General features: G+C 43.6%; 3 protein-coding genes across 7 annotated transcripts in view; all 3 read left to right on the forward strand.

Annotated features, from left to right (window-relative positions):
• Positions 1 to 202,900: 202,900 nt before the first annotated feature.
• On the forward strand, positions 202,901 to 452,656 carry MAP4K3 (mitogen-activated protein kinase kinase kinase kinase 3). Of its 4 annotated transcripts, XM_083176044.1 has the most exons (34): positions 202,902 to 203,380; positions 259,540 to 259,597; positions 304,511 to 304,601; positions 319,784 to 319,848; positions 328,100 to 328,155; positions 336,299 to 336,346; positions 338,088 to 338,130; positions 347,609 to 347,681; positions 349,611 to 349,742; positions 350,308 to 350,370; positions 350,469 to 350,550; positions 352,271 to 352,381; positions 367,744 to 367,822; positions 370,319 to 370,377; positions 371,160 to 371,222; positions 382,122 to 382,180; positions 386,945 to 386,983; positions 387,293 to 387,346; positions 392,651 to 392,693; positions 398,517 to 398,679; positions 400,443 to 400,567; positions 402,689 to 402,730; positions 416,555 to 416,639; positions 421,334 to 421,413; positions 421,836 to 421,896; positions 422,686 to 422,803; positions 433,408 to 433,466; positions 444,160 to 444,263; positions 446,257 to 446,428; positions 446,552 to 446,620; positions 446,763 to 446,855; positions 447,709 to 447,779; positions 448,818 to 448,873; positions 449,688 to 452,656. In XM_083176044.1, the coding sequence occupies exons 1-34, from the start codon at positions 203,285 to 203,287 to the stop codon at positions 449,773 to 449,775; spliced, it is 2,700 nt and encodes an 899-aa protein (XP_083032170.1). In that variant the 5' UTR covers positions 202,902 to 203,284; the 3' UTR covers positions 449,776 to 452,656. The 4 variants fall into 4 exon arrangements, with proteins under 4 accessions (XP_083032171.1, XP_083032170.1, XP_083032173.1 ...); XM_083176045.1 differs by lacking the exon at positions 387,293 to 387,346 and having other exon boundaries at positions 202,901 to 203,380; XM_083176046.1 differs by lacking the exon at positions 371,160 to 371,222 and having other exon boundaries at positions 202,903 to 203,380.
• A 33,209-nt stretch (positions 452,657 to 485,865) lies between these two features.
• Positions 485,866 to 559,817, forward strand: FEZ2 (fasciculation and elongation protein zeta 2). Of its 2 annotated transcripts, XM_083176048.1 has the most exons (9): positions 485,866 to 486,447; positions 513,330 to 513,438; positions 529,609 to 529,725; positions 530,381 to 530,525; positions 534,446 to 534,714; positions 546,464 to 546,544; positions 548,469 to 548,544; positions 549,468 to 549,533; positions 555,000 to 559,817. In XM_083176048.1, exons 1-9 carry the CDS (start codon positions 485,891 to 485,893, stop codon positions 555,014 to 555,016), a joined length of 1,437 nt encoding a protein of 478 aa, XP_083032174.1. In that variant the 5' UTR covers positions 485,866 to 485,890; the 3' UTR covers positions 555,017 to 559,817. The 2 variants fall into 2 exon arrangements, with proteins under 2 accessions (XP_083032174.1, XP_083032175.1); XM_083176049.1 differs by lacking the exon at positions 546,464 to 546,544 and having other exon boundaries at positions 485,867 to 486,447.
• Positions 559,818 to 571,577: 11,760 nt separating this feature from the next.
• The window catches only part of LOC146062883 (uncharacterized), a 9,604-nt gene continuing 4,465 nt past the window's right edge, over positions 571,578 to 576,716 (forward strand). The window contains exons 1-3 of the mRNA XM_083174888.1: positions 571,578 to 571,720; positions 573,572 to 573,615; positions 574,784 to 575,012. Coding sequence (XP_083031014.1) covers positions 571,578 to 571,720; positions 573,572 to 573,615; positions 574,784 to 575,012 — 416 coding nt within the window. The remainder of the gene's footprint in view (positions 571,721 to 573,571; positions 573,616 to 574,783; positions 575,013 to 576,716) is intronic.

Below are 576,716 nucleotides of genomic sequence, written 5' to 3' on the forward strand. Positions count from 1 at the left end.
GCCCTGATCCCCTTCCCCAGCGAGGATGGTCGGATCCCCGCCACCCGGCCACCATCTTTCCCATTAGCGCTATTTGCCGGTGGGGCGGGAAGCGCTGCTGCATTTGAAAAGACTGGCCGAACGCTGATTGGCTGAATTCAGCCAATCAGCGTCTGGCCAGTCTTTTCAAATGCAACAGCACTTCCCGCCCCCGCCGACAAATAGTGCTTCGCCGCTTCGGGCTCCTAGCTACCGCCACCGCCGCCCTGATCCCCTTCCCCAGCGAGGATGGTCGGATCCCCGCCACCCGGCCACCATCTTTCCCATTAGCGCTATTTGCCGGTGGGGCGGGAAGCGCTGCTGCATTTGAAAAGACTGGCCGAACGCTGATTGGCTGAATTCAGCCAATCAGCGTCTGGCCAGTCTTTTCAAATGCAACAGCGCTTCCCGCCCCCGCCGACAAATAGTGCTTCGCCGCTTCGGGCTCCTAGCTACCGCCACCGCCGCCCTGATCCCCTTCCCCAGCGAGGATGGTCGGATCCCCGCCACCCGGCCACCATCTTTCCCATTAGCGCTATTTGCCGGTGGGACGGGAAGCGCTGCTGCATTTAAAAAGACTGGCAGAACGCTGATTGGCTGAATTCAGCCAATCAGCGTCTGGCCAGTCTTTTCAAATGCAACAGCGCTTCCCGCCCCGCCAGTTAATAGCGCTTTGCCACTTCAGGTCAGGCTCCTAGCTACCGCCGCTGCCCTGATCCCGCTGCCCGGATCCCCCAGCGAAGATGATCGGATCCCCGGCCGCCGGAAGCTGACTGGCTGCCGCACGGAGCCAGAGAGGTGAGGGTTGGGGAGGTGACTGTGGGCTCCTGGGCAAACTAATTTGGGGGGGGGTCCAGTGAACTAGGTTGCCCAGGGGCCCTTCCTAATGTTAAGACGGCCCTGTCTGAGATTTATGAGCGCTTTAAGGTAGTCACAGATTCTCAGTAGCTGCAGTTCATTTAATGTGTCTCTTGGGTGTATAGTCACTCGTTAGCTGTCTGCGCTCAATATGTACTGTTTTCCTCTCAGCTGTGCGTATTTAATAACTGGGGCTCTCTGTCAGGACTGCGCTACTATCTGTATCTCCACTGGAAGGCTAGGGTATTTTATGTGTGAGGTTGTCAATCTAGTTGCATGTTAGAGTCCATTTGGCCCTATATGGAGTCCTAGGGGTTGAGTGAACTCACCACTCCTCTCTTCTCATATTACAGGCCTCTGCCTATTCTCCGCCTCACTGCCCGCCTTCAGGGGAAGCTGCTGCTTCACCTCCATGTGCAGCTGGAGCCAACAAGAGGACCTCTGCACTGCATGGATGCCGCTGCCTCTCACCCCTGTTAACCGGGGACTGCCACTGACGATCTCCAGCTGTCACCGCCTGATGTTCTCTACAAAACAGGTAAGCCCTGATCGCCTTTCTCTTCACAGGTTCTGCTACACAGCACCCTTCTGCTTTCCTCTCCACAGCCCACCAACCACTCTTTCTACTCAGCACCTTTATTTATAGTCTCTGCTCCGGGGGTTTCCTGATGAGCAGGGGCTCTGCCAACTGTTAGAGTTTATTTTCCTTTGTGGAATGTTCCTCACAGTTCTCCCCTTTGAAACAGGGTCTATGGTATAGTCCAACCTAATGGGCTATAAAGGACAAGTCCATTGCAGTTCAGGAAAGGGACAAACAGTAAGAAGCCCACAATATTCCTTTAATAAGGGGTATTAACCCATTTATACCTTTTCTAAATAATTTATTAACTATTAATATTACATTTGATATCCTCTACATTTATTGTATCACAACCATATAACATTTTAGTTTATGTATAAACATTAACCCTTATTGGTGTGTTACATACACACAGTGGGGTTATGGGCAGCAATCGCAGGTCACAGTATGCACAGTGGGGTTATGGGGATGACCAGCAGTCACAGTAAATAGGACAGTGGGTCTGACTATTTTAAATATTAATACAGAATAAACAGTGGTGTAACTCTAAGATTTTCATGTGTGTGTGCATGTGTGTGTGTCAGTGGTGGATTGAGCACGGGGCGACAGGTGTGGTCACCCTGGGGCCCCCACACATTTGGGGCCCCCCACACCAGCACTGCTGCCAGTGTGGGGCTTTTGTTACCCCATGCTTGGGCAGCGCAGGCGGGCAGGGGGTCCTTGCAGTGGTCTGGGCAGTCAGGGCCGGCCGGGGTCCATGCCGCGAAAGGGGAAGTCAGCGGCGGGTGTCTATTCTTGTGGAAAATAAATATATGGACACCTACCAACCAGCAAGATTTCTGTCTCTCACAGACCTGTTACTTCTTCTTTAAGAAGCTCTTCTATACTAGTTACCTGTATTAATGGCACCTGTTTGAACTGGTTATCTGTATAAAAGACACCTGTCCACACCCTCAAACAGCCAGACTGCAACCACTCCACCATGGCTAAGACCAGAGAGCTGTCTAAGGACACCAGGGACAAAATTGTAGAGCTGCACAAGGCTGCACAAGGCTATGAGACAATATGCAAGCAGCTTGGGGAGAAGAGATCAACTGTTGGTGCAATATTAAAAAATTGAAGAAATACAAAATCACTGACAATCTCCCTTGACCTGGGCTCCATGCAAGATCTCACCTCATGGGGTATCAATGATCTGGAGAACGGTGAGGGATCATCCCAGAACTACATGGGAGGACCTGATCAATGACTTCAAGAGAACTGGGGCCACATTCACAAAGGTTACCATTAGTAACACACTACGTTGTCATGGATTCAAATCCTGCAGCACCCGAAAGGTCCCCCTGCATAATCCAGCACATGTCCAAGCCCATCTAAAGTTTGCCAGTGACCATCTGGATGATCCAGAGGAGGATTGGGAGAATGTGATGTGGTCAGATGAGAGCAAAATAGAACTTTTTGGTATAAACTCCACTCGCCATGTTTGGAGGGAGAAGAATGATGAGTGACATCCCAAAATCACCATACCCACTGTGAAGCATGGTGGTGGAAACATCATGCTTTGGGGCTACTTTTCTGTAAAGGGGACAGGACAACTGATCCATATTAAGGAAAAGATGAATGGTGTCATGTATCATAAGATTTGGTCCAAAAACCTCCTTCCCTCACTAAGAGCATTGAAGATGGAATGTGGTCTTCCAGCATGACAATAACCCCAAACACACCGCCCGGGCAACTAAGGAGTGGCTCCGTATGAAGCCTTTTAAGGTCCTAGAGTGGCCTATCTTTGGAGGGAGTTCAAAGTCCGTGTTGCACGACGACAGCCCCAAAACATGACATATCTAGAGAAGATCTGCATGGAAGAGTGGGCCAAAATACCTGCTACAGTGTGTGCAAACCTGGTCAAGAACTAGAGGAAACATTTGACCTCTGTAATTGCCAACCAAGGTTATATTACAAAGTATTGAGTTTAACTTTTTGATTGTCCAAATATTTAATTTCCGCAAGAAAATTGTTTACAAATCATACATTGTGATTTCCTTTTCCACATTCTGTCTCTCACAGTTGAAGTGTACCTACTGTATGACGGAAATTACAGACCTCTCTCATCTTTTTAAGTCGGTCAACTTGCACAATTGGTGACTGTCCAAATTCTTTTTTGCCCCACTGTATAAATAAAAACATGCACATACATACACACACATACACACAGCATACATACATACATACATACATGCATAAATATACACACAGTAAACATGTTCACAGCATATACACACACACAAACACAGAGTATACATGCACACAGTGCACACACATAAAATATATATATGCACACAGCATACATACACACAGTATACATGCAGGTAGCATACTGTACATGCACACACAGCATACATGCACAAAGCATACATACACACAGCATACATACATGCATTCATACATACACACACACACGGTAAACATGCACACAACATGGTTTTAACAAGGTACAGGTGGGAGACATTCTTCACAGGAAGAGGAGCAGCAGAACACGAGGACATTCATTGACACTAGAGGGAGGAAGATTCAGGGGAAATTTGAGGAAGAATTACTTCACAGAAAGGGTAGTGGATAAGTGGAATAGCCTCCCATCAGAGGTGGTAGAGGCAAATACAGTAGAGCAATTTATACATGCTTGGGATAGGCATATTGATATCCTTCCAAAGAAATAAGGATCAAATATGGTTTGAGGTAACATGTTTAAAAAAGGGGCACAGTAGATGGGCCAAATGGTTCTTATCTGCCGTCAAATTCTATGCTTCACTTTCTATGCTTACACACCATATTCATACACACCATTAACGTGAAACACAGCATAAGCACACCTCCCTCCCCCCTACATATGTGACACCCATCTGGCTGCCAGAGAATCACTGAGAACACTGGTGACAGTTGCTGCCTCTCCTAGCTCTGTTTCTTTTTTGCTAATTATTTTTGTTTTTATTTTCAAATACACAAAAAAAGGGTGACGTCTTATTTGTGATACAAACAAATTGAGAATTACTGTTTCGTTAGGTAAATCTAGGTAATCTAACTCACCTCTTAATATATTTGCATAGAACCTATAGCATCACAGAAAATAAATCAAGATTTCCAAAGAAAAAGCAGAAGTGATAGTTCAGCAACTGAGCTCATAAGCAGAGAACTAAAAATGAGCACGGAGGAAAAAGAGAGCGCAGAATGAGAAGATTGTGAAGGAGAGAGAAAATAGGAATATTAGACAGAAAGAAAGGAGAGAGGAAAGGGTAAAGGGGAACTCTCTTCCTGAGCGGCCCAGAGCCTGTTTAACTATGCATGAGGATCAGACTGGGACCACACACACACAGGAGTGCCTCTTAAAAGGAAGATTTATAATGGTCCGATTCCTCATAATCCAGCCACGGATACCAGGTTGCCATGAAGGATTGATTCTTTCCCTCCAGCAATGATAGAAGGTCGTCCATTGACATATAATGGTCAAGTCGGGCAGACCACTCCTTCATACTAGGGATCACACTAGATTTCCAATGGACAGGGATAATTGCCTTGGAGGCACTAAGGATGTGTCGGAGCCAGGGCCGGTGCAAGGCACCGGAGCGCCCCAGGCGAGTCGGGGTGGGGGTGCCCCAGTGCCATGGTGTGTGTGTGTGTGTGTGGGGGGGGTACCTGTTGTGCCTTCTGGGGAGGAAGGGGTGTCTATTCCGGGATCTGACAGGAGCCTGCGCGGGCACCTGTCCTGCGATGCTTTGTGTATAAACCTGGCGGCGGCGGGGGTCCCTGCAGTGAATAATAAATAACTAGCTCTATCCGGCGGTCGGGCGGGAAGCTCATCTGTTTTGAAAACACTGGCAGCACGCTGATTGGCTGAATCAGCGTGCGTCCAGTGTTTTCAAAATAGAAGCGCTTCCCGCGCCGCCGCATAGTGCTAGTTATTTATTATTCACTGCAGGGACCAGAGGCGTAACTAGAACTTTGAGGGCCCCATAGCAAAATTTATAATGGGGCCCCCCTCACTCAGGTCTCTACCAGAGCACATCACACCATGTGTGACCGCCATTAGTGTGAACAGTAAAAATGTGCCCCTCCGATAGATATATAAAAAAAAAAGAATGCACCTATTCCAAAAAAAGTATGTGGCTTCGCTTCAAGGAGTAATACTTCTTACAAATGATGTGACACACTGCAAAGCCCCTCACACATTAATGCAGCACACCACAAAGCTCATTACCCGACACACCGCAATGCCCATTACACATTATGGGACACACCGCAATGCCCATTACACATTATGGGACACACTGCAATGCCCATTACACATTATGGGACACACCGCATTGCCCATTACACATTATACGGCACACCGCATTGCCCATTACACATTATGTGGCACACCGCATTGCCCATTACACATTATGTGGCACACCGCATTGCCCATTACACATTATGTGACACATCGCAATGCCCATTACACATTACACGGCACACCGCATTGCCCATTACACATTCTGTGGCACACCGCATTGCCCATTACACATTATGTGACACACCGTAATGCCCATTACACATTATGCAGCACACCGCAATGCCCATTACACATTATGCGGCACACCGCATTGCCCATTACATATTATGCGGCACACTGCAGTCACACAAATCAGTGGAACTTTTATATTGATATTGCTATATAGTAGAAATAATGTAAATGTAACACAGACACATACCTCCCAACATGACTCTCTCCAGGCAGCGGCATAACTATAGCACCGCAGCCCCCCGCCACCGCGCGGGGGGCGCTGTGCATGTGGGGGCACCGGGGGCTGCGGTGCTATAGTTACACCCCCCCAATCCCCCGCAGACTTACCTATCTCGCTGGTCCCGGCGGCTCCGTTCTTCTGCTGAGGACCACCACAAAATGGCCGCCCCCATATAGCACACAGTTCTCTGAAACTGTCTGCTGTATGGGGGCGGCCATTTTGTGGTGGTCCTCAGCAGAAGAAGAACGGAGCCGCCGGGACCAGCGCGATAGGTAAGGCTGCAGGGGATTGGGGGGGTTTGCATGGGCGGCGGGGGATTGGGGGTGCTTGGCAGGGCAACGGCGGGGGGGGGGGGCGCCCTCTCCCCTAACGGCGGGGGGGTGCCCAAAACTTAGTTACGCCACTGTCTCCAGGAGGGACAAAATGCTCTGTTCCTGTACTTTCCTCTTCATTTATAATTGCCATCACCTGTTTAGAACAGGTTAATTGATCAGAAAGCTGTCTCAGCACAGGTGATAGCAATCATAAATGAAGAGGCAAGTCCAGGAACAGAGCATTATGTCCCTCCTGGAGAGGGACATGTTGGGAGGTATACAGACATACAGTAATGTATTTTGCTGAGCTCACCAGAAATTAGAAGCAGCTGCATGAGTCCTCCCTCAGCCACTCTCACTGCCTGTCCCACTGCCAAAGCCACTAGCCAGTCCCTCGTGGCAGCATTCGTCCGGTCGGATTCAGGTGGGTGGGGCTGCCTGGACTTCCAGAGTCTCTCTTCACGGGCGGGCCCGGCACATCGCGGCGCGTCCCCCACTCCATCCATCCTGTCCAGCTCCGTCTTTACACTACCGCAAGCAGGGAGCATACCTCCGAAGCTCACCACCCGGCTACTTTCTCCTCCATGAGCACAGAGAGCACAGCGCACGGCGCAGCCCCATCCCCTCGGTAGTTCCGCCACTGGATGGTGACACTGACACACACATGTAGACAGATACTGGCTCCAACATATATACAGCTACCTCTATCCTTATCCCACAGCCCCCCAGGCATTGCTCCTCTGTCCTTTTCCCACAGCCCCCCGGGCATTTCTCCTCTGTCTTTTCCCCACAGCCCCCCAGGCATTGCTCCTCTGTCCTTTTCCCACAGCCCCCCGGGCATTTCTCCTCTGTCTTTTCCCCACAGCCCCCCAGGCATTGCTCCTCTGTCCTTTTATCACAGCCCCCCAGGCACTGCTTCTCTATCCCCCACAGCAGCACAACATTTTTTTCCCTCATTCACACACTTGTGACTTGTGGAAACTGCTCCTCCTCCATGCCAAACTTGAACACAGTCCCACTGGCAGCAGGCAGGTACTCACAAAAAAAGTCCACATCGCAGTTGCATGCAGAACTGGCAGCATCAGCGTGTAGTCCCCGGTGACTGTTTCATCCAGGGCTGACTTTTTCTCAGTGCCGGGTGAGCAGGGGCAGACTTCACCATTCGGCAACTAGGGGGTTAGTCGGATGCTGCCGAACGGAGGGGGGAGGGAGGGGGTCGGCCGTACGCTGCCGTGCAGAAGGGGATATCCAGAATACGGGAAGGGAGGGACGGCACAGAGAGCACAGCGCACGGCGCAGCCCCCTCCCCTCTGCCTGGCTTCTTACTGTGACACAGCGCACGGCGCAGCCCCCTCCCCTCTGCCTGGCTCCTTACTGTGACACAGCGCACGGCGCAGCCCCCTCCCCTCTGCAAGTGCCTGGCTCCTTACTGTGACACAGCGCACGGCGCAAACCCCTCCACTGGCAGGAAGCGGCTTTCTCCTGAAAAAATTATAAAAATAATAAAACGGTGCAGGGGAGTGCTTGCTGTGTCTCGGGCCCCCCCAGCCGCCGGGCCCCATAGCAGCTGCACCCCCTGCACCCTCGGTAGTTCCGCCACTGGCAGGGACCCCCGCCGCCGCCAGGTTTATACACAAAGCGTCGCAGGACAGGTACCCGCGCAGGCTCCTGTCAGATCCCGGAATAGACACCCCTTCCTCCCCAGACGGCACAACAGGTACCCCGTGGCATGGGGGGCGAAATGCCGCCCTCCAGTGGCCGGCGCCCTAGGCATATGCCTAGACTTGCCTAGTGGTGGCGCCGGCCCTGGTCGGAGCAATGTTTTTTTAAAAAGAGAGCAGGATCTGTGTACAAGGTTTAAGAGCCAGAAGCTGGGGCTGAGGGGCAGGTCTTCATTGAGAATGATACTGGTCACCTCTACCATCTTACACCAGTGTGGCTGAAGCAGAGGACACTCCCACCAAATGTGAAAAGGTAATACCGACCGCTCCTTCACATCTCCAACAAGTGTTGGGGACTCCCGGGTAGATCTTGGCCAGCATGATAGGGCATCGGTGCCAACGTGTGAGTACTTTGCAGTGTGTTTCCAATGTCAAAACATGAACAGAGGATGAGAAGGTATTCCTGAAAATCTCTTCCCAGTCGTACTCCCCTTTTAGGCCTTTAAGGTCTAATTCCCAATATACCACAAATTTAGGTTGAGATGAGAATCTCTGTTCTATTATCAGTTTATAAAAAGTAGATAGAATGTGTCTGGGGTAGGTTTGGGAAAGGCACATTTTCTCAAACAGTGTAGACTCCCGTCTCTTGGCCAAAGTATAGATTCATCAGGAAATGCTTAATTTGAAGATATCTCCAAATTTCTCTATTTGGCAAATCCCATTTGGCCTGCACCGTAGGGAAGGGTATTACTCCTGATGAGTCGAATAGTATGTCTGCCCTCTTAATCCCTCCATCTCGGCAGGGGCGGAATAGTGAGGATTCCCATTCCGGTGGGAATGACGGGTTGTTAAAGAGAGGTGTGCATGGGGATGGAGGTGGTGAGAAAGAAGGTTGTAAACGTAGGTGATGCCAACTCATGAAAGTGGGCCCCGCCAATGAGTGCAAGACCTTGGGGATTCTGGATAGCCAGGGGGAGTCTGAGTGCATTGAGGGAAGTGAAGCTTGTTCAATATCCACCCATTTTATTCTGTCAGACTCACAAGTCCACTCCAAAACCCTTTTGAGGTGGACTGCATGATAATAGGAGAGGAAATTAGGGAGTTGGAGCCCTCCCTGGTGTTTTCTTCCAAAGAGTATTGCATGCTTAAATCTAGGTTTTCGTCCATCCCATATAAAATCCCTGATCTTCCATCCCAGCACTGCAGCTCCCCCTATAGAAAGCCAGTATCCACACAGCCTGCTTCTTCTTACTCACTAGCTGTGTTAGGAGGAGGATCCCTGCCTCAGCTCCACGATGGATTGGCTGCCAGGTTGGAATCCTAGGTACTCGGAAACCTCCCTGTGTGCATGTATGCAGTGGCATTGTTGTATTAATGAAAGAATATTTGTTTGTGCAGCATCATTATTGTCATCTGAACAACACTGCTTTCAACTAAAACATTTAAAATATATATATCTATATATATATATATATCTATATATATATATATATATATATATATATAGATAGATATATATATATATATATATATATATATATATATATAAAAGGCAGAGGGTGACCCAAAAATGCGCCCAATACAATGCAGCAGCTACTCCACAAATCCCCCCTGTTAGTGGGAGATAGAGTGAAACAAAGAGAAAGAGAGAGAGAGTGGAGAGCGCTAGAGGTTTACAACCACCTTGAAGTATACATAGTGCAATAACACAAAATGCAGTTAAAATAACTTTTATTAAAAATTCGATGATCACATCAGGATTTCATCTTTAGGATGCAGTTTCAATAACCCAATGCGTTTCATCTTGAAAAAGACTTCATCAGGGGTTTTTTATACATGCACAAAGGATTGATAATCAACACTACTGCTGGAACAAATGTCCTTTAAAACGGATGGTGGTTTCCGAAAGGTGATGATCAGATGGTGACAGGGAATGAGCCTGTGCATCGACATACAGGGTTCAACGGTCCACCTCAGGTTTTTAGGAATTCGTGATCCAATGATCAATAGAATGTAAGCCCAATGGGGGAGAGTATCTGTTGAGTAGTGACATGCCAGTATCCTGATAGTGATATCTATATATACAATATATCCATAATGCACATTATCTGAATGAATCATCACTAGACAAACAAGCCTGGTGAGAACATTCAAACAATAAACAGCAGCTGTAATCCCACTGTAGGGTTACTGGAACTGTGATGTAATTATGAATTATCCTGACTATTGCATTTACAGTTGGCAAAAACCACTGAGTTTATTTGAAATTACATAAACCACAGGAATAAAATCACTTAACTGGAAGGGAGTTAATGCGTGCAAAATGTAAATATTATAATTATTTTCATTGATTTGTAACACACAGCAGTGTTCTGTAGCTTCTGATAGAGGATATAACAGAGAATACATAAAACAAGGACAAGCACAGTACGTAAATAAAAAGGATTTAAAAACAATGGTTAGGGAAGGCTTTGTGTTTGAAAGAGCTCTCAAGTGGAGCTCAGAGCGAGACAATCCACCCCCCCCCCCACACACCATACCTCCCAACTGTCACGATTTTAGAGGGACAGTCCCGATTTTCGGGTCCTGTCCCGCTGTCCCACCCGCGGCAGGCATTGTCCCGCTGCGGGGGGTGGCAGTTGGGAGACCCCCCGCACAGCGTCTATTCTCGTATGAAAATGAGGTCGCGGCTAATTAGCATAAGCCGATCCCTCATTTGCATACGCCCCGCCCCCTTCGCCGCGCGAGTGTCCCTATTTCTTCTACTGAGAAGTTGGGAGGTATGACACACACACACACACACACACACACACAAACATACTGCCATCATACCCTCCTACACACACAGAGACACACACACACACTGCTACGGTAGTCACACCCATAGCCTCACACGAACACTGCTCTCTTAGGACTTTATTCTGATTGCTTCGGTCCTCCGTGCATTCGCACACATTCCTGCGCATGTGCAGATGCAGGGTGCGTGCACCCACGGCAAACATTCTCTTCGCCGGGGGGCATGCACCCTACACAGCGGGCAGGGGGCAGAGAAGGGTGGGGGTACCGGGCAGCCCCATTAGCATATGGGAACGCCCAGTGTTTCATGGGTGTTCCCATGAGAACACTGGGCATTCTTATGCTAATAAGGCTGTGATGCGGGTGCGGGGGGCGGGCAGCTGACATAATCGGATGTCAGCTTCCAGCCTTGTCCTTGCACAGGGCACCCGCAGTTTAGATACACCATATATACACCACAGCCGCTGGAGAATCAGTAGGGGCCCCAATACATTGCTATGCCCAGGGGTCTACACTGCTGTTGACGCCCCTGTATGTGTATATATATATATATATATATATATATATATATATATATATATATATATAAAATAGATATATATATTATTTTTTTATTATTATTATTTATATACATTTGGTCTATCTATAATACTTTAACTGACCAGGCATATACTGGGTCACCTAAGTGTCCATCTCCATGCTTTGCTCCGCCCCTCTGGAAACCCCCTTCTGAAAATCCTGCGTTTGCCCCTGACAGTGAATGGGGGTCATACAATGAAGGAGGGGCAGGCTGGGGTACATACAGTGAATGGGGGCAGGCTGGGGGAAATACAGTGAATGGGGGACATACAATGAATGGAGGCACTCATGGACAGTAAGAGAAGGGGGGTAGGCTGAGGGACAGAGTGAGTGGGAAACATAGTGAATGGGGGACATACAGTGAAGGAGGGGCAGGCTGGGGGACATACAGTGAATGGGGGCAGGCTGGTGGAAATACAGTGAATGGGCAGGCTGGGGGACATAGAGTGAATGGGCGCAGGTTGGGGGAAATACAGTGAAGGGGCAGGCTGGGGGACATAGAGTGAATGGGGGCAGAGTGGGGGACCATTCTGATGGGATTATAGATTCAAAGAATGTCAGGCTGAATGGTCGGCCCCCACACATTTACACTTCACCAAATCTGGCCCTCGTCGCAAAAAGTTTGGACACCCCTGGTCTAGATGGTATACTAGACTTATATATGTGCATGTATTGTTTTAATCAGTGCTATATTTTATACTATTATTAATAAATATTGAAAATAATCCAATCTTTTTAAAGTGTATATATTTTAGCACTGCGCTTCCATGTCACACCCATAGCCTCACACGAACACTGCTCTCTTAGGACTTTATTCTGATTGCTTCGGTCCAGTGAAGGGGCAGGCTGGGGGACATAGAGTGAATGGGGGCAGAGTGGGGGACCATTCTGATGGGATTATAGATTCAAAGAATGTCAGGCTGAATGGTCGGCCCCCACACATTTACACTTCACCAAATCTGGCCCTCGTCGCAAAAAGTTTGGACACCCCTGGTCTAGATGGTATACTAGACTTATATATGTGCATGTATTGTTTTAATCAGTGCTATATTTTAAACTATTATTAATAAATATTGAAAATAATCCAATCTTTTTAAAGTGTATATATTTTAGCACTGCGCTTCCATGTATGTTTTTGTTTTCCTTAATATACAGGAGTAGCTTCCCTGTTCTGAGCAGCAGCTTGGTCTAACAGCCTGTCAAGCACCACCGATCTCTGCCTCTGTTGGGGTTTTTTTTTGGTTGGAACAAAAATCTGGTCTATTTTGGGAGAAAATGACAGTTGACCATTTGTTTTGAAATGCTGGAAAACCGACAAAAAGGGTCATCAGATACAGTATTACCAGATTTTTGTTTCAACCAGCCAGATTGCACGATGAATCTTTAGGTATATGACCAGCTTAAGCAAGATATTCAATGTTTAGGTCACGGCGGTCGAGCTTGCTCGACCGCCGGGACCCTGTCCCGTTCTCGGTCAGCTCGACCAAGAACATGCAGGCGGGATTCAATGTCCCGCCTGCAGGGGAGTGATAAGGGGGCGTGGCCGCGAGTTGCGGCTGGGAAGAGGCGAGCTGCAGCCGGCAGCTCGTCACTTCCCAGCCGTTCTCGGAAGAACCAGTCGGACAGCTAGTGAAGTCGGGCTTGTTCTGCTGTGAAACCCTGCTCAATGCTGTCGGGGAAGACAGCATTGAATAGGGCCCGGCGACCATCTCCCCTGTGGTCATCGGTGATTGAATACCCCCCTTAGTCTGAGATTTTCACTAATCTGCGACTGACACAGGCTGGAAGTTGCCATCGCCCACCCTAAAAATGCTTGTGTGTGCCTTTGTTTTTTCCAAACACACCCAAAAAACGCTATGTTTCCGCCCCCCAAATGTCAGTTGTTCCTGTCACCCAAACTGCCTGGATTGCGATTGCTAAACCTTTGCATTTTCAGTTGCATTTTAGGGTTGAGCACACTTAGTGCAATCGATTATCGATTATCGACCCATGCTGAATTAGGCCCCATGTGAGCTGATGTTGGTACTTTATCAATCACAATTTTATCTCTCTCTAAGCACAAGGCTTATTACTTGCATGAATGTTATCAGTTTCGGGCTGCTGCCTTTCCCAGGATTTCTGCAAGAATGTGGCTATTGCCTTTTCCCAGCATGTCTCAAGTCCCCCATACACTAGTAAATTTGGGTTGATTTCACCCGATACTGATGAGAAATCAGCCCAAATCAGATGTGTGTGACATCCCATTTGACCCGATGCGCGGCCTCGGCATTGGTTTAGACCCTACAGATTGAACTTGCTGCACATAAAATTTATCAGATCGGACCCACCAGCGGCACAATGCGGGTGTTTTTTAGCACCCACAATGTATTGGGTCCAATCCCGCTGGCACACACCTATGTGCAGGGGCAGACAGTGGCTGGTGCTTCAGGGTGGGCAGCAGCAGGTGCCGGGCAGCGGTGGTGCAGGCAGCGGCAGTGGCTGGGCAGCGATGGTATCCAGACAGCGGCGGGTGCCAGGCAGCTGGCAGCGACAGGTGCTGGGCGGTGCGGTATGAAGCGGCAGGAGAATTTAAAAATATATTTTCAAAAAACTGGCCAGCCACTAATTGCCTGAGAGAATTCTCTCAGCCAATAACCGTCATCCCGTCTGGGTGGCTGCTGATAATAACCAATAACAGGCCGGCCAGTCTTTTGAAAAAAAAGTTTTCAATTCTGCTGCCACTTCCCGCCCCGCTGCCCGGCACCTGCTGCTTCCAGTTTCCCAACACCCATCGCTGGCCGTCCCGCAAATCAGAGCTGCCTTGCTCTCCATTGCTGCTGCAGCTCCCCGGGAGTTTACATGCGATAAAATGTAGAAATGGCACATCAAGTGCCAAATCGTAAGTGAGCCACCGGGGGAGCTCAAGGGCAACTTGGTCCAACTTGTCCTTAGGACAAGTAGGACTAGTCTATGGGGCCCTTTAGTTTTTGTCTGCTGACTATTTTGGTTTCTCCAAGGATGTTTCTCAGTTCAAGCAGTATGTCAACATGGTATTTCACATTTTTCTTTGTCCAGTCATAGTCGACATGAACACTGATTCGTTGCACCGTGTCACCTCACATGGCTCTCTGTGCTCGCCATGCTTCAGGCACGGTCCCTTGCTACGCATGCTGACCTTAGTTTGGTTGAACTAATGACCCATACACACACTACTGCAATTTGTGAATATGCACAAAAGTCTTTGGGCATTGAGCAGCACATACTGCTTTACAGTTGGCACCTTTTTTTAACCTTCCTCACTTCACAACCTAGGTGTGCCCTGATGTGATTGTGTTACTGAGCTGCTTGAGTCAGGAGTATTTTACAGGTATTTGGATGTGTGCAATGTACTAATTTAAAATGCCCCCCCCCCCCCCCCCCCCCCCAAAAAAAAAAATTTTTTAAATGGCTTCATTTACACTAACATTTTCATTTTTACTGGCCCCAATATTTAGGTGATTAAGGCCCAACCTTTGAGAAGTTCTGCCATTCCTGTTGGATTCTTTCATGTACAGTATACATGCTGGTAAGTATGGTATGCAAATCTAAAAAATGTACTGTACCTTTTTTGCCATTTAAACTTCAATCAATCAATCAATGCAAATAAAATATTAAACCATCTTTCATACATACTGAAAATACATCATTACTATGTAAAGCAATGAAACAAAAACAAATGCAGGTTATAGTACCCAAGCAAGTTTTACTCAGCAGAAAAATGTACACATATACATTTGTACAAACAGTGTTGTTTGAAAATATAATGACGGATTGTACATATATATATATATAATCCATGTAGGGGGGCGGCGGCACTCAGAAATGAGGAGACAAACAGCGGGGTATAATACCAACGTTTCAAAACCGTATAGGTTTTTTTATCAAGGTGCAGTGAGAACTGCACCTTGATAAAAAAACCTATACGGTTTTGAAACGTTGGTATTATACCCCGCTGTTTGTCTCCTCATTTCTGAGTGCCGCCGCCCCCCCTGCATGGATTATATACGAGGGACACTGTTTCCTCATTGGAAGGCACCAGAGTTTATATATCTTTTTTCTACAAATCTGCCTATGTGATTTGGGCTCATTGGAGTGCTAACCTCCTGCACCGCTATATATATATATATATATATATATATATATATATACATATACAGTATATAATATAATCAAGGATTGTCAGAGAAAGGAAAAAAAACTCAACCCCTAATTAAGGCTTTCTGGCCTGGGTTATACTGCAGCCCCCTTTCCGCCTTTGCCAACACCACCCCTTGTACGGACACTCCTACATGTCGGCATAGTTGGTGAGGTACTGATAGGCTTGACACACTGATGCTGATGGGGCAGTAAGAATGATATTTTCTGATTGGGTGGAAAGTTGGGCGTGTATTGACACGTAAGCAGTGGTTTGCTTGGGTATGAGCACCTACAATCTCAGTGAGTGTTCGAAGAGAATCAGTTTTGTTCCTGAGTGATTTCCGATAGTCCCCCCCCCCAGGACTCACCCGCTGCTCGCCGTCGGGGGGATCCTGGCAGCGGCAGTGCCGCAGTTCTGTCCCAGCAGTGGATATGCCGTAAGCAGGGTCCCTACTAGTTCCTCCCATCCACCACAGGGAACCTGCTGCTGACAGCATATCTGCTGTTGGGACCCCGCTGCCGTGGCCCGTGCCATGGGTGCTCCTCACTTTCTGTGGGTGCTCGGACCCCGGAAAACCCACGGTTTTGACGCCTATGCCTTACACAATTGTTGGCACATTTTTCTAAGATAGCCCTTAATGTTTTGCATCTAATTGGTTTGGTTAGACCTAAACTCCACCTGCTTGTATTTAAATCATCGGCAGTAGGTGCTGGTTAGGTAACTGGGGTACTTTGGGGTGGCCTCACGCTTGCTGCCCTTTGCATGACGGCTGGCTGTGTTGCTTCCTCCACAGGTTCAAAAAGACTCTACTGTCTTCAGAATATTTTTGTCATCGTTCTCCTTCAGTTGTGACGGAACTTGTGGCTGAAGCGGTTGTGTTGATGTACTTGTGAATATGTTGACATTGGTAAATATGTTCACATTACTGAGTAATATGTTTAAGTGTGTCATTTTGGGCCAATGTTAGGATATGCAGATTCATAACCCTCCTTTATTGTCAGTTTTTAACATCACCATATGGTTTAACATGATTATATCATACCTCCCAACTGTCCCGCTTATCGCGGGAACGTCCCGATATTTTGGGACATTCCCACGTCCCTCCCACCGCCGGCAGTGTCCCGCGGCGGGGGGGGCAGTTGGGAGTCCCCCCCCTGTAGTCCGTGAATAGACGCTGTGCACATGCGCACAGCGTCTATTCTTGCAGGCAGAGGGGCTGGGGGCTGGCCAGCAGCTCACAGAGCTGCTAGACAGAGCTGCCACACCCCAAAAAACTCGCCCGTCCCGCCTCCGCCTTCACAGAAGTTGGGAGGTATGTTATATTTATGAAATATATTGATGCAGTTCCATTCTTAATAATTTTATTATGATTAAGTAATGAAGTGTATTAAAAGTGGTCTGCACAGCATCGGCCATAGTACAGTGGACATAATGGGAGAACAAAATAGTGTGTCCTGCACAGTGAGGCACCGTGCCAGAAGCATGATGAACGCAGTGAGCCATGCAAGGGGACGCGGTACACTTATACATTGTTCATAGTGACCTGTGTTGACATAGACACCCAAAAAATGTTTACCATAACCCTCCCAGCTTTCCTCGTCAGGGGTGTAAGTAGCTATTCATAGGCCCCATAGCAAAAGTTTGTAAGGGCCCCCTATTTAGCGACTGATGGTGATAAATCAGGCATGTCCAAACTAAGTCCCATCATGCCTTGCCACAGTTTTGCTATTAGGGAATGCTAAAACTATGGCAATGCATGCTGGGATGTGTAGGTTCACAACAGCTGAAGGGCCATAGTTTGGACATAGCTGTAATAAATGTATGTAAAACATATTACTTAGACAGTAAAGATAGGCCCCCTTCAGCACTGAGCCCCATAGCAGTTGCACCCCTTGCACCTATGGTAGTTACGCCCTTGTTCCTTGTATTCTGTATATTATGCTGATGCTGCTGGAGTTTGTGTCCAATAAAGATTTGAAATCATTTTATTTGGGCAAAAAAAGCATCCCAGAGAACCTCCATGACTAAAAAAAATAAAGATTTATGAGGAGTAAACTTGCCTTTTTTCTGGAGATATTTCCTTGCTGCAAACTATTACTTTGAATAGGACTGGCTCCACTTGGCCAAACTAAGAACTACACAATCTTTTCCTTAAAACAAGCTTTTAGTCCCCACATCCATCTAGCTGTGTTACTTCTGTCAAAGATATATAATTGTAGTCATTGCATATTCAATATCATATCATGCGGCAATCATCTTTATTAGTTCATTAGCTACCTATAATTAAACGCATATATGAGGAAAAATGCAATGATTGCTTAACAAATGCATTGTCATTTGTTTTCCCAGAATAAGCAGATCAGTCTCCAAGGCTGATCATAGGAAATGTTCAGTGGCGGTTTTTACCCCCAGGTAAAATCTGCCACTGTGTTCTGATTAAGTAAAGCCAGATGCAGTCTGTGAGACTGCTCTGGCTTCACTGTGACTGGCAGTGACTTCCTATGGCAGTCCCTTTGGGACAGATGCTGAGCGACAGTCCATAAAAACCGGGTTCCGCACATGCACAGTACGAGGACGATACTGTTAATGCGCCGGACCTGGGACCCTGAGTATGACTCTGGGGTCTGCTACAAAAGCAGTCCATAGAGGCTGGGGCCCAGCGCATGCGCCATACCGAAGAAGCTACTGCGGCCCTGCAGTGGGGACCAGGACCGGCGCTTGACCGGGATTGGCAGCAGCAGAGGGGGGACCGCATTGCGGCATCCCCCTTCCTCCATAAAAGTAAGAGTCGCTGCTGGAAATGTTCCTTCTTTCCAGAATATGCACATCACTCAAAACTGATCATGAGATCAATCAGTTCTTGCCAGAAAGGATAGGCAGTATGAAAATAGAAAATGCAGATAAAAATGTCCAAATAGGTCAGTGATGGCTAACCTTGACACTCCAGCTGTTGTTGAACTGCACATCTCAGCATGCCCTGCATCCACGGGTGGATTGGCCCGATGGGAAACCGGGGCATTTTCCTGTGGGCCGGCTCATATTAGTGAAGAAGCGGCCGCTACCCTCCCTGGCGGCGGCAGCACTATGCCCAAATTAAAGATGGCCGTGGCCTTCTTGGCTCTGACCAAAGTTAAAATGGCCGCGGGAGGGCTGGTGCGCATGCGTGACTGCACACAGCTGCTCCCGCGGTACTGAGGAGAAAGGATGGCTGCCCACGTGATCTGATCCCCGACCCCAGCAGGCAGCGAGAAGGACTATTTCACGTGCTGGGGATCCGATGTGCAGCGGCGGTGCTTGCAAACAGGCAGCCTGGCAGGTCTGAGGGTGGCCACAGGGTACAGTAAGTGTAACAATAAAGGATCTATATTGTTAGCAAATTAATACTCGGATCACATGAGAAGCTTATACCTTTGTTAGGGCCACTATATTACAAATCTATGATTGTTTAAATAATGTTTGTACTTTAATCAACAAATATCTTACTACTGATCTATACATGTGATGTTTACCGATGTATGATTGATTGATTATCCACTCCTTTGTTGGAATATGTAACATTCTATTTTTTGGAAAATTCAATAAACATACAGTACTTTGAAGAAAAAAAAAGTGTACCAATAAACGCCCAATAATATAATAGCGTGCCTCTATCTCTCTCTCTCTCTCTCTCGTATATATAGCTTGCTGGGGGTGTCCTCTTTATGCAGGTACTGGCCCAGCCGGGTACCTCCTCATGCAGGAATCAATCCTGCTGTATGTCCCGGAGTGGCACTCATTCCAGTTTCCACCTCGTTGGTTCTTTTCAGCGAGGTGGAAACGTTGAGTGCGGGAATCAAAATGGCAGAGCTCACCACAAAATGCAGTGGGCTTGCTGCATTTGCGGCGAACCTCGCCATTCCGAGGAATCATCCCCGTAATCCGACGGCGAAGATTTACCTGGAACATTGAATACAGCAAGCGGCCAGCTTGGGGGTTAGATGGCGAAGATGACTTGTCGCCGAAAGCCCTTTATCTTAAATGCGCTAGCTTGCAGTACAATTAATGTTATTGACCGGTTTACATGCAGCTACTCCCGCAGTTGTTGTAGTACAGACTCCAGAGGTGGCCAGATCGCCGATCGTGGGTGATGTCACCATGCACCCGAACACCCGCCCACTACAAGAACTGAGCATGCATGTTGAGCGGCTGCAGCTTGGCAGTGGGACTCACCAAAGCGGGGTAATTGGCATTCCCACCCCGGGGCTGCTTCAAGATATTTCCCAGGCTGGTGTTAATTCCCAATACACCCCTGCCTGCATCGGTTTTGGCATGGCGATATAGCAAAACTGTATCAGGGTATGCTGGGAAGTGTAGTTCAACAACAGCTGGAGTGTCAAGATTAGCCATCACTGAAATAGGGACAAGAGGTATATAAAATGTGACATCCACTGCTCATCTCTAACTCAAGAGATTAGAGATAATTGTCGTTATCCACTACTTGCAATGTATGGTGAAAAGCTTGTGTTCTTTTAAAATTGTTCCCCTTTAATTCTATTTTCCTACAACTAACAGGCAACCCTACCTTTGCTAATGGCCACAGCCATCTCATCATATCAGAAATTGGTCTCTCCAGGGCCTACAATATTTGCAATAATTTGTGACAGTTGCACCAATTTCTGTAATCTAAATATACCACTTTTCCCCTATTTACAATTCCACAGTTATTTTATTAAAACTCTTTAGTTCCATACACATGTTGAGATGTGTGCTTAGGGTTTAGTGTGATTTAGGCTTATGTGTGATTTAGGCTAGGTGAATTCCTGGTGGGTAATAAAGTGGAGCATTGGGTGGACTGACCACATCTGCATCAACACCTATATTTTGAATGATCTCAGTTCTTGGTCCACTTGGTTCTTAGAGCAAACTATTGTAGAAGACCAATGTAAAATAAAATGAAACGTAGTTTTTAAACGTTTCATGTTTGGTAAAATTGTTTAAATAGAATAGAAACATTAAAAATGTGTTATTGCATATTTGTGTTTTTTAACCAGGAAAATGTTCATAAACTTTTAAAAAAGGTTTTATTATGAAGCATATTTGTCAGTTTACATCAGTGAAATGTAATTGCCCATCAGCGGTACTATAAAACTGATTAGTTTTTGTGCACCTGGGAAGGGTTCCCAGAAGCAGCCAGGTGCTGCTGTTTCCAGTTCAAACTATTTTTTCTGTATCGTGATAAATTCAGATTAACACACTAAGGTGTTATATTTATCAAAAATAGCAATTATTAAGCAATATTTTCCATTACATTTACAATGCAATTTTAAAATCAAACAAATATATCATTACTTAAATTAATCTACCTGCACTTTGTGTTCATCGCAATTGTGAATGCCCTGAATCTTATTGTGCATTCGCTGGCATTAGAAAGTTGGAAAAAAAAGTGTTACTTTACCAATGTACCATTCTCAGCCTGCTCTAAAGCTGCAAAATGAGTCATATTCCATTATTAAGCCCTTCTGAGCGATATCAATCAGTATATTCCCCAGTGAGTATGCACCCACTGAAAGCCGATGTGGTTTCCGGCAGATCATTAACGACCCACTCTATCAACTGTGCATATACAGACATGGGAGTGGATCATTTTTAGGGCCATGCAGCAAAATGCAGCATGGCCCCCCTCTACCCCCCCCCCCCCCCCCAACACATAAACACACCGTCAATTGTTGCCCGCCGGCATCAGCAAGTGTGTATACATTTGCCAATGCCTTGTCCCCACCGGGTCAACGCTGCCATGGCTGTCTTAGCACATGGGCTTTATGGGCAGTTGCCCAAGGGCCCCACAATCCTACCGGCCCAATGCCCAAGCTTTCTGACAAAGAATATTCTGCAGGAGGCTCTCATTCTGTTTAATATCCTCCCACTGCTGCTGCCCTGCAATACATCCAAAAGTTTAACCCCCAGAATTTCCCAGCGTGGAGATATAACACAGAGGCGGGAGACAATTGCTGCCAGCTCCAGGCCTTAAAGGGGCAATTGCATCATTGTCTCTCCCCTGAGCACAGCAAACAGCAGGAAGATTTTTCAGCAGAACGGGACAGTCACAGCAGCAACGGCTGACTGTCCTGTTCTGTAAATATATCTTCCTGCTGCATGTTCTGTGCTTGTACCAAATGTCCCAGTTTCCCCGTTTACACCCGCCATAATTGCGGAACACAGAGAGTGTTGCTGCCCACTGCAGTTTTGAGTTCTGGTTTCCAGCACCTGGCTCTGGCAGTGGAAACGTGAGGGCTGCTGGCGGGGTCTTTCATCAGTACACTTTTTGCTGCTGCTGTCCATTCCTGTAGCACGTGAGGCATGGGCACGACCTGAGGTTAGGAAATGAAAAGGTCTTCACACTCACCCCTCTCTCTATACTCAATCCCCCCTCTCACCTGTCTCTATGTTCAACCCCCCTCTCTTTTACCCCTCTCTCTGCCTGCCCCTTCTCTAATCTCTATCTCTCTCTGTCTGACCCCTCCTCTTTCACCCCTTTCTCTGCCTCTGCCTAACACTCCCCACTCTTTCTCTCTCTTTCTGCCTGACTACCCTCTCACCCTTCTTTCTCTGCCTGACCCCTCTCTCTTTGTACATGACCCCCTCTCTATCTGTAAAACCCTCCCTCTCTCTCTATGTGACTGATCCCTCTCTCTCTCTCTCTCTCTCTCTCTCCTGGACACCCTCTTTCTCTCTATTCCTGACACCCTCTCACCCCTCTCTTTATCCCTGACACTCTTTATCTCTCAACCCCTTCTCTTGCTTCCCCCTCTCATCTCTTCCTGACAGTGTCTCTATCTATTTTCAACCAGTCACTAGCTACTGGAGTAATCCCAGAGGACTGGAAAATAGCAAATGTAGTCCCACTGCACAAAAGTGGAAGCAAGGAAGAGGTAAGCAACTATTGACCAGTGTGCCTTACATCAGTAGTAGGGAAATTGATGGAAAGACTCTTAAAACAAAGAGTTGTAGAGTAACTCAAAACCAGCAACTTACAGGATCCGAAACAGCATGTGTTTACGGGGGGAAGATCATGTCAAACAAATCTTATTGACTTTTTTTGACTGGGTGACTAAAGTAATAGATCAAGGTGGGGCTGTAGATGTAGCTTATCTAGACTTTAGTAAGGCTTTTAACACTGTCCCACATCGCAGACTATAAAACAAAATTGAAAGCTTGGGATTGGATTCTAAGATGGTTGAATGGATAAGATATTGGTTGCAGGACAGAAAACAGAGTCTTGTAGTAAATGGAGTACAGTCAAAGGAGGGAAAGGTTACAAGTGGAGTACCCCAGGGATCTGTACTTGGACCAGTGTTTTTTAATATCTTTATTGGTGATATTGCAAATGGAATTGAGGGAAAAATATGCCTTTTTGCAGATGACACAAAGAAATGCAACAGGATAGACACACCAGGAGGGGTAAAACAAATGATTGATGATCTAGGTAGATTAGAGGAATGAGAGTTTTTTGGGGTGACCAGTCCCACTAGGTGCACCACATAGAGACATTCTTTTCTTTCCTTGGTACTAAGATTAGAGGAATGGTCAAGAGCATGGTAACTACAGTTTAATGCCAAAAATGCAAAATCATGCACTTGAGTCTTAAAAATCCAAAGACTAAATATAGTATAAATGGCACTATAATGGAAACTACTGAGAAAGAGAGGGATCTAGGTGTCACTATTTCAGGGGGCTTAAAGGCAGGTAGGCAATGTAACAAAGCAATGAAGAAGGCAAGTCAGATACTTGGTTGCATAGGGAGAGGTATCAGCAGTAGAAAGAAAGAAGTATTAATGCCACTGTATAGGTCATTGGTACAACCTCATCTAGAGTACTGTGTTCAGTTCTGGAGGACATATCTCCAGAAGGATATAAATACATTAGAGACTGTACAAAGAAGGGCAACTGAAATGGTGCATGGCCCACATCACAAAATGTACCAGGAAAGACTAAAATATCTTAATATGTATACTTTAGAGCAGAGGCTTTCAAATATACAGATGGAGCGTGGCCCATCTTTGCAGGGGATGGCGGAAGATTTCCCAGCTGCCATCCCCCGCCAGCCGCCGTAAGGGGACGTGCACGCACGAGATGCGCACACGTCCCCTTACAACGGGGCTCCCCCGGGTCCCCGCCGCCTTGCTGCACCCCCTCTAACCCTATCCATCTCCCTGAAGTGGAGACGGACAGGGTTCCTGTCCCCCTGCCGATGGGAAACTGGTACGCACGTGCGTGTGAGACGCACGCAGGTCCCAGTCTCTATCGCCGGCGTTCGCCAGTGCAATCTGGATCTGGTGAGCGCCGGCCAAAGATGGGTTTTAACAAGGTACAGGTGGGAGACATTCTTCACAGGAAGAGTAGTAGATAAGTGGAATAGCCTCCCATCAGAGGTGGTAGAGGCAAATACAGTAGAACAATGTAAACATGCTTGGGATAGGCATATTGATATCCTTACAATTTTTTTTATCAAATAAGGTTTGAGGTAACATGTTTAAAAAAGGGCAGACTAGATGGACCAAGTGGCTCTTATCTGCCATAAAATTCTATGTTTCTATCTTACCCAATTTCTCTTCCCTTTCTCTCTCTCTCTCTATCATAGGAACCCTCTGTCTCTTACCCCCCTCTCCTTCTATCCTTGATAATCCCAGAGTTTTTATATGCTGACAAAAACACTGTAGTTTTTTTACGAATAAATTATATGGCACTATGAAGTGCAACCCCCTGCATCTGTTTTTACATTTGTGTGTGCTCCTGGAGGGGCCCTGCTTTGCCCGGGGGCCCATAATGGTGTTAACATGGCCCTGACTGCTGCCGTCAACGTGTCTAGTATCATAGACTACCCTAGTTATCAACGATGTGTTCCTGACACAAATCATGGAATTCCGAGGACTACCATTAGGGACTTGCTTTATAAAAATCAAATTAGCGCAAGCAAATGTGCCCATTAAACATTAACCATTTATACAACACTGATAATAAACTAATTTAGAAAACAAGACAAGAGGAAAGGGCATTGACATATACTTATCCCAATCAGGGATATGGGCAACCAATCAGAATCTACTTCTTATTTATTTAGTACCCTCTATAAAATGGTAGACAGGATCTGATTGGTTGCCCATAGCAACATCACATGTGAAGTTTTAATCCCATCTTAGTACATTTACCCCACAATGTCTAAACAAGATAAGGCGCTAACAACATTGAGGAAACTTTTGTGTTTATAATGGAAACACTAGTGATTATGGGCCTGATTCAGACACGTTCGACACGTGCGAGTATACGCAGCCTAGCAAACAGGTCAGTGCGCAACAGATAAGGAGTCCAGAGTAAACAACTCAGTCTAAACTGACTTTATTTCCACCGTAGATCAACGAATATGCGGCGGGCGCTGATGTTATGTGATGTCAGCCGCCTGCCTTGAACAGGTCCGTTATGCTTTTGTTGGGGACACCCAAAACACACTAGCCGTTCCATGCTGCCACCCCCTGTCTGCCCCCACCCGCCCCCTGTCAGTGCAAACACCTTGGCGAGTGTAACGGGGTCGAATTCGGCCCGGTCTGAGCAAGTCTGAATTAGGCTGTATGTGTGAAATGATCCTAGCAGCCCTCAATAGAAAGTGGCCATTACATCAGAGGCGACATTTCCAATGAGGAATATGTGATTTCCAATATGACAGCAATTCAGTGCAATTACCTCTCAGCACTCTCTTAAAGCAACAGTCCTCAGCATAATAAGGGATTTGATGCAGACATTGCTCGCTGTATGAGCACCACGTGGATTTGCTGCCAGACACCAGCATATCCTTTGGATGCACTAGCTTGACCTCTATAATAGGTTGGCAAACTCCAAGCAATGTTATAGAGACTTAAGATTTGCTTAATAATAAAGACATTTCATTAAAGATTTTATTAAAGATTGTGGCACTTGTACTCACTCAGCGAACCAAGAATGGATTATGATTTAATTGATCTGTAGAAGCTGAAAAGCTTTCTCTGCTGAAGGCAAACTACAATACATGTCATATTATTATACTGTAGCTTATCCCAGAACTTCACTTTGTACTGGAGGCAGAGGGGGGAATTTTCTGAGATGGGAGTTCTATATCACATGGGATGTTGCTACGGGAGACCAATCAAATACTATATACAGTATTATCTTCTAGAAGGTGCTAAATAAAAAAGATGTAGATTTTATTGGTTGCCCATTTCAACATCCCATGTAAAATAGAATGCCCATCTTAGTAAATTTCCCCCAGAGTCTTTAGATATAGTATAAGTCATGTTAATATTAAAGAGAGAATATGCTGGTATGCCCCTTGCTTTTTCTTCAATTACATGACTGTCTCAGATGAGATGGGTGTGATATATCCCACCAACACTCAGGATTCCGACAGTCATTAGCCCAACATCGGCTTCCTGACTGCCGGAACAGTGGGGCGTGTGCAACAAAGCCCCTTGTGGGCTCGTTGCGCTGGCCAGGCTGCGGGCACAGTGGCTCACTGCGTTTACCACCTGTTCTATTCTCCCTCTATGGAGGTCGTGGACCCCCACGAGGGAGAATAGCCGCTGCCCGTCTGTCTGGGTTTTAACAGTTGGGATTCCAACGTCGGTGTATTGACTGTCAGAAACCCGACTGTTGGTCAGTCATCGGGCACCCGATGAGATACGCAAAATGAAGAAACGTTAGTGGCTGTAGTCAGAGCCGGATTAACAATGGGCCTGATGGAGCTACAGCTCCAGGCCCACTCTCTAAATAGGCCCATTTTGTAGCTGAGGGTCAGGGCTTTCCAACGAGTCTCTAGCCCCCCAGGAACCGGAGATACTGCCAGGCAAAGCTGGAACGTTTTCCCCATAGGATAACATGAGACCCACAAATTCCGACTCCCACCTGGTTCCAACGGCATCACAGAAGCTCAAGGTTGATCTCAGTCTATCTCAAATTGGGCCTTCAATCTGATACCAGGCTGGTCCATATGGGTTCATTGGTTCTAGAGATATTTCGTGTAAACCGATTTTTTTTTTTTTTTTCATTTTGAAATGTAATTTCATGATTGTTCATGTTGTTTGAGGACAGATTTCTCTGGAACCAAATGGCCCAGTTTCACAGGACCAAATTCATTTGAAAATAATTCAAATCCCTCATGTAAATGGGTCAGTTGGTTCCGAAGATATAGCTGGTTGTTTAAAGGGGGGAGGGTAATTTTCTCTCCTCCTCACGCCAGAAAATGCAGGAACTAGGCTGGTGTAAAAGGGGCCAATCCGGTAATGTCCCTGCATGATCCTGGGTCAATATTCCTGGGTAAATCCCTGCATTTTCTGGTGTGAAAGGGGTATTACTGTATATCAAATAGCTGGGACCTACATTGCTCTGAATACAGCCGGGCAGCCCCCTGCTCTCTGTCCGGCTGTCATTTCTGCCTGGCGGCGGCTGTCCCTCAGTTACCACAAGCATGTATTCCCCCTTGGCAATGAGCATGGAAACTTTGGCAATGAGCATGGAACCCCTGGCAATGAGCATATAGGTAAGCAGCACTTATGTAGCATAATTTTTAATAGGCATTATGGTGTTTGGCTTAATACGTAATGGACATTATGGTGTGTGGCTTAACATGTAATGGATATTATGGTGTCATTTTTAATGCACACCTTTGGCACGCAATGCCCGTTTATGAATCATATTGTGCATTATTGCTCAATCTGTTTGGTATAGTGTGTATTTTGGCTCAATCCATGTGGCAGAATGTGAATTTTTGCCTTAATCTGTGTGGCATAACGTGAAATTTGACTCATTCTCATGGCTCAGTCAGTGTGAATTTTTTTATCATTCCATGTGGCATAATGTGTAAGAGTATAAAGGGGTGTGTACAGTATAAAGGGGTTATTGTGTTGCATGATTTGTCTAAGGGATATATGGGGTCCGGTATGATATGCTGGCGGTCGAAATACCGACGCCGGACTCCCGACTGCCGCAATGCCGACAAGGGGGGGCTGTGGACCGATCCCCCTTTCGGGTTCGCTGCACTCACCAAGCAGAGGGCACGGTGCCTTGCTACGCTCGGCACACTATTTTATTCTGACTGGAGTGCCGCCTCACCCCGCAAGTATCTTAGGACATCGGCATCCTGCGGGTGCACCTTTGGATATCTCCCTGCATTTTTCCTATGTCAGACCCCTGCTTTTCCAGGCATATATAATTAGTTAAAAGTATTTTCAAAAATAGAGACACACCCATGAGCAGACCACCCAACCAGAACACTGGTCACGCTCCCCACATTATTAGGTGCTGGCCACAACCCCTATTATTGCGCATAATAGGCCCTTGATCATTTTCAGCTCCAGGCCCATTTAGACCTTAATCTGGCTCTGGCTGTAGTTACTTAGTGGAGACAGTGCCGGACAGAGCACGAAGGGACCTTTGGGGGATGCAGTGGTATGAACCCATGCTTAAAGGCTTGGCTAGCCATTAGTAAATGCATGGTCGGAGGCATCAGGCAGGTATTTGGGTGCACAGTGTGACCTTTAACACCATGATTCACAGCAACACCTGCTGGTTCTTGGGCAGCGCCTGGGCCGAGCGCTGCTGGTGCTCATCGCTGCCCAGCAAGTATCAAATGTGCATGTGAATTTAGATCTTGAAACCTGAGATTGGAGGCTTCAATATTTGCCAAAATCCTGGGATCCTGATGATCTCAGAATGAGCATCCATAGTTAAATATGTGTAGTGCAGGAATTGTACCAGATTAATAACAACAATGCATTTTAGAAAGTACACCATAGTCCTGTGCAGCATAAGGTAACATATGTATAATGTACAGTATAATTGAAGTGCAAAATCTGGAACCTGATCCCTAAAGGAGGTGGGCCCCAGGCAATGGGGTCCAGTGGTGGTTTGCCCTCTGCTCCTGTCCTATAGGTAGATGGAGACATACGCTAGAATGGGCTGCACATCAAATAAAGGTGCTTACAGCAGTGCTGCAACTAGAGAGAGGGGGCGCTATGGGGTCCTGCGACCCGGGTTCTGGACTATGGGGCATTCACCGTCGCGGTACTCTTGACCAGCCACGGCATTCTTGGCTGCCCAAATTAGACCCACCTGAGTCCCTCATTGCTACCAAACTCCTATCAAGGTTGCCCGGAGGTCCGCCATTGCCTGTGGGGAAGAGCCGGCATGCGAATAGGGGGGGGGGGGGGGGAGCAGAGGTCAACTAGAGGCGGAAGCCATGGGGACATACAGGGGGGAAATAAAGAGTTCCTGAGTGAGTAATAAACAAGTGCTACTGCTGCATAAGGGTAGATCTGTCTACAGTCAGGGTCCACTTTGTAGGTACCTAGGCTAATGCTCTATTTGTGGCTAAGTGAGTTATTATTATAATTTTTTTGTGAGGGGGGTTGGCTTGCCTTGTAGGCGCAAGAAATCCTAGTTTCAGTTTTGTTTAAAGACAACTAGGATTTAAAGTTTACTTAGTCTGATAATAACCACAACAAGCAAGATGGAGTCTACTCCTAAATTATTTAGCATTTTGTCAAACGACATGGGGAACAGTATATTTTACATATACCTAGATTTGCTTCCAGTTTATATGGTTTATATTTATAAGGAAATTTACAGTTTAGCAATAACCTTTATACTGAGATATACTCAGCAGCACAAAGAGCTCTGTCAGCGCAGGGGTATTTTGTGTTCCCGGCTGTGACCGTGGTGGACCAGTGGAGGGCGCTGGATAGTTGAACGCAGGAGGTTTGATATGAGACATACACGGGAGGATCAGGGCACTGTGAACCAGAGTGTTGGCGGAGACCAGGAACAGGCGCGGAGTCTAACCTGCCAGCGGTATTCACCAGGGAGCCCCGCAAGGAGCTTTGGACTTAGCTGCGTCTGACAGGCAGGTCGCGGCCCCCTGCCCTGGCCCTCTGGACGCAGGCTGGGGTGATGACACTTGAACGTGGAGAGTCCCACGAGGGAGGTGCAATCTGGGAATTGCTGAGAGGTGTCGACTTGTGATGTCGACCGTGGTGTCAACAGATGAGGGAAGGCCCCAGGGTACTTGCTGGAAGTATAGGACGAGATGATAAAGTCACTATGAGCACAGCAGAGAGTAGACAACCCCGGGGTCGACAGAGTCTGTCGGCAGTTTTCAGGACCAGGTGGAAAAGTCACTGATGGGCTGAAAAGCCAAATGATGTTTGTAGCGGAACACCGGCTACTCAACTGCAGGGATGGAATCGCAGGAGTCTTCTGGAGATGGAGAGAACCAGGTAGGTATCGCAGGTGCAGGGGTACGCTGGAGATAGAGACACAGGAGAACCTGGGGATCTCAGAGCCTTGGAAACTTCTCTTTCTCTGGGGTAACCACACAGGAAGCAGAAAGAACATTTGTTCAAGGCAAGGAGGACTCTGGGAAGCTGGCTTATATTCCTCCAGGTGATTGCTTGATTGTCTGCAGCTTGCAGCAGCAGGCAGAACCAGGAAGTATGCCTTGAGTTACCTGGGATCATGTGACTGGTGCTGAACTCAGGGAGCTTCACAGGAGTTCTAATCACTGAAAATGCAGAGCAGCTGCAACAGCAGCAGCTAGGAAACAAACAGGCATAGAAACCTCAGGAAATAACTGTGAACCAAGTCAGGTTCATGACAAGCTCCCTGTAACACAATTCTTAAGGTGCCCATACACGGTGTGACAGGGCAGTGCGAAGAGATGCGGGCTCCCGTACACATCCCATTACACAGCACATAAGGTCTGTGCAGCCCGTGCTTTTATTACTAGATTGCTTCGTATCTAGTACAAAAAGCACGGTGCTGTGGCACGCTGTATACTTTTTGTACTAGATGCTATGCAATCCAGTACTAAAAGCACAGAGTTCATCGCTCCGTATATGGGCACTGTATCTGTTACAAAAAGCATACAATGTGAGCACAGGCTCTTGTATAGCTCGTTATACCACTGCAATGTGAAGCACACACCAATAACAGGACTGCGGATGTTACCACCCTCTCATCAGCCCGTTCACTGTACCTAAATGAACACAGGTTAAAAGGAGAAGCGACCTCAACAACAGTCAAAGCGTTTCTTTATTGTCTATCCAATTAGAACATTCCTAAACTTGTTATGGGGCTGATTCAAGTTGTAATGCATAAGCGATCCAACCTGCAGTTTCCCTGATGGTGTGGTACTGTGTACGTGCATAGCAAAAATATGATCATCTCTGTCTGATTGACAGGCTGAGGCCTTCATGGCGAGGGATAGGGTGGCCAGCATTTTTGGAAACGGGTAAGGTTAGATTGCGATTGTAGTATAATGCGATCACAAATGGAGGCACCTCCTCCAGCATTTGCATTGCTAAGGATTGCATATGCTAAGCTGCAGTGAGCAGCTTATCATCTAAGGTCCTTACCAATACCTGCGGATTCCCTTTACACGCAACTGCATCCCCATGGGCTTCTAAGGGGAAGGATTTAAGAAATTGAAAAATTCCAGATATTGGCCCCAGCAGCTGCCAGAGCCCTTGTCACTGCGTGTGTCCAGTGATATCGCTGATAAGATCACATATTGCAATGTGATCCTGGGCGGTAAGATCCCACCCAGATCGCATTAAATATGTGATCCATCGTAAATGGGCCCCAAAAAACATTATAGTCTCTGCATGACTACGGTGACCTTAATATAAGGTATAAGTTAAATTCTCCACTGATTTCCTCATTGTAAATTGATTCTGGAAGTCAGTTCCCATTAGTGCATACAAATTTAGGGGCCAATGTATCACCATCCACGTCTCAGATGCGGCTGTGCTGTGATAACATTGGCCCAATCTGTAATGTGATAATTGATTACATGGCACGGATATATCAGTAATTGCATGCAGTGGCAGAGCTTGTGAGAAAGCTCTGTTCCTATGATGCCACGCCGCAGCTAAATCAATGCATTTTCCATCAAAATCATGTGCATTGCGTGAGCTGCTGCCACCAACATCATCCCTGTCCCCGCCGAGGGGCAGAGAAAGCTGCACTGGGCAGGCATATTACAGTGAGTCCTGTGATTACACCAACTGAAGCTATCGTTAATATTTACTATTATTATTATCATTTATTTATATGGCGCCACAAAGGTTCCGCAGTGCCTAACAATGCACAAATGAGCAAAAACAGATAACAAATTACAGTACTAGACAATTGAGGACAAGTACATGGTAAATAAGGATAGTTACATCAGGGGACAGGACACTGAAGCAATCATCAGGGTGGCAGAGGTTTATACAGTATATTTTTAGGGCCGGTGCAAGCCCTGTCAGCGCCCAAGGTGAAATCCCCCACCCGCCCCCCTCTGCTCCCATCCCGCTCTGACCAGTTTCAGGAATGCCATGACCGCGCCATGGATGCGGCTGCCGCTGACCTGCTCCATGGCACAGGGCGGGGGGGTGTGGATACCGTTTACCGCGATCCATGGGGGGGGGGGCGGCACTGGGCAGCTACTCACGACACCCCCCCCCCCCCCTCTTCCCCGCAGCGCTGCAGTGGTGGCGGACAGGCCTCCTCCCCCTGGCGGCACTGGGCAGCATCACCCGAGTCCTGACATCCCCCTTTCCTCCCCGCAGCACAAACATCTTATTTCATCCACAAACCGCGGAGGGGGAGGGGGGGCGCGGGTGTTTGCAACGCTTACCTGGCTCCACGGGGGGGCTGCAGGCTACAGCAGCTGCCACTTCCATGTTGCAAAGTGCAACCCTCCAGTGGCCTAGAGCTGCCTAGTGGTGGCGCCGGCCCTGTATATTTTAAGAAAGGCACCTGAGGAGAGAGGGCCCTGCTCGTGAGAGCTTACATTCTAAAGGGGAGGGTAATATCACTGCAGCTTTTTGGTTTTATTTAAAGTAAATTTGGGCACGATCGATGGTTACTTAAAAAAGGTTCTCATGAAAACTGCTATAAAAGCCATTTACTGCATTCAGGTGATACTTAAATAATTAAAAAACTGGTGTAAAAAACCCATTGGACTTCAGTGAATGCACCATGTGACAATAATGTGGATCTAACAAATAAATAAACAACAATAATGTGTCATCTATCTGTATCTGTACATTTAAATAACTCTACTAGAAACTATTTTAAAATATTGAATGCAGTATTTAATAATTTGCGAGAAAAGTTAGTTAGAATTCTGCTGCCATTAGCTATAAGGCATACTAATAAATACTGGGAATAAGGTAACAGAATATTAACCCTTTGAGTGCCAAGTGAGTGTCAAAATACAGGGTTTGTATAAAAAGTAATGAGACCAAATTCGGGGGGAAAATCTGTATTGAGGATATCGCCACAAACAATTAAAATTCTTCTAAATAAGACCCTTGTGTGTCGACACACTTCTACCAATGAGTTGTCCACTCTTGTAATGCACCCTGGAAGTCTTTTTCTGGAACGTCCTTCAAGCAACGCGCCAAAGCCCATGGTGGTGACCTTTGAGGGCTGACTTCACTTGTGGGAACAGGCAAAAGTCCGCTGGAGCCATATCTGGACTGTAGGGGGGCTGGGGAAGTGTTGGGAAGCCGTTACTGGCCAGTTAGTCATTGCCTATGAAGCAGGTGTCATGATGCAGCTTCCAATGCACTTTCTGGATCATGGCCAATGTCTCCATAGCCAATTTTCAGAGTCCCGCACAGAATTTAATGTCGTAGTGCTGTTCGATAGAACGTTGTATTTTTTAAGTTCAACCGAGTCAGGGGTAAGCACAGAAGCTCGTAGGCGACTGATGCATACCTCCCAACTTTTTCATTTGATGAATAGGGACACTCGCGCGGCTTATGCTAATTAGGCCGTGCCTCCGTTTTCGGTCATTGCGCCGCTGAATAGACGCATGCGCACAGCGTCTATTCTGTCAGTTTGGGGGGGGGACTGCCAGCTGCCCCCCCCCCCTCCCCCGCAGCGGGACACTGCCGGCCGTGGGAGGGATGCGGGAACGTCCCCAAAAACCGGGACGTTCCCGCGTTTAGCGGGACAGTTGGGAGGTATGCTGATGTTTGGTGTGTGTTGAAACTGACATCCCCCTCCATCGAACCCACCTGGAGCATACATGTGCGTTGCAATGTACAGTCAGAAAAAAATAGGTCTCATTACTTTTTATACAAGCACTGTAGGTGTGAAAATGACCAAACAAACATTTTTATTCATCAGAAATGACATGTAAGGTTTACCTTATATAGGAACTACAATCTTTTTTTTACACAACGTTTTTTATTTGAATTATACAACAAATGTGAGTGACGCTGACATTTTGCACAGCTCTCAGAGATGTTGGCCCTCAAAGGGTTACATAAAATGGTCTGGCTCAACAGAAAAGAAAATAAACAAGGTAAGAACTAAGCGACTTTGCAGAACAGTGATTCTCTAGATATGAATGTCACTAATTAAAACTCAAGCGCTGTATAAAATGACTTTCTGTGATGGGTATAGCTACACAGAGCGCTGCTTTGCAACAGCCTCAAAATGTAGTGGAAATATTGGATAATTGCCCAGAACTAGAATTAATTTAGTTCTCTGACGCAGCTCTGGCAGCACATTTGGATCTATGCTTGTGTTGCCTCTGATATGTCTCTACATACAGTATCAGCTCGTGACAGAGTAACGCAAAAACACAAAAATTCAATGCATTAATAAGTAATTTGTGGGAAAGCAAAGTCAGCAAGCTACCCTCATGGCCACACTGTATGGCCAGTATTCAATGTGACTTTTCTCTATGTGCAGCAAATTCTGTTTAGGATTCGCTGCCCATTCACAGGGTTCACGAGGGCTGGAGGATTCGCTCCCCCCCCCCCCTCAACCTATTTAACGCCGCAGGGGCTCGCTGCCCCTGACGATTAATTTTAAACCACACCCCCCCCCCTTCCCCCCGCAGGGAGGGAAGGGGGGAATGCAGCAGGAAGCCGGGGGGGCGTCGGAAGGCAGGGAGATGGAAGCCTCCCTGTTTGTGCCGGAATGTGTGGGGGAGAAGGCGGGCTCCCGAGCACACAGGCAGCAGCATCTGCCGCCCCAGGAGAGCTGGCAGGAGAGGTGGTGGAGGGAGCGATGCGCTGGTCCCACTCGAGCATATGTAATGAGCGGGACCAAGCGCAGTGAATATCTAATGAGCGGCTCCCCGCCCCGCTGTGATGTCATGTGTAAAAAAAAATTCTAAATTAAATATATATTCATGTGCAGCAAGCACATGAAACCAAATAGCATGACCCTTCACAGAATAAAATTACTGATTTTTTTACACCAAAAAAAAAAAAAAAACCTTTATTTTAAAAGATCACATTCCAGTTCACCTTAAAAGATGTTGAATGCAAAACAGTGAATCTCCGCGAAAGTCATGCTAAAAGCAGTTCTCCATCCTGGCATTGAATACACTCTCGGCGAATCACAGTGAAAACCCCATTGACCAGCAAATTGCAGCGAGCATGAAACAGAGAACTGGCCGGCATTCACTGTTTGCTTTTGGTGAACTGTGAACATTGAATAGGGAAAAAGATTCACTGCAGGGAGTGAAAACAGCCCGATTCACTGTTTGTTTTTTTCGGCGAATCGGGCATTGAATACTGCCCTGTGAGTGGATCATCTCCACCTAATTCAGACCTGAGCGCACATGTTTGAATTCACAGGTAGGTAGAATATTGATAGACTGATCATGCATACGCCCTGTAGTACGCATGTGCAAGGCCATCCTGCAATAAAATCCTGCTTCTCTTTTAATCGCTGGTCATTCACAAAATGATTAACAGAAAGAAAGCCGGCATTTGGGCTTGGTAACCAGCCATTTTCTGGCAGTGTCAGGGAAAATGCAAACGTGCCCGAGCAGATCACCTTCACCTAGTAGTTGCAGCTGCTGAATTGCCATAGCATCAAAACATTTTGAAAATCAGAAGTATAAACTGCTCCAAAAGCCTTGTAATGTATTCTGGTGAAAACACCCATTTCACATTATTTTAATAAAAATAATTTTAATAAATTGACTCCATGGTCTTTAATTGTGAAATATATAGGCACCTTAAAGGGGCATACACACGGAGCAATTTTGTGCTATTTTTAAGTCATATTGCTTAGAAAGTAAGCACAGATCTCTCCATGTGTATGCCCCAAGAAATTAATTAAAACTAAGCATACACACTGAGCAAATGTGTGCTATTTTCTAAGCAATCTCATTAGATTGCTTAGAAAGTAAGCACAGATCTCTCCGTGTGTATGCTCCAAGAGATTAAATATCTCTTGCTAACTAAATCAGTGCATGCAGTCAAAATCTAGTCAGATTGCTTAGCAAGTGACTGCAAATCTCTCTGTGTGTACAGAATGAGAGATACTGATCGCAATCTCTCATTCTGAACCACTACCCTGCCTTGTTTTGCTTAAGCAAAAATGCTTAGCACAAATCTCTGCATGTGTATGTGCTCTCCATGGGAGATCTGGACACCAGGAAATCACCTACCCTAAATTGCTTAGCAAAATCGCTTAGCACAAATCTCTGCATGTGTATGTGCTCCCCATGGGAGATCTGGACACAGGGAAATCGCCAACCCTAAATATCTTAGCACACATGTATGTATACACATGTGTATGTCCCTTAATTGTCTATCATTTTACACTGGTGTGTTTGGCTAGAATAAATAAAAAAATAAACAAATGATCATAAATGTAGCGAAAATGTACTCCTATAATTCACAATTTATTTAAACACCTTGATCATTTTCACTTTATTAGTAGTTTACATTGTGGGGTATGTAGTAATGGCAAAATGTAATTGAAAAGTTATGATGCAAAGCATCCTGGAGCTTGTACCCGATAGGAAATGGCATCTATAGATAGCATTCATTTTAGAAGCCTATGGACTTCTTTTCCCATAATTCAGCGAGAGGGATCCACTAGGATTATCGCCCTATCACCATACTTTAGCACTCTCCAATTTCTTACATCTCACCTTTTTTTATTCCAATAACACTCTCATCTCCTCACCAAAGGATTGGGCTAGACCCTGCACTGACCTAATGTCAACAGGGCACCCTATTCCCAATGAGAATAAAGCAGATGTTATAACTTTACCTCTCTCCCATTTCCTATAGTCCAGTAGACAACTATTTTTACCCATTGTCTTATTAGAGGGTCACTACAACCAGAGCAAATACAACTGGGCTTTTTCTACTTCCTTTAAAATTTCTTCATTTCCTCTATAATCGACATAGGCTGCCGCTGCTACATTTTGTCTACACTGTGTAACGCCGACGTCCACACGTGTTGCGGTCTAACCCACATACTGTACCATTATAAGAATTTCTGATATGACCATATTACAAATTTAACATTTAGCGAATGATTTGAGACTTAACGGTGTTCAATCTGCTATCACCAACTGAGAAGACCTCTGTACCAATACCCAAATTTACGGGCTACATTTATACAGTACTCACTATCTCAGATTTGAGGTGGTAGCGGGGTGCATCTATAACTACTATCAGCTACCCAATGCTGGATGAACTCATTTGAGTTTTGTCTTTGATGCACTGCACTTGTATTTGTTTTTGTGTTGTTTGCCATACTCGCTGCGAGGGGTTTCTATCTTATTGCCAGTGGTTTCATGCTCATTGCTAAGGGTTTCTTGCTCATGGTTTTTCATTAATTGACAGGAGTTCATACTTATTCCCAGGGGTTTCATGCTAGTTGACAGTGGTTTTACACCCATTGCGAGGAGCTTCACGTTCATTTGCACAGGCTTCATGGTACAGGAATCCCAGCATTCCTGGCACTTTTGGGTAACAATATACATGCTGCGCTTCCCTGACAGAAGCTAGAGGTCCAGTAGGACTGGTCTCCTCCTAGGCAGTGGCCATTTTTTGTTGCTGGGATATTTTCAGCAGATTCCATATGAACAGCCAGGCCACATGGAATCTGTAAAAAACAAGCACCTATGCAGCATCGATTACCCCAAGCCACCGCTTGGTAAGTGGTGGTATTGCTATGCAACTGGTGAGATCACTTTACCACTAATCTCCATGATGGCCACCATTCAGACTCCTGTTCCAGGACGTCGTAATAATACATTTAAGCAAATAAGGATTCCTTTTTGTTGTAAACTGCAGTGATAAGGAATCTTTATTATCAGGAGCATACCACATATATAATAAAAAAATATGCCCTATAAAACCTCAGTTATCACAGCCTTAACTGTCAATTAACCACTAAGGTGGTATGCCCCTGAAATTTTCCGAGCTCAGCTGTTCTGCCACATCGGGCTGTCACGGAGTAGGTGCGTGCCAGTGGTGCCTCTAGCTGTGCACCACTGGCGCACCACCTCTAGAGGTAAATCGTGCCCCCCCTCCTGTTGCTCCGCCCCCTCCCCCTTCCCCATTGCTCAGCACCGTTGTCATTCACCGAAGTGACCAGGCGGCAGGCCCCGCTCAGGGATGTTCGGGGTGGTAGGGGGAACTCGGGAGTGCTCAGGAGTTCAGGCGTGCAAGTCCAACCGAACTGGCCCGAACAACCTCGAGCCTGCTGGCTGGTCGCTACTGTGAATGGCCACGGGGGCAGCAGCAGGAGAAACCCGGCGATACAGGGTGGGGACTTGGGACTGGCTCGTTGTGAGCTACACAGAGGGGGAAATCTTACCTAAGTGCTGTGATGAGTATTTCTGTGGAAGGACAAACTTGCCTTGGCAGGTTTGTTCTGCCCCATCAAAACCCACCGCTCAAGGGATTAATAACTCACCAAATAACTGGAAACTAAAAAGCTACATATTATAGTCAATAAAGGCAAACGATATGGCACAGCAAGTTTTTTAAAAGTAGAATATTTCATCTTAGCATCCCAAGGTTTATTTGTTTTTTAGTTCTACTAGTATATGGCATGTCCATAAAGCTTTATAGAGATGTTTATTTAATTATCAGAATGAATAAAACAAAACTATTAGCTATCCATAAAGAAGCACATTACCCCCAAAACCTGTTCTAAATCCTAGTTTCTTAAAGAGAAGAATGAATTCAGTTGTTTAAATGTAGCATTTAACAAACAATTCAACAACCGCAATTTATATTCTACTCTAAAGGTAACAAAGATAAATGAAGACAGCAAAACACTTAAGCATCTTTCCTCACAGCATGGTTAAATCTGACCATTTCATTTGTAATCCTGATGTCCTGCCACTGTATTTACTGAACACTGCATTAACCTATAAAATATTAAGGATGAACCACAGACTACGCCACCGTCAGAATATCACATTTTTTCATTTGAAAAGCAACAGGTTGACTTACTGTTGCTACCACCAGATGATTTATATTTATAAGTACTCTCTGATCTAGGTATAAGCTTTCAGCAGGAAACAGATTAAGGTAAATAGATTAAAAACCAACAAAGCACCTAGCCTGCATGGTTTCATTACACAAGACAGGTTGTGTATCACTTATCCGAAATGCTCGGGTCCATGAGCATTTTGGATAAGTTTTTTGGGGGGATATTTGTAATGTATATTTTTTCCATACTTACTGGTCCCCTGGTGGTGTCCCGATGGCCAACGATGTCCGTGGTGGCCCCCAGCATCCACAGCGGCCTTCAGAATCCTCTTAATGTCTGTAAAGCGCCTTGAGTTCTGTTGGAGAAAGTGCGCTATATAAATAAAACTTACTCACTTACTGAAGCGGCATCTCTGGTCCCAGGGGTGCATTGTGCAAGTGCCATCACCGGCGCGCCCATGCACTCGCGCAATGTACCCCTGTGACCGGAGATGCCACTGAAGAGGATCCCAGAAGCCGCTGTGGACATCGGGCGACTGAGTAAGTCTGAAAAAAGGGTCAGGGGAAAAAAAAAGAAATAATCTGAAAAACCACGGTTTTAGTTTGGTTTTTGGAATGCACGGATAAGGGAGACCCAACCTGTACTAGAAAGTTTACAATGAGACTCTTACAGATGACACAAAGGTATGCAACAGGGTAGACACACCAGGAGGGGTAAAACAAATGATTGATGATCTAGGTAGATTAGAGGAATGGTCAAGAGCATGGCAACTACAGTTTAATGCCAAAAAATGCTAAATCATGCACTTGGGTTGCAAAAATCCAAAGACTAAATATAGTATAAATGGCACTATAATGGAAACTACTGAGGAAGAGAGGGATCTAGGTGTCACTATTTCAGGGGACTTAAAGGCAGGTAGGCAATGTAACAAAGCAATGAAGAAGGCAAGTCAGATGCTTGGTTGCATAGGGAGAGATATCAGCAGTAGAAAGAAAGAAGTAATAATGCCACTGTATAGGTCATTGGTACGACCTCACCTAGAGTATTGTGTTCAGTTCTGGAGGCCATATCTCCAGAAGGATATAAATACATTAGAGACTGTACAAAGAAGGGCAACTAAAATGGTGCATGGCCTACATCACAAAACGTACCAGGAAAGACTAAAAGATCTTAATATGTATACTTTAGAGCAGAGAAGGGAAAGGGGGGACATGATAGAAACTTTCAAATATATCAAGGGTTTTAACAAGGTACAGGTGGGAGACATTCTTCACAGGAAGAGGAGCAGCAGAACACGAGGACATGCACTGAAACTAGAGGGAGGAAGATTCAGGGGAAATTTGAGGAAGAATTACTTCACAGAAAGAGTAGTAGATAAGTGGAATAGCCTCCCATCAGAGGTGGTAGAGGCAAATACAGTAGTACAATTTAAACATGCTTGGGATAGGCATATTGATATCCTTACAAAAAAATAAGGATCAAATATGGTTTGAGGTAACATGTTTAAAAAAGGGGCAGACTAGATGGGCCAAGTGGTTCTTATCTGCCGTCAAATTCTATGTTTCTATGTTTCTATGAATTCTTGTTATTTAACAACAAATCGGATTATTTTATTCCAAGAGAAATGTTATAATGTAGAATAATTACATTATTTTTACAAAGTACAGTAATTACAAATGTTAATGCTACAATGTCTGACTTTTTGCCGCTACCAGGCCAATGTAACACTGTGAATTTTTACTGGTCCGAATACAAATCAGATCTAACCTCTTGTGGTATTTAGACCAGGAAGTGTCTGATTTATTCTGACCAACCGGAATGCATCTTTTAGTATAACAGCTGCACAGTGGCCCCCAAAACTTTCATGTTTAAAGCATCACACTATTTTTTCCTTTAAAAGGTAGTAGGTGTTTTTGTTAGGAGGTGGGGGTTTGTTATAGAGAGAGTAAGCTTGGTGTTTGGTTCGGATAGGTGTTACAAAGAGTTGGAGCAGGCATCACATCCAGGAGAGTTGGCAGAGAGAGGAGGAGGCTGGTGGAGGACGGGGAATCCCAGCAACAGCCTGTGTCTGACACAGAGGCAAAAGAGGGTGAGAACGAGGAGGAGGTATAGGTGAGTGCTGTGGAGGACAATGGGGAGGAGGCTGCTGCATCTGCACCTGTCAACAGTGGCATATCTATAATGGGTGCAATGTGCAGGGTGCACATGGGCCCCTGAGTCCCAGGGGGAGCCACACCACATACACTGCACCTATTTTTGTAATACTTACCCTCCGAGTCTAGCTGCAGCGGTAGGGCTGGAGCGTTGCCAAAATCGCCGGAAAATGGTGCAGCAGCCTTTTTTTTTGTGATCTGCCTATGCACAGTGGAGGCTGAGCGCTCTAGTGTTTTGATTCCACAACACAGCAGTTGGCGCATGTGCAGTAGGGTCCGAACGCTTTAGTGCTCAGTCCCTACTGCTTCTGGCACTGCTACCGGCAGAGAGGAGGGTGCCCAGCCGGAGGAGGCTGCACAAGGGCCTTGCACTCTCTTTAGACGCCCCTGCTTGACAAGACAAGGTCAGGATCAGTGGCGTAACTAATATTTTTGCACCCCACTCCACCCCCGCCAGAATTATCATCGCCGCCCCCCCATAGCCCCCGCCCCCCCTATAGCCCCCGTCTGCCCGCCCAAGTAAAGTTAAGACCCTCCCTTAGCCCTCCGCATGCCGCCGCCGCATTCCTATGAAAAATTACACAGCAAATTGGCTGCCCTCTAATAGCAGACACTTTTTAATGATGTTAGAGGAGGCCGCCGCCTCCTCTAACATTCCTAAAAAACTGTAGGGGAGTTGAAGAATACTTGAACCAGTGAAATAGGACGCTAAACAAAATGGTGTAAGGGAAGAATATTTTTAGAAAAAAGAGACTAATACTCCCCTGTTTTTGACCTCCTTATGTCCTCCTTTTTAAAGTCTCCTTCCACGTATGTATATATAAGGAAAAAAACTAGAAAGGGAGAGAGAGGGCAACTTCCCTCGTGTAATCCTGTTGTGACTTGTTTACAGAATTCCAAAAAAGAGTGCTCATATATTACAATATATATAAAAAAAATGTATATACAGTATGATGGAGGTTATATCCCCCCTTTCCAATGCACTCACAGGGTAACAAATCACAAATCGCTCTTCATAAACCTTAAAATATGGTCACACAGAATTTCTTAAGCCGAATAAGTATTAGGGGTGGATCCCCCCTACCCGGTGTACTCACTCAGAGTCAGACAAAGATTCGTGTATCTCACAGATCTTTGATCCCCGATGTTCTCTGTTTCTGGATACTATGATGTCATAGACATTCCAGGGTATAAGAAAAGAAATGACACTGCGAGATACTGTATATTTAAAACAGATATCTCTTTATTAGTGAATTACAGTGTTATTAAAAACATATATATTCCTGAAAAAACAATTTCCACTTTGGAGCCACTGGAACTATTGTGGACCGGTGCAACCTGAAGTTCTTAGATGTTATGAAGGTGGGCAGGGTACGTGGGGCCCCGTTATTTACCTGACCACTAGAGACTTTCAGGTGTTCCCGTCCAATAGACCACAGGCGTCCAAGAGGAAGAAAAGTTTGGTGTGTTTAAGAGAGGATCATCCACAGACGCGTTTCGATCCAAACCGGATCTTTTTCAAGGTACATCCTCTCTCTATGGCTTCCTTGTATATATATATAGTGATTTCACTGGTGCTAATTGGGGGCGAGTCCTTTCCAATTCCCGCCGTTTTTTTATAAGCGCTGTATGGTTCATAAGTGTTCCATTTACTTATGATCGTGTTATACATCTATACATGGTTCTCCTATGGGGAAGAATGGTTACTTCCGGATGTCTCTATTGTCACATGACTTCCGGATCTGGCTGGCGTTTTTTCTTGTGGATGGCGTCTCCGCGTCACATCCGGCCGATGTCTGGATGGCGTACCGTCGTCATTTCCGGTCTTGATCCGGCCGCTGCGTGTCATGGATTGTGCCGCGTCCCAGCCGTCACTTCCGCCTCATGTTTACTCTCAGTTGGTTTTTGTGGATGACAACTTCCGGTATTTGCGTCCTTTTGCGTTCCAGCCTCACTTCCTCTTTGCGTTTCACACGGAAATTCTCATTCCCGTATTGCTGTATTTAACTCCCTCAGGTCTGGTCGATGTTATTTGTTTACCTGAGGAATGGAACTCTGTTTTAGCAGCATGGTGGCTTTATTATTGCACATAATAAAAATTGGGAGGGGGAAAAAAAGAGGGGACCGGTATAAAGCGCTCGAGTCAGATGCAGCTAGGAGGGGTTCTAAAGTGCCTAAGTGTATTAGCTAAAAATATATTAAAGGAATGGAAAAAGGGCAGAGGTGTATAAAAGGGATAAGCAGCTGTTTATAGGATAGGGAGGAACATCCATTTGTAAAATTTATAAAAGTCTATAAAAATCCATAAAAACCCATGATATCCATAAAAAATCCATAAAATAATTTACAAGAAATTTATAAGAAATTTATAAGAACCACTTGAGCTCAAAATCTTGGTTTAGACCTGAAGGCACTAATGTTTTATAATTGTAGATGCACTTTATCTCTGTTTGAGCCAACAATTTGGTGAGGTTTTTGTTCCTCTCTGTGGTCTTTACGAGTTTTATCCCCCAGAAACCCTTTATATGGTCAGTGGAGCACTGATGTTCCCTTTTAAAATGTGCAGAGAGTGAATGTAATTCAAGACCCTTTCTGATGTTTCTTAGGTGTTCTCCTATTCTTGTTTTGAGGGGTCTTGAAGTCCTCCCAATGTACACTTTGTCACATGAGCATTTGACTGCATATATGACATTTGGGGTGTTGCACGTGACAAACTCAGTTATTTTTACATTTTGTCCATTTATTTGGATAGAGTCAAATTTTGATTGATTTGGACTCTTGATGTTACGACACCCCAAACATAGTCCGCATCTATAGAAACCAATAGATCGGTTATAGCTTTGACGGATGGCATCTGTGGGGCATAAACTATGGACTAATTTATTTTTTATATTCTTGGATTTTCGATATACGTGTACTGGTTTATTGGGCAAATGCTTGCCCAACACAGGATCTTGTTTCAAGATAGACCAATGCTTCTTGAAAACTTTTTCTATTGCCTGATGTTGGGAATTAAATTGGGTTATGAAAGCCCATTTCGTTTTTTCATTTTCTTTTCTTGTGGTTTCAGAAGAGTCTCTCTTTCCACATTTCTGGCCTTCATAAGGCTCTGTTCTATGTTTTGACTTTCGTAACCGCATAGTTTAAAAGCCTCCATCATTCCCTTGGACTGATCTTCAAACGTATCTATGTCCGTGCAGTTCCTTCTTATTCGCTTAAATTGGCCTCCCGGAATTCCGTTCAGCCAATTTCTATGGTGGCAGCTGTCCGCCTGGATATATGCTACAGAATCAGTTGGCTTTTGGTACGTTTTTGTGCAGATATCTCCGTCTTTAATAAAAATGGTCAGATCCAAAAAGTTGATGGTGGTTTTGTCAATGTTAAAAAGCAATTTGATGTTAAAAGGGTTATTATTTAAAAATTCACAAAAAACACAACACAGCAGTTGGCGCATGTGCATGTGCAGTAGGGTCCGAACGCTTTAGTGCTCAGTCCCTACTGCTTCTGGCACTGCTACCGGCAGAGAGGAGGGTGCCCAGCCGGAGGAGGCTGCAAAAGGGCCTTGCACTCTCTTTAGACGCCCCTGCTTGACAAGACAAGGTCAGGATCAGTGGCGTAACTAATATTTTTGCACCCCACTCCACCCCCGCCAGAATTATCATCGCCGCCCCCCCCATAGCCCCCGCCCCCCCTATAGCCCCCGTCTGCCCGCCCAAGTAAAGTTAAGACCCTCCCTTAGCCCTCCGCATGCCGCCGCCGCATTCCTATGAAAAATTACACAGCAAATTGGCTGCCCTCTAATAGCAGACACTTTTTAATGATGTTAGAGGAGGCCGCCGCCTCCTCTAACATTCCTAAAAAACTGTAGGGGAGTTGAAGAATACTTGAACCAGTGAAATAGGACGCTAAACAAAATGGTGTAAGGGAAGAATATTTTTAGAAAAAAGAGACTAATACTCCCCTGTTTTTGACCTCCTTATGTCCTCCTTTTTAAAGTCTCCTTCCACGTATGTATATATAAGGAAAAAAACTAGAAAGGGAGAGAGAGGGCAACTTCCCTCGTGTAATCCTGTTGTGACTTGTTTACAGAATTCCAAAAAAGAGTGCTCATATATTACAATATATATAAAAAAAATGTATATACAGTATGATGGAGGTTATATCCCCCCTTTCCAATGCACTCACAGGGTAACAAATCACAAATCGCTCTTCATAAACCTTAAAATATGGTCACACAGAATTTCTTAAGCCGAATAAGTATTAGGGGTGGATCCCCCCTACCCGGTGTACTCACTCAGAGTCAGACAAAGATTCGTGTATCTCACAGATCTTTGATCCCCGATGTTCTCTGTTTCTGGATACTATGATGTCATAGACATTCCAGGGTATAAGAAAAGAAATGACACTGCGAGATACTGTATATTTAAAACAGATATCTCTTTATTAGTGAATTACAGTGTTATTAAAAACATATATATTCCTGAAAAAACAATTTCCACTTTGGAGCCACTGGAACTATTGTGGACCGGTGCAACCTGAAGTTCTTAGATGTTATGAAGGTGGGCAGGGTACGTGGGGCCCCGTTATTTACCTGACCACTAGAGACTTTCAGGTGTTCCCGTCCAATAGACCACAGGCGTCCAAGAGGAAGAAAAGTTTGGTGTGTTTAAGAGAGGATCATCCACAGACGCGTTTCGATCCAAACCGGATCTTTTTCAAGGTACATCCTCTCTCTATGGCTTCCTTGTATATATATATAGTGATTTCACTGGTGCTAATTGGGGGCGAGTCCTTTCCAATTCCCGCCGTTTTTTTATAAGCGCTGTATGGTTCATAAGTGTTCCATTTACTTATGATCGTGTTATACATCTATACATGGTTCTCCTATGGGGAAGAATGGTTACTTCCGGATGTCTCTATTGTCACATGACTTCCGGATCTGGCTGGCGTTTTTTCTTGTGGATGGCGTCTCCGCGTCACATCCGGCCGATGTCTGGATGGCGTACCGTCGTCATTTCCGGTCTTGATCCGGCCGCTGCGTGTCATGGATTGTGCCGCGTCCCAGCCGTCACTTCCGCCTCATGTTTACTCTCAGTTGGTTTTTGTGGATGACAACTTCCGGTATTTGCGTCCTTTTGCGTTCCAGCCTCACTTCCTCTTTGCGTTTCACACGGAAATTCTCATTCCCGTATTGCTGTATTTAACTCCCTCAGGTCTGGTCGATGTTATTTGTTTACCTGAGGAATGGAACTCTGTTTTAGCAGCATGGTGGCTTTATTATTGCACATAATAAAAATTGGGAGGGGGAAAAAAAGAGGGGACCGGTATAAAGCGCTCGAGTCAGATGCAGCTAGGAGGGGTTCTAAAGTGCCTAAGCGTATTAGCTAAAAATTTATTAAAGGAATGGAAAAAGGGCAGAGGTGTATAAAAGGGATAAGCAGCTGTTTATAGGATAGGGAGGAACATCCATTTGTAAAATTTATAAAAGTCTATAAAAATCCATAAAAACCCATGATATCCATAAAAAATCCATAAAATAATTTACAAGAAATTTATAAGAAATTTATAAGAACCACTTGAGCTCAAAATCTTGGTTTAGACCTGAAGGCACTAATGTTTTATAATTGTAGATGCACTTTATCTCTGTTTGAGCCAACAATTTGGTGAGGTTTTTGTTCCTCTCTGTGGTCTTTACGAGTTTTATCCCCCAGAAACCCTTTATATGGTCAGTGGAGCACTGATGTTCCCTTTTAAAATGTGCAGAGAGTGAATGTAATTCAAGACCCTTTCTGATGTTTCTTAGGTGTTCTCCTATTCTTGTTTTGAGGGGTCTTGAAGTCCTCCCAATGTACACTTTGTCACATGAGCATTTGACTGCATATATGACATTTGGGGTGTTGCACGTGACAAACTCAGTTATTTTTACATTTTGTCCATTTATTTGGATAGAGTCAAATTTTGATTGATTTGGACTCTTGATGTTACGACACCCCAAACATAGTCCGCATCTATAGAAACCAATAGATCGGTTATAGCTTTGACGGATGGCATCTGTGGGGCATAAACTATGGACTAATTTATTTTTTATATTCTTGGATTTTCGATATACGTGTACTGGTTTATTGGGCAAATGCTTGCCCAACACAGGATCTTGTTTCAAGATAGACCAATGCTTCTTGAAAACTTTTTCTATTGCCTGATGTTGGGAATTAAATTGGGTTATGAAAGCCCATTTCGTTTTTTCATTTTCTTTTCTTGTGGTTTCAGAAGAGTCTCTCTTTCCACATTTCTGGCCTTCATAAGGCTCTGTTCTATGTTTTGACTTTCGTAACCGCATAGTTTAAAAGCCTCCATCATTCCCTTGGACTGATCTTCAAACGTATCTATGTCCGTGCAGTTCCTTCTTATTCGCTTAAATTGGCCTCCCGGAATTCCGTTCAGCCAATTTCTATGGTGGCAGCTGTCCGCCTGGATATATGCTACAGAATCAGTTGGCTTTTGGTACGTTTTTGTGCAGATATCTCCGTCTTTAATAAAAATGGTCAGATCCAAAAAGTTGATGGTGGTTTTGTCAATGTTAAAAAGCAATTTGATGTTAAAAGGGTTATTATTTAAAAATTCACAAAAAAGATTTAGTTCCTCCTCATCACCACTCCAGATAAATAGAATGTCGTCTATATATCTGTGCCAGGACACCAGGTTTGCCCCATATGGGTTGTTGTTCCAAATATTTTTATAAAAAAACGGCAGGAATTGGAAAGGACTCGCCCCCAATTAGCACCAGTGAAATCACTATATATACAAGGAAGCCATAGAGAGAGGATGTACCTTGAAAAAGATCCGGTTTGGATCGAAACGCTTCGGTGGATGATCCTCTCTTAAACACACCAAACTTTTCATCCTCTTGGACGCCTGTGGTCTATTGGACGGGAACACCTGAAAGTCTCTAGTGGTCAGGTAAATAACGGGGCCCCACGTACCCTGCCCACCTTCATAACATCTAAGAACTTCAGGTTGCACCGGTCCACAATAGTTCCAGTGGCTCCAAAATGGAAATAGTTTTTTCAGGAATATATATGTTTTTAATGACACTGTAATTCACTAATAAAGAGATATCTGTTTTAAATATACAGTATCTCGCAGTGTCGTTTCTTTTCTTATACCCTGGAATGTCTATGACATCATAGTATCCAGAAACAGAGAACACTGGGGATCAAAGATCTGTGAGAAACGCAAATCTTTGTCTGACTCTGAGTGAGTAAACCGGGTAGGGGGGGTCCACCCCTAATACTTATTCGGCTTAAGAAATTCTGTGTGACCATATTTTAAAGGTTTATGAGAGCGATTTGTGATTTGTTACCCTGTGAGTGCATTGGAAAGGGGGGATATGACCTCCATCATATATACATTTTTTTAATATATATTGTAATATATGAGCACTCTTTTTTGGAATTCTGTAAACAAGTCACAACAGGATTACACGAGGGAAGTTGCCCTCTCTCTCCCTTTCTTGTTTTTTTCCTTATATATACATACGTGGAAAGAGACTTTAAAAAGGAGGACAAAAGGAGGTCAAAAACAGGGGAGTATTAGTCTCTTTTCTAAAAATATTCTTCCCTCACACCATTTTGTTAGCGCCCTATTTCACTGGTTCAAGTATTCTTCAACTCCCCTACAGTTTTCACAAAAGGTCTGGGTGGGTCCTTTTTTCACTTGAACCCGAAATATAGGCAGCTTTAACTGCGCAGATTAGTGTAGACCCCATTCTTTCAATTCCTAAAAAACTGTCTGCTGTATGGGGGCAGCCAATTTTTCATTACACGACAGGAGGATATCTGCGGTGCCGGACCAGGCAGGAATGTGGCGGCGGCATGCGGAGGGGTAAGGGGGGGCGGCTCTGAGCAGGGGGCTTTTTGTGCTCATCCAACCACAAAAGTGATTTCCCCCCTGCAACCTATTTTAATAAAGTAATTTAAAAAAAAAAATGAAAAGGTCACCAGAAAATATATTTAAAAAATCCATTCTGATTTTATTTTTTTTGTTAGCTTTTTTAATTTGTCAGTTAGTATAATTCCTTTGCAAGTCCTTCTCATGTGCTGTAAGCACCGCTGCCCCCCATATCACCAGCACCTCTGGGGCTGCTAGATGCAGGGATGAACTGGCCTTGTCCCTCAAACATTTTTGGGAGAAACAGGTGGCGTTTATTAAGTACCATAGTCAGCTGGAATACATTGGGTAGCTACTGTGGCGCATCAACAGGACAGCGCGGTGACACAGAGTACCCGCTCCTGGATAGCCTGCGAAATAAATTGACCCAGGTAACAAAGAAGCAGTTGCAGATGGCCCATGAGCAAGTGTAGACGACAAGGGAAGGCTACATGCATTTGGGTACACACCTAGGCAATGGTGGTTCTGCTGCTGGCGGCCTAAGGGGCCCCACAACATCAACAAGCAGCTCCCTCCAGTTCAGTGCACTGGGTAGCTTGCTAGTGATACCCCAAGGTGTAGTGTTTCAAGGGGGGGAGGGGGGCAGTGGGAGGTGGTGGTCCTTCCACCCGCCAATAATTTAATAAAAAAAATATATATTTTTTTTTTTACCCACAGCTCTTGGTGATTTACCCAAAAATATGTTTGGAAAACATAGATTAATTAAAAATTCTAAAATGTTTTTATGGCTAATGTGTTTTAATTTGATGGTTTGATAAGTACATACACTTTTGGTATAATGATTAATGAAATGTATTTTGGGAGGTACGTTAATGGAATGTATATTGTGGGGTACATTAAGGGAATGTATTATTTTGTGCATCTGATTATCATAGCGATGCACATAAGATGTACTGTATTTAACAGAGAAAAAAATTCAAAATGACATATACAGTACATGACCTATTTTGACAGAAATAAGCATATTTTGCATTATTAAGGTTAGAGATAACGTTTACAATGTTTATTTTTTACAAATGTGTTTTTTACTGGTAAGTGAATTTAAACATTGGTGCATAGAACTCACCTACACAAACCAGCTAAAATGATGAGGGTTATTTAGACCTGACAGCTGCGGCATGATTTAGCAGCGCCCTGTGATCACCCTGTTGTTAGATACCCATTGCCCATTTTGAGTGAAATCCCGCCCATTGCTAGCCTGCACATTTTTAACTGCACATACTTTTACTTACACCTGTTGCATATTTCAGTTTTAGCGCAGTTTCACCCTCCCCTTTTCTTTACCATTGTTGTTTGGGACTGACATCCCATTTTCGAAACTGCAGCTTCTGCGACACAACTCCTCCAGGCGCACTCTAAGGCCACAGTAGTGACCGATTTTGCTAGCCTGCACATGCCTTCCCATTAAATGCCTACATATCCCCTGATACTCCCAGAAAACCTGCCGGTTACCACCCCCAAATGCCGGCTATCTGTCAATAAACCTGCTAGTTTTTCTTGACACTCTGGAATAGCTTCAGGTTTGTTGACTTTTCTTACCTATGTTTCTTTGCAACCACCTTTGAAGAAAAAGATTGTTCTTGGGTAGATGATAAATTCAGTCAATATTTACTATTCATGTAGGCAACCACATGATCCATAAGATGTCTGTTTATGTAACCAACAATGTCATCATCATACAACAGAGGTAATGTGGATTTTTTTTTACTGAACTGCCTTAATGAACATTATTCAATAATATTGTGCCCTCCCCACTTGCCTCAGCTTACACCCAAACTCACCATCGGGTATCCTGTTGCTATACCTTTAAACACACTTATCTAATAATACTTAGCACTATTAAACTTAACACTAAAAATAACGAGACAGACACAAGTGCTGGCGTTTCAAACTAAATGTCAAATTTATTGATTGACAGCTATAAATTATAAATGGTGGCGGCACTAAAGTCTTTCAAAGAGAAAAGAGGGGTAAGATCACCACACGCCATTCACGCACTGTTGGTGATCAACTCTCCCATCACACACCCATCCGGGCAGATGGTGCAGCCCATCCCCTGTCGAGGGGCATGGGCTAATGACATATCGGTGTCAGGAGAGCGCACCCACTATCTACACACAGTTGCATATAAACAAGTACCGTTCTTTGCCGCCACAGCTAGGCCCTAAGCCGCAGCACCGCCACCACTAAAACGCACAGCACTCCTAAACTAGCCAGTAAAACAAATCACCCAGAAAAATGGGCATTCCTTCTGGGCTCAAGTGGACACCGTCCAACCAATACAGGCTGTCCAGCTGAAAAAGTATTGCCATCATGGCGGATGATGCCCCCCCATTCGCCAACAGGTAACGCTGGACCGCAGCATTCATCTTTCTCCAGGGACCATCCATGCGGGACCAGACCTGGCATGCCTCCAAACACGCCTGGGGATCATCGAGGACCATACTAATCTACAGCAAGGCAGGGACTGCGCAATAAAATGTAAGTCCCTCACAATGACCAACCGCAGCTCTAAGGCCGTACAACTACCCAAATCATTGCCACCTACTGTAAGTGCAGTATAAGCACCTCGGGGACCAAAAAGGCCCGCAGTGAAGTTAATAGCAGGCCCTGCAGGGCCCCCCAAAGCATTCCTCTCACACCAATCCATCGGACCCTGTGGGCTGCAGCACTCATACTCTCATCCAAGGACCCACAGGACCTTGAAACCCAGTACACAAATGAGTGCCCCATCACCCACACCGTCTTGGGGTCCTGATGACCTGTAAGATGTCATGAAACAGGTTAGCATGATTGACATCCTCAACCAGGCAGCACTTGCAAACATACCAAGGGGGGGGGGGGAGTAAAGAAAGAGAGACCAAGGCCGACCAGACCTTGAGGCACATTGCACAGAAAACCCACGGAGTAAACTAACAAGCACGTCACCATGTCATATTGAAAATTGGGCCGAATTGTGCCCCCGGGGGAAAGAGGACCACCTCAAGACTCCCGCTAAAGTGAGACAAGTAGTTATGCGTCCAGTGGGCCATGGTCAGGCAGATGGACAGATAAACCAGGCCGAATGTATCTGTGGAATGCTGCAGAGCGCCATCGACCCAGAGGAGTGGCCCGCTGCAGCAGCAGATGTGGCCGCCCCAATCCAAAAGGAGTGTGTTCCAAACTCCTTCGGATCCAGGCCAAGTGCGCCCAATGCCCGCCCCAAATGTAGCAAAACTGGTACTTGGTCATTGATGAACCGTCCAGGTGCATCAACCACACTCCAGGCAGGTCGGGTCGCACCAGTGCAAATGCTCTCGCCATTTCCACCGGGCATATTCCTTCCACCGAGCACGGATGCAATGACAGCCAATGACCTCTCCCATACTGGTCTGTCTTGGAGCGCCGCAAATGGCACAAAATCAAGTCAGCCTGAATCACAATATCCTCCCTCAACAAAGGAGGTGGTTGCCGCTTTGCGGGAGCCACCAGCTCGCCCACTCTGAACGCACCATGGTAAGCCATGGCATATGCCAGCCAGAACAGCATCACCTCGTAATTGGTGGGGCAGATGTCCCGCAATGTCCCCAACAGAGGAGGCAAAAGGGAGACATCAATTGGGCGTCTGCTGTCCGGGGCCACAGGAGAGGAGCGCTGCCAGCCCCGAAAATCACGATACACCATGAAAGACAGGGAAGGGTCCACTTTCCCATAGAGGGATGAGAAAAAAGACATCCCCGCCAACAAGCGGCGCACCGCTGACACCAAGTCCCAATACACAAAATGGTGTATACACTTGCGCTGTCTTGATATAGAAGATGTCAATATTTTGTATTGTATTGGGACTTTGTATTTCTGGGATTGGTAACCCCTGGTGTTTACAGTGCTGCAGTCTTGTGGCGCAGACGGCTCAGGCTATTTTTTGTTATAGAATTGCTGACACCAAGTGTCCACCATAGTACAAACTCCACACAAAGGCCAACATGACCTCCTGTGGTGCCTTACCTTTCTGTGGAGTCGGAATGGCTCCCACTCAAGCCAGCCGGCCTGATAGCATTGCATCATTCTAGAAGCAATAGCCCGCATGGCTAGTCCCACCAAGCTGGCCTGATGACCTGCCAAACATAAGTGGGACAGTGCCCACCAACCAAAGTCGCTCCCGGGGCCAGCGACCAAAATCAAACCCAATCCTGATTGGACAGGGCATCGCAATCGAGTTGTCAACACTGGGCACATGTTTTGCGACAAACCGAACATTAAGCTGCAGGCATCGCAACACTAGACGCACGAGAAATCACATCGCCAGCAGCAAGGAAGAGCTTTGCTTGTTGATGGCCTGCACCACTCCCAGGTTATCGCACCAGAAGCCAATGCTAGCATCGCGCCACCTTTCCCCCCCAATTCCATGGCCACGACTATGGGGAAGAGTTCCAGCAGCAGCATGTTCCTGGTGAGGCTTTCCTCGATCCACACCCCCCCCCCCGCACAGTCCATGAATAACTGTAATTCACCACTGCTGCGCAAAGGGACAGGCTATATTAAAACCCCGTTAAACTGTATCAGGAACACCCGCAAGTTCCATTTCAACTCCGCACGCAGGCGCACAAAATGACTCGACCGAAGGCAGCCCGCCATTATTTTATTTATTTACAGTTTCTAATATAGCGTGCACAGATTCCGCAGCGCTTTACAGAGTATAGTTGAACATTCACATCAGTCCCCGCCACAGTAGAGTTTACAATCTATATTCCCTTCAAACACATATACACGCACACAGAGGCCAACAGACAGTCTAGGGTTAGATTTTATTGGGAGCCAATTAGCCTACCAGAATATTTTTGGATTGTGGGAGGAAACCGGAGTACCCGGAGGAAACCCACGCAAGTACGGGGAGAATATACAAACTCCGCACAGTTAGGGCCATGGTGGGAATGCATTTTTATTAAGCAATATTATTAAATAAAATAATAAAACAATGATATTTATATATAAATGTACATTGATGGATACATAACACACTTTTCTGTGATTTGTAGATCTCTTGATGATTAGTTTTACTAGACCTGAACAGTCTGTATCTCTGCAGCATCTATAGAATCAGACTGCCAGGTAACTGCTGTAGGTACTGAGCAGATGGACTAGGAAGGCGCCTGGAGGATCACAGAGTGCAGGTGATGTGAAGTGCAGTCTTATTTTTAATCAAGGATGTTGTGCTGATTCTGAGGAACAAAGCAATCTTCTTTTCTCTGAGGCATATTCTAATTAAAATAAACTGATATTACAACCAGAATGAGATGTTTTATATTGTTTAACATTTTCTTTAGTTAACTTTCATCTTTTATCTCACACACAGTATATGAAATAGTATTGTTGGTGAAAGTATCTGCACATTTATTAATAATGAGGCTGAATACACATTGCGTACTACATTCGTTTTTCTTTGATTTTAAACTGTGTGTTCTATTATGGGGAATATTGGACTGTTAATGGGCGAGATGTACTAAGCCTTGGAAAGTGATAAAATGGAGAGTGAAAAAGCACCAGCCAATCAGCTTTTCAAACACAGCCTGTATCATTTCAGTTAGGAGCTGATTGGCTGGTGGTTTATCACTGTCCATTTGATTACTTTTCACTTAGTACATCTGGCCCAATATGTTACATCTGCAGAGTTGAACTGGACCATGAAGTGCCCACTAGTGGAATGCTGTGATAGAAGACCAGGCATAGAGGTGTGTCCAGTCTCCAGAGGGGTGTGGCCAGTCTTCAGATGGCTAACCATTACAGAGTGCTTGGGAAGTCACCCACCACCCCCCAGACAGCAGGACTGCATACGATACACCATATGCAGTTTATTTGCATAGGATGTATCGTATGTGATCGCAGCCAAGCCTGCCAGAGGCTTGGCAATGCAATAAATATGTAAAGCAGCACTTCTTATCTTCAGGATCCGATAGAATGTGAATGGGGTGGCTCACTGCATCGGAATTGTTGCAGTCACTTTTTATCTGATTTATCACCAAAAACAGATGATAACTGACCAAATCACCCTGGGAATCGCCATAGTGTATGGTTACCTTAAGTCTATGCATTGGTATTCTGTACTATTCTATTAATGCATATTTCCCTATAGATTGTAAGCTTGCGAGCAGGGCCCTCATACCTTTGACCATCTGTAAATACCCAGTTTGTTGTATCACTGTCTCCTATTGTAAAGCCCAACCGAATATCCTGCACTATATAAGAAACTGTTAATACTGTAAATGATATGTTCTGCACATAGCACCTTGGGGCTTCAAGCAGTCAGCCTCTATGACCATAAGACCAGATGACGAGCCATGGATTAATGGGGGCCCTACAGTGTACAGTACATTTGCACTTGGTTGATTTTAACCAACATAATATTTTGACTTGTAGAACCTCCACTGCATTTACTCAATAAAGAAGCTTTAATAATTTGATTCAAGTCACTATTTATTTTATATTGGAATGCATATTTTAATTACAGTAAATCTCCTAAAATAATGGATATATCCTAAAAAAGCGGATAATTGATGCACAACTTGTGTTAACATTTTAAATTAATTATTTATTTCCATTTGAATACTGTTTGCGGAAGTAAATGTTTATAATTATATAGTGACATACATAACAGGCAAAAAAACAAAATATAAAAAAACAGAATATTTTGGTGTAGCTGGGATGTCATGACATCTACAAGTGTATGGCAAATAACTGGTGGTGTGGGCATGGCTTTCATGCCATTCTCTCCCTAGGGACTGGTTTTTCATCTTCATTCCACTAGATTTCATGGCGATACCCAACAGACCTTTACAACGCAAGCCAGACCTCCACTGCAACATACAGTAAACCAACATTTCGGTATCAGAAACTTAACCTGTTTTACAACATGACTAATAATTGTTTTACTTGATATAAATAATGGTGCTGTAAGAGCAGTGGCGTAGCTACGTTTTGGGCGCCCCCCCCGCCGTTAGGGGGGGGCGCCCATACCCACCAGCCGCCGCCGCCCCGTCGAGCACCCCCCCCCCCCCGGCCGCCCCGTCGCCCCGCCGCCTATGCTAACCCCATCCCCCGCAGTCTTACCTATCGCGCTGGTCCCGGCGGCTCCGTCCGTTCATCTGCTGAGGACCACCACAAAATGGCCGCCCCCGTACAGCAGACAGTTTCAGAGAACTGTTTGCTATATGGGGGCGGCCATTTTGTTGTGGTCCTCATCAGAAGAACGGAGCCGCCGGGACCGCAAGATACGTAAGTCTGCGGGGGATTGGGGGGTAGGTAACTATAGCACCGCAGCCCCCGGCGCCCCCACATGCACAGCGCCCCCCGCGGTGGCGGGGGCTGCGGTGCTATAGTTACGCCCCTGTGTAAGAGATACATTCAAATGATACCAATACAATTTAAAAAAAGAGAGATTAAGTTTAAATGATCTTTTTAGGATTAATGTTAAAACAGAATTGGAATCTTGCAACATTACAAGAAGTCGGGCACAGTCTATCAAGAACAGCCGGGAATTGGCAAACTCCCGGCTGCAGGTCGACGATTTCCAGCCGCATCTCACGGCCACGCCCCCTTTCCAACGCACGGCAGATGGGACACTGAATCCCATCTGATGATTCAGCGTCAAGCTGGACGAGAACAGGACAGGGTCACGGCTGTCGGGCCAGCCCGACAGCCGTGACCCTGCACTAAATACCCCCGTAGTGTTAGAGGGAAAAAAAATAATAATAGTAAGTGCTAAGTGTTAATAGAATGTAAAGGTGTGCCGCACTAAAGCCATCCAGCCCAACCAATCCAGGGGCACCGCACCCCACACCACCGTTACCCTAAATTGGGTCAACGATTAGCCAGCAAGGAGCCACATGATAATGGCTCCTTGCTTAAATATATCTAAACTAAGAGCTACCTACTTCGGATCAGGACCTGTATCTCCTCCTAATGCAGGCTCCTTTCTGCCTCTAACAATAGACATATAGATAGTGGTGGATGCTCAATTAGTTTAGCAATACTATTCAAGTGCATGAGAGGGAGGGGTTAATACTGAGTAGGTAAAATTATATTGTTTCCAGCTCACTGAATGGTATTAGTAACCAGTCTTGAACACTACATGATAATTGAGCATCTACCACTACATATACAGTATGTCATTTGTGAGAGGCAGGAAGGAGCCTGCACTAGGATAAGATGCAGGTCCTGATAGGCCACACAGAGTAGTATGGGGTTGCTCCAAGGTAGGTAGCTCTTAGTTTAGATATTTTTAAGCAAGGAGCCAATATCATGTCTCTATCTCTTTGATATTTTAATTAAATGTTATCATCTTGTTCACTCTCATATATATATATATATATATATATATATATATATATATATATATATACAGCTTCCTATCACTAATACTTATTAACACTATAGTTTCTTCACTGGCGTGCTGCTCTGGTTAATAATACGTTCAGTGAGCTTGGGGAAACAATATATTTTTTACTTACTCGGTATTAACCCCTCCCTCTCATGCCCCTGAGTGGTATTACTAAAGTAATTGAGAGTCTACAACTATATACTGCATATGGAAAATGGGAAAATGGGACTACTTGTGACGCATTCCTGTTGGTCACAAGATGAAGCAAATGTCTTCTTGAGGCAATGATTTTTATTTGCTCAAATATAAGTCCTGAAAAGGACCCTCCCCTATTGTTAGAGAGGACAGCATACAAAGATGATACACCTCAAGATATCCAATCGAAATTACATTTACTCAGGGCTCACAGCCCCTTTATGCAGTCAGAACAAAACAGACACAATAGTGTGGTCAGATCCTCCCACATATACCTTTATAATTCGAAAATCCATCAGACCATCTTACTTTCAATGCAAACATGAATTCAGATTACATGTCAAAAGGATCAGCCCAATTTCCTTAGAATATCTAACAAATGGGTAGGAAATCATTGATATCTTTACCTACTTGATGCTTCACATAGAGAAACACAGAAGTCCCCATTACTGCACCTGTTGACCATAAGAACTGCAGACACCAAGCACATTACTGTGCACTGATCAGCATCAGAAGGTCTGGTCATTCATCAGATCTCCTGCTAGGAAATAGCAATTAGTATCTAATCTCCTAGTCACATAAACTGATGATTTCCTCCCCTGTCATACAGATTGAGTCATCCTCATCTAGCTGTCTCTGGAAAGCCATGGTGAGCCATGGCTATCCAAGGCCTATTGTTCTTATCTGCAATACAAAACATAGAACAATACAGTAGTGGATTAGCAGAGTATTTCCATTACTCACTTAATCCTATTAAAGGGCTAGATGAGGATGGCTCCCTCTGTATACAGCGTAAGTATCTCTTTAAAATACATTCAATCACATATTAAATATAAATACATATAAACATGTAATCCCTCAACGGCATATGTAATCTCAATACTGTACATACTGTATTCAGGATCGCTCCTTGCGATCCAAATTCAACCCGGGGTTTGTGCATGACCATTTCTGCATCAGTCACATCCTCCTTTATTGTAAGTACACATTTAATTACTTTCATACCCAAGCATTCCATGGGCATTCCCATGAGAATGCTGGGCGTTCTCATGCAAATTCCCCGATAACACGGGTGCGGGGGGTGGCCACCTGACATCACTGAATGTCATCTGCCCGCCCATTTCCTCCCGAGCATCCACACATATGTAAGTGACTTGAGAGTCATTTTTATATGCGTGCACCTTCGCCATCATTCGATGTTCCCCCACAGCCTGCGAATGGATGTTTATGTTAAACATCCATTCGCAGCCAGTATGTGAGAACTTGGAGAGGGGGGGGGCATCCCGCCATTCAACGGGCGGGGTTTGGTGGAATAACCCCCATAATCTAATGTGCATAGCCACATCCCATCTTCGATACAACTAACATCTTAGTAATTTTACCCCAAGGAGTGTGACTGAAGGTGTTTATTGGCAGGAGGGTGAGAGATGAGAGTGACTAGGTGATCTAGGGGATAAAGAGAAGTTGAGACAGGTTTGATATAAAACACCCAACAAGAAAAAGTAAGTAATATTGTTGGTGCACTGAGGATTAATATGAGATCATAAAAAATAACAGCTCCCCCTGCCTTGTGGTGGCACATATTGCACCACCCTAGTCATGATCCTGTTGCAGACAAGAGAATTTGCTAGCTACCTACAAGGGTGCTGGATGACCTCCCGACAGTTTTATTCCAACAGTCCCCACTGTCAAAAGTCCAACAGATGGGATCATGACTTACAGGGGCTATTCTCCCTCAAAGGGGTCTGCAAGGTGCTTCGTTGCGTTCACCCCACTGTCTTAGTACCGGCAGTCAGAATTCCAATGTTGGTCTACTGACCTTTAGAATTCCGACTGTCGGAGCTCCATACTACAACCACCTACAAAGCAAGTTGTGCATATGTTAGAATGTTATGTTAGAAGGAACTTGATAAAACATGTACTGCTACAATCCTCTTATTGTTATCCTTAATATATCAAAATATATAGCCTATAATCTGCAGATAAAATAAAAGCTGTTGTTTTTATAAACCCTCTCAATCACAACAAAATAATATATTTTGTTATTTTTAAAAAGCCAGCTCATGTATGCACAGCATAAAGCCCCAAACTTGGCTTGTGAAGCCGTAAATGTCCTCTTTCCATTGCCAACCAGAAACATTGGTGATCACTCAACTATCCTGGTAGACTTTTCCTGATAAATTGCTGCATCAGAAGATTTTCTATCTCTGTGTTCAGTATCTAGAGAGTATATTTCCATGGCAGCAGAGTAATAAATGGACCCCTTATTGTGGATAAACATGCATGCATTCCATTAGGGTGTTTATTTATGGCATATATAATTGCTTCAGAAAAGTTTAAACTTCACGGTACAAGGAGTGTTCCATAAATCTGTCCTGTTGCATTCAAATACATTGCAATATATTTTGTAAATGTAGTAAAGTTGGCTCACAAGAACCGAGAATGATTCATGTGAAAAAACTGAGAATTTTTAATTCATATTAAAGTTAGATATATTAATATTTTTTATAGCATACAGCTAAATGGTAGAGATTTATATTTTACAAAATATGATGCTATACATTATCTCATACTGTACTAACATTTCTATTATTTTAAAATATCTTATATTTGTTTATAGATGCCAAGAATTTTTCAGTATAAAGCTGGGTACACACCAGGAAGACTATGGCCCAATCCCCTCAATCTAGATCCAATTCCGACCAATTGGATGTAGATTGTAGGTAGATTGGGGCCTTTTTTTCCCTGTTCTGGTCCGATCCCGATCCGATGCGCGGCCCCGCGGGTCGGTCGGTCGTTATTCAGATCCTACCTGCTGCAGGTAGGATCTGAAGAACGACCATACAGCCGGGTGCGGGTTGCCATCGGATCGGACCCGCTCACGGTGCACATTGTGAGCAGGTAGTGCCCCCCCACGTCACCGTGAGCGGGTCGGACGAGACACTGACGACCTGCTCACGATGTGCATCTTGAGCGGGTCGTCGTGGTGTGTACCCTACATTAGTGATGGTAAGAACTACAGTCACTCACCCACTGATAAGACCACTTGTGTTAGTGATATTAACATGTTACCAGTCCAACCATAAAAGTAGAAATTCAATCAATAGTGCCCACTTCTGAACAATATTATTAATTATTTATTAACAGTTTCTTATATAGCGCAGCATATTCTGTTGCGCTTGGTAGAGTTGTGTAATATGATGATGCTATATAAACAATTTCACAAATTGAGGAAAGTAGCATTACAAAGAATGATCTACAGCAGCGGTTCTCAAACTGTGGGTCCTGACCCCAAAGTGGGTCCAGCATGGGGTTGCGACCATGTTGCTGGCCATCAGGCTGATGACTTTTCTAAACTCAGTCAGTGATTCAAGGAGTCTGAAAAAATCTGTTGAATTGTCTGTAATTTTAGACTCCTCCCACAATTGTGCCTCCACAATTCTGTCATTATTTTTATTGTCTGATGGGGTCACAGAGCAAAATAGTTTTAGGGCAGCTGATCTACAGTATAGAGATCTGTATTTACAGTTATTAAGCAGCTTCTTAAATTTCTGTTTACTTCATTTGCACTTTGCATAGAATCCAATTACATGGATCACAAAAGGGTGGCAACATTATGTGAGTGATCATTCTGCCAGCCACGGCCAGGGCAGCCATCAGAGGGGGACTGCAGGACTCCAGTCTTGGGCCCAGACAGAAAGGGGGCCCAGGACTGGAGTCTATCAAGTATAATATGTCATAATTTGACTTGACGCAATATAGAGGTTGAGTAGTTCAGCCAGTGCTGTGGACACAGGAGGTCTCACCAGGCCCACCAGGGGTTCGACAAGAGGGAGGGGGCCCTGCCTATTTTGTCAGTCCCACAATTTTTAATGGTAGCCCTGGCCATGGCATCCTGCAATATCTGTGAGTATAACCTCTCCATGATATTGTGCTGCTAACCTTCCTGCATGGCTCTTTCCTTACTGCTCAAGGTTCTAAAGACAAAGAACTTTCTTTTTGTTAAGGCACTCTTTCCTTTCAGTCTGATTTATCTTTTATTTAAATTCAATTAAAGATAAAACAGTAGTGTATAAAGGTGTGAATTTGTATACAACGATATCCAATGACACTCAAATCAGACAATATATCCTCAGTGAAGTGCAATAGGAAAAAGGCAGTTAATTGCATCCATAGTTTGTCATATACAGTACTAGATTAGTACCCCGAATCAATCAAGACATAACTTTTATTAATGTACATTACAATTTTACAGAAAACACACTAAGGGGGGTATTTAATCATGGGCCACGGCTGTTGAGCTGGCCTGACAGCCATGACCCCGTTCTTGGTCTGCTCGATCAAGAAAAAGCAGGTGGGATTCCATGTCCCACCTGCAGCGGGACGAGAAGGGGGCGTGGCCATGAGCTGCGGCCGGGAAGAGGCGAGCTGCAGCCTGGAGTTCATCACTTCCCGGCCGTTCTCGGCAGAATGAGCCTGACTCGTTCTGCCAAGATACCCCTTTCAATACTGTCAAGGAAGACAGCATCGAATAGGGCCCCGCAGCCAGCTCCCCTGTCTTGAGATGGCTGCGGGTGATTGAATACCACCCTAAAACTCTTTCCGGTACTTGTGTATTTTGGTGGCGCCCAATTTGTGCATCGTACGATGATCGTATCGCATCGCATGCCATGTACCCGATGGCATGCGATGCGATACGATTTTGACCCCCTATGCGATGAAAAATCGTATAAGCACCCTAAAGGGTGCTTTTGAGCACCCTAATGGGTGCTTACAGTGTTAAATGCACCCCCACGCCACCCCCCCACTATAAACGTGAACCCGAAGCGTGGCGAGCGCAGCAAGCCGGCGAGGGGCAGCGGTACGCGTCCTACGACCTTTTCATACCCCCACTATCCACGTCGGCGTGGAGTTGAGAATAGATTAGTGTGGCGAGCGCAGCGAGCCACCGAGCCCGAAGCGTGGCGAGCGCAGCGCGCCCCACGAGGGGACGCGGATACCTTCACAGGTAAACGCGTCCCTTCGCGGGCTTCACAGGTATCCGCGTCCCCACGCGGGGCTCGCTGCGCTCGCCACGCTTCGGGCTCGGTGGCTCGCTGCGCTCGCAACACTAATCTATTCTCAACTCCACACCGACGTGGATAGTGGGGGTATGAAAAGGTCGTAGGACGCGTACCGCCGCCCCTCGCGGGCTCGCTGCGCTCGCCACGCTTCGGGTTCACGTTTATAGTGGGGGGTGGTGTGGAGGTGCATTTAACATTGTAAGCACCCATTAGGGTGCTTAACATTGTATAAGCACCCATTAGGGTGCTTATACAATGTTCAATCGCATCGCATCGTATGGCATTGTATGCCATGTACAATGGCATACAATTTGAAAATTGTATGCCATCGTACACTAACCACCGAAATCGCATCGCATCGCATACCATCGCATGCGTTATGGTATGCGATGCGATGGGCGCCGCCAAAATACACAAGTACCCTCTTTCCTTACTGCACCTTTCAGTTTCCACTATCATGTGCAAGACACAGGCATTTATACTCACAGAAGCGTTATTGCTGCACTGAAGGTGCTTTGTAATATCTCTAATATTTACCAACTTTACTTCTTACTGGTAATCCATGACTCTCATGCTGATTTTTCCTATTATGTTTGATTATTATCAGCTACTTTGACATTTTGTTTCATATATTAAGCTTTTATATTGCATTTAAAGATTGGATTCATATACATAATTGAATGCTTGATCATTTAAGTATTGTATTGATATGTTTTATGCTTTATTGGTAATATACTAAATATATTTCAATTAAAGATTCATGTACTGCTACTTTATTACAGAGTCATTTCAATTGATACAGTGTTGTCCTAAATCATATTAAAGTTCTGTCCTAAATCATATTAAAGTGCTGTCCTAAATCATATTAAACAATGCAATTCTTTTTTATTTGCCTGGGAAAACTCACAATAAATAGCTCTAATGCACATTACTTGTTTTGATCTATATTAATATTCATAGAAAGTGTCAGACTGAGTATTTTGTGAATCCGACTGTGGACCTTCAGTTTGCAGTTCTCTAAAAGGTGGGGACAAGAATGTAGCAGGACAGATATAAGTCTTTCACATAAAAGAGGAGGACATAAACCAGATGACTGCAGAGCAGTACACTAGGTCAATGAAGTAGGAATGTATGTGACAGTACTGGAAAAGTTCATAAGGGTCTGGGCTAGTATACTGGATCGGACTGTGAGAAAGGCAATAACTGAGTCAATAGTGGTAGGACTCACTAGACAACTGGACAAGACTGTGGACGCAGAGAATAATAATTTATGAAGAAGCTGGATCTGGAATAATTCTTCAGGACACTGGACCGGACTTGACTGAAGATAATAATTATTATAGAAGAAGCTGGATCCGGTATAATATTTCAGGACACTGGACCGGACTTCACTGAAGATAATAATAATAGAAGAAGCTGGATCTGGAGTAATTCACCAGGACAATGGACCGGGCTTGATTGAAGATAATAATAATAGAAGAAGCTGGATCTGGAGTAATTCACCAGGACACTGGAACGGACATGACTGAAGATAATAATAATTGACGAAAAAGCTGGATCAGAAATAGCAGGAGGCTGTAGATACACTGTGTAAATAGCAGATCTCCAGGAGCTCAGGATGCAGGTACTCCCTAGGGGATGACAGAAGAATCACTGGCATCAGACTGTGCCCAGGAATGCAGCTTTATCCCCCTTCCCAGTGCTGAGTGGTCAACAGTTTGGAAGCTGTACTCCCATTGGTGGTCCATGGGAAAATGGCAGCATTTGGCAGACAGAAGGGAATGCCGGAGCCCTCCAGTCGGGGAGAGGCACACGCCGCAACCCAGACACAGCAGATGCCACCCTCTGTCTGCCAGCCATGCACACCAAGACAAGGTCCCACTGCACAACCCGGACAGGTAAGTGCCGCTGCCGAGCCATGACAGAAAGTGTGTTTTTTCACATTTTACCTGTTATTTTCCTTACAATGCCTATACAAAAATGCATACACACAACTATGCTACAAAAATGCATACACACAACTATGCAAAAAAAACAATATATCATGGTAAACAAGAAAGAAAGAAAAAAGTCCCAAGGCGCTACCGAACTCCTTCAGCCAAGCCTTCAAACTAGGACCACCACAAAGTCCCTTTTTCAACGGTACTCTTCACAACAAATCGGGCATACGGCGATGGCGGTTGTTCTCACACCAAGATATCCTCTTTATCTTTCACAGTTCCTCATGTATATGAAAGAAAAAGAGACAGAGCAATGTCTAGTACGCCTTTTTATAGATCGTACTTGGGGCGGGATATTAGGTGTACCCAGAAACATGCGTACCCTCACTCACATAAAGGAAGGTATACACCCGTGTGTAAAGGTATCTTTGGTACGGGTCACTCAGTGATAATCCCCTCCAGCAGATGGTATTCAAAGGACGTACCGTACTCACATAACAAATAGGCGAATGACTCCTATAATGGTATCTTTGGAGTCATGAATCTCAACCACCAAGGCCCAAGGCTCTCATTCCATACACATAAACTCCGGCACGGGTATTATTGAAAAAAATAAAGAGAGAATCTCTCTTATTTTCAAACTCTTTATTACTGGTGCATAAAACAATAGTGGCTGGAAGTTGGAAAATGGGCAGTACCTGAAAGTGTGCAGTGGCCACATGCGCTGAACCTTCACCGCCCAAACAGAAGTCACAGTCCACAAAGGTTGGCACCCCTCTCCACCGACGCGTTTCGATAGGCACTCCTATCTTTGCCAAGGCTGGAGAGAGGTTCTAACCTGTTGGGGTATATATACAGGCTCTAATGGTCTGTCAATTAGACCGCCGGGCACTTCCGCCGGAAGTGTGTCATCATTGCCATTTATACGGCTATTCTAGGGCAGAAGGGGTCAAAATATAACCAGTCTTTTGCTAACCGCTTGATCCGGAATGTATAGAATAACCCCTTATCTAAGTACCGTTAATACAGCACTCTATCAGGGTCCCAAGCGGTGTTCCCGTCATTTGGACCGCAAAACAAGATGGCGGTGGAACGCATGACGCGTTTCCGCCTTTCCGTCTTGTTGGAGATACTCACAGGACCCGGAAGCGCCGCTGTTATAGTTGGAACGCATTATAAAATGGCGGTGACACGCAAACCGCGTATCTCACCATATAATAGATTATATTAGGGTCCCCTTCATAATAATGGTATATCATCTACTTTTCAGTGTATCTCTGATATTAATCAAGACAGCGCTGAAGCGCATCTGTCTTGAATATAATGTTGGGTACTTGTGTATTATAGCGGCGCCCCCGATGTGCATCGCATCGCGTCGCATCGCATGGAATGCATCGCATGACATGCGATGCGATGCGACGCGATGTTTGCCCCCTATGCGATGAAAGATCGTATAAGCACCCAAAAGGGTGCTTTTAAGCACCCTAATGGGTGCTTACAATGTGAAATGCACCCCCACGCCCCCCCCCCCCCCCCCCCCACTATAAACGTGAACCCGAAGCGTGGCGAGCGTGGCGAGCGTAGCGAGCCCGCGAGGGGCGGTGGTACGCATCCTCCGACCTTTTCATACCCCCACTATCCACGTCGGTGTGGAGTTGAGAATAGAAAGTGTGGCGAGCGCAGCGAGCCACCGAGCCTGAAGCGTGGCGAGCGCAGCGCGCCCCGCGAGGGGACGCGGATACCTTCACAGGTATCGGAGTCCCCTCGCGGGCTTCACAGGTATCCGCGTGCACTCGCCACGCTTCGGGCTCGGTGGCTCTCTGCGCTCGCCACACTTTCTATTCTCAACTCCACGCCGACGTGGAGAGTGGGGGTATGAAAAGGTCGCCACGCTTCGGGTTCACGTTTATAGTGGGGGGGGGTGGCGTGGGGGTGCATTTCACATTATAAGCACCCATTAGGGTGCTTATACAATGTTTAATCGCATCGCATTGTATGGCATTCTATGCCATGTACAATGTCATACAATTTTAAAATTGTATGACATTGTACAGTATGGCGCGATATCGCGTCGCATCGCATACCATTGCATGCCTTATGGTATGCGATGCGATGGGCGCTGCCAAAATACACAAGTACCTAATGTTGAATTCAAAACGCACAGCCATCTTGGTAGTGGCATACATAAAGTGCTAATAGATTGGAATAAAGTGCTTAGTATTTTCTATAAGGTGCCTGATAGGTGCTTAGTATTTCCTATCAGGCACCTTATAGAAAATACTAAGCACTTTATTCCAATCTATTAGCACTTTATGTATGCCACTACCAAGATGACTGTGCGTTTTGAATTCAACATTTTATTCAGGACAGATGCGCTTCAGCGCTGTCTTGATTAATATCAGAGATACACTGAAAAGTAGATGATATACCATTATTATGAAGGGGACCCTAATATAATCTATTATATGGTGAGATACGCGGTTTGCGTGTCACCGCCATTTTATAATGCGTTCCAACTATAACAGCGGCGCTTCCGGGTCCTGTGAGTATCTCCAACAAGACCGCCATCTTGTTTTGCGGTCCAAATGACGGGAACACCGCTCGGGACCCTGATAGAGTGCTGTATTAACGGTACTTAGATAAGGGGTTATTCTATACATTCCGCATCAAGCGGTTAGCAAAAGACTGGTTATATTTTAACCCCTTCTGCCCGAGAATAGCCGTATAAACGGCATTAATGACACACTTCCGGCAGAAGTGCCCGGCGGTCTAATTGACAGACCATTAGAGCCTGTATATATAACCCTACAGGTTAGAACCTCTCTCCAGCCTTGACAACGATAGGAGTGCCTATCGAAACGCGTCGGAGGAGAGGGGTGCCAACCTTTGTGGACTGTGACTTCTGTTTGGGCGGTGAAGGTTAAGCGCATGTGGCCACTGCGCACTTTCAGGTTCTGCCCATTTTCCAACTTCCAGCCACCATTGTTTTATGCACCAGTAATAAAGAGTTTGAAAATAAGAGAGATTCTCTCTTGATTTTTTTCAATAATACCCATGCCGGAGTTTATGTGTATGGAATGAGAGCCTTGGTCTTTGGTGGTCGAGATCCATGACTCCAAAGATACCATTATAGGAGTCATTCGCCTATTTGTTATGTGAGTACGGTACGTCCTTTGAATACCATCTGGTGCAGGGGATTATCACCGAGTGACCCGTACCAAAGATACCTTTACACACAGGTGTATACCTTCCTTTATGTGAGTGAGGGTACGCATGTTTCTGGGTACACCTAATATCCCGCCCCATGTACGATCTATAAAAAGGCGTACTAGACATTGCTCTGTCTCTTTTTCTTTCATATACATGAGGAACTGTGAAAGATAAAGAGGATATCTTGGTGTGAGAACAACTGCCATCGCCGTATGCCTGATTTGTTGTGAAGAGTACATCATGGTAGACTATGAAATAAAAAAAATCCATGTTGAAACCGACACACCTCCTTAACTAATGAAATTTAGCCTCAATGTACCTATTGAGGTCAATTGACCCATTATAAACAGAGGTGCATGAACCTCTGTTTATAATGGGTCAACTTTATATTATAGTGTAGAATATTCTTTGTTTTTTCATGGAAAACCTCTTTAAGGTTATTATAGGTCACGCTTAGCAAATGCATTTCTGGACAACACTCTGAACAATGTAACCTAAATGCTCTGTGTGTTTTTAGCAGCAAATCCTTATTATTTACAGATCCTGGAGTCCCTGCAGTGCGGTGTGACTGCTCCATGCTACAGACGCAGTTTGCAGCCAGGATTTCTTTGTGCAAGATCTTATACATAAATGAGGGAAAAAACTAGAGAATGAAAGTTGTTGTTCATTGCAGCTTTCAACTTTAATAGCTCACACAGTTGACTCCATAGTCTACTGTACTTATATTTGAGGTCAAACTCTATTTTAGTATTTTCAAAAGCTGGATATACTCTTCAAATTGCTTCCAGAAGTGCAACTATGACTATTACTGAAACAAACTTACTAATCTCCACAGATGTGATGTGTGCTTCGGAGACTCCTGTGGTCTTACACTAGGGATGTTCTTTAATGTCCAAGATATAGATGACATTCTTATTGTGTACATGGCTTTTTCTTTATCTGTTATATGTACACTTTCAGGAGTTCCCATAACATAAATCAATAATGTATTATTATGATTATTATTTTTACCTCCGTTGGAACGTGTAAATGGAACCTATTGTCCATCGTTCCCTTTTGTTTTATTAGTTATTAAAGAAGCAGATCCTGAGGACAGGACATGACCTTTCGGGATTGGCTACTGAAAAAAAAAATGTCCCATTGGCTCTGAGCTTCATGAGCAGATGGTAGAGGTCACTTAAGTCTATAAGAAGTTGTCATCTTCCTCTTATATGGTTGGATATCAGCTGCGTCATTTTGTGTATTGGACCCATATTTACATCTATTCCAAAGCTACAAATACACTAATTACCAAAGCAATATAATCGCTAAATTTGATTTTTCTTACAATTCTATAGTTAAGCAGTCCATTAGCCTAGTTACACATCATTGCCTCTAATCTGGCTACCTCGATTTCTGAAATTCTTCATCTTATTTCAGAATATGATCAAGTAGCGGGCTATGAGTTTAACATCACTGAGTCAGAACTTCTTCCAATACATCTGTCTTCCTCACGTCTGTCAGATCTTATTTATTTCCCCCTTTAAATTAATCAAATCTCATTTTAAATATCTTGGGGTACAAATACCAAGAAGCCTGTCTAATTTTTATGATATGAACTTCTTACTTCCTACAGTATATTTAAAGTATTGCCAAGCTACAGTAGAAGGTTGGGCAAAAGTTCCTTTATCACTGTTTGATAGAGTGACAGTTTGCATGTCTCTGATGCCTTACGTCTATGAGGATCTATGGCTTGTTTTCTATGGCACAGCAAAAAAAACTAAAATTGCTTTTTCCAAAGTAACTATGGACAAAACAACAGGTGGTGCAGTCCTCCCGTATTGCCCCTTCTTTTTCTTATCTATATTTAGAAAAATTGGTAATTGAAATCAGGGCATAAGGTCAGAGTACTTCAGCCAATTAAAACACTAATAGTGAGTGTCCACAACACCATACAACAGATACAGCAATACAACAGGAAGTGTTAAAATAATGGCGCTCCTCCCTTTATGTTTGCATTAAAACAGAGTATTTCACCATTTAATGTGAAAAATATATATTTTTACAAATATACATAACTTTCAGAAGAAGGAGAATGGAATCTTCCACAATCCTCACAACAAGTATACCTTGGTGACTCCACCTACAATAAAATGAATTCGGTTCTCTCCCTATTTGCATGGGAAATAATTGTAGAGGACAAGAGAAAAAAAAACATATTTGTGCAGTATTACTGGAAAAAACACAGTTTTAATAACACATCGCACTTACACATTAAAGGATACAAAATGTGAATCAAAAACTCAAGGGGCAAAGCAGCTACACGTTGAAAGTTGCTGTCCTTGTCCATACTCATCCTGATGGTACATATATTGCAAGCTAATGGATCACTAGCAACCGGTATCGGTATCCACACCAGGAACAGCAGAGGGGGAATCCCTTTAGCATTGAGGAAAGTGTCCACAAATTATACAACGTGTTTAGGATGCTTGGTCCTTCATCAGAAGTGTGATCATAATGTGCAGGAAAGTACATATATACCTAACCAAATTTAATAATACACGCCCAAAATTAAATCCCATAAGTTTTTTTCCGTATGTAATGTCCTCAGAAGGAGATGGCACTTCTGCTCATCTTCTACCGGCTCCAGCCAGAAGTTAGCTAAAGCAGAAGTGATCAAGAAAAAACTTTTTGGGGGATTAACCCTTGCGCTTGTCGCTGCCTGGGATAGTGTCAGGTAGTATGAATCACCCTACATACATAACATGAATAAATACAAGAAATGATACCGACAAATCCTTGGTGCTGACAGAGGTTTTTCTTACGTTTTTTCTCATTAAATTAGTACCCAAAATAAAGAAACAGAAAAAAACACAATAGTGTAATACAGTTTTTCCAACTATGCATATATTTTCATTTGGAGGAATTTTGAAGTAGATGAGACTCGTACCCTATGAGGTGGTCTACTGTTTAGAGTAGACACAATTCACTTATTAGGGAGCAGTAACGTCACCATCAAGTCACCAATGCTTCCAATTCCAATTGTAGTATATGAAAGAGAATGAAGCCGATACAGTGTAATACTGCTTATTTTATTCACAACACATAATATGACATAAAAACAGGGGTGTATCACAGCAGACTCTCACCAAGTAAAATTATCCGATTGATCTGCACTATGTTGCCTTTCATTATGTCTCCCCTACACACAGAATAAGCGGAGAATCTGACGGATTTGGACCATTCATTCCACTCATTGTACATTTAACCTGTTGATCTCTGAGGAGTTTTGTATGGTTTTGTATATTTATTTATCCTTATAAGGTTTATTCACCTTAAAAACTTGGTTACCTTTGAGCGCTATCTCACAGATTCACATTTCTTGCCACTGTATCATGTAAAATTGTCCACAAAGAGTTTGGAGACAAATAAGGCAGTTGATTTTTTATCACAGGCATCCCTGGAGCCTTTGTCCCAGTGAAGTCCAGTGTTGTCCACCCTCCTCTACACGGCCATGCGTTTCAAAACCAAAAAGGTTTCTTTTTCCAATTCATATGGAGGTAAAGATCTACTTCCTATATTTATAACCCAAGTGGGGAAATCCTATTTCCAGACACGGAATCTCTATCCACTAATCCTACCCTTACCACAAGTCTATTTATAAAAGTCCAGTTCTTATCTTTTCAGGAGCCCATCACCGCAGGTGTACCTAATCGCGGTAACAGGTTCCCGGCTTTCCATTTCCGCCTTCCGGTCCCCACCAGCGGCGGCAGTGACATGTGCGTTCCAGCACATTGGGTTCCCAGCATTGTCACTTCCGCTAGCTGCGTTCCACTGTGCGGTCCGACCTTGTTTATGTCCTCCAGGGCCTCATTATATACCTCCAACTGAAGTCCTTAATTGTACTTATGTCTTCCATCCGCCATTTTAATGTGGTTTTGAATGATAGGATATAATACATAAATACATCAATTAGATCATATATAATGCTACCATAATGATCACATTTATCAAGTACACATAGGATTATAAAGGGGCAAGATAGCATAGGAATACAATTAAAAACAAGTAAAATTATTAAACAATTCAATTAATAAGATAACAAAGCAGATAGTAAAAAATATTCTTGATATTTTTTAAAAAATTTACATAAACCATTTTAATTCAAAGTCTTTATTAAGACAACGCCGGAGCAAGTGTCTGATAGTTAAAAATTAAGGTAATTTCACTCTTAGCTAGGGAGGTGGCAATATCGCCACCTCTATTTCCCTTGACCTTTTTTAAAACATAAACATTTTTAATAAAATCCTATTGAGGAGATTGTTGATTTTTTAGGAGATACTGGGCATAGACTTTTGACCAATTTTGATTTAAAATTTGGTGCTCTCCAGCTGAAGAGATGAAGAAACGGTCCTGAAAAGTGGTTATAATGCTGATAAGGTAGAGGAAGCAAAGGACTTGGACAGAGAATCACTATTTGTTCCAAAGGAAAAGAAGGCCAATCAAACAGAAAGATTTAAATGGTCCTTCACCACCAATTATTCTTCTCAACATCAGGATATCAGAAGAATTATCCAAAAACATTGGGTACTCCTGAGGAAGGATCTGATCATAGGGGTCGAAATTCCACCAAAACCAATATGCATATTTAGGAGAGCACCAATTTTAAAATCAAAATTGGTCAAAAGTCTATGCCCAGTATCTCCTAAAAAATCAACAATCTCCTCAATGGGATTTTATAGATGTGGCACATGTGTGGTATGCAAAACAGTGAAAAATTACTTTGGAACTAAAGCCATAGAAGTAATTTTAAATGAGAAAAAACATGTTATAAAGGATTTTTTAACTTGCCATTCTTTTAACGTAGTATATGCTATTGAATGTAAGTGTGATTAATTCTATATAGGCAGGACAAGCAGACCTTATAAAAGTGAGGATGAACGAACATGTAAGAAACATCCGCAAAGGTCTGGAAACACATGCCTTGTCAAGGCATTTTAAAACGCAACACCAATGCAACCCGGATTTTATTTAAAAAAATTATGTTTTAAAAAAGGTCAAGGGAAATAGTACAGGAGGCGATATTGCCAACTCCCTAGCTAAGAGTGAAATGACCTTAATTTTTAACTCTCAGACACTTGCTGGTTTATGTACATTTTTTAAAAAATATCAAGAATATTTTTTACTATCTGCTTTGTTATCTTATTAATTGAATTGTTTAATAATTTTACTTGTTTTTAATTTTTTTCTAGTCTCTTTATAATCCTATGTGTACTTGATAAATGTGATAATTATGGTAGCATTATATATGTTTTAATTTATGTCTTTATGTATTTATCTCCTATCATGCAAAAACCACATTAAAATGGCAGACTGAAGACATAAGTACAATAAAGGACTTCAGTTGGAGGTATATAATGAGGCACAGGAGGACAAAAACAAGGAACGCAGATAGCGGATGTAACATTGCTGGGAACTCAATGTACTGGAGACACTCACGTGCCCCGTTCCGACAGAGCCCACCCACACCCCCCTAATCCTGCCCTTCTCTCTAAAGTGGAGAGGGGAAGGGTCCCGCCACCCAGCCGCCGAGTGGGACACGCGTGCGTGTGAGACACTCGCGCACCCCAGTCTAATGGAGTCCCTCTCAGTGAGTGCTCACCAGTGGAGACATTCTGACAAGTGCTGGCATTGAATGAGAGGGGCTCCATCTGTATTTTATTTGTGCATAAAACAAGATTACAAAACATGACACAACACAAAATATCTCAGGCATTGAATTTGACTGCAAAACAATCATTTTCTTGCACATATAGTGCCAGTTACATATCATGTCCTCAGTAGTGCCAGTTACATATCATGTCCTCAGCAGTGCTGTTACAGATGTCCCCAGTAGTGCTTTTAGGAAGAAGAAGCTCCTGCTCAAGAGATTCTCCATATCCTGCTCCTGGTGTGGATACCGATACAGTTCACTGGTGATCCATTGGCTCGCAATATCTACTATCAGGACGAGTGTGGACCAGGACGGTGACTTCCAACATGTAACTGCTTTGCCCTTTGGGTTTTTTATTCACTCGTTTTATCCTCATTTAATTTCTAAGTGCGATGTGTTATTAAAACTGTGTTTTTTCCAGTAATACTGCACAAATATGTTTTTTTATTCTCATGTCCTCTACAATTATTCCCCATGCAAACAGGAAGAGGACTGAATTCATTCTATTGTTATTAAGTCTTACCGTCTATTGATCTACTGTACCTTGAATTTTAATGGAGAAATAAAGTTTGGAAAGTCTGGTGAGTGCGCTCTTTGGAAGTATTGGACATTTGAGATAGATGCCATCTTTCTCTCTATGCATGCTTTTTTTTATAATTTTACGTGTTGTTATGTATTTCTATATGTGTGGCACTAATTACTCACTTCTGAAAATAATTAATTAATTTAAAAAGGGTATAATTTGAGTTTTCCTACACATATTTTGGAGGTGGGGGTTGAGGGTCACTGTCCACCCTGTGTGTGGGGGGAGGGTTGGGCTCAGAGCACATATTGCCCGTCTCAGTATTCACCCTGCACCTTGCATGGTGGTCTCAGTGAAGGTAGTCCAGCCACTGGCATGCCGAGGTCAAGGACGGGAATGGACAGGTTCCGTGGGCACAGGAAGTGCAAGCAGGGCAGCAGGTCAGGGCTCCCGCTTTGAATTTTCAGTCAGCAGGTTGAGAGTGTCATCTCCCTTCTCCTCTCCTTGAAGCCTGCCTGGCTCTCTACCTCAATTTCAGCCATAGGCTGACAGTAGGCTGGAGCACCTGCCATGCCCAAGCTCCTCACTGTGTCATGTGCCGCACACTGGTGTCACCACTCCATCGACCTCACTTGCCCAGTTCACTCCCTAAACCCAACAGGCTCTGCCAGGCCTGAGAACAGCAGTGGTCTGAGTACATCCCTCCTTATGGAGGGAGTAAGTCAGATTGCCCCCTTGCAAGTGCACAGAATGGCATTGCACAAACACAGCCACGCCCACCACCCCATATTTACTGTCAAGGATAGACAGTGGACCCTGACAGTGGACACAAAAATGTATGAGCAGAGCGGGGCAGAGACGGAGAGTGTGTAATCTCCCTGTTTGCCGTCTCCTCAATGAATGAATCAATGGCGGTGCTGCCACTGCTGAATGTGTAACTGGGTGGAGGGGGAGGGGCTATGGGGCCCTTAAGTTAGCCCAAGTCCAATAGCAGCTGCATCCCCTTCCACCCACGGAAGTTAAGCCACTGGGAGTAGGTGTACCAGTATTAAGTTGCCTCCTTATCTTAATACAGTAGGTGCTAGCGTGGTTATGATATTGCAGATCGATGATGTCTAGATCAACCATGTTATGATCAACCACACTTAGTTAAACCCGTCTAGTTAGATGCCTAAACATAGTCAACAGCGTCTAGATCTACAGGAACATAAGTTAGACACAAGCGTTAGGGCCACGGGAGCGTGATCGATAGTCACAAGGTCATGAGTTTTTCATGTTTTTGGTACCTATGTCGACATAGGTCAACATGGACACCAAATAAGTGTACAGTGTCTCCTCGCATGGCTATGCTCGGCACACTATTATCATTTAACTTTATGCCCAATTGAATGGTAAAGTATGAACCAAGTCAGTCTAAAGCAAAAACCCATGAAAAACATGTCAACCTTGTGTCTGTCCATCACGTTCCCGTCGACTTAACGCTGACAACTATCTTTAGGTGGATAGGGGGTTAGGGAACCATATATCTCAGGCGCTTGGAGTAAGATGTTGCAAAAGCCACTATCTCAATGGTAGAAATTTATTAAAAAATACATGTATAAAAAGATTGAAAAAAGAAGAAAAAAATATTTTTCACTCACATAAAAATTCAAGTGGATTGTACCAAGTCAGAATCGTCCCGTGTGTATGCAGGGAGTGGAGGATGTTTTTAAAACCTCCTTCTATTCGGGCTTGTTTATAATCCAAAGTGTCTGTGTAGACAGGAGCGTTATCAGGCTCCCCGACAATTGCTGCAGCCGTGGGACCGGCTTCCAGTGTGAAGGGGGATCTGTGCGCTGATGTCAATTTGACAGATAAAGATCTTGCAGCTCCGTCCCGGTCCAGGATATTTGAGGAGAGGGATTTTTAAAGCTGCTGCTAACTGATATGAATTTCTGTAGCTCCGTCTAAGAATAAGATTCTGCGAAGATATTTATAATTCTGTCCCGGCAAAAGTATAGGTGTTTAGTAGAGACCACGTCCACCTGCCGCCAACATGTTTCGATCCGCAGCGGGATCTTTGTCAACTATCTTTAGGCGTCTAACTAGACACGTCCGACTAATCGTGGTGGACCATAACATGGTTGATCTAGACACCGATGATCCATCAACCGGATACGTGTAGCATAGGTTTATTTGAATTTGGTGCAAACAGTGTATGCTACAATAGATACCTTAAGTAACACAACCAGGTGTAAAGAAATGTTATGACAACAAAATATAGAATAGTTCTGTACAGATCCAAATTCAGGGCAGATAACTAACAGGCAGGGCATAAAGAGGTCATGCAGAGGTGGGGGAACTCATTTCTATATGCCACCTAATTACACTCTCTCCCCCCATTAGACAGAGCCAGGGTCAGTGGTAGGGTTTTTGGCATCCCCCTGTAAACTACAATGCTTTTCTGCTAGAATTACTGTGCAAAACCAATGTGGAGGTTAAAATGTTCAACCTCACCATTAGAGGTGGTGGAACTCAGTTCCACCCCGTTCCCTCTCACTTTAACCCCTGCTAACAGGTTAGTTGTACTACAAAGCTGGGGTCACAGCAGGTAGCTAACAGTAAAGTAATGTTCAATGGCTCAAATATCAGCAACTGTAATAACTGTAATGTGAAAGCCCGGCCAGCAGCAGTGAAGAGTAATCAGAGGTCAAAATGGACGCAGGCAGAATAGTGAAACAGCAGTGAGCAGGATAATAGATCATGATAACAGCTGGACATGTAAGTGATACCACTGGCAATGAAAGTGTACAGCTGACAGCCACTGAGGCAATCAGCCAAACCCTCTCTGCATTAACAAAACAAAATATTACCAACAGTAATAGTGTGTGTGTAAATAGCAATGCAACCAATAAATAGTTCATATGTGGTGAATTAAGTAAAGCTGACCATATACTGGGGCGACTTCTCGGAGTGGAGACTTTGCTTGTGATCCCTCTCCCTCCTTGAGCCACCTGGGACCTTCCCAGGTGGCAGGATTGCATATGATATATCGTATGTGGTCTTTTTGCATACAATATATCCCATGCGATCCCAGACAAGCCTGCCTTGCTTGGCTGTGATCAATCAGACCTCTCCTGCCGGCTGTGTGACTCGCAGGCTTCAATGTGATGCGCACGGGCCACATATCCCAACCAACCTGCTGTCCAATACATGCTACTGTATTTGGATGCTTTTTATGCTCGTAATCGCCACAGACCGAATTGCACACATATCGCCCTAGTTTATGGGCACCTTAAGGCTGTTATTGTTTTTGTTTCAGGATCTGACATTACTCCTGACAATAACCAAATGAAGATATGATCATCTTATTCCTTGTTGCTAGATTCAATTTATTCAGATTCAGCAGCATAATTGGATAGCCCTATATAAGATATCAAGTTATTTTAGGATACTTCCACTTTCTCTAAATAGGGCTTTATTCAGAGGAAAATCCAAAATCAGATGTTTGTCCAAATTATCAGCAAACCCGCACATACATTGCAAGTACCGACAGACTGGATATGAGAGTACACAGTTTTCTCAGTGGCCGGATTGCTCTGTTCATGAAACCAGAGCTGCATAAGGCAGCAAATCTGGCAGCTGCAGATGTGTGCATATCCCGATGCTTTATGTCCAACATAAAACCGGGTCCATAATCAGTGGTGGCTCCTACCTGCCATCTTCAGGTGGCTGCTGGCACCCCCATCTGCTTTGTCTGCAGCTTGCACCTCCTGAGGCTCTGCCCGCACCTGCCGATGTGCCACCCACAACACTGTGAACTTTATCAGCTGCAGCTCATAGACGCACATTACAGCTGGCAGGGAAACCTGTGCATGCACCACCTGCACCCTTGCTACTCACCTGCAGCTTCTAAGAACTGCATCAGCTACTGCCCTGGAATAGGGATGGCCATTGATGATTCAAATTCATCAATAGTTTATGGCCGATATAGAATAGCTTTGCCATCAATGGGGAGCAACAGATGGTTTCTCTAGATCGATGTCAAGCACAAACAAATAGGGTTTTTCCTTTATTCCCCAAGAGGCCAGGACAAGGAGCATAGCTCTGCCCCCGACACCCGTGAAGCCCCATTCCCATGTTTTTATTGGCTCACAGGCCAACCAGTCAAAGAAAATGGATGACCATCGATAGGTAAAAACATTGATGGTCATCCATTGCATAGTATGCCATTATCGATGTCCAGTTGCAATATTACCATCAATGACAACCATCGATGGCAATGGCAATGTAGTGTTCTAGATTGGTTACTAGCATTGCTCAGTGTGTTGAGGGAAAAAATGTCTTGTTTTACTTACCCAATGGCAATGATGGCATACCCTACCCTGGAAGCACTTTAGAGCTGGAAGAGAGCCTTCCCACCGGAAGCATTATCTGCCACTCTCTGTCCAGCATGTGATTAGCAGATAGTGCTTCCAATAGGAAGCCACTGAAATCGCTGGGGGGCTTACTGGTGGTGCTGGGTTTTTACTGCTGGTGTTGCAGCCCCTAGGTAAAATCCATCACTGGCCATAATACTTAGCATTAAGGTGAATGAACTAGAATGAGGTGTTGACGGGTTATTGTAGTAATCTGGGGGAATCAGAAATAAAAAGGTCTAATGGGAAAATGCATCCTAATGGGAAGATACACCAGTTTTAAAGGTAATTATGCCAAATAGATGTTTATTAGTGTACTTTTCCTTTAACCTAATTATGATTATGAAATTAGTTACATTCAGAATAAAGCTCTTATTCCCCTCATGAGGTTTGTAACTTCTTACTGATTGCAATAATAAATATGTATGTGTGCAGCTTCCCTGAGCGCTAACGGAGAATTCTAAGAGGAATCATTACACTACCTAACGATTGATTGCTTCTTGCTACACTTTGTTAATGTAAATTGCAAGTCAAGTTTTAATTATCATAATTGCACACATTTTTTAAGTGACAATCACAATGCATTTTTCTATTCTTAGCTTGTAAATGTTATCACTGCATTTCATTAACCTTTTGTATAGCTTTAAATTTATGGAAAAGGTAGAAAAAATGATTGGGTTCCAATGCATTCTAAAGGAAAAACAATATGGAATTACAGTACTTAATAGCTTAAACAGTAATAATGCCCCAAAGTACTGTAAATACATGAACATGGAAGTTTCTGCAAGCCACATGCAGATACACATTGTAGGAAGCAGGGCCGGCGCCACCACTAGGCAGGACTAGGCATTTGCCTAGGGCGCCGGCCACTGGAGGGCGGTACTGAGCCGCCGAGGTACCATAGAGAGGTAGGAGGGGGGTGTGCAAATATGAGTGGGCAGAGCCAACCCGTATTGCACAATTATTCTGGCGCTGTTAGAAAAAATATTAAATATGGTACATGTAGGAGACTAATATATATTCACCATGTATATATGGTTTGATGTAACTAATCCACTGCTGCTGCAGATGGTTTTATATGAGTTGACTAGATTTGATACGTGAATGAATGTTCCCATTGGCTGAACAAGCGCTGGACAACCTTTAAATACCAACACCAAGAAGTAGCATATATCCATCTTGAAAAAGTCTCCGCCCCTTGAGACGAAACGCGTCGACGTCTCTGGTCACGTCACGTCTGCAAACCTCTGTGTTTCCCTTCCCCATCGCTTACTACACGAGCTGGTCTGCCGCGGTCTGCGAAAACATCTGATCCACCGTCATCTGGCAGCAGCGAGTGACTACAAGTCAGCGGTCGAGGTCTTCCTCCCGCCATTCGGCTCCAACTCTAGCCGCTCACACCGAGAACCTCGTGATACCTCCGTCAGCCATTGGACTCCGGGTTGAGCTTCACAATTCTAATAGCTCCCCATTCCATCTCGACATTGTGGCCGGGTTGAGCCTGCAACCATCGGAAGCTCCCCGCCATACACACACCCCCAATTACATCTACGGAGGGTGAGATACTCATTACCTGCTATCAGTGTCATACTCATGACAGTGTACTAATTCATACTAACCCGCTATTTGAGCTTTATCTGACAGAGCTATATCTAACAGACTGTGCTGCTGGCTTATTTGCCTCAAATCCCTTTCCACTCCTTCTCCCTCCCCCTCCTGCTTATGCATTCAACTGCCACCAATGACTGCAACTAATCCTTAATATCAATGTACTCCGGAGTTTTTATTTTTAAAGTTTGCAAACGTGACCCATATATGGCCATATAGGTATTTTTATTACTGTATATTATTGTACAAATTGTTGGTGTATTTTATGTATTTCTGATATACTTTTTCTATAAACAATTTATATATTGAACAGTGTGTCCAGTATCATTCTGTCCGGTGGTATTTCTACACAATATATCCACTAGCAGCGCAAGGTGGTTTTAAAACCCCATTTTTCCTGTCTACCATAGAGGTACCAGAAAGCAGGGAGTGGGGAGCAGGTGAGTCTGTAATCCTCCTCCCTCTCCCCTCCCCGACCCCCATCCCGCCCGTTAATTAACGCTGCCCCCCCGCGCCGCCCGCCGCCCGCTCCCCACTGGGGGGATTTCAGTGCGGCAGTATCGCCCGCACACACCCCCCTCCGTGCCGCATTGCAGTATCGCACCCCCGCACACACACACACACACACACACCCCCCCGTGCCGCAGTATCGTCCGCACCGTCCCCCCGGCGGGCGGCGCAGGGTTTTTTGCCTGGGGCAGGCAGGGGGCTTTCACCGGCCCTGGTAGGAAGGGATTAATGGGTCTACTTTTATGCCACTCTTCTAACTTTACTAGGCGCGTTGTCATGCTTTTCAGCATAGGTTTCTGTTGTGTTCATTTGTTACTGTGATTTGCATAGTCAACTCCCTCCAGTGGTCAGCTATCTCAGAAGTAGTTTGTCCCCCTTAGCTTTCTGTAGCTAGCTTAGCAATGCATTCTGGGCCAAAGAAGCTGCAATCAGCCATTTTCCATTCACCACATGGACGTGTAACTTCATGTGTATGCAAATTCACAATACTGCAACTTCACATCAATATAGCAATTTCATGTCTATGCAACGTTACGCTCATTACACCATCTAACCTGTCATCGCATATATTCAAGATCCCTTTACTGAATAATAAATACCGCTCTTCAGACATGGTATCAGGATCGATTATTGGAAAGTAAAGGAGGGTTATGCTGTAAGCCTTGAATTTGCCGAGCGGCTTAGTGAGAGGCTGAACATGCTTCTTACCACCTTCATTGTTAATTCCGTGAGTGTCACTCCTTTAGGATTCATACCGCTGCCTCACTAGTCCCCATTATCAGTCATTTCATAACAGGAGATTTCATTTAAAAGAGACTTAGGACTGTCAGCAGAAATTGGAGGGCCTGGGAAAGACAATTTAGGCAGGGCCCCTCTGCCTGACAACTATGGAGATGTACGTGGACCAAGCAAAGCTTGCAGACCAACAGCCAATCAGGAACTGCCACAGTGGTATAATGAGGCGTGGGGCCAGCCTAAATGGTTTGTACCGAACCCCCCAATTTCTGAGGGCAGCCGTGATCACAATGATCATGAAGGCAAAATGTGCCTATTATAATGGGATTAAGATATGGGGCCAGATGCACCAAGCTTCATAAAGTGATAAAGTGGAGAATGATAAACAACCAGCCAACTGTTTCCTAACTGTCATTTTTCAAACCCAGCCTGCAACAGGGCAGTTAGGAGCTGGATGGCTTGTTGTTTATCAATTCTTTTAATAAATTCTCCATTTTATCACTTTTTGAATCTTGGTGCATCTGGCCCATACTGAGATACGCAAGTTGGCAAATACAGGGCCAGATTCTCTAAGCTTCAAAAGTGATAACATGGAGAGTGATAAACAGCCAGCCAATCAGCTCCTACCTGCCATGTCACAGACTGTGTTTGGAAAATGTCAGAAAGGAGCTGATTGGCTGGCTGTTTATCACTCTCCATGTTATCACTTTTGAAGCTTAGAGAATCTGGCCCCATATCTTAAACTAATTTGTGAAAGACCTCTTCTATATTATATCTTCCAAATGACTCTGAGCGAGACGTATTAAAGACTGCATTTAGAAATTAGATCATTAACATACACCATCTGTGAAATACCTATGATAACATCATTGGGTTATCTTTACTGTGTCTACAATTGTATCCCTATTGTAGAATTGTAAAGGCTGATATATCTGGGATGTTCCTAAACATTCACTCTCACCAAAGATCACCCAACAATAAAAAAGGCCTAAGGGCCAATGGCATTTATTTATATAAAATACAATACATAATTCATAAAACCTGCTTACAGCATAATGAAGGTGACAAAGTATCCACAATCTCTATGTAGCTGAGGTGATGGTTATTTTCCTGCCACCACCCTCATGGGTGTGTGCTCAATTGGCAGGATCCTCCCACTTTGTCTATGTGCAGAGGCACATTCATACTTATGACTATGCATTCATATACATGACTTAAATATTCAACACTCATCGTGTATTTAGATACATGTAAATCAGAGTGTTTATGTATAGATTGTAAGCTTTCTCAGGAAGGTACAGTACTATGCTACATTCATCTACACTAGTATCTGCCATGTCATTTGTTTTAAATAGCATGCATTCATTTGTCATGCATGTACATGTGTCATTTTATACAGTATAACCTATTTTCTAGTCTACCACATGATGTTATAGCAATGCTATGTACTTATAGTATACAATGTAGAATTTTGAATTTAATAAAAAAATAACTACCAAGAGATTACAAATCTATGCAATGCAGTGGCGTAACTATAGCTCCGCAGCCCCCGCGGTGGCGGGGAGGCGCAGAGAAAGTTTGGGCGCCAGGGGTCTGCGGGGCTATAGTTACCCGCTGCTGTCTGTGCCGGTACCTGCCTGCCGTGCCCGGTGCCGTCACGGTCCCGACTCCCGGCTCACAGCGCTGTCTAGTGGCTCCTGCTGCGATAATGAAAACTGACACTTAGAAAATGGCTGCCCCCATACTGCAGACAGTTTTCTGTCTGCAGTATGGGGGCAGCCATTTTCTAAGAGACTTTTCATTATAGCAGCAGGAGCCACTAGCCAGCGCTGGGAGAGACAGGACCGTGACGGCACCGGGCACGGCAGGCAGGTACCGGCAGAGACAGCAGCGGGGGGCGGCGAGGGGAGGGGGAGTGGGGGCGCCCAAAAACATTTGTGGCGGGGGGGCTCAAAATTTGTAGTTACGCCTCTGATGCAATGATAAAATAACAATCCGCATCTGATGGGAATTTAGGCCCTTATTCATATCTGATCGCAGTACAAATTTGTTCTCAAAATGGGCAAAACCATGTGCACTGCATGTGGGGCAGATGTAACATGTGCAGAGAGAGTTAGATTTGTGTGGGGTGTGTTGAACCTGAAATATAAATTTCAGTGTAAAAATAATACAGCCAGTATTTACCCTGCACAGAAACAAAATAACTCACACAAATCTAACTCTCTCTATACATGTTACATCTGCCCAACCTGCAGTGCACATGGTTTTGCCCATTTTAAGAACAAATTTGTACTGCGATCAGATCTGAATGAGGGCCTTAGTGAGAGATGTATAAAACTGTGTAAAAAATAGGAATTGGACAAGTTGCCCAGGGCAACCACTCAGTAACATCTTTGGACGGAATGTACTTGATAATTGCTAGCTCAAAGCTGCATAGTTGTTGCCTGATTCAGACCTGTGTGTAAGGCTGCCACTAGGGTCACTAGAAGCCCCAGAGTCTAGTGCACATGAACAAGAAAAATGGTCTTTGCTGCACCAACATGGGACTCTGGAGGGTAAGAATGAAAAATGGGTGCAAAGTGTACCAAGTGGAACCCCTGAACCCCAGGGGTTGGTGTGTACCACAAACACTGCACCCAATATAATTACTCAGTGGGTGACCGTGCACACTTACACAGTATTTTCTATGGTGCAGGCCTTCAGGCAGGCATGTCCAACTGTGGCCCTTCAGCTATTGTGAAACTATACATCCCAGCATGACTTGCCATAGTTTTAGCATTTTCCAATAGCAAAACTGTAGCAAGACATGATGGGACTTGTAGTTTCACAACAGCTGGAGGGCTATTGTTTGGATATGTTGCCTTAAGGTTAACTGAAATGTTACGGCTGTACTATGACATGTACAGTACATTGAGATTACAAACTTGTGGGCAACTCTTAAACAGGCTCTATCGCTATATCCAAAATATAAATAATTTTCACAATAATTTAAATGAAAAGGATAAGCATGAAATTATATAATTTCACTATTTGTTACACAACTAAAAAATTGTAAAAATAATTAAACGGTACTTTTTTCCTAGCACGGCGCCCAGATTTTCTACATACGCTAACGTAGTGAAATCTCATCGCATCGCATGGGCCATTTTAGTGGCGTGCGATGCAATGCGATTTTTTTATGTCATTTATTCACTGCTCTACAATAATATGATTGTATGACATACCAAGAGGTTTTAGTAGGCACCACCCCCCCCCCCTCCCCCCACACACACACACACACACTATCCATGCCACATCGAAGTCCAACATCCAATGTTTTCATACCCCCACTATCCACGTCGGCGTGGAGTTGACTTTATATAGTGTGGCGAGCGCAGCGAGCCACCGTGCCCGAAGCGTGACGAGCGCAGCGAGCCCCGCGAGGGGACGTGGATTACTTTCATTTATGCGTCCCCTCGCGATCACTTTAATTTACGCGTCCCACACTATATAAAATCAGCTCCACGCCGACGTGGATAGTGGGGGTATGAAATCGTTCGAAGACGTGTTCCGTGTCCACACCACCCCTGCGCTCGCCACGCTTTGGGGTGGTGTGGATAGTGGGGGGTGGTGCCGAAAATTTGTTGGTATGTCATACAATCATATTATTGTAGAGCAGTGAATAAATGACATTAAAAAATTGCATCACATCGCACGGCACTAAATAGGTTTAGATGAACATGACCATTTAAACATACCGTAAGGTATATTTTCCTCAAAGAAAATTTGGGTTACAGATTGAACAATATCCAATTTAATCAATTTAATTTATCGTGCTAATGTGATAACTCAAAAATATTTTTACAGCTTGATAAGGAAAAGAGATTTGACAGGATTAATTGGAATTTATGTCCCAGGGCCATTTGTAGCCAAGTGAAATCTTCTCACACAAATTAAATCACCAGAGCATCTTCCACATTTATAAAAGGCTATTCTAGTTAAATTTAAATATAGAAGATAAACTTGGCAATTTACCACTCTTCAATTGTATAGAAACAAGATGTGAGACAAACTGGAGACTAAACTCTGAAATCAAAATTCTTGAAATGATAAACTTCCTTTACTGTGTCTTCAGTAGTGAGTCCACCTAGTTCTGTCTGTGAATCTGCCAGACTCACAAATATTGCACTCTACATGGATTAGTTGGAAAACTGTTGTTGTCATAGCAATATCCCTGAGTGTAATTTATATTTTGCATAATTCTTTATGTTCACAGAGATTTGCCTACTTTCTCAAAAAGTGCATTGTAATATTCACAGTTGCTACTGTATAGCGTAGAGAATAAAATATTGCTTACATACATTCTAATAAACCCAATCAAATCATTAACACTTGCTAAAATATTAACATAAGGAGTATAGTGTTACAAATTACAGACAGGAGAATAACTTGCCAAGCAAAAGTAGGGACAACAATAACCAACTTGGAACATATACTGTGTTTTCTATCATAATAAAGTAAATTGTATAAGAAGGTAAAGCCAGATAGAAGTTCTAAATGGATTACCTAAGGTTAGCAACTGGAGATGGTTGGATTAACAATATCACGAGCCAAGGGCAGCATTGGAGTACAAAAACTGAGGATATTATGGTTGATTGGTTGACATAACAGGGTAGTCGCATCCGACATCATCATCATCAGGTAGTGCTAGTGCTGCGGTGCTTGACAAGCTAGGTAAAATTGTACCCCCTCCCCCAGATATTGGAGGTGGCTTCTGTGAAGATGTCTGATAGAGCTTGGGCACTGATTGAAAGTAATGCTATTAAATTGCACTCCATAGCTTCATTATTGTGGCTCCCTATCCCCAGTGCCAGATTAAGGTCTAAATGGGCCTGGAGCGGAAAATGATCAAGGGCCTATTATATGCAATAATAGGGGTTGTGGCCAGCACCTAATAATGTGGGGGCGTGACCAGTGTTCTGTTTGGGTAGTCTGCTCTCGGGTGTGTCTCTATTTGTGTAAATACTTTCAACTACTGGGGCAGTACGGACGGTGTTATGGTTAGCATTACTGCCTCACAGCGCAGCGGAGTTTGTGTATTCTCCCGTACTTGCGTGGGTTTCCTCCGGGTTCTCTGGTTTCCTCCCACAATCCAAATATATACTGGTAGGTTAATTGGCTCCTAACAAAATTACCCCAGAATGTCTGTGTGTGCGTGTACATTTGTGTCACGCTAGGGGTACCTTGTGGATCTGCCTGCAGCCCGGAGAGTAGGGTGTCACGGTCTGGAGGAGACTGAAGAGTAGCAGGTTTGATATAAGTCTTTCTCATAGAAGAAGCCCCGGAAGATAAGGCCTGCTAGGGAAGCTGCGGAACAGGGGACCCAGCAGGACAACTGGGCAATGGGGGTAGAGTTCATGGACAACGAGGATGATAAGTCCAGGAATCTTTACCAGGTGACTGGGCTGGACCGTGAAGAAGAAGAAGAAGCAGAAGAAGAAGACTTTTCCGGGAACCTTTACCAGATGACTGGACCGGATTGTGAAGAAGAAGAAGACTTGTCCGGGAACCTTTACTAGATGACTGGACCGGATCGTGAAGAAGAAGAAGACTTGTCCGGGAACCTTTACCAGATGACTGACAGCAGGTGTTGATGGCTGTCAGCAGATGCAGATGACTGTCAGCAGGTACTAATGGCTGGCAGCGGGTACAGATGGCTGGCAGCGGGTACAAATGGCTGGCAGCAGATGCAGATGACTGTCAGCAGGTACTGATGGCTGGCAGCGGGTACAGATGGCTGGCAGCAGGTACCGATGACTGGCAGCAGGTACAGATGGCTGAGAGCAGGTGTAGATGACCGGGTACAGATGGTTGTCAAGAAATGAATGCAGGATACAAGTGCACGATTCCAGGTAACATGTGCTGGGTAACAGGTGCTGAACTGAGAGTAATAAGTGCAGGATACAAGTGCAAGATTCCAGGTAACAGGTGCTGGGTAACAGATGCTGAATTAGCAGGTAATGAATGCAGGATTCAGGTGCAGGATACCAGGTAACAAACGCTGGGAAACAGGAACACCAAAGAGCATAAGCTGGAGCACAGGTTGAAGCTTCCTCCCAAGGAATTGACAACAAAGCACTGGCGTCTGTCTGCCCCAGAGAGCTCAGCTTTATCCCCCTTGGCAGATCCTGGGTGGGGCTGAATTGAGGACCGGTGCTGTTGGCCGACTACAACAACATGGCAGCGCCCGGGCTGGAGACAAACACCTACTGCTGGTTCCCCCGCCGGAAGCGCACACTGGAGACCCCAGGAAGATGTTCGCACTCCCCGCCCTGCACCTGGACGGACAGCTAGCAGACCCCGCCACCAGAGATGAACAGGTGAACGGTGCGCCCCGGTACCGGCCGTGACAATGTGGTAGGGAATATAGATTGTAAGCTCCACTGGGGCAGGAACTGATGTGAGTGTTCAAATATTCTCTGTAAAGCGCTGCAGAATACAGTATGTATGCGCTATATAAGAAACTATTATTAATAATAATACTAACTAATTATATATGCCTGGAAAAAGCAGGGGGCTGGCATAGGAAAAATTCAGGGAGATATTCTGTATTGGTGGGTGCCCTCCAGAGGTGCACCCTAATGTCCCGATGTCCTAAGATACTTGCAGAGTCAGGCGGCGCTCCAGTCATAAAAAAAATACTGAAAGATAAAACTTGGTAGAGAACATTTCAGCACCTTTAATGTGGTCACGTTAGTTTACCATACCATATACCCCTCATACAAATCATGCAACACAATAGTAACCCCCCTTATACTGTACTTGCCTCTTACACATTATGGAGGGATTGATGGGAGGTTGTCCCAAAAAAACTAATTTGCGCTTGTGTGAGCTGCTCTGTGAAAGTATTGGTAATTTGGAAGGTTTTGCTAGAAGCAATAACAAGTGCTTGTAATAATACAAGTGCTTGTATTTGACAATTACAGTAGATAGGAAGGAGAGAATTTAAGGTTAAAGCGAGGAGGAATAGATTAGGAATAAAAGACAAATGAGAAAGGTAAATAATAAAAATAAGAATAAAGATAATAAATTATAAAATAAAAAAAAATATTTAAAAAATCAAAAAGATAAAAATAAAGATAAAGATAAAAATAACAATAAAGATTAAAGATCAAGGTAAAGGTGAATAAGACATAACAACATTTTTTATGTTTATTATTATTTTTATTCTTTACCTTTCTCATAACCCCAGTTCCACTAGCAGAAATAACCCAGTAATTTCAGCGGGGAGGAGCATCTACCCGGGTTTTCTGTTAGTGGAAATGCTCCCATGTCAAATAACCCGGATGCCCTGGCAATATAGAGCCCAGGTAATGATCAGGGTTAAATCCAGGATGCTACCTTGTCAAGGGATAGTGGAAACGCTCCCAACCCCGAATATTATAAATATAGAGCTGATTGGAGCTTCTGGGGTATGTTTATGTGCATTTTGTACATGTTTATTGCAGTTTTTACATGTCTAGGTACACCAATGGCTCCGGTATACTGCAAACAGTTTTCACAAAAGTATTACATGACTTCTGTGAAGACACTTATGTAAATGTTTCATATTGAACATTTGCGACCAACACCAGCACACTTTTTCAAATAAATATTTGTGGTCTCTTCATTAATCAGGAAATATTTTCTTTAATGGTGGCCCTTTTGGGTAACGGTGGCCCTGTTTTGTGAACTCCCCCTTGGTAAAGCCCTAAATAGGCCTTTTCCTATGTAATCTATAGGAAAAATAGTCCTTAACCAGGTTAAGGAATGAGCCAAAATTCACACGGACTGAGCCAAAATTCACACTATGGCACACGGATTGAGACAATATTCACATTAGGCCACACAGAATAAGGCAAAATTTTGCCACATGGATTGAGTCAAAATACACACTATAACAAACAGATTGGGCAATAATGCACAATATGCTTCATAAACAGGGGCCTATTAAAAATTATGCTACATAAGTGCTGCTTAACTACATGCTCATTGCCAGGGGTTCCATGATCATTGCCAGGGGTTCCATGCTTGTTGCCATGTGGGATTACATGCTCATTGACAAGGGGGAATACATGCTCGCAGTAACTGGGGGACAGCTGCCGTCGGGCAGAAATGACAGCCATTGACAGCCGGGCAGAGAGCAGGGGGCTGTCCGGCTATATTCAGAGCACTGCAGGTCCCGGCTGTTTGAAATAATACCCCTTTCACACCAGAAAATGCAGGGATTTACCAGGGAATATGGTCCCAGGATCACACAGGGACATTCCTGGCCCCTTTTACACCAGCGAGTCCCTGCATTTTCTGGTGTGAGGGGGAGAGAAACCCCCCCTTTAACTGACCAGCTATATCTTTGGAACCAACTGACCCATTTACATAATACCAGTATCATATTTAAGAACTTTTGAGTGGGCTTCAAATGATTTTGGTCCCGTGAAACTGGGCCATTTGGTTCCAGAGAAATCTGCCTTCAAAAAAAATGAACAGCCATGAAACTACATTTCAGAAATGAATTGGTTTACCCACAATATCTCTGGAACCAATGAAATTATATGGACCAGCCTGGTATCAGATTGAAGGCCCAGCGAATTGGGTTTGACTGAGATCTCGAGCTTCTGTGATGCCAGAGGGGCAACTGGCAGCCGTTGGAACTGGGTGGGGGTCGGAATTAGTGGGTCGAATGTTATCCTATGGGGAAAACGTTCCAGATTGCCTGATGGTATCTCAGGTTCCCGGGGGACTAGCGGCGCGGGGCCAGGCTTGTTAGAAAGCCCCAGCCCTCAGCTACAAAATGGGCCTATTTGTAGAGTGGGTCTGGGGCTGTAGCTCTATCAGGCCAATTGTTAATCCGGCCCTGCCTAGCCCATCCCATCCTGAGGCTAGTCCTCTAATTCTGCTGAACAACAATCCCACTTTTTGTCTAGAGTCTTCTAAAGTGGTAAATGATAAAACTGGAAAATTATAAAACTGGGACTGCAGTGCTATTCCATGCCCCCTCTGCCCCACCCGCTCCTTTGGAGCGTCAGGTCCCAATTTAGGAAATCTAAAAGTTGGGAGTATGTAACGCACAATTAGAATACCCATCAAGAATGGGCAATGTAGTCTAAACCACAGCTAGAAGTATAACTTCTAATTCAGTTCTTGTGGCTATTTGGAAAATCGGGGAATTTTCTTAATTATTTAATAAGTATCACTGTGGCAATTGATAATAACTAGTTAAATGGTAATAATCAGATGAAGGGCTTTAGTGAATGTGCAAGCCATATAGGACTGTGGACTCGAATTCAGGCCTATTGCCTCCTTTTTGTAAAGTGGTGGTGTAAGCAGCAAAGTGTCTATCTTGTAACTTCATGCCCACACTCCTCTAGTGCAAATCTCTCTCATACAACTGGCAGGATCTGGTTACTCCTGTATCTCAAACCTGCAAATAGTAAGATATTTCGATCCTTTTAAATCTGTCTACCAGTGCCTATACACTAGTAAAAACCGAATCATAATGTAAATCGGACAGTTATAAAACAAAGCCGCTTACAGCTGTTCCACAACAATGAAAGTAAATTAATCCCAGAAGAAGAGGATGCAAAGAATTTCTTTAGGCATCCTAAATTCTGCTGATTGCCTGTTTACAAATCTCTTGTCCCTATAAAAGCAGTGCGAGCAAACTATAAATACACCCTCTTATGCATTATTTTGACAATACTGCACTGTAGGAAGTACTGTACTATATTGCTTTCATAATGGTGATAAAAAGCAATCCACCATTATTACTCTTCAATGTGTTAAGGTTATGTTCATATCCCCCATTATTCTTCTTTAATAATCAGCCTAATTCAGATCTGATTGCAGGACAAATTTGTTCTCATAATGGGCAAAACCATGTGCACTGCAGGTGGGGCAGATGTAACATGTGCAGAGAGAGAGAGAGTTACATTTGGGTGAGTTATATTGCTTGCTAGAGTATACTAGTGTCCATTTGTGACATATGGATAAACTCATTTCCCAGCAGCATTAAGTTGCAGATTTAACAGCGATATGCTTGTTATCATTTGTTACGAATGATAAATGGTGCTCCAGCCAATCAGCTCCTAAATGTCATGTGTTTTGAAAAATGACAAGAGCCGATTGGCTGGAGCACCATTTATAATTTGAAACAAGTGATAACAAGAACATTACTCATTAAATCTGACCATAAATATCCACAGTGTTAACCTTTAATTTGTGGAAGCTAATACACCCATTGGACATAACAATCTGAACACATTACTCCAAGGACACTCAATACTACCATTTCTCCTATTGCCACTATAAGGAGACAGGTGAAGTAAATAAATCCATCTAATAAAGATATTCATTTAAAATGGAGAATTTATGTGACTGATTACATCTCAGCCTGCTACTGGATTATTTTAAAACTATATTCTCCATAGGACTTATACTTTATATTAGATGTGTTCATCTATATTATACATTGTTATATGTATATATGGTATTTTGTTTTTCAATGTAACATTTTTATTGTTATTATAAAACAATTAAATAAAGAACAGGATACAGAAAAAAGGGGATGGGGGCGGGCACATGTATAAATGTAAAACAAATTAATGTATATAGTAACTATATACAGGGCCGAGAGGGGGGGAGCGGGTACTAATTACCTGGGCCCGGGCTTACTGGAGGGGCCCAGCGGGGGACCTGGTCTGACCACACTTCCCCCTCCGTCCCTCCAGGGCAGCAGCACACACCTACAGCATGTGCTGTGCTCACAGCAGGCTCAGCATGAACGTCTCACTTACAGCATCAGAGCTCATACCGTGGGGGAGATTCTCTATGCAAGAAATGCGGTAAAAACCCCGTTATCGGTGTTTTTACCGCATTTTGGGATGCTGTAAGCATCCCCCGGCGGGTTAACGCGGCGGGGGGCATCGCCAGAAAAATCTGGCGATGCCCCATAGAAGCCAATGGGCTTCTATCGCATCCCACTGCCGCCCCGCAACGACCCCCGCCGCCCCGCACGGACCCCCGCCGCCCGGCATCGCCCCCTCCTCCCTCACCTGTGTCCGGGCAGCACAGCGCAGTGCTGCCCGGACGTTTGACCTCCTCCCTGCACTGATCCTCTTCCGGGTGCAGGGGGGGGAGAGCCCGGCGCAGCAGCAGCAGCGCCGGGTGTGTGAGGGAGGGGGGAGCCGCCGGGACCTGTTGGGACTCTCACCGCAATGGACAGCTCTTAACGCAAGAGCTGTCCTTTGCTATAATTATCGCATATGTTAGAACGATAATTATAAATGCGATGGGTGGCGAAGGGGGGCGGAGATTCTTAGAGAATCTCCCCCCGTATCTGCTGTCAGGTGTGTGCTGCTGTTGAGGGGGCGGGGGGATAACCCTCCCCTCTCAACTTTAGAGTGTTTTTCAAACCCCCCCCCCCCCTTAACATTTTGGGGACCTGGCCTAATCGCAGGAGGTGGTCACGCCTCCCGTGATTAGGCCACGCCCCCAACATATATTTTTTTCCCCGGGCCTGGCATACCTCTCGGCGGCCCTGACTATATACTACTTACAATCGGTGGATTACATTTTCATCAATATGGGTCAGCAAAGAATATAATGTAACACAATGGAATGATGATGATGGAAAGATCGAGACAGAGACCGAAACTGAGACAACCACCATCGTCACTTAACATCAAATGTAGAAAAAAATGAGGGTTAACAATCTTTTTTAATTGAGTCTTTATTTTTGTATTTTTTTCATATAAAAAAGAACATTTACCCATATACACATACCAACATACAACATTACACTACGATACAAAGATACAAAAAAAAGCGAGTACATTAAACATACCATTGTACATTCTATCTATATCAATATCAATAGTTGAGTCTCCTTAACTATATATTCATATATTCATACATATATATAAGTGGATTACCTGATTTAATATTAACTGTTCTTCCGTTCACTACTCGTTACATCTAATTCCCACCTTATCCAACCAACATGCTTATAGGAACCACCCACCCGTATCGCCAGTCCCACTCCCCTTTTAAACAAGGAATCACCTGACCACAAAAAAAAAAAAAAAAAATTATGTGGAAATATTCCTTATAGTTCAAATATGTTTATATTCTAACGCTCATTTTATATAGTGTTTTACAACCATTTATCTAGTGAGAGTGGCCTGCATTATCTATAGTTGCTTTTCTCTAAAAAAACAAAAACAAATATAGAATCTTAGACATCACACCAACTTTCAACAACTATTATGTGAAATTATTCCTTATAGTACAAATATATTTATATTTTTACGCTCATTTTATATAGTGTTTTACAACCATTTGTCTAGTGAAAGTGACCTGTGCTATCTATAGTTGCATTTTCTATAAAAAAAAAAACACAATACTTAAGTGTTAATTCTCCTTGGTGTATCATTTAATTATATTCTTATTCATGCAAATACTTTCTCCTCCTTCCCTCTTCTTTAACTCAGTGTTGATTTCCTATAAACTTACTACACCCCTATATAAATATAGCACCACCTATGCATTACTTTTATTACTAAACCTCTTATTAAAAAACATAATTATTCCTTTAAATCGTTACACACACTGTAATATGTCGAGCGATTCCAGTTATCCCATGTCCTGTAATACTTTGGGGACACCCCCGGGATGCGTATACAAATTTCTCATGTCTATTAGTGGAGTTTACCAGCATAATCCATTCGGCCACTGCCGGGCCTTTAGAAGCCAACCATTGGCAGGCAATTATAACTTTAGCAAGTGAGGTCAGATTTTTAAACAGCTGTTTCATATCTCTTGTCTTGAGGGTTAACAATCTAGTTCCAATCTAGAAGTCCAATATACAGTCCAGGGATACTGTATCAGCGGATTAAGGGGTTGGAAACCAAGGAAGAGTATCTTACACCAGCTGTTTTGTACTCACAATGATGAAGAACATTTTGTTCTCTTTGACCCATTGAAGGGATCTTTGGTGATTGCCAATGATGAGCAAATAGGATTTTTGATGCTATTAATATATGGCCCATTATATATCGGTCATTATTCGATAGTTCATGTGGAACAAATTGAATAATGCCAATTTCGGGGTCTGGGTAATCAGAACTTTCAAAAAATAAATACGAGGGCACAATCTAAAAATAGCTGGGCATACCCAGAAAATATGATAGATAGAGCACACTTTGCCGCAACTGCGCCAGGACCAGCACAGGTTAGAATTCGAACGGACTAATATAGCAGAACTGGAGTAAAATACAGACGTGAAGAAATTTAATGAATTGTTACGAGTGGGAGATACATACAGATACTTTAAAATCAGAGGCATACCTAGATATTTATAGGCCCCATAGCAAAAGTTTGTAAGGGCAGGGCCGGCGCCACCACTAGGCAAATCTAGGCATTTGCCTAGGGCGCCGGCCACTGGAGGGCGGCATTTTGTGCCGCCCGGGTACCTGTCCTACGGCGCTGTCTATTTAAATCTGGCCGGGCTATGCGGAAGCGCTTCTAGTGTGAAAACTCTGGCAGCACGGCGCACGCTGATCTCAGCCAATCAGCATGCTGACAGTGTTTTCACACTAGAAGCGCTTCCGCATAGCCCGGCGGATAGCGCTCGTGATTTTTAATGGACTGCAGGGACCCCCGCTGCCTCCGCCGCCAGATTTAAATAGACAGCGCCGAACGACAGGTACCCCCCCCCCGGCACCGGGGCGCCCCCAGCCCGACTCGCCTGGGGCGCTCCGGTGCCTTGCACCGGCCCTGTGTAAGGGCCCCCTATTTAGCAACTGATGGTGGTAAATGTATGTAAATCATATTACTTAGACAGCAAAGATGGGCCCCCTTCAGCTCTGGGCTGCATCCCTTGCACAAGGGGCTGGCTGGCAACTTTTAGCCTGGGGGGCAAGTACAGAGCACCGGCCCATTAGTAAATGACGAAATAAAATATAATATATTTAAATTTTTTTAATATATATATAGTGATTGAAGTAGATATTTTTAAGTGGGGGTATGGCAAAGTGATGGTTCAGCGTGCACGCTGCAGGGAAAGATGTGTGGCCGCTCAAAAGGGGGCATGTCCTTGAGTGTAGTGTACCCCACCATATACCTCTTACGCAAATTATGCAACACAATAGTAGACCCCCTTATACTGTACTTGTCCCTTACACTTTATACCATATGGAATAAGCCAAATTTCACAGAGATTGAGTAAAAATTCACATTATGTAATGTTACACAGAATAAGCCAAAATTTGCATAATGCCACACACAATAAACCATAATTCATAAAGAAGGAGTCAAAATTTACGTTATGCCACCTGAATTGAGCCAAAATTCACAATATGTCACACGGAATGGTCCAAAATTCACATTCTGCCGCATAGTAGGAGCCAAAATTCACATTATGTCACATGGAAGTGGGCCACAATGCAGGGATATTGTCGGCGGGGATGCAGGGACAGTGACGGCAGAGAGAGACGCAGAGACAGTGACGGCAGGGAGAGACAGATCAATAGGGAGGGATAGAGAGATACTTAAACACAGGGAAACAGTGGTCCACAAGTAGAGGGCCACCGTTCACAGAAAGGATTCCTTTTGGGGGCACACTTTTGAGTAAATGATGACGGTGTTAAATGAGTGAAGTAAAACTTAGCTTTTATTTCCAATTATTTTTAAAAATTAATGCTAGCTCTATGTTTACATATAGTGCATAAATTGCCATAGAGAATTACCGGTAAATGCATGAGGATAGTTTCAAAAGTTTTTTAAATTTTTTGATGAAAAAACAAAAAATGGAAAAACAAAACAGGAGTGGGCCACTCAAAATTAGTAATGTATTTATATCAACATTAAGGCGAATTGTCATGAATTAATATCGATAATGTGGCCGATAAGTGGTGTTATTTAGTAATCATGTGTTGTTAACAAATGATTAAATCGGGTCCAACATGGGCCCAGCTGATGGTGTGTCCAGCATCTGTGAGAAGTCTGTACTACTGGTATATTTAGTCTTGTCAAAAAGTACTTTTGCAAAAAAATTATATATGTGAATTAACCAGGTACAGATACTCAATCACAAATAATACCCGAAAAAGACGGAGAAAAAGAAAAAGAGAGAGAGAGAAAGAGAGAAAAGGGGAGTATATAGAGAGCCAGGCACGATTGTGAATGTGGATACTTAAACTGCGTTGTTTGACCGCTTGTAAACCAAATCTCCTGCTGCATAAGTCTGCTACTGTGTAGACATCACTGTGTGTCCTTGAGTACATACAAAATATACCAGTGAGACAAAGAATTAATTCAAACTAGTCCCTTGTAATGCAATTTTTAAGAGAATTTATACAGGACAGTGATGGAAGTTGCAGGTAACAACTGTAAAGCCAGGTATAATAGATATCACATATCTATTATACCTGGCTTTACAGTTGTTACCTGCAACTTCCATCACTGTCCTGTATAAATTCTCTTAAAAATTGCATTACAAGGGACTAGTTTGAATTAATTCTTTGTCTCACTGGTATATTTTGTATGTACTCAAGGACACACAGTGATGTCTACACAGTAGCAGACTTATGCAGCAGGAGATTTGGTTTACAAGCGGTCAAACAACGCAGTTTAAGTATCCACATTCACAATTGTGCCTGGCTCTCTATATACTCCCCTTTTCTCTCTCTCTCTCTCTCTCTTTCTCTCTCTCTCTTTTTCTTTTTCTCCGTCTTTTTCTTTCTTTTTGTCTTATTTTCCATGAAGGAGAGACTTTCTGGTGGCGCATCTCTTCCCTGCAATACGCAGGCATCAGGGCGGACCTAACACCACTCACATTAGTGTCCTCCTGTCATTTGCTCCCTTTCCATCAGTGCATCAACCTCTTCTCTCACCCTCTGTCCACTCCTATTTGTGAAGACAGTGGGCAGCAGAAAGAGTTGAATCTAATCCACTGTACTTTAACTTTTTCCATCTCATAAGGATACCTGACACATTTTTTATGCTAGCATCGGTGCTTGTGTATTAATACCATCTTTTACCACCAACGGGTATTATTTGTGATTGAGTATCTGTACCTGGTTAATTCACATATATAATTTTTTTGCAAAAGTACTTTTTGACAAGACTAAATATACCAGTAGTACAGACTTCTCACAGACGCTGGACACACCATCAGCTGGGCCCATGTTGGACCCGATTTAATCATTTGTTAACAACACATGATTACTAAATAACACCACTTATCGGCCACATTATCGATATTAATTCATGACAATTCGCCTTAATGTTGATATAAATACGTTACTAATTTTGAGTGGCCCACTCCTGTTTTGTTTTTCCATTTTTTGTTTTTTCATCAAAAAATTTAAAAAACTTTTGAAACTATCCTCATGCATTAAATTCTCTATGGCAATTTATGCACTATATGTAAACATAGAGCTAGCATTAATTTTTAAAAATAATTGGAAATAAAAGCTAAGTTTTACTTCACTCATTTAACACCGTCATCATTTACTCAAAAGTGTGCCCCCAAAAGGAATCCTTTCTGTGAACGGTGGCCCTCTACTTGTGGACCACTGTTTCCCTGTGTTTAAGTATACTAGTACTTGATTCCTGGGGGCACCTCCAACATTTAATACTGTCTATATTTGTTAAAGACTTAATAGTATTGAAGTTGGTTCCATAATTATTTGTACTAACCTTTTTGTCCTGTGCGGGGTACTATTCCTATTTGCTAGGGATAGAGAGATGTAGGGTGGGATAGAGAGACACAGGCACTAGGGAGGGATAGAGAGAGACATAGGGCACTATGGAGGGCAGAAAGATGCAGGGCGCTAGAGAGGCATAGGGCACTAGAGAGGGCAGAAAGATGCAGGTTGCAGTGGAAGCCGGGGAAAGGAGAAATGGGTACTGTATTAGGAGGAGTGCTGCGTATTAGAGGAGAGCTAGGACGGAATAGCTGGGAGCTGGGGACAGCAGGAGTAGGTTGGCACAGGACAAGGACATAAGGAAGCTGGGTACTGCCCCACTCATTAAAGAGAGTAAGGGGACTGCTTGTCCCAGGGCAGGTGTGCTGTGATTCTGACACATCCCTAGGGAAGGTAGATGGGGAGGAACATATAATAGAGAGGGGGCGGAGCCATGTGTGCACCTGGTTCTTGCAGGGGCTGGGGTGGCTGTCATAGGTGCGGCCATAGATGCAGCCAGAGCTCAGCCCAGCCCCAGCCCAGTCCAGAGCTCAGCAGAACCCAGCCCAGAGCTCAGCACAGCCCAGACCAGCACAGAGCCCAGCCCAGAGCTCAGCACAGCCCCAGCCCAGCGAGCCCAGAGCTCAGCACAGCCCAGAGAGCCCAGACCAGCACAGGGCCCAGCCCAGAGCTCAGCACAGCCCCAGCCCAAAGCTCAGCACAGCCCCAGCCCAAAGCTCAGCACAGCCCCAGCCCAGAGCTCAGCACAGCCCCAGCCCAGAGCTCAGCACAGCCCCAGGGAGCCCAAAGCTCAGCACAGCCCCAGGGAGCCCAGAGCTCAGCACAGCCAAGACCAGCACATGGCCCAGCCCAGAGCTCAACACAGCACCAGCCCAGCATTGTGTAATGTGTAGGCAGTTTAAGATTTAAAATTTTTAATTGAAAAAAAAAATCAAAAAACAGTAGCTTACTGTGGCTTACTTACTGCATGGGGTACACCCCTTGCCACTAAAAGATCCCTCTTTCCAGGGCTGCAGCAGCTGTATAAATCCTGTGGCTACTGAGGGAGGGAAGGAAGGTGTGAGCCGCACAATCAGAAAGGCTGCTAGCTTGTCTGCACCCAGCAGTGCAGTCACCTCAGCTAGCAAGTGGCCATTTTGTCAGCGTTTCCCCCAGCTCAGCCCGATAAGCCCCGCCCCCTCCACGGAGCTCCGTGAAGCCCCGCCCCCTTCACGGAGCCCAGCTAAGCCCCGCCCCCTCACAGAGCCCTCCGCCTCCTAAGCATCTGCACAGTGCACACAGCAGTGAGCTGAGCAGCGGCCACATCCTCCTGCCACTGACAGCCGGGGAGGCAGGCAGAAGATCCTTCCCGGCTGTCAGGTATGCGCAGCACAAGCGGCCCTAGTGCCGCATATATGTACTGGCCCGGGGGGCATATGGCACCCTGCCCCCCGGCCCAGCCCGCCCCTGCCTTGCACCAATGGTAGTTACGCCCTTGTTTAAAATCATTCTTGAAAATTATACGCCAAACATCCTAGCCAATAGAATTCAGACAGATCAGTTTACCATTTCAATAAAGAAGGGTGGTTTTTTTTATTTCTGAGGTCCAATTAGAACGATATACCACCAAGTAATACTTCCTTTACTATCTGCTGTTGATAATTTATCATGTATATACAGAGGAAAAGTGGGAAAAACATGGGGTGCTGGAATTATACTAAATAGCCAGTGCGGGAGTTGAAGATACTTGAAGAACTCCTTGTGGAAGAGGGAATATTGGGACCGAATTTGCGAAAAAGACAACAAAGGTCGCGAGGAAGAACACCTTGGGAAATCCAGGGAGCCAATGAAAGACCGGTAATTTAAGAGGCTACACCTAAGAGAGAGAGGTGATGGTATTTTGTTTTGTAAATGCATACTGTACTGTACAAAGGCATCCAAAAGGGTGTTTCGTGTTTCATGCTGATACTTTTGTGTGCATATTTAGGATCTCATTCATATTATTTATTTATTACCAGTTATTAGTATAGTGCACACATATTCTGCAGCTCTTTACAGAGAATATTTGAACATGAACCTCAGTTCCTGCCCCAGTGGAGCTTACAGTCTATATTCCCTACCACATGTACACACACACACATTCATTCTAGGGTTAGTTTTTGTTGGGAGCCAATTAACCTACCAGTATACTTTTGGATTGAGGGATGAAACCAGAGTACCCAGATGAAACTCACACAGGCACGGGAAAAATATACAAACTTTGCACAGTAAGGGCCATCATGGCAAGCATTACCAAACATTGTCACCAACAATGTGAAGCCAATTTCTCTCATTTATGTTGCCAAATAAAATGAAACAATGCTGTCAACATCAATGTCTCATCTTCCCCAGAATTCTATATTTGTTGCAAACATTTCTGATTTGTGTTCCTGCCACGCATTAACATTTTTGCAACACCATTTGCAAGAGTTAATCTGGACCAAAAATCATCCTAGAGTTGCAAATTATAACTCTCTCTACACATTTGTTACATTTGCCCTGCCTGCAGTGCACATGGTTTTGTTCATTTTGAGAACAAATTTGTTGTGCGATCAGATCTGATCAGGTCTAAATAAGGACCATAGGTCCTAATACAGAGTTTAAGCAGGAAAGATGGTTCTCTACACCATGAAGACACTATTCTCTCATGTTTATTGTGCACATGACCTTATATTACATTATATTTGGTAATAATAGTTAAACAAACACTATTGTAAAGCTGCAAATCTACATTATTATGGGACATATGTATTTAAGGTCTCATATATCCCTTATGTACAACTACTCAGATGAGGCAATGGAGTCATCTGCCGCCGGGCTGCTGCTCCCAAAGGGGCACCTCTTCTCCATTGTGATTTTAAATCAGTTATTTGAAAGCCGTCAATATTGCTTTTGTGGCTTACTCCCCCTCCTAGCAGAACAATAGACCTCACTCTCTTTATTCTCAATATATTTTTTCTTGTTACACCCTTTTTAGAACTCACGACCTGTTCCGCTAGAAGCAGATACCTTGCTGATTGATTTATTTGCTCCTGGAAGGAAGCGTGCGAATTTTAGCTATATGAAATTAGTACACTACATAGTACACTACTAGCAGGGGCGGGCTGGGCCGGGGGGCAGGGTGCCACATGCCCCCCGGGCCGGTATGAAGTGGCTGGGCCGGGGCCGTCTGTGTGCATCTTGCACAGCCCTGCTGCCGCAGCCGTCTCCGGGTCCTGCCGCACACAGGCCTCCATGTATGGCGACGGCCCCTCCAAAAATGGCCGCCGCCTTGGAGGAGACAGACACTAGAGGTACTGCTGTACCTCTAGTGTCTGTCAGAGCCTGGATGACAGCGCGGCCAGCAGTGGCGTAAGTATGGGGGGGGGGGGCACCAGGCACCGCATCAAGTGGCACCAGGCACCGCATCAACTCACTTGACTCCTCCAGGTCCCTATGTGCTGCCGTGCCCCAGACAGCCTGCAGGACGCCCATCATTTTTGCTTCAGTCTGGCTGTGTTTGGGCCATCTGCATGCCCCGCCCCCTGCTGTCACTGTGTCCTGTCCTGTACGCACGCAGCATCATCCTGGTGACTGTCATCTCATTTCCTCCCCAGACAGCAGCCAGTGAGTGTAGCTCCTCCTCCCAGGATATGCATGGCCGGGAGACCAGACTCCGCGGCGGCCGCTCCCATGGCCATAAGCAGGGAGGTGAGGTTGCTTGCTTCCCCCAGCCCACAACTGCTCAGCTAGGCCAGCCAGCAATGTATGCTAGAGCTGAAGCTGGCTGATTACTCCCTTTTATGTACGTGACAGCAGCCGGCTTTGACTCCTGCTCTGGGACCTGCAGGGAGAGAGAGCTCAGCAGCAGCGTGCAGACACTGCAGAGAATGAAGACAGCTGCTGCCTGACACAAAACACCACATCCTGGAGGAACATCTTCCAGCTACACCAAAAGCCCTTAACTTGTAAGTTCAAAGTGCATGTGGGGGTTGGGACTGATAGGAATATAGTATAGGGTATATAAGGGGTGTGGGGGGTTATAGGACTGTAATATATAACAAGTGTGGGTCAAAGGTGCAGGGTATATATAGTATATAGGGTGTGTGAGGTGTGAAGGGTACATACTATATGTGGGGGGGGGTGTTACAAGTATATGGTTTATAAGGGGTGTGTAGGAGTGATAGGTATATGGTATATAAGAGGTATATTGGGGGATAAGTATACAATATATAAAGGGTGTGTGGGTGGAGGTTAAGCATAGAGAAATAAGGGATGTGGCATGGGGTATAGGAATATAGTATATCAGCAGTGCGAGGGGGGGCTGAAATGTATATAGTGTATAAGGGGTGAGTATGTGGGGGGGAGGAGGGAGGAGTGATAAGCATTTATATAAATATGGGGTGTTGAGAGAGATGATAGGTATATGTGCACCCCTTGAGCTTACACTTGCTGCAGATGGCACTTTTGTAAACAGGAGTATTTAGGACAAACTGAGTAGCCGCAGTTCTAACATTACATCCTTGCTGTCTCCCTGTTCATTGGTGATCGCTTAAGTGATCAATCGCACAGTGTCCCTGTTATCGAGAAACTGCAAATTCACAGGACAGGTCCTGTGATCACATCGCAGTATTATTCCAGAACCCCCACATAACCTAACATTCCTATCTAATTGTATCCCATCAGGACTGTCCTGTAATCTGGTGGGACGGCCATGCTATGGAATTCTATCCTTATGTATCCCTCCTATTATCCCTATAGATTGTAAGCTTGCGAGCAGGGCCCTCCTCCAGGGCCTAGTCACTGTTGTTTTCAATTGTAAAGTGCAACGGAATATGCTGCCGTTATATGTCACTGGAAATAAATAAAAATATATAAATTGTGAACGCCTCTGCCTGATTGACAGACAGAGGCGTTTGTATGGCAGGGCGGAGGTGGAAGATCGACGGTCGATTTCCAATACTTGTGTCGATCTAATGACCCTTCGGCGCGCGCTGTTCCCATTTCGGGTGTGTGTGGGGCAATGATTGTTTAATAATTGCTGCACACTAGATAGAAGGGAGAGGGGAGGGTGGTGAAATGATGGTGATGGTGGTAGGCCACTTGCTTGTGTTGCCCCCCAGGCTGAAAGTTGCCAGCCAGCCCCTGACTACTAGAAATATCTATGAAATGGATTATTCCCACGTTAGTCCAATATTCCAAGTGGTGGTATGTCATTTCATACTTCTACAGTACCGGTTTTCCCACAGTGGGAATAATCCATAGATACTGCACTATTTCACTTTACATAAGACTATATGCATATTATGAAGCATAAACTCAAGCACTGTGGCACTTTATTTTATTTTATTTTATATTAGCATATACTTATTTCCCTATATACATTCTATATAGATATATGATTCTTAGTTTGGGATCACAGCTGTATGCATCACACCACCACAGTCACTATACGTGAATTGGCAGTGGTCTAAACCAATTTACCTTCAGCTCTTATCTGAGGCTATACCCTATCCCCTGAAAGAAACTCAATAGCGGATACCGATTTCTTTTTTATCCATTTGGATTTTTCTCCAATGAAATTGCTCTAAATACATTACATTGGAGATTGACTACAGATAACATATGGTTGAATTGTTATCCACTTGCCCCCGATGAAGTATTGTGAATGACGAAACGCGTTGGGCCATCTGCATTATCTGAAAGATACATGTCGTCAAATTGCTTTAAGGGACGCTACACTGATATACTGTGAAAATTGTATATGTGATTCCTATACACTTCTGGTTTGCCAAAAATGGCGATTTTTTTAATGTGATTTTATTAACAGTTTTATGTATTAAATTTCTACTTTGAACAAATTGAACTGATTCTCAGCACCCTCTGAAACTTTTGTTCTTTCTCTCTCTCTCTCTCTCTCTCTCCTCTCTCTCTCTCTCTCTCTATATATATATATATATATATATATATATATATATATATATATGAATATTGCACTATTTCACTTTATATAGGATCATATTTCATATTTATCTATATTATGAAGTATACACCATGGCACTTTATTCCATTTAATTCTATAGAAAATATACTTTCTATATTTACATCAACATATATGTACTTAATATCATTGATAATAATACCTCCACTAAATACTGGAATGTAATGTGAATTGGGCAGTATGGATGGTGTAATGGATAGCATTACTGTCTCACAGCGCTGAGGTCATGGGTTGAATTCCCACCATGGCTCTGTGTGGAGTTTGTATATTCTCCCAGTACTTGCGTGGGTTTCCTCTGGGTACTCTGGTTTCCTCCCACAATCCAAAAATATAGTGGTAGGCTAATTGGCTCCAAACAAAATTAACCCTAGAATGTCTGTGTGTGCGTGTATATGTGGTAGGGAATATAGATTGTAAACTCCATTGGGGCAGGGACTGATTTGAATGTTCAAATATTCTCTGTAAAGCGCTGCAGAATATGTATGCTATATAAGAAACTGTTAATAAATAATAAATAAATAATAATAATAATATGTACAGTACAGCTAAACCCTGATATGCATAGTTACTATGTTCTTGTTCTTTTATATGAAAAATTGGCACATCGACATTAAAGATGGCCGTGATCCACTATGCCTGGAAAGAATTCTGAGAGCCTTATAGAAAATGGCCACCGGCGTCCATAGATTATGGACTTAACACAGAGCCCCTGATGTCAACACGAACTAAGCACCATGTCCTGGTGTAACCCCAAGCACATGCGCACACACAGGCGGAAGCGGAGCATGGAGCCGGATCCCCAGCAATTTTGAAGCCTCGCAGGCACAGTAGTGCTACCTGGACACCGGAAATGTGGCGGAAATACTGCTATTACCAAAATTCTTGTCTTTTTAGCACTTTTACAATTGTTTAACAACCTGTAAAGTAAGCATCTTGGTTATAAATAGTATTTAAATATAACTAGATAAAAATAGGTATGTTAATGCAAATTCCCTAGCAGTTTAGTTTTTGGACCAATTAGACACAGGATATGATGTCACTACTACTGATGCAGGCATACAGGTATGAATACCAGCCTGGCCTCATTTGGACTTTACCCCTTGATGAAGTCTGACATGACGAAACGTGTTGGGTGATCTTAACCTCTCACCATTTATTTGAGATAAGCACTTTATATAATTCTTATACCTCCTTTTGTTGAACTTGAATTTTTGTCATTATATGTAATTTCTTATATTTTATATTTTTGTTTTTAAAAGATTTTAAAACTCTGTTATATTCACTATGTATAAATACATTTCTTTAATTTTATACTAATAGATCCTTTTCTTGCTTTAACTTACACTAGTTTCTACTGTACAACAATTAGTCGCCGCTCTCTTTATATATTGTCTACACGTTTCTTTAGAGTAATATACCACTACTACCTTGGAGGTTTTTGTGATGGACTGCACCAAGGCTAAGGTCCAAGTTTAGGACCGAAACGTTGGGAATATGCAGCATTTGTGAGGAATAAAAGCACTTTTTATTGCAAATAATTGGTGAGTGCCCTGTCTCTGGATTTGTACATGTCTCTAAAAGGACTACTACAGCAGCACCCCAGCGTTGGAATTTAACTGTGAGTGCATTGACAATCAGCCTGGCCTGTGTATATATATATATATATATATATATATATATATATATATATATATATATATATATATATATTTAAAAGAAAAATGGGCAGCATCCATGGATTGATAGGTGCCGATCACAGGGATTTATATAGAATCCAAATCTCACAAGAATCTGACAGTGTGATGATGACATTCAGCCTCATTCTGGATCCTGAAAATTGCACCAAGGTTGAGACCCATGTTGTACCGGCCTCGAATCAGGTAAGTACATACACATGCATTGCACGCATCTATTTATATAAGGTGGGGGAGGGGCACCAATATTTATCTTATCCCCGGGCAACTGAGACGAACTCATGCAACTGCAACTACTCCTGTGATTTTAGTCAGAGTGATAGTTTTTTTATTAAATTGTAAAATAAACTGACAATTTAAGGCTATTGAAAATGTTTTTTATAGTGCTGGAATAATTCACAAAGGCAGTAAAAGCATGATTGTATTGCGATTCCTTATACTGTAGTCACAGATGTGCATAATTCATCAGACTGATTGTTTTAAGACTTGCTGGTTCATTTTCTATTAAGTAGACACAAGTTATGAACACGATAACTTCAAACAGTTCAAGGTTCAATAGACTGGACATGTAAATATGGACAGACATTAATTATAAATACTGCACTCCTAGACTTTAGTTAACATACTGTAGATGCATCAGGAATAGCAATGTATAAGTAGTGCAGCCCAATGACAATTAAAAAGCAGACACACTGTCCAGCACTGTGAGTGGCATCCAGCAATTTTAGGAACATCAATATAATATTACCAACATCTAACACTTGTATTCTAGCCCCTAAAGAATATTCTTAAAGGGAATGACTGGGAGAGAATTACCATCCCCATATTGCCCCACCCTGATACCTACAAACGCTCATTTGAAAGATGACTTTCCATGGTCTAGAACTACTGTACTGTAAGTGCCCTTTTTGAAGTTTTTGGCTGAAGATTTCTGTGATCGCCATCACTGCTGGAACCGTAATAGAGTGAGAGCCAGTGCAGCTTCATGAGGCTTTGTACAAAAATCTGCAAGGCTGAGGAAAGTTTGGACAATGAGGGAGAAGAGATAAAGTGCCATTTATATGCTGTTACTAAACACTGAGCGATATTCAGACACTTTCTGAGCGATTTTACATAATTTTACTAAACCATTCATAAAGTGGCTGAATATCGCTATGTGTATAACCCACACAGCGATATGGATGCGTGCACAGCGGGTCCCCGATGAATAACAGCCCTGCTTGTAAATTCAAAGTGATCGCCGAGAACGCCTTGAACATCTCTGCTGTGTGCTGGCTTCTGATCACTGAAGGGGCCAGCCCGGCCGGTCACACAGCCACCTCGGCCGTCCCTATAATGCCTCACTAACCTGGCCGCCTGGCTCTGACTGCCTTTCCTGCAGCAGGAAGCTATTCACGCCGCTCTGACCAGTGGGAACTTCCTGTCTGGAATCTGCTAGTTCCCATCCGCCGCAGGGACCTCGCTGCTGACTGCACATACGCCGCAGGGATCACCTGCCCGCTAGCAATACACGGACCCCGCTGCCCAGATCCCTTCCCTGTGCTGCCCAGGTAGGGGGGGATGATGCCTCCACCAGGCACGGGGGGTTGCCTCAGTGAGGGGGGGGGAATGCCTCTGTGGGGGGAAGGGCCGGACTGGCCATCTGGCACTTCTGGCAAATGCCAGAAGGGCCGATGGCCTTGTGGGCCGATTTTGAGTGCTGAGCCCGCTGCCTCAAGTCCTGAGCAGCTGGGCTTCATTCACTGTGCGCCGTGTCCCCCCCCCCCCCCCCCCCGCGCGTCAATGACGCTGCCGCTCCTGAGCCCGCCCCGCTGCTACAAGTCTCCTCCTCAAGCAGGAGTGGAGAGCATGACCCTGCATCCGTGTCTCACTGTGGGAACATGCCAGCAAGCGCAACCCGGAAGTCGGGCGCACGTTGATTCAGCAGATTGACCCCCTGGACTCTGCCCAGTTACAACCAGCACCTGCAAAACGACTGATTCATCCTCCCCTGTACTTTGCCCAGGTACAGAGTGGAGTGATACACCATCATCTAGACCATGGATCTTCAACCTGTGGCCCTCCAGATGTTGTGAAACTACATGTTCCAACATGCATTGCCACATTTTTTCCTATAAGAGCATGCCAAAAAACCTCAGGGCATGCTGGGACATGTAGTTCCACAACATCTGGAGGGCCACAGGTTGAAGACCTGTGATCTAGACTGTGGAATCCTTCCCTGTGCATTGCCCAACCACAGAGTGGAGTGTTATTCCCTACCCTGATTCCTCACCCCCTTGCCCCGTCACACAGCATTAGCCAGCAGTTGACACCACTCAGACAGAGTGGAAGCTGCAAGGCTCCTATACAATTGCTGGGACATTTCCCCTCCCTCCCCCACCCTCATATCACACCCTTCACCTATCAATTGGCTGAGAGGATGCCTCAGTGGGGGGGATGCCTCCATGGGGGCTGGGGGAGAGGATGCCATCATGGGGGGGGATGCCTCCATGGGGGCTGGAGGAGAGGATGCCTCAGTGGGGGGCCCAATACAGACCTTAATCTGGCCCTGAGTGACAGTGTGTGACAGCACCCCTCTCCTGAGATGCCCAGCTCCCTTCTCCCCTGAAATGCCCAGCTCCCTTCTCCCCAAGAGGCCCAGCACCCCTCTACCCCTAAGATGCCCTGTTCCCCTCTTCCGAGAAAGTAATGTTGTCAGTGCAAAGAGTGTCCCTATTTTCAGGGAAGCTATATCTTATATAATGATTATTATGGTGGTTAAATGTTTTGCTACCTAAAACCATCTCCCTATAGCACTGACTGCAGCTAATGGATGTGGTGTAGGAGCTGTTCCCTCAAACCCAGGGTTCAGGATGCTAATGGCTCATGCTGTCTCCTGGCAATGCTGGCTACACTTGGCTCTAGCAGGCTGTCACTGAATGTGCAATATGGACACTATTGCACCAGTGTTTATATGTCACACTGACAGTGACATGTGTTAAATGACACTCTCCCAGGCTTTATTCCAACCCATTATTTAAATTGAGAGATTTGAAATCTCTCATGCTGAATCTCCCGTTATGAATCTCTGGCACAAATCTCTCCATGTGTAGAGCCCCTTAGAATTAATGTCTTCCCCTGCCCCAAGGCTCTGTCCAACCCACTGACTTATTCTCTGGATTCCGCACTATCACGCCTCTGTATTATATTGACTGGGCTCTCCGAGTCACTACAGATAAAAAATTTCCATCGATTTTCTTCACACAAGCAAAAACAAATTCCAGCGGTTTGGATTTTGTAACACAAAATGTATTTGTAGACGCCATTATTTACCAAAGATGGATTCTGGTGCAAGACAAAACCATGTGTGATTTCTATTACTTTTCCCCAAACCATTCCACCCCTACGTGTCCGTCAGATGCCCTTGATGAAATGCAACAACCTTATCTGATGATCTCTAATGTCTCATAGAACAAATAATCCTATCACAATCCATTTTCCAGGGAACACATTAACAATAGTGGGGACACGTGCGTCTTGTTCCATGAATTACTTTATGTCAGGGAGTCATTAATCTGTAACTTACCTGTCACTTCTCAATATATTGTTCTTATTTGATGGATGACCAAGAGTTCTCTTCAAATACTGTATAACCCAAGTTTATCTGCTGTAAGACCTATCTATATATATGTATACATGTTTGTTATGTCTGTATTTGTTAACATGGCGAGTGCATTATACATGTGCATTGTTGATTTAGGTCGCCATGGCAACATCTAGCTCAATGACGTGCGCTTCTGGCAGAATAGAACCATTATTCCTTCCCACTGCAACCTGGCCGGCACTTTGGTTCCGTTACTGGCGTCACTTCCGGTGCGGGGGTTCCGAGATGACGGCGGGAAGCTGGTTCATCGTGATGGGGAGCGGCGCTGATTGCAGCAGGTGAGATGACTCGATGAGATCCTATTTAATGCATGTCTTATGTGTAGCCTCTTAATGACCCCTCTTGATAAAGGAGCTGTATAGCTCCGAAACGGCCATCGAGGACGACGATGACTGTGAATGTGATGTAAAGTATTGCCTGTTGGGTGTCACTATATTTTCTTTGCATGATAATGCATAATCTTTTTAGAGAATAAATATGCATTTAAGCATTTAATTGGACTGGTGCTGGTCTCCCTACTATTTGGGATTTCTGGTTATATTTTTATATATATATAAACAAACAACACAATCCCCAACTTATGCGCTAATATCTAATCAATGGTCGCTGTTGACACTGGGTCTTGTTGACTTGCAAGACTTGCAGCCTGGACACAGAGGAGAGCACATGCACTGGTAGTAAGGAGGGACTATTCTGTTGGACACTTAACTGGTCATCCAAACTAAGTGAATTATCTACTCCTTTGAGAAGTTCCTCTACTAACATTCTAAGGCAATCCTCCTGTTTGAACTATTTAAAGAATTCCTTCTCTTCATTCCAATGAACAAAGGACGAATGAGATTTGTATTAAAAACCATACCCCTGATGAAGTCTCGTTGAGACGAAACGCGTCGGGTACATGTTCTTATCCGAGAATTAAGGAACACCAGTAATCAAAAATTGATGAAAAAGTGTATTTTATTTGCTGAATATAAATTTTAATACATTTTTTTTAAATGTCAAAGTTCTTTGATATTTGTATAAGGAGTTGAAAAAACAGAGATTATCTTATAAATAGATACATTTGGGGTGCTAAATAACACTATTGTGGTGGTGTTTGATACTGTGGATCCCACTAGTAGGGGATCGAGTGTTATCAGCGACCTTAAACTGTATTTGAGCGCAATTTTAGAGATTTTTGGGTTTTGAGATAGATATATATATATATATATATAGGTCAGTAGGGAACGCACACTCTTCAATGAGTAAGATGGGTGCAAGGTCGGCAATAGTATACGTATCACTGGTGAAGCTACAGAGTGTCAGTCTGCACAACCACAGAGAGGACCAGCACTCCCAGCAAATAGTTAATCAAGCACTCTTGTGCATAGTTTATTCAGCGTGTTAGAAAATAAAGGCAATACTCATCGTAGAAGGAGTACAGCAAGGCTGAAGACTGTCTTCAGCCTTGCTGTACTCCTTCTACGATGACGTAGTCATCAGTGACGAAACGCGTTGGGGCGTGGTCACCTGACGTATCGGATCTTTGTTACTGTGGTTCCCGTCTGTTGTGCAGTCCTCGTGTCTTGAACTCCGTCCTCGCCGCAGCCATTTCCATCTGCCGGTTCTCCTGGATGTCCTCCTGGTACCCGTGTTATGAAGCTGACGTATTGACGGTGATTCTTACACAAGCTGAATACTGCTATTTTAATTGTATGTGAGCCTACACTTTTTTCAAGTAAACGCTGTATGATTATACTCACCTGTGCGCTCCTCCTTTCTTCTGTTTTATACATTTACCGAGGCCGTGACAAAGCCTATTTGGAGTGAGCAGCACCACATTCTGGAGAGACGGAACCTACATATTATGTGCTAACCGTGCGCAGATCCTTTACTTGTATGTATATATATATATATATATATATATATATATAATACAAAGCAACCTTTTTAGGTTTATACTTAACATATATAACGTGTACTGAAATGTTAGGACATTTCGACAGGTTTCACTTTTTGTATCCTTGTCCAAAATTTTGATTCCTGATCAGCATTATATATATATCTAGTGTCCGCGAGTCTCCAAAACACTGGCAGCTGCTGGCAGAGAGATAAATCTCTTTCTCATACATGCAACATACACAGAAGGTAGCAGACTAGCTTTCAAAGCTTTTGCTTCGAGCGGGCTTACTAGTATAGTATATCCAATAGCACATAAAACTGAAAGTTTTTTTTTAAAATCAACATTTAAAGCATTGTTACACAACATTAGTCTTATTTTATTTATCCCTGCAAAAAAAAAAATTCTATATGGTGGAAAAGATTATTCATCACAGATTTCCAAAGTAAAGCTTCACTCCACCATCTCAGTATTAGGGAAGCCAATCTCAGGATCGGGATGGGTGGTATTCCATGATTTTGAATAAAGAACAGCAGGAGTTTCAGGATTATCCCCTGACGGGTGCTGGAAGATTCTCATCTAGTGGGAGGCAGACTCAGGAGAACCCGCACCCCCCTCTGATTGCCCCAGCAGTCATCTCTGATACCCCACAGGCTCCTCCTCTCTGTTTGAGGATAGCAGATATGGCTGCAGTGCAACCTCAAATGCCTTGGCTGCCTGAGTTCAGACTGCGCGGTAAGAAGACTGGAAGATCAAGGTAGTGGAATCATGGAGGCCAGCATGTGGTGATGGAGTGTGCTATTAGTGTCCCCTGTCCAATGCCATGAGTCTCAGTCTGCTGCTGTCACTAGCTCTGGATCCTGCCAGGATCTGTTACTGAATGACTGACAGAATGGAGAGTGGAGAGAGGCACAGGCTGGTTCCCACTATAATATGGGCATCTATCGAGCTGTGTGCAGCCAGTCAGCCACGGAGCTCCCCCGGAGTCCACTCCTCATTGGCTGTGGGAGGCTGAATAATGTCACCGGGGAATCCCTCAGTCTGTAGCCACACTTGCGACTCCTCAGGTTTGTTTGGTGTTGGGTCATCGGTTTGTTATTTTTAACCTGTGGATGCCTAGAGGGATCGATCTACGCTGAAGGAGTTAAATGGACTCTACTGGAGAAGTGGACTGAACCATGGCAAGATAGGTATTTGCTGTACAGTATGTGTGAATGTTGTGTGAAATAAACCTTTATTATTCCAGGTGTCAGTGTTACTTACTGGTTCTGTTATGGAACTACAAGACCCAGTGGGCCCATTATAGTGGTTCTCCAAGCCCCTGCATGAGTGGGAGGCTTGCTGGGACTTTTCTCCTAAGCTAATTTACGGCCGGTGACTACGAATACGTGCATTTGTTGCCATTCAATCTTAGTACAGTAAATTTCCCCCATAATGTGTATATTACAATAGGTAGCATTTGTGAAACATTGCATGTCATACTAACACTGTCAAGTCGCTTGTGTACTACATACATTTTGGCTGCTAAATTGCATGCAGCTACATATAAATGAGGTCCTATGCTAATTTTTTGCTTCCCTTCGTTCCCTAATGAAAAGTATACAGAGTAGAGCATTCTGGGAAAGAAATCTAGCAATATTTAATTTTAAATTACAGAATATATTTTTCTTATCCTATTTTCCCCGGAGAGCCAGGTTTTAATCATTTGAAAAGCAGATCCGTTCAATATTGATATTTTACTGTTTTTTAAAGAGGCAAAAATAAAATCTATCTGGATGGAGAATATTTCTGTTCCTTAAAATCTAGGCTTGTTTATGTTTCCTTAGTTTCCCATAGGGATCTTGAAAGCTAAAATGTAAAATATGTTTACAGAGATTTTTTTATTACCTGTGCACAGTATAAGTTTTTAGAACCAGCAACCATGTGCCCAATGCAACAAATTATAACTTTTAAGAAAAACATAACACCTGTGCAAAATTTTCTTGACTAGGTTATTTAAACCTTTATGGTGAAAACAAATTGCGTTACCTACTGTATGTCAAAAATAAATCACTCCTTTGTTTTACATTTTACCCAACTTTTGGTCCGATAACATAGGGGCACATATCGTAGTGTACACATTGGGCCTAGTTATGCCAATGAGGGGAGGGAGAGTGTGATGATTTAGGCATGAGCAGGACCACACCCTTAGTGGCATAAGTAGTGTTTTGAAAGCACCTGACCACTCCTCCTCCCCACTCCCCATTTATTATTGGATAAGTGGGTGTGGCATATTATTTATTACTAACTTTCATAAAATATTTACAATTTTGACACTGAAACAAGAAAGGGGACTGCCCAAAGGCGGTCAGAGAGCGCTGTTATGGGATGTGAGTCAAGTGAAGCTGCTACTTGAAGGGACTGAGTAGGTCCCTAAAATGATAAAGAATAAAAGGAAGAAAAAAAGTAGCGCTTACCAATGAGGGATAATCAATGTAAAAAACATTTAATATGCATATGACCATAAAAAATTACATGAATATGATAAACAATAAAAAATAAATGTAAAAACTCTCATATGGCCCTCTGTGTTAGAGATGTTGATAGGATCCGCTCCTATTAATGCCGCCTTGTTAGAGTCCCAATTGCAACGATGCAGTTCTTTGAACAGGGGGTACAATTTAGCTTTCCACTGGATTCAAATAAATATAATTGGAGATGGGTATAGTTACCGCTGATTGTCCCTTTGGAGTCTTGTATCCATGTAGGATTGCTGTGATCCCTGTTGAAGGGGGGTAGATGGAACTTTTTCCGTTTGGGAATCACGATTTTTGTGGAGAGCAGAGTAGATTGTCCCGAATGTGCAATTTCTCCAAAGATAAGGAGATGGAGACGGCTGGTTGGATCCAAATAAACACGATGTGGCGATGACAGTGAGGGGCCTTGAGAGTGAGCAGCTTACCAACGCATTTCACTGCCTCTAGGGGCAGCTTTTTCAAGGAATTTTGACACTGACCATATTAACAATCAACATGCCAACATTTACTAATTGTCAACTTGATTAAAATGTCAAAAAACATGTACAGTGATTTAGTAGGGACTTACCTGGTATGGCAGACCTGGCCACTCCAGCAATGTCTACCAGGTTTGGTGTTTAACTGATGAGGACTTTGGTAGATTCAGTGGTCCTATGGCAGTGAATATTGCTAACACTAATTCCTAACCCTACTCCTAGGGCCTTATCCTCCCTTAGTCTAACCTTCCACATTTTGCCTGCAGCCTAACATCTAACCATTCCCCTCTCACAGACCTGATCCTTACCTCCCCTCTCACAGACTGACACCTAACCCTCCCCCTACTGCATAACCCTAACCTTCCCTCCTGCAGCCTAACCCTCCCCCTAGTTCCTAACCTTCTTCTCCCACAGTCTAACCTCCTAACTCTGCCCCTAGTGCCCAACCCTAATCTTCTCATCCATAGTATAACCACTAACCCTCCCCCCCAGTGCCTAACCTCCCCTTCCATAGCCTCACCCTCCGTCTAGTGCCTAACCCTAACCTCCCCTTCTACAGCCTAACTCTCCCCTAGTGCCTAACCCTAACCTCCCCTTCTACAGCCTAACTCTCCCCTAGTGCCTAACCCTAACTTCCCCTCACATGGCCTAAACCTCCTTCTAATGCCTAACCATAACCTCCCCTCCAACAGCCTAAACCTCCTTCTAGTGCCTAACCCTAACCTCCCCTCCTACAGCCTAAACCTCCATCTAGTGCCTAACCCTAACCTCCCCTCCTACAGCCTAAACCCTAAGCCTCCCCCTAGTGCCTAACCTTCTTCTCCCACAGTCTAACCCCTAACCCTCTACCTTGTGCCTAATCCAAATCTCCACTCCCACAGCCTAATCACTAACCCTCCCCCTATTGCCTATCCATAACTTCCCCATCTGCAGCCTAACCATTATTTCTCCCTCTAGTGCCTAACTCTAACCTCCCCTCCCATAGCCTAACCCTGCCCATTAGTGCCTAACCCTAACTTCCCCATCTGTAGCCTAACCATTATCTCTCCCTCTAGTGCCTAACCCTAACCTCCCCTCCCATGGCTTAACCCTCCATCTAGTGCAGGCATGTCCAACGTTGGCCCTCCAGATGTTGTGAAACTACATATCCCAGCATGATTTGCAATAGTTTTAGCATTCTCTAATAGCAAAACTGTGGCAAAGCATGCTGGGATGTGTAGTTTCACAACATCTGGAGGGCCAACGTTGGACATGCCTGATCTAGTGCCTAACCCTAACTTCCCCTCCCACAGCCCAACCCGCCTTTTAGTGTCTAACCCTAAACTCCCCTCCCACAGCCTAAACCCTAACCCTCCCCCTTGTGCCTAACTCTAACCTCCAGATAAAGTACTTTATTGGCCCTAAACTCGAATTTATCTTTGCTACAGATGGGGCCGGGCTCATCTTTGCAGGGGATGGCGATGGCGTCGCCATCGCCATTCCCTGCTCCCGCGCCATCTGTGTGTCGGAAGGGGACGCGTGCGCACGAGGTGCGCGCGCGTCCCCTTCCGACGGTGCTGCCCTCGGTCGCCCGGTGCCCACACCGGGTGCCCGCACCCCCCCACAGCCTCCTCGGGTCCCCCCAGCCCCCCTCGAGCGGGAGGCGGACAGTATTGCGTCCGCCTCGCCGGCCGGCCGCCCGGATGCTGAGACGCGCGTGCGTGGGGGACGCACGCGCGTCTCAGTCAGATGGCGCGCCGTGTTGCTGGCGGATCGCCAGCAGCATGCTGCTGGCGATTCGCCAGCAAGCATAAGGCCTGCGCTATCTGTATATTTGCTATTGGAAAAGTGGCACAGTTTTTAGCATCATACATATATATATATATATATATATATATATATATATATATATATATATATTTATGTGTGTGTCTAGTGTCTGTGTGTCACCGAAACATTGCCATCTGTTGATAGCAAGTGAAACTACATCTCTATTTCTCTCACATATTCACAAACCACATCTCTTTATCTCTCTCACACAGGGCTATTTTTGTGCCGGAACGGTCCGGAACGCCGTTCCTGAAGCTGACCTGAAAAATGAGGTCACCTGGAACGACGTTCCGGAACCTCCTGGCCTAGCCCTCGCAGCCCCCGCAGCCCCCACGGCGGTACAGCGTACCGGTATATCATTACCCCGTACCGCCATAAGTAAAACCTTGAGCGCATCCACTATGCAGTGCGCATGCGCAATGGCGCTCACCACCGCGACGCGCACCACGTCGGCGCGTTCTCCTGAGCCTCCTCACTGGGGTTGACGCCGGTGGGAAGAGGATGCCGCGCTGAGGAGCTAGTATTGAGAGGGGAGGCGGCGGCTCACAGGACGACTCAGGAGGCCGGAGGCAGAGCAGGATGATTGAATTTGTAAGTGGGGGTCATTTGTGTATTTACACTGTGGAGGGTCATTTGCGTATCTGCACTGTGGGGGGTCATTTGTGTATTTATACTGTGGGGGGTCATTTGTGTATTTACACTGTGGGGGTCATGTGTGTATCTGCACTGTGGGGGTCATGCTCTGTTGGGGATTGTTATGCTACTGGCACTGTTGGGAGGAATTGTATGTTTAAAAAAAAAATGTAATGCACCAATTGATGCCACGCCCATTTTGTAGCTCCTCCCACATCACCGTCCACTTTCTGCACCCGCCCACAGTTCCTGAACCTATTTTCGTACAAAAATAGCACTGCTCTCACACATGTACAAACAGGCTGTCACGAAACACTGCCATTCGTTGGCAGCAAGTTAAACTACATCTCTTTCTCTCTCAAACATGCACAAACAGAGAGGCAATCACAAGGTAGCAGACTAGCTTTCAAAGAATTTGCTTTGAGCGGGCTTACTAGTGTGTTTATATTTTTGCATTGGTATGTTTATTTGCTGTTTACAAATTGGGCACCAGTGTTTGCATGGCAGATAATTTACACAGATGCTAATTGAAAATAGGTCTATTCTTTCAATCCAAACCATTTTGCATCAACTATCTACATTTTCACAATTCCACAGGAGAGATGGATAGTACAATACTTCAATGGTGACATATAGGGCGGTATTCAATGAGCCTGATTCGCCATGTTTTTATGGCGAATTTGTGCTGTTTGGCGAATTTCTGACTAAAACAGTGAATCACCCTATTCAATGACCACATGGCGAATACATTTCAAGGTTTTTTTCACCATGATTCACCGAGTAGCAATCGCTATCTTTTTATGGTGAAGTGGAATGTGAACTTTTAAAATAAAGTGTTTTGTTTTTTACATTTGGTGTAAAAAAAATCAGGAATTTTATTCTGAGGAGGGGCATGCTATTTTTATTCATGTGCTGTAAGCACATGAATATATATTTAATTTAAAAAAATATATATATTTTTTTTTTTTTTTTTTTACACAGCAGCCAGCAGGGGGCGCCGGAGCCGAGCCGCTCATTACATATTCATATATTCACTGCACCCGATCGTTACGATCGGGTGTAGTGAATATACGCTCCCCTTCTGGCACCCCCGGGGGGCAGCCTGTGCTGCCTGGCACCCGGGGAGCCCACCTACCCCCCACAAAGTTCTGGGGCAGGCAGAGAGACTACCATCTCTCTGCCTGGCACCGTCCTCAGGCTCCCTGCGGCAATCGCCGCAGGAGCTCATATTCGCCAGTCAGGGGCAGCGAGCCCCTGACACGTTGAATACCGGAGCCCGCCGGCTCCGGAACGTGGCGAATGTGCAGCGAATCCTAAAAAGGATTCGCTGCACCTCGCAGGTATTCTCATTGAATACCGCCCATAGCAATGATGCGGGGCTGTGTATGTGTGGGGGCAAGGGGTTAGAGCCACACTGGGGAACTTTGTACACTGGTGGGTGAAGGGTAATGCCACTAGGGATATATTACCACCAGGGGGCTTGGTAAGTAATATCACTCAGGATATTCCATATTACATATTACAATGAAGACATATTGACACAGGCGTATGGGTGTGAGACACTCCTATTTAATATACAGGTTGAATATCCCTTATCAGAAATGCTCGGGACCACGAGCATTCCGGATAAGGGAATTTTCCGGTTTTTGAAATAAAAGTGTGTTAGGCATACTTACCTGTCCCCTGGTGGTGCCTGGTGGTCCCTCGGCGTCCACGTTGTCCCCTGGAGTCCACAGCAGGACTTCAGCAACGTCTCCGGCATCTCCAGCGGTCCCAGGAGTGCTTTGCGCGAGTTCCCAGGCACACCGGTGACGTCACCGGTGCGCGCGCGCACTCACGCAAAGCACTCCTGGGACCGCTGGAGACACCGGAGAGGATGCTGAAGGCCTGCCATGGACGTCGGGGGACTTGGTAAGTATTAAAAAAGGGTTAGGGGGGGAGACAATTTTTTTTAATTATTACCAAAAAAACACGTTTTTTGGAAAAATTTGGATACGGGATGCACGGATAGGGGATACTCTACCTGTAATACTTAAATACAATGGTCCCTGTTCATGTAAAATATGAACTGGATACTGAAAAATATTAGTATATGTATATATATGTTTTAAAGCCATTCATGAAAACGGAACCTTCTGGCAACATCCTATAAAAAATTGCCTCTCAATGGATCAAGGAAACAGAACAATGACAGACATATGCAGTCATAAGTCTTCAGGCTGTGCATGCATTGACAGTACATTGCACTCCAGCATCAACTCATGTCACAGGGTGAACAGTGGTCACAATAGGCCAGAGCAAACAAAAGCAATTCATATGTGTTTTATGAATCTCTGGTTTCATTTTAATCTATGACGAACATTTATTTAACCTATTATTATATTACCCTACATCATTTTTTATCCTTCTTAGATAAATGATACAGTATGTAGTAAAAAAATATATATATATTACAACAGACAGTATAATATTTACATTCCAAAAATCTTCAGTATGTGTTCTTCCACTTTTTGAAAACGTCCCACTCAAAGTATGTTCATGTATTATGTTATTTCTGTTTGGCTAACAGTATTTCTCTTACTGGCAAATGTTGCATTTATTTCCAAGGCCAAGTAGGCTCTGTTCAATCATCATTTTATCCTAAAAATGTAATCACTTTAAGTTAATCTTGTTCAACTATTTTGATAATTTTAAGTACAATTAAAATACTCAAATCTATTCATAGATGATATATATTGGGGTTGATTCATAGGGGGTGTTTCAAGTGATGGGATGGGGCCGATGGTGGGGGAGGGTTTGCGCATGCATTTATTGTGCTTGTGCAGATCCCCTGTGCGAATGCCTTCGGCAAGTATCACACTCATCACGGCATTCGCAAAGGCGGGGGCGGGGGCGCACACCGGCCCAGATCATGGGAAGGCCCATTGGTTTGTGGGTGTTCCCATGAAAATGGTTGGCATTCTCCTGGAACAGGGTCGAATTCGAACCTATTCCGATGGTGGGGGGTCTGCGCATGCATGTATTGTGCATGTGCAGACCACCTGTGCGACTGCCTTTGGCAAGTATAACACCGCAGACTTCGCATGAGTAAGGGAGGGGGCGGACACCTGCCTAGAACAGGGGACGCCCAGTGGTTCCCCTGGGAATGCAGATAGGCCAATGCTTGCTTGCGGAGGGCAGCTGACATCATGCGTCAGCGCCCGCCCCATCTTCAGCGATCTGCGGAGGAAATGGCGTTAAGGTGTTAAGGTGCTCGCTAAGCAGCTAATGACTGCTGCTTACCATGCCAACCTGAATTAGGCCCATAGTGTGGACAAAAACTGTAACTTTGCACATAAGCAAATCATGTTGCAATGTAATGGGGCAAATATAGTACATTTATTTATATATATATATTTATATATATATATATATATATTTTTTTTTTTTTTCAATTTTTGGAATTCCGGGAAAATACGGTCTGCTTTTGAATGTAGCAAGCAACATGGTGGACAGCATTAATTTTTAAGTAAAAGTTAGCTATGAGTTTTGACACACACACACCTCAAATCTAAACTTTTCTTCATTGGTTCATCAAAGTCATTAGATACATTGATCGGTACTTGTTTCCTAGCACGGCCACCCCGATTTCCATCGGGGTGGTCGTGTCGGAAAAATCGCGTCGGTCGCATCGCATGCGATTTGGTCGCATGCGATGCGACCGACTCAATTTTTTAATTGAATCTAATGTGAATAGGGTCCCTGGGACCCGATTTTACTTTGGATTCAATGTAAAATATACCCTAGACCCCCAAATTTTACAACGTAAACCCCACTCCACGATAGACGCCAACCCGAAGCGTGGCGAGCGCAGCGAGCCCGCGAGGGGCGGCGGTGCGCGTCCTCCGACCTTTTCATTCCCCTACTATCCACGTCGGCGTGGAGTCGAGAATATAAAGTGTGGCGAGCGCAGCGAGCCACCGAGCCCGAAGCGTGACCAGATTGTGGTGTAATCCATTCATATATATGCAGCAAACAAGCCCTACGACATCAGTGTGGTGAGATTTGTATATATTTCACAGGGATTGTTTGGAATTGTCTCACCTTTAAAAGCCATAAGGAACTTGGCAGGTGATCTTTAACCCCCACCCCCCCCCCCCCCCACCAAAAAAAAAAAACACATGTTCATTTTAGCTATGATGTGTAAGCAGTTGCCAGGTTCCTAAGAAAACCAGTTGTTAGTGTAGGGCTTGCAGTGAAATGGGGTCCCTTGTCGATTGGCTGCAAGCTTAAATGCATGGATCAATTCATGAACTAAAATCCCATTATTTATTTAATTGATTATTTGAATGTAAGGTGAGTTAGTTTGCTGTAGTGAGTGCTGGGCCCCCTGTATTTGTATTTACTAGAGTGCGTGGTCACAGGCCACTGCACCCCAAACTTGGAAGTGTGGGTGCTGTTTGCACCCCATTGGTAGGAATGGTGAGTGTGTTGGTACTTCTGTATCTCTCTCTCTCTCTATATATATATATATATATATATATATATATATATGTATGTACATATATATATATATTTAAATATATATATTTGTGCTGGTTGCCGGCACTCAGCTCGGTAAGGGAAAATGGCCCTGTGCGTTCGGTATAGGCCAGATGACTAATTGATATGTGTGCATGGACGGCAGTACTCGGGACTTAAGTAGAAATGATGACAAATATCCTGGTCTCCCATTGACATTTCAGCCTTTAATAGGCTTTTCTCAAAATGTTATTGTTGACAGTAACCACCTACACACATAGGATAAAACATAAAAGGTGTATCATCATATAAAATCCTTAAGCCTTGATACTGTAAACCTGACCCCAAAAAATATGCAGAAAAATAACAACCTGCAATGTATAATTTCAAATAAATCATTCAAATGAGTGAAGAATTATATTATTTTTCTGATTGATTAAATTAAGTTAAGCGACTATGTAGCTCATCAATTTGTAATTAATTTTTGCCAGAGAATATTAGCAGTTATTCAATTATGTTTTATTATTGCTCAGTGTCCAACTGAAAAATGAATTTATTTATATTATATCATCACAGTACATACATACTAATCACTTAATTTTGCTTGCAATTGATTACAATTAATTTAATTAGATTTTGCAGTACTTTTTTTCTAAAATGCTAACTCTAGAGACTATGGGCCTTATTCCTGTTCACTCTTTCTGACAAAATCCTTCTTAGATGGACAAAACCATGTGCACTGCAGGTGGGGCAGATGTTACTTGTGAAGAATTAGATTTGGGTGGGGTTTTACAAAGTGATATCTATTGCAGTGTAACAATAAAGCAGCCAGTATTTATCCTGCACAGAAACAAAATAACTCACCCAAATCTAATTCTCTCTGCATATTTTACATCTGCCCCCCCCCCTGCAGTGCACATGGTTTTGTCCATCTATGAAGGATTTTGACAGAAAGAGTGAACTAGAATAAGGCCCTATGTGGGGAAAGAGGCAAAGTTTGGCTGGACATGAAGCCAAGGAAGCTACTTTGGTAAGTAAGTATGTTACTGTATATACCCCTTTTACACCACAGCCTCAATCCATGGTATTGCCGCTTCACTCCGGGCCGGGGCTTGGTGTAAAACGGGTAAAAAAAAATGAGTCGTGGTCCCCAGGTGTCCAACCCGGCAAATGTTCAGGATCAGACACGGGGCTTCCCCGGAGTAAGGGGCCGTGTAAATGAGTAACCCAGGTCCTCCAACTCGTGGACCCAATTCCACCAATAGGGGCGCCCATACCTTTGGACCGCAGAATCCTGCGTTCAGTATGAAAGTTGAGCAGGGGCCACGTACAGACTCCACTGCTGTCTGTGGTACTATGCAGACCACAGTGGAGGCTGGGAGGAGAGGAATGGATGCATGTGTGCATCCATGTATATATATATATATATATATATATATATATATATATATATATATATATATATATATATATATATAACCCTCATAATATTTAGTGTTGTTTGGTTCTATTTGAAAAACTATTTCAAATTTTAGATAATAGGTTTCCAAATGTATTTGATAAACTGAAAATATCTCTCTGTAAAATATATTATGTTCTCTTCAATTTAACTGATTTTTAAATGGGAGTTTGACTCAATGTTTATTTTTATTATTTCGGAAATCATATTTTACATACACAATATAGCTTTTCATATATAATTTTTACATTTTATAGTAAATATCTCTTTACTCTTATTTGGTAATAATAAAACTTATATTACACAGTAAATGTAAATCTATTATATCATAAAACCAGTTATTGTTTGAGAATTTTATACCTTTATATAACAGCTCACATCTAATTAGGTGAACAATCTCTCTGGGAATTTCCAAATTAGCAAATTAATTCCCCTGTCAGATATGTGAGCAGGGAATTTACAGGGTCTATTAGACAGAACATTCCAGAGTCTCAGCTCCAACGTTGTTAAAGAGCAGAGTGTGGTATCCAGGACTTTGGGCCTTATTCTGGTTGGTGCGGCCGGGCCGTACGCGTACGTTCCGGGGTTTTTCATGATCTGCGCATGCGTACATTCGCCAATGCGCAGGCGCGAACACTCCACAACGCTTACGGACGGGTCTCTCCGTGCAAAAAAACCTGTACGCGAGAGTACGGTCATTGGGGGCGGCATAGGGGCGTGTTGAGGGGAGCGGCCGAAATAATGAGGGAAAATGGGCGTAAACATGGGCGTACACGGGGGTGTGCACCAAAAATGAACGGTGCTACTACCGCTGGATCGGCGAAAGCACCGTTCATTTCGGACACAAAACAGGCGGCCGCCAACCGCCACCTCAGACCACCCCTACAGATACCGCATGACAGCGTGCGCCTGGGTTTGCTAATTTACGCTGATTACTACTCCAACACATACACCTGAATGTAATAAGCAATGCTGCAGTCTATTAAGTCCAAACCATTATTTCACTACCTGCAAGCCACACACAGCACTCAAACACCTTGGAAGCTTATCTTTCTATACTTCTCGACATTTAAAGGTTTGTTTAATTTAAGGTAAGAATCTTTTTAAGACCTGCTTATATATGCTAAGGTAGGTATTTGTTAAACAGTTATACACATTCACTACGTGCTTTCATAGACTTTACACAGTAGCACACTCAATCTACACAAGTCGATATGTGTCAACGTGTTCACTCTAATACAAACATAGGTTTCGTATTTATGATACAATAACATAAACCTCATCTAACACCTACAACGGATGTTTCAGCAATGTTTTAAGCCCATGCCCACTATTTTGCACACAATTAGAATAATTAATTAATTGTCTTAATTATAGTTGAAAGGCAAGATTTGCAGGTCCATATATGTGAAGGGTATGCCAGCGTGCACGGAAGTACGCTCACTCTCATGAGCGGTGACATACGCTGAGTTTTCCATTGAAAACAATAGAGACCCATCCGTGCACGGTGGCGTACGCTCAGATAGCCGCAAGAAGTCGGTGGGAAGACGGACGAGAGACGTCCGTAAACGGTGGCGTACGCTCTGTTGTACGCCAGTTGTCGGAGTCTAAGGGCTGATCCGTCCATGTACGTTGGCGTACGCTCAATTGTACGCCACTCCCCTTTGACGTTGTTTCTGGCCGTACGTATGCGGCTGAGTTGTGGGTGGACTTAACCCCAACGGCCGCGTACGGAGAGCGTACGTTAATATGGAACGTACGCACGTTTGGCCGCTCCGATCAGAATAACCTCCTTTGTCCCAGGTAGAATGCTTTGATACACATAAGTCCTGGGTTGAAGCACCTTCAAGCTGGTTTCACATTGCAAAAACCTGCTTTCAACCCGTTTTTGTAAACGTGTCTTAAAACTGGGCAAAAGCCCCTTCATATTGCATGTTGTAAAGGTATATTGCAGTTTCAATACCATTTTTGTACCTTTCAGATTCAACCCGTTTCACCCATAGAAAGCCATACAATGTCATTTTAAATGGCCTTTTCCTGCTTGTGGGTGGGGATTATGCAGGGAGATACCCTATCACCCTTGTGTGGTTATCATTTGTAACAAATACCATTTCTGAGCTGTTCAGACTGCAGGGAAAACGGCTCAGAAACGTGTAGGATCCTGCTTTTAACACGTTTCAAAATACCAGTATTCTGTAACCGGTAAATTGACAATGGAGCTTTCACATTGCAACTGTACCCGTTTTAAAGCAGTAAAAAAAATGGCAATATGCCGTGTTAAAGCTGCAATGTGAAAGGGGTTTCACTTGCAAAAACACAGGATTTTTAAGCTAACATGAAAGGGAATAAGTTGTGTATAGTGAATTGCTAGATTACTGGTGCATGACCTGATAAATGTATTTACCCCAGTGGTTCCCAAACTGTATGCAGTGACACCATGGCGGCCTCAAGACACTTACAGGTATGCCTCAAGTTGATTGAAATTATTCATGGTCAAAATATTAGGCAAAACGAGTGCTTGTACCCGCCAATCATAAACTATTTGCACACGCAGAAGCAAAGATTGACCTACCCTACATAATTATATCAGGAGATTATAGGGCAAGTTCAATTAGCCTAATGAAGTTAATGGGGGTTAAAAAGGCTGGTAGTCTCAGACTGTATCACTTAACGTGGTAAAGCCTGAGGCTTCCACCCTTTTAACCCCCGTGATAAATCTAGAGGCCTTAACACACATAAGCATGAAAAGTTAATGGTTTGGTATGTTTACAGGGTCACAGAAACCATTAACCCCTAAGCTTTTCACATCTTTTCAGTCTTGGGCTCACTTCCGGGCTAATTGAATAGTACCAGGGGATCAATTATCCCATGGTAAATGACCACAGATAATTGAATTTTCTCATTAATATCATGTGTGTATGATGCTTTAAAATATTGTTTATCTATCTTGGGGATTCGTATAGCAGTAATAAAAATAGTTACTGTGCTGTATATAGAAAAAAAAGCTGCCGAATGTCATTTTCTGTGATCCGCTGCTGTATAGATGCAGCATCAAATCACCTTTGAAACCATCGGGCAGGCAACAGCCATCTATGTAGCTCTAAGACTACTCAAAATGGCAGCCACATCTCTGGTGCCAAGGCAGGCAAGAGCCTGAATCTGGGCTGAAACTAAAACCGGTCACTCCAGTGTGTACCGTTTAAGACTGAACGTAAGTATCCTACAGTATGCGCACAAAAATGTTTACAACTTCTGCACCATATTATATTTTACACTCCATTACTACATGCCTTTATTGATTCCATTATACCAATAAAATGAAATTGAAGTCATACACTGAGACTACCAAAACCCAGCCAATGCTTCTGAAGAGTCAACTCTGTTATTAATGCACTAGAGGACACAACGAGGGCAATTATGTCTTCCAGACCAGCCAAATTAGATATGATAGTTAAAAGAATTATAAATTTAATTTAGAAGCATCTGGTAGCTACATCTGCCTCAATTGGTGGCAAACTACAAATCAATGATTGATATTGGTCCACCTGGACAGTACTTTATTGCGAATCCTAATGAATCTCATTCATATGCAAGAGGAATTCATTTCTTATTGCATTTGGCTTAAAACATTTTGGGAACTATATATGGTTGATTTAGAATGATATTATCTGGCATATTTTGAAGCTTAAAGTAAAACAAAAACACATACATTGTGCTTGGGCCTTTTATACATGAGGGAAACACTCAGTCCAAGAGGTCAAATCAGATTCATACAAGCTGCAGCATGTGCGTAATTTCTTATTTAACCAAAGTGCAGAAGGTGCGTTAGAGCAAGATGCAAAGTCAAAAGAACGAAAATAATGTCCCTGTCTGAGCTACACATTTAATTTCATTAACAAATGTGTCTGTTAGGCTTTGCCAGCACAGGACTCAATCCACTTATGTTACAGTCTGGTTTCCTTTCAGTCAGTGGTGTAGCTATGCTATAGAGGGTGCAGTGGGTGCACTTGGTATGGAGCCCGGCCACCCTGCCAATTGGGGGGGGGGGGGGGGCGTGGGCACAGTAAGGAACCCCCTGCACCAAGTGGTTTTTTTTTTGCTGCCACCGCGGGGAAAACAAGTGTGCTGGGCCCAGAGGAGAAGCACTGCCCTGTCTGCGGCGCGGAGACTGGAGATGCATTGCCCTGTCTGCTGCCATTCCTCCCGCCACTACCACCAGCAGGGATGGCAGTAGGATAAAAAAAGGCACTCGCTGTTTACAACCGCTCCTCTCACAGGCAGAGACAGGAGTGCACGGCCCTTACCAAAATCAGCAGCACCACTGAACCGCCAGCAACTACAGTGCACCCCCCAGGTACATGACCCCACCGCCAGCAACACCAAGGATCCAACATCAGCAGCGGAACAGTAAGATGGTGGCAGGGAGATGGTGGCAGGGGAGGGGATTTACTGTCTGCCATGGACCCTCTTGTGTGGGGGTGATGGTTGCTAAGTGCCATGAACCATCTTGGGGGGTACTGTGAGCCATTGAGCCTCTTCAAGGTTTTGCTATGGGGCTCTGGAGGTTCTAGTTATGCCACTGCCTTCAGTCATTTTACCTTCCCTGCTCTTTAAATGTCTGTAACATGTTAAAGGTGTGGGGGGGGGGGGAGTGTAAATTTTTTGGTGAGAAAAAAAAGGGTGACTTTAACCTATGAGCCCCCAAGGAAAAATCTGCCATCTTGCTCATTGTCACTAAAGCCAGATGCAAACCACTACCCACTTTTCATGCAGCCCTATCCAGCTTCTGTGGGCTGCAGCTGATGCAGTCCATAGACAATGGGGGCTTGTGCATGTGTAGTCAAGCCACAGCATCCAGGTCCATATAACAGGTGCTGATACCAGTGTCCTCTCTGGACAAAGCGGCAGCAACAACCCCCCTACTTAAAAAAGTAGGAGCCATTGCTGGAGGAAAAAATACATCTGAGCTCTCCAAAAAAAGAATCCACCCTTTTATTGAGATAGGTGTAACTAAAAATATATGTAAGTCAGTGGCTATATAAAGATAAAATCTCAATTGTTCCTGTATTTGTTCCTAGTCTGTACTCAAGAAGGTAGGAGTGCCCAAATGATGCAAACGTAGTACCATTGTAAGTGTCAGTTCCTTGGCCATAAAACAATGCATTAAAAAGGTAAAAATTTGACATCACAAATTAAGATAGAATGCAGAGGTGACTCAGCAGAGACTTTTCTGACTCTAAGATTTCTCCTAGTTTAAAAAAATATATAAATGAAGTTCTAGTTCAAGAATTTTAATATTGAACCCACATTACAAAACATGTAGCATCACAATTACAATGCAAAACATACAACCCAGTAAATTACATAATATTCCACAGCCATAACAATTGCAACTAACAATTACAGAAAGAAAAAAAATGATTTGGCAATCTGCTACTACGGCACCCAAAGCAACTGTAACATTTCTTTCAAGGCAACGAGGAGAAGAGAGAGTGACACTTATGGCTAGAATCAGCAATAATTCTATTTGCTTTTCTTAAATACCTACTAGCAAAAATATCCTCCAGCTTTGGCAGAGATCGAACGATAATTCTCTCAGCCACTTTAACCACCGTAACTAGTGATTTAAAGTCAAAACACTTAGGGGGTTTTTCTGGCTCATTCGCTCGGATGCGAATTCGCATCCTTGCGAGTGAACCAGATCCCGTCTAGCGAATGGTGGTACACCGACCCACCATTCGCAAGTCATGTACGTTCGCAATGGCTGTGAATGTTTTATATAAACATTCATTCCCATGCCACTGGGACCATCACACATTATTTGATGGTCGCCGACCATCAAAAGATGTGGAAGGTTCACGCATATGTAAGGTTGCTCTGAAGTATATATACTGGTAGGCTAATTTGCTAATTGCACAACGCTTTGGTTGGTAAGCTGCTCAATCAGAGGTGATGTCACTCAGGTGCCAAAAGGGAGGGGTAGTTCTGGTTAGGAAACTCAGTGAGTACCATGAAATAATGAAATAATAAAATACAGACCCATCGGCCCAGTCCACGACTGTAGTCCCCTATAGTCAACACGACTGTGTCAGTAGTAACCATGGGGATGCAACACACATCCATCTAATAGATGAGGTGATACTCAGTACTGACATACAAGTCTACGTATATGCCATCTCCCCAATTTATTGGCTGATACACACAGCAATCACACGCACAGATTTGAGTGGTCTATTTACAAATTTACGAGTGTGTTCGCCACCGCTCCTGTACAATAATCAGGTGCACACAACAGCCATATATACGCAAAGTGACATACCCGCAAAACCCAGCAACCGAACCAAACCCTCCCTGTAACGACACCCACACTGGGCAATCTAACCTGTCCAATATGGTAATGAAGAGGGAGGATGACCAGGTGCAGTCTAAACGCCTATTGGTACAACATCAGAGTGCCGTCCATTTAAACCAGCCGGTTACGTCAATGCAGGTTGCCCTGAAGAAGACCTGCGAAGCGTACGCCGGCCTCCACAGCCGTGCGGTCGCTCCCTCAGCCTTCCATATCCCTGTCTGTCTGATTTTCAGTCCTTTTAAGGACTCTAATGTTTAGCTTAAATTATTTATTTGTTTATGTATGTTTGGTCGCAGTATTGATGCAGCAAAGGCTTTGAACGTACCCTAGCTACCCTCTCTAGCCGTGCAAGCAAACCACAGGGTTTACCTGCATTACTTGATACAGCACGCATGAGGGTATAGCAGCACGTTCCGCCCCACTGGTTGCTTAATCACACTGCTGGCACACATAAGGTATTTTCAGCGAGGCTCAAGCCACCCCGGTCAGCCGTGCACGGGATTGACAGGGAGTTACGCGCAATCCGATATATGCACCCAGTGTTCAAAACTGCCTATATTGGAGGCCATACAACAATTGAATTCACCAGTTATGCAGTAACCGTTGCTCTAATTTATTTGAAAACGGAGCAGTACACATGAGGCAATTGTTGCCTACTGCCCGGATATCAATCTTGAAACCACTGTGTCGGTCCATCACTAGGACCCGTACGCTACACACTGTGAAACATCCTTAGTATCATGCATGCATATATGCAACTCAATAACTGCATAAATCTCGTGGCCCATGCTGCACCCTGCTATTTAACCTTAGCAGACATTGCAAGACATCATTGTAGCTATTACATATGGTAACTATTCAAACCAATACAGACTAAACTCACAGACAGGGAATCATTATTGAATGTAACACGTCCCCCGAGTGGAAACAGGCTACACAGCCGACACGCAGGGAAGAGACGTAGTGATCCAATAAAATTATTTGGAATACAAGTGCTAAGGGACGCCGCATGAGCCCAAGTTTTTAACTTGCACTATCTAGCACTTGTCTTTGTTATATGTTATATGTTATATGTAGTGTGTCATATTTTCGCAGCTTTTATATGTAATAAACTATTAAAAGTTACTTTTTAAATCGTCCAATTATTACCGTGCACCACTATCGTGACAAACCTGTTCTCTCCAAACTTCTACGTAATTAACTTGTCCAGTGGTAGCACACCCCCGGTCATCATACTAATACCCATCCACACACCAAACGGGGGGCCCTCCTCTTAAAGTATTCAAAATTGAGATTACTGTCCTGTGCGATTGACCTACCAAACCGTCCTTACAATTTGGTAGGGAATATAGATTGTGAGCTCCACTGGGGAAGAGACTGATGTAAATGTTAAAATATTCTTTGTAAAGCGCTGCGGAATATTTGTGTGTGCTATATAAGAAACTGTTAAGAAATAAATAAGTGGACGGGCAGCTGACATCCAGTGATGTCAGCTGCCCGTTCCCCGCATGTCCGTCATGGCCTTATAAGCCTGAGAACACCAAGCGTTCTCATGGGAACGCCCACTAAATGCTGGGCGTTCCCATATGCTAATGGCACAGCCCTCCGCCCCACACCCCCGCCCTCCGCCCGCAAATAGGGGTGGTTACACCCAGCGAACAGTTGGTTCACCATGGGTGCATGCACCCATCGCATGCACATGCGCAGAAATGCGAACGGACCTAAATAAGGTCCTAAGTGTTTCCATACTACAGTTATGGAATACATTAGGATACTTTCAATCATGCAACAGTAGAAGTTTACAAGGACACTCCTAAGTAAACATGTTGCCAGGAGTCTTCTTAAAAAATATATGTGTTGAAACTTTATATTGAAGCCAAACATGCCTGTGATGCGTTGTGTACGGAGCGAGCCCAATTTACACATGATATTCACCGCAATAAATATTTTCGAGGTTGCAACAAATCTGTGAGATTGCTGGCCAATCTGGTGCGCTGACAGTCCACACCCCTACACATTTTACAGATTGCCACCCCTTCTGGATCTCTGACTTCGGGGACCCCGGAAATTTCGGCTGCTTTTCAGTCTTATTACAAACATTTATATGAGGCCCCACCTGATAGACCCCTTGAGGGTTTACAATTCCTACAACAAGCTAATTTACCACCGCTTACCGTGATGAAAGGGACTCTCTTACCACTCCTGTTACTGAACGGGAATTATTATTTGAGAAAAAACTGGAGTGAAGGTTAACGTGGCGCTTGATGCGTTTAAAGTTCGCCCTTCTGAATACCTTGGGGTCTTACCCTAAAGTTCCCCAAAAAAACAGACACTTATTTACAGATTGGATTCAGATACTAGGCGCTCTTCATATGGGCATGGATTAGATCAGAAGGTATAATTACGGTAATCATTTTGGTTGGAAATTCAACATTATATTAATCACACATTACGAATACCATTCACTGTAATAGCATCTTGGTCTAAGGATGATTTACTGTTGGCATGATACAGGACTGGTGCTAGCACTCCCCTCTCGTTCTTCGGACAAGCGTTTTCCAGATGCACCATAAAAATCTGAAAGGGAATTTATCTGAGAAAATTACCCCAATCACTGTACCTTTTGCAGAATATCAGTCTGTCCCTAATGATTTTTCTGGAGAGAAGTGGCTGGTTTGCTGCCCTTCTTGACACCAGGCCATTCTCCAAGCACCACCTTCCTTTTAAGGCTTGCAGTCTGTTTTTCTAACTCAATCAGCATGTCCTCATCATCTCATGTTTTAATGAGATAATCACTGACATGATGTCAGCTGGTACTTGTGTGGCAGGGCTGAAATGCAGTGGAGATGTTGTTTTGGGGAATAAGTTAATTGTCATGGCAGAAAGAGATTTTGAAATTAATTGCAATTCATCTGATCACATTCATAATATTCTGGAGTATATGCAAATTAGCATCATAAAAACTGAGGCAGCAGATTTTTGTAAAAATTCATATATGTGTCATTGTCAAAACATTTTGCCCATGGCTTTACTTAGTTAAACATTGTTTAAATACAATAAGCAAGCCTGGCTGGGCCCCAATATATCCCCAATATAGCAAAAGTTCACTGGCCATTGGGGTGCTAAGTACTTCCATATATAAAGGTATACAAGCTGTATCAGATATAGGCAGAGATCATCTACATTTTCTTATTGAATGGATCTGGTATTGGCCCTAGTGTCAATAAAGGGCCTGATATACACACAGTGCACCGCAAAGGCACATATAACAATTCTGTTGTAAATAAATTGCATCAATATTTTGATCCCAATGCATCTTAAAAGACATCTAACTCAAAACACATTGGTATTTTGGTTATCTGAGGTATACAAATATTTATACATACTGTAGGCTGATATTTTATTACCTCCGATCATGTGCTATTCAGATCAGTGATGGGCTATTCTATTAGCACCAATAGACTGGCTCATTCTGTGGCTTATCTGAGATTTTGTTTCTCCTGCTTCCAGCAGTTAAAGCAGAATCCCTGACAATGGCCTAATTTTTAGACAAAAACAGTGCTTTTTTTCGAGTGAAAAAAACACAGGTTTCACTGAAACGGTGTGTTTTCGCCCAAAAATATTTTTTTTCTCCATCCTCCTAATTGAATAGGCTGAAGAACAAAAAAAAGACGGTAATTGAATATTAGTATTACAGGGATACTGTAGAGATGTGGCTTCAAAGTGTTGGCAAAACAATTACATCAAAATATGCATTAACAGCTTGGATTACAGTTCAGAGTAATTTTGCAGACCACAAATGAAAGTTAGTTATAGGGCATAAAACTGGGCTCTTACCTGTTTATTCTGAGTAAATCGTATATATTAAGATGGGTGGGAGCAGGGGCCATTTTATTAAGTGCATTACTGTTCTTTGGGCCTAATTCCGAACTCATCGCTAGGCTGCGTATATATATGGAGGTAAACATTGAGCCATGCTGCAGCGCCAGGGTGAAATATCACCCATGTCCACAGCTACGTAGGGAGAAATCCATTCACATGCGCCAGCAATGTATACATTACCGCCATAAAAAATACATTGGTGGCCAGTGGAGGCGGTAACATACTGTATACATTGCTGGTGTAGGCCAGCAATGTATATGTTATGACCATAACAAAATATACATTGTTAGGCAGTGGTGGCGGTAATGTACACATTGCTGGCGCAGCCTGTGCAAGCAGCAACGAATGTCACCACCATAAAAATATACATTGGTGGCCAGTATAGGTGGTAGCCTATACATTGCTGGCCTGCGCCATAACAAAATATACATTAGTGGGCAGTTTGTGCCCATAATATATACATTGCTGGCCTGTGCCAGCAATGTATATATAACTGGCTTATACTGTATTAAACATTGGTGGTCAGTGGTGCCAGTGATATATACATGGCTAGCCTGTGCCAGCCATGTATATATTAATGGCTTATACTGTACAAAACATTTGTGGAAAGGAGACTCACTGTTGCTGCTGCTGTGCTGGGCCGGGTGGAGTGTGTGGAGCAGCAGGTCGGGTCCGCCGAGTGGTGTGTGTATGCAGTGAGAGGAGCAGGGGAGGGAGTAGGACAGGTCCGCAGGGCTGAACTGCATTCATCTTCAAGCCATCATCGTGCCCTATACACTGAGCAATGATGGTTAAAAAATTAACCATCATCGCAAAACATGTTGGTAAAATCAGCCGACAGCACACCTCGCTAGCGATGATGCGGGAACACGCATCATTGCTAGCAGTCCATCACTGGGGCATACAGACTAGGCGACTTTCAGCTCAAAATCACTCGAAACAACCTAAGTTTTGGAGCTGAAAATTGCCTAGTGTATTAAGAGTATGGACACATCAAGATACAGATAAATACTCATGTACTTATTCTACATTAGCAGTATACAGTATATGACTTATGTTGTATGCCATGAACAGTCTCAAATACATGTGTTAGCACTGTGTATTAGGATCCTACAGCAAAATGTACTCAAATTAAATGGCTACGAATGAGGCAAACTCAACCAGGTATTGCAGTGCAGTGTTTCTTTATGTAAAAGTAAAAGAAAGAGTTAAAAAAAAAAAGTTTTTTTCCCAAACAATTTTATTAAGCAATTGTGATTTTACAACATCAAATACAGTCCAGCTGTCTTATTCAATTAGCAATATAGCATATTTCACAAATTGCTAATTTTATAGTTTTGTAATACAAAATAAAGTTATAACGAGTCTTCCAAGGGAAGTAAAACATAGAATAACATAAGGGAATAATTAGAATGTAAATTATCTGGCATGACACATTTCTTTCAAACCTTGCTTTTCCAATTCCCTTTTAAACCTTATCAACATACTATTCCCCCCCCCCCCCCCCCTGCAGAATATATTCCAGTTTGTCTCATGACAATGACCTAATGGGTGCCTTCGAAAAATTGGAAGATATGTGTTTTTGTGGTCTGGTCTAATGAGTCTATATAAACCCCCCATTTTTTATGGAAGCGTTTTACTCCATTTTCAATATCTGGTAGCGTGGCAAGTCTATTGGAATAAAGCAAGTTTGTCAACTCCGCCTTCACTGAAGACAACATTGGTGCCGTGGGCGACGTCCAGGAACGCAACACCACCTTCTTTGCCACTGTCACTATTAATGTTAAAAATAGGTTCAATATTCTCTTCTTACCCTCCAGGTTTCAATTAGAAAAGTTCCCTATTAACATAGCTAATGGGTCTTTTACCAGGTGTAAGCCACATATACTATTAAGTAGTCCCATTACCTTGTCCCAAAACCTTCTTATTTTGCCACAATCCCACATACTATGGAAAAAGGTGGAGTATGTACATTTCAGGAAAAGACCCATCTCCCCTGGAACAAAGTGTTTGCGCTGTGCCTGCGATATATACGCTCTATGTAGGGTCTTTAGGTGTACTTCCTGCAACATAGCATAATGTAGGATTTTCCTTGTCTTTTCTAGGTGTTTAGTCAGAATGTCTTGGGAAGTAACCAAAGGTACATCTGAGTGCTAAAGTGTCGCCACACCTGTCCACATGGCCTCAGGGTCTGATGGGAGTAAACTTGGATATAAATATCTGAGTCTATATGGGCCTGTGGAACTTAGGACAAAGATAGTATGCAAAGGATCCTGGGCCCCTTCTTTAATCATAGCTGGAGGCATGATTTGTATGTAGTGCCTGATCTGCAGATACATAAAAAAATCTTTACTGTCAATGGAGTGGTTTGTGACCAAATCTTGGAAGCCAATAGGTTTCCCCAAAGATCAAATACATCTCGTATAGCCGAGTTGAGTTGAGCGCCCCCGGTTTGAAACTGGGGTTACCCCAAAATGTGGTATGACGTGAAACGTCGTGTCCACGACCCAATCTCTTATTGATAGCTAACCAGACCAGGTAAGTGTCGGCAAACAATATATTTTGCATAGCCAAAGGCGGCAGGGATGTCTTCGGGACATGTAGCAATGCTGCCATGAACAGTGTAGGAAATAAAGTCTAAAGTCTAAAGCTGAGTATACTGATCAGTACACTGCATCCAATCTATTATATATCTCATGAACACTGACTGGGTGAAGACCATCTGCATACAGTACGAAAGCCTCGGGAATATAGTAGATTGTAGAACCGCCACCCTCCCCATCAGGGACAGCAGAAGTGATCTCCATGCTTCAAGTTGTTTCATTATCCCCGCAATAATAGGGTCAAAATTACACCTATATAGTCAAGACAGCCTACTAGGTACATTTATCCCCAAGTACTTAATGTGGAGGGTATTAATTTTAAATTATGTAAGCAGGGGCATAAAAGTAATAGTTGTGAAGGCCGGCGGCACCATGAGAACCTCTGACTTTGAAAGGTTGATCCTGTACCCCGCAAAGGAGCCAAAATCCCGTAGCAAATGTAAAATGGTTGGAACAGGGCAATGAAATAGAGCATCAGTGGAATTTCTGCAAACCCAACAAACAACTACCCCCTGCACCCCCATCCCCCCTAGCCTAGGAGAATCCTCTCCTGGAACCCCAATATAAACATTCAACTTCAGAGGGCGGTGAGATTGCTCAAAATAAAGAGCATCTCCCCTACTGTCACATCTCAGTGGTAATCATACAACTTCCGTACAAAGCTCCCCTGTGGGAGTATTCAGTATACATTAACCCTCCCAAGCTGCCTAAATGGGTCGGCACCCCTAGTAATCTAAATAAAGAAAATGAAACAAATTGAACCACTATACTCCTATTGATCAAATAGTCAAAAATTTGAAAACCAACCAAGGATATTCAATTAGTATGAGTCTCTCCATAGAGATGGCCACTCCGAGTGACGTAGATTCTGCTTCAGTCAGTGATTACAAGATTTACCACATGCTTAATAGAAACAGAGATACTGGGGAAACAGCGAACATAGATGTCCAGCGACAACCAATCAAGTTAGCATTTCTTACAGTCTCTTTGTGCGGTCAGTAGCGACACCATAAACATGTGTCCGAAAGACGATATGCATCAAGAATTGTCACTCCTCGCACAGGCACATAGCCTCCTTCTCTCAGTTAGTGGCCATAAATGGCATTGTAAACATGACTAAAAATCAATGAATATATCCCTTAAGGAGGTGCAGAGGCTGTATTTCCCATCCCGAGGTACCTGTATGCCTGGGCATCGTCTGTAGAAAAATCTTTAAAGGTGTCCCCTTCAAATACCCACAGCTGAGCTGGGTATAGTAATGCAAACTTGCGGCCCTCTATAACAGCTGTGAGCATATTTCAGTAAACTCCTCCGCGCCCTCGTCACCTCCGCAGAATAATACTGAAATAGATGCAGTTTGTGGTCCTCGCATTGCAGGGATTTCTGTTTACGAGATGCTGACCAAAGGCCTTCCTTATGGAGGTAGTTCAGGCACTTTAAATTGTAACTCTTGGTCTCGCATTGGCTCCCTCCTTCTCAGGCTCTAACCTATGGGCCTTTCGACCACCATGTCTGCTTACTCAGTCTCAACCCCCAAAATGGCCGGCAAATTATTCCTGATAAAATGGTGCAGCTTAGGTCCCCTGACCGACTCCGGGTCCCACCAATCTCAAATTACATCTTCTTGACCGATTTTCAAGGTCATCAACCTTGTTTGTTAATGTGTAGACAGATTTCTGCAAGTCGGCATTGTGGGCCTTTAAATTCTGCACCTCATGAAAAACTGTCCATATCTGTGATTCATTATGAGTGACCCATTTGGCAAGCTGGGATAAATGTTCCTTCAGCTCAGCACAGGTGTGCTGGAAGGTCTCTGCCTGCTCCCTGAACATGGGGGCCATCGTAGCTTTAATGGGCAGCACCATGTCTTGATAAGCCCCAGTGTCCATGTCCCCAGCCCCTCTATCTTACCCATGTGTGAGGCATGCTGGAGTACCTAAGTAAGAGGTCTGGAGGGAGTCCGGTCTCTGCACAGGTGTTAGGAGCGTCTCTGTCTCCAAGGGATGACAGTACTGCTTCCGGACACGCTGGGGGAAGATGGTGCAGCCGCCATTTTGGTGAAGCACTGTGAGGCCGGGGCCGTATAACGGCGGCTTTTGCGGTTCAACATGGGAGAATAATACTTCTCCATGCACCACGCCTGGTTCCCGGGACCTTCCGCCGCCCGTTGGAGTGCTTTCAGTCCGTGTAGTGGAAGCCTGGGGGTGCCGCCCAACTCACCGCTCATGGAGCTCCGCTTCCCTGAGACTTCCTCACATCAGGGCGGACCCTGAATCTAAAAAAAACATAACCAACCCTGGGCTCATTGAGCCAGTGCTCGCTCCACAAAATTTAAAAAACAGCGTAGGGGTTCCCTGTATTTATAGAACCAGCACCGGGCTCTTGGTAAAGTCCTAGTTCCAAAAATACAAGGGACAAAGGATGTAGGGGATCCCCATATTTTTAAAACCAGCATCGGTCTCCACTGGTCAGTACGATAATGCCAAGGGGAGGACCACAGACACAAAAGGGTATCCACCTCCAAGGCAACCAAGGGTCAGGACTGAAGTCAGGGTTTATCCCAGGCACCCCAGAGTGGTGTGTCCTGAGTTGATAGCTTTTTGTGTAAATATAGAAGAAATATTGTGAAACTACAAGTCCTAGCAAGCACCCTCCTCATGCTGGTACTTGCAAAACCACAAGTACCAGCATGCAGGACATTACAGAGCCAGCTGGTACTTGTAGTTCCACCTGTAAAACAAATATTTAAATAAAAACACAAACACACTGTTACATAAAACTTTAATAAACATATATGCACACTTACACACTTACATATATACTCACTTAATTTCCCAAATAGCACTTCTCCAGTATATCGATAGAGTAGCTGTAGAAAGAAAAGAAAGAAAAGAATACTCACCTATATCCAGTGTAGATCGTATCCTCTTTTTTCCCTGCAGGCATCCAAGGGGTTAAAATAAAAATGAGCAGAACACGAACCACATGGACTGAGGAGCAGCATGTGTTTCCATATCCATATAATAATAGATTCCAAGGCATAAATACATTTTTAAAAAATAGTCCACCTCCAGACAGCACACTTGATTTTTTTGCATTGTTAAGGAAATGTTGATGAGCAGAATGTCTGGAATTCCCTGAGGGTGATGAATCTTTCTTGTACAATGTTTGCGTACACATAATCCTTTTCCTCCTGTCAGCTTTCTTTCACAATCTGAAATGCAATTTCTACTTCTGTTTACAATAAGATGAATACATACAGTTACAGTATCATTAATGTATTTGCATTGCGAATGTTACGTTATACAAGATTCTGTGTTTTCACATATTACTTCAAAACGTAAAAAAAGTAATATTTAGTACATACTATAGGAAAGGTACTTATGAAACATAAATACACATACAGTACATCTCTGACACATGGAAAGACATCTTGAAAAATACATATTTAACTTTCACCAGCAACTAGTCTGTCTGTTACTGTGTCAGTGGTTCTTTGCTGTTAAGAATTTTGTAATTTATTAGCTACAATCTGAGGTTAGATTTTTAACCCTTCGATTGCCAAGTGAATTTGTCAAAATAGGTATGAAAATTGCCATGCAAACATTTTTATTCATCATTATTTATAATTTATTTATTAACAGTTTCTTATATAGCGCATACATATTCCTCAGCGCTTTACAGATAATATTTGAACATTCACATCAGTCCCTGCCCCAGTGGAGCTTACAATCTATATTCCCTACCACATGTACACGCACACACATTTATTTTAGGGTTAATTTTGTTAGGAGTCAAATAACCTACCAGTATATTTTTGGGTTGTGGGAGGAAACCAGAGTACCCGGAGGAAACCCACTCAAGTACGGGTAGAATATACAAACTCTGCACAGTTAGGGCCATGGTGGGACTCGAACCCATGACCTCAGCGCTGTGAGGCAGTAATGCTAGCCATTACACCATCCGTACTGCCTGAATAATGACCTGTAATGTTTGCCTTATATAGGAAAAATATATATTTTTTACACAGCATTTTTTATTTGATTTAATTTAACAAATGTGAGCAATGCTGGCATTTTTAGCGAATATTTTGCATATCTCACAGAAATGTTGGCATTTGAAGGCTTAAATATTGACTTCAATTGTTCTTAAGCTTTTTGTGAACTAAATGATTTACCTATCTTTGTGTACATTTGTTGAATCTTATCATACTGTAGATACTTGGAAGGATTTGTGTCAGGTTGAATCTGCAGATATATTTTTACTCATGGGAGAAGCTGTTCAGATCGCACCATTCTTTGCAGATTGCGGATTGTCTATTGATTCTGTGCCCAAAGGCACTGATGAGATTTTGTGTGGTGGGATAAAATATTATAATGAACTTTAAAGAATAGAGAAATCAAATGTAGGGATCAGATACACCATGTCAGATAAAGCCGCTTAGTTATGAAAGCAAGGACCATGAGGGAGAAAGCTGAAAATGATTAAGTTGGAAATGTAGAATTGTGAGGGACAAATCCAAAAGTCAATTAGCGGGCAAACAAAACAAGACTCTTTGAAGAACTTGCAGAGAAATAAATATTTTAACATTGCTCAAAGTGATGATGGAAGTATGCCTATGTGAAAAAAATTGTGCATTTGTCTGTGTTGATGATGTACTGCTATCATCTGTAGCTGGTATTGCAGAAGATCCTCAGTGTGTCCACCAACTTTTGGAACAGATGCCAGATATAACTTGTCTGGATTCATGCAGCCTATAGAATTTGGTTAATTGAGCAAGTTTGTGAACAACAGTTGATTTAAACCACAAATGGTCCTCAGGACCAAAGTAGTACCAGATCAGTGAAAACAGTTTGCGTGATCTACATGATGACTATTTCCTGGTGGCCCTCTTCTGCTGGACGATAACCTATCACTCATTATGGGAATAAGCGACTCACAATAACAGAATGGAGATGTAAAACACTGAGGTATTTAGAAGGAAGGTGCTAGCCCTAGCTTGTACTCCTCTTTACTGGGTGTATCTTCTCTACTTACAGTAAGGCTTACAGTATTTATAGTGGATGGCATGTTTAAAGATATGTTGTTGCATGTGGTAAATCACACATCATCCCCCAATGACAATATTAGCTGTCTCATTCTTCTTAAAACTTCAATGTATTCATCCACTACTGTAGCCTTTTCAAAAGTCATTGAAGATCCAAAATTCTGTGCAGTAGGTAACTCAGAATAGGCATGGAAAATTGTGAAGACCGCCACATGAAACCATGACTAAGGTTAAATCGTATACCCACCTGGAATTTGCACCAGGTTGTTGCATAAGAACTCTGCAAGCACAAGACATTTGGACAAAGCTTCCTAGGTATCTGTGACTAGATACTTAAAAAATTGCTCAGTGCATTGAAAATGAGAGGAGTACCTTGATCATCTACTCTCCTTATGACACATAGATCAATACACAAGGCTAACTGCGCCTTGTTGCAGGACAGCACATTATGTTGCAGCGTGTTGCAACATGGCCCATTGTGGTTTAGTGTGGCTTATAGAGTTGCCGGAGTGTGTAATACTTATGTTCATCCACCAGATGTCCTTTTGAAAATCACCATTGTGCATTCGTGAGGACTTGAATGAAATACAGTACAGTAATATAGTGCAAAAACTACTTTATGTTATATGCATTATACAGGTGTGAAAAAAAAATACTTTACAGAACAGCATTGGGCTACACGATCACCAAATTCAGATCCCCAGGGCCAGATTAAGGGTCTAATGGGCCTGGAGCTAAAATGTCCAATGGCCTATTATAAGAAGTGGAGGAGCTGATGCCAATACCAGGTAGAACCTATACACTGTAACCAGCAGGGCCTCCATAAATATACAACAGTACAAAAATTGGATAAATGTGTCAAATACAAATGCAATTTTAATACTTAGGTGTCACTGTCCTACCGGTGGCTTCTCCAGATACATCAATCTGAGCAGCCTCACCCATGACTTGAGGGTCCCTTCGGACACACGGGGTCATACATATACGGTCACTGCCACCAGCACAAGCCCAGTTTTTGCTTTCCGTTTGCAAAGTATGCTGTGCTCGCACCTGAACACACAATACAATATATAAAAAAGGTATAACGTAGGCCAATAGGCGTTGAGCCAGAAATAACACAGATTTCAGAACAAGAAATTATTTATTTCCAAGAATATTTCAGAGCTTTTGTTACAACAATGGTTACAAAGATGGTTAAATATATTTTAAGAATACACTCAGAGTAATACAATCTCAGACAAAATAAAAGGAATAAAAGTACAGAAGCCTAACTTACACATAAGTATAGCAGTCTGTTGTGGGGGATTTCACAGGTAAAGTAGGTTGGTGCATCCCCAGCATGAATAGCTGATTCCCCCAAAGAATGAACAACAGTCCCAGGAAAAAGGGACAGATATAGCCCTCAGCTGCAGCAGCCCCCATCCTTGGAATTTTAACCATTTCCCTGCTGGACAGTGGTCAGGAATTGGTCATAGATACACCTTCCGTACATACCGTGGGTGCCTGGAACGGATGGGGTTGGGGGTTTTAGCCCAGATGACACAGATCGCCTTCAAAGAGAGAGAGGTCTTGTAACAAGAGCAGCAGGTCAATTACAGAGAACAAGCCTGTCAGCCAATGTGTCACATCTAAGCTAAAATAATACAAGATATAACATTTACAATACACACAATGGGAGACCTATCATTTTTGGATCTGATCAAGTGATGGATTGTGACATTAGGATTTATGGCCAACCATGTGACTGAGTGGTGATCATAATGATTTCATAATGATGGGCCTATTTTTATGTGGGAGAGTGGTATCCAGGAAGCCGGGGTGCTTCCACATCCCAGGTTGCATAATTTCCCTCTGGGCTATTTCCCACGCTCCGGCTCCTGCCAGATGGCAAAATCCTGCACGGCCAGGAAGCCGTGCCGCACTCAGGAGTTTACAATGGAGGGGAAGGCCACAGCCCTGCAGCCGTCCCTTCCAGTGGTGGGATCTGGCTCCATCCGGACGACCGGGCCGTCCCGTGTGAATGGACACAATTGTGTCCATTAATAACTACAGTGTGCGGCACGGCTTTTTGCCGTGCGGGATTGCGCCGTCCGGCAGGAGCCAGAGCGTGTGAAATAGCCCTCTGTCTGCACACCTGCGGTGGGGCACCTGTCTTCAATCACCTATTAATTACCTGCCTACAGCTGGCTAACCTGTGATTGGAGAGACTGTGTTTAAATCCACTTCAGTCCCACACCGGTAATAATCTGTTGTTTTGTGCACATTACATGCACTCTCCCAGTACCTTGTTACATCTGCTGTCAAGATTCTGACAGTCTGAGTACTGTCTGTTGATAGAGACCAGTTACAGCAGCTGTAATCAGCCTCTGTGTGTCTATTTTGCTCATCTGGTGTAATCAAGTCTCTGTGTGTCTCTAGCTCTGTTGCTTCAGCTGTGGTTGACTAGCTTGTTACCTGAGCTCCAACTGCTCTCCTGTGATTGACCTTGTCTGTATCCGTTCCCCATACCTCCCAACATGACCCTCACCAGGAGGGACAAAATGCTCTGCTTCTCGACTTCCCTCTTAATGTGTGATTGCCATCACCTGTTTTATACAGGTTCATGTGTAAGAAAGGTATTTTCACACAGGTGACAGCAATCATAAAATAAGTGGGAAGTACAGAAACAGAGCATTGTGTCCCTCCTGGAGAGGGTCATGTTGGGAGGTATGCTTCCCCTTTATCTTGGAGTCAGCCCAGCCACACCCTGTTGGTCATAGTTTCTGAGCCTTCGTTACCCAGAGTATGTTCCTGGTCAATGTTCCTGTGCCCTGTCTATGTCCAGAAGTCCTGCTCTGCTCTGTCTGAATCTTGAAGCCTTGCTTGTATCCAGAATACCTGCTTGCTTTGCCTGAATCCAGAAAACCTGCCCTGTCTAGGCTACATCCAGAAAACCATGCCCAGACTGAGTGCTTTGCATACATTCAGGAAACCTGCCCTGCCTAGTCTCTTTCCAGTATACCTGCCTTGTCTTATCTGTAACCAGCCTAGATTGGATCCTGTGGACCTATGTTACCTTGCCTGGTGTCCTGCATATATGTCTACGCTTGTTGGTTGCTGTTGGATCCATGATTTGTACTCAGAAGCAACTTCTGAATGTTTACCAGCTGAAAACAAAATTCTGATCGGACCTCAGACCCTGTAAAATCTGGGAAGAAACTTCAATCATGTGTTAAACATCTTCCTGCTAATGACCAAGATCCAGATCCAGTCATTTTTTATGGAAAATTGGAACAGTTTAATGAGCTACTGTTCCACAATGTCCAGTGTCCTTCCGCTAGACGTGGATTCCAACTCAGATTCTGAAGCCAATGAAGGTTCTTAAGGGTACATTGAGTTCTGACAAATGCCCTTGCAGGGTTTCCTGGTGAACACCTCCGGTGTTAAATTCCACGCCTCTGTCCTGATTTCTGATATTGGGACGTCAGCACCCCGAGCTGCTGATTAGCCACCTGTGTGAATGCTAAATTCAGCAAGTCCATTCATGCTGTTCCAGCAATCAATGAGGACTGTCTTTGTTGTCACTGTACAGTACAATGCACTTTTCTGAGTCTTGTGGTTACCAGACACAGCTCCGTGCAGTATTCCATTGCTCCATGATTCTGGCCTATCATTACCACATTGAGAATCACTTCAAAATCCAAACATGGACAAAGCCATGTTGGATTTACATGACTCTCATTCACAATGCTATGAGGGAACAGCTGACATCAGCAGCCAATTAGGTCAGACATATGACATATACCTATAAATTCTGCTTCCCTTTTGCGACAAATTACTAGTACAGTGTCGCTTCTGCTGAAGTACATATGAAGTGCTGTTCTCCCCTGGACTGAGGGGGGGGGGGGGGATTTACTGAGACAGGAGTTCTATTTCACAAGTGATGTTTCTATGGGAAACCAACCACAATCTACTTATTATTTATTTAGCACCTTCTAGATGATAATAAATAATTTCTGAACTCCCATTTCCCCCCCACGTAATTTAGAAAACTCCTTTTCAGTCCACCCATTCTGGTTCAAGTCTGGTCCAAGCCTATTCCAGTTGGGTGTGGTATAGGGTACCGACAGTCGGGATCCCATCAGTCATTAGCCCGACGTCGGGATCCAGACTGCCCGGACTCAGGCAGCATGGTGAGCGCAACAAAGCCTCGCTGCGCTCGCCTCGCTGCGGGCATGGTGGCTCGCTACGCTCGCCATTTATTCTATTCTCCCTCTATGGGGGTCGTGGACCCCCATGAGGGAGAATAGCGGGGCCGTCGGGCACCCGTCTGTCGGAGTTGTGACAGTCGGGATCCCAACGTCAAGTAAATGGCTATCGGGATCCCGACTGTCGGGATCGCGTCCGGCACCCATTCTAGTTCAGGTCCTGTCCAAGCCATTTATATTCAACTCCGGTCCAGTGCAAGCTCCTTAATTGTTCAGTTTCTGTGAAATTACAGACATTGCTCATTTCTTCTTTATAGTATCATACTCCATAATTCACACCTTCGACACATCAACATTAAGTAATGTATAATCTGCTGCCTGTAGAAAAGGTATGGATAATATATGAATAGAAGTCCACCTCCTTGGAACTCATCTCTGCAGCCAGTATTTAAAACGAGACCCCATTGAGTACTGTGATGCAGCCAGAGCGAGGTAGAACATCAGATTGATGAACAGACTTCAAAATGAACCAGCCATCTCCAAGTACCACTCACCATGCAGATCAGCACGTTCCCGTAAAACTCAGATCCAAGGTGTTATGCTTATCTGTAATCTGATTGCCACATACTGAACCTGTTGCCTTTTTGTCCATAAATAATTCTAGTTATGGATTCCACAAATATACTTTGACTCTGTTCTGACTGTTAATGTGAGGTGGGGGTCACAGGAAGACTTATAAGGTGAAGCTGTGGAGAGTGAGGGCTATGAACTGAAAGGGTTATGGTTAGGCAGCATCAAGCGAAGGCTAGGAACTAAAAAGTGCAGAGTTTAGGCACTAAGGGGGGAAGGCAGGGCCGGCGCTACCCACTCAGCAGCTCCTGCAAAGCAGGGAGGCGCCATGCTGAAAAGGCGCTGTCTCCCTGCCTGGTCTGCTAAAGCTGTCTCAGCCCTCACTGCTTGTCTGACAGCGGGCGGCAGTATGGAGAGGCTGAGCAGCTCCCTGCACCGCGCACACACTGTCCTCCTCCTGTGACCTGCCCCCTCTTCCTCACAGACACTTGCACTGAGGCATGTAGCGCTGTCTGTGAATGCCTGGATGACATGTCGGGGGAAATTTACTAAAGGAAATTTGTAAAAAATAGGTGTACAGTATTTGTATCCAGAAATACACTTATTTTTGACATTTACTATCCCGAAAAAACAGCAATTCGTATTCGTATTGATAGTACATCAATACGAATACGAATTGCTGTATACATGTACTGTACATGCACCCGAGATCCTCCATACAGTAGGATCGTATGTTGCATACACTCCCACAATCGGGCTGCAGGTTGTTGCAATGGCAATGTGAAAGGGCGCAAAATGTATGGTTTGCAGGAGGGCGCCGGACACCCTAGCACCGGCCCTGGGGGAAGGTTTGGGTTAGGCTGCTAAGGCAGGGTTGCCTACCTGACTCTCTCCTTCAGGGAGAAAATGCTCTGTTCCTTGACTTCCCTGGTAATGTATGATTGCCATCACCTGTGGTGAAACACCTTTCTTATCAATTACCTAGCTCCCCACAGGTGGTGGCAATCATACATTACCAGGGAAGTCCAGAAACAGAGCATTTTCTCCCTGAAGGAGAGGGTCAGATAGGCAAGTATGTGCTAAAGGAGGGGGGTGGGGGTTAATGTTAGGTAACGGTTAGGTAAATGGCAGGGAGTGCTAAGGGGGAGAGGGAGTGGTTAAGAATACTTACTGAGCCCTGTCAAGATTCTCACGATTGGAACAAGATTGTCACAATTGGAACAAGATTCTCACGATTGGAACAAGATTCTCACGAATGGAACAAGATTCTCACGATTGGAATGCTTTTGTTGGTCTTCTGACTCTCATCCTGAACGCCGGCCATCCATATGTATTCCTGTAAAATAATGTTTATGTTTTATTGTTTTTTTGTTTGTTTTCTTTTTAATACAGGTGCCTTATTTAAGCAATAAATGAACTTCAGGTGCTCACATTATTGTGTTGTAAACATTTACTCAGAACTTTTAATAGCTTTCTGCTCTTATTCTTATAAACAATGCCATAACCTATTTTAGTTATAAAATATAATATATGCTGTTTTGTATGATATTCATTATGTGTTAAACGAGACTCTACTACCATCTATTGGCTAAAGTTATAGCAATTTTTGTCTTCTTTCAATTCTTCTTGATGTATGAAAGAGGCGGAGCTTTTGTAAGAACAAACTAATTACACAAGTACTGTAGTTGTGCAATGCTTCTCACAACTTTGCTAAATAAACTTCATATCTGAATTTATTTTCTAATCTTTGTACAGGTCGAGTATCCCGTATCCGAATATCCGTTATCCGAATTATTCCGAAATACGGACATTCCAGAAAGTGACAATTTTTTTTTTTTTTTGCTAAAAACTCGCTGGGGACATTTGTAACAGCACTTCTGGTGACATGATATGTAACTGGCACTATATATGTGCAAGAAAATGATTGTTTGGCATTCAAATTCAATATCTGAGATAGTACACAAATTTTGTTTCACGTTTTGAAACCTTGTTTTTTGAACAATTAAAATATATTTGTGTGTATTTTATGTGGTAATAAAATATATTTGTGTGTATATTATGTGTTTATACAGCATAAATGCAAGATACTTCAAAATACATAATTGAAATATTAAAATATTCCGAAATACGGAATAATCCGTTATCCAAAATTCTCCTGGTCCCGAGCATTTTGGATAAGGGATACTCAACCTGTATTAATTCAAATTCCTTCCCCATAAAGAAAATACATTGCAGGTGCTATTTATTAAGTATGCTTACTGGCCTATGTTTTTTTTTTAACTACATCTCAATATATCATTAACAAATAGTAAAGCTGAAAAAAAATTTCCAGACTGAAAATGTTTAAAATGAATGGCCAGCCTCCAAATAAATTCCAGTACAAAAAAGGTAACAAAAAGGGTAAAAACGAAATATAGACCTGTGGATAAGATCATAAAGGTCTTGTCTTTGTTTTTGTTGTTTGTTCTTTTTCTCTCTGGTAGCTCTACATGTTTTATACTGGATTAAGTTCTGACAATATGGTCACAAGGTGGTTTTGTTTATGGATATATTATGCACTTGTATTTACCCTTACACAATTCCGCATCGTGATTAATAGAAAGCACTGGAGTGTCAGTAGTAGTTCTAGTATATATAATGGTGAAAAATTTGGGTTGGACAAGGATATAAGTATATTGGGTAACACTTCTCCCTATCTATCATAGATGGGTTAGCTTAGCGACAAGAGACCTTGTTGATAATGTCAATAACGAAAAAGCTGATCAGAGTAAGGGGGAAATTTACTAAGATGTGAAATACACTTCACAGGTCCTGTTGCTATGGGCAACCAATCAGAAGCTACTTCTTATTTCATTTTCACCCTCTAGAAGATAGTAGACAGGCTCTGATTGGTTGCCCATAGCAACATGACCTGTGAAGTGTATTTCACATCTTAGTAAATTTCCCCCACAATGTCTATAAATCTTCTTTGGCTGCTGTACAATTGTACACGTATGTATGTAAAGTATGTTTTTTGGGTATGTTTAAGCATTATCAAATGTAACTTTTAAAAACTGTTCAATAAAGATGAATGTAAAAAAAAGGTAACAAAAATGTATTACACATTATATCTTCCTAATTTTATAAAACATATATAGTTTTTATTTTTTTAGCTAATTTGAGCTGGACAAGGCTGTGGGGTGCTGGGAGGAGAGGAGACCACGGCCTCTTCCCTCCCTAAGGGCCAGATGTGTCAAGCTTCAAAAGTGATAAAATGTAAAGTGATAAACAACTAACCAATCAGCTCCTGCCTGTCATTTTTCAAACCCAGCCTGTAACATGGCAGGTAAGAGTTGATTGGGTCGCTGTTTATCAATCTCCTTTTTATCACTTTTTGAAGCTTGATACATCTGGCCCAGAGTGTCTGAACTGTCACCGTACATGTAGACAGCAGCTCAGCCTCAAACTTCTGAAGCAGGTACTGGTGGGTGGGCAGAAGCCTCCCTGAAATAGGCTAGAGGTTTCCAAAAATTGTGTCCCCCCTCTCGGCACCCCAGAAGGCTGGGCAGCCTCCCACATTTACCTGCCAACCACAACCACCCTACAAAAAACAAAACATAAAAAAGGCTATTATCATGCAATGAGCAAACACTGACATACACCCTTCCCTTCCCCCCTGCAACATATTACTCCTTTTACTTAATCAGGCTGTTACTTAACCAGGCTCATCCCCACAAAATGCTGGGCCTCAGAAGAGCCACTTGTACGTATAACAGCAAAAAAATTTTTACAAAAATCACACCATTTTGGGATATCGTAACAATGTTGTAAATATTCTCATCTAAATACGGACAATTTGGAGGAAGTCCAGTCACTTAAATGTGGTGGCTGAAGCCATGGTAATTTGCAATACATTGCTAAAAGTCCAGTATTAGGTTAGATCAGCGGTGCTCAAACTATTTTGCTATGGGGCCCCATCAGACAATAAAAATGATAACAGGACTGCTGAATGGCGCCACATGTGTGATCAGTGAAGTGAAGTTACCGCTATTGTGATAGGGCGGCAGTGGATAATGGGGGGATGGAAAAGGGTGACAGGGGGATGGAAGTGGGAATCAGTGGGTGTTTACTTAATGAGTTATAACCTGCCCCCTCCAGACACATTAGCCTGATGGTCAGCAACATAGAGTTGTGACCCCATGCTGAGGTGATCGGGACCCACTTTGGGGTCAGGACCCACAGTTTGAGAACTGCTGAGTTAGAGGGAACATAAATATTTACCTTACCAGTTGAAAATGTAATCTTGACTCATTTTAAACTTTAAATACAGATTCCATGCTGCATTATAGCATCTTAGCAGATAACAGCAATAAATAGTCTCCACTAGGCCTACAGAGAACCATGAAAACTCTAATCAGTGATTAAAATGATGAGAACTTAGATTCAGCAATAAATTGGACCGAGGTAGTAAAAATCTACATTGGTAAAATACCAGCTAACTCTTTCAGAATGCAGGTGTCATGAAATGGACCTCCAGCTGTACCAGTGCTGCACAGTTTACAAAGAGAAACCTATAGCCTTTTCTATCGCAGCCGCCGAGTAAATCCTGGGCTACCCTCAACTGCACAAAATCATTTGATGGTGAGTGGTTTGCAAATGGATTTGCAGCTAGTCACAGGCCTGCTGTACTTGCTAAGTAATATATTGACCGTCAGAATCCCCACTGTCGGCCCGTCATCCGGCACCCTTACTTTTCGCCCCTTGTTGTGAGACCACACCCACTTTTCAAAAGCCTCTAGATACAGGTGATAGACATTCCTGCTTTCTTTCTTGTTATTAGAGGTTTATGAGCACATTCTCACCTGTAGTATCCTAGTCCATTGGCCTGTTATTTCGTAGCTCTCTCTAGTTAGCACTCTCCGGCCCCTGAGTTGCTGTTTCAGAAGTCTACCAGGGTGTGGTGCATTCCTGCAATGACTCTTCTTCTTCCACGCATTAATGACAAAAGATGGATTAGGGACATTCCTACCATCCAAAATGCTTCTCACACGCTTACAGATGTTCCCACTATGTTGTTGCTAAGAATAGCAGCTTAATGTAGCGGAATGGTGATGTGAATGCTGCGCTGCATGCTGCTCTCATTTGCTTTGCTGCTGGGACCCATTAAAAAGAGTCAGAGATTGGTGCATGTGCATGCCAGCTCCCTTTCACTTCAATGGCATAGTGAGCTGGAATGTAGCTAACCACTATACCAGGACAAATGCGACTAGTAGAGCACTCTCAAACATGAACAGAGTGAGACTTGTAGTGCACAGTACGAGAACCAGACTGAGATTATTTTGTAGTGCACTGTAGCTGACAGAAACTGAGGGGGAATACAAATAATTCCCCTGACAAAACAAAATCCTTGCTAAATGCCATTTATTCAGGGACATGATTATAAAAACACATGAATCTGGTAACTTATCCCAGATCCTATGTGTTTTTGCAGACCAAGACAAGAAAATCACAGTAAACACTTTTTTGTCAGAATTTTTTTTATGGGTTTAACTGAATTCCCACCTGTGCTTTGTAGTGCTTTGGAACAGGAACAGACTGAGACTTGTAGTGCACTGTAATAGGAATGGACTGAGGCTTGTAGTGCACCAGTATATAGTCTGGGACTTTCATAGCCAGTTGCTCTGGCTATGAAAGGTGGACCTGGTAGGACTTATAGAAGGCATCTTGGCTGTAGATTGGCAGGAGCAGTTATATGCTGTAATGCAGGAGCTGGATTGTAGGAATCACTGTCACCTGACCTAGGGAAAGATGGTAGCACCGCAGGGTTGCCTACCTACCCGGAATGGCCGGGAGGCTCCCGAAAATCAGTTCCTCCTCCCGGCCTCCCTGGTCACAGCGGTAAATTACCGTGATTTGCAGCTTTCTGGGGTCGGGGAGCTGAAGATGCAAACCATGTAATTTAGCCCTGCCCCCTCATCAAAGAACGGCCTTAACAGCAAAGAACTTCTGAAAAACATATCCTTTAGAACAGGTGAGTGCTGTACTAGTATGAAGCAGCAGCAGTTAGCACACACACAAATTCTCTTAAGGTGCCCATACACAGGGCTTTTTGAACCGGACTGCATTGCAGCTAGTTCAAAATGCATGCAATGGGTTAAAGCACTGTGATATTTTTAACTAGATGTGATGAAATCTGGTTCAAAAAGCACGGGCAGCACATACTTTATGTACTGTGCACCGGCTGTGCACAAGAGCGCATAAGTCATCACACCGCCCCGTCTCTCCGAGTATGGGGACCTTTAATCTAATTGGTGATTTACATGCACAGAATGGGTCCTAACTGTGCAAAGTTCACATCATCAGGGAAAGTGCAAGTGTGATTGCTTATTCGATCCAACCTGAATTAGCCCCATTATTTTAACTTTGTGAACACAATGAACTTCACACCAGAATAACTCAGTGCTATTAAAAATAACATTAAATATGGAAAAATATTTGCTTGAAAACTTGATTTTTATTTAAAAGTATAATTTCCTCTAAAACACATTTTAAATAAATTTCCCAGTGAATGAACTCTTAATTGCTGTTACTTAATCATGATTATGAATTTACAAACTTTGATGTCCTTATCAGAACATTCAACGCAATTCAAGCATATTCAAAGTCATTTTCCAGTTTGCAGGAAATCAGTAAGATTTATTAATCAATTTAGATTGCTTCATGAATATGGTAATAAGCCAATGGAAGACAGAATAAAAATTTTGCGCCGCTTCAACTTTGATAAATATACCTTACTATTTAAATAATGATTCCAGAAATCTATGCACAGCTCATAGTTATTATAAAACTGCGCTAACACAACTTTTGTTGATGTTTTGGTGTCTATCTTTATACCCCAGTGACAATAATTAACAATGAGATACCTCTTCAATGTTATAACTATAGAACATCATATATTTTCTACTAGGGAGGCCAATCCCAGGCCTTTTTTTAAATCCCGGGATTTGGGATTGGCCTCTGGATGCCACACCATGCTGGGAACTGCTGAAAAGCAGTCCTTAAGCAGATGGATGGGGGCGTGGCGATGCAGCTGAATGGGTGGGCAGGTGCATGACTGTGCAGTGTGACTTCTATAATCACATCACGTAGCCGCAGAGGCATAATTCTGGGAGGCAATGGAGTCATCTGCCGCTGGGCTCCTGCTCCCAAGGGGGCACCTCTCCTCAAAGGTGTCACCTTTGAAAAAGTTGTCCAAGGAAGCGTCAGTCACACTCTTTATTGGATTTGGACCCACCTGATACCCCACTTGGACCAGCTCTCCACCATCTTCTGCTTATTTGGATCCCCATTATTTTATTATGCCTACTGGATAATCAGATACGGGACACCATCACCTGCTTACAAATTGGAGCCTGAACTGATTGCCCTTGGCAGGGCCACCTGTTTATCACACAAGGTATAAGGCATCCAGCCAGGTTTATTGACACCCACCAAACCAGTATTGTTCGCGAATGACCATCTGGGACATCAAACCGACTTGCAGGAGAGCATAATAGGAACAAGCGGGACACATTCCAAGTATATTGTCCATCCAAAAATTATTTTATTGAAGTGCTTTTTTATTTTTATTTTTATTGCTTATTCATTATGATCCATATAATATGTTGGTGATCATTTTATTCTTATTAAATTAATTTCTATATGTGATACCCAATTGATCAGATTTTTTAGTTATTTAATTAGTTTGTCTGTTGAATATAATACTATCGAGCGCTCCACCACTTCTGTTTTCCCATGTTTAAGAAGTGTCTGACTTGGAGGAATTTCCAGAAGTCTTTTGTGGGAATAACCAATTTAGCTTGAAGGTCAGAAAATGGCCGAACTACTGAGGGAGGTACCATCTGGCCAACTCTAAAAAGCCCTGCTATAGCTCACTGGGAGAAATAAGAAACAGTCATACCAGGCTGGAAATCTGAGTTGTACAAAAAACAAGTCAATGGTCCAAATTCTGATGATATATAAGGCCTACGGTGCAGAAGTTTCCAGGAAGTAAGAGTGGGGAGGATGGTCGGGTGGGCAGAGGGCAGTTTGGGAACCAGAATTTTTTTGTTTGGAGAAAAAGAAAGGGGGGTAGGGAGAGCAAAGAGAAGGCGTTGACATCAAGTTTAGGGGAAAAGCATAAAGAGATGAAATGGTATTATAAGGGCAGACAGCAAGACTAGGACCAAAGCAAAGGACCTACAGGAGTGAGCCAGATGATGGTGCATTGTCTGAGGTACAGTATAATCTGTTGAATAAACAATTTATTAGCAGACACAGGACCAGATGCGCTAAACTTCAAAAGTGATCAAATGGAGTGTGATAAACAGCCAGCTAATCAGCTCCTAACTGCCATGTCACAGACTGTTTGAAAAATGTCAGTCGGGAGCTGATTGGTTGGTTGTTTATCTCCATTTTATCACTTTTGAAGTATAGTGCATCTGGTCCACATTGCTGCTTAGTAGTAAAGATCAAGATGGCATACAATGTATATGTGGCTGATATATTCAGACCTTATCGTGTATATAGGTAGTCAGAAGAATACAGAAAAATACAGAAAAAGTACAGTATAAATCAAATAATACACAGTTTCTGATTATCATCTGTGGGAGGATGATAATAAGTATATTCCAGTAATCAACTGTCATAAAAGTTCACGATTCACAATTCTGATGTTTGGTTGGGGGGGGGGGGGGGGGACAGAGTACTTCTCCTGTAATTTTTATGTATTTTTATGTATGCGTCTGTCTATGTATATACACAACTTAGTCTCTGTTCCTGTTTTTGCTTATGCTATTTCAAGCAGAGCACATCTTTGAATGCAGAATTATCACTACACATACCCTCTGAGAGAACATGCCTATTGAAGATGTTTTGAATAAACAAGATTACCAAAGATTATACAGTGTATATATCATCAGTCTGTTGCTTTCGCACACATAATTTTCAAAACACTGACTGACATCCTATACATAACCTAGTAGTATTTCATCCCAGGTGTAACATTAGACCTAAAGAACACGATTTATAGGGGCAAGATAATACTTTTGTGCATCTCTCAGGTCTCTCATGTCCTGGAAAAGGACATTGTTGAGTTTCTTATGATAGAAGTCATATATTTACTTTTTATAAATCTTGCAATGAATAGGACAGTTGGAGACTTGGGAGTAAATAGAACTTTGTGGGTGAGAGGGATATCAGTTTGGAGAATATCAATTATCTGATGTACCAGATACAATGCTACATTTCCAAACTGGAACATAGTAAATTAATAGCAATTTATATGCATTTTCCTTTACTTTAATGCAACACCGGTAGGCTGGTGTTGGTGTGTCTTGGCAACAGGCCAAGGAAGTGAGGTGGTTTAATCTCATAGAGCATGAAACACTAAACATGATCGATTAGTCTTTAGAATGATAACAGGCCCATAGGTGTGAAAGTTCTGCACCTTTATTATCAATTATAGATATAATGAATGATTGCTTGAGATGACAAATGAAGAAACTGGAATTGAAAACTGTTCTTCTGAATACTGCAGATTAAACAATGAAGACTGAAGAACAAGAAATAACAAAGTGACCGGACTCAAGAGTAAAGCCCTGTACACACACATCGATTCGCTTTTGATTCAATGTTAGATTCGATTTTCTATTCGATCTGGCATTAGATCTTTCCATTCGATTAGGCATTAGATCTGTAATTTTACATTGATATTGAATTCGATATCGAATTTGATATACATTCATGGTACATTGTACACATTCAATTTACTAGATTGAATTCGATATTTCCTTGGCTGCACAGTAGAGTTTTCTGTTTGATTTTGTGAAATCGGGAGAGCGCATCGAATCGAATGTAGATCTAAATAGACACAAAAAACATTCAATTTCGTTTAGGATTCGATTCGATTTTGCTTCTATAAGCAAAATCGAATCGAAAATCGGGAAAAATTGATGCATGTGTACAGGGCTTAATAAAGACTTGGAAGCTGAATGAGGACTTGAATATCAGCCAGACTGGTACCGGATTAATAATTGGATTTGAAAGCCGTGATGAAGACATGAAAATGCAGCCAGTATGGAACCAGGAGACTAACCAGAGTTGGAAGCTATAATGAAGACTTAAATTGCAGCCGGACTAGTACTAGAGGAATAACCGGTCTTGGAAACTGTAGAATACTAACCGAGGATATAGCAACGAGGAGCACAACACTGAGCTGCATACACAGTGGTAGCGACATTGTACTGCCCATTTTAGCCAGTCAGGAAATTGAATTTATAGGGTAGAGTATGTTCTTATTGGCCAATGCAATCAGATGATTGGAAATTGCACTCTGAGTAATAGTGGTGAGTCAGGTGACTGAGTCCAACATGGCTGCACTCATACTGGAGTACTGGAGGGAAGTCAGTAAAGTAGCCTGAGTAATATCACACTGTGATGATTCACTGAAAACAGAGCGCTGTGGAGAAGTGGATATTCCCCAACTGGTTGAGAGTGGAGTGCGTCACTAATAACCTCTGGCAACATCCGAACACTGATAGGAAGCGGAGTGCTGCAGATAAACTTACTTAGAGAGCGGTATATACTAAAGAAAAAAATGTTGTAAAAACCCTGTTTTCTGATTTTTTTACTGCATAATTAAATGTACCAAAGCCCCTTATGGCAAGATTTTGCAGCAGAGGGCTCCTCTCCGCAGCACTGCTGTGTGAGGGATCCGACACAGATTACTCCCAGCATGCCCTGTGCCCTCCAGCATCTCTACACATGCGCAGAGGGACTCCAGGGTCACAGACCCAGAAGTCCTGGCATTGGTGGGGATTGCAATGGGCAGCTCTTATCCGGAGAGCTTCCATTTGCATTGCTCATCGCATACTATATGTCAGTACATATGCGATGAGCAATAGCACAATGGGAGGCAGGATGTATCGCCGCTGCTTGGGACATCCTGCCCAGGATCATCCACACTATGCTGGAATATCTGTACAGGAACAGCATAGAGGGATTTGCTGAATTCAGAATTCACAGATGAAGATGTATGTATGCAGAGCAGACCCATCAGCTAGTAAACTCATTAGAAAGGATGAACATGGCACTATTGAGCTGGGCCAAACCCAGTCTCATAAAACGTTGGAGATCTAGGACAGATGGCAAAGGTAAGTCACCCAATCATATGGATTTAGTCAGTATTGTGACAACCTGGAGGAGTAATGCTCTGATATTCGGCCCAATCTTCTTTGTTCAATGACTCACCAATAATATTTATTATTTATTTATTTACAGTTTCTTATATAGCGCAGCAAATTCCGTTGCAATTTACAATAGGAAACATTGAGAAAATAAAATGGGTAATAACAAACCGACACAGAGGTAGGAGAACCCTGCCCGCGAGCTTACAATCTATAATATTAGACGTCCAACAATGCTCAAAAGGGCCTGTCTGGTCATGGACCCTAGGAGGAAAGGCTAGGTATTTAGATGAGACATGTCTTAATGGCTTCAATGGTTCAGTGGGGGTCTTACTTTGATAATAACTTTGTGATGCATGAAAGTTTATTAGAAGCAAAAACTGCTAAAAGAAATGTGGAAATGAAAGTAATAATTAAGGCATTGAGAAATCTGCGAGCAAGAAGAAGCCAAGACTTGGAGCAAAGGTAGGATTTAAAAAAAAAATTATGGTTAAATGATGATGATTTTGGATCAATAAAATATACTGTGCAGTAGCTTGTTTACTTCGTCTTGGGGAACCATCGAAATCACTGGCAAGTCTTTTATGGTGATGTATGTATGTGTAGTAAGCAGAGAAAATTATGGAGTGGAGACAGCATTGCACTGTACATTAATAGATAGATATACCACGATATGTTGTTCAGCTGCTCCAGTATAAAGGGGTTCATTAATATACGACCGCTTCTCCTGCTGCACCCTGCCGTACACATTACTACAGACCGGAAGCCGCGGCCAAAGTAACATCAACAGCCGCTGAACTGTGCCGCAGGCTCCCAGAAGGTAGGGACAGTCAGGTATTTCCAATTGGGGACTGCACCACTCCAAAGCTGTATAAACATAGTTTTTAATCACTTTTCCTTTTTACAGGTGCACACTACTTTTTGATATCACACTTGTAGCAGTCCTTAAGCTATTTTAATTAAATTGTACATATTACAGAGGAAATGTTGCCAATATGTTATTGAGCCACTAGGTAAAAATGTGAATTCCCATTACATTACAATTTTATTTATTTATTTATTAACAGTTTCTTATATAGCGCACACATATTCCGTAGCGTTTACAGAGAATATTTGAACATTCACATCAGTCCCTGCCCCAGTGGAGCTTACGCTCTATATTCCCTACCACATGTGCCACATAGACATTCTAGGGTTAATTTTTTTTGTTGGGAGCCAATTAACCTACCAGTATATTTTTGGATTGTGGGAGGAAACCGGAGTACCTAGAGTAAACCCACGCAAGCATGAGGAGAATATACAAACTCTGCACAGTTAGAGCTATGGTGGGAATCAAACCATGACCTCAGTGTTGTGAGGCAGTAATGCTAACCATTACACCGTCCATGCAATTACAATTGAAAAATATGTTTCGTAATTTGATTCTATAGCATTTTTGGGCCAAATAGAGAAGAAAATAAACAAAAACATTTATCGTAATATCAACAATAGGACCAACCCAGTATACTGTGGACCTTATTCTGGTTCATGCACACCTGTGTTTCGATACTGCACATACGCATTTCTGTGCATGTGACTGCTCCGGGTTGGAGCAGCCATGGCAAATAGTGTGTTCGCCAGGCGCTCGCACCCACTGGGTGCGGGCCGTGGAGAGGTGGTGGGTAGTCGCGCTCATTGGACCGCGCAGCATTTCATGGGTGTTCCCAGGAAAAAGCTGGGCATTTTCATGCTAATGAGCTGATGACGTGGGTGCTGGGGGCAGCAACTGACATCAAGGGATGGCAGCTACCCGCCATGTTGCCCTCCAGGACACACACAAGCCTAAGACACCTGAGAAATTTGCATGTGCGCACATCATTCGATTCCATCCAATAATATGGGTGTCGCCACATAGGCTGTGAATGGATGTTTATGCAGCAATGCAGGCGAATTCACCCTACGAAGGGGGGCGGCGGCATGTGCCAGCGGCAGGGGGGGGCTAAAAAATTACATGCACCACTGCGAGCTTCGCAGCGCTACATGACAACCAGAATCGGTATTGCAGATCCCATACTGATGCAACATTATTGACTTATAAAGAGAGTTATTAGCCTGGAAAAGCTGATGATTTTGTTTCATTATTTGTACACCATCATATGTACCCTGTACAGCTGCCATCTGAAGGCGAAACAAGACTCCCACGCTTAATGTTAAAGGTAAGATAAAGATTCAGTACTTCTGTTTTCTGAACTATTGATTTTATTGTCAGAAAGAGAGCCATCGGTCATAAATTCCTCAAGAATGTAAAATAACATTGTAGGTGAAATGCACAGTTTTATGTCTTTATCCATTCATATGCTTGAAATGTTAACTTGCAGTAGTGCAATCACAATTAAAAAGATGAAAGGGGGTACTAATGGAGATGAGATGAACAGGTATGTAGACTGACATAACTGGAGGGATATAGAGCCCGATTCAGTCCTGATCGCTGGCCTGCGAAAGTTCGGAGCGCAGTGATCAAGTAAATTGTGCCCCACAATAGTCTCCCCCCACCCCTGTGCATGTCTGTGAATACATTTGTAGCCATGCACACAGGGGGAAACCCATTCGCAATCATTCATCAACTAATGGTTTTCCCCCTGTTTGCAGCCGCCGAGTAAGTCTAGACTTATCCAGCGCTGTGATCACTGTGGGGAGATGGAAACCCCTGCTGACATCCCGACATCTGGATGCTCCTCCAGGAAATGCTGGGGTGCCGCTTACAAATGCCCCCAGCTGTCAATCACATTCAGTGGTGCAAGTAGGAAAAAGGGCTTAGTGGTACTGTGCCGCGCGCCAAAGGCGCGCGTTGAAAAATGGGCGTGGCCAGGGGGTGTGACCATGGGCGTGGTCATATGACACTAGGGGGAGTGGCTGGAATATTGTACGCCGAAGGCACACGGCCAAAGTTTACACAGTAATGCCTGTTAAGCGTCACACACCCAATACATATGACCCATGCCATAATGCCCACACGCACCCACCTCCCACCGACAACATCTCCGCCACCACCCATAGCACCCCATGCAATACATCCTTTCACAGGTTAAAGGGGCGCAGCCCCTTACAACCTAGTATAGAACATTATTAGTGAATATCAGAAGGGGTGGATCCAGCTGTTGATCCATTCAGGTCCACATTCACAAAATACATACCGTAATGCTCATTGCACATTTTAGCGAACTTTGTAATACCATTTACACATAAAGCCACATGCCCTAATGCCAATGACACATAAGGCCACACATGATGCACATTGCATGCTATATAACAAACCGTAATGCCCATTACATACTATATAACAAACTGTAATGCCCAATACATACTATATAACACACCGCAATGCCCAATACACAGGCTGGCGGCGCCCTGCATGTCACCCGGCACAGTAGGGAGCCGGGAGCTGGCAGGGGAGCAAGCGGGGCTGGTGGTGCAGGGAAGTGCAGGGCTGGCGGCGCCCTGCATGTCACCCGGGCCCCGGCACAGCGCTGAGTAGGCGGGGGAGCAAGCAGGGCTGGCGGCCAGAGCCGGCCCTAGCCAATTTGATGACCTAGGCAAAATTTGAATTGGTGCCCCTAGAACCACAGCTAGTTCTGATTCTGTCCCACCACCCCTCTCCAGGCACAGCTTCATCAGCACAGATCACCGCAGCAGGTAACCACAGCAACAGCTACAGTATCACCCCTCACCCATAGCATTACTCATAAACAGAGCCATAAGTAGACATTTTGGTGGTCTGTGCCAGGAAGAGTATCAGCACCCCCATCCCGCATATTTTAAATATAGACAAAAATTAACATTGCATTGCTTGGAAGTGGTGTGGCCAAACAATAGTATCCCAAGTCAAATTATTCCAAACAACAGTTTCCTTTATACACATTATATGGATTCATTCAGGGTATTGGGTTAGGATATTAGGTTTGATAAATGTGTGCAAGCTCATTAGCTTAATGTTATGACAGTGGAGTGTTATAGTGTTTTTAATAGGTGTTAAGAAAACATATGCTCAGCACCTATGTGCCAGTGTTAAGGGGGGAGAGGATTAGGTTTAGGCACTACTAGGGGGAAGTTAGTACTTGGAGGGGTAAGGTTAGGCTGAGGGGGGAGTTAGGGTTAGACACTAAAATTGGGGGTATGATGAAGTTGCAGGTAGGAAAAGGGTTAGAAAATAATGGAGGAGAGGGTATGTATAGGGTAAAGTGAGTGCAGTGAAAAATATTTTTTTGCACTGAGAACTTTCACTGCACTTATTTTACACATAAGTAGATATACACACCTGTATACCCATTACTGGCAGCATTTACAAAGTTAATAATAGAACAGCCACAGCATACTCACATACTGTATACTGGCCGCCTCTCCCAATGGTAAGATTCCTCCCCAGCTTCTGAATAACTCCCCAGCGGCTGCACTCGTGCGGAGGTCCTGCGGCTTCCGTAGCTCCTGGAAGTCCGACTCCACAGCCACTTGCAGCCCCACCTCCTCCCATGGGGAAAGGTCGTCAGCACCCTCACCAGCGCTGCTACCCACTGACAAGGTAGCCGGGACCTGTCTCCTTGTCAACTGCGGACCGGGCCATCATCCGTCCGCATTAGGAGCTGCCGAGCTGGTCCCGTGAGGCTGAAAGCAGCGGCTTGTGGTCACAGTCGCAGCCGCGGAAGGGGGGGGCGCCCTGTTTTCACCCTGCACAGTGGGGAGCCGGGAGCAGGTGGGTGAGCAGGCAGGGCTGGTGGTGCAGAGCTGGCAGGCGATGCAGACACAGCTCCGGCGCCATTTGATCTTCCCGCGCCCGGAGGTGGTGCTCCGCCAGCGCCACCTTTGCTACGCCCCTGGCTATAATGCCCAATCCACCCCTGCAGGGAGGGGAGGGAGAGAAGCACAATGCGCTCCCCTCCGCTCCGAAAGCAATCAGCTGTGGCGGGGTGGCGAAAACCACGCCCCCCGCCGCTTACATATGCGCGCATGCGCATTAAACACTTTGGGGCAGATTTGTTATGGCGGTACGGGGTACCGGCAGTATTTCTTTTAACGGTACGCCGTACCACCCCGTACCGCCATACTTGCAGCTCTGATCACATTGCCAACAGCCATCACTGTCTTTAGGCGTAAATGGCTTTTACATTCGTAGACCATGTGCAATCGTTCGATAATTGTTCGGCTGCAAATTCGCAGCTGAGCGATTGGGTTTTAATCTGGCCCATATAGCTGAAATACCAGTAAGGATGTAGCTCTGAAATACCAGTAAGGAATGCAGCCATGATGCTTACAGTATATAATATAAGACCTTAACTGAGGGGTTCCCAATCTTTTTCGAATCAGGGCACCCTAGAGTATCACAATTTTTCTACTGCACCCCTAGGCCACAAATATATATATAAAATTAAATAGATTGTGTTTATATGTGCTTCTTAGGTTCAGTTTTGTGTTAAAGGGCATGATTTGCTTCTGACTGTACACATATGTTATGATTGACGGCCACCAGCACTGGTTTTGTCCATAATAATTGATCAAAAATAATTTGAATTGGTCCTGGACCACCAACCTGTGGCACCTCTGCAAGTGTCCTGGGGCACCCCAGGGAGCCACAGCACACAGTTTGAGAACCACTGCCTTAACCACAAAATCCAAGAAATTGGATGGACATTGAGTCATATATATTGTTAAGATTAACCCCTGTTCTATAGGGCTAGAACAGGGAACTTGTCAGAAGCCGCCGCCGCGCATATGTCTCCCCGTCCTCCGGGGTGCGCGGCGGGCGGTTCTCTGACTATCGGGACGTTGCTAGGCAACGTCCCGAGCTTCCGCGACGTCACGTCCGGCGGCCGGGCGTCGGGGCGTTGCCTAGCAACGACATCCCCGCTGCCGCCCGGCAGGCCCCGGCTTCCGCGTCATCATGACGCGTCCCCTCAGCGTGCTGTGCGCACGTTTTTTCCTTTATAATGGGGCCAGCGCTGCCAGGCAGACGCTGGCTATAGCTCTCGTTGGACTCTGTGGTGCTATTCACTTTGTCCTCTCCAACTCTGCACTTTGTCTCCAGCCTGCTCACAGTGGATTCCCTTCTCAGTGCTGCAGTTTCTTCACTGCTCCCGCTCGTGGATCCTCTGGCTCAGAGACCTGCAGTTCTTCCTAGCTTCCTGCATTCTCCCCTCTCCTCGAGACCATTCCTGCTATTCCCATTCACTGGAGTGGTATCGTTATTTACTCATTATTTCTATTATTATTTCATTTGCTGTACCGTAGTTTATTATTTTCTGTGGTTACTCTAGCTAGCTAAAGTTCAGGGGTTTTCTAGGGTCCCTGTCCTGGTCTCTTAGGTGTCCTCTGTCCCAGCCACCGGGGTTCTAGTTAGCTCACCCCTTGTCCATCTTGTTTCTCCGTCGGTAGGTTGTCGCCACCACCTAAAACGCTTTGGAGGGCACCGGAGTTGCACAGGCTTAACCCGTGCTTCAAACGTGGCTGCCGTGCGAGAAGATCTAGGGCCTCTGCACCTACCGGTGGACATACAGGGTGGCAACGGAGTTAGGGGCTGGGACAGTATCATCCACTCCGGTGCTGACCTCTCCCACCTTCGGGTCAGTAACCGGTCCACGTCAGTGTCCCGTTCTACGCGGCACTCACCCCTCATACTCTTGTCGGTATAACATCTGTCGAACGGCTATGATTACCAGCTAGACCCATTCGGCTTCCTAGCTTACATGGGTTCCTAGCCCGCCTGAGCCGTGTCGACACCACCACCTGGAGTATACGGCGCCACGCGCCTAACAGTATAGCCAGCCTTTTATTTGGGCCTTACACACCACTGCTTTCACGCTTTTCTGCCGTGTACGGTCCACCTTCCCATTCCCTGTATTTCCCGAGTTTTGGGGTTCCCCATCATTTTTTGTTGTCTCTACTTTAGTCAGGTCATCATGGATCCCAATGCAGCCCAAGCCCTGGCTAATCAAGTCTCACTCCTCACTAAACAGTTACAGGATTTATCCATTAAAGTAGAGGCCAGATTCTCAGCTCAGCCGCCAGGGTCCTCCTTTAAGGAACCCAAGGTTAACCTGCCGGATAGGTTTTCTGGTCATAGACCCCATTTTGTAAATTTCAGAGAAAGCTGCAAATTGTTTTTCCGGTTAAGACCACAGTCCTCAGGTTCGGCGCAACAGAGAGTGGGTCTAGTTATTTCTCTACTCCAAGGGGATCCTCAATCCTGGGCCTTTAGTCTGGCTCCGGATGACCCTGCTCTCCGTTCAGTGGATGCCTTTTTTCAGGCATTAGGAATTCTTTATGATGATCCTGACAAATCAGCCTCTGCCGAGGCTCATCTTAGGACCCTTAAACAGGGTAATCTTTCTGCCGAAGAGTACAGTGCCAAGTTTAGACGTTACGCTGCTGACTCTGGGTGGAATGATCCTGCCTTATGTAGCCAGTTCCGCCTAGGACTGGCAGACAACATTAAGGATAGTTTGGTGCAATACCCCTCTCCTTCTTCTCTGGATAAATTGATCCTTTTAGCCATTCGGATCGACCGGAGGATTAGAGAGAGGCGTTTTGAAAAAGAGGGTCAGGCGTTACCCAGTTTTGAGCTCACTGAGGAGACTCCTCCAGACCTGGGCGAACCCATGCAGCTTGGGGCCACCAGGTTATTTTCTAGGTTGACTCCCAAGGAGAAGGCCCGGCGATGGTCATTGGGCTTGTGCATGTACTGCGGATCCAAGGATCATATCTTGAACCAATGCCAGGTGTTACAGGGAAACGGCAGAGCCCGGAGATAATGGGGAATATCTTCTCGGGCCTTTCTTTATTTTCCCCATCTGATTCCTTGTTTATCCCAGTTTCTTTTCAAGTGTCTGGCCTTTCCTGGGAGGGTAAGGCGTTAGTAGATTCTGGTGCCGCCGCTAACTTTCTGGATAGTAGAGTAGTGGCAGATTTGAAGTTACCTCTGCTACCTTTAACTTCCCAACTCACCGTTTGCGGTTTGGACGGTAGTACTCTGCTCGGTGGAGCAATTTCTCATTATGTTGAATTACCGGATTTCCGGGTTGGATTCTCCCATTCGGAGAGTATAAATTTTTTGGTTCTTCGCTCTCCCATTGCACCGGTTGTGCTCGGCCTTCCCTGGCTTAAAAGACACAATCCGGTCTTTGATTGGCAGTCTGGGGAGTTGATACAATGGGGTAAAGACTGTTTTGGTCATTGCATTATTTTTTCAGCTCTTCTAACAGCTCCCATTCCTTCTGGGTTACCTGCCCAGTACACGGAGTTCGCGGATGTTTTTTCTAAAAAAGAAGCGGATTCTCTTCCTCCGCATCGCCCCTATGACTGTGCTATTAATTTGTTACCCAATTCTAAACTACCCAAGGGTAGATTGTACTCTTTGTCTCTGCCTGAAGAAAAGGCTATGCAGGAGTACGTGGAGGAGAGTCTCAAAAAGGGCTTTATCAGGCCTTCAAAGTCTCCAGTTGGAGCAGGTTTTTTGGAGAGGATGTGAACAAGCCCCGTGGGAGGGGTGAAACGCGTTTTCCTACCATACCTATGCACTGACTAGCTCAACTCCTGCAGGACTGGGAACAACCGCTGTCACCTGGGACCTTAGCGTAACTATACCGAACTGTATTTACTGTGAGGCAGCTGTTTTTGTACATTGTGACCGCAGTCCAGCAGTCAACGCTGTAAACTTATCTTTGTGAGTTGATAGCATATCGCTGTGTGTGCGGTGACCTTTGTGGGCACCGTAGCCGCGGCTCAAGCAGCGGGCACACTAACTCTGTAAACGCTTCATAATGTGATAACCTATGTCTATGGGAGCAAACTGTACATTGTGGCTGTAGCAGAAACAGTGCCGACACTGACTCTGCAATTGTGTTTGATAGCGCTTCTGAACCCTGTGTTTTCTGGATACACTTTGTGACTTCCATAGTACAACTACGATTCTGTGGCAGATCTGGAAGCCTGTTACACCCTATTTTGAGTGATCAATTCAGTGTTAAAATTAACAGCCAGGATATACGCAGCAGACAGCGCATCAAGCACTGAGCCCAGTTTCTTTCTGTGATCCGAATATTGTAGCCGCGGTCCAGTGGCCTGTTTTCGGATAATATTGTTACACTTATGGTAAAAGTTTATGTGATCAGCAGCCCTTGCAATGTCCTGGTGACAGTTATATTAAGGGATCTAACAGTGGTCGCTTTATGCGCAACATTGGATATGGCTTGATGTATACACAATTGCTAAATCAATGATACACTGTTTCTATCTCTGCAATTACTTATAGCATGATAGCTATTCACTGTGTGTTCGGTGAGCACTTTACACATCATAGTCGCGGGACAAGCAGTTTATACACTGACGCTGCGACTGTGTTATAGTGTAATAGCACTTTCAAATACTGCGTTTTCTGGACAAATATTGTGACTCCTATGACATAGCCACGGTCCAGTGACATATCTGGGAGCCCTGTTATACCCATTTTTGAGTGACTATTTTAGTTTAAACTAACAGCCAGAATATACCCAGCACACAGCGCATCAGTGACCTTTTCTGGGGGTCTCTGGTCTTATTTATTTAAAGACACCTATATGGATAGCATTTTGCATGGTGACTCCGTATCTATATATAATATTTAAAAAAATTTCAGTTTTCCAAATACATAATTGTCAGCTTTCCAAATACACAATGATTATCTTTTGTACAAATTTCTGGTAAGATATGTTACCCGCACTACTATCTAGAGTGAAATTACTCACCAATCCTAAACTCACTGCCTCTTGCTCTATCTTCATAAGACCCTAACTAAGGGCAACCTAATCCTCTCTCACTCCCAAGATCAGCTGTGTTATTCTACTGCAATACCCTTAGGGGCAACAGTGACTGCATAGCCCATCCAAACGAGCAGCAGAAGGTACTTTGGTCATTCTATTAACTTTCTTCATTAACGGAGTCTCTCCCCGATTTTCTCATCCACCATCCTCTAAATTATGATGGTTGGAAAGTAGAAATTGGGTGAGATATAGACACCTGCAATCTTATAATTTCATAGTCCATCTTCTCCATTTTCTCCTATTTCTGCTAACTAATCCTCTCTCACTCGTGAAATCGCCCGTTTATCTGCACTGCAATACCACAAGAGTAACAGTGAGTGTACGGCTCGACTGAATGAGCAGCAGAAGGTACTGTGGCCAAACTTCAAATCTATCCTTTCATTTGCGGAGGCTCTCCCCAACTCCTTTGACCACGATCCTCTAAATGTATGATGGTGGATACATAAGAAATTTGGGTGAGGTATAGACACCGGCAAACTTATTTTTTCTCTCTGGTAGTACTACTGTATATACCACTATTCGGACACAGACCTTTAGTCTCTGTCTTATCTACCTTCCTTTTCCCTCTCTCTGGTGACTGCAACACTCGTAAATTTATAACAGCTGATATATTGAAAATCCATTTGGTACACTGAGCGATCCAGGTTTTCTGCATATACTATTTCTATAAGAATTAACCTAACGGTGGACATATTTATGGGTTCTCAGTCCTGACTTACACAATATTTAGTGTTGATAGAAAAATAAATTTCTCTCTTTCTTGCTCAAGTAAGAAATATTTACCTTGACCCAGGGTGTGTGAGCTACGGTGCATATTTTAAACCTTTTTGTCGAATTGTGTGAATTACCACTTATATTATACAAGTTAGAATATTAAAAGTTATATTTTAAAATTATCATCACTACAAATAACAAAAATAATTTTCCACATATTTTGGTAGTCCACAGGTATCTTTATTCGCATATATGAATATGCTAATTTATTCCCAAGAGTGCCCCCAAAAGGAGTCTTCTTTTTCTCCATGTTATTGAACATGTACTGCGGATCCAAGGATCATATCTTGAACCAATGCCAGGTGTTACAGGGAAACGGCAGAGCCCGGAGATAATGGGGAATATCTTCTCGGGCCTTTCTTTATTTTCCCCATCTGATTCCTTGTTTATCCCAGTTTCTTTTCAAGTGTCTGGCCTTTCCTGGGAGGGTAAGGCGTTAGTAGATTCTGGTGCCGCCGCTAACTTTCTGGATAGTAGAGTAGTGGCAGATTTGAAGTTACCTCTGCTACCTTTAACTTCCCAACTCACCGTTTGCGGTTTGGACGGTAGTACTCTGCTCGGTGGAGCAATTTCTCATTATGTTGAATTACCGGATTTCCGGGTTGGATTCTCCCATTCGGAGAGTATAAGTTTTTTGGTTCTTCGCTCTCCCATTGCACCGGTTGTGCTCGGCCTTCCCTGGCTTAAAAGACACAATCCGGTCTTTGATTGGCAGTCTGGGGAGTTGATACAATGGGGTAAAGACTGTTTTGGTCATTGCATTATTTTTTCAGCTCTTCTAACAGCTCCCATTCCTTCTGGGTTACCTGCCCAGTACACGGAGTTCGCGGATGTTTTTTCTAAAAAAGAAGCGGATTCTCTTCCTCCGCATCGCCCCTATGACTGTGCTATTAATTTGTTACCCAATTCTAAACTACCCAAGGGTAGATTGTACTCTTTGTCTCTGCCTGAAGAAAAGGCTATGCAGGAGTACGTGGAGGAGAGTCTCAAAAAGGGCTTTATCAGGCCTTCAAAGTCTCCAGTTGGAGCAGGTTTTTTCTTCGTTAAGAAAAAAGATGGGACCTTACGTCCCTGCATTGATTTCCGTCAATTAAATGACATAACGGTTAAAAATTCCTATCCGTTACCCTTAATTTCTGTTCTTTTTGATCAATTGCGTTCGGCTGTGGTGTTTTCTAAAATTGATTTACGCGGAGCTTATAACCTTATCCGCATAAAGGCCGGGGATGAGTGGAAGACGGCGTTCAACACTCACTCCGGACATTATGAGTATTTAGTTATGCCGTTCGGCCTTGCCAACGCGCCGGCCGTGTTTCAGGACCTCATTAATGATGTTCTCAGGGACTTTTTGGGCATTTTTGTTGTGGTTTATCTCGACGACATTTTGATTTATTCGTCCTCTTTGAATCTACATCGTCAGCATGTCAAGGCTGTTCTTCAGAAACTTAGGGAAAATAATCTTTTTGCCAAACTCGAGAAATGTGAGTTCGAGGTAGATTCAGTCTCATTCCTTGGTTACATCATCTCCCCCAAGGGTTTCGCCATGGATCCTGCTAAACTCACGGCCATCCAGGACTGGGTTCAGCCTTCTAATTTAAAAGCCGTACAGAGGTTCTTGGGCTTTGCTAATTATTATAGAAGGTTTATTTCGCACTTCTCGGATATTGTCGCCCCCATTGTGGCTCTCACCAAAAAAGGAGCTGATCCGGCGTCTTGGCCTGCTTCCGCTATTATGGCTTTTAAACAGCTCAAGAAAGCGTTCTCCTCTGCTCCCATTCTTCGTCACCCTGATCCTGAGTCTCCCTTTGTCCTTGAAGTAGACGCATCGGAGATTGGTGTGGGTGCTGTCCTCTCCCAAATGGACAAGGTTGATGGCTTGTTGCATCCATGTGCGTTCTACTCCAGGAAATTCTCAGAGGCCGAATCCAATTATGATGTTGGTAACAGGGAATTGCTGGCCATCAAGTGTGCCTTGGAAGAGTGGAGGCATTGGTTGGAAGGGGCCAAATTTCAGGTCACTATTTTTACCGATCATAAGAATTTGGCATACTTACGATCAGCCAAGAGGTTGAATTCAAGACAAGCCAGGTGGGCGTTATTTTTTGCCAGGTTTAATTTTTTAATCACTTATCGTCCTGGAGCTAAAAACATCCTAGCTGATGCCTTGTCCAGAAGTTTTTCGGCCATACAAGATCCAGTGCCTCATCCCGATCCTATCATTCCCCCTTCATGTATTTTGGCGGGGCTCACTCAAGGGCTCTTGGATTCGGTGCTTTTGGCTCAAGCTTCGGCTCCCGCTACCACTCCGGAGGGTAGATTATTTGTTCCCCAGAGGCTCCGAGAGAGGGTTTTTTCCGAGTTTCACTCATGCAAATCCGCTGGTCATCCGGGGGTTTCTAAAACTCTTTCATTGATGTCTCTTGCCGTGTGGTGGCTGGAGATGAAAAGAGAGGTGGAGCATTTTGTTTCCAGATGTAACACATGTGCTCAGAACAAATCCTCTCGCCTTTCTCCCATAGGTCAGCTTCTTCCTCTACCTGATCCTGATAAACCTTGGACGCATATCTCCATGGATTTCGTTACGGATTTACCATCATCATCCGGTTTTAATACTATATGGGTCGTGGTAGACCGATTTAGTAAGATGGCACATTTTGTTCCTCTCAAGGGCTTACCCTCGGCTAAGACATTAGCCTCTTTATTCATCACCCATATCTTTCGTGCTCACGGACTGCCCTCTGACATTGTATCGGACAGAGGTGTCCAGTTCGTTGCCAGATTCTGGAGGATGATCTGTTTAGCTTTGCAAGTTAAACTTAGTCCATCGACTGCCTTTCACCCTCAGTCGAATGGTCAGACTGAACGGGTTAACCAATCCTTGGAACAGTTCCTGCGATGTTATGTCTCCAAGACTCAGCGGGACTGGGTTGAGAATTTGCCTTTCACAGAGTTTTCATATAATAACGCTTGGCATGCCGCCACCAAAAAGTCTCCGTTTTTTTGTAATTACGGTTTCCACCCTAGAGCGAACTCTTTCTTTCCCACTTATGCCAAAGTGGGTAATTCTAGGTGGGTGGCTTCTAAGAGAAAGATTTGGCGCGTGGTTCGGGGAGCGCTCCTCTCTGCTGCCATGTCAGCCAAACACTTCTCTGACCGCCACAGGAGACCATGCCTGTTCAAGGTTGGAGACTGGGTCTGGCTTTCTACAAAAAACATCAAGCTCCGGCAGTTCTCACGGAAATTGGGCCCACGTTTTATAGGTCCTTATAAGATCGTTCAAAAGGTTAATCCGGTCGCATTTAAATTGTGGCTTCCCCGTACTCTCAGAATTAACAACACCTTCCACTGCTCCCTCTTCAAGCCTGCTCTCCAGCCTAGTGTTCGTAGGCCAGTGCCCATCCTACGTCAAGGTCATAAGGAGTATGTTGTTGAATCCATTCTGGATTCCAAAATTTCCAGAGGGAAATTTTTTTTCTTAGTGCATTGGAGGGGGTTTGGACCGGAAGAGAGGTCTTGGGTCACTGATCAGGATCTTCACGCTCCTAGGCTCAAAAGGAGATTCTTTCAGTCTTTTCCCGACAAGCCCGGAATTAGAGGTCAGTTGACCTCTCCTCAAGGGGGGGGTACTGTCAGAAGCCGCCGCCGCGCATATGTCTCCCCGTCCTCCGGGGTGCGCGGCGGGCGGTTCTCTGACTATCGGGACGTTGCTAGGCAACGTCCCGAGCGTCCGCGACGTCACGTCCGGCGGCCGGGCGTCGGGGCGTTGCCTAGCAACGACATCCCCGCTGCCGCCCGGCAGGCCCCGGCTTCCGCGTCATCATGACGCGTCCCCTCAGCGTGCTGTGCGCACGTTTTTTCCTTTATAATGGGGCCAGCGCTGCCAGGCAGACGCTGGCTATAGCTCTCGTTGGACTCTGTGGTGCTATTCACTTTGTCCTCTCCAACTCTGCACTTTGTCTCCAGCCTGCTCACAGTGGATTCCCTTCTCAGTGCTGCAGTTTCTTCACTGCTCCCGCTCGTGGATCCTCTGGCTCAGAGACCTGCAGTTCTTCCTAGCTTCCTGCATTCTCCCCTCTCCTCGAGACCATTCCTGCTATTCCCATTCACTGGAGTGGTATCGTTATTTACTCATTATTTCTATTATTATTTCATTTGCTGTACCGTAGTTTATTATTTTCTGTGGTTACTCTAGCTAGCTAAAGTTCAGGGGTTTTCTAGGGTCCCTGTCCTGGTCTCTTAGGTGTCCTCTGTCCCAGCCACCGGGGTTCTAGTTAGCTCACCCCTTGTCCATCTTGTTTCTCCGTCGGTAGGTTGTCGCCACCACCTAAAACGCTTTGGAGGGCACCGGAGTTGCACAGGCTTAACCCGTGCTTCAAACGTGGCTGCCGTGCGAGAAGATCTAGGGCCTCTGCACCTACCGGTGGACATACAGGGTGGCAACGGAGTTAGGGGCTGGGACAGTATCATCCACTCCGGTGCTGACCTCTCCCACCTTCGGGTCAGTAACCGGTCCACGTCAGTGTCCCGTTCTACGCGGCACTCACCCCTCATACTCTTGTCGGTATAACATCTGTCGAACGGCTATGATTACCAGCTAGACCCATTCGGCTTCCTAGCTTACATGGGTTCCTAGCCCGCCTGAGCCGTGTCGACACCACCACCTGGAGTATACGGCGCCACGCGCCTAACAGAACTATAGCTAATAAGGTACCTGGAGCAGTTGCTGGGTGATAAGGATAAATAAATTACATAAACTAAACTGAATACGGGACATAGGACAGACAAGAGTAATTGACAATAACCAAGAGAATCCCAACCATGGCTCTGTTAATCCCTCCAGAGATTATGGGCACCTGCAGAACTAAGACTTCACCTATAACAGCTGTGTTTGAAGGGGTGAATTAATTCCAACCCAATTCCTGTGCCACCAGGCCTTTGCAGGGAGACAAGGTGCCCAACACCTCTAGAGCAGACAAGAGGATGACTAACTAAAACCCATAGAAATGGGAAACAAAACAAAATGTGGCACAGCTGTCCTCCACGGGAGGGAATCCTCCAGCAGTCTAACAAACACGTATACTGTACAAGTACATGACCCCCTAAGCAAGTCTATACAGAGAGGTAGTGAAGTAGGAGATAACGATACAGTTTCCTACCAAACTACCATAAATGCAACAATGCATGAAGGTGTTAAACATATACACAATGCAAGAAGATATTAATAATAATAATAATAATAATAATAATAATAATAATAATAATAATAATAATAATAATAATAGAAAACTACTTATGCAGTGCAAAGGACAACCTGAAGGTGAGATAATATAACTCCACATAGATAATACACTGCATAAGAGACAACAGAAAAAAGGCTAACGATGGTAAAGAACACTTATCTCTTGTTTAAACAGGGTCAGGGTGGAACCAGGAGTCAAGACCAAGAAGCAGGACTCAGACAGGATCCCTGGCTTCAGGGCCAGCGGCGGACTGCAGGGGATCATGGACACAGGCTGCATGAGACAGGAGACTGAACTGCAAACACACAGCTAGGAACTCAGGCTGGAGACAGAACTCAAAGGACTACACAGTGACAAGCACATGCTCCCTTCTCTGAGGACTAAACAGGAACAGGAAATATCACCAGCTGGGAGCAGCTGGTCAGAATTGCTAATAAAGGGTATCCAGCTAATGAGGAATTCAGTGCAGGTGTGCTTGCTGCAAAGAAAACCAGTCCAGGTTGCTTAGCAACAGCTTCATAACAAAACTAGCAGCAGCACACATGACATATGTGGAGTAGATTAAGAGGGGGTATCCAATTACCCACGATAAAACACAAGGAGTGAAAAAATTCAATTTTTACCTATATTCTGACAATTTTTTTTATTGTGCTATCCAATTAGATTGCCCAATAAAAAAAAAAAATTCAGTGAATCCTGTGTGTTTTTGGCTGCTGCTGAGAAAACGGGGCTGCTTTCAAGGATTTTGCTTCACTCTGGCTTAACGGGATTATTTGGATAGCCCCTGGCAAGCCAATTACCCACAATCAGCAATTTGGGGATAAATGGATACCGCCTTAAGGCTATTGTTTGCTTAGTATTATTTAAAGACTTTATGGATCAGACAAACTCAACCAAATTCAGTCTGTAGTGGCTATAACTGAGAAGTTTTGAATATAAATATGTTAGATTAGAGCAGAACCAAATTGTTTTTGATTTACAAAAATTAATACAATACAACTATACATATATTTTGGGTGGAAAGAACATCAGGCTTTGTAAGTCTCACATGAGTCACATCCATACACACATTACACACTTATCATTGACAAAATTAATCGTGCTTTTCTGTATTTTGATATGTTGAAGTTTAGAGTATGGCTTTAAAATTCAGTGGTTTATAGAGGAGCTGCAAACATAAATAGCACAGGATGCTGTTCAAGAATAGATATAAAATACAGTTTCCAGTCACTGAGCTATCAAAATGAATTGCTTTTATTGTTGTGGCTTGTGTAATATATACAGTATATATATATATATATATATATATATATATATATATATATATATATACATATATCAAATACATGGGTTTCTGCCCCATCAGAACTCTACTATATATATATATATATATATATATATATATATATATATAATGGTTGGTGGGTCCTGGCACTCACTATACAAGGCTTACTTAGCCTGTTGCCATCCACATTTAGGAACCAAGGCAGTCCCACAATATCGCAATATTCCGGCGGCACTCAGGAATCAACTGAACAAGAAGCACAGCCTCACACGGGTATTAGCCGACGTTTCAATAAGGTTTACTTATTTTCATCAGTATATGATTGTAGGATCAAAACAAAAGATTTTTTTTAAAAAATATATAATTGGCAAAAAAATGCAGACAAGAGTTTCGGGGATTAATCGCCCCTTTGTCAAGGTGTGGGTGAGCACAAACAGATGTAGCGCTTCACTGCCCGGAACCCACTGCACACTCACGGAAGCCGTACTTCCATCTGACGTATTTCCAGTTTGTGATCCTCTGGCGCCAATGTGCGCACACTGGGCGGGATGGCAGGTCCTTGTTCACCCTTTATAAGGTAGGCACTGTTTGATTTGTTTGTTCTCACCCACACCTTGACAAAGGGGCGATTAATCCCCAAAACATTGGTCTGCATTTTTTTGCAATTATATATTTCTTGAAAAATCCAGTCTGAGTGCCGCTGCTTGTTTTGATCCTACAATCTATCCACCAGGTATTCAACCAGCTCTCTCTCTCTCTCTCTCTCTCTCTATATATATATATATATATATATATATATATATATATATATATATATAGACACTGGCTCTCTAGAACCTGTGATCCACAGCGTCTCTCACCTTTAGATGCTAATCTTTGCTTTATGGACTGAAAAAGTTATCCAACTATCATTGAATATACCCACTGAGGCTCTATTGGACCTATTGTTAAATAGGGGACCTTAACCATTTTCTACCAACCATTGCAATAATTGACTGCAATAGGCACCACTAAGCTAGTGGATTCCTCCATTTACGCATTACGTAAGAAGCCATATTGCTTTTTGGATTGATTTATTGCCCCTGATGAAGTCCTAAGGGACGAAACGCGTCGGGACGCGGATTCATGTTATATGTGGCATCCATAAGAGTATGAAAATGTGGATGAGTCTTTTTACTCTGGAAAACCTACAATAAATGTCCATTTGTTTTTTAAAAAGCATTATTTCTTGTATCATTGTTTATATACAGCCACTGAGTGATCATTTACTATACCGCACCTCTATTCTCCCTTCTATCCTTCCTTCAGTTGTGCCTTTATTAACAGCAGGGCACTATAGGGGTGCTGCTTCTCTAAGCGCTTCGTATAGTGAGGACCCAAGGTGGGTAAAGCCAACGGATAAATCTGACAAGTGATCCAATGTATAATCAGAACATCGTATTCTCAGGACATATATATATATATATATATATATATATATATATATAGTCTGCAGATATGGTCCGGCACTCCTGCTTCTGGCTTTATGTGCTCCGGTGCTAGCAGCGTAGTGATAGGTAGTAGGCGGATTGGGTGTGCTGCAGCACAATAACGGAGGCAGGTCAGCGTAGATACAAGTAAAAAAGTTTACTGTGTGGCATATATATATCGCTTTCCAACTGATGTTTTATATAAAAACAGGACAGACCTCCTGTGATCAGTAGTGCCTGTGTATAGAGTATCATCAGTCAGAGAGCAGATATATATATATATATATATATATATATATATATACAGTGGTCGAAGTGGAAATTTTGAAGTGGGGGTATGGAAAAGTAAAGAGTGAATATAGTGCGCACCTTCGAACACCCCCCTGTCCATCAACGTCCCCTGCCAGACTGCCCCGTTGTACAGGGGTATTACAAAAGCACAATATGCGCTGCTGAGTGATCAGAGAGCATCCTGAGGGGGAAAAAAACGTTTTTTTTTTTATCTTCAGATTAAAGTGGCGGTATGGCATACCCCCGTATACCGCCCCACTTCGACCACTGTATATATATATATATATATATATATATATATATATATGAAAGAAAAAGAATAGAAGTGTGCCCAATGTAATTTCTCCTCCACAGAAAATACACAAATTTAAAAATCTGTATTTATTAAAGTTGTTAATACATAGAAATGCATGCTGCTTTTTACTGGGGATTCATACTGCTCCAGGCTTACTGAATGTACTATTGAAAGTCTGTTTGGAAGCTACCTGCCTTAACTGGTTGTTTAAAGTGATATTCACCAATGAGTGTCCATTTATTGCGTCCAATATTTGTTTTGACTCCTGGTTGCTACGGAGCCTATGTGTTTATAGGCTGCTACGGAGCCTATTTCCTTTGTTTGACTGATATTTGATACATAGCCTGATGGTATCAGCCTTTTACAATTGTGTTTTTAAATGAATTTCTTCTGAGAGCCCCAGCTCATTGTTTATAGACCAGATTAGATCCAGATCACCCCTGAGGAAGTCCTAGTGGACAAAACGCGTAGGGTCGTATCTGTGCAACTACCTTCTGGTGTCGAATCATCTATTGGATCTACTACTTGATTTTATGTAAAGTTTTGCATTTGAAGTGAAATTCTATGGGCAGTATTCAATGAGAAATATCGCCGTGTGCAGCGAATCCTGTTTAGGATTCGCTGCACACTCGCTGTGTTCGGGAGGGCTGGCTGCCACTCGCTCTCTCCGTGTTCAATGTCGGAGGGGCGAGTAGCCCCTCGCGGCGAATCTTAACCCCTGCAGCGGATGAGCGTCTGCTGCAGGGAGCCATGGGAGGGTGGCAGGCAGAGAGATTGAAGTCTGCCCCCCCAGAGCCAGCAGGGGACCGGGTATATTCACTGCTCCCGATCATGCATATGTAATGATCGGGTGCAGTGATTATATGAATATCTAATGAGTGGCTCGGCTCGTGGCCCCCTGCTGGCTGCTCTGTGTAAAAAAATATATATATATTTTTTAAATTAAAATATATATTCATGTGCTATAAGCACATGAATAAAAATAGCATGCCCCTTCTCAGAATAAAATTCCTGATTTTTTTTACACCAAAATTAAAACAAATAAACTTTTATTTAAAAAGTTCACATTCCACTTCTCCATGAAAAGATGTAGAATTGCTACACGGAGAGACACGGTGAAAATCACTCAGAAAGACGGCGAGAAGTGCACGTTGAATAGGGTTGTTCGCTTTGTGAGAGCAAAAGGCTCCATCCAACGCGAGAAAAGCACAAACTCGCCATAAAACATGGTGAATTTTTCTCATTGAATACTGCCCTATGTATTAACAACTTTAATAAATACAGATTTTTAAATTTGTGTATTTTCTGTGGTGGAGAATTTACATTGGGCGCACTTCTATTCTTCTACTTTTCCTATTTGTATCTTTTGTACCTTTATTAACAGCAAGACCCTATAGAATGCTGCCCCAGTACTAGCGCAGAAAAAAAGGCCACACACCCCCCCTTCCGGCATCCTGGAACAGCCCACTGCTGACGTCATGCGGTTGTCAGGGAAGCTTGAACAGGCGTACCCAGTCTACCAGGAGACGACATATGCGTCTTCTGTTGCTGGGGAAGCGTGGTGAGCATCTTCTGGTTACCATGGTACCGCGGGGCCGGCCGGGGCTTCGGATGGAGCCAGACTGCTGCTAGCAGCAGAGTTTGTATATTCTCCCTGTGCTTGCGTGGGTTTCCTCTTGGTACTCCAGTTTCCTCCCACAGTCCAAAAATATACTGGTAGGTTGATTGTCTCCAAACAAAATTAACTTTAGAATGTCTGTGTATGCATGTACATGTGGTAGGGAATATAGATTGTAACTTCCACTGGGGCAGGAACTGATGGGAATGTTCAAATAATCTCTGTAAAGTGCTGCGGAATATCTGTGCGCTATATGAATAACTGTTAACTTATACCACCGTCATTTGTGTGTCCTTAGTCATTTATAATTAAAAACAACTTATTTTTAGAGGGTGTCAGCCAATCTTTAAATAGAAAGTAGTGGTAAGTCTCTCTGACTTGATGAAGTCAGAGAGACAAAATGGATTGGGCGATCCTAGCCTTCTGCCATATTAAGATAAGCACTTGCTACACTTGTCCTTTTGTGTTTTGTTTTTATATTTGATAAAAAGCATTTTTACAGCAGTTTATGTTGTTAATTAGTTTATATTTGATATACTTTTAGACCCCTGTATCTAATTTATTGCATTTAACCCTAATAAATGAACTGGCACACATAACATGATTTATTCATACTATATACCTTATATGTAAATAATTAGTCGCCGCATCTTTATCCACTGTTCATATATCATCTATATATATATATATATATATATATATATATATATATATATATATATATACTGTATATATTTTTACCCAATAGTGGTATGGCACCTAAACCAAAGTCCAAATGCACTCTTGCATGTTCCACATCCAGTGAAGTAAGCAGGAGATGTTTTCCCAATAATTGTTTATTTTTCTTCACAGGGTTGTCAAGGTAAAAACGCTTGTAGAAAAACGCATTTCGTCTCATTGAGACTTCATCAGGGGAATATAACAGTCTACAAGTATATAAAACAATGTTTCACTTTACAATACATAAAAAAACATATAAAATATTTTTATCAAAGAATTTAAAATAAGGGAACTCCCAAAGAGGACAAGAAAAAGAGAATGATAGAACAAGACAGTGAAAGTAAGATGGTGAGCTGGTGAAGTTCCACTATAAATAGTGAAAAAGAAGAAATAATGTGTGGTGATTTTATTTTATTGTTGTAGTATACAATAAACTTAAATTTATATACCTTGTGATCGTAAATTATTCAGATCTGTAGAACATTTCCCTTTTTTTATGTATATAGAGATGTTTTCCAGGGTTTTTATTGTAAGGACATAATGTTCCTTGGACCTTTAAGAATTTAAAATATTATTAATGTGATTTAGTGACGTATTTTAATAATTTAATGGTGTTTATCTTTTAATATTACATACCTATATTAGGAATAAACAATAACTTCAGTTGATAGGTTTGGCGTGTGCCAATTATTGTGGCCTGTGAATATATAGATAATTCAGTGATTATTTTGATTTCTATTATAGTAACTATAGTGCAATATAGTGAAAGCTTGTTTAACATACCTATAGCTTAACAGGTCTTAGTGTTCCCGTCAGCCTCCTCATTAACGGAGTTTAAAAGGTTCACCTAATAATGAAATAATTATCATAATTTATAATAATGTGCAACCTCTTTATCTCATGATATGGCCAGGTTACATAATATTGGTACCTTACCTAACATGCGGATGATGATCCTTCATCCAATAAAAATATGCAAACAAATCTACAAAAATAAATACAGTAAAAAATACTAAGTATTTTTACATTGGTTATAGATTTCCCAAATTACCATAAAATAAATATATTTAGTTTTTCTATGTTGGAGTTTCCACTCCTGAGTCTTACCTCCAATAGGACTTCTGATCGCTTCAGAGGGGCTAACAGAATGAAGGCTTACCTGGCCTGGTCTCTTTTTATAAAGGTATAGAAGTGACATCACTTCCTCCCATGTTCTATTGGTTGGAGATCTAACTTAATTTACTCTTAATATATTGACTGTTTTTCCCTAATGGGATATGAGATTTAGTTATCCTATGGAGCTCTATGTATATGGGGATAATTATTTATTTATAAAAACTGGTCTAATAGAGTAATTATGGGTTTACCCATAATGCTATGCTCCTACCCTACTCCTACCATATCCCTCTGATTACCTGATATCAGGGCAAATGTGCATGTTTTAGACTACTATTTATATTTATTATAGCGCATTTAGTCCATTGGTGGTGGTGGGATATAAGGCCACTCTTTGATTGCGGCCTGTTTTGATGATACCCTCTCTCCCGGGACACGCCGTTTCCTCGGCGTGTCTGGGACTAAAGCCGCTGTTTACTTTCTGCTTGCGTTCCAACTAGCCGGAAGTGCGTTCCAACTGGATGCCATGTCTAACCAGCACGTTTCCGGGTGGTGTGCTAGACAGCTCGGAAATTGCGTTCCATTTGGGCGCCATATTGGGCAGTTTTCCTTTGTTCACAGGCTTCCGGTCTGCGTTCCATGCAGCCCGGAGCTTGCGATCCACTGGTAGTTATACTAGTATTTCTAATGGGAACAGTAGGTTCATTACTTGTGAGGGGACTTATATTCTTATTTTATTTATGTTATTCTTGGCGGTTATGGGTCTATTCTGTAAAGACGTATCTTGGATACGAATTCATATTTGAGCCAGATAAGCAGAGAAAATAGAGGAAAAATTGTTGTTGTTTTTTGAAAAATAGAGAAAGCAATATATAGATTTATGCTGTATGGATACAATACAATTGTATCATAGGTTATTGAACCCTTTTTTTCATTGCAATGTTTTTTACAGATATAATCATTCCGAGATACAAACAGATAAATGCATTTGAAAAATTACACACTTGAAAAAATATTTGAATAAAATATATATATGTATATATACTTGAAAAAACACAGTCATATTCATCGCTTATTAATTACACTACATATTTTCCCCTTGTCACAGATGATAAGCTCTTGGGGTAATTCAGCAATGTTAAACCACATATATATATTCTTTTCACTCTTATTATAACCAACATGGTATGCCCATTACTTTGTATTGACAATCGTATCAGCTTAAAAAAAAAAGGGGGGTATGATCATCTATAATTGTGTCATTCAGTTGTACAAAATATATAAAAGGTGCTTTCATCCTAACTTACTTCTTATGTCAGCGTTAAACATAAATATAAGAGTTTACCTGTAAGCTTCTAAGTTTTCATAAAGTTTTATATATCAGTATTCTACGCCCAACTCCTATCAGCCCAGTGTGGTAGTAATCTTTGATAGTTACCTATTATTAATTATAGATGTAAGTTTTTTTGTGTATTATATTTATAGAGTTTATTCTTATTGACATGAGTTAATAAATATGATATATGATGTTCTCATTTAATCCGTTGGGTATTAGGGCATTTAAGGAGAAAATCCAATAGGATTCCCTTCTTGCTAAGGTCGAGTCCCTATCGCCTCCTCTATTATCTATTTTGATATGTTCCAGAGCTATGAATGTCATTTGGTTTGGGTCCGAGTTGTGTTCTTTTAGGAAGTGTCGCGGCACACTATGGTTGAGAATCTTATTCTTTATGTTCCTCATGTGTTCTTGAATTGGGAGTTTATTCTTATTGACGTGAGTTAATAAATATGATTTATGATCACAAAAACGGTGTCATCTCTATGTTCTCATTTAATCCGTTGGGTATTAGAGCATTTAAGGAGAAAATCCAATAGAATTCCCTTCTTGCTAAGGTTCAGTCCCTATCGCCTCCTCTATTATCTATTTTGATATGTTCCAGAGCTATGAATGTCATTTGGTTTGGGTCCGAGTTGTATTCTTTTAGGAAATGTCGCGGCACACTATGGTTGAGAATCTTATTCTTTATGTTCCTCATGTGTTCTTGAATTCTTAGCTTGAGGTTTCTTTTGGTCTTTCCTATGTAGATGAGGTTACAGCTACATTTCAATATGTACACAATGTGGGTAGAGTCGCATGTAATGATGTCCTTCATTTGAGGTAATCTGGGGAAGTTAGATTTCAGCCATCCGTATGTTCTTCTTTCAATGTGTTTGCAACATATACATCTGTTGCATGGAAATAACCCTACACGCTTTTCCAAGAAGTTCTTTTGATGATGTTTTTGTCTGGTGTTATCTTTTAGTTTACTTAGAGCTAACATGTTTTTTAAATTATTGGCTCTCTTGAAGACTACAGGAGGCTTCTTCGGTAGCTGAAGGCCCAAAATGGGGTCTTTCAGTAACAAATGCCAATGTGCGTCTAGGCACTTTCTTATTTTTTGGTGTTCCTGATTAAATTTGGTGACGAAAGGTTTTATGTTCAAGAACTGTGATGCAGTCGGCTCAGTTTTTTCAATTAGAAGTGGATCCCTGGGCAATAGTGAGGCTTTTCTTTGATTTGATTCTATCTGGGTTTTCTCATAACCTTTTTCTATGAATTTTTTCGTTAGTGTGTCCAACTGGTCCCAATATTTCTCCAGTGTGCTGCAGTTTTTTCGTAGTCGCACGAATTGAGAATATGGAACAGACGTTTTCCATCTTTTAAGGAGGCAGCTGTCGATTGGTATATATCAGTTTGCATCAGTGGGCTTAAAGAATGTTCGTGAGGAGATGCTTCCATCTGACTCCGCCGTGAGAACCAAGTCCAAATAATCAATCTCCTTTTTGTTTTGTTTGAAAGTGAATTTTAAATTGAATTGGTTAGTCTGGATCTTCTCTATAAACTTCTCTACTCCTGTGGTGTTCCCGTTCCATATCAAGATCAATGTAGCGTTTATAATAGACAATTTCTACATGTTTGAATTCTTCTCCAGAGTATATGAACTTGTTTTCCCAATCATTCATATACATGTTGGCGTATGCAGGGGCAAATTTCGTTCCCATTGCTGTACCACAGCGTTGTACATAAAAGTGTCCATCAAACTCGAAGTAATTGTGGTCCAGTATGTATTTGATTCCTTCTAATATGAATGATTGTTCTTCCCTCTGGGTCTCTATGTCTTCTTCAAGTATTTTCCTGACAGCTTCTGCGTGGGGAATGCAGGTATATAGGGCCTGTACATCGATTGTTACCCATCTGTGGGTTGTCTCCCATTGAAAATCTCTTAGTTCACGTAAGAGCTGGGTGGAAACCTTCAAATTAGATTTTTTTTGTTTAACGTACTTTTGGAGTTTCAAGTCCAAGAAGTGAGACAAATTGGAAGATATTGAACTTATGCCAGCCACAATAGGTCTACCAGGTGGTTCCTCTCTGTTTTTGTGGACTTTCGGAAGATGGTAGAAAATAGGGACTTTAGGGTTTGCTACGTAGATGTATTTGAATTCCTCCTTACATATCATATCACTTGTTTGGAGTTAGCTTCCTTAAGTAACACCAATAGCTGGTTGTTATATTCAAGAGTGGGGTCGTTATCCAATTTTATGTATGTTTCTTCGTCATTAATGAGTTTATATGCTTCTTCCAAATACTTTGGTTTATCCTGGATCCCCCCTTGTCTGCCAATTTAATGACGATGGATTCTGTACATATATACTGTATATATATATATGTATATATATATATATATATATATATATATATATATATATATATATATATATATATAGCAATCCACTTATGCCGGCACTCTGATGAATTAACCTGCTCCCGGTGCCAGAATGACTGCACGTACAAACTCCAAACGGAAAGAGCACTCAGGAGACTTTTCATCAATACAACATAACTGTATTCACGGTATGAACAGCTGTTTTTGGGACCGCAGCCCCTTCGTCAGATACCTGCAACCTACGGCTGTAGGTATCTGACGAAGGGGCTGCGGTCCCGAAAACGGCTGTTCATACCGTGAATACAGTTATGTTGTATTGATTAAAAGTCTCCTGAGTGCTCTTTCCGTTGTGAGTATATATATATATATATATATATATATATATATATATATATATATATATATATATATAAAAACAACAATAGTGGTAAAGCGCCCAATAAATTTATCATAAATGTCCTTCAATGTCCAAATGTTTGCTGAAAGTTTCTGTGGACAGAGGTAAGGGCCTACACTTAAAGTGAACCCCCTACAATTCTTCATTTTTTGGGGGATCACTCTTAATTCACTAGGTATTCACCACCTTATATTGGTTTTTCAAATCTCAACTTATTGATTGGTGATACCATCATTTCATTTTTGGAAGACACTTACCCCTGATGAAGTCTTGGCTAAAGACGAAACGCATTGGTTTGTTTCACTTCCATTTTACCTCTATCAAGTGCATAATAAAACCTTTGGACAATTTGATTTGTATTTTATTATCATGGACATTCAAGGACTTTTCTGATTAATTTATTGGGCGCTTTTCCACTATTGTTGTTTACATTGGTTCTTGTGTGGTTATTCACCTTCAGGGAATCTGAGTGGATCAGCTGCCCCATTTCTACCATCTACATATTTACACCTGTTATTACCAAATTGAGCGCGATTAAGGGTATTGCCATATAGATAGACAGTCAAACAAACCGGCACTCCATTGATGTGTGCTGTAATAGAGGCCCAGGTGCCTTCCAAAGCGCTTCGGCATTTGTAATATCCAATATGTACCAGCGGCACTCTCAGGACTTGATAGCAACGGAAAAAAGCACGGAGGCTTTAACACTTAAGTGCAATAACGTTTTGGTCTTTATTGACCTTCGTCAGATTTAACAACTAACATACAGTAAAGATCTTACCTAAATAGCACCCGCTATCACCGTGAATAGGTCCCAGGGAGGCGACGTCCGTCCAGTCCTGTGACGTCACTAGGGGTCTTCAAATTCCTGCTTACCAGTCATCTGGTCTGGTAGTAAGCAGCAATTTGAAGACATGATGCAGGATGTCAAACAAGCACACCAAACCATCAAATTCACATTCGATATCAGCAAAGAGAGTGTGCACTATCTAGATGTACAGATTTCCATACGCAATGGTCAGCTGCATACCGGCCTATACATAAAAGAGACTGACAGAAATACCATCCTACATTCCTCGAGCCAGCACCCTGTTGCAACAAAAAAAGGCTTACTCTATTCGCAATTTTTGAGGATACAACGGATCTGTTGTGATCCTCAAGACTGTGAACAAGAAATAGATAATATGATCAAAAAATTCTTGGTGACAGGGTATAACCATGTGGAATTATTAAAGGCTAAAAACAAAGCATTGGCAGTTGCACGATCAAAGGCACTAGAATCGAGAACAGTCAAGAATGGTCCAAATACAGAAAAAAATCCCTCTGGTGCAATATTTTGGTGGAGCGAGCCCTAAAATAGTCAGCGCAGCAAAAGTCTTATGGCCGATGCTGAAAGAAGATCCTGAACTCAAAATGTTCAACAACATTACACTGCTACCTAGTTACAAGCGAGAACGCAGCCTCAAAGATTGGCTGGTTAAAAATGACATTTCTGGACATCAAATACCGGTTCAGACAAATTTCCTAACAAAAAAAGCGGGGTGTTACAAATGTTTGGGGTGTGCAACGTGTAGTTTCCTAGAGACTGGGAACTCATTACAGTTGTCAGAATCCCGATCAAAAATGTCTTAACTTGCAGCAGTGCTTTCGTAGTTTATACCATCAAATGCCCATGTGGCCTCACATATGTGGGCAAAACTATTTGCCCCTTTAAAGAGAGAGCTGCCAATCACAGATCAACAGTGCATCTGTCCCTTGAAGGCAAGCCAGGCTCCCCAGAACAACCCGTACCAAGACATTTTCAAAAACTGAAACATAGTGTGGCCACACTCAAATATAAAATCATAGACCAGATCCCTCTAAATCTTAGGGGAGGTAATCGTGCAAAAAAATTGTTACAATGTGAAGCATGGCTGATTCACCGTCTTGATACGGTGTCACCAAGAGGCTTAAATGAATATTGCAGTATTTCTTGTTTTTTTATAAATTAGTCTGACGTAGTACTGGACTGATATATATGTATATATATGTAACGCATTGTCACTGACATAATATTGTTTTCTTCTGTATAGTGCCATCTAATATACCCTCTGTTACATTGTGCCCCTTTTTCATTGATACATATGTTTGTTTAAAGGTTTCCATGGGAACGCGGCATATGAACGTGCATGGCGCAGGCTGCATGTCGCCCCCGAGTGACGTCACAGGACCGGACGGACGTCGCCTCCCTGGGACCGATTCACGGTGATGGCGGGTGCTATTTAGGTAAGATCTTTACTGTATGTTAGTTGTTCAATCTGACGAAGGTCAATAAAGACCGAAACGTTATTGCACTTAAGTGTTAAAGCCTCCATGCTTTTTTCCATTTCCGTTGGATGGGAATCATCTAATATACTTGGCTGAAGAGGCGGCACTCAGAGATTGCACATCACCATTTAAAGGGTATAAAAAAGTGCATTTGATAACGTTTAGGCAGGTATTCAATGCTTGCTCTGGGGAGCTGCAGCGAATCCTGTGTAGGATTCGCTGCACTTTCTCCCCAATTCTCACTGTAGGGAGATTCACCGGGCAGCCGCCCGTTCTCCCTATTCAACGCCTCAGGGGCTCTCTGCCCCTGGCGGCGAATTTTAACCCCCCCGGCGAATGCCGCCAGGGAGCTGGGGGACGGCTGCAGGCAGGGAGATGGAAGCCTCCCTGCCTGCGCCGGACACTGCGGGGGTGAAGGAGGGCTGTGGGGGACAGAGGGAGAGCCCCCAGAGCTGGCAGGGGGCTGTGTTAGGGAGCTGCTACACACTGGTCCCGATCGTGCATGTGTAATGATCGGGACGAGTGTGCAGTGAATATATGAATATTAATGAGCGGCTCCCGGCTCGGCCCCCTGCTGGTGAATGTGTAAAAAAAATATATATTGTTTAAAAAAAAAAATTAAAATATATTCATGTGCTGCAAGCACATGAATAAAAATAGCATGCCCCTTCACAGAAAAAAAAATCTGATTTTTTTACACCAAAATAAAAATATAAAACGCTTTATTTTCAAAGATCACATTCCAGTTCTCCAGAAAAAGATGACGAATGTAAAATGGAGAATCCGGGGAAAATCACTGGAGAAAGCAGTTCTCAACTTCAGCATTGAATACACTCTCGGTGAATTCCACTAAAAACCCCATTGAAAACCACTGGCGAATCGCGGAGAATCACAAACAGAGAATCGCCAGACATTCGCTCTTCATTTGCAGAGAATTGTGTCCATTGAATAGGGTGAATTGTTTTTCCAGTGAGAAAATTCCCTGTAAACCCGGGGAATTGACTGATTCCTAGAAAATATGGAGAATCAGAGGCATTGAATACTGGCCTTTGAGGAAAGCATCCAGTACATTAGATTACAAACATTAACAAAATAAATCAGTGACTAAATGTAACATCTTACCAATCAGCGTGTGCTCCAGTCAGTATTTCTAGAAGGTGATATTTGTTGATGATCCCTTTTTCTCCCTTTATACAAAATCCTTAAATGAGGTACTGTTTGAAAGATTAAGTTATCCGCTTCTGACTAATTGTTAGTTTACAATGGTGGGATAAACTTCCCAGATATTGTAAATTATAATCACTCTGCTCTTCTAAGACACTTGCAAGATTGACTGCATAATAGTTCTGGAGCAGGACTTCCTACATGATATGAGCTTAACATGTTTTCTCCACCATCCCGATCACAAAATACCTAACTCTTCGGGGGGTATTCAATCCCGGGTCACGACTGTCGACCCAGCACAACAGCCGTGACCCTGGCCCGTCTTTGTTTTGTTCGACCGTAGATCGCCAGGCGCAATTCAATGTCCCACCTGTCGCAAATAGCGTCCGGGATTGAATACCCCCCTTAAAATCAAATCCTCTTCTATGGACCACCAGGGAAATGTGACATATCCTGTACCATATTGTAGGATTAAACTAATAAAATTCCCTATATTTACCCCTGATCCATAACTCTGACTTTCTGGATGGCATGGCTGCTCAAGAAAGAATGCATTTCACTTTGAATTACACAACTTTAAATGTTGAATAATTTCCTACAAATGCTGAGAAACTAATTTGTATCAAGTCTGTGCGTTGGCATCTGGAACTGCAGAGCTAAGAATATAAAGATTGTGTTCACTGTGGCATATCCCAGGATGTGACAGAGCCATACATCATGTGAATGTTATCTCCTGTGGCACACCTATCGTTAATGATGGAAAAAGGATTTTGAAAGGTGTAGCTTAAATGTGTTTGGCTCAGTTTGGTGTCAATTTGTGCTGTCACCCACAGTGTTCAGATATAAATGGAGGCTCTATAGCGTCTTGCTGCAGCTGAGCAAATGATAGGCAGCACAAGGCTTGCAGATTCATACACTGTGGACTTGCACTGACAAGGATTGATTTCATAGCTGATGTAACCACATAAAAGCATTTAGACGTTCCTGTTATTGTCACTGACTAGTCTTTTGATGTGAGGAGGAGTTTCAAGTTCTTGTTCAATCCTGGCAGAACAATCGATGAATGTTCCACAAAGCATCCCAGACATAATTCAAGGTGTCCTAGTGATACATGTGAGGTGTCAGGTTTAGACACAGAAGTCAATATATTAAACCTATTATTATATTCTATATCTATCAAACTTGCTCGCTTTAATCGTAATACAATAATTTTACCTGGCTTAGTTTAGAATTTCATTATATAGTGCAGTAACTTATAGACCTGCCGCTATGAATAGTTGTTTTAACATAGAGTTCTTAGCTTCAGATAGAATCCCAATTCCCTTATTATCATTATATGCTCCCCTGGAACCTGCACAGTTGTCTGCACTGTTGTCTTGTAATCGGCGCTGCTTTGCTTTATTTGTAACTATAGATAGAAGCAGCAGTGTAAGTTCATCTCAGCTGCCAGGAGTTAGAGCAAGTTAGAGCTTGGTGCCCCTTCCTTTAAAAAAAAAAGGTAAACAAATATGGTGGGTGTGCTTGTACATGAATGTATATAAAGCACAACCACGCATGACTTAAGAACATATTTGGCTACCCTACTGCATTCTGCAGGAGACTCCCTGAAATAGCAGCAATCTCCCTCTCTCCCTCATTAGCCTTGCAATCTCCCTCATTTCACCTAGTCCACATTACACTGTCACATTTTTGGGGAAAAAAGGAATGAGACAGATACATTTACACTGAATCATCAGCTCCATTTCCCAGCACCTTAGCAAATATAGTAGCTCTTTTTTTTTTTTTGAAAGGTATATTTATTGGATTTTGCATTATAAACAAAGTAAAACGTTACAGTAATGATATAATTTGCGAGTACAATGATCAATCAAATAACACATTGGGAAAAGAAGGGGGGGGGGGGACATAGAGAATGAGTGGTGAAATGGTTGGATACATAAGACACTGTTTGGATAGATGGGCATGTGAATAGATAGGCCTAAGCCAGTGGTTCCCAAACTGTGTGCCGTGGCTCCCTGGGGTGCCTCGGGACACATGCAGCGGTGCCCTGGGTTGGTAGTCCAGGACCAACTCAAATTATTAATGGTTAATTATTTATAAGCAAAAGCAATGCTGGTGGCTGCCATTAATAAAATGTGTACAAACAGAAGCAAATCATGTCCTTTACCACATACCTGACCCAAAGAATCACATATAAACCCAATCTAATAAATTTATTTTTGGCCTAGGGGTGCCGTGAAAAAATTTTGATACTCTAGGGTGCCGTGATTCAAAAAAGATTGGGAACCCCAGGCCTAAGCACAACAGGACACACACAAGTCATGTCCATATATCACCCATGAAGTCAGGCTTGAAAGACCTTAAAGGACTTTGAAATACTGTGGGGGGCAAGTTCTCAATACATAACAAAATTACAGGGAATCAAAGATCTAGCACATGCATAAGTTTATTCTGTACCTGTAAAGGTTTTATACGAATGTAAGGTTCCCATTTTTTTTAAGAAGTTGCGTGAGATTGACTGAGTGGAGTGGATTGAATTATATATATATCAAATGCCATACAAGTATTAAGTTGCTCCTCAACCTCTGTCAAATTGGGTATGTGTTTGCTTGTCCAGGACTTCAAGATGACTTTTTTTTGCCACAGTTAGTAAAATTGTTAGGAAAGGAATTAGGTAGCTCTGCTTAGCCTCTAATTTCCATGCCTTAAAGTTCAGAAACATAAACGGAACTAGTTGTAACTCAACCTTTAACTGGAATTCTCTTTCCATGAAATATAGTACCTTGAACCAGAACTTTTTTATGTACCCACAGGACCAGAAATTATGGAGAAATGTGGCCGTGTGTAAGCCACACTTCATGCATCTGCCTGTTTCTTCAGGGACAAAGTAACTTCTCTGCTTTTGAGACATGTATGCCCTGTGAATTACCCTGAAATGTACTTCCTGCAGAGCGGAGGATTGGAGAATTTTCATTGTGGTTTCAAAATATTCAAATATATCATGAGCCTGTACAGAAGAAAATTCTTTTGACCATGCTTCCCGAATTTTATTTTGCAAAGATAATAAAGAGTTTTTCTCCAGTTCAGTATATATCATTTTTGGTTTAAATAGATTATTAATAATCGGTACTTGTTTCCTAGCACGGCGCCCCCGATGTCCATCGTAGGGCATCTGATCGCATCGCAGGCCATATAGCCGCATAAGATGCATGCGATGCGATGCATTTTTTTAATTGTACAAGCACCCTGATGGGTGCTCACAATATTAAATGCAACCCCACGCCACCCCCATTATCAACGCAAAGGTGAAGCATAAACCCGAAGCGTGGCAAGCGCAGCGAGCCCGCGAGGGGTGGCGGTACGCATCCTCCGACCTTTTCATATCCCCACTATCCACGTCGTCATGGAGTTGATTTTAAATAGTGTGGCGAGCGCAGCAAGCCACCGAGCCCCACGTGGGGACGCGTATTACTTTACATGTATTCCGCCTCCGCTCGCCATGCTTCGGGCTCGGTGTCTCGCTGCGCTCGCCACACTATCTACAATCAACTCCACGCTGACGTGGATAGTAGGGGTATGAAAAGGTCAGAGGACGCGTACCGCCACCCCTCGCCACGCTTCGGGTTGGCGTTGATCCTGGGGGTGGCGTTGACTATGGGGGGCCAATTAACATTGTAAGGACCCATCAGGGTGCTTGTACAGTAAAAAATTGTATACGATCGCATCGTATGCCTTTGTATGGCATACGATGCGATATTTTATTGTACAATATTGCGTCGCATAGCATCGCATACCTTATTTAGTGTAATGGTATATGATGCGATGGGCGCTGTGCTAGGAAACAAGTACCTAATAATCTTGTCAGTCCAGGAGTGTAACAGTGAGTGTGGTGCCGCCACTATCATTCGGGGGGACAGTGACTGCTCAAAATGTTGCAGTTGAACTACAGAGAACAAGGCATTGCTGGGTAGGCCAAATTTTACTTGTAACCTCGAGAAAGGCAGAACCTTCCCTCCCGGGTCAAACACCTGTGAGACCAATTTAAGTCCTTTTTTCTTCATTCTATTAAAACTTTCCTGGGGGGAATAATGGGTGACCACAGATAGGCAGCCACTCTGAGGATGTTAGATCCACACCTGTTTTCGTGCATATCGAGTGCCAGGCGTCATGGATATAAGGGGTTTTGATAAATATGCGGGGAAATCTGTTTTTTATTTAAATGTATCAGTGCTCTGGGTGAGTATGGGAAAAGTATTGCACTGTCTACATCATATAGGGAATAACAATCCACCTCCTGCAACCATCCCACAGCATAACGAGCTAGAATAGAATTGGCATAGTTTGATATATCCGGGAGGCCCAGGCCCCCATTAATATAGTAGCTCTTACTAACGGCTTTGGGGCTCATCTACATTTGTATATAAGTCATGTTAAAAGATTCCTCTCAGCTGTAGCAGTACACATTCACGCTTCTAGGTGCCATGAGGCACTGTGCAAAATTCTACAAGAAACTATAATCTCCCTGAAACTAGTTTTCAAAAGTAAGAAAGTATGCTTAAGAAGATAGCACATGCAGCCATTCTACAACATATGATGGGTCAAGATCAGATTTGCAAGGTTCAGGCATCTGAAGCTCACAGAATCATCGTTTATCGTTGGGTTCCATCTCGCAATCCAGCAGCAGTGGCACCGGCACTGTCATTTACTGCAGCACATGCTGAGTGGTACAAGCCAGATTAGCCCTGCAGCAGCATTGGATGTGCTTCAGAGCTCAGTTGGAAGAGCAGCAGTCTCTCTTGTATCCTGCTGTGGACCAAACAGGTGCCACTGTACACGCAGGTACCCCTTTAGGGGTAGGAGTCCGGAGGCAGATGCCTCTGGGAGTAACGCCCCTGGATAATAGAGTGCTCCATCCTACACTGAATTGGATGCTGCACCTGATGCAATAAAGGCCAGAGTAATACCCTCCCCTCCCCCACCCATGGCACACTGAATGCTGAGGATGGCCCTGGCCAACCAGTACTGAAAGCTCTCTTTTCTAAAGGCACACTAGTGACAGTGACAAGCATGCATAACAAGGGAAAGATAGGTATAATACCCAATTTCAACATAAGAGGGGCGCCTACTGTGCATGGAGCGGGACTGGCACATTCATGGTGGTACAATCTGAATAAACTCTTTTGGTGCAAATCGTCTAATTTACCACAATATCTTGTTTGCAGGACAAACAGAAAAAAAGAGAGAACATTATAATGTTTCATATGTTTATAAATAAGGGGATTTGAATTCAAATAACCGATCAAGCTGATATGTTTTTTGTATGCATTATCCATGTTAGGGATAATGCAGTGAGTCCAGACATTTTTCTTTTATACAATATCCCTCATCTGGGGTAAGAAGAAGCCTGTATATAATTAGTTGAGGATTTCAATATCAGTTATTAAATGATTTCAATAGATTTTAGGGCTAAATTCAATTAGCTGTGGTTAATTACCAAAGGCTACTTCATGGGCGAAATGTAATAGAGTGCGATTTTTTAGACATGTGCGATTTTTGGTCAAAAACGGCCGAAATCGCACATTTTCCGAAAATCGCACATTTAATAGGTTGAAAATCGCGGTAAAAAATCGCACTTTTTACCGCGAAATCGCACTTTTAGAAGTGCGATTTTTAGTCACATTTCAATTCGCATCCAGATGTTTTCCCATTATAAAGTATACAACTCGCAAATGTAATAGGGTGCGATTTTTGGTCAATGTTACCAAAAATCGCAAAAAAAATAGACCAGGTTCTGACAGGCGAATTTGACAGAACCATGCACAGATCATTGAGATCTGTGCATGGTTCTGTTAATAAAAATGTGTAAAAGTGTTTTTATAAAAAAAAAAACGGCGTGGGGTCCCCCCTCCTAAGCATAACCAGCCCCGGGCTCATTGAGCCGGACCTGGTTCCAAAAATACGGGGGAACAAAAAGCATAGGGGTCCCCCGTATTTCTGAAACCAGCCCCGGACTCTTGGACCGGTCCTGGTTCCAAAAATACGGGGGACAAAAAATCTGGGGGTCCCCCGTATTTTGAAACCAGCACCGGGCTCCAACAGCCCGCGGTGTCATGCCACAGCCGGGGGACACTTTTTATACAAGGTCCCCCGGCCAAAACATGAGCACCGTGGCTGGTCAGCCTTGGACGGGGTACCTGGAGGAGTGGGGACCCCCCCAATAAAGGGGTCCCCCCCCCCCCAGGCTTCACCCGTCCAGGGCTGAAGCCCGGGGCTGTCACCGGCGTCCGTGGCCAGTGGACGCCGGCCTGATAGGGTTAAATCCATCATACATATCATTACATTGCTTTTTACCGGCGAACTACAAGTGCCAGCAGACCTCCCCCGCATGCTGGGACTTGGAGAACCACAAGTCCCAGCATGCAGGGCATTAATGGGCCCGCTGGGACTTGTAGTCCACCTGTAAAAAGAATGTTTATAAAAAACACACACACAGAGAAGTACAAGTTTATTACACACACACACCTCAATTTTACACCAGCATACTTACCATTCCTGGATCCAGCGCTGGTCTGGCTGCTTTACAGCCGGCTCCCCCCGCACTGACAGGCAGCGGGGAGAACCGCTTTCTCCGTTGCCTGTCACCGGCTTTCTCCGTAGCTTCTGTAGCTCTGTCCCAGTGCTACAGAGGCTGAGAGCGTGATTGGCCTGAGCGTGATCAGGACTGAGCTATGCGTCTCCATGGAGACGCATACTGTAGCTCAGCCAATCACGCTCTCAGCCTCTGTAGCACTGGGACAGAGCTACAGAAGCTACGGAGAAAGCCGGTGACAGGCAACGGAGAAAGCGGTTCTCCCCGCTGCCTGTCAGTGCGGGGGGAGCCGGCTGTAAAGCAGCCAGACCAGCGCTGGATCCAGGAATGGTAAGTATGCTGGTGTAAAATTGAGGTGTGTGTGTGTAATAAACTTGTACTTCTCTGTGTGTGTGTTTTTTATAAACATTCTTTTTACAGGTGGACTACAAGTCCCAGCGGGCCCATTAATGCCCTGCATGCTGGGACTTGTGGTTCTCCAAGTCCCAGCATGCGGGGGAGGTCTGCTGGCACTTGTAGTTCGCCGGTAAAAAGCAATGTAATGATATGTATGATGGATTTAACCCTATCAGGCCGGCGTCCACTGGCCACGGACGCCGGTGACAGCCCCGGGCTTCAGCCCTGGACGGGTGAAGCCTGGGGGGGGGGGACCCCTTTATTGGGGGGGTCCCCACTCCTCCAGGTACCCCGTCCAAGGCTGACCAGCCACGGTGCTCATGTTTTGGCCGGGGGACCTTGTATAAAAAGTGTCCCCCGGCTGTGGCATGACACCGCGGGCTGTTGGAGCCCGGTGCTGGTTTCAAAATACGGGGGACCCCCAGATTTTTTGTCCCCCGTATTTTTGGAACCAGGTCCGGCTCAATGAGCCCGGGGCTGGTTATGCTTAGGAGGGGGGACCCCACGCCGTTTTTTTTTTAACTTTTTTTTTTTTGCACAAAAGCGCATTTATAAAAATGCGCACATTTTCATGACTGAAAATGCGCACATTTTCATGACTAAAAATCGCGGCAAATCGCATTTTTTTGCCGCTAATTCGCATCTCATTACATATGCGAATTCGCGGCAAAAAATGTGATTTTTAAAGGTGCGATTTGGTGCGATTTTTTTTTAGTCTAAAAAATCGCACCCTATTACATTTCGCCCCATATGTTGGAGTTATTCAGTTCTAGTCTGTGATCAGCCCACAGGGTACAATTAATGCAGATCTCTGTGTGAGCATGAGGCAGGTTTAAACAGAAATTAATTTTAAATGACTATCCCCCCCTCTTCCCACACGCTGGCTCTCCCCCCCAGCCGCAGCTCCAGCCAGGGCCGTAACCAAGTGGCGCCACGGACAGCGAATATATGTTCTCTGTGTCTCCCCTGTACATGTACATTCTGATTCGGAAAGGCCCTGATTGTTGGTACCGCAAAGCTGTTATTCCATAGCTCTGGGAACTTATCCTGGATTCTATGAGTTAATTAGATAAATTGCTACACAAGGAATAGGGGCTGTAACTGAATAGCCCTGGGCATAAAAGCTCAAAGGGACCTACTCACGTAGCTAGTTGCTGAGTGTTCTGAGCGATGCTAGATCGCTCAGAGCGCTTAGCAAGATCGCTCAGTAGTACACAGCGATGTGTCAGTGCTGTGTGCTGAGCAAGCTGTCAGAACCAGTGTTCTCACCAGATAATTAAGTGATTAATAACCAGCAAGCTGGATATTAATCGCCGTTCGATAGCGATACTCGGCTTGCCTTGCCTCTGCACACTGAGATCACTTAGGGTGAGCCCGCCTCGGGAGACGTTACCATGGCAACAGGACTGAAGGGAGCGGCAGAACTGGGAAGAGGTGAGCGAGGCCCAGGGGCTTCTGAACGACTGCAATCCAGGTGACCCTGTGCGTCGAAGTGTGGGGCTAGCGCAGAGATGCTAGGGGCTGGTAGCTAGGGGCTGGTAGCGCTAAGGGGCCTAGTTACTAATAACGTAGAAGAGTCCCTGTGTAGTTTGCATTTTGCCCTGTGTGCGGTACTCTGCCTGTGTAACAATCAATGTGTGAACATATCACAACTCTCACATGTAAGTTAGGAAAGGGGGCATGGCCACACACCCTTCATCCGTGGTCATTCCCCTCCCCCAATTTGTACTGATTTTTATGTATGCTATATTGGAGGGTATGATACTGTAATGGAAGATCTACCGGGACTCCTGTGAAAGTTTTGAGTGGGAGGTTTTTTTATCTTCCACTCTCTAGTGCAGACTTTGTTCTAGAGTTCTTTGGTAGAAATAATTTTGGAAGTGATGATTTAAAGATTTCAGTCAACAAGGGGTTCAGTGAACTAGAGGCATTCGAATACAACAAGGGGATTCTAAACACATATATAATAAAAGCTTATATGAACTAGAATATTATGTGGAAAATTAGACAAAGGTATCCTGTGTTTAAAATAAGCATAACAAAAAAAAAGAACAATTTTTTTTTTCACAGTCTCAAACTATGTTTACTTTACGGATTACCCTTGTAACTGCAGTTTGCTCATTGCAAGTTTTCTGTTATACCTTGTTCTCACTGCCTCAAAAACCCAGGGTTTTTCCGGGGCAAGCGGAAAATTCCCGTGTCGCGTCTCAGTGTGAAAGGGTCTTTTCAAAATTCCCGGGTGGTATGCCCCGGGAATTCGACATGGGTTTTTTGCAGGGTTTTTCCTGGGTAATACACGGGTGTACAGCAGTGTGAACGGCACAGACCCATGTTTTTCTCACATGATGCCAAAAACCAAGCTCATTGGGGGATGTAATCATGTGATATGTGACGTCCATTATATGCTACGCAGAGGAGGGTAGAAATGGCGCACTGGATGGATGATGAAGTGCTGGAGCTGCTGGCTGTGAGAGGAGAGGAGGAGATTAAAAAGCAAGTGACCGGCACAGTGAAGGACTCCACAGTGTACTACAATATCGCTAAAATCCTGTCTGTCCGTGGCATCATCAAAACCCAGCAGCAGGTAGTGAACAACCTGAAAGCCCTGCGGAAGCAGTACAGTAAGGTCCATGACCGAAATAGGAGGAAGAGTGGTGGGGCCCGCATTGACTGGGCATTTTATGACCAGTGCAATGTGATATTTGGGAACTCTGCACTGGCTAACCCCATATCACTGTCCTCCTCCAGCACTTTTGCTGCCAGTGCTGCAAGTGAGTGTGAAGATAATGATGCAGAAGCAGCACCAGCAGCAGCAACACCTATTGATATGGAGGCCATAGATAGTGAAATGGATGCCTGCTCAGTCCAAGATGAAGGTCTTGAAACAACAGTTGTCTCACAGACTTCCACAGTGGGTGAAGCTTCATCACCAACGTGTGGCCAGCTACCACCATCACCATCTGGGTCTGGAACAGGGCACCGTGTTGAAGGGAGTAGTGCTGGCCGTGAATTGACGCAGCGAACCGATACTACACGTCCACAGTTACGCAGTAAGTTTTTGTATTAAATTTCCACATACCTATATAACACAGTCCACAGTTTATAAACATAGAAAATATCGCAGCATGTAGCTATTGTGCAGGAGGGAATAGGCCTCAAGCACGTATGGGACCACACTGCTTTTTGATTTATGTATTTTTTTTAAATGAACACAAACATGTACAGTATGTGTATATTAGGGTTCTGAATCATCCCTGTCAGCAACATTGCTAACAGCTCTGAATGTGAAGTCTGCCGCATTCCCCCCCTTACCATCCTCAACACGGTATGCAGTCCTTATGGTGGGTTCCTAGTGTATGGCCACCAACAATGTAATTTTGAAAGGTGTTGAAAGATCAACATTGTAGGCTACTGTACTAATGTATTGTGTTTGTTCTTCCCATAGTTTACAATGTTCCACAATGGAGGAAGCGGGCCACCAAAATGGAACAAGCCACAAAGGCAATGACCGCCGTAATGATGGAGCATCTGAAGGAAATGGATGTATCAATGCAAACGCATGAAGATGCTCGCCTCCAGAGATTTATGGACAATGAGCCTGATCTACAGAACTCTTTCATTTCAGCAATTGTTGGTATGCATGAGCGTATAAATCGCGAAAATAGAGAAACTCAATTGCAGTTCCTTAAGAGCCTTTTCAGTAGAACACAAGGCTATGCACAGCCCCATCCACCACGTAATTCTTTTGAGGGTAGTTATCAAATGTATAGCAGAGGGCAACCCAATTTTTACACCCCAGCCCAAGGAAGCATGGCGGCACACAGTGTGTCACAGCCACCACCAGTGCCACATCATTTTCAAGAGTATCTGGCTGGAACACAACACCATCCACCAATTCCTCCCCATGCCCCTGAGTATTCTGCTGGTACAGCACGCCCTCCATCCAATCCTCCCCATGCCCCTGAGTATTCTGCTGGTACAGCTCATCCAGCCAATCCTCCCCATGCCCCTGAGTATTCTGCTGGTACAGCTCATCCAGCCAATCCTCGGCGTGCACCTAAGTTTGCAGCTGCTCCACATACTGAACAGCAGCCTGCATCTGGCCAAAGCCTTTACCACCCCTGTTACCAAGAGTTGTAAAACTGTTTAAGCTGGTTACAGATTTTTCTTTATATGTTTGTTCAGCTGGTCTGTTCAGCTTTATGCATTATTTAAATATCATATAGTTTTATATTATTTTACATATACTTTGACATATCAATTGTTTATCTAAGTACAAGTACGTATACAGTGAAAATCACTTTAATGTACATATGAATAAAATATGTACATAAAAACATAAATGTGTCGGAGTTATTATTCATATTTTAATAAATGTTATAATAGCCATGATAAAATCTATGCAGTGTGCTGGTAAAAAAAAGGCCTATTTAAAATGACATCATCTTTAGCCAGCAAATTAAAGCATTTTAAAAAAACAGCCAATCACAGCAATTTGTACAAATGTCCCAACAGCCAATCAAAGCTGCTATTACATTCCACACACTTGTTGGAAGGCAGAGCATGGAAAGCAGTGTAAAAGGGGCAGACACGGGAAATTCCCAGGTCTGAGGTGCAGTGTGAAGGGTGTCTTTTGAGCTGAGAAGCTCTGTCCCCCGCCAAAAATCCATCAAGAAAAACCCGGGATTTTGCAGGGGCGGCAATGAGAACACGGTATTAGAGATTACTCTAAGTACAATATATGTGTACTTAAAAGTGAATGAACACAGATTCTACTTCTTTATTTATTTAGCACCTTCTATCTAGAGCAGTGGTCCTCGACCTCGGTCCTCATATACCCCCAACAGTGCATGTTTTACAGGTCTCCACACAGAATCACAGGTGAAATAATTAGCTCCACCTGTGATTTTTAAAATGTGTCAGTGAATGAGTGCACCTGCCAGGTGACCTGGAAAACCTGCACTGTTGGGAGTACTTGAGGACCAAGGTTGAGAACCACTGATCTAGAGGATAATAGATAGAGTCTGATTGGTTGCTAGGAGCAACATCCTCATTAGAACTCCCATCCAATACCCCGTTCTCACTGCAAGGCAAATTCCCGTGTCTAGCATGTCGACCACTTAATTTGCCTTTTAACACAGGTTTTTTTTCAGTGTGAATGGTTTAACCTGTGTCAAAATTCCCCGGTCTCCAATCCTGCTTTTTACACGGGTTGGAGACCCTGGTATGCAGATACGGGTTGACCCGTTCACACTGCAAAAAAAACCTATGTTAAAAGACAAATTACCAAGTAGAACTGCTTCACCCGGGAATTTGCCTTAGCAGTGAGAACGGGGTCAGGCGCTGAAGTTCCCGGCATTAAAATGCCGTGTAAAAGCCGTGTTCTTCAAACCCGCAACCCTGTGAACACGGCATTAGTAAATTTCCCCCCATGTGTCAGAGGTATGCGGTCAATTGGATGACACTAATTAGGTCAACACTCAATAGGCCGACCAATATTGGCCAACGCTTAAAATGTTGACATGGCTTAGGTCGACAGTGGCAAAAGGTTGACACAAATAATAGATTGACGTAAAAGGTTGACATGAAAAAAGTCGACATTAGTTTTCAACATTTTTCTTTCCAGAACAAGTGTTTTTTCATATTTAACTATCCGCATGGACATAGGGGGGGTATTCAATGTCTGTCGTGCTCCCGCAGCCATCTACTGACAGGGGAGATGGCTGCGGGGCCCTATTCAATGCTGTCTTCCCCAACAGCATTGAACAGGGGTTCTCGGCAGAACGAGCCCGACTTCAGAAGCTGTTGGGCTCGTTCTGCCGAGAAAAGCCGGAAATAGTCGAGCTCCCGGCCGGAGCTCGACTATTTCCGGCCTCAGCTCGCGGCCACGCCCCCTTCTCGCCGCCCGGGACATTGAATCCTGACCGCCGAGGACAAGTCGAGGAAAGCGAGAACGGGACAGGGGCACGGCTGTCGAGCTAGCTCGACAGCCGTGCCCCTGACATTGAATACCCCCCATAGAAGGAGAATATAACACTGTGCCAAACAGTGTGTGGTACACTGTGTTGATACAGTGTCCATGTTCACATAAGTCGACATAGGCCATGGCCCTAACTGCGCAGAGTAAATTCTCCCCGTGCTTGCATGTGTTTCCTCCGGATACTGCAGTTTCCTCCCACAATTCAAAAATATACTGGTAGGTTAATTATCTCCCAATAAAATGAACCCCAGAATGAATGTATGTGCGTGCACATGTGGTAGGGAATATAGATTGTAAGATCCACTGGGGCAGGGACTGATGTGACTGTTCTAATATTCTCTGTAAAGCGCTGTGGAATATGTGTGCGCTATATAAGAAACTGCTAATAAATAAACAATAGAAACAAAAAACATGAAAAACTCATTCAATCTGTTTCATGTCAACCTGCGTTTTCCATGACACTCCCAGAAAATGACCGGTTACCACTCACAAAGGCTGACTCTCTGTCAATCAGCTTGCATAAGTGTAGGACGGCCTCACTCACGCTCGCTATGATCCGTATGCATGTGCAGTTTACCGATAATCGTGCTCTGTGCAAATTTCCAGCCGTCTGAATAACCCCTAATGTGATTACATAGAGCTCAATAGACTTTATCATAGGCTGGGAACACACTGGAGCAATGTATTTAGGGGTGATTCTGATTAATTCGCTAAGCAGCAAAAATTCTAACGCCACCCACGCGATTCCCCACCCCAACCATCCCTGCGGCTTGGCGAATGGATGTTTTGCATATACATACAGTCAGGTCCATAAATATTGGGACATGGACACAATTTGGGTGGCCAATCCCTGGTTCGGGATTGGTGGGAACCTGTGACTTAGCCTCAAAAATGCGGCAACCCCGAGATTCGACTGCGCATGCTGGGCAGTCACTCAGATGCTGCCCAGCTTTTTCGGATGCACTGCGCAGTGTCACAGTCAGAGGTCACGCTGCGCAGGCCGAGCAGCTGCATTGCTGAAGGACACACAGCCGCTCTGCCTGCCCACAGCTGTACTGCATGCCCCGGCCCGGCTCCAAGAAACGCCTCCGGCTCCCAACTACCGGGCTCCCAGCTACCAGGCCCCGCCTCCAGCACCACAGCGTCGCTCCCCAGCTCAGCTCCCATCTGCCCGCCCACACAGATCTTGGCTGCTTCGGCCTGCACCATGCCATAAAGGTAAAGCCGGACATTTTTTTATTAGGGAAGCTCAAAAGCTATTTCATGGACAAGTGTGGGCTTTTTCCTTGTTATTTCATCGTCAATTAACAGGTAAAAGGGCTGGAGTTGATACCAAGTGTGACATTTGCATTTGAAATCTGTTACTGTCGACTCTCAATACGAGATCGAAAGAGCTGTCACTATCAGTGAAGCAAGCCCTCATTAGGCTGAAAAAAAAAACTATCAGAGAAATAGCAAAAAACATTACTCTTTGGATCATTCTTAAAAAGAAAGAACGTACCGGAGAGCTCAGCAACACCAGAAGACCCGGAAGACCATAGAAAACAACTGTAGTGGATGACAGAAGATTTACTTCCCTGGTGAAGAAAAACCCTTCACAACAGTTGGCCAGATCAAGAACACTCTCCAGTGTCAATAAACAAGAGAATACTTCACAAGAGTGAACATGTGTGCCTCAAAAACAGGAAGACCAGATTTGTTTGCCAAACAACATCTTAAAAGCCTTTACAGTTCTGGAACAACATCCTGTGGACAGATGAGGCAAAGATCAACTTGTACCAAAGTGATGGGAAGAGAAGAGTATGGAAAAGAAAAGGAACTGCTCATACCACCTCATCAGTGAAGCATGGTGGTGGTAGTGTCATGGCGTAAGCATGTATGGCTGCCAATTAAACTACTTCCCTTTTTAATAATGTGACCGCTAACAAAAGCAGCAGGATGAATTCTATAGTGTTTTGGACAATATTATATGCTCATATTCCATCAAATGCTTCAGAACTCTTTGGACGGCGCTTCACAGTGCAGATGGACAATGAACCGAAGCATACTGCAAAAGCAACCAACGTTTTTTAAGGCAAATAAGAGGAATGTTATGCAATAGTCAAGACAATAACCTGCCCTTAATCTGATTGAGGATGCATTTCACTTGATGAAGACAAAACTGAAGGGAAAATGCCCCACGAACAAGCAGGAACTGAAGACATTTGAAGACCAGGGATGAAACCCAGCGTCTGGTGATGTCTATGCGTTCCAGACTTCAGGCTGTAATGGACTGCAAAGGATTTGCAAAAAAGTATTGAAAATGAAAGTTTGATTTAGGATTGTTTAGTTTGTCCGTTACTTTTGGTCCCTTAAAAAGTGGGAGGCACATATAGAATCCGTTGTAATTCCTACAGCATTCACCTGATTTGGATGTAAATTCCCTCAAATTAAAGCTGAAAGTCTGCAGTTAAAGCACATATTTGGTTCATTTCAAATCCATTGAGGTGGAGTATAGAGCCCAAAATATGAGAATTGTGTCGATGTCCCAATATTTATGAACCGTACTGGGATAAAATCATTCGATGGTCTCCGGAAATCTAAGTCAGTCTGGACTTACCTACTGTACTGTCTGGGAACGGGGCTGGGATCCTGCAACATCAGCCACCCGGAAAGGCAAGTGTCCTAATGCGTTTGCATGGGGACGCCCTAATGTTTTTCTGGATGCACCCACTATTTTTGTGGATACACCCAGGAAACACAGCCTGAAAACGCCCCCTGTCCCATCCCGTTCCCCTGTGCAACTCACCTGCACAGTAGCACTGAACATGCACAGTGCGTTAACATTAGTCCCCGTTGCAAATTCGAGCCAACTAGAATGAGGGCCTTATACATTTGCCTTAAAAGCACACATTTAGGTGCAGCACTTAAGCACCGTCCAAGGGTGGGGTATGAGCCCTTTTACACTGAAGAATAAAGGGAATATAGCACTGCTACAGTATGAGCACATCCTTGTGTCACAGGATTTATCATCTATTTGTGTGAGCTGGAGCTATAAATATATACACATATACTATCACATACCAGGTTGGTTGCCTGCATAGTCATTAGATTTTTCTTTTTTTTTTATTAATATTACTTTCAAATATACACCGTGCTGAGTGGGAAAAGCACTTTCTCTGCTACCCAGGTGATGCCAGTCATGTGCGCCCACCTTCCTACGTAGTGGTCGCAGTGAGCTGCAGGAACTGGCACCCTTCCTGCTTGTATTGCCCAGTATAGTTCCCCTAGATATTCCTATCTTCCGCCACTCCGCATCGCGTCCCTTCAGCAACGACACCTATAGATTGTATACCCCAGGCGTGCCCTGTACTACCCCGTCCCCGTCTCTTCCTCTCCCCACCCCTGGCACAGGCCTCTGCCCCCGCACTGCGCCTGCGCACAGGCCCGTTTCGGGAGCCATGTTGTTGGATCAACGGGGCTTCTATTCTCCCGGATCCTGTACGTCTCTACGTCTGCGGGTGTAAGAGGGGTCCGAGGCCGAGCCTGGTGTGCGTGTGAACGGGGACCCGGTTCCCTATTGCGGGCTGCAGGCGTGAGTGGGGTCGGGGGTCCCCCCTCCCCGGCCGGTCACCATGAGCACGGGCTGCGACCTGTCCCGGAGGAATCCGCAGGAGGATTTCGAGCTCATTCAGAGGATCGGTAGTGGCACCTATGGGGATGTGTACAAGGTAATTACACTGGTGGGGACGGGGCATGACGTGTGGCATATGCAGCGGAGAGGTCGCCTTGTGCTGCCAGCTGGAGAGGCAGACAGGCATGTATGTATGTATGTATATGTGTGTGTGTGTGTGTGTGTGTGTGTGTGTGTGTGTGTGTGTGTGTGTGTGTGTGAGTGAGAGAGAGAGGGGCAGAATCTGCATTTGTCAGAAACCTAATGTGCAAAGTGAGGCTGGCTGGTGTTGTTACAGAGATCTGTGCCACAGTGTGCCAGGGGCAGAAGTCAGATGTGGCAAAATACCTGTGCAGAGATGACTGCTAGCATCCATGTTCAATAATGATGATGTGTATTTGTGTATATTATGTAATTAGCAACAAGAGTTTGTGCCAACTGTAAAAAGTGAGCTGTGACCTCTGCCAGTGCGCTTTGTGCCAGTTACAGGAATGCTAGGAGTTGTGGAAGTCTATGCCATGGCCTGCGCATGCAAGCTGCAGGAGTGCACAACTACAGCATATTTCCACATCACTGGAATATGGGGTAATACCTGTGATGAAACTGTGTAAGATTGGTATGTGAGGGCACTGCTCCAGTTTTTGGGCTAGCTGGAATAATGCAAATTATTCCCATGATGAAACTTTGAAAGTATGGCCGGCATCTTTACAAGTGTCTGCGACAAGCACAGAAATAAGTGGAGTAATATCTGTGATGAGGGCATTCTGCAGGTTGCATTGTGCATATTTGTCCCAGCCACAGTGGCAATACGAGTTTAATACTGTGTTGACAGTATGCGATTCATTGCCTGTGTCAACATTTCGCATTTTGTATACATGATCCAGCACAGTAATAATAGAACCTGTGCTGACAGTATGTGATTATGGCCTGTATCTGCAAGTTGCATGGTACAGTGTCAGTATCTGTGCCTACCATGGTAGTACATAGCCGGCTCAAAAAGCCCATACACACAAGAAGATATGACAAAAGATATTGGTAAACAATTTCCATTAAGCTAATCATGGAATGTATTGTGCATCCACACTAAATTTTTTTTACGAAAGACAAAAGATATTGGCACCAAACTTCTGAGACACTTCAGTGACTGTACATTTAGATAATTGGCTGGTGTGAAACCCTGAAACTTAAATAAAGGGCTGGAATAACAGGGACGGTGGGCCTGAGTACTGCAGGGTATAATCAAGCCATGTACATGTAGACTATATTTTACACTCTGCCATACATGTTGGCTATACTTTGGCGGCAGCGTGTAAAATATAGTGTACATTTACACTGTATTTTACATGCTGCAATACATGAAGGCTATATGCTGGCGGCAGCGTGTAAAACACATTGCCTATTTATGCTATATTTGACACAAAAATATAGCCTACCTGTTTGGCAGCGTGTACAATACAGCATACATGCAGGCTATACATACTGCTGTACATGTAGGCTATACATTGGTGGGATGTGGGTGCGTACATGCTACAAATGTATGCATGCTACATTGGTGGGCAGGCCATGCATGCATGTTACAAACATTGGTGGGCAGGCCATGCATGCATGTTACAAACATTGGTGGGCAGAAGGTACCATGCATGGTACACATTGGTTGCAAGGGGGTGCATGCATGCTAGTATAGGCCAGTGGCCTATAAAGTCTGCATGCATGCTTCAAACATGCATACATGCCACATTGGTGGGCAGTGGGTACCATGCATGGTACACATTGGCAGCAAGGGGGTGCATGCAAACATGCATGCATGCTACATTGGTGGGCAGTGGGTACCATGCATGGTACACATTGGTGGGCAGTGGGGAGGGTGCAGCATATATTTACATTGGTGGCCATTAATGTACTAATGTAACCATTGGTGGCCAGTGTCTAAATGCTCACCTCTCCGGGTAGGGGCGGAGCCAGCAGTGGGTGCTAAGTAAGTGGCAGTGGCTGAGCCAGTGTATGTGCTGGGTAGAGCCTGTACTGGGGGTGAAGCTATCGGTGGGAGCAAGGGAAGGAAGGAGCAGGGAATGCTGGGGAGAGCAGAGGGTTAGGTGTGCGGTGGGCCGGGGGTGACGTGAGCGGTGGGGCACGGGGTGCAGTAGGCCAATATAGCTCATGTTGTTTGTCACCCATCCACACTAAATGATGGGTGCAAAAGGCATGAGCAATATTGGCAGATTGACCTGCATGTCAATATCCGTGGGCAGCACGGATGGTGTAATGGTTAGCATTACTGACTCACATTACTTTGGTTATCAGTTCGATACCCACCATGGCCCTAACTGCAGAGTTTGTATATTCTCCCTGTACCTGCGTGGGTTTACTCCGGGTACTCCGGTTTCCTCCCACAATCCAAAAATATACTGGTAAGTTAATTGGCTTCCAACAAAAATTAACCCTAGAATGTGTGTGTGTGTACTTGTGGTAGGGAATATAGATTGTAAACTCCACTGGGGCAGGGACTGATGTGAATGTTCAAATATTCTCTGTAAAGTGCTGTGGAATATGTTTGCACTATATAAGAAACTGTTAATAAATAAATATCATTAACAATGAGCGGCGCACATTGTTAACGATATTAGGCATACACACTAGACTAGAAGATATTGCCATTAATATCGTTCAGAAGACTAAATAATATTGATGACAATTTCTTCTAGTGTGTATGGGCCTTTAGAAGATATGTGAGCATGGTCTATGGCTCTGAAAGTTTTCATTGTGCCGCTAGAGAAATAATCGTACTAAGGTATGCTAGTGTGTGCATGGGCCGAGCATGCAGGTTGCACAGAATTTACACACTAGTGTGCCTGCTACCGAAGAAAGAAAGAACGTGTGTGCTGTGCCTATGTGTGCATGTAGCTATACTTTATATAGTATTCCAGCTAAAATATAGAATAGTCTCAGCACAGGTCAAAGTTCTACAGCATGACTTTTGCGTATTAGTATAAATTGTATGCATAAGGAACTCCGTATTATTCATTTGTGGAGAAGTTGTAAGAAATTGTTCTCATGAATCAGTGTGGAGAAGTTGTCCATAGCAACCAATCAGCTTTGAAGTAACAGTATATAAAATTATATGTAACAGCTGATTGGTTGCCATGGCTAATTTTTCCACTAGCTCGCTTCTCCACTCTTTCCATTGTTTTATGAATAGACCTGTAAGAACTCAAGCCCCATAACACATGATTCGCTTAATGTGTGATATCGTCAGTGGCTTGAAGTTTCCCAGTGTCATGGCCAAACGATAGTGGCCCTACACACTGAACGATAGGTTGCTGCATGCCTCACTGGCAATATAGTTAACATTAAGCATGCAGCACAGATGACCAGGGTTGTTAATGATGCACATGCATCGTTAGCGATATTGGGCATAAACACCAAGCAATTTTTTTTTTAAGATATTGCTAAGGATAGCCAAAATGAGTTATCTACTTTAATAAGTTGTCTAGTGTGTATGGAGCTTATTAGACATGGAGGCAGATGTATTAAGCCTGGTAAAGTGATAAAGCAGTTATAATGCAGAAGGTGATAAGGCACCAGCCAATCAGCTGTGTTTTAAATACAGATTTATAGAATGGACAGAGAGAAATTGAGCTATTAATGTAACAATCCCAGATTTTTAAACAGGAAGTTAAGCAACAATCCCATGAAAAAAAAAAAATCAGTGTTGTAGCCTAAAAGAATACTCTTACGTGCTGTATAATTGTCCACCCTCTCTGCCTTGACATGAAATGTATAGAGCTGTTTTGCACCTTCCTGAGAAGTTATTGAGGACACAATGTATGGCTGCCAGTCAGGCACTGGCTCAACATTGAGCAAGTCATTTGCAGGCAGAGTGGGAAGATTTTACAGTACACAGAACTGGCAGGGCTCGGAGGGGCTTTGTAAATCCTCTTTGCTCTCTACATCATGTGACTGGTTTCCATTGAAGTTCTTCATGCTGTGCATAACTACAAATAGTAGCCCCCAGAACATACTAATTAATAATAAGATACTTTTAGTTTGCCACTGTGATTTTATTTCAAAAGCACATATCTAATTTTCTTCCATCTGATTGCTGCTTAAAATGTATACTTTTTATGTAGAAAATAATTAGTTTTAGGCATGGATAGACAGCTTGTGGTTCTTGGTGGTGAAGTTTGTTTGAATATAAATCTTATATTACAACGTTGCTATCGTCAATCTAGCACACATACAGTTATGACTGACTGTAGGTTAAGGCCCCCATACACTATGCGATTTGGGCCCATTTCATTAAATTTGCTGGCACACACTTATCTGCAGAGCGGGCAAGCGCCTAGAAGGAGAGACGCTCTCCCCGCTCTGCATTCCCAGTGGTCAGGAGAATTAAAAAAAACCCTGATACAAAAAAATCGGCGGCCGCTGGTTGGATAAGAGAGCTCAATGGCCATCCATTCTTTTGAATTTTTTTTTTTTTTACATTTTCATGCCCCCACCCCCCCCCCCAACCTGCAGCTCCCAAGAGTTACATGCGATAAATCGCATGTAAAATATGACACTTCGTAAGTGGGCCCAACTGGGGAGCTGCTTAGGACAAATCGGCCAAGTGTATGGGAGCATTAGGTCACAACCTTACTTCTCCCTCGTTCGTCACTTTAAATAACTGGAGCCAGAGTCACCAAACTCAGATGCCCCCACCATCACCCTACCCCATTTCACGGGCCCCCAGTGACCACCGAATCCCCATCTCTCTTATCTTTCTCAATAAAATGATATGAGGTAAATTTAGGAGGCAGGGATAAAAGAGAGGAAGTGGGTGGCGGACACAGATAAAACGGAGGGGGCAAAGATGAAAATGGTTCATAGATAAAACAGATATAAAAAAAGACTGGGCAACGGAAAAGGAGTCACTGAGTTGAGACAGACAGAAAGGAGTGTAGTGTTCATTCTAGCACCCGCCATCTTTGAAAACCCATGCAGTTCCTCTTCCCTGCCTGGGGTGTCACCGTCTGCTGTAGTGCTTCTAGCACAGTGTGGTCTGTATATCAGCACTGATATGCAATCCAGACCTGTGCTAGAAACACCACAGCAGACAGCGACACCCCAGGCACGGAACAGGAACTGCATGGGTTTTCAAAAATGGCGGGTGCTAGAATGAACACTAGGAGTGCAACACCCACCATGTACCAACCCACAAACCCCCTCCCTCTTCTAAAATTTGGGGGGCATTGATGAAAGATGCTGGGGTGAAAGAGGGAGGGCAGAGAATAATGAAAAGTAGGTGGACATGAGGCTAAATAGATCTGGTGGGCATGAAGATGTAGTTACACAGGGTACTGGCATATACTGTAGATAAGGAGATGGGGAAAGCACCATGAGAATGGCCCCTCATGATACTCGAGAGAGACAGAGTCGTCACAAAGCTGGAAAGAGATGGGGGTTGGCATGAGGATGGAAATCATGCTTCATGGCGGATGCTCTTTAGAGAGCTGGGGGGGGTCGAAAATAGTAGTAATTAAGTGAAATGTAGGTCAGGACCCAACAGATATTTTTTTCATCAACTGTTGACATTACACATTGCTCCTACAAATAATATTTCAGTCATTCACATCAGTGGAGCTTACTATATTCATTATCACACATGTGTTAGGGGAAGAGACCTGAGCACCCAGAGGAAATCCACCTAAAGGAAAGCATAGGAAACCACAGATAGTGTCATAAACACCAACATGGCAGTTACCTGCTTTAGTAGGAAAAAAACACTAGTACTGTACTTTGAGATGTTTGATAACCCAACAGCATTCATTGGTTGATTTTATATAAACTATAAATTATATATCTCTAGTGTCCGTTTGTGTGTCTCAGAAACACTGCCATCTGTTGGCAGCGAGTGAAACTACATCTTTCTCGCACATGCACAAACATAAAGGCAGTCACAAGGTAGCAGACTAGCTTTCGAAGCATTTGCTTCCATTGGGCTTACTAGTATTTTATGATCTTCTAGCCCACTTTGATATGGTGTATTATTGAACACAGCTGTTTTATGCAGACTAATGGGCCCCATACATCAGCAATCACAATTAATGGATTTCCAGATCCAGGGATTTTTTGGCCAGATAAATGGATTTTACAATCTATCTGACTTTGCCCACACATTACAGATTTATTTCAGTGATCGGCAGATTTTTCCATCTAAAGATTGCATCTTCATATCTGGAAATTGCCCAATCGATTGTCATTTCAGCTGTTCATAATGTAAATAGATGAAGAAGACGAAATGGGAATGCCCACACATATAAAAATGATCCGCAGATAATACCAGATTATTAAACATGTTTAAAAATCTGATTAAGCAATCGATTGGCGATTTTGATTGGGATTGCGAAAAGGGGGAGCCCACACATCTAAAATTAATTGTGGCAATCATCTCCATATCTGAAAATTGTCACAATTAATTGCTGATCATGGGGCCCTTTACTCATAGGGAAGGAAAGCAGCAGGCGAGCATAAGACAACTACAGTGAGGTGTGTTATCATTTGTACCGCACACATACACCTGCCAGGAAGCATATCTGTTGCTGGTGCTTGACCCCTGGTGCAGAATTAACATATAAACCTTAACTACATTAGAAAAGTCATTTAATCATTTTAAAAGAATAAATACTCAAAATATTTTACTAAAATAAGTTCTTAGTCTTCTTCCCAAATTACACATTTATTACACACTTCAATCCAGGAGGCAATGTTTTTATTCTCCCTGCTTTTAGAGTAAAGGCACTGTAATGATGAACCATTGCTCATGGTGGCCTTTCTGCTTCTAACCAACAGTATGGGGTAATACATGGAGATATAACAGTGATACAAGTAGTATTCCACACTTTAGGGGCTGGGTGCACAACAGACAGATATGTCAATGGACCCGCCGTCACCTTGACCAAGTGGCCAATCCAGTATACACACTTACTGGCTGCTCGATGGTTGGTTGGGCATTTGAATTTGCCCGCCTAGCTGTGACATTAGCTCCTGCCCAAACACTCAGCCAGATGCACCAATATGTCTTAATGGCCATCAGCTGTGCTTCAAAGCCAATCCAATATGTCTGATATTGATGGTTTTCACACATATCAGGGTTCACACCTGCCAATGGGGTTAGGATTTATCATCTTCTGTGTACACAGATTTAGAGGAATCTTCATGAAGCAGAAGCATTTAACATAGCGACATACTGGCACGTCATTTATTGTCCCCTTTTTGCTGCATTGTAGATATGCTTTTCTGACATAAAATGTGTCCACTTCTACATGAGGCACATAAGGGCTGATTTTGTATATGGCTCTTGTTCATTTATTTTTAAATATTATTACTTGATTTTTAGCTCTAGTTATGTTCTGTGGCTGAGTGTATACAGTTATGAGCAACTAAAAGCTAGCGGTACGTAACTTGTCGCAACTCCATTTGCGGCTGAATGTGTGTAGCTGGGTAGCAATAGTGTATTCCTAGGTAGGTTCCCGGAACTACGGGTTATTACGCTCTGGGTGGCTGCGGGAAGAGTAGAAAGCCTGTTCATACAGAAATCTGTGGTAAGTGCAACCTACAGGTTGCAATTGAGTTAGCCCTGTGCACTTAACCTGGAGCTACAAGCCCGTGTGTGCAGAGTTCTGTCATATATTGTTACGCTTGCTTAGTTATTTCCATTTATATAGTGCATTTATATTCTGCATACAATATTTGGACATTTACACTAGTCCCTGTCCCACTGGAAGTTTCAATCTATATTCCCTACAACATGATTCAATTTATTCAGCGCACTGCTAAGTGGGAGAATGCCGGCACTTGCAGGTGTTTAGTTGGGAGTAATTACATTTTCCATCTTAAGAGTCCCGCTGTTTGCAGCGTGCTAGGACTTATAACATCGTCGCCACCCTAGTTTTGTCGGATTTCTGTTCCCTACCCAGGACAAGTGCAACCAGAACTCTGACCACTAGTCGCAGTTAGCTACGCGCTGAGTAGAATAGCTGTGGAAGCTCCCTCCGGGCCTTAATCAAACCGAATTGAATTGACCCCCAATGGGAGCCAATTTTTTGGGTAATGGGAGAAAATCGGAGTGCCCATAGGAAACCCACACAAGCATGGAGAGAATATGCAAAAACTGTTCTAGCCAGGGTGGCAATCAAATCCAAGATCTCTGTACTGGGAGGCAGCAGTGCTAACCATTACCCCAGCCTTGCTGTTGGAAACAAATGACAGTTTAGGCATCTGCATTGGCATAGGAATGATCCTAATAGAATAAACAGGACATACGTGTGCCATGTGTTTTATGATGACACACATCTTAAATCCAATTGACTTATGTGCTGGGTGAGAATTGGCACTATCAAGGTGCATAAAACCTTTATTACAGCATATGAGACACTGCTGAACATACCGCTGGGCTGCATGAAATAAGAGATAGTGCATTGAGGCTTAGAAAGTGATACCTGTTGTTCACTTTCAGGACACTACCAGGAGGTGTTAGAAGTTAGAAGTGGAGGGTATAAGGCGTAGAAATGTGATCTGGATACAGAGTGCACTGACAGAATTGAAACACGAGCACTGTTGTCGAAACGGAACCTGGCACATACAAGTGTAGCAGCCACGTAATAGACTCCTACTTGTCAGATTTACTGTCGCTTGTCATCAGGCTGTTGTGCTGAGTATTATCAAAAAGCACTTGGTTGCGAATTGGTTGGTGGTCTGTTTAATAACGTAAGAATTATTTTAGGCTTAACTTCATTAAAAAATAATGTTGATATCCTGCAACCAACGTGCATTTATCAGCAATGTAGCTGGATTAAAATAGTGGGGGTTTATAGGTGGATCAGGATACAGCATGATTGTTGGCTGATTTTCCAAGTGGCAAATAATCGCACGCCGCTCATTTTTGCTGCTGTAAATCTCTGAGCTGATTTGTATGTTTTGATTTGTACCTTAACAACACCTCTTGAGGTGTATCATTGATTGATTGGGTCCTCATTCTGATTGCCTGGGTCTCCGACGTGTTCACACCAGGGACCGATGGTTTAGCAATTCGCATTTGCGCATGTGCAGGGCTGCTGTGCGGGCACCTTCGGCAACTCATTTAATCTGCAGATATACAGTATCTGCCAGTGTGTACCAAGCTTAGCAAGTCTGCTGTAGATGCAGTTGTGACTTGTTTTTAGACTACACAGCTTGGGCATTTATCAATGGTGTCCCTATGTGATTTGTTCTTAATTACTTTATTTGCTACATTTTTCTCAATGTTCCATATAATTCTTAGCATTCAATTCCTGTACCTGTTGTACGCGAACAAGAATTATTGTAAATATTTTCAGTTTTACCTTGCAAGTCCTGTATTTTAGTATGTGATGTGCTAATCGCCTTGTTTCTGAAATCGCCAAATTCTACCATTGCACCAATAAGATAATGCACTAATATTTAGTTGTTTTTTTAATGTTATAAACCTGTTCGGGTTATATACTTTTCCGTGGCATAAAATGGAAACATGGTTTTGATGTTTGTTTCCGAACACTGCTTCCTCGCTCGGGCATTTTTCCATATGAAAACATTTACATGAAAAACATATTTACGGAAGTTCAAAGGGCATCAAAACATTTCGCTCGGGAACTTGTATAATACCGATTCACTTGGAAACACTGCAGATTAGAGTTACTACAAAAGTGGCACGGTTTCAGATTTGAATTTATTGTTTCTTAGAAATTTCTAATGATGTTTTTGCAAATTTTACAAGATAGTGATATCACTCATTTGACACACGGCATAGTGTACCTGTGATGAAAGCAGAGCATAGACCATACCAGTATATATGTCTACAGTGTTTATTTCCACAGTCAATAGTTGACATGTAAAATATTGACTAAAGGTCCATATGAAAAATGTTAAGATTCTGCATGTTGACACTTCCATCCACTCCTCCTGTTGTATAGCGATATAAATAGGTCTTGTTTAAAGGAGAACTCCCATAGCCATTAAAAAGGATTATAATTGTTTTATTTGCCAAATTGCCTTTTGTAATTTTTGATAGCCTGAGACATTTACTTGGACTGGACTGTAATATGAGCAGAATGGTCGGTTGCATCTAACCCGTTTCATTACTTGTCAGTCACTGTGTCATGCATATAACTTGTTGTACACTATGGGCAGCATTCAATCCCGGGACGTGACTGTGGGGCCGACCCGACAGTCATGACCCGGTCCTGTTCTCGGCCCGCTCTACTGCATCTCGGCAGGCTGGATTAAACGTCTCGCCTGCAGAGAGCCGAAAAGGGGGCATGGTGGCGAGAAACGGCCATGGATCGTCATGATCTGGCCGTGAGCTCGACGATCCACGGCAGTTCTCGGCAAACAAGGCCGACTGCTTTTAAAGTGTCGGGAAAGACCGTATTGAATAGGCGCCCTCCCCTGTTTCCCCCATCGGAAATAGCGGCGGGGGATTGAATACCCCCCTATGGCTGGTTACACACTAGTATTATGAAGACAGCAGCAGCACTGCATGTGAAATGTGCACACACAAGTAAACAGGACAAGCCGTGTCAGAAATATGCAGCTCCTGACTGGAAGTGAACATGTATGCCTTGAAACCAATACATGCTATCCTCCTTACCTGTTTACTCGTTTTTAATTGCTTCAATGAATGCTAATAAAAACTTGACTTTTCATAGTAAGGTCACATTTTCTCCTAGATGGTAAATTCAATAACTATTAAAACACATCATATTACTAGAATCTGTTCTGCTTCACCCACTACACTGTCACTATTCTAATGTGCACTGTGAGAAACACTTGCAGCTATTGTCTCTTTTCTTATTGCATTATAAGATGTGGGGCTTTAAAGCTACACGTCGTCTTATGCTAGGCTTGGCCAACAAGTTGCATTTCAGCAGCTGTGAAACTACAAATCCCAGCATGACTTGCTGCAGTTTTAGCATTCCCTAATAACAAAACTGTGGCAGAGAATGCTGGGAAAGCTGGGAGCCCCAAGGTGGCCAGGCCGGGCCTACTTTATGCTTTGTAATTTTAATCTCCTTCTCCAACCAGGATTCCTTTTGCTGCTCATGTAGCCTCTCTTCATGGGGCTCCATCTGTTTCCTATTGCAGAGTTGGAGCATCGATTGCAAAATTGGGAACATTTTTTTTATAGTCTCCTTGTAGTCACTGTATGATGTAGCATTAAGATTTTCCTGCATTTAAAGGTCCCAAACAATGAAGATGGTCCTCAGACCATTATTCCTCTTTCAACAAACTTTACAGTAGTCTCTACTTGTTCGAATGGGAAGTGTTATTTTGGCTTCTGCCAAATCCAGATTAGTCTTCCAGACTACCAGATGATTTACCAATCCAGAGAACCGGTTTCCAATGCTCAAGAGTCCATTGGTGGTGTTTTACACCATCCTGGACAACATTTAGCATTGGTGATTTAAGGTTTGCAGCTGCTTAGCCATGGAAATCCAATCTATGAAGTACCCATGGAACAGTTCTTGTGCTGATGTTGCTTTCAATGGTTTTTGGGAACTCTGTAGAGGGTGTTGCACTCGAGGACAGACTATTCTTATGCGCTACATGCTTAAGCACTTGGTGGTTCCTTTGTTTGAGCTTGTTTGGCCCAACACTTTATGGCTATGCTATTATTGCTTGTAGACTATTCCACAATAACAGCACTTTCAGTTGACCAGGGTAGCTTTAGCAATGGAGAAACTTGACAACCCTCTTTGTTGAAAAGTGTTAGTGCCACGTTAAGTTATTGAGCTACTCCATTGCTAATATTTGACTATAGAAATTGCATTGTTGCATCTTGATTCTGTGCACCTGTTTCAGGGTGGTATATACTACTGGACTACTGATAAAAGCTTTCAATCCCCATTGTTTTGGCCCTTCGACTGGCCTACTTTTCATTGGACTGTCATCAATATTAGGTTATGGTAATTTATTACTACTCATGGGCTAATGGGTTAAGGACCTCACACTGTGGGGGATTATTCAGATTCAGTCAGTCCCCCAGTGGGTTTATTTTTGCACATGTGCAGCTGCTGTGTGCGAGCGCACATGTGGGGTGCATGGAGGTGTGGCGGGCCGGGCTATATGCATATGGGAACGTCCAGCATTTCATGGGTGTTCCCATGCAAATCACCTGGTGCCGCGAGTGTGGGGCGGGCAGCTGATGTCAGCTGCCCGCCCTGTCCTCACACAGGGCGCCCACAGGTCTGAGACACCATAGAGGTGTCTCAGATCTGCGAGCGCCAAAGAAATCATTTGATGGTCGCCGACCATGGAATGATTTCTCCCCTGCACCCAAGGCTGCGAATCGATGATTATGCAAATCATCCATTCGTATGCAACTCTCTTCTCCTTCCACTGCCTTTGCAGGATGCTCACCAGCAGTCACGCACATAGTTGCAATGTGATTACAATATCAAGCTATGGTTTCATCTGGTTTTAGGATCTTGGCTCCTAAGGAGTGTTTTTGATCAGCTGCCTGCACCTTTTATATTTAAGCCAGCTGCATGTATTAAGCTGCAGTATATGCCTATCCCTGTAGGTGTGGACTCTCTCTAGATTGTCACCTACCTTGAGTTTTTGCTGCGTCCTGACCTTTTTTCTGCACCCTGAACTGCCATGACCATATGATATTCTGAATAGCCTGCCCTGATGTCTGTCTGGTCTCTATACAATGTCATGCCTATCTATTGTCCGTGTAAGTAGCTGCATTTCACCTATGTTCATATTGCTCCGTGAATGTATCTGTGTCTTCAGGAATCTCCTGAATAGTGCCACTATTCATCTCAAACTAGAAGGTATAGTGCAGGCTTTTATAAGTTGCCCATAGCAACCAATAAGAATCTGCTTATTGTTTATATAGCGCCTTCTAAAAGGTAATAGCTAGATTCTGGTTGGTTGCTATGGGAAACATCACTGTAACAGCAAGTATGATGCTAAAGACAAGGATCCCAGCCAGCTGATGTCTGCGGCATCTAGCGACGCAGTGGTGTACCAAACCAAATATACCAGCAACCTGGTAGCCTCCCAAATCTAAAGGCCCATACACACTTGACGATTTTCACCTGAAAATCGGTCAAAACAGCAGTTTTGAGCGATTTTCCGCTGAAAATCGCCTAGTGTGTATGCCTCCCAGATTGCAGACTAGCGATGATGCGCGCTCCCGCATCATCGCTGTCAAAGTCTCTAATCTGCTGGTTTTACCAGCATGCCAGAGATGATGGCTGATTTATTCAGCCATCATCTCTGTGTGTGTACGCCGGGCTGCCGGGCTAAAGATTAGCCACTTTGAGCCTGCGTACCGCCCCGCCGCCTCCCCCTGCTCCCTCCCCCCTCCCCCAGCACGCACCTGTATTCCGGGCGGCTGCAGTACTCCTCCTAATGCCCGCAATTTCGTCTGGCTGCTGGGCACCCCTCCGCCGGCAGGTCCTCCCGTTCTTCCACGATCATGTCTGCCTGGCTGCCCCCGCAGCAGCTTCCAGGGTCCCCAGCCGCTGCCTCCTCATATGTTAAAAAAAAAAGCAGTTGTTAAAACGTTTATAAAATGAGACCACTGCCACCAATGTGAGATTACCCACAAGTGTATTTATATTATATATATATCTATATATCTATATATAATATATATATATATATATATATATATATATATATATTATCTATAAATATAATATATATATATTATATTTATAGATAATAAATATATATATATATATATATATATATCTATCGATACATAAATATATCTATAATATAAATACACTTGTGGGCAATCTCACATTGGTGGCAGTGGTCTCATTTTATAAACGTTTTAACAACTGCTTTTTTTTTAACATGAGGAGGCAGCGGCTGGGGACCCTGGAAGCTACTGTGGGGGTGCGGGGGCATCCAGGCAGACATGTCAGGTGGGCGTGTGGCCGGAAGGACCTGCGGGCGGAGGGGTGCCCAGCAGCCTGACGAAATTGTGGCCATTCGGAGGGGTACTGTAGCCGGAATTTAGGTGCATGCTGGGGGAGGGGGGAGGGAGCAGGGGGAGACGGCGGGGCGGCACGCGGGCTGAAAGTGGCTAATCTTTCAGCCCGTGCTGCGTACACACATAATCCAATAGACCGGCGGGTACTTGTGTAGTTTCACGGCGCCACTAAATCGCATGCGATATCGCATGCGATTTAATACCTGTTCATATCCCCACTATCCTCTGTGGCGTGGAGTTGATTTTATATAGTGTGGCGAGCGCAGCGAGACACCGTGCCCGAAACGTGGCGAGCGCCGCAAGGGGACACGGAATGCGATATCAGGTGTCGCCGTCAACCGACACAAGTACCATAATCCGTGTCCGCTCGCCACGCTTCGGGTTCAGTGGCTCGCTGCGCTCGCCACACTATATAATTTCGACTCCACGCCGTAGTGGATAGTCGGGAAATAAAGAGGTATTAAATTTCGTTTGATATCGCATGCAAAATCGCATTTCTCCGAATATACTCCGCCCAGCGATCAATTCTGAATCAGGACCCAAAAACTGAAATGCACAGAATAATATGGCCCCTTCTCCCACCCTTGGAAATCAAACCCAGCCCATTATGTAAATAGCCTTTTACATGAAAGATTTTCAGCAAAGTCTTTCACCTCCTGAACATCTCTTGCTCTTTTGGGAAAATAGATCAGTGTGTACGCACTACTTTGGTGACAGATATATCTATCAAAGATTTTGGCAAAGTCTTTTGAAATGAAAATCTTCAAGTGTGTATGGGCCTTTACTGACAATCCGTCAACTGCATTCCAAAAATAAATAGCTGAAGCAGAATATTACATTGATGTCACAGGGTAAACATTGAATTGTACATTACAAGTAGCTGAGGCCTAGCAAGTCGGATGAGCCAGAAACCCATGTGTCATTGCTCTGCTCTCCGGGTTAATAGTGGGAGGATGGACACAATTTCCAGGAACTTGATGAAAAAGGAAATAATTGAACAGGGGCGCAGCATGTAATAGGGATCAGCAGTGTTCTACGTCCTGCCAAGCAGGCCTTGTCTGGCATCTCCTGTGACGAAGTTCCGTGCTCATTGCGATTCTCAGCATGCTTCAGAAATGTCTTTTGTCTGCTTCTGCTGCTTCAACTGTGTCATTAATATTAATATTAGAGGCATTTGAAATTCACGTCACCTGCCTTTTAAAAGGTCTGTTAACAGCATTATCATTGACAGCAGGTGACTTAATTTTCCTATATTCCAATCCTTTTTTTTTTTCTATTTAACATTGATACAATTGAAGTTAGTAAATACAGCCACAGTAAATTAATATAAAAAAATCTAAAGGAGGTTCCAGTATTGTGTCTTAATAGTTCTTTGGCTAGCACATATGTATCATGTCTTTGTAACCTCTGGATTGGTCCAGGAGGGATGCAGCAACTTTGTACCACAAGAGTGTTGCTCATCTGATGCCTGGTTTACTCGGTCTTTGGTTCCATGGCAGAATATCCCCTAAGTGCTCCTTTTCTGCTATTTTGGTATGGGCAATGACATCTTGGGAGACGCACCTTCCTTCAGAGAAGAAAGCAATCGTCTAAAGATTTAGTCAGTGTCATTAGGTCGCAATTAGCATTGAAATTGTCCTTAAAATATGGTTACGGTATAAATGGTAGACAAGGTCTAGGTCTACAGTCACTAGGTGGACCACTAATGGTCGACACCTTGAAATTGTCGACATACCCAAGGTTGACATTGATAAAAGGTCAACACACCTTTATAGTCGATATATAGATGGTTGACATGCGTTTTTGGCGGGTTTTTGTTGTCTGTCAACATAGACACAACGTATAAGTGTACCGTGTCCTCTCGCCATGCTTTGGGCACAGTGCCGTACCACTGCTACATTCCCCCATGAACCAATCCAGACAGGTTACAAAGACATGGTACATATGTGCTAGCCAAAGGACTGTTAAGACATAATACTGGAGCCTCCTTTTAGATATTTGTATATTAATTATTTGACTGTATTTACTAACTTTTCAATTTTATCTTAATGTTAAAAATGAATAAAAAGAAGGCACACTATTATATTCTATGCCCACTTGGATAGTAATGTATGAAATAAACCACCATTTTTTTTTTTGGGGGGGGGGGGGGGGGCGGACCTTTTGCATGTCAACCATAAACGTGTGTCGACCTTTTGTCAATGTTGGCCTTGGTTTTGTCGATTATTTAAAAGTGCTGACCTAGTGACTGTCGACCTAGACATTGTCTACCCAGTGACCGCCTACCAAAAATATTAAGCTTATCACTTCTATGTGGTAACATATCGGGACTTAAATAGGCCTTTTGTTGACAGCATTATGACTTTTTATAACAAATTTCCTCCAATAAAAAATCACCAGCTGCCAGCCCTTGCTATCCGCCGGAAGGGGGTGTGTGCACAAGACGCCCGAGTGCCCATTCCAACTGAGCTCTCCGTCACCTCCCCATACCCCCCCCCCCCTATCTGAAGCGGAGACAGGCAGGGATTCCGCTGGCCACCACCGAGTGCAGGGGACACGCGTGCATGTGAGACGCTCATGCATCCCCAACCCATATAGTATGGATCCTGCATTGTTTGATGCCATACAGCTACAGACAGTCAGTGATTGAAAATATGCTGCCATTTGGGGGAGGAGGAAGTGATGGCCTCAATTTCCGAAATGGAGACCTGTCACATCCATTTTGGCAAAGTGTCGAGGCCAGGATCTCCATTGGAAGGCTGAGATTTTTATTGGCCGCTTTGTAGGAATGTGGTGGCCGGCTTGTATGACCCCAAGTTCACGCAGATAGCTGATGGTGTCACAGAAGACTTGATGCTGTGTCTTAGGATGCAGCACTGGTCACTAATGCATGCATTAGAGCAGTGGTTCCCAACCTAGGGTACTTGTACCCCTGTGAGTACTCTGCAGACCAGTTGGGAGTACTTGAAAATAATATTGGTAATAGCAGAAGAAGTCTCCCGATGGTGTGGAGATGAACCACGTTGCATCACTTCCAGTCCCATTTGCTGCATTTTGTCATTTTTTTGCTGACCAGGAATCCACTGGGAGCTGCCCTCAGACATCAGCGATTATCTGCACCACGCTGGTGGAGGTGTAATCCTACAGGTGCTAGTGGGAACCCCGGAGACAGTACACAGTCAGCAGCCAGACAGAGGGACCCGATTCCTGACCACACACTACTCCTCCACTATTCTTATAAGGATACACATAAGGATATGCACTGTGGATAATTCAATTGAGAGGAGGGGTTACTCATAAATGAATAGCCAAATCAAGGGTTACAAGAGAGAAAAATGGTTGGGAACCGCTACTTATATCAGATGCCTCCTGTTGCATTACCACAGTAGTTCATAGCTGCTTTGTCCAAGTATGTAAATGCATACACTATATTATTTCTTCTGTATATAAATTTGGTTACCAACTTTACCATTGTGATATACAAATAACAACTAAAATAATTCTTGGTTAAGTTTTTGTGACAATAATTTTTTTTATAAGGGTTAAATAAATAGTTATTTCAAGCGGCCGTGTAAGCACGCATGGTTATGGTATTTTAGATCTACAATGTCTAGGTCTACAGTCATATGGTCGACAGTAAAAAGGTCGACATGGAAAAGGTTGACCTGAGTGTTACATTTGTTTTGGTGTTTATGTTGACATAGGTCAACATGTACACTATCTAATGTCCCCTTGCATGTCTCGCTATGCTTGCCAGGAGAGCAGCAGCAGCTTACAGGCGCCGTCCTCCTGTCTGCCGCCGACACCCTCCCGTCGTATACCGTATCCACCCGCTGCTGGGCTGAGTGAGAGCAGCTCACCCGGCTCCCACTGCCTCCTGTTGCCGCGCTCAACCGGTCCCAACGCCGGCACGGTGAGCTTCAATCAGCGACCAAATCCGACATCCGGATTTGGCCACTGCATTGAATAGTGGATGCCGGATCCATTTCAGAAAAAGAATTTCGGAATGGATCCGGCATCAATTGAATATACCCCACAGTGTTTGTTAGATGGGATATTTTTATCATGTATTGCTAGTCTTTTGGAAAATGATGCTGTTACTGTAGTCTTTCAAGCATTGTGTTGCTTATGTTTGGTAAGGCATTTGTGTCCACAGCCAGTAGCACTGTGCAATTACCTATACTGTACATATACCTACTATTTGCTGTGTGTAGATTTGTTACTGCCTTCAATTATATGGGCAAAGAACCTTTTGGGCTGTAGAATATAAAACGTTACTATAGAAATGCATTGCTGTGCAAGTCAGTCATGATCACTTGTCTCCTTTCAACTAAGCTTCTGTAATTATCAGAAATCCTTTATGAATAATCTCAATTTTCGTCAGGGTGTTCCAGTTCAAGCGTACACTTGATAGTTGCAGCAAATGCTGTCTAGCCACATATCAAACAGAGCAGGTCTATCTGTATATAAAGTTACACTTCACTCACAAAGGGATCTGTGTGTTTAGACTTGATCACAGGCATTTGCCTGATTGATATTGCAGAATTTCTTGGCTGCGTCTTTTGGAAAAGGAATTTTATCACACAAGCCTGAAAGTTGACTTGACATTCAGCTCTGTTTTTCTAGCCATGTTTGGCGTATATTGTGATTTCATATCTTATAGGACTTGGATTGCCTCCTGAGCTGAAAAATATTTATTTTATGTTTTTATGGTCTGTGATTTGTTTAAGAGGAGCTTTTGTGAGTTTAATGTAAATAAGTCTACAGTTCTCTACAGCAATGTTGGACCATATTTATACAGTAGGTATGCTTTTTGTTTATAGCAGATTGTGTGTCCCAAATAACTGGTAGAATTTGAGACTAGATTTGACTTTTCAGATTTGGACAGTTTATATTAATGTCGGCAAACTGATCAGTCACTTCTGGAACTATGGGCCTTATTCTAGTTCACTCTTTGAGGCAAATTCCTTCTTAGCTGGACAAAACCATGTGCACTGCAGGGGGGCAGATGTAAAATGTGAAGAGATAATTAGATTTGGGTGAGTTATTTTGTTTCTGTGCAGGGTAAATACTGGCTGCTTTATTTTTACACTGCATTATAGATCTCACTTTGAAGAAAAACCCCACTCAAATCTAATTCTCTCTGCACATGTTACATCTGCCCCACCTGCAGTGCACATGGTTTTGTCCAGCTAAGAAGGAATTTGCCTCTAAGAGTGAACTAGAATAAGGCCCTATGTTATTAACCAGCTCTTAACCTATTCTTCTCCAATCACTCTAAAGGTGCGTACACACGGGGCGATATATCGCCGAGTGATATATCGATCAATGTCTCCTTTTCATCGGCGACCAGAGATAGTCGCTGATGAAAAGAAACCTCTGCCGACGGAACTGCAGAGGGAATCAGCTGGTCACAGGAGCAAGCTCCTGCGACCAGCGATTAGAATGTGTGTACACGGCTTAAGGACTATGGCGCTGCACATAGCCTGTGTTGCATCATCACATAGCAAGATGTATATTCCTTTCTTGTGTGGGAGAAAATTGACACTTCTTATTGATTTCATTAGTATAGTACTGTTGATTTTGTGACTTCTACGTCATTTCTTCATTACCAATCCAAACTGTTCAATCAAACTGTCATAATTTCAGTCTTATCTGTTTGGTTTAGTTATTGTTGTAAGACAGGGGTGGCCAAACCTGTCCTCAAGATCTACCAACGATGCATGTTTTCCAGGCACCCTGTGGATCTATAATAGGAATGAATGCAGCAGGTTTTAAAATGTGACAGTTAGTAATGACTACAGCTGTGCACCAGCTAGGTGACCTGGAAAACGTGGACCGTTGGTAGATCTCGAGGACCGGTTTGGCCACCCCTGTTGTAAGATGTTGGTTTCCAACTATGCGCCTGGGCATCCTTTGGGACACTTGCAGGGGTGCTTCTGGTTGGAGGTCCAAGACCAATTATTTATGGTCAATGTAATAATCAAAACCAGTGCTTGTTGCTGCCAGTCATAAAATGTGGACAACCAGAAGTGAATCCTTTAACTCACCATATAAGCGAGTCTATTTGGCCTTGCGGAGTGATATTGTGTGTAGTATAGTTTAGTGTGTACACTCAATATTGTTAACGATGCATGCTGCCACAGCTCATCATCACGGTCTTACATCATGTACAGCCGATGAAGGACAGCATTCAAGGGCCGTGCTGAATGCATGCAAATACAGTTGTAAAATATATAGGGCCAGATGTGTCCAGCTTCAAAAAAGTGGTAAAGTGGAGAGTGATAAACAATCAACCAGTCAGCTCCCAACTGTCATTTTCAAACTGTAACATGACAGTTGGGGGCTGATTGGCAGTTTATCAATCTCCTTTTTATACATTTTTGAAGCTTGAAACATCTGGCCCATAACATTTTATTTTTAAGTATGCTTCTACAATATGCGGACACATGATTTATCATGCAAGTGATCACTTATACCCCTTTCACACCAGAAATGCAGAGACCAACCCGGGAATTAAATTCCAGGGACATGCAGGGACATTCCCGGGTTAGGACCCATTCACACATGCTTTTGAAGCGGGGACAACCCGGGTCGGCAACTTTCACACTGAACCCGAGATAACCCTGCATTTCTATTAGAATATCATTGAAAATGGCCTTTATTGGGGCCCACAAAGATGAGGTAATTAGGGAGAGGGGTAAAGGGAGAGAGGGAGGACGGGCCTTTGCAGACATTGCAGGCTTTCAGTGGTGAAATAGCACTGCTGGGGTCTGTGGTGCCACAGAGCTTGCACAGTGTCTTCCTGTATGCTGTGTGATTGCCAGTGCAGACATTCTAGGCTGTCAGGGGTTAAAACGCACTTCTGGGGTCTGTGGTGCCACAGAACATGCACATTGTCTCCCTGCAGGCTGTATGCTGCCTCTGGGTGTGTCTGTGAGTGTCCACCACAACAGGAAATTGCCCTGCTAGCAACATTAGCAGAGGCAACATGGGAAAGAGGGACATGTCCTTGCACCTTTCACCAACCAGTAGTCCGGGAAGGACTCGGGAGCAACCCTGCTACTTACGGCAAATTTACCCTGGTATTTGTCCCTGGAACCTTTCACACCAGCGTTAGTTGCGGGTTATTCCCGGACCCAACCCGGGAATTTAGGCTGGTGTGAAAGGGGTATTATTGTAATCTCCAGTTTGTGCAGCAGTTTTTCTTTGAACCTTTTCCACACTCTGTATCTTTGCCTGACAGTACTGAATGTGGTAAAAACAAACACAAGCTTTCGGTCTGATTAAAAGAAAATCTAGGGATGAGTTGACTTTCCTGAAGCGTAGTCACTGTGGTTAGGAAGCTCCCCGCAGGCAAAGTGTTCCTGGAGCACTGAGCTATTGGTATTCCTAGGCTTACTGGGGGAGAGATTGAAGGTTGTATAAACAATTTTATAGCTTTGAAATCCTATAGCTATTTTTCTTTTTTACATATACAGTACAGTAGCTGGCTTTCACTCGTTAATGTCCCTCAAACACATGAACACATTAACGTTATACTGGCCAGTTTCTAATAAATGATTTAATGGTTTCCTATATTTAGTGAAGAAATAGAGTAAGTATCTAGCAGGCATTAGAACACCCATCAGGAGACTTGCATGTAGCCAACACTAGGTTGTTATAAAACGCTGCGTATTGATAAAGTTGCAACATGTTAAAATGTGGAAGTTAATTGCAAGCACTAACTTTTTCTCCGCAGTCACCATAAATTCCGACTGTATAGCTAGTAAGCCCTGTGTGATATATAATGGATGTGACTGATCTACTTCATTGTCCTCCTATCGTCTACTTTACTTTAATACCGTACTGCTCCTTATTTAGTAAATCTGTATCCTGGAGTCATTATTTTTAGAAGGGTGCCTATTAGAGAAATGTCAGAACTGGCACACCTCTAGCAGTGGAAAGTGAAGTGATGAAAGGCCAGAGCTGGCACACGTCTCGCATGTGAAGCTGCACCCAGCGGTGACTCTGTTTGCTTACTTATGCTTCCCAGGCCTGTGCTTCACACAGCTTGTCACGTCAACACCAAGCACTACGCAGCACTACCTCTCAGTACTGTTTTCCTTTTACAAAAATGACTTCAATGGCCCTCAGTAATTCTGATATGTTTCCAAGTACAGATAAGTCTTACTGTGCTATTAAGGTTTAAAGGATTTTTTATGGACAACCTGATAACCATCATACGTTTTTCCTGAATGTGGAATAAGGTACAAATACAGCTTCAGTGGGACTGGGACATCAAAATATATGTATTACAGAGCTACATCATATATCTAGTATAAGGGGATTGATATGAAATCCCGGCGGTCGGAATCCCGGCGTTCAAAATCCCGACCGCCGAAATCCAGACAAGGGGGGACGTGGCTCGCGAGTGGCCCCGGTGCCTCGATACGCTCGGCACACTAATTTATTCTCCCTCTATGGGTGTCGTGGACACCCACGGAGGGAGAAAGTGTTGGGATTTTGAACGCCGGGATTCCGACCGCCGGCATTTGAACTGCATCCCAGTATAAGCAGTCTTTATATTTAACTAAATCTTATGCCCCTTATAGCGGTTCATTTATATCTGTCTGTTAGATGTTGTTAAGATAATGGCAATAGTTCTAATGAAGATGTGACGTTGCCACAGCAACCAACCTGATGCTACCGATTATCTTCTAGATTGTGCTAAATAAATAAGAAGTAGAATCTCATGGGTTGCTTTGGGCAACATTCCATCTTCATTAGATCTCCCATCTTAGTAAATTTACCCCGTTAAGGGAACCATCATTTGAATGTAACTAAGAATACATAAACCGAGCAAAACAGTTCTTATGTCATTTAATACTGAAACTTATTGTTGAGTGGTTTTATGGTCCTATGATGCTCTATTAAAAACCGAGAATGTGGCTATATGGGATTGAGCCTTTATTGAAGCGGAAATTGAAAAAAATGCTCCTCTACATTACATTTCTATGGAAACCTAAGGACAGAACTTGTGTGATTGGCTAGCAGTTTGCTAAGAAGCAGATAGCATTTGTACTGATGCTAGATGTCCTAGGTTACACTGTTGATTTTTAGATAATTTTATCTGTAGAACTAATTGTTCTGTATCTGTTTACTGTATTATTTTTATACTCTGTTATTTAACATATATTTGAAGGTTTATGGATAGCTTTATATTTTTATGTACTGGGCATGGTGCTTTTTGTTGGTTTTTGATTCAGATTATAATTTGATGCACTGTTTCTGGGCTGTAGGACTCAACAAGTCTGCCCACTGTCTGTTCTTCCTGAGCATCAGGTAGCCATTTTGTGGCCTCAAGCATTTCACTTTTTTTGTGTGGTCCATTGTAGTTTTAGTCATACATCATTGCTGCAGTCGTGCTAAACAGGCTCTCTTGGTGCTCCAGGTCCTGCGAGACTCTTCTAATGTTGGGCATCTTTATCAAGTTCTGTTCTTATATGCATGCAGTGTCACACACCATATACAGGTGTCATCTAAAATAAATCAGCACCGTCTCACCCAAGTCCTATAGGGATGTGAATAAGATCCATATTCAGAGTTGCACATGACCTTTGCAGCTCACTTACTGAGGCCATTTTGACCTTCAGGTGTGTCGACCTTGATGCATGTCGATCATCAGTGGTTGACTCAATGCATGTCGACCTTACCCATGTCGACCTAGTAACTGTATCCCGCCCAGACGGAAAGAATAAACACCTATTGCAAAATTGTGAATGCATCGCAAATAGGGATCCATTCGCATAAAATCGAAGTCCCCCCCCCCCATCCGAGTAAGTCTGGCTTCTACTAATCTGCTAAAAAAACTGTCTGGAAGTGGTCATCGCTATGTGTATGGATATTTATGTGCAATATGTGAACACTGCACAGTCTTTCAATAATTGTTCTGACTGTAAATTCTCAAAATAGCGATCCATACTGAATTATCTATCTATATAGGTAATTCGCTATCTATATCATAGATGATGTGCACTCCCACGGGTCATTAGCGATGTCCTCTGTACATGCAGCTCAATCTGGAGATAGTGTCAACTATCACATACTACTGGATGTGGTCACTTATAATAAAGTTGACTTGATAAAAATGAGGCAGTCGCTGTGGTGTGTGTATGCCTTACCTGCACAGCGCACTTTCCTGCTGCGGTTACTGGTCGCAAAATGCGGGGTACGCTAGGTCAGGCTTTGGTAATGTAGAGGCACGGCCTATGACTGTGGATAAGACATGAATTAAATACTGTTCAGGTGCCACAACCGACACACGGGAGAGTCCCGTGCCCCTCAGCCAGGACTTGAAGTGGATGTCCTATAAAGCCAAGGGGAGATACATTCAGGGAACACTGCAGAAGAGCAGTGAGAAGATACATATTTCATGATGATGAAAAATCTCGGGTAGAGATACCATGAAATTCTATAGGAGAACCGTCCCTGATATAGGTTAACCTGTGGAATTGCTTTCCATAGCAACCAGTCAGCTTTTGTCTATAATTTATTTAAGAATATAGTCAAGGAATGTTAACTAGAAGCTGATTGGATGTTATGGGCAACTTTACCACTTGTCCGTATCTTGAAACATTTGCCGTATTGATGGTTCTCTTGGATGAAGCACGTTCATTCCAGCATGAACTTGTAAACTGTATTCCCTTGTAACTTAAATAGCCAGGCCACTTATTACAACAATAATAACCCGTACTGTAAGTCCTGGTTCCTAATTTTTTTATGAAAGTGATAATTTTAGAATGGGAAATATGTTAAAGCTATTAATATATTGTCCGTGCTCCGTAAGGTTTTTTTGCTTCCTCTTAACCTATCACACACTGACCTTTAGGAAGGCTGTGTATGGAGTGCGTATGTAAGATTTACACCACATCTGTAGAGAGCAGGAGGTTAAAGTAGAGTTTCCTTAGCTGCAGTTCTAGCCTTAACGCAGACTTTTGCTGATCAGGAGGAAAAGCTGCGTTTCTATGCTTGCCAAGATAATTATAGTCATTCTCTTGAATTGAGTTGTTTGGACTGAGCTATTCAGGTATTTTAGAAAGTTAAAAAATAGTTTTGTGCATGGAAGTCTGTAATTTCTTGTGGGCTGCTTCCCACTCAGTCACTTAGTGACGTTAATTATTTCTCCTAGGAACATTGCGATAAGACAAAGCAGAGGCTTTTTTTCCCCTCTCTATTTTATTTTGCAAATCTGTGTTCTACTGTATTATGATGCAGCAGAATTTTGGGGAGGATGAAAGCTGTAATAATGTGTTCTGAAAGTGGAGCAAGAATTGAACATGCTGTGAGATCTATACAATGTTTATTATCAATGTGTTATTTCAATTGAAGTCACAATAAGAACAGAATAGTCCGCACAGTACTTTCGGTTGCACTTGGACATGGTCAGTGATGTTGCTTAAAGGTTCCCTTACACTCTGCAGTGTTTGATGGCCAATTAAGTTGCTTTAGTCCTTACTAATAAATGTATTGAAGATTATATAGCCATTTAGTTTAAAAATGTACTGTATATACTCGAGTATAAGTCGACCCCGAATATAAGCCAAGGCACCTAATTTTACAACAAAAAACTGGGAAAACTTATTGACTCAAGCGGGATCCTCACTCGAGTATAAGCCGAGGGGGGCTTTTTCAGCATTAAAAATGTTCTGAAACAGTAAGCTTATACTCGAATATATATGGTAAATCAAGTTGGATGGTGACTACATAAGACCGGTATGGTACCTTTTTAGCTTTGCTTGTTAGGATTGAGCTCTGTGTATGTGTGTGTGCGTGTGTGCATGCATGGCCTGGGGTGACAGGCGCACAGCTGTACCCGCCGCTGGCGGGTACATTGTATTGCATTGTTACATTGCATTGCAGGTTTAGGGGAAGCATGCAGCTGCATGCAGTAAGTTCGGGAAGGGGCCAGTCTGATAAGAGAAGTGGGTTAATCAGGGAGGAGAAAGGATAGACAGAAAAATATTTCTGATTGAAACATAGGAGCACATTGGTGCCTGTGCTTTAAAAAATTGAGAGGCATCTGATGGGCATACTGTAAGGCCGCATAAAGTTTATGTATTGATAAATGGCAATGGGCCATAAAAAACTGCCTGGCAGGCTGCTTTTGGCCCGCAAGTCGTACTTCGCCCACCCCTGACCTTACAGTACACTTTGGTGTGCAGCGAGTTAGAAAAGCCTGAAAAGGTGGCCAAGAATTTACATGTTTCATCAACGTCCAAACTTCTACCGCATTAGTCCCATTCCTTCATTACAGAAAACCGTTGTACTGTTGTTTTCTAAAATTATTGCTTTGTCCAATCTCATTTATAGCTAAAATTAATCAGGAGAGTGATAAACAATGGGTCTTTATTACATACGGCACTTTGTGTTAGGAATGTTCATTTCCAATGGACAAAGCGCATGTTGAAATCCACATCTCCGTGAAACTGCAGCAGGAAGGGGCAAATGTATTCTATTAAAGGCATCAGTTGAGATCCAATCTCCTTTAGCTCAGAGCTGGTGCAAGGATAAGGGGGTAAATATAATAGAGTTTGGGAGTTTTTTCAGAGAATGGCCGTATTTTAAAAGCAGCAATCACTTGCACAGCAATACCAATGTAGTTTTGCCTTGTAAATGAGTGCTGCTTTAAAAATACAGCCATTGTCGGGCAAACTCCTGTACCTCTGTCCTCTCGTACCCTAATACATTAACTACCTAGTCTTCTGTTGGAGTGTAAGTGACTTGAGCCCTTCAGCACCGCAAGGAACTGGTCTATAAATGCATGGCGTACATGTATTCATATGGAAGCTGGTGCATACACACGTGCCTGCAAATATTCGCAGGCACACTATTCCCGACATAACCAATCACATTTGCTGTGACTAGAACATAAGATGAGCCTGGACACATCTTTGCCCACTACGTTTCATCAGTAGAGAAACCGCTATAGGTAAAAAGGCTGAATGCCTGATCAATAAGTATGAGCCTTGTTTATTTATTCCTTGACAATATCCCTTTGAACTCTGGGCTTTAAACAAAGGCAGACAAAGCGGAGTTGAATCTGCTTGTTGTTAGATGACTGACTGATAAAGCCCTGGCTCGTAGCATGACACTGTTTCTCCGCGTTAAGGAGGATTGGTTTTCTGTCAGACAAACCCATTATTTCACAGTGCCGCTATTGTCTGTAATCACTCATGAGAGCATTACATAGAAACTGCCTGGCATTAGTCATAGAATCATTTAAATGTAATCTTAGTCCACCATGGTTCATGCTTGGCTGGGAAACAAGGGCAGCTATAAAAGAGGCCGTCGTCAGTGCTATTGTGCTTAGGTTCACTATAATTTCAGACTATTGTTTATGTCTTTGCGCTGTGTTACAGGTCTTGAAAAAAGTATTTTATGGTTTTAAATTTGACTTAAATGATAACTTTTGATATGTCTATTGAGTTGCCTTAAACCTTACCATGGCCATTTGTAGTGTTTTTTGCATCTCCGTTTGTTTTCTTCCTCCTGTCGGCAGGTGCTGAGTTTCAACACGTTTGCGGCAAGAAATGCAAATGTAAAATGCGTTCACTAAAGAAATGCAGGTCTCTGTGTACCAGGAGCAAATGCACCAGTTGTATGTACAGTATATATTGGATACACTTAAGGCCCCTATACACTAGGACGATTCACATGCAGTTTGGGCTCTTTTCATACGATCGCGACAATCCATTGCATGAATAGCATCCAAATTGCATGTGATTGACAGAAGGTCCGATGGGATGCGCTGTCCCGTGCTCAGTGCACCTGTGAGTCGCACCGGCTGCAAAAGCAATCTGTTGGATTGCTTCCAAGCCGGGCAGTCCGAGGGGAGAAGTCGCCCTAGTGTATGCCCAGCTTTACACCCACCTTTTTTTTTAATTTATTTTTTATTCAAATATGAATTTGCTATTAAAATTGAGCAGAATAAAATATACCAAAAGAACACAACTCTCTTATTAATTATTTATTTATTAACAGTTTCTTATATAGTGCACACACATTGACATCAGTGCCTGCCCCAGTGGAGCTTACACTCTATATTCCCTACCACATGTACATGTGCACACACATTCTAGGGTTAATTTTTTTGGGCGCCAATTAGCCTACCGGTATATTTTTGGAATGTGGGGGAAACCGGAGTACCCGGGGGAAACCCACGCAAGTACGGGGAGAATATACAAACTCTGCACAGTTAGGGCCATGGTGGGAATCGAACCCATGACCTCAGCACTGTGAGGCAGTAATGCTAAAAATTACGCCATCCGTACTGCCCTAAGAGAGTAAGCTAAAGTGCATCTTAGACAATTAAGACAATGCCATTAGTTGCCACATTCATTTTCGTTTATCTGCCTTTTCCCTCAGGCAAATGCATTTAATAGATCTGCTGACCATTTTTTATGTGCTCTATGGGAGTGTGCATATGTTTAGTGATGCTAGCACACTTGGCGTACTCAGTGCATAATATTGGTATGTCTAAGCTGTAGTTGCCCCAGTAACTATGTGTACATTTATCCATCAGAAAGCAAAGGTGTCACTTATCCCAGTAGACGATTTCCAGACATTGTGTATTTACGAAATGGGAGACTCAACCTGCACATCAATATTTGCAGCAGCTTTAATATGCATTGTTGCTACAAATAATGTGGTCAGAACCGCATTGAAGAGTAAAATATCGTTGAGCAATGTGACCAAATGCTATGTCTAAGTGCTGAGCTCCTGGTTCTGCGTGACCCCAGCCTTGTTCACCGTGTGTCTCCATCTCCCGTTTACCTCCGTATGGGGATATGTAGTACATTCTGATCATCCTCTGGCCGTGTTTAGTGAGCTGGAAAAGCAAGATGTGTCTCTCACAAAGCTGCAGATGGCACGAGGAGCCTGCAGGGTTTATGTGAAGCATATACTTTTTTTTTTCTTCATTTTCCAGAATTTTCTAAAGGTAGGCAGCACTCCTGTTCCTGCATCTTTATAGTCTATGAACTACCTAAAAGAAACAGAAACAATTTTAATATTTGTATAAATAAGGAGTGAAAGATTAGATCAACTGATTTTAGTCTGAACCCTATTATATGATTTGATTCTAACCATGAATTTGCATCCATATTACAATGAAAATAATGTTTCATTGTAATATGAAACACTCTAGCTGTCTGTCTTAGGGCAGTATGGATGGTGTAATGGTTAGCATTACTGCCTCACAGCAATATCTATCCTAATGTTATTGTAATTTGTTTTTGGTTTGCTATGTACGGCGCTGCGGACACTTTGGGCGGTATTCAATGTGAATACCGGCGACATGCAGCGAATCCTGTTTAGGATTCGCTGCACATTCGCCACTGCTCGCTGTGTTCTGGAGCCTCGCCGGCTCTGGTATTCAACGAGTCAGGGGCTCGCTGCCCCTGACCGGCGAATATGAGCTCCTGCGGCGAACGCCGCAGGGAGCCCGAGGACGGTGGCAGGCAGGGAGATGGAAGTCTCCCTGCCTGCCCCAGAGCGTATGTGGGGGGGAGGTGGGCTCCCTGGGTGTAAGGCAGCACAGGCTGCCCCCCCCGGGGGTGCCAGCAGGGGACCAGGTATATTCACTACAAACGATCATGCATATGTAACGATCGGGTGCAGTGAATATATGAATATCTAATGAGCGGCTCGGCTCCGGCGCCCCCTGCTGGCTGGTCAGTGTAAAAAAAAAAGAAAAATATATATATATATATTTTTAAATTAAATATATATTTATGTGCTTACAGCACATGAATAAAAATAGCATGCCCCTCCTCAGAATAAAATTCCTGATTTTTTTACACCAAATGTAAAAAACAAAACACTTTATTTTAAAAGTTCACATTCCACTTCACCATAAAAAGATAGCGATTGCTACTCGGTGAATCATGGCGAAAAAAACCTTGAAATGTATTCGCCATCTGGTCATTGAATAGGGTGATTCACCGTTTTTGTCAAAAATTCGCCTTACAGCACAAAATCGCCATAAAAACCTGGCGAATCAGCCTCATTGAATACCGCCCTTTGTGGCGCCTTATAAATAATCCCAACCACATGCACCATTAAGTTGTTTTTAGAAAAAGAGGGCTGATTTTGTTCTCTTATATTGTCACAGATTTGCTGTAAGATGCATTTTGGAAAGGAGTTGTAGCAGAGTACATTGAATATGCCCTTTTGTCTTTTTTTTTAGTATCCATGCAAATTGGAGCATACAGTTATTACCATGGTAACTATAACCATTGATGATTTAACCTTTTGCAGATTTCCCATTCACATGGGTATGCAGCATACTCTGAAGCAAACCAGCATAAGTCTGTATACAAATAATTGCATAACTGCTTTCACATTGTATTAAGGTGACCATACAATGGTAGATAGGACTACGCAATACAGGAGGCCAGATCCATGTCCAGTTTGAGTTCTTGTGCCAATTACTGCCAATACTAGTTTATATGAATGCCTTGGAACATATATTCTCATGTTATGGACACATACACTTTTTGTTTCTTTCCCAATTAAAACTCCTGTCTAAATTGTCATACACATTGTCTGCTTATATGTTACAGATAGACATCAGCCCTTACCATTTGGCACAGATGATGGACTCGTTATCAATACAGGCATCGTTAACGATATTGAGCATACACACGAGACAAGTTTTAAAGGATATCACTCAGAAGGGCCCTTTTGTGTATAGGGCTTTAAGTGCAGGCAAAGGTTTCCATTCTTCTGCACTTTGTCATCTAGATTTATTGCAAATATTATATGTTTGCTTTTTCCTTAATATACTGGTGAGTGTAACAGGACTGTATACAGCCCATCTAATCCACTGATCTCAAAGCCATTTAAAATACAGTGAGATGTAATGTGGATAAAGCTGTTGTAATCCCCAGGAATTCGACAGGCCCACAGACAAACAAGCTGCTTTGCAAGGTGCTCATCTTTAAATACATTCATTACAGATGTTCTCTGCAGATGGTAATGAAGAGTGGCACTTTGTTTTCTGATCTGTGCTAGGCGTAGCGTACTGCGCTTACTAAATTGAGAGGAGATTTGGAGTAGTTAATATTACTGGTAAAATGGGTTCACCTAAAGGGTTCTTCTACAGTACCTAGGACTCATCCCCCGATGGCATTAAAAATAGGGGTTTATTGGAGAAATCCATTTTTATACCTTGCAGTGAATGCAGCGGAAAGTGGGCTGAATCCAAGTTATGCTGTTGTGACACCAGACTGTACACTATACAGTATTGTCAGCAACATCACTTATACTGCTTTCACATTGCCGTGTTAGATCCGGTATTTCTAAACGGTATTTAAAACGGGTCTGAACCCACTAACCCCTTTCACATTACAGAGTAAAGCCGGTATATTTCCATTTAAATAGCTACCTGGGCAGTGCAGGGAAGGGATCCAGGCAGCAGAATCAGGTCAGTAGCGCTGGCAGGCAGGGGGTCCCTGCGGCGTATGTGAAGTCAGTGGCGGGGTCCCTGCGGCAGATGGGAACCAGTAGTTCCCATCTGCCACAGGGACCCTGCAGCTGATCTGCCCACCAGCGCTACCGACCTGACCCTGCTGCCCGGATCCCTTCCCTGCACTGTCGGCCCCTAGCTAAACCCCATTGCCTCCATTCATAATTAATGAGCGAGTTCTGCTCATTACATATGCAGGGGGCGGGGACACACTCATTAAATATGCACGGTGCGGGACCAATAGTGCTCACTGCTGCCTGGGTACCATTTCAGACCACTTCAGACTGCAAAAAAATGGGTTTATAACTGTTTTGAAATGGCGGTTATCTGTAACATGTAAATGCAGTCTGGCGCTTTCACACTGCAGCTCTAACAGTTTTAAAAGGCTAAATAATCGGCAATATATCATTTTAGAGCTGCAGTGTGAAAGGGGTATAAGGGTGCAATATAAAAGTATAATTCTCTGACCACTGAGGTGGTTACATGAATCATTGGTGTTTACTTAACTCTAGTAGGGAACCAGTCTAAAAGCGAATTCCAGCAGTTGTCTACAATTTGCTGCACCTTTTATATTTCAGTTGTTCTTCTCTCAGTGACACAATGTTATTTCAAGCACAGCTGTGTCGTCCTCATATACAGGTACTGACTGTACTGCGCTTGGCTCTTTCTAGTCGGCGCCTGGTTATAGAAAATCGTCGGCACTGGGACAAGAAAGAGTTGCAGGACGGTCGCATTCAGTTCCCCCAGAATAGAGGTAGTTTGTGTTGAACAACCGCGCAAAAATTTTTTTGTAATAGAGTTCTATTTCATGTGATCTTTACACAAGCTGGTAAGCTTATGTACAGATCTATTGATTTTGTTGGATGTCTTGACCTGCCATTTACAGTGTTTAACATTTTGTTCCTCTTGCCTATGTGCAATCTATGGAAATCATTGCACACATTGACATGTTCGTTATTAAAATGGATTGGATTTTTAAATATATGTTTAGAATTGCCTACTGTCTTGTAAAACTGATCTCCTCAGTGATTATACACAGAAAATGCTGAATTTGATGAAATTGGATCACCAATTTAACTCAGGAAAACTGTGATGAGATGAATATGCTTTGGTTTATGCAATTATTTTATTGTTTTGTTTATAGAATATATTCCTTTTGTGAATTATTAATAAACTCCTAACGATTAGGACAATGATGATCAATGATTGCTTTCTCTGATATTGCTCTTTCCAGGCCCAAACTGTGTATCAGTTGTGGCAATGGCTGTTTATACCTGCTGTCTGCACGGGCTCCTATTGGCAGTGTAAACAAAGAATTAACCAGCACTGGCTTGTTTCTTAAAAAAAGTGACGGTTTCTTTCAAGTTAAAAATGTAATGAAATTAAAAAACATACACATATCAAATGTATAGACACAAAAATAACTGTAATGAATGAAGTTAAAATAATTTGATACCCTTGTAGGACATTTGTGGACTCCTATATCCGGGATTTTTTGTTCCACTTGTGGTAATGTCTCTATTTATAGCAGCATGTAATTGCAAGGTGGCCGAATCCTCATTCAGTTTGCAGAGCAATGGAGTTTGTGGTCCGGTAAACCTTGGTGCACTTGGAGTGATCGCTGCAGGTCCAATCCATATTGGTTATAAGCAGGATGACCAGGTAGAGAAGGTATAACCCATATCCAGTGGAGCTTGTGGATTAGCAATATTCCCCAGGAGTCCAGTATGTCAATAGGGTTTGAAATCGATAAAGCTCTACGCGTTTCTCTGGGTATAGACACCCAGCTTCCTCAGGAGCAGATTCAGAATGACTATGTGTCCAAATTTATACCTCTATGTCCTAATTAGGGAAAATTAGCAGCTGTGAAGCTGGTACTAAAAGGAAGAAACCGTCACAAAAATTCAAATATTCATGCAATATAATAGCAAGAGGTTTATATGTCACAATGGTCTGTATGGTCAAACATGAATTTGAAATACATATAGAAACTTGTACATATAAATAAAGTTATATACTTTATTGTAATGAGATTTTATTGGTCCTCGTATGTCACGTGACCGGAGTCTCGATCATGTGACCCGGAAGTGTTGGTATTATTGTCCAAGTGGCCGGTGGCGACATTCACCCGCATGATGCAGCCCAGACCCGTTCATATGGAGCCACAGCCGAGGCTGCGAAAGTACTCAGTGCTCGGATCACCCAGTGCCAAGCAGCCGCTGGACACTGTTTTCCGGGTGTTGTTGTCACGTGTCATGTGATCGGGAACCGTGTCACATGATATCGGTCCATAGAAATGATTGGGCAATTTGGTTGCCTAGCAAATGTATACACATTGAATGAGATTGTAATACATCATTGAAGTCTATATATAGGGCATCCAGGTATGTTTGTTGATACCTGATAATATGTAAATAGGCATCAACATATTATAGATGGACTAGATATCAAAATAATATTACAGAGATCGATCTATTTTCACATATTAAGAGAGACAGATATGTTTTTTAGTATGACACCATCATTATGTTCAGAGATATACAGTACATTCATAAAAATAAAAAGTTTTATAATAATAATTCATTAATAATGATTCATCAGTGAAAATATGAATTATTTTATAGTATTTAATTGATATAATTATAAAAAATGAATATATAAAAAATATTAGTAATGATTGGTAATAAATAATAGAATAAAGATAAAAATAAGTGTATATAAAATACAAATATTTTATATGGTACTTGTTTCCTAGCACGGCCACACCGATTCAGATCTGGGTGGTCGTGTCGGAAAAATCGGGTCGATCGCATCGCATGCGATGCGATCGACGCGACCGACCGATTTTTGACCCGATTTTTTTCATTGAATCCAATGTAAATTGGGTCCCTGGGACCCAATTTTACATTGGATTCAATGAAAAAAATTCCCAACCCCCCCAAATTTAAGCGCGTTAACCCCAGCCCACGATAGACGCCAACCCGAAGCGTGGCGAGCGCAGCGAGCCCGCGAGGGGCGGCGGTACGCGTCCTCCGACCTTTTCATGCCCTACTATCCACGTCGGCGTGGAGTGAGAATAGAATAGTGTGGCGAGCGCAGCGAGCCACCGAGCCCGAAGCGTGGCGAGCGCAGCGAGCCCTGCGAGGGGACGCGGATACCTTCACAGGTAAACGCGTCCCTTCGCGGGCTTCACAGGTGTCCGCGTCGCCACGGACACCTGTGAAGCCCGCAAGGGGACGCGTATAACTGTGAAGGTATCCGCGTCCCCTCGCGGGGCTCGCTGCGCTCGCCACGCTTCGGGCTCGGTGGCTCGCTGCGCTCGCCACACTATTCTATTCTCACTCCACGCCGACGTGGATAGTAGGGCATGAAAAGGTCGGAGGACGCGTACCGCCGCCCCTCGCGGGCTCGCTGCGCTCGCCACGCTTCGGGTTGGCGTCTATCGTGGGGTGACGACGGGGACATCTATAATGTGAAATGGGTCATATCGGCCCATTTCACATTTTTTCACATTTTTACAGCATTTCAATGTTAAAAAATATTTTAACATTGAAGCCTATGCAAAAATCGGGTGCATCGCGTCGCATCGCGTCGGGACCAATGTTAATGGTCCCGACCGACGCGATGCCCCCGATATTTTACCTTTCCCGACAAGATTTCAATGTTAAAATATTTTTTAACATTGAAGCCTATGGAAATATCGGGGGCATCGCGTCGGTCGCGTCGGGACCAATGTTAATGGTCCCGACCGACGCGATGCCCCCGATATTGTCTCCTAGCTGGCAAAATGGACCTGATTTCAAAAGAAATCGGGTCCATCGGGGGTAATCGTGTCCCTTAAGTAAGGGACACGATTACTTAAGATTGTGGCCGTGCTAGGAAACAAGTACCTTTTATATATATGAAAATAAAATATTAAAAAAATAAAGAATATACAAAAAAAATATATATAGGAGTAAAAATAATAACGTTTGTAGATTTGTAGCAGATTTTTCCCAAAGAGAACAAGCATTGAATGATAGAAAAGATGTATGCCATGTACGCGGAGCAAGTCATGTGGATCACAAACTCACAACCAGTTTGTCACAGTCCGCAAGTTGGAGATGCGATACCGCCATATTAAGTGCCCCGCATGCATGGTTTAACATCCAAGTTGTCTTCTAAAACTGAGTTTAGCTCAATTTTTTCATTGAGGCCATCCGGGGTATAGTGAATTAAACTTGAGCATCCAGTATACCTCTCTCTAATGCTGGCAACACATTAGACCAACTTTCCTCCAACCATCCAACTAGTTGGTTGGATGGAATAAAAACCTGGTACTGGATAGGTGCAAATGTAATTTGTGATTAAGTCATTTGTTTCCCAAATCTGAAAATGGACAACAACTGTCACTCAGACAATGTACTGTAGTTGGACCTACAGTATTTGATTTAAACAATGTCACTGAATGTTTTTGTCCATTCTACTGAGTTTGTGAGCAAATTGCTTATTGGCAGTTGCTCCCATACAGTACCAGATTTTCAGTCCAACCAACCAACTAGTTGGATGGTTGGAGGAAAGTTGGTCTGATGTGTGGCCAGCATTACACAGTTCGGTGAACCTGTCACCGCCTCTTGATGTGGGTCTTATGTTTTCTAATCCCATGATGGTGAGAGAAGCTGGATCCCCATTGTGAATATTATTGAAGTGTCTGGGGACACTGTGTGTATTCAATTTTTTGATTATGTTTCGCCAGTGTTCCATAAACCTGGTTCGCTATTGGCAGTGTAAGTGGGAAAATGGCAATCGTATCAGTGGTAGAAGTAAAAAGGAAGTCTATATTGCTTGCATTAAATGATGATTGAGGTTTGAGTAATGCTACAATAATTTTCAAATTTAGTCAGTATTAATTGTTCTAGCAACTACTTGGTTCTACCAGTGCTCACAACACGTATGCGTCTGTATGACCATGAGTGAGCTGCCAGTTCCCGTGCAACTTCACTAATGTTGTTTTTTTGCCAAATATGCGCCATAGTCACAAAACTGACCTGCGGCGTCCTACCGCATTGTGCTTACAACTAAGACGCATTTTTCGGCAAATAAAAAGAAGAAAAAAAAAGCTTGACACAAGAAAATTCTTACGTGGCCTGGCTTGCCAAGATGGGCTGTTTCGCGTGGCTGCAGCAAAGCTGTATGTGGATACATCTGTATATGGGCACTCATTTTGATGTTAGGCAAAATTTGAAAATGCAAATGAACTCTTACATTTGACTAATATTTTTTTTAAAGATAGATAGTGAGTAGTGTCAAACCTTGAAAAGACTCAAAGTACAGAACAGAGGGAAGTTAGGATTCGTCTGGGTGTAGATGTAGAAGGGGATATGGGAGGACTAAGAAGGGCAGTTGTAGGGGGATGGGGGCCTTTATGTTGCAGGGGGTGGGCGGTGTCAAGCTTCATGTGCTGAGACGTGCTGTGTTGGTGTGGAAGCTTTGCAAGCAGGAGATGCACTGGGAGTGTGGGGAGAAATCATGCTGCGGAGGGCTCCCTGCATGTAGGTGATACCACCGATAATCCGGCAAAATTGGTAATCTGGCTCAGTACCGGAACCAGATGCCTGATAATCGGTGTTCAACCTGTACCAACAAATCTTCTTACTATGTTACTATGTCATGAAACACGTTTTATCTAGTGTAATGTAATGTAATTTATTCATTACTGCAATGTTTCAGTGAGCCTTAATTCTTCCAAGTGTATTATAATTGTTTTAAATATACCTGACATGCAATGCTCAGTCTTGCCTGGAGGCTAGGAATACTACTTTGCTGTCCTCTGGGTTTTTAGATTAGGGTTATTAGATGAACACATTTACCAGTTATGTTTATATTCACAATTCCTCCCTACAGTTACACTGATTTATGTATTGAATATAAGCCTTTGGCATGCTTTTTTTCCATCTGTATATATTTTTTGTATTGGATAGGCAGGTATGGCTATGGCACATGGCATACAAGTGATGTGGTATCTAGCCAGCCAGCTGGCAACCATCCAATGCAATACTTCGACAACTGCCCACCGGTCATATGAAATCCTTTAGCATTTCATGTATCATATGCGACCCCCAGCAAGTGCTGCTGGGTCCTCCCAAGTCTGATTAATATTATGTGCAGCACTTGTGGTCTCCGAATCAGAGGTTTCTTTATACGATGTGGGCACTTTTCACCTGATTTCTTGGCCCAAAGTATTGGTATGAGGGGAGAAGGGCCCAAATTGTTCAAGTGTATGGCCAGAGTATTGGTAAAATCAATTCACCTGTCATATTTTCCCTGATCCAGCAAGTCCCTCAAAACATGACAACATTCCAGATATGCTACACCCCTCTCTACTGTGGCTCGCATGCTTAATATAGTGAGCAGTATTGTTGAAACCTCTATCTGTGTCCCTCCTTTTTATGTGGATGGAAAGCTCAACAGCAGTTCTTACTAGATGAGCGAAACAGCGCAGGACTATTGGAGTATTCAGGGGGAGATCTCGTGGGTTGATTGAGCAGCACAGCAGTGGGGAAATTCTTATCGCAGGCTTTTAGACCCCAGGTTCAGAGTCTGGAGCTATTCGAATTACTGCCCACGAAATGCCAGAGAGATGTACATAGCACTGATTTCTGTTTGCGCCATTGCTCAGGTATGGCCAGAAATACAAGAGAGAGAGATAAAGACGTAAGGAAAGGAAAGATTAAAAGAATGAAAAACACCTGAAAATAAAATAAAAGAGATGTTTATAGCTCTTTTGAGATAATGTAGAATGTCCGTGGTACCTGTACTGGCCCTAACGCTATCCAAGCTGGGTGCAGGATGCGGAGTTTGGCGTGGTGCGGCGTGTAATTGCCGCTCGTCTGTGCTCCGTCTGCCGGGTGACGTCACTCGATACGGCAGAGTCTGCGATGGTTCCTGATGGACGGAGGAAGCTTGGGGGAGCTTGGGGAGCCTTACGGGTAGATCCACGGACGAGCCCTTCAACGCGTTTCGTGCTTTAAAAGCACTTTTTCAAGAATGGCTATTCAGGCATAACTGTTGGTTTTTTATTCAAAAAAACTTTATTGAAAAAAACAGGAAACTGGTAAAAAACGGTGGGAACCGCATGCTGGAGTCCAACCATGTATTTTGGACTAGTATTTCGACAAATGTCTTAAAAAAGATATACAAGGTGTTTTTTTATAAAAATAGCTAGAAAGGAGAAAAAAGAAAAAGAGAGAAAAAAATTGTTTGTGGATAAGAGTGAATGCTTAAAAAATAAGGGTAAAGAAATAATTATAAAAATATAATTGTAGAAGTTATAAAAAAGCACTGAGTTCAAAATCGATATTCATTCCTTTCGACAACCTTCATTATGGCGGATTGATGTATATAAGGAGGTGACATCACCTCCTTATATACATCAATCCGCCATAATGAAGGTTGTGACCACACCTGCCACTACTTGACAAAGACAACTTTAGCGACAAACAAGATTAATTTCATTATGGAAGGAATCCAATACATATTACAACACAATTATTTTTGGGACAATGACACATTCTATGTCCAGACTTGCGGGACCGCGATGGGGACCCCCTTCGCCCCTTCATATGCTAATTTATTTGTCGCTAAATGGGAGAAAGACTCTATCTGGTCTGACAATGCACACCGGAAGAACATAATTATATGGAAAAGATATATTGACGATATCATCTTCGTCTGGGGGGGCACAGACACTGAACTAAAAGAATTCTGCAACTACCTCAATACTAATACCCTCAATTTGCAATTCACCACTGTTACCAGCAAGGAGAAAATCACGTTCCTAGATTTGGAAATCAGCATCGAAGAAGGGACCATTACGACGAAAACATACACCAAACCAGTGGACAGTAATAATATTCTCCCTGTCCAGAGCAACCACCACAGAAACTGGATAAAAAACATCCCATTTGGCCAATACAAAAGATTGCGTAGGAACTGCACCAATGACAACACCTTTCTAGAACAAAGCAAAAAAATGACACAAAACTTCCTGGAAAAAGGCTACAAAGCAGAAATACTCCATGACCAACTAACATCAGTCATGAATTTAAACCGTCAAGAAACCATTAAATACAAAAATAAAAAACAATCGCTACCTGAAGACATCACTTTCATTACTCAATTCAACAGTAGTCATCTCATCTTTGAAGATATTCTAAAGAAGAATTGGCCCATTTTACATCTAGATGAAGACCTCCAACCACTTCTGTCTAACAAACCCAAAATAATTTATAAAAAAGCCAGAAATCTCCGCCAGGAACTAGTGACAAGTTTTATCAAACCAACCCCAAAAAAGAAAGAAAGAACAACAAAAGGATGTCACCACTGTCTTAATTGTAAAGCTTGTAAAAACCAAAAGGATACTTCAACCAAAGCAATAACCACTTTTTCATCTCAAATCACCAAACAACAATACAACATTTAAAGAATATATCTCCTGTGATTCAGAAGGAGTCATATACCTTTTAAGTTGCCCTTGTGACCTACAATACATTGGCCAGACCAAACGACAACTGAAAATTAGGTTCTCAGAACATATCTATAATATTAAAAGAGGTCTCACTACCCATAGCCTATCCAACCATTTTTTATTAAAACACAATAAAAACCCATCTGGTTTACGCTGCATCGGAATAAAAAAAGTTGATCGCCACTGGAGAGGTGGTGATTTTATTAAGCTTTTGAAACAAACTGAGACGAAATGGATCTACGAAATGCAGACCCTAATGCCGAAAGGAATGAATATCGATTTTGAACTCAGTGCTTTTTTATAACTTCTACAATTATATTTTTATAATTATTTCTTTACCCTTATTTTTTAAGCATTCACTCTTATCCAAAAACAATTTTTTTCTCTCTTTTTCTTTTTCCGGTACTTATGAGTTATCTGGGCGCCCGATTTTTTGATTGTATGCCTTAAGTTAAGGCATACAATCAGATGCGATGCGATATCGCATCGCATCGCATCGCATGCGACCATCGGATGCGATGACCCGATTTTTCCATAGGAATCAATGTTAAAATGGACAGAGTCCATTTTAACATGGAATTCAATGGGAAAAAGGGGTCCTCTTCATACCCCTACTATCCAAGTGGGCATGGAGTTGGATATAAACCTGTGGCGAGCGTAGCGAGGCGAGCGAAGCGAGCCCCGCGAGGGGACGGTATTCTATGTCCCCTCACGGGGCTCGCCACGCTTCGGGCTCGGTGGCTCGCTACGCTCGCCACAGGTTTATATCCAACTCCATGCCCACTTGGATAGTAGGGGTATGAAAAGGACCCCTTTTTCCCATTGAATTCCATGTTAAAATGGACTCTGTCCATTTTAACATTGATTCCTATGGAAAAATCGGGTCATCGCATCGCATCGCATCCGATGGTCGCATGCGATGCGATGTGCCCGATCCGACCCGATTTAGAAATCGGGCGCCCGGATAACTCATAAGTACCCTTTTTCCTCCTTTCTAGCTATTTTTATAAAAAAACACCTTGTATATCTTTTTTAAGACATTTGTCGAAATACTAGTCCAAAATACATGGTTGGACTCCAGCATGCGGTTCCCACCGTTTTTTACCAGTTTCCTGTTTTTTTCAATAAAGTTTTTTTGAATAAAAAACCAACAGCTATGCCTGAATAGCCATTCTTGAAAAAGTGCTTTTAAAGCACGAAACGCGTTGAAGGGCTCGTCCGTGGATCTACCCATAAGGCTCCCCAAGCTCCCCCAAGCTTCCTCCGTCCATCAGGAACCATTGCAGACTCTGCCGTATCGAGTGACGTCACCCGGCAGACGGAGCACAGACGAGCGGCAATTACACGCCGCACCACGCCAAACTCCGCATCCTGCACCCAGCTTGGATAGTGTTAGGGCCAGTACAGGTACCACGGACATTCTACATTATCTCAAAAGAGCTATAAACATCTCTTTTATTTTATTTTATTTTCAGGTGTTTTTCATTCTTTTAATCTTTCCTTTCCTTACGTCTTTATCTCTCTCTCTTTTATCACAATAGCGCTCATTTTTTTTTTCCCTAAAATTGCCTTACTTTACTGAGCAGCTGTGAAAATCTCTCTAGTTTTTAGCGCAGTATACCCCCAATTTTTATGGCCAGAAATACGTTATGCATTCAGGGCTTACTGAACACAGTAATTGCATAGCTATGGGCATTTACCCTGGAACCTGTGCCCTACCCAGGGGGGATTTAGGGATGATGACACCCCTAGTCACAAGAGTAACAGCTTCTCCGCCTTGCTTATTTTTATTTTATTAATTTAATTTCACATTTGATAATAGCTATTTTAAAGGAATATGAGCATATATTTAATTATGTATACATATATTTGCTAAGTAGGACAACTTATAGAGACCTTTAGCAGTATTCAATGCTCCAGCGAGCACGGCACAGCATTCTCTGTTTTTCATTCGCTGTGCATTCTCATTTTTTTCTGGCGGCGAGCATTGACCAATGCGGCATGTGAGGAGTTAATGTCTCCATTTGAAGGCAATGTTCAAATATTGCAGAGATATGCAGAAAAACGCAAATTAGCCTTAAAAAACTATTCCAAAGCATCTAAATCTGTGTGAAAAGCTGTGTATCTTCTCAAAGTCCAAAACAAGGAGTGAGGAAGAAGCGGTGCATCATAGGTAATAACTGAGGTAAATCATGGGTAGAATAATCAGTGAGAGAAAAATTGCATCATGGGGGAAAGAATTACCACAAAAAAAATTTAAATATATTAATGTGGCACTTCTAAAGTAAAGTAAAAAAAATATATATAAATCCGTCAAATAATGAAAAAAAAAATTACTTGCAGACACCAAAAAGAAAAGAAAATACATTTTGTTTTTCTAACTACGTAAGATCAGTTCACCTTAAAAAAAAATGCAAAAGAGCAAAACTGAGAGGCAAGACAAAAAAAACAACAACAGTGAGCAGCCGTCCTGTCCCCTGTCCCCCTACTATGATACTGCAAGCATATCGGTCAGTAATGTTAGTACCATCATCACAAGTTGCAGTGCTGGAAAGACACAATGTGCTGTTTTGGGATAGCATGTTCGTAATTGAATGCCCTGCACAGATCTAGTTAATGTGTCATACAGCTCTGCTTTAGTGAAAATTGGGGTTAATATCTCTTATAGATTTGGCTACATCTGTCACTCAAAGTGTGTCTGGAGCTGTAACGCTGGGTGGAGCCTCTGACTCACATGACTGACTCACATGACAGAGAACCAGCCCAGTGAGCCCACAGACAGTGCCAGACACCCTCTGCCTCTCCATGTTACACAGCAAAGACACAACTACTCACCAGACACACCAGGTGAGCGCCCCACACCTCCCAACATGACCCTCTCCAGGAGGGACAGAATGCTCTGTTTGTGGACTTCCATCTTAATTTATGATTGTCATCACCTGTTTTAAAAAGGGTAATTGATAAGAAAGGTGTTTAAGCACAGGTGATGGTAATCCATAAATTAAGAAGAAAGTCCATAAACAGAGCAATGTGTCATGTTGGGAGGTATGCACCTCCCTCTCCCCCCCCCCCCCCCATTCACGGCATCCCCACGATTAAATGGCACATGCAAAACACTGACATGACTATGGTCGACAATGAAAAAGGTTGACAAGATTTATTTTTCACTTTTTCAATGTTTTCATATTCATTCTCATGTGTCGACATGGACACCAATGAAGTGCCACACTTAATGTCAACATTAACATGTGTTGACCTTCCTGTGTTGATTTTTTCTTGTGGCGATTTGCAGCACCCCCCGCGACCCCCCCTCCCGCAATTAGCAGCACACCCTCCGCAATTCGCGGCACCCCCGGTGACTCCCGCAATTCGTGGCCCCACCCCGTGACACCCCCCCCTCCTGCGATTCGCGGCACCCCGCGACCCCCCCTCCCACGATTCGCGCCAACCCCCTGGGCCCCCCCTCCCGCGGTTCACGGTGCCCCCCACGACCCCCCCTACCGCGATTCCCCACCCCTGACCCCCCTCCTGTCATTGCGGCAACCCCCCACCCCCGCGACCCACCCTCCCGCGATTCACTGCAACCCCCCGCGCCCCCCCCCTCCCACGATTCGCGGCATCCACACCCCCCCCCTCCCGCAATTCACGGCTTCCACCCACGACCCCTCCTCCCATGATTCGCGGACACCCCTCACCTCCTCCCTCCCCCCCCACCCCCGCGCGCGATTCACGGCAACCCCAGGATTAAATGGCACATGCAAAACACTGGCACGGCTATGGTCGACAATGAAAAAGGTTGACATGAGTTTTTGAAGATTTATTTCTCTTTTTTTTTATGTTTTCATATTCATTCTCATGTGTCGACATGGACACCAATGAGGTGTCACACTTATGTCAACATTTACATGTGTTGACCTTTCTATGTTGATTTTTTCTTGTGGCAATTTTTTTCCAGTGACAACTGTGTGCACGTCAACCTACACATCATCAACCAATTCTTTGTATAATATATAACACCTGTTCTGTTATACTGTAGGTGTTTTAAGTCAGATCTTTTACTGCTACTATTACTGTTTATGTAAATGCATTCTGAATGACAGCAACATCCTCCCATCCTTCTACAAGAATATAGGTACTCTTTACTTAGATGGGCGCCCGCGATTGAAATCGCGGGCGTCGGGGGTAAAAATCGCGGGCGTCGGGGGTAAAAATCGCGGGCATCGCGGGTAAATCGGGATGCCCGTGATGCCCGCGATGACCGCGATTTTCCCATAGGGAACAATGTTAAAAAGGCTGATTGACCGCGATTTTACTGTTAAATGCCTCAATGGACCCGATTTGGCCATAGGAATCAATGTTAAATGGGCCACAGAGCCCAAATAGGCACAATTAACCCTTAAATGTCCCCCCCAATTTTTAACGCCACCCCACGATCCACGCCAACCCGAAGCGTGGCGAGCGCAGCGAGCCCGCGAGGGGCGGCGGTACGCGTCCTCCGACCTTTTCATGCCCTACTATCCACTAGGGCGTGGAGTGAGAATAGAATAGTGTGGCGAGCGCAGCGAGCCACCGAGCCCGAAGCGTGGCGAGGGGACGCGGATACCTTCACAGGTAGACGCGTCCCCTCGCGGGCTTCACAGGTGTCCGCGTCGCCACGGACACCTGTGAAGCCCGCGAGGGGACGCGTATAACTGTGAAGGTATCCGCGTCCCCTCGCGGGGCTCGCTGCGCTCGCCACGCTTCGGGCTCGGTGGCTCGCTGCGCTCGCCACACTATTCTATTCTCACTCCACGCCCTAGTGGATAGTAGGGCATGAAAAGGTCGAAGGACGCGTACCGCCGCCCCTCGCGGGCTCGCTGCGCTCGCCACGCTTCGGGTTGGCGTGGATCGTGGGGTGGCGTTAAAAATTGGGGGGGACATTTAAGGGCTAATTGTGCTTAATTGGGCTCTGTGGCCCATTTAACATTGATTCCTATGGCCAAATCGGGTCCATTGAGGCATTTAACAGTAAAATCGTGTCCATCGTGCCTTTTAACATTGATTCCTATGGCAAATCGGGAGCATCGCGTCGCGGCCATCGCGGGTACATTTATGGCCGGCCGCGACGCGACCGACACGATTTCCATGTTTAACATGGGTTTCAATGGGAAATCGCGGTCATCGCGTCGGTCGCGTCGCGGGCAGACATAAATGTACCCGCGATGGCCGCGACGGGCGCCCATCTAAGTAAAGAGTACCAGAATATATAACCAACTAGGTGATTCATCGCGCCCCTTGCCCCCCCCCCCTCCCGCAATTCACGGACCCCCCGCGCACCCCCCCTCCTGCGATTCGCAACCCCCCCTCGCGCAGTTCACGCCCCCTCCCACGCTTTGCGGACCCCCGCCCTCTCCCGCGATTCGCCGACACCTGCGCCCCCCCCCTCCCTTGATTCACGGCACCCCCCGCGCCCCTCCCGCAATTCACGGCACCCCTAAGCCCCTCTTTAGTCCCCCGTATACTCACACACCCCTATCACTACCCAGCTTCCTGCTCTCCTGAACTGTAACTTCCACCACTGGGGAGTCACTGACGCTGTTTTGCCCACATGCCCCTATCATGCCTCATAGCCCAGCCTCCTGCTCTCATGCACCCTAACTCCCACCCAGTAGGAGGAGACACTGACTAAGGGCCACCATCCTGTACTGCCACGCTGGACCCTCACCCACTGGCAGAAGCTGCACAGTATCTCCCACCCTCCTCTTTAGTCCCCCTTATGTCCACACACCCCTATCACTACCCAGCCTCCTGTTTTCCTGTGTCGTGACCTCCGCCAGTGGGGAGCCGCTGACTCAGAAACACCCTACTATACTATTGCACACACACCTAAACAACATGCACACACAGCCCCCCCCCCACACCCACAAATGGCACTGTACCATCCACACTTTTAATGTACATTTTACTCTGTAACCGCTTTTTAATTAAACAAAACACTACACCCCCCCTTCCACATCATATGCTCTCTATTTAACACATTTCACCTATAACTCAAGTTGCAATACAGGCATCTTACATACAATTCTAACCATATTTCTCACAATACAAACGTTCACAAATTAAGGGGGCGCAGCCCCTTACGCCGGTGTGAAGAGCGCCCGTAGGGCGCGATGAATCACCTAGTAATTTGTATAAATCTGAACTCAGCTGGCCAGTGACTAGTTTGCTGCATGTGTGTAGTGTTAATTCTAGTACCGATCATTTTACAAAACCCGTGCAGTTCTTCTTCCCTACCTGGAGAGTTGCTCTCTGCTGTGGTGTTTCTAGCACAGTGTGGTCTGTATTTCTGCACCGATATGCAGACCAGACCTGAGCTAGAAACACCACAGACGACCGCAACACCCCAGGCAGGGAAGATGAAAGATGCAGATTTTGAAAAATGCATGGTGGTAGAATCAACACTATGAGGGGTATTCAGTCTGGGATTCTGACTGTTGGAATCCCAGGTTGTTTTCGATTCTTGACTGCAACTCGACAGTCGGAATTCAATGTTCCAGCTGCCGAGTGTCAATTGATAAAAAACTGCAGTGATTTCGACAATACCCACCTGTCGGAACTGTATTGTCAGAATCTGCTTTCAATGCTGTCAGACACGGCAGCATTGAATAGACGAGGGCCACTATTTCCACTGGCGTAAATAAGGGCCGGGATTAAATACCCCGCTACGTATTACGGCTAAATAGTACCAGTCACAGATCTTTCCTGTTTCTGTAAATTACCTTACTATCACTAAGTTAATGATGGCACAGAGTGGTAAAATGATGTAATGCTATGTTTGCATTCTGTTGTCTCTTGTGTGAATATGACTGAATATATGCTGAGGCTGTAAATGTTTAGCCCATGGATTATCACAGTTAGATGACCTTATGCTACAGTTGCACAATGTCACATACTTATATTGGTAAGTTACTAGTGGAGCAGCCATGTTCTCCTGCAGGCTCACAGTATCTGGCGGAGACCATTGCTCTGTTGGAAGCAGTATTTCCTGGCCTCACAAGCTGCCAAAAACCATCCAGACTGAGTAAGCCTCAGCTTCTACAGCCTGGTCAAGCCAATGGTCGCGATGGTGACTTGAATCAGAAATGCAGGACAGGAAGTGTCTATTTATAAGCTATGTTGGTGGATAGAATTGTAGTGCCGCTTGTGAGCAGCTGTGCAATTCCATCCATCACTGAATCAGACCCAATGCTGTCGCCAGTGCTGGGATTCCATGCTGCACACTTAACGCTGCATCAATTTTATCAAAAAATCTTAAAGTGTAAGAGAGAGACTGTATGTCAATTTAGTTTGCCAGTAATAAAATGATTAGTTTGTCTAGCCCTAACCTTCCCTCCCTGCAGCCTAACCCTAAGTCCCTCATCCCGGCATCACGGAAGCTAGACCCACTTACTTGCCGATTTGGGATGCTGGCTGTTGGGATGCTGGCGTTGGCAGAGGTTCTGGTACTGGTGTTCTGAGGGCAGTTGGGATGCTAGCATTGGTATATTGAATGCTGACGTCCTTACCACCGGGATGTTAACCGCATCCCCTTTCATTGTTTTGGAGGCTCAATAATTAATGTACAGTAGTACCAAGAGATGTGATTTGTAAGTACACTGTAGCAAATAAGTTGATAACACTATGTTAGCATACCTCCCAACAGTCCCGATTTTAGCGGGACAGTCCCGATTATCAGGGCCTGTCCCACCCGCGGGCGGCAGTGTCCTGCGGTGTGGGGGGGCTGTTGGGAGTCCCCCCCTGTCAGCTGCTAAACAGCGGGGAATAAACGCTGTGCGCATGCGCACAGCGTCTATTCCCGCAGCCAGGGGGCTGGGGGCATGGCTAGAGGCTCACAGAGCCTCTGGGTCATGCCCCCATAGCGGCAAAATGGGGGCGTGGCCTCACGGGAGAGCCGCGAGTATAGGCCACGCCCCGAATTAGGCCACACCCCCGAAAAATTTGGCGCACCTACGGCGCGCAGCAGCAACGTCCCGCCTGCTGTGCTCGCAAAGTTGGGAGGTATGTGTTAGTATGGTTTCATAAAGGCTTGACAAATATGATTAGGTTAAATGAAGAAGAAGGTTTCAAGCTGGATTTTGTTACAGGTAGTGTCTTCCATATACAGTATTCTAAAAACCAAAGTTTTCCTGTGCTGGCGCGTGGCTGACCTCATCTGAGGCTTCAACATCAGCTTCTACCTCCCACTTTCCTGGCACCACTACCTTACCTTCACACAGGAAGCAGAGAAGCCAAAGGTGCTGAGCAGCACTGAGTAGTGTGATCACCCCACCGGGAGGATGCTCCTAGGCGCACACTTAGCACTCCTTCTACTTCACAGGCAGCTGTCACATTTGCAGAAGCACTTTGTGCAAGCAGACTGCCAATACATGTCTGAAGCCGGCCTGGACAACCTGCTGTTCTCCAGCTGTTGTGCAACCACAAGTCACAGCATGCCCTGCCGCAGCTTTGCTGTTACTGTGGCCTGGAATGTTGGGATGTGTGGGTTTCCCAACAACTGGAAAGCCAGAGGTTAGTCAGGCACACATACAAGCACACAGTCTGTATATGTAGTTCATGTATTCTTGCAGATGGTGGATTTGGCTAAATTAATAAACGGTCCTATCAACTATGTTCAATTACCATCTGTATAAATGATGTTGTAATTCTCTAAGTGCATTTAATTGTATTCTACAGATTGTGCTGAATGCAATCTAGTTTGCACTTGAAGAGTGGAGGAGGTGAAATCCTTGAGCTTTGCTACTCTAGGGAATAAATATACTTAATTCCTTGAATTAATGAAAAGATGGAAGCTGATGTCTGCCCGGTATTTTTAATAAAGTTTATAAATCCAAATGCATGGCCTACAATTTTGAATCAATGAGTTTGTAACCCATTGGGAAAGCTGTGTAAACTGCGGCTTGCGTTCTTTGATTTTTAGAGTGACATGGATTGCAAGGGTGCCATAATGCAAGCTGGTGTATCTGTGTGTATATCTTCTACTCTGAGTGTATGCTTCATGGACATAGGCTTTATATATGTGGATTTTTGGATCTATATTGATCATGTAGCATAAGACAGCCAATGTATCATCAGGTGTATAAAGGTGCTACCTATCCAGGATTATCCTCTTTTGCATGATACGGTTATGTAATTTCTTTTAATAGGAGGTTATTTTCAGCTTGGCTAATGAATACTAATGTTAGATTATAGGTGTCTGACTGCATCACTCATCCATAATAGTAATACAGTTTCATACACAATAATTCAATTCAAAATCCATTGGGCAACTAGCCAATTTGACAATTCACAGTGTCAGCTGGTAAATAATATATAGGTCTTTCCTGGATCGGTTCTCACTATCGTAATGTTATCCACAGCCAGAAGATCTTTAAAGTGGAACCCATGTTACATTATGCAAACATGAGGCTGAGACCCATCCCCCGACCTGCAGATCAAACCTATCTGTGTAAGCCAGGGTCAGGTCTAACAGGTAGAGCAGCTGCATGGTGTCAAGATCCTTTTAAAGTGCTCAGTGTCCCCTGTCAATAGGTGAAATAATAGATTGTTTTGAGCAAGCTGCCAGGAATTGAAAGAATACATAAGTTCTTTGAGTGTTTCTAGTATTCTTGTGCTTTAGGCATTGTTCATCTGAGGTGTGTGAAATATATTTGTTGCTACAGTTGCCCAGTGACTAATGTGCTTCTTGGATACATAAATACTGGTGGAGATCTAAATGCTTACCAATGGGAAACCTATCATTCCCTTAACACCTGCGGGGGTGCTTTGATGATGATGATGATGATGATGGAGAATGACTAAAAAATTTTTGCATGTTTATTATAAGCTGCAAATTCAATTACCATGTAAGGTTAACTTATCAGTTTAATAGATGTACTCTTTAGAGTTACACACCATGGTGATGGCTCAGGAATGAGATTTTTTAACCAAATATAACAGCTTGGGCAATATCCCCATTTTCAAAGCTGCAATCCGACCTAGACATGAGATATTTAACATCAGTGAGTCAGAAGCCATTCGCATCAACTTGTGCAAAAACGGGACATAATAATAATATTGGGGGTAATGTGAATACCCAACCCAAGAACTGGAGACTTCCAACCTGCCAGGAATACGGATTTTCACTCCGTAACACTTGAAGAAGCTCTGGGTGAACATTAATAGGAAGGGAAAAGCAATACTGAACATCATCTGCAAACAAATAGATTTTATTAATTTTGCCAGCACTTATCGGTCCTGTAATAGAATCCGTTATCCTAATAGCCTCGGACAAAGGCTCAAAAGCTAGTGCAAACACCAAAGGGCATAGGGGGCATTCCAGGCAAATACCGTTAGTGATGTCAAAAGAAAAAGAAAGCAGACCACTTACAAACACCTTGGCAGATGGAACCAAATATGGATGTTTGGGCCAAGCCTGAAAATCCATATCTACTCCCAACCACACAAAGATAGTCCCAGTGTAATCAAAAGGCTTTCCTGCATACAGGGACAGCAGCAACACAGGGTCCCCGGACCCAGAGAAGGTCTCCACCTGGTCAACAACTCTCCTAGTGTTGTCAGGAGGCGGTCTACCTGGGTTGAAACCTACCTGGTCCTGATTCATTAGAGAAGGAAGTAAAGGATTAAGGAGCAGATTTATGAAGCTCGGTGAAGTGATAAAGTGTCTGGTTTTTATCACCGGCCAATCGGCTCCTAACTGTGAAGTTATAGACTTGGTTTGAAAAATCCCCCTCCCTTGCAGCACCTGGGGGTATTACTAGTTTGATTGAGCAGCTCTCACATTGTTGGTTTGAAAAATGACAGGTAGGAGCTGATTGGCCGGTGAAAAAAACCAGACACTTTATCACTTCACGAAGCTTAATAAATATACCCCTCAGCCTATTAGCAATCAGCTAGGGATAAAGTCTAGTCATAACAGTAGGTTTTTTTTTACTGGAAAGACTACAATCCTAGCCTTCAAGCTGCCCATATTTATGTACCCTTACAACATTTGCTGTGACAACTAATATATTTGTCCTAGCGTCTGATGCACATTTACTTTTATTTTTGCTTCCAACATCCCCCATCATGCCAGATGTATCATGTCAGACCATGATAGTAGGCTTTTCATTGCATGGGTCTCACAGTCTTTATAGATCAGTCCTTAAGGCCTGCTAACAGTTAAGGTTAGTCATACTTGAGCACAGGTGACTTAACTAGTACCTGTTCTTTTTATTTAAACATCTGTGCTCAAGCATGTCATTCAGCATAGCCTTAAAATCTAGGCTGTTATTGTGACTTGAGGAACAAGGTTGAAAAGCACTGGTATAGAAGTATGTCTGCAGTAGCATCACTATCGGCCTGCGATTTAATATCCAGTTTGCTGGATATTAATCAGTCAGGGCCAGTGTTCTCACGGGCGAACACTACGTGTGTAGACCCTTGAACAGAACAGTTACTACATCGCCAATGTCATGGAGGTGCACACTAGTATAATACAGATGTGTCCTCGTACATCATTGCCACAGCCCAGGCAAACAGTCCCTCTTGGCGTGTCAGGTCCCGTGAGACTCTGATAGCATCGGGTGTCTTATCTGTATTGCAGAAAAATCAATTTTTTTGTTTCAGCACTATGCAACTAGGATGCACCAATGGACTGTGCTGATTCATTTAATATGACACTTGTATATGTGTGTGCGATGGAGTCTCTATCTGTATACGAAGTCCTGCAATGTAGCAGCTGTAGCTGTTTCTATTGTGACTCGGCACAGTCTCCTGCGTTGTGACTAAAGGTGAATCAGCACAGTCTCCTAAGTTGTGACTACAGGTAACTCAGCACAGTCTCCTGCATTGTAACTAAAGGTAACTCAGCAGTCTCCTGCATTGTAACTAAAGGTAACTCAGCAGTCTCCTGCATTGTAACTAAAGGTAACTCAGCAGTCTCCTGCGTTGTAACTAAAGGTAACTCCGCAGTCTCCTGCGTTGTGACTCTGGCAGGTATTCAATGCTGTGGGCGAGTGCTGACAGCGAGCAGAGCTTCCTGCTCGCTGTCACCACTCACCCTGACAGTATTCAACGCAGCCCCCTCATACGCCAATTCCCCCTCGCTTCATTTTTTTGAGCGAGGGGGAATTGGCGTATGCGGCTCCTGAACCAGCGAGACTCGCGGCTAAATACAGCGAGTTTCCTGCACTAGCCGAGGGTCTCGCTGTTTTGGGGAATTCTCGCCATCCTGTGACGGCGAGGATTTCCCCAGAACATTGAATAGAGCGAGCGGCCGGCGCGGGGGTTAAACAGCGAGGATCGCTGGTTTTCTACAATCCTCGCTGTTTAACCCCCTCGCCGGCCGCTCGCTGTGGCATTGAATACACCCCTTAAGGTGAATCAGCACAGTCTCCTGGGTTGTGACTAAAGGTAACTCAGCAGACTAAAGGTGAATCAGCACAGTCTGTGACTAAAGGTGAATCAGCACAGTCTCCTGTGTTGTGACTAAAGGTGAATCAGCACAGTCTCCTGCGTTGTGACTAAAGGTGAATCAGCACAGTCTCCTGCGTTGTGACTAAAGGTGAATCAGCACAGTTTCCTGCGTTGTGAGTGTGACTAAAGGTGAATCAGCACAGTCTCCTGCGTTGTGAGTGACTAAAGGTAACTCAGCACAGTCTCCTGCGTTGTGACTAAAGGTGAATCTTGGCCTTTGAGCATGCTGGTAAACTGAATCTTATCAAGGATTCCATCACATGTTATGTACTGAAACAATCAAATGGAGTAACGTGCATCATACAAATAATTTCTGCAGTTAATTAACTGAAATGAAGGCTCATTCTGTGTATAAATAGACTCTGGCTTGTTAGAGATTGAACGCCTTAGTATGACATTAACAGAACAGACAGTTTTGTCATACCATATCAAGTAAGGTCAGCTAAGATGCTTAGCGCATTACATTCGTTTCACTGCACAGTGTTTACTTACAGGCAAAAGGAAAAATGTACAGGTTGGGACAGGACTGGCAATACAATACATGGCTTAGGAGTTTCACTTATATTATGACATAATAAATGAATATTTTTAAGTGATCATTGGGCGATGTCCTTGAAAACTTCTTATTATGTAATTGAATTCAAAGATTTGTGCCAACTCTTTTCAGGGCCAGACATAAGGAAGCTGGCTACTCCTTATGTGGCAGATGTACAGATGGAGCAGCTCCCGTTGGAGCTGCTCCTGGAGATACAATCGGCAGCCGCCGCCGCCACCACCAGCCAACGGAAGGGGCGCGCGCACATGAGGTGCTCTCACGCCCCGTTCTGAGTCCTCCCCCCGCCGGTCCCCTGTACATTGCCGCAGCCCCCACCGGCTACCTCCCACTCCCTGCTCGTCTCTCTAAAGCAGAGACAAGCAGGGAAACCGCTGCCTGCCACTGTACTGCGCCATGCTGACAGGGATGTGTGTGCGTGTGAGACTGTGGGTGAGCGGTTGTCTAATACTGTTGGTGTGGATTGTACCCTGACGAAGGGGTTGAGTCCCCGAAAATACTGGTATTTGGTCATGTCCACGTTACCAATCTAAAGTCGTTTCACCACTTTTTCTGTGTTGGAGTGCCTTTCTTTGGAGGGATCTGTTTCTGAATTCTAAGTGCACCCAATCAAGTTGAAATTTATCACTGAGTGCCGGCATATTGTGGGATGTGTGTGTGTGTGTGTGTGTGTGTATATATATATATATATAGAAGAAATGACTGGGCACTCGAGGACTCACATATGCAGGTAAACCAAGACCAATTTAATCCATAGAAGGTCTTACAGGCGTCGTCAACGTTTCGGGGGCCGGACCCCCGTCGTCAGGACCAAGTGTAGACAATGTGAAATTTCATTTCACATTGTCTGCACTTGGTCCTGACGACGGGGGTCCGGCCCCCGAAACGTTGACGACGCCTGTAAGACCTTCTATGGATTAAATTGGTCTTGGTTTACCTGCATATGTGAGTCCTCGAGTGCCCAGTCATTTCTTCTCTATATTCTGTGGGCAGTACCACGCTGCTGCTCTCTGCAAGTTGGCACCGGGGCAAGTTACCGATACCAGCTCACATCAGTCCAGAGTGACGGCCCTTCCGGATTTCTATATATATATATATATATGTATATAAATATAAAATATTCCCTTTCTTAGAAATGTAAGTAGAAAATAGATTAGTGGTAGGTGTAGGTTTAACCAGTGGCCCTATGTAATGGTCTGTCCTTCCCTTTAGGGATTACTCTGCGCGCTCTCTCTCTCTCTCTCTCTCTCTGTGTGATGCAAGGATCACACATGTTTATGTACATCTTATTTTCATCCACTGATTAATGGTAATAATTGATGTAGTCTCATTATTGATTTATGCATTTGTGCCTTGCAAGTCTTGCAAATGTTTGTTCTGTAGAGACAGTTTTCTAAAACACATTTTCCAAGCATTGGATTAATATTCAACACTAGTTACCAACCCATCAAAATGACGGGGAAACATAACGGTAATGTCAATTATTACACTGCTGGGCTCCATCTAGTGGCCACTGGCATGTAAAACACTAGAATGTCTCCCATAGAGGTGAGGAGCAGCGTTAGCCGTTTATTGTATAAGATTTATTGTTACGGAATGAAAACATACTAACTTTACAGCAAAATATAATTCCCCAGTGTTTGATCAATATTGGACTGATATTCTAAAGGTGGTATGGATCGTTGGGTCCACCACCGAAGGTCAACACCTGAAACAGGTCAACATGGCTAAGGTTGACAGGATTGGAAGGTCAACACAAGCATTAGCTCGACAATGGGTAGGTCAACATGAATTTGGACACCGTAAAAGGTGATGACCTTGATAAAGCTTAACAGCGAAACGCGTCGGTGGAAGAGACTAAAGACACCCACATTCAGCCTGCCTACTCAATTTGAACCCTGCAACCGGACCAGCCTCTGAAATTTATCCCATAGCCTGCAACTTTGGGGTACTGCCCCCCGCCACCAGGTAGAGCACCAACAACATCCGGCGCTCCCTGGCCTTCAGCAATACTACTCCAGGTAGAGCACCCACCAACATAAAGTGCTCCCTGGACTGGAGATTTCACCTCTCCCAAAATGGCTACTAATACTGGGACTTAAACACAGAGGCAACCTAGGAACGGACTCAGGACTGTACGGCACAACTGTGGGTGACTGTACAGACTCTCACATAACGCATTGTGGTATCGATGTTTTTTACTGGATATATGATCCTTCTATTTTATTACATTTATTATTATTATTATTATTATTAAATACTTACTTTTACCAATACCTGTTGCATTTTTTTAGGTAAGCGCGGTTTCACCCTTTTTCTTTTCTTGCTATCCCTATGTCAACCTATCCCCATGTCCCTAGTGGATGGTAGGGCATGAAATACCGCCTGTCGGCTCAAAAAACAGTGAAAAACCCATGTCGACCTAACTAATGTCAAACTAATGCTTGGGTCGACCTTCCAACATTGTTGACCGTAGACATGCCAACCTAATATGGGTTGCCCTAATGACCATATACTATTCTAAAGCTGGTTTGCAAAACGTTCTTGGGTAGATGTATGAAGCAGGGATAAGGAGGAGAAGTGATAAAGTGCCTGGTACTTTATAACTGGCCAATCAGCTGTTAAGTTACAGGCTGGGTTTTAAAAGGGGCAGTTGGGAGCTGATTGGCCGGTGATAAAGTACCAGGCACTTTATCACTTCTACTCCCTGATCACTGCTCCATACATCTACCCCTATATGTGAAAGAGATGCTCAGACACAGAGCTTTGATACCCCTTGATAAATGATTGAAATCGGAATGTCTTCATTTTTCATTGCGCAATATCTGTTGATAGAAAAATGTGCTGTGTAATGATGTTTTACATAATCTTCTCACAGTTTGAATCATTCGGATTGGGAAACAACAGCATATTGTACACAGAATAATATTGGTTGTATAATGTATCCTACCATTAAATTGGATTCAAACAAGAAACAATTCATCAAACAAATGTGAAGGCCTGTGCGCTGCTGCCAAGCATTGCTGAGATCGCAGCTGATACTCATACATTACACATTTTCATGGTCACCTTCTCTTTGCAGAATGACTTTTTTGTTTGCATGGTTTCATATAGACCTTCAAAATTTTGTTTGCTTTTGTGTTTTGCAGGCTCGCAATGTCAACACTGGAGAACTGGCGGCAATTAAGGTTATTAAACTGGAACCAGGTAAGAAGCTTATAGTGACTTTATATTCATGGGCACAGTGAAGCCTCTGATAGGGGATAGAGGGGTTATGGAAGCTGGGCAATGGTGCATGAAGCGGAAAGGCAGTAAGAAGAATGTGCAGTGAAAAGCGTAAAATCAACTTGGCAAAGATTTTCTTATGAATAATTGTGTGCACACGTTTGTAGTTGGGATTAGTATAGTAGGTCTGAGTAGCTCACTGCTTTAAGAGGTCAGCTGCTATTTTTGACTTTGGTCTACTACCGTGCCAGGTCTTGTAAGCTAGTCCTGTATAGATGATTTCTTTTTAGGGCCGGGGGTATAAATCTGCTTTCTGTGGAGCTCTCTAAACAGGTCGCTCTACATCACCAGTCAACCGATCAGGTTGCTCTACATCACCAGTCATAGTACAGAGCAGGTCACTCTACATCACCAGTTATGGTACAGATTAGGTCGCTCTACATCACCTGTCATAGAACAGAGCTGGTCGCTCTAAATCACCAGTCATAGAACAGAGCAGGTCGCTCTAAATCACCAGTCCTGGTACAGAGCAGGTCGCTCTACATCACAAGTCATGGTACAGAGCAGGTCGCTCTACATCACCAGGCATGGTACAGATCAGGTTGCTCTACATCACCAGTCATAGTACAGAGAAGGTCGCTCTACATCACCAGTCATGGTACAGATCAGGTCGCTCTACATCACCAGTCATAGAACAGATCAGGTCGCTCTACATCACCAGTCATGGTACATATCAGGTTGCTCTACATCACCAGTCATGGTAAAGAGCAGGTCGCTCTACATCACCAGTCATGGTACAGATCAGGTCGCTCTACATCACCAGTCTTAGAACAGAGCAGGTCCCTCTACATCACCAGTCATAGAACAGAGCAGGTCGCTCTACATCACCAGTCATAATACAGAACTGGTCACTACATCATCAGTCATGGTACGGAGCAGTTCGCTCTACATCACCAGTCATGGTACAGAACAGATTGCTTTAAATCACCAGGCATAGTATATTTTCACTTCAGTGATAACAATGTTTGCTCTTATAAACAATACACAATAAGATGTGTGTGTTGCATCCACACAAGTTGTATACTTAATTGTTATTACAGGGAACTGTTGCTTGGTCCTAAAATGCAACATTGCCTGTGCCTGCATAAGGTTGTCCTGTGATACTTACAAACAGCATTGTGTTATCTTGCAGGGTATAATGTGCTTATGCCTACAATACACTGTCATGTAAAATGTCTTTCACACCTACAGACTTGTTACCTGAAACCCGGCACATACAATGGCCATAAAAGGCGAGATATGCCACACAATATTTTCTTTCCTCTATTCTACCAAAAAAGGTGTGATCCAGATCAGTAACCAATCAAGTATTCTCCCACGTGCGTGCTATGGGGCCACACTGACCTTGATACTGGTCCCCATATGCGCTAAAGGTTTCTTTATTTCTCAGGACTGCTTCATCAGGTCTAGAAATCTTGTATAAATACACTGATTTATACGGGATTCCTAGACCTGTTGAAGTAGTTCTGAGAAATAAAGAAACCTTTATATGCATATAGGGACCACTATAAAGGTCAGTGTGGCTCCATAGCACGCACGTGAGAGAATACTTGATATTGGTCACGGCTCTGGGATAGCGCCCTCTGGATGACACCTGTTTTGGTAGAATTGCGTTTTAGGGATTGGTTACCTGGTGTGCATTCTGGGCTCCAGTCTCTGGTGGCGCAGAACATCAAGCTGTGTCCTTTTCTCATATTTTCATCCTCCCCAGGTGAGGAGATATGTCCCTGCTATTCCCCATAGAAGGATAAGGGAAGTAGTCTGTCAGTCGCTCAGCCTGGGGAAGTACATACACTGTCTGATGCAGCTGATTTAGAATTCCTTTAGAATGTAAGCTCTCATGAGCAGGTCCCTCTTCCCTCGTGTTCTTTTCCTTCTTTTACCTAAACCATCTTTGTTGGCACCAAATCCTGGGTGTCCTGCCACGCTGACACTTATTTCAGTGTTATCTGCTGATGCAGCTATTGTTATGTACCCTGTACTTGTCCTCTATTGTATGGTATTCAACTGTAACTCACTGTTTTGCTTATTTGTTTATGTACTTATGTAATTGGGCGCTGCGGATCCCTTGTGGCGCCATATAAATTAATGATATAATAATAATAATTGAGCATCTCACAACTATTGGACCTTTCAGACATGCTGCATTATTAAAATGTCTGAAAAAACGATAATTTGTGGTTGGTCATGCAAGAATACACTGTAATTATTTTGCCCAATAATTATGTTTTGCTTGGCTAGCGTTACATATATGATTCTGCTTCACTCGCAAAAGCAAATTCTCTATCTAAGGGACAAAACCCATGTGCACTGCAGATGGGTCAATTGTAACATGTGCAGAGAAAATTAGGTTTGGGTGGGGTTTGTACTTCAAAATTATATCTGTATTGCAGTGTAAAAATAAAGCAGCCAGTATTTACCTTGCACAGAAACAAAATGACACCCAAATCTAATTCTCTGCACCATTCGCTACCTCTGAACGATATATTTTATATTTATTTTATATTTATATTTATTTATGTGTATGGTGAATTTTGTTAATGATTTGCTCTCCCCACTGTTTGTGCATGCAGCTCAATCTGTCTATATCGTCAGCGACTACATGCCCAGCTGCAAAACCAGTGACATCACTGAACGATATCTGTAACCAATATCATTCAGTGTCTGCATTATGCACCGCTGATGAAGTTATCTATATCGGCAATGCCGCTACTCGGCAAGTGTGTACGGGGCTTGAGTCTATAGCAATCTTTATGCCATCCTGACACAACTATTTGATTTATTATTTTATTTATTTACAGTTTATTATATAGCGTAGTAGTTTCCGTTGCTCTTTACAGGGGAAGAAAATTGGTAGAACACAAGGTTCTATAGCAGCGCTATTGAAGATGTTATGTGGATATTTGGAACCACTGTGTGGTTGTATTTAAAAAAAAATAAAAATATTAAGAGATTGGATGAACTAATACAATATATTTAATATCCTGAAATTTTCAGCATTGATTAAAATACATGTGTTAAAAAAAAACACATGGGTACAAATAACAATGGGTGCACTCTGCATGTTGGACCTATATAGAAAGTCCTGGGATGGGGAACAGTAGAATAGATGGAATACAGTTAATATTATATGAGTATATATACCACTCCATGGTAACAGATGTGGGGAAGTTGAAATTCGGGAGTCCTCCTGCCAGTTGACTAGTTGGGGGTAGGGACCAATATTTTCAATGCTGGATCTCCTGATTGTTATGGAGATGAATGGTCTCCACACTAAATTGAGATGGAGGTGGGGTGGGGAAATTTCTCCTTGTTGTTTATGGAGATGAAACAATGCCCCAATGGGCTTGGAGGGTATGGACTCCTGTATACTGGATCCTCTCTAGTAGAGAGGATTCTTGATAAAGCTGCACACTGGGTAAGCAGCGAAACGCGTTGGAGACCCACCCATATCCCCATTGCTGCCCCTGTTGGACAACACCTTGATTGCCTGTGGATACAGTATACTTTCTTCCTTTATTGGGGAAACGTAACTGGAAAACCTCTAGTGGCCGTGGAAAGCGACAACCAAATCCAAAGGTCATTCTACTAGAGAGGATCCAGTATACAGGAGTCCATACCCTCCAAGCCCATTGGGGCATTGTTTCATCTCTATAAACAACAAGGAGAACCTTCCCCACCCCAACTCCATCTCAATTTAGTGTGGAGACCATTCATCTCCATAACAATCAGGAGATCCAGCATTGAAAATATTGGTCCCTGCCCCCAACTAGTCAACTGGCAGGAGGACTCCCGAATTTCAACTTCTCCACATCTGTTACCATGGAGTGGTAAATATACCCATATAATATTAACTGTATTCCATCTATTCTACTGTTCCCCATCCCAGGACTTTCTATATAGGTCCAACAATCAGTGTGCACCCATTGTTATTTGTACCCATATGTTGTTTTTTTAACACATGTATTTTATTCATTGCTGAAAATTTCAGGTTATTAAATATATTGTAATAGTTCATCCAATCTCTTAATATTTTTTTTTTTTTTTAATTCAACCACACAGTGGTTCCAAATATCCACATAACATCTTCAATAGTGCTGCTATAGAACCTTGTGTTCTACCAATTTTCTTCCCCTGTTTCTCATCGGGTTCGACTAGCCCGTCAGTGCAGCTGCTGTGGTCTACCACTCATATTGAGCACCCCCAGGTGAACACTTGTACGGTGTACACCTAACCAATAGTTTTTTTCTCCGTTGCACTTTACAACTGATGGCAACACTGAAAGACCAAACTGGGTAAAACAGACAGACATATAGGTTGGAGGGCCCTGCTGCAAGCTTACAATCTATAGGGAAATAGGAGGGAAACACAAGGACAGGCACCAGTAATAGCATAGCAGTCCCACCAAATTGCAAGTCCAGAATAGAAGCTATATAATACCTCTGAGGGTTATACGGGTGGTACCTAAATTTGACAGACATATAGCGCACACATAATCCACAGCGATTTGCAGAGAATATTTGAACATTCACATCAGTCCCTGCCCCAGTATTCCCTACCACATGTACACGCACACACAGACATTCTATGGTTCATTTTGTTAGGAGCCATATAACCTACCAGTATATTTTTTGGATTGTGGGAGGAAACCGGAGTATCCGGAGGAAACACACACAAGCATGGGGAGAATATACAAACTCTGCACAGTTAGAGCCATGGTGGGAATCAAACCCATGACCTCAGCGCTGTGAGGCAGTAATGCTAACCATTACATGTCCTTGTACTCCTAATTGTATTGCTTTAAATTACTTGCTTGTTTGTTTAAATAAAAATGATTTACAGAAGGGAAGAATGTACCAGATGGAGTCAGATATTTATGGATTGTATACCAGATTCCTGCAACGTCTCAATGATCCTTCCTTTGAATGGAATGTGGTTACAGGATATGACCCCAGAAGACTAAATTTCCTCTTACAAATCTAGGCTAAGAAATGCTGCTTTCAGGAATACCATGTACAGTATATTGGTCTTTCTGTTTGTATATAGGTCTCTCATATCTATATGTATTACATATGGAGCTCAGTAAATGTAAATAGCCATAGCATCGCACAGCGCAGAGGAGACAGTGCAGGGAACTGTATGGGAACTCGGTGTGGCTTAATAGCCCCAGTTGTGCCACATTCATTGTATGGAAACGAATGCTTTTTAAGTCTTTCCGTTCCTTATGTACAGTATATGCATTCAGTACTTGAGATATTGTGTAAAACGCATGATCTATTAGTAGAATGGCATGAAAGGTGTGCACCAGTGTACATAATATGTGGGAGTTGTAAGAATGCAGCTGCTGGATATAGAAAACATCTTCTTCTCATCCTTCCATTGGTTTTCCTTGCCTTTCTCCCTGTAGGTTTCCTACATTTCCCCACAGTAGCTCAGAAAGGGAGGAGAGGTTCTGGCTGTAAAACAGTGCACCGAGCCATTGGCAGGACACACAGCTATTATCCAAGTGTCCGTAGCATGAGGTTTTTTTTTTTAAATCTTGTAATAAAAGTTGTGTGTGTATATAATTAATGTTTAAATGTAGATTAAAGGTTCAGATTTAGCATCAGTCTTAATGTTGACAGTTTTATTAGTGGTTTCTATAGGACAGCTTTACTAGTAAATACTGTCGCTTTCCTTTCCCATGCTACTGTAAATAGTAATTAGGGCTTCTACATATAGATAGGGATGGGTGGACAAAGCACATTGAAATAGCATAAATAGCTATATTCAATTGTTTGAACCTGTCCCTACACCTGTGCTCGTCTGTCTTATCCAATTGTTTCTGCCAACTGATATTCCACGCTAACAGCCCACCCAAAATTTCCCCCCTGATGTTTCAACAGTACTGTTTGGGATTTTGATTTGCCTCAGGTGAAAAAGAAACCCTGATAATTTGCAGTTCGCACTGGCTAATTGGATAGCCCTAGGCAAAACAATTTAGGGGGTAATTGGATAGTACAAAATGTTTAAAATGAAACTATTTGTATATATTTTAGTTGAAATCATATTGCCCATCGTGGTCTTCAGTTTATTTAGGTTATTGTTTCCATGTCCTCCAGGTTTTATCCTGTGCATGCTTTTAAAAAAAAAAAAAATTCTACTGTACTTTATTTTATTTATTAAGTTATTTATATAGCGCACACATATTCTGCTTTACAGAGAAAGATTGAACATTCACATCCTTTCCTGCCCCAGTGGAGCTTACCACATGTACATACAGACACAGACATTCTAGGGTTAATTTGTTGGGAGCCAATTTGCCTACCAATATATTTTTGGCTTGTGGAAGGGAACCGGAGTACCCGGAGGAAACTCAAGCAAGGGGATGCGGTCAATTTACCTACAATCAAAATCCCGAAGGTCAAAATACAGACAACCATTGACCAACAAGGTCAAAATACCGACTTGTACATACTTTACCATCCCAGTGGAGGCACCGTGCCCAAAGCACGGGGTTCATGTCGACCTGTGTCAACATACAGACCCCCAAAAATATGAAAAACATGTTAAAAAATGTAGGTATTTTGACTGTCGGTATTTTGACCGTCGGGATTTTGATTGTAGGTAAATCATACCGAACCCCAAGCAAGCACGGAGAGAATATACAAACTGTACAGTTATGGCCATGGTGGAAATTGAACCCATGACCTCAGTGCTGTGAGGCGGTAATGCTAACCATTGCACCGTCCGCGCTGCCATTTATCAAAATGTAAGCAAATGTGAAGGTGGGCTCTATGCAAAGTGGTTGTCCTCATTTTCCATTATTATTTTAATTGTCCGTATTTTGCATTATGAATGAATGACAATAAAAATTTTAAAACAAGAAAGATCACTTATACTGAGCTCAGTACATTATGGTAAACTGCTTTAGTAACATTACCACTGAGCCTGGCGGTCCCATTTCTAGCTTACTCACACACACATAATAATATGGCCAGATTCAAGGATGGAAGCACATGCTTTCTCAGCTGCCATCCCCTGCACAGCAACTGTGCGATGATATGCAAATGATGCCATGTGAAATGTTGATGGCTCGATTGGCTGGCTAAAACATCCGTGTCCCGTGTGAGCAGCAATGAGCTAGGTCCTGTCGGTGGTCTGAAATAAGGAAGTATAGCTTAAGCAATGGCTCCAACCTGTGTTCACTATCCCAGGTCAGACACAGGTCTGAGTCGGGGTTTCAGTGTGATAGAGGTATTAGCAGAAGTGTAGTTTTATGTACTGTATGTCTCCAAAATGACTAAGTGTAGACAGTACTATCCCAGATACACTTTGAGGTCCAATGGCTTGCAATACTTCCATTAACATAGCTCATGCAGATCCGTTGAATTTATGTATTATAGCAAGGTAAATGCATTGGAACTCCCACTCTACTGGAAAAGATTGCTAGAATATTTATTCAGCTTTCCCTCCTTGCCGCAGCGGTTTGGTTTCCAGCAGGGGTGTTCCCTGCTAACAGCAGCTGACATGGGTGCTCGTCCAGTGGGGAAGAGAAATGATCACAGCCCCTACATTCAAGAGTTGTCCATTCTCTACGGCCCCTTAGGTGATTGCTATTCAAATATATCACCAAACATTCTAAAGTGTTAGTGAGATAATGTCATTTTAAAATGTAAATAAATGTAGATCTCCCATTTGTAGAATTGTAGATGATAGTCGCCACAACGATCGTGGTAATCCTGTGAGGGAACATTGCTAAATAATTATACAACAATGTGGGGAACATGATGAATAAAAAGGGAAATGTTAGCAACATAGCGACATGACCCATCTTTAAGTCCTACAAGGGGAATAAATCATACAGATGGATCAGATCCAGAAATATATCTAGAACTTACAGTATTACAGGATTTCCTGTTCTTCAGCTAAGATGTTTTACAGCTGATGTTCTAGTTTCTGCTCAGTGCTCACCACAGTACTGCGTGTAAGGAACCATCTACTCCAGACATGTCTCATAGCAGATTGGACACTGAGCAGGATTGGGGTGGGTCTTTACGGGGGTAAAATCTTACATTTTAATTTTAAACCTAATATAATAGGTGAGTCTAGAAGCAATAGAGGAGGATATTAGGTGTAAGTAGCACTGATGTGATGCTATAACCCATATGAGGATTTTATCATGCTAAAACAGTGTCTAGACTCATAAAATGAATTGTCTACTGCAGCCAAGTTAAGAGACCACAGACATAAGAAAGCAGTGCCCGTGGGCGATCAAGAAGAAAAAATAAAGAGATTGCAGATCACTGCTTTCCCCTCATTAGGATCCTAGCAATAACTATAATATCTGACACAATTTAGCCATGGTTTCCATGGAAACAATGGACTGTCTTGTTACCATACTTGCATCATTTGCAGAGCATGTTTGTCCGCATGTGGATACTTGCACACAGGCTTTTTATTATGAATATAAGGGGACCGTCTTGCTGTTTGCTTGTGTGGTTTGGAGACTTGCCATAGAACCTCTAGCCTTGCAATGAATAACTTACTAATCCTTCCTGAATGCAGGAATGTTTTATCTTCTGAAATGTGTATACTGTATGTTTATATACTAACATATTGGGCCTGAAATTTAGCAATTTCAGGGCACTCTCCCCTCCTCCCTACAATGGTCCCGGCATTGATTGCAGTGGGAGCTGTTGGTGGGGAGGAGGGGGAGTGGCACCTTGACTCCCACTGCACATAAATGATTAGAGAGAGACCGTGCGTGATTATTAAATAGTATTGTGTCTGTCTCATTCAGCAAATCAGTTGTTTAAGGCACTCGTAGCTCCAATTGACAGAGCTATTCAATTGTATATCTTCCAGCCCTGTGTTGGTTCCGACACCCAAAATGCATGAGATTATATGCCATTTCTGCTGCAGTTAAGGAATGCCCATTACTAGCACCCTGCCCCAAAGCTTTTCTTTAAGTGGATTTCTGCTTTCACCTCAGGGGGTGCAAACAGATATTCGCTAAGAGTGCAGCCTTGTGACTGGGTGCCTTAAACAATTGAATAGGTCCTGGTCACTTTAGACCATTGCTACGGGCACCTTAAACATTTGAATCACCCCCAGTGTGAATATGAACATGTAAATATGTTAAATTTGCTCTATAGACACAATCACTGAAAAAAACTTAGTAAAATAGTATTAAAAAAAAATAGAAATAATGTGGCATAATAATAACCAGTATTTTATTTATATACTGACCTTTCTCCAATAGGACTCAATATGCATACAATTAGAATATTTGTATATTCTGGTGTGCTTGATGCATAACCAGTTATATTTATATTGGGACATACACACCGTATTCATGTAAATTGTGCTAATTTCTCAAATTTAAATATTGTACGAAACAATACAATTTGTAGACAAGGTAAATGAACAAATTGTTTGTGCTACAAGTATACTAATAAGGTAGTTAGTGTATAATATTACACTTTTATTTGCATCATTGTCTCATACTATAACAGGCATTTTTTGTAGGCTGGGGACACTGCAGTTTTAAATGGTCATGACTCGTATAAGTCCATATAATATAGCCCTGTATGCTTAGTATATGGATGGATACTAAAGCCCCCCATACACTTGTGTATCGGACCGATCAATTAGACAAAATCACATGAGGTTACGCTCCGACAAGATTTGCTACGTAAACCTTTGCGCATTGTATTGGAGCCCCTAGATTGCAGGGCTGTACTAAAAATATATTGGTTATCGCAACCATTTCTGGGATCACATGCGATATATCATATGCAAAAGGACCCCATACTATATATTGCATGCTCTCCTGCTGCCAGACGGTTCAAAGGTTTCGGATGCGGCTTCTCCCCTCATTGCGATGTGATCCACCCAATAACGCATCGCATTGTTCGTGTGTATGGGGGCCTTAATATGATAAAAATATGGGACTGCATTTACATGATTTGGGGCTGTATCTTGGTTTCTAATATAAAACGTCACTTGAAAGAATACTAAATGGAAGTGGTTCCCAAACTTGGTTGACTCGCGTTATTTGCAGGGATAGCCTGGGCTGGTGATCCAGGGCCAACTATAATTATTCATTGTCACTGTAAAAGTAAAACCCAGTGCTTGTGGCTTCCCAGCATAAAAGGTATGCAGTCATTGGATAGAAAATGTCTATTTCGTCAGTCACTAGGTCGACCACTAATTTGACACTGCCAAAGGGTCGACACAAGGTTTTGGTTGACATAGGCAAGGTCGACAGTCAAAAGGTTCACATGAGTTGTTTTTTTAAAGAAAAAGGTGGTTTTTCAGATTTATCTATCCAAGTGGGCATGGTGAGCGAATCTGTGCATATATATGGTGTTCTTGTTGACGTATGATTACACAGACACCAAAATAGTGATTACACAGACACCAAAAGACTCATTTTTGACTGTTGATTTTGCTCATGTCGACCATAGGCTTGTGTTGACCTTTTGTTAGTGTTGACCAAAGGTATGTCAACCCTTTTTCGGTGTTGCCCTAGTCGCTGCCGACTAATTTAATCCTTTTTTTTTCTAATTCAAATTCACTGTATGAAATATTTGGCCTACAGATGCCATGAAAAAAAAACACTGATACTCTAGGGCAGCGATTCTCAAACTCGGTCCTCAAGGACCCCCAACAGTGCAAGTTTTCCAGGTCTCCACAGAGAATAACAGGTGAAATAATTAGCTCCACCTGTGGATCTTTTAATATGTGTCAGTGAGTAATGAGTGCACCTGTGCACCTGCCGGGTGACCTGGAAAACGTGCACTGTTGGGGGTACTTGAGAACCGAAGGTTGAGAACCACTGCTCTTGGGCACCGAAATTAAAAAAAAAAAATTTGTGAACCACTGTTTTATGGGATTTTATGGTAGGCATTTTATCTGTATTATAAACTGTTTTGAAAAGAAAAGAACATACTGTAGTCTGCAGTGGTATATCCTCATATGCAACGGTTCGCATGAGCTGAGTTCTGCATCAGTTGACCTATGTGCCGTTTCTGCTATTTCTTTTGTGGCGGCAACATTCTCACATCCTGATTTCCTCATATCTGCTGCGTGACTTTCAGGCATACACAGCCAGTATGACTCATCGGAGCTGTCCTGCTTGTCTTCTATAAAAGTACATTTGTGTCTTTAAAACTTCAGAAACGTATTTGTTTATATGTATTTCCCTGTGTGCCACTAAGCAATGCATTTTCTACATGATGACTTCCTACTGTTGAACCCACTGCTGAAAACATTTGTCTTGTTTGCTGAATAAACTCAGCTCAGACAGGTGTTTCCTACTGGTCTGTTAAGGCATTTCTGTGGCGGATCTCCAATGAATAATACTTTGACGGTACAGCAGTGGGGGTGGATCACTTGCCCATTACATTTTTCCTTGCAAATCCCAACCTAAAACTGGAAAATCCTATTGCTGTAGGGATTTTGTGTTACAAAAGCCTGAGGTGGGCAGGCCTGGCGGGTAGCCTGGGAAGCACTGCTGATTGATACCTAATGTGTTTTGCTCCTACTGGCAACAGTCATTTGTGTGACTAATCGTTACTATATGCAGTTACAAGAAGTTACACAGAATATATTTACTCTAGGGTTCATTTACACTGCCATGTATCAATATAGGGATGGTGCGGTTACATATTCTTCAGGTATAAAGGAATGTAAGAGGACAGGAGGAGAAGTTGCCTGTATCAACCAATAGGCTTCTAGCTATCATTGAATAGAACAGGGATTTTCTTTTTCTATTCACGGAACACAACCAAGATTCAAGACTACAAAATTGCCAAGGCACACCATCAGTACCCCACAGGAAAAAAAACCACACACATTGGCCCACAAGGGGAGAAAAATACACACATTGGCCCCCACAGTAATTAAAGAAATGCACTGGCCCCTGCAGTGATTTCCACACACAATACCCCCCCCCCCCCCACACACACACAAAATATCCCCCCCCCCCCACACACACGCGCACACACACACACAATATTCCCCCAGTAAATCCACCACACACTGTACTGATTGTAATTCCACCACACACTGTCCCCCATAGTGAATTTAAACACTGTGCCCTCTACAGTTATTCCACCACACTCTGTCCCTATAGTAATGGAGCACGTAGGTTCCCATTGTAATTTGGCACCACATCAATCAGAAAAAAATAAAAAAAGCACTGGCCCCAACCTGGGTAAATTAGTAAAAAAATGTTCCACTCCGCAACGGGAACAATGTCAGGTGGCAAGGAGCAGCCTGTACACTGGGCCACAAGAAGACGTGACATGCGTGACCTATGAATCATACTACATTGGAAGTCACAGGCTGGGCTGTGGAAGAGCACTGTGCTGCCCTGCCCAATCCTGGCAGTGATGATATAATTAGCCGGCAGTTAGGCAAGTGGCATGTCCTGGGCGGCGACACATCTGACAACCACTTTAGTTCTATCATTAAAGGCATGACCGTGAACCCTGAACATCGTGGACTGGGCCGAGTCGGCCCCTAAGTGTATAGGAATGTACCTTCCTCACAGCACCTGCTCTCTTCACTCTTGTTTGTCCTTATCTGGTGGCTCCCTATTGTTTTGTTGTTTTTCTTTTGGTATGGAAAATTAAATAAAGGCTTAAATAACCTTTTCCTTTATTTGCTGAAAAATCACGATTTGCTTTTTCACAAAAATTCTTTGCAATACAAATGTAAGTAAGCACAGGAAAATACTAAAGCATAATCTAATAACAGCTAAACAGATGAAGGAAGGTGCAGTTATGCGGTTAAGGACATACAGGTTTATTATACAGAGCATGCCAAGGACTTCCTTTGTACACTCGTCTCTATAGCGCATTCATAGATCTGTCTTCTGGGAGGCTCGTTTGTCTTCTATTTCTATACCGTGATGACATCATGCCTTAGCGTTGTCAATTCTAGTTTCCCAGAGCTGACAATCAGCTATTTTTTTGGTCCAGATGACTTTATGCAGCTCCAAAGAAGGTACACACTGTATTTGTATGATGCTATCTAAAATACTGTACTGGCAACCTTCCTATATTCATGACTAGATGTTGTTGTGATCTCTGCGGTTGTGGTGGTTATGCTGATGACAGCATGAGCTCATCTTTCTGAGCTGGCCTGATTTGTAGGTGCATATCATAGGAGTCTAACATGGTAATGGAAAGGGATCTCCTGGAGAGAGTTCAAATCACCCTGTGATGAGTCACCCATGTGCACTGCATAAGGTGCTCAATTTGCCAGAGAGGGAACAGTTATATCTTCTCAGAGACTTAAGCCAGTTGCTGTGCTGTAAACAAGACACTGCTCACATATTAGGAATTGATTTAGCGTCTGTCTCTCATGGCCGCGTTACTAAAAGGGCCAGCTGTTACCGCAAATACATTGCTGATATCATTTTACTTAGAGCCTGAACTTCAATTAAAATGCTTCTGTCATTTAAATACATAGAGGAAACCCACCTGCGGTCTCTAGCATACATATAGAATGTAAGCTCCTACCTCTGTCGGTTTGTTACCACCCAGAGGGGCAGATTTATTAAGCTTGGAGAAGAGATAAACTGGAGATAAAGCGGAGAAAAGGTAAAAGGAGATAAAGCACCAGCTAATCAACTCCCAACTGTCTTTTTCAAACACAGCTGATTGGCTGGTGCTTTATCTCTTTTAACCTTTTCTCCGCTTTATCTCCAGTTTATCTCTTCTCCAAGATTAATAAATCTGCCCCAGATTGTTTTCTCACTGTTTCCTATTGAAAAGCGCAACATAATTTTCTGCATTTTTATATAAGAAACTGTAAATAAATAAATATACGCATGTAGCCTGTCCATGCACAGAGCACCATTCTTAGTCACTGGTTTCCAGTGACGGTTATGGTATATATGGTCGGCAGTGACCAGGTTGACCACTTATAGTTCACAGTGAGTACATGGACACCTAAGATTGGTTGACATACACTAGGTCAACATTAACAGTTGGGTGACACAAGCTAAAGTTTGACATGGACATGGTCGACAAATTTTGCAAGTTCTTAAGGCCCCCATACACTCGCCGATTTTGGTCCGATTTAGGCCAGATCAGTCGGATCTGGGCGAAATCGGACCAAAATCGGGTACTTTTGATGTCCCCTCAGATCCGATGCGCGGTCCCGTGCGCATCGGATCTGCGTCGGGTGGTCGGACCTGCTGCACGTCCGACCACCCGACTTGGGACCTTTAGCTGGCGGTGAGTGCTGACCTGGGGGCGGTGTGGTCAGCAGCAGGGCTCATCAGGGGGACGCCGGAGCGGGGAGCGTGTCCTGACGCTGTAACTAGCCGGCGGCGCCTGTGTGTGATGATCTGGCCGGGCGCTGTGATCATTCACATATATCATTCAGCAGCGCTGCGGGACGGACGGGGCCGGGCAGTGGCGGGTATTATATTTTTAAAACACCTGTCAAATGACTAGCCGTTCTCTGATTGGCTGAGAGCTCTCAGCCAATGACTGACCGTTGGCTGAGAGCTCTCAGCCAATCAGAGAACGGCTAGTCATTTGACAGGTGTTTTAAAAATATAATACCCGCCACTGCCCGTCCCCGTCCGTCCCGCAGCGCTGCTGAATGAATGATATATGTGAATGATCACAGCGCCCGGCCAGATCATCACACACAGGCGCCGCCGGCTAGTTACAGCGTCAGGACACGCTCCCCGCTCCGGCGTCCCCCTGATGAGCCCTGCTGCTGACCACACCGCCCCCAGGTCAGCACTCAGTACCCCCGCTGCCCGCCCCACTGCTGCCCCTGATCACCACCGGCCCCCATGCCCCTCACCGCCCGCTGCAGCTCCCCGTACATGTGATAAATCGCAAGCGATTTATCACATGTAAAATTTGGCTCATCAAGTGCCAAATTGTATTTGAGCCTCCCGGGGAGCTGCCGGGCGGCTCACAGGAGTATTGGGTCCGACTTGTCCTAAGGACAAGTCGGCCTAATGTATGGGGGCCTTTAGTGTCTATGCCGATATATATGTCGACATGGACACCGTATAAGTGTGGCTCACTGCACTCGCCATAATTCGGGCACGGTGCCTCGCTGTGCTTTCACACTATTATATTCCCCCTTTATGTCCACTGGAATGGGAAAGTATGAACAAGTTGGTTTTGAAAAAAAAAATCACGAAAAACGCATGTTGACCTTTCCCCTATGTCCACCAAGTTCATGTCAACCTTTTGCTAGTCGACCTACTCACTGTCGAGCATTTTTGGATGACCTAGACCTTGTTGAACTGCCGATACCACCGGTGACATAGCAGGCTGATTTTTGTCTGTGTTGACAGAGACTCCTTGACATTGATGCATATCATAATTACTGGTTCTGCTCCAAAGCAACTGCTGTGATCATGAAAAAAAAACCCTTGATCATGCTTCACCGGTTTTGCAGAAATCTACTCTTGACTATAACAATGTTCTCTTAAGCGGCTTGTTTCTTTAGTATCAGTGGCGTTTATTCTCCTATACACAAAGATTTTCTCATATCGGGTCGTTAGGGCAACACAAGCATAAGGTCAACATGGGGTTTTTCTCTGGTTTGTGAGGTGACATATGCCGACAGGCGGTATTTCATGCCCTACCATTCACTAGGGTGTGGTCGGAGAATAAAATAGTGTGCCAAGCATAGCAAGGCACCGAGCCCGAAGCATGGCGAGCAGAGGCGGTGCTACATTTCAGTGTACATGTTGACTGTGTTGAAACTCGGGTAAAAAAACTGTGAAAAACTCCATACCAACCTTTTGACTGTAAACCTTGCCCATGTCGACCTAATTACCTGTCGACCTAGACCCATGTCAACCTTTCTGCATGTCGACCTAATGGTGTTGACCAAATGCTTGTCGACCATTCTCTTGTAGACCTAATGAGCCATACCCAAAAAAAAAACAAGAACCTCACTAAGAATTTCAGTGCCACTGACATAAACTTACTTTAGAGCTATATATTGATAACACACACACACACACACACACACACACACACACACACACACACACACACACACACACACACACACACACACATTCCAAACCTTGCTACAAACCCAGGGACATCAGTAATAACATCTGCAGCAGCAGTTGCCAAAAATACACCTGTTTAACAGCAACTGATATAATATCATATAAAAAGTAATTGTACGTTAAACCATACATTTATTGTAATTCCCACTAGGTCCACCCTATCCACAAATTGGCTCATAAACATCATTCAATACACTTACTAAGGCACAAATTATTTCCAGCCACCACACTCTGTTTAATGTAGGATTAGTTCGCCAGCAACATTTTTCTCAGTCCCCACAAACATCACTGATTATTTAAATGCTCTTTAGTTCATTCACTTTTCTGCTAAGCAACCGTTCCACACACCCCATTAATCCTACCCCTTTTCTTTTCCATACATTGTTGTTATATTCATCCCTCGCATTGCTCTATACCTCCTGGGGGCTGCTTCTGTGGATGCAATCACGCATCAACACAGAGGCATGCACACATCTCCATACCGCATTTCTGCAGACATATGTCTGTACAGGTCGAGTATCCCGTATCCGAATATCCGTTATCCGAATTATTCCGAAATACGGACATTCCAGAAAGTGAAAAAAAATATTTTTTTTGCTAAAAACTCACTGGGGACATTTGTAACAGCATCACTGGGGACATGATATGTAACTGGCACTATATATGTGCAAGACAATAATTGCTTGGCATTCAAATTCAATGCTGAGATAGTACACACATTTTGTTTCACATTTTGAAACCTTGTTTTTTGAACAATTAAAATATATTTGTGTGTATTTTATGTGGTAATAAAATATATTTGTGTGTATATTATGTGTTTATACAGCATAAATGCAAGATACTTCAAAATACATCATTGAAATATTAAAATATTCCGAAATACGGAATAATCCGTTATCCAAAATTCTCCTGGTCCCGAGCATTTTGGATAAGGGATACTCAACCTGTATTATGATATGTCTATGCACCCTTACCTAATACACAACAATGCTAGGAGATTTGTGCGTACACCTAATAGGTGCATATGCATCACCACTATAATTATCACACTGAGCTGTAAATGGCCTGACCCAGCTTACTACCAACTAACACACAGGAACTCCTACAATGATTTAACAACATTTTGGTGCAGTGTTATTTATACACAGCTTCCAGGAAGCACCAACTGAGGAAGTCACATGCCAGGGGTCAAATGCACTTGAAACACTATTAACGGAATACATCTAAGTCTCCTCTATTTTACTTTGCCTAATATGTTTTTTTTTTTTCTTCTCAGATTTTATGTACATTCTTTTTAGAAGCAGTTTTAATCTATATTTACTTTAATCATTTGAATGCCAACATCTCTGAGAGATGTGCAAAATATCGGCTAAAAATTCCAGACATTTGTTATATAAATTCAAATGAAAAATGTTGTGTAAAAAAAGATTATATTTCCAATATAAGGTAAACATTACAGGTCATTACAATGAATAAAAATGTTTGCTTGGCAATTTTCACACCTATTTTGACAAAATTCCCTTGGCACTCAAAGGGTTAAGGGACGACTTAAATGTTTTTTGAGGGAACCCAACAGAGGTAATCTATTGTTTTGCCAACTGGTGTTAATGGCCATTACTCTTCGTGTTTGTCAAGCCCATAAGCACTGTGTTGAGATGCGTACACATACTGTACTGGGTAGTGTGCCCAAACAGTCCAATCAATACATATACAAGGCATTAAGACATCCCACAAAGTGGTACACTGCAACACAAAGCTAAGCAATGTCTCTGTTAAGCACATCATGTTAGGGATGGCCATCGACCATCGATGATTAAAAAACATCGATGGTTTATGGCCGATGTCGAATAGTTTTGACATCGATGGGGAGAACCAGATGGTTTCCCACCATCGATGTCAGGCTTAACTGAATAGTTTCGTTTTTATTTTTTCATCCAGAGGCTGGGACACGGAGCATAGCCCCGCCCCCAACACCCATGAAGCCCCACTCCTGTATTTTGATTGACCCAGAGGCCAATCTTTCAAAGCAAATGGATGACCATCGATATGTTAAAACATTGATGGTCATCCATTGCATACTTCTACAACATCGATGGTCAGTTGCACTTTTACCATCGATGGCAACCATCGATGGCAAAGGCAACGATGGACATCCCTACATCATGTACAACTTGGTTTTATGTAATAGTAAAATGGAACATGTGAAGAAGTCGGCAAAGGAATCAAAATCACAGTTTATTTTTTTCTAGCTCTGATGTCAACTTGGCAAGTTTGAATATATGTTCCGTTATAATGCATGGAAACTTCATGTTATGAGTAATGTGTATTCTCACCATCTGTTGGTGAGTTTTGGTAGTTGCTTATGTAAAATGTTTATTATGGCACTTTTCCATAGCAATTATATAGACCAGGGCTTCTCAAACTCAGTCCTCAGGACCCCACACAGTTCACTTTTTCCAGGTCACCCGGCAGGTGCACAGGTGCATTTATTAGTCATTGGCCAGTATTCAGCCCTCCCCCCCCTATTCAAAGTCTCAGGGGCTCGCTGCCCCTGATGGTAAATTTTAACCCCCCCCCCCCGAATGTCAAAGGGAGCCGGGGGACGGCGGAAGGCAGGGAGATGGAAGCCTCCGTGCCTGTGCCGGAATGTGTGAGGGAAAAGGAGGGCTGGTACGGACATAGGGAGAGCTTTCAGGGGAGGCGATGGAGGGAGCGCTGCGCTGGTCCAGCTCGTGCGTATGTAATGAGCAGGACAAGGCGCAGTGAATATCTAATGAGCGGCTCCCCACCCCCTGTGACGTCATGTGTAAAAAAAAAAAATTAAATTAAATATTTATTCATGTGCTTCACATAATAAAATTACTGATTTTTTTTACACCAAAAAAATTCCTTTATTTTAAAAGAACATATTCCAGTTCACCTTAAAAAGATGTCGAATGCAAAAATGGTGAATCATGGTGAAAGCAGTTCTCCATCCTAGCATTGAATACACTTTCGGCGAATTACAGTGAAAACCCCATTGAAATACAGCAGTGAATTGCAGCGAGCATGAATCTGTTCGCTTTCGGTGAACATTGAATAGGGTGAATCAGATTTTCTGTGAAACAGCCCGATTTGCCGGAAAAAAAACGGTGAACCGAAAGCATTGAATGCTGACCAATGACACATTTTAAAAGATCCACAGATGGAGCTAATTAGTTCACTTGTGATTCTGTGAGGAAACCTGCGAAACATGCCCTGGGTGGGATCCTGAGGACCGAGTTTGATAACCTGTGATATAGACAAACTTATTTGTTACTAGAAGCTAATTAAATGCTATGTTCCCTGAAAGTATTCTAGTGCCAACTAATTACCCGTTCATGTCGCAAATTTGGGTAATCGAAGAACGTTGTGATGTTTGATTACTTACCAAAAACTGTAGTAGGATTCAAATTGAGACTGAAGACGAGAAAGTATTCAGATAAATAATGCTGATCATGTCGAGGTGATTAGTTTTGGGATAGCGATAGTGGCGTGCGGGGCCGTGCATCGCTATGGCTCCTACACACGGTGCGACTAGGGATGCCAATCCCGGGCATTTTTTCAAACCCGGGATTCGGGATTGAAAAATGCTCAATCCCGGGAATCCCGGGATTGGCCTCCCTAAAAAAAAAAAAAAACATGACCCAAATGTCACTGTAAATGCCACCCTGCATGCCCACCAATCTTCCCCATCCCCCCTGCCCTGCACTGTCACTTACAGAGGTAGTGGTAAAAGGCAGCAGCAGGACTGACCGTCCATCCATCTCCAGTGGCCGGCCGGGCGGGCTATAGCAGCACAGCGGGCATGTGGCTGGGCGTGCGGGTCCCTGACAGTGTGCTGCACTGACAGGCATGGCGGCGGACGGGTTGAGCAGCGCGGCGTGATGACAGTGTGCCTGTCATCACAGCACACTGCCCTGAACAGTAGAACCAACCGTCCACCGGGGGTCAGCAGCAGTCAGCCGGACAGCATCTGAGCCATTAGGTGCTCAGCGCTGCCCGGATTTAAGCACTGGGGTACTAATCCCGAAATCCCAGGATTGAAATCCCGACAATTTTAGGCCGGGATCCCGCCGATCCCGGGATTGGCCTCCCTAGGTGCGATGTAGAGGCATTTTCTAAGCGATCTATTGAGATCGCTTACAAAATGCCCCTAACTCGCTACGTGTGTAGGCCCCATTAGAGTTTTTATTTTGTTTGCTCACTTGAAAGATGTATTTGACTAGTTAAACTGTTCTCAATGCAGTATAGTTTTTGTTTGTTTTTACAACATACTGTAATATGACATGTTGAAAATGCCGAAGGGAAATATCTTGGCCATTGTGTATATAAAGTTAGTGTATTGTTAGAGTTTCACAATGCCTTATTAAGGAATCCTACAGTTGGCATAATGTCTGGAACACAGAGTTCTGCGCGCTCCATGTGTTATCAGACACATCTAGAAGCATTAATCACTCCCAGGTCCACATATCATAAGGCAGCTTGTACATCCTTATTTCTTATGCTCTGTCTGTCTCCTTTGTTTTCCATCTCCCATTATCTTATACCGTTAGATTAGAAATCTTTGTTTTTTTTCCCCCTAGTTTTATTCCAGAGTTTGTAAACCTGTTTGATGGGATAAATATTTCAATGTGGTAAAATCCATCATTGTTGCTGCGCCTAATGTTGCAGGTTTAAGGGTTACGAAAGCGCTGTGGAATATGTGTGCGCTATATAAGAAACTGTTAATAAATGAAATAAATTACCTGTAAGATTTTCTTCAAATAGGAGGAGTACCCGGAGGAAACCCATGCAAGTATAGAGAGAGTATACAAACTCCACACAGTTGGAGCCATGGTGGGAATCAAACCCATGACCTGTGAGGCAGTGATGCTAACCATTGCACCATCTTTTGCTCCCATACCCCATGTAAAGAACGTTGCACTGACATTCTGGCTGTGTATCTGGTACCTACTGCATTGAATGTGGATAGAAATTGAGCCAGTATTGATTGTTAGTTACCATTGACAATTCTGGCCAGATGTTGCTGGTCACATTCATTAACCACCAGTGGTCACCATTGCTCTGTCCATGTTGGGTGGCAATGCCTTCCATGAGTTATTTCTCATCCTATTGGTCACCAATATCATGCCTCGTGCAAACTCCGATAATTCATGTGGCCTTGCCATGAGCAGCCTAGCCGATCCTCACATTGGCTCACAATGGTCTGCCCATTTCCAAAATGTCACAATGCGGAGGCGCCACCTACCATTACCTATACATATTGCTCTCCCATGTCTTTTGATACTTCTCCGTATAAGCATCTATATGTTGTTAATGCCCAGTAATACCTCTCATTACTGCTATGATCAGCAAGTGGTGAAGTACAGCCTCTTATGAGATGTGCTCCTCTGACTTGGATTCAATAAAACATATGTAATCTGTTATTACTGCAAAGTCCAGTGGTAATGACACATGCTTATTATTGTGGCAACATTGTGGACATAACATAATGGCGTCTCTATAGGAGCTTCCCCGCTGTAGATAAAACACAGGGTTTTTTGGGGGGCTATCCTCTATTACACTGTCCACGGAAAAAGTGTTGAAAAAATACTACTGAATAAATCCAGTATATTATATCTGAATATGAATGATTTCAAATAATTGAATGTGCCTGTGTATCTTTAGCCCCTTTATGTCTTGCAATCCTGCTTCCATAGCCTGTCACTTTGCTGTTACACTGGGCTATTATATCGCTGCAGCCTTCAGAGGTCCATTCTTCCCAGTGATTCATTACATAATGGTACTGCACAAACAAGGAATTAGAATAAATCGTTCACATGCGGTTCTGCCGAGATATTCTAGTTGATATCCTACTGCAGGCCTTTGATACTGCATTAAGAATCCCTTCTTTCTAATGAATACAGGAGGGAAATGGAGCCAGTGATAGGAATGTGTTGATTTTTATCTTTTATTGATGGTGCCCTTGAAAGTGCTGTTGTGCTGCAGTTCTCTTGCATTTTAAAAAGCACTAGACGGGGTTCTAGAAAGCGCTCAATGAAGTTTGTTACTTAATGGTCGACAGGCAACAGGGAAGGTTATTTCAAGATTACTTGTTTGGCACATAAGCCCTATTGACGCACAACAGGACAACAAAGGTATATAATATGTATACAGAAATGCTTCCCGGCGATAACAAAAGGTTTTTTTCTTTTGCTGTACACTACACATTTGTAGACATTAGGCCAGTGTTTTTCAACCACTGTGCCGTGGCACACTAGTGAGCCTTGACGAGTTCTCACGTGTGCCCCCAGATCTAGAGATGCCCAAATCAGTTTACAGCCACCACCAGTTCAACTGTTATTTACTGGTCTCTTCTTTTCATGTAAAGGCCCGATGTATTTTATTTTTGTTACCTGTGGGGAACAGTGTGAAAGGTTGAAAATCACTCCATTAGGCATTCACAGCTCATTTCTATCATAGCTGAAAAGCCACTGAGCTTATTAAGACTGAAAATAAAAGATGTGTTGTCAGGTTTTGATTAGCAGGGAATGCTTTTTGCTCTGCACATTAAGCTTCCTGTTATTAAAGAAAGAAGAGAGGTACACTGCGCTAAACACTAAACAGATAGTGTGAATTTAGATAGAATTATTGTCAACTTGTTAAGACTAGATTTACAGTTTGAGAAATTCATAATCCAATGCCATGGTGCCAGTTAAGATTTTAAAAAAGCAACAATATTTAATAAAAAACATATAGACAATGTGACATATTGTGACACAATTAAAAGACAATTAAAAATTGCTATAGACAGGGAATGTCTGTACTGAAACAGAGGGAACCAAAAAAAATAGGAAAAAATTGAAAAAATGTATCCGTCCATACGGTACCGTATTTTGCACGTTCCTGTATTGGGGAGGTCCGTTCAAATTATGCCTCTTTCGAATGGTATTGAGACTGTGAGCCCACTTCAGATGTTCCAAAGATTACTGGGGGGGTATTGTACAGATTATATTGTAATCAACTGGTCTGCGGTAGGTTCTTTTGGGGGGGTAGAGACCCCTTTCCTTGTTCTAGACCTCCGTTCGGATCAGGATTATGAGCTCCAGATTGTCCTCTTTGATTAGAGGTGAAGATTGAATTGTGGATTGCTCAGCAGAAAAGGTTCAGAGGCTGGTATCGGAGCCAAATAACAGTATTAGCAGTGCTGCAGAGTAGGACTGGATTTAGTTGGTTCCCTCCGATCCACCAACGCGGTTCACTGATATCACAGCTTTATCAAGGACCCTGTTATGCCTACTGAAAATCCACTAGTGCATTGGGTACTTGTGTATTAGCAGGGCGCCCACTAAGCTACAGTATTTGCTTAGTGGGCTATTCTGCGTAGTGAAATCGCATCGCACGCGGTTTCCGTGCCATGCTATGCAATCTCACTAGTTCATGAATTCACAGCACCCTGGCCACGGATCGCATGCAATTTTGCGTGAAATGTGATCGCATGCGATCCGTGGCCAGGGTGCTGTGAAAAAATGAACTAGTGAGATCGCATCGCATGGCACGAAACCGATTTAGCACACCCCCACTATCCACGTCAACCCGAAGTGTGGCGAGCGGACGCGGTTACACTTCCTCCCCACCTTTTGATAACCCCACTAACCACGTCAACGTGGAGTTGATTTTATAAAGTGTGGCGAGCGGACGCAGATTAGTTATTTATTTACAGTTTCTTATATAGCGCAGCAGATTCCGTTGTGCTTTACAATAGTAGACAGTGATAAAACAAACTGGGTAACAACAGACAGACTTGGAGGTTAGAGGGCCCTGCTGCAAGCTTACAATCTATAGGGATATAGGAGGGAAACACAAGGACAGTTGTATTCCACGGCCCCTCGCCATACTACGGGCTCGGTGGCTCGCTGCGCTCGCCACACTTTATAGAATCAGCTCCACACTGACGTGGATAGTGGCGGTATGAAAAGGTCAGGGAAGAAGCTTAACGGCGTCCCCTAGCGGGGCTCGCTGTGCTTGCCACGCTACGGGGGTGACGTGGATATTGGGGGTGTGCATGCTTCGGGGTGACGTGGATAGTGGGGGTGTGCATGAGTGCTTTTAAAATGAAGTTCCATCACATCTCATCGCATGGGTGCTTATACAATGAAAAATCGCATCGCACCGCAAATGGCATGTGCTGCGATTTGCGGGCAGGGGTGCACTAAACATTAACTAAGGAAAATAGCATTGCATTGCACCGCAAAATTGCATGCGATGCGATTTTCCTACGGTGCCATACGTATGTAGATTGGGCGCCCTGCAAATACACAAGTACCGTGCATTGTGTTAAGGATAAAATAACTAATACCCCTTTTATATCAGCCTAAATAAGCCAGGTTTTTGCACATGGTCACTCAAAAAGCCAGGTTTGCAGGCAGTGTAAATGCTCCCATTTGAAATAACCCGGGGCATTTCAATCCGGGTAGCAACCAGGGTTGAACATGCATTCAACCCAGATCACTTTGCAGTGTAAACGGGTAACCCGGGTCGATGGGACCCGGTGACTGCAATGGGACAGCCGGTGCTGGAAATGCGAGTTGGAGCGGGGCACAAAATCCTGGGTGCGACCCGGCTTGTAGGTGTAAAAAGGGGTATAATAAGAAAAAAGACAAGTATGACAATGGAAGCTCCTTTTTGGACCATATCGGAATTATTTACCAATTAGTTCTTTGCTTCATGAGCAGTCCATTTTCCTGTTATTGCAGCTTGACTGTCAGTTTTGATATAACACATCCAATGACTTTCAGATCAGGGGCGAGATGTACTAAGCCTAGAAAAGGGATAAAGTGCGAGTGATAAACCACCAGCCAATCAGCTCCTAATTGCTCATTTTTCAAATACAGCCTGTGGCATGGCAGTTATGAGCTGGTGTTTTATCACGGTCCACTTTATCACTTTTCAAGCTTAGTACATCTGGTCCAAGACCTGGATGAAGTGTTTCCTTCCAACAGTGGAGATGGGTATGTTGTTCTGACCAATGTGTTTGGATACTGTTAGGTCGTTCTGCATTGCAGTTTTAGAATAAAATCTCAAATACAGCTAGATGGCAAATACTTCGATAGTATCCAACCCAGAAGTACTCCAAAGAATTTAGGGCCTTATTCTAGTTCACTGCAGGTGGGGCAGATGTAAAATGTGCAGATAGAATTATATTTGGGTGTTTTGTTTCTGTGCAGGGTAAATACTGACTGCTTTATTTTTACACTGCACAGTAGATCTCACTTTGAAGTAAAACCCCACCCAAATCTAATTCTCTCTGCACAAATAACATCTGCCCCACCTGCTGTGCACCTGGTTTTGTCCATCTAAGAAGGATTTTGTCAGAAAGAGTGAACTAGAATAAGGTTCTTAATCTGTACATAACAGCAGAACTATACTTTTTTGGGATACAAGGCCTTACATGTAAACTTAGGAGAGTTCAGATAAACACGAGGATGGTAAGGAGTGGTAAATGTCCAGCCAATCAACCCCTGTCATGATATTGGTTGTTTGGAAAAAATGGCAGTTAGGGGCTGATTGGCTGAATGTTTATCACTCTTAGGGGCATATTTATTAAGCTTGGAGAAGAGATAAACTGGTGATAAAGCAGAGAGAAGGTAAAAGGAGGTAAAGCACCAGCCAATCAACTCCCAACTGTATTTTTCAAACACAGCTGATTGGCCGGTGCTTTATCTCCTTTTACCTTTTCTCCGCTTTATCTCCAGTTTATCTCTTCTCCAAGCTTAATAAATCTGCCCCTTAATCACCCTCACGTTTATCTCTTTTTTTAAGGCTTAATACGTCTGCCCCAATGTATCTTTAAGTTTTTTTGTAGTCTACTTAAAAAAACAAGTAGTAAAAATCATGGACTTTTTGAAGATTGCTCTATCATTTGTTTGGCATAATTTGAGGTTCTGCATGAAGGAAAAGGGTCTTTATTTAGGTGGAATGCTGTCCAAACAAGTTGCCATTACTTAATCCTCTAGAAACCCCACACATAACTTCTAAACTATTAGCCCAAGCTACAAACCACATTTAGGCGCCCATCCATGCCCTCCTCTAAAAATCTCTAGTATGTATTTCAAACAGACGAGCATCTTTCCCCTTTTAAACTACACAAATCCCACATTATATCATCACAATATTCAGTGAATGAAAATCATGTTCAATTCCCCACTCTACTCTGTGGTGCTTCTTCTGAGACTTACAGCTATCTGCACTGCTTGCCAGTGCCGACTGCTGCTGTAAGTGGGATCTGGTGACGACAGAGGTAATCACCACCTCAAGTGGGAGAGCTCAGGGCTGTGAGTGTTTCTGCCACTAAATATAGCTCAGAACACTACTTTTGACTCCAGCTACCTCTCCCTCCCACCTATATACCCATACCCACACACACACAAATTAAATGGAGGATGTATTGGGGTTACTTATGCAGAAACTGTTATTAACCCTTTGAGCACCATCATCTCTGTAAACATTGTTCAAAATATCCGCTAAAAATGCCAGCGTTGCTCACATTTGTTATATATATTCAAATATTTTTTTTTATAAAATATTCTATTTCCTGTATAGGTTAAATATTACAGGTCATTATGATAAATAAAAATGTTTGCTTGGCAATTTTCACACCTATTTTGACAAATTCACTAAACATAAATTACATAGATAAACTCTCACTGTTTAGATATTAAACCAACACCAATCGCTTTTTAAGGACAAACAGATCCAGATCTTGTAACGATTTCCCTTGAATTCACCGGCAGCTTCCCAGACACACAATAGATGTTATGGAGCGTATTCAATCTTGGGAGAGTTTTTCACCAGGTGAAAAAAACGGCAAAGATTCACCTTTCATTATTTTGCTCGATTTTGAGTATATTTTCCCCCCTGCCGTTTCACTACTTTTTTAGGGGGAGGGAGAATCAGCATGGGCGAAAATGGCCGCAAATTTCCCAAAACCACGTGATTTTGCTGCAATTTCAAAGATACACGCGGTTTTCTCCAATACTGGAGTTTTCCACCCAGGTGAAAAGTCAGCACTGGGATTGAATAGGCAAATCGAATTGGCCCCCCAAAAAAACGGGTGAAAACTGCATTTTAAGATCTATCGTAAGATCTGCAAATCCCAGCATACTGATCGTTAGCAGTATCTACATTCATGTGTGCAGTACATAAGGTCATATGATTCATCTCACGGGCCCATGCATCGGATCATAATTGTACCAAAACACCTCACGATCTGCACAAAAATCTGACTGTGTGTGTCCTTGCTGGAAATTATTCTTAATTAGGATAACCACACAAACCTATGAGATAATGCATGTTACATAATCTAGGAAACCTTCCATCAAACGCTTTGTCTATAGTTATGTGTCAGTAGTGCATTCAGAAGTATTATGCATGCTAATTAAAACTAACATAAAGAAGTTTATATACTGATAAGTAATTAGATTAAAGCTAAAACCTAGTGTGGATGATTTCCCATGCGGGTACGTTTTTTTTAATCGGCATATGGCTATAATTAATCACTAAAACACTAATTATTTTCCTTAACGTTGAACCTGGTTACAATACGTGTATAATATCTGGTCCTGTAGAGCAAACAAGTAGTCACCACTCATACCCAGAAATAGCCGATGACTTCTGTGTGATAAGGAACAATCACTACAGTGCTCGAGGTTCTATATGAATTTACAAAAAATTTGATCTTTGTCGAGTCTTTACTATAGAGTGTCCATTCTGTGTGGTCTAACCCTTATTACCTACAAATTCTCAGTCCCTTTGTCATTGTCTTTTTCATGTTCTAATTTCTCATCAAAACAGTTTTTGTTTATTAATTGCATTCATTGTGGCAACTAACTTCCCATTCCTATGAGCAATTAAAGTTTTATACAACCTTTAAAAAACTTGGTTCATTTATCATGCTTATCATTTATCATGCTTATCATATCAAAAACACATGACACATCGTGGGCACATCCCATGAAACCTGTATATGAAATACAAATGCAAAATGTGCATAGGTGTTCTATTTCTTTAAATAATCAAGTACCTTTTTAAGAATACATCTTATTATTGATCATATCTATCCTCAGCAGATCATTATCTCCTCAATATCTTACTGTTACTGGGGGTGTAAACGATAATGGGCCATATACAATGCGGCCGGCAAGGGGCTTAAATGGCGAGAATTGCTGAAAACAAGCGCTCACCCTATTCTACAGTCAGAGGACGGCAAGGATTCCCCCGTACAGCAAGGCTCGCGGCTAATGCAGGGATCCTGCTGCATTTGGCGGCGATCCTCCCTGTTTTAGCAGCCGCATACGCCTTTCCCCTTAGCTACAAAAACCTAGCGAGGGGGAAACGGTGTGTGCAGGGGGGTCAGTTGAATACTGACCATGGGAGCTGTGGCAGCGAGCAGTCAGCACTGCTCACTGTCACAGCTCGCAAAAAAAAAACATTGAATACTCCCCAATGACTGTCAAAGGGTCACTGTTCTGAAAATGTGCTGTGATTACAGAATGTGGGAAAGGAAAGGAATGAAGTCAAATTAGATGGTCACCGGGCAGTGAAAATTGTAGTGTGTAGCCACACTAGTTAAGAATGTAAGAAAGCCTTATTGATGCTGTGAATAGCATTGGGAGGGAGAATATCGGTACTCGCGGGTGTTTGGTCGCAGGAAACTGAATTTTCTGGCTTAAGTGCTCCCAAAGATGCTGATTGCGCAACATTGCAGCACAAAACTGCATCGCCGACCAAGAGTGGCGCAAGCAGAAATCCTTAGCAGCGCGCTTAATAGAATAGCTTCGGGAGCTCACTCTCTGCACTATTTACAGTGCCGTGAATTGAATCGACCTCAAAGACTCAAAGTAGATCCTTTCCCATCCATGTGCTGTACAAATCTTTTTGGTGTCATCTGGCTTTAATAGTTTCCAAACGAGTACTCTTCATTTTTTTTTTGGGGGGGGGGGTTTCCAATCGTGGATTCCGACTGTCGAGTGTTGGAAAGTCCGCAAATCAGTGAAAATTCGACAACCTGGGGCCGTTTCTGACAAAACAGATCCAACTTGTTTTAAAGCCGTATCGGTTTTGACGGAATCTACCGTCAATGCTGTCGATAACGGCAGCGTTGCCTGGGCAACGGAAGCTATTTCCCCCAGCGGAAATAGCGGCCAGATTTAATACCGCCCTAAATCACATATCTAGCTTGGCTTTTTTTTGTTTAGATTTACGGCCTTTCTGTAATGAAATGCCTGATCTCCTGTTTGGGGTGTATTTTTGGATTGGTGATTTGACATTGAAGGAAACCATTTTTGATCCTAAAATAATGTGTTTTTAAGGCTGTGTGCATTCAGGCAGAGAATGTTGCTGAAGATCCAGTCACCGCAAGGAAAGGGAAAAACTAAAAGCTGATCTGTTTATTATCTCTGTGTATTACTCTTTAATGTGCCACTGCTGCCGTTCCAGTGTTCTGCTGGCAAGTCCTGCTTTTCATTAATGTTATGGTACTTGTTTCCTATCTGGGCGCCCAGGTTTTCTACGTACGGCACCGTAATGAAATCGGATCGCATCGCATCGTACACATACACGATATTGAACGATGCGATGCGATGCGATCCGATTCGATTTCTCATAGGAAACAATGTGAAATGGCTCAATTTAGCCAAATTCTCATAGGAACAATAGTAAATGGGCCAAAAACACCCCTGAACATTGAAATGTCCCCCCAAAAGTAGTTTACGCCACCCCGCCATCAACGTGAACCCGAAGCGTGGCGAGCGCAGCGAGCCCGCGAGGGGCGGCGGTACGCGTCCTCCGACCTTTTCATGCCCTACTATCCACGTCGGCGTGGAGTGAGAATAGAATAGTGTGGCGAGCGCAGCGAGCCACCGAGCCCGAAGCGTGGCGAGCGCAGCGAGCCCCGCGAGGGGACGCTGATACCTTCACAGTTATACGCGTCCCCTCGCGGGCGACGCGGACACCTGGGAAGCCCGCGAAGGGACGCGTTTACCTGTGAAGGTATCCGCGTCCCCTCGCGGGGCTCGCTGCGCTCGCCACGCTTCGGGCTCGGTGGCTCGCTGCGCTCGCCACACTATTCTATTCTCACTCCACGCCCTAGTGGATAGTAGGGCATGAAAAGGTCGGAGGACGCGTACCGCCGCCCCTCGCGGGCTCGCTGCGCTCGCCACGCTTCGGGTTCACGTTGATGGCGGGGTGGCGTCAACTACTTTTGGGGGGACATTTCAATGTTCAGGGGTGTTTTTGGCCCATTTACTATTGTTCCTATGATAATTTGGCTAAATTGAGCCATTTAACATTGTTTCCTATGGGAAATCGAATCGGATCGCATCGCATCGTTCAATATCGTGTATGTGTACGATGCGATGCGATCCGATTTCTCTACGGAGAATAGCATGGTGCGCAATTAACTTAGTGGGCGCCCAGATAGGAAACAAGTACCAATGTTATTTAGCAGCCCTGCAGCCTGGACGCATTATTTTCCATTCTCAGTAACCAGACTAAATATCTCAGCGTTCATAGAAGACATTGTATGCTATTTATTTGAAATAAATAATATCTCTATATTTGAAACGGGTACCTTACCGTAGATGAAAAACAGCTACAAAGGTGATAGCAAACTGTTGGGTATGGTAGAATAATAATGATGGAATCAATGTCGTCTGTTACATAACACATTGAAGCTTATCTTTTCCTTCTATAATTGTTGCTTTTGTTCTGTTTTCTGTAAAAATGCTGCCGAACATTTTATGTCATCTCAGATCAGTGCCCCTAGTTACATGTAAAACGGCGAGAGAATCACATATTCTTATATCCCCTCCCAGCAGGGGGTTAATGCTAGCACTGTGCTTCCTTTGGAACAGATTGTTGCTAGACCCCTGCTGCGCTGCTGTTTATTATGTGTTCAGCACTTGCATTAAAACCAATCTCCTATTTTAGATAAAAATAATTGCAAGGCTCCCATTAAAAAATATATAACGTTATAGACAGAGATAAAGGTACATTAGCCTCAAAAATATGTTATTGGGTAATTATGCTGTGTAAAGAGGAATGGATGTAGAGCTAGTTTCAGTCTCTCTGTATCACCTATTAACACCAGGGGATGTGCTAAGGTGGCGATACACTACTGTGAGAAGTCACAGCAGTGTATGGCCATCCGATTGCACTTGACCAGCCTAGGATCTTTCCGGGCAGCAAGGTCGCATGTGGCACATTGCATGTGGTCCTTCTGCATGTGATGTATCGCATGTGACCGAGTTCCCCAACATCGGGAGGGGGGCCCCAAGTCGAAGGTCGGATGTGCATACAGGTCCGACCTTCAACTCTGATCCGATGTAAAACATATGTAATATGTGCCGATTTCACACAATTTCTTAGCTTGATCCATCGGATTGGGTGAAAACGCAAAGAGATTCAACTTTATTGTCATTACCCCAATACATTGGGCAACAAAATTGAGTTTAACATCTATACAAAATACAGTATACAACAATAAAAAGTCACAATGTCCAACCCTCCATCGGCCTAAAGTAACATTCAATTTTAAAATAGCCCTAGAGAAGGAACTATTCATCATCCTATTTGTCCTACTCCTAATACAACTAAAATGTCTACCCGAAGGCAATATTACAAATAATCCATTAGCCGGATGAGTACTATCCTTTAAAATATCATGCTCCCGACGCAAGCAGCGCTTCCTCTGTATGTCCTTTATGGCTGGAAGAGGAGTTCCTATTTTTCTTCGCGCCAATTTGATCACCCGCTGAATTGACTTCCGCTCCATAACCAGGCAGTTCCCATACCAGACTGTGATACAACTTGTCATAATGCTTTTGATCGCACATCGATAACAATTTTGGGTACTTGTTTCCTAGCACGGCGCCCGTCGGGTTGATCGCATGCCTTAAGTTTAAGGCATGCGATGGACCCGCTTTTCTGTCAATCACCAGTTTATTTGCCGGTAAAAGAGAAAATCACGTCCAACGCGGCCCATTATAATGGGCCGCGATGCGATCAACGCGATTTTCCCATAGAGAATAATGTTAAATGATTTTTAAAGTTAAAATCGCCCATTATAATGGCCCGCGATCAACGTAATTTTACATAGGGAACAATGGGAAATGGGCCAATATGGCCAATTTCTCATTGTATATGGTTATAAAGTATGGTTAATGCCCCCCCATTGTTAACGCCACCCCACTATTGACGCCAACCCGAAGCGTGGCGAGCGCAGCAGTACCCGTCCTCCGACCTTTTCATACCCCCACTATCCACGTCGGTGTGGAGTTAATTTTATAGAGTGTGGCGAGCGGACGCGTGTACCTGTGAAGTTATAAAATCAACTTCACGCCGACATGGATAGTGGGGGTATGAAAAGGTCGGAGGACGCGTACCGCCGCCCCTCGCGGGCTCGCTGCGCTCGCCACGCTTCGGGTTGGCGTCAATAGTGGGGTGGCGTTAACAGTGGAGGGCCATTTCACCCATCGGGGGGAGGGGGGTGTTGCTATTAAAATGGGGGGTTTGGGGGCTTTTTACATTGAAATCAATGTAATTTTGGGTGTCAGGGACCATTTCACATTGATTCCAATGTAAAAATCGTGTCGTTCGCATCGCATGCGATTAGGTTGGCATGCGATGCGATCGACGCAATTTTTCCGACCCGATCGATACAATCAAAATCGCGGGCGCCGTGCTAGGAAACTAGTACCCAATTTTGTAGTATAAGTAATGGTTATTGATGTCTTTTCAATATCCTCAGAAATAAAAGGCATTGATGAGCCATCTTCAATAAACACTCAATATTTGTGGACCATGACAGGTCCTCAGAAATATAGGTACCCAAAAATGTGAAACTGGGGACTCGCTTAACATTTACTCCATTAATCTGCACTGGAGTGATCTGATTACATTTCTTTCTCCTGAAATCCACAACAACCTCCTTGGTCTTACTAGCATTAAGAAAGAGATTGTTGGCACTGCACCACCCAGCCAAGTGCTGTATTTCCTCCCTATATGCTGTTTCATCATTGATACTAATACTGTAAGTCCTATCACTGTTGTATCATCTGCAAACTAAATAATAAAAAAACAATTCAAGTGATTCAAGCTAATGGACGACTTCGAATATCTTATTTTGACTATGCACTTTTGGCTAACTACACTGTGTGATTTTGGCTAACATACTATCCTATTCCTTTCCTATTTTGACTATATAATCAAAATTGTAGCCAAAATTGCACTGTGTACACACCATAAATCTCCTGTACTTGCGGTTTGTGGCATGTGTATCTACGGGCCCTGGAGCGAGCCTGAGGATATTATACCCCTTTTACACCACAATCCCTGGTCTTTGAACATGGGAGTTTCCAGGGTTGGACCCAGCTTCATACCCCATATACACAGCACTGTGACCCAGGTCAGCCATTTACACTGAACCTGGGTCAGCCCTGCTTTTCCCTATGGATGACATAAAAAATGTCCATTTTAGAACTGATAAACTGCCAGCCAACCTTCCCTCAATGACTTAAAATAAAAATGAAAAGACATGACAAGTTAGCATTGAAAAATGTTGGTTAGCGTTTCATCATGTCAGTGACTTCCTCAGGGGATAAACTAGGGTGCTTGCACATTAACCAAACAATTGGTGTCTTCCACCGATATAGGGGGCTGAAGTAAGTGCTTTCAAAGAAACACGTTTGCTCCTGCAGCATTTTTACACTTCTATGGAAAGAGGATGCATTGAGGAGCTTCCACGAGTGTAGGTAGTCTGTGACTCAGTTCTCAAAAATGTGCTTGGATTGGTGATGTGTATATGATATACTTCCTTATTTTATTATGTATAGAATCTTAATCCTTATTTTTATTAATTACAAGTGACTGCACTATGTTATTTATGGTGTTGGTGTGTGGATTTAATTTCAGTGACTGAAAGCTTCAGTAACCCCTGTTGATTATTTAATCTAAAGTGACCAACTGGTGTTGTAGTGGAAGGATATCAGGCAAGCCTGAGTTTTCATGTTTCACTAGGACTCAAAATCAGAATTATTTTGACTTGGTGTCAATTAGCTGCAGACACTTACCTCAGTAATATAGGGCCTTATTCTGATCGTAGCGGCCAAACGTGCGTACGTTCGCTATTAACGTACGCTAGCCGCACGCGGCCGTTGGGGTTAAGTCCACCCACAACTCAGCCGCATACGTACGGGCAGAAACAACGTAGAAGGGGAGTGGCGTACAAATGAGCGTACGGCAACGTACGTGGACGGACCAGCCCTTACACTCCGACAACTGGCGTACAATTGTGCGTACACCACCGTTTACGGACGTCTCTCGGCCGTCTTCCCACCGACTTCTTGCGGCTATCTGAGCGTACGCCAGCTTGCACGGACGGGTCCCTATTGTTTTCAATAGAAAAGTCAGCTTATGTCACCGCTCGTGAGAGTGAGCGTACGTCCGTGTACGCTGACATACCCTTCATATATATGGACCTGCAAATGTTGCCTTTCAACTATAATTATGAAAATTAATTAATTGATTGAATTAATTAATGTGCAAAATAGTGGCCATGGGCTTAAAACATTGCTGAAACATCCTTTGTAGGTGTTAGATGTGGTTTATGTTATTGTATCATAAATACAAAACCTATGTTTGTATTAGAGTGAACACGTTGACACATGTCGACTTGTGTAGATTGAGTGTGCTACTGTGTAAAGTCTATGAAAGCACGTAGTGAATGTGTCGACCTGTTTAGCAAATACCTACCTTAGCATATATAAGCAGGTCTTACAAAGATTCTTACCTTAAATTAAACAAACCTTTAAATGTAGAGAAGTATAGAAAGATAACCTTCCAATGTGTTAGAGTGCTGTGTGTGGCTTGCAGGTAGTGAATTCATGGTTTTGACTTAATAGACTGCAGCATTGCTTATTACATTCAGGTGTATGTGTTTGAGTAGTAATCCGCGTAAATTAGCTAACCCAGGCGCACGCTGGCATGCGGTATCTGTAGGGGTGGTTTGAGATGGCGGTTGGCGGCCGCCTGTTTTGTGTCCGAAATGAACGGTGCTTTAGTCGATCGTGCGGTAGTAGCACCGCTCATTTTTGGTGCACACCCCCGTGTACGCCCATATTTACGCCCATTTTCCCTCATTATTTCGGCCGCACCCCTCTTCACGCCCCTATGCCGCCCCCAATACCCGTACACTCGCGTACAGGTTTTTTCGCACGTAGAGACCCGTCCGTAAGCGTTGGTGAGTGGTCGCGCCTGCGCATTAGCGAATGTACGCATGCGCAGATCATAAAAAATCCCGGGACGTCCGCGTACGGCCCGGCCGCTCCAACCAGAATAAGGCCCCCAGTGTACGCGTGTATCATTGTCATGTAATTAAGAGGAAATAGTTTATAGCAATTTTACTTGCAGTATTCATTAAATTGTAGGAAGGACATAGAGTCATAATTTCTACTGCAGCAATTGTATCCAACACAGATGAAAAAACCCATTCAGGAGCATTTTACAGTATGCTGTGGAGAGACTGATTGCAGCTCTCTTTCTAATTTCCCGCCTCCTGTTGCTTGAGTTCTGACCTGCCAGTAGTAGTCGACAATTATAGGGCAGTGCCAAGAAATAGATGCATACTGATTTCAGTGTTGCTGCTACTAAGGGACACATTCACTTACAGAATGATTTAAGTTGTATTGATAGTTTAGAAAAATACTTTATATTTGTTTTTTATATAAATCAGGCTATCATTCTTATACAGATGGAGCAGCTCGATAGAATCGCCACCTGCAGCGATTCGCCAGTTCCCAGAAGGGGGTGCGGGTGCACGAGATGCTCGAGCGCCTCATTCTGATGGATCCCCCCCAACCGTGCCCCTCTCCTTAAAGCGGAGACGAGCAGGGATTCCACCATCCGCCGCCGAGTGAAAGAGACGCGCGTGCGCGTGAGATGCTCGCGCACCACCCCCTTTAGATAGAGCGCCTCTCCACCAGCGATCACCAGCTCAGGGAATCTGGCGATTCCCTGGGTTGGCTGAGAGGCGCTACATCTGTACATGCTAAATTATTCTATTTGGGGGTATTCAGTTTGAAGCAAGGGGGGGGGGGTGAATTTCCATAGCAGGACGCTATAGAAAGCCGTCCACCCCGTCACTCAACTGCTGGTAATACCAGTATAAGTATGTTTGCTTTTGTCATGGTGTCCCATGGGTTATAAGACATTAAATACAATGCATGGTAGAAGCTTCCTACTGCACTGTTAAAAACTAGATTAGGTGTAATACATTTTAATATACAGGCATTAACCAGATACTGAATACTTGTGCACTGCACAAACCCCATTTCCATACTCAAGCATGCAAAATATTGTCTTATCTCAAGCTATGGCTCACAGCATGGCAGATTATTCTTGCATGACTTTCGTGTCCGCATAATTTCAATTCCTGTGTTGCGTGCTGTGGTATGAGTGGTATTCCATGGGAGTAGATGCTGCAGGCCCAGAGGGAGTTCTGCTGTTTTGCTGTGCACACATGCTTACATTTCTGGAATCAGTGGTTAATGTCAGGTCACAGAGCCCACAAAGCCAGGGGCACGCATTCAGCAAGCATAATCATTCCAGAATCACTCACTAGATAGAGACCTCATGGCTTTGTTTGGACTATCCTTGCTGTGCAGTTGAGACCGCTGTGGATTCTGTCTTTAATAATAAAGTAAAGAAATATTATTTGGCTCTAGAAGTACTTTTTTTTTTGTTTAACTTTTTCTTGACTTCTTGAAGGTTTTTCTAAAGCATATGACCAATGAGGCCTACACAAGTAGCGATATACAGGCATTTTCTTAGCGATTTGACTTAATTTAACTACATCGCTCAGAACATGCCCCTACTTCGCTCTGTGTGTGTAGAGGTCATCTCCAAGTGATTAATAACCTGCACGCTGGTCGGGGCCAGTGTTCTCACTGGAGATAACACATCACTCAGATTGCTCATCTACACACATTGCACATTGCTACGTGTGTAGGCCCCATTAAGGTCCATACACACTGGGCGATTTTGCATTTTTCTGGTATCCCCTCAGCCCCTTGGTTATCACTGTGCCTTGTACAGTATATACATGCTCATGGTTTAGGTCAGTGGTTCCCAAACTGTGTGCCGTGGAGCACTTGCAGGGGTGCCCTGGGATGGTGGTACAGGACAAATTCGAATTATATATGGTCAATGTAATAAGGAATATCAGTGCTTGTGACTTCCAATTATAATATATGTGGATAAACAGAAGTGAATCATGTTCCTCTCCACATAACTGGACCTAAGGATGACATATAACACTTGTTTAATTTAATATTTTTTTCTGAAGTTCTTGGTATCTAACTTGTGGCCTAGGGGTGCCATGAAAAAAATTCTGATACTCTAGGGTGCCTTGATTCAAAAAAGTTTGGGAATCACTGGTTTAGGTTATTGTTATTCGTACTGTTCCTGATTCATAATGTTAGGAGTTGCATTTGTATTGATATCCTATGATTAATCTTCTTATCTACTTCTGTAATTTGTTACTGTGCTGGATGTATTCTGTGTATGTTACTTGTGCCAATACAAATTATTATTATTAAAAAGAAAATGAGCCTTGTAAATACATAAATCATAGGATTGAGTCTGTCACGTATATTAGCCAAAAAATAAACTAGTGCGATTTCATTGTCAATCTGCTTCAACTTTTACTATTTTTTGTTTTCTATTAAAGGCCATATTGCCTTAACATTCTGGTACCTTTTTTATCATTCAAATGCACCTAACCCTAATGTGTGTGCACGATAAGGAAATCTGTATATATGTACGTAACTTGTTGAGAGATGTTCGGACATTCTATTCCTGTTGCAAACACTGGGTAGGGAGACCATTTGAAACAGCACATTGTTGCTAACTTTCCAAGGCCTTCTATGTTTGCTATAAGCGCCTGTGCCCCTCTGCTGTGCCCGAACCACTTTTTTGTTATTTTCTTTTTTTACAACTCTAAATAGAAACACTTAACTTGCTTTATCAGAAATGTGAGGGGGCTGGGGCGAGAAAATATGATGCAGAAGGTGGAAAACAAGCACCCTGGACCCCACAGAAGGGCCTGTATCCAAAGACAGAAGCTGAACATGGACAATATTTAGAATTTTTATTACAGTTGCTCTCCTGCACACCTCACAACTGAACAAACATGATGAATAATTATAGTAACACTAGTAAGCCCGCTCGAAGCAAAAGTTTTCCAAAGCTAGTTTGTGTTTGTGCATGTGTGAGAAAGAGATGTAGTTTCACTCTCGGCCAGCGGATGGCAGTGTTTCGAAGACTCACGGACACTAGACACAAAATTTATTTGCAATGGCATAACAACCACCCCAAACATGTAAATAGGTAGCTGGAACAACACAATTAACTGCATAGCAGACAAGAATATGCATAACATGAGCGTATATTCATACAGGGAGAAGAAGGGAAATCGTATTATTCACATAACGTGTATAATATCACCGTATAGTATTGGTATGGTATCACAACAGTGCCCGAAGGCGCCATTTGGGCACAGGTCTGTAAAGGTAGTATAGAATATAAAGTGGAATATCACTTATAGACTAATGTGAACAATACCCTCCCATAGTAGGAATCACTTAGAGTGTATTGCAATGTTAACTGCAGTAACCAAATATAATTAAAATAAATACCATAAAACCAGCTACCAAGTAAAAAAATAAGATAAACATATTAATACCCAAAGCAACCTACCTCATATTCCCCCACCCTGTACAACCCACCCCCAACATAGGCGTACTTGGATCCCATAAAACAACCTACCCCTATCCCAAGTATTATAGAAGAGAGTAAAGTAGTGGCCCTTAGCTAACGGAAATCACATAAAATCGACACCAACAATGGAGTATGGACATTTCTATGGTACAGTAGCTAATCTATACAAAAAAAACTACCTCACTCTCCCTCCTACCCAATAGAAGAATAATAATGGTCGGATGATGGATGAATGGACTGATTGGGGCAATGAGTTGTTGAATACACAGTTAGAATGCGGCAACACAGTTACGGTACAAAGAAGGATTAATAAGCTTAATATAGTCTGTAAGAATTATGTAACATAGAGTAGAAATGAGAAGACAGGATATACAAGTGGACATCAACAAGGAAAATAACAAAGATAAAGGCATCCTCAAGTATAGTATATACTGTAGCTTCTTAAGAGCTATACGCCATTAAGCTGAAATATTAGTCTAGCCAGGCCCTCCTCCATAACAGAGCCAAGTGGATAGCAGTCCCTCTGTTGTATCCCCCAGGATATATAGATAGCTGGTGGCAGCAATGGGACAAAAGCTTCAGCATCGCCCCCACAAGCCAAGGATATGGACGCAGATAGAAATAGCAGGAAAATAAGGAATTTTTTAACTTCAACCCAACCATCGTGGTCAGAGGACAAAGCAGCAGGGAGTCCCCATAATCAGAGGCTGGAACCACATCAGATATAATAGGAGATATTTCCAGTCGACGGTAAGGGTCCCTAGAAGATGTAGATGAAAATGAGATGGAGAGCTCAGGCAAGTAGCAGCTACTCCATGTCCGCCGAAGCCACGCCCCAGTTGATTGTCATATTAATAGCAAACAAGAAGTGCTGTCTTACTCTTTAAAAATATCACTAGAAAGAAGCATACAGTAGTATAAAAGGGAATATGAGTTTTGGGGAAGTGGATCATTGAGAGACACCATGAACTCTGTAATACTCCGCTCTCGCTTCCACAAAAACCCAGGTTTTTGCCAGGGAATCAGTAATTTCCCATGTTGTGTTTCAGTGTGAATGGGGCATAAATGGAATTCCTGAGTGTAATGCCCCTGTAATTGCACACAGGTTTTTTCAGGGTTATTCCTGGGAATAACACGGTTGTCCACCAGTGTGAACAGCGCTGACCCGGGTTTTCACACAGGACGTGAAAAAGCAAGCTGATTGGGGAATGAGATCAGGTAACATGTGGAGCGATGAGGAGGTGCTGGAGTTGCTGGCTGAGAGAGGGGTGGAGGAAATAAAGAAGCAAGTGACTGTCACTGTCAAGGATTCGACAGTGTACTACTACATATCAAAAATACTGTCTGCATCCATAAAACCCAGCAACTGGTTGTGAACAAACTTAAAGCACTTTGTAAGAAGTACTGCAAGGTGCATGATCTCAAGCGGAGAAAGAGTGGCGGTGCCCGTATGGACAATCAAAGCTGCTCTTTCAACAGCCAATAAAAGCTGCTCTTAGATTCTTCACTCTTGTTAGCAGGACAGACCCAGGAACCAGTGTGAATGGGACAGACCCGGGAATTTCCCAGGTCCAAGGTGCAGTGTGAAGGGGATCTGTGAGCTGAGATGATCTGTACCACGGCAAAGCCCAAGGGTTTTTGCAGGGGTGGCAATGAGAACATGGTATAAGTTGTGCTGATTACTGCCTGTACTGAGACTGCTGGTTTTTCAGCTCTGAATAAAACAAAGTGCATTTCTTCATGTCGTAATCTGACTTAAGAAAGTAAAAATGTTGCTTTTTGGTGCCCTTTTAATAGTTTAATGTGATTGTTACATTTCTTGCAGTCTGCTGCATGTACTCCTCAAACGTGATAACATTTACTAGAGAACAATAAAGCCAGCTTGTGAGTTTATTTGAAAAGTTCTCCTTTTTTGTTAGGTTCAAGGGCAATGTTAGTACAATGTAGCTGGCTGTAACTTGTATTTATCGATCCATTGTGCTAACAGAAGGCCTATACAGTATTCCACAATGTTACTATGGAAGGATATTACTGTACTACTACAGCGTGAGCAATAACAATGCTCACACACCAGACTACAGCTGCGCGTATAAGTAACTCCCATACCAGGAGTATGCACTCGAACAGATATTATCAGAATGTGTTTTGACAATACGGTATAACAAAAGCTTGTGGTTGTCACTTTCATACAATACATTCATCCGAATCATTTCTTAGCATGAGTCAGGAAGATGTAAACATCTTCTCTAGCAAATGCTGGGGCTCTATACAAGAATAGCGCTAACTCTGAAAGAAGCCGCAGCAAAACTCAGTGACTGATATAATAGGGCTGTTGGCTTCTTATGCTACGTGCTTATATTGTACAGTAGTATGCATTCATAAAGGGGAACAATGGTTTCGCTGATTTTCGCTGCTCCTTGAAGCCTCTGTATTGTTCTCTACACACTACGTGGGATTATGTGTCTTCTGTCTCCATTGCTATATCAAGGAACGAGGCTGCAGTCTGTAATGCAGGTATCTGTAAGCTGATGTGACTTCCAGGATCTGTAATTAATTTCTGTAGGAATGTGTTACGTTGTATAATGGAGACTTTTTCTGATGGCATTTTAGATTGTTACAAAACCACTTGGTGAAAGCGCCTCATTAATTAGAGAGGGTTAATGGGAATTGACCAGACTGGCTTAAACTGCCAGGAAGGTGACAATATCTCAAATGGTGTGAAGAAGGGCATTTCTGAAAACACAGCACATGATATTTTGAATTGCAGCAGAAGACTACCACACGATCCACGCTTGTCAGTTAACGGGAAACAGGCTACTAAAATTGGACTGTTGGAAAATGTAGACTGGCCTGATGAAGCTTGCAGGCAGCAGAACTTTGCATAAATAACACCGGGTTGCCTACTTTTAAAGTCTCCTCTGCGGGAGAAGCCTGGAGAGGAGACTGTCGGCAGCACTTTGGGGACTGGGCCTGATGTAGACATCATCAAGCCCCACCCCCAGTACTGCAAACCCCACAATTCGTGGGTCTTCAAGGAGGGGGCGGGGCTAAATGATGCGATTTGCAACTTTAGCTCTTCCCCAGAAAGCTACGAATTGCGGTAATTTACCGCTGCACCGGGGGAGATGAGGGGGTATTTAGGAGGGTCGGCCACCTTTACAAGGGGCCGGGAGGGGGAACCTGAGTTTCGGGAGCCTCCCGGCCATTCCGGGAGAGTGGGCAACCCTGGCATAACATGAGTCCAAGGATCCATTTATGCAGTAAAATGGTATATACATATATAAAAAGAGAGAAGTCTATGGCCACCTTAAGCCCTGTGGAATGTTTAGAGAAGCATGGTTTCATCTATAGTGCCCTGTGTCTTATCACATAAATGAGTTTCTATTTTATTGAGGCCCAGAACCCTTGTCACAGTGACTTCAGATAAGATTAAAAGATCAGGTAAAGTTTATTGCATCCTCCAGATGCTGCGAATATAGATATTAATGTGACCATCGCAGGTATTAAATCCATATTTAAGAGGATCACGTATCTGTATTTATAATCAGGGACTTATTCCATCAACTATGGTTACAGCCTTAAAATGAAATAGGTAAAATATCTTCCTCGGCTTTCTGATATTACGTTCAGGTTTCATAGTATCTTTGTGTCAATTCATTTTCTATTGACTGGACATATTATGATTTTGCAGAGAAACTATATTTCATTTATGTCATAAATGACAAACATCTAAATGTGAAAAGCTGCGCTCAATACGATTTCATAAAAATTATAAAAACTGTGAGGGGCTCCTTTTCACATTCATGTCAGTAAAAACACATTTTTCACTCGCCCAAAATAATTTAGCCATTACTTAACAACCCTAATTGTATTCTCAGATAGGTGATGCTTTTACTAAAAATACTAAAATATACAAAATATACAATTTTCGGTACTTGTTTCCTAGCACGGCGCCCACTAAGCAAAAAGCTTAGTGGGCTATTCTTCGTAGTGAAATTGCATCGCATCGCATACCGTCTACAGTGCTGTGCAATGCATACAATGCGATGCAATGTCCATGTTAACTGCACAGGAGTGCTTATACAATGAAATATCGCATATTATCGTATGGCACCAAATGCGATGCGATGCTATATTTCATTGTACAAGCACCCATGCAATTAGCTGTGATGGGTGCTTACAATGAGATGTGATTCTATGTGATGTGTGCATAGTATGTGATGGGTGCTTACAATTGTAAGCACCCGCACCTACGCCATTGTTTAGCGTCAACCCCAGTATCCACACCACCCCGAAGCGTGGCGTGCGGCGGCGGAACGCGGCCTCCGACCTTTTCATACCCCCACTATCCACGTCGGCGTGGAGTTGATTTTAGACAGTGTGGCGAGCCACCGAGCCTGAAGCGTGGCGATCGGACGCGAAATACATGTAAAGTAATCCGCGTGCACTCGCCACGATTCGGGCTCGGTGGCTCGCTGCGCTCGGCACACTATCTAAAATCAACTCCACGCTGATGTGGATAGTGGGGGTATGTGCCGCTGCGCACATACCCCCACGTTCCGCTGCGCACATAATCATCCCACTCTGTACATGATTATATCACCCACATCCTGCACATGACCCTCCCCCCCACACACACACACACAACACTCATTTGGTGTCCCCCACCCCCCAACACCCAGGACGCGTTCCGCTGCGCACATAATCATCCCACTCTGTGTTTGACTGTAGAACTCTTTTTGTCTGTAGCAACAGAAAAAGAAAACCATTATTATATTAATTTAGCCCAGTCTGTATTGTATGATGCATGACTATATGAGTTTCTAATTGAGCCTCGGATTGATTATTCTGTACAGATGTGAACAATAAAGTGCTAATCCCATTTCCTTTATTAGAGCCAGCATCGTATTGACAATTTACATGTTCTTTGTCCAGTCTTTTGCCAGTCAGTTTGTACTTGTATAGTTCAGAATGCCATTTTTTTCTGTGGAATGTAAAAGTGTTCTTATTCATTACCAGTGAATAGAGATCCTGATCCTGCTATTATTATGCTACACGTTATGCCATTATTGACGCGTTTCATTGCCGTGGGCTTTTCATCCTCCCACCATGATGTTAAGATGCAGGTCTTTGATGCCACTGTCCTGGTGTGCCTTCCGGTACATATTCCCTGATGATGGTACTTGCCATGCATTCCCTCATCTAACGGGCGAAGGGCTTTCAGAACAGTGACTGTCTCATCACCCTGATCTCTGGGGTGTCATTGACAGTTGAGGTCCTCACATATGCGCAGGCTGAAGCATTATAGCAGTGATTAAATGACAAATCAATTGTCACCGTTTCAAAGCTAATTTGGTCACAAATGCTGTGCATGTTAACAAGCGCACATTGTAATTAGGCGATTACTCAGCCTGGATTAATAATGTTATATTTAAAACTGCATGACTGGAACTCTTTACTACAGTACTGTATGTGACTAACAATACATGATTACAATAAAACCTATGAAAACAGAAGTGGATGTATACGGAAAATGAATAAAGTAAAATCTAAAAACATAATGTCCGTAACTGCAGCCAGCATAAAAACTGCGTGTGGCATTCAGTCAGCTCATACAATGTTATTTCTCTCCTCAGACACTAGCGGTTCATTGTTCTGTAGTTTGGCAGAAAAGTCATTGTGTGTGTTTTTTTTTTTTTTTTTAAACCTAGCCGAGGGCCGAGTACAGAATTATTTTTCCACTCTTTGATGAAGACACAAAAATTATATTCTGACTGTCTTTACATTGAGCAATAATTAAAAAGAGACCATTTATTTATATTATATTTCATCTCTCAATAGGATTTGATAGAACATTTATGCACTTTCTATAATCTTTGCATACTCTATATCATTTATGTTGTACACATGTATGTACCTATCTTCACTCTCTATGCCATCTTTTGCAGGGGAAGACTTTGCGGTGGTGCAGCGGGAGATTATAATGATGAAAGACTGCAAGCATACAAACATCGTGGCTTATTTCGGCAGCTACCTAAGGTAGAGTATTGGCTGCATCAATATTAAAAATGCAACAGACTACTGAAGCTATATTTGTAACCTAACTGGTCATTGCACTTAGAGACCCTAAACTTTATATAGACGCAGTTTATATTTATAGACTGTGCTTTTAAATCTAAAAGCATGATCAATGTAACAATGTCATTGTGTCTCTCTCTGTTCTATTGATCTTTACTCATGGTGGGAGATCGGGATGCAGTGAGGGCGGCGGCATTCACTATAGTGACACCGGTATCCCAACTGTCTTCAGATGACCGGCACTGTAATACCGACAGCCGAGGAAGCAGTTGGCCTGGGGAAGGGGAAGGTAGGGGGGTTAGGTTTAGGCACTAGTGGAGGCACCTAGGTTTAGGCTGCAGGGGGTGAAAGTTAGGGATAGGCTGCAGGGGAGGGGGGTTTAGGTACCAAGGAGATTGGGTTAGGGTCAGACTGTTGGTCGGGGGTTTAGGCAGCGGGTTACGGGGGCTAGGGTGAGGTACAAGCGGGGAGGGTTAGGGTCAGGCTGCAGGGGGGAGAGAGTTAGGGTTAGGCTACTACAAGGAAGAGTAAGGGGGTAGGGGGAGATGGTTTGCCTACTATCGGAGCCCCTGTCTGGCTTTCCACTATCGGCATGCCTGGGTCAGCCTTATGACTGCTGGAATCCTGAGCACTAGGATGCCATGTGTATCCAGGGAGATCAACTAATAATTGATTTTGTTTCTAAATTGATCAAAATAGGCTATAACAAAAACATGTTCTGGTGAATTCACCAGTGCTTATTAAATATATTGCAATAGTTCCTTTTCATTTCAAGGAGACCATTGATTTCAGTTGTTTCAATCCCATTGAAATAAATGAGAAAAGCTCCAACTCGTTTATATTCTCTGTGTTTCAATGTCCCCAGAACTCTCTAGCGAGTCCTTTCCACTTTGAGAGGCAGGTTAGAGAATTATATGTAAGTACAGTAAGGGATTGCAGATGCAAGCTATCCACGCCCCCATCCAGTGTGTCCTATTTTGGAATTACATGTAGCTTTAACATGCCTTTTGTGCTGTGTATCTTTGCTCATCAAATCAAACTTTTGAGTTCATAAGGACAGCTGCCATATGTTGACTCTAGATGCATCTGTGCTCTCTTGTTTTATAAAAATTGCAGTCCTCTTGTAAATGTTCAAGTGTTCAGGCAGTTTTCATAAAAATGAAGTCCCTAAATGAAGTCCCTATATGTTTAAAAAATAATCCAGTAATGCACAGTAGTTCTTGTATAATTTATATGTATTTCTATATGAATAAATGAGTGTTATATTTCAGGAACAGGTAAATTCCAAAACTTTGAAACTGTTTGAAATATTATTCAATTAAACTGATTCAGTGGCCATTAATACACAGTACAGTGTTTCACACTGATTCCATTAAAATTTGTAGCTTGTATTCAGGTTCACATTTCAGCGTTAACTTTATTTATGCGTGCTATTATTTATTTGTATTAGAATAGTGAACCCAAATGTGTTGTAGATTCAATATTTGCTGTTCAAGGTTTGCCAGTGGATCATCAATCAAATTTAAATTAGTAAAACTATAAATGTAAGGTTACATATGTCCAAATTGCCTCATGCAGATCAGCCTGAGAGGTAATCCACAGCATCATAGTGCGATTTTGTTTATAGACGATGTCATCAGTGGCTAAACCAGAAGCAAAGCTGTCTTTCACACTGTCCTCAGATTGATGGATACAATGGATATTGTCAGGTCACGGGAGAGCGCATCATTGGCGATATAGTGTGCGCACACTAGACGACATGCACGAAGATGTTAAGACTGCCCGTTATTGTGCATATCAGTTAAGGCAGAGGTTCCCAATCTTTTTTGATTCACGGCACCCTAGAGAATCAGAATTTTTTTCACGGCACCCCTAGGTCCAAAAAATTTCATTAGATTGGGTTTATATGCGATTTTTAGCGGCAGTTATGTGGTAAAGGGCAGGATTTGCTTCTGTTTGTACACATTCTATGATTGGCAGCCACCAGCACTGGTTTTGCTCCTAAATAATTAACCATTAATAATTTGAGTTGGTCCTGGACCACCAAGCTGCGGCACCCCTGCATGTGTCCCGAGGCACCCCAGGGAGCCACGGCACACAGTTTGGGAACCACTGAGTTAAGGTATCGTCTAATGCAGCTGTTGTGAAACTGCACATCCCAGCATGCCTTGCCATAGTTTTAGCATTCCCTAATAGCAAAACTGTGGCAAGGCATGATGGGGCTTTTAGTTTCACAACAGCTGGAGTGCCATAGTTTAGCCATGCCTGGTCTAATGTATATGCAGCTTTAAATAAGAGCCAGCTCACACAGGGACCCATCACATGACAGATGATAACACAAACTGCAAGATTGGTCATCTAAAGCTGCATTTTCCAACTTCAATGATGAATATCTGATCAGTTTTATTGTCAGGCATCGTGTTTACTGTGAGACCACACATGCTGCAGTTTATGACCTATTGCCTAATGTTGTCGGTGATATAACAATGTGTATGGATGGTCAGGTTTACTTTTTCATAAATTATATGCTTTGGTGGCAACTAAAAAAAGGTTAAACATATTTGTGTGCATGCAATCTGGGATAGCGTGGGGAAAAAATATTTTGTTTTAATATTTCAGAACAAATTCATTTCCTGATGGAGTAAGAGGAATGGAACAATTATGCAAATGTTCTATGAGAGACATTTCATTGCTGCTGTTGCCAGTTGTTGCAGCAAACAGCGGAGTGAATTGACTTTATGAGAGCAGACAGGCCACACTTCCCTGAGGCAATCAAGCTAGCCTGCCTAGTATCTGCAATAAAACTTATGATGTTAACATTCTTATAGCATACAAGGAAAACCATTTGGAAATGGCAGTCCTCATAATAATGGCGTCAAATAATCCATAATCTCACACATTAGTTTTTCTCTTTAACCTATTGAATGCCAACATTGCTGTGAACGACCCCCAAAATATCTGCCAAAATTGCCAGCATTGCTCACAGCGACTGTTCTTTTAACATAAATAAATACAAATACAGCCAAGTCAATTAAGTGGAGTTTAGTTAAATATTGCACCCAAAAAAAGAACAGTCATTGCTAGCGGAGCTGGCATTTTGAACAGATATTCTGAGGATCTCTCACACAACGTTGGTGCTCAAAGTGTTAAAGTCTACAAAGGTTTTGCATTGGTTTGATATTTACAGTGCCTCTGATTGCAGATTTAATTAAGTTGTAGTCTTTTTTTGCAAAAGCATCCATTTTGAATAGCAAATATACAGTGCATCCGGGAAGTATTCACAGCGCTTCACTTTTTCCACATTTTGTTATGTTACAGCCTTATTACAAAATATAATACATTTTTTCCCTCAAAATTGTACACAAAATATACCCATAATGACAACGTGAAAAAAAGTTTTTATGGAGATTTTTGAAAATTTATTACAAAAATAAGTTTTTTTTTTTTTTTTATGTACATATTTTGACATGAAGCTCAAAATTAATCTCCTGCTTCCACTGATCATCCTTGAGATGTTCCTAAAACTTAATTGGAGTCCACCTGTGGTAAATCAGTTGATTGGACATGATTTGGAAAGGCACACACCTGTCTATATAAGGTCCCACACTTGACAATGAATGTCAAGTGAGCACAAACCTATTGTAAAGCGCAACGGAATCTGCTGCGCTATATAAGAAACTGTGGTACTTATGTAATATCTGGACTCCCGTTTTTCTTATGAGACCGCGTCCCCTCGCGGGGCTCGCTGCGCTCACCACGCTTCGGGCACGGTGCCTCGCTGCGCTCGCCACACTATATAAAATCAACTCCATGCGTAGTTGGATAGTAGGGGTATGAAAAAATGGGGTGCATTTAACATGGGAGTCCAGATAATACATAAGTACCGAAACTGTAAATACAAATAATAAATAAACCAAGCATGGTAGTCACAGAAATTGTCTGTAGACCTTCGAGACAGGATTGTCACGAGGCATAAATCTGATGAAGGATACAGAAAATTATCTGCCACTTTGAAGGTCCTGATGAGCACAATGGCCTCCATTATCCATAAATGGAAGAAGTTCAGAACCATCAGGACTCTTTCTAGAGCTAAACTGAGCGATCGGAGAAGAGGGGCCCTAGACAGAGAGATGACCAAGAACCCAATGGTCGCTCTTTCAGAGCTACAGCATTTCTCTGTGGAGGGAGGAGAACCTTTCAGAAGGACAACCATCTCTGCAGCAATCCATCAATCAGACCTGTGTGGTAGAGTGGTCAGACAGAAGCCAATCCTTAGTAAAAAGCACATGGCAGCCCGCCTGGAGTTTGACAAAAATGCACTTGAAGGACTCTCGGACCATGAGAAACAAAATTCTTGTCTGATGAGACAAAGATTGAACTCTTTGGCGTGAATGCCAGGTGTTATGTTTAGAGGAAACCAGGCACCGCTCATCACCAATCCAATACCATCCCTACAGTGAAGCATGGTGGTGGCAGCATCATGTTGTGCGGATGTTTTTCAGCATCAGTAACTGGGAGACTAGCCAGGATAGAGGGAAAGATGAATGCAGCAATTTATAGAGGCATCCTGGATGAAAACCTGGGTACTCTTTACCTAGAAGGGCGCCCATCGTGGTGATCGCGGGCATTGCGGGCAGTACATTAACGGCCGCGACGCGATGCCCGCGATCACCGCGATTTCCCATAGGGTTCAATGTTAAATTTTGTGCTGACCGCGATTTTACATTCAATGCTTCAATGGCCGCGATTTTACCATAGGAATCAATGTTAAATGGGCTACAGAGCCCAAATAGGCACAATTAACCCTTAAATGTCCCCCCAAATTTTTAACGCCACCCCACGATCCACGCCAACCCGAAGCGTGGCGAGCGCAGCGAGCCCGCGAGGGGCGGCGGTACGTGTCCTCCGACCTTTTCATGCCCTACTATCCACGTCGGCGTGGAGTTGAGAATAGAATAGTGTGGCGAGCGCAGCGAGCCACCGAGCCCGAAGCGTGGCGAGCGGACGCGGATACCTTCACAGGTAAACGCGTCCCTTCGCGGACTTCACAGGTGTCCGCGTCGCCACGGACACCTGTGAAGCCCGCGAGGGGACGCGTATAACTGTGAAGGTATCCGCGTCCCCTCGCGGGGCTCGCTGCGCTCGCCACACTATTCTATTCTCAACTCCGCGCCGACGTGGATAGTAGGGCATGAAAAGGTCGGAGGACGCGTACCGCCGCCCCTCGCGGGCTCGCTGCGCTCGCCACGCTTCGGGTTGGCGTGGATCGTGGGGTGGCGTTAAAAATTTGGGGGGACATTTAAGGGTTAATTGTGCCTATTTGGGCTCTGTAGCCCATTTAACATTGATTCCTATGGTAAAATCGCGGGCATTGAGGCATTTTACATTAAAATCGCGGTCAATCATCCTTTTTAACATTGTTCCCTATGGGAAAATCGCGGTCATCGCGGGCAGCAGATTTTTATGTACCCGCGATTTACCCGCGATGACCGCGATTTTTTACCCCCGACGCCCGCGATTCCAATCGCGGGCGCCCTTCTAGGTAAAGAGTACCAAAACCTGTTCCAGAGCACTCTTGACCTCAGACTGGGGAGAGGTTAATCTTTCAACAGGACAACAACCCTAAGCACACAGCCAAGATATCAAAGCAATGACTTCAGGACAACTCTGTGAATGTCCTTTAGTGGCCCAGCCAGAGCCCAGACTTGAATCCGATTGAACATCTCTAGAGATGTCTGAAAATTTTTGTGCACTGACACTGCAAAGAGAAATGGGTGAAACAGCCCAAAGATAGGTGTGCTAATCTTGTGGCATAATATTCAAAAAGACTTGAGGCTGTAATTGCTGTTAAAGGGGCATCAACAAAGTATTGAGCAAAGGCTGTGAATACTTATGTACATGTGATTTCTTAGTTTTTTATTTTTAATAAAATTCCAAAAATCTCCCTTTTTTTTTTTTTACATTGTCATTATGGGGTATTGTGTGTAGAATTTTAAAGGGAAAAAATTAATTTATTCCACTTTGGAATAAGGCTGTAACATTAAAAAAAAAATGTGGAAAAAGTGAAGCGCTGTGAATAGCACTGTATATTTTAATCATCTGGACATCAGAGCAGTGTATGCTAAAAATAAAATAATTTCCTTAAGGTACCAGAATTTAAATACATATCAGTTTTTTTTAACCAAGAACTCTTTTCTTTTTGAGACCTATTTGAGCTTCCCTTTTTTTTTACATTGAGATAGATACATGAGTCCTAGGCCCTTATTCTGGTTGGTGCGGTAATATCCGCGTGCGTTCGTGCCGCCGATGTTTTGTCTGCGCATGTGCAGAGGCGTCTCTGCGCATGTGCGAGCGGAACGCACGGCCACATTCCGCATGAAATGTGTACACTACGAACAGGGGGTGGAGAGGGGCGTGAAGGGCTGTTTGGCCTCATTACCATATGTTTACACCCCGCGTTTCATGGGCGTTCCCATGCAAACGCTGGGCGTACGTATGGTAATGCGGCCGTGACGCACGTGTAGGGGGCGGACATTTGACATTGCCGGATGTCAGCTGCCCGACCAGATCCCTGCTTTTGCACGGAGAAATGCTTGTGTGGTCTGAGGTTGCGCGAGCTGCCTGGCCATTCGGTCCTGCATTCGATGGTCTGCGACCATCGAATGATGGGGGAGGTTCCCTGAGATGGAGGAGGTGTATTCATGAGAAATAAACGTGCGGTCCGTTCGGACAGCTCCTTACCGCGTACGGACGGAGTTGGCGATCCGTATGGAAGGCGGGGTTTAGGATGCACGGTGCTGGCCGCATATTCGCATCCGGCCGCACGGATCAGAATAAGGCCCCTAGTGAAGTGGGGGGAAAAAATGAAAAACTGACAATCATTTGCCTGATGTGTAGTCACATGTTGTTATAGTACATATTATTAACCTGCTTAGCCTCTTACTATGCATACTAGTAATTCCATATACTACTATGTATGTATGTGTGTGTGTGTGTGTGTGTGTGTGTGTGTGTGTGTGTGTATATGTGAGTGCCGGTTATATCAAAGATATAACCGGCACTCCATAATACATACATTGACCCCTGGTGCCTTCCAAACATAGATACAACAGCATATACGGCGTAGAGTACTCTGATGAAGGAATAAATCATTCTGAAACTGTTTGCACCCAAGCTCGTTGCGTTGTGAGCTTTCTTATATCTTTTACAAATCCCTTGAGTGCCGCCTAAGCCGTATATGCTGTTATATATATATATATATATATATATATCCACAGAAAGTCCGCACCTATTACCACTTTAGCCGTCACTGTGGTGCTCACGCCAATGGACAGAATCCAATAGACAACAGAAGTAAAGCAGAGGGCACTCACCGTTGAGATGAAAACTTTTTTTGGAGTTTAATGGAAGTAAGGCATGTTGTTAACGTTTCGATCCCAGCATGGATCTTTGTCAAAACATCAGCAAGAGATACAAAGTGATCCTTTCACTACAGCCACACACCTATCAGCTCAAGTGCTGGAGACGGAGGTGAAGCGCAGCGCTTCGCGCCGCGTCACCCGCGTCATCACGACGCACCAGGTCCAATCAGGGGGGCCAGGGGTCACGCATCATCACCTGACGCGATCCCGGCCACTCCCCTGGACCAACTACGGAGCGCATCGCCATGTTGGAGAGGGCAGAGAACTCTGCGGGCTAGGTGTATGGGGATGCGGACGCCATCTTGTGGAGGTCACTAAGCAAAGACCTTAAGCGATCATATCTGAGGCATAAAAAATGTAACACATTGATTACAGGCGTTAGCGGCGGGGGCAAGTCACTAGATAGGCTGGCTGTTAAAGCACATCAGTATAGTGGACATAACAATACAAATAACAACATATAATATATACATTATTTACAGTGGGGGAGGTTTCATAGGAATATTAGTCAAGCCTGAACCAGTGACATATGGCCCGATGAGGTCAGAGACTGGCCCAATGAGGTCAGACAATGACTGAGCGGGAGATCGCATGTATATCATGAGGTCACAGATAAGCAGAAATAGGGTATTCTTCATTGAGTCCAGATGGAGATAAAGTATCCAGTTTCCGAATCCACTGGCATTCCCTCTGTAGCAACATTTTATGTCTATCACCTCCTCTTCTGAGAGGAGGTATATGGTCCACCAGCATGAACTTAAAGTCCCTAATCGAGTGTCCGGCATCTACAAAGTGCCTTGCTACCGGAGGTGTATTTATATCAACCCCATTCAGGGCCTTTTTGACAGAAGATCGGTGCATCGCTATTCTCTCCTTCGCCATCCTGATGGTTTTACCCACATACAATTTGTTGCAGGGGCAAAGGGTAACATAGATGATAAATTTAGATTCACAATTTAAGCGATGATAGATTGGGAATGTCTGTCCGGAGATCGGATGGGTGAAATGTGTGCCCGTGACTAGAAAGCTGCAGTTGGCACATTTTGTGCATTTATAGGTGCCATTCCATAGAGGGAGATAGACTCAGTCATAGATCTGGGACATACCAATGGCTGGGTCGACACCCCTACCTCGCTCTTTCTTAAACAGGAGTTCCCCAAGGTGCCCTTAATCTACATACTACCGAAAATACATAAGAGCATGGTGGCTCCCCCTGGCAGACCAATTATATCTGCCAGGGGTTCGTTGAGTCAACCCCTTTCCCAATATGTGGATTACCACCTACAACCGGTAGTTAAATGCACCCCTTATTATATACGAGACACTACAGACTTCTTAGTCAAACTTCAGGATTTTGGGGGACCCCCAACTGGCAGTATACTGGCTACCCTGGATGTCAGTAGCCTCTATACCAACATCTCTAATAGGGAAGGTATAGAGGCTGTCCGCAATACTCTGGTGGGGAATACTGACTATACAGGTCCGCCTGTTGATTATTTGCTTCTTCTTATCGACATTATTTTGCATAAGAACTACTTTTTATTTAACAATGCGTTTTTCCTGCAGCTGGTTGGCACAGCGATGGGGTCCAATATGGCCCCATCCTATGCCAACCTGTTCATGTACCAGTATGAGAGAATTCATATTATGTCCAATGTACAATATTCCAAATATGTGGCAATTTACATGAGGTACATTGATGACCTCTTTATGGTCTGGACTGGCACACAGAAGCAACTTGATGACTTTGTCCTTTATCTTAATGGCCTACCTGGCCTGATCAGGTTCACATGTACAAGCGATCCAACCTCACTTAACTTTTTGGATGTAACGATAACTGTCAATAACAACAAATACGATACTAAAGTATACAAGAAACAAACGGATAAGAACACACTCTTGGCATACGACAGTTTTCATCCTCAGCCACTTAAGAGAGGGTTGCCCTTTTCGCAGCTCATCAGAGTTGCGAGGATTACATCTAATCCGGATGACCTTAATGATGAACTGCAGATTATGGCACAAAAATTTCTTGATCGAGGATACGATAATAGAGAGGTCCAGGAAGCAGTACAGAAGTGTAAATCATAAAACGCGAGGACCTACTGAAACCAACAAATAAAGATTCTAACCTCGACAGAATAGTGTTTCCGACCACCTACTCTACCAATTCGGGACTCCTAAAATCGTCTGTACAGAAACACTGGCACATCATGAGCACCGACCCAGTGTTGGGCCCAGATTGTGCCAACACTCCACTATTTAGCTACAAAAGGAGCAGTAATCTGAAACAGAGGGTTTCCTACTCCGACATCAGCCCCGTTAAGACATCAAGTGGGTGGCTGACATCTAGGAATGGCACCTATAAATGCACAAAATGTGCCAACTGCAGCTTTCTAGTCACGGGCACACATTTCACCCATCCGATCTCCGGACAGACATTCCCAATCTATCATCGCTTAAATTGTGAATCTAAATTTATCATCTACGTTACCCTTTGCCCCTGCAACAAATTGTATGTGGGTAAAACCATCAGGATGGCGAAGGAGAGAATAGCGATGCACCGATCTTCTGTCAAAAAGGCCCTGAATGGGGTTGATATAAATACACCTCCGGTAGCAAGGCACTTTGTAGATGCCGGACACTCGATTAGGGACTTTAAGTTCATGCTGGTGGACCATATACCTCCTCTCAGAAGAGGAGGTGATAGACATAAAATGTTGCTACAGAGGGAATGCCAGTGGATTCGGAAACTGGATACTTTATCTCCATCTGGACTCAATGAAGAATACCCTATTTCTGCTTATCTGTGACCTCATGATATACATGCGATCTCCCGCTCAGTCATTGTCTGACCTCATTGGGCCAGTCTCTGACCTCATCGGGCCATATGTCACTGGTTCAGGCTTGACTAATATTCCTATGAAACCTCCCCCACTGTAAATAATGTATATATTATATGTTGTTATTTGTATTGTTATGTCCACTATACTGATGTGCTTTAACAGCCAGCCTATCTAGTGACTTGCCCCCGCCGCTAATGCCTGTAATCAATGTGTTACATTTTTTATGCCTCAGATATGATCGCTTAAGGTCTTTGCTTAGTGACCTCCACAAGATGGCGTCCGCATCCCCATACACCTAGCCCGCAGAGTTCTCTGCCCTCTCCAACATGGCGATGCGCTCCGTAGTTGGTCCAGGGGAGTGGCCGGGATCGCGTCAGGTGATGATGCGTGACGCCGGCCCCCCTGATTGGACCTGGTGCGTCGTGATGACGCGGGTGACGCGGCGCGAAGCGCTGCGCTTCACCTCCGTCTCCAGCACTTGAGCTGATACCGCCGCAGCTGGATGAGTGAGCCTGAGGTCCATCAGTGGCAGGTGAGACCCACGTGAGTGGGAAAGGGGAGTGTGATGGTCTATCTCCATATATGGAGTTCCGGGCATGGGCGTGTTTTGGCTATTAACTAGGATTGGCTGGTCTGTGATGCACAGCAGCTGTTGTGGTTTGAATGAAGTTAATGGTGATGGCTATTTAACACTGCATGAGTGTCACTAACATTGGGTCAGTCTGTGAGAAAGGTTCTGTTGAACCGAAACGGATTCGTCGACTGTGACTGTGTTCTTCCTACACTACTAGGATGGGTGATTATGTTTGTGACCCCCGCTAATGTTAAAGGCATGCTAATGCCAATTGATAAGCTGCAAAAAGTTTGACGCTCAGTTGCCACTGGAATAAATTGTCCGTTTGTTGGGACTTTAAAAATCAAATAAGGAGTGCTGCTTCTTTATATCTTTTGATATATAGTTTTCTATATATATATATGGAAAGAGAGATACCCAGCGCAATTCAGTCCAACAAAGTCCTTATAACCAGGTCCACAAAACAGTTCCCAATGTGTGCAGCTCCAACAATAGGATCCAACCACGAATCCAATATATATATATATATATATATAGATACCAGGAAAGTCCGGCACTCCCAGAGTTTGCTGCTTTCAAGTGCTGTGGTGCCTTCCTATTGGAAAATCCAGATACAGTGAAGCAATGGAGGCGGCACTCGTCAGTCTTTGCAAATATAATCTTGTTTATTCCGACAGTTTCGGGGATTTACCCCTTCATCAAGGATAAGGCAGTACACACTGCCACAGTACACAGCAACACATTATATACATGCACAAAACAAACGCTCCCCCCCTAAACCCACCCACCCATCATCAGGACACCGCAAGGTCTCACCTGTTCACAATCACACCGACCAATGACAGGATAGACAATCCGTCACACCTGTCTGCTCTGTGCTTTAACGAACAGCCAGGCATGCACCTCCGTGCGCCCATCCACGCTACGTCTCCGTTGTCTAGACAACGGCAGGAGCGGGATGACGTCATCATGTATCAGACGGAATCTCAACTGTTCTTTAGGCATGACGTCATGCAATTGAAGGCAGAAGTCTGCCTATATCGTCGTTATATCGACGACCTGTTGATTTTTTGGTCTGGGGACATGGAGGCATTGAAAGAATTGTTTAATGCACACAACTTGACAGATAATCCTATTAAATTCACAGTTCAGATTAATGTATGCAATGTGAAATTTTTGGATGTCGACATCAGTCTTATCAATGGAGTTATTAGTACAGCCTTATACACAAAAAGTACTGATCGTAACACTATTCTCAGGAATGACAGCTTCCACCCTCTCCCGCTACGCAGGGGTTTACCATACTCTCAGTTATTAAGAACTCGACGCATCACTTCAGATGATGATGCAGCGAGAAGTGCGCTTGACAGTGTCGTGAATAAGTTTGTCCAGAGGGGTTATGATATGTCAGATTTAAACAAAACTAAACAGCTGGTTATGTCCATTCCACGAGATACTCTTCTGACCCTTAAACCTGAAGTGGCCAGGGAAGACAAACAAACTATTATCCCGTGGGTTCATAAATTTTCTAGCGAGGACAGAACAAACACCCGAAAAATTAAACAGTGGTGGCCAATGGTAGCCTCTGATAGGGACCTTCCCCTTTTACACAATTCACGTATCTTACCTAGTCTCACTAGGAACAAAAACATTAAAGATACAGTTGTTAAATTGGACATAACTGGGTGGGATAAAAAACAACCCACTCAACACTTCATGTCCCAAAAAAGAGGGTGCTACCGCTGCTTAGGCTGCACCACGTGTAGAAGCCTTCAACCCTGTGACAAATTCCGACACCCGCACACTGGAAAATATTACACAATCAATTATGCTTTGACCTGTACGTCCACTTTCATCATTTATCTTCTTACTTGCCCTTGTGGCATGTCCTATGTTGGCAAGACGCAGAGACAATTCAGGGAGCGTATGGCTCAACATAGGACTGCCATATCCCAGGGCTTAAGTAAAGGGTCTAGTGACCAGCCGGTTGCTAGACACTGTATTCTTATGAAACACAGTGTGGCCAGTATGAGGTCGATTATTATTGACCACATCCCCCTCAATATCAGGGGGGGGAATCGTAATAAAGCCCTCCTACAGCGAGAAAGCCGGTGGATTTTTGTACTTAACACATTGGCACCCAAGGGTCTGAATGATACCATGGGTCTCCAATGTTTTCTGTAACAATATCTATAACATTGTTTATAGGATGTCTCCATCTTCATATATATATCTTGTACTATTGTAACATTTTTTTGTAACTGTATTTACACCTATATCTAACTGTATTCTCTTTTTCAGATGTCCATCTTTTTGAACCGATATTGGACGTCTGTTTAAGTAGTTCTTTAATAATTTTTGTGTGTGCATTTTGTATAGTTACTCATATTGGGCATACCAGCACTACTTCTTTGTATGTAGTAATGTTTATATTGACGGCAGCACCGTATTGATATAATTTTTATACTTAGATTGTATACGATTGCCCGTTTTGTTGTTATGTGGGTTGCCTAGGTAACCAAGCACGCCAGGTCTCCGACTCTGGCTGGGGCCGTAGTGCACGCATGGCTAGAGGCTATGATTGGCTTCTGGCTATGCGTGCGTGAAAGCCACGCCGGAGTTCCAGGCGCACCTTGATGACGTCATCCCGCTCCTGCCGTTGTCTAGACAACGGAGACGTAGCGTGGATGGGCGCACGGAGGTGCATGCCTGGCTGTTCGTTAAAGCACAGAGCAGACAGGTGTGACGGATTGTCTATCCTGTCATTGGTCGGTGTGATTGTGAACAGGTGAGACCTTGCGGTGTCCTGATGATGGGTGGGTGGGTTTAGGGGGGGAGCGTTTGTTTTGTGCATGTATATAATGTGTTGCTGTGTACTGTGGCAGTGTGTACTGCCTTATCCTTGATGAAGGGGTAAATCCCCGAAACTGTCGGAATAAACAAGATTATATTTGCAAAGACTGACGAGTGCCGCCTCCATTGCTTCACTATATATATATATATAAATATAGACCAAAGAAGAATGCAGCACTCCAGCACAGTCAATTCAAATTTCTTTTAGTGGAAAAGTGGCATACAATTTAGCAACGTTTCAACACCAATGTGTCATCATCACATTGGTGTTGAAACGTTGCTAAATTGTATGCCACTTTTCCACTAAAATAAATTTGATTGCTCTGGAGTACTGCATTCTTCTTCTGTCTGTATCACACGTTGTGTGTATTGCGGGCATCCGCCATACATCTTTGTCCCATTTTGGAAGACGTTTTTTATGGAATTTTATGAATAAATCTATTTTATCTGGATGAATTGTCCTGCTGTTTGAAGCTACGGAATAAAAGATACCTTTGTATGAACATAGGGACCACCTCTTAGGTGAGTTTGTTTCTCATGAGAGTGGAAATTGTGACAATTATAAAGATACCTTTATGGGAAAATCTTCAAGCATTTTTAGGTGAGCCCTACAAGGTTTTCAACTTAGATTGAGAAGAATTGTGTAACCTAACATAAGAATTTCTTCCTTCTATATTTGGAGATTAGGAACACCTTTTCTCCCAATAGAAAGGATCTCTACACGAATCCTGGTAACAGCACAGTGGAGTTGCTATTTCTTTTGTGTCATTTGTCATTGGGTTTGGTATCCCATTAGCTTCTCCCCGCTGCAGTTCTTGTTTAAGCGCAGGTGGCTTGGTATAATTTTTTGTATTCAGTAAGGTGGGACAGTTGGGCTTAGTCTGCACTGGAGGGTTTGGGAGGTAGGAGGAGAGAACTGGGAAACTTAACGGGCAAGGTGTTGGGAACCACAACATCGGGATGTTGCTGTTTGTTTTCTGACTGCCGGCATCCTAAGCGCTGGGTTCCAGCACCCAACCCAATTTAAATTGTATGAATTTCTATTCCTATGAAACACACATACTTTTATCATATATAAGTCTCAAGGTGGCCATACATTGCTGCGATGTTTCGCAGCAGTGTACGGCCACCCGATACCCGGCGAGCCACCCGGGACCTTGCCGGGCGACAGGGACGCATGAGATCATCACAATTTGTCTAACCACCAGGAGACAACTGACTGGATTTGGTCCAATCTGACGGCCTGATTTGTCAGAATCGACCAACTACAACTCAAATCGGCTCTGGTATGGGGGGCCTTTAGTCTAATTAGTATCGACTGTTAAATAATACAGAAGATGATTTTGGTTTAAAAAATATGTGTGTGTGCTCTTCTCTAGTACTTTCAAACATTAATGTAAGTATTAATAATTCTCTGATTCATGCATTTTCCCAATTATTTCCTAACAGGCGGGATAAGCTATGGATATGCATGGAGTTCTGTGGCGGAGGTTCCTTGCAAGATATCTACCATGGTAAAAAAAACATTAAATAATAAATATTTAAGATGATGTGGGATACTTGAAAGTTGCTGTTGCTACCGTGTTTCCCCGATAATTAGACCTACCCCGATAATAAGCCCTACCCCAGATTTGGAACATTTGTCCAAAATAAGCCCTCCCCCGAAAATAAGGCCTATGAATTTTCCCCATAGATTTTATTAAAGTTATTAAAATGTAGCCCCGCTCAGCCCCGCTCAACTCTCCTGTACCTGTACGATAATACCGCGGCTCCCGTTCCCAGGGATGCATTGCGGTAGGCGCGGCGTGACATCACGCCGCGCACATAACGCTGCGCACATCACGCGGCTGCTGAACAGTACAGCCTGTACAGCACACAGCGCCGACAGCACACAGGGGCCATCAATACAGTTCTGGCTGTCTCGGTAAGCAAACAGAGGTTTGGGGCCATCAAGAATGTGGGGGCATGTGGAAAGGTTTGGGGCCATCAAGAATGTGGGGGCATGTGGAAAGGTTTGGGGCCATCAAAAATGTGGGGTCTATTAAAATAAGCCCTCCCCAGAAAATAAGACCTATGGTCTTTTTTGAGAGGAAAAAAAAAAATAAGACAGTGTCTTATTATCGGGGAAACACAGTAATATCAGTTCTGTCTTGGATAGATATGGTAGTTGTTGTTATTGTTGTCAAAAAATCTGGTCTATTGTCACACAATTGCTGCATATAGAGTAACATAAAATTGTTTTGGGCATCCCTTGGATGCTCAGTATGGCTCAGTATGGTTTTGACTGCATCCCTCTCTTGACACCCCTTATTTAAGAGAATAATTGCTAAAGTGCAAATTTTTATAAATGGAGATGTTGATTATAACAACCAACTAAATTCTAGCTTATCTTAGCATGTACACTCTCTAAAGCAGGGCCCTGTTATGTTTATGTACCCTGTACTTGTCCTTTATTGTCTTCAGTTGTAAGTCACAGTTTCCTGTTTTTCTTATTCATTTATGTACTTTGTAATTGGTGGCTGTAATGATGCCATATAAATAAAGGATGATGATGATAATCTTGTATAACAAGGTTGTCAAACGTGTAGCACTCCAGCTGTTATGGAGATACATATCCTACTTTCATTTTGGGAGTACTAAAACTGAGGCAGGACATTCTGGCATGTGCCATTATACAACAAATGCACGGCCAAAATGTTGACACCCCTGTTCTAGAAGGTGCTAGATTAACATCTCCACTCCTAAAAACCCACACTTTAGTAAATATTTCCCTTAGTGCTTGTGCCTCCTCTTTTGCACCACGAGTATGGGTCAAGGAAATTCCTCAACATGGGTAAGGTCAGAAGGTTGACACAAGCATTAGGTCGACAATGGGAAGGTCAACAGTCAAAAGGCAGTCATGGGTTTTTCACGTTTATTTGTCCCAAATGTCGACACAATGGACATGAACTCCATATAATTGTGCCGCTGTGTTCGGCACACTTTTTTATTCTCACCCCAAGTATATTTGCACCAATGCAGGTCGAGTCTCCCTTATCTGTATAATCCAAAAACCGTGGCTTTTCACGCCTCCTTTTTCATACTTACCTCATCCCACATTGTCCATACCGGGCATCAGAATCCTCTTCAGTGGCATCCCCGTTCCCAAGGATGCATTGCACAGGCACTCTGATGACCAGAGATACCGCTGAAAAGGATTCCGAAGGCCGCTTGTGGACGTTGGGGCACCACCGGGGACCAGGTAAGTATCCGCAATGACTCCTTATGCGAAATGCTCATGTCCCGAGAATTTCAGATAAGGGATACTCAACCTGTATAGAACGCGGCTGCTGTATGAGACCAAATTAACTACAGGTTAATTATCCCTTATCCAAATATCCGCTATCCAAATTATTCTGAAAACCATTCCAGAAAGCACTACTGGGGTTATCTGTAGCTGAGGACATGATATGTAACTGGTACTAAATATGTGCATGAAAATGATTGCTTGGCATTTAAATTCAGTATCTGAGATAGTGCACAAACTTTGTTTCATGTTTTGAAACCTTGTTTTATGCACAAATAAAATATATTTGTGTATATTTCATGTGTTTGTACAACATAAATGCAAGATATCTCAATATATAGCATTGAAATATAAAAATAAAAATCTTCTGAAATACAGAATAATCCGTTATCCAAAATTCTTCTGGTCCTGAGCATTTTGGATAAGAAATACTGGTACTTGTTTCCTAGCACGGCCACAATCGCGACCGACGCGATGCCCCCGATTTTCCCATTGAAATGCATTGAAAAAAGTCAAAATCGCGTCGGTCGCGTCGCAGGTGGCTAAAAAAGGCTTAAATGGTCCAGACGCGATGCCCCCGATTTCCCATAGGAAACAATGTTAAATGCCTCAATTTACCCGCGATGCCCCCGATTTCCCATAGGAAACAATGTTAAATGCCTCAATTTCACCAAATCATCATAGGGAACAATGGTAAATGGCCCAGAAACCCCCCAAAACACCCCTGAACAGTGAAATGTCCCCCCAAAAGTAGTTTACGCCACCCCACGATCAACGTGAACCCGAAGCGTGGCGAGCGCAGCGGTACGCGTCCTCCGACCTTTTCATACCCCCACTATCCACGTCGGCGTGGAGATGAGAATAGAATAGTGTGGCGAGCGCAGCGAGCCACCGAGCCCGAAGTGTGGCTATGGATAGTGGGGGTATGAAAAGGTCGGAGGACGCGTACCGCCGCCCCTCGCGGGCTCGCGCTCGCCACGCTTCGGGTTCACATTGATCGTGGGGTGGCGTAAACTACTTTTGGGGGGACATTTCACTGTTCAGGGGTGTTTTTGGGGGTTTCTGGCCCATTTACCATTGTTCCCTATGATGATTTGGGTAAATTGAGCCATTTAACATGGTTTCCTATGGGAAAACGGGGGCATCGCGGGTAAATTGAGGCATTTAACATGGTTCCCTATGGGAAATCGCGGGCATCGCGTCGGTACCATCGCACCTGATTTTTTAGTGCATGCGATGGCCGCGATGCCCCCGATTTTTACTAACGATGCCCACGATCATGATCGGTGTGGCCGTGCTAGGAAACAAGTACCGAAATACTCAACCTATATTGCCTTTGAACTAAGCAATTTATTTTATGGTGCTTGAAACAAACACATTATTATTTCATGCGTAGCCCATAAAACAAAATGCACAATAATCACATAAAGGTTTTTTTTATTAATATATAAAAAATTTAAATTAAAACAAATCCCTCTTTCTAATGAGGCATGGAAAGTGATATATGCTGGGGGGGATAAAAAAAATCAAAAATCAAAACCATTTTAACCCTTTTAATGTCAAGCAAATTTGTCAAAATAGGTGTGAAAATTGCCAAGCAAACATTTTTATTCATCATAATGACCTGTAATGTTTACCAAATATAGGAAATATAATCGTTTTTTACACAACATTTTTATTTTACTTTATATAACAAATGTGAGTGATGCCGGCATTGTTAGCGGATATTTTGCACATCTATCACAGAGATGTTGGCACTCAAAGGGTTAAAAAAAACAGTTTCTGGTATAGGATAAATGCACTCCTAGGAGTAAAGGATTGTCTTGTACTTGAAACAATATTCCAATGTATCAGTCCTGTGTATAATTTGCAACTAGATATAATTTGTATCCAAATCAATCTTCTGGATTACCCTTGTTGCTGCTGCAGCTACATATAATTTTCACAGACCTGCTGGTGTAGTTATTCTGCCAATATATTTGGCTCCCGACAGTCCCAGCTTGTTTTTTTTACCATGTCAATGTACAGGGTAGCCGGCTCACTGGTCACATGTGCATAATACTGTAAAAATGACGTGTTCCTTATATACAGAGACTGCTTCAATCACCAAGATATACCCACAGTCAGATCTTACATACACGTTTCTCTGCCTGGCGTGTATTCAGCAGCTTCCTATTTTATCCTCCCACCAGGCCTTAGTGGATGGTAGGGCATGAAATAGGGCATGAAATACCGCCTGTAGGCTAAAAAAAAAAGTAGACTTTTTTTTACTGTGGACCCTCCCATTGTTGACCTAATGGTTGAGCTTCCGACCCTGTTGACCTTACCCATGTCGACCTATTTCAGGTGTCGACCTTAAGGGGTGTACATACGGTTCGACCCAGCGGCCATCAATTCCGACACGATATGGATAGCGGCCAAGACCCGACAGAGTGCCGTCATTGGCCAGGAGGGAGGGAGGGATGGCAGGTGGAGGGTGGGAGGGGGGTTGTATGCTGCATTGAGCAGCATGGAACTGCTTTCGATCAGACTTGCAATAGACTTGACTGCCAAGTCTATTTTTGCTTTCGATCCCGATCGCGGCGCATTGGGATCAAATCTGCATTGAATGCTGCTAACACTGTTCGATTTATTGTCATTTTCGATTCGATTTGGACTGTATCGAAAAATGACACTGAATTGAACAGTGTATACACAGCATAAGGCCTGTCAAGCTTCGGAAATCGACCCAAAGCATGTTGACCTTAATAGGGTTGACTTAATATCCATATCCCTGCACCACCTCGTTTCCTCACAGAAGTCACTTATACCCCTTTTACACCGCTGAAAAATCCGGGTCAGCGGCGGGTCAGACCCGGATCTTCGGCGGTGTAAATCCCTAACGCCGTGTCCCTTTACACGGGACTTCTACCCAGGTCCTGACCTGGGTAGAACACGGCTAGGACCTGGGTAGAGGGCGGGGGAAATGGGAACGCCGGGTCGGTCCCATTTACATGAATGGGTAACGTTCAACCTGCGGACCGCAGCGTCCGGAGGTTGGACGGATTGTCAGTCTGACACTGACAGCCGGCGCTGCTGTCTGCTATACTCTGCAGACAGCAGCAGCGGCGGGGGAAGGAGGTGAACGGATGCCTGTGTGCGGCATCCATTCACCTCCTGTCCAATGGCGGGGGGTGCGCGCGGGGACTGGGGGCAGCCTAGCAGCTTACCTTAGTGCTGGGCTGCCCCCAGCAGCGTTCCGGGTACGGCGGCGTCGATCGGCGCTTGAAGATGACATCGCGCTGTCATCTTCAAGCGCCGGGAAGGGGTGGGAGGGGGGTGCGGGCGTTTAAGCCCATCCGGTGTAAATGCCCCTAAACGCCGGGTCGCACCCGGCTTCAACCAGGGTCCGAAAAGCCGGGTGTGACCCGGTGTTTTGGTCTAAAAGGGGTATTATTTGATGCACTAGACCCTTTTCAGCTGGTAAACCCAAGCGTGGCCTGCATATGAGGTAGCTAGAATATAACTTTTATCAGGGACGTATTAATGACATCATTTCTGTGGATGAATGAAACAAGAGGAAATACAGAGCTGAAGCCAGCCAGCCACATAACCTGTGTAGTTATTGTGTGTGTCTGATTAATGGGATATTATAGCAACCCTACCTGCATACTAAGCGCTAAGTAAACCCTGCTCCAGTTTGTTTTCCTCACAGCCAAGTGACAGTCTGCTTTTCAAAAGGGTATGGGTCAGAAGGTCGACATGCATTAGGTCCACCACTGAAGGTCGACATGCAGCAAGGTTGACAGGGTCATTAGGTCGGCATGGGCACGTTCGACAGTCAAAAGGTCGACATGCGTTTTTTCACTTTTTTATCCCGAAAGTCGACATGGACACAAAAAAACAGTGCACTGCGTCCCATTGCATGGCTTACTGCGCTCGCCATGCTTTGGCCACACTGTTTTATTCTCCCCCCACATCCTAGTGGATGGTAGGGAATGAAATACGGCCTATCAGCACATGTCCGCTCAAAACTAGGGAATAACCCCATGTCGACCTTTTGACTATCAACCTAGCTCATGTTGACCTAACACAAGTGTCGACCTAATGAACCTGTCGACCTTCATGCATGTCGACCTTCCTCTTGTCGATCTAGTGACTGTTTACCTTTCAGAAGCATGTTTTGTTATCCAAAAGTTGTTGACCCTTGGAACTGGCTATAGTACAGTAATTGGCATAGACCAGGGCTTGACAAATTTCTTAAAAATCTTGGAGCCAGGATGAAAGTTTAGGAGCCAGAAAAAAAAGATAGGGACAGTGCCTGCCAAAAATCCCCGCCTGTGTGCGAATGGATGCTTATTATATGCATCCATTCGCAGCTTGCATGCAGGCTATCATTCGATGGTCACCTACCATTGAATGATTTCTACAGCGCTCACAGATCTGAGACACCTCTCTGGTGTTTCACATCTATGAGCGCCCTGCACGGTAAGCAGGTGGGCAGCTGACACCTGCTGATGTCAGATGCCCGCCCCCCGCACCACTGGGCCATTTGCATGGGAAAGCCCATAAAACGCCGGGCGTTCCTATGGGCTCTGCCCCACGCCCGCACTACTAGGTACGAGCGGGACTTTGAACAGGCAGTTCGCCATGCACACTTGCAAAAGGATCTGCACATGCACATACGATAAAAATGTAATCAGAATTACATTAGTAGAAGTCTGAGGTCTGGCAGAAGCTGGGGGGGGGTTGTTCAAGGAATCAGCTTTAGTTAGATAAAAGGGACAGTGGACTCACCAGACTGGCAGGTAGAGGGGTATAGTAGGGGGAGTCCTAAGAGCACCTGACAACCTCATATACAGCAGGTCCACTCTCTTGGTGCAATACAGTGGCAGCAGCAGAGAGCAGGCAGGAGGGCAGCACCCGTCTCAAGGTGCAGCACCATCAGCAGCAGCCAGTTCTTAGAGCCCTTGCCTGGGAGCCATGGTCCAGCTGCTGTCACACATTGCTGACCAGCCAGCAGTCACTGTCCCACAGGAGGACGCAGCCTCTGGGGAGTGGACGGCGGCTAGCTCCAGCACCCCCGGCTGCCTGGGAACTGCAGACAGTGAAGCAGTCAGCGGGAGTCCCGGTGTAAAGGCAGCAGGGGACCTGGTGTGCAGGCCGCCGTGATACGGCAGCTGGTACCCGGAAGACAGATCAGACAGGCGCTCATACGCAGCGGGCCAGCGGGGATCAGCACGCAGGAGCTCAGTGGTGCACAGTGATTAGGCCACGCCCCCGCTGGCTCGAGTAATGTAATAGCCGCGGTGGACCTGCAGTGCTCTGCTCTCATACAGCCGGGTGAGTTCTGGCTGTTACCGCAAGTGCACCTGGCCGGCCACGACCAGATTCTGCTTCCTCCCCCCCAAAAATCTGGTCGCCAGGAAGCAGAATCTGGTCGCCGTGGCGACCTGGCCCCTGGGGTTTGTCGAGCCCTGGCATAGACTTAGTTATTTGGTGACCGTATGAATAGGGAAGTTGTCACCCCTACTTAGGCCATTCCTTTTTCAGTCATATTTTATTTTTTAGAACCGTACTAGTAGGGCCTGGAACACAGGAACTTTCTTTGAATCCCCTTTCACACCGCACAAATAACCTGGATCAGACCGAGTCACTGTACGGCGTGAAAGGGTCTTTTCAAAATTCCCAAATCTAGCAATCCAACCCAGGTTAAAAGAAGGGTTTTACCCAGGCCGAGTCCAAATTCTAGGTTGACCTGGAATTTGTGATGTGAAATGTGTATTAGTGGTGTTATATAGGGCCTTATTTTGGTTCATTCTTTCTGACAAAATCCTTCTTAGATGGACAAAACCATGTGCACTGCAGGGGGGGCAGATGTAACATGTGCAGAGAGAATTAGATTTGGGTGAGTAATTTTGTTTCTGTGCAGGGAAAATACTGACTGCTTTATTTTTACACTGCAATATAGATCTCACTTTGAAGTAAAACCCCACCCAAATCTAATTCTCTCTGCACATGTTACATCTGCCCCACCTGCAGTGCACATGGTTTTGCCCATCTAAGAAGGATTTTGTCAGAAAGAATGAACCAAAATAAGGCCCATAGTGAGTAGCCAGTGATTTTCAAGTGGATAATCTGTGCCAGGGCTGCCAAATGTTAATAATAATAAAATGCTAGTTTCACTATAAAAAAAGTACAGAGCTTTTGAAGCCATGTAGATTCAGATTTATGTTGCTAAGGGTCTCAACTTTGCTCTGTGCTAATCTGTAGGTGTAAACACCGTAATCCTCCACCTATCTGAACTAGAAAAAGTAGTGTTTAGCAATCTGTTGCAGGTGAGTATTTAGTTTCTTAGATTTCGAAGATACATTAGAAAAAAATAAATCCTGCATGTTTATTTTACATGACTTCTTCAGCCAATATCTGCACAATATCCCATCATGTACCTTGTATTATTGGACTAATGGAAAATAATGTTCTGTTCTTTCCCTCCGCAGTAACTGGGCCCCTCTCAGAACAGCAGATCGCATATGTTTCCCGGGAAACGCTGCAGGTACTTTAGCTGTCAGCTGTGTTATGGGTTATATGAGTCAGAAGTAACCTTGGATGTTTTGCTGTCTTAGAAATCCAATCTGGAGAGTACACACACAGTGTTCAACAGCAATGTTCTAAAGGAAAATTGTACCCTGTCATTGTGTGAGACAAAAGCTTAACCTTCAATACCATCCCACTGCTAACCTCTTGTACTGTGCACTCTCTGTTTAGTTTTATAATAGTTACCAGGGACACGCATTAAAAGCTGCAATACTTTTTCAACAGGCCTTTCGGGGCCTACATACGGGGAGATGTGCTGAGCGTTCTGAGCGATGCTAGATTGCTCAGAAGGCGCAGCAAAATCGCTCAGCACACAGCAATGTGTCAGTGCTGCCGGAGAGACATAGTAACATAGTAATTAAGGCTGAAAGAAGACGTTAGTCCATCGAGTTCATCCTATCTAACTTGAATAAGTCATATCTATAGGATTCCCTTAGTTGCCAAAAATGCATCCAGTTTTGATTTAAGTTTTGAGCCTCAGTACATGCCTGCGTGTTCTAAGTATAGGACTGTTAGTGAACAAATTATCTTCCAGTTCCATATGATTTCCAATCCTGTATTTGAACATACTAATCATATCACCTCTCAACCTCCATTTCTCCAGTGAAAACATATTCAGCCTGTTTAACCTATCTTTGTATTCTAGTGATTAAAGACCTTTTACTAGCTTAGTCGCCCTTCTCTGTACCTGTTCCAATTCATTTATGTCCTTTAAGGTGTGGTGCCCAGAACTGAACACAATATTCCAAGTGTGGTCTCACCAATGTCTTGTAAAGAGGCACTATCACATTGGCATCCCTTGAATCCATACACCTTTTAATGCATGCCAGTATCCGGTTTGCTTTTGCTGCTGTACTTGAGCAGTGTGCACTATTACCCAATTTTTCATCTATGATGTCTCCCAAGTCCTTCTCTACAGCAGCAGAATTTCCTATAATAATTACATTTAGCCTATAAGTATCTTGGGTACTTATGTAATATCTGGGCTCCCGTTTTTCTTATGAGACTGCGTCCCCTCGCGGGGCTCGCTGCGCTTGCCACACTATATAAAATCAACTCCATGCGTAGTTGGATAGTAGGGGTATGAAAAAACGGGGTGCATTTAACATGGGAGCCCAGATAATACATAAGTACCGTAGCTTGTTCATTTGTTCCCATAATGAATTACTTTCATTTTTCAACATTAAACTGCATTTTCCACCTTTCCGCCCACCTTTCCAGTATATTTAAGTCACTTTGTAGTGTTTCCACATCCTCTCCTGAGTTAATTTCCTTACTCAAATTAGTGTCGTCTGCAAATATTGCAATTTTACTCACTATGTCATTCCAATATCATTAATGAATGTATTAAACAAGGTGTGTCCCAATATTGAACCTTGCAGGACTCCACTTTGGACCTTACCCCAGCTGGAATGTATGCCATTTACCACCACTCTCTGTCCCTGATTGTACAACCAGGTTTTAATCCAAATACAAATTTTATCTCCTAACCCTAAATTACCTAGTTTCATTAATAACCTTTTATGAGGCACTGTGTCAAAAGCTTTAGCGAAATCAAGCAGTATTACATTAACAGATTTCCCTAAGTCCAGCCCTCTACTGACTTCCTCATAGAAGCTAATTAAATTAGTCTGACATGATCTATTTTTGACGAACCCATGCTGAGCCTTACTTGTCACTCTCTCCTGTTCTAAGAAATTTTGGATACTATCTCTTATTATTCCTTCTAATATTTTCCCCACAATGGATGTAAGGCTGACCGGCCTATAATTTTCAGGGTTAGTTTTGCTACCTTTTTTTTCCATATTTGTACTACCTTAGCTATGCGCCAGTCTATTGATACCATCCTTGAGTTTATTGATTCCTCGATTATCAAATATAATGGTAGTGCTATGATAGAACTCAATTATTTTAGTATCCTAGGGTGTATTTCGTCCGGGCCAGGAGATTTGTTACTATTTAGGATCTGTAATCTATTTTTGACTATTTCCTCACTCAAACATACAGTTTGGGAGCAATCAAAAGCTGAGCATTTAATCTGTGGGAGATCTTCTGAAGATTCTTCCCTTGTAAATACCGAAGCAAAAAATTAATTCAGATTTACTACAGTTATCCAGCATGCTGGATATTAATCACCGGAGGATTAGAAAATGCCCTGAAATCGCCCCATGTGTGGGCCCCATAAGGAACTGGGTACCATACCTCCGAGTGATTTATTAGAATTGAATGCTAATAAAAGGAAGGATGAGTAAACCCCTATAACTTTTCTCACCATGTATTATGATCATTAAAAGAAATTGAACATTTTTACAAAGCATTGGTATATTTTAAATCAGGACCTTATATTAAAAGACCTAGTTCCCCCTATAATACCAAGGTTGTTGTTTTTTTTAATCTAAAAGCCCAAAACCTCAGGGACAGTGCAGTACCGAAAAAATAAATTATAGGAAGGATAAAAACAAAGGGTTTAATCGGTGTGGTGGGCCTAATTCAGACCTGATCCCAAGGCACATTTTGTTTGCAATGGGACAAAACCATGTCCCCTGCAGGTGGGGCTGGTATAAAATTTGCCCTGCGATCAGGTCCGAATTAGGCCTGCAGCCCCGGGAACCAAGGGACTTGCGGCTTCCCCTCTCTCTCTTCCCCAGGTATAGTTACTGTGGGAGTGTTGGCTGCGATTGGCAGTCCTAATAGAGTTGTCCATCAGTCTGGCCATCTGCATATTTTTTAATAAAATTATACTGAATCTGTTTACAATATTTTATCATTTAAAAAAAATGCATTTTGGCTAATTTTTTGAATTTTTTTTTAGCCATTTGAGTGTCAGCCAATGGAAAGCCAAAGGGTATTTTATGGGTGCTATAAACTGAAGCTGCCCTTATTGTCTGCTTCAACTGACATATTCTTCTATGTTTACCCCCTGTTTGTGCGGACTTGATATGGTTGATATGATTGAGAACCATTGGCTTGTACCGGTACTGTACTACCCTTTAGACATAACATGCAAATGACCTCCTCAGCTGATTGCTGTCCAGTTGTCCGAATATATGTATTTATCTATATTTATTAGAAATAGATATGTTTAATTACTTTTGCTTGGGCAGAAATACAAATTTGTAGAGAAGTAGGTGTGTATATTTACTTGTTACAATGTACTGTATGATGAATATTTAACACCATTCCATGTGAATCACTTAATATTTTCTTCTTATGATGCCAATAACCTTGAAAATATTTGCTTAATACTTTATTACTTTATGTTGGCTCAATCCCAGTCATCTGCTCTACTTATTTTGTTTACACTGAACATAAAGTACAACTGTAGTCAATGCAAAAATAAATAAGTTAGCATATGTAAAAGATTACATTTCTAAATTGTTGTTTTATATGCATCAGCGTGTAATCCAATGCTTTCTGTAATCCCCATACATGTCTTTTCAGTAGTCTATTCCATTTGGTTTTGAAAATACATCACACTGGTTTACTGGTGGAAGTTACATGTTAGTGGCACTTTTTGTTTTGCCACTATTAATAATTTGCAGTCTGCCAAGCATCATGCGGGTACCAAGGCAACCACTGCCCCTTGATATTAGAGAAATGCCCCTCTGTTCATTTACAGCACAATCTCCATACTCCTTCCTCCCACAGCATGTACATGGAGGCGAGGATTCTGGTTAGGTGACCCTATCCTCAGGAACAACACGTGAAATGCTAAATATATTGCACAGCCTCGTAGCAAAGCAAAGGCGTAGGATTAGGAGGATGTCCCAAAGCCTGCTGATAAGAAAACAAGAATAATGTGTATTGCAGCTCTATAATACAAGTCGAACAGAAAGTCTGATATGCATAGGAAAACATTACACATTCAATTAGCCTTAAAATATTTACCACACACAGTTACAGATTTAGGGGTGAGGGCACCCGTAGGCACGACGGTAATGCCTCCCCTCCCCCTTGCCTAATTTCACTGGTCCTAAGCCCTCATTTGATGATAATCATATTAATAAAATAATGAAAAGGCCATTATGATATTTCTTTTTATTTTGAATTATGTATACATATTTACTAATACCCCTTTTATAACTAAACGCTGGGTCGCACCAGGGTTTTTGGACCCAGTTTCAATCTGGGTGCGACCCGGCATTTGGTCCCTTTTACACCAGCGCTAGTAAGGAAATTTACAGGGGCAGTATGTGCAGGTCTTGTTTACACCTGTTTACACTCCATTCAAGATGACATAGGGGACAGTGCAGGGGTTATATTTAGCAGTTACTGGTAGATTTTGGTCTTTCATTTACCAACACAAGCATCCAAGTGCCAGCCCTAGTCACGAGCCTAACATGCCAAATGTGACAGAATGTGCAAGGAAAACGTTTGTAGTTTCAGACTTTAGCACCTAGGCCAGTGGTTCCCAAACTGTGTGCCTAGGCACCCTGGGGTGCCTCGGGTTGAGGGTCCACGACCAAAACCATTTATTTATGCTCAAAGTGATGGGCAAAACCAGTGCTGGCGGCTGCCAGTCATAAAAGATATGAACACTTGGATACACAGCTATGTTCCCCACCATATTACTGAACCTGAGGGTGACCGTTAAGCACATTTTACTTTTATTATTTATCCTGAGGAAACTTTTTGACTAGGGGTGCCGTGAACAAATGCTGATATTCTTTGGAGCCCTGGTCTAGAAAGTTTGGGAACCACTGGCCTAGACCCTAGAACTTTTGTGCTCAAGCATGGATATCACTAAAACATGGAGTCTGCATTGAGGACCAAGGTTGGGAAAGACTGCCTCGGAGCAGAATACATACTATTGGCCCCTGGTCGGCGGTATGTTGGCAGCCCGTAGACCGGCAGCACTTTGCCAATAATTAGAATCCCAACAGAGGCTGGGAAAGTTTCTTAACCAATACCCCTAACTTTCCCTACCTGATGCCTAATACAGAGTACCTGGCATACTTAATATCAGAATCCTGGCATCTCTAGTGATGTCAGTATTATTCTGGTGCTGGCATTAGGGCCACTGGTCGGGATTCTGGCACCGGGATTTCCTCGGTCTGTATCCTGATCGCCAGCTTGCAGACCGCATCCCCTTAGAGCCTGTAATCACATGACAAAACATCAGTTTCACAGGCAAACAAACCCTATACGTTTAGCTTTAACAAAAACATTGCCTGCGCAAAGAAACTTTAAAAGTCATGACGTTCATTCCACAAAATAGTGGTTACCATCTAGTGCTACAACTTTTGCTTTTAATGTGTTATGTTCTGTTCATGCAGCTGCATCCTGGAATTCATATCCGTGTGACTGTGTGTGCGCACACTGGCAAGCTGTCCTACCATTCGCAAGCATGACAATATAGCATCCTGCAAGGTGCTACAGCCTGCACCACACCCACAGTCCTTCAGTAACTTGTCAGTTTGTAGCGAAGTCTAACGCACTTTCTTTTTATATTATTGTGGTTCTTCCTGATGAGATGCACAGTGTAGCTTGTTCAAGCAGTAGAATTGTGAAGTCATATTAAGAGAAAGTGTTAGACATCACATAAACTGTAATGACAAGTGCTATCCTGACAGGCGCTTGTAACGCCTGCAGTGTTTGTTACCTACTCCCAAGCTTGTAACTATAGGTTTTTATTATCTATCTTCAGCTCTCTGGTTTCACTGCTGTACAATCCAATCCAATGTAATGTGAATAGGATGCCATGCAGTAAACCCACTCAGTGCTAAATAAGCATGTGTTCTTTCTCCCAGAGTGGAGCGTTTATGTTTGGTATGCACCCTATGACTTAATCAATATGTGTCAGCAGATTCCTTAACACTCCCATGGTAATTATTGTGCCTTCCACCCCTCCGCATTGTGAAGCAAGGCTGTCATTGTAATACTAGAGTGCTGCTTCTGCTTCCTCATTCCTTTGGGCTAAATGAAGAGAAACAGATTCTGCTACAGCTCCTTGAAAATCCTCACATGCCCCACGTCTGTATTATATCACCTGTGTCCAAAGATATTATTCTAGACTGTGTGTTACTTCTTGATGTGTATTCTACTTCACATGTGATGTTGCTATGGGGCGGTCTACTATCTAGACAGAGGGTTCTAAATAAATAAGAAGTAGATTCTGATCACATCAAATGTGAAGTAGAATCACATCTTAGTAAATTTCCCCCTCTGTCTGTTATATAGTTTTGTGGGAGCTTTTATACAAATTATTTCAAATACTTTGCATTTAATAAAATGTTGAATTTTTTGCGCTTACTTTGCCGGAGCCTTTTACTTCTGTTTTGTGAAGTAAAGTAAACCTGTCCCAGTGTGTCTTACATATTTCAAAGTTCGTTAAAGTGCGATAACCAGAATTATCACTGCATTTAGGGATCCTTATTCTCTTTAATCATTATTATTATCCTTTATTCATATGGTGCCACAAAGGTCCGCAGCGCCTGATAATACATAAATGAGCAAATAAATTACAGTACAAGACAATTTAGGGCAAGTACATGGTAAATAAGGATAGTTGCATCAGGGGACAGGACACTGAAGCAATATTCAGGGTGACAAAAAGAAAAGCACATGTGGAGAGAGGGCCCTGCTCGTGAGTGCTTACATTCTAAAGGGGAGGAATTCCTCTTCGCATGCATGTGGGGAAGGGGGGATATAGAGGACTGCAATAACAGAAAGTCAAGCAATGTACAGTAAACAAAACCTTTTAAAAACAAAATAAATGCAGTACTACTTATGGCCACTGGGTGGTGATACACAGTTCTTCCATTTAGATTATATTTTGTCATCTAAATTGTAGACTTAACTAGGTTAGGATTCATGTGTAATTTTAACACATGAGTGTGTAACATATGAGTGCGTATATGCATGCTGTACATATATCAGAATTGTTATGTAGCACTGTATAGGTAGGACCTCATCTAGAGTACTGTGTTCAGTTCTGGAGGCCATATCTCCAGAAGGATATAAACACATTAGAGACTGTACAAAGAAGGGCAAGTAAAATAGTGCATGGCCTACATCACAAAACATGCCCGGTACACACCAGGGCGACACGCTCACGATGAACATCGTGCGGGTTCCGATCCGATCGCGACCTGCACCCGGGTGTATGGTCATTATTCAGATCCTACCTGCTGCAGGTAGGATCTGAATAACAACCGACCGACCCGCAGGGCCGCGGATCGGGATCGGGCCAGAACAGGCAAAAAGGGCCCAATCTAACCACAATCTACATCCAATCGGTCGGGATTGGATCTAGATTGATGGGATTGGGCCCTTGTCATTCTGGTGTGTACCCTGCATTACCCAGAAATACTAAAAGATCTTCATCTGTATAGTTTAGAACAGAGAAAGGAAAGGGGGGACATGATAGAAACTTTCAAATATATCAAGGGTTTTAACAAGGTACAGGTGGGAGACATTCTTCACAGGAAGAGGAGCAACAGAACATGAGGACATGCACTGAAACTAGAGGGAGGAAGATTTAGGGGAAATCTGAGGAAAAATTACTTCACAGATAGGGTAGTGGATAGCAATTTAAACATGCTTGGGATAGGTATATTGATATCCTTACAAAGAAATAGGAATCAAATATGGTTTGAGGTAACAAGGGGTAGACTAGATGGGCCAAGTGGTTCTTATCTGCCGTCAAATTCTATGTTTCTATATTACACAAAAAGTGAGAGTAGAATAGTGCTTATAAAATTATTTATTTACCTAATTGATATTTTTATCTACTATATAATTTGCATTTTAAATCTTATTCCGTATTTTTTGTGCTTGTGAAGCATTGCAGTTTATTATTCAATGGTACTCCATTTCTTCATATGGTATTGTCATGTGTTCATAGAATCTATATGATGAAAGTATAGTTTGTTAGTTTAGTCCCGATACTGTATGTTTCCTATCTCTTTGATAGCAATTGTGTGGGAGTATCAGTGGTAATGGTCACCAATTATCCTGCCTCTAATATGTGCTATGGATTTGCATAGTATAAGTCACATCATTTTTATCTACTAATCTAATGTTTTGATTTATATTTTACTTCTTTTTTATAATTTCTTGTTTGCGCACATCATACTAATTGTATTTTATTCTTCTTATAGGGATTATATTATCTGCACGTAAAAGGAAAAATGCACAGGGACATAAAGGTAATAATCATTTGGTTTTATTTATTTATGCATAGTTGTTCTTATTCAATATTCTGACCAAATTGGAGAAACCCCATATGGGTCAGATTATTTGTGTCATCAGTGGAACTTATTTATGCAGCAAGAACATGGCAGAACAGACATGTAGTCTTCCACCTGCATATACCAATAAATCCATTATAATGTTCTTGTCAGGACTTTGTCACGGTGCATGTTGGGTCACACACATTGTGATATCAGGCTGCCTGCCCAAAATCAGCTGCAATATCATGTTGCATGTGGCCAGCAAAGCAAGGCTGGAGCCTTCAGAAACATGTATTTGAAATGGTTTAAACCAGTGGTTTGCATCCACTGTGCTGTGGTACACTAGTGTTCATTGAGCTGCTTTCAAGTGTACCACCAGATCTAGAGATGTCCACACCAGTTTGCAGACTCCACCACCAGTTCAACTGTTATTTTACTGGTCTTTTGCTTTCATGTGAGGGCCAATGTATCTTATTTCAGTTAACTGTGGTCACCAGTGTGATTGTTTTTACATATAGGGGATAATGGGTTTTTATTTTTTTCCTGAGGAGGGCAACGTGTTTTTCCATGTGCTGTTTGGTTTTGGTTCGGTTTTGATTCAGTTCTTCCTGCAAAATGTGGACCTCAAAATGAGAAAATCGTGTTTGGGATAGCCTAGAAAAATCAAAGTTGTCCCTGAAAGATGATGATTCGACCAATTTTCAGACGTTATTTTGGTGAGAAGAACCAAGTCAAAACCGATCCACACATCTTTAACCAGAACTGTGATCGCAACGTAGATTGGCTTTTCATTCAGTTCTTCTGAGCGTGACTGTAAAGCTGGCTACACAGACAAAGTTGGTGGACCCACTGTCACGCAGACAGAGTGGACGATTCAGGGAAGTATACACACTTGCCGATTGGCCCTCCCATCCCGCTCAGTCACACTGCCAGATGCGTCTAATATATCATTAGTTTTTAACATACATTTAAGTAGATCATTTAAAAATGAATAAAGAATGGCAATAAAAAAATTTGTGGCTGAAAGGTCCAACCATTATAAAGAACATACAATAAGCTGTCTTATCTCCAGCCATATTCTGTGTATCACACTACTGCATACAAAAAAAATATAAATATTACAAGGCACCAGTTAATGAGTACAAGGAAACTCAATTTTTCCAATTAAACTATGTCAAGTAGTAACGTCTTTAACATATAGCACAGGGGCTGCTGTGCCCACTGCGGAATTTTTATTTTGTTTTTATCCCTTTTTCATTTGACAGGTTTTTAATCTTTGTCACAAGTGAAAATCATTATAGCCTTTTCATAAGGCAGAGTGAATATTGTGTTCTTGGACAAAGTGTAATTACTGCTGATGCATGTGGACCGGTGCTGACAGCCATTCTGACATTTTCATACGCATTGTTTTCTACACCACATTTATACAGGAGAGGATGACAGTGCAACCAAGCAGAATGAATGTGAAAGAAGGATATTGGTTTTTGGATGGGATTAGAAGTGAAAGAATAAGGGCAAGAATCATGTATGCCTTTGTACGTAGTTATATGATTAATAGGTGTGAACAGACACGATAATAATGTCTGTGTGCCCAGGGTATGATTTCCCGAAGTAAGATGAATCGGTGTTATTTAGAATATGTCAAAAACTTGCTTTGAATTGTTGTGATCATTCCTGAATCAATATCTTTACATCCAGTGCTTTTCTTTTGGTTTAGGGAGCAAATATTCTTCTAACAGATAATGGTCATGTAAAGTTAGGTAAGTAATGTTATGTGTTCTCATTTTTGTCTGATTTCAGTAGACTGGTTACATATGGTAGTCCAAAGTATGCCTGAAAATAGTTTTATATTATGCGGGGAAATGAATTTAGGGGTCAGGCACAACATTTATTGTCCGCTTTCCCCCCATTGTAACATATTTTTTTTATATATTAAACTTCAGCCACCGCAGTACTAGTAAGTACTGTACGCACTTCGATAAGTTTCTTTTTCAATTTTATTTATTCTGTAGTAGAGTGGAGTGGACCCGGGCCGGAGGGAGGGGGAGCCTGGAGCTGAGGTACACACACTGTGACTGGGCATGCCCATTGACACAGCAGCCAATAGGCTGTGTGTGTTCCAATGGGTGCCAGGCGGGGCGGCATTGGCGGTGCCTCCGAAGCCGGATCACAACCGGTTTTGATAAATTCACTTGGCCCTAAAAGGGTTGTTTAAATGGGGAAAAGGTTAAAACTTTCTTATAATATTAATACTGTGAAACATTGCTTTGTATTAGAAAGTAGAAGGACTAAACCACAAGTTCTCAAACTTGGTCCTCAGGATCCCCCACAGTTCATGTTTTACAGGTCTCCAAACAGACTCACAAGTGAAATAATTAGCTACACATATGGACCTATTTAAATGGTCTATAAATAATGAATACACCTGCTTGGTTACCTGGAAAACATTCACTATTTGTGGTCCTGACTACCTAGTTTAAGGAAGCTGTGGACTAAACATATTCCAATCTACTATCTCTGAGACATCTCAATAGAACTAAACGTTTTGAATTTAAATGAATATAAAGGAGACATAACTGTGAGATGTTTCTTGTGAATTGGGGTATTTCATGTCCTACCATCCACTAGGACAGTGGTTCCCAACCCTGGTCCTCAAGTACCCCCAACAGTGCATGTTTTGCAGGTCTCCACACAGAATCACAAGTGCTATAATAAGCTCCACCTGTGGATCTTTTCAAATGTGTCTGAATAATGAGTGCAGCTGCTGGGTGACCTGGAAAATGTGCACTGTTGGGGGTACTTGAGGACCAGGGTTGGGAACTACTGCACTAGGGCCCTGGTGGGAGAATCAAATAGTGTGCCGAGCTTAGCGGGGCACTGTGCCCCAAGCATGGTGAGCCATGCGAGGGGATGCGGCGATAGGTGTCAGTGTCCATGTCAACTGTGTCGACATTCAGATCAAAAACAGTGAAAAGGCCCATGTCAACCTTTTGACTGTCAACCTTGCCCATGTCGACATAATGCTTATGTTGACCTAATGACCTGTCAACCTAGACCCATGTCGACCTTTCTGCAAGTCGACCTAATGGTGTCAACCCAATGCTTGTCGACCATCTTTTTGTAGACCTAAGCAAGCTGGTGCTAGACAAATTTAGTACCTCTCTGATTTGAAGAGAAAGGGCTTCTTCATGAAGATTAAATATGTTTTAAAGAAATTAGAAAAACATTTTCTGAACGCCTAATCCGGGGAAGGGTATAAGACCACTTCAGTGATTTTTAGCACCTTTCCCTCTTTTCCAACACCCAGTTCACAGTTTATCCTTAACGAATGATGAGAACAGATACTGTAGCCCTCCAAACGTGAGTCTCTATGTCTGAGGGGAACCGTTTCATGGTAGAAACTTTCCATGGGTTAATAGTCTGGGGCTCATATAAAATCTCATCCAGTTTGCCAGAAACCATTTTAGAGACACACCTACCAAATGTAGAAAGTTTCTCTGCTCTCATGGTACCAAGATTGAACTAAACCGCTGTATCACTAGGTGCTATATTTGGTGCAAGCATAAGAATGCACAGAATATTCTATGAAAGGTCTTATTCTAACCTCCATGCCTTGCTGGTACAGAGCTCTGCTCCTTCCAGAGATCACAGAGAGATGGCCTGGGAGAGAGATCTGGGTATCATTTTAGACAAAGAGGAATGGGGTGAGATATGGGGTAGCACATCCTCCAGATCTATCTGTTAAGAAGATAAAGGAAAATGTCTATAAATTACTTTACCATTGGTATTATGCACCTTCTCTCTTTAAAGCTATGTGTCCTGACATTTCAGATGGATGTTGGAGGGGTGGCACTACTGAAAAGCATAGCTGCCTACCCTCCTGCATTCCGCAGGAGACTCCCTGAAATAGCAGCAATCTCCCTCTCTCCCTCATTAGTCTAGCAATCTCCCTCATTACTCCTAGCCCACATTATACTGTTACATCTTTTGGGAAAAAAGGACTGAGAGACAGATACATTTACTTTGAATCCTCAACACCATTTCCCAGCACTTTAACAAGTATAGTATATCTTACTAAATGCTTTGGGGCTCATCTACATTTGTATATAAGTAATTTTAAAAGATTCCTCTCAGATATAGTAGTACACACCCACGCTTCTAGGTGCCACATTCACAATCTCTCCATATATGAAACTAGACACACCCTTTGGGAGGAGCATGACAAGCCCCCTCAATGGGGCGCTTTGCAAAATTCTATTACCAACTATAATCTCCATGAAACTAGTTTTAAAAAGAAGGCAAGTATGACTGAAAGGATCTATATGCATATTTGGTGGGCTTGTCCAAAACTAGTGCCTTTGTGAAAAGAAATCTTTCAGCTCCTTCACGTCTCCATTGCTTTCCAGTTTTTACATTTCTTCCCCCTCATACACACACACACACAAGCAGCTAACTGAATAACAGGTGTAAGCAGCTCATGTCAGAACGGCTCCTCTGTTGCAAACGCTGCAGGGCCCATAAAGTTTACAAGTACTGAATTCCCAAATAGATTGATTTTTGTTCCATGATAAATTCAGAAAAAAAACCACAGCTTTTTATTACTAACCTGTATTTACACCCGAGTCACAAATGGCATTCCAGTGCAATATTAGGACTATTTATAGTCATTCTTGAATTGTTGGTTGCTAGCTTGAGGAGCATACAGCATCTTGAATTTTTAATGTTCACATTCCTGAGTGCACGTATATTTCTAGCTGGTTATTATACGAGCAACACTCCGGGGCAGATGTAATGAGAAAACTGGTCCCCGGATCACTATCCTGCTACCTTGTTCTGTGTAGAAATGAATCTTAATTAATGCAATTCTACGTTTTGGTTTGCGTACAAACCGTCATCAAGAATTCCTGATGACGGTTTGTACGCAAACCGAAACATAGAATTGCATGAATAAAGATTAAGCTCTTTATTTAAACAAGTCCTGGAGTGCTGCCTTATTCTTGACGATTCTTGAGGGCACCTGCACATTGATTTTAAAGATTGAGTGCCGGATCAACACTACAAAATATATATATATATATATATATATATATATATATATATACATACACATATATATTCGCAAAGTAAAGGATGGCACTCAGGAGACTTTGAAATGGTGATAAAGAATATGCTGTATTTACATGAGACAGTCTACGTTTCGGGGAGCGTGTCTAAGTACTCCTCACCTCTATTAGGTGATGTACCCACCACCACTGGCCACGAAATGGGCCAAATTACTCCTTTTGTGTGCTAAAATATATAAACTGAAAGTGAAAGCAATTTTTGCAGGGACACTGATCTGTTTCAAACTTGCTGGATATGGAGATAGGGAGCTGTGAAGACAGATTGGATGTAGGAGCAGATAGAGACTGGGGTGGGGTGGAGAGTTTGTGGCCTAAAAATGGTCATAGCTTAAAGTGCATGTTCATCGCAGAATCCATCATTTGGATGGGCCTTTAACTAGTTTATCTATGAAGGAGCACAAAATCATTTTGTTAAAGAAATAAGGAAATGTTACACACCTTGGGATTTTTGCAATTGGACGCGGTTCAACATTACTGTGCCATGTCGACTGTGTTGACATCAGGACAAAAAAAAGTGAAAAAACCCCATGTCAACCTTTTGACTGTCCATCTTGTCCATTTCGACCTAATGCTTGTGTCAACCTAATGACCCTGTTGACTTAACCCCATGTCTACCTTCTGAGGTGTTGACCTTGATGCATTTCGACCTTCCACTTGTTGACCCTATGGCCCATACCCGTTGCAAGGAGTTTATTAGTTAACGAGGTGATGTTACTTTGCAGGATTCATCCAGTCATTATCTCATAGTAGACCTTGCAGGGTGGGTACAGTGAGGGTTCTTTTAAGGGTAATTGCCCAAGTTTCATCATACTAGGTAGTTTGCAATTACTCTACCAACTCAGTAGGTGGGTATCCATATTTTAGTACAATGGGCATGAGGATACATTTGAAGTTAATCAGATGTATGTTGCTCCAGAACTACATGTTTGATAAAAAGAAGTTGTATATTTGCCTCTATACTGTATGTCATCATAGACATGGTGTATCTGCCGTATAGAGCATTGTATGCATCTTGTGTCTCTCAAAGAGCTTGTATTGTATACTTAGGGGTGTATTCAATGCGGCCAGCGAGGGGGTTTTTATGGCGAGGATGGCTTGTTTTCGGCAAAAACAATCCATGCTCACCAGCCGCTCGCTCTATTCCATGTGTCAGGGGATTCCTCACCATCAGAGGACGATTCCCCCGAACAGCGAGGTTTGCAGCTAATGCAGGGAGCCCGCTGCATATAGCCGCGAGCCTCGCCATTTTGACGGCCACACTCACTGTTTCCACCTCGCTTTATAGAAATAGCAAGGTAGAAACAGTGAGTGCATGGGGTTCGTTGAATACTGAGGGTGGGTTATGACGGTGAGCAATAGGCACTGCTCGCCATCATAGTTTGCCTGATCAGCATTGAATATACGCCATAAAGTAACCATAACTTTAGCTTTGGTTTTGCACATTGTTAAAATTGGGATTTCAAAAATGTGTTTAAAGCGGTTTCATCAACAAATGAAGCACAGCAAACTGTTTTAGATAAAACCACAGCATAAAGTTATGGTGCCTATCATTTAAAAATGTTGTCCTATCCACTTACATTATTGCTTTGGGTAGCTGTAACATATCTGTGGACTGATACTGTTGCAAGTTGCAATCGATGACATTATGGCTTACAATTGATCCCTTCAAAGCAGTAACCTGATCTCCCATCATGCCTAATAGCTCTGTCATTTTATTGGTTTCTAACATTTCTCACTTTTTCACTGTGGACATAACAGCTTTTAATATTGATAAAACAATAACGTTGTTTCCTGATGCATTTACTCTATACTGGTTATCTGAACAATGGTTTATCTTTTACTGGTCTTGATTTTTGCAACATGTCCATTTAGCAGGTCTGCTTCAATATGCGTTAGTAAAATATGTAACACTGGGGAGCTATAACTAGGGATGGCCATCGTTGCTGTTGCCATCGATGGCAATTCGGCAACTGCCCATCGATAGTGCTTAACTATGCAATGGATGACCATCGATATTTTTACATATCGATGGTCATCAATTGTGTTTAATTGATTGGCCTCTGGGCCAATCATAACACGGGGGCGATGGAGGGAAACCATCTGGTACTCCCCCATCGATGGCAAAAGTATTCGACATCGGCCATGAACCATCGATGATCGATGGCCATCCCTAGCTATAACACCTTAAAAGTACAGTGGAGTATCTGAAAAGATGGTATTTAGGAAACATACTAAACATAAGACAATTTAAAGCTTTTTTCCAGTTTTCAGGTCAGAAGAGCTCATATCTGTATCAGATGTAGGCTCTAATACCCCTTTCACACTGCACTTGTAAAACGGTATATTGCAGTTTTTTTCACATTTCAACACGTTTAATACGGCCTACACACACGCCGATATTAAGGCATTTTCCAAGCGACTTTGCTTAATTTGGCAAAGTCGCTTAGAAAATGCCCCTACATCGGTGTGTCTGTGGGGGCTATATCGACAGCAATGCGCATCCCCACGCGCCACTGGCTGAGATTGATGAACAGTGTCCATCAATATCGGCATCAGCAGGGTTCTCTCACCGGAGAACACTGGCGCTGTCCGCTCGCTCAGCACACAGAGCTGACAGCTCGCTCTGGGGCAGATTTATTAAGCTTAGAGAAGAGATAAACTGGAGATAAAGCGGAGAAAAAGTAAAAGGAGATAAAGCACAGCCAATCAGCTGTGTTTGAAAAAGACAGTTGGGAGTTGATTGGCTGGTGCTTTATCTCCTTTTACCTTTTCTCTGCTTTATCTCCAGTTTATCTCTTCTCCAAGCTTAATAAATCTGCCCCTCAGTGTGTGGGCTGTCAGCTCTGTGTGCTGAGCGACTCGGAGCAGAACGGCCCGACATTGCACATCGCTCTACACACATCGGCATGTGTGTAGGGCCCTGGCTGCAGTGGGAAAGTGCCAGAGTTGATTTACCGGTTAAAGATAACCGGTATTTCAAAACGTTTAAAAAGCAGAGTCCTACACGTTTCAGAGCCGTTTTTTATGCAGTGAGAATATTTAGCAAAAAACAACAGATTACAGACCTGTGATAGGCTGTCCCATGCATTCTGCCTTAAAACATGTTGAGGGGATTAAAACGGGTTGACTGATGTGAATGGTATTTAAATGGTATTTAAAATGGTAATCTACTGCAATGTCAAGACTCAGACCCGTTTTAAATACCGTTTTAAAATACCGTTATTTAAAACCTTTAGACAGTGTGAAAGTGGTATAATTGTCATGTATTGAAACCTGGAATCTGTTATTGTTTAGATCAGGCATGTTCAAACTATGGTACTCCAGCTGTTGTGAAACTAAAAGTCCCATCATGCTTTGCCACAGTTTTGCTATTAGAGAATGCTAAAACTATGGCAAGGCATGCTGGGATGTGTAGTTTCACAACAGCTGGAGGGCCACAGTTTGCACATGCCTGGTTTAGATATTTAGGGCCAAATGTATCAAGCTTCAAAGGGCCAGATGCATTAAGCTTCAAAAGTGATAAAATGGAGAGTGTTAAAGCCAGCCAATCAGCTCCTGTCTGACCTTTTTCAAACACAGCTTGTGACATAGCAGGTAGGAGCTGATTGGCTGGCTGTTTATCACTCTCCATTTTATCACTTTTGAAGCTTAGTGCATCTGGGCCTAAAAATGTTAAAGTGAAGAGTGAAAAACTTCTACCTGTCATTTTTCAAACACAGACTGTAAAATGGCAGAGCTGATTGGCTGGTTGTTTATCACTCTCCATTTTATTACTTTGTGAAACTTAGTACATCTGGCTCTCAATATTTTATAGTTCTCAGTTTATAAATGGTTTCCATGGTAACCTTTTCGACTATGCTAATGTGGTATGTAAGCTGCCTAATGCCTCATTTCTTGACATTACTGAAGAATCAAACCCCAAATAATGGAAGAAGTACAGTACACCGTGGGTGATTCATACTCAAGCAGTGTCTGCAAAATAGTGCAGCTGTCTTTCATTAATCAGTGTGTTATCCTGTATAACACATGTCTTCAACCTGTGGCCCTCCAGATGTTGTAGAACTACATGTCCCAGCATGCCCTGACAGTTTTGGCATGCTCTCATAGGAAAAAAATGGGAATATGTATTTTCACAACATCTGGAGGGCCACAGGTTGAAGACCCATGCCGTATAACTTATATTTACAGTAATTCTGAAGATTATATTTATGTATATTTTGTGGAAATGTATTTAGGTGGAAAAAGTGATAGGCGCTAGTCTAGCGCCTATCACTTTTTCCACCTAAAAACTTTTTTAACAAAAATCAGTTCTTTGGGGTCGTTGACCCTTTTCTGGGTGTGGAGATTGAGGGGGAAATTTACTAAAGGAAATTTGTAAAAAAAAATAGGTGTATTTGTATCCAGAAATTTTTGACGTTTACTATCCCGAAAATACGGCAATTTGTATTCGTATTGATAGCACATCAATACGAATACGAATTGCCTTATTTTAGGGATAGTAAATGTCAAAAATGAGTGTATTTCTGGATACAAATAAACCTATTTTTTTTACAAATTTCCTTTAGTAAATTTCCCCCTGTGTGTCAGCTGCGCAAGTAGTAGTAGTAGTACGTTTATTTATAAGGCGCCGCAAAGTGTCCGCAGCGCCGTACATAGCAAACAAAAAACAAATGACAAGGTAACGTACAGGGTGTGTTGAAAAATACAGTATAAATAGGGGTATAGCTGGTAGAAATAAAATCAGCATCAGTTCAGAAGTAGGTGTCAAAATTGTCGAGGAGACTGAAGATGAAGCAGAGGAAGAGAAGAACAGGACAGGAGGACAGGTGAGGTAAAGAGGTAGGGTGAGTACGTGAGGCAGGAGGACCCTACTCATAAGAGTTAACATACTAAAAATAGGTCGGTGGACGAACGAAAAACAACAGGATAAGTAGGAACGGAGGCAGTATAGGAGGATCAAAAGAGGTTAGGCGGAGGGATAGGCTAGTTGAAAAAAGTGGGTTTTGAGGGTGCGCTTGAAGGAGGTAAGGGAATCAGAAAGCCTGATGGGTGGCGGGAGGTTGTTCCAGTGCAGGGGGGCAGCGCGAGAGAAGTCTTGGACACGGGAGTGGGAGGAGGTGATTAGGTGAGAGGTCAGTCGGCGGTCAGCGATGGAGCGAAGAGGACGAGAGGGAGTGTGGATAGAGATCAGTGAAGAGAGGTAAGGAGTGGTGGAGGAGGAGAGAGCCTTGTAGGTGGTGGTGAGGAGTTTAAAGAGAACTCGGAAAGGAATGGGGAGCCAGTGAAGAGATAGACAAAGGGGGGAGGCGGAGGTAGAGCGGCGGGAGAGGAAGATGAGCCTAGCAGCAGCATTAAGAATGGTTTGGAGAGGTGCGAGGCGGGTGAGAGGTAGCCCAGAGAGAAGGATGTTGCAGTAGTCAAGGCGGGAGATGACAAGAGAGTGAATGAGAATTTTGGTTGCGTCAGTGGAGAGGAATGGTCTGATGCGTGAGATGTTGCGTAGGTGAAAGCGGCAAGACTGTGAGAGAGCACGAATGTGGGGGGTGAAAGAGAGGGAGGAGTCAATGATGACACCGAGGCAGCGCGTTTGGTCGGTGGAGGTGATCTCGGTTTCACCAATGCTGATGGAGATAGTTGGAGAAGAGGGGATGTTCGGGGGATGGAAGTTTAGAAGTTCAGTTTTAGCCATGTTTAGTTTCGGGAAGCGTTGGGACATCCAGGCTGAGATGGCCGTGAGGCATTCTGAGACCTTGGACAGGAGTGATGGGGATAGGTCGGGGGAGGAGAGATAGATTAGGGTATCATCAGCATAAAGGTGGTAATGAAAACCATAGGAGCTGATGAGGGTGCCCAGAGAGGTGTTGTAGAGGGAGAAGAGGAGAGGGCCAAGGACTGACCCTTGGGGAACACCGACCGCAAGAGGGTGTATACTCTACCTTTACACTTTATATTTATATATTTGTGAAATAGCAAATAGTCTAATCTTATCAGGCAACATGCTATAAAATGGTCATTTGTAATCATAAACTTGATTTTTCACATTAAGCTATTTATCGCTGTGCATAACGTTGGTTTAATATGTGTTACTAAAAGAATGAATGTGTTTTGTTTATAGCGGATTTTGGAGTGTCTGCTCAAATTACTGCAACCATAGCAAAACGCAAGTCTTTTATTGGAACCCCGTACTGGTAAACCATCGTTATTTCCTTTATTTTGTTTATTGATCGTTAAAAAAGAGAGTGTTATAGTAAATATGGCATTCAAATTAACAATGTTTTTAATTAGCGACATTGTGTAAATGTTCTTATCTAAATGTAAATGTTTTTTTTTTATGTAATGTCTGCCCATATAGCACACTGTAATCATGTTGAATTAGGATTGAAGTCTGTACTTTGTCTCGTGTAAAACCCTAACTGCACATTGTATTCAACCTTTATTGTTTGACAGATTGTGCAGTTTTCTTTATTAATATATAACATATGCACGAGTACACATTCCAATATGTGTATCAGTAGACTAACAGACATCTAACCAGGCCACTTATCAACAAACAGTTGTTGCATTGTCTATGTATGTGGCAGTCTTTTAGTGGTTTTCTAAAATTAGATGAAGTTAGGTTTCTTCTACACTGGAATGAGTTATCTCCCTGGGCTAGTGGGAAACTATCTGGGGATACTGGCAATGTGTAGTCTGCCAGCTTGCAGCCCATTGGCGCCCATATCAGCATGTCATATGTAAACTTATATGGGATAAAACCATTAGATCAGTTGACCGGTGCTGCTTGATGTTCCTAGTAGAAGGCGGAACCATGTGATGATCTGTTTCCTACCATAAAGGCCCCCATATACTAGTGCAATTTGGGCCGATTTCACGCGATTCCGAAGGATCGGCCCGAGAAATCTGTTGAAAAAGCAGACACATCACATGTGTTTAACATCGGATCCGATCTGTTGCGCAGCCCCGTGTGCATTGGATCTGATCCGGAGATTGAACCTCCTGCACATGAGATACATCGGAACCGCAGCCGTCAGTGCACATGGCTGATTCATCCGATTTATCTTGAAATCCCCCAGCATCTCTTCCTTGCTATTTTTACATGCGATAAATCACATGTTAAAATAATACATCAAGTCCTGAATCAGAAGGAGGACTCCTGTGGAGCTGCCGGAGGAATTCAAGGGAAATCTGATCCGACTTGTGCCTTGGACTAGTGTGGGCCTTACGTATAAAATGCAAGCAGACTGCCGTGTCAAACTATGCAGCAAATATTCCAGACTCTGGTGATTAGGGTGGCCAATCCCGGGATCGGCGGGATCCCGGGATTTGGCCCCCAAAACGCCGGGATTTCAATCCCGGGATTGGAATTTCCAATCCCGGGATTTCGGGATTAAACTGCGCATGCGCAGTTTAATGCCGGGCAGCGTCTGAGCACTCAGACGCTGCCCGGCTTCTCCCATACCCCGCAGTGCGCAGCGCGACGAGGTCACGCTGCGAGGTCACGCTGCACAGGGCACAGCCGCACATCCGCCTCGGCCACTGAATCGCTCGCCCACCCAGCGCTCTCGGCCACCCGCCCAGCGCTCCCTGCCACCAAGCCCTCCCACCCAGCACTCCCTGCCACCCCGCCTTATGAGACTTCCTACCCGCCCATTCAGCAACCCAGCTCCCGGCTGCACCAGGGACCAGGCTACCGGCCGCCCGCTCAGCAACCTGGCTCCACAAATGTAAGCAAATATGCGGGCGGCCAGGGTGTTTTTTATTATTAGGGAAGCCAATCCCGGGAATCCCAGGATTCAGCATTTTTCAATCCCGAATCCCGGGATTGAAAAAATGCCCCGTGATTGGCATCCCTACTGGTGATATTCCTATCATCTACAGAGCATACTTGCCAACGTCCAAATTTTTTGACTCTCCAGAGACTAGACAACTTCACTGGGGATTGATGGTGCAGACGAAATATAGAAACTAAGCAATATGCTCCAGTGTGTGCTGTTTATTAATTCTATACATGAAGGAGGCGGGTAATTAAAAGAAAACATACATTTCCAAAAGCATATTCAATTGGGGGGTTGTGAAGAATATGCAACATAGTCCCTAATAATACCTGATGTCCCCAGGATGGCTCCTGAAGTGGCAGCTGTGGAAAGGAAAGGCGGATATAACCAGCTGTGTGATATCTGGGCGGTTGGCATAACCTCTATAGAGCTGGCAGAACTTCAGCCTCCTATGTTTGACTTGCATCCAATGAGGTAAGGTTTTTTTGGCATGAAAAGATCACTCTGCATTGATATTTGTTATTAATTGCAAATTCCATGTTAAGTTTGTGATTAGTATGAAGTATGATTATAAAAACAAATCTTACTTGCGATTCAGCAAGGGGTACCCCCTGTTTAGGCTTGTCAGATCTTCTGCCATTGAACTTTCTACGGGTCTTATATCACTGTTCCTCTTCAACTATAGAAGTAAACAGAAGTAATGTGTACTTACTATTGTGTCATTTAGATTTTCCTCCATTATCTGTTTGGTCACTATTTTGTTAATGAATATTAGTTGCACGCAGTACGCCTCTCTGCTGCCTCCAGTGGTGCTTTTGTGTAGTTTATTTCGTTTCAATCAAATATTTATCTAATCTAAAACTGCTTCAGGCTATGTAGGATTAATAAAGTTGATTGAAAATATTTGAACAATATATTTATATCCTTTTAATGTGAAAGTGGAAGAATTTATAGTAAAATATTTTCATCTCTAGTCAAGGTTGTGCCTCCTCAGATTTCATCTTATTACACCTCAGTAATACTGGTTATGTGCTTACAGGGCCTTATTTCTTATGACGAAGAGCAACTTCCAGCCTCCCAAGTTAAAAGATAAGATTAAATGGTAAGCAGTTACAATTCTCACATAATGATCTGGTGTTGCTCACACATTGATATGGAACTATTCATATTTTTTTTTCTTCATTTTTATTTCCATTGAAGGTCAAATAGTTTCCATCATTTTGTCAAAATGGCACTTACAAAAAATCCTAAGAAAAGACCTACAGCTGAGAAATTATTGCAGGTAATATAATATTGTGTGGCTGCTTTTCTGTCTGTGTCTGGTGGGTAGTATCTACTGCAAATTACAGTTCTGATCATTTATTGGAACACTCAAAGTCGCCCAGTGTGTACGGCCCGGCGAAGAGTGGTGATGCGTGCTTCCGCATCATCGCCGGGAAAGCTGCTCATCTGCTTGTATTACCAGCAAATGAGCGGCTTTGTGTATGGCTTTGCACTGCGATGCACTTTGCAAAGCCTCCGCCCCCCCCTGCTGACCGAGCCGGGTAGGGGTGAAAGCCGTTAAATATGTATGCACTGAGCGGCTTTCCCCCAGCAATGACAGCGATCATCACTGTTCATACATGCTGACCAAAATCGCCCAGTGTGTATGGACCTTTAAGACCGCTATAGTAGTGCATGATCTCCTTCCATTGGCCTTTGCTCCTTTTTATAGTTACATTTATAGAATCTTGTGGCTCAATTTTTGGCCATCATTAACGAGAACCTTCCTCATCAGAAAATGCAGGATGAGGGAGGGGGTCGTAATCGATGCATATAGTAAAATATATCACTCAGAAGGCTGTTACGTTTGGTCCAATCATACTTTGTAGGAAGAAACATTTTATAGACAAACTCTACAATCTCCTGACCTATACCTCCTAATCTTTCATTTCCCCAGATAATAAGCCCATTAGGAGTTTTCCTTACCCTGTGCCACAGAGATTACTGCTGTAAAATGAGTCCAACATGCACAGGAGGGGTGGAGTTGTCTGTTCAAACATATTTTCTTTTTGGGGAATGTATATTAACAGTAGCCCTGGACTCCTTCAGGAGCTCCTTTTTTTGTATATTCTCAGTAGCTTTTTGGAAAAGGATTCTTATCATGTTTGATCCTGGAAGCGGGTCCCTCCGCCTTGGCCAGCGCCATTTTCCTAGTGATAGGAAGATAGCTCACCTGCACTAGCCAGTTTTTGATTTTACTGACTGTGCTGCCCCATCTTCACAAAGTTGTCACTGGGAAGATGGCGCTGTGCAGGAGGAAATACCTATTTCCTGTATCAAGAAAATCTCAGGAAGGGGAGGGGCCTCGTAACCGGGCATATGCCGGCCCGATCAGCTAGCCTGGGCTTGTATCTGATTTTTTTCTGATTTGAAACAAGAAAAACCTTGCTGATTCAGATGAAAGATTAGTTCAAGTGTTAATATCCCATCTGTTCGTAAAAACTTGCCCCACAAGCAACCTTATTGTACGTCCAGAATCAGTCAAAATCTCCTTAAGTCTGGCAGCATAATATAAATAGCTTACATCTGGTTTGTCCTGTCACTGCTGTATTGTAGTAATCTTGTATGCCTTTGAAGAAATATTATGTCATAGGCAACTTACTGAGCTTTGCTGAGCATGTATGGTAATGATAACCCTAATGGGCCACTAATGTACTTATACTTTGTTCTTAAATAAGCCGTCATTACTGACTACTTACTGTCCGGCACTCAAATGGCCACAGGCCAGAGGTAATCAACTTAAACGTTACACTTCTAATGTGCTCTATATTATAGCATGAAAACTGTTTGTTTTGATGCTGTGATGTATGTACTACAGCTAATAGTTTTCAATTTTGACACAACTGATGAAACAAGTTCCATTTTACTGTAGGGAATAAAATAGGGCAGGCCTGGCAGATTGTGTAGTAGTTTCTGTGAGAGTTTGCATTCATATAACATGATTTTCTTGCTTTTTGTAGCACCCTTTTGTTACACAACCATTAAACCGCACACTTGCTATTGAATTGTTGGATAAAGTGAATAATCCTGACCACACTAGTTACCACGATTTCGATGATGATGAGCCAGAGGTAAGAGTGTTTCAGAACTACAGTGCTCAAAACAATGAATTGATAGTCAGATTTCAACAATAGCAATCTTGTTTTATTTGTTTCACAGAGTGTAGTGTTAAAATTTACGAACACATTATTTTACGTTGAACATACTGTAGTAGACTAGAAATGGGTTCATGTTTTTATTAACCTGTAGGAATATTTAGTTTGGACAAAAGTACAATCATTGATTTGTACACTCTAATGTAGGGTACACACCAGAACAATGTGGCCCAAAATTACCCAATTTAGATTCAATCTCGACCGATTGTATGTAAATTGGGCTATTTCAGAAAATTTCTGATCCGATCACGATCCAATGCACTGCCCCGCGGGTCGTTTAGTCATTTCTCAGATCCTACCTGCAGCAGGTAAGGTATATGAACTGCCATTCAAGTGGGTACAGGTCGCAATCAGATCGGGCCTGGATCGGATGCAGATTGTGAACGGGTCGTAATCTCCACCAGATCGTGAGTGGGTCGCACGATCATCTTATACAATACAAAAAGGCTGATGGCCCTTTATGATTGCACGATCATCTTATGACCCGCTCACGATCTGCATCGTTCTGGTGTGTACCGGGCATAACCATGTATACACACCATTACCACCTTCATTTATTTGTGTGTGTTTGTGTGTGTGTGTGTATATATTTGTATGTATGTTTGTGTATATGATATAGGAGTAGTGTCTTCTAGAATGTAACAACTGCTTTAATTGTGCAGATATGAAATCTGTTAACTGAAACAGTTTTTTGTTATTTGACACACGATGCCTAATACAAAAAAAAAAATTCGAATTATTCCAAAAACCACGGTTTTTGGAATAATTCGGATAATGCATACACGGATACGGGATACTCAACCTGTATACGTTTCAGATTTTTCTTAGTTTTTCTGCATTACTCATGGCCTTATTACAGTAAACTGCTTTTCAGTGATATCAATAATAAATGGCCATTTCATTATTTCTTTAGTTTTCCACATTTCTGGATATTAATTTTCCAGATAAGCGGCCTTATGCCTGTTTAATCAGAGACTATTGGTTGCTGCCACATCTGTTATAGAGACTATAGTTGCAAGCTAGATGAAGGGACAGGATTGCAAAGGGCATCACTAAATGCATTATCTAGGACCACTTAAGGAGAACTAGAGTTGTTAAAGATTTTGTTGGACCCTAGTGATAATTTGGCATAAACAAAACTTTCATCAGATTTAGATTACAATTGCCCCAACCCTATTTAATCCAACCAGTGCTACATTCTTGCCAAGCTCACTGTCCAATAGGCCCAACGTTTTCAGGATTCAGAGCTTTGGAGTGGTACGACATAGATCGGTTTCTGGTCTTCGTTACAGTGACAAATAAAGGCCTGCAATGTAAACATCATTTTTCATTCCTGGAATGCATTTGCTGGAGGTGATAGTGACATTGTCTACAATATGTATTACTGTCCCTTGAGACTTGAAAATCCAGCCTGTCAGAAACTAATGGGCCTGATTTGGTAAACATTGGGGGTCATGTACGAAGTGCTCATGAGGTGAATGAAGGTGTCACTCCAGAAGCATAAGTGCTTAATAATCTGTGGTTGCACAATGTATTCATAAACATCACACCAAAGTCCTACATAATACCCCTTTAGAATTGCCCCAATTAATTAAATCTTTGTTAGATATATAACATTATTTGTAGAATCTTTTTACAATTTTTTATATATCGTCTCTTGTGTTTGAATCTTTGTATTACATTGCTTGGGGCAGTCCTAAAACTCCATTTTGCCACTAAAGGCTGGCAGAGATGGACTTTAAACCTATACTGTAGAGGTGGCATGTTGCTTGGACTAGAGCTTTCCAAGTTCATTTACCTGTTTAAAATGAATAGAAATAATTATCGGTGTAGCCACAGAATTAGGAATCCACTATAACAAGAGGCCACGAGCATGTGCACCCACTGATATAGCTGGGCCTTGTAAGGCTGGGTCCTCTAATGGTAGACCTTAACTCTGACTACCTTCCCCCTCTTCCTATGAATGCAGACTACTGCTTCTCCACAGATTCAGCCATTTTTATGCAAATCAAGGGGTGTGGCAGGTTTGGAGATGTATTGCTGCTATGCAGTTGCCATTTTGAGCTTTGCAAATCACCTCCTCTGTACATTCAAATATTGTCTATGCATTTTCTAGTTGCTGTATACGCTACAAATGTGTTATAACAGTTTAGGATACTCTGCATATGTGTTATATATATATATGTGTGTGTATTTTAATTGTGCAAATAATGTGTTTTTGTTTGATCATGTACATGTAGTTTGAATAAGCGACCTAATATATCAATACAAATATCTTTAAATGTGGGAATCTGTTTTAAAAGTATTGTTTCTCATTATTTTCTTTCATTTTTGTTTTGTGTATGTTTTTGTCTGCGTTGGTCCCTTTTTGTTTTTCCGAATAGTTTAAGTTTTGGGGGATCTTTTCTCCTGCATCTCCTCCCGTGCGTCGGGCCCCTCGTTTTGCAGCCCGTCCCAAGGTACAATTGCTTGTCCCAGCAAGCTGAGTGTATCACCTAACTATCAGTCATTATGCCAGCTTCCTAAACCTGCAGTAGCTGAGGCAGTATAACATTGCTATTACCAAGCTTGCAGCTTCACAGTGAAGTCAACATATTCCTCCATTGATCATTCCATCAAGGTCTGTAGACGACCTCCCTGCTCTTAGCTCGTGACTTGTGGAAACATTCTAACACCTGTGTTGCATACTAACTCGGATGACTGTACAATATATCATTTACTTTGTCCATTTCCATGATATATGATCATTTTCCTTGAGTTTATGCTGTTTTCATTTAATTAACAGAATTGTTTCTCTAATTAGCTTTTATTATACTGTTATGAGCCAATAGCTGAGTCTGTTTCTGATGTTTGGTAACCAATGTACCTCAAAAAGTAAAGAGTCTGCCATGATGGTAACAGACTACGGGGTGAACTCTAGTATTATGTAATGGTGATAACTATGCCCACACTCACCCTCACATGAACTCTTCATGGGGCACAACTAGTGTAAAAGTACTGTGTGAATGCTAAGTAATAGTTGTCTGTATATTGTCCACCATTAATACACTGTAATGCAGTGTAATAAATCACATTTGTACTAGACTAATGAAATCGTATACTGCTTTCACATTGCAGAAATGGGTAATGACACGGTATTCTTAAATGGGACTTTAAAACGGGTCTGAGCCTTGAGACCTTTCACATTGCAGGTGAAAACCGGTTTAAAAATCATTTAATACCATTCAAACATTCAACCCGTTTAACCCCCAAGGGACACGTTTCAAGCCATTGAAATAGAGCTGTTCAAACTGCCAAAAAAACGGCTTTAAAACGTGTAGGACTCTGCTTTTTAACCGTGTTGAAATACCGGTTAACTTTAACCGGTAAATCAACTCTGGCACTTTCACATTGCAGCCTTAAACGTTTTAAAATGAAAAAAAAACGGCAATATACCGTTTTAAAAGTGTGATGTAAAAGGGGTATAAGGGTCTCTTAGTTTTTTTTGTACGCTGCCAACTTATAAAAGTGGAATCAACACACATTAATAGTTATTTTAGTTGTTCTAAAACAATGTACATTTGCAAACAAGCAAACCACATCTGACTTCAGAGTTGGACAATGAGCGGCCATCCAGCTGCTTTATCCCTGCACCTCCCAGCATGCCATGCCACAGATTTGCTACTTGTCCATGCTAAAACTGGTACAGGGTATTCTGGGACGTTCAGTTCCAACAACAGCTGGAGGGCCACACATTGCTCACATCTGCTTTATACAGAATAACCCTGTACTTGGTGAGGATAGAATTTCTTTTATTGAAATATAGGATACACTAACATAATGTGTAGGTCCAAGCACGGCACTGCAGGTCTTTTAAATTTAGCTTTAATGGCCCCAACTTTTCAGATAGTATCTGATTGGTTGCCCGTTCCCATCTTAGTAAATTTCCCCCAATGTATATATAAAATATGGTGTGTTTTTTTATCAAAAGGTAGAGGTTTAATGGTGTTCACTAAAAAATAACCGGAGAACCGTTATAATTTTCTTCAATAATGCCTGTTACATAATAAACTGTCTGTGATGCTGTACTTTACCTTGAAATGAAAGGCAGCCAAATATTATGTGGAAAAGCACATTCTGTGGGTTCAACAAAAGTTCATATACCATTCTTTTTATTTCTTAACACGCTGTTCTTTTCTGATTTGGATGGGTTAATTGTTTGGCTGCAATACGTTGTGCCGAGCGGTGACAAGTATCATTTACTTTCCACTTATACCAGCATTGCTCCGCAGCAGAACTACGAGCGGGCTGTCTAATTTGGTGATGCAGAGACTAAACGGAAAAGCAAATGAAACCTTTGTCCCCTCACACATCTACCTGCTAGGCCATTAGCAGGAAGCAAATACAAATGTTACCTGTCTGTGCTTGTCTAGGAGGCTGTTGGACCGTTTTTGTTTCCTTTTATTGACTGTTTTTATGGAATTTCATCATTTGAAGTAATTACATTTCTTGTCACTAGCTTGGAACATGCCATGACTGATGTGTTACCAGGCGACATAGAACTGCTTCCCTGCAATACACCATGTTTTATAGAATGTTTTCTGCCAAAGATAGCCGCTGTAAAGGGGAGGAAGCTGTATGACACAGGAGTTTCTGGTCATTGCTATACTTCAGTTGCCTTATCTGGTAAAATGCTACATGGTAGTATTGTTAGTAAAGGACTTGGTAGGATCATTTGATCTTATGATTTCAGCCCTTGTGTATTTTTTAGTAAATGAAGTGCTTGAATGTAGGCTTTGTTATGCCCCGAGGAAGCACAGTGTGAAATTGCACGCTTATGTAAGAGTTACAATCCAGAGGGAATGAAAAATTCCTAGCGGCAGATCAACATAATTTATCAGTGCACATTGGTGAGGAATGTAATTAGTACATGTGTGTGCTTGTACAGTAATAATGAGTCATGCAGGGCTGGCGGCTTGTTATAAACATGTATTCTCATTAGGAATTTGCTGAAGCATATGTGATATGCGCTTATTTGGACCTTGAACAATATAGTAATTTAGTGGACAGTAGATAATGGACAGTGACCATGGGATCCCCTGCCCTCCAGCATTTTGCTGTGCCACCACTTTCTCTGCCAATCAGAGACTCATGATAGAGGCAGGGCCGGTTATATACTGCTTTGCATTCCTTTACATAGCAGGAATTCCTACCTAGATGGCAGATTTGTAACCGGCTGCCAATTATATCTAAGTAGAGCAAGGGTCAGGGAACTTTTTTACCTTTTACCCCAAAATATATTTAGATACGCCAACCTTATCCTCTTGATTTGAAAGGAAGTATATAGATACATATGCATGCTCGGCAGTGCGACTGTCCATTATGCCCAGGAATTTAATTTTTACCCCATTTGGGGTAATTTACCCCTGTTCCCTGACCACTGAAGTAAAGCGATGAGATGGCCATTTCTTATTACAGCATAATGTGGTGACATTCACACTCTCAGATTAAGTGTGGTTTGACTGGCCGACGGTTGGGATCCTAAGTACCGGTACTCCAACATGGGGGCAAGTGCAAAAAAGCCCCTTGCACACTCACTGTGATCGCCACCGGTTTGATTCTCCCTCTATGGGGGTCGTGGACCCCCACAAGGGAGAATAGTCCCTGGTGGTCAGGATTTGGCTGTTGGTATACAGACCGTCCGGATCCCGACTGTCGCCACGTCATCCGGCATCCCTCAGATTGTCACTGCACGGACAGGGCTATCGCTACCATGTGTACCAGGCCTCTGCTATAAAGTTATCCTGTGATTGTTACTCCCTATATGGAGTAAAGCTTTTACCTTATCAATCCTATTTCTAAGTACATATGAGCTTGCTAGTTTTTGTATGCAGGGCATGATGTTGTGTTTGGGATCATGCCAACTTTACATTTACAGTAGGATAGTGCCATCACATATAATACATTCTGAGATTCCAGTTTAATTATATTATTTTAGCTTGCCCAGCTGTAATGCTCCTCCATGCAGATCATCCTACTTGGGTGCAAGCATTGCTTTCCAGCTCTGGGAGAAGTCTCTATTAATTATACAATTGATTACACAGTCCTGTGCTATGACCCATGTATTTGGCTATTTTCCATATTATAGCACTGCTTCAGGCATTATTTTTCAGCATGGTCCATAGGTCCATTAAGTGTTTACATTAAACTACTTACGGAACTTTTTCAGACGAGTTGATCTAGCCCCTTCCCCATGACATTCCTTGTGAGTGTGAGATCACCACTCACATAAACCCCACTGAATTAGGCAAGCCGTGCCATGAGAAAGGATCTCCTGATCTGAGCCATTGAATCAGGGTATTGAGTGAATGAGAAGGATTTTAGATGTTGTTTTAGCATTCTTATTTTGAGTGACCCTTCTGCCTGTACCGGTTACTTCACTCTGGGGCTTATTCAGTGTGGCCTTTATTTATGAAGCGAACACACGTCCATCCATCCGCTTGATGTAGTAATATCGATCTATATGGTGCAAGAGATCATCCAAAATTAGGCAGATCACTGTGTACACTCATCTTTGCCTAGTCCCCAGTTCCTGCAGGCACAAGACAGGCCCTGGTAACACCTTAGCCTATGTGCGAGTGGCATATTGCCTCCTAATAATACCCAATTGAGATGCGTATAAACTCAGAATTACATATGCTTGGTGACGGAGGGGGCGCAGTGCGCATGTTGTGTGTATTATTGCATTGTGTGTGTTTCACAGTGAGGAAGCATGAATTCACCAGAAGGGAACTCCTTTGGAGCCCAGCTCTGGATTGAGACATGTTTCCCCTCTGTACTGCCTAGGTGTTTCTCCTGATTCTAGCTGATGTTTGATTTCAGTATTGTCTTCGTACATTTCAGGTATGTCAATATAGAAAAAAATCTCTAAAATGTCAACACTTAAACAAACTCATTGAAGCAAAGCCTAATATGCATTACTGGCTTGTTTGAGTTCAGAAAATCTTATTTTGTGTGTGTGTTTGTTCTTACTGTATGTTAGAGAAATTTGTGTAAATATATATGTTATGTTTGAGCATTAGGGGTATATTCGATGTGGCCGGCGAGTTTTTTTTTTATGATTGCTGAATACAAGCCATCCTCACCGTTTAACCCCCTCGCCAGCCGCTCGCCCTATTCTGTGTTCTGGGGAAACCCGATGGTAAGGAATCCCCCGAAAGGCACGGTTCACCACCGCTAATGCAGCTGCATATAGCAACGAGCCTCCCGGTTTTGAAGACCACATTCGCCGTTTCCACCTCGCTTTCTAGAAACAGCGAGGTGGAAATGGCGAGTGCAGGGGGTGGGTTGAATACTCAGGGCGGGCTATGACGGCGAGTTATAGGTACTCGTGTCAAAATCCCAGGTGTGACCCAGCATCTGCTATGTGATAGGGGTATAAGTATTCTCTGTTTTTATAACCTTGAGTAATACATAATTATTTTGTACAACATTGAGTAATATGTATCATATCATATAAATACAGGGGCAAACGCAGGATTCTGTGGAGGGGATTTCCATACATGCACGCACGCGTGCACACACACATATTCATCAAGAACATTTTGGCCTTCATTTTGTTAATAACGAAATCACATCACGTTGCCTAGTTAGTGTATACATGTACATAGACATACATATATATATATATATATATACATATATACACACACACACACACAGCTCCGGAAGACCTAGACCCTTCTGGAAGTCCAGGAGTGGCGCCCAATTTTCGGTAGCCTCCCAGCCGACTTGGGAGTGTTGGCAAGTATAACACTTAGTATACATACAGCCAACCCACACTTATATACGAGGCTTTCGCACGGGGTGGGGGGGGCTTTCGTCACATGAAGTCACCGCCCGCCCCGTCTTTTTCCCAAACGCTCGCAAATATAAGTCATTCTAAACTGACTTATATTTGCAAATGGGTGGCACAATCATTCGATGGCCGATGATTTATACTGAAAAATTAATTTACAATGTGCCAGGAGTATACGCGCAGCGGGCATTCGCTTATCCGATGGGCAGCGTTAGATGGCTCGCTGAGCAGCAAATTTACACTGCTTAGCGAGTCAACCTGAATTAGGCCCCAGGTCCCAACATGAATTTTCCCCAATTTTTCACCTGCTCTGGAGCTGATAAAATGAAATTCACATTAAAACCATGGAGAATTATCGCTGATAAAGTTGTGCAAATAATTGAATAATTCCGTTTTTGTACGTCACAATTAAAGACAGTTTTTTTACTTGGAAACTGGTCATATTAGCTTATTAACCTTCCATTCCCTAATTTTTTAAGGGCAGTAGTATTTGTTGATTTTCACTCTAGTTACATTCAGAGGCAGCCATGCTTAATTGTTATACTGTTTTTATCAAAGCTGTGATAACACATTGTACAACAGTCACATGCATAATGAGCTCCTGAAATAATCTGTGTGACATGGTTATATGGTTCTTAACAGGGAGACTTTAACATTCTCTTTACAATGGAGCAATGTTAGAACTATGCAAATGTGTATTTGTTTACATTTCACAACAAACGGAATTTGCATTTACAAATGATCATTTAGATAAAGCATGTGAAGTGCGGCTCTAGTTCAATAATACCCCTTTCAGACAGAAAAGTCTGAAAATCCCGGCAAATACACTGCCTTTCAAATGCCGTGTTATTTTCCTGGGAGCAGCCTGACCCCCCTTCACACAGAAGAACAAATTACCGGGTTGAAAATTTCTACCCGGTAATTTGCTGAATAACACGGGTATTTCTTCTGTGTGAAAGGGTCAACACAGGTCATAAATCCCGTGTCCTCGACCTTGGTCAATTTCATGGTCGGAGACATGGGATTTACAACACGGGTGTGCCCTTTCACACAGAAAAAGAACCGTGTTATTCACAAAATTACCAGGTAGAACTGCTTCACCTGGTAATTTAGTTTTCTGTCTGAAATGGGTATAACTGAAGCTATAGGTTTTCTGAAGTAGGCTCTACTTAGATTTGTGATATGCTACAGAGAAAGTGTGTATATGTAATGTCTTCAGTTTACAAAAGATTCTTCAAACATCTTAAGTGCAAATGTTGTGTAATCAAGTTTAAACAGACCACTATAGCCGTTATCTGGTCTTAACAGTTATGTGAGTCTTGGCATATTGTGTGAACAGGAACACTGAGCGTGACTGATGATTGCCAGACCGCACATCTATATATAAATAGTGTATGGGTGATTTTTATGAGCGACTTATTACTTTGATACCATTGCCTTGGTCCAAAGAGGAGCAGAATTAAATTGGCATTGTAATCAGTTGATTCGTTTTATATGGCAAAATGTCCACCAGCCAATCACAATGCATCAACATTGAGCTCTTGGACAACTCTGCCTGTGCTTTCCGCCCGGGTGACCTGGAACATGTGACCTGCCAGATGGTCTGGAAACTGACTGTTGTGTTGCAACTGACTAAGCAGGAATACTGGGGCAGATGTATTAAGCAGCCATTTACGATTGTAAAATAACAGGTCCCGCTTCCCCTGCATAACTAGGAGAAGCGGTCACACAATATGGCCGAAATGTGTTAACACACACACCAACACCTCCCCACCCCCGATAAGGATAGCCTTTATGTCCAGCATTAAAGGCTCTCCTTATCGGCAGCCCTGCGCATGTTCATTTTAAAAAACATCTGGTACTTGTGTAGTTTCACGGCGCCAGTATGGCGCCGTGCGTCTGAGTCCCCTTGCGAGCGCCGTGAAATTACATAAGTACCAAACCTCTTTGTTAGGTGCATGTTAGTACATATAAAAACCGTAATCCCCAAGTTAACTAGCGTTAGGTGCAGATATGCACTTAACGCTACTTCATACATCTGTCCCACTATGCATTGGCTCTTTTGGTATATATTCTCCCAGCAGAATTGTTTTCAAATTTGAATTTTGTGACTGTCAAGTCATTTATCTTGGTAATTATAAGAAATACATAATTGTTTCATTCATAGCTCAAAGCACTCCTAGTTCTTAATTTTATACTACATTTGCAATAGCATAAATCACCATTTAATGATTTACAGTTCTCTACTGTACAGTCTCCACAATAGGCAGATAACGTAAAACCACAGCAAAGGCACATACATGAAATGCTTGGAATAACCTGCATATAAGAACACTTGTTTATTATTAATGTATTAAAATCTTTAACAACACTTGCTTCTGATGCTGGGTACACATTTAGTGATATATAGTTAGCGATATGCATGATACCGATATCATTAACGAAATATCGCGCACATCAGCCACTGTGTGTGCTCAATATCGTTACTGATGCGCACTCCCGCGTATCGGTAAGACCCCTTTCATCCCCTCACTTCCTCATCTAGCTGTTACCGCAAAGTTTCTGGTCTTTTTTTTTTTTCCACATGAAAAATGTTCCAGAAGTTTATACTCCTTGCTTCGCCTTTGCTAAACAGCAGTACAGTGGAAAATTCAAGACATTATGTTACGCTGGCAAGCCGGTCATTCGTTTTAACAACCGTAGTTAGATCAGTTAATAATTACCCTATTATATAAAGTGATCTGCATGAGATAGGATGACATTGGCAAAAATAAATGTCTCTTTCTTCATCTCCGAAACATAACCCACTCCCATTACGTTGTTGTGAAATTGCTCTGCAAAGGTATCATTTCTCCCTTAAATCTCTTTCCATTGTAGTGCATTGATATTAATCTGTCAGTTTGTGCTCGCTCCCTTGTCATTTCTTGCCTGTTTTGGTAAGACATGTATTATTATTTGATTTCAGAGGCCATTTTCTTGAAGTGCTGTAACAAATAGCATACACATACCAAGCTGTCAGCCTCGATTGTGTCCCTGTATATTATTACTCGATGCAGGCCCTGAGAATCTTGTTTTGACAAACTCAATAATTTTTTTCTTATCAAATGCTTGAGATTCTATTACTTCTTGTTATTTTCATATAGAGGAAATAAGGCTACTTTTAAAAAGTATTATCTATATTTCCATGCAGTTGTTGAAACATTGAGCAAAAGTAATCTGTGCTTTCAGATACCATAAAACAGATTTTGGTATAACTACTGTAGGTTGTTTGAGGATACATAAAGCTAAATTTATTTTAGATTGGAGCTGGAAGCACAGAAGAACAACAATTTGCTTTCCAGTCAACAAATAGACCAAACAAAAAGTTTTTGGAGTTGCTTTGGGTTCAATAGCGAGGAATGATGTACAATACAACAGACACGGATTATCGTCAAAATAATACTACCTTGTTTGTCGTCCACAATTACACTTTTCTATTCATTATTGAACACAAAGTCCTACCAATACTAAGATGTAGTTCAACAGGCAACACTCTTATAGGGCCTACAAACGGGATTATTTCAATTGCAATTTCGATTGCTTAGAAAATGCCCCTAAATTGCTCCGTGTGTAGGAGCAATATCGATGCGTGGCCCAGTGCGTCACTATCGCCCCACAATTAATAGCCATCATGCTGGATAAATCTAGCTAATCGCCAGTCAGGGCCAGTGTTCTCTCCGGAGAACCCTGGCAAATCACTCAGCACACAGCGCTGTGTGCTAAGTAATCTAGCATCACTCAGCAAAATCTCCCCGTGTGTAGGCCCCATTAGGACAAGCTTAGGGTATTCCATGGCTTATTTCAAACCTAATTTAATCAGAGCTAACTACACCAAGTAATTCCCTGCATAAATTAAGCATTCTAGAAGTTAAAATTTGAATAACCCAAATACAGTATATTGCTACGTATATTGAGTTTACTAAAACAAAAAGACTTACAATTTACAGAATAAAAATGCTTACAAAAAAATTATAAAATATAGAAATGACAAAACTCTAAAGGTGCCCATACACTGAGGCGATTTTGTCTGATTTCGGCCGATTGCGACCAATAAGGCCGTTAAATCGGACCAAATCGCCTCTCCCTGACATGCAGTCGGGTCCAGCTGGCCATCCGACCACCCGTTCTGGGACCTCCCTTCAGGCGGCGAGGTGGGCGGGAAGCCGGGACGCATACGATCCATCACAACGGATCGCATGTGTCCTGCGGCTTGCAGGGAATCGTGTGTCCGAACACTGCTGCGAGACATCGCAGCAGTGTATGGGCACCTTAAGTCAATACAGAAGGGATTATAACACTTTTGGGTAATCGGCTGCTTGGGGAAGCTATAGGCAAATTATTAATAGTAGACTAAGGGCCTGGAAGCGATTTATACCAGATGCCTCCTGTTGTATTGCCATATGCAAGTATCGCTGCTGCTTACTACGACTGAATTTGAGTAAAATCCTATGTGCCCTAATAGAGTTTATTGGGTGTGATCACAAGGTAAAATCATCTGCACTATATACATATTAGAGCCCAGGGATTGGAGAAACCCTCCCGCCAAAATTGCATCTATTAATTAAGGGGCACCATTTAGAAAGTGGAGGGTCTCCTCATTTAAATGATGGGTCCCCTTAGTACTTATTGTGTGATCACCAGTGTATCCAGGAGGGCTTTTTGTGAACTCTGACCCCATAATGTCACCAGCAACTTTGTTAGCACCCATATTTGAAAGAGGGGTGTTACTGTAATCATCAGACAGCATTACACCAGACAATATTACACTAAGCTACAGATAAAAGATGTTTTCTGTACATGTTCCCTCTCACACCCCTAAATTTGTTTTTCAAAACCTACCCATCTCCCAGCGCCAGCTGTTTCTTTTCTGTGTACAAGTCCCTGGTCGTATTGCCTGGGTTACCCATTTACACTACACTACACTACAGACGTGTTTAATCCATGTTCAACTCTGCTCGATAACCAGGTTGAAATGTGGGGTCACTCAATCTGGGTAATTTCACCTGGGTGCTTTTACATTGTACAATATTCCAGGTTGCTGCGCGTTCATGTGCAGTAACTGGGATATTTATGGCAGTGTAAAAGGGGTATCATTAAAGCATGGACCAAATAAAAAATTGTAAATAATAAAATAAATCATAGTTTAATATAACATTTTCACTCATCAAAATAGCCACTCTGTGCCCTGTTGCTAAAGTTCCCAAAAATGTGTTACACTTCTGCCTGGTTTATTACAAACCAGTTTGATGGGGAGTGACTGCGGCTCCAGAGTCTACCCGCTTGTTCTTCTCCTTTTGGTTCATAGTTCCAGTGATGTCCCCGACTCGGTATACAGCAATATAACCCAAATTTCTCATGCTTTGTTTGTCCAGTTTAACAGTTTTGGGTAATTTAAATGGCTTGCCCTATGAGTAAGTGCGGCTGTGTGCCACATTTAGCGAACTCTGAGGTAGATGTATGAAGCAGTGATAAGGAAGGAGAAGTGAGCCATGGCAACCAATCAGCACTGAAGTAACATCTATCAGTTGCATTATATACAATTATACAGAGCAGCTGATTGGTTGCCATGGGCCATTTCTCCTCTGGCTCACTTCTACTCCTTTATCACTGCTTCATAAATCTACCCCTCTTTTTTTTATCCACAGTCCCATAGTTCTGGGCGAGATCAGGCCACGAGACCGGGCAATTTTAGTGACCATTGCTGGTGATTCTCCTCATGACTAAGTAAATTGACCTTTTAGTGTCGTGGGTTTATATGCTAAGAAGTGGATTGTAAAAGGCCTAAAATTAGAAAGGCAATTCTATTGATTTGAAAACATGGGGCGTATTGCCAGGAAAAGCATTGCTTGGGTAACGGTTTGGCTTAAAAATTTCGGAAAGAGGTGGCTTCTATAAACTGCCACTTAGTAAATAACCACACAAACCATCCTTATGGCAATGCGGGATTTAACAAATTCATAAGATCATCTTCCAGTCTTAGTAGTTCACTTGCAGGGCTTTATGGCACAGACAAGACTCTTTAATTTTGCAGAACAGCTTTTAGTTCTTTACCCATTACTGGAGGTTCAGTAAGTAGCATGTAACATTTTCTGTTTCATTCTAATACCCCGCCAGGCCAGAGCATATAGACCACTGCTTCGCCTTCCATTAGACTGAACCTCATGGTGTGTGTGTGTGTGATAAAGTGTGATGTTTCTTTTATTTGCATTGCATCATCGGTTGCATTTCTGTAATCTGCACTGTATGTAAAGGGTGTTAAGAAATTTTTAGTTGTACTTGAAATATTTTGCAATGCGTAGGTTTGGTGTTTGTTGGTTTTTGAGAGCTAAAGTAGTTCTTGATTTTTGACCTGTTATTCACCAAGTCACCAGGCTGTGTGGCCGTTCCCTACACTCCCCTGACTGCAAACTTGTCCGATATGTCCAGCACAGAATTGGGGTGGAGGATAATGGGCCCCATACATCAGCAATCACAATTTATGGATTTCCAGATACAGGGATTTTTTGGCCAGATAAATGGATTTTACAATCTATCTGACTTTGCCCACACATTACAGATTTATTTCAGTGATCGGCAGATTTTTTCATCTAAAGATTGCATCTTCATATCTGGAAATTGCCCAATCGATTGTCATTTCAGCTGTTCATAATGTAAATAGATGAAGAAGACGAATTGGGAATGCCCACACATAAAAAAGATCTGCAGATAATACCAGATTTTTAAACATGTTTAAAAACCTGATTAAGCAATCGATTGGCGATTTTGATTGGGATTGCCAAAAGGGGGAGCCCACACATCTAAAATGAATTGTGGCAATCATCTCCATATCTGAAAATTGTCACAATTAATTGCTGATGTATGGGGCCCTTAAGACCAGGCTCCCGCTGCACATGATAGAGATGGAATGGACCATCCATGATTACTATATAAATGCTTTATGATTCCAAATGGTATCCTGGCATATAGTACTATATTTATCACTGCAACGCACAGGGTCCAATCCAATATTAATGTAATATTCCCTAGGAACAAGTAAGCTCACTGAGGCCATGGTTATGACATTATGTGGGCCTTAGTTAACTAAAGTTCTCTTCTGCCCACAGATTGAAACATCGCACAGTGTAACGTTGTTCTTTAATACGGTTATGGCTTTGCTGGTGTTGCTGAATGTTGTGTGTGTATTTGTACGTAGTTCACACAAAAAAAAATAGACGTTTTAGAATACATATTAGAGTAGATTTAATTTCAGGTATGTTCAAATTTGTGATGTGTAAATGAATTTATCTGTAAACAGCATATTACTGTCCACTGTATAATTTGGAGATTATGTACTGCACACAGAACCTTCACAAGAAAATAACTAAACCACTAAAGCAATATTCATTTTTATTATCTCTTCCAGCCTCCTATTGTCGTTCCTCACAGGATACATTCAACAAGTCGGAGTGTGAGAGAAGAGAAGACACGCTCAGAAATTAACTGTAAGGGTCTAGGCATGCTACTTCTTCTCTAGTGTCACTCACGTTTTTCCTTTCGGCAAGTGTCTGCACCATTATTAATCTATAACAGTTTACCAGCTACCATCTCTGCTTATTGCCCTCCATGACTGTGCTCTCTATGGTAGCAAAGGACAGATAAGTTGACAGGTGAAGCTTCACATGACTAAAATGGACCACCTTGTGTTGTTTGCAATCTCCTACCTATGGACTTAAGTCCCTTACACACTAGAGCAGTGGTTCTCAAACTGTGGGTCCTGACCCCAAAGAGGGTTGCGACCATCTCTGCATGGGATCGCAACTCCATGTTGCTGACGATCAGGCTGATTATGCTCTAATCTCTCAGCCAGTGATACAAGGGATTTGAAAAATCAGATGAATTGTCTGTTACTTCGGACTCCTTGCATCATTCTGTGCCTCCACAATGCTGCCATGCATGTGCGGTCTGCAGACCACACATATGTGGTGAACGCTCTGTGGTAACTTGTGGGTCCTGTAATAATTTTTGTTGTCTGACTGGGTCCTAGAGAAAAATAGTTTGAGAACCGCTGCACTAGAGGATGTAGTGATAGATATCGCTCAGAAAGGGGCTTCTGTGCGATATCTTTCCCAAAATTGTTTAGTGTATATACTCAATATTGTTACCGATGCACGCTCCAGCGTGTCGTTAATTATAATTGATGTCTGCAGAATATGTAGGTCAATTTGGCTATATACTGTAGCCATAGAGAGATGTACTGTATGTGTAGATAGATTTACTGTTTATATTGTGTATAATGGGGAGGTTGATGGTCATACGCACAAGACTGTATGTAATGGAACCCATGTAGAAATGTCGATGGATAATACCAATTCAGGTAGGGGTGTGCTACCTCTGGACACTAAATTGAATGCATAAGGGTAGAGAAGAGAAAGAGTGTCCTTGTGTGGGTGCACCGTAAAGGTAAGGTAAGTATGTAAAAAATAACTTTTATTACAATTCATATAAAAGGCTGCGAAAAAGGGCCCTGAAGAAGCTTAACTGCGAAGCGCGTGCCGGCTAGCGGTGCGCAGGCAGTTGTGCTGTTTATTATTTTCTATACTTATGCATTTTGATTTGTGTACTACAGTGTGTAACCTTGGAAGCCCTTGTAAGGGCTCCAACGCATACCTGTACCTCAGTGGATATACCCCACCGTGGGATATCCCACTCCCTTTGCTACTCTCCGTCTAAATACCATTAGCGGTGGTTGTGTTTCCACACTCCACCCCAGAATCCCTACCCTGAGCTGGTTTATCCACTTGCCGTGTCACTAGGTTTTGAGGTTGAGGTCTCTCTGCCATTTGGACAGAGGTGGCACCCCATTACTGGACACTGGCACCCCAGCTTGTGAGGTATATACTCCAGGTGACTTATACAGCACCTGAGATTCTGTATTCAGACGTTTAGAGAGTCATCAGTGGTGACTGTGTTTTCCCCGGTCCACGGACAGGGACACACTTCACCCTAGAATCTATATAAACAGCTGCTCAGGCACTGGGCCACATCACTATTGGTCGTAGGGTTGAGGTCTCTCTGCTATTCAGAAAGAGGTGACACCCTATTATTAGACCTAGTGACCCAACTGCCTTTCATATGTGTCTGTTCTCTATATATACAGCACTCAAGATTCTGTTCTGTGTCATGGTACACTGAGATACACTGAGGTCCTACCCTATGTAGAGCTATTGGCAATTTGATAGCCGAGCTCCTCTGGGCACCCCAGCAATTCGGTTAGCAGGCAGAGATCACAGATCCACTGCACGAACTGGGGCATCTACACACTGGCCAGCCTTTATACGTTATAATAAACTTACAGCCACACCTGCCTGCCACCTTAGTTTTAATATAAGTGTGTTACCCCACCCAGTCATGTTATATGTTTTTTAACCATTTTTCGCAGCCTTTTATATGAATTGTAATAAAAGTTATTTTTTACATACTTACCTTACCTTTACGGTGCACCCACACAAGGACACTCTTTCTCTTCTCTACCCTTATATTGTGTATACTCTTTCAGATGTTATGGTGTGGGCCACGAAAGACCCAGGATAGCACTCAAGGACTTTGTAAATTGATGTGTTAAAATTATAATTTCTGGGCTACAGAGAGCTCTGTCAGGATATAGTAGCAAGATGCTGAGATTCTTTGTATTTGCATGAATAGGTACCACAGTAGAGGATTTATTTTACAGTGAGTTCCAGGCTCAAACAGTATAACTATCTATCTTTTCACATCACATACATATCATATGCATTTGGGACAATTTGCTTTTTTATGTACCGTGGAATTACAATAATGTAATAAAATGGCTACCATGTATACAAGGAACCACTTACAGCATATGGTGTTGTAGAATACTTGGTAGTTGAAACTGTAAAAACATGTATTTCAATAAAGGGATCACAGTGCAGCACACTAGAGTGAATGACCACATTAACGTTTTTCATTTCCCCTTGTAGTTGGACAAGTAAAGTTTGATCCACCAATGAGGAAAGAGACTGAGCCACATCATGATCTGGTTAGTAGTTTGGGGTTCCATGTTGATCTGTAAATAAGCTCTTGGTATGGACATCCACAATTGACTTGTACTCTAACACCACAGTGACCCACCAACATTGGCAGTGTCATGAACACCACCAGCACCTCCCAAGTGTATAGTTGTTACGGTTATATAGAGTGACCATAGGCTGTGTGTGTGTGTGTGTGTGTGTGTGTAAATATAATATATAATATATATTTATTGTATATGTGATTGATGCTGATGTGTGAAAGTGCTGCAAAGGCTTGTATACACCATGCAGAGTACTAGCACTCTTTCTTTTTAAACTATATATATTTTAGTCTTATTCAGCTTCTGCTTTTTCCCCTTTTTGTTCTCTTGAAAGATCCTGCATGTAGCAAATGCTTAAGAGGAAGGTCAGACAGAATGCATTTATTTTACTAATGCCCCTTGGGTTGAACTAACATTTTTAGTCTATCTCAGAGAATGCGTCTGTGGTTCTGATTGACATTGCATTGCTTACATGTATCTAATACTTGTGCAATTAAAATGAATTCAAGCGTGCCTACAGTTGTTCCACTAGCACCTTTGTTTTCCCATTGCCACTAATGAAATGCAGTTCTATTATGCGATGATCTACACGTCTGGTACACAGCCAACAAAGAGCAGCACGGTGTGAGTGGTTCCCAGCCAGCCGCATGTTTTTGTTTTTCTCTGCAGCCTGCAAGTGATTTTCCCTCTTGTGTATGTGCAGCTTTCAGTATCACTGTAAATAACTTGGGCATTTGTCTGCTAAACAGCTCGACAGGGACGATTTTTTGGACAGTGCAGAAGAAATATACTACACTGCAAGATCTAATCTGGTATATTCCTTTTCTTTGTCATCTTTAAGTTTTCAAAGCTTTTTCAATGTTCTTCTGCTGTTATTCTGAAGTCATAAGTATGTACAGTCCAGGTGTGTACAACCTGTGCTTTATGTACCCTGATTCCTATACCCCAGGGGCGAAATAACAAAGGAGATCCTCTGTGAGTCCTATAAAGAGGTCCCTTTAACCCTAACCAGATTCAAGGAATTGGCATATTTACTCAAGAAAGTCACTTTTAGTTAGTTGTTATATACGTAGAACACATACATAGAACATACAAATAAACACCCTTGTCTCAAGACTGCACTGAGATCTATAAGAAGGATCTACCCCACCCCCCTTACTTGTGAGCTGATCCATTATTACGGTATTCATTATAATAATGCCCACATTATTACCCATCACTGTAGAGAGAATGTTTAACCATTCACATCTGTTCCTGCCTTACCGCAAGTGTTCTCTAACACAAGGATATATCCGGGTTCCTTCTTGTACGTTTGTTAAAAGCCAATTTAGGTGTCAATACATTTTTCAGTTGTGGAGGAATCCCACATAAGCATAGGCAACATGCATAAACTTCAAACAACTGAAACATTGCACAATGACATCACTGTAGCCTGCATATCACTACTATATAACATGCTAGCAGAACTGTCTGAGAAATCAGAGCTAAAGTAGAACTTAGGACTTATTAAACAGTTGGGGTATTTCTAAAAAACTTCTTCTACAGCCCAATGTCGCCTCCTCTATATAATTCCGCCATCCTCTTCCCTATATAAATGAGGTAGCCTGCCTCTGTATACTCTTAGGTTTTCTTTGGTCTTTCCTACAGTATGAAGCTTACAACCTTTACCCCCAATAATCAAAATGTGATTTATATGAGAGAAGACCCTATATTATAGGAAACACTAAGCATTCGGATATGAGATTAATGCTTTATTTCAGCTCAGTTATACGTTGTTGAATAGCAGAGTATGTTTATGTTAGAAAAAAAATGGTAGTAGTTGGCACAGAAATGGGTTTTCTGTCTGTACAGTAGCTATATGACAGCAGTGGTCATAGTGATCCAACCTCCTTCCCTCTACTCCCGTCTTCTCTAAACTTTCTGTTTATCAATTTGGAAATGCACTTCTAGCTCAGACACGTGTAAGTGTCTGTAACTGACCTTTATAGGCTGTGAGGAACACTCTTTATGCAGATCAGTTTTGGAGTCTAAAATTGTGGGGGATGGCAATGAAATTGTAGAGTTGTTTAGTAAAGTGCATGCTCTACAACAAGAGCTAGATTGAGGCTCTATTAGACCATGATTGTCCCTACCTTCCCTCTCTCTCATTAAAATAAAGATCTATATAATTTTGAGCAGTTTTGGCCCCTTTAGTGCCCAGTGCTTGCATAGGTTGCCCAGTGGGTCCTTGCTTGGATCGGTTGCCCAGTGAGCCCTTGCTTGCATAGGTTGCCCAGTGAGCCCTTGCTTGGATAGGTTGCCCAGTGAGCCTTTGCTAGGTAGTTTTCCCAGTGAGCCCTTGCTTGGATAGGTTGCCCAGTGAGCCCTCGTTTGGATAGGTTGCCCAGTGAGCCCTCGCTTGAATAGGTTGCCCAGTGAGCCCTCGCTTGGATAGGTTTCCCAGTGGCCCTTGCTTGGATAGGTTGCCCAGTGAGCCCTCGCTTGGATAGGTTTCCCAGTGGCCCTCGCTTGGGTAGGTTGCCCAGTGAGCCCTTGCTTGGATAGGTTGCCCAGTGAGCCCTCGCTTGGATAGGTTTCCCAGTGGCCCTCGCTTGGGTAGGTTGCCCAGTGAGCCCTTGCTTGGATAGGTTGCCCAGTGGATGATCCTGCTATACTTAAATCTGACCATAAAAAAAACAACATAATAACCTTTAACTGTACAATTAACAACCCAGGCATGTACTTGTCAGTTCTGGGGCATTGAATGTGTATGTAGCATTAACATTTGTCTGTTCTTTGTTCTAACATGGGCTGTTTCAGTTTTGTTCTGCGTGTTTCTGTCTGTTAGTTTGGTGGCATTTACCTCTGGTTTGCTAGAATTGTTACGTAATGGTTTTTTGTTGTCTAATAGCTATTAAATTGCTTGATAATCTACAATGTGGTTTTCTGTTAGGGAGCCAATCTTTCATCAGAGACATTAGGGGTGATACTAGTAAGAATATAGGTAAACAAAATAATAAAATAAAGCATAGTACAGTGTGTAATAAAAATAATTGGACATCTTTTTTCATCAATATGAATTATTTTGTTATTTTAATTTATACTTGCGTTCCGCAGCACTTTGCAGAGAATATTTAAGCATTCACATCAGTCACTGCCCCTGTAGAATTTGCAATCAATGTTCTCTATCACATTCGCACTCAAACACACGCCTTAGGCATAATCTATTTTGTCAGTAGACAATTAACCTACCAGTACATTTTTGCAGTATCATTTTTTAACCCCAGATCTCAAGACAGTGTGAGTCCGTAATCCTTGCCAATACACCATGCAAACTTAATAGCAAGGAATAATAATAAAAAGAAGAGCATTGATTTCTGCTGTGGAACAATTCTTCGTTTCCTCTACTGTCCAAAATATATCTTCAGTAAAAAGATCCAAAACCCATGTTATATTCTGAGTCCTCATAAACAGGAGCTACTGAACTGACAGGATGTGTTTGTAAAGGCCCATATACACTGGCCTACTTTGAGCTGAAAGCCGCCAAGTGTGTATACCCCAGCGATGAGCGCTGCTGCGTGCTCCCGCATCATCGCTGGGAAAGCCGTTCATCTGCTATTAATACCAGCAGATGAGCAGCTTTGTGGACAGCTTTGCATAGCTCTGCCCTATGCAAAGCCGCCCTCTCCCCTGCACCGGGCAGGGGGAAAGCCGCTCAGTGTGACCTTCTCATGTCCTGTACATGTAGCCAGAGTTGTGTCCTATTCTGAGTCGTGTGTATGCCGTTTCAGACAGATCTCTTGCACCAAGCATAGGGTATTCAAAAGTCTCAAAACTAGTGCTGACGACTGCATCTGGAAATGGAAATCAGCAGGTTCACGCATACGCATGAAGGCATGCATGTACTCACATTGGCATTCCTAATGCGACCGTAAGCGGAGATGTGTGCGACTCGGAATCAGGACATTAATGGATATATGCATTACAACTGCTACAACCCAGTCATTGTGGCAATTAATGATTGACTTTAATGTAGGAGGACTCCTTATGTAACTTTATTTCCAAGATATATGTTCTGTTCTAACTGTCTGCATGTGCTCCGTGGACAGTTGTCACATGACTGACTTTGAAATGATTCCATGGTAGAACAATCAGTAATGCTTATTTACAACGAAGTCGTGTACCTACATGTGTGCAATGGAATCTGTTTTCACAAGGAAGCACATAGGTTAGCTTGGTGCATTGACATGAAATGGGGCAGTGAGGGTGGGCAGTGAGGGTGATCTATAACTTCCCTCTAGCAGGATGAGCGAAGCTGATCGTAGTGTTGCTGAAGGTGAACTGGCTGCAGCATTGCCATTAACACCAATACTACAGAACGGGCTCTTAGTATATACACAACACTAAGGTGCAGATGTATTAAGCCTGGAGAAGTGATAACACATCAGCCAATCAGCTCCTAACTATCAAGTTACACGCTGCCCCTCAATGTTAATAGCATGCAAATGTAACATATTGGGGCAGATGTATTAAGCCTGGTGTAGAGATAAAGTGGCTGGTGATAATGCACCAGCCAATCAGCTATGTTTGAAAAATGACAGATAGGAGTTAATTGGCTGGTGGGTTCTCACCTTCCACTTTATCTCTTCACCAGGCTTTAATACATCTGCCCCAATATGTTAAATGTGCTGGGACGATAAATTGTATATCGATTATGCAAACAATATAATGTATTAGGCAAGTCACTTAAGGATACTGTCAGTGTGTGTGAATTATCACCGAGTAGCAGCAAATGTCTTTTTTAATAATAATAATAATAATAATTGTATTTATATAGTGCTCTTCTCTCTAACAAGTATCAAGGAGTTTTACACACACATCAAAAACAATGCACATAATACAGAGGATTTAGACAAGCCACACAGCCATAAAAAAGAAAACCTAGCATGCACAGTAATGCAGAATCGGTGTAGGCATTTTGGGTAATAACTTTCACGGATTGTGTACGCCACCCTCACAAGTTACCATGTGAGGCAGCCATCTTGGATGCACTGTGAAGGATTACCCTGGGAGGTTTAGTCTACCCCCTACAAGAGATGACACAAAATGGGGTGATTGCAATGTACTAACGCTAAGAGTAGCGTCCTAACAAAACCATCCCATCCACAAGCACCTGTGAGAGGTGAGCCATAGAGGGGCCTAATGCATATATAGGAAAACTGACGGTACTCTTTACCTAGCACGGCGCCCATCGCGGGCATCGCGGCCATCAAATGCACTAAAAAACGGGTGCGACGCGATGCCCGCGATTTCCCATAGGGAACAATGTTAAAAGTGTGATTGGACACGATTTTACTGTTCAGTGCCTCAATGCCCGCGATTTTTCCATAGGAAACAATGTTAAATGGGCCACAGAGCCCAAATAGTCCCCCTGAAGTTTGAAATGGCCCCCACAATTGTTAACGCCACCCCACGATCAACGTGAACCCGAAGCGTGGCGAGCGCAGCGGTACGCGTCCTCTGACCTTTTCATACCCCCACTATCCACGTCGGCGTGGAGTTGAGAATAGAATAGTGTGGCGAGCGCAGCGTGCCACCGAGCCCGAAGCGTGGCGAGCGCACGCGGATACCTTCACAGGTAAACGCGTCCCTTCGCGGGCTTCACAGGTATCCGTGTGCGCTCGCCACGCTTCGGGCTTGGTGGCTCGCTGCGCTCGCCACACTATTCTATTCTCTACTCCACGCCGACGTGGATAGTGGGGGTATGAAAAGGTCGGAGGACGCGTACCGCCGCCGCTCGCCACGCTTCGGGTTCACGTTGATCGTGGGGTGGCGTTAACAATTGTGGGGGCCATTTAAGACTTCAGGGGGACTATTAGGGCTCTGTGGCCCATTTAACATTGTTTCCTATGGAAAAATCGCGGGCATTGAGGCATTGAACAGTAAAATCGCGTCCAATCACACTTTTAACATTAATCCCTATGGGAAATCACGGGCATCGCGTCGCACCCGTTTTTTTTAGTGCATGCGATGGCCACAATGCCCGCGATTTTTTACCCCCGATGACCGCGATGGACATCGTGGGCACCATGCTAGGTAAAGAGTACCAAACTGACAATGGTACAGTAGTATGACACTCTGTCTTGTTTAGTCTTATTCTGCTTTTTAAAATATACAGATGTAGACACAGAATCCCATATTTATGTGCAATGATTCACATTCGTTCCTATTCCATTGGGCTCACAGTAGAGTTTTTTTGTCAGAAGATAATCAACCTTTTGCTGTTTGTGGTAGGAAACTGGAGGAATAAATGGAAGCTCATGAATCCTACAAACTCAACACAGATATAAGGCTCTGGTTGGAACTGAACCCATTGCTCTAGCCCAGTGTAGCAACAACGCACCTATTGTGCCAATGCACTGTTCAGTGTCATAATAAAGTCTGCTTGTACATTGCTTGTCCCCGGGGAATACATATATATTACTGTATACATTCATTAAGTATGGTCTTCTGCAGAAGTCTTATTTATAGTTGATGCAGCCTGCCTTGCAATCCCTTGATACCACTTTAAGCAGCACTGACAGATGTCATGTTCATGAAAATATCACGTAAGATGTGATTCTCGGGGTGGCAGCTGAACAACCTCTCACATTTGCAGGGTTTTTCCTTCCCCCTTGTTATTTTCACTGTCTCAGTTCTTAAATAAATTGTGACAAACAGCCTAAGTGTCCGCGACAGATTTGGGTTTTCTCCTAAAAAAAAAATATTAACTTTCCCTAGCTGGGACAGAATGGCCAGCGGGCATTTGCATGCCCTGCACAGGTAATTATGCCAGAGGCTTAGTGCAGAATAACAAGCAGAAATACATTGCATCAGTTGAAGCCAAACACCATACGCTGATTAAGTGATTTGTGCCCACTGATCAAGAATTAATATGAACACATTAGACCTTGGAGGTATGTGCACTTGTCATCTTGATTCTGGAATTGTTTCAGATACATTCTACTTGGACAATGATTGTACCTAATAGAAAGAGCAATCCTGTGATATGTGTAATAGACACTGAGTACATATATGAAATGGTCTTCATTTTTTGGGGATACTCGTGGTAGTAATCATTTTGGCATGAAAACCTAGTCTGTTTAATAGCAGACGAGGAGCCTGCTCGTATCTAGTTCTTGCCTTCAGTGGGGGGCAGCCATGTTGGGTTTCCCAGTATTTATGACAATGCAGCTGATCAGTTACGTAGGCATCCGTGACATATAAGGTGGGTTTTTATCCTTGGTAAACATTAGAAAGATAACTCTTTTGAGGTTACCCTCCTTGATGGGCGCTGAATGAAATCTACTTCTATTAAACTATCAATGTATAAATAATTTTTAATTATAATTTAAAGTTATATTTAGCAGCAGAAAAGTGGTGTGACTGTGCAATCACACCTAATTAGGTGGCAGTCCTACAATAATTAGGTCTTCACCTTAGAATCAGAAATTGTACCAAATAAACTGCGCTTATATTATTAAGGTGCATGTATGTCTGAAATAATACTAGACACAATTGTATTAAACACTTTTTAATAAAATATATATATATTTATAAATAATATTATAATAAATCACAATAAAATAAAATAAAATACACATTTGATATTCAGTGGCCACCTGTTATACACAAATAATTATGCACATATTTAAATATATTCAATATAATGAATATATAAAGTATATAGTATGTATGCGCAAGTAAAAGATAAATATCTCGGGGGCGTGGCTTGACCGAGCAAGTAGAAGGAGGCAGGGTGTGTGAGCTCCGTGAAACATCCTGGTAATTATCCTGTTTGTGGTCATTTGGGCACTCCTGCTTTACTCACCTCTGTCCCCGATACTCTCCGGTTGCCGACGAGCTCATTCTTACTCCTCTGGGGTGTCTGGTGCGGCCACAGCGGGACCTCCGGCCTGGCTCTCTGGCTCCTGCACACCCGTGACCGGGCGCCATCTTGGAGGCTTCGTCCTGAACTCCGGCGGCGGCGGCTGCTGTGCCAGCAGGACTGACTCCTGCCGATCCTGTGTGTCCGTGTCTCCTGCGGTCCGCGTGCCCTCTGGTGTGTCTGCGTCTGAGTTTGCTGCTGCTGCCAGCCTCCTACTTAGGACTGGTGGTGTGCTAGCCGCCGCCATCACTTATTAACAGCGGCAGCTCACCTGCTCTCCTCCAGTCTGTGGCCCAGTGGGTATATCTCCTCCACAATGGACACATCTGTCCAACGACTCCTGATGGCCATCTACGCCTCTTCTGACAGGCTTGTTAACAAATTGGACGCATTGCGGGGAAATGTTTTCCCTGCCTCTACTGCATCTGGGGAGTGTATCACTGGAGACAACAAGATCCTGCCTAGGTGCCAGGTATCGGATACCCCTGCAGCACCCATGAATGCTCTCCTGCCGGCTGAGAACTTCGGGAAGGACCAACCCAGTTCTGGAAATGTTTGCTATCCTGAAGCTATACATGTGGAAGATGCTGTGACTCATTCTGCAAATCATCCATTTTTCCTATCTATAGCTATGCGATTATGGAGACCACACTCTGTCGCTCCTGGTTGTCCCCTTGATTACCCTCCGGAACCTGGACTTGACTTTATTATTGAGATGCGATCCGATCTGGGTCCTGAACATTGGCCGGACTAATGTTTGGTGTCACGTTGCTGTACAAGTGGCCCTTTACAATTTTGTCCTCTTTTATTATTTTTCACAGTAATACACTCTCTTATATATAAAAAATGGCTGGATTAATACTGAGTGCCGTACTGTACATGGAGATATCCGTTCCTTTGATTGCATATCCTGTCCATTTTGCTATTCTTCAGTTAAATTCTGGTAACCCCCATATTTTTCATTTTATAATCCTCATTGCCATGGTTATCATATTTGTACATCCAGGTGGGAGGGCTGGACATGGTTCGGCCTAGCTTAGGGTCATAAGTCTCTAGCCCTCGTTATATCCTTTACTTAACATCCTGTGTTATTTACAATTACCAGGTCATTGCCCCATCCAGCCCATTCGCCTACTATCCGATCATGGGGGGGTGGGAGGGGGGGTAGGGGAGGGAGGGTTAAAGGTGGGGAACATGGGAGGGTAGGTTAGTTTTTTCCTGGCACAATTAGCTAACAGAAGCTAAATGCCACTAACTTATTCTCTTTTATAGGTTAGGGGTAGGTTCTTTACGGGATCCAAGTACGCCTGAGTTGGGGGTGGGTTGTACAGGGTGGAGGGTTATATATGGTAGGTTTGTTTTAAGGGTTTTTTGGGGGGGTTGTTTTGGGTAGATTTAGATAAGTAGAGAGTAGATTAGTTTTAGGATGTTTAGCAACTGGACGTCCAATATTCACTTCCGTATTTTGGGGCTTTTGTTATATTCAAATGCTTTTTAATTATAACTGGTTACGAAACGGTCGTATATGCCAACTATAATACTCTGTCACTATACTCTATCCTCTTTAAGATTGTCTGCCCGAATGGCGCCTTCGGGCATTGGCTTTATTTCCAACCTGAATGTAATACAACGTGCCATATTGTTAACCCTAACAAAATGTTCAGGTCTGTATTTGTTACTATATACGAAACTATCAAACAACAACATAATTCTAACCCATATGTACACACTGTCATACATACCACGTCTGGTTGCTAAGTTTCTTATTATCAAAATTTTCAATAAAAACTATTGAATTTAAAAAAAAGATAAATATCTCAACAGATAGAAAAATGAATTAATTGATAAATTTGACCCCGGATTATAAGTACATTTATACTCCATTTTGTATATAGAAACGAGTGTCTAGATCAAATAGACCAGCCAGCCAGAAAAGTATCCGTTATTGTAATTAACTGTGGCAAATTTGTAGATACTGGTCTCCACTGAATGATACAATACTCACAAGTTCCAATGTTATTGGCAGCTTTAGGCAGTGATGTTTGAGCAGGGAGGCGGGAGGGCTATGCTGAATGCTGTATGTTCACTGTCCTCCGTTCTACAACCCGCTAGACGCGTCTCTCACTTGCGGCAGCGGTCGTCTCGTGTCTGGCGTCTGCAGTGACCTCGATGCTGCAGAGCCGCGTCTCTCACCCGCAGCTCTGACGTCAGCAGCACCTGAGGTCTGAGCCATACGAGTAAGTGCTCCTTGTGTCTACCAATATTGATATGGAGTGGGGCGCATCAGTGGGTATTTCTATAGGCTGACTCAATGTCTCCTTGATTCCAGGGGTACCGGATCCTCTCTCTTCCAATATATTTCACTATTCTAGCGCGTTCAACAATATTATATTTAATATTTAAATATATATATATATTATGAGTAGTAGATCCGGCATTCTGTTATAAATTTAACTTGCCCGGTGCCTTCAACAGCAAATTTGTATCCTTCAAGAAAAGAAGCAGCACTCCAGGACTTGTATGAAAAAGAAGTCACTCTTTATTAATCTATCTACATTTCGGTTTTGTGGAAAAAATAGTAATCAGGAATGATGACTTTTTCCACAAAACCGAAGTGTAGATAGATGAATAAAGAGTGACTTATTTTTCATACAAGTCCTAGAGTGCTGCTTCTTTACTTGAAGGATATATATATACATATATATATATATAATATGTTGTGGGGGCATGGGTGAGAGTGGCGGAGTGGGAGCATGTCCAAAATCGGACCCGTGGCGGTGGGGCCACGATGGTGTGATTCACAGTGAATTGATTCAAAATACCCCCCAGCTCCAGTGCACATATTGTGGGGGTGGGGGTGGGGGGGTGCACATGGGTGGCGCAGGCCAGGAGACTTGCTCTCTCTTCCTAGGTGCCAGGAGTGCCAAGTATGGTTTGTACTTGAGTTTGATGTACAAGTAAACTTAAAAAGAATTAAATATATTTCTAGGAAGTAAACATATTTATGTTGACCTGTGTGTTTATTGTATAGAAATAACTTGTCCTTAATCTGCTAATTACTGTGTTTAATTTTTCTCATTGTATAGAAATGTTCTATGTTATTTAATCATTACGGGTTTATAATCATTAAAGTTCCTTTCAATATAATGTTCTCACACCCTGTAACCGTTAAATGTGGATCTTATAAATTGACTGTGTATGATTCCAAATGTTATGTGTTGTTTTTTATATGTTAAAAAAAAATGTCACCTGCACAGGGCTATATTGGCATTTTATATATTAATTTTCCTATTAGCACAATATGTTTAAGGCTTTTGGATTATTTTCACATTATTTTATAACTTATCATTCAAATATTGAAAACCTATTGTCCTCATTTTTATATCTGGATCAATTTTCTTAGAATGCAAGGTGAACATTTGTTTAGATATTCCCAAATGTCATGTACTTTGCTAGAACCACAGTTTGCATAAAATATTATCTGTCTAGTTCAGTGTAAGCAATTTATCTAGTCATTGGCATCTATATATTTAGACTGAAAGTCTAGTTTCCAGAGGTTCCCTTTCTAAAATAATAAAATGTGTTCTTTGGCTATAGCTATAGTATTAAAGAAGTACTGTACTTGACCAACCTAAAACTCATTTTACAATGCTATATGCCACTCCTGTTATCTTACTCAGTATAAATTCACTGTCTATCGCTCATTATTTTAAGACTTCTTAACATATTGTATTGTTATTGTATTGTTTTATTTCATTGTTTTATTGAATGCTTTTTCTACTCTGATTTTATTCTGTTTGTGTAGGACCTACAGTTAGACTATGGTCAAGGGTCTCAGAGCGGCTATTTCCTTGGAGGAAACAAGTAAGTCGTATTTAAATCTGACTGTGTGACTGGCAAAAATAACGGACACCCCTCCAGAGAGGTTTTATAAAGTAGATAAAGATTTGTAGGACAGTTCCGAAAATTTATAATAAGCATGAATTCGATGCCGGCTTGTAAGGTAATTCAGTAGCTGTTTAATAAAAAAAAAAAAGAGGTATTGCGGTTATTCTGACCAGTTTTCCTGTATGCAGGTAATGGTGCCTATACACATATGCGATCAGATGTGATGGGGCATTGTATTTGCATCAGATCGCATCTTATGGTGCCCAAGTGCTTTTTTTCCAGCACATAGATGCCACATCGGGTGCTGGAAGAGGGCTGGCAGCAGGCATTGGTGTAACGCAGCACTGTGCGGGAGGGCTGGCAGACTGCGGGGGTCAGCAGCAGTTGCAGAATATGAAAAAAACACTGGGCGGCACTTTGATTGGCTGAGAGAGCTCTCAGCCAATCCAGAAGGCTCACATTCAGACGGCTGCTGATTGGCTGAGAGGGCTCTCCCTCAGCCAATCATAGAGTCGCCCAGTGGTTTGAATTTTTTTTCAAATTCTGCCATCGCTGCTGACCCCCCACCGCCCACAGCCCTCCTGCTCAGCGCTGTGCTACACAGAGACCCCACCACCAGTGCACCTGCCACCCACTCCCCGAACCTAATGCCCGCTGCCAGTGCTTCTGCTCCCTTTTGATCGCATTGTGAGCGATAGTATTTGGTTAAAAAAAACCACATGCAATTGCTCAATTCGCTTAATATTATGTGCAGCACATAATATCTATTGACGCCACATTCGACCGGCAGCCCCCTGCCTCACATCCGGTGACCCATTCGACGTGCATAAAAGCCTATGATTTAACACACAGATGTGGTCGAAATTGAAGGATTGTATGCAATATTGCCCTAGTGTATAGGCACCATTAGAGCTGCATCTAAACACAGACCAACTACTGCGTTCTGTGTTTTTAAAAAGAAAATGTAAAAAAACTTAGTGAACAGCAACTTTTTTTTATTACACCCACAGATAACAAAGTTTAGAGCACAATTTGGCTAATCCGTGATTTGCAAGTAGAAATTGTAACACATAACAGCAGCTCTGTGTTGTGAAACAAATTAACCTTTGGACCTGACATTTCTATTCTGGATTACAGGACATTTTAGTTTGAAATAGAAAATGACTAAGCAAATACATGACAGTCGTTGTAGGGAATTACTTTAAAGGTCCATATTTACAGATAAATGCCATTTCCTAAATAAATAAATATAAATAATAAATTGCTTTTCTCCATTGCCGCCAGTCACACTTTGGAAGTAAAAAAAATAGGATATACGTGAATATTTATTAAAGCTTGGCAAGAGATGAAGGGCCTTTTTCAGACTTGATCGCAAAGCACTTTTTTCTCTAATGGACAAAACATGCTGCGCTGCAGATGGGGCAAATGTAACATGTGCAGAGAGAGTTAAATTTTGGGCAGTTAGGTACTTATATGTTAGATGGGCGCCCACTAACGTATTTGCTTAGTTTTCCGCGTCCCCACACTTCAGGCTCGCTGCGCTCGCCACACTATATAACAAGGTGTGCCTTACCTGGCTTGGTCGCTATAGCATGGCATTTTCTGACAGCCAACATCACTGCCGTAATTGTGCCCCAGAATGCCTTGCAACCAGCATTCTGGACACACATGCTCCAGGAAGCACAGTGAGAGGAGGGGAACTCTTGCAGCACATTTTTACGTGATTGCACAAGAATTTCAGCATGCCCCATGTCATTTTAATCAGCAGACGCTGGTTGTGCACCACATTCACACTCCTATCTTAGTAACGGGCATTGTAAGGTAAAACATTACGCACAAAGATGATTGTGCTAGCTCACACTGAGCTACCACATTCCGTATAACACTAATTGTAGAACACAGAGGATAGATATATAGTAAACACATCTGTATGTGACCTTAACTAATCATCTATTTTGCACAACTAGTCTACAAGTGCTTAAATTTCCCCTCCGTTCCCTTCCCCTTGACTTAACCCTTTGAGTGCCAACATCTCTCTGAGGGGTAGATTTATCAATTGTGCCCTAACGTTCCTTATGGGCGCAGGTTCGCTTCACCACTTTATCGTGGTGAAGAGAACCTGACTTTCGCCCGAATCTATTAATGTTTGTCCGGACGTTATGGGAGTGCGTTATCCCCTCCTGCCGGGGATACGCTTCCTCCCATAACGAATGCTCTAGGCGTCCGGCGGCGTCTTCTGCGCATGCGCCGGATACCTTGATCTCGCGTTGTGTACCCGGTGCATGCGCAGTTTTCCGGTTGCTGGTCTCCGGGGTCTTCAAATTCAAACTGCGCATGCGCCGGGTAATGTTCGCCGGGGGTGCTGTGTACCCGGCGCATGCGCAGTTTGAATTTGAAGACGCCAGAGACCAAGCAGTAGGAGGAGTTATAGAAGAGAGACCCGCAGCGCCAGAAATGAATGGCGAAATTAGGAGGAGAAAAGCCCCCTTGCGCGCGCCCACAATTCAGCTTAGTAAATAAGGTAGGAGGCAGGATCAGACAGTAATATAACGTCCCTGCCCTATACCAATTGCCCCACATCGCTGCACCTCAAACACCCACATCGCGGGTGTCATAGATCAGGGGAAGCGCTATCCCCTGCAATAACGCACGGGGATAGCGCATATTCCCCTGATCAATGTTTAATAAATCTACCCCTGAGATACCAGCGTCGCTCACATTTGTTATATACATTCAAATAAAAAATGTTGTGTAAAAAAGATATTTCCTAATATATATTTCCTAATAAATTATGTTTGGGGGATGTCAGGAGTAGATTGGTTGGTGGTTTGAAAAAAATTCACCTAGATTTAGGAGCAACATGTATTAATAGCATGGCAGACTTCAGGCTTGCAGATGCTTGGGTTGCAACTTGCTTTATATTGGTCAATATTTTAATACTGCCATATACAGTGGGAGACCCAGTTAGCGGCAGGGTTCTGTCTTTATGCTTTTCTTAAACTGGTAGCAAGGTCGAAATGAGTTTCACCACGGGAGTCTGTGATTTCAAAACAACAACAATTCATAGCATATATGTCACGTGTGTGCAACACGGCTACTGCAAAAGCGCTTATTTATGTGACACATCATTTCAGCCATTCCATTACTGTACTGTGCGCTTTGCGTATTTATTCTGGCACAAATACAAAGGACATCATTGCGTTCCCAAAGCAAGCCTTTAATTACCTTTTTCTGACCAGCAATAATAACAAGTAGGTGAAAGTTGCCACCGGCTTTCCCCTTAAAGCAAATCGTTTAAAGAAAAATCCCTCAACATGCGATTGCAGTAGTGATAATCTGCAGAATATAATAGAATTCATAAAATATACAGTACTGTGAAAAAAAACATCCTTTCATCCTAAGAAAAAATCAGCTGCATATCAGTCTGAGAAATCCAGCACTCTTAAGAGTTTCAAGGGATGTAGGAGTGAGTCATAGGGAGCTTTTGTGCTGCAGAAGACAAATTATCCCAGGTAAGCCAAGCAAAGGATATAGTGCTTTTCTTTTCCTCCAATCTCTGCGCCTACCTTGTCTAAGTATGTTTGGGCTCATTTGAAGATCACACCGGAACGCAGCTGAAAATAAGGTAATAATGCTGCAGATGAAAGACTGTTCTGGCCACAGCGGGACATTGAAACGGCAGGGAAATTGGAATGTTACACAATCCAATTATTCTGCGGCTCAACAGGCAGTTTTGCTGCAATATTTGGCTTGCTCCTTAAAATGGTCGGCCATGTCTTTCTTTTTCTTGTCATCTGTTTGCTTCACAGTGGGATTTTAATATTCTATTACTGCCTTTCTGAAATAAAAAGCCTAATGGTCGAAAATATTCTGTAAACAAACTGGAGGGCTCACACACACAGGCGTGAGCGCGGTGGTTGTTATGCACCTATTAAAAGTATAGATGAAAACTACTTTGTCATCACTTTTAAAAGTGAGTTCTGAAAGCATCCATAGTGTACTATGGGGTGATTCAGACCTGATAGTTCCGGTCCGAATTCCCCCCCCCCCCCGGTCGCGGTGGTGGGGGTTTGCACATGTGCAAATGCCTTCGGCGAGTTTCACACTCACAACTGGATGGGTGGGCACAGGGGACCACCCAGCGTTTTATGGGCACGCCCACGGAAACACTGGGCGTACCCCAGCAAATGCCCATGCGTCCTCGGGGCAGGTGGCTGACTTCACATGATGTCAGCGCCCGCCCCTAATTCAGTGGATATCGGGCATCGGAAAAGTAAATCTAGAAATCATTGGATGGTGAGCGACCATCAATGATTTCTCCTCCGTGCATAGCGGATGTGTAAGCGCGCGGGGATTCGGTCACCGGGTGGGTGGTGTTCGGCGCAGCCTATGAATCAGGCCCTATGAACGTAATGAGTTCTGTCGCAGGCCTGTCATTGTACTAAGCGTTCAGGCTTCTGAGAGCTGCGGGCAACGTTACAGTCAACAGAAAATGTGGGAATATGTCTGTTCACTGGCATTATTTAATTTGGACAATTAAATACTGATTAAACATTATGCAGTATATTTATTTATTAATTGAACATTCATGGCAGTTTACTGTGCCTTAGTAACTTATTTACTCTGTATGTTTCTACCTTTTTTTATTTATTTTTTCTACAATGACTTTTTGGAACAAATATGGAAATTTAAATGTATTTATTTTACATTAATAAACTCTGTTGTGATTTTGCTTTAAAGGAGTCTCCTGAAATCCGTGGAAGAGGAGCTGCACCAACGGTAATTACTTCCCTAGTCATCCCCCATCCCGCGCACCTCGTGTGCAGTCACTGTGCCAGTGTTGTGGTGTCTCCCTGTCCTTGTGTGTGTTGTGCAGATGTATCAGAGCTTTACTTGGTGTAACCTGCATCTGTGCTCCACAGTAAAAGCAAACGCAAAGGCAGAAATACCAAAAAACTCTATACTCTGTAGCAAACAAAGTCAAAATATAGCCCTTCGGTATTGCATGCCATAGTTCCCTCGTAGTACTGTAGCTGTAGTCGTATTAGTGCCGACCACTCAGCCATGGTACCTTGTTCATCTCCTTAGGGGACATGTGGCACATTTAGAAGATGATGATGGGGATGATGATGAATCAAAACAGTAAGTCCTTTTCCTATCTCGGCTTATTGGGTCGCGGTCGCTGCTTTGCGCGCATCCCAAAAATGAGACTCAGTCTGCCTTTAACAACATTGCATTTGGCAGAACATGCCCAAGGCCCAGCGGTGCACTAACCACTTCCCAAATATCTACTTTCTTATTTTACTTCTTAGCTACTAACCTGAGAAATACATTCATTTCTAGGCCACAAATCTCTTGCCTATATTTGTCTTCAATCAAAATCAGACAGCTGAACACAGTGATAGTGTTATTACTGCTATGGCAACACTAAGCTGTGGATCTAGTGTTCCCGGTGCTCATAGATTCTGTTTGCAACCTAGGTGGCGTGTCTCGTAACTTCTGTTAAGTCCCTCAGCCGTTCTACTCTGTCTCCTGGTGGCTTTGTTCTAGCTCGGTCTTTTGCTATCTGGCTTTTTATGTGCTGTGCTTCAAATGTTTTCTGTTACAAGAATTATTCGCCTTCTCCCCGCAGCCTTTATTTTTAAATGCAGTGCTGCAATAAGTTTAACATGGTTAAGTTATGAGATTGCTTGTTAGTCCCTGTCTTTTTTAGTTTCAGTGTATTACTGCACTTCCAGCGGGTCATACCCTTTTAACCCATAAAAATTGAGACCATTGGAAGGTGTGCCTACAAACATAATTAAAAATGTGTATATGTTGCTCAGCAGAACCGACCTCTGGGTTTCTCTCCCTGATGTCACATTAAGATGTACATACACATGTCAGTTTCTTTATAGGTCATTAAGCTAAACAATAGTGAAAACGTCATCCAAATTCATCTAGTAGTTTTTGCATTATGAAAAACAAGCAAAGAAATTTGTAATTTTTTTTTTTTACGTCTCCATAGTTCATAAACAGTCCCTAAAAGATTATGGGCGGGATGAACTAACACCTGCAGCACCTTGCCGGCTACCTCAGTGATACTAATCACCTATGCTCTAACATATGCGATTAGTATAGCAAAGGGCAGCTCTTGCGATAAGAGCATCCCTTTGCAAAGCGGAGGGTGAGCGGGTACCCGGCTGCTCCACCCTCCGCCTGCCCGGCTGCTGCTGGTGGCCTCCGTCTCCTCCACCCTGCACCCAGAAGGGGATGTACGGGACTTGGGTGGAGGAGGTCACTGGTCTGGAAAGCACAGCAGGAGGCTGTTCGGACATGGGTGAGGGTGGAGCCGCGGAGGGTTGTGCGAGGCTGTGGCAGTTTGCAAACAGAAGCCCATAGGTTTTCCTGCATACCTGATAATGGGGGTTTTACCGCATTTTTCCTTTAATGCATCCCGCTATATTTCTCAAAGAGACACAAACCGTACAGTTTTATTAAATGTATACATTTCTTAATTTTATTTTATTTTTTTCATTTACAAAAATCCATTTTATTTATACAAACAGAATGTGGGGAATGTTGGGTTCATATTTAAAAAAAAAATATTGTAGCCACTTTTTATTCGAATCCTTAGAAAGTGTATGTGAGGAATTACATCCTAAGCAAAAGGATTCACGCCAGTGGATTGCCACTCACTATGCTCCCTTATTCCGCAATTGTCATGCAAATGAATTTGTGTAGCTAATTTACTTCCTAGGTTACAGCATAATCCAGATAATGTAAGTAATAATAAACAATGCCCTTAATAATTCACCATTCCTGCATTTGTCATACTTTCTACAATATTGTTAGCATTTGTCACTGATGTGCTCAAAAAAACATTTATACTATCTCAGAAATACATCTGCAGTAGCCACAAATAGAATTTACTTTTAATTCCACTCAGAATCTATCGTGCATACATACTACAAGCATTAGCTTTCATTTTTTTAATTTCAAAAATAGCATATTATGGAAGATTCAGTTACCTGCGTTTTTTACTACGCAGGTAAATCTCAAGCTTTTATGCCCAGAGCTATTCAAGTATTAGTCATTATCCCAAGGTTTACACACGTCAACACATTCCATGTTAAGTGCTGAAATCTATGGGCCACCCTAGGTCCTAAAGTAGAGTTGGACAACATATGGCTCACAGCCGTATGCGGCCCACGAACCGATCCTGATTGGCCCGCTGTCTCCCACCAGTGCATAATGAAAAGGGGCCTGACTGGCTGTGCTATTTGTCATTGCGCTACAGCACCACTGAGGAGAGCTTTGTCACTTCACGGGGGGCAGCCAACTGCATTTTTCTTTGTGATGTCAGAACCTGGGCGGAGATCTTGGTTACATATGTTTGCAAAAAATATAGCAAGCCTCCAGGCCATCATACTCTGATACTGGAGGTCCCTACACTTCATGATAATGGTACCCACTCTGGGCCATGTACTGTAATTGTCTGCTGCTAGGCTACATGATAATAGCACATACATGATAATAGCACATACCAATATATCTAAATTGAGAGCTTGCTTACCAGGGGTCACCGCTAAATCCTGATAAATGCAAGTCCCATCAGTCACTATACTATTAAATAAATGTATCTCTCTCTCTCTCTCTCTCTCTCTCTCTCTCTCTCTATATATATATATATATATATATATATATATATATATACATACATATATACACACATATATACACATGGGTTACATATTGTATAGACCATGGGTCTTAAACCTGTGGCCCTCCAGATGTTGTGAAACTACATGTTCCAACATGCATTGCCACATTTTTTCCTATAAGAGCATACCAAAAAAACTCAGGGCATGCTGGGACATGTAGTTCCACAACATCTGGAGGGCCACAGGTTGAAGACCTGTGGCATAGACAAACCTATATTGCAAATTTAAATTAAAAGGCAAAAAATTACAGAATATAACTTGCAGGACTGCTCATGTAATTTGTGACTTCAATACAAGTAAATGTACATAATTTCCTTTGTGGGATAGCTACATGCAATTTGGTATCGGTATCATCACATTCATTTATTCATTTATTTTAAGAAATGTTTATTGGATATACAGTAGGGATCCATACAATTAAGACAGAAGTACATCAAATCAATGGTACCATTGGACATGAATCCAAATGTCATAAAACATTTTTAAATAGGTATTGAAACAGATAGAGGTGAAAAAAGACTTAAAAACTGAGATACCGTAATCAGCTTCAGTGTCAGATAATTAAACCAAGAGATAAGTACTGTAGTAACATTATAAGCAGAGAAAGTCAAGAGGGAGAATGGTTCACATTCAGGGTTTTTAAAGTCCTAACGCAGAATCTCAAAAGTCACTGGAAACACTCTGGGCTAATATACAGCAGCCCTCAAACCACTTCTGTGTGATTACATCATTTGTAATAATAGCTGTTAGTGACTGTGACTCTGTTCTTAACGTTTCTGCTTCATTGTAAAGATGTAGTACGAAATAACTAGGGAACGGTTTCCAAACGCGGTCCTCACTGCACCCCAACAATCCAGGTTTGAGGGACATCACTGGATGTGCACAGATGATATAATCAAACTGATATAGTATAGAAGTCACCTGTGCCTTAGCATGGATATTCTTAACACCTGGATTGTTAGGGTGCCTTGAGGGCTACGTGTGGGAAGCACTGAGCTAGAGTATCACTGCTACTATAATCACGGCTTTACAGTACAAAATCTGTTTTTACAGTATGCAGTCAATAAGTCGGCATTCATAATGTCGACTGTTCTGATGTTCACATGGAAAACGTTGACTTGGACAGTATGTGGCCATGTGCAATGCTAACGTCATCATCGAGATTAGGAGTTTGATAGTTTGTTAAACAGATATGCCAAATATCAACATGGTGAACATGTCGATATGTTCACCATCAACATCACCTTGTTGTCATTCTTATGTCGACATTAAGATTGTCAACTTTATATAGGGAACCTCTCTTACTGTGCAGTATGATGGTGGTAGAGTTAAATACACAAATAAAAATAAAGCAGTCAGTATTTTCCCTGCACGAAAACAAAATAACTCGCCCAAATCTAAATCTCTCTGCACATGTTACATCTGCCCCACCTGCAGTGCACATGGTTTTGTCCATTTGAGAAGGAATTTGCCTTTGCGAGTGAACCAGAATAAGGGTCAACATGTGTACCCAGCAACATCTTGCCAGATGGATACCCCCCTGCAATGGGAGGTCTTCAGCAAAGGATTGTCGCTGAAAACAGGCAGGATGTCGTCGGCGACCTCAATCCTACACACTGGACAATATGCTGATTTTATCGCTCCAAATTGGCAAAACCATTACATACTATTGCAGGGGTTCCCAATCTTTTTCTAATCAAGGCACCCTAGAGTATCCGAATTTTTACACGGCACCCCTAGGCCCCAAAACATATATATCAAATGAAGTAGATTGTGTTTATATGTGCTTCTTAGGTTCCGTTATGTAGTAAAGGGCAGGATTCGCTTCTGATTGTACACATTTTATGATTGGCAGCCACCAGCACTGGTTTTGGCCCGAAATAATTGATCATAAATAATTTGAATTGGTCCTGGATAACCAACCCGAGGTACCCCTGCAAGTGTCCCAAGGCACCCCAGGGAGCCTAGGTGTACAGTTTGGGAACCACTGCACTATTGCATTTATTCTGGGTATTGTTCAACTTTGCTTGATTGCTACAGCTGTTTAATTATGGCCAATGTAATGTTTTATATATAATAAATTACACGCACGCGCGCGCACACACAAAATTATTGCAGCCATTTAAATCACAATGTGGCCTATCAATTCAATGGAATGTTATTCATGAATTTTGTCCTTTTGAATATTGAATTGATTTGAATTGATTAGTTGTACTGCCCCAGGGGTGATAACATTTCCCAAAAGCTCCAACTCCAGTATTAGTATATACCTTACCCCTGAATGCTTTTCCTGCTGTATCTATAATAGCTTGCACTTGCACAGCTGAGTGCCCCCCTGAGTGCTTATTGAGCCAAAAGCATGAGATGCCGTTTCTACTTCCTGCCATTTCATTTTGAGATCCAAAACTTCAGCATCAATACAGAGCACAAAACAAGTGGCAAACATTACAAATGATGATAGCGTGGGAGTGTGCTGTGTGCCTGCCACTTTCACCTACACAGCGCTCATAGTGTTAGTGGCTTTTACAATAGTTGTTTTATTTTATGGTCTGATTGTTTAGGGCTATAGTTCAACTGTATCTAAGCAAGTAAGGTTCTGCCAGGTGATTGTGTTATTATGCCTTTGATGTGCTAGCACACTTTTGTATATTCACTCACATAATCCACATTCATAATGGATGACCCAGGTCCTTACTTTTATGTCTCGCCTTATGGTCTTTTATTCTATCTTGACTTTTTCCAGTTCAACAATAAAGACCAAGGTGCCACCGCCTCTACCGCCAAAGGTCAGTGATCTTCCTGCTCTAACCCTGATATTGATGCAAGATAACACATTGCCTTATTACGCTTTCCAGATTGAAACCACTGTTTAAATGTTAATTGTACCATTTTAATTGCTTGAATATATTTCGATATGGGATAATGATAAGGCTATTGTGCCTTTGGCAACCAATCAGCTACTAAGTATACAAAGCACTGGATAAATGTTACGTCAGAGCTGATTGGTTTTTTATAAAAGTGAAATTTACAAAATTCGAATTTTTTAAGACACATCGAGTTCAATGGAAGAGCTGAGCACCAGTGCAATGGACCTTCCTGGTCACAGCTGACTGGTGCTGCATGGGAAGCTAAGGGGGATCTACCAGTCAGGAAGGAAAACCTATCATTCTGGGTGTAGTAGAGCAGCATAGGATCCTCTTGACTCATTGGCCTGTGTCCTCTTGCACACATCGTTATTATTATCTTATTTTTTAGTTGTTAGGAGACACAAGGTTTACAGAAGTTAACAAATAAAAAGTTTGCAGCATGTCATGTGAAGACATGAACCGTATAAAGCGCAAATACAAGTGTTGCAATAAAACCACAGATGAGTGACACATACAGGGAAACGGTAGGGCCATTCACTGTAGATATAGGGTCTAATTCACACTGGACCACAAAGCAAGTCTTTTCTCTAATGGAAAAAACCCATGGTACACTGCAGCTGGGGTAAATGTAACACGTGCAGAGAGAGAGAAATGCCCTGTATGTGGTATGTGGTGAACAATATCACTCAGACATGGGCTTCTGTACCATATTGTTCACAATATCGTCTAGTGTGCAATATTGTTAACTCCTGTGCATTGTTAATGACCCCCTTCATGGTTAGACGAGGGAGGTCCGACAATGCCGCCAAAATCGGAGTCGACTGGTATGTAGGGGGCTTTAGATTTGGGGGTTATATTGTTTCAGTGCAGGGTAAATACTGGCTGCTTTATTTTTACACTGCAATTTCGATTTTAGTTTGATTACACCCCACCCAAATCGAACTCTTCCCGCAAATGTTACATCAGCCCATTTGCAGTACAACATGGTTTTGTCCATTAGAGAAAATAATTGGTTTGTGATCCATTCTGAATATATGAATTGTCCTACCAGTCTGAATTATGCCCATAGTCAGCACGCAGTAGTGAATTGCAGGGGAAGGCACAAAAGCGCTTGTTGATTCTGTATCTTTACCAAGGGAGAGCAGGCGGTGTCTAAATCACTGAAATGGAGAAGGAGACAAAAGTCAAGGAAGACTGGCGGCGAAGAGGGTCCTGGTAGGGCCCTTACTTTGTCAAGGTTGCAGTCACACCAAACAGCCCCTCTTGTCATGCCCAGTCATGTGAGAATTTTATAGCGCTGATGTCTTTTTTTGCAAGTGATGCAGTGATTCACAAATAGAAAGAGAGAGACTCAAGAGACTGTGCTGATTAATTTTATATGTGACATTGAATATCTGTGTGCAACTGAGTATCTGAGTCAGAACACAAAGGCCCTTATTTTGGTTCACTCGCAGAGGCAAATTCCTTCTCAAGTGGACAAAACTATGTGCACTGCAGGGGGCAGCTGTAAAATGTGGAGAGAGATTTAGATTTGGGTGAGTTATTTTGTTTCTGTGCAATGAAAATACTGATTGCTTTATTTTTACACTGCAATATAGATCTCACTTTGCAGTAAAACCCCACCCAAATCTAGGGCCTTATTCTGGTCGGTGCGGCCGGATCCGATTATGTGGCCAGGACCGTGCGTGCGAAACCCCGCCTTCCATACGGATCGTCAACTCCGTCCGTACGCGGTAAGAAGCTGGCTGAACGGACCGCACGTGTATTTTACACGGAATACGCCTCCTCCATCTAAGGGAACCTCCCCCATCATTCGATGGTCGCAGACCATCGAATGCAGGACTGAGTGCTCCACCAGCTCCCGCAACCTCAGACCACACGGACATTTTTCCGTGCAAAAGCAGGGATCTGGGCGGGCAGCTGACATCCGGCGATGTCATATGTCCTCCCCCTATACGTGCGTCACGGCCGCATTACCATACGTACGCCCAGCGTTTGCATGGGAACGCCCATGAAATGCGGGGCGTATGCATATGGTAATGAGCACAAATAGCCCTTCACGCCCCTCTCCACCCCCTGTTCGGAGTGTTCACATATCATGCAGGATTTGGCCGTACGCCCCGCTCGCACATGCGCAGAGACGCCTCTTCACATGCGCAGACACAAAACATCGGCGGCCCGAACGCACGCGGATATATCCGCACCAACCAGAATAAGGGCCCTAATTCTCTCTGCACAAGTTACATCTGCCCCAACTGCCGTGCACATGGTTTTTTCCATTTGCGAAGGAATTTGCCTCTGCGAATGAACCAAAATAAGGGCCAAAGTGCTATAATATAGCAGCTGCACCTTTTTTCCCCAATACAAATTTTGTTCCGCTTCATATATAGACTCCTGCACACACAATATACAAGTACCATATATCAAATGAATCACCCCAATTTTCTCACATGTCCTGGTTGCACTGCATTGTTATTAAGATACTTTTCAGCGCACAAGACTCCCATCGTTGGCAGATCTGTGCAGGGCCTGGCTACTCACTTGCGCATGGCGTATAAATGCTAGCTGTATGAAGGCACATCTGTAGCATCAAAATAAAATCTGCACCAATACACACAATGTCTGGAGCATTGTAAATAAATTGTAGTAATAATCCAGGCAAAGGCAGCAGACGAACACAACAACCACAAGATGATTACGTTTAAGCAGTATTTATATTGAAAATGGTATTATCTTCTATAGAAATGTAGCATTAGTCCGTCTCTTTATCAACCTGTCTCAGAAGTGGAGCAGATGTAGACCGCAAACTTGGACTTGACAGTTCACTGTGATGCCCAGCAGTATCCACTAATCACCGAATCAATTCTTCTCAGATGTGCTCTGCTGCTTTGCAATGAAAAGCGCCTGGAGCCTGAACATTTTTCTTGCCTTTCCCATTGCTAAGTTGACATTTCTTGCTGTTCCGTGCGAGCCCGGCCTCTCCTTCTGCGTCCTTTATTTACCTCCAAACATTTAAAGACGAGATTAATGAATTAAGGGCCAATCAAGCACAAAAATGTGCATTAGCTTCCTTGTCCAAAAGAGAATAGCGGAGTGCTTGCAGCGGTATGTGCATGGCCTTCCATCACACACACATTGCCCAGGAATTGTTCCTGAGCCTGGGAGCCTGGAAAAAGAACACTGGCTTCTCCGAGTGGAAAACACAAGGAATGTGGGAGTAGAGCTGGCTCCGGGCACTTGCTGAAAGCACCGGACTTCTTAATGTTCCTTTTCCAGAATTCTTCTCTTTCGTGCTACTGGTGTCATAGCTGTACACAGTCCTGATGAGCTGCTGTCAGCGATGTTCTATCCAGTTACAGGATGACCTAAATATGTCATTTCAGGCCACACACTGCTGAAAGGAGGCTTGGGGGGGCTGGTCATAGAAGTGCTGTATATATTATAGTCAGCAAGGGACAGGTTTTTTTTTTTAAATTGAAGACGGAATAAGATGACAAGTGATATTGCACGCTATGGGCAACGTGGTTATTGAAATTGCACTTTCTTCCTGCTTGCTGTTTTCAGGTGACAATGAATTAGGTTATTTTTGCACATTGACAAAAAGTATGTGCACCATTGGCAGCAGTCTGGGCCTGGAGGGATCGTATCCACCGCAACAAGTAGCTGATATCGCAGACAACCTCTTTAGCCTGATATACTACCTTATGCTAAACCATTCAACTAATACAGGGGTTTGTGCCTCTGGAGTTTAAGCTGACAGCCCCAACCATCATCCGATCTTGCACTAGTTCCACGTTAAGTGTAAGCAGGGCTGGCGCCACCACTAGGCAGCCTTAGGCATTTGCCTAGGGCGCCGGCCACTGGAGGGCGGCCACTTGGAGCAGCCCCCCCTCCCCCGGATCAGGTGAGCGGCTCCCTCTATCCCCAGCCGCATCTCAAACAACACACACCCATCCCCCCCCCCCGGAGCAAGATGCTGCTCCAGTCCCTCTCCCCCCCCCTGGAGCGACTCATCTCCCGCCGGCTTACTCCCGCCGTGGAGCGAGACGCTGCTCCAGTCCCTCTCTCTCTTCCTCCCCCCCCCCCCCCCCCCCCCCCCATGGACCAAGACGCATCTCCTGCCGCCGCTTCGACCAACCCCCCTCCCATTGAGCAAGTGAGCACCGGGCCGCACTGGGTGTAAGTGCAGAACAGGTTTCCCTTCCAAGTATGTAGGACTCAGATTTTGTAACACGCCCAGGACACTCCTACTGGTTACCTGCGATCATCTTGTCAGCACCCAGTTCACACACTGGAAACGCCTTATTTCACAGAAAGACCAATTCAGCCAAGTTGTGTCCAACTCAGAACAGGATGGGCATACACAAACGTGGTCACATCTGTGCATGCTCTGTGTGCAGACAGCTCACTGTGCATAAGGATCCCCGAGATTCCTCTTCATAGTTTCATTCTTATTTTATATTCCATTTTTTAGTTTCTTAACATCACATTGGATCAATTTAATTTTGGTTTAAAAAGTTGCAGCTTCTACGGATATGTAACAGCGGCAAAAAGAGAAAGATCTGAACTGTGCCTTCGCTGCTTTTATACCATGCCGTGATAAATGTAAGCTGCTCCTTATTACTTGTAAGACCGGAGATGAGCTGATGCTTAGGGTTAATGCCCCTGGCGACTGTGGACAGTGATGTATGGCCCTGTATTAGTATTTACATTTCTCCAGCAGGTAACCTTTCTAAAATCTTAACCAAGCAATTTACCCCTCTCTCAAATTATGTGTCAGTGAGCATCTGTAATAAACCCAAGCCAAGAAAATATAACGTTGTTTTTTTTTCCCACTTATAAATAATGTGGTTCTTTTTCTGCATCTTTGCATTGGTTGTATGTATCACAGTTATATTACACTTTTGAAGCGGTTTTAATAGATTTTTGTTTAAGGTATATTTTTTCTAAATGCTTTTAAGTATTGTAAAATATATCCATGTAGTAGAATTGTAATGACCTGAAAAATAACTCACTGTGTTGTTAATTCCCTATCCCCAATGAACTTCATGTGCATAGGACTGTAAGATAATTAGTGGGCATTAATGGAGTGCAGGACTGTGACATCAGTATGTGGATTTCTCCCTTATTCTGGACACCACAATGGAGGGTATCCACCATCAGTGGTATAATCCACAAAAAGCCGATCCTCAGAAACCAAAATGAAACATGGGATCAGGAGCTAATCCCAAATCCCATGTATTATCACGCGATCGCGGGTCCTTTTACAGCCGATAAAAAATGGCCTGGAATTGGATTCTACAATAATGACCATCGGTTATAATCACAATGTCAGACGTTTTTTTTATCACACAACAGCAGATTGAATCTATTGGATACCCCCAATGACTGAATTGATAGCTGATTTGGAAAACATTCTAAACTGATTTTTGACAGCTCACAAAAGTGACTATCAGGGTGTTTGGAAGATGACTACACACAGATCCAGTGCAGCCAGTTACAGACCTTATTCAAGGGAAAGAAAATCTGATAATTGGCTGATCAGTTTTGATTTTATCATTTTTATGCATCGCGCTGTTTTTGGGGCTACAATTGCGGAACTGTCACTATATGTATGGCCTACTACCACATAGTAGATTCATCCCTGATACCCTCACATACATATGTAGTCTTTTTTTTTCAACCTAGTTCATGTCTCATAACTAATACAATGTTTAATGTTTGTACTTCTTGCTCTTACAGCCTAAATCAATATTCATACCACAGGAATCAAGTGCTTCTGAAGATGACAACCAAGGAACGATCAAGAGATGCCCCATTTCAGAAAGCCCAGCACGCCCAGCTTCTTATGTACCTCCAAGACCTCCACCTCCACGGTTACCACCCCACAAGACCAGCCTTCATGGTGATCTTAAAATCTTTGACATTTTGCCAATATATAAACATATTATAAACTGAATATTTTTTATCCAGTCAGTGTTGTTCTATACTGAATGAGCTCAATGATGGTCACAAAATTTGGGGTAAAGACACTTTGTTTTGGGTTGCATCACCTACAAATGATAAATGAGTGACATAGAGACATGTTCTCATTCAAGAATACTTTTTTGCACCATTTTTTTTTTGCAAACATTTCCCTTTCTACATATATTTTCCTTTTGCATCCTTTTCATTTTGTAGTTCCACAACATGAAAACTAGTTAAAGAAAACACACACACAAGACCAGTATAACTTTATTTAATACTACATTCACTCACACATACATACCCATGGATTCCCTCGAGGGCCTGTCCTCTTCTCCAAGTAGAATCCAATAGGGGTAACTGTTGATGGAAATTATACTCACCTGCCGCCTCCGTTGGACAACGGTCCGCTTCTCCTCCTTCATGTACCCCCGGGAAATGAGCAGAGAATGTGTTTACATTCTCGACGACTCCTACAAACCGGGGGTAGGCCCACCCATGAGTTAATCAGAAGCAGAGATTTCCCGAAGCCTGGTTTGTGGGAGGAGCCGAGACTGAACACATTCTCTGCCTCTGTACCGCGGGTATGTACAGGTGGAGAAGAGGACCGTTGTTCACCGGAGGTGGCGGGTGAGTATAATTTCCTTTACCAGGTACCCCTATTGAATTATACTTGGAGAAGAGGACAGGCCCTTGAGGGAATCCATAGGTATGTATGTATGTCTGAGTGAATGTAGAATGAAATAAAGTTATACTGGTCTGGTCTGGTGTGTGTGTTTTCTTTAACTATTTGTCATTTTATGGAAATACAAGTACTGACGGGCCCTTTAATGCCCCGCATGCTGGGACTTGTGGGTCTCCAAGTCCCTGCATGCGGTGCAGGCTTGCTGCAACTTGTAATTTCACAACATTACACAGTAGTTTTATTCTATTTTGTACACTTAAACAATCAGCCCTGTGCCCACTGCCCTAGGGCACCAAGGACATCACCGGGTATCAGCCTGGGCATGGTTAACTCTGGAAGCGGGGGACATGGGGGGGGGGTCCCCATTTCTCCAAGGTCCCCGCCCGGGCTGACCAGGCACAGGGATAAATGCTTTGGCCGGTGAAACTTGCATAAAAATCTTTCCCCGGCTGTGGCATTACCCTGCTGGCTGTTTGGGCCCGGTGCTGGTTACCAAAATACGAGGGAATCCCTACTCCTTTTGTCCCCTGTATTTTGGGAGCCAGGACTGGCCCTTGAGCCCGGTGCTGGTTACCAAAATACGAGGGAATCCCTACTCCTTTTGTCCCCTGTATTTTGGGAACCAGGACTGGCCCTTGAGCCTGGTGTTGGTTTTAGAAATTTCAAGGATCCTCTCTTTTGCGTTCCCTGAATTTCTAAAACCAGAGCTGGTTCAATAAGCTTGGGACTGGTTATGCTCAGGGCGGACCTCACGCTGTTGTTTTTTTAAAAGTTTACTGAAAACCATACTGTCTAAAAATTCCCACGTGCATTAATTCACACACTTTCATGACCAAAAATCACACATAACCACATGCGATTCTATTACATTTGCGAATTATTCAAATAATTGCTGATTTTTTAAACATATGATCTGGTGCAATTTCGGAACCTTACTAAAAATCTCCTCCTATTACATTACGCCCAGTATCTTTAGCTAGCATTCAGACTAGAAATTGTTTGACCTCTTTTTCCCACAGGTAATGGAGTAGGTTCATTCCAGGTGAATGGGGAACGGGACACTTCGTCACTTCCTCAGCCGATAGACAGTCGTGCTACAAAGTCACTGAGTGTGCCTACACGGAAAGAAAAGAAAGATGTGCCGGTAAGTCCAATTGTTTAAACTTGCCTTAGAATTTAATACAGTCTTTGGAACTGCTGCTTATATTTTGGTTCTCTAAACCTGTAGTTGATGACGACAAACATGTCTAAACATGTAATGCAGCCTCCTCCATCCAAGTAACTATGGCCCTTATTCTGATCGGTGCGGCCAGAGCCGCATATGCGGCTCTGACCGCACCAGGCGAATCCCCGTCTTCCAGACGGATCGCCACAGCCGTCCGTACGCGGCCATGTGGCGATCCGCATGATTTTGGACGGGGATACGCCTCCTCCATGGTGGGAGCAGCCCCTGCATTCGATGGTCGCCGAACATCGAATGCAGGGCCGCACGCTCCACCAGGTCCCGCAGCACAAGATCACACGGACACTTGTCCGTGTGAAATCTTGTATGGGGGCGGGCAGCTGACATCCGGCGATGTCAGATGCCCGCCCTGTACCCACGCGTCATAGCCTCATTAGCAAGCGTACGCCCCGCGTTTGCATGGGAACGCCCATGAAACGCGGGGCGTATGCATATGCAAATGAGGCTTCGTAGCCCCTCACGCCCCTATCCACCCCCTTTGCGGCGGTCAAAATACGTGTGCGGCGATTTCGGCTGCACATGCGCAGAGTGCCCTCTGCACATGCGCAGACCGAAAACATCGGCGGAACGGCCGCAAGCGGCCGTTACCGCTTCAAGCAGAATAAGGGCCTATGTGAATTGTTCATGTACAACTACATATTTTAAGTTACTGTAGTAGCAAAAAATGGGACATTTCTTGTTCCCCCTGCATGTCATATTTTGCAGTTATATTGTTGTAATTTTTTAGATGAGGTGGTTTTGTGTTTGGTTTCATGTTTTGTCCCTGGCACTCACATTATGGTTTGCAGCTGACAGGAGACTGCAAATTACATGCACATAGGAGGTTATTCTGGTTGATATGCAGCGCTGCAAAGTTCGCAGCGCTGCGTGTCTTTTTTAGCCCACTGTTCGCAAAGGCCACCGTGCAGGGAAAATTCGCCCGCACGGCTGTGAATGGATGTTTTGTATAAACATCCATTCACAGCCTATGGGGTGACACCCACTTAATTCGATGGTCGCTGACCATGGAATGATGTGGTGCGCACATGCAAATCTTAAGACAACCTCAGGTGTCTTGGACTTGCTTGTGTCCTGGAGGGGAACATGGCGGGCAGCTAACATCTGGTTATCTCAGCTACCCGCCCCCAGCACCTGTGTCATCATCCCATTAGCATGAGAATGCCCAGCGTTTTCATGGGAACACCCATGAAATGCTGGGTGTTCCCATGGGTGCGACTACCCGCCCCTACCCACACTGGTGGGTGCGAGCACCCGGTGAACACTGTTAGCTGCGCCCGTTCGTACCGGGTATATTCACAGAAATGCACAGTAAGGAAACATTGCGCACCATTGCAAATTGGCAGCGGTGCGCATGGACCAGAATAGGGTCCATAATGTGCCGGCGCAGCCCCCAAAACTACTACAATCGTGTTTATGGACAGATCTGAATTAGGCCCTCATTTTACTGATCATTCATCTGGAAAGGAAAAGTCCCAGAAGTACATTTAGATGGCCATCTTCAGGGATCCATATAATAAGCTGAAGCGCACAAGGCAATTTGATAATGTGGAAGAAATCAGTCTGTTCTTACAACTCTGGAAAAGCATCAAATATGTTCAATGTTCTTCCCTTCACAGTCTGTGGGAACATTTCCTTGTGTACCTCAGTATGTGATCCTGAGTAATATATGCTTAATACACTTGGGATCTTCACGTTGTGTTTTGCAAAAGATTGCATTTTTTCCACAGGAACAAAGAATGCTAACAAAGATGAATTGTAATATTGTATTCTCTGCATACAGTAGACCTTGTACAATTGTTTTCCAATCTTCCTTTCTTGGCATTTCTCATGTTTTGTTTTGTTGTTTCCAAACTATCTACAGTACTTACAATGATAAAATATATTCTAACTGCAGCAACAGTATCTGAGAATGGTCTTAAGATATTTGTCTGTGATGCTAATGAGATTTTATCATCAATTTTCTATATCAGGTTCTCCTAAGCAGGAAGCATACATTTGTAATCCTTTTGTTTTCTTGTTTAGAAGGCAATAAGCAATGGACTTCCCCCTACGCCTCAAGTACACGTAAGTAACTTGCCAAACACATCCATGAAATGGTTTAATCCACAGGTTCTCAATCTCGGTCCTCATGACATCACACAGGGCAGGTCTCTTCACTGAGGGGTAGATTTATTCAGCTCGGTGAAGTGATAAACTGTCTGGTTTTTATCACCGGCCAATCAGCCTGTCATATTTCAAATCAAGCCTGTAACTTCACAGGTAGGAGCTGATTGGCCGGTGATAAAAACAGTTTATCACTTCACCGAGCTTAATAAATCTACCCCTGAATCACAAGTGAAATAATTAGATCCACCTGTGGATCTTTTAAAATGTGTCAGTGAGTAATGAGTGCACCTGCTGGGTGACTTGGAAAACGTGAACTGTGTGGGGTCCTGAGGACCGAGTTTGAGAACCCCTGTTTTAATTTATAGAAATATGAAATATTATGATTATCGGTACTGCGAAGTATGGACATTTCTGATCATTAAGTTTAGTGTAATATTTTTATTTTATATCAGGAGAGTCCAGTCAAAAGTAAGCTTAATCTCACAAGTGCATGGAACTAAATTAAAATAAGCGATAAAGACATACATATATTACTCATTTTGCCTTCTTTTGTTTTAAAGCTCACTCTCTCTCTCTTTGTATAAATAGAATAAAGCTGCGTACACACCGGGTGATATAATGTTAACAGTATGAACGATATCGTGTGCATATTGTCCAGTGGGTACATTCAATATTGTTACCATGGGTCCTTAATGAATCATGAATCGGTAATAGAAAAGTTATCGGGACAATTGAATAGCCCCATAAAGAGTTGAGATGAACCATATAGGGTTCAGAGTGCCTTGGTGCCACCAATAATATTTAATAATATATTTTATCAATTTGCCCATGTCCCGAAATACCTATTCATTTTTCTTGGCACCAACATCGAATGTATGATGGCCAGCTGTGTGGACCAGCAGGGAAGGGAAGGGTGTTTTGGTGAAGCAGAATAAGCGGTCCATGACCATTCTAATCTGCCTCTTAGTTTGTATGTATTCTATAGTAATGTACTAGGAAAAGGAAGCTGAGTCACCTGCCCATTGTCTTATAATTCCTGATATTGTGTGCCGCACATTTATTCTGGAGCTATACTGCTTAGGACAACATAACAGTGTAATAGTATAGTCTTAAGAACAGGAAAAGTCAGTGTTCAGCAACTTCCTGTTATGTAAACCAGCTGGAGTTGTGAATTAACATTAAATTTGACTTTTTTTTTAGTTTTGTTACATTTTAGAATACAGAGAAACTTAAAAATAACAGGACTTTATAATTTCTTAATCTGTTTACATTAAAATGAAACAGTGAATGTCACTACTGTTATGTGGCTTAGTGCCGATATGAAATCTAGATGTTTTGTACTTAAAATATATGTAGTTGTTGAAGAAACATCTCCTGTAATAGTGGTTGTACTGCCATCTTCTGGCTGATGTTATTTGTGTATCCTACCACAAATACATTGCACTAAGTAGCAAGCCTCTAGATAGATGCCCTTGGATGGGTTTTGTTCTGGCAGCTCTTGAATTTGAGTGTGCCACCATGTCTTTGAATGACACTTGTCACTTGCTACACATTTGTTATGCACATTTGACTGCCAAAATGTGATCGGTCAGCATGCCTCTGTGCCTGCTTGTCACTGCTTCTGATGTGCTAGCAAGAGGTGTTTTCTATGCATGAACTGAGATGAACTGCTCAGCAGTCTGATAAAAACCAAGATACAGTGTATTTCCAGCAAATATCATATATAGATTCTATAGATATATGTATATTGAGATATATACTGTGTATATATATATATATATATATATATATGTGTGTGTGTATAGATAGATAGATAGATATTCATATATATGGGATGCGGTCAGTTTCCCGACGGTCGGAATCCCGGCATTCAAGATCCCGACACTTTCTCCCTCCGTTGGTGTCCACGACACCCATAGAGAGAGAATAAATTAGTGTGCCGAGCATAGCTAGGCACTGGGCCCACTGCTTGGCATACGCAGCGAGCCCGCAGGGGGGGGGGGGGGGGGGGGCGATCCACGCCCGCATCCCCCCCCCTTGTCGGGATTACGGCGGTCGGAATTTTTGAACGCCGGGATTCCATACCGAATCTATATATATATATATATATATATAGATATATATATCTATATATAGATAGATAGATATATATATCTATATATATATCTATGGTAGGAATAATTGGCTCAGGTGCCCTCCTCTGCGGTGATAACCCCTGATATAGTGGAGATTTAATAGGCGGCACTTAAGTCTCCAATGCTTGAAATAAAATGCAGGTGCAGTTTTATTATTAACGTTTTGGGGAACATATGCCCATCCTCACATTAACAATAGAGCTGCACCTGCACTTTTATTACAAGCATTGGAGACTCATGAGTGCTGCCTGTAACGTCTGCATTATATAGAGAGAGAGATCTATACTTTAGGATACTATTCCAAAATGAATGTTAGTAGTGTCCCAAAGGGAAACGCTGAACTGTAGGGTGACGACTTTTTATGCTGATCTAGTATTTTTTTACCTTCCTGAGGCAGGCAAACACAATTTCTTGATAAACAGCCCCGTTTTGGAGATCGTGGCTGTGAAAACACACAGGTCTGTAAACTTATCACGGATACTATGTGTTTTCGTCTAAAACCAGTTTTTTTTTTTTTCTGGGGAGCGGAAAGCTACAATTGGCAGAGAAAATATTGTTGGTAAAAAACAGTGGGAACGACCCTGTTTCTTTTCTCCCGAAAAATTTTGATGGGCTAATTGAATTTCTCCCTTAACCTCAGTCCGATTTCCATATTTTTGTTATTTCTGCAAGGCATGTTTTGGGTAATTCTACCGGGATGTGGATTTTAAGGGAGAAATTGAAGATTTATAGCTATACTAGCTGAATACCCATGCTTCACTATGGTATGAGGATGGTAACGTAGAAATTAAGAACATAGTAGGTTGTGTAGCAGGCAGACCTGAAACTGAACTGGGCAGGAATACCGATGTTAAGTTTAGTTGGTGTTAGTGTACAGTGGTTGGTCAGCGTTCACCGGCAGGCACGGGCAGTGAGGGGTGAATTTATGAAGCTTGGAGAAGTGTTATCTATCCCCATAAAGAACGTGATGAGCAAGGTGATAATGGTTCAGCCAATCAGCTCTTACCTGTCAATTTACATATTGTAGCTGATTGGCTGAACCATTATCACCTTGCTCATAACGTTCTTTATGGGGATAGATAACACTTCTCCAAGCTTCATAAATTCACCCCTGAGTGAGGTGCGGGGGGAAAGGATGGGAGTGGCTCCTCCAGAGCCGCCCACCCAGTCTGCTACCCCCCTCCCCCCGCGTCACCTGTTAGTGTACCTACACGCGCACTCAGGCAATGCCATTGTCATGACAATATCGATTTATAAGTACACTTTCAGCAGTCACCTGAACTCATGAGAAGTCTTTTCAGCTTTTTGTGCCGTGTAATAAGAGCGAAAATAGCTAATTTATTGTTTATTGTAACATTTGTAAAACTCCTTCTTAGGAAGCACCTAGGACTTAAGTCAAGATTGTAGCCCTTGTGGTTTAAGAGATTTCGTGATGAGTCAGTCTTCGTATATATGTAGATAGATATGGGCAGCACAGTGTTGAACTACAATCACGGGATAGAGTCGAACCATGGCCGTACCTGGTTTCTATGTTCTCCCCTTGGTTACATGGGTTTCCTCCAGATGCTCTGGTTTGCTCCCACATTTACAAAAATTGTGTTGCGTTAAATGGCTTTTGAAAGTATGTATTAACCCTTTGAGTGCCAAATTGCCAAGCATCCATTTTTATTCATCACAATCACCTGTAATGTTTACCTGATATAGGAAATATAATCTTTTATTACGAAAACATTTTTCATTTGAATTTCTCTCTCATGCAGCAGGAGACACTGGAGATTACATCGGGTTTAGAGCTGGGAATGCTGGGAGCTAGGCACTACTAAATTTGTTTCAGGGCAGGCTGGCTCCTCCCCTCTAAGACCCATCATACCCCCAGTTAGAAAATTGTGCCACGGGAGCTGGTCACAGTTTTTACACTGCTCCAACAGAAGAAGAATACAGGAGAGGAACCCTTCCCTGCTTCTTCAAAAGCGTGGGTCCGGGTGTCCTGCGCCCTTGGCTTTCTGCCAAGCAGCCTGTCAGAGCCTCACTAAAGGCGTCTGCCAGACTTTCAGTGTACCTGCGGCCGCCTACGAAGGGACCGTCAGACACAGACACAGTGAGTACCGCAAACTGCATCGCGACCGCTCGCTATCCCTCAGCAGACGCGGGTGTCTGAGCCGCACTCCCCCGGTCTCCGGCGGTGCACGCAGTAAGGTGCTTGTCGGAGGCTAAGGGACAGGTGCGCGGCTGGACCCGGAGCAGCGCGTCGGAGGGAGCGCAGGGAGCCGCCATTTTGGGTGTGGGTGCAGGCGGGAAGAAGCCTGAGGCTGTATGTAAGCGGGCATGGCGCGGCCATAGACACACACTAAAGCCTTGTTAATGTCTGCTTCTCCCTATAGGTGTTCAGCAGCATTGGGCTACACAGCACAGTAGTGTGGGGTAATTTTATGTCCCTGAGAGGACAGAACAGGGCAAATAGGCGGTGGTTTCTAACCTCCAGGACCCAGCACCCCAAGTTTCATTGAACTGTGTTGTGTGTTTGTGTGTGTGTGTGTCTGCGTGCAGGTGTGAGTGAATATAACTCTCAGACCGGGTTTGTGCTGAAAACATGACCAGCAAATCAAGCAGAGGGTGATTCAGAGGAGGATCATGCTCCTTATAATGAAATGGAGGAAGGAGAATGGGAAGAGGTACAGGAGGTTCTTCCAGAACCTGAGCCTGAACCTACACACATGGGAGTGGAAGCTCTTATTGTTGCGGTAAAACAAGTTTTAAAATTACCAGACGATCCAGCTCCAGAACCACAGGAGTTTGACCTTTTTGGACAGACAAAGAAATCCTCCATAGTTTTCCCCTGTCCAAACCAGGATAAATTGTTAGCAGCATGGAAACAGCCTGACAAACGTTTCCAAATTCCGAAACGTTTTCCAGCAGTTTATCCTTTTGAAGTTTCTGCCCTAGGAAAATGGGAGACTCCGCCTCCAGTGGACGCATCGGTGTCCAGACTATCAAAAAAGACTACACTACCGGTCCCAGGTGCATGCACCTTAAAGGACCCGTCAGACCGTAAGTTAGAGTCCACCCTTAAAACTATTTACATGGCGGCTGGGGCTCAACTTAGACCAGCTATTGTCTCCGCATGGGTAAACAAGGCCAATGCCAAGTGGGCGGACATGATTATAGAAGGCCTAGACTCAGGCATACCGCCAGAAGAAATAAGACAACTGGCGGAACATATAAAGGAGTCAGCTAACTATTTAGGGGAGGCGGCTAGAGATATTTCTTTGATATCCGCACGCATTTCAGCAAACGCAATATCCGCCAGAAGAGCGTTATGGCTCCGCTCATGGCAGGCAGATGCTGAATCTAAAAGGACAGTAGAAGGTCTCCCATTTACGGGAGAGGTCCTCTTTGGTCCAGAATTGGACAAATGGATAGCCCAAGCAACAGGTGGAAAATCTGCCTTCCTGCCAACTGCACCTCCGCCTGCTAGACGCCAATACACAGGGCCGTCATTTCAGTCATTCAACTCCTTTCGCCCACAGAATTCCTTTCGAGGAAGGGGGCGAGGTTTCCAATAAACAAGAGGTACTCGTGCCAGAAGTAGACCTCAGGCCACTGTCACCCGTACAGAGCCCAAGCAAACTCAGAAGCCAGTGGCATGACAATTTGCCAGCTTTCTTGGGAGAGTCAATAGTGGGGGCAAGGCTACTGGACTTCAGAACCCAGTGGTTCTCTCTGACAGAGGACCCTTGGATTCGCAGCCTAATTTCAGAGGGTTATCGGATTCAATTCGATTTTCCTCCCCCCACTCGATTCTTCACTACAGCTCTCCCCATTGCGCAAGACAAAAGGATGGCACTCCAGAGTGCAGTAGACACCTTACTTGCTGCACAGGTAATCATCCCAGTGCCTTCTACTCAAAGGAGCAAGGGATACTACTCCAATCTCTTTGTAGTGCCCAAACCGGATGGGTCAGTTCGACCCATCTTAAATCTCAAATCACTCAATCTGATGGTGGCTTACCAACCCTTCAAGATGGAGTCTATTCACTCCGTCATAGCATCCTTGGAACACAACGAGTACATGCTCTCGTTGGACATCAAGGATGCTTATCTACATATACCGATATGGAAGCCTCATCAAGCGTATCTGAGATTTGCTATAGGAAAGGAACATTTTCAGTTCAGGGCCCTGCCGTTCGGCTTATCGTCGGCACCCAGGGTCTTCACAAAGACACTGTCGATCATTATAGCGTACCTCCGGAACCAAGGGGTCACTATAATACCGTATTTAGACGATTTACTCGTCAAGGCATCATCTCCAGCAGTGCTGGAACAACATGCTCTGTTAACGGTCCAGACCCTGACCAGAATAGGCTGGATCATCAACTTCAAGAAGTCGTCGCTCCGACCAACACAGAGGATCCTGTTCCTGGGACTCTGGCTGGACACAAGAGAGCAGAGAGTATTTCTGCCGAACGACAAGATCAGCGACATACAGAGGCTCATTCGACAGACCTTGAGTCACCGCCGGGTCCAGTTACACTTGTGTGTGAAACTTCTAGGAAAGATGGTGGCAGCCTTTCCCGCTATAACGTGGGGACGCTTCCACTCGAGGCCTTTCCAGTTAGACCTACTGAGGAAAGGAGCGGGTTCACATCTGCTTCTACACAGACAGATCCAATTATCCACTCGAGCCCGCCACGCCCTATTGTGGTGGCTTCACTCCGACCATCTCAGGCAGGGGCGCCGATTTGCAATATGGGATTGGATCCTATTGACAACGGATGCCAGTCTCCGAGGGTGGGGCGCAGTGGTACTCCACCTTCGACTTCAAGGCCGATGGAGTGTGGAAGAGAGTCTATTGTCGATCAACGTACTAGAACTAAGGGCAATCTACAATGCTCTAATAGCAGCACAGGATCTCCTTCTAGGGAAGTCTGTAAAGATCCAATCAGACAACGCAACAGCAGTAGCGTACGTAAATCGACAAGGCGGCACAAAGAGCCGACAAGCAATGACAGAGGTCACCAGAATCCTTCAGTGGGCGGAAGATTGGCAAGTACATCTGATAGCCATATTCATTCCGGGAGTGGAAAATCTCGAAGCAGACTTTCTCAGCAGGGAGGATCTACACCCGGGGGAGTAGTCACTGCATCCCGAGGTGTTTCTGGAACTCACAGAGCGATGGGGAACTCCCGAAGTCGACCTAATGGCGTCAAGGAAAAATCACCTCCTGCCAAGGTACGTAGCAAGAACAAGAGATCCGCGGGCCATAGCAACCGACGCATTGGCAATTCCGTGGACGTTCAGCCTAGTGTATCTATTTCCACCTCTGCCCCTACTGGGACAGGTACTAAAGAAGTTGAAAAGAGAAAGAACCCAGGCAATTCTAATCGCTCCGTTTTGGCCGCGGAGAAGTTGGTTTTCGGACATCCAACAGCTGCTGGCCGACCAACCATACCCACTACCGCAGAGACACGACCTACTGCTACAGGGACCATTCCATCATCAACATCTAGCCTCCCTCCATTTGACGGCGTGGCTATTGAATCCGAGGTCCTGAAGGAAAAGGGGATCCCTAAGGCAGTCATCCCCACTATGTTAAAAGCGCGTAAACCATCTTCAGCTGCGCACTACCATCGCATTTGGAGATCTTATGCGGAGTGGTGCACAAGCAAGAGGTGGCCTTTTCGGATATTCAAATTATCCAGGCTTTTACTATTCCTTCAAAGAGGTCTAGACGGTGGCCTCCGCCTAGGTTCACTTAAAGTACAGATCTCTGCGCTGTCTATACTATTCCAGAGGAGGTTGGCCCTCATTCCGGAAATTCAGACTTTCTTACAGGGGGTTCTTAGGATACAACCTCCCTTTGTTCCACCGGCTCCGCCGTGGGACTTAAATTTAGTCCTGGCGTTCCTACAATCAGAGACGTTCGAACCTCTGGAAGAGGTTCCTTTAAAATTTCTGGTATGGAAAACAGTACTTCTGCTCGCCCTGGCATCAGCACGTCGTGTGTCCGAGCTGAGTGCACTATCCTGCAAAGCGCCGTACCTAGTATTCCACGAAGACAGGGCAGAATTGAGGACTCACCCATCTTTTCTACCTAAGGTAGTGTCCTCTTACCACATAAATCAGCCAATCGTGGTCCCTTCTTTTCAAGGTGCTCCTACGTCTCAATCCTCCTTGGACGTAGTTAGAGCTCTAAAGATTTATGTCAAAAGAACCACACAGATCCGAAAATCGGATTGTTTGTTCGATCTATACGATGCTTTTCGCAGAGGATGGCCAGCGTCAAAACAAACATTGGCCAGATGGATTCGGCTGACCATTCGGCAAGCATACGTTCACGCAGGAAAGACTCCGCCGTCAGTGTTGACAGCTCATTCAACCAGGTCAGTAAGCACATCATGGGCTGCCAGGCGAGGGGCTTCGGCCTCTCAGCTTTGTAGGGCAGCCACATGGTCATCAGTGAACACGTTCGTTCGCTTTTACCAATTTGACACGTTTGCAGCACCGGCGACAAACTTTGGTCGGTTGGTGTTGCAGGATCCACAGAGCTCACCCGCCCGGGGAACGGTCTTTGGTACCTCCCCGATGTAATCTCCAGTGTCTCCTGCTGCATGAGAGAGAAAAGAGGATTTTGGTACTCACCGATAAATCCATTTCTCTGAATCAGCAGGAGACACTGGACGCCCTCCCAGCTCTTGATCCTGTTGGTTGTGGGGCCAGTTCAGGCCCGGTCTGTTCATAAAGTTACATATGACTGTTGTATGCAAGTTGTTATAATTCAAGTTGTTATAATTATGTTTTTTGTTACCATCTCCTCGAGTAGGACAATTTCCTAACTGGGGGTATGATGGGTCTTAGAGGGGAGGAGCCAGCCTGCCCTGAAACAAATTTAGTAGTGCCTAGCTCCCAGCATTCCCAGCTCTAAACCCGATGTAATCTCCAGTGTCTCCTGCTGATTCAGAGAAATGGATTTATCGGTGAGTACCAAAATCCTCTTTTATATAGCAAATGTGAGCGACGCTGGAATTTTTAGCAGTTATTTTGCCCATCTCTCACAGAGATGTTGGCAGTCAAAGGGTTAAGTAAAATACTGTGGCATGCGAGTCAGCTCACGCATCACTAGCTATGTGCTGTATTCATTAACCTGCAGTTACCAGGTAAAACCAAATTGTCTATACAGTCTGGTATTGTTTGTAGAGCCATGGGAATGGCAGTGTGCTGCCATTCCTGTCTCTACCAAAGTTTTCTTGTAACTTGCATTGTAAAAGGAAAGGACATGATTAGCATATGGAGCAGACAGTCTTTGCACCACATGAAGTGAAGGAGCCAGAGCAGACGCACTGGCAGTGTAATGCAAAGGCTTGCTATCAGTTGGCGCCTCTGATTTACCGTCTCTGCTGCCACTGACACCTCAAGATGAAAGTTGTTTTCTGTTGATTACAAGGAACATGCTGAAAGCAAAATTGGAAACGTGGAAGAATTACTGTCTGTCGTTACTCAATTACAGGAGCATGAGGAAATGCAGAAGACAAATATAGACGGAAAGATCTGAAATTAGATGTGGCAAATTTATGTGATGTGTGTTTTGAAACATCCATCGCAAATCTCATTTCACTGAAATACACCATTAAGAATAGTTTGCATAAAGGCAGCATCTGTGCGTGAGTCTCCGCAAGGCAGCAGCAGAAACAAACAATAGCACATACGGTATTAGAGGTCTGTGTACCCAATGAGTCATTAATTGCAGAGTATCAGCAACACATTCAGATCTGCCAGTTACTCACAGCAAAATAGCAGCGGTGGAGAAGAGGAAACTATCTTGGGCACCAGGGTGGCAGCATGGGCTGTTGTGTTTTTTCCACCATCACGGACATTGTCTGCCCACCAGATTTCCTTGTTCTCCTCACACCCAGGAATACATGGCAGCTGTAGTGGGCTGTGTCATGGAAAGCATCAGACACAGGGCCCGATTCAGACCTGTTTGCTAGGCTGTGTATGCCCTCCGAACGCCATCAAATGATTTCTCTCCTCTTCAGAAAAGAAAGTCAGCGAAAACTGACTTTAATTTCATATGTAGATAGCTGAAAACTGGGCGGGCACTGATGTCATGTGATGTCAGCCGCCCCTCCCCAGGCAGGAGGCATCGGCCCGCCTGCATCCCCAGCAGAATGCCCAGCATTCCACTGCTACAACCTCATGTCTGCCCCTGCCTGCCCCCTCTGGAGTGCAAACCCCAAACATGGGGAAAGGGGCCAAATTCGGCCCACTACCAGCGGGCCTGAATCGGACCGCTAAAGGGAGACAAAGGGTTACATTTCCCCTATACGAAATCCCCTTTGATTATAATACTGGTGCTTTTGGTGTCTCCGTATCTTTAAAGTACTTCTTGGTTTCTCCATAGACGCAGAGAGCAGACTCTAATAGAGGCCACAAAAATTCAGCACTTACATTACAGGCAGAGGTCGCAGCTAATATTAGGAAGGGAGAGGATTTGTTACGGGTGTGGATCGTTTTATCGACCACACTTAGGTCGACAGTCATTAGGTCAACACCGTTGGGTCGACATGGGTGAGGGTCGACAGGTGTCTAGGTCGACATGGGTTTAGGTCGACACATGGGTTAGGTCGTTCGGTCAACATGGGTTTTTTTACCCGAATGTCGACACAGTCGACATGGACATCGTTGGAAGTGAACCGCAGCCCCTCGCTTCGCTCGCAATGCTTCGGGCACGGTGCCTCGCTGCGCTCGGCACACTATTTTATTCTCCCACCACGCCCTAGTGGATGGTAGGGCATGAAATACCGCCTGTTGGCACATGTCGGCTCAAAAAACAGTGAAAAAACCCATGTCGACCTAGACATCCTGTCGACCTTCACCCATGTCGACCTAGAACCCTGTCGACCTTGCCACCTGTCGACCCAACGGTGTCGACCTAATGACTGTCGACCTAAGTGCTGTTGACAATACGACCGTATCCCTTTGTTACAGGGTTTATTATTATGGGTAAACACATTTAGTATTCATAAGACAACTAATGTATCTATCTGTGTACAGGCAGCTGTACAACTATCATATAAGAAGAATCCCCATTATAGTTTTTTGTTTTAATAGAACTAATGCAAACTGTATTCTGTGCACTCCTCCAGATTATGTAATTAATATGTCAAGTTACCTTGGCGATCGGGCCTTTGCTGTGGTCACATGTCTTCCTGTTGGCATCTGTTCTGCTTTAGCATAATATACACTATGGAGCTGATGGACACAAATACGGTAGCTTTAAGTGGCTGAATAATAAATTAGTATATACAAGATACAGTATAACGTGCGCATTCTGTTCAGAAACCTTAACATATGCATCTAGTGTACACCAGGCACATGTCATGGACACTTACTGTACATCCCTATTACACTCTAGGTGTAAACTATTTATAGATTTGCATTCACCGCTAAGCATTAGAACACCAAAATAAAAACAGCAAAAACCATTCCTGTGCTTACCTATGCAAAAATATACATTTTAAACTTGTTCACTGACTCATAATCTATGCCCACGTGATGTGGAGTACACCGATATGTCAGTGGAGAATGTTCAAACGGCCAATCAAAAGTGTTTTTTATTTAAAGTATCTGCTAGTGTTGGAATACGGATGGCTGACAGAGTGTCTAGGTCGACAGCCAGGTCGACAGCCAAGTCAACATTGACAAAAAGGCCGTCACACAAAATGGCCGATGAGTTTTTGAGGGTTTCTTTTTTTCTTTCTTTTTAAAAACTTTTTACTTCCACATGTACTCCGATTGGGAATATTGAAGCATGGCAAGGGAAGCGGTACACAAATTGGGGGTCCACGTGCTCAGGTGTTGATATTGACAAAATCTTAAGTCGACCTTTTCATGTGTTGACCTTTTGCTGTCAACCTTATGACTGTTGACCTAGACATTGTCTATGAGCTATAGCACACCTGACTGTGACCATGCACATAACATGGCTTTCCCAGGTGTAGTCCTAGACAGTCACCTTACTGTATCTGGCTTACATTTGAACACCACGCTCCACTCATCTAGCACAGGCATGTGTAGGTGACCGTCATTGCAATCTTCATGGGCGTACAGTTCTGGGTACAGTATGTGTAGTGGGAATCCTTTATCTCATAAAGAGAACAGGGCTCCGAGAACAGGGCGGGCAGCTGACATCCAGTGATGTAAGCGACCCGCCCCCGGAAGGCAGGAAGCCGCCCAGGTTTTTCCCCCCAGCACGCCTCCAGCACACCCCCCTGCTGCGAGCGTCTCGGAGACTATGCAAGTCTCTGAGGGTGGCCGCAGTGAAGACATGCGCATATTCGCCTATCAATGGTCGTTGTTGCGAATTCGCAACCGTGCAACCAGACCAGAATGAGGGCAGTAGATTGTAAGCTCCACTGGGGCAGGGACTGATGTGAATGTTGAAATATTATCTGTAAAAGCGCTGCGGAATATGTGTGCGCTATATAAATATCTGGTAATAAATTAATAAAATATATTTATACAAAACAGGAAGACATTTGCTTTCAGCGCTAACAATTATATACTGCAGAACAGGGGCTTTGGTCATATTTTTACCATAATAGCAGCCCACATCAAGGGAGTCCAATATTCTGCAGGTATTAACCTACTGCAGCATACCGTATGTGCTCAGCACACAATTACATTTCATATTCTATAAGATTAATGTAAAGCATTTTAGCACAAAGGCAATATATTGTGTAATTAAATTCATTTCTATATAGATAATGGAAAAGTAATGGCTTTAGGGCTGTATCCAATTGGCAAGACAATTTTACCACTTTTCAAAAAGTGACTTTTTAGCCGTTAGTAATATCGGGCTATCCAATCATAGCCCATCTTTACCGTGCGATAAATAATCAATTTTCTGGTGATAACAAATGGGATCACGATAAGTTCCTGGACCCATGTCATCGCTAAAAATGGTCATCTGATGGCTGCTTATTGGGGATTCTGCTTCTCATGGTTGAGGCCAGCAAAACCTAATCCCTGATAAATGCTAGTGTTTAGGGCTAATTGTATAACCCCTGTAATGTATTATTTGTGGTAATTTACCGAAATGTAAAGAAAACCCGCCCCGTGGGCAAATTAATTGCAAAGTATTGCAGATCGCTATCCACCCGCAAATCCATATGCAATTCCTGAACCATCAAATGATTTTTCTAGTCTGTGCAAATGTCAGTAAGTCTGACCCCACCGGTCTTCTGCAACAGAGACATTCCGATCAGGGATGGAGCTGACGTCACAGACCCTCCCGGAAACACCTGGGCTCATGGAAAACATCAGTTTACCACCCCAAACATGTTTCCTGTCAATCAAATTGCAGGGAAATTGCGATGACAATCCATATGCAATTTCTGTCAATATTTCCCCTTGCACATGCGCAATGTGTACGGTATGCATTCGCAGTCATTCGATGATTGCTCGATCAACGAATTTGCACATCAGTGATAAACTCTGAGGCCCTTAATCTGTAGTATTTAAACGTGTTGTTGTTTTTTTAAACTACATAGCCGAGGCCCTTTCAGTCTAATGCGCTGTAGGTGTACATTTATTTACGATGTCATAGTTTAACCACCTGGATTTTAATTGGCACATGTTTTTCTCAACAGATGGGTGCATGTTTTTCAAAAGTATTTAATGGTTGTCCCTTGAAAATCCATTGTGCAACTTCATGGATAAATCCAGAAACAAGAGGTAAGGAGCTGTCACCCTGTATCACTCATCTCATTGGCACTCTTACCTACTCCCAGTGTTTGCTATGGTCACCATATATGGCTAGCTTAGTGCTAGTACATGTTGCTGATCCAAAGGATGTGTCAGCCCCACACAAGCTTGCAGGAACTAGCGTCTAGGTTATATTTTTTATCTTTAATAGAAACCTTCTAAAACATTGCTTTTAGCCCAAACCATTAAGCTGGGTGCACATTAGACAACTTGTAATCAACCATTTTCTTTGAACTCCCAGACAAACGATATAGTGCATACACACTGTGCAATCTTTGAAATGATATCATCAGTGGCCACAACCAGTAGAATTTTGTCGTTAGCATTATTTATAAATCTTCAGATTGATCAGAAGAAACAACCAGCGGGAACACACATCGGCATTGTGAGCGTACACAGAGGATGATTTAAATGATTTGTTATTCCGAACCCGTTTTAATTGTCCACATCATTTACAATGTTGTCTAACGTGTACCCAGCTTTATGCATTTCTATATGCAATTGAAAGCAAGAACATTAGCCAGTAATTTCTTAATTTAGTAAATTTCTGAATATGTTGATCTACAACATTTCTGGACTTTGCTAAGACTAATTTCTGGCCAGTTATGTCTAAAACAACCAGGTTAGCCATCAGAATGACAAAGTGCATTGACACCGTAATTCACATCAGTATTTTGATTTTGTGACTACTCCTCGTCTTTCTTCTCTTCACTCTCTTAAGCACAATTTACTTTTGTTCTCTGGAGATCTGTCTACTAATAAACACTTTTGTCATCACTTTATGTAATAATACATGTTATGTGTTGCCCTTATAATTGCCTAGTGCCGCTGCCTGCAACAACACTCATGTGGCTACCAATATCCTGTACATACTCACCCTCACCTAGTGTTACTCCCTGCTACAACACTCGCAACTCTACCAATATCCTGTACATACTCACTCTCACCTAGTGTCACTCCCTGCTACAACACTCACATCTATACCAATATCCTGTACATACTCCCCCTCACCTAGTGTCACTCCCTGCTACAACACTCACATAGCTACCAATATCCTGTACATACTCCCCCTCACCTAGTGTCACTCCCTGCTACAACACTCGCATCTCTACCAATATCCTGTACATACTCACTCTCACCTAGTGTCACTGCCTGCTACAACACTCACATCTATACCAATATCCTGTACATACTCCCCCTCACCTAGTGTCACTCCCTGCTACAACACTCACATGGCTACCAATATCCTGTACATACTCCCTCTCACCTAGTGTCACTCCCTGCTACAACACTCACATGGCTACCAATATCCTGTACATACTCCCTCTCACCTAGTGTCACTCCCTGCTACAACACTCACATGGCTACCAATATCCTATACATACTCCCCCTCACCTAGTGTCACTCCCTGCTACAACACTCACATAGCTACCAATATCCTGTACATACTCCCCCTCACCTAGTGTCACTCCCTGCTACAACACTCGCATCTCTACCAATATCCTGTACATACTCCCCCTCACCTAGTGTCACTGCCTGCTACAACACTCACATCTATACCAATATCCTGTACATACTCCCCCTCACCTAGTGTCACTCCCTGCTACAACACTCACATGGCTACCAATATCCTGTACATACTCCCTCTCACCTAGTGTCACTCCCTGCTACAACACTCACATGACTACCAATATCCTGTACATACTCCCCCTCACCTAGTGTCACTGCCTGTTACAACACTCACATCTATACCAATATCCTGTACATACTCCCCCTCACCTAGTGTCACTCCCTGCTACAACACTCACATGGCTACCAATATCCTGTACATACTCCCTCTCACCTAGTGTCACTCCCTGCTACAACACTCACATGGCTACCAATATCCTGTACATACTCCCCCTCACCTAGTGTTACTCCCTGCTACAACACTTGCATCTCTACCAATATCCTGTACATACTCCCCCTCACATAGGCCCTTATTCTGGTTGGTGCGGTAATATCCGCGTGCGTTCGTACCGCCGATGTTTTGTGACTGCGCATGTGCAGAGGCGTCTCTGCGCATGTGCGAGCGGGACGTACGGCCAAATCCCGCATGAAATGTGAACACTCCGAACAGGGGGTGGAGAGGGGCGTGAAGGGCTATTTGGGCTCATTACCATATGCATACGCCCCGCGTTTCATGGGCGTTCCCATGCAAACGCTGGGCGTACGTATGGTAATGCGGCCGTGACGCACGTGTAGGGGGCGGACATATGACATTGCCGGATGTCAGCTGCCCGCCCAGATCTCTGCTTTTGCACAGAAAAATGTCCGTGTGGTCTGAGGTTGCGGGAGCTGCCTGACCACTCGGTCCTGCATTCGATGGTCTGCAACCATCGAATGATGGGGGAGGTTCCCTGAGATGGAGGAGGCGTATTCCATGAAAAATACACGTGCGGTCTGTTCGGCCAGCTTCTTACCGCGTACGGACGGAGTTGGCGATCCGTATGGAAGGCGGGGTTTCGCACGCACGGTCCTGGCCGCATATTCGGATCCGGGCCATAGTGTCACTCCCTGCTACAACACTCGCATCTCTACCAATATCCTGTACATACTCACCCTCACCTAGTGCCACTCCCTGCTACAACACTTACATGGCTACCAATATCCTGTACATACTCACCCTGTACATACTAGGGTACTTGTTTCCTAGCACGGCCACAATCGCGGGCATCGGGTGTCATTTTTAGTGGTCTGCGACGCGACCGACGCGATGCCCCCGTTTTTCCCATTGAAATGCATTGAAAAAAGTCAAAATCGCGTCGGTTGCGTCGTATGCGGCTAAAAAAGGCTTAAATGGTCCAGACGCGATGCCCCCGATTTCCCATAGGAAACAATGTTAAATGCCTCAATTTACTCGCGATGCCCCCGATTTCCCATAGCAAACAATGTTAAAAGCCTCAATTTCACCAAATCCTCATAGGGAACAATGGTAAATGGGCCAGAAACCCCCCAAAACACCCCTGAACAGTGAAATGTCCCCCCAAAAGTAGTTTACGCCACCCCACGATCAACGCGAACCCGAAGCGTAGCGAGCGCAGTGGTACGCGTCCTCCGACCTTTTCATACCCCCACTATCCACGTCGGCGTGGAGTTGAGAATAGAATAGTGTGGCGAGCGCAGCGAGCCACCGAGCCCGAAGCGTGGCGAGCGCACGCGGATACCTTCACAGGTAAACGCGTCCCTTCGCAGGCTTCACAGGTATCTGCGTCCCCACGCGGGGCTCGCTGCGCTCGCCACGCTTCGGGCTTGGTGGCTCGCTGCACTCGCCACACTATTCTATTCTCAACTCCACGCCGACGTTGATAGTGGGGGTATTAAAAGGTCGGAGGACGCTTCGGGTTCAGGTTGATCGTGGGGTGGCGTAAACTACTTTTGGGGGGACATTTCACTGTTCAGGGGTGTTTTGGGGGGTTTCTGGACCATTTACCATTGTTCCCTATGATGATTTGGGTAAATTGAGCCATTTAACATTGTTTCCTATGGGAAATCGGGGGCATCGTGGGTAAATTGAGGCATTTAACATTGTTCCCTATGGGAAATCGCGTCGGTACCATCGCACCCAATTTTTAAGTGCATGCGATCGCCGCGATGCCCCCGATTTTTCCTCACGATGCCCACGATCATGATCGTTGTGGCCATGCTAGGAAACAAGTACCCATACTAGCCCTCACCTAGTGCCACTGCCTGCAACAACACTAACATCACTACCAATATCCTGAACATACTATCCCTCACCTAGTGCCACTGCCTGCAACAGCACTCACATGGCTAAAAATATCATGTAATACTAAGCCCTCACCTAGTGCCACTGCCTGCTACAACACTTACATGGCTACCAATATCCTGTACATACTCACCCTGTACATACTAGTCCTCACCTAGTGCCACTGCCTGCAACAACACTAACATCGCTACCAATATCCTGAACATACTATCCCTCACCTAATGCCACTGCCTGCAACAGCACTCACATGGCTAAAAATATCATGTAATACTAAGCCCTCACCTAGTGCCACTGCCTGCAACAACACTAACATCGCTACCAATATCCTGAACATACTATCCCTCACCTAATGCCACTGCCTGCAACAGCACTCACATGGCTAAAAATATCATGTAATACTAAGCCCTCACCTAGTGCCACTGCCTGCTACAACACTCACGTGATTACCAATATACTGCTTATACACACTCACCCTCACCTAGTGCCACTGCCTGCTACAACACTCACATAGCTACCAATTTCCTGTACATACTCACCCTCACCTAGTGCCAGTCCCTGCTACAACACTCACATGTCTATGTCATGCTGAATAGAGAAACATTATCTGTCCTAATATGCAAACAACCATAGTCATTGACATTGTAGTGAATGTGCTATTAGTGTCTGTGACCGGACTTGTGATTGGTGCTCGGCAACTGTCATATTATGTAGTAGGAAGTAGTGGGACTTTATTCCCAAATACACGTAAAGGAGCGACAAAATAATTGGAAACTAAAGTGCTTGTTATATCATTACTTGTTTGTCTCTTTATATGAAGAATGTAAATTGTTTCTAAATGTGTGTACTGCGCAATGTGTATAGCAAGTAAGACAGCCTATTTCTTGCTGACTTTCAGATCAATATCTAATATTTGGTGCTGAGGAAGGAATCTATACCTTGAATCTGAATGAATTACATGAAACCTCAATGGAACAGGTGCGGACTCGTGCTCAGACACAGTGAACCTTTCTGTTTGTATATTATAACATTTATATGCAGTAGTAAGTTGACATATATATATATATATATATATATATATATATATATATATATATATATATATATATATATATGTAGACAGGTTGCCTAGCAGTCTCCTAGTTGTATCATCCGGTTGCGGTGCCCTCGATCCCAGGAATTGGGAGATATATCTTGTAGATTGTTGGAGGCACTCGCAACACTTTTCAAATTTTCAAACAAGAAATAAAGCAAAGCTCACACAAGGGGCTGCTGTGACATATATATATATATATATATATATATATATATCTCCCTGTTTACCTATATCAATCATACATAAATCTCTAGAGCCGAATATGATTTGCTTGGTAATAATATTCTAATCTTTTTTTCTTTAGCTTTTCCCAAGAAGATGTACATGGATGTATGTAATGAACAACTGCCTCCTCTCTATATCTGGTATGTAATGCACTTTTGCCATCAGTGAACACACAACTTTGGAATCCGACAGTGATGCCACACTGCGTCCTTCCTACTCTTTATATCACGCCGTTATGTGTTTTGCAAGCTATAAGCACTGACTGCCAGAAATGAATCTGAGCACACAGGAAAGCGGAAGGCGATTGCAGCTCTCCTGGCAGTCCCCTGTACCATTACAGAAGCTGTGCATGTTCAGTGCTGGGGAGTGTGTTTTTGTGCGACCTTTTCCATTAAATGTGTCTTATTCACAAAGTGATACGAATAGTATGCACAGGTAGCTTATGCTGGATGCCTATAGTCTGTATGTGACCGCGGACGTATCGGCATACGAAATGCTATGTTACAGCAGTTGTATGTGTTTAGTGGGAATGAATTGCCATTAAGCGTTACACTGTGAAACAATTGTTGCAGCAGAGAATGCAAATTTTTGCCATGTTCTTTAGAACAGCAATCATTAGTATGTGCTGCTAGGCCAATAATGGATAGAAGTTACTGCAGCACAATGCATTCTAATGGAGCAAATGCACAGAGAAGTGTCCAGTATTTGGATCTGGCTCTAAAAATGTCCTTGGCCTTCTAGGGGCAGATGAAGCCGTGAGATGCCACTAAATCATAATACTTATATCCTATATGCATTTTAATGCAGAATAAAGACATTAGCATTGTGTATTTACAAGCTATGATACAGACTTGCCATTCTCTATACATCAGCACTGGCCAAACATTCCGTGATCTAACACCAGGATATTGTTTTTCTCATTCCTGCAGGTAAAGCCTCCCAGCTGTATTCCCACAATCTCCCCGGCCTGTTTGATTATGCAAGACAAATGCAGAAACTGCCAGTTGCTATTCCAGCCCACAAGCTCCCTGACAGAATACTGCCCAGGTGGGTGTGAAAAGCTCTCCTTGTGTGTATACTCAAGACTGATTTCCAATTTCCTTCATGTCTATGGATACAGCATAGCAAGTCTGACTTTCTGGTTCTAATTACAAAGATTTCCCTTGGAGCTAAAGTGACAGAGTCCAGGTCAGAACTCCCCTGCCACTAAAGCTAATAGACCTAGTGTTAGCTAGCAGGCAGGCTGCTATTATGTCAGGAAAGTGCCAGATCTAATGTTAGTATTGAGGGCAGAGCTGACAGACGCTCCTTTCACTGTAATAGCAGGTGGGTTGCGATAAATAAACTACAGGTGTGCATGTAAAAACATAGATCACATTTATTTAGATAATCATCATATTAAAAAGACCAAAAAAATATAAAAAAAAATAAATAAATAAAAAATGCATATATGTAAAACTCTGTTGCTGTGTGTTTCCACAAATAGGATTGCAATCACCCTTAACCCCTTCCCGACATTTGACGTATATATACGTCATGGTCGGGAAGTACTTCCCGACACATGACGTATATATACGTCATGGCTGAAAACTGTCACTGCGTCTAGAGACGCAGTGACAGAGGGACAATGTCTGCTGTCCCTGACAGCAGACATGTCCCTGCGTGCCCGGGGGGGGCTGCGATGCCGCCCCCCCGTCGCCGATCACTGTGATTGGCTGTTCAGTGTGAACAGCCAATTACAGCGTTTTCTGTGTCACCGGCGAATAACGTTCGCCGGTGACATGGGATCGGAGGTGATTGGTGCTGTAAAGTACAGCACCAATCACCGTGGGGTGTAAGGGTGACACTGGTGTCACCCCACCTCACCCCGCCCGCCCCCAAAGGCCGTGATTGGTTCGTCGGACCGACGGACCAATCACAGCCATGGAGGGGGGTTTAAACTAACGGTGACTGCACTGCAGACGCCATTCCGGTCTGGAATTGCGTGCAGTGTGGTCACCGTGCCTGGCTGCCGCAGTATACTGACCTGATCCGTGCAAACCGTGCAAAATACTTACCTGATCACTGCCTGGATCTTGCTACTTGTGTTGTGCTGTGTTGTGCTGTGTTGTGCTGCTGCAGTTAGCTAGAGAGAGAGAGATAGAGAGAGATAGAGAGAGATAGAGAGAGATAGAGAGAGATAGAGAGAGATAGAGAGGCCTAGTGACAGAGAGTGCTATATTTTGCTGCAGTGTAATAGAGTTATAGATAGAGAGAGAGATAGATAGAGAGATAGTGACAGATTGTGATATATATTTTTTATATAACTGACTGCTGCCCCCCCTTTTGTGCTGATCACTATATCTGAGGTGATCAGCAACTTTTTTGGGGGTGCAGGGGTTTGCTGCAGTGTCATAGAGTGTCATAGAGTGATAGATAGTGAGAGATAGAGAGATAGAGAGAGAGAGTGATAGAGAGTGCTAAATTTTGTGTCTGCTGCCCCCGCCTTTTGTGCTGATCACTATATCTGAGGTGATCAGCAACTTTTTTGGGGGTGCAGGGGTTTGTAAATTCCTGTCAGTGCTGCAGTGTCATAGAGTGATAGATAGTGAGAGATAGAGAGAGAGAGTGCTAAATTTTGTGTCTGCTGCCCCCGCCTTTTGTGCTGATCACTATATCTGAGGTGATCAGCAACTTTTTTGGGGGTGCAGGGGTTTGTTTTTTAAATTCCTGTCAGTGCTGCAGTGTCATAGAGTGATAGATAGTGAGAGATAGAGAGAGAGAGTGACAGAGAGTGATAGAGTGCTATATTTTGTGTCTGCAGGAAATATATACCTGCCAGTTGCACCAAAGGTTGTGCACCTGCTGCCCCTCACCTTTTTTTTTTTTTTTGAGGGTGCTGTGGGTATTTTTACACACACTGTGATTTTGTGGGTGTCCTGTGGCCACTGTGCGCTGATCAGTGACGTACATCACTGATCAGCTTTTTCGGCACAGGGTTGATTTTTTTTTTTTTTTTTTTTAATAAATTCCTGTTGCCTTTGAGCGCTGTTCAGTGACGGTCGTTACTGACTAACATCTGTGCTCAATTTTTGGTGCAGGACCTTTTTTTTTTTTTTTTTTTTTAATAAATTCCTGTTGCCTTTGAGCGCTGTTCAGTGACGGTCGTTACTGACTAACATCTGTGCTCAATTTTTGGTGCAGGACCTTTTTTTTTTTTTTTTTTTTTTCTGCACTACATACACACTACCTGGTTGAAATAAAGTTTGTACCCCCCCCCTACACTATACACGTGTTGAAACATTTCACAACCACAAACACAAAAATAAAAATGGCATCCCAAAGGTCATCCCAAATGTCATCCCAGTCATCCAGAAGAATGTACTCAGCGGAGGAGGCATATGCCATGCTTGCCTCTGACAGTGACACAGACAGTGATGCAAGCGGGGAATTTGAAGGATTTGTGTTAACCTCATCTTCCTCCTCTAGTGATGAGGGACCCCCTCAAAGACGCCCCCGTAGAGCAGCTGAGACCCCCCCCCCAATGATTGATCCCGTATGGATCCCACCACCAGCCAATTTTGAGCCCCAGGTTCCTGAGTTTTTGGCCATCCCAGGAATCCAATTTGATTCCACAGGTCTCAGAGAAATTGACTTCTTCAAATTATTTTTCTCTGATGATTTTATAAATTTAATGGTGGACCAAACTAATTTATATGCCCAGCAGTTTATTGCTCAAAACCCCACGTCATCATTTGCTAGGTGGACCCCTGTAGATGCAGTAGAGATGATGGCGTTTTGGGGTCTGGTGTTTCATATGGGCATAGTAAAAAAGCCAGAAATTAGGCAATATTGGAGTACAGATGTTCTGTACAGCACCCCATTTTACCGTATGGCCATGACCCGGACTCGTTTTGAGATGATCCTTAAATTTCTGCATTACAGCGATAATGCACAGTGCCCACCCAGAGATGATCCCACCTTTGACCGGCTATTCAAAGTCAGGCCGGTCATTGATCATTTCAGCGCCAAATTTGAGGAGATGTACATCCCCCAACAATTCATTTGTGTGGACGAGTCCCTTTTACATTTTAAAGGAAGGGTTAAATTCCGCCAGTACCTTCCCAATAAGAGGGCAAGGTATGGCATAAAATTGTATAAACTGTGTGAAAGCACCTCAGGGTACACCCACAGGTTTAGGGTATATGAAGGGAAGGATTCAAGTATTGAACCGCCAGAATGCCCCCCCTCCCTCGTAGGTGTTAGTGGAAAAATTGTCTGGGATTTAGTGCACCCCTTCCTGGATAAAGGTTATCACCTCTATGTGGATAACTTTTACACTAGCATCCCCCTGTTTAAGGCCCTTGGTTCAAGAGGTACAGCAGCTTGCGGTACTGTGCGCAAGAACCAAAGAGGCCTCCCAAAAACGCACATTGCCCAAGTAATGAGAAGGGGTGAAAGCAGGGGAATATGCACTGAAAATATGTTGTTGGTCAAATATAAGGACAAGAGGGATGTCCTTATACTGACAACAATTCACGGAGACAGTACCACCTCCGTCCCTGTACGAGGTACCAGTACCCACACCTCAAAACCTAATTGTATCCTGGATTACAATAGGTACATGGGCGGAGTGGATCTTTCAGATCAGGTACTGAAGCCGTACAGTGCCCTGCGGAAAACAAAAATCTGGTACAAGAAGCTGGCCGTGTATATCATCCAGATGGCACTGTATAACGCTTACGTGCTATTCCGTTCTACCGGCCAGAGGGGGACATTTATGCACTTTCAAGAGGAAGTCATAAAGGGCCTGATATTTGGGAACCAGCAGGCAGAGGGCCCCAGTACTTCTAGTACTGGCCCCCGTATTGTACCAGGGCAGCATTTTCCCAACGAAATCCCCTCCACTGCAAAAAAGGGCAGGACACAAAAAAGGTGCAAAGTTTGTTATAAAAGGGGAATAAGAAAGGAAACTATTTTCCACTGTGAAACTTGCCCTGACAAACCCGGCCTTTGCATAAAGGAGTGTTTTAAAATATACCACACATCTATGGATTATTAGGTCCATCAATTCACCGTGCATCGGGGGTCTTGCTAATGCCACATAGCACCCACCATTCATTCCACCTGAATCTGAGCCGCAAAATCCAAAAATCACTCCTTCCCTTCTGAGTCCTGCCATGCACCCAACTGGTATTTTTTGGTCACATATGAGGCATTGCCATACTCGGGAGAAATTGGGGCATATATTTTGGGGTGCTTTTTCTCCTTCAAACCTTGTGAAAATGAAAAATTTTGAGCCAGAACTGCATTTTTGTGTAAAAAAATGTAATTTTGCCCAGTTGTATCAAAATTGGTGAAACCCCTGGGGGTTTGAAATGTACATTATACCCCTAGATGAATTCCCTGAGGGGTGTAGTTTGCAAAATGGGGTCACTTGTGGGGGGTTCCACTGTATTGGTGCTTGGGGGGTCTTGCTAATGCGACATAGCACCCACCATCATTCCACCAGAATTTGTGCTGCAAAATCCAAATATCACTCCTTCCCTTCTGAGTCCTGCCACTTTTTGGTCACACATGAGGCATTGCCGTACTCGGGAGAAATTGGGGCACAGATTTTGGGGTGCTTTGTCTCCTTCATTCCTTGTGAAAATGAAAAATTTTGAGCCAGAACTGCATTTTTGTGTAAAAAAATGTAATTTTTCATTTTCACTGCCCACTTGTATCAAAATTGGTGAAACCCTGGGGGTTTGAAATGTACACTATACCCCTAGATGAATTCCCTGAGGGGTGTAGTTTGCAAAATGAGGTGACTTGTGGGGGGGTTCCACTGTATTGGTGCAACATAGCACCCACCATTCATTCCACCAGAATCTGTGCTGCAAAATCCAAAAATCACTCCTTCCCTTCTGAGTCCTGCCATGCACCCAACTGGTATTTTTTGGTCACATGTGAGGCATTGCCGTACTCGGGAGAAATTGGGGCACAGATTTTGGGGTGCTTTTTCTCCTTCATACCTTCTGAAAATGAAAAATTTTGAGCCAGAACTGCATTTTTGTGTAAAAAATGTAATTTTTCATGTTCACTGCCCACTTGTATCAAAATTGGTGAAACCCCTGGGGGTTTGAAATGTACACTATACCCCTAGATGAATTCCCTGAGGGGTGTAGTTTGCAAAATGGGGTCACTTGTGGGGGGGTTCCACTGTATTGGTGCTTTGGGGGTCTTGCTAATGCGACATAGCACCCACCAACATTCCACCAGAATCTGAGCTGCAAAATCCAAAAATCACTCCTTCCCTTCTGAGTCCTGCCATGCACCCAAATGGTATTTTTTGGTCACATATGAGGCATTGCCATACTCGGGAGAAATTGGGGCACAGATTTTGGGGTGCTTTTTCTCCTTCATACCTTCTTAAAATGAAAAACTTTGAGCCAGAACTGCATTTTTGTGTAAAAAAATGTAATTTTTCATTTTCACTGCCCACTTGTATCAAAATTGGTGAAACCCCTGGGGGTTTGAAATGTACACTATACCCCTAGATGAATTCCCTGAGGGGTGTACTTTGCAAAATGGGGTGACTTGTGGGGGGGTTCCACTGTATTGGTGCAACATAGCACCCACCATTCATTCCACCAAAATCTGTGCTGCAAAATCCAAAAATCACTCCTTCCGTTCTGAGTCCTGCCATGCACCCAACTGGTATTTTTTGGTCACATGTGAGGCATTGCCGTACTCGGGAGAAATTGGGGCACAGATTTTGGGGTGCTTTTTCTCCTTCATACCTTCTGAAAATGAAAAATTTGGAGCCAGAACTGCATTTTTGTGTAAAAAAATGTAATTTTTCATTTTCACTGCCCACTTGTATCAAAATTGGTGAAACCCCTGGGGGTTTGAAATGTACACTATACCCCTAGATGAATTCCCTGAGGGGTGTAGTTTGCAAAATGGGGTGACTTGTGGGGGGGTTCCACTGTATTGGTGCTTGGGGGGTCTTGCTAATGCGACATAGCACCCACCAAAATTCCACCAGAATCTGAGCTGCAAAATCCAAAAATCACTCCTTCCCTTCTGAGTCCTGCCATGCACCCAACTGGTATTTTTTGGTCACATGTGAGGCATTGCCGTACTCGGGAGAAATTGGGGCACAGATTTTGGGGTGCTTTTTCTCCTTCATACCTTCTGAAAATGAAAAATTTCGAGCCAGAACTGCATTTTTGTGTAAAAAATGTAATTTTTCATTTTCACTGCCCACTTGTATCAAAATTGGTGAAACCCCTGGGGGTTTGAAATGTACACTATACCCCTAGATGAATTCCCTGAGGGGTGTAGTTTTCAAAATGGGGTGACTTGTGGGGGGGTTCCACTGTATTGGTGCTTGGGGGGTCTTGCTAATGCGACATAGCACCCACCAAAATTCCACCAGAATCTGAGCTGCAAAATCCAAAAATCACTCCTTCCCTTCTGAGTCCTGCCATGCACCCAACTGGTATTTTTTGGTCACATGTGAGGCATTGCCGTACTCGGGAGAAATTGGGGCACAGATTTTGGGGTGCTTTTTCTCCTTCATACCTTCTGAAAATGAAAAATTTGGAGCCAGAACTGCATTTTTGTGTAAAAAAATGTAATTTTTCATTTTCACTGCCCACTTGTATCAAAATTGGTGAAACCCCTGGGGGTTTGAAATGTACACTATACCCCTAGATGAATTCCCTGAGGGGTGTAGTTTTCAAAATGGGGTGACTTGTGGGGGGGTTCCACTGTATTGGTGCTTGGGGGGTCTTGCTAATGCGACATAGCACCCACCAAAATTCCACCAGAATCTGAGCCGCAAAATCCAAAAATCACTCCTTCCGTTCTGAGTCCTGCCATGCACCCAACTGGTATTTTTTGGTCACATGTGAGGCATTGCCGTACTCGGGAGAAATTGGGGCACATATTTTGGGGTGCTTTTTCTCCTTCATACCTTCTGAAAATGAAAAATTGTGAGCCAGAACTGCATTTTTGTGTAAAAAAATGTAATTTTTCATTTTCACTGCCCATTTGTATCAAAATTGGTGAAACCCCTGGGGGTTTGAAATGTACACTATACCCCTAGATGAATTCCCTGAGGGGTGTACTTTGCAAAATGGGGTGACTTGTGGGGGGGTTCCACTGTATTGGTGCAACATAGCACCCACCATTCATTCCACCAGAATCTGTGCTGCAAAATCCAAAAATCACTCCTTCCCTTCTGAGTCCTGCCATGCACCCAACTGGTATTTTTTGGTCACATGTGAGGCATTGCCGTACTCGGGAGAAATTGGGGCACAGATTTTGGGGTGCTTTTTCTCCTTCATACCTTCTGAAAATGAAAAATTTGGAGCCAGAACTGCATTTTTGTGTAAAAAAATGTAATTTTTCATTTTCACTGCCCACTTGTATCAAAATTGGTGAAACCCCTGGGGGTTTGAAATGTACACTATACCCCTAGATGAATTCCCTGAGGGGTGTAGTTTTCAAAATGGGGTGACTTGTGGGGGGGTTCCACTGTATTGGTGCTTGGGGGGTCTTGCTAATGCGACATAGCACCCACCAAAATTCCACCAGAATCTGAGCTGCAAAATCCAAAAATCACTCCTTCCCTTCTGAGTCCTGCCATGCACCCAACTGGTATTTTTTGGTCACATGTGAGGCATTGCCGTACTCGGGAGAAATTGGGGCACAGATTTTGGGGTGCTGTGTCTCCTTCATACCTTCTGAAAATGACAAATTTGGAGCCAGAACTGCATTTTTGTGTAAAAAAAATAATTTTTCATTTTCACTGCCCAGTTGTACCACAATTGGTGAAACCCCTGGGGGTTTGAAATGTACACTATACCCCTAGATGAATTCCCTGAGGGGTGTAGTTTGCAAAATGGGGTCACTTGTGGGGGGGTTCCTAACTTTTAGCATCTTATGGTGCCTAGAAACCTACATGGTGCCTAAAAAATAATCTCATAAAAAGGAGGCTCCAAAATCAAGTAGGTGCTCCTTCTATTATGAAGCCTGTGGTTTGGTCACCGTGCACACTAGGGCCACATATAGGATATTTATGAAAACAAAAGAATTGGGGGAATCAATTTTTAGTCACATTTCTCTAGTAAAATGTACTGTGTTCCTTAGAAAAATGTATTAAAATTGCAAATCTGCAAAAAAAAAAGAAATTTTGAAATTTCACCTACACTTTGTTTTAATTCCTGTGAAACACCTAAAGGGTTAACAAACTTCCAAAATGCTGTTTTGAATACTGTGAGGGGTGCAGTTTTTTGAAATGGCATCATTTATGGGGGTGTCTCACATACAAGTCCCTCAAAGTCACATCAGAACTGAACTGGTCCCTAAAAAAATCAGTGTTTGAAATTTTCTTGAAAATTTGAGAATTTGCTATTCATATTGTAAGCCTCCTAGTGTCCCAAAAAATTAAAAGGAAGTTGAAATAATGATGTCAACATAAAGTAGACATATGGTCTATGTTAGTTATTCACTATTTTTAGTGGTAAGATTATTTGTCTCACAAGCAGAAAATTTAACATTTTGCAAATCGCTAAATTTTCCATTTTTTCACGATATTTTGGTATTTTTCACAAAAAAACACAGACTGTATTGACGAAAATTTACCACTAACTTGAAGTACAATGTGTCACGAGAAAACAATCTCAAAATCACTGGGATAAGTAAAAGCAAAAAAAAGTTATCCCCACTTAAGTGAGACATGTCAGATTTGAAAAAAATGGCTCTGTCAGGAACGCAAAAACTAGCTCTGTCAGGAAGGGGTTAATGCCCTCAGGCTCATTGGGCTTCTGGTGTCCCTTCCTTTAAGGCCCAATTGGATGCTTACAGTGTTGCACTGAAACTAGTGCCTGTGGTGGTGACAGTGACTGGATATTGCGTTATTCCTCCCCATGTTTGTATAGTTTACCCGTTTTTATCAGGCTCCTTAGAGAGGTGGCGTTCTTCCACAATGGGTGCTGCTGTAGTCATGCTGGGGAGTCCAGTAGTACTAGATGGAGACCAATTGATGGTGTAGTGCTGGCTGGGTCACTTGCAAGAGTTGATATTGGTGCTAAAGATGTCACAGCAACAGAGAGTCCAAGCGCCAGTAACCAACACGTTTCGCTGCCTTAGCAGCTTTTTTGACACCTCAAAAAAGCTGCAAAGGCAGTGAAACGCATAAATGAACTAGTCTAGGTGAAAGAATAACAGGTAATGCCTAGACTACAGTATCTGGCACAATGTGAACATCGATCCAGTCATCAAGGGTTGTATATTGTAGGGTAGTCTGTGTTTACAGGGCCAGAGAGACTCTGGTTCATAGAGAGAACAGAAATAGTATTTTTCTATTGATTAAACCCACACTGGGGGCTATTACCTAACACAATGCAACATGCACCTGAAATGCCTGGGTTTGTCTGGAGTGCTCTGATGGTCCACCAAGCCGAACTTCAAGGTATATAACTTACACCCTCCACAAAGGCACAGGCTTACTGAGCTTTCACTTCTTACTCATTTAGTACCACATATTTCAGTCAAATTAGTAGTCCAATTTAGTAAAATGAATGTATAAGAATGCTTATTTTAGTATGCGCTTTAGCTCATATTGGTCTATGAGAGTATAGACTTTACTACAGATTGATTATTCATTTTATTCAATTCTATGTTTTTTCTTCCCCATTTTTGTATTTTATTAATGAAATACAGTTGAAAAATAAAAACAGATATCATAATAGAAGTGCACAGATGTTGTAATATTAAAATACTGAGAAATGGCAAAGAGCCCACTCGTACAGTGCCCATGCTACTAGGAGCGCTATAGATGTGGACTTGAGTTTCTCTCCCTTGCACCCGTTTTGTCTTTATTGCTGCGGCAACATCATATGAGCGTATAAGGCGGATCAGAGAAGGCAACCAATTTGCTGGTTTCCTCTGTCATCTAGGAAGATTTTTCTTTCCTTTCATTCAAGTGCACCAACACAGAATGCAAAGACGCTCTGGTACTAGGGGGCTGCACTGCAGTCAAGGACATGCAGGCGATGGGCAAATGGTATTAGTTTGCTCAGCGCATTGCACCACACGACACTGACTGGCTTCCTCTTGCCATCTCCCCTGTACCGGCACATGCCTTTCAATACTGTTTTGCTGCACTTCACTGCAAAAAAAAATCCTAAATGATGGTGTTCCCCATTAGCCATGTACGCTTCTGACCTTTTCCCCGCACATTACCTGCTCTGTGACACAACAGCAGAGACGTTTCAATTTGTTTACTAATTAGCCCCGTTAGCGTCATAGCAAGATGATTCATAGTCTGAGTTACTTTATTAGATAAAGGGACTGCTGCTTTGAAACTTTTATATAGCACAGATGTGTTGTAAAATAATGTGATCTATGAATAACTGGATCACTTGTCAAATACTACAAGATAAAGCCTGTACAATGTGCTGTACAACACAGGCTGACGTTTATGGCTTGCTGTTCTGAATACAGGTTGACAAATGAGTGTGTTAAAGTGCACAGGGAATTATAGTGGTGTCACTGCAAGCATCGATTTGCTGTTAAAATACAATGCAGTTATTAGGATTTATATTGTGTGCCACATAGTATTACCTACATGACTATTTTGCATTGATTCCTGTGTTTTCATTGCCTTTCTTCAGGAAATTTGCTGTTTCTGCAAAAATACCCGATACAAAATGGTGTCAGAAATGCTGCGTTGGTAAGAATCTTCTGCATAAAACATTCATTTCACATGCAAAGGGTAAAGTCTATGTGCATGTAGTCATAGACAACCCTGGGACAAACTGAGTGCATTGTTTATGTCATAAGCTGGGTACACATATGTACAATTTCCTTTTTCTTGCGACCGTTCGATCGACCGAATACACGTTCGGCCGTCCAAAACATACGACCGTTCTGCGCGTACACATATGTACAATTTTACTTGCGACGTCCGATGTACTCCCGTCCAAACAATCGCAAGAAGAAGTATATGAGAGACCCTGTAACCCTTTGCCTGCTGTTTTAACTAATGTGTATATAATGTATATATGTTGAGCAGTGGCTCAACACTTTAGACGCATCCCTTTAAGACATTAATCAATGTTGAAGTTTTAATAGAGTGGGCTGGAAGCTCTTTTCAGGGCACCAGCTTCACACTATTAAAACTTCAACATTGATTAATGTCTTAAAGTGATGCGTCTAAAGTGTTGGGCAGTGAGGCATTATACACACATTAGTTAAAACAGCAGGCAAAGGGTTACAGGGTCTCTCATAATGCAGCATACCACCGTGCTTTGTCAAACTGTCAAGCATATCGATCGAAGGTGCGTACACACTTCACTTTTGTTCCGATATGGAGCCGTCCTGTCGGATGAAATATTAAGCAGCAAAGAACCTTCGACCGACCGACCGTGGACGGCGAAGAGCGTTTTTGGCCGTTTATCGGTCGCACAGCAGCAATTGGGACAGCGTACACACCTATACAATCGAACGGCCGTTTGCCCCCAGATTGGAAGAACGGCCCGACGATTGTATATATGTGTACCCAGCTATACAGTCTTGCAACATTTTATTCCTTTCTATGGGCCAAATGCATTAAGCCTTAACAAGAGATAAAGGGGAGTGTGATAAAGGACCAGCCAATCAGCACCTAACTGTCATTTCTCAAAACACAATGTAAAATGACAGTTGGGGGCTGATTGGCTGGTCCTGTATCACCCTCCACTTTATCTCTTGCTAAAGTGTTACATTTCAGAACATATGTATAAGTTACACCTAACAAATATTTAGAAGATGGACGTTTTAAATGATTGTGAATAGTAACCTGATGGAAGATAAACAATCTATAGGTGGATACCAGATTGTCAACAGGGTCAAAAGATCAACCGTTAAATAGTCACCTTTGACTTGGTCAACAGGTTCAAAGGGGCAACATATAAATGATTGACCTAGAAAAGGTTGACACACTGGGGTTTATATACTAAGATGTGAGTTGTATTGAAGATGGGATGTTGCTCATAACGACCAATCAGATTCTACTTATTTATTTAGCATCTTCTAGAAGATAATAGAATTTGGTTGCCCATAGCAACATTGATCTTGAATAGGACTCCCGTTTTAGTAAATAAACCCCATCGTTTTGGACTGTTAGATATTTGGCAGAGGGTTAGGCTGTGGAAGGGGATGGTCAGGGTCAAGGTTAAGCACCAAATGGAGGGTTAGGATTAGGGTTAAAATGACAACAATAATAATTGTTGACCTTCTGTGTCCATGTCAACCATTTAATTGTTGAGCTTTTGAGCCTGCTGAGATACTGACTGGTGTTGACCTATTGGCTATCTATATACTGTCAATCTGTTAATTCACACCCATTATAAATATACCAGATACAGGGGGAAATTTACTACAGGAAATTTGTAAAAAAAAAAAGGTGTATTTGTATTTAGAAATACACTTATTTTTGACATTTACTATCCCAAAAATACGACAATTTGTATTCGTATTGATGTGCTATCAATACGAATACGAATTGCCGTATTTTCGGGATCGTAAATGTCAAAAATAAGTGTATTTCTAAATACAGATACACCTATTTTTTACAAATTTCCTTTAGTAAATTTTCCCCACAATGTCTAATATATTCAGTTCATGTGTACTAAGGCATGTGCTGGGGCAACAGGTTTGTTTTAATAAATTGGCACATGCCAGTGTGACAATCATGCTAAGAACTGGCACTATAAACAGGCCAGGTGTAAATGACAATAAAATGGAATAAAAACACATATACTGTGAAAGATGCAACCAAAACATTAATATGTTCAATTCACAGTAGTGTACTGGTCTATGCTTGGCACATATGTCAAACTGTATGTTATATACGCCTAGGGACTTGCATGTAAAGACACAAGATAATCATGCCACTAACATATGTGCCCGAGTCACCCAAAGCATAATCCCCAATAAGTGTCGGCATCGGGGGAGGAGCACATCGCATCTGTGCTAATTGGGGAGCTCATTAGTAAATTACCGCTGCTAATAGGATACACTGAGCTGAACTGTTGTGGATTTTGCTTCTACAAAATAAAGAAAATAACGTTCCTTATTGCATTTTATTTTGGGTTTGAAGATGGATTATAATTTGATAATAAATGGAATATATAATAATATGGCAATAAATAGAAAAACTCCAATCCGAAATTAGATGTGCGCACTTAATAGTTATACATTTCACAGTAATCTGTGCCATACTGTACATACTTTCTGTTTACATTATTTACCCCTTTCAGGTCCAACGTCTAGTCAGGCTCAACAGCCCTAGCGCTAGTAGCAGATACAATGGTGATCCACTTTAAAATAAGAATATTAACATTGTTCAACATTCATTGTAGACCATTTTGAATTTAAAAAATAAATACATTACAATTAATTTAAACCAGACTCTTGAACTGCAAAGGGTTAAATGTTTTATGTAAACAAAAACCCATTTAACATAGCATAAATAACAGCAGAGCTGCCTTGATAAAGGTACTGTATGCTTATTAGAAGATGGAGATGTTCTTTTCCATCATGCCAGAAGACTACATTTATTAGGTGACTTAGCTGTCACCCATTGTATCTGCCCATTTGGTGCTCATTGATTTAGAATGAGTTCACAGTGCAGTCCAAAATCCATTTGGGGGCCACTGTACATCTCCAGTTATATAACTGCCCCTAGATTTTACCTTAGTGGTGTGATATCAAGTATCTTTAGCCTATCTAAACTTTTTAAGATGGGTAGTATCATGGGGTAACATAGTAGATCTAGTTAGGGATATGGAGTTTCTTCTAGGGTCAGACAGTGTGACAATAAATTGTAGCAGATACAATGAAAAATACAGCAAAATTTTTTTATTGTTAAGACAGAGACTTTCACCAGAGTAGTATGACCTGTGTAATTGTCAGCACATCTACCTCGCAGTGTTGAGGTACTGAGTACGATTCCCACCAGAGCCTTAACTGTGTGGAGTTTGTATATTTTCCCCATGCTTGCGTGGGTTTCCTCCCACAGAATATACTGGTAGGTTAACTGGCTCAAGACAAAAATGAACCCTAGTACATTGGGCAGACTATATGGGCTATGTGGTTTTCTGCCATTAAAGTCTAATCTAATCCGGGCTGGTCAGTTGTCATGGAATAATGTCTGTTGGCTTTGTCCAATAAACAGGAGTGTAAGTAGACTGTAAATGAATAAAAAAATAGGTCATAGTGGTATGACTTGTCATCAGGCTAACATGAGAGTGGTGACAGGGCTGAACTGTCAACATGCAGCATGTTGACAGTGACCATGTCAACATTCTCCATGTGTCCCGAAGAATATGTCAACTTGATGAACTGTCGATAAACTGCCCCTGGTGGTCTATTGGTCTTTCATCTTTCCCCGTTGGATGTCCTGACCACAGTGTCTTCTTCTGGCGGTGTTGTTGGACCTGTAATTCTGTGGGGTTCCTCTATTGTCTTACCCTAACCAACACTTCTGCAGCATGTGTTCTTATTTTGTAGCTTACTTCCACCATTAGTAGTAAGATCAAACAAGTGATTAAAACTAAAGCTAGAAACCTAATTACCGTTTCAGGTGTATAATCAGATGTCTCAGCTAAGAAGTAAAATGACCTGAGTTCTAGGAAAAGCTCAACTTTAGGCTTTAGCAGCAACTTGATGATACATGACCCATCTAGAGAACACTGCAGGCATTTAATTATCCATGTTTAGTGGTTAGTGCCACAAAGACTACTGAAGTTTCTGTAAAGTTATACCACCATCCTCATAATGCTCCATATACCACCATCCTCATAATGCTCCATATACCACCATCCTCATAATGCTCCATATACCACCATCCTCATAATGCTCCATATACCACCATCCTCATAATGCTCCATATACCACCATCCTCATAATGCTCCATATACCACCATCCTCATAATGCTCCATATACCTCCATCCTCATAATGCTCCATATACCTCCATCCTCATAATGCTCCATATACCATCCTAATAATGCTCCATATACCACCATCCTCATAATGATCCATATACCACCATCCTCAAAATGCTCCATATACCACCATCCTCATAATGCTCCATATACCACCATCCTCATAATGCTCCATATACCACCATCCTCATAATGCTCCATATACCACCATCCTCATAATGCTCCATATACCACCATCCTCATAATGCTCCATATACCACCATCCTCAAAATGCTCCATATACCACCATCCTCATAATGCTCCATATACCACCATCCTCATAATGCTCCATATACCACCATCCTCATAATGCTCCATATACCTCCATCCTCATAATGCTCCATATACCTCCATCCTCATAATGCTCCATATACCATCCTAATAATGCTCCATATACCACCATCCTCATAATGATCCATATACCACCATCCTCAAAATGCTCCATATACCACCATCCTCATAATGCTCCATATACCACCATCCCCATAATGCTCCATATACCACCATCCTCAAAATGCTCCATATACCACCATCCTCATAATGCTCCATATACCACCATCCTCATAATGCTCCATATACCACCATCCTCATAATGCTCCAATCCTGCGGAAGCGTAACAATAGACGAACAATAGGTCATGTATAACTAGACCTTAAGACATGCTCAAACATTTATTCCACTATGTAACTATAGCAACAGCATCATTAGAGTGTTCTGTGGCCAGGAAAGACTATAGATATCTGCCAATATAAACACCAAGGGGAACTGGGGTTAATAAGCCATGATGTTATGTTTTGGTGTTTGTCTAATGAACTTTGTACTTCCAGCCATGCCATAGGGCTTGCAGATTCATTTCAATCGTTACAGAAATGTGATTTGCATATTTATACAGCTACATAATGTAAAGTAAAATGCTGCTATATATCTGTAAGCTATTTTGAAATATATCTTTTCCATCACATAATTATGCTCATTACCATTTACAGTAGCAGCCCCCACCACCAACTTTGCGCTTAAGTTGACAGATAAAGGCAGTGTCAGACCTGATCCCTGGGGGCTTGGGACAGCTGTAAATGACCCTTTTGATTTCAGAATTAGCTTGAGAAATTTAAAATGTAAAAGTGCAATGCAATAAATGGTAATCAAGGGTGCAGAGAGGGGAAAAGGGTGCAGCCCACCCACAGTAAAATTCCCCACTGTTGTAAGCCAGTTGCATGCCATGACAGCACTGGCTATGGCTTCCTATTGGAAGTGTAACCTACCAGTCACTTGCAGGACATTCCACAGAAATCGGGGTTTTGCACATGCGCAGTTAAGTCGCAACTTGTACGCATGCGCAAGATCCATAGTGCAGGTGCTGGGGCTCCTCTCCTTCAGACCAGGCAGCATGGCCAGCGGCAGCCCCCCTTCTCCACAAATGTATGAGCCACCGCTGATTACAATTATTACACTGACACTTAAGACAGGCTCCTTCAATTCAACTGTGTACAGGATAATTACAATACATTATAGTTTGCATACCATATTAAGGCAAGATCTATGGCCCTTATTCTAATCGGATCGGTACGGCCCGCGTGCGGCCGTACCGCCGATGTTTTTACTCTGCACATGCGCAGAGGTGAATCTGCGCATGTGCAGCCCCCTTCGCCGCAGACGTATTTCGTCCGCCGCAAAGGGGGCGTATAGGGGCGTGAGAGGCATCATGCCCTCATTTCCCTATGTGTACGCCCCGCGTTTCATGGGCGTTCCCATGCAAACGCGGGGCGTATGCATGGTAATGAGGCCATGACGCAACTCATGGGGGCGGAAAGCTGACGTCGCCGGATGTCAGCTTTCAGCCCCCATACAAGCTACCACACGGACGATTGTCCGTGTGGTCTCAGCTTGCGGGAGCTGCCGCGGCGTGCGGACCTGCCTTCGATGGTCGACGACCATCGAATGCAGGGGGCAGCTCCCACCATGGTGGAGGCGTAGCCTCCACCATTTTTATGCGGATCGCCAGCCGTCCGTGTACGGACGGCCGTGGCGATCCGTAGGGTGGGCGGGGATTGGTTTGTGCGGCCGGAGCCCCGTGTGCGGCTCTGGCCGCACCAACCAGAATAAGGGCCTATGTTATGTATATATTATAGGCACATCAATCATTTGACAGTTAGGCAGATTTATTAAGCTTGGTAAAGTGATAAACTGTCTGGTTTTTATCACCGGCCAATCAGCTTCTACCTGTGAAGTTACAGGCTTGGTTTGAAAAATGACAGGTAGGAACTGATTGGCCGGTGTTGAAAACCAGACAGTTTATCACTTCACGGAGCTTAATAAATCTACCCCATAGTGCCTTGTTACATTTGAAATTGCCTTTCCAATATCATGCCTTGCAATACCTAGATTTTATATTTAGTGTTAGTGGCTGGCTTGGGGTATTATTAGCACAGTAGAGTTTTCTGATTGGGGCCTGCAGAATTTAGCCATGTGATAGAAGAATGCCCTGACCTTCAATTATATTGTGTCTAGAGAGGGGAGACAGAACTATAGAGCCATACTCATTAGTCGCTGTTGTACCTTGCACTATGTGGAGGCATTGTGTAAGGGTGAAGAGCCTTATTAGTAGCACACTGTGACCTCCGTAGCTCTGTAAGGTTACAAGTGACACAATTCCTTTGATTAAGATTTTCATTAGATATCAAGTTAATACTTAGCAAAAAAAAAAATCTGCTTTGGCCTTTAGGGGGTTTTGAAGCTCGGTGTCTGCAGAAGATGCAGTCTCCCTTAGGCCCGCAATAAAGCGGACACATGGATGTTTTCCTCCAAATTTTAGAACCAAGGTAATGTTGTTAATCAGGGGAACAAGGTTGTAATTCTTTTAGTATTTACTAAGTATTAATGTACACATTGCTGTTTTCATACAATGGATATTATATTAGTATCAAACCCTATAGATGGGAAAAAAGCAATAACTTGGGGAACGTACTGGCCTCTGCTGTTGCTTGACGTGGCACAAGCACAGTAAGTTGTGTATGCGCCTGTGTTGGGAAATAATGATTATATGCTCATCTGACCCATTTAACAATGCTTCCAATGACACAGTATCTCCCGAATGTTCATTCAGCATAGACACTCCAATTGTGGAAAAATAAAGAGAGAGAGTGTAGTATCATTATGGAACAAACACTTTACTAAAAATATATTGTATATAACACATTGTGTCTGCAAGCACCGCTCCGATGGTGTTGGGGGAGGGTGCATGCCTCTCCAGTGTTGGGGGAGGACACAGTGTTGGTGGAGGGTGCAGGCCTTTCTGGTGTTGGTAGGGTGGCACAGGCCTCTATGGCAGGAATTGCCTGGGCCACCTGTCTCTCTCAGAGTGCCAGTGCCTCCTGTCTCTCCTGGGGTTTCAGGGGCATTTGTCTCTGCCAAGGTGCTGAGGCCTGTCTGACAGGGGTTGTCTTGCATCTCTGAGGGTGGATGTTGAAGCGCAACCCTTGGCTTCACCTTAAATAAAGATCAAATAGAATTTTGAAATAACTAGGCTCAGTTATATGCAAACATCCCTTCTAGTCATAATAGTAGTCACAATTCTCCATATTAGGATCAGTATACATTTGTGCTACACACATCCCCGCCTCCCTATTATTGTATTGTATAGAGTATGCTGATAGCTGCACACCTACCTTTGTCTATAGTAAATTGTGTATAAGCCTATGTATACTGATCCTATTAGTGGAATATAATGGCTCTGTTTAATAAACTTATTGTTACAATATACATTTGCAATACTCTTCATCATTCAAGCAGCGGGACCCACACCCATTCTTTTCTTCCATATTAAAACATGGCTTTGGGTAGCCTAGGGAAAACTGCTAATTTTCATTCTCATTATAGGTAGCGCTTCACCTCCTTCCATGATCCTTTCTAGTCAGGCTTCCATGATCACCATCCCCTGAGGCTGCCATCACAAGAAGTAATCAGTGATGTACTTTTAATAAAGTTTAGGGGGCCCATTTATCAACAAACGCATTTGCTGTGCAATGTTGTTGAAATATTAGCATTGCAAGATGCAATTATAGAGTTGGCTGGTTTATACCAAAAGTTTCTTTTAAAAACCACCCAAACTGTTTATCACTCATCTATATGGATGGTGTCAGTGTTATAGTATTGGGTCATAGTTATAGGGACCAGGTCACTGTTCTAGTATCCCCTGGTGGTATGCCACCCATTAACAATCCTGCTCCGTGGTATGCTGCCCTTTGTACTATTGTTTTCATAGAAGCAGCTAAGATCCAATTGGCCCATCCAGTCTGCCCATTAGGGTTAGCGTAATAAGGTTGATTAAGTGGTTTGGGTTAGGGTATTATGGTTAGCTTAGGGGATGGGGATAGGGAATAAGATATCAGAGCTGGTTTAGGTTAGGGTTTGGTGGGGAATTTGGATTAGATGTTGGGATATCAGGGTTGGTTTAGTGGTTTTAGTATAGATATTAAGGTTATGGTAAGGGAATGGTTTGAAATGATGGTTAGATTAGGGTTGTTAGGGTCTTAGAACCAGGGATAAGATATTAGGTTTGATGTTTAGGGTAAGGTTCAGGATAGGCATGCTCTACATCACAGGTCAGGGAAGTTTTTTACCTTTTTACCCCAAAATATGATAATTAGTAACACCGACATTACCTCCTTGATTTGAAAGGAAGGAAATCATATAATTGTAATACATACTTTACCCCCAGATATTGATGATATGTCCTGCTAGTACGGTGCGATTCATCTGGCTACATCTGTATGTACCACTTTTCGATTGACTACCTCTTCCTCCTTGAGTGTGGACATATGCTAAATCAGTGTTGTCTTACATTTAAAAAAATCAATTAGTATGTACTGTAGCACCAACTGATAATGATGAGACAGTGGGTAGCAAATTGTGGTCTGGGAGGGGGTAGTGGGGTGAGGTCGGGGATGCTTTGGTGGTCTGGAAGCATCCAGATTGGCCCCAAAATGATGGGGGCAGTTATGTGGTTGGAGTTGGGGGGTAACCAATACTGTGCCTAGGGGCGGCCTGACCCCTAAATCCACAAATGCCTGACCACTGCAAATTACACTTACGTGGATACAGTTTTATATTTTTATATTGCTGTGAAATATGATTTCAAACCATAATGTTTTGTTACCAACAAGATGCAGTTTCAGTGTTTGCAATACTGGTTTCCACAGAATAGGAGTAGCCAGCAAAGTACTTATCTATCTTTTGTGTAACTACATAGCAAGCATATATGTTGTTAGATCTACTGGTGACACAGGGCTAAACCAAATTATGGCCTCTCGAGGTAAAGAGGTTTCATTGTGAGATATACTGGTCAGTGCAAGTGCATATTAGCTCTTAACTGTAACAAAACAGTGTGTGATTTTCACACAGGATGAAATCCCATATGTTTAAAACAAGAGAGTCGATCTTGTCACCCATTGTTGAAATAAATATGAGACTGAGTAATTTCTACTTAAACCAGCTTTTTTTTTTTGGTGCCAACACTGCCCAGACATTGGGGCAGATGTATTAAGCCTGGAGAAGAGATAAAGTGGAGATAAATTGAAAGACTGCAGATGACTTCAATTTAAGTACACTTCGATCAAATCCTAAGGGGTTATACAATCCGGTATCACGGCTGTCGATCCCCGCCGACAGCCGTGATCCTAGCCCGTTTGCGGTCTGATCGACCGCAGAACAACAGGTGGGATTCAATGTCCTGCCTGCCGCTCGGCGAAAAGGGGGCGTGGCCGCAAAGACGGCAGTGGATTGGCGATCTGCGGCCAGGGTCGCGACAATCCACGGCCATTATCGGCAGAACGGGCCCGACAACTTCTAAAGTTGGGCCCATTTTGCTGTGATCCCGCTTCAATGCTGTTGCTAAAGACCGCATTGAATAGGGAGCCGCCGCTATTTTCCACATCGGAAATAGCGGCGGCAGATTGCATACCCCCGTAATGCCCGGTACACACCAGGACAACATCGTGAGTGGGTCGTTGGTGTCTCGTCCGACCCGATCAGGCGGAGCGCGCGACCTGCTCACGATGTGCATCGTAAGCGGGATCCGATCGCGACCCGCGCCCGGGTGTATGGTCGTTTTCAGAGCCTACCTGCTGCAGGTAGGATCTGAATAACGACCGACCCGCGGGGCCGTGGATCCGATCGAGATCGGAACAGGACAGAAAAGGGCCCAATCAACATACAGTCTCCATCAAATCGGTCAGAATTGGATCTAGATTGATGGGATCGGACCCTTGTCGTCCTGGTGTGTACCCTGCATAAGTCTTCCATAAACAGGCTTTGTGGTTCCTATTTTATAAAGTTTACACTTATAAACATGTGTTGACCGTTTTCACATAAATGAGCTGTTATTGTTTGACTTTTGTAGTGCGGAATCCATACACAAGCCACAAATACCTGTGTGGAGCCCTGCAGTCCAGCATTGTGCTCTTAGAGTGGGTGGAACAGATGCAGAAATTCATGCTCATCAAGGTAGGCATCCATTTGTAGGGTTACTTAAATGAACAAAGATATTGGAACGCTATGGCTTTTTCTGCAGATTTCTTAGAACAGTCTGTGAGACAATATTCTAATAGATTTCAGTACGATGCAGATCTAGTGAAATAGATTTTAGTAATTCAATTATGCCAGGGTTTTATGTATGTCAAAAGTATGGTTATACAGTATATATAACAAGCATTTGAAACAGGGCAATACATGCTAAAGTAATAGCATGAGATGTAGTGATTATTTACTAAAGGTGCCCATACACGATGTGATAGGCACTGTGCGCATGCGTTTTGAATGCGATGCAATCTAGTACAGATAGTATGTGCAGCACATACTTTTTGTGCTGTGCGATGTGATGTGTGTTAAATTGTACCATGTATGGGTACCTTTAGATCTGTTTGGATAAGGATGCAACCTTTCTTAACGCAGCTGAATCACATGTACAGATGTGTCCATATATGTTTATACTCCATGTGTTGCAAGCCATGTTACACAACGTTGTTCATATAGGCTGCACAAGCAGCTTCTGCTGATTAAATAGATGCCTATATATGTGACTGCTGCTGCATCTGCATACGAAATGCTACATTACAATGTTTTACTGGAAAACACTTTAATGTTACATGTTGTATATGCAGATACAGCCGCGGGCGCATACAGAAGAAAAAATGATCCTGAAAACAGACCGGTTCAGTGAAACCTGTGTGTTTTCACTGGCACCAGCGGCTTTTGGGATTTGGTGAAACAAAATCCCCAATAAGTTTCTGCTCTCGCCGGGTTTTAATGACTAATTGGATAGCCCAGGATGAAGCAATTACCAGCAATCGATAATCTCAGGTAATTGGGTAGTCTTGCATTTAACTTTTTAGTACAGTAGCATAACCATATTCCTGTTCTGCAGGGCAGTATGAGCAGGAGTATGCTACAGTATCTCTGTCCTGTCACTGCTCAGTTATAAATAACTGGATGTATGTGACAAGTCACTGGGCTGAGGAAGCTGCAGTTTCATGTGTCTCTGTGTGATAGAAACTGACAACCTACATTGTTTGAATATTTTGTCAGAGAACGTTGTCAAAGGAGAGTTAGGAATAAGGTTGTGAAATAAGTAAAATTACTTCTTGGCGGACTGAATTTGATTCAGCTTTGCTAGATTTGTAAAGATATATTTATTTTCAGAGATCGGATGGAATTCTCTTACGGGGCCTACACAAGGGGAGATTTCTTTGAGCGATCTGAGCAATGTAGATCACTCAGATTGCTCAGCAAGATTGCTCAGCACACAATGCTGCACAGCGATGTGTGCTGAGCGATCTGTCAGGGCCAGTGTTCTCTGGTGAGCACACTGGCCCTCCAGTGTTCTCTGGTGAGCACACTGGCCCTGACCAGAGATCTAACTAGATTTATCCAGCTGAACTGAAATCCCCCTGTATGTTGCAAGCATCAAGTCTTCTCGTCTATCTTGTAATATTAACATCTTTTTATTCTACCTCAGAATTAAGCCAACTTATTATATACACTAAAGGGGACTACATCCGGGACAATTTTAAGCTGTTTTCTAGAGTAGATGTTGACTACATGTAATTAAAATCTAGTAAAATTTCTGGCCTGTGCTAACCAGAACACTGGTTAGCACAGATGCCCATACACACATAGTTACATGTGTATGGCCGATCTATCCGCCGGGAAGCACAAGGGCGATTTCCCTAGCCTCCAAATCAGACAAATCGCCCCATGCATACAGTGCTCTACACATTCTCCAAATTCTACATTTCCGTTAGTGTTGTGCCTTGCTGTTAGGTCTCACCTGTAACCCACCCCCAGTACGATACCGGTGACAGGCGACTAACCTATTAGCTTGACATAAATTCAAAGAGTAAAAAAAAATGTTTCACAACTTCATTATATGGCCAAGTTTGATTTTTAACGTCATAGGTAATTTATACTTATGTCCATGTGTTTTATATGTTTTACCCAGCACATAGATTTTCCCCTGCCCTGCCCTCTCATGATGTTGGAGATGCTGGTCGTGCCTGAACAGGAGTACCCCTTAGTGTGTGTGAGTGTCAGCAAGGGCACAGACTTTAACCAGGTCGTACGATTTGAGACTGTGAATCCGAACTCCACGTCTTCCTGGTTTACAGAAACGGGTTAGTACATCTTCTGTCCCATTGGTCAGCTCTTCACCATAACCTCACCATTCCTAGCCTGTATTCTCTTATCTTCCTATCACCAGGGATTTACTTCTAATTAAGATTTTTCATTTCTTACAGATACCCCGCAGTCGGATGTAGTTCACGTGACACAGTTAGAGAGAGATACCATCCTAGTGTGCCTGGATCGTAAGTTTATTAAACAGTACAGTAAATACGTTAAATGTATTATAGCTTTTTTCAGTTTAATTAGTAAATATGGTGATATAAAATGGCCCAGGAGCTAGTGATATTATTTATGTTCATTCATTTTTTTTTTTTCCATCCCAAGGTTCTATAAAGATAGTTAATCTTCAAGGACGATTAAAATCCAGCCGGAAGTTGTCTTCAGAGCTCACGTTTGATTTTCAGATCGAATCTATAGGTAAATCCGGCCCAATTTATGCGATTAAAATAAGTTGGATTAATTAAAATGTAGTTGTAGACCCTATAGGCAGCCATGGTCATTGTGTGCTGCTCTCAGCAAGATTTATATTCATAGAACACAAAGCACTCACATGATCATCTCCTAGAATTGTGCACTTTAACCAGATTAGCAGTGTGTATTCATTTGCAGTTGTCCAGAATTGTCAACATGGTTGTAATGCCGAACGTTGACATGCCAACTTTCACAATCTCGACATGGTCATTATGTTGACATTGTGAATGTCAACAAAACAGATGTAGCTACGCTCATTGCTGCACCAATTGCCACATGCAACATATGTGGCGATTGGTGTTATCCCGTTGCCATGCACGTGCATCTGATTCGCTCATAGAAACGCTTTGAGCGGCATTGGCACTGCGTAGTGACTCCACGCAGCGGGTGTGACATTGTCGCACCACACGCACAAGCAGCCTTGGCGGAGCAACAATGAGCACAGCTATATCTGTAGGTTTAGGCTGTGGTTATGGCTTTAACAGTAGAACAATGCTATGTTGATATCATGAACATGTCAGCATAACATACCACATGTAAATGGTAATGTGTCAAATCTATGGTTTGTAAATCTATTACAAATCCTGCAAGGCCAGAGCCAAACTCTAATATAAATGGAAAACTGAATCATGCACGAAATGGAAAGTTCACTACAACTGCACACCTGAAAATACCGATATTCTTACAGAATGTGATGTTATAGAAGTCAATGTTCGGTTCATTGCAATAGTGAGTGCACACAGTCATTCTGTATTGGTGTGATGTGTAACATTACTGTGCCTTATGTTATGTCTTCTAGTTTGCCTACAAGACAGTGTCCTTGCGTTCTGGAAGCATGGTATGCAGGGGAGAAGTTTTCGATCAAATGAGGTAATTGCATCAAATGGGCACATGGGGGGTAATTCAGATGTGGACATGGTCAGCAGTTCCTGGCGCGCTGGACATGCCCCCACAGGGATGAGAAACCGGGGCATAGCTCACCGGCATGGAGTTATTGTGTGGCCCATATTTTTGGTTGCACAGGATTCCTGCTTCCTTCTGGTACAAAGTTGGGAGATATAAAATTCTCTGTTTCTGTGTAAAGCTGTCATCTCGCTGTGGTATATAAGATTACTATGTAGGAGGCAGCTTGGGCATAACGTAGAGGCAACAGTGGGGTAGGGTAAAGGGTGAGTGAGTATTCGTTATTAGAGGGGTATTCAATCCTGGGTGAAATTTCTGGCAGGCAAAAAATCGGCAGTTTTCGGGGGGGGGGGGGGGGGGGATTCGACCCTATTCAATCCCCACACTGCTTTTTTTGCCTGGGTGAAGTATCTCTAGCATTAGGAAAAAAATGTGTAAATTGGCAAAATTGTGGTGAATTCACGTGGTTTTGGTGTTTTCACGGATGTTTTTGCCCATGCCGAGATGCAAAAAAGGAAAAAGCGAAATAGCATGGGTGAAATGTACTCAAAAACTGTCGAAAATTGCCCATGATTGAATAGTGATAGGCGAATCTTTACCGTTTTTTTCACCTGGTGAAAAACTTGGCCAAATTTGTATCCGCCCCTCAGTGTTCATTGTGGCCCTGCAATCTCTGGCTGTAGTTACTAAAAAAAGAGAAACTTAAGAATGAACTAAAGGATATAGAAAGTCAGATGGTTTCTTAGCACAAGAGCACCAGTCTGTAGATACCTTGTGGGAACAGCTGAGAAGTATATGATTTATGTTACTCTCTTACATGAACGAAGCATATTCTACCCACCCACAATACTTGCCTCTTATGTATGTTTATTGGCTAGAGTACACTGTCATACTGCAGTTACTAGTAGTACCTGACTTGCTCATCTAGACTTTACTCTAGCACATTGTATAGGTCCGCTTATTTACTGGAAATATATGTTGTACCCAATGCATTTCTCTTTATAGATAACACAGGAAATATCAGATAACACTCGGATATTCCGGCTGCTTGGATCTGACAGGTAATGATGGAACTGTATTGTTTTCATGTAAGCCTGTCTATAATGATGCAAACTCCTCTTCATAAAGAGTAAATGTAATAAACTCCTGAGATTTGAGGAGCATACACACGGGGCGATTTTCACCCCATTTCAAAGCAATCTGACTAGATGGCTTAGTAATGGATCACTGATCGCTCTGTGTATATAGCAACGCTGCACATAGCCATCATAATCCCATCATTGTGTAGTGTGTGTGTGTGTGTGTGTGTGTGTGTGTGTCTGCATGTGCAAAACCTAATCGTAGCGAAACAAATGGGGACTGATCAGTAGACTGCTCTCAAAAGCTACACAATGACCCATAGGTTTTCTTGGAGACTCTATAAGCTGACATAGTAGTATTGGAGATACAAGCCTCTAACAGTACAGGCCTAGATGTATAAATGCTTTTGAAAAACACAGAAGTTATAAATGGTTGTATAATTGTAAGTTGAAAAAGGGCAAAAAACTCAACTGTGAGGGTGGACAACCACTGCGTAGAACGTATGTGTCTTACTCTCCAGGAATGTTGAGAGCGCAGTATAAGGTGTTGTATTAACTGGTTCTGTCCCCCCAGTGCAGGATGATGAGGAAAAGTATTGCATTGCGGGGGTGGGACAGTCTGTACTGGAATCTCATTGTCACAAAACCATGGCCCAAAAAGTAGGGAAAGTGCTGTGCAAAAGCTGTACAGTATTATAATGTTGGGTGGGAAAGTTACTTTTTTTTTTCTACACAAAAAATGATCACAATGATAATATTGTCTAGGATTGACAGTTTTGTGTTCTCATCTTTGCAGGGTTGTTGTTTTGGAAAGCAGACCAACGGACAACCCCACAGCCAACAGCAACCTGTATATTCTGGCAGGACACGAGAACAGTTACTGAGTTCTTACTGCACAGATAACTGTCATACTGATAACACTACCGCTTGAGGATCGACCGACCTGGCGGGAAGATTGGACAGCAGAAAATGTGGGAAAGCATTGAAAGACTTTCAGAACTGCATAACTGCATGTTTGATACAGTACCTGAGACACAAGGATTCTATCTGTACCACTTTGCAACAGTCACCCGCCTGCGTGTCCGCTAAGCTGTGGTTACAGATACTGGAATTGTGGGAAGTGCGTTACGTGACAGGATTCCATATTCCTGCAAGAGCAGCTTCTGCTCAGAACAAGACTGCAGCAACACGTGCTCGTTTTTATATACATATTATATATATATATATATACATACAAATAATTTATTGTGGCATGAGTTATTAATGAGGAAAATGTCGCTTCTGCGTGGTATGGACACACTTATTAAATCCCTCGCACATAAGAGCTGCATCCACAACTCTGTAATCTTTGCACATACAGGTAGTATTAATTCCTAATCACCCTGCTGTGGCCGAGACTTGCTGCAGCCGATGCCCTACTGTATATAGTAAAACTTTTATGACATACAAGTGTCTTAATTGTACAGATGTAAAGTTGGTCCGGAACCTTAGTTTGGGAGGGCAGGGTCGATTTATCGTATGATCGGTTTCCTTCTCCTTTTGCCCGGCGACTAGTCAAGCTTATTAGCTTTGGACCTTTGAAAAAGAACACAAATGTTTATTAACACTATTGTATTTTTTATTCTGTGAAAATTTAGTAAATGCCAATATAAAGTTTTTGTAAGTCTAAAATAAATACTGTTATCTATAGAGAGGAGGTAAGCATTTTTATGATACCCTTAACTTTAATGCAAGTACACTGGTGTTGAAATTTGCACAAGTATTGTCATGTAATTCAGTGCAGCACAGGGTTACCTTGTGACTACTGTGACGTGTCGGCTTAATGCCACTAATATCTTTGTTTGCTTGTTGCTAGTGTTGTTTTAGAAAGAAGGACAACATAATGCACAAGCATATATAGATGTAAATATATAAATCCTGTTTACTTGTAATGCAAGATTGTCTTTCACATCTATGTAGGCATCTGAAAAAAGATGGAATAACACACATTTTGTATGGTTAAAGGGCAACTGTCACAAATTGTAAAGTGATTTGTTTTTTTTTTAATATTGCAAATGAGAACTGTTAATGAGGCGGTGTTGTTGGCGTACAGATGTGCCCATATGCACGGCATGTGCATCACGGCACCGCTATGAAATGCTAGGCTGCAGTTGCACGTTCCCGCTGGTTTCCCATTCGGGGCGTATGGATTGCAGGCCCCATAACCCCCTTTGAAGTCCCACAATTCACATGTACACATCATGGCAACAGCATAACTGTACACATCTGCACCTGTGGTTTCATATTCTGAATAGGAAGCAGTTGCTTTGGTCACAGAGGATGCTGTAGTCAAGCTACCGGTGGTTTCATATTCTGACTAAGCAGTTGCTTTTGTACCACAGGATACATCAACTGTCTTATCAGGATGCTCAAATAATGAGATAACACTGTATGTGATGAACAAAGGTGTCTATTGTACAGTCTGTTGTGATGTTAAATGACAAAATTAAAACTTATAACGCCTTATTTTTCCGTCTGGAGTAATCCAGCAAAAAGTTCAGTTTCGAATCTTGTCAAAAACATTCTGAATACCAAGTGGGGGGATTTTAAATGTGTCAAAAGATTTAGACTTGGGAGAGGAAAGAGAATGTTCTAGTCTAACTCTAAATTTCAGTGTAAATAAAGAACTGCCATGTATTTGTGTGCTACATGCAGATGAAGGCCCTTACATCCCACTGCCAATCTGCTGGAATAGCTGCTATCAATAAGACTATAATGAATCTATCTTTATTTTGTGATCGTTCCTCTTTAATTCTACATTCAGTCCTACTATTGTATTCAAGTAAACCAGATGCAGAAGCAGCCATAGGTTTTGAAAATGAAGAGCTAATAGATATATGTGTACATAAGTCCAACACAAGCCATGTGTTCCCCTCTAACGTTGAGGAAACACTCAAAATTTCAACCACACGCACCTCTAACATTCCACTTTCTAAGAATGTATTGTTTTGATGCGCCATCTTTCTAGGGGGGGGGGGGGGGTTTGTTTTGCCTTATTTTCATCCTTTAGGATGCTTGTGAACTTGTGGCCAAAATAATTTAGTTACTACCTCATGCAAATAGACTAAAGGAGACTGCGCATCACAGGAGCTGTCCATTTGTGGATATTTTCTTTTTCATTACATTATTTGCCACTTTCAAACATGGCAACCTTAATGAAAGCTTAATTTAAGGTAATGGAAGATTCCAGAGGGAAGATTTACTAAAGCTTTTAGAAATGAAGTGGTGGTGTTGCCTGTAAGATCCAATCACATTTTAGCTGTCTTTTCTCTATTGCATCATAGAAAATGATAGAATCTGATTGGTTTTACAGGCAAAGCCTATACCTTTCTGTTTTAGTAAATCTAAATGTGCCCCCAGGACTTTACTTCAACATTATATTCTGCACAGTAACAAATGAGGCAAATCTGAGGGCTTGAAATGTGCCCTTGTTATCCTAGCATACACCATTGTTCCTCCAGAGGCAAAGTAGTTCTTATGACTCTGTAGCCAGATTAATATAGGCAGTCGCGTTTTCTCCATAGAGGAAGACTTGACATGTTTTTTTCCATTGTACAAAGTATATTTTACAAAATGTATTTTGTTCCCTTTATATGTTTTTGCACATTCAAAACACTAGTCAAAGAAAAGAACTGTAGGTGGTCTATGGTGTATATTATTGATGTGGCAATGCTTTTGGATAAATTGATGACTGTATATATTGTAAAATAAACAAGATTTTTTTTTTAACAATTTGTTTTTGTTTTTCATTCATTTGAAAACTTACCTTAATTTTACTTTAAAACGCATTTGTTGTAAACACCTACATTTCTCACAGCATACCTTTCGGTATTTGGCTAAACAAGAGAAACAATACACCTTTAATGTAGCCTATTACTTGCCATTTAAAGGTGAAAAGTCACAGGATCGCCTTTGCTAACAACAAGGAAAATGTAGTTAAAACAAAATGTGAGAGAGTTTAGGTCCAGAAAAGACATGCTAGAGACAGCATCATCCATCCAAAAGAGATCAGCTCTAAGTGATTTATTATATCCTTGGGGAGTGACAATCCCCAGATAATTACTGGTATAATTATTCTTTTGGTATCCACCGTTCTAACAACTGAAAGTACAGTACATGTTTTCCATATCTCCTTGCTAAGGCCCATTCATTACAGATGGACACATTTTAAAAGATCTACAGGTCTAATTATTTTTTGCTTGTGATGCTATGGGGAAACCTGGAAATATTTTCAATGATTTTACTGATTTAAACAGGTTGGAACGACAAAATCATCTAGTGTGTATGCTCTATGTCTCTGACGATTCACTCTCCAGCGCATCATCAGCAACATCCTCTGTCGTCTGTACATGTAATATGATGGAGGACAGTGCAAGCAAGGGCTGCAGCATCCCCCCTGCCGGTATCAGTGTGTATGCCCCACATCATGTAGTGTGTACCCAGCATAAGTCCCAATGGCTGGATTTGGCACGCACTGGTTTAGTGATACAGTTGGGTCTTGCACTGCTTTCATTATTATATTGCATATCACCTGACGTATAATGCAGCCTTTCGTGCACTGGTGCTGTAGGATCCATTGCCATAAACATTGCGGAGAGTAGTGCTTAGTAATGAGGTGCAGCATATTCTACCAATTTTTGGAATTATACTGTGTAGATTGTGCCTATTACTGGTTATTCCAAGTGAAGCCATAATGCTGCCACTCACCCTATGCCTCTCTCACACGGTCTTCTGCAAGTCACTGGTGTTAGAGTGCCGTCATCACTGAACAGTAAGACACTATAAGTTGTACAATATATAACCAGCACTCATCTCCTTATATTTAGATAGGGAATCATGCTATACAGTAGGTCACTCCAGCTGTTGTTGAACTACACATGCCCTGCTACAGTTTCACTATTTGGCCATGCTAAAACTGATGAAGGGCATGCTGGCATGTGTAGTTCAGCAACAGCTGGAGTGTCAAGATTAGCCATCACTGCTATAGGGTCTGTAATAATGCTTTCTACTCCATTCGCCTCCTTTGCGTTAAATATCCCACACACCTAATACTTTCTGGGTATACAGTATGATCTGTTTTGCTCCTAAATAGTTCAGCCCCCTCTGCTTTGATTGCATGTTTCTTATGCTATGTGCTGTAACATGGATTGTGTCTGACTAGCTCCGGCCACACTGCAGTATGGCTATGGGTTGTCAACAGTGTCTAGGTCGACTGCTATTGGTTAACAGTGAAAAGGGGGACACATTAAAAAAGGTTGACATGGTCAAAAGATCGACACACGCAAAAAGGCCGACGTGGAAAAGGTTAATGCAAACCTCATGTCATCATTTTTCATGTTAATTGTGTCGACATTTTATCCATGTCGACCTTTTGACTGTTGACCAATAGTGGTCGACCTTTTGAATGTTGACCAATGGTTGTTGAACTTCTGACTGTTGACCTAGACACGGTCAACCCGATCGAGCCAACTATGCCAAAGGGGCAGACTAGATGTTTTACGAGTCAGTAAATAAAATCAAGAAAAACCCCTGTCGACATTTACATGTGTCGACTATGTTAGCGTGGCCTTTTGCTTGTTGACCTGTCCATGTAGACCAATTTGATTGTCGAATGGATACTCTATCAACTACTTATCTGAAATTCTCCTGTAATATATCTATTTAGAATCTTCCTGCATGAAATCCTGTTTCACCTGCAACTTGTTTCTGGGTAACCTAATGGACTACTAGCAGAATGACACAGCCGTCCTCCCTATGCCACCATATATACTTCAATCTCATTCCACTATTGGACACTATTTTGCAGTATCAGGTTCTAAAGATTAATGGACGCCGGCATAGTATTAGACCATGGCCTGTCTGATTCAGTGTAGGATTCACTATGCAAACTCTTGGACCACTAATAACCTATTAAATATATTTTAAAATGAAATCTATGTACAATTAATTCATGCTGTTAGCTTCATTAATAACAAGGTAACACTTATGGAACAATGTATTGGATTTTGTTTAAACTCTTTACTGGATATTTGCTATATACTGCAATAATGTATGACTAATAGGGGGAGGGGTCCTAGACTGCATACCATATGAGGTGCTACCTGCTGAGACTTGTGGTGCAGCAAGCAGGCGGAGGAGATTGCAGGTGCACACTAAACCAAATAATAGCATTGCTGTATTGCATTTCTGAGGTTCTTAGCATAATAAGGGTGAGTGGGGAAAAAAAGAGAGAGAGAGCACTATCTCTCTCTCTTTTTTTCCCCACTCACCCTTATCACACCAGCGCTCATTTTTTCACAAATATCTACAAGAGAAAAAGGGGTTCTCCCCCCTTTTTTTCCCATTACCATTGAGCTGCTTTTTATTATTTTTATTAGCGCAAGTGACCCACACCCTTTGTTCTTAGCATAATGATGGCCACTATTATGGGCTTGTCCACCTCTTCCAGGTAACTGCTATCGGACAAGTCCCTAACACTAATCTGGGACATGTCCAGGGTGCGGGGGCCCCCCCAGGCCAGCCCAGCAGATCCACCCCATGGCATCACATTGGTATAAAATTAAAGTGATAGTAAAAAAATATAAGGATTAAGAGGTATAAATTTGTCCTTTTATTTATTTTCTGTGCACCCATCAGTTATCACATTAGAAACACCTGCCGGTACTTGTGTACTTTCACGGCTCCCATCGCATGCCAAATGTAGTGGCATGCGATGGGATGCGATTTTTGCAGTTTTTAAGCATTTTTTTTTTAAAATCGCATGCGATTTTAAACAGAAATGCATCCAAATGCATTGAAATTAGTATCAAACATGTTCAATGGCCCCCAAATGTAATTTTTGAGGCTGTACCACCCCCACTATCAACGCGAACCCGAAGCGTGGCGAGCGCAGCGAGCTCGCAAGGGGCAGCGGTACAACCTTTTCATACCCCCACTATCCACGTCGGCGTGGAGTTGAGAATAGAAAGTGTGGCGAGCGCAGCGAGCCACCGAGCCTGAAGCGTGTCGAGTAGACGCGGACACCTGTGAAGCCTGCGAGGGGACGCGTATACCTGTGAAGGTATCCGTGTCCCCTCGCGGGGCTCGCTGCGCTCGCCACACTTCGGGCTCGGTGGCTTGCTGCGTTTGCCACACTTTCTATTCTCAACTCCACGCCACGCGGATAGTGGGGGTATGAAAAGGTCGTAGGACGCGTACCGCCGCCCCTCGCGGGCGCGCTACGCTCGCCACGCTTCGGGTTCGCGTTGATAGTGGGGGTGGTACAGCCTCAAAAATGACATTTGGGGGCCATTGAACATGTTTGATACTAATTTCAATGCATTTGGATGCATTTCTGTTAAAAATCGCATGCGATGCGATTTTTTACTATGCGATGGACATCGTGGGAGCCGTGATTGTACACAAGTACCCACCTGCCTTCTTTTTCGTCGGATATGACCGCAATTCAATAAAACTTCAAAAAAGCAAAAAGTTGTCAAAATAAAAAAATACAGAAACACCACCTGCTAATATATTGTAGGTCCCCCTTGTACAGTCAAAACATCTGTCTCCTCCAGACATGGACTCTAGAAGACTCCTGAAGTGTCCTGTTGTAGTATCTGGCACCATGACCATGAGCAACAGATCCTGTAAGCTAGAAGGTGGGGCCTCCATGTATAAGTGTTTACAGAATGGGTTCAATCCGTGCGGTGCACAAGGGCCCCTGGATCCAGTGGGGCACACACTAGACCCATGTTTTGTTGCTCACCTTTCCGGAGTCCCATGCAAGATCTGTTGTCGCGGCAAAAAAAAAATCAGTTGGAAAATGGCCGCCGCGTATGTTTAGTAAGAATTTTGTCTCCGGTAAAATGCCTAGACAAGGAGACAACTGTATAAAGTGAAATATTATTTTGGGAATTTTTTACCTAGTTTGTGCTCTGCTGCCCGAAAATATTACATTGCTCTCAATATCTCACCACATTTTAACAAACAAACAGATATCATTAAATTGAACAATCGACACTCATCATGGTGCATATTTCATAAACAATATAATAAAGAAGGTATAAAAAAAGTTGTACGTCCCTTATTTGTAGTCTCCCTTTTTCAGCTGTGACGTTATGATAAACTTTAATGTGACTGAAGAACTTTTGTTTGAAATCACTCAGATCATGTGAAAGAAAATACAAAACACAAAAAAAAAACGTATATTTTTAAAATTATAAAAAAACTTTGTGAACACCAAATAGCAGGGATAACATAACAAACTCACTTAAAAAGTGGAAAGGAAACACCTATCTCGGTTTCTGTGTTAGCAGTACAGGATAAGGATGCTTTCAGAACTTACGGTTTAGTTAAGTGGAGTTAAGTGCATAACGGTTTATATTCTGGAAGTTTCTTTATTCCACCAAGATATCGTGCTACACGATAATGTGGGGAAATTGGGTTATTCAAGCAGTATAAATAATGCAGACCAGTTCCAGCATATATCTGACGCAATCAGGGCTGAGCTATGCATCTCGCATAAGCCAATCGCACTATCAGCCTCTGTAGCGCTGCAGAGGATGTTAGCAGTGACAGAGAAACCCGGCTACCCCCGCACTGACAGCTCTGGATCCTGGATCGGTGAGTATGTTGGTGTAAAATTGAGGTGTGTGGTTGTGTGTAAAATAAAGTTATACTTTTCTGTGTGTGTGTCTTTTCTTTTAACATTCTTTTCACAGGTGGACTACAAGTCCCAATGGGCCCATTAATGCCCCGCATGCTGGGACTTGTGGTTCTCCAAGTCCCAGCATGCGGGGGAGGTATGCTGGTACTTGTAGTTCTCCTGCATAAAGCAATGCTACGAATGTGAGATTTAACCCTATCAGGCCAGCGTCCACTGGGCACGGACGCCGGTGACAGCCCCGGCTTCAGCCCTGGAAGGGTGAAGCCTGGGGAGGGACCACTTTATTGGGGGGGTCCCCACTCCTCCAGGTACCCCGTTCAAGGCTGACCAGCCACGGTGCTCATGTTTCGGCCGGCGGACCTTATGTAAAAAGTGTCCCCCGGCTGTGGCATGACACTGCGGGCTGTTAGAGCCCGGTGCAGGTTTCAAAATACAGGGGACCCCCAGATTTTTTGTATTTTTGGAACCAGGACCGGTCCAAGAGTCCGGGGCTGGTTTCCGAAATACGGGGGACCCCTATGCTTTTTGTCCCCCTTATTTTTTGAACCAGGTCCGGCTCCAAGAGCCCGGGGCTGGTTATGATCAGTAGGGGGGACCCCACGACATTTTTTTTCCCAAAAAACACTTTAACACATTTTTTAACACAGGACCATGCACAGATCTCAATGATCTGTGCAGGGTTCTGGCCAATTCGCATATCAGAATTTTAGACCCATTTCCCAAATTCGCATCTCATTAAATATGCAAATTGTATACTTTTCAATGGGAAAACATCTAGATGCGAGTTCCGGCGCGAGTAAAAATCTCACTTTCTCAAAGTGCGATATTGCGGCAAAATCTGTGTTTTTTGACGTTTTCCGCATCTCATTAAATATGCGAATTTGGGAAAAAGTGCGATTTCGGACGTTTTTGGCACAAATATCGCAAAAGTCACATTTTCGCATCTCATTAAATGTCACCCACAATCTCTTCTTCACACACATGTTTGCTTTTTAGCGTCCAGTGGTCTCCCAGGCAACGCACCTGGGAGAGCGGCCAAGGCGGCAGAGGGCGGTGTCTGATGACGTTGTGCGCATCCCCTTCCGACAGAGCTCACCGTCAGTCCCCACCACCTCCCCATCGCTGTTCGCCTCATGATACAGGGGAGTGACTGATACTGGACCAAACTCTCCAATGGGCCAAAGCTGCCAAGTGTTCTCACCCTTATATCACTTTGTACTAGTTTATGGGGGAAATTTACTAAGACAGGAGTTCTATTTTACATGGGATTTCTATGGCCAACCAATCAGAATCTACTGTACTTTTCATTTATTTAGCACTGAAGATAATAGAGTGTATCTGATTGGTTGCCTGTAGAAACATCCCATGTGAAATAGAAACCCCATCTTAGTAAATTTCCCCTATGACTCCATACCCTTTCTTATGATGCTCTGTATCATCATATACTCAGCATCCAATTCCTGTATTCCAAAGACTTTTAAAATGTTTATGGACTGTATGGTGCAATAGTGCCATCTTCTGTCCAATTTTTAGTAGTTACACCAGTGGTTCCCAAACTGAGCATCTCAGTGCACTTATAGATAGTTCAGGACCAATTAAACATTTTATGGTCAATGTAAAAGGTAAAACCAGGGCTTGTGGCTGCCAATCGTAAACTATATGGACAAACAGAAATTGATTCTGTCCCTCACCATATAACTAAACCGAAGGATGACATATGAACACAGCTTATTTCATTTAATAGTTTTTCTCATTATCTACAGTATGTATATGCAGTGAAAAAAATCCTTATACTTTAAGGTGCCAGGATTCAAAAACGTATGGGAACTTTTGTTACACATTTAAATATTTAGAAGTCAGCTTAAAAGTGGTCAAAACTTCTATAACTAGCTGCTCTCCAGAGTGACACAGCTTGCAGAGCCGGCTTAAGGTAGGGGCACAGGGGGTACAATACCCTTTTCTTAGGGGCCATTCAGTAGCTGCCACCAAGAAATGCTTTAGAGACTCAGACATGCTGACCAGGGCCACCCACATGGCACAAATTATTTAAGAAAATCAGCTACTGCTTTCTGCAATAAGATCATTACAGAAAAAGCAGTAGAGGGGGCTACCGAGCATTGTGCAGTCTCAGCAGCAGCAGCTCCGGGCTCCAGATCTATGGGATACGGTCATTAGGTCGACAAGCATTGGGTTGACACCACTAGGTCAACATGCAGCAAGGCCGACATGGGTCTAGGTCAACATGGGGTTTTTCACAGTTTTTTGTGCCGACAGACGGTATTTCATGCCCTACCATCCACTAGGGCATGGTGGGAGAATAAAATAGTGTCCTGATCATAGCGAGGCACCGTTCCCAAAGCATCGCAAGCAAAGTGAGCAAAGCAAGGGGATGCAGTGCACTTCAAACTGTGTCCATGTCGACTGTGTTGACATTCGGGTCAAAAAACAGTGAAAAACCCCATGTTGACCTTTTGACTGTTAACCTAGCCCATTTCAACCTAATGCTTGTGTCGACCTAATGTAATTTCGACCGATACCATGTCGACCTAGACCCATGTCAACCTTGACCCATGTCGACATTAACACATGTCGACCTTGCTGCATGTCGACCTAGTGGTGTCCACCCAATGCTTGTCGACCTAGTTGTTGTAGACCAAACGATCCACACCCAGATCTAGAAGGTCATTCAGGTTGACTTGCAAAGCTGCGGAATTCATCAATTAAAAGATGCCTGCTGCACGCACGGCAAATTTACCTGCACAAATGCGAATGCATGTCTTGTATAAACATTAATTCACAGCTTGCGTGCGGGTAAGAAATAATTGGTCACTGACCATTGAATGATTTCTACGGTGCACGCAGATCTGGTGGGAGCGATCAGGGTACGGACCATCGGGGTGATTCTGCTTGATCCGCAAAGCTGCAAAATTTGCAGCTTTGTGGGTCCACTTAACACCGCCTGGTGCCCGCACAAATGCCAACCGCCCCTCTCACACCGATTTTCCCACACACCTGCGAATCAAATGATTTTGCAAGCGCTCGCAGATCCACCGGAGGTGTCTAATTGCTGCTGTCTTCAACATACAATCTTGAAACACCTATTGTGGTATGCAATGTATGTTTATTGTCTATTGAAATGTTTTGCTCTTATAAATAAACATTAAATAAAAAGCTGGAACATGAAGACAATGGGGGAAATTTACTAATGCTGTGTACACACTTGTACAATCTGCATGAGATCCAGATGATATTTTGACTATGTATACAATTTAGACTATGTATACAATTTAGACTATCTGCATACATTTTAGACTATATAGTGCAGATCTGCACTATATAGTCTATGCAGCCAAGACTTTCTGCATGAGATCCAGAAATCTCATCTGGATCTCATGCAGATTGTACAAGTGTGTACACACCATTAGAATACAATTATACATTTTTGTATTCATATTCTGAATACGAATGCATACGACTGGTATAGCCAGGTTCCTGAAGTTCAAATAAAAAATGACGTCATCAGGAACGGCGTTCCGGAACCTGCTCCAGGTCACCCGGCACCGGCATCGCCTGCCCGCTCCCCGCTCCCCTGCCCGCTAGCGCAGTCCACCGGGAGATATGAATTTTACATACTCGCATCACCATTCCACTCAGAGGATGAGACATTGCCTATCATGGTGCTGGGCGGGTCCCTGCAGCGCAATGTCCCCCAGCCCCGGCTTGCTGGCTGCTGCTATAGCTGTGTAGTTAGTGTGTGTCCTGTCCTCCTGGCTTTACTCATTATCCGGCTCGTGCCTCGTGGCTGCGGTGACAATTGCGCCTTTCTGCTGCAGTGTGCCATGCGGTAAGCCTTGTGCTTGTCACTAAAGGTCGTTTTTTTTCTTCTTCTATGGAAGCTTTTGCGGGCAGGTTCCTCTGCTCTGGCTCACCAGCACATCTCTCTCCTGGAATCTGGACACAGCGACTGGGGAGCAGCACAGGCTGCACAGAACAGCCCAGGAAGGGGAGGGGACTCAGATGCAAACTGGCACGGGGGAGATGTCCCTACTGCCCCCACCCTGCTGAACCCTACTGCCCCCACCCACCCTGCTGCACACTACCGCTACCACCCTCCCTCCCTGCTGCACACTACAGGCAGTAGCGGGCCACTGCACATATTTTGGTCCCCTCTTATCGTTTCTTATTGGTTGGACCCAAAAAAGAAAGAAAAGATAGAGCCACAATAGTGTGATACATTATAGACTTTTACAGTATATATTGTGTTCAAAATCTCATATTAGTCAAGACTCGTTGTCAGGTCCTGGCGCGGCCACGCCGCCTGCAGAGTATCGCGCCGTGCCGCCTGCAGAGTATTGCGCTGTGTACCTTACGCACGCAGGAAGGCACTCCTGTCCGGGCATCGGCTCTCTGGCTCCCCGTCGGCCCCCGCCGCCTCAGCTACCTCCAGGGTTGGGGGAGATTCCCCCGGGGGTCCGGCTAGGTCCGTGGCTGGCTCTCGGGATGGGCGCCGCCATCTTGGTTGTGGCGAGGCAAGCTAGGGGCAGGGTCTGATATAACCTCCCATGGAGGTTGGGCTCATGACGTCGCAGGCTAGGGGAATAAAAGGCAGGGCTGCCTAATCCTCAGTGCTGCTGCTACTTCTGACTCTGGTCAGTCCTTGCCTGACAGCCAGTGTGCTCTGTTGGTTTGCCGTGTCTCCTGAGGGATCCCAGTCATCTCCTGAGTGCATCTTCAAGTCCCGTTATTCCTGCCAAGTGAGCATCCTAAGTTTTGTTTACCACCGAGTGTGTTCCTGAGTTCCGTTTTTCCTGCCAAGTGAGCATCCTGAGTTTCGTTATACCACCGAGTGTGTTCCTGAGTTCCGTTATTCCTGCCAAGTGAGCATCCTGAGTTTCGTTATACCACCAAGTGTGTTCCTAAGTTCCGTTATCATCTGTCCTGTTCCAGAGACATACGCAAAGCCCTTGGAAGCTTCCATAAGAGGGCCGCGACCTGCTGGGTGGACGCCGCGAAGTCCAAATCTCCTTGCGGGGATCCCTGGCGAAAACCGCCACCCAGTTAGACTCCGCGCCTCTGCCTGGAAGTCACGCCAAATTCCAAGAGGACTTCTTGCATGAGACGTCAGTATATCAAACCTGCCATCCTCTCGCCTCCCCTCTCTTCCGTGCCGAGGCCTTCTACTGCCGTGGATCCACAACAACCCGGCGTAACAGTTAGCAGCAGCCAAATGGATTCCACAGCGGGGGCTGACTTCAACATGGAGTTATTACAAAGGATTGTGGCCCGTCTAGAGGGCCTAGAGGTTTCGCAAGGACACCTTACCCAAGGTCTTCAAGATATTGCCCACCGTCAGGAGGTAATGCAGGCTTCTGTCTCCCGTGAGGTTCCTGTTCCGCCTACTCCAGACCCGGTTCGACTGGTGAGCTTGCCAACACCTTCCCCCGGACATTTACATCTGTCTGCGCCCAGTAAATTTGATGGGACCCCTAAATTGTGCAGAGGGTTTCTCAACCAATGTGACGTACAGTTCTCTCTGCTGGCCTCCAGTTTTCCCACCAATAAATCCAGGGTAGCCTACATCGTGTCCCTCTTGTCGGGTGCAGCTCTGGATTGGGTGTCTCCCCTTTGGGAGACGAACGACCCACTCCTGTCAAATTATGAGGACTTCATAATTCAATTTCGAAGGATTTTCGACGAGCCAGGTCGTTCTACCTCGGCGGCCCAAGAAATCATGCGCCTGAGGCAGGGAAATCGCTCAGTTGCACAGTACGTCGTCCAATTTCAGACTTTAGCTTCAGAAGTTGCCTGGAACGAAGAAGCATTGGTGTCCGCTTTCTGGAGCGGCCTTTCCGATAGATTGAAAGATGACCTGGTATCTCGGGACCTGCCGGCCAAACTGGAGGACCTTATCTCCCTCTGTAATAAGATCGACATGAGGTACAGAGAACGTCAGGCAGAGAAAGCTAGAGGAGATCGCTACAGAGGTCCTCTTCCTCCGCTATTCCAAGCATCAACCCCACCTCCATCAGACGAACCCATGCAAATAAACCGAGCCCGGCTCACACCCCAAGAGCGTCAGCGACGCTTCCAGGAAAGACTATGTCTGTATTGTGGAGATTCCGGGCATCAAGTCGCCCAGTGTTCTCTCCGTCCCAATCCGGTAGTCCAAGGCAAGAATAGAGAGGTAAGATTGGGACAACTCTCTACCCCCTCTGTATTATCTGATTCCATTATTCAAGTCCAACTTTGTTTCACAGGTCAGACGTTGATGACCCAGGCCCTCCTAGACTCCGGAGCTGCGGGGAATTTTATTTCATCTTCTTTTGTTGAGTTGTATTCTGTGCCCATTAAAGATATTGCAAACCCAGTGCGTCTGACTGCTGTCGATGGGAGTTACATTCCTTATGGTCTAATTCTATCCTGCACGACACCCTTATCCCTGAGCATTGGGGCCTTACACCGGGAAGAAATAGAATTTTTGGTGATCCCTCGAGCCACGACTCCAGTGGTCCTAGGTCTTCCCTGGCTGCAGAGACATAACCCTCAAATCGATTGGCCCACGATGCAGATAATGGCCTGGGGGTCGGCATGCGTTAGTAACTGCCTGGCTAAAGTGACTCCTCTGAGATCCTCGGAAACCGATAAGAAGTTTCGGATACCGCATGCATATTTGTCCTTTGCTGATGTCTTTAGCAAACAAGCAGCGGATGTTCTCCCACCACACCGGGAATGGGATTGTCCCATTGAATTACTCCCAGGCAAGATGCCTCCACGGGGTCGAATCTACCCTCTATCAATTCCCGAGACACAAGCTATGAGTGATTACATTTCCGAGAACTTACAGAAAGGGTTCATTCGATCTTCTTCCTCTCCGGCCGGTGCAGGGGTTTTTTTTGTTAAGAAGAAAGATGGGACTTTACGACCCTGCATCAATTATCGAGGCCTAAATGAAGTGACGATCAAAAACAAGTATCCGTTACCGTTGATCCCGGAATTATTTGATCGGATTAAAGGAGCGGTTATCTTCTCCAAGCTGGACTTAAGAGGGGCCTATAACCTCATTCGTATACGTAAAGGAGACGAATGGAAAACAGCCTTTAATACCAGGGATAGCCACTACGAGTACTTGGTCATGCCATTTGGCCTAAGCAACGCCCCTGCAGTTTTCCAAAACTTTGTCAATGAAATCTTCCGAGATCTGCTATATCAGTCAGTCGTGGTCTACCTGGACGATATTCTTATTTTTTCAAAAAACTTAGCGTCTCATCGGATGCAAGTAAAGGAGGTCCTTCAACGTCTCCGTAAAAATCACCTATACTGTAAACTCGAGCAGTGCATCTTTGAACAAACCTCGGTCCCCTTTTTAGGTTATATCATTTCAGGACAAGGTTTGCAGATGGACCCGGAAAAGGTTCAAGCCATTCAGCATTGGTCCCAACCTACTACACTTCGGGCGGTTCAACGTTTTGTAGGGTTCGCCAATTATTATCGGAAGTTCATTCGAGGGTTCTCCACCATCGTGGCACCCATCACGGCTCTGACGAAGAAGTCCGCCAATCCTGCAGTATGGTCTCCTGAAGCATTGTCCGCCTTTCAGCAACTGAAACAAGCCTTCACTACCGCCCCTGTTCTCCATCAGCCAGATCTCTCTAGACCATTCATACTGGAGCTAGACGCTTCCTCCGAGGCCGTTGGGGCGATCCTGTCCCAAGTATATGAAGATGGTGTAACTCATCCCTGTGGATTTTTCTCTCGGAAATTCTCACCAGCCGAGAGAAATTACGCTATAGGGGAGCAGGAACTCTTGGCCATCAAGCTGGCGCTTGAAGAATGGCGGTATCTCCTAGAGGGGGCACAATTTCCAATCCAAATTTTTACAGACCATAAAAATTTGCTATATCTCAGGAATGCCCAATGTCTAAACCCCCGACTGGCAAGATGGGCAATGTTTTTCACTCGCTTTGATTTCAAGTTATGCTTCCGTCCCGGATCTCAGAACGTCAAGGCCGACGCATTGTCCCGTTCTTGCTCTTCGGACTCAGATGAGAAACAGCCCTATCCTATCTTGGATCCTTCAGTTTTTGCCGCCACCAGGATAATCAGTATTCCCCGAGGCAAGACCTATGTGAATCCAAAAATTCGCAAGAGATTATTACAGTGGGCCCACTCTTCTAAGTTTTCTGGACATCCAGGGGCAAGAAAGATGTTAGAATTTCTACAAAGAAAATATTGGTGGTCCTCTATGAGGTCGGACGTCCACAGTTTTGTTTCCTCCTGTTCAGTATGTGCCCAACATAAATCCCCTCGCCAGTCTCCAGCAGGGAAACTCCAGCCGCTTCCTATACCATCAAGGCCTTGGTCCCACATATCGATGGATTTCATCACAGACCTTCCTTCCGCTAATGGGTACAACACAATATGGGTAGTGGTCGACCGATTTTCGAAGATGGCCCATTTTATTCCGTTAAAGGGTCTCCCAAGTGCTCCAACATTGGCCCGCCTCTTCATCGCCCAAGTATTCCGGTTACATGGATTGCCATCAGAAATCATTTCGGATCGAGGTGTACAGTTCGTGGCCCGTTTCTGGAGATCTCTGTGTTCAGCCTTCCAAATTACCCTGAACTTTTCAACGGCATATCACCCTCAGACAAACGGGCAAACTGAGAGGGCAAACCAGGACTTGGAAAAATTTATCCGACTCTACCTGTCCTCATCCCAAGATAACTGGCTAGAGCTATTACCTTGGGCAGAGTTTGCCCATAATAACACTTACCATTCTTCCAGTCAAACCACACCTTTCTTCGCGGTGTATGGGCGTCACCCTCGTGTACCAGACTTTTCCAAGCTCCCTGGTACTGAACTACCAGCAGTCCAGTCATCAGTTAAGTTCTTTTCAAATATCTGGAAGAATGTCCAGAAGGCGTTACAGCAAGCCTCCAGTAGATACAAAATCATCGCTGATCGGAGGAGAAGTGCTGCCCCACTCTATAAAGTAGGTGACCGAGTGTGGCTTTCAACCCGGCACATGCGGTTCAAAGTACCTTCCATGAAATTGGCCCCACGGTACATCGGCCCATATGCAATTCTGAAGGTGATCAACCCAGTTGCTGTTCGTCTAAAACTCCCGTCTTCCCTACGGATCTCAGATACATTCCATGTCTCTCTCTTAAAAGCTTTAGTCCTCAACCAGTTTCAGAGAAAACCACCGAGGAATTCTAATGTGAGAGTTGAGCGTGATGTCGAATTTGAAGTGAAACAGATCCTTGAAGCCAGACGACGTCAAGGAAAATTACAATTCCTGGTGGACTGGAAAGGATACGGTCCAGAAGAAAGGACCTGGATCGATTCCTCTAATGTTCATGCTCCACGACTAGTTGAAAAATTCTGGAAGAACAACCCCGATAAGTGTCCAGGGTCCACTCTTAAAAGAGGGGGTACTGTCAGGTCCTGGCGCGGCCGCGCCGCCTGCAGAGTATCACGCCGCGCCGCCTGCAGAGTATTGCGCTGTGTACCTTACGCACGCAGGAAGGCACTCCTGTCCGGGCATCGGCTCTCTGGCTCCCCGTCGGCCCCCGCCGCCTCAGCTACCTCCAGGGTTGGGGGCGATTCCCCCGGGGGTCCGGCTAGGTCCGTGGCCGGCTCTCGGGATGGGCGCCGCCATCTTGGTTGTGGCGAGGCAAGCTAGGGGCAGGGTCTGATATAACCTCCCATGGAGGTTGGGCTCATGACGTCGCAGGCTAGGGGAATAAAAGGCAGGGCTGCCTAATCCTCAGTGCTTCTGCTACTTCTGACTCTGGTCAGTCCTTGCCTGACAGCCAGTGTGCTCTGTTGGTTTGCCGTGTCTCCTGAGGGATCCCAGTCATCTCCTGAGTGCATCTTCAAGTCCCGTTATTCCTGCCAAGTGAGCATCCTAAGTTTTGTTTACCACCGAGTGTGTTCCTGAGTTCCGTTATTCCTGCCAAGTGAGCATCCTGAGTTTCGTTCTACCACCGAGTGTGTTCCTGAGTTCCGTTATTCCTGCCAAGTGAGCATCCTGAGTTTCGTTATACCACCAAGTGTGTTCCTAAGTTCCGTTATCATCTGTCCTGTTCCAGAGACATACGCAAAGCCCTTGGAAGCTTCCATAAGAGGGCCGCGACCTGCTGGGTGGACGCCGCGAAGTCCAAATCTCCTTGCGGGGATCCCTGGCGAAAACCGCCACCCAGTTAGACTCCGCGCCTCTGCCTGGAAGTCACGCCAAATTCCAAGAGGACTTCTTGCATGAGACGTCAGTATATCAAACCTGCCATCCTCTCGCCTCCCCTCTCTTCCGTGCCGAGGCCTTCTACCGCCGTGGATCCACAACAACCCGGCGTAACACTCGTACCCTTAGCTTTAGTCTACTTTTCAGGGTAGACTATACTCGCTTTCTGAGGGAGCGGTAACGTCACCACCAGGTCTTGTAACACTCCAATCCTCGTTATCCCATATAAGAAAATAAAAGAGCTGGTATGGTGAAGTACCGCTTTTTATTCACAGGATATTTACAATAAAAACAATGACAAGATAGGTAACAGCTGACTCTCACCGAGTGATGTGGTCTACACAAAGATAGTAGACATAAAAGCAGATGTTGATCACAACAAACAGGCGTCCCTGGAAGCTGGTCACCCGGGTCGGTCAGTCAGTCACCTTATCCTCTGCACCGCAGCGGCGTAACTACACCCCCCCCCCCCCCCCCAATCCCCCGCAGACTTACCTATCTCGCTGGTCCCGGCGGCTCCGTTCTTCTGCTGAGGACCACCACAAAATGGCCGCCCCCATATAGCACACAGTTCTCTGAAACTGTCTGCTGTATGGGATGGCCATTTTGTGGTGGTCCTCAGCAGAAGAAGAACGGAGCCGCCGGGACCAGCGTGATAGGTAAGTCTGCAGGGGATGGGGGTGAGGGGTTTGCATGGGCGGCGGGGGATTGGGGGTGCTTGGCGGGGCGGCGGCGGGGGGGGGCGCCCCCCCCCCCCTAACGGCGGGGGGGCGCCCAAAACTTAGTTACGCCACTGCTGCACCACCACTGCACAGTTCTGTCCCCCTTGGCATCGAGCATGAAGCCCCTTGACATCGAGCATGAAGCCCCTGGCATTGAGCATGTAGGTAAGTGGCACTTATGTGTCAAATGTGTAATGAGCATCTCTGTGTGGGCCATATGTATAACGGGCAATCTCTGTGTGTCGCATATGTTTAATGGGCATATCTGTATGTGGCATGTATAACGGGCATCTCTGTGTGTGGCATATGTTTAATGGGCATCTCTTTATATAGCATATGTATAACGGGCATCTCTGTGTGTGGCATATGTTTAATGGGCATCTCTGTATGTGGTATATGTATAACGGGCATCTCTGTGTGTGGCATATGTATAACGGGCATCTCTTTATGTGGCATATGTATAACGGGCATCTCTGTGTGTGGCATATGTTTAATGGGCATCTCTTTATGTGGCATATGTATAACGGGCATCTCTGTGTGTGGCATATGTTTAATGGGCATCTCTTTATGTGGCATATGTATAATAGGCATCATGGTGTGTGGCATATGTTTAATGGGCATCTCTGTGTGTGGCATATCTATAACGGGCATCTCTGTGTGTGGCAAAAGTATAATGGGCATCTCTGTGTGTGGCATATGTATAATGGGCATCACGGTGTGTGGCATATGTATAATGGGCATCACGGTGTGTGGCATATGTAAAATGGGCATCACGGTGTGTGGCATATGTATAATGGGCATCACGGTGGGTGGCATATGTATAATAAGCGTTACGGAGTGGGGCATATGTATAATGGGCATCATGGTGTGGGGCATATGTATAATAAGCGTTACAGAGTGGGGCATATGTATAATGGGCATCACGGTGTGGGGCATATGTATAATAAGTGTTACAGAGTAGGGCATATGTATAATGGGCCAATTCTCGGCGTGCAGGTTGCAAAACAGAGGTATAAAGTAGTCTTTTCCTGTAATGCTGTGCCCCTTGCAGTTAGGCTACACCCCTGCGCGCCTAAGGCGCGCGCATATTCTCCACTTTGCTGCTGGGGATTGTTATGTTACTGCCACTGTTGGGAGGAATTATGTTTTTCTTTTTGCTGTTTTTTTTTTTTTTATGTAAAGCCATGCCCCTTTTGTAGCTCCTTCCATATCACCGCCCACTTTCTGCACCGCCCACAGTTCCTGAACCTATATTCCTACAAAATAGCACTGGGTATAGCCATAAACAGATTCGTATTCCGGAGGGGAATTTACAAAGCAGTCGTATTTGACTGATTTCTATTTTCTAATGTCGTATGGAATCGTATTTTTACCGATACGAATTCATATTTTAAATACAAATTGGTATCGGCAGCCTGCACGGATCAGTCAGATCTGTGCAGGCTTCAGTAGAAAAAAGGATAAATAAATAATTTTAAAAAACATGTGAGGTCCCTCTCCACGGCCGTAACTAGCCCCAGACTGAATACAGATTTTAAATACACTATCACATAGCATAGCAGGTCTGCACACTGACGTAACACAGGAGAGCTACATACTGACATTACACCTACGCAGTGGCGTAACAAGATAAATGTGGGCCCCATAGCAAAAGTTTGTAAGGGCCCTATTTAGCACCTAATGCTGAAAAGTGTATACAGCGCATGATGCTTTGTCAGGCAAAGTGGGCCCCTCTCAGCTCTGGGCCCCATAGCAGCTGCACCCCCTGCACCTATGGTAGTTACGCCCTTGCAGTACAGTACATATGACATATACATTCATTAGACTTTAATCCGGCACTGGTGGTCAATTTAACTTTAAAGTTTACATTTTTACAAGTTGCTGCCAACAATCAGCCTCTCACTTTTTTGAAACCTACTGTATTAGGTTTCAAAAAGGTGATAAAATGGAGCATAATAAAGTACCAGCTCCTAACTGCTATGCTACTGGCTGGTGACTGAAAAATGACAGGAGCTAATTGGTTGGTCCTTTGTGTGCCACCACTTCTGTGGCAGAGCCGGTGCTTGTGGCTGACATTTAAACAAGATGTTTCCTCTGCTGGTCCCGCCCCATTAGAATGAGAGAGACACTGTCAGGGGGGCAGGGAAAATGAGGAAATAAGAGGGGGAGAACGAGAGTGTCAGTGTGTGCGTGTGTGTGAGAGTAAAGGCCCCATGGTGTGTACACACGGTCAGATGTGCCTTCAGATACTATCCACGATCTGATCAGATCTGATCGTGGATAGTATCTGAAGGCACATCCGATTTGCATACAAGTCTGACTATATAGTGCAGATCTGCACTATATAGTCAAGGCAGACAAGACTTTCTGCCTTGCGATACGTGAACGCGCATCGGAATCGGATCGGGATCTGAAGGGTTAAAACCCTTGCGATCTGCATCCGATCCGATGTTGACTATGTACTATGTTGACTTTGTACCAAGTACCGTGTGTAACACTTGGGCGATAAACATGCAATTCAGGCACCTATCATGCGATTTCAGCAATAAATCACATGTACAGTGCCCAGATTGCATGTATTTGACAAGTGGTGCGATGCAATGCGCGTTCCCGTGCACATGGCATCGCACCTCCTGTCGCCACTTCAGCAGAAGAAATACGTCGCCGTGTCATCAGGTGAGCATTGCACTGTGTCATGTTACCTGCGATGTGATATGTCGCAGGGCTGGACTTCTCTGTTCTCACTCCTCCCAGCCGGCATCAGCAGCCAAGGACAGAAGAGACGTGGGAGAAGCTGAAGCCTCCTCCATCCTCCTTCCTCCCTCCCACCCACCCGGTACCAGCAGCAGCAGCAGCAGCAGCAGCAGATACAGAAGCTGAAACCTCCCCCTTCCTCCCTCCTCCCACCCAGAGACAGAAACAGCAGAGGACAGAGGAGATACAGAAGTTGATGCCTCCTCCCTCCTCCTACCCCATACCTCCCAACTGTCACGATTACAGCGGGACTGTCCTGATTTTCGGGTCCTGTCCCGCTGTCCCACCTGCGGCAGGCATTGTCCCGCTGCGGGGGGTGGCAGTTGGGAGACCCCCCAATCTAATAGAATAGACGCTGTGCGCATGCGCACAGCGTCTATTCTCGTATGAAAAGGAGGTCGCGGCTAATTAGCATAAGCCGCACCCTCATTTGCATCCACCCCGCCCCCTTTCCGGACGCTCGCGCAGCTTCGCCGCGCGAGTGTCCTTATTTCAACAGCACAGAAGTTGGGAGGTATGTTACCCAGAGACAGAAGATATGTTTTTACTTATTTATAATGTTGCATACAGGCAGAAGTCTGTGTGTATAAGGAGACTCGGCACATGGGGTTTGTGTTTGTAATACCACAGTGTTCACAGTTATTATGTTGCATTACTTTCCTCCCAGCTGAGTGATGGGCTGGGCTGCCTTGTACATTTGACGCCAGCAGCAGCTAGTGTGCTGCCCTGCTAGTGGTTGCAGCCCTCTGCCATGGGAGGCTGCTGCTGCTATTTACAAATCACTGCCACCAATGTAATATCTGTACCTAGTGCTCTGCATATGGAATCACACTGCCACCAATGTTTACACACTGCCACCAATGTTTTAATCTTGTACACATTGGCCCCCATTTTTTTTTATTTTTTTTACAATTTTATCATCAGCCTGCCACCCACAGCCCAGGGGTGGTGGGGACAGCCCTGGGCTTCAGCCCGGGCTAGGGTTCCCCTGGAGAGGGGGGGGGGGTCCCCTCTCCACCAGGGACCCGGCTCGGGCTGACCAGCCAGGGTGATCCTGCTTTGGCCAGGGGACCTTACCATATCTCCCAACATGACCCTCTCCAGGAGGGACACAATGCTCTGTTTCTGGACTTCTTTCTTAATTTATTATTGGCATCACCTGTTTTTAACAGGTTAATTGATAAGAAAGGTGTTTCACCACAGGTGCTGGCAATCACAAATAAAGTCCAGGAATAGAGCATTCTGTCCCTCCTGGAAAGGGTCATGTTGGGAGGTATGCCTTATGTAAAAAGTGTCCCCCGGCTGTGGCATGACACTGCTGGCTGTTTGAGCCCAGAGCTGGTTTGCAAAGTACGGGGGACCCCTACTCCTTTTGTTCCACTATTTAGGCCAGCCCCCCTAGCACCCTGTAGTACAGCCCATCAGATAAATTGTATGGTACAAGTGTATGAAGTAAGATAAATTGCATGCGATTTACCACGGGTTGATAAATTGCGTGCAATATATTGTATGTGAATTAAGCCCTTAAGTACAGAATCTGATGTGCAGGACTCCTGGGAAGCTGCCGGGGAGTTCAAGGGAAATCTGATGCAATTTCAAGCCTCAAATAAATTGCCCTAGTGTAAGGGGCCCTTAAAGCTGTGTACACACACTGCAATATATTGTTCAGTGTCCAGTTTTCATCTGCGACCAGAGATGGTCACTGATGAAAAGGAGAATGTGCTGGGGGAGCCGCCGGGGTCTATAGCTGGTTGCAGGAGCATGCTTTGTACTCACCTGCTCCCTGCTTGGTTGAATTGGCTGGGTGTCCCAAACTTGGCAGCTGCTACAGTTTTCTTCTGAATTCCTGGTCTCCTCAGCTGCTCAGTACCACCCTCCAGTGGCCAGCACCCTAGGCAAATGCCTAAAGCTGCCTAGTGGTGGTGCCGGCCATGGTCAGGGATAGACAGAAGGGGACAGAGAGAGGGGGGATGTCAGGGATAGAGATGTGGTGAGATAGACAGAAGGCGTCAGGGATAGAGAGAGGAGTAAGAGAGGGAGGATGTTATGGATGCTGAGAGAGAGAGGGTAAGAGAGACATAGGGTGTCAGGGATAGAGATAGGGGATTGTCAGGCAAAAAGAGAGAAGAGGTGAGAGAGAAAGAGGGTGTCAGGGATACAGAGAGGGGGTATCATGCAAAGAGAAAGAGGGAGAGATATCTGAAGGCATCTCTTCTTACCAGCCCCCTCAATCCCAACAATAGTCAGATCCTGCAGCAGAGAGCACGAACCAGGAAGCATGGAGGTAGACTGTGGGGACCGGCCAATGTCAGCCTTCAGCAGTCAGGTCGCGCTCAATGCCGGAGTCATGCCCTGGGAGAGGAGACAGCAATGAAGAATATACATCTACAACACTGCAATCAGCCGCTCTCACCTCAGTGCCATGGAAGGGGCGGAAGATGTGAGGATAGTGAGAAGAAGAGGGTGGGGAGGGTGTGCTGCATAATAGGACCGCTGTGACTCACTGTGGTGCTGAGCAGATGACAGGGACTAGTGAATGGAGGAGCTTCTTATTGCATAATAGAGGATCAGCATCTTCCAAGCTGAGGAGCACCTGTAAGCATGGTGACTGACGCGGTTCTTGGGGTCAGCGACGCACTGCTTGGGGCAGGCCACATGCTGTATTAATTAGCCCACAGTACTAACAGTTCCTTTCAAGCCCTGCCCCCATTCATTTATGAATTTGAACATGCTCAGTCCATATTGTAAAAGGGGCTGCGCTTTAATTTGCAGGGCAGTGGGGGACACAGGAGTGTAGACAGGTCTGCACCCCATATTACACCCAGTACACACATACACACAGCACACACACCACTGTACATTATACACCCCCCCATATTACACCCAGTACATTGCACACACACCATTGTACATTATACACAGCCCCCCATATTACCCCCAGTACACACAGCACACAGCACCATAGTACATTATACACAGCCCCCCATATTACCCCCAGTACACACACTATATTACACATTGCCCCCACTTCTCCATACACCATACTTACCGACTTTCTGGCTGCCCTTTTAGGGGCGGGCGGCTACTTGTTGGGGGCATGGCCAGAGCGATAGCGCCATTTTAGCCACGCCCCACGACGTGCAATGCTGTTTTTATGGCATTCCACTGCGGTGGGCGGGCCTAAAATGGCGCTATTCGAGACATTTGACCCGCGGACCCCCCTGCTGAGGGCAGGTCCTGGGAGCCAGGCGGTTTTGCGGGAGGGTTTCCCCTCTTTCCGGGGGGCCGGGAGGGGGATCCAATTTCCGGGACCCTTCCGGCCATTCCGGGAGGGTAGGCAACCCTGACATACACCACTATATTACATTAGATATACACCCTCCCCCATTTCCATTTTAGTGCAGCCAGTACACACACTATTGTAATACATTACATACAGCCCCCAGCCCTCTCCCCCACCAAATGCACACATTACACACAGGCAGCCCCCACTCCCCCAGTACACCCAGCACTCACCTGGCTGTGTTACTTCTTGCTGGGGGTGCAGGGTCCTAGCAGTGTGCAGGGGGAGGCAGATCACCGCAGGCTGAGGAAAACAAAGGAAGAGCTGGCTGGTCTGATGTACGGAGCTCACTGCGGTGGACAGGGCCAGCTGGATTGAAGCAGAGGCCTGGCTGCCGGCTCTCCTGCTCCTCCTGATACACTACAGAGTGACTTCCTGTCAGCGCATACACACAGCAGCTCGGCCACCGCTACCCACAACTCGCGGTGGTCATCTGTGTCGCCCACCACCATTTCCAAATGCGCGCATGCGCAGTCCGTATATTAATGGAGGGGTCCCAGAAACTGGGAGGACTGTGGGGCTTTGCCGGGCAGCGGGAGGCTCAAGTGAAAGGCGGAAACCTCCCACTAAATGTAAGAGGATAGGCAAGCCTGCCCATCACATGCCAAACTCCACACACTGGTCACACCCCCATATCACATGCCAAACTCCACACACTGGTCACACCCCCATATCACATGCCAAAACTCCCACACACTGGTCACACCCCTATATCACATCTCAAGCCACCACAGCACAAACATGGCAACTCATTCTATCCCAAGTTCTTAGCAATAAGAGATCAATGGTTTATATGGGATATACAGGATAAATGCATACCTCCCAACTTTAAAGACCTGAAAAGAAGGACCACTGCACAAAATTTGGGTCTGTGGCCTCACAGGCAGGTTTGCAGCACTTTACTCTAGGCCAGAGGTCCTCAAACTATTTAGCTCTGGGACCCCATCAGACAATAAAAATAATTATAGGACCCCAGCAATTTACCACAGAATGGTCGCCACACATGTGAGGTCAGCACACAGCACATACATGGCAGCATTGTGGAGGCACAACATGATGTTAGCAGTCTAAAATAACAGACAATTCAACAGACTCCTTAATTCACTGACTGAGATTAGAAAAGTCATCAGCCTGATGGTCAGCAACATGGAATCGTGACCCCATGCTGAGAAGGTCGGGACCCACTTTGGGGTCAGGACCCACAGTTTGAGAACCGCTGCTCTAGGCCATACCCCATTTTCACTGCTGTGGGGGTATAGCCAGTGCTGTATGAGCTTCTGGCCATGGACCCTGTCCCTCTCTCCCATGGAATAAATGCTGTGCACATGCACCCAGCATCTATTCACTGCTGCTCTACTAAGCTAAGCAGAGAGTGACAGGGGGACTCCCAACTGCCCCACCACCACGGGACACTGTCCATGATCTTGCAGGCGGGTTAGTCTCCCAATGTATGAGCTCCCAATTGCCTCTGCACCACAGGACACTGCTGGCCCTTGGTGGGACTCTGGACAGTCACAGAAAATTGTGACTGATCTGCAAAAATTGGGACAGTTGGGAGGTGGCCAGCAGTCAATATACCGACGCTGCCATTTTAAACGGGTCATGTAAGTATACTAATCGCTCTTTATTTATTTATTTATTTTTACTCTATTTTTGTTATTTATTCTATGTTATGCCAAGTTTTGTCTCCCTGTACTGTTCCTTTGTACAGCGCTGTGAAACACTTGTGGCGCCTTATAAATAAAATAATAATAATCCTCCCCTACCTTCCCTTATTGGAGCCTAATTGTGTGTACACACGGTAGCTTTGCCGTGCTATGCGAGTCCCGATGCGATCAGATGGCATCGGGACTCGCATTGCACGGCATGCAGTCAGCGGCACAATTTAGACTATATAGTGCAGATCTGCACTATATAGTCTTGCCTGCCCTCTCTATCTGACTGCCGATTTGCGCTCACACGGGAGCACGCATGCGATCTATATCGGCAGCATCGGAAGTCATATTGTCCCGTGTGTACACACTATAACCCTAACCCTCCCCCCTGCAGCCTGACCCTAATGCTCCATACTAGTGCCTTAACCTATTCCCGCACCCCACTATCTAAACCTAGTTCTCCCTGCTGCCTGACCTTGACCTCCCATTCTTGGTGCATTAAGCTATCTCCCACCCCCCTTGCAGCCTAACCCTAAAATTCCCCCTCTCCACATACTCACCATTTAAGATGCCAGCTGTCTGTATTCCAGCATCAGCAACTTGATCCTTTCAAAGATACGGCACTGGTCTTTTTTTTATCCAATCATATAATTTTATTGAAATGTTGTCAAACAAAATCAGTTAGTCATAAAAAAAGTGTAGACAACACGGTAAATCAGAAACATCATGCATCATGGAGGAAACATTGTAAAGGGTGTGACCAGAAACTGGAGAATTTATTGGCAAAAGTAGCTTCCACAGGGAGAAATGAAAAGTGCACAGAGGCAAATGGGAGGTGAAGAAAGGAAATAGAGAGAAAAGAGAGAAAAAAAGGAGTGAGGAAAAAGGAGAGCAGTGAGGTTTTTTTGTTGGGGGGGGTGGGGGACTGTATAATTAATAGAAATAGTGATTGCTGAGAAATGTAGCTGGGTTAGTCATTAGGAGCAATGGTAAAGATAGACCGGGAATGGTCACACCCTGAGTTCCATACCATGGAGACAATACTGCAATTAACTTGTCCACCGTGTTATTTTGGAGACTTGTAATATACTTCCAAATCAGATATGATTGAGAAGCTGTTGGCTTGTTGGAGGGTGCTGATGTTTCCAAGATCGTGCAATCTGACTTTTAGTAGCGCAGGATATGTGGATAGTCAAATGTTTTGTATTTGGATAATTATGGCACTTTTTGGCAGTAGTCAGGATGCTGGCGTTGGTATACTGACCATCGGCATCCTGACTGCCAGGATGCTGTGTCTAGGAACTTTGAGGTGTGATTCTAGAGCAGTGGTTTCCAATCTGGGGTAGTCGTACCACTGGGGATACACTGCAGACTGGTCAGGGGTACTTGCAAATAATATTTGTAGTGGTGGAAGTCCCTGGGACCCCTGGGGGTACAGACTGGTCAGGGGTAATTGCAAATAATATTGGTAATGGTGGAAGAAGAAGTCTCCCAGTGGTCGAAGAAGTCTCCCATTGCCGTGGAGACGTAAAACATCATGTCACTTCTGGTTCCGTCTGCAGTGTCATCAGCATTTTTTTGCCCAACAAGCAATCCACTGGGAGCTACCTGCACTGCCCTCAGACATCAGCGATCATCTGCCCCACACTAAAATGGGTGGAGGAAGACGCAACATTAATCCTGCAGGCATTTGCAGGAACCCCAGAGACAGTACACAGCGTGAAGCCAGACACAGAGAACCTGATCCATGACCACTCACTGCTCCTCCGCTATTGATTAATATATGGAAATGGATACTGCTCACTTCCTTTCATTCATAAGTAGTGTAGATATTTTAAATTGAAAAGTCTAATTAAGGGGTATGGGAGAGAAAAAGGTTGGGAACCGCTGTTCTAGAGGAATAGCCTACCAAGCTTAATTTGAGAATATTGGGAAAGCTACATTGGAAAAGTAAAAATAAAGGACTTCACTAGAAGTTACATATTGGGGGAAATTTACTAAGATGTGTATACTACTTCACATGTGATGTTGCTATGGGCAACCAATAAGAATCTACTTCTTATTTATTTAGCACCCTCTAGAAGATAGTAGACAGGATCTGATTGGTTGCCCATTGCAAAATCATATGTGAAGTAGAATACACATCTTAGTAAATTTCTCCCATTGTGTCTTGGACCTGATGGATAGGGGGAAATTTACTAAAGGAAATTTGTAAAAAAATAGGTGTATTTGTATCCAGAAATACACTTATTTTTGACATTTACTGTACCGAAAATACGGCAATTCGTATTGATGTGCTATCAATACGAATACGAATTGCCGTATTTTTGGAATAGTAAATGTCAAAAATAAGTGTATTTCTGGATACAAATACACCTATTTTTTACAAATTTCCTTTAGTAAATTTCCCCCATAGTTCTAATAACTAATGGATGTGATATATAAAAATTCTAATTGCACCTTATCCGGCTCATTTACAACCATTGGACTATATACCTCATCACCTGGGCAAAGAGTTCAGATTAATTTTGCAGGTCCGTTTGTGGGTAATATGTTCATGAATATAGTGAACTCAACTGGGAAATCTATTACTATGTTAGAACCATTTGCCCTCAGTTTGGGTTTATGTATTCTCCTGACTTCCACAACACACACGTTATGCAGAATAACCTGGGTAAGTCATGCTTCATGCTATTTAAAAAATGGTGTACCACAGACAAGTCATTGGTACCAATCCAGTACCTGTAATGTTGCTTATCACTGCATTGTCGGTTAATGTACACCATGAGCAGGGAGCCCGCCAGGAGCGCCAACACCTTTCAGGAGCCTCTCACCTGTACCAGTTCAGGAGAGTGGTAATGTTATCAATAAGAACCATCAATTATTTTTTTTAATTCTCTTTTTTCTGAGCTCGAGGTGTGCTCCCACCACCAGTGCTGTGCCTAAACACGTGCATAGGGGGCCCCGTTTTTCCCCTAACCCCTCTCAACCATAAGGCCGAGAAGGGGAAAATAGGGATCGGTGGGTCCTCTTCGCTGAAGCTTAGAGAGACCCTCTTTCCTCAACCCTCGGAAGGGTTAGGACGGTGGGTCCTCCGCACCCGAAGGTTTGGAGAGACCCACATTAGACTTCCCTCCTCCTTGCGGCTCGGGGTCGTCTTCGAGGGGACCGAAGCTCTCGCCAAAAGGCGAGAGCTTCGGCACAATGGGGAATGGTAGGCCCATAAGGGTCAACCACACAACCCAAAAAACCGTGACACACTACAGAAAACAGAAAACGTGAAAAAGTGCACGAACGTGGAGAGAGAAGAGAAATAAATAATAAAGAGGACCCCAACCAGAAGGCCAGGGTGGGGGTGTGAAAAATTGTCCTACCCCATCCAAAAGGACGAGGTAAGGACGTGCAGCCTATCCTAGAGGGGAAGTGCGCAGTGCAAGTGCTTAGTTGTGCAAGGTGATTTTTGGGATCACCCGTGCAGGTTCGGCACCCCCGAGTTTCCCCGGGGGCACAGTGCAGCCTCGAACCATCGATAACACAACTGATGGAAACCATCGATCGTTAAGCCTTTTGAGTGCCAATGAGAGATCCTCAAAATATATACACTAAAAATGCCAGCTTCGCTTACAGCAACTGTTCTTTAAGTATAAATAAATACCAATACAGCCAAGTTAACATTGTACCAGGCAGAGGCGTAGGGAGGGCGGAGCCATCGGAGCTCATGCTCCGGGCGGCAATTGGTCGAATGGCGCCGCCGGCCCGCCCCCCCTCCGCAAATGATCCCACTGCAGTCTACTAACGGGCAGCATGTGCAGCGCCGGCGGCTGTCCTGTCCGGCGCCTGACTCCTGCCCTGCGCGCCCGGTCCCTGCCGCCAAGCGTCACGGACGGTGGGGCCGGGCGGCGGCCTGACATATTAGTTATGACCGCGGCCGCCGGATTACATACCCAGGACCCGGGAGCCCCCCCCCCCTCCCCCCCAGCACCAGCAGCCCGGCACCGCGACCCTCAGCAGCAGTAATGACAGGGAACCGGGATATGGAGCAGCTCACCCCGCTGGTGAACTGGCTGTAGGACGCCTGGAGCTGCCGCAGATAGCCATGGTGGGCGGGCAGAGTGCGGGGAAGAGCTCGGTGCTGGAGAACTTCGTGGGCAGGTAACAGGCGGGAACCATGGCTGCTAGATCCCAGGAGCAGCACATCTCCATGATATGGCACTGGGCAGGGGCCATGCCCACAATGGCTTTTTTTTTTAAACTGTGTGCACAGTAGGTAAATTCGTGGCCTGTGACTCTAGCCTGCATACCCTTTTCACTGATATATAATGGGCATCATGTGTGTGGGGCATATGTATAATGGGCATCATGTGTGGGGCATATGTATAATGGAGCATCACGCTGTGGGGCATTTGTATAATGGAGCTTCGCGTTGTGGGGCATATTTATAATGGGCATCATGTATGTGGCATATGTTTAATGAGCATCAAGATGTGGGGCATATGTATAATGTGCATCATGTATGTGGCATATGTTTAATGAGCATCAAGATGTGGGGCATATGTATAATACAGCTTCAAGTTGTGGGTCATAGGTATAATGGGCATCACGGTGTGTGGTATATGATTAATGAAGCATCACGTTATGGGGCATATGTATAATGGGCATCATGTGTGTGGCATATGTATAATGGAGCTTCACATTGTGGGGCATATGTATAATGGAGCATCACTGTGTGTGGCATATGTGTAATGGAGCATCACGGTGTGGGGCATATGCATAATGGGTATCATGTGTGTGGCATATGTGTAATGGAGCATCACTGTGTGTGGCATATGTGTAATGGAGCATCACGGTGTGTGGCATATGTGTAATGGAGCAACACGGTGTGGGACATATGTATAATGGAGCATCACATGTGGGGCATATGTATAATGGGCATCATGTGTGGGGCATATGTGTAATGGAGCAACACGGTGTGGGACATATGTATAATGAAGCAACACGGTGTGGGACATATGTATAATGGAGCATCACGTGTGAGGCATATGTATAATGGTCATCATGTGTGTGCCATATGTGTAATGGAGCATCGCGGTGTGGGGCATATGTGTAATGGAGCAACACGGTGTGGGGCACGCATATGTATAATGGAGCTTCACGTTGTGGGTCATAGGTATAATGGGCATTACGGTGTGGGGCATATGATTAATGAAGCATCACGTTATGGGGCATATGTATAATGGGCATCATGTGTGTGGCATATGTATAATGGAGCATCACGCTGTGGGGCATTTGTATAATGGAGCTTCACATTGTGGGGCATATGTATAATGGGCATCACGTGTGGGGCATATGTGTAATGGAGCATCACGCTGTGGGGCATTTGTATAATGGAGCTTCGCGTTGTGGGGCATATGTATAATGGGCATCATGTATGTGGCATATGTTTAATGAGCATCAAGATGTGGGGCATATGTATAATGTGCATCATGTATGTGGCATATGTTTAATGAGCATCAAGATGTGGGGCATATGTATAATACAGCTTCACGTTGTGGGTCATAGGTATAATGGGCATCACGGTGTGTGGTATATGATTAATGAAGCATCATGTTATGGGGCATATGTATAATGGGCATCATGTGTGTGGCATATGTATAATGGAGCTTCACATTGTGGGGCATATGTATAATGGAGCATCACTGTGTGTGGCATATGTGTAATGGAGCATCACGGTGTGGGGCATATGTATAATGGGCATCATGTGTGTGGCATATGTGTAATGGAGCATCACTGTGTGTGGCATATGTGTAATGGAGCATCACATGTGGGGCATATGTATAATGGGCATCATGTGTTGGGCATATGTGTAATGGAGCAACACGGTGTAGGACATATGTATAATGGAGCATCACGTGTGGGGCATATGTGTAATGGAGCATCACGGTGTGGGGCATATGTATAATGGGCATCATGTGTGTGGCATATGTGTAATAGAGCATCACGGTGTGGGGCATATGTATAATGGAGCATCACGTGTGGGGCATATGTATAATGGTCATCATGTGTGTGGCATATGTGTAATGGAGCATCGCGGTGTGGGGCATATGTGTAATGGAGCAACACGGTGTGGGGCATATGTATAATGGAGCTTCACGTTGTGGGTCATAGGTATAATGGGCATTACGGTGTGTGGCATATGATTAATGAAGCATCACGTTATGGGGCATATGTATAATGGGCATCATGTGTGTGGCATATGTATAATGGAGCATCACGCTGTGGGGCATTTGTATAATGGAGCTTCACATTGTGGGGCATATGTATAATGGGCATCACGTGTGGGGCATATGTGTAATGGAGCATCACTGTGTGTGGCATATGTGTAATGGAGCATCACGGTGTGTGGCATATGTGTAATGGAGCAACACGGTGTGGGACATATGTATAATGGAGCATCACGTGTGGGGCATATGTATAATGGGCATCATGTGTGGGGCATATGTGTAATGGAGCAACACGGTGTGAGACATATGTATAATGGAGCATCACATGTGGGGCATATGTATAATGGGCATCATGTGTGGGGCATATGTGTAATGGAGCAACACGGTGTGGGACATATGTATAATGGAGCATCACGTGTGGGGCATATGTGTAATGGAGCATCACGGTGTGGGGCATATGTATAATGGGCATCATGTGTGTGGCATATGTGTAATGGAGCATCACGGTGTGGGGCATATGTGTAATGGAGCAACACGGTGTGGGACATATGTATAATGGAGCATCACGTGTGAGGCATATGTATAATGGTCATCATGTGTGTGCCATATGTGTAATGGAGCATCGCGGTGTGGGGCATATGTGTAATGGAGCAACACGGTGTGGGGCACGCATATGTATAATGGAGCTTCACGTTGTGGGTCATAGGTATAATGGGCATTACGGTGTGGGGCATATGATTAATGAAGCATCACGTTATGGGGCATATGTATAATGGGCATCATGTGTGTGGCATATGTATAATGGAGCATCACGCTGTGGGGCATTTGTATAATGGAGCTTCACATTGTGGGGCATATGTATAATGGGCATCACGTGTGGGGCATATGTGTAATGGAGCATCACGCTGTGGGGCATTTGTATAATGGAGCTTCGCGTTGTGGGGCATATGTATAATGGGCATCATGTATGTGGCATATGTTTAATGAGCATCAAGATGTGGGGCATATGTATAATGTGCATCATGTATGTGGCATATGTTTAATGAGCATCAAGATGTGGGGCATATGTATAATACAGCTTCACGTTGTGGGTCATAGGTATAATGGGCATCACGGTGTGTGGTATATGATTAATGAAGCATCATGTTATGGGGCATATGTATAATGGGCATCATGTGTGTGGCATATGTATAATGGAGCTTCACATTGTGGGGCATATGTATAATGGAGCATCACTGTGTGTGGCATATGTGTAATGGAGCATCACGGTGTGGGGCATATGTATAATGGGCATCATGTGTGTGGCATATGTGTAATGGAGCATCACTGTGTGTGGCATATGTGTAATGGAGCATCACATGTGGGGCATATGTATAATGGGCATCATGTGTTGGGCATATGTGTAATGGAGCAACACGGTGTAGGACATATGTATAATGGAGCATCACGTGTGGGGCATATGTGTAATGGAGCATCACGGTGTGGGGCATATGTATAATGGGCATCATGTGTGTGGCATATGTGTAATAGATCATCACGGTGTGGGGCATATGTATAATGGAGCATCACGTGTGGGGCATATGTATAATGGTCATCATGTGTGTGGCATATGTGTAATGGAGCATCGCGGTGTGGGGCATATGTGTAATGGAGCAACACGGTGTGGGGCATATGTATAATGGAGCTTCACGTTGTGGGTCATAGGTATAATGGGCATTACGGTGTGTGGCATATGATTAATGAAGCATCACGTTATGGGGCATATGTATAATGGGCATCATGTGTGTGGCATATGTATAATGGAGCATCACGCTGTGGGGCATTTGTATAATGGAGCTTCACATTGTGGGGCATATGTATAATGGGCATCACGTGTGGGGCATATGTGTAATGGAGCATCACTGTGTGTGGCATATGTGTAATGGAGCATCACGGTGTGTGGCATATGTGTAATGGAGCAACACGGTGTGGGACATATGTATAATGGAGCATCACGTGTGGGGCATATGTATAATGGGCATCATGTGTGGGGCATATGTGTAATGGAGCAAGACGGTGTGGGACATATATATAATGGAGCATCACGTGTGGGGCATATGTGTAATGGAGCATCACGGTGTGGGGCATATGTATAATGGGCATCATGTGTGTTGCATATGTGTAATGGAGCATCACGGTGTGGGGCATATGTGTAATGGAGCAACACGGTGTGGGACATATGTATAATGGAGCATCACGTGTGGGGCATATGTATAATGGGCATCATGTGTGTGGCATATGTGTAATGGGGCATCACGGTGTGGGGCATATGTGTAATGGAGCAACACGGTGTGGGGCATATGTATAATGGAGCATCACAGTGTCTTATATAGCGCAGCAGATTCCGTTACAGTGTCTTATATAAAGCAGCAGATTCCGTTAGCCACGCCCCCAATTCATTACCGGGTGGGGGGGCTCGAAATATGCCCTTCCTCCGGGCACCATGGCATATCTCCCAACATGACCCTCTCCAGGAGGGACACAATGCTCTGTTCCTGTACTTCCCTAGTAATGCTATGATTACCATCACCTGTTTTAAACAGGTTAATTGATAAGAAAGGTGCTTCTACACAAGTGATGGTAATCCTAAATTAAGAAAGAAGTCCAGAGGCAGAGCATTGTGTCCCTCCTGGAGCGGGTCATGTTGGGAGGTATGCCATGGCACCTAGCTACACCGCTGGTACCAGGGTTGCCTACCCTCCCGGAATGGCCGGGAGGGTCCCGGAAATCAGGTCCCCCTCCCGGTCCCCCGGAAAGGGTGGCAATCCTCCCGCATATCCCCCCCAGCTCCCGCGAAGTGTCCCTCGGCGGGGGTGTCCGCAGGTAAAATGCTGCGATCGCTGCATTTTAGCCCCGCCCCCCGCAGTGCAATGACTAAAATACCGGCATTGCATGGCGGGGGCGGGGCTAAAATGACGCGAGGCTGTAGGCACGCCCCTAACAGCGCCTCTTTTTCCAGTCCTGGAAATGGCCCCGCCCCCCTGCCTGAGCTGGCTGCCCTCTCCTAGAGGGCAGCTCAAAAGTCGGCAAGTATGCATTGTACCCCAAAAGAACAGCCGCTGTGAGCGACCCTGGCTCTTTTAGTGGATATTTTGAGGAAGTCTCACAGCAACGTGGCAAAGCGTTAACCATAGCTGCCTACATAGGCCAGGCTTTAATCAGCGAAGTATCACGTGATGTGTAACCCAGTTGTCGGGGTAGCGCCAGATGTTGTTGCCAGAAAGTAAAATGGCCGCCAGCGAGCGCCCGGCGCTCCAGCTGCGTCACATGACAGCTGCCCCTCCCATTCTCCCTTCATTGAAGGTTTGGACTCTGCAGAGACGTCAGGAGTGACGTATGCAATATAAACACGGGCAGGGAGCTGTGTGTGCTGGAGTATTGTGTGACAGGCAGTGCAGTCGTCGGGAGGAGCTGCTGCAGCAGCGGTGCCGCCTGCGGAGACCCCAGGACTGTGTCGGGAGCGCGCGTCCAGGGGCAACAGACCGGGTGTCAGAGCGCCCCATCCTCAGTACCCCGCTCCCCGTGGACCCCGGCATGGAGATGGCGGCACCACTCGCCCAGTTTGACGAGGACTGGCAGGACTTTTACGAGTTCCGTCCTCCGTCCTCTTCCCCCGGGAGCAGCAGCCGCCTGGACAAGGTGAACTCCAACCCGTCCGCCACGTCCTCAGCAGCAGCAGATCCCTTCCCCGGGGGCCTGGGCGCTCTGGAGGACCTGGCCGAGCTGGACAACGGATTCTCGGTGGAGCTGATGGGAGGGTTCAAGTCCATGGAGGATCTGGTCAACGACTTCGATGAGAAGCTGACGGTGTGCTTCCGCAACTACAGCACAGACACCGGCCACATCGCCCCGGTCCGGCCCATCACCGAGGAGGGCATCATGCGAGATGACGAGTGAGTGTGGCCGGGGTGTGTGTATGCCGTCTCTGCCCTAAGCAATGTGTATTGTAGTGTAGTGTGTTGCAGGCAGTGTGTAGTAGGGTGATGCAGACAGTGTGTAGTGTATGTTATTGTGATGCATGCAGTGTATAGGGTGCTGCACGCAGCGTGTAGTGTAATGCAGGCAGTGTAGTCGGTGTATGGGATTCCAAGGTACTGCTATCATTTGCAATTTGTGTGTCACTTTGCTAAATCATAGTAAAATTGCTGAGACTTTCTATATTCCCCTTCTCCATCAAAGTCTTTGGTCTGGCCCAGTATTTGGAACACCATTCCAGTCTCGTCAGACCAGGGACGGACCCTTCTCACTCAGCATCTCTGACCCAGGTTATTCCCAGGACAGCGCAGTTTGATGTAAAGTATTAAAAGCCTGGTGAAGTGATAACTCAGAAGCTGATTACACACCAGTGAATCAGCTCCTTGCAGTCAAGTTGCAGGCAGAGTTTGGAAAATGACCATAATTGGCTGCTGTGTTATCACCGGCAACTTTATCACTTCACCAGGCTTAATAATACCCCTTTTACAACAAAAATCCCGCATCCGACCCGGCATTTGGAAGAAGGATCCAAGCCGGGTCGGATCCGGTATTTACACCGTTTACGCTGCGGTGCCCACCCGCAGTGTAGACGGAGGCGGCGCTTGGAGATGACCTCTCCAAGCACTGGGACCGCGGTGATCCCCGCTGAAAACACTGATCGCCATGCTGGGGGCAGGCCAGCACCAAGGTAAGCTGCTGGGCTGCATACCCCTGTACACCCCTTAGCCGTCGTCCAGGAGGTGAATGGATGCCACACACAGGCATCCATTCACCTACTCCGCTGCTGCTGTCTGTAGAGTATAGCAGACAGCAGAGCAGGCTGTCTGTGCGCCCCCCTTCCCCCCCTCCCCCGTTCAACCTGCGAACGCTGCGGTCCGCAGGTTGCACGTCCACCATTGATGTAAATGGGAGCTGGGTCGGATGACCCGGCGTACCCATTTACACCGCCCTCTACCCAGGTCCTAGCCGTGTTCTACGCAGGTCAGGACCTGGGTAGAAGTCCTGTGTAAAGGGACATGGCGTGTCCCATTTACACCGCTTCTGACCCGCCGAAGACCCGGGGTTTTGCAGCGGTGTAAAAGGGGTATAAACCTGCCACAAGTGTTTTACAGTCTCTGTTCTGGTACCTGTGGAGGGGCTGACACTGTGGAGATGGGCAGAGAGCGATTACCCATTTTGTAAACTGGTCCTGGGCTACTTATTTACACTGATCCTTAACCTGCGTCCAAGGGTACAGGTCAAATAGGGGGGTGAGGGGGTGTCCCGCTCCGTCCAGGAGTAATTACTCTGGACACAGTCTGTAAAATTACAGGAGCTGATAGTTATGTGCAACTTCTCACTCGCAGATTCAATACATTTTCCCCATATTGTCTTGCTGCAAATAGCGTGAGTTGGTGCTTTATTTACAGTGTGGTACATGTATTAAGTGTGGGGTTTTTTTTTCGTGTGGTGTTTAAAAAAAAAAAAAAAGATAGATAGATAGAATATTTGTTTGCTATCTTGAAATATCTGAACCTTTTAATGGTCTGAACCAACCACCAATACCGAGTGGGGGAAAAAGAGACTTTTAATAAACGCTTGAAAATTCATGGACTTTACTTTTATTTACTTTTAGAAAGTTTAAGGATTATTTGAAGGATTGTTTGACCTAATCTATAAGGTCATCATGAAGGTCGCCATCTTACAATTGTTTCATATATATATATATATATATATTTCTCAAAAAGGGGGGTTATTCCCATTTCTATAAAATGTATTAAAAGTCAGACCCTAGAAAAATACTCTGGATTGTGTAAATAACTACACTGCCATAGCCAGCTATAACACTGTCTGCTAACTCACAGCTCCATTTAAAGATGGTGCTATATGTTACTTGCTGTACCAGTCCTGTTCCTCACTCAGAACTTTCATAAGTGCTGCCGGACTGAGATCTCGTAGTTCTTCGAGATCACACCAAGCAAATGCTGGGGGGAGTTTTTTATTGCATTAGCATTGGGCTGATGCAGTGCAGGCTGGGCTGAGATTACTAGAGGTGCAGTTAATGTGTCACCTCTCCAGTTACTACCTTTTAAATGCATCCTGGCACTAGACCCACACACACAGGGCGATTTTGAGCTGAAAGCAACTCACACTTGTTGTTTTGAGCTGCTTTCAGCTGCCACTAATGTGACCTGGTACATTGTCATACTGTCCTTCTAATAGTTTGACCTAGTTCATTGTCCTTGTCCTACTGTCATTTCTTGATCTCTGCGAGATTATCATCCTATTCTTCTAATGGGGTGACTATTATCTTTTTTACCAAAATGCTGCATCGCACCCAGGTTTTTGAACCCAGCTCCAACACGCCATTTGACACCTTATTACACCAATTTGAGGGGCTGGTCCTTAGCCAGCACTTGGAGATGACTTCATCTCCAAGTGCTGAGAAATCCACCAGCCGGGATCCCTGCAATGTCATGGACCACGCTGGGGGCAAGCCCAGCACCCGGGAAAGTTGCTAGGCTTCCCCCAGCCTCCGCGCACCCCCCAGCATCCATTCACCACCTCCACGGCTCCGTTGCTGTCTGCACAGTTCAACAGACAGAAGCAAAGGCTCTATGCGCCGCCTGCCCAACCTCCGGACTCACCGCAGGATGCTGTGGTTGGGAGTTATGGGCTCCCCCTCAATGGTGGAAACGGGTCCCTGGTTGGTTACCTGTTTGCAATGACCCTGTAAAAAGTCCCCTCGGCCATGTATCCACCGACTATGGTTTTTCCGATGAGCCGTTGGTGTCTAACTAGCGTTACCGCGACTCACTACCGGGTCGACTAAGGGTGGTTGATCATACCATAATCAATCTAAACCCCGTTGACCCTCTATAACACAACCCTTTACGCTGTTTAAACCCCGTTGACCCTCTATAACACAACCCTTTACGCTGTTCCTGAACGTGGGTCTCACCCTTGTTCAACTGGGACATTTTGCTGGTTGGATTGCTCGGTCTTTTTAAGGGGCACATTTACCCTGAGGCCCGATCCGGGAAATGAGCTTGGTGTAAAAGGGTATTAAACAGTGCACAGCTTGTTTGTTTCTCTATGTAATCACTATATATGTGTATGATTATGTATTTATTTACCAAACTGTTTCTTTGTATTGAATGTTAATTTGCAGAATCCATATCCATTTGTAGTATGCAGATGAATATGGAGCGTTTACAGGAGCATGCAATGTCTTGCTATGGCTATGTTGTTTGAAGGTGTGGGGGCTATCAGGAGACTGTATATTCTGCAAAAAAATGTTGTAAGTCTTTTAGATATTATGGAGCATTGGTGCGTCTGATTTTTCAACCTTTATGCTTGGTTATTGTGATTTTTCTACCTGGAGGTCTGGGATATATCTATCCGGGTGTGGATTATATAGTGGACAGTGTCTAGGTCAGGGCTGGTCAAACCAGTCCTTCAGATCTACCAACAGTTATGTTTTCCAGACCACCTGTTGGTAAATATTGTGGGCTGTTTTGGCTAGCTCTGATCGACCCCCTACAAGTTGACATGCACAAGATCGACATGGGGGGAGGGGAAAGGTTGACACTGAAACTGATCAACACATAGAAAGTTCGACATGAGATTTCACTTTTTCTTTCCCCTAGATTGCAGCAAATAAACCCCAAAATACAGTCTTATTCCAGGTGGATGGTATGAAAGCTTTAAAACATAAAAAAAAAAAATTGAGAAATACTCATGTCTGCCTTTTTGCTTGTATCAACCTAATGTCTGTGTCAATCTTATGCCTATTGACCAATAGAGATCGGCCTAATGTATGTATCACATCTGCTCCCCTATGCTTTAAAATCTATAAAAAATGTCACTGACTGGGCAGGAATAATTGCCTATTCTTCTGTAGACCCAGTATATGCTCTTGTTTGATCTGTGGTAGAGACATGGTTGCTGGAAAGTTTAAGGCTACAGGTAGAGTAACATTAAACTGGTCCATCAGATGTTGGCCTTTTATGGACTTGGGGTCTCCAATAAAATGTAAATCGTTTCTTTTGGTTCCTGCTCTCCAGATCGTCAAGTTTGTTCATCTAGTTATGTGAGCTGGTTTGGGAGTCAAGTGAAGTGAGTGAATATTATATGCCGCCTCATTCAGTCACTTTTCCAGGCCAAAAATTTGACATGTTAGTAAGTCTTAGTCATTGCTATATCGAGAGGTCTGCATGTCTTTGAACCATATCCATCGGAAACATGAGGGTTTGGGACATTGCTGTTGCCATATCAGCAATAAAGGTCTAATGCTGTGACAACCACTTGTTCAGGATGTGTGGACTCCAAAGCATTAGAAGATGTTTGAAGAAACCTGGGATGACATGCTCTTTTTGCACTGCTCCACCTGACCTCAGTATACAGCCATATTCATAGTGTCCTATCAGGTGCCCACTGCACACAGCAATAACATGACCAGGACTTGTCAGTATGTTCTGTAACCCCATCCAATTGCTACACACTCTTCACTCTCCCTCTTTCTTTGGATTAGCCAAAGCCACATGACTGTCAGAGGCCACTTTCCACTGTGTTACAGGAGATAAGCATGTGAAGGCCACTAACAACATGGCTGTAGAATGACGGCGGTAAAAAATGGTCCCTTTTATGAATCGAACTCAGGCATATTGTACATTAATGTACAGTACAGCATGCAGAGCGGCGCGCTTATCCACTAGCCTACGACACTTGATCAGAGCGTCCAGAGATTCCACTCTGATGCATCCTAGCACCTTGCAAACAAAACAATGAAACGCATTAGCGTCCATGCCCGTGCAAACGCACGGAAAGCTTTATAGGGAGGCAGGATTTCTTGTGTGTTAAATATACAGTAACTAACCTACTGTAAATGTGTTGGGGGGGGGGGGGGGGGGGAATAAGTTCCCTTGAATAATCAAACTCAGGCATACTGTAATTTAATGTACAGTACATGCAGAGTGGCGCACTTATCCACTAGCCTACAGACCTGCTAAGATTAGCCAAAGCTTCCACTCAGATTCATCCTAGCGCCTTTCAACCAAACCAATGAGACACATTAGTGTCCGTGCCCATAGCAAGTTATAAAACAGTGTATGCACTTCAATGTAATTGTGTTTATTAGCGTCTATCTACAGTACCGTAGCTTACTGGACAGTACAGTAGTAGCAAAGTAGTTCCTGCTCTGCAGAGCTTTTTAATACTGTAGTCCCTTCATGCACACATTTCACACATGTGCATTGAAGATTTCAAAAAGTGACATCTGGCAGCACCACCGCCATGTGCCATGCCACTGTGATATTCTATGATCTTAAACTTAACACAACCATTAAATTATCCATATTACACAGATAGGAAAAGGAGAATAATTTTGTGAGTTGTAATACAAAAGATCCTATCAAAATGGTTATCCAAAGAGGTTCCCAGACCTTTTAATATGTATGTTAATTTTCTGCTTCTTTGCCTCAACAATAAAGTGTGTGTGTGTGTGTGTGTGTGTATATATGTGTATATATATATATATATATATATATATATATATATATATATATATATATATATATATATATTACACACACACACACACACACACCTGGTCCCCCTATGTCCATGGTGGCCTTTGGAATGGGATCCACCTTCAGCGGCATCTCTGGTCCCAGGGTTGCATTGCTCACCAGCGTGCCTGCACAATGCATCCTTGGGACGAGGAAATCCGATGGCCGCTGGGGACAAGTATGAAAAGAGGCAGTGGGGAAAACAACCCAAAATGAAATATTCTAAAAAAAAAACACTGTTTTTGGAATGGGCGGATAAGGGAGACCCGGCCTCTATGGATAAATAGATAGATACACAGTGTATATATGACTTCAGCTTTTGGAATCCAGCAATATATACACTGATCACTGAGCTCCTATATGATCTGTGACAGTGAATTAAATCACAGAACACCTACCGATCTGAGCATATTTACATGGCCTTTGAGGAACCTGCATAGGTGGATCTTCTCCATAAAACTATTTTTAGACACATTTCCATTGGACTGTTATATTCTATTTATGATCTACACCCTTTAACAATTGCTGTCATTTATCAATCGAATTGATGCATTTCTGCCCCTGATGAAGTCATAGCAATGACTAAACGCATTGGGCTTTCTTCATTCACTTGATGATTATGGTCAACCTCTCAAAAGGATCCCATTCTGATTGATTATTGTTTTTATTGAAAGTTGTATACATACTGTTATGCCCACAGGGCTTTTTATGTATTAAATACCCTTAAATACAGTGATTTGCCTTTTCTGTACAACTTAGTATGTGTGTGTGTGTGTGTATAATATAATAAATATTTTGTATGGGACAATACACACTTGATACCTGTGTTTGGGGATAAGATATTAGTCTATCGCTGCTTTATTGTGAGAGGTACTGAGGCAGAATTTTTTGAGATGGTACAGCACCTCAACCAGTTGGACAGTGAACTTTCTTGATGTGACGATAGTTCGTGAAGAAAATAAAATCTGTTCAACACTCTACCAGTAAGACACAGAGCGAAATACATTACTGTGTGCCACAAGTTGTCACCCGGCTACGCTTAAAAAGAGTCTTCCCATTCCTCAATTTTTATGTGTGTTAAGAAACAACAGCTCATTGGTCTTGGCATAACAACAGACCTGTAAGATGAAAACTCGATTCATATAGAAGTATATTATCGGTAGCCGCAAATCTACAGTATACATTGAAATTATTGTGGACTAAACAAAACCGGAGGCGCCATCTGGGGTCATCCAACCCACCCCCAAGAACAATACATTAGCAGTATAGATAAAGAAGTGTAGTCTGTTGCTATAGTACTTGATTCATTATTTACACTTTAACCTGCCCATGTGGGCTTGTGTACGTTGGGTTGACTACAAGAAGTTTCAGAGAGCAGATGGCCAACCATCGATATTCTATCCGCCGGGCCCTCAATACTCAGAAAAGCGACAAACCAGTGGCCCTACACTGTATGCATGAAAATCACTCCATATCCAGTTTAAAATGCATGTTGATAGGTCACATACCCCAACCACCCAGAGGAGGAGACGGAGAACGATTACTGCGACGAGAGGCAAAATGGATTCCTGAACTTGGCACCGTAACTCCCAAGGGGATAAATGTATAAAACTCCTTTTGATGTTTTTCTATAAGCTATCTTCCTTTGAGACGTGCAATTGTTTTTTTTAGAATCAATAGGGTGAACTATGTTCCCCCTATACTTTGAGAAATGAGAATACATTCTTCTCATTAACTCCTTTAGGGAAACACATGGATTTCCTGTGGGGTTTTTTCTGATCGACATGTCGATTTATATTGCTTTTAATGGTGTGTGTATATGTTGTATGTCTCTTTCCTCTTCTTTTAATATAATAAAGTATTTTTGATGAAAATATTCAGTCTATAGGTAGTGTAGATAGTGTCATATGGTCACACAATGAATAAAATATTAATGAAAAGATATATTTTTTTCACAAATTAGTTAATTCCTATATTCCAGTCTATCAGATCAGTTCATTATGGACAGCTATTTTTGCTAATTTTCTATTTTTTGATCGCTGGTATGAACGCTGACAGACTAAATAGGTCTTAAATTTCTCTTTTTTCTTTTTCTTCCATTAAATGGTTTAATATAAATAAATAAATAAATAAATAATAATAAAAAAAAAGATTATATATATATATATATATATATATATATATATATATATATATATATATATATATATATATATATATATATATATATATATATATATATATATATATATTCTCAACAGGAGATGCGGCACTCAGATTTAGAAATAAACACGCTGTACACAGGGCCGGCGCCACCACTAGGCAAATCTAGGCATTTGCCTAGGGCGCCGGCCACTGGAGGGCGGCATTTTGTGCCGCCCGGGTACCTGTCCTACGGCGCTGTCTATTTAAATCTGGCGGCGCGAGCGCTATCCGTCGGGCTATGCAGAAGCGCTTCTAGTGTGAAAACTCTGGCAGCACGGCGCACGCTGATCTCAGCCAATCAGCGTGCTGCCAGTGTTTTCACACTAGAAGCGCTTCCGCATAGCCCGGCGGATAGCGCTCGTGATTTTTAATGGACTGCAGGGACCCCCGCTGCCTCCGCCGCCAGATTTAAATAGACAGCGCCGAACGACAGGTACCCCCGGCCCTGGCTGTACAAGCAGGTATGATCAACGTTTCAATCTATTATGATTTTCGTCAGGATAAAGTACAATACAGATAGTCAGCTTACCTTATATACTCCAACACACCCATGTGCAAATGTTCAGACGGTGCTGGCCAGCTCCTGGACCGGCGCTGAAGTGTGACGTCATTGAGTATCCACTCAGTGCACTTCAATCAAGTGATTAAAAGTCATGGTAACATCATAACAACATGATATAGCAACATCATAGCAACAAGAAAATCATCTCAAATGTACAACATACGGTTGTGAGTTATATTAAAGAAGGCAGACATCGATATTAATACAAGCCTATAAGTAGCATACAAGTGCCTGTAATTAACGTGGTAAACATATTTTACATGCATAATAATACATATAATTAATGAACCCTAAAAAGATTGGGTTAGTGATAACAAGATCTAGTGTTATGCGAACAAGAAGGTACCAGTTCTATGGTATTAGAACATGGACAAGGAAAGGCTTTCATTAAGTCCTTTCGGTGCAATCACTTGAAGTCGAAAAATCCACTCGGCTTCACGTTTAAGTAACCTGAGACCTCGGTCTCCGCCGCGTCTCAGCAGCGGTATATGGTCAATCATTCTATACTTCAAGCTTGAGATAGAATGTTTCGCCTCAGAAAAATGCCGGGCGACTGGTTGGTCACTTTTACCACTTAGCAGAGCTGCACGGATCGAAGAACGGTGTGCAGCCATCCGTTCTTTGAATTTCCTCTGCGTCTTGCCTATGTAGCTAAGGCCGCAGGGCCAAACGATTTGATAGACAGTGTAAGTGCTATCACAGGTTAAGTGATGCCTGATTTTGTATTTATGTCCCGAGTGAGGGTGCATAAATGTGTTTCCAGCAATTAAGTGGTTACACGTAGTGCAGCTGCATTTAAAACCTTCATTCTTTTTAATTTTTAGGAAGTTCTTGGGTTCCCCGCCAAGTCCCGATATATTGGTTTTAACCAGAATATCTTTAAGGTTTTTTGGTATCATTCAGTTGCAGATCTTTATCGGTTTGGATTATTGGCCACAATTTCTTTATGTTGTTATTGACTAGATTGGAGGAAGTATTAAATTGGTTGACAAATGGAAAGCAATTATTCAATTTCTCATTTTTAGGGGTTTTCTTATTTAAGAGTGTTTTACGGTCTAGTTTAAGCACCCTGTCTCTGTCATCCAACAATAATTGTTCAGTGTAACCTCTCATTTTCAATCGTGCAACTAAGTTCTTGATTTGGTTAATTGCTGCTGTGTGATCACTATTCTGTAGATGCGGAGCATTTGTGAGAGGTAAACCTTTCTTCAGCTTCTGTGGGTGACAACTTTTGTTATGTAACAGGGTATTTCTGTCAGTTATCTTATGGTAGACAGTGGTTACAATTTTTGTATCTACAATAGAAATTTAAACATCAAGGAAGTTAACATGCTTTTGATCCATGCAGTAAGTTAGTTTGACGGGGCTGTCACTCATGTTGTGGTTATTTATTAGGTCTTTGAAGACATCCTGGGGTCCAGACCAAACGATCAGCAGATCGTCTATATATCTAGTGAAGAATTTTATGTATTTAGCAATATCATGATTCCTAAAAAACAACTCGAATTCAACATAAAACACGAATGTATTAGCATACGTCGGTGCGACGGCAGAACCCATCGCACACCCCTGGGTTTGTAAATAAAATAGAAAGTAATTCTTTGTCAAAATTAATTCAAGCAGTGATAACCAAATGTTAATATGAGTCCCATCAAATGAGCCAGCTTCCAACATTAACCTCTTGACCGCATGTTGCCATGACTTTTAATCACTTGAAGTGCACTGAGTGGATACTCAATGACGTCACACTTCAGCGCCGGTCCAGGAGCTGGCCAGCACTGTCTGAACATTTGCACGTGGGTGTGTTGGGGTATAAGGTAAGCTGACTATCTGTATTGTACTTTATCCTGACGAAAATCATAATAGATTGAAACGTTGATCATACCTGCTTGTACTGCGTGTTTATTTCTAAATCTGAGTGCCGCATCTCCTGTTGATATATATATACTCCTACCTACTATTGATGGCACCAGAGAAATTTTACTCCTAAAGAGCAGAGTGTCGGTTTCTCCTGTTGAAATAAATATATATATATATATACCCACCTTCTTGATATTTTTTTTTTTATGCCCTGCATATCTCAGTATGGCCGTTCATTACAGTGTGATGGAACGCATGCGATTTCCTGGTTGAGCCAGACTGTGAATGTGACCGCAGCAGTGAGTATCGGCACTTGCTGACTTCGGTCATGGCTTGTGCGTTCCAGGGCTCTGAAGCACGCCACTTCCGGTCACGGCATTCGGCGTGTATGATAACTTATTATGGACTATTTACAGCGTCTTGTCAGTAGCGCCCTTTGGTAGTTGGACTTGGCGCACCATACTGTTCATTGCTATATAAATGTTAAAGTGTGTGCATGAACAATAAGGTATTTAGGGTTCTGATGATCTGATTGGTAGATCATCAGCCCATGTGAACGATGTGCCTGTATGTGTATATATATATATATATATATATATATATATATATATATATATATATATATATATATATATATATATATATATATATATATATATATATATATATATATATATATATATATATACCCTGCCTAGTGACCATTTGAGCTGGTGTGGCTGTAGTGGAAGGATTATTGTGTATTCTGAGCTGCTGATTTGACAAAGATCCAGGTGGGGATCAAAATGTTAACATGCTTCACAACAAATAAATATCTTGAAGACTTTTTCTTCATCCAAATGGGTGAGTGCCCTCTTCCATGTATCAATTCCATTGGAGTGAGCACTACAGTGGTGGCCTGATTTGAATATAGGTGCGAAAATTCGCGGATATATCTATTTTTTTTTTTTTTAAAGGGTTCCGCACTCTGCCTGTTTTTAAAACCTCAAAATGCACCCTGTCCTTTTTGTGTGTGGCACTTACGCTGCCCCCATGCGCTGACATGCCGCTGAGAATTTTTGGTGTATACCATCATGTGTAATGGGCATTATGGTGTGTGGTATTATGTGTAAAAGGCATTATAGTGTATGCTATAATGCAGGCATGGCCAACCTGTGGCTCTCCAGATGTTGTCAAACTACAAATCCCATCATGCCTTGCCACAGTTTTGCCCATAAGGGAGTGTTAAAATGGTGGCAAGGCATGCTGAGATTTGTAGTTTCACAACATCTGGAGAGTCACAAGTTGGCTTGTCTTCCTATAATGTGTCATTGTCATCACGACAGAATACGTAATGGGCATAGCAGAGTATGACAATGTTTAATGAGTTTAATCCTAGTGCAGTGTGCAATTTTAATAAAAGGCAAAATGTAATATATGCAAAAAAGATGCAGCACTAGGAGTCTGGTGCAAAAGAATATATTTTCAAAATATGTCACGAGGGCCGAGGTTTCAAGGTGAACATACTCCTTTTTTCACACCTTGAAAAAAAGGGATATGTTCACCCTGAAACGTCGGACCTTGTGACCTATTTTGAAAATATATTCTTTTGCACCAGACTCCTAGTGCTGCATCTCTTTCGCTATTGTTTAACCCTTTGTTGAGGGCACAGGAGCAGTGTATATATAGGTGTTTTTTTTTTTTTTTTCTTGTAATGTAAAATTCTAATATAAAATGTGCCAATCCGATTGAAAAAAGTGCCCTGCCCAGTGGTCAGCACCCTGACCTAAAAAAATCCTAGAGTGAACACTATATTATATGCATTTATATCACAAATGTGAGTGATGCTGGCATTTTTTTTAAATCTGGTAATTTTTATCAAATTTTGAGTACAAAAATAAAGAAAAACATAACAAACAATAAGAAGTGGTGCATTATTCAAACACTGTATGCATAACATATGTTTACAACATGACAGTCATCAGGAAACGTATACAGTGAAAGACTTCAGTTGTAGGCACTGGAAGTGGGTGACGCGTCGCACACATGGAACATCCACACCGCAAGGATAAATTAAGAACAATAATCTTGGCTGTATAGCGTAGATGCCTGCCATAGGCCACAAACTTTACTATACTTGCTTTCACAACCACATTTAGAGTACATAAATTGTTCATGGGACAAAGTAACATTAACAAGTGAAACCCACATGGTAAGGGACGGAGGGTCTGGGTTCAACCAGGCTCTGGCGATAGAAAACACAGGCTAGAGTAAGAAGGTTATTAACATGTATCCTATGATGGGTAGGGAAAAGCTCCTCCAAATCCAAACCGAAAATACAGATACACGGGTTACAAAGAAGTACCTGTATACCCGTGACTCTGATACTAGCTAGGATTGTTTCCCAAAAGGAAGACACTGGCATTTTTAGTGGATATATTGCGCATCTCACAAATGTTTTCACTCAAAGGGTAAATATTGTGATCTAGGCCTTGATCTTTTATTAGGAAGTTACAGGTAACCTAATGGTGACACCAGCTGGGGTGGGGGCAGCACAGCGTGCTCACTTGCATGAGAGCCCAGTCCAATCTCCCTGATTGGATCGCGTATCGCTCAGTGTGTACCCAGCTTACGTTTTGTGTACAGCTTTGTTTTATGAAACGTAAGTACCCGGCATTGCAGAGGTGGAAATCTTATATTTATTAAGTGATCAATGATGTGGTTGTAACTCAACATTTTAACATAATTAGCAGCACTTCCAACACACCCATGAGGTGGCCGCCCAGTGTCGTTTTTTTTTTAATGGGGTGTCGCCAGTAGCCCTAATCCCCAATTTACAGGGTAGTTTAGTTTATCACAAACTACAGAGAAGGAAACTAGTGACTGCTTAAGGGCCCCATACATCAGCAATTAATTGTGACAATTTTCAGATATGGAGATGATTGCCACACTTAATTTTAGATGTGTGGGCTCCCCCTTTTGGCAATCCCAATCAAAATCGCCAATCGATTGCTTAATCAGGTTTTTGAACATGTTTAATAATCTGGTATTATCTGCAGATCTTTTTTATATGTGTGGGCATTCCCAATTCGTCTTCTTCATCTATTTACATTATGAACAGCAATCGATTGGGCAATTTCCAGATATGAAGATGCAATCTTTAGATGGAAAAATCTGCCGATCACTGAAATAAATCTGTAATGTGTGGGCAAAGTCAGATTGTAAAATCCATTTATCTGGCCAAAATATCCCTATATCTGAAAATCCATAAATTGTGATTGCTGATGTATGGGGCCCATTAGAGTCAGTTAGCAGAACTGTACTGGTGGCACACAGTACTTCTCCAGAGATGTATCCATAGTCGGGGCAGGCAGCAAAGGCAGCAGGTACAGGTGTTTTTTTTTTTTTTCTCTCGTGCTGGTCGCCGTCAACTGATGATCTAGTATCCAGCTACATTGGCACGTTATGATACAATTCAGCCCATTTAGGGCAAACAAATTGTATGTTCTCAAAGAGGTTTTGGTCTATGGCAGGAATTGGCTTTTTCAAAGCTTCCGCATAGTGAAGTTTCAAGGCTTCCCACACAGAAACTTTGTGATCTATATCCATGGCGTATATGTGCGGCTTGAGTGGAGATTCTGTTTTTCCACTCTCTATGTCCTCCCAGATAATTGAGGAGAAGAAGGGGTGTTCTCGCACATTGCCATTAACCCCGAGTCGGCGGGTAGGGTCCTTGCACAGGAGTTGGGATATAATGTCCTTTGTTGCAGGATCAGTAATCTCTGAATACGATGGATTTTCCACAACGATCTTGATGTCAATCTCTTCCGTGCTCTCACCAGGAAAAGGGTGCTGTCGCACGGTGAGCATATATAGCATAATACCAAATGCAAACCAGTCCGCCCCTGCACCGAAGGGCTCGCCTACTAAAATCTCTGGAGCTACATAGCCTGTTGTCCCAGCAATTAGATTGACAGTGGTTTCTCCATATACATCCAACAGGGCCAGACCAAAGTCTGTGATCTTTATATGTCCCTGTGCGGTCAGCAAGATGTTAGTTGGTTTTAGGTCTCTGTGGATTATTCCTCTGGAATGCATGAACTGCAATCCACAGACCAGTTCTGCCGCAATAAATTTTATTGCTGTTGGGTCCAGCATGTTGTTTAACCCAAAATGTAAGAGGTCCCCTCCGCCAGCCAGTTCCATTACATAGTATAGGTAGTTGTTTGTATGGAACACTGCATATCCATGGGTCAGGAAAGGACTCTCACGTGCCAACTGAAGTACACGACACTCGGCCAAAATGTACTCACGTTTCAGTGATTCTCTCTTATTTGCACTTTTAATTAGTGGTCTTTTCTGTAGGATCTTAACTGCCACTCTTTCCTTACGAAGAGCATCTGTGGCGAGCCTCACAGCACTGAGGTCATGGGTTTGATCCCCACCATGGCCCTAACTGTGCAGAGTTTGTATATTCTCCCCGTGCTTGCATGGGTTTACTCTGGGTACTCCGGTTTCCACCCACAATCTAAAAATATACAGGTAGGTTAATTGGCTCCCAACAAAATTAACCCTAGTAGAATATCTGTGTGTGCGCGTATACATGTGGTAGGGAATATAGATTGTAAGCTCCACTGGAGCAGGGACTGATGTGAATGTTCAAATGTTCTCTGTAAAGCGCTGCGGAATATTTATGCGCTATATAAGAAACTGTTAATAAATAAATAATGAGTGCCAATCCAAATTGGGCTACAATATCATATTCTGCCAATAATACTCCATATATATGGGAATCCAAAAATAACAATAAGAAACACAGTCTCCGTTTATCCTCAAGGGGGGAGAATATCACTTGTTCTTAGGTGATTTAATTCAAAGCAAGAAGAGTGACCATTCCTGGTTAGCCAATGCTTGTGTGCTCCTCAATGTCCTCTCTATAACATAAAGGCAAATATCAAAACCACTGTCCGCTATTGAAGGCAATATATAGTAGAGATCTTTTAGTTTAGTTTATATCCTAATAAAAATCTACAATCTCTTACTTGCCCAGCATAATTCTTCTGCTGTTTAGCCTCTGAGCTCATTGTTTTTTATGGCTTAGTTAATGAACCCCTACATTCAATCTTCCATGTGCAGTGTATGATCATACTTACCAGGGAACTAACCTAAAGCAAGTAAAAGCAACTCTATAACACTGAATGTACTGCATACATCATGTTATTCATTTGCAATAAAAAACCCCAAACAATGAAAATTACTGTAGACAGAGGGAGCTGATTTGGGATCGCTTGTAGTGATCTGAAATTCAGCCCCAGCCCTGATGGCCGAGGTTTGCGTATACACCTTTCTGAGCATGTGCAAACCAGACAGCCAATGGCTGAGGCGTGTTAAACATTCGCCAGGCCGTTTTGATGTGGGGAGGGAGGGCCGGGGGGTGAACACGGGGCTGGACCATGAGAACGCCCAGTGTTTTATGGGCGTCCCCATGAAAATACTGGGCATTACCATGGGATCGCGGGAGGACAAATGCCTGCCAGGGGTGGGCAGCTGATGTCACAGGATGACAGCCGCCCGCCTTGTCTTCGTCCTAGTGTTTGTAAAGTCTATTCAGACAGACTTTGATTTGCGAAGGCAGGAGAAATCATTTGATGGTTGGTGACCATTGAATAATTTCTTCTGCTAGTGGCTGCATGCGAGGGGATGTTAGCGAGGGGAGGGGGCCGCCAAGAGGCATTTAAGGTGTTGCTAAGCAGCATAGAATTGCGGTACTGAATTACCCCCTAAGAAAAGATGCCAACCTTCAGTGATTGTGTATGCCATAATGCCTTATATGCAATGGCCACAATAAGATGTGGGTGTGGGTGTGTGTTTTTTTTCTTTTCTTTTTTTAATATACATTTTTCTGATTGCTATTCCATTGAATTGGTACGTTTGCGTGACCACTACCCATTCCTCTCCACAAGGCCACATCCGCCCCCCTCTCCACAAGGCCACATCCGCCCCCCTCTCCACAAGGCCACATCCGCCCCCCTCTCCACAAGGCCACATCTCCACCCTCTTTTTGGTACTCACGGATTCCTTATTTCAAATATGGGAAAGGTGGCACATAGTAGTTTTTTATTTTGCCATGGGCACTGAGACCCCTATACACCCCTGCTGCCTTGTGCCTTGTCAATGTCACCTATTTAAGTTAAAGTTCACAAATGTCATCAAAAGCAATTGTCTAATCTCAGATAGATGAAGGGGGGTCCTGGGGAACAACAATATGTGTTTGCATTTTTTAATACCATATATTTATAATCCCTAGTGTCCTATTGAGAGAGGGAACAGAACATACCGCTACATTAGGCGCCTCACAGATGGTGCGATCAATTTGATTTTTAACAAAAAAACCTACATGACCGCAGGGAAAAGAAGGCACAAGACCTTTTTTTTTTTTTTTTTAATTCAACACTTTTTTATTTTTTTTATTTTTCATTTTCATCTACACACATACATAAATAAAAAATCAGACATAAAAGAGCACATATACATAGGAACAAAAAAAAAAATACACAAAATAAGATTTTATATAGATAAAAAAATCAATATACATTTAACATGGAAATATCCAGGCAGATGAATAGACCAGAGAGCCTTGGCTCAGTCATCTACATAAATGCTATGGAGAGGCATGAGATCAGAGTTCTAGCCCCATTACCTTTTTTTTCCCCCCCTTACTTCTATCTCTCCTTCTCCCTACCCACCCTCCCCTTTTCTTTCCCTTCCGTCCCTCTTCCCTTCCTTTACTTCCCAATTTCTGTGCCCTCTCTCCCTAATTGTAGTGCGTCTTAAATATGTGATTACTATGTGATTATTCGGCGCACTTGCTGTGTGCGTATGTATTTAGTGTTTGTTTATGTGCTTTTTGTGTATGTCTTATTTGTTTCTTGTGTGTTTCTTGTGTGTTTTTTATGTGTTTCTTGTGTTTTTATGTTCCCTATTCTTCTATACATATGTGTACCTTGTGTTCTTGTGATTCGTGAGGTAAACTTAATTAGTTAATTTACCACTTCCCTTCCCCCCTCCCTCTCCACCCTCCCTTATTTCTGACCCCATCTCTCTTCTACCTTATCCATACACCCCTGATCAGGCACAAGACCTTTTTAAAGGTACGCCATACCATGCTGAAAAAAAGGTTTATAGTGCCTGCAGTAGTAATTCTACTTATATCTAGCCATACCATGCTGAAAAAAAGGTTTATAGTGCCTGCAGTAGTAATTCTACTTATATCTAGTAGCAGTTACGTAACTAAACATTTTGGTGCCATGTACCCCCCCTCCTACAAACACGCACACACAAAATAGGGGAAAAAATGCAGGCCGTGAGCACCTCTAGCCTCTGTGAGGCTGGTAGCAGGCTGATAAGGGAGGGAGGTGGCATTGTGTGGCGGGCAGCGGCTGACAAGGGAGGGAGGCAGCGGCTCACAATGAAGGTGGCGGGCAGCGATTTACTCTGGAGGGATGTGGTAGTGTGCTGTGGATGACCCGCTTCCCTCTGTACACTGGAGGGCAGCTCCGGTGGGCTGTGCTTTAGGTAGGGCATCCTGGGCCCTCTCCTCTCTTCAGAGCGGCAGGGTCCTGGACAATTGCACCCCTAGTACCAATTATAGGGGTCTGCCTTTTTCACTAGGCCACATTTGGAAGTTGAAACTAAAGCTATCGTAAGATGGCATGCGTCTGTGGTTGGAAATCTAGGCTTTTTACTGAAACTCTGTTAGTCCTGTGCATGCAAGGGGTATGGGGTTTGGGTAAGTGGCTCCAAATCCTTCTCTTTTTTTTTTTTTTTTTTTTTTATCTCTGTTCACTCCCCAACTTTTTCTGCCCTTTTATTTAATGAGCAAATTTATGATAACGGGAACAGTTTTATTCTACATTTCACAATTATAAAGTGTCTAGATTTACATGGACAAAAGGTCAGCCGGCAAAATGAAGATGCATAAAAATATCAACCCGCGTATTTTTTTTTGGCATGGAGTAGAGCGTACCATTGCATGGCAAGTGAACCCCCTTCACTGGGCACTCTACTGTTCCTAATTCTAGTCTATGTAGAAGGTGAAACCCAAGTTGACTTTTTTGCTCATGTCAACCTTTTGACTGACCTAGACCCTGTGGACCCATCTTCCATATATCCCTTGACCTTGTTATTGTAAAGTGAACTCCCCCACCACCATAAAAACAAATCATTTCCTGATTGATGGAGTATTAACCCCTTCCCTGGTACTCCTGAGAATTTTCCGGGGTATGCTAAAGTGCGCAGACCCAGAAATTTCTCAGGAGTGCCACTGCCTGCGCTCCGCCTTGCCATGCAGTGAGACTGTGTGCAGCGCCTCACTCAGCCCCCCAGAAAAAACTCGCCCAGTGGGGAGCGCTCCCTAAAAAAAAAAAAAACGCCACTGAAGGGGTTAAATAAAACAAGAGTTCTTGTTAATGTTCACAGTATTTGCATTAGGAAGAAAAGGGCAAATGGGGAATTGGCATGGCGAAAATGGAATTGTCGGAGACTATACAGTGATTCCAGTGGCATCAGTACATTTCCTAATGGTGAGGGATTTAGTTGCCCTATGAGTATTAAGGTCTTTGAATCCTTCTCCTCCCTTTGATCTTATTGGAGATGATTGCTGGGTTATAGCTCCTGGGTTCAGTGCCTGGAGTTTTTAATTGTTCTCGTAACTAGTGGATTTCTGCTTGCATCCTCCCGAGGCTATAGTGCCAGTTCAGGGAATATTAGCACTTGTATGTACAGACATTGAAGAATAATGCTTTTTTTTAAAGCTTTGGTTATATTGGAAATTTGAATTAGTTGACTTGTTTGTCTGAAGAATTTTGCTTTCAGAGATCCGTACTCCTCTTTCTACTGATGATTCTGTTCCCTTTCGTGTGTTTCCTAGTTGCTGCAGTGCTGCTGTCTGCGCTTTTGGTGCACCCAGCTGCTGATGGCAGAAGTGTTAGCTGCTGTCATTGATTACTGCGTTTTTGTTTGTTTCCCTGAGCTTGTTATGTATCCCTATTAAACTACAATGCAATTATCCTTGACTTAACCTCCTGAAATGCATGAGCTCTTCATCCAATGCCCTTTCCAATTAATATTGTTTCTAGCTAGACTACAACTTGTAATAAATACAATCCTTCTTGATCCTTTTTATAGTTTTTAGTGTCTTCTCGTATTTGCAGAACAGTTGTGATCCAGGTAAAGTGGTGACCCAATTGGGAAATGAAGCATCTCACAACCTGTCTCATACAGAATAAACACATTAAATGAGCTGATAGAATGGTTATTTTAGGAAAAGTATATATACTGCTGATAAAAGGAAGCGTTTCCACTATAGCTATCCACAGGACAGTTGTTTTTCAGTAATATTTCTGATTTTGGCTGAATATCTTTCTAACCCTAAGCCAGTATTTGCAGATCTATATATCATGCAGATAACTAGTACAGCCACATTAAAGTGTTACTATAACTCATTGTTGAAAAAGGTCATATTAGCATGTAATAATAACTTGCTGAAGCAATTTAGTCCCAGCTTGTAAAACTAAAGGCCCCCATACACTAGGGCGACTTGTCCTTAGGACAAGTCGCCCCCGACTTCCCCCTGAGCTTCCCCGGCTGCTCCCCGGGGAGCTTGATTAGATTGGCACTTGATGTGCCATTTTTTACATGTGATAAATCGTCTCGATTTATCACATGTAAAAAACCCGGGGAGCAGTGGGGGGGGGGGGGGGGGGCTACAGAGCAGGGCTGCTGGTGGGAGCAGGGGGGGCTGGGGACGCTGCGGGGGACACAGGCGGCATAGAGCCGGGAGCTGTCAGTGCTAGAAAAAAAAAGCCTATACAATGAATGGGCAGCCTGTGATTAGCTGAGCGCTCTCTAAGCCAATTGCTGACTGGCTGAGAGAGCGTTCAGCCAATCACAGGCCGCCCATTCATTGTATGGGCTTTTTTTTTTTATTCAGTACTGACAGCTCCCACCGGCTCCCCCTGCCCGGCTCTATGCCGCCTGTGTCCCCCGCAGCGTCCCCAGCTCCCCCTGCTCCCTCCACCGCCGCGCCGCCCCACTAGGTCCCAAGTCGGGTGGTCGGACGTGCAGCAGGTCCGACCACCCGACGCAGATCCGATGCGCACGGGACCGCGCATCGGATCTGAGGGGACATCAAAACTAGCCGATTTTGGTCCAATTTCGGCCAGATCCGACTGATCTGGCTGAAATCTGACCAAAATCGGCTAGTGTATGGGGGCCTTAACATGTATTGTTCTACAAATGTTTTTATTTTCTCCATGGGGCAATTCAATTGTTTATTGCAGCCACTAGATGGTGCCCACTGGAACAATTAAATTTTTGCTCTGTTTGGCCGCCAACAGTTGCGGGCACCGGCTTTTCAACTCACAGCCCCCAAAGGTGGGAACATGTGCTGATCTAGCTTAAAATATCATAACAAATGGAGAACATTTGATTCCTGCTCCAATAAAGCCTTGGATACTGTGCAAGGATTCTTACTGCACCGCTGTCACTTGGTCAATAAATCGGTTAGCAGTGATGATTAGAATTCATCCGCAAGATTCCGTTGCTAGTTTGAACAACATTTTAGGTAGAGAAAGCAGAAAGCGTTTATTATACGGTTGCATAATAACTAGTGATGCCCCAAAACCAGCATTCTGGGGCAGAAGTTGACCAAATTGATTCTCAAGACATTGGTTAATTTTTTATGCCACACTTCTATATCTAATGCCCCCCATACACGGTCCGTTAATCGGATCCGTTGTGTGCTTAAACAGCACACATCGGATCGGATCGCATCCCTAGTGCATGCAGTGTGCATGCACTGCGATCCGATCCGATGTATAGCTAGTACAAAAAGTATGTGCAGCACATACTTTTTGTACCGTACTATGTGATGCGCGGGAGCGCGCATCGCATAGTACAGAACGGAGCCATACACAACGGACCGTGTATGGGCTCCTTAAGAATGATCAAGTCTGAATGTGAAGTACAACAAAAAAATCTGCAGCAGCTGCATCGTAGCACTCTTCTATATAGTTTTAGACTCCACCTCACACCGGTATATGGGCATTTTATTAAGCGACTTTGTCACCGTTCCTATATAAAAAAAGATGCTTGGCACGAACAGTCACGCGGAACCAGTCATCATGAAGGGATATTTAGCGCAACGGTGTATGAAAACACATCTGTATGTATGATCAGCTCTTATGAGTGATTGTCAACAAGACAGAGGGTGAGGGGTTAATGAATGCAGTGTTCTACCCCATTCCCATTGCACCTTGGACCTGATGTGTTGAGGTGCGGTGTGTAAGAACCAAACTTTACACCAGGGTTGACAAACATGGCAATTCAACCTGGATTATAAAAAGGTTTACACCTGGGTTTCCCCCTGTATAATAGGTGACCCAGTTTTAATATGAAAGCACCGGACGAGATCCCGGGTCCAATCCAGCATTGTGATGTGAAAAGGGTGTCCGTGCCAGGATTAAATGGTGAATAGCTAGGGACGGGAGCCCCATGCTGATTGCTTAGCACACAGCGTTGACACACATGCAATACACCAGCGCTATCTGCTGACCAGTGTTCTCTGCATGCAGTCAAAATCTAGTCAGGCGATGGCGGGACAGTGCATCACCATTGCTATGGGCTGTACTCCCAGGGTGATTGATGTGTGCTTTAATTTCTGAGCGATCTAGTCAGATCACTTAGAAATAATCCTGAAATTGCCACATGTGTGTGTATGTATGCCTCTTAGGTGGGTAATGAGCATTCTGTTGGGGGTGAAAGTGTATTTGAGGAATGAGAGGAGACTGAGGATGGACTTGGATAGGGGATTGCATAAACAAGATGAAGAAAAGCATGTGGGATGTCTAAGTTTGGCGGCATGTGTGTGTAAAGTTTGCTAAACACTATTGAACATTTTTCCAACCCTGTTTTACAAATGTCAATGTAGCCGTGTTGGCAAAATCCAAAAATGTGTTTCAAAATGAAAAGAAAATTTCACAAATACTGAAATTTTGTTGTTGGTGAAAACATTACAAAAGCCCAAGGTTCACTTTCAGCATGACCCCCCCCCCCCCCTTCCCAATTGAACCAATTAGTTTTATAGGGAAACTGGTGATTTCCTATAAATAATATACGTAATACTTGGCTTATGACTTTATTATTTATTTTCATTTATTTTTGGTTCACAATTGTAAATGTAAAGGAATATGCTGTTAATAATTAAAAAAAAAAACATAATGGAGGAGACTGTAGACTTTGTGTAGCTTTTCCTGCACACTAGATTTTTTTCAGCAATTGCTAATTGTGTACAGATCTGTGTGCACAGCAGTTTGGCTGTAGTGTGGAACTGTTCCAACACCAATTTCTGCTGACAACAGTCTATCCTTCAGCAAACCAGACTGCACAGCCTGGTCAGTTCTTTTTTGTGTAGTTTTAATTTAAAATCCTATGAATGTATGTGTACTTTTACATACATGCACTCGATACTTTTCCTACCTTCCTTCCTTCCTTCCCCCGGGGGAGGGGACAGCATTTAGAGCTGGCACTGACTCCTCCATTAGTGTGAACGGGAATCTGGTCGCTCGACCCCATTAACCTGCTCACACTGCAAAGCAACACGGCAATGAAATGAAGAACCCTGTTTTTTTTTTTTTTTAACTGGTTCATAATGCTGTGTTGCTACCGGTTTGTAACCCCTTTCACATCGCACCAATTGCCGGGTCGAACAGGCATGAACCCGGTAATGAGGTGCAATGTGAAAGGGGAATTAGTGTTTCTTGGCATTTTAAAAGTAATCTAAAGGTTACTGTAGACGTAATCTGGGTGACACTGGATGGGCTTAATTGTTCAGAACGTAAAATGCAATAAAACCACTTTTATACTCCTAAATATACTTGAAAGTGTCAGAGGTTTATCTGAGCATAAGTCATTGGAGAAAGGTGTGATAGTGCTGTAGGGAGATGGCGTGTGACTGGGATGCATGGTAGAGTATGGCTTGTAAGGTAGGTAACTGGACATTTAGTGGTATGTAAGTTTCTGACGGCTACATATTTGGGAACCCTTTGGTAAAGATGCCTGTAGTGGTCTGCTGGAATACAGTTCATGAGTGCAGCCATTGATAGTCGGAAATTAGACTGCATGCATCTGCTCACCAGTACATCCCTCTCAGCCGCCCCAGCGTGGAACCTTGGCTGACCTTTTTTTAATTGTAATAAAAACCTCATTAAGCATCTCATGTTCTGATTTAAGTCTGGGCACTTGAAGGTGCATATAAACCTTCATCTATGACAAGGCAACATACTTAAGCATTTCGTTTTAGATTTGTACTATTTTAGACATTTTTTTTATTTATTTTTTATATTCCCCCTAGCAAATCTGAGTGGAGAACAGTGCAGGAAGGGGGGCTATCAATAGAGTAGAATGGCCACAGAATCACCTGCTAAATTATAGACCACTAGGTGGCCCGTGTGTAAATTTTTCATGCAAATAAAATACGATTCATTTTATAGCGAGGTTTGTAGTAGGATGAAAGAAGAACAAGTTCATTTGTAGCCATTTTGAGAAGCCGAGCAAAACTTCTCTTTATCGATGCATCCAGGGAAAGAACGCTAGGGCAAAAAGTACATTTTGTTTAATCTCAATTTAAAAAAAAAAAACAATACAATGTGCAATAAATTAACAGTTCTTCAGAAGCGGAGAACTTCATCTTTTAATACGGTACCTCATTTATGGATTTTGGTTAAGGAAGGGACAAAAAGGCATTGGGCCACCTTGTAGGTTTTATTTCTTTTTCCTTAAATTTTAGGCATACCTAAAGGAGGAGCCCTTCCTTCCCCTCTTATTATATAAAAGTGATTCGGATCTCTGGGTGACCTGTCTGCAGACATGGGGAAGGACATATCAGGGCCTGTGTATAGAGGCCTCTGCTGCTATCCCAATTGCTGGCTGCACCTGAGGTCCATAAGTTAAGCATCCTTTCTTCATGCTGCCTTTGTATGCTGTTAGTCCCCAGCCACAGCTTTGCAAGCAGGGATGTGGTGCGGGCAGCCGGTTCTCTGGTGTTTACTGAGGTCTGCCTGCGCTCGTCCTGCTGCAGCTGAGCTCTGGGGCTCTGCTGCTTGACAGGCTGCTGTTTTAGCGGCCGGCCTCTGACTGGGGCTGCATGTCACGCCTCCGCGTTCTGCATTGAGGCTGAGTTGCAGGAGCTCAAAGTAGCTGAGCGGGATCTGTTTTAGCTGTCACGTGTGGGGTGGGGGGGGGGGGGGGGGGCAGACACTGGCAGTAATGTACCAGTGCTGCTGGTCTTATTAGTGCTTGGAATCCCCCATGTTTTTCATACACTGAGCGGATCCAGGGCAGCGCGAAGGTGGATGCTCAGAGCTTATAATGTATCCGTTTATACAATAGTTTTGCAACAAAGTGTAATTGAAAGAAATGTTTTAATGTTCCTGTTACATGGTAAACTGTTATGGTAAATGTTTATAACTTAAATTGAAGCCGTTATAGTATAATTTGTTCCATTGTTATGAGTAAGTTATGCTAAAGATTGTGAAATCTAAAACTGTTGTTATGGTTCTATTGTTTCCTCATGTTATGCAGTGCGTGGGTACATGCATAATTCCAGTGGGGAGGTATGTGGCACCCAAACACAGCGATTAACATCAACTGGTACCTCATTTATAGATGTATGAAGGGAGAAAAAGAGAGCTTCACAAAATATAGATAAATATATACACAATGGTAATCTAGCCACTGGGGAGCAGATTTAAGATAATTTGACCAATGTGTTCGTAATGGAAATGTGGATTTGTTGGGATCTTATTTTATACATGAAGTTATTTGGCTGATTGCTCCTTAATACTAATTTTGTTATGAAAATCTGTTCCTGTTTGGAAATCCCTATTCTAAAGGCAGCAGTGATTTAATACATCATTTAAGGTTATTTTTTCTTAGCCAGTCCTTTATGAAATAAATGATTGCATTGTGCTTGTTGGGGGAGAGGAGCTGGGAGGACCGCACCACTCTTCCACTGGGTGCGTCAATTTAAAATTAATGGAAGCTTTTAAATGTTTGTGAGCTAAGTGAACCACTTTGTATAAAGAGATATCTGAAAATGAAGTTATCAACGTTATCGTCCTGTGTGTTTGCAGTTGAGTTGGGAGTGTCAGCACTGAGAATGATAAAACCTGGTTTGGTAGCCTAGGACGTGCATTGACTGATTGTGATCCAGCTTGAAATGGATGCTGATTGCTGCATCCGAGCTGAGATGGCATTTGTTGAAATTGCTGAGTGTCATCTGTTTGCTCCCTGTGATGTAATTATTTCCCTGCAGTGCAGACTTCAGCAGATTGTTTGCAATGATGATACCTTGCCAAGGCACAGTCTGAGGGCAGTATTCAATGGTAATATTCTCCGTGCACGGCGAGCATTTTTTTTTGCTCGCCGTGCACTCTCCGTGTTCCGGAGGGCTCGTTGCCTCTCCTGCTGCCACTATTCAATGTTTATAAGACTCGCCGCCACTCGCGGCGAGTCTTAACCCCTGCAGCGGACGAGCGTCCGCAGCAGGGAGCTGACAGGGACGTGGCATCCAGGGAGATTAAAGTCTCCCTGGATGCCACAGAACATATGTGAGGGTAGGGGGCCCCCCTGGGACCCAGGCAGCACAGGCTGCCCCCCTCTATAGCCAGCGGGGGACCCAGTATTCACTGTACCCGAACGTGCTTCGGGTGCAGTGAATATATGAATATCTAATGAGCGGCTCGAGCGCTCTGGCCCCCTGCTGGCTGCACTGTGTAAAAAAAAGAAAAAAAAAAAAATGTAAAAAAATATTTTTTTAAAAATTAAATATATATTCATGTGCTATAGGCACATGAATAAAAATAACATGGCCCTTCACAGAAAAAAAAACCTGATTTTTTGACACCAAAATTAAAAAAAACACCCTTTTAGTTTAAAAGTTCACATTCCTGCTCTCCATCAAAAGATGGAGAATTTCTTCACGGAGAGAGACGGCGAGAATCACTAAGAAAGACGGAGAATATTTCACATTGAATAGGGTGGCTCGCCTTTGGAGAAAAAAAACCTCTCTCCACGGCGAAAAAAGCACAAGTTCTCCACAAAAGACGGAGAACTTTTCTCATTGAATACTGCCCTTAGTGCAGCCAGGCTTCTGCTGTGGTGTACAGTTCATTTCCCACACCACTTTTATAGTGATACTGTAGCTACCTGCTGAGCCTAAGTGAACGATCACAGAGCAGTTCTGTCATTGCTGAAATCATTGCATGAGTCTGAGCGGTCATCAAATGTAACCTTACACGGATACTGTATGATACAATAGAACATTAGAATTGTTACTTTGCTCCTTGTGTGTAGTACTTTCAGTTCTGGAATTTAAGATGGACAAATAATGTATTAATATAATATTATATATTGTGTGTGTGTGTGTGTGTATATGTGTGATGTGCAGGGTGGGGGGATGTGACATTACTGCTGGGTGATCTACATGATTTAGCTTGATATAATTGAACACACCTCTTATCCTATGTAAATTAATGGTGTATATATAGTAATACAGATAATGTCTTGTTTTCCCTCCTTGCTGTAGAATTTGGAATGCTTTGACTGATAACTATGGCAATGTAATGCCTGTGGATTGGAAATCATCTCACACCAGAGCCTTGCACTTGCCAACACTTAACCTTTTGGAGAAAGCCGTAAGTACTTTAAAGAACAATGCAGAAATCATTTTTTCCTTGTCTAGTGCCACTGTAACCAAAGCAATGGAAGGCCACAGCATAAATCAAAATTTTTTTTTTTGGTCTATTACTGTTCATTAGGAGCTTAATCATTTGCAGGTTATCAGACCACATGGAGAAGAGCAAGGGCTAGGTTTACTAAACTGTGCTTTGTCCATGAACTTGATGGTCTGTTGCTGTCATAGTCCCCAATTCTCATCCACTTTTCACAAACTGAAATGACCATTTAGCAGCAGTTATAAATGTGCAAGTCTTGCTGGATACCATCGCTAGTTTTATTACTTATAAATTAAAAAAAAAATAACCCAGAAAATATTTATTAGAATGTATATTAATGATATAATTAGATGTGCTAGTAATCTGAATAAGTCCTTCTTTCTGACTTCCCTGGATAATAGTAGGCTCAAGCATGGGGAGGTGGCCTTTCCTTCCATGGCATGTTGGTGGGAGGAACTTGGATGTTGGTTAGATCATTGGTTTTATATAACAAACACAATTTGCGAAAGTCAAACAAAATGTCTACTTCAGTGATACCAATTGGCATATTTACAGAAGCAGCACTGTGCCGGTTTGGTGATTGCAGTATTTCCAATCCCATAGATAGTTTGTTACTAGGAAAGCACGATCTATAACCTATATTCATTTGAGGTTGTCCATAGATCACTTAATCGTTAAGTTGGTTATTAGGCAATGGTTGTTTGCGTTGTCTGATGCTCACATCATTCTTTTGCTTGAAATAATTAAAGTCGTCATCTATTCTCTGCACATTGTCAAGAAATGTTGTTTAACATATGTCAGTGTTTTATTCACCCCACTGACCTCATATGGAGAGATTGTCCACTTGTGGTGATGTTAACATCTGTGTGGAACAGCGGAAGCAGATTTGTTTCACCGCTTTTGGACTTTTCCCCTGCTCTTCAATTTTGGGTTGCAGGTTCGACGCTATGCAATAGAGCGTCATGAGAAGTACCTGCCTTTTACTACTGAATGGGCAATTTTTGGTATTATCCCTGTAGGCCAGACAATCGCCAGGGGTGGTAGGATGCTGTTGTTGGCTATTGGTGACTCAGCCCACAAGTCCTACAAACCTGGATCCTTGCATTTTACCTCTACTATAGGCTTAATACATCTGCCCCAGTGTTTTATAGGGGAATCTCTAATTCTCCTTTCAAAACCTATTGGGGTGGAAAGGGGTGGGGGTGTAAGTAACCTGGCTTTCCCAAGTATAACAAAAAAATTAGAGACCAGTTTCTCTTAATTTAACGTTTTCTCCAACCAATCCATCTGAAAAATATTATGCAATTTCCCATTTAAAAAAAAAACAAAAAACAGTTAAGTAGGCATATAAGTAAGTATGCCAAACATTAAAAGCAACCAGGTGATGCACACATTCATCCTGCTGCCCTTTTTCCAAGCTCATATTGTTAGGATTGATATGACATTCTCTACCTTGTGCTGAGTGACATGTTTTGTGCTGGCCCTTTAATGTGTGACTAAAATGCCGGCAGAAATGCTTTATAACACTGAACTTTGCTGATTGTGTTTCAGTATCTAGATCCGTTTGACCTTTAAAAAACGAGCCACCCAGAGTGATAAAGTAACATGTTCTGTAGCCTGCCTTATGGACATGAGTTATTCCGCTAACCCAGGCATGGCCAATTATTTCAGCTGGGTGCCCATTTAACAAGTTTAGTCACCCGTCGATGGCGGCAAACACTTTTTTTTTGTATTTACAATTTCATCAATACTTTCTTAGTTTACGTAGGAGCTGTTTCCACATTTTTCCAAACAAATTTCTAACAGGCTTCAAATGCAGACACCATGGTGATATGGTTTTTGCCTTCAAAGAACAGGGAGTATTTGGCAAATATTTGCACGCAAAAACTATCCTGCTCAACAGCCTCCCAGACGATACGACCAATGGTGTGTACAGACGGTAAGATATGGCTTCCGATGTTGCCGATATAGTGAACATCGGAAGCCATATCGCATGCTCTCGTGTGAGCGCAAATCGGCAGTGAAATAGAGAGGGCAGGCAAGACTATATAGTGCAGATCTGCACTATGTAGTGTAAATTGTGCCCCTCTAGCATGCCGTGCGATGCGAGTCCTGATGCGATTTGATCGCATCGGGACTCGCATAGCATGGCATATCGCCCCCGTGTGTACACCCCACAAAACCTGCAGTACAATCACGTGTGAAAATACGCTATACAAATTATTTATTTATAGTTTTTTAAACTTCTCATTCAATCTCTGGTGCATAATAGTTTAACTTTATAGTAACCCCCCTCTCCCCCTACCTCCCACACCTTCCTCTATTTAAAACTGAAGCAATTCAGCAATAGGTAAGCTAGTGTGTGTGTGTGTGTGTGTGTGTATGTGTATATATATATATATATATATATATATATATATATATATATATATATATATATATATATATATATATATATATATATATATATATATTTATTATTATTATTATATATTTTTTTTTTTTTTTTTTATGGATGCCATGACGGTGGCAGCTTTTATGCAACCTTACAGTCAGGAGAAATTTACTATTAAATCCGTTGGAGTCTTTCTTGTGGGACCCCAGTCTATGCATATATAATGAATTAATTTATCCACTGCATAATGTATGGTGTATATAGTCTTTCCCTGATCAAACAACATGTGCTTTACATGCATTAAAAAATGTGGGATTTATGAGTGAGAGAAGGACTATGTTAGGAACAGGTCTCCTATTTTTATCTAAAGCCACATTTTGAAGTTATACTGAGCCATTTATGGAGGGTTCTCCCTTATTAATGGCTAAAGCAGTAGTAGGTTAATTCCCGATCAGGAGAGTTCCTGCTATTGGTGTCATGTGACTGCTGCAGTAACACAGAGGTGGTGTTTTTCCAGTCAGATTCAGAGTCTGCTAGCACTGCAGGAGTATTAGGTCGTTTAAATTATTTAACATGGGGACTAATCTGTAGGAGGACCTCTAGTGTCTGTCTCATCCAAGGCAGCGCCGGTGACTGTAGCGCCAGCTTTCTGGCACCAGCGTCTTCTGCTCTGTTCACGGTTGCACCCCGCGCCCTCTCATTCCCGGCTCCTGTCTCTTGAGTTCCACCGGAGGCACCGTATCTACACCTTTGGTTGTGATTGGTCATCAGCCTCACACCAAACAAACTACCCTCTTTATTTTGTTTTGTTTTTTTCTTAACCCCTGGTTATTGTTTGGTGCTGTGAGAAACGGATGAAACTGATCATTTGCTAAATTAGAAATATTTACATAGGTGAAAGTACAGTACGTTTAGGTCTGGCCTGGACAATGTGTGGTTCTCCAGGTATTATGAAACTGCTAACCTCCGCATTACCTTCCTGGTGGGACTTGTCATTTCACAACACCTGGAAAGCTATAGGTTGCCAGGCCTGGCACAATAGATTTAAACTGGGTACATGGTTTACTAGAATCTATATTGAACGATTTCTCATTTTAAGACTATGTGGAACAAATTGTCCACATAATGTAGTGCGTACACGCTAGGGGGGGCTCTCATGCATCGTTCCTCACATCTCTTGATCTGTCTGCAGTTCATTGAAGTGTTCTAGTTAATGTGATCACATTACGGAGTAGGATTTCTGCAAACAACCTGTAAGCTTCTGTCTATGGTGTATATTTGGGGATGGAGCCTTGACTGCTACTAATAATGGGATGTGCTACCTAACCGTGGGGCAGATTTATTAAGCTCGGTGAAGTGATAAAGTGTTTGGTTTTTATCACCGGCCAATCAGCTCCTAACTATGAAGTTACAGGCTTGGTTTGAAATATGACAGGTACGAGCTGATTGGCCGGTGATAAAACCAGACACTTTATCACATCACCGAACTTAATAAATCTACCCCTGAGACTGAGTAGTGCAACATAGGAACAGGATAGCAGGTGCACCATACACCATTCAAATTGTTGTAATATAATAGATGAGGTTCTTGGCATAGTATTGGAACTCTTGGAACTCCTGCAGTATAAAATACTAGTTCAAGGTGTTATGATTAGCCTGATTTCCAGCGTTTTTTTATATATATATATATATATATATATATATATATATATATATATATATATATATATATATATATATATATATATATATATATATATATATATATATATATATATATATATATATATATATATATATATATACGAGATCAGACAGCGGCACTCTAGAGACTGTATCAACGTGAATAAATGATGTACTGGACTCAGCAGAGTTCAAGTCAACGTTTCGAGAATTTAATCTCTTTATCAAGACACACATAGACATAAAAGGTTACTTACATATATAGCAGTGAAGTGAGACGACACCCAGTGCACCCAACCCGAATCCAACACCCCGTCTGAGACCCGATGACGTCACTGGCGCACCGAGCGCCTACGCATCCTGCATCTCCCGGGGGGCGTGGACAACACCCTGTGAGCCATCACCTAGGTGATGAAAGAAACAACATGAAAGAGAGCAAAATATAAAAGACACAGGCTAGCGTAAAAGTACACAATAAGCAAGCATATAGCAAAGTGTATGCTGAAAATGACAAGCTAGATGTTTAGATACACTATCAAAGAAATCACAGTGCGTGCCTTAAATAAAGTATAGTGTGGGCTCGAGAAGCTCACAACAAGATTAGCTAATTGGCGGAGATATCGCTCAGAGGAAACAAGTCAATGGTAGAATCTCATTCAGGCCGTACGGTTTGTAGCTTGTATATCCAGCGTGCCTCTAACTGTAGAAGCGCGCGATCACGGTTACCCCCTCTGTTAGTCTCAGGGATACAGTCAATGATTTTATAGCGTATACTAGCAAGTGAATGGGATTTCTCCTTCCAGTGGCGAGCTACGGGTTGGTCCGATCCTTTTCCATACAGCGCTGCTCTAATGTTGGATTTATGCATGGCCATTCTTTCCTTTAACATGCGGATAGTTTTGCCAATATACAGCAGTCCGCATGGACATTTGATATAATAAACAATATTTCTCTATCATCCGGCAGGGGACACTGGCGTTCACGCTGGGTAATAGAGGTGGATGGCTGGGAACTGGCACACTGTAACTTTAAACAGCTGGCTTCTCCCCTCTAGTACCCACAATCCCCAGTTAGAAAAATTGTGCACTGGGAGCTGGCCACGCAGGAGTTTGTCTCCGTTCTAGCTTCTCCTTTAGTGTTGTTTTCTAGCTGTTCTCAAAGGTTCTGCTGCTGCAGCTTTGAGATACTCTTATTTTCTCCCTGCAAGGGAGCTTTGGCGCCGCTGGCTAGTCCAGCGCTCTGTCAGGGTCTCGTCAAAGACGCCTGCCAGACTCCAGTGTTCCTGCGGTCCCCCTCCAAAGGGACCGTCAGACACGAACTGCCTGCCTGCCTGTCTGTCCTGCGTTCCGGCGGTGAAGACTCCTAATAGTAAGTACCCCTTCAGCGGGGCGTTCTGTGTGGGCTTAAGTCAGTGCGCGCGTGTGGACCTGTAGCGCTGCTACCGCCGAGTGCTGGGGGTCTTAACCCTCTCTGGGCGGGAGGCGGCCGTGGGGAGACACGCTGTATAGCGCTGCCAGAAGCAGCTCAGGCGCGGTACCGCACGCGGCGGGCGCCATTTTTAAAAATCAATGCCGCGGGTGAGGGGGGCTTTGGGGCAGTGGATAATGCTATAAGGCTGTAATGCTTTATGCTGTGCTGAATACTGCTGTTACAGCTTTATTCTAAAGCGCTGTTTCTGCTTGTCACCTTTTTCCCTTAGGTGCACACAGCAGTGGGACTGTTAACCCTTTGTTCCCCTTGATATAGCTGTATAGCTTTGAGTAAGGGGGTGGGTGTTTTGCTTACAAGGAGGCAGTGCTTCCCTCTGGTGCCCACAGTCCCTTTGCCCCTACACCTCCTCTGTGTTATCGCTGTGTGTGTGTGTGTGGGTTCATTTGTTATAAAATGACTGGCAAGGCTTCCACAAAAGCCTCTCAAAAGGCTTTTTGCTGCATTTCCTGTGGTGCAAAATTCTCTCAGACATCTGCGGAGGGCAAGGCTACTAAATGTGAGGCATGCCGGGGTATAGCTGGCCCTCAGCTTGAGTCTTCTAGCGCGCCACCTGCATGGGCTTCCTCATTGGTGGGCGCTATGTCTCAATTGTCCTCTGAACTGGCGGAGTCCAGGGTGGCTCAGCCAGCGTGGGTCTCTTCTTTAACTAGATCCATGGATTCGTTTGTTTCCTCGATGTCTGCCCCTGCCATTCAGCAAAGGCGTCCAAAACGGCCGTTGTTACAATGCCAGGACTCTGACGAGTCGGGAGATGATCCGGGGTATTTGGCTGACGACCTGGACCCGGATTTGGATGAGGACCAGGGGGTTCCGCAGGCAACGGATCCAGAGCCAGCCCCGGCTGGGGTGGAGGCTCTGATAGTTGCTGTGAAGCGGGTCCTTAACTTCCCTGAGGAGCCTGAGCCTGTGTCCCAGGATTTAGAGCTCTTTGAGGTACGTCCTAAACAGCTGGTTGTCTTTCCTTTTCCAAAGCAGGAGCAGCTGAATTCTGCATGGTTGAACCCGGATAAAAGGTTCCAGGTTCCAAAGAAGTTTCTTTCATTATATCCTTTTCAGCCGTCTGCACTTGCGCAGTGGGTGACGCCTCCGCCTGTGGATGCTTCATTTTCGCGCCTATCCAAGAAGACTGCCTTGCCGGTCCCGGGGGCTACCACCTTAAAGGACCCGGCAGATAGGAAGCTGGAGAATACACTCAAGGCTATCTATGTGGCGTCCGGGACGCAGCTGCGTCCAGCAGTGGTTTCAGCCTGGGTAAGTAAGGCTGTTTCTAAATGGGCGGAACAGTTAATCCAGGGCCTGGAAGAGGGGGTTCCCCGCCAGGATTTAAGGGTTCTGGCAGAGCATATCCGAGAATCGGCTGATTTCCTTACGGACGCGTCCAAGGACATCACGACGGTTGCTACCAGGGTATCGGCTAACTCTATCGCCGCCAGGAGAGCCTTGTGGTTGCGGTCTTGGCAAGCGGACATGGAGTCGAAGAAGGCTGTAGAGGCCTTGCCGTTTACTGGAGACATGCTGTTCGGCCCTGAGCTGGATAAGTGGATCTCCCAGGCCACGGGAGGTAAGTCGGCTTTTCTGCCGTCTGCTCCTCCACCGGCGAGACGGCAGTACACGGGGCCATCGTTCAATTCTTTTCGCCCACAACAGTCCTTTCGCGGCAGGGGAAGAGGCTCTTCCTCTTCCTTTCGTGGGTCCCGTGGTAAGACAAGAGGACAGCCTGCGGCCAGGGCCCAGTTGCCCAAGCCCCAGGAGAAGCCTGCAGCGTGACTATCCTCCAGCCATGCTGGGGGATTCTCAGGTCGGGGCCCGTCTTCTGGAGTTTCGACAGCAGTGGCTTGCCACCACGTCGGATCCTTGGGTCCGTCTGCTTATTTCAGACGGATACAAGATTCAGTTTGCGGGTCCCCCACCTTCAAGATTTTTCACAACTGCTCTGCCACGCGAGCAGGAGAAGAGAGTACAGCTGCAAGGGGCTATAGAGAAGCTTTTGAAATCCAGAGTGATCATGCCGGTGCCTTTCAGGGAGAGGGAAAGAGGATTTTACTCAAATCTTTTCACGGTTCCCAAGCCAGATGGATCCGCCAGACCCATTTTAAACCTCAAGGCACTCAATTTGTACGTCCAGTACCATCCGTTCAAGATGGAGTCAATACATTCTGTCATAGCCTCTCTGGAGCCCCAGGAGTTCTTGCTTTCTTTAGACATAAAGGATGCGTACCTCCACGTCCCTATATGGATCCACCATCAATCTTTTCTCAGGTTCGCTGTTGGACAGGAGCATTTCCAATTCCGAGCTCTTCCGTTCGGGCTGTCCTCAGCCCCTCGCGTTTTTACAAAGCTGTTGTCAGTCCTGCTAGCTTGTCTGAGGCTTCAGGGCATCAATATCGTGCCGTACTTGGACGATCTCCTGATAAAAGCATCATCCCCTTCGATTCTGCAGGAGCATGCTCACAGAACGATTCTGTTCCTGACGCAGCACGGGTGGATAATGATTTATCCAAAGTCCTCGCTGGTACCGTCCCAGCGCCTGCAATTCCTGGGCCTGTTGCTGGATACCAGCGCACAGAGAATATTCCTGCCAGAGGACAAGATCAACTCCATCCGGTTGTTGGTGCGTCAGATTCTACTCCACAAGAGAGTTCAGATCCTGCTTTGCATTCGACTGATAGGAAAGATGGTGGCAGCTTTCCCGGCGCTTCAGTTCGGGAGGCTCCACTCTCGAACCCTTCAGTTGGACTTGCTTCGTCAATGGTCAGGCTCTCACCTGTTCATCCACCGGAGGGTACAGCTATCCAGTCGAGCAAGGTCGTCACTGCTGTGGTGGCTACACAGACAGAATTTGACTCAGGGCCGACGGTTCGCCATATGGGATTGGATAGTTCTGACAACAGACGCCAGTCTCACAGGTTGGGGCGCGGTCATTCTAGATCGTCGTCTACAGGGTCTCTGGAGTCAGTGGGAAGCAAGTCTGCCCATAAACGTCCTGGAGCTCAGGGCAATTCTCAATGCTCTACTGGCCGTTCCAGACATGGTTCGGGGGAAGACTGTCAAGGTCCAGTCGGACAACGCGACGGCTGTTGCGTACCTCAACAGACAAGGAGGCACCAAGAGCAGGGGCGCCATGAAGGAGGCCGCAAGGATCCTACACTGGGCGGAGAGACACGAAGTCATTCTGTCGGCAGTATACCTGCCAGGAGTCGACAATTGGGAGGCCGACTTTCTGAGCAGGCAGAAGTTCCATCCGGGGGAATGGTCTCTGCATCCCGATGTGTTTCAGGAGCTAGTCAGGAGATGGGGTCTGCCTCAGGTAGACCTCATGGCCTCCAGGCAGAACCATCAGCTTCCCCGTTACGTATCACGAACAAGGGACGCCGCAGCTTGGGCAGTGGACGCTCTGGAGGTTCGGTGGCCCTTCCACTTCGTCTACCTATTTCCTCCGATTCCTCTTCTAGGAAGGATTCTCAAAAAGATAAGAAGAGAGGGGGTCCGAGCCGTGTTGATAGCTCCATTCTGGCCCAGACGCACCTGGTTCGCCGAGATTCAGTCCCTGCTCATAGACCAGCCTTGGACACTCCCGGACAGGCCGGATCTCCTACAGCAGGGACCATTTCTGCACCCGGCACTGAAGCCACTCCGTTTAACGGCGTGGCTATTGAAGAAGACATCTTAAGGAAGAAGGGGATACCGGCCTCAGTAATCCCCACGATGTTGGCGGCCCGTAAACCGGTTTCCGCAAGACATTACCACCGGATATGGCGAGCATATTCCACTTGGTGTTCCGCTCGGGGTTACCCGTTCAGGAGTTTCCATCTGCCTAGGCTTCTTCGTTTTCTGCAGTCGGGGTTGGATTCAGGGCTTCGTCTAGCTTCCCTGAAGGTCCAGGTTTCTTCACTGTCCATTCTGTTTCAGAAGAAGTTGGCTTCGCTGCCAGAAATCAAGACGTTTTTGCAAGGGGTGGCCAGAGTCCAGCCCCCCTTCGTTCCTCCTACGCCGCCGTGGGATCTGCCTTTGGTTTTGCGCTTCCTGCAGTCCGATACTTTTGAACCCTTGGAGCAGGTAGATTTAAAATTCCTGACATGGAAGACAGTTATGCTGTTGGCTCTGGCTTCGGCAAGGAGAGTCTCAGAGTTGGGTGCTCTGTCTTGCCGGGCACCTTTTCTTGTTTTTCATTCGGACAGGGCGGAGCTTCGTACGAGGGCCTCCTTCCTGCCTAAAGTGGTTACTTCTTTTCATGTGAATCAACCGATTGTCATCCCTGCCTTTACGGACTCCGACCCGCAATCGGTCTCCCTGGATGTGGTCCGAGCTTTGCGAGTTTATGTGTCCAGAACTGCGTCCTTGAGGAAATCAGACGGCCTATTTGTCCTGTATGACGCCCTTAAACGGGGTTGGCCGGCCTCTAAGCAGACCATAGCTCGCTGGATCAAGCTCACTATTAGGCAGGCCTATTTGGCTGAAGGTAGGGCTCCGCCTTCCTCTATCACAGCTCACTCCACCCGGTCGGTGGGCACGTCGTGGGCGGCGCGACGAGGCGCGTCTTCAGTTCAGTTATGTAGAGCGGCTACTTGGTCGTCCTCTCACACCTTCATTAGGTTCTATAGATTCGACACGTTCGCCTCGTCAGCGGCGGATTTTGGTCGATTGGTCTTGCAGGCTCCTCCGAGTTCTCCCGCCCAAGGGGGAATCTTTGGAACCTCCCCAGCGTGAACGCCAGTGTCCCCTGCCGGATGATAGAGAAAAGAGGAATTTGGTACCTACCGGTAATTCCGTTTCTCTGAATCCGCAGGGGACACTGGCCTCCCTCCCTACTCTGGTCGCCTGCCGGTCATTGTTGTCATGTGTGTACAGTTGTTGTTGTCTGTATATATGCATATATGTTGTAAATATGTGGTTATTTGTCAGTAGTAGTCTGGTGTCCTTCCTCTCGTTCCAATTTTCCTAACTGGGGATTGTGGGTACTAGAGGGGAGGAGCCAGCTGTTTAAAGTTACAGTGTGCCAGTTCCCAGCCATCCACCTCTATTACCCAGCGTGAACGCCAGTGTCCCCTGCGGATTCAGAGAAACGGAATTACCGGTAGGTACCAAATTCCTCTTATTTACTGGTGCATGTTAAAGGGTAGTTTATTCTAATCAGAGAACCTGATCTTGGATGACAGAAGGTATCCCCGATTTCCAGATTGCTGCAGGTCACACAGCCTAGACATCTGTAATTTCCGTTTTTTCTGGTAACCTTGGTTACACAATTGAGGTTGGAGATGTCATTTTTAACGATCAGATCTTTAATATTTCTGCCACGTCTGTACGAGGGCAGAATCCGGCTGTCTTTGAGAGCTGGAAGATTTCTATCTGAAGTTATCAGTTTCCACATGGACCTTGCAGCCTTCATCAGTGACTCACTGTTGCGGGAGTAATTCTGTGTCCATACAATTCTATTGGATTCTGCTGCTTTGTACGATTGTAATAGCACAGATTCCCTGTCCATATTCAGTACCTTCAATTTAGTGTCCCTCAGTAGTTTTAAGGGGTAGCCTCTTGTGAGAAAGTTGATCGTCATTTTATCAATTTCTGCTTCAGCATCAGATTTGTTAGAGCAGATACGTAGCGCACGGAGGAATTGTGAATGGGGTAATCCCCATTTCAGTGCAGGAGGATGGTAGCTACTCCCCAACAAAAGGGTATTTCTATCGGTAGGCTTGTGGAAGACTGAAGTATGGATGAGATTCTCATTTGTGATGGAAATGAGCACATCTAAGAAGTTGATGGAAGTGTCACTGCATTGATACGTAAATTTAATGTCTTGGTCTAGACAATTAATGGACTCCATGGTCTCATTAAATTCATTACACGTGCCATCCCATAATAGTATGATGTCATCTATATATCTGTAAAACGTAACAATTTTGGCAGCAACTTCAGGGTTGGTGAAGAATAAGTTTCTCTCCACCTCATGCATAAATATGTTGGCGAAGCTGGGGGCCACACAAGACCCCATCGCTACGCCGGAGCGCTGAATGTAGAATTGACTATTGAACAAAAAATAGTTTCTAGACAATGCTAGATCAAGAAGTTGTATAAAAAAATGTACGTCCGGGCCATTGTAGATGCCGCTGGCAGACACTGCTCTTCTGACGGCTTGTATTCCTCTTTGTAAAGGTATGCTAGTGTAGAGGGAGACCACATCTACAGTGCATAGTAGTAGTTTCTTGGGTAATGGGGAAATTGATTTTAAATGGAGCAGTAAAGAAGTGGTGTCTTTCAAATAGGTATTTTGTTTGCATACAATGGGTTGTAAAAACAGGTCTAAAAATTGCGATGTGGTGTAAAAGATTGAATCTCTTGCCGATATAATCGGCCGACCTGGGTTTTTTTTTGCATCCTTATGCAGTTTGGGTAGGGTGTAGAGAAGAGGGACTTTGGGATGTTCAATGGTAAGGGCTTCGCGGATGTCGTTAGGGATGAGACCACATGTCACTCCCTCTTCTAAGAGACTATCCAATTCCTTTTTAAATTGGATGGTGGGGTCTGTTTGAAGGAGACCATACACATTAGAATCGCTCAGCTGTCTGTTGATTTCAGTTTTATAGTCCTCAATATTCTGCACGACGATACCTCCTCCCTTATCTGCGGAGCGTATTATAATGTCATCATATTTTTTTAGATCCTGTAATGCTTTTTGTTCATCTGCTGTTAAGTTTGAACGATTGTGCATGGTGTCGACACAACATTCTTTGATGACAGACTCCATATAATTCGTGAAGCTTTTGATTGCACAATTAGTAGAAGGGGGGTCAAAAGTAGATTTTCTGTGTATTTTTGGTTGGTCAGAAACCTTTGTAGCAGTGTCACCGAAGTGTTCCCTCAGCCGTAATCTCCTGCTGAATTTGTATAAGTCAACCTGGCTGTCGAATTCATTTGGAGTGTAGGTAGGCACAAAAGAAAGTCCTTTACTGAGTACACTGGTTTCTGCTGCAGATAAAGTTCTTTTGGAGAGATTAAAAACTAAATTCTCCTCGTGTATTTTCGCTTTGGCTATATATATATATATATATATATACTTGTTTGGCGTGGCCGAGCACACTGCCCTGCTGCTGTAGCTGGTCGGGTGCCCCGTCAAAGGTTATGTAGACTGTGGCGGGTGTGGACGTAGCACTCCAGACATTGTAGTAATCCCAAAAAATTTATTTGCAGACAAGCAACGTTTCAATGCATGTGCATTGTGACGAAAATGCACATGCATTGAAACGTTGCTTGTCTGCAAATAATTTTTTTGGGATTACTACAATGTCCCGCCACAGTATATATATATATATATATATATATATTTTGTTTAAGTTAGCTCCGTATTCGTGATAGTGGGAATTTCCCAAACGTGCCCTATTTTGCATGTTTGAAAACACAGAATACACTTCAGGCATTTCTTATTCATGCTACACTGAATTAGTGTAAATTTTGCTATCTAAGCGTAAATAGGTCATCTGTCCCCATTGAATGCAGATGGCACAAGATCATGCTTTGAAACATTTACAAATATCCCTATGTAAAGACCAATTTAGGAACTAAATTAACACAAGCAGCGGTTTTATAGCTCGATTTGTTTTTTTTTAGCTGTTCTTTTAGTTTTTTTTTGTTTATTAATTTATGCTTCTCAGGATCCTAATCCATAGAAAACCGTTACTTTTACATGGTAATACTATAGGGTAAATGAATGACCGAATCACTTAAAGGGCTGTAAACAAACAAATTACCTTCTTTACTGTAGAACAGTGGTAACCAACCTTTTTTCTCTCCTGTACCCCTTGATTAGGCTTTTCATTTATGAGTACCCCTTCTCTCAGTTTGAAATACCCACAGTACTTACGAGTGGAGCGGAAGTAAGCGGTATGCGTGTCCTTATATTACGGAGTAGCGGAGGAGTAGTGTGCAGTCAGGAATCGGTTCCCTCTGTGCACTGTCTCCGGGGTTCCTGCTAACGCCTGTAGGATTAATGCCGCTGTTTCCTACACACCGTGTCAGTGCGGGGCAGGTGATCGCTGATGTCTGTGGGCCGTGCAGGTAGCTCCCAGTGGATTGCTGGTCAGGGAAAAGGGAGATGCTGATGACGCTGCAGATGCAACTGGAAGTGATGCAATATGGTTTGTTCCCATGGCAATGGGAGATTTCTTCCACCATCGGGAGACTTATTTTTCTTCTTCCGCCATTACCAATATTATCAAGTACCCCCAACTGGTCTGCAAAGCACCCCCAGGGGTACTAGTACCCCAGGTTGGGAACCACTGCTGTAGAACACTGTTTGCGTCTAAAGCTGGCCATACACAACTGCGATATATCACAGTTTGCCATCCGATCGATACGCGGTCCCGTGAGTGTCGGATCGGAGCCCCTAGTTCACTAGTGCTGCACTATTGATTTACTGGAATCTGATGTATTGCGGGTAGTTTGGCTGGCATTTCCAGGCCCCCTAATCTAGCTCAACAGATATACATTTTATGGTACAATTGTACTCCATAAGATACTGTATATTGCTATCAATTTATCATATACCATATTTTATGCAAAAATAGTACAGAATCATATGGAATCTCTCACGGAAGGTCCAGGGGGGGTTCAAGGGCCCTTAAGTTTTGTAAACTGTAGAACTGCCTGAGTGAAGCTTCCCACTTAGGGTAAGAACTGATCTTCTATAGACCCCTTAGTGAGACCATATTTAGCATTTTCAAACTGCAGCCAGAATAGAACGTTATTCTATGCATACAGTGGCCGATATATCGTCCGGACGATCTAGTTGGATCTCGTCAGCAAGTGTGTACCCCCGGTATGTCTGTGAATAGCGTGCTTCAGATAGATCTGTAGATATGTTAGGCCATCTGGCTGTGTGTATGGGCAGTCCATCACTTGCTGAGGGCCTACACAGTTGGGTGGGCAACTTCAAATGTCTGTCCAGCTCGGGATCCTGACAAACATTGTGCGCGTGCACACTTACATTGACCGGACATGACGGCAGGTGCCTTTGTTCTCTGGAGGCTGCAGTGGTATTAGTGTGTGTGTGTGTGTGTGTGTGTGTTTTATACAAAATTACTTGTTAAAAACATTGTTTTGAATATATCAATCTTAGGGGGTGGTTCAATTGATATGTAGGCTTCTGCCACACAAGGGCACGCACCAGCAGCAATTCAGTTGTTATGCCATTTGAGGGCAAATGCAGTGGGTGCCAACATTTTGCTTGCAGCCTCTGGAGGTAGCAATTTAGCCATTGGGGTAAGTCAGAAGTTATGTGCGTCCAACCGGAGAAAGCATTTAATTGCTCTGATGGGCACCCGTTTCTTTGGATAGTCCAAATAAGCAATTTAAACAACCCCATTCCCATTTAATGCATAATAGGATATATTGTATTTTTGTACTGTACCTCTTCCTTATTGCATTTAATCCTACTTATTTATTCCTCAGGCACAAATAAGTTTGAGCGGCTTTCAGCTCAAAGCTGTCCTCTCCCCTCCTTTGGCACCAGGCAGGCGGAAAGCCACTCATGCTGCTTTCAGACCGCAAAACTGGCTTTGACCCTGTATTTGGAAACGTTTCCAAAAATGGGTCTGCCAGGTAAAACCCCTTTCACACCGCATCTCTTAAACGGTATATTACCGTTTAAGTGCGGTTTTTTTGACACTGGCAGACCCGTTTTTGGAAACTTTCCAAAAACAGGGTCAAAGCCAGTCTTCAGCGCGCGCCACCCCCCCCCCCCCCTGTGCAGCCGGTACCTCCGTTGCGTGATCCGGCACTGCAGTTGGTCGTGGAAGCACTTATGAAAAAAAGCGTCTTTCAGAAAATGGCTGCCCCATAGGAAACCCTGTTTTAAAAAACTGTCTTTGGTATGGGGGCAGCCATTTTCCGAAAGTCACTTTTCTTATAAGAAAAGTGACTTTCGGAAAATGGCTGCCCCCATACCAAAGACAGTTTTTTAAAACAGGTTTTCCTATGGGGCAGCCATTTTCTGAAAGACGCTTTTTTTTCATAAGTCCTTCCCCGACCATACTTCACTGCCGGGATCCACAACGAAGGTACCGGCTGCATGGCGGGTGTCGACACACGCGCCGCGTGGGGGGGTGTCGACACATGCGCGGGGGGGGGGCGACACGCGCGGGGGGGGGCGGCTCCAGTGCTGCGAATATTTAATGAGTGCTCATTAAATATTCGCTGCTCTGAATTTAGGACCCAGCTCAATGGCTGAGTCCTAAATACCGTTTCAGACCCGATTTTGATCCCAAAATACTGGGTCTGAAACGGGTAGGACCCTGCATTTTAACCGGTTTGAAAAAACTGTATTTTCAAACCGGTTAATTGGATCTGCACCTTTCAGACCGCACAGATTACCGTTTTAAAACGGTAAAAAAACGGCAATATACCGTTTACAAAGTGCGGTCTGAAAGGGGCATCAGTGTGTTTGCACTGAGCGGCTTTCCCCATTCATCGCTGTCCATACATGCTGGGCATATTCGCCCAGTGTGTATGGCCCTTAAGTATTATTAAATATTATTATAAGAACCCTTTTTTTTTTTTCCTTGTCATAGGTGAATGATAATTTAAATCTCGACCTGTCTGATGATGAGGAGCTAAGGGAGCAACTAGATATGCATTCCATCATCGTCTCGTGCATTAATGAAGAGCCACTCTTTACAGCAGAGCAGGTAATTAAAGAGCGCATTACAGCTTGCAGGTTCTGGGCTCTTTTGGGGATTTCAGATGTGCAGCCCACAACTCTACTCGCTAGACAGTTTGGATATTCTCTGCTGTATGCCAGCAAATGCAAATTCTCTCTCTATTGGACAAAACCATGTGCATTGCAGGTGGGGCAGATGTAACACGTGCAGTATTTGTCAGCCTGACGAAAATACTATTTAGCATTGAAACGTTGCTCTGTTTGCTGAATAAAAGATTTGTTACAACTGGATGGCGTGCCGTGCTCTCGATATGTATATATAACTATATAATGCAACTGAGCAATAAAAATGTGTTGCTGAGGGTATTCTTGCCTTCTATCTCAGAACAACTTGAATTTCTCTCTGCCCATTTCTGATTACCCGTGCCATAATCCTAACACGTGTGTCATAGTAGAGTGTCCTGTAGACGTTTACTTCACACTCTTGGTTTTTACGTTTAATTTTACCCCAAGTACCAGATAATCTGCTCCTAAATTGTAATGTTACAGGCCGTTTGAAAAATGACCCTTTACCTCTCTCTCCAAGACTTCTAAAATCTGCTCCATAGCCTGTTACCAGGGTGGTGTTTGCAGTCCTTCATGTCCACCAATGTGTCCTCAGTCACACTTCATTGTTTTTGAAGGTTATTGAAGAGATTGAGGAAATGATGCAGGAATCGCCTGATCCTGAAGAGGATGATACACCTTCTCAGTCAGACCGTCTCTCTATGCTTTCTCAGGAGGTCCAGTCCCTCAAGAAGTCTTCCACAAACAGTAGCCATGAAGATAGTAAGTGAAGAAACTGATCGGTATAAGCCACGATCACTCAGTGTGCCAGTGGGCCTGATTCTGGGGCAGATGCTGTGTTGGCTGTCCTCGCATCTTGTGCTGTAGTAGCCTCTATTCTAATGCTACTACACAGCCCTTCACGGGTGTACATCAGTGTGTCTGAGTGTGCAAAGACAAAGAACTGGCCCTGTGTCCTCCTATGTGAGCAGCTACCTATATCTGTATACAACTGATTTTTTACGCCTATAACTCAAACCATCTCAGTGTGTATATTTACTTAATCACCCTCCATTACCTCCAAGTCAGTGTCGGGAGCACCCTTTACATTTCTGCTACCATACATCTAAATTTGTATGTGCATAAGAAATTGTGGTGCAACTCTGGTGAAAATTATTGCACCAATACTACTGCTTACACATCGAAATGCCGGGTCAGACATAGGATTCTTACCCTAGGACTGGCAATTTCACACTAAACCCTGCTTGCCCATTATACACCAGGTTTAGCTCTTATAACCTGGGTCGTATTACTGGGTTGCTCGACCAGGGTTATTAGGATTGGTGCTTTCACACCGCACCTTACCCCGGGTCAACTGAGCAATAACCTGGGTTATTTGTGCTATGTGAAGGGCCCCTTTCACATCGCACCTCAGCAACCCGGCAATACCCCGGGTCCGATGTAACAACCCGGGAAGAAGTGCGTTGTGAAAGTGCTGATCCTTATAACCCGGGTCGAGCAACTCAGCAATTCGACTTGGGTTTATAAGAGTTAAACCTGAATCACCATCTGTATAATGGGCAACCTGGGTTGAATGTGAATGCTATAGTGCTGGGGCGGACATGGGATTGCGATCCTAGGGCCGACCAGTGTTTGCGATCTGAAAGGGGTCAAATTGGTATAAGTCAGAAGCAGCTGCTGCTGCTGTGTCCTACTGAGAATCAAACCTGGTGGATCACTTCCAGCATTACTGCAGGTCAAGCATGGATGAAACCAAGTTCATACTGTAGATGAATTCTAGCTCAATAATTTCACTGTGTAACTAGTGACTTTTCAGTGATTTTTTTTTTTCTTGCTTGACATGGGGAAGAGAAAAATGTACCATATACAATTCTAGAGAGACAAGAAAGACTTAATAAAAATAAAAATGAATCAAAAGGGGAAAGAAAGCACCATTCAAATCAAAATAAAGTGTAGGTTATGAGCATCAAATATAAAATGCAAAGGTTATATAAAGGCTACATAAGCGAAATCCACAGTAAACCAGCAAAGGAATTTCTGACTTCTTACGATTGCATATAGTACGGAAACCAAACAAACACATTTCCAGCTCCATAGCATCAACCTAAAGCTCAGCAACCACATTAAAAGGCATTGTACAGTTGTTTGAGGGTGGGACCATAGAGTCATAACAATCTTTAGTTTAAAAGCTAAAATAATGAAACTAATATGTATTAATCAAAACATACCCTTTCTTTCATGTTAGAGAGTATTTGGTTTTCGATGATACACTAGGCTGTTTTATGCTGCGGGGGATGACATGCCTGGAGACCTGCACTAGTGAAAGAAACCTAGCCAGTGGGCACGCGGCCAAATGTCATATCAAAGGGCTCTCATTTTAGGAGCATTCTACGGCTCTTACTACTTGATGGGAGTAAAACAAATGTGACTAGGTTGTATGTGAGCAATGGTTTATTTTGAGATGGTGTGTAGAAGGCACTCCTTAGCATTTTATAGCCACTTTATTCAGTACGCTCTTTCCAAGTATTTAAGAGACTCCCTGGTTGGCTTAAAAAGTTGTACAAGGGGTAATAATAGGTGGTAGATGCTTAGAACACACCTAGGGAGGGCAAAGGCACAAAAAATAGGGTGCCAGAAGCACAAATATGCAAAGACAACCAATACAAATGCACACAATCGCACCACTACTATTCAGTAAGTATAACTTTTCGTTTCTATGTAAGTTTAAAATATCGGCGCATATAATTGGGTTCCAATTTGCCGGAGGTGCGGGATGCCGGGCGATCTTGATTACAATTTACAAGGCATGGCTTTTAGCTTCTAAGGGATTGCCACTTTAAAAGATTGGCAGGATCACACACACTCAGTATTTGATCATTGATGGGGAGGTAACCGGGAAGGAGGTGGGCAGGATCACACACACTCAGTATTTGATCATTGATGGGGAGGTAACCGGGAAGGAGGTGGGCAGGATCACACACACACTCGTTATTTGATAATTGATGGGGAGGTTACCGGGAAGGAGGTGGGCAGGATCACACACACACTCGTTATTTGATCATTGATGGGGAGGTAACTGGGAAGGAGGTGGGCAGGATCACACACACTCAGTATTTGATCATTGATGGGGAGGTAACCAGGAAGGAGGTGGGCAGGATCACACACACGCTCGTTATTTGATCATTGATGGGGAGGTTACCGGGAAGGAGGTGGGCAGGATCACACACACACTTGTTATTTGATAATTGATGGGGAGGTTACCAGGAAGGAGGTGGGCAGGATCACACACACACTCGTAATTTGATCATTGATGGGGAGGTAACCGGGAAGGAGGTGGGCAGGATCACACACACTCAGTATTTGATAATTGATGGGGAGGTAACCGGGAAGGAGGTGGGCAGGATCACACACACACTCGTTGTTTGATCATTGATGGGGAGGTAACCGGGACGGAGGTGGGCAGGATCACACACACTCGTTATTTGATCATTGATGGGGAGGTAACCGGGAAGGAGGTGGGCAGGATCACACGCACTCGTTATTTGATCATTGATGGGGAGGTAACCGGGAAGGAGGTGGGCAGGATCACACGCACTCGTTATTTGATCATTGATGGGGAGGTAACCGGGAAGGAGGTGGGCAGGATCACACGCACTCGTTATTTGATCATTGATGGGGAGGTAACCGGGAAGGAGGTGGGCAGGATCACACGCACTCGTTATTTGATCATTGATGGGGAGGTTACCGGGAAGGAGGTGGGCAGGATCACACACACACGTTATTTGATCATTGATGGGGAGGTAACCGGGAAGGAGGTGGGCAGGATCACACACACACGTTATTTGATCATTGATGGGGAGGTAACCGGGAAGGAGGTGGGCAGGATCACACACACACGTTATTTGATCATTGATGGGGAGGTAACCGGGAAGGAGGTGGGCAGGATCACACACACTCAGTATTTGATCATTGATGGGGAGGTAACCAGGAAGGAGTTGGGCAGGATCACACACTGATACTGACGCTTGCTCAGTCAAGATAGAAAGTGGAAAGTGTTAGGATTCCAATTAGCATGGAAGCTTTTACATGCAGGACCCTCCTTCCTGTGTTCATTTTCGTTACTTAATCTTTTTTTATATTATATATAATATGCTATGTTATACTTCCTAATGTACAATGCCACAGTCTGATGTAGCACTGTATATATCTGTATAATATATGGTCACTAGGTCGACCACAGGAAGGTTGACACCCTCGAAAGGTCGAAATGGCTTTAGGTCGACACAAGCATTGTCGTCATGGGGAAGGTTGACAGTCAAAAGGTCGACATGGGTTTTTCACAAGGTTATTTTGAGTTGACCTGTGCCGGCAGTATTTCATGCACTGAAGCATGGCGAGCAGACATGGGTCACCGATAGTGTCCATGTTGACCTTTTGGCTGTCAACGGAATGCTTGTGTCGACCTAAGGCCTGTTGACCTTCAGTGGCTGACCGAATGAATGTCAACCTTCCTGTGGTCGACCAAATGATCCCAACCCATCTGTATATGGGTCTATATATTGGGTGGCAGATTGGGTAAAAAAGTCGGCTTTGAAGTGTTTTAAACAGTACGTGTGTGAGTAATATTAATAAAATATTCATTCTGGTTTATTTTCTATTTATTTTACCATGGTTTTCTAAAGGGGTGAAACACATGTCTGTCACGGAGTTAAACGATCTGCTGGAAGAAATTGAGATGGCCATTAAGGAGTATTCAGAAGAGCTGGTGCAGCAGTTGGCCTTAAGGGATGAGCTGGAGTTTGAGAAGGAAGTGAAAAACAGCTTCATTTCCATCCTTATTGAAGTACAGAACAAGCAGAAAGAACACAAGGAAAATGTGAAAAAGAAGAAAAAGCTGAAAAGCAACAGCACCCAGAATGGCAAGCAAGAGCGAAGTCATCTCCCAGGAACGGTAAGGACAGGCTTGTTAAAGTATGCAATAAATAATCACGTTGGAAAGAAACAAGAAAAAAAATGGTCTTTAAACATGTCCTCTTACCTGACCTCACACAGGAGGGTGTGTTTGTTAGAAACTTTTAATGCCCCATACACTATGTGATTTCGCCCCAATTCTGGCAGATCGGGACAATCTAGTGAAATCGGGCCAAATCGCATGTGTATAACATCCGATGCGTGGTCCCGTGTGCATCGAACCGGAGTCGGAGATGGGACGTGCTGCATGTCCGCCTTCTGAGTCGGACCCCTCCTGGTGGTGGGGAACGGAATAGCATGCGATGCATCATCCCCTGATTTGTATAAACAAAAAGATTTCTTTGGCGCTAGCGACTACAGTGGTGTAGCTTGTCACCCTGCAGCCACCACGTTGGAGGATTGCCAACCTCCAAAGAAAGCACAAGAAAGAAAAGAATGTGGGGCGCTCAAAGGTGCACAAAATAAAACCATTTATTAAAACACAAACACACATAAATAAACCATTACATCAATTTGAAAAGTAATTCATACACCGTGGATATGTATAGACACATGCACAATTGATCTTTGTTGTGCAATAGCCACTTGGTAAAAAAAATGACCTTATTTCATTTAAGGTTGAAATAAATTGCCAATTAAGAGGCCAGTTTATGACTCCATTGTAACTTTGTTGTAAATCAGGTGTCAATTTAAAACATGAACTGTCCGATTTCTCAATAGGTGTACACACTGCCAAACCCAGATAGTACCACATTAGGCAGAATGATGATTGCTCAGCAACAGTGTCCGCTTTTAATAGTGCAGGTAACTCCTGTCACACTGCAGGGCTCACGCAGCTCAGAAGCAGTATGCGGGTGTGAGGTGAGCCGCGGCACCCACTCTGTCCCGTACCTCTCGGCTTGTGCTTTTTAGTAGTGAAGCCGGCTGTATCACTCCAGCGTAAGCCATCTCCTCACCGCGGCTTGATGGTATGGTGCTTGCTGTGTGACGCTCTGCCACAGCGTCTGCCGTATAGCTGCACTGGGCCGCTTCGAGACACAATTTCGCTCCTGCTGTATGGAGGTTAGGATAGCCGGGTATCGGGAACACTCCTTTAGAGTAGGCACCATACCATGAAGCCACACAGTGCAACTTGTACCCATGTACAGTTAAAAAAAAAAAAAGTTTGAAGTGTATCCAGTATCCACCTTGCATCCTTTTCTATGCTTTATTATTTTTCATCTAGCAAAGGATGACTTTTTTTTTTTCTTTTTACTGTACATGGGTACAAGTTGCACTGTGCACGCTTCCAAAGTCTGTGCACACAGTTGTGCTTCACATGCATGAACTCTAAAGGGTCTTGGAACTGTATTGGGCATTCCTAGTGGCTATATGGACATGCAGAGACTGTTCATATTATGGGGGTGTCACTGAAGTGGTTGCGAACAAAGACATTCAATCACTACATATGAGGCCATATTCTGATGGACAATCTGCACCTAGCATGGAGCCAGTGCTATTGCCAAAATGTGCAAATCGGGACATGCAGCTGCACACCAAGGAAGGTATTGGAGCAGTCCCGGAAGCAAAAAAACTTTTAGTGGTGTGATCTTTCTGGCTTATTTTTCAGTGAAATCCGTGCAAGGTTGGCTAGTCATGTAATTACATATTGGTCATTTTGTGAGTGGGCTACAGATGGACAAGTCTCTGGCAGTAGTTACTGACAGGGTGGTTGTTGTTCTAATGACCAATTCTGATCTGGTCTGTACACACGGGGCAAATTCAGCCTGAATCCCGCAACCAGCCTTGCAACCAGCCTTCTTTGTATATGTTCATCTGCTGCTTGCATAGATTTTGTTGTGCCTTGCACTTTTCTAAACTAAACTGTGAATTGCTGACACCTGTGTCTATCTGCAGCAATAGGGTAAAGAACATGTGGCTAACTAATATATATAATATATCTACTATAAACCAAATATTCCTCTATTTAACCAAGGGTTGCAGATTGTGACATTCATTGTGGACAGAGGCGGATTTGTGCCTAGGCCCGTGAGGCACGGGCCTCAGGGCGGCACTAATCTAGGGCGGCACTTGCGGACTGCCATGCTTTTAAATAGCAGCATGGCAGAGCGGGTGGGAAGCGGCAAGTGACAAGCGGCGCCGCCGCTGACATGATTCATCATCATATGTCAGCGGCAGCGTCGCTCGTTACCCGCCGCTACCCTCCCGCTCTGCCATGCACACAGTAGTATGTACATCACCGGCGGCGGCTCGCTGCTGTCACTGCCAGGCTGTGTATGTATATCCATGGTTCCCCCATGGCTCCGTCTTCGTCGATTGAGCTGATTTGCTCAGGCTCACTGCCTCCAGCGCCCATTGGCTACTGTATACACACAGCCTATTGGCTGCTGTGTATCCAATGGGCGTGGAAAGCAGCTGAGCTGAGCTCATCCTGCGCTGCTCTCAGTCAGTGTCTGAGTGAGAGACTGACTGAGACAGTCATAGCACATACAGTTAATACTCCACGTTATGAGGTGGGCTACAGTTACATTTGAATGAAGTATATATATATATATATATATATATATATATATATATATATATATATATATATATATATATATATATATATATATATATATATATATATATATATATATATAGTTTGTGTATATATAAATATATATATACACATATACATGTGTATATATTATATATATATATATTTATATACATATGTTTATGTGTGTGTGTGTGTGTGTGTGTGTATATATATATATATATATATATATATATTTTATTTTTTTATTGTGATAATTCTGTAACTGTTGGTCAGTCTTACTATTGCACTGGATCTAGATTTTTCACTCTAGTTGAAGCCTTTAAACAAAAGAGGATGCAGTCATCAGTCATCCTTTTATTGTGGTCTGTGGCCATTCATTAGATTAAAAGAGAACCTAATGACAATTACTGCTTTCCTTGCCAATGTACAGTATCTCACATAGGATATTGTATTGCCTTTGGGCACAATGCTAACTGTGCCCACTGATTGATTTCATTATATATATATATATATATATATATATAAAATAGGGGGGGGGGGCGGCCAAAAATGTTGTGCCTAGGGGCGGCCTGACCCCTAAATTCGCCCCTGATTGTGGGTTTGTTTTTTTGTTTTTGTTTTGTTTGGGGGGGGGGGGGGATTGTTATACTTAACCCTCATTCATCAATATTTGTTGAACATAAATCAGGTAAAATGTGTCACAACGGATCGCATGCGTCCCTGCCGCCAGGAAGTTCCTGGCGGCTTGCCAGGGTATCCAAACACTGCTGCGAGACGTCGCAGCAGTGTATGGGCACCTTAACACCCACCTCCAGTGTTAGCCCATTGTAGGACATGGGCTACATATACAGTCATTTGATACTTTGAGTAATATCTGAATCACATAAAGTTCCCTTTAAGGTGCCCATACAAAGAAGCGTTTTGTCCTTGCGATGCGGGCTCCCGCACACATCACATTGTACAGCACAAACCGTATGTGCAGCCTGCCAGGGCCGGCTCTACCACTAGGCAGCTTTAGGCAGCTGCCTAGGGCACCAGGATCTAGGGGGCGCCACCAAGTCTGCCTATCAAAAAATCAAGGATGTCTGTGAGGATCCTAGTTGTACTTAATGCAGGTGGTTGCTGTGGAACCTCTACGACCTCACCTCCATACTTCCCTTGAGGCATGCTTCCCTATTTTGCTGCCCTCTCTTCCTGTACTCTGTTGCGGGTGGCAAAGGGGGAGGGTGCTGGGGGCCTCCAGAGAAAGCAGGGGTCTTGCCCACCTACCTGGGGGGGCTGGGAGGACCACTGAATTTTGGGAGGCTCACTGCCATTCCAGAATGTTAGGCAAGTATGCATTAAGGGGTTGGAAAATGGTTATTGGTGGCAGTATGAGGGGGGGGGGGGTAGGGCAGTAGGTTGAAGTTTTGCCTAGGGTGCTGAGAAGCCTTACACCGGCCCTGCAGCCTGCACATTGTGGACTAGATCGCATTGCATCTAGTACAGAAAGCACGCTGCTGTAGCACATTGCATTCTTTTTGTACTAGATGCAATGCGATCTACAGTAGCACAAAAAGTACGGAGCACATCGCTCCGTGTATGAGCACCTGTTACCCTCTTCATGCTTTGAACCATGTGGTGCAATCCAATTAGTATCAGACTCATGTGACAAGCAGATTTGCATAATTTTGCAGCTAGAGCAGTTTCAGTGATCAAATGTGCCAGACATCAAGGGGAATTGAATATTCACAGCTTTTCTGGGCAAAAGTACGTTACATATTTCTACTGCACAGCAATTCATGTGTGCCCAGTGATTTGTCACATTTTACATGTGACCTTGTTCTGATAAATGTACAGTGCTTCATCATCCATGCTGAATGCTGTCCTGCTTTGACCTACGTCTGGAACACAGTCAAGAGGGGGATGTAGGAATGTTGTGGTGCCTAAAGCAAATGAGATCATGCAGCAGTCTTTCTCTATCCATTCCAAAGTCAAATTGTTGTTGTGGTTTTTTGTTTTGTTTTTTTCCCCTTCGTGCAGCAGGGTACACTGCAGTCTAGTTGACTGATGGGGATAGAGCTGGTGATGTAATGGCTGGCTCCTCCCCTTTCTACTCCCACCCTGACCCCAGTCTAAACGTCCAAACACACTGGGCGACTATGCCTAGCGTGTACTGTATGGACAGCGATGATCGTGGTCATCGCTGCGGGGAAAGCTGCTCAGTGCATACACACTCGGCGGCTTTCCCCCTGCCCGGCGCCGACGGAGGGGGGAGGGCGGCTTTGCATAATGCAGAGCTATGCAAAGCCGTCCTAAAAGCCGCTCATCTGCTACTATAACCAGCAGATGAGCGGCTTTCCCAGCGATGAAGCATGAGCGCGCAGCAGCGCTTATCGCCGGGCCATACACACTGGGCGGCTTTGAGCTGAAAGCCGCTCAAACAGGCTGTTTTCAACGGCTTTCAGCTCAGTCGCCCAGTATGTATGGGCCTTTAGAAAAAGTGCCAGCGGAGTCGGTCTCCTGGGCAATAGCTCCGGAGGGAGCTTAGATATTTATTTGTTTTTATTTAATTTTAATAATTTTTTATAACTTATAACTGAAAATTGAACCAGGCAGACCCTTTAGCAAAGGTCTGCCTGCGCCGAGGGACCCTGGAAGGGACTGGTCGTCACCGCATGCGGTGCACTTCCACGTCCATGCCACCGGAGACACCTCTCCGGGGACCCGCCACAGCCGCTTGCGGCTAGCGTTAAGGATCCTCAGGTGTACACCCCCGCAACTCCAGGGACACAGATGCTGGGGTAGGGGCGGTGGCCGGAAGAGGGAGCCGGGCTCTGACGGCCGTTACATGCAGCACGCTGTCAGAGCCTTAGTGCGGCAATGTCAGAGCTGGCTGTGGCCAGTCTCAGTCGCCGTTACACACGCCGCTGCCAAGCTAACATGGTGCGCGGGGGGGGGGGCGTGACTTCCTCCGTCTTCTCACCCTGTCCCCTGCTGATGTCAGCGGATGGCGCGCACAGTGAGAGGGAAGGAGTTGTTCCTCCTCTTGCTGCTCGGCGACATTACCGGCACACGTTCTCTGAGGGCTCCCTCCAGGTTAAGGCAGGCCCTGGTCCTCCAGCTTACTGGCCTCAGAAAAATTTGTTGTTGCAGGGTATTTATCTGTGCACTATCCACCAATTGGGGTTGGCTGTAGCTACTCTCTCCCTGTGCCCATTCAGGCCGCAGTTATTGTGTGGTGTTAGATCTGTGTGAGTGTTGTGATTGTCAGACAGCATTATGGCAGGGAAGGCAGCTACATCCAAAGCTGCCCTAAAGAGTTATGTTTGCAAAAAATTTAAAGACCAGTACACTCAGCACATTAAAGGGGTATCCTTATGTGAAAAGTGCTTCAGTGATGTACAGGTCCCTGTGGTGGTTCATCCACAATCTTCTGCCCCCCAAGTCCCTACACAAGTGGGGGACCCCATTCGGTCTGTCCTGGCTGACTTGGCTGCAGAACTGGCAGTGTCTCGTAGGGAAAGGGAGTCTCTGCAGGTGCAGGTTTCTGGTCTGTCTGTCTTATTCAGTGTGTTAATAATCTAGTTCAGTCTGTAATGGGTCCTCTCACATTTCTCAGTCAGGTCCTTCAAAGAGACCTATTTCATCTGTATTGAATATAGATTCAGATTATGAGAATGATGACCTTAAGGAGGGTGAGTTTACTTTACTTTAGTACAATCGGTTCAAGAGAGGAGCCTGCGGAAGAGATTTCCCAGGGCGTAGATGGTTTAATCCGAGTTATAGGAAGTTTCAGATTTCAAACCGTTTAAAAATGCGTTCTCAGTTTTCTCCTCAGTCAAGGGGTAAGTGGGAAAATTCTCCTCCCCCTGACGTTTCTGTATCGCGTTTATCTAAACGCACCACTCTGCCGGTTCCGGGTGCAGTTTCATTAAAGGAAGCGCCGGACCGTAGATTAGAGTCTTCTTTGAAATCTATTTACTGCTCTGCAGGAGTGTTATTGAGACCAGCTTTAGCCTCTGCTTGGGTAGCTATTGCCATGGAAAAATGGGTGGAGGAATTAACCCTCGGACTTCAACAGAACAGGTCATGTTCTGAATTGGTACCGTTGGCGGAATGCCTTAAGTATGCTTATGTAGGGGAAGTGGCAGCAGACCTTTCTGAATTGAATTTCTATTCCCAGCAAGTGGAACGCTCCAGAGTCGTCTAGAATCGTCTCGAATATCTAGCGCACTGCTATCATCAATGTGTGGAACGCAGGGACTTCCTGGTTTGCGTTCCACACCTCGCTTCCGCCGGAAACTCAGTCTCAAAGCGAGCTGAGCAACAGTGGAACGCGGATCCATCTATATTAAATGATCAATCGGCTCCTTACAGTGGTATTATGTATAATATGAATTGCGTAATGTATCAAATGTATTAGATGGCAATTGAATTAACAAACCGGAAACAGGAAGGAAAGTAACTTTCTGTCTATTGGGTATATAAACCCATACCTCCCAGTACTCTGCACACCTTGACAAAGACCCAGGAAGGGTCAAAACGCGTAGGGGAGCAAAGGAGGAGGATAATCTTGGATCCAGATTGACAGACTGTGGCTCGGAGTCAGATACACCTGGGATGCAAGTCCGGACACTCCAGGTTGTAGACTTTTTTGCTGTTAACATCTACCCATCTGAAAGTCTGGAATCCATTGTATTTGTCCTCACCACTTTTTATTGTTTTGTTTGTATCCTGTTTTGGAGGAAGTTGTATTAAAAAGATCCTTGTGTGCAAAATACCTACCGTCTGGCCTCCAAAAAGATACCTTGATGGGAATGTGCATTCTCATTTATGAGTGAGTTGGGGTACGCACCTCATTTCCTGTCGGTCTCTATAAGCACAAACGTCACATAGGGAGGGTCTTGTATTGGCCTCTGAAAGATACCTTGATAGGCTTTCCTATACCCACGATTTAGTGAGTCTGGTACGCAATCGTTTTATTCTGGTAAAGGGTTGACCAGCACAAGCTTCTTAGAACCAGGCACACGGGTGAAGAATTTTTAGGTTAAAGAGAGAAAAATAAGGAACTGTTTGGACATACTTCACTATTGTTGTTCATGCATTTCTTTTTCATGTACACATTTCCGGGAAAACCTCATCTGTAAGGATTCACTCAATCTAATCGAGGACAAGTGTTGAAAGTCATACATTTGAAGGGAAGTAACCTTTGCATTTTTTGAAGCGCCAGTATTGTCTCTGTCTGAATCTTGTATCTTTCTGAATTGGGTGCTAGAACTTCAGATTATGCGATGTTGGCTAGATGCACATTGTGGTTGCGGTCTTTGCAGGCGGAAGCAGAAATTTAAAAAGCCACGGAGGGTCTTCCTTATATGGGGGACTTTTGGTCCAGCGTTGGATAAACTCATCTCCCAAGCCACGGGTGGTAAGTCCACCTTTTTACCATCTTCCTCCACAGCGCCAAAGCGTCAGTTTGCAGGATCATCCTTTCGTTCCTTTCTCCTACAGAGGCAGATCTCGAGGAGCCTTCTCGTCCTTCAGAGGTAGAGGCGGCAGAGCCTCTTCCACAGCACAGCCCTCGGTTAGAAAGCAGGATGCCAAGCGAGCAGAAAAATCTTCCAGCTCACTTGGGGGACCCCAAGGTGGGCGTCAGGTTAATGTCCTTTCTGGACGCATGGACAGACCATTGCAAAGATTCTTGGGTTCTCCAAGTTATTTCCCGAGGATACCAAATAGAATTCGATGGTTTCCCTCCTCTACGCTTCTTTACAACAGGCCTGCCAGCAAAACGGCAGTCAAACGCGGCCTGTGTGCCTCCATCCAAAAACTCCTAGTGTCATGGGTTATTGTTCCGGTTCCGGTGTCGCAGAGGAGCCTGGGCTACTACTCCAGCCTCTTTGTAGTACCGAAGCCGGACGGCTCGGTCAGGCCAATTTTGAGCTTAACATTGTTTACAACAGGTTCAAAATGAAATCCATCAAGACTAATAGCGGGGTTGGAAACAAACAAGTTTATTTTCTCTTTTTGGACATCAAAGGTGCCTATTTACATGTCCCGATCTGGGAAGGCCATCAGAAGGTCCTCCGTTTTGCCCTCAGGGATCAACATTTTCAATTCAAGGCCCTTCCATTTGGTCTGTCCTCTGCACCCAGGGCATTTACCAAAATCATGGCCTGCATGGTTTCCACCCTCCGTCTCCAAGGAGTGACCATCGTCCCATATTTGGACAACTTACTGCTGAAAGCCCCTTCCAGGGAAAAATTGCAAGATTCTTGCCCTTCTGACATGTCAATTCCTCCAACGTCTGGGGTGGATCATCAATTTTCAAAAATCTCAGCCTCAACCGTCTTGGAGATTAATTTTTCTGGGGCTTGTCCTCGACACGAAAGAGGAAAGGATTTTCTTACCACCGGACAAAATTGTGACTTTACAAAACGTGGTACGGCAGGTACTCCATGCACCTCGGGTTTCGGCTCATCTCTGTACCCGGTTGGTAGGCCTCATGGTGGCTTTATTCAAAGGTCTTCATTTTGGGCGTCTCCACACGCGCTCTTTTCAGTGGAGCCTGCTAGGCCAATGGTCGGGATCCCACCTCGACATCCGCAAGAAGATAATCTTGTCCAGGAAGGCCCGTGTATCCCTGCAGTGGTGGCTCGGACGTCTAACCTTCTCAGGGGGCGCAGTTTCAAAGCGTGCGCATGGACCTTCTTAACAACCGATGCCAGCCTCCGCGGCTGGGGGGGCGCTGACGGAGGGCCATGTGTTCCAGGGTCAGTAGACTTCCCAAGAAACGTTGCTCCCTATCAATATTTTCGAGTTGCTAGCCATTCATCTGGCTCTGTTACATGCGCACAACCTCCTGGCAGGGAGGGCAGTTCCACGGACAATGCCACGGCAATTTCGTACATCAATCGCCAAGGAGGTACGAAGAGCCTGTGCGGCAATCAGGCCTATTCTGGAATGGGCGGAGGCTTATTCAGAAACTCTAATGCCATTTTCATCCCGGGTGTCGAGAACTGGGAGGCGGACTCTCAGCCACAAGGATTATCATCTGGGAGAATGGGTCCTGCATCCGGAAGTTTTTCAGCAGTTCACTCAGAGGTGGGACTCCACACATAGACCTGATGGCATCCAGCCTGAACAACAAACTCCCGCTTTATTGTTCCAGGTCCCGGGACCCAGCGGCAGTGGCAGTGGATGCGCTGTCAATCAAGTGGGAGTTCGATCTTGCTTATTCCAAAGGTTCTCAAACAGATAAAAAGAGGGTCAGGGTCTGTGATTCTAGGGTCTGTGATTCTAATTGCTCCGGATTGGCCGAGGAGGTTGTGGTTCTCCGACCTACGGTCTCTTCTTGTGGAACCCCCTTCAGCTCAGTCTCCGTCCAGATCTTCTTCTGCAGGGTCCGTTCGCCTACCCAAACCTACCTCGGCTACGTCTGACGGCCTGGCTGTTGAGGCCGATCTTCTGAAGCGGAGAGGTGTCCCACCGGTAGTGATCCCTACCATGATGAGTGCGAGAAAAGCTGTCATTTCTTGTCATTATTACCACATCTGGAAGGCCTATGTCTGTTGGTGTGGGACAAAGAAATGTCCAAAGGCTATATTCAGTCTTCCAAGATTGTTGGAATTCCTTCAGGCTGGTCTTGCGGCTGGTCTCCACTTAGGATCCCTAAAAGTCCAGGTCTCTGCGCTTTTGGTCTTTCACAGACGTCTCTGTAATACCAGAAGTCCAGACTTTTCTTAAAGGAGTGTTGCGAATTCAACCGCCTCTTGTACCTCCCACGGAACCCTGTGATCTGTCGCTTGTTCTCCGGTTCCTCCAGTCAGAGGTCTTTGAACCCATTGAATCAAACCCATTGAATTTAAAGTTCCTGTCATGGAAGACTATCATGTTGTTGGCCCTGGCGTCAGCACGCAGGGTTTCGGAACTGGGGGCCTTGTCCTGTAAACCTCCCTTCTTTATCTTTCATAAGGACAGGGTTGAATTACGGACTAATAAGGATTTTTTTTACTAAAGGTGGTTATAAAATTTCATGTTAACCAGCCCATTGTAGTTCCGGCCTTCACAGAAGGTCCGGTTTCATTGGATGTAGTTCGTGCCCTAAGGGTGTATGTTTCCAGGACCGAGTTTGTACGTAAATCAGACTGCCTGTTCGTTCTTTATGGTGCGGAAAAGAGAGGTTGGCCGGCATCAAAGCAATCGTTGTCTCGTTGGCTTTGTTTCACTATTCGTGAGGCTTATCGTCATGCCCACAGGCATCCTCCCTCCAGTGTTTCTGCACATTCCACTAGGTCTGTTAGCACCTCCTGGGCTGTTTCTAGGGGAATTTCTATCTCACAGGTTTGTAGAGCAGCCACTTGGTTCGGCTCTAATACGTTTCTTAGTTTTTACAAGTTTGCCAGTTCTGCATCTTTGTTTGGCAGGGCGGTTCTGCAGGAGTCCCTCCGCTCTCCCACCTGGGAGTAAAAGTTTTGGTATTTCCCCATCAGTCAACCAGACTGCAGTGTCCCCTGCTGCACAAAGTAGAAAAAAGGAATTTGGTACTTAACGATAATTCTCTTTCTCCGCTGCAGCAGGGGATGCTGCGCGCCCGCCCAGCGGTTGTCATCCTGCAATTTTGCCTATGTACATATATGTTGTAGTTATGCATGTGGCTAACCATTTTTGGATCTTCCTTCAACTTGCTTGCCTGCCTCTCTCCTCTCGGACACAGTTTTTCTAAGACTGGGGTCTGGGTGGGGATAGAGGGGGGAGGAGTCAGCCATTACAAAAGTTTAGAATTGCCGACTCCTCAGTACACCAGCTCTATCCCCATCAGTCAACCAGACTGCAGTGTCCCCTGCTGCCTCGGAGAAGAGAATTATCGGTAAGTACCAAATTCCTCCTTTTTTTTTTTTTTTAAAGTACCATCATTTATGTAAATAAACAGCAATAATGGTGCCCATACAGGGTCCCATCACACACAGCACAGCCTAATGCTGAATGCACGGGAACTGGTAGCTCACTTGTGGCAGGAGTCTAGCGTCACATGCACATGGCGTGTCCTTCATACAGTACGCCTAGCATCAAATACATCTGTGTCTGGTTGTTCTCAGCCTGTTACTTGTCTAATCTTGTACGTCTACTATAAAACTGCTTACTAACCACCTCCTTTCTCTTCCTTTCTCTTCCTTCCTCTAATGCTTCTTGTACTCGTGTGCTTTAGCGCTTCAGCATGGAAGGCTTATCAAACGTCATACAGAATAGCCTTCGTCAGACGTTTGGGAGTTCTGGTGCAGATAAACAGGTGCTGGGATTTTCTCTTCTCTCCTTTTTATCTTTTTGATCTTGTCAATCCCATGTATTATCTTGTATACCAAGTCTTTCCTAGGAATTACTCTTAGCCGTTGCTCTATTTTCAGCAGTATATTAGGTTTGGTGTTAGACAGTCCTTCTTGGTGCAGTGTGCCAAATTTGGGAACACCAGTGGATTAATGCTGGGAGAGCAGAGCCTTATCTATCTAGATTCTAGAGTGTTCTTCTGCCTTGGCGCTCTTTAGGGTTTAGGGTTGAACATTTCTCTTCTGCAGTTGTTGATACAGCATATTATACACTGTAGTCACAAATGCAAAGTTGCAGAATAAATTCGTGATTAGCTTGGTAATGCCAAGTATAGATATTGTACACTTGAGTTTTGTTTGCCATTTTTTTCGAATTTTTTTTTTCTTCTACATTGATCTTGACCTTTTACTGACTGTTATATCCGATCTCTTTATAAACCTTGTGATATCAACAAGCAAATCCAAAGGGTGCTAATCTGGTTGGTGCAATCTTTGTGAAACCTTTTCGGTAATGTCCGCTAAGTTTATAAGATCTAGCACTGCATAATGGTTTGCGTGTATCGTGTCACTTTGCTTTATGTGACTTGCTGGGCCAACAGACACTGCTAAGCTGCTTTAGGACTGTCTGCCGTTCTACCACTAAACTTTAATTCTATGTTTGTTTCAGTGGAATGATTAGCTCTATGTTTTTCAAGATTGCACACAGCTAAACCAACAGAAATGACAGGCTTAATACAAGATGAAAGCAGTGTGATTAGTACACGTGTGTGTGTGGCAACATACAACATATTTGTTCCCTTAGCCACCACAAATCTTGGCTGCTAACATTTCCTACCTACAGCCACGCCATAAATGACACCAATACATTTCTACAATCCTCCGCAGTTATGTTTATTCCCCTGCAGCTATAGAACAAACAGCACAGTTTACTCCTACATTCACGCGTATGCAGGTGTGTAACGACCCCTGTCACTCTCTGTTCTTTACCCAGCAGGCATATGACTTCAGATGTGGTCCCAGCCAATGGAATAAGCACCCCTAGCCTTCTCTCATATTTCTTCTATTTCCTTTTTATTTTCATTCATATTTTATTTCTAACGCATGTGATGGTTTAGTATACAGTCTGTTTTGTAACTACTGTGTTCGTTTGTACACCATTTAGTTAAGTTTTAGTAAGATGATTTTATGGACTATATTTAGCTTGATGTATTCGATTTGCCACTTAAAGTAAATAGAATATATTTTAATGAATGAGTTTTAGACCGCCATAAAGTGCCTGGAACTAAATGCAAAGTATTTTGTGAATTGGTCGGGTATATGGGATGTGCAGTTCTATGTAAGCTGCAGCATCATTTAAACTAATCGGAGATAGATTATACGGTGAAATGGCCATCTGGCTTCCTGGCACAGTTATGAGTAACAGAAGTCCATGCATGTGCTTGCTGCATTCCTCCAACTACAGATCATGCAATTTTTCATGTGCAACACGTATGGCCTGTTTTGTGTCCTAAAGGCAAGCCTGCACATTGTATTTGTGGTGGATTAAGACGTTTCATTGTATCCTTTTGTATTGTATTCTTGTACAACCATATAGAGGATCACTGCTTTATAATATCATTATCCAATTTTGTCCAACCAGAGGATTTGTTGCCAGCTGCTACATGAATGAAGTAATGGGGAGTATGCTGGATCTGTCTTGTGTTAGAGCATATGGGACTGTGCAGGATACCAATTACAGTAGCTAAGCAGTGTTCTAGATTATAATTGTTGCTGTTGTTAATGTGAATATAGTATTAAAATATGTAAATAGAGTAATTTTGCAGTTATGTATTATGATCTAGCAGGTTATTTATAACTTCTTGTATTTTGCTTTGTTTTTCTGTTTTACAGTATTTAACCACAGTTATTCCTTATGAGAAGAAAAATGTGCCACCTTCTGTTGAAGATCTCCAAATACTAACCAAAAGTAAGCATAAAGCCGTTCCGCCATGGGTTCTGTGGACTCTAAAGCAATTGATTTGTTTGTGGTCCTTGCGATTGGTTTTTAGCTATTCATATTGGACTGTGTGACGAGGTTAATTTAATTAACATGAAATACATTGTGGTAATCATATCGTGTGGTATCATTTATTCCAGTGCCGTGGGGGTGGAACTGAGATGGTGCGCCTGTCTGCCAGCCTGAGGAATAGTCCGATCCCCTGAGCTGGTGCAGGCTGGCAAACAGGAGCTCCATCTGAGGGGATGGGTCTCTCACGTCCCCGTCAACACGGCGGAGCTGATTCCCTGCCGTCTCCACTTCAGGGAGATGGGCAGGGTTAGTGGGGGCTGCGGGCAGCGACGGGGGAACAGCAGGGAGCCAGCGTAGGGCTCCGACAGAACTGGACGCGTGAGCCCCCTTCTGTCAGATGGCAGACAGCGATTCTATCACCAGGAGCAGCTTAAATGAGATCTGCTGCATCTGTACACGGGGTGCCGGATGGTCCCCCGACAATCGGGATTCCAATGGTCAGTATACCGACATCGGAATACTGACTCTTAAGTACCCGATAGTTGGGCTCCCAACTTAATGGGGCAGTTTTGCAAGGGGCTTGGATGCGCTTGGCCCTTGTCCGAGTACCAGCAGTTGGGATTCCAATGCCAGTATACTGCCTGTCCATAGTCAGCTGTCCGCCCCCCTCATGCACGTCACGACCGCATTTCCATACACATGCCCTGCGGTTTCATGGGAATGTATAGCTATGAGCAGAGGCTCTCAGATTATGTTAATGATACTTGTTTCCACAGTCTGTCAGATCTTCTTCTGCACAGCATCATGCTGGCCACATCTACCTCTTTGTGTTAGTGTAGAGTTAATGTTGTGGTTTTTTTTGTTTTTTTTTATCTCTGCAGTTCTCCATGCAATGAAAGATGACAGTGAGAGAGTACCAACCTTGCTAACAGACTACATTTTAAAAGGTATGTTCTCTCATCTGTGCCTTTAAAGTCTATTCGGGGTACTAATTACCAAAATGCAAAACAAACTTCTGTAAATGTGCACTTTAGATTATTTTAACACTAATGTAATGGATGATTTTTGGGGTTTTGTTTTTCTTTATCATAATGGGAAACCTACATTAAGATGAATAAATGTCTGTATTGCAAATACTGTTTACAAAAAATCAGAATGTACTTTAGTGGTAAATATGCTTTTTTGGGATCAAATAAACCAGTCCCCAACGGACCTTCACTGCATCTTTGACCAAGTATTGGTGCCTTATTGATGTACAAACCAGACACATCACACTGGTATTAGCCTGAGATCTTATTAAATCATTGGCTTAGCCTTAGACGGGATACAAACGTTTGTTGACTTGCAGTAGATAGGCGTTATAATACAGATTTAAGCAATTTTAAGCGAATTCGGCCCAGCGAAGGGTACGAGATCTGGTTAATTTGGGTGCCGTTGCCGGCATTTAAACACGTTGGAATGGCACCCAAACTGGAACCTTGAACCCTTTGCAAAAAATAGGATCGACCCCTTAGTCTCTTGCCGCACCATGTGTCTCTGACCCTGGGGCCGCCACTGGTCACAGCACCTCAAAAATCTAGTCTGCTGTAACTTTAGTATCACCGGATAGAGGATAAAATGGAGCAATTTTGACACAAAGTACTGCTTGGTTTATACCAAATATTCCCAGCATTCAGCTAGTACCATTACAAAAAACTATAATACTTGTGTCTTATTAGTAAAAGGTTTCATAAATTTTTCAATATATATAGGGATATATTCAATGTGGGCGTATATACTGTATACGGCAAGCCGTGCCAATAGCTCTCCGTCAGAGTATTCTACAGCCTCCCCTTCATTCACCGTTTTCACCTCCTCTGTTCCCTGAGGCAAGGTGGAAACGGTGAGTGCAGCCATCAAACGGTGGGGCTTGCTGCATTTGTGGGTAACCTCACCGTTTAAGGGAATAGAGGACGGTGAGGATTTTTGTAAAACATTGAATACAGTGAGGGGGGTTGGTCGGCGAGGATGGCTTTTTCTCGCCCGAAAAGCGATCAGCGAATCTCTAAGTGTGCAGGCCCCTTAACTCAATAAGACCTGGTCAAGCACTGCAAGCTATAAAGCGGAAAGGAAGATCTGGGGCTTATGGTGCATACAGAGGAGGCAGATGGAGGCTGTATGTAAAGGTTCAGAGGGACGTCTGATAGATTTTTCAAAATTTCTCAGTGTTGTAATACATTCACTACAAAGTGAGTCATTTTATTTACTTAATTTTATTTGTATTGTTTTTGAATGTATTTAAGTGTTATAGCTGGTTTCCTATTGATTTCAGTTATTGTATTTTAAAGTTTTTATTAAACTTGAGGTGATTTTTATTTCCTTATACATGTCCTATGGCAATGTGAACTAAATCATTTGCTGCCTTTCTATAGATCCAATTTCTGGCACACTGGTTTTATTTCTGTCTGTTTTTTGTTTGTGGAGTATTTTATTTTATTTATTTATTTTTTTATTACCATGGGAAATATCTGAGATCTGCATTACAATCTTGAGTACAAGATTGCTGATTGGCTGAGTTTCTTAATGCAGTCCAATTAACATATCTTTTATATCTAGTGGTAAAGGTTATGTATAAAAATGTGGCAGCAAATCAGACAGAAGCTAAAACTGTAAGTGTATTTAGGCCCTTATTCTGGTGCACTCGCAAAGGCAAATTCCTTCTCAAATGGACAAAACCATGTTCTCTCCAGGTGGGGCAGATGTAACCTGTGCAGAGAGATTTAGATTTGGGTGTTATTTTGTTTCTGTGCAGGGAAAATACTGACTGCATTATTTTGACACTGCAATATACATCTCATTTGAAGTAAAACCCCACATAAATCTAATTCTCTCTGCACAAGTTACTGCCCCACCGGCAGTGCACATGGTTTTGTCCATTTGAGAAGGAATTTGCCCTTTGCAAGTGAACCAGAATAAGAGCCTTAGTCCACGGTACTGAGGGACATGTACATGCCGCACAATATAATCCAGAGGTGTGATAGTCCTTGCAGAGAACATTGCACAGCTTTGCATGTGTGTCATTCTGTCTGTTTCACCTGACTTCTCTTGTTTTTGTGTTGTGCTAGCCCTGGTGTAATACTGGATGGCTATGAGGTTTGTGCAGTGTTGGGATGTATTACTGGGATTATAAAGAGCATCTTTAACTCATGATGTGTATGGGACTTTACATCTGGCCTCTTATAAGATAGGAGTTCTATTGAAGATGGGGTGTTGACCATACCAAACGGATTCTACTTATTTATTTAGCACCTTCTAGAAGATATTCGATCAAATCTGGTCGCTATGGGCAATATCCCATCTTCAAAAGCACTCCCATTTTAGTAAATGCACCCCTTATTTTCTGCCTTGATTCTCTCGCCTGTAAGCCACTGTGAGTGTCGCCTGTCTGCCTTGTTCCCTTAAATAGCAACCACCGCTTATGAGAAAAGGCAGTTTACCAATTCATATTAATATGCTAAACTCATATTTTGCTTTCTTCTGCCTGCAAATGAGATGTTACTGGTCCTTGAGCAACCAAGGAAGCCAAATGGTGATTCTAAATCAGCCCAGCTGTACCTTGTAGTAAGATCCTTTTTGATGGATCATTATAACTTATGACCGTAGTATAAAAGACTAATAACTGAAGCTTAATCTGTTAGGATGATAAGAGTCTATTGAGGAAATCTTATGTCCTAAGACCACCAGCTGCTAGAAACCATGCTTCACTATAGTACCATGTCATGTTCTAACTGTATCGTTTGGCTTTTACTTTGGTGCTGTAGGAACCCTCACTTCAGGTGCTGGGTATAATGACCTTAAAGCCTTCACTGTCCCAGCCTCTATTAGACTTGTTTGTACATTCTGCCTCACTTTAGCTGCCTGACCGATGATAACTCTGGTATCGTACTCACTGCTGCTCTCATAGTCGGGACATTTGTTCTATGTGTTCTTAGATAGGTAAATAACTGAAACGACTCTGCCTGTGCTGCTCCACCATGTCGTCGCCATTGCCTACTGCCTACTACATTTATTTATTTATTTATTTTTAAATCCATAAACCAGTATGTAACCCAAGTAGATCCTATTACCCCCTTGTTAACCAAATTAAATTCTTACAAATATATTCTAGAGCAGTTTGACAGAGCCTGAGCAAATCAAGTGCATATATGGTACTTCGGGTTTTTTTTATAAATATTATTGAATATTTACGCGTTTAATTACAGTACACTAGGATAGCAGGTGGCCACCTGAAAGAAATAATCACCTACATAAAAAATATATCAAGAACATGAGTAATATTAAATCTATAAAATATGCGTGATTTATCATAGTGGAATTCATTTTTTTTACTAAATATTATATTATGCTATATTTCTGCATTTTTTTTTTATTGTAAATAAAGCAGAATTACAATACAACAATTAATAGACATTGATAAGTTTAGGCAGGAACAATTTTTGCACTTGTTAATTCAGTACCATACATGCACTTGACTTGATTAGCGCAGGCTCTGTCAATCCTTTCTTCTGACTGTCTACCTAGACATTGTAAGGCAGGCATTCCCAACCACGGTCCTCAAGGCACACCAACAGTGCAGGTTTTAGTGATATCCAGGCTTCAGCACAGAACATTTAATCAGAATCCCTCAGAAACGAATTAAGTCACCTGTGCTCAAGCCTGGATATCTACAAAACCTGCACTGTTGGTGTGCCTTGAGGACCGTGGTTGGGAATGCCTGTTGTAAGGTATTAAATGATGTCCAGAAATTTTGGCTAGCCAAAAATCCGGACATACTTATTCAATGTAGCTGTTTTTTTGGATGGTTTTTCCACCGGCGCAAATTTTCCAACCATGACTATTTTTGCGACAGTCAAAAAATCTGCACTCTGACCATCCCAGTGCAGATTTTCTGACTGTCAGAAAAATCTGCACAGATTGAATTACTCCCCATAGTCTGTAAATCATCCAGATCCACAGGGAATGCAGATAAAGCTCATCGAGCAACCTAAGTCTTTTGATTATCTTGTGATCCTTCTAGGATCAGGGTAGGGTGCTGGGGTAAGGGGCAGCATTAAGGGCTGGGCCGGGCCCGCCGATGTTACTGCGGGGGGGCGGGCCGATCATCTGTGGCAGCACCGGGTCCCCCAATCACACCGGTGGGGGTAGATGGGCAGGCTGTTTTAGCAGGGCACTGGTAGCACGCTTTTAGCACTTTAAATATGAGGCAGGACACAGCACCCTGCTAAATCAGCCTAGCATGAACACTATTACATAACCATGTCTTACACAATACACTTAAAGTTAGGATCCTTTATTGTCAAATGATAGTACAAAAAAAAAATCTCCAAGCACTATAGAAAATATTTTAAAGCCTAATACAGTAATTCTGGTTCTGGAAATACTGAACTTCAACATTTCAGTTTATGGAATAATGGTATGCGATGGAACTATTTTTAGTATTTTTTTTTTAAACTGTTTTTCCATTGCAGTCCTGTGCAGCCTGTCTGATAAACATGTTCTGAGCTATTTATTGATCTCTTAGTCTATATTCTGCTGTATATTAATTCACATAAGTTGGCCAGATGCTGAAGTATGTATCCCCAAAATAACCCCATCCTATATAATACAAGGTTAACGCTTCTTCTCCCCGCTATGGGCAAATTCAAGTGTTGCGCGTGCCAGCGGTCACCTTTTGTGGTACATGACTGCGCAATTCAAGCGTAATACCAGTGCTGACATTAAGGTTATGTTGACCCATCATTTTGACTGACCGGGAATTAGTCCCTATTAATAATTGTATCAAATCAATATGACTGGTTATGTTGCCAAGTGATGGTTTATCAGCTATTTGTTTGGCGAATCCCCCGACCACACATACAGGCCCCATTGGTGGCAGAAGTATAGCATTAAATGACCAAATATCCTGCATTTATTTGGCTCAATTGGGGCAGTGATCATTTCTTAGGCTGAACTGCAACTTTCTCAGATCCACATGAAAAATATTTTTTTTGTCCGAAAAAGCATGGGCTGGAATTTAATTGTCTGGTTTAAAACCATTGGGCACACAATTGTCGTCATATTTAGATTTCGTTGTTCCAACCCGTCGGAATCTGCAAAATAGAAATATCACCTAATGTGTTCTCAGCTTAACACTTGATTTTCTTTTTGCAAAAATATGTGTTAATTCTCAAAAGTATAACCTATACAAAAACACAAGTCCTTAATTAAAGTATTGTTGTGTAGATGTAGACTGGTGCTGTAGGTAAGTGTTTTAGTATCTCATTTGTGGTATAATCGTTGGTTTTTGTGTGTTAACTCCTTTTTTTTTTTTTTTTAAAGAATTATTCTATTACTGCGGATTGTTTATTTTTTTGTTCTTTTTTTTTTTATTACAGTGCTATGTCCTACCTAAGAAGCGCCTGGCTTTGGAGGATGAGATCTCTTGTATAAGATGCTTTTTCCATGGATCGGTTAGAAGTTCCTATGTGAACAGACCCTGTAGCTGAATCTGCATTCATCAGCACCCCATTTCTATTATTCAACTGTTTTTTGAGCATGTTGACCGAATTATTCAGCTGTTTCCCTTGTCTGTGATAAGTGTTATGAGATCCCACCATTGCTGGTGTACATACAGTACATAGAATCTGTTTTTGCCATTCAGGATATGCTCCTCCAGAAGTAGTTGAACATGATATTTATGAGATTAGAACAAGTGTACAGTTTTAACCTGTTTTTATGTGTTGAATTCTATTTTTACTGTAAATGCAAGTAAAGTTCTTTGATGGTTTTTAAGAAGGAAAGAGACCATTGCTTATCAATATAACATTGTTTAACCTAACAGGATAATCTGCTAGTTCAATACAGCAATGTCATAATCTTGTATAAAAAGGGATAAATATGCTAATTGCACTGATACATACATATATATATATATTTTTCTCAAGTCTTTTTCATACTAACACACATTTCTGAACACTAAAAAATACCACACAAGATTACACTCTGGCCAAGAAAAAACAGAATAATTTTTTTCAGATTTTACTTTGTTTTTCTTTTTTGTTTTGTTTTTTGGGGTGGGGGGGGGGGGGGGGGGAGTGAATGATGAGTTGCTTGGGACGTTTCTAACCGTCTGTATTATGATTACACATCACAAGGCACTTATTTACATGGAGAAAGCCATTTTGTGGCCTGATACTATATTCAAAATAATGTTGCCCCTCAATTCAAAATGCACTTGTTTAGGTCACAGAATGGCTACCTCTATCAATTTACTTGTCTAGTATAACACAATGCTGTCCTTTTCATTTAGGCAAGACCCCATTACAAAGTTATTAGCAACATGTTTCTAATGTCCAATTGGAATCCAGGATATCTGACTGATGCAATTAGCAAATTTGTATTTGTAGCGCTCGCACATGCATCAGACCTACGATAACTACAGTATATAAATGCTTTATCCTTTTTATTTTTTTAGAAAACAATCTATTTACAGTGTTGTACAGTTACTTTTTTTTTTACGGAATTTTTTCAAATGTTAGTCATTGATTAATTGTCAGTGACCCATAACATGGAATGGCTTGCGCTGCCATTGTCCAGTGTGACTCAATAGTTATCTATATTGATTTGGTCCTATTAATTCATTCATTATGGATGGACACTAATTAGAAACCTCTGATGCTTTCTGATTTATGATACAATTTGTGCTGTGACTTAGTATATTTTTGGTGTTTTCAGATGCTTTCTTTTGATTGTCTATAGAAAATATATAAACTTTTTTTTTTTTTGCCTTCTAATGCAAAAGGCGTTAGACATAAACTGCTGACTATTCATTTAGCAGTCAAATTACTCATTGCTCATGGAATTATTTAGTTGATTCCGGATTAAGCTTACAATCAGGTGCTTGGCGTGTGTGTTCTGTAGCGTCATATACTCTATATATAGGACTGCTCTGGTTACCTGTGAACCAAACTAATTGGATCTATAAGTGGATCTGCAGTAAAGCAATGCCGTTAGAAGTGGTTAAGCCATGTGATGAACATAGAAGCAGACAAAACCATTATCCAAATTGGCTATTGAGGTCCCAGGAAGTCAATGGGATTGTCCCCTAATTGCAAACAGCTGGTACATTTCATAGTGACATAGGGAAGTCTCTCTCCTATGTCTGCCTATTTTGTTGTAAATGGGCTCAAAGGGAATCTTTGAGATACTGTAAATATGCATTGTACCTCAAAAAGTAGACTCGTTCTTGTTTAATGCTCCTGAATATCCTGAAGACCCTCGCACAGCTTTTGCCTGGGATATTTGAAAAAGTCTGGTTCTTTCAACGAATAAAGTGTTTTTATGCATACATACCTCAAGTTCTGAAGTTTCTGGAATGTCAAGAGCATTAGCATTAGGGATGTAAGCCTCCCATTGGCTGCTGACAACCATTGCTGAAGTAAATGACACAAAGAACATGATATTGTAAACTCTGAGAATCCTGGAAACTAGGATTTGTTCACATTGGATAAACTTGTATTTTCAAATATGTAGTGCTTAACTTTCCTCATTAAAGGGATATATATTTTTTTTCTAGAAAACAAGTGTAAAAATGACAAACATAGGCTTATGTACAGTATGTACAACCTTTTATACAAGAGGTTCATTTGAGCATTTCTAGATGTGTACTAGGTATAAGTGCGTGGCAGATAGATGCAGCATTTCTGGTGCATAATTACTGAGGATGCAGACAAATACCATCAGAATACTAGGAACAGTGGTCTTCAGGACTAATTGCAATGCATTCAAGGGCTTCTATATAGTGGCTGTGGAATATTTCCACATCCTGCACTCTGGAACTCAGAATAGCATCACTACAGTAAGCTCATTATCTAATAAGCATTGTAAATGCACATGAACATAAAAGTATTAATAGCACTTTGTGAGATACATAAGGGATGGTGATTCAAGTGGAGCAATACTTTGTTTTGTGAATTATTTGTCCAACAGAGCGTATCTGCTTATGTTTTAGCTCTCGGTTATAACCTGGAAATAAATGCCTGCATACTGTAGGAATACACTTCATGTGCTGTGCCAGCAGCATAGTACTGTACACTTCACACACAGGTGGGTTCTACAGACCATATAGGAAAGCTCCTCCTCCACTTGTGCAATAATTAGTACTACTACTACTATACAGTGGATGCTGTGCATGCTATTATCCGCTCCGCATATAAATAGGACTGAAACTGGTTTTATGAATTGACTGTTCTGCTTTGGCTAAGCCATGTTACTTACATGGAGGTTTTCATTTACCAGAGGTTAGATGACCCTATATTAGGTCTCTGTTTTATATAAAATAAGTATTATTAAGTTAATTAAACTATCATCTTGGACATTTGTGGTTGTTCTACAATACCATGTATGTTTTTTTTTTTGTTTGTTTTTTTACTTTTGCACTGAATGAAAGACCTCAAAGATTTTTTGCTTACACAATGGACCTGCATTTAAAGGACTTCTGAACTCGATATTTCAGTGTGTGTGTGTGTGTGTGTGTGCGTGTGTGTGTGTGTGTGTGTGTGTGTGTGTGCGTGTGTGTGTGTCTCTGAGATCTGATAATGAAGTTTGCAAATTCATTGCAGTAAAATTGCTACACTGATATGCCAACATCATCAAACCATACTGATGTAGCTGTTCAGTGCTTCCACAGCAAACACATGGTGGTGTTTTAAAAAACCTAGTGGTCCGAACGTGTGTGTGTGTGTGTGTGTGTGTGTGAGATATGTATTCAATTAAGCTTAAAGCATACCTCACAGCACTTAGACATGCTGAATTGGAAGAAAATAACCCCTGATCACGGAATGCTCACTTATGTTGACATCCCCTTGGACTGCCTGCCAATCTCACTCTAGCTTTTTAATATCTTGGGGTGGGTTTCGAAAACCTAGTGGTCAAAACGTGTGTGTGTGTGTGTGTGTGTGTGTGTGTGTGTGTGTGTGTGTGTGTGTGTGAGCTATATGTATTCAATTAAACTTGAAGCATCTTGCAGCTCCCAAATATAGTGACTGAATACATGAACCAAAATCATTTAACATATCCTTTGTTTTGTTCCAGTGTAATGCAACACTGCTGCCTTTTGGCCCAACCAGAACAGGCAGCAGGTCGCAGCTACTGTAGTGCTGACATTTTTGCAATTTAGCTGCAAAATGTGAAGTTTGAATTTATAATGGGGTTTTTTCCCCCTACTGCTATAGCTGCCTAATAGCCACTTCAGGCATGAGCCGGGGCTTCTACATATGGTTTGAATATGGCTTCATCCTGTGTCTCAGCTAACTAGACCCTTTCACACTACAATTTGGACCTGGGAAATTCCTGTGTTGAACTCCTGTCTGCCCTGCTATTCTGTGTGAGTCACTGCTCATTAAATGCTACCTCATCTGCAGGCAGCAGAGCACTCACAGCCCATTGAGTATTTTCAGCACAGTCCAAGTCCAAAACCCCCCAGGTTGTGACATTCACAGTACAGATGACCGGATTGGCCCTGGGTTAACACTGATACTGAGCAGGGACGCAGACCTGGGACATCAGTTGCAAGTCGGGTTTGTTCACACACAGCTGAGACCCAGGTCAAGCCACAAGCCCCACAATATACCGGTTTGAAAGGCAAGGCGCTTGATAAACTAAGCTTCAAAAGTGATAAAATGGAGAGTGATAAACAGCCAGCCAATCAGCTTCTACCTGCCATGCCACAGACTGTGTTTGAAAAATGTCCGACAGGAGCTGATTGGTTTGTTGTTTCACTCTCCATTTTCTCACTTTTGAAGCTTAGTGCATCTGGCCTTATGTCCTTGCCATTAGTGATCTGCAATAAAGATGATGCAGATAGCATATAAGGTGGATTTAGTGTTCTTCGTCCATTTCAGGTAAATTGAGCGGCATTCTAGCCATACTGAACAATGAATGTCTGGTTTACATGTTCTTTAATTGCAACCTTGTAATGAAGCCTGTTGAGGTCTTTTACAGCTTTTATCTTTTTAAGAAATAAGGTTTTTGCTTCAATTTGTTAATTACCATGCAGTCTTTTTCAATTGCAAGTATTTTGTATTTTTTTTTCTTCTTTTGTAGCATTAATTTGTTTACTGGTTATTTTAGTTGTGTGGAATTTTTTTTGATTGTTTTCCTATTTTACTCCATGGAGCACAAAGCAAAACCAAAATAAATTCTAATTAAATGTATTCTCCTGTTTCTTGGGTTTCATTTTTTTTAATGTATTTACTTTAGATATGTTTCCTTGTGAAAACACATATAGTGCATGTGTTAGAAATTTAGGGCTATATTCAGGGTCCGGCGTTAGGACGTCCAGTTCCGCCTGTTCTAGCTTTTACATCAGCTAGACAGGCGGATTCTGTTTCACCCTTTCACCAATTGGTGTATTCAGGGTGATTTCAGGGCGGAACGCCACCTGGCGTTAAAACACCAATGAGGCGAAGGTAAAGCATGTCCATTTCGCCTGGACAGTCACAAATTGCTTGCCTGTGCTGCAGTGGTCTGGTGCGCTGGTTGAATGTAAACTTGCTGGGGATTCTTACCTGGCTATCTATCAGGGGGGCATGCAGCGGCCAGGAGTGCACTCCAGGGCAGCTTGCTGGGATTCCGGCATCCAGGGCTGACAGCGGGCGGCACCCCAGAGACTGTAAGTAGGAAGGCAGAGGTCTGGCAGCGGGCTGGCAGCGGGGGAAGCAGCGGGCCGAGAGCGGGGGAGGCAGCGGGCTAACAGCGGGGAAGACAGCGGGCGCGAGTGCACTCGAGGGCGGACAGCGAGCTGTGCACTGGAGGCTGCAAGGAGGAATGGGGGATGCAGCCGTGCCAGCCAGTATGAAAGGGGAGCACGGGGGATGTCCAGCGCACTACCCTGCTTCTTTAATCCACATGCAGGCGAGTGCGCTGGACATCCCCCCCCTGCTCCCATTTCATACTGGCTGGCACGGCTGCATCCCCCATCCCTCCTTGCAGCCTCCAGTGTACAGCTCGCTGTCCACCCTGGAGTGCACTCCTGCCCGCTGTCAGTCCGCTGTCAGTCCGCTGCCTCCCCCCGCTGTCAGTCCGCTGCCCCCCGCTGTCAGCCCGCGTCCTTCTTACTTGCTGTCTCCGGGGTGCCGCACGCTGTCAGCCCTGGATGCCGGAATCCCCGCAAGCCGCCCCTGGAGTGCACGCCTGGCCGCTGCATGCCCCACTGTCAGGCCGCTGCCCACCCACTGTGTCTTGCCGCTGGTGATTGAGAGCCAGGTAAGAATCCCCAGCAATTCGGCACACCAGCCGCCATTGTTCCACCCTCCTACTGCCCACCTGCATCACCCTGCTGGCCACCTTCAGCCCCTCTGCTGCCCTACTTCTGCCCTTCTATACCCTCCTGCTGCCCACCTGCATCACCCTGCTGGCCACCTTCAGCCCCCCTGCTGCCCTACTTCTGCCCTTGTATGCCCACCTGCATCACCCTACTGGCCACCTTCAGCCCCCCTGCTGCCCTACTTCTGCCCTTCTATACCCTCCTGCTGCCCACCTGCACCCTCCAGCTGCCCACCCTTGCCTCTGAATCTGTAAAATCTGATGCAACCTGTGCCCCCCTCCTGCTGCCCTCATTCACTCCCTGCTGCCCACCTGCGCCCACGTGCTGCTGCCCACCTACGCCCCTGTGCTGCTGCCCACCTGCGCCCCCGTGCTGCTGCCCACCTGCGCCCCCGTGCTGCTGCCCACCTGCGCCCCCGTGCTGCTGCCCACCTGCGCCCCCATGCTGCTGACCACCTGCGCCCCCGTGCTGCTGACCTTTCACCCTCCAGCTGCCCTCTTTCACCCGCCTGCTGCCCTCTTTCACCCGCCTGCTGCCCTCTTTCACCCGCCTGCTGCCCTCCGTCACCCGCCTGCTGCCCTCCGTCACCCTCCTTCACCCCCCTGATGCCCACAGGCACCCTCTGTCACCCGCCTGCTGCCCTCTTTCACCCGCCTGCTGCCCTTTCACCCGCCTGCTGCCCTCCGTCACCCGACTGCTGCCCTCCGTCACCCGCCTGCTGCCCTCCGTCACCCTCCTTCACCCCCCTGATGCCCACAGGCACCCTCTGTCACCCGCCTGCTGCCCTCCGTCACCCGCGTTCACCCTCCTGCTGCCCTCCTTCACCTTCCGGCACCCTCCTGCAGCCCACCTGCACCCTCCTTCACCCTCCTGCGGCCCACTTGCACCCTCCTTCACCCTCTGGCACCCTCCTGCTGCCAAATAGCGCTATTGGCCGCCTAGCGGCCGTGCGACTCCTGATGGTTTCCCTCCACAGGTACATGCTGGATTTCTACTGGACAAGGGGACTGAACTACTATCAAGATAGGTAAGTATTTGCGTGAATGGGCTGTGTGTGCATTAAAGTTTTATTTTTCAAGTGTCTTTGTGTTTTTATTTAACTATTGGTTCTGCTGTGGAACGAAGAGTCCCAGCAAGCCCATGAATGGGCCGCATGCTGGGACTTGTGGTTCTCCAAGTCCCAGTATGCGGACCAAGCTTGCTGGGACTCATAGTTCCACAGCAGAACCCAATGGTTCTTTCTATTTTTTTTTTACACAACATCAGCCCGGTGCCCACAGCCCAGGGGCACCGGGGACAGCACCAGGCTTCAGCCTGGGCAGGTAAGTTCTGGAGGGGGGGGACCCCTTCTTTGGGGGGGTCCCCACTTCTCCAGGACCCCTGCTCAGGCTGACCAGTCAGTAGTTTAATGCTTCGGCCGCGTGACCTTGTATAATAAGTGTCCCCCGGCTGTGGCATTACCCTGCTGGTTGGTTGGGCCTGGTGCTGGTTCTTAAAATACGGGGGACCCCTATTCATTTTGTCCCCCGTATTTTGGGAACCAGGACCGGCCCTTGGGCCTGGTGCTGGTTTTAAAAAATACGGGGTACCCTATTTAATTTGGTCCCTGGTTTTTTAAAACCAGAACCGGCTCTGTGAGCCTGGGGCTGGTTATGCGCGTGGGGGGGACCCCACGCCATTTTTTAAAATGATTTATTTATTTTTCTCTCTTTTTTTTTACACTGCAGCCTGCACGGATCTGACTGATTCGTGCAGGCTAAAGCCGAATATGCCTGGAAAATGAAGTGTATTTTCCAGGCATATTTGGCCAGCAATTAGCAGCCGTATCCCGCTAATTACTGGCCGTATTAGGAATCACCATTCTTTTGAATGGTGATTCCTATTCGTATTCTTTCAATGGTGTATACATTCGGAAATACGAATAAGAATGTGCCATGAATGCGAATACGATTTTCAGGATCGTAAATCCCGAAAATACGAATACGCATAGGTATCACATGGGTACAACACTGCATGCTGGTAAAACACAATGCTACATGGGGAGAGTAAAAAAAAAAAATAATGAAAAAAATCTAAATATATTTATATAGGCAATAATAAAAAACAAAATTTATTTATAAGCAAAATGACAATGAATTACATTGATTCATTTAAAAAATGACATAAATAAAATAATATTTTATGTTTTGTAGAGCAGTCCCGACAGAAGAAATTGTCTAGTTCATTTTGTCTAAAGCCTGCCTGAAAACTGTAGAATCCATTTAGACAATCAGACACTGAATAGGCTAAATCAGATTAACATGGCTGAGTTTAGACAAAGTGAAACAAAAAGTCCAAATGACTCATTTAGACAGGCGAGGCAAACGAAAAGAGTTGACAGGTGAAATGCTTTAGACTGTCTAGAAAAAATGATAGTGAATACTACAATTCATCTAGACTTTTTTTTCCAGGCGAAAATATGCTGTTTTAGACAGAATGGACCTAACGACCAACAGTGAATACACCCCTTAGACTGTATACTCCAATGTGACAGATTGAGGTGACTAATCTCAGTGAAGTGCTGCCTGATTGAAGCTATTATGTAAAAATTTGCACATACATGTACTTGTATGTGTACTTCTACTGGTTTCCCTACTTTCCAGTTGCAAAAGCCTGGGCTAAATTAAATTGTTTTCTGGTGTGTAGCCCGGGACCTTCCTTTACTAGACTTTGCATACCGTAGATACAAAATGACCACCAGTGGTGTATATGTAGAGGGTGCAGGGATGCAACTGCTATGGGGCCCAAGGACCCAGCAGGCATTCCCCTACACGCTCTACATTTTTTTTTTTTTTTTTTTAAAAAACTTCAACTCTTCCCTACCCGTCAGCAGCTGGAGTAGCCACCCACCTGACTTTTCGGCTTGTAGCCAGCTCCTGTACACAGGGAAGCTTCTATAAATCTCGCTCTTTCTCTCTCACTCTCTTTGCGCACTTTCTCTCTCGCTCTCCTGACCACCCCTCTCTAACTTCTCTTTTTTTTCTCTCTCTTTTTCCCTTATACCCTCTTTGGCGCTTACTCTTTCTTCTTCCCTCTCTGGTGCGTTTATAGTGGCAAAGGGGCAGTGTGTGTGTGTGTGTGTGTGTGTGTGTGTGTGTGTGTGTGTGTGTGTGAAAAAATATATATATATCTGCAATCGGCACTCCACATTCACACACACACACAATATACAGTGTGCTCAGCCACAAACAGATTTACAATATTCACATGACTCATGAAACATGTGATTGTGATGACTTATTGGGTGAGCGACTTACACGACCCATGGATGCGCACCTCCCACCAACGCCGCTCCGACGGTTACACTTTTTCGAGGTGAGGGAAATAAGGTAAGTTTGGTTTTGGCATTGTATGTAAGGCTGTTCTGACAACGAGGACTGTGGATCCTCGAAACATTAATGACATTTCTTCAACTATTTAAATCCGTGGTGCCGCCATTGAGCTTTGGGTACAAAGCCCGCTTGGAATAATAAATATATATATATCACACACACAATGGAAAGAAGGGACTCCGTAGTTAGGTGAAAACAGTGGACCAAGTTTAATCCTTGTCAACGTTTGGGGTTTCCCCCGTCGTCAGGACAAATGTAACAAAAACTATCCAGGCAACAGGGACGCTAGTCCCAACAGAGCGGCCCGTAGTTCCGGCATTGCCTGTCTCTTAGCAACTGTGATCACATAGGAAGCCCCACACGGGTGACGCAGAGACGACCGAAAGCCGTGTCAGACACCCGCCACCCACTCCACGAGCGATAACAGCTGAGCACATCACTTGAGAGAGGATTTAAGGTATGTTGTGTTATTGCACCATTGTACACCTTGATGAAGGGGTCTGCGAACCCCAAAACATCAGATATCTTTGCCACTAAAAACTTGTAACTTTTTATCAAGCCCCCCCCCCCCCGAAGGTGACAATGCTCTCAGGATTATTTGGTAAAGGATGTTTTCCTTTCTAAGAGCTGAGGTAACAGGTTGAGAGAGCATTCTCAGAAGTAGGTCTGGCAGCTTTCAGTAGCGCTTCCTTGATGTGGAAAAAATTAACCCTCATAAGGACATCTCTGGGTACCCCTTCAGTAGCGTTCCTAGCTTTCGGGAGCCTGTGTATCCGTCCAGGAGCAGGTCCGAGGATGAGGCCGAAAGCAGGAGTTTTTTAAAGATGTCCATGACAAAATCATGAGGGCTACTATTGGAAATGTTATCAGGAATGCCCCGTAGTTTAAGGTTATTTCTGCGTGACCAATCCTCCAGGTCAACCAGTTTATCCCGTAAAGATGCAACCTCACCCATCAGTGCAGCATGCAATTCGACCAGTTCGTTATGGGAACCAACCACTTCCCCCATTTTAGATTCCAGAGCATCCGTGCGTTCACTCAGTTCATCTATGGAGCGCTGGCTGGATGACTGAAGTGAAGTGCGAATCTCTGCAGTGACTTTATCTTTAACCTGTGTCAGCAACCTTTTCAGGGTGCCTCATCATGTGCAACCTCAGTCTGGATTGGGGACCCCAGCTGGAGGGACATAACAGGGGGAGACACACTAGGCGGTGGGGGAAGGGCCGGGCTTGAAGAGGCTGGGTACTTTTAATGGCAGAGGGTTGGGGTGACAGTTTGACGAAAGCCACCTGTGACACTGTTTTGGAAACTTTGCTCCTCCGTGAAGGCATATTGACGGGGGTGAAATGCTGTAATTAACACTGGAATATGTTGTACTGTGGGCATGAAGGGCCAATAAGAGATATTACACACACTTCCATTTACTGCCAATCAATAGACACTAGGCTCACATGGTCAGCGTGATCCTTCAGACTGCAGGGTGGGGAGAGGGCTGTTGTTGCATAGGACTGCTGTACATTGTGGCTAGGCAGATGGGAGCCTTACCACGGCTTGATTGACATATGCTGTTAACTGTGATATAATGGCTGCCCCCCTCACATCCAAGCGGAGGGAGAACAGGACCATGTATATGATGTGGGGGAGGGAGTGAACAGGGTGGGGAGAGGGCTGTTCGTGTATAAGATTGCTGCACATTGGGGGAAGGCGGTAGGAGCCTACCCTACGGTTGGATTGACAAATACTGAGAACTGTGATATGATGGGTGCAACCCTCACATCCAAACGGAGGGAGAACAGGACCACTGTATATGATATGGGGGAGGGAGTTAACAGCACCTGGGGCACCAGTTATGGGAGAAATGTGAGAAGCAGTGTCTCCTAGCTTGGGACTGCAGCTTCCTAAGGAAGAGGTACCCCACAGGGAGCAGACATCAGAGGTATTGTGAGTGAGTGGGTGGTAGTGGGGGCCCTCCACACCAGTGCGCCGATTCTGGGCCCCAGGGTGTCAAATGCCTGCTGTGTGGTGCCAGGCAGGGCCTCCGCTGAAGATGGGTCACAGCGCTGTTCTCCGGTCCCCCAGAGGGCTGCGGCAGCAGAGGCGTGAGCCCAGCTTCCTCCCGGCACCCGCCCATTAGAGAGCCGGAAGCGGGCTGAGTCCAGCGGGCATCACAGCAGCGTCCGGAAGTCCGGAGCCTGGCGGGCAACCCGCGAGCAAACTCCAGTCCCCGGCTCGAAGCAGCAGCAGGCCTCAACCCGCAGCGCCCGGCTCTGAGACCGGTACCGCTGCACTCAGGGGAAGATGCTGGGGCCCCAAATCTAAGCTTCAGGGTCAGCGGAGAAGGCACAATCCCCAACTTTGGGCCAGAATTAGGTGGGAACAGCTTCCCAGGACTTCTGGTCGGCTTCCCGTCCAAGCTACGTCCCAGGAAGGGACGAAACGCGTTGGTTTTCCATTTTGCTATTTTCAAGTGTCTGAAATATCAGAGCGTCAATGTTATCTTGAATATTGCCACCTTTACTTAAAAAGAGAATTTTAATAAACATTTATCCAACAGGGGATCTTATAAGTAAGGCTAGCCCCCACAGCAAATAATAGTTAAGCCCGGCACTCAACTTTAAATGTGGCAATTGCCGTGGGTGCCTTTCCAGCAAGTTGAAATAGATTCCAATACAAACAAATGGTGGCATTCCAGCAGTCTTGGTGAAAAATCTTTGTGATTCCGACATTTCGGAGCAATAAGCTCCTTTTTCAAAGTGTACAAAAAAATTCTATGGAATGGACTGGATGGGAATAGAGAGCCTAAAGTTGAACTATTTTTTATTTTATTTTAAACTTGCTATACAGTATGCTTGGAATTTATTGGACCACTTAAAACCAAGCATATATCACAGCCTCAGCATGTCTGGGTTCCTCCCCTAGGAACAAAAGTTTCTGTTACCCTGCTATGATGGAACAGGGGCCCAGATGTATCATGCTTCAAACCAGCCAAACAGCTAATTGTTATTTTTCAATCCCAGACTGTGATATGGCAGTTAGGAGCTGATTGGCTGGTTTTATCACATTTTGAAGCTTGATACATCTAGCCCTGGGAAAAGTTGGGGCAGTCACTGCAACGGGGCATATACTAGTCAGGCAACCAATCATCTGATCAGTGGGGCATGTTGAAAGCGATTATTGCCCTTATCTGGACATAATCTGTGGATTGGCCTATAATTGCAAAAGATAAGCCTGGCAAAAGTAGAGTGAGGTAGAGGATCTTTGTACATCTCCAAAATGGCAAATCCATATGTGCCTGAAATCCCAATTCCTGGTGCAATACTGCAGCGGACTTCCCAATCTCCCCGATTTTATATTTATTTTGCCTGTCTTTGGAAAGGCATTAAGCCCAATACCTTTTGGTTTTTGCCCATTTTGGGGGTAGTAGCTCCACATGGTGCTACATCTGTAGTATCTTGTTTTACCTTCTAAGTAGATGCGAATAAACAGTTTCAATGTATTCTTCAATTGTCGGGTGGCACCTTTTTTAGCCTTTTTTTATTTATTTTATTTATTTTTTTATTGTGATAATTCTGTAACTGTTGGTCAGACTTACTATTGTACTGGATCTAGATTTTTCACTCTAGTTGAAGCCTTTAAACAAAACAGGATGCACAGTCATCAGTCATCCTTTTATTGTGGTCTGTGGCCATTCATTAGATTAAAATTGAACCTAATGACAATTAATGCTTTCCTTGCCAATGTACAGTATCCCACATAGGATATTGTATTGCCTTTGGGCACAATGCTAACTGTGCCCACTGATTGATTTCATTATATACATACATACATACATACAGAGCCAGATTAAGGTCTAAATGGGCCTGGAGCTGAAAATTATCAATGGCCTATTATGCACAATAATAGGGGTTGCGGCCAGCACCTAATAATGTGGGGGGCGTGACCAGTGTTCTGTTTGGGTGGTCTGCTCATGGGTGTGTCTGTATTTGTGTAAATACTTTCAACTAATTATATATGCCTGGAAAAGGCAGGGGGCTGGCATAAGAAAAATGCAGGGAGATATATTGGCGGGTGCCCTCCAAAGGTGCACATGCAGGATACCGATGTTCCAAGATACTTGCAGGGCGAGGCAGCATTCCAGTCATAAAAAAAAATACGGTACTTGTGAGTTATCTGGGCGCCCGATTTCTAAATCGGGTCGGATCGGGCACATCGCATCGCATCGCATGCGACCATCGGATGCGATGCGATGCGATGACCCGATTTTTCCATAGGAATCAATGTTAAAATGGACTGAGTCCATTTTAACATAGAATTCAATGGGAAAAAGGGGTCCTTTTCATACCCCTACTATCCAAGTGGGCATGGAGTTGAAAATAAACCTGTGGCGAGCGTAGCGAGCCACCGAGCCCGAAGCGTGGCGAGCGTAGCGAGCCCCGCGAGGGGACACAGAATACCGTCCCCTCGCGGGGCTCGCTTCGCTCGCCACGCTTCGGGCTCGGTGGCTCGCTACGCTCGCCACAGGTTTATATCCAACTCCATGCCCACTTGGATAGTAGGGGTATGAAAAGGACCCCTTTTTCCCATTGAATTCCATGTTAAAATGGACTCTGTCAATTTTAACATTGATTCCTATGGAAAAATCGGGTCGTCGCATCCGATGGTCGCATGCGATGCGATATCGCATCGCATCGCATCTGATTGTATGCCTTAACTTAAGGCATACAATCAAAAAATTGGGCGCCCAGATAACTCATAAGTACCAAAAATACTGAAAGCCGAAACTTGGTAGACAACATTTCAGCACCTTTTATGTGGCTACCTAAATTTACCACACCATATACCACTTATACAAATCATGCAACACAATAGTAACCCCCTTATACTGTACTTGCCTCTTACACATTGTGCCACATGGAATGAGCCAAAATTCACACTGACTGAGCCAAAATTCACACTATGGCACACAGATTGAGTCAAAATTCACATTATGCCACACAGATTAAGGCAAAATACACATTTTGCCACATGGATTGAGCCAAAATACACATAACATACACATATTATACCAAACAGATTGAGCAATAATGCACAATATGATTCATAAATAGGGGCATTGCGCGCTGAAGACGCGCATTAAAAATTTACACCATAATGCCCATTACATGTTAAGCCAAACACCATATTCTCCATTACGTATTATGCCAAACACCATAATGCCTATGAAAAATGATGCTAGTTAAGTGTTGCTTACCAACATGTTCATTGCCAGGGGTTCCATGCTTATTGCCAGGGGTTCCATGCTCATTGCCATGTGGGATTACATGCTCATTGCCAAGGGGGAATACATGCTTGCGGTAACTGGGGGATAGCCGCTGCCGGGCAGAAATGACAGCCATTGACAGCTGGGCAGAGAGCAGGGGGCTGCCTGGCTGTATTCAGAGCATTGCATGTCCCGGCTATTTGAAATAATACCCCTTTCACACCAGAAAATGCAGGGATTTACCCGGGAATATGGCGCCAAGATCATGCAGGGACATTCCCGGACTGGACCGTTTTACACCAGTCTAGCCCTTCCTTTTTTTTGTGTGAGGGGGAGAGAAAACAACCCCCGTCCCCCTTTAAACAACCAGCTACATCTTCGGAAACCAACTGCTGATTTACATGTAGGCTTCAAATGATTTTGGTCCCGTGAAACTGGGCCATTTGGTTCCAGAGAAATCTGTCAAACAACATGAACAGCCATGACATTACATTTCAGAAATGAAAAAAAATTGGTTTACCCGCAATATCTCTAGAACCATTGAACCCATATAGACCAGGTATCAGATTGAAGGCCCAGCGATTTGGGTTCGACTGAGATCAACCTCAAGCTTCTGTGATGCCGGAGGGGCAACTGGCAGCCGTTGGAACCGGGTGGAGGTCGGAATTAGCGGGTCCCATGTTATCCTATGGGGAAAACGTTCCAGGTTTGCCTGTCGGTATCTCCGGTTCCCGGGGGGCTACCGACACGGGGCTGGGCTCGTTGGAAAACTCTGGCCCTCAGCTACAGAATGAGCCTATTTGGAGAATAGGCCTGGAGCTGTAGCTCCATCAGCTCCATTGTTAATCCGGCCCTGCATACATACGCGCACGCGTTCTGTGTTCAGACAGGACACAGCAGGCAGTTTTCAGTATTTGTGCATGTATTTAATCTCATACAAGCCACAAATCCACTTTACAGCAATACATATGCCTATTAACTGGCCCTTGTCGGGCATGAGCAAGAAACTGAAGAAGGTTTAAATCTCTTCTACTGCAATCAGCCCACTTCCCACCTGTTGTTGTGCAGGTCTGAAAACCTGTACTGGAGCCGTGTGTTTGGGAGCCCACCCGTCTCTCACCCAAATACACATCAGAGACCCATTCCTGGCTTTGCAGTGAACCAGGTTCTGTTACCTAGATGCAAAGCACTCTGAGGCTGGACGGCTCCTTATTAACCCTTTACAAGGCAGTTGTGACCAGAGAAATATACCATTCTCTGGTGAAACTAACACTGTTTCACCACTATATATATATATATATATATATATATATATATATATATTCCAATCCGTATGGACAGCACTCTCCAAACATGGAACAACAACCAGGGTGCCAACCCATAAAGAGTCCCAGTAGTCCAGGTATCTTCAGTATTCAAAGTAGAAAAATCAGGTCTGTACCTACTGTCACACAATGGTGTTATTATCAGTATGTGATTAAAATTGCTTCTGCAAGCAAATCCGGTGAGTGCCCCATCATTTTTATATATATATATAATCTATAGTGATAGGGATTACTATGGGCCTTGTCTTTCATTCCTCACATGGAGGTAACCATCTTATATACCCCAACTTGGTCCTCAGCGCCTTCCTGCAATCCAGGTCTTAAGGATATCGCTTGAATATGTTAAAAGAAAACTGATTGAGGTACTAATTAAGCCATATATGCTCCTGTATTGATATCCATAAAGCCAGGGCAGCTAGGGGCTTTGAGTTTTGGAACCTGAACCTTTTGTGTTCCTTAATTGAACATTATTTAGATTTATCACTATATAATACCTGTACATGGAGATTCTATTCATACACTATAGGTGTTATTCTGAGAGAACTTTGTGTGAGATTACAGGCTGACATGTAAAAAAAAAATTGTGGTTAATGTTCATCTAGAGAGAAGTCCTTTTCCATGCTGTTAGGTTCCCTGGGAAATAAGGCAGCTGTGTATAAGGCCAATTCAGCACTTGTATCCATACCTTCATCATGGAGAGCACAGGAAGGAGTTTTCTTCTGTTCCTTGTGTCTTGGAGTCTTGTAGGAGCACACCCAGATGCTAAAGCAACATCCGTGAAAGGCAACTTCCCTTCAGATGCTTTCCACAATAAGTCTATCATCACCGACCACCAGTAAGTTGGCTCAGAATAGGGTAATTTCTTTGACTGTTGTGTGGTTCTGGAGAATATGTATAATATAGCTTTTCCAAGGTATAGGGATTATGAGTAATGCTGTTTACAGTATATGGCAAATCTGATTAGAAGGAATGGGACTATTTAAGGAGTGGACATTTGGTTAAGTGTGTTGTAGGCAAAGTAGGCATTGTGCCAGAAGGTTTAGCCAATGTGGGGAATAAAGAAACTGTAACCCCATTATTTAGGCATTGTGTGTACATTTGGAAATGCTATTTGTAATTGGACATTCAGGGGGAAATTTACTAAAGGAAATTTGTAAAAAAGAGGTGTATTTGTATCCAGAAATACACTTATTTTTGACATTTACTAGACCGAAAATAAGGCAATTCGTATTCGTATTAATAGCACATCAATACGACTACGAATTGCCGTATTTTCGGGATAGTAAATGTCAAAAATAAGTGTATTTCTGGATACAAATACATCTATTTTTTTTACAAATTTCCTTTAGTAAATTTCCCCCTCATTGTCTGGTTGGATATTGCTCCAACATCAAATGAAGAGGTTTGTCAAATTATGAGCCGGTTCCCAAGCTCTTTTGATTTTAAGAAGTTTCTGAAAAACAAACTTGTAAGGGGGTCCTTGGAGACTACATTTGTCCATTCGCCAATACAATTTGGCCCTTTTCTACACGATTACGACGCATCGGGCTGATACATTGTGTGAAAAGTGTAAAATCTTTTCATTTATTTACAATTACTATCTGTGCACATCAGATTTTAGCTGAGTGCCATAGCAGGGATGTATCAGCCTGAGGTGTTTAATGGCGTCACATGCGCTATATTGTATGCAAAATGACTACATGAGATCCAGGTGCGGGGAGTCGCCAGGGTATTGTATGCAATACCTCTGCCTAGTGTCCCAGGCACAATAGATATATTGTAATTCCAGCATTGCGTTATAGTAAGCATTATTAACTATTCCTAGGCAAATCATGTAGCGAAAATGATTTCCTACCTTGTATCAAAAACTACTCAGGCCTTGTGGTCCAAATGGGAAGATATTAATTCAAAGAATGCGGATTTGCCTAACTCAAATGGAGAGGGAAAGTTATGTGAAGCAAACCAGGGGCCACAAATCTTTAACATAGGACTTGGGGGAATTCTTAAGAATACAGACCATATATGCAATATGCTGTGTATACCAAATTGTAGATATAATAACGAAGGGGGGGGGGGGGGGGGCAGTTGATTCCAATCAGTGGCTATCTGACAAGTGGTAACAGAAACTATGTGGCATATTAGTTTGTTTTGGTGTGTCATTACTGTTCGGAGACCCAAGGGAAGGAAGAATAACCTTAGGTTTTCCTGGGACAGGAGTTTGGTGGGAAATTATTCATCTCAAATACTATATTCTCCAGACATTTGAGATATTGGGACAGGACCATCAAATATTAAGGAAAGTAACTTCAGAGGCACAACCTCTCACAATATCTATTCAATCTGCCTGCAAACATTTTACTAAGACATCTCTAAGTACATAGCACCATCTCTGTAGTGAAGTGTAAATATTGACTTTGCATTTTAACACACATTAAGCTGGGGGCAATGTTTTCCCAAATCTCTGACCAATCCTCCTCAACAAATGTTCCTTCAAAGTCTTTCTCGGGCAAGTTTGTGGGAATCACTTGAAGAGGTTTCTTCTGACGATCATGAATATAAGCAAGATATTAAACGTTTAGTTGAGGACTGCTTAAGGCATAAACATTTCAAAAGTCATAAGGGGTCACTCAGAGTGTGTTCAATCTGAATGAATTGATCATATCTCTTGATTGTATGGCTCTCTTAGATTGCATTTTGGAAAATCATGGAAAGTCATCCTGGACTATGGGGGTATTCAATCCGGTGTCACAACTGTCGGGCTGGCCCGACAGCCGTGACCCGGTCCCGTTCTCGGCCGGCTCGATGTCAGCTCGGTAGGTGGGATTCAATGTTCCGCCTGCCGAGAGTTGAAAAGGGAGCGTGGCCACGAGATACGTCCAGAAATAGTTGAGCTGCGGCCGAGAGCTCACCAATTCATGGCCGTTCTCGGCAGATCCCTGTTCAATGCTGTCTGGGAAGACAGCATTGAATAGGGCCTCGCCGCTATTTCCCCCATCGGGAATAGCGGTGGGAGATTGAATACCCCCCTATGTTGTATAAATATCTTGTGCTCCCTTCCCTCTGTGAATGTATGCATTTCTGGACTACCTTGTGAAAAGTCAGAATCAGTATAGCCAATGAGCACAGTCCCATACATCAGTGAGTGGGCTATAATTGAAGGGGTGGGAGGGGGATCTGGGATGGTGTTGCTAATGGGGAAACGAAGGAGGAATAAGACAGTGGACTGTCCCAAACTACATATTTGTCTCCGTTTCTACTCGAACCTTTTGTGCTCCAAGATTGCACCACAGCAAACATTGAGAGAGTTGAGTGGCCAACTAATATTTCTTGAAGTTTGGGGTATGAAGTCCACCACCACAGGGATGGTGTTGGAGATGCTTCAAATGAAAATGAAGGCACCTGCCTGCCCAAATGAAATGAGATGTGTGAGATTGATGAAATTTAAGACATATAAAGGGACAAACATTAGAAGGATTTAAGAGATAATTATAGAGTTAGATTAAAATTTAGTAGTCTTCCATGTGCACCTGTAGGTGACATTGACACAATTCTAAAGCCTTTGCATTGCACAGCTAAACTCAACTGTATGCAGTTAAAATATCTAAACTCAGAATATAAAGAGGATGTTGGAATGGCCTGTATGTCGGCATTCCCAATTTTGAGTGTAACATAATGTTGACATTGTAAGAATGAGGATAATCCAGAATGTCAACACGGATTACATTTACATCTAAAATCTCTTTGCTGATGTTCTGGAATTACAAAATACATTACCCCATACTCCAAGTGAACTGACTTGTATGCATACATGTTTAAGATAAAACAATGTCAATACTGCTAACAGCATTCACAGCTGCTATATATGATTTCATAGAATTCTAAAGTCACAATCATTGAGTAAATATTACATTATTCTCCATTAAACAGTCTATTAAAGACGAGGCCAAAGTCCAAGGCTTTGTCTACCTTTTAAGTATAACAGCATTAAAGCTTAAGGGCCTTGTGAATAATAGTAATAACAAGCTTCTGTCACCGTCTAGTCATCTGGAAGAGGATCTGAGACATGAACTGGGAGATATTGACCTGGATAAAGCTTCAGAAGATCAGCTTGAGTTTTATTACTTCACGTAAGTTTGTAAATTGTTTACCAATTATGGAGTTTTTACCTGATACACAAATAGGGGAAGACCCTGATTCCTTTCGCATGAATGAATAATTCTGAGAGCATGTGTGGGAGGGCTCACTGGCAGTCGGGATTCCGACAGTCATTATCCTGACTGCTAAAAGCCCGACACACGGGCAGCAGGTATTCTCCCTTGTGGGGGTTCATAGAGGGAGATTAAAATAGGTGGTGAGAGCAGCAAGCCACTGTGCCCGCATCCTAGCGAGCGCAGCTGTCTTGAGTCCTGGCAGTCGGGATTCCGACGTCGGGCTAATGACTGTCGGAATCCCGACTGTTGGGGTAATCTGTTGACCATGGATTAGAGGTGTGTTTTAAAAGATCAAGATCAAAGCTTAATGACCAATATTTCTGCTTCTATATTACAATTAGAGGACCCCTTACAGTGTTTCATGCACTTTGCTTCCTAAAAACCCCAAACTGTTTGCTTCATATGAATAGTTATCTGCAAAGACCAGATGTGGTCAACTTTGTTGAAGTAGAAACTGCTGGGGATTTTCAAGAGGTATTAAAAGAGTGTTCTTGTTATATAATGTGGAAACAATGAGAAGGTGCTATAGGATGCACTATGGCTATTACCAATGTTTTGGATTTGATTTGGGGTGAATTAGATTATCCAGCAAGCTTGTTATGCCCCCAGTTAATTATTGGCAAGACCTGCCTGTAGCACCACCAATACAGCAGAGGCCTTTACAACCTGCATTTCAACTGTAAAAAGAAACAATAAAAAAAAATCGGTACAAAGAGTAACCTCCTCTCACATTATCATGTTATTACTCCCTAATTACAAGAGGGAGTGCTTCAGGATCATGGCTGGGCAATGTAAAAACTACCTTTGGATGATACACTTTCCGACAGTACATTGTTAGGGCAAAAGTTCCATAGACCATGTAAAATGCAAATGCAACTTACATTCAATAAAATACAGACCAATTGCAAATATTACATAATGCAAGTACATTGCAGCAGCTTTAGAGCAAGAGGGATGAAGATGTGCTCAGCCGACCAGAAACCGCTGGCAGACAGGTGCATACAGTGAGCGTCTTTGTTATGGTCTGCCTGAGACGTATTTGTGTGACCGAATGGTTACTGTGCTTGGAAAAGCTTGCACACTATAACTCCCCCTGTTCCACCTCTCGGAGCATAAGGAGTAATAAGCATTAAATGTGACTAAATCTACATAACGATGGAAGTTTTAGATTTTATTGTGCCTGTGCTCAGTACACCATTTATGCCTAAAATAGACCCTAATATATCCAACTTTAAATCAGCTCATTTTGTAGTTTGTCAAATGATATATGAGCAAATTCATGAGCATTCTTAAAATAGAGAATGATTTGTGTCTATTATCCAAGCCTTTCTGCACCCTAGAGAATTTGTACTATCCAGGCTTAACAAACTCTGAATCGTGACCATACAATGATATAAAGAGTATCCAACTGATCAACATACAATATACTGAGCATCCAAGTGACCATTATACAATACAGAGCATATACCATTACAGTTCAAAGAGCATACATTGATTTAGCATCATGTTCAAACTTATACTGCCAACATGGTTACATTAGGATACTCTTCTTGACATCCTGCTTCCAACAAACTAATTGTCTGCATTGTGACTGACTTTCGATTCCCATTAATTGTGGTT

This window comes from Crinia signifera, chromosome 3, assembly GCF_055691185.1.
Source record: "Crinia signifera chromosome 3, ASM5569118v1, whole genome shotgun sequence".
Classification (NCBI taxonomy): Eukaryota; Metazoa; Chordata; class Amphibia; order Anura; family Myobatrachidae; genus Crinia; species Crinia signifera.

Coding starts and splice junctions, on each gene's coding strand:
- MAP4K3 (XM_083176044.1), top strand. CDS start 203,285: ATGAGCACGGGCTGCGACCTGTCCCGGAGGAATCCGCAGGAGGATTTC. Junction 352,382..367,743: donor TCGATGATGATGAGCCAGAG/GTAAGAGTGTTT, acceptor TATCTCTTCCAG/CCTCCTATTGTCGTTCCTCA. Junction 367,823..370,318: donor GACACGCTCAGAAATTAACT/GTAAGGGTCTAG, acceptor TTCCCCTTGTAG/TTGGACAAGTAAAGTTTGAT.
- FEZ2 (XM_083176048.1), top strand. CDS start 485,891: ATGCAATATAAACACGGGCAGGGAGCTGTGTGTGCTGGAGTATTGTGT. Junction 486,448..513,329: donor GGCATCATGCGAGATGACGA/GTGAGTGTGGCC, acceptor TCCTTGCTGTAG/AATTTGGAATGCTTTGACTG. Junction 548,545..549,467: donor TCTCCAAATACTAACCAAAA/GTAAGCATAAAG, acceptor TTATCTCTGCAG/TTCTCCATGCAATGAAAGAT.